Source organism: Canis aureus, chromosome 16 (genome assembly GCF_053574225.1).
Source record: "Canis aureus isolate CA01 chromosome 16, VMU_Caureus_v.1.0, whole genome shotgun sequence".
NCBI lineage: Eukaryota > Metazoa > Chordata > Mammalia > Carnivora > Canidae > Canis > Canis aureus.
Window position 1 is genome coordinate 37,864,646 of NC_135626.1, and position 563,674 is coordinate 38,428,319.

The 563,674-nt window shown below is 47.2% G+C and overlaps 18 protein-coding genes, 8 long non-coding RNA genes, 3 other non-coding genes and 2 pseudogenes across 91 annotated transcripts in view; 15 read left to right on the top strand and 16 right to left on the bottom strand.

The window, feature by feature from the left end:
- Positions 1–19,427: 19,427 nt before the first annotated feature.
- Positions 19,428–21,746, bottom strand: LOC144285332 (uncharacterized). The gene is made up of 2 exons (XR_013353635.1): positions 21,486–21,746; positions 19,428–19,633 (listed from the first exon to the last, which is right to left on the bottom strand). It is a non-coding gene; the product is annotated as an uncharacterized LOC144285332 (long non-coding RNA).
- A 15,572-nt stretch (positions 21,747–37,318) lies between these two features.
- Positions 37,319–99,050, bottom strand: PLXDC1 (plexin domain containing 1). The gene is made up of 14 exons (XM_077853033.1): positions 98,896–99,050; positions 90,883–91,061; positions 70,290–70,433; positions 69,936–70,005; positions 69,199–69,321; positions 68,706–68,824; positions 67,652–67,751; positions 56,731–56,826; positions 51,986–52,067; positions 48,561–48,621; positions 47,194–47,329; positions 42,740–42,778; positions 40,452–40,612; positions 37,319–38,685 (listed from the first exon to the last, which is right to left on the bottom strand). The coding sequence occupies exons 1-14, from the start codon at positions 98,969–98,971 to the stop codon at positions 38,566–38,568; spliced, it is 1,506 nt and encodes a 501-aa protein (XP_077709159.1). The 5' UTR covers positions 98,972–99,050; the 3' UTR covers positions 37,319–38,565.
- Positions 48,130–61,945, top strand: LOC144286509 (uncharacterized). 2 transcript variants are annotated; one of them, XR_013354542.1, is made up of 5 exons: positions 48,130–48,639; positions 54,906–55,003; positions 55,627–56,904; positions 58,485–58,921; positions 60,859–61,945. It is a non-coding gene; the product is annotated as an uncharacterized LOC144286509 (long non-coding RNA). The 2 variants fall into 2 exon arrangements; XR_013354541.1 differs by having other exon boundaries at positions 55,719–56,904; positions 60,859–61,943.
- Positions 99,051–101,005: 1,955 nt separating the features above from the next.
- TRNAC-GCA (transfer RNA cysteine (anticodon GCA)) lies at positions 101,006–101,077 on the bottom strand. The gene has a single exon. It is a non-coding gene; the product is annotated as a tRNA-Cys (tRNA).
- Positions 101,078–101,691: 614 nt separating this feature from the next.
- TRNAC-GCA (transfer RNA cysteine (anticodon GCA)) lies at positions 101,692–101,763 on the bottom strand. Its single transcript has one exon. It is a non-coding gene; the product is annotated as a tRNA-Cys (tRNA).
- A 671-nt stretch (positions 101,764–102,434) lies between these two features.
- On the bottom strand, positions 102,435–108,606 carry ARL5C (ARF like GTPase 5C). The gene is made up of 6 exons (XM_077853040.1): positions 108,158–108,606; positions 107,462–107,522; positions 106,148–106,295; positions 105,183–105,266; positions 104,530–104,681; positions 102,435–103,268 (listed from the first exon to the last, which is right to left on the bottom strand). The coding sequence occupies exons 1-6, from the start codon at positions 108,201–108,203 to the stop codon at positions 103,220–103,222; spliced, it is 540 nt and encodes a 179-aa protein (XP_077709166.1). The 5' UTR covers positions 108,204–108,606; the 3' UTR covers positions 102,435–103,219.
- A 4,429-nt stretch (positions 108,607–113,035) lies between these two features.
- CACNB1 (calcium voltage-gated channel auxiliary subunit beta 1) lies at positions 113,036–131,960 on the bottom strand. 5 transcript variants are annotated; one of them, XM_077853034.1, is made up of 14 exons: positions 131,694–131,959; positions 129,141–129,227; positions 125,983–126,102; positions 124,595–124,717; positions 123,921–124,057; positions 123,626–123,702; positions 123,061–123,215; positions 121,881–121,961; positions 121,385–121,443; positions 121,088–121,197; positions 120,744–120,895; positions 117,304–117,399; positions 116,731–116,916; positions 113,036–114,878 (listed from the first exon to the last, which is right to left on the bottom strand). In XM_077853034.1, the coding sequence occupies exons 1-14, from the start codon at positions 131,775–131,777 to the stop codon at positions 114,414–114,416; spliced, it is 1,932 nt and encodes a 643-aa protein (XP_077709160.1). In that variant the 5' UTR covers positions 131,778–131,959; the 3' UTR covers positions 113,036–114,413. The 5 variants fall into 5 exon arrangements, with proteins under 5 accessions (XP_077709160.1, XP_077709161.1, XP_077709163.1 ...); XM_077853035.1 differs by lacking the exon at positions 123,061–123,215 and adding an exon at positions 122,235–122,254 and having other exon boundaries at positions 131,694–131,958; XM_077853037.1 differs by lacking the exons at positions 121,881–121,961; positions 123,061–123,215 and adding an exon at positions 122,235–122,254.
- A 168-nt stretch (positions 131,961–132,128) lies between these two features.
- On the top strand, positions 132,129–132,956 carry LOC144286513 (uncharacterized). The gene is made up of 2 exons (XR_013354543.1): positions 132,129–132,268; positions 132,474–132,956. It is a non-coding gene; the product is annotated as an uncharacterized LOC144286513 (long non-coding RNA).
- Positions 132,957–134,784: 1,828 nt separating this feature from the next.
- RPL19 (ribosomal protein L19) lies at positions 134,785–138,850 on the top strand. The gene is made up of 6 exons (XM_077853041.1): positions 134,785–134,809; positions 135,715–135,821; positions 136,973–137,095; positions 137,709–137,829; positions 138,196–138,306; positions 138,633–138,850. Exons 1-6 carry the CDS (start codon positions 134,805–134,807, stop codon positions 138,754–138,756), a joined length of 591 nt encoding a protein of 196 aa, XP_077709167.1. The 5' UTR covers positions 134,785–134,804; the 3' UTR covers positions 138,757–138,850.
- Positions 138,851–143,705: 4,855 nt separating this feature from the next.
- Positions 143,706–149,036, top strand: LOC144286516 (uncharacterized). The gene is made up of 3 exons (XR_013354547.1): positions 143,706–143,809; positions 146,750–146,850; positions 147,996–149,036. It is a non-coding gene; the product is annotated as an uncharacterized LOC144286516 (long non-coding RNA).
- Positions 144,372–156,982, bottom strand: STAC2 (SH3 and cysteine rich domain 2). 11 transcript variants are annotated; one of them, XM_077853045.1, is made up of 12 exons: positions 156,487–156,981; positions 149,770–150,076; positions 149,328–149,425; positions 149,052–149,142; positions 148,391–148,503; positions 148,221–148,293; positions 148,069–148,130; positions 147,917–147,991; positions 147,496–147,593; positions 147,050–147,101; positions 146,630–146,690; positions 144,372–145,988 (listed from the first exon to the last, which is right to left on the bottom strand). In XM_077853045.1, the coding sequence occupies exons 1-12, from the start codon at positions 156,574–156,576 to the stop codon at positions 145,954–145,956; spliced, it is 1,155 nt and encodes a 384-aa protein (XP_077709171.1). In that variant the 5' UTR covers positions 156,577–156,981; the 3' UTR covers positions 144,372–145,953. The 11 variants fall into 11 exon arrangements, 8 of the variants coding, with proteins under 8 accessions (XP_077709171.1, XP_077709168.1, XP_077709169.1 ...); XM_077853042.1 differs by having other exon boundaries at positions 146,553–146,690; positions 156,487–156,976; XM_077853043.1 differs by having other exon boundaries at positions 146,553–146,690; positions 147,977–147,991; positions 156,487–156,975.
- Positions 156,983–165,071: 8,089 nt separating this feature from the next.
- Positions 165,072–165,639, top strand: LOC144286517 (proteasome maturation protein pseudogene; annotated as a pseudogene).
- A 3,258-nt stretch (positions 165,640–168,897) lies between these two features.
- On the top strand, positions 168,898–179,057 carry LOC144286519 (transcription factor CP2-like protein 1). 4 transcript variants are annotated; one of them, XM_077853054.1, is made up of 15 exons: positions 168,898–169,058; positions 169,524–169,675; positions 169,809–169,882; positions 170,635–170,740; positions 170,849–170,955; positions 174,415–174,567; positions 174,766–174,876; positions 175,365–175,462; positions 175,693–175,747; positions 176,006–176,099; positions 176,493–176,583; positions 177,014–177,096; positions 177,592–177,737; positions 177,882–177,933; positions 178,229–179,057. In XM_077853054.1, exons 1-15 carry the CDS (start codon positions 168,976–168,978, stop codon positions 178,330–178,332), a joined length of 1,509 nt encoding a protein of 502 aa, XP_077709180.1. In that variant the 5' UTR covers positions 168,898–168,975; the 3' UTR covers positions 178,333–179,057. The 4 variants fall into 4 exon arrangements, with proteins under 4 accessions (XP_077709180.1, XP_077709181.1, XP_077709179.1 ...); XM_077853055.1 differs by having other exon boundaries at positions 178,677–179,057; XM_077853053.1 differs by having other exon boundaries at positions 177,882–179,057.
- FBXL20 (F-box and leucine rich repeat protein 20) lies at positions 174,187–289,515 on the bottom strand. Of its 6 annotated transcripts, none has more exons than XM_077853058.1 (16): positions 289,099–289,515; positions 231,414–231,475; positions 218,228–218,282; positions 215,609–215,683; positions 212,562–212,656; positions 212,074–212,142; positions 203,675–203,770; positions 201,646–201,772; positions 200,127–200,201; positions 196,903–197,033; positions 194,855–194,915; positions 193,528–193,572; positions 191,778–191,834; positions 190,040–190,252; positions 186,845–187,013; positions 174,187–174,822 (listed from the first exon to the last, which is right to left on the bottom strand). In XM_077853058.1, the coding sequence occupies exons 1-15, from the start codon at positions 289,144–289,146 to the stop codon at positions 186,849–186,851; spliced, it is 1,374 nt and encodes a 457-aa protein (XP_077709184.1). In that variant the 5' UTR covers positions 289,147–289,515; the 3' UTR covers positions 174,187–174,822; positions 186,845–186,848. The 6 variants fall into 6 exon arrangements, with proteins under 6 accessions (XP_077709184.1, XP_077709186.1, XP_077709183.1 ...); XM_077853060.1 differs by lacking the exons at positions 174,187–174,822; positions 289,099–289,515 and adding exons at positions 252,245–252,368; positions 288,251–288,545 and having other exon boundaries at positions 184,524–187,013; XM_077853057.1 differs by lacking the exon at positions 174,187–174,822 and having other exon boundaries at positions 184,524–187,013; positions 289,099–289,514.
- Positions 289,516–294,143: 4,628 nt separating this feature from the next.
- MED1 (mediator complex subunit 1) lies at positions 294,144–321,976 on the bottom strand. The gene is made up of 17 exons (XM_077853051.1): positions 321,739–321,976; positions 319,569–319,675; positions 316,392–316,470; positions 314,147–314,201; positions 313,911–314,043; positions 313,190–313,218; positions 310,412–310,483; positions 309,917–309,991; positions 309,320–309,393; positions 308,271–308,360; positions 306,577–306,688; positions 305,590–305,714; positions 305,210–305,328; positions 303,187–303,388; positions 301,103–301,198; positions 300,883–300,988; positions 294,144–297,682 (listed from the first exon to the last, which is right to left on the bottom strand). Exons 1-17 carry the CDS (start codon positions 321,761–321,763, stop codon positions 294,430–294,432), a joined length of 4,752 nt encoding a protein of 1,583 aa, XP_077709177.1. The 5' UTR covers positions 321,764–321,976; the 3' UTR covers positions 294,144–294,429.
- Positions 321,977–326,297: 4,321 nt separating this feature from the next.
- Positions 326,298–328,265, top strand: LOC144285333 (proteasome maturation protein pseudogene; annotated as a pseudogene).
- A 3,641-nt stretch (positions 328,266–331,906) lies between these two features.
- On the top strand, positions 331,907–411,497 carry CDK12 (cyclin dependent kinase 12). Of its 27 annotated transcripts, none has more exons than XR_013354551.1 (22): positions 331,907–333,556; positions 338,460–339,341; positions 350,739–350,915; positions 352,427–352,566; positions 353,252–353,422; positions 356,047–356,236; positions 364,041–364,097; positions 364,695–364,796; positions 371,690–371,767; positions 372,774–372,890; positions 373,453–373,584; positions 375,767–375,978; positions 377,346–377,798; positions 381,617–382,034; positions 393,617–393,725; positions 394,242–394,388; positions 395,018–395,200; positions 397,998–398,101; positions 399,927–401,492; positions 401,619–401,666; positions 405,459–405,646; positions 411,348–411,497. XR_013354551.1 is itself a non-coding variant. In XM_077853064.1 (14 exons), the coding sequence occupies exons 1-14, from the start codon at positions 332,508–332,510 to the stop codon at positions 382,327–382,329; spliced, it is 4,473 nt and encodes a 1,490-aa protein (XP_077709190.1). In that variant the 5' UTR covers positions 331,907–332,507; the 3' UTR covers positions 382,330–385,537. The 27 variants fall into 27 exon arrangements, 2 of the variants coding, with proteins under 2 accessions (XP_077709190.1, XP_077709191.1); XR_013354552.1 differs by having other exon boundaries at positions 399,927–400,369; positions 401,330–401,666; XR_013354555.1 differs by having other exon boundaries at positions 399,927–400,369.
- LOC144287268 (U6 spliceosomal RNA) lies at positions 343,705–343,810 on the bottom strand. The gene has a single exon (XR_013355112.1). It is a non-coding gene; the product is annotated as a U6 spliceosomal RNA (small nuclear RNA).
- On the bottom strand, positions 410,317–417,645 carry LOC144286522 (uncharacterized). The gene is made up of 3 exons (XR_013354573.1): positions 417,275–417,645; positions 415,573–415,781; positions 410,317–414,592 (listed from the first exon to the last, which is right to left on the bottom strand). It is a non-coding gene; the product is annotated as an uncharacterized LOC144286522 (long non-coding RNA).
- LOC144286523 (uncharacterized) lies at positions 417,627–421,047 on the top strand. Of its 2 annotated transcripts, none has more exons than XR_013354575.1 (3): positions 417,627–417,779; positions 419,294–419,370; positions 420,712–421,047. It is a non-coding gene; the product is annotated as an uncharacterized LOC144286523 (long non-coding RNA). The 2 variants fall into 2 exon arrangements; XR_013354574.1 differs by lacking the exon at positions 417,627–417,779 and adding an exon at positions 417,799–418,733.
- Positions 421,048–442,532: 21,485 nt separating this feature from the next.
- NEUROD2 (neuronal differentiation 2) lies at positions 442,533–446,878 on the bottom strand. Its single transcript, XM_077853067.1, has 2 exons — positions 446,527–446,878; positions 442,533–445,363 (listed from the first exon to the last, which is right to left on the bottom strand). The coding sequence occupies exon 2, from the start codon at positions 445,356–445,358 to the stop codon at positions 444,210–444,212; it is 1,149 nt and encodes a 382-aa protein (XP_077709193.1). The 5' UTR covers positions 445,359–445,363; positions 446,527–446,878; the 3' UTR covers positions 442,533–444,209.
- Positions 446,879–463,653: 16,775 nt separating this feature from the next.
- On the top strand, positions 463,654–472,873 carry PPP1R1B (protein phosphatase 1 regulatory inhibitor subunit 1B). Its single transcript, XM_077853069.1, has 7 exons — positions 463,654–464,177; positions 465,897–465,957; positions 466,274–466,296; positions 466,706–466,781; positions 470,297–470,503; positions 471,847–471,966; positions 472,053–472,873. Exons 1-7 carry the CDS (start codon positions 464,097–464,099, stop codon positions 472,100–472,102), a joined length of 618 nt encoding a protein of 205 aa, XP_077709195.1. The 5' UTR covers positions 463,654–464,096; the 3' UTR covers positions 472,103–472,873.
- A 212-nt stretch (positions 472,874–473,085) lies between these two features.
- On the bottom strand, positions 473,086–474,722 carry LOC144286531 (uncharacterized). The gene is made up of 2 exons (XR_013354577.1): positions 474,239–474,722; positions 473,086–474,122 (listed from the first exon to the last, which is right to left on the bottom strand). It is a non-coding gene; the product is annotated as an uncharacterized LOC144286531 (long non-coding RNA).
- Positions 473,511–495,929, top strand: STARD3 (StAR related lipid transfer domain containing 3). 6 transcript variants are annotated; one of them, XM_077853071.1, is made up of 18 exons: positions 473,536–473,667; positions 474,088–474,289; positions 478,009–478,168; positions 481,563–481,717; positions 486,025–486,297; positions 489,783–489,860; positions 490,261–490,338; positions 490,467–490,520; positions 490,898–491,015; positions 491,226–491,324; positions 491,539–491,591; positions 491,950–492,042; positions 492,686–492,748; positions 492,908–493,003; positions 493,369–493,448; positions 493,543–493,647; positions 494,648–494,741; positions 495,175–495,929. In XM_077853071.1, the coding sequence occupies exons 5-18, from the start codon at positions 486,076–486,078 to the stop codon at positions 495,277–495,279; spliced, it is 1,338 nt and encodes a 445-aa protein (XP_077709197.1). In that variant the 5' UTR covers positions 473,536–473,667; positions 474,088–474,289; positions 478,009–478,168; positions 481,563–481,717; positions 486,025–486,075; the 3' UTR covers positions 495,280–495,929. The 6 variants fall into 6 exon arrangements, with proteins under 6 accessions (XP_077709196.1, XP_077709199.1, XP_077709198.1 ...); XM_077853070.1 differs by lacking the exon at positions 474,088–474,289 and having other exon boundaries at positions 473,511–473,667; XM_077853073.1 differs by lacking the exons at positions 474,088–474,289; positions 481,563–481,717 and having other exon boundaries at positions 473,511–473,667.
- LOC144286530 (uncharacterized) lies at positions 478,409–497,438 on the bottom strand. The gene is made up of 5 exons (XR_013354576.1): positions 496,634–497,438; positions 494,924–495,034; positions 480,858–480,942; positions 479,497–479,591; positions 478,409–479,252 (listed from the first exon to the last, which is right to left on the bottom strand). It is a non-coding gene; the product is annotated as an uncharacterized LOC144286530 (long non-coding RNA).
- Positions 497,439–497,711: 273 nt separating this feature from the next.
- On the top strand, positions 497,712–498,960 carry TCAP (titin-cap). Its single transcript, XM_077853077.1, has 2 exons — positions 497,712–497,872; positions 498,096–498,960. The coding sequence occupies exons 1-2, from the start codon at positions 497,763–497,765 to the stop codon at positions 498,487–498,489; spliced, it is 504 nt and encodes a 167-aa protein (XP_077709203.1). The 5' UTR covers positions 497,712–497,762; the 3' UTR covers positions 498,490–498,960.
- A 1,689-nt stretch (positions 498,961–500,649) lies between these two features.
- Positions 500,650–502,234, top strand: PNMT (phenylethanolamine N-methyltransferase). The gene is made up of 3 exons (XM_077853076.1): positions 500,650–500,898; positions 501,392–501,599; positions 501,697–502,234. Exons 1-3 carry the CDS (start codon positions 500,673–500,675, stop codon positions 502,136–502,138), a joined length of 876 nt encoding a protein of 291 aa, XP_077709202.1. The 5' UTR covers positions 500,650–500,672; the 3' UTR covers positions 502,139–502,234.
- Positions 502,235–502,769: 535 nt separating this feature from the next.
- PGAP3 (post-GPI attachment to proteins phospholipase 3) lies at positions 502,770–517,140 on the bottom strand. 3 transcript variants are annotated; one of them, XR_013354578.1, is made up of 8 exons: positions 516,876–517,138; positions 515,585–515,682; positions 514,453–514,605; positions 506,420–506,482; positions 505,661–505,738; positions 505,159–505,295; positions 504,669–504,873; positions 502,770–504,480 (listed from the first exon to the last, which is right to left on the bottom strand). XR_013354578.1 is itself a non-coding variant. In XM_077853079.1 (8 exons), exons 1-8 carry the CDS (start codon positions 517,054–517,056, stop codon positions 504,417–504,419), a joined length of 963 nt encoding a protein of 320 aa, XP_077709205.1. In that variant the 5' UTR covers positions 517,057–517,135; the 3' UTR covers positions 502,770–504,416. The 3 variants fall into 3 exon arrangements, 2 of the variants coding, with proteins under 2 accessions (XP_077709205.1, XP_077709206.1); XM_077853079.1 differs by having other exon boundaries at positions 505,661–505,722; positions 516,876–517,135; XM_077853080.1 differs by lacking the exon at positions 514,453–514,605 and having other exon boundaries at positions 505,661–505,722; positions 516,876–517,140.
- An 8,430-nt stretch (positions 517,141–525,570) lies between these two features.
- On the top strand, positions 525,571–550,569 carry ERBB2 (erb-b2 receptor tyrosine kinase 2). Of its 2 annotated transcripts, none has more exons than XM_077853082.1 (27): positions 525,571–525,874; positions 532,391–532,542; positions 533,390–533,603; positions 534,378–534,512; positions 534,792–534,860; positions 535,054–535,169; positions 535,298–535,439; positions 537,011–537,130; positions 537,400–537,526; positions 539,345–539,418; positions 539,506–539,596; positions 539,789–539,988; positions 540,301–540,433; positions 540,517–540,607; positions 541,434–541,594; positions 543,980–544,027; positions 545,677–545,815; positions 545,913–546,035; positions 546,369–546,467; positions 546,738–546,923; positions 547,057–547,212; positions 547,337–547,412; positions 547,726–547,872; positions 548,280–548,377; positions 548,575–548,787; positions 549,055–549,307; positions 549,431–550,569. In XM_077853082.1, the coding sequence occupies exons 1-27, from the start codon at positions 525,802–525,804 to the stop codon at positions 549,799–549,801; spliced, it is 3,807 nt and encodes a 1,268-aa protein (XP_077709208.1). In that variant the 5' UTR covers positions 525,571–525,801; the 3' UTR covers positions 549,802–550,569. The 2 variants fall into 2 exon arrangements, with proteins under 2 accessions (XP_077709208.1, XP_077709209.1); XM_077853083.1 differs by having other exon boundaries at positions 525,575–525,874; positions 548,575–548,763.
- Positions 550,570–550,915: 346 nt separating this feature from the next.
- Positions 550,916–552,336, bottom strand: MIEN1 (migration and invasion enhancer 1). The gene is made up of 4 exons (XM_077853089.1): positions 552,177–552,336; positions 551,977–552,074; positions 551,453–551,529; positions 550,916–551,365 (listed from the first exon to the last, which is right to left on the bottom strand). Exons 1-4 carry the CDS (start codon positions 552,263–552,265, stop codon positions 551,282–551,284), a joined length of 348 nt encoding a protein of 115 aa, XP_077709215.1. The 5' UTR covers positions 552,266–552,336; the 3' UTR covers positions 550,916–551,281.
- A 6,333-nt stretch (positions 552,337–558,669) lies between these two features.
- GRB7 (growth factor receptor bound protein 7) overlaps positions 558,670–563,674 on the top strand; it is an 8,559-nt gene continuing 3,554 nt past the window's right edge. Inside the window, exons 1-4 of one of the 5 annotated variants that reach the window (XM_077853085.1) lie at positions 558,670–558,889; positions 562,840–562,996; positions 563,100–563,253; positions 563,440–563,596. In XM_077853085.1, coding sequence (XP_077709211.1) covers positions 562,845–562,996; positions 563,100–563,253; positions 563,440–563,596 — 463 coding nt within the window. In that variant the 5' untranslated portion in view covers positions 558,670–558,889; positions 562,840–562,844. Of the gene's footprint in view, positions 558,890–559,036; positions 559,157–560,182; positions 560,461–562,839; positions 562,997–563,099; positions 563,254–563,439; positions 563,597–563,674 lie in introns of those variants that run through there. The other 4 variants (XM_077853087.1, XM_077853084.1, XM_077853086.1 and 1 more) reach the window with 4 other exon arrangements.

Consider the following 563,674-nt stretch of genomic DNA (forward strand, 5'->3'; position numbering starts at 1 on the left):
TGAGCCACCCAGGCGTCCCGAAGATGAAGTCCTCATTCATTTATTCATTCAATAGCTATTTATTAAAGCCCTCTCTGGGCCAGCTACTGGAGTAGGCCCTAAGGATACAACAGAGAATAAGACACATCATTTTCCTGCCTTAGTAGAGTTTATTGGTCTAATGGGAAAGATAGCATAAAGAGTGTTATGGAGAAAATAAGACAACAGAAAATAAGATGGTACTGGGCGAGAGGGGTGCCTACTTTAAATGGACTGGTCGGGGCAGTCCCTTTGAGGAGGTTACACTTAATTTAAGAACTAGTGGAGGAGAAGCAGCCAGTCAGGAAAAGGACTTGGGGCACAGTAGGAAAGATTTTGGTACACTGTAGGAATTTGTAAGCTACCTGGCTGAGTTTAGTGAGCAAGTAGTAAAGTAGCACCGTGGAGACCGTGGAGAGGTAGGCACAGATGGGGTATACAGGACCTTATATAAAGACCTTTAAAAAAAAAAGGGTCATTTTAGAACCCCTGTAGGCACTATAATACTCTTGCTTTAGGGGACCCACTCCACATTATAGCCCACATCCTTCATTAAAATAAAATACACAAATGACTACATAACGATTGACTTTCTATTTAGGATTAGCTGACATATTGTTATATTATGTAGTCAGAAACATTTATTAATTTCGACTTTGCAGTTTTTTGGAGCTAGTTCTCCCCCCCCACCCCCCACCCCCAATTTCAAACATTTTGTACAGGTCCATAAAGATCTCAGCCCCTAGGCAGTGGGCCAGGAGTACCTACTGGATACAAAGATTCTGAGTGGTCAGCCATTTACATTTTATCCAAAGTGTCCTGGAAAGTCATGGAGGAGTTTGAAGCAGAGTGATAGAATCTAATTTATGTCATTGAAAGATTTCTCCGGCTTTTATGTGGAGAATAAATGAAGTTGGTAGAAGTAGAAGAGGTGAGATCTGTTAGGATGTTGATGGCTGACTAGAGTAGTGGCCCTGGAGAGATAGGTTTGAGATGTATTTTGGGATAGAAGTAACTGAATCAGCTGATAAATTAGACACTGGTGGGAGAGAAAGGAAGAAGATATAAGTGATTCCTAGGCTTTTCATTTTAATGAGTGGGTGAATGTTAATCTCATTTACTGAGATATGCAAGTGGGAAGGAGTGTTTCTAGCAGAAAATTAAGAGTTTAATTTTGCAGATAGTAAATTTAATGTATCTACAGGACATCCAAGTAGAGTTATCAAGAAAGTAGTTGAATTTACAAACCTGGAGGTTGAAAGAAAAACTCTGGGCTGGAGCTATCCATTTATGGACATTCAAAGATTGGGAAAAGTAGGGCAAGTTCTTAGAGGAATTTGAAAAAGAGCACGTGGTAGAGTAAACTGTAGAAACCTGGAGAGAATGGAGTCATGGAGACTTGAAACGGAGTGCTTCAAGAATGAGGAGGGGTCAGTAGTGCTGAGTGCTGCTGAGTTCCGCAAGGTGTCTGTTAGATGAGTACTACCAGTGTCCACTGGATTGACAGTCCAGCTGAGGTAGAAGTACTTTGGGTCCACATTGTCATTTCCTTTTTCAAGAATGTACAGTGGCTTTGCCTTGCCAGCCACATCAAATGCAAATCTCTGCCATTTCTTTAGTGTTCTCTATTATCTCTTTCCTTCTACTTGTTCATTCATATGTTACATTCGATCCATGCCTACTTTCTGCCAAGCTCAGTAGTAACTGCAGAGTAAGTACAGTTTCTGCCTTCCAGTGTCTCAAGGTCACAAGCACCTGACCTGGACGGATACATATTCTCTTCCCTCCCTAGGAGACAAACCTGCTACTTCTGTGGGGGTAGGGGAGAAAGGATGGGGGAGGTGTCTCCTTAGCAGATTTACCCCTACCTCTTTGTGTTGAAATTTCCATCAACAATGATTTCCCAGGGTACCTGACTGGCTCAGTCCATAGAGCATGAGACTCTTGATGATCTAAGGGTTGTGAGTTCCAGCCCTATGTTAGAGATTACTTAAAAAAAAAAAAAAAAAAAAAATCTTAAAAACAAAAACGAAAACAACAAAAGGATATCTCAGGGCACCTGGCTGGCTCAGTTTGAAGAGCATGAGACTCTTGATCTCAGGGGTTGTGAGTTCCAGCCCCATATGGGATATAGAGATTACTAAAACAATAATAACTAAACTTAAAAAAAAAAAAAGTGATTTCCCTCCTTTCTAAATCTTCTCTGGGTCCTACTTGAAGATTCACACCTTGCATGAAGCTTGTTTCTTCAATAAGTATGCTTTCCCTCATAAATACTATGACCTTGAGATGCTTTATATCTCTTTTGTAGCCTTCATATATGGAAGAACAACAAATACAGGGATGAATCAACCATAAGCCAACTGAAATTTAAGCTTTGGGGCCTCCTACATGCACAGACACCTTCCAACGCCCTGCACTTAATTTTGTATTTATAAAGAGCACAGGGACGTTGAACACATGTTTATTGATGGACTCCAAATTAACTACCTTCAAATATTTATTGACTTATTAAGCTTGTTTTATTCACTGGAATTTATATGAAGATTTTAGTTACTGATTATATCATTCCCTTTCCCAAAAGCCTTCAATGGCTCCTTATTGCCTCTAATCAAGTAGAAGTTTCTCAACCTGGCCTTCAAGACCTGCCTCGATGTGGCTGACTTTTATGTCTCCAGATGACTCCCCAGACTCTCCTTACTTCCCCAACACTGACCCCCTTGCTATCACCTGGGGGAGTTGTTCATGCTGCTTTCTCTGCTCTGAAATCCTCTCTTCCAACTCTACCTTTTGACATCCTAAGATAGATAGACCATTGCTTCTGGAAGAGGAGTCCCAGGACCAACAGCATGACCTGAGAGCTTATTAGAAATGCAGAATCTCAGACCCTGCTCCAGGCTAGTGAAATCAGTACCTGTATTTTAACAATATCCACAGTCAAGTTTGAGATATACAGACTTAGGCCATTTCCCAGGCTACTTCTTCTAAGTGTCTTAAACCTTTAAAAAAATCCCTATAATAAATGTTTTTCCTCTTTGAACCTTCTTTTTTTTTTTTTTTTTAAGATTTTATTTATTTGAGAGAGAGCAAGCATGAGAGAAAGAGAGAAAAAATGAGATGCGGGGAGGGGTAGAGGGAGAAGCAGATTTCCTGCTGAACAGGGAGACAGGTGCTGAGAGCACCTAAGGTCCTAAGAGCATGACTTTAGCTAAAGGCAGATGCTTAACCAACTGAGCCACCCAGGTGCCTTCTTTTGAACCTTCTTCATTCTGGTACTGCTCTATAGGCACTTGATTCTGCCTTGAATCATGGTTAATTATGTACAGGTCTTCATTATCCTTTTATTCCTTAAGCTCTTTGAAAGCACTAACAATGGAGTCTCAACTTAGAGATGAGTTAGTTCACTTGGTATTTCTCTCCATGCTCCTTCTACACCTCATACACACACATACACCACCCAAATCTAGATGGTGCCGGTGTTGTTTTACTTAGAAGTTTGCAAGGATCCAAATATTTGACTCCCAGATGTGCCACGTGTGGCCAGGGAGATCTGTTGCAATTTTTTTTTTTAAGATTTATTTATTTATTTGAGAGAGGGAAGAGAGAGGGAGTGTGCAAGCAAAAGTAAAGGCAGAAAGGAAAAGCAGAGTCACCATTGAGCAGGGAGTCCGATGTGGGACTCGATCCCAGGATCCTGAGATCATGAGCTGAGCTGAAGGCAAACACTTGACTGACTGAGCCAACCAGGTGCCCCCTCTTTGACCTTTTAAATACTCCTTGACATAGATTTGGCCAGAATATAGTAACATAGTCACTCTTCCCACTCTTAATTGGGAACTATTTCATAGGGCCCTGTGTCCAACTGAAAAATAGGGGACTCTATTACTATATAAGAAAGAAAGAGCAGGGAGCACCTCGGTGGCTCGGTTGGATGAGTGTTGAACTATCGGCTTCAGCTGAGGTCATGATCTCAGGGTCCTGAGATTGATCCCTGAGCTGGGCTCTGCACTGGGCATGACATCTGCTGGAAATTTTCTCTCTCCTCTCCCTCTGCCTCCTCCCACCCCACCAACATGTCTTTAAAAAAAAAAAGAAGGGAAGAAGAGGAAAGAGCAGATATCGGAGTATAACAGCAGTTCTTGTACTATAGGTTAGCACATTTTCCATTTTTGGTACACTTTGCCTTCTTTCCCATCCCTTTTTCAATAGTTTTTAATGTATAAATTAATCTAACAACAGCCTAAACCAATTTCCTGTTGGTTCTTGATAGAGAAAACACACAATTGGCTTATGTCTTTTATATAATTGAATGTAATTAAAGTCACCTCTCACTTCCCTTCTTTAGACAAAGTAATTTCCTTTCTAGTTACATTTCCTTAGAGTTTCCAAATCCTATTCTGTCATTCTGGGATATTTGTTGTATTCTATTGATGTTGCTTTATTTTGGTCCCCACATTTTGTACCTTTTTTTCTTACTAAGTCATAATTGTCTGAATTGAATTGAAATATAGTGATTTTCATCATCTACTTTGGTGCATTTATTTCTTTACACAGTAAGAATAAAGCCCAATAATGGATTTTTCAACTTTTCTTTTGTCATCCTTTTTTACTAAAAAGATGGATATTTTATTTTTACTCTTTGTTTTTAAAGGCTAGTCAGCTGAATCACAAAAATTGCCAGCAAAAATAATAAGGCAGATTCAAATGATTTGCATAGGGCAGGTGAAAATATATACTAACACAAAATAAAACTCTGTATAAACTTAGGATATGTGGAACTTGGGGGCTGTTACATGGAGTCCTCAGAATATGACATAGTGACAAAATTTCATCCCAAAATAGGCTTTGTCAGGAGAATGGCAAGAGATTCTTCACTTTTCAGACAAGGACACCGAGGTCCAAGGAATTAAATGTCTTTCCCAAGGTTTTCAACTCCAGCATCCTGGCACGAAGCCAGTTTGAGTCAGTCACATTTGAGTCACGTCAAATTTTGCCTGGAAAATTGTATAGTTAACAAATCAACTGTAAATTCATAAGTACAGTGTAATACTATTATTTTTGAGGGAAGAACGTGTCTGTTGGCATATAAAATATTGGAAGGAATGACACCATTAATATGTGGGCAGTAGTTATTTTTGCAGGGCAATAGGAAGGGAACTTCAACTAAGTTCTTTTTTCTTTTGTACATTTCCGGTTTTCCAAGCTCTGTGTATGGAGCCTGTGTCATTTTATTAGAAAAAAATATTAATAATATGCACTGTTGTATATTACTGTACCATAAATGGAAGGGTTGGAAAGTAGTTTTGGATGTTTTCATGTATCATCATCAACTGAAAGATGGTAATAAATAAATGTATTCTAATACCTAAACCTGTTGATAGTTCTGCCAGGAAGTCAAGCAGCAGAAGGAACAAATAGAATAGCCGTCAGTGGGCATTTCCTCTTTTTCCTCAAATCTTTTTCTGATCTCCTTTCACAAGAAGCCCTACCCCCAAGGTTAATTTTTAGAAAGGAGTAGGATTCTGAATTTAATGCCCTTCAGATTACATCAAGCTCCTGGCAGCTATACAACAAAACCCTGAGATAATGTGGATTCAGATATGAAGGGACTGGCTATTGGCTCCCACCCTCTGAAGCTGACTCAACCCCTACTGGCAATATACTTAGTCCTATATTTTATATTTTATGATTGAATTATTTGGACTGCACTTTTAGCATTATGATGGGAATTCTGGAAAGTGGTTTTAATTGTTTGAAAAATTAAGGCCAATGAGCCACAGACGGGGAGCAAATACTTGCACAAGACATAGCTTATAAAGAACCATTATCCAAAATACACAAAGAACTTTTAAAAGTCAGCTATAAGAAAATTAACAACCCCATTAAACAATGAGCACAAGACCTGAACAGAAACCTCACCAAAGAGGATATACAAATGCCAAATAAGCATGTGAAAAGACACTCCACACCATCATGTTGTGATCAAGGAATTGCAAATTTAAGCAGCCATCCCAGGACACACCTATCAGAATGGCCGAAATCCAAAACTCTGACAACACCAGATGCTGGTGAGTATGTGTAGCAATAGGAACTGTGATTTATTGCTGGTGGGAATGCAAAGTGGTGTAGCCATTCTGGAAAGCAGTTTGGTGATTTCTTACAAAACTGAACATATTCTTACCAGATGATCCAGGAATCATGCTCCTTGGTATTTACCCAAAGGAGTTGAAAGCTTATGTCATGCAAAAACCTGCACACAGATGTTTATAGCAGCTTTATTCATAACTGCCAAAACTTGCAAGCAACCAAGATGTCTTTCAGTAGGTGAACAGATAAACTGTGGTACATCCAGTCAATGGAATATTATTCAGTGCTAAAAAGAAAGGAGCTATCAAACCATGAAAAGACAAGGAGGAAACTTAACTGCATATTACTAAATGAAAGATGCTGGTCTGAAAAGGCAGCATATTGTATGATTCCAATTACATAACATGTGGAAAAGGCAAAACTATGGAGAAAGTAAAAGGACTAGGGATTGCCAGCGGCTGGGGGGGGGGGGCGGTTTGAGACACAGAACGCAGAGGATTTTTACAGTACTGAAAATATTTTGTATGACACTATAATGGTGGATACATGTCATGATACATTTGTCAAAACCCATAGAATGTACACCACCAAGAATTAATCCTTTTATAAACGGTGGACTTTGGGTGACAATAAAAGTTCATCAGTTTTAACAAGTGTACCACTCAGGTGCGGGGTGTTGATGCAGGGGTAGTGGGGAGGCTGTGCATTGGTGGGAGGGGGGGCACAGACATGTGGAAAACTTCTATAGCTTCCACTAAATTTTTTTATTTTTTATTTATTTTATTTTTTATTTTTTTTTAAGATTTTATTTATTTATTCATAGAGACAGAGAGAGAGAGAGAGAGGCAGAGACACAGGCAGAGGGACAAGCAGGCTCCATGCAGAGAGCCTGACGTGGACCTCGATCCAGGGTCTCCAGGCTCACACCCTGGGCTGCAGGCGGTGCTAAACCACTGCGCCACTGGGGGCTGCCCCACTAAATTTTTAAAAAAGATTTATTTATTTGAGAGAGAGAGAGCATAAGCAGGGGGAGTGGCCGAGGCAGACTCCCTGCTGAGCAGGGAGCCCAATATGGGACTTGATCCCAGTACCCTGGGGATCATGATCTGACCCAAGGGCAGACACCCAACCAACTGAGCCACCCAAGCACCCACTTCTACCCAATTTTGCTGGGAACCTAAAACTGCTCTAAAAAATAGTCTATGTGTAAAAAAATTTTCAGGCCAGCACTAAGGCTTTATTCTTTTAAGTTTATATTTTAATTCCAGTATAGCAAACATACCACTTAGCCTTTAATTTAGGAATTTTGTTTTCCCCAATGGATTTTTTTTTTCTGATTAAAGAAAAGAGACTCTAGGTATAAAGCACTCAAATTAAAACAAACAAACAGAAAAACCCACGTATTCCAAGGTTGTGTGTCCTTGTGGGAAAGTAGATGAGAACTGTATCTTTGTCTTCTTGAAGCAGAAAAATTAGATGTTTCAGAAATTAAAAGACATTTTAAGAAAAAAAATATTTTTTGTTCTATTAAATTCTTTTTATCAGACCTCATGAATGCAACACTAATGGCAGGTTTTTTGTTTTGTTTTTACTAATGGCAAGTATTAAAGCAAATTCCATGTGAGTAGATTTGGCAGGACAGTCATTGCAAAACACTGGACAAGTATAAAAAAGTACATCCCTGTGGGAAAACCTGCTAAAAAATTAATTTCCACATGGTCAAAGTTCAGGCTTGACTCATTTGGAATGTTTTACAAATTGAAAACACTGAAACTGGGAAAACTCAGAAAACTATAATTCTCATTAATTGACTGAAATTACTAAGTAAATAAACTTCAGGATGGATCAAGGATACTGGCTGGTTACTGAACAGAGCGCATTTCAAGCAGAAATGGGCTCTGCAATTTTTCCAGCAGGTGGCAGCAGAGAGCTGTATAAGATTTTAATATGTTCCCCTCCCCCGCCACCCCCCCACCCGCCCAGGTGTGGAAATCCTAAAGGCAGAGGACTGGAAAGCACTTTAGTTGTCACAGAACACTTTCCTTTCACAGATAAGAAAACTGACTCCAGAGAAATTATCTGACCTTCCTAAGGCAAAACTCTTCATTAAAATTCCTTGAAACATGTCAGGCTATGCAGATTTAATTTATAATTACATTCCATGCCATGCAAACACATTTAATTAGATACAAGAAAATATTTTACATGAAATATTAAGTTATAATAATAAAAAAGATCTTTGGAGTACTTCCGGAACTCTCTTTTTTAAAAAGTTTTTATTTTAATTCCAGGTAGTTAACATATAGTGTTATATTAGTTTCAGGTGTATAATATAAGGATTCAGCACTTCCACACAACACCCTGTACTCATCCCAAGAACATTCCTTAATTTCTATCACCCATTTAACCCATCCCTCTCACCCTCACCCCTCTCTGGTAACCATCAGATTGTTCTCTATGATTAGAAGTCTGTTTCTTGCTTTAACTCTCATTTTTTTCCTTTGCATGTTTGTTTTGTTTCTTAAATTCCACATATGAGCAGAGTCATATGGTATTTGTCTTTCTCTGACTTATTTTGCTTAGCATTGTACTCTCTAGTTCCATTCATGTATTTGCAAAATGGCAAGAGAACGCTGTCTCTTTTTGATTAAAATCTTTTAAAAAGCCATCTGAAAGCTGTCTGGTAGAAAGTGTATCGAGAGGGAGAAAATATAGATTAGGGAAGCAAACTCAAATTTGATTCTCCATCCATCCCATGTCTGCTGTCGCACCTTGAATAAACCAAAATTCAAATTATTCAAATTATTTTGAATAAGTAATAAAGCTTTGTGTTTACTTGTAAAATGGAGCAATAAGATAGGACCATGGAGTGAGAATGTAGGGTTGTGCCATAGGACTGTAGCAAGGTTTCAATGAGCTTGCCCTTGTAATGTACTTGGCTTATCCATTGCAGACACTCAATGAATGTTACTTGCTTTTTCCTCCCACTCCAGGGTACACAGAAATGGAAAGACTGAGTACTTCATGACTAGGGCTGCCAGGTAAAATACAGGACACCCAGTTAAATTTTAATTTCAGATAAACAACACTTTTTTTTTTAGTGTAAATATGTCCCTAATTTTGCATGCTACATACTCATGCTAAAAAAATTCCTTGTTATTTAGCTGCAATTAAAATTTTAGCTGGGTGTTCTGTGTTTTTTCTTGCTAAATCTGGCAACTCTAAGTCTTAAAGACTCCTGATCTATTTCAAAATTAAGAAATGCCAAAGCAGTGTTATAAAATTTGTGCTAAATTTTTAAATACTTAACATTTAATAAACTAGAATTCCTAACAAAAACTACTTTGCCATATTTATGCTGGTCACAAGATAATGATAGGGCTTAGAGCAACTATTAACTCTCAGGACACTATAGGGAGACATACACTTAAAACTGCATCACAAATGTTTTCATCTTTTGTGTGTTTGTCTTTGTGACTGTATTGTAATCTCATTTGGAGAGGAAGTCAAAGATCTAAGTGTGAGGTCTTTTGTGACTGTGAGGGCTCAAGCCAAATGGCCCTCTGCCCATCCCCACCCGCCCCCCACCCGTGATAGGCTACTCACTTTCTGAGAGAATAGAGATAATTGGTACTTTATCCTAGAAAAATGTTTTCTTTGTCAAATATGACTGGATCTTTTATGCGATTGTATTTTCTGTATTGTTTCTTTGTTGATGTTGGGAAAAAGGCAGAGGAAGCTAATGGGATGAATGCAGCCAAGGGACATAGTGGCCCAATTTCAACCCTGTAAAGAACTGGAGGAGCTGCAGAAAAACTTTAATATCCCCCAAAGGAGGGCATGTTCTCCTTTCAACCACCTGCATAAGGAGAATAATAGTTTATTAGGCACTGAAGTTGTCCATTCATCACTTCACAAGTGCTATTTCAGACCACTGTGGTCATCCAATGGCATCACAAAGGTACCAGGAAAGAAGTAGCCTAGACAAGTAGCCCAATTACATAGCTGGCCTCAGTGTTTGACATGTGCCAGATTTACAAATAAAGTTGGACTTTATTTATTTTTATTCTGACCGTTTTATTCTTTTAAAAATTTTTATTTAGGGGCTCCTGGGTGGCTCAGCTGGTTGAGCATCTGCCTTTGGTTCAGGTCATGATCTCAGGGATCCTGGGATTGAGCCCCCATTGGGCTCCCTGCTCAGCAGGGAACCTGCTTCTCCCTCTGCCTGCTTGTGCATGCTCTGTCTCTCTCTGTGTCAAGTAAATAAACAAAATCTTTTTTAAAAATAAATAAAAATTAAAATATAAAACTGAGTGGTGGGATAGACTTGGGAGTCCCTTACAGCATGATTCTTTTTTTTTTTTTTTAAGATTTTATTTATTTATTCATGAGAGACACACAGAAAGAGCCAGAGACATAGGCAGAGGGAGAAGCAGGTTCCCAGCAGGGAGTGTGATGCTGAACTCGATTCTTGGACCCTGGAATCATGACCTGAGCCAAAGGCAGATGTTCAATCACTGAGCCACCCAGGCACTCCTATATTATGATTCTTTACTCCTTACACATATTTTTGAAAATATTCGTTTTTATTTATTCAATAGTTAATAAATGTAATTTTTAAGGAAAACCTTAATATATGTGTATATTTTTAAAGTTCAGCTTTAGTCAATCAGAGAAAGACAATTATCATATGATCTAACTCACATGTGGAATTTAAGAAACAAAACAGAGGATCATAGGGGAAGAGAGGAAAAAATAAAACAAGATGAAATCAGAGAGGGAGACAAACCATAAGAGAATTTTAATCCTAGGAAACAAACTGAGGGTTGCTGGAGAGGAGGGGGGTGGGGCAACTGGGTGATGGACATTAAGGAGGTCACATGATGTAATGAGTACTGGGTGTTCTATAAGACTGATGAATCACTAAACTCTACCTCTGAAACCAATAATACATTATATGTTAATTAATTGAATTTAAATAAAAAATTTTATTTTTTTAAAGATTTTTTATTTATTCATTTGACAGAGAGAGACAGCACAAGCGAGGAGTCTGGGAGAGGAAGGACCAGGCTCCCCGCAGAGCAGGGCTCAATCCTAGGACCCCGGGACCATGACCTGAGCCAAGGCAGATGCTCAACCGCCTGAGCCACCCAGGAGCCCCTAAATAAAAATTTTTAAAAGAACAAAACGGTTAGAATAAAAATAAAGTCCAGCTTTATTTGTAAATCTGGCACATGTCAAACACTGAGGCCAGCTATGTAATTGGGCTACTTGTCTGGGCTACTTCTTTCCTGGTACCTTTGTGATGCCATTGGATGACCACAGTGGTCTGAAATAGCGCTTGTGAAGTGATGAATGGACAACTTCAGTGCCTAATAAACTATTATTCTCCTATGCAAGTGGTGGAAAGGAGAACATGCCCTCCTTTGGGGGATATTAAAGTTTTTCTGCAGCTCCTCCAGTTTGTTACAGGGTTGAAATTGATTTTATTTATTTATCTGAGGGGCAGGGAGTGAGTGAGCATGCACACAAGCAGTGGGGAGGGGCAGAGGGAGAGAGAGAAGCAGACTCCTCGCTGAGCAGTGAGCCCAATGTGGGGCTCCCCATCCTGGGACTCCAGGATCATGAACTAAGCCCAAGGCAGTGCTTAACCAATCAAGCCACCCAGGCACCTCCACTACTCAGTATTAGAAAATAATTCAGCATGACCTCTGATGTTCCCTCTCCCCTCAGAAGTACCCATTATCCTGAATTTGTGGTTATAAATATCCTTGCTTTTCTTTTCTTAAAAAAAAAACATTTTATTTATTCATGAGACACACACAGAGATAGGCAGAGACACAGGCAGAGGGAGAAGCAGACTCCATGCAGGGAGCCCGATGCGGGACATGATCCCTGGAACCCGGCATCATGCCTTGAGGCAAAGGCAGACGCTTAACCACTGAGCCACCCAGGTATCCCATGTCCTTGCTTTTCATTATTGTTTTAGCATATGTGTTTATATGTGTTTAAAATTTGAAAAGAAATATGGCATGCAAACAAAATCATGCATGGAAGTATATGTTTACTCTGAAAAACAACAATAAAAGGAACACTTGTAAATCTATTTCCAGGCCAAGAAAGAACATTATCATATCCCAGAAGACTCATGTATGTATCTCTCCAACTGGATCTTCTATTTTCATCCCAGAGATGAATATTGTCTGGAATTTTGTATTAGCCATTTTCATTGTGGTAAAATATACACAACATTTACCATTTTAACCATTTGTAAGTGTACAGTTAGTTGCATTAAGTACATTCAAAATGTTGTGCAACTGCAACACCTTCACCCATCTTCAGAACTTTTTCCTCTTTCCAACTGAAACTCTGCACCTATTAAACACTAATTCTCCATTCCCTTCTCCCCTCAGCAGCTGGCAACCACCTTCCTACTTTCTTTCTTTATGAATTTACCACTGTAGGTTCCTCATGTAAGTGGAATCATATATGTCCTTTCATGACTGACTTGCTTAATTTAGTATAAATTCTTCAAGGTTCATCCCTGTTATAATATATGTCAGAATTTCTTTCCTTTTAAAGACTTAATAATTAATCTGTTAAATGCAGATTGCATTGAATTTATAGGTTTATTTGAGGAGATGATATTTTTATTAATGAGTTTTGCAGTCTATGAACATAGTATAGCCCTTTATTTTAGTATTCTTTAATATCTCTCTTTTTTTAAAGATTTTATTTATTCATGAGAGAGAGGCACACACACAGAGAGAGAGAGAGAGAGAGAGAGGCAGAGATACAGGCAGAGGGAGAAGCAGACTCCATGCAGGGAGCCTGATGTGGAACTCGATCTTGGGTCTCCAGGAGCAGGCCCTGGGCTGTAGGCGGCGCTAAACTGCTGAGCCACCTGGCTGCCCTCTTTAACATCTCTTGATAAAGTTTTATAATTTTCCTTCATGGAGGTCTGGTACATCCTTTGTTAGATTTATTCCTAGGTATTTCATATTATTTATTTGATTATAAATATCTCTTTTAAAAGTACAATTTTGGGCCACCCGTCTGGCACAGTTGGTTAAGTGTCCAACTCTTGGCTTTGGCTCAGGTCATGTTCTTAGTGACATGAGATGGAGCCCTGACTTAGGCTCCATGCTCAGTGGGAGTCTGCTTGAGATTCTGTCTCTCCCTCTACCTCTGTCCCCTGCCTGCCCCCCCCTCCATCCACGGGCACTTTCTCTCTCTCAAATAAATAAATAAGTCTTTTTCTAAAAGTATAATTTCTATCAGTACATGGTATGTAGAAATGCACTTGATTTTCATTTATTGATTTTTGCATCTAATGCTTGCTAAATTCTTATTAATTCTTGTGATAATTTCTGTAGAAACTTGGAGATTTTCAGTGACTAATACTATTATCTACTAATAATGAGTTTTCTTTCTTTCATTCCAAATTTTATACTTATTCTTACTCTGCTGGTCTCCAGGACAATACAGAAAATCAACCATTTTTGTCTTGTTTCCAGTCTTAAAGGAAATAATTTTTGTATACCACCATTATGTTTGCTAATAGTTTTTCTTTTTTTCTTTATTTTATTATTTTTTAAAGTTTATTTATTTAAGTAATCTCTACACTCACCATGGGGTTCAAACTCATGACCCTGAGATCAAGTCATGTGCTCCATTGACTAAGCCAGCCAGGTCCTCTATTTTTCTTTTTTGAATAGACCTTTGAACAACATGGGTTTGAGCTATGCAATTTCACTTATATGTGGGTTTTTTTTTTTTTTTACAGTACAGTCCTGTAAATATATTTTCTCTTCCTTGTTATTTTCTTAATAATATTGTCTTTTCTCTAGTTTAGAGTAAGAATGCAGTGTATGATACATATAAAAATAAGTGTTAATTGACTATATTATTGGTCAAGCTTCTGGTCAATAGTAGACTATTAGTTGAGGTTTTGGGGAGTCAAAAATTATTTTTTTTATTTTTTTAAATTTTTATTTATTATTTATGATAGTCACAGAGAGAGAAAGAGAGAGAGAGAGGCAGAGACACGGCAGAGGGAGAAGCAGGCTCCATGCACCGGGAGCCTGACGTGAGACTCGATCCCGGGTCTCCAGGATCGCGCCCTGGGCCAAAGGCAGGCACTAAACCGCTGCGCCATCCAGGGATCCCTGGGGAGTCAAAAATTATACGTGGATTTTTGACTATGTAGGAGGTTAGCACCCCTAAGCCTCATGTCATTCAAGGATCAACTATATGCTATTCCCTTTTTATGCTATTTTCCCTCTTCTCTTTTAACTTTTTAAAAAATTACTTTTTATCACTTCTCATTTCCCCCTCTATTAGTGTAGAAGCTAAATATTCTATTTCTAGACTTTTAGTAGTTGATCTAAAATTTTATCTTGCATAGTTAACTCATCAAACCCAAAGTAAATCATTATTCTTTTGCCTTCTTCCAAACACTGTAAGGACAATAATTTCCATTACCCATATTCTGACTTCTGACTTCTTGCTAGGTATTTATTTATTTATTTATTTATTTATTTATTTATCTGTAAAGCTTTCTTATGCACAGCCAGGAGGGGGCTTGGTCCTCTTGGCAGCTGCTTTCCTCTTGGTGGCCAGGACACTGCTCAGTTCTCTTGTTTCCTCTTGGTGTAGTTATGTGTCTCTACTGTTTTCTTGATGAACTTGAAGGCCTGCCTGTCCTTGGAGACTTTGAGCAGCTCCATGGTGTGTTGTTCATATTCCATTTGGATAAAAATTGCACATCTCTTGGATTATGCCCCACTGGAGCATGGTGTGCTTGATGAGGCACCTGGGTTACATCTATGTCTTGGCTTTGTTGTGCCCAAGATTGCGAATCCGAGAAACCACCAAGGAGCCAACACCGATGCAAGCACACAAGGGTTTATTAGCAAGCTTGAGCTTGGGTCCAAGTATATACCGACACAGCGGAACAGGGACTTGGACCCCGAAGTGGGTTACAGCTGGGTTTTTTATAGGCTGGTCTAGGGGATTTTCAGAAGGGGTGGACGAATTTCTCAAGTTCTGTTTACATTCTGATATGGGGCTTTCAAGGGCATTGAGCTCTGTTCTCATTCTAATATGGGACTTTCTACCACAGGTGGGGACTCTGTTGTCTTTCTGATATGGGATTCTATGGCCAGGGCAATTCTGAGCTCTGTTGTCTTTCTGATATGGGATTCTCTGGCCAGGGCAATTCTGAGCTCTGTTGTCTTTCTGATATGGGATTCCCTGCCAAGGACATTGAGGACATTCTGCAATTTTTCCGGTAAAGTTCAGCTATTATTCACAGGGGCCTAAAATGGCTGTACTTGTGCTAATGCTAAACTTTAGGTGGGATGGCCTTAATTTTTCTTGGCCTCCACAGCTTGTTCACATTCTTGGTCACCTCGCACCCCTTGTTGAGATCCATGGCCATGGGATAGTACAGAACCATGGCTGGACCTGTACTGCAGCCCCAGGGGCCAGATGACAGCGATAGATAGCCTTTTGTTAGTTTTTCAATGCCATAGGACATTATTATAGTTTTATACAGTCAATAGAAGTTCAGTAAAGTAGATAGTCCATATTTGATTAATTATTTTACCACTTTTGTCTCTCTTCATTCCTTCCATTGGAGATTACTTTTCTTCTGCTTGAAATACATACCTTAAGGGGTGGCTGGGTAGCTTAATTGATAGGGTGTCTGACTCTTGATTTTGGCTCAGGTCATAATCTCAGGGTTGTGAGATTGAGCCTTGAGCCTTGCCTTGGGCTCCATGCTCAGCTGCTTAAAATTCTTTCTCTCTCTCTCTCTCTCCCCCTCTGCCCTTTCCCCCTCTCCCACCAGATTGCACACACCTGCCTGCATGCACTCTCTCTCACTCTAAAACCCCCTACCCCAAAATACTTTGAAATTTCCTTTGGTGATACTCTTTGGTAGCAAATGCTTTTAGTTTTTATTTGTTTGAAATTCCTTCTTTTCACCTTTTTTTTTTTTTTAAGTAGGGTCCATGCCCAATGTGGCATTTAAACTCATGACCCCAGAGATTAAGAGTCCCATACTTTATCAACTGAGCCAGCCCAGAGCCCTTTACCTTTGTTCTTTACAGATTTTCAGTGGGTATAGAATTCTAGGTTGATTGTAATTTCCTCTCAACACAATGAATTCCATTATCTTTTGACTCTTATTGCTCTCGAGATACCAGCCATTAGTTTAATTGTTGCAGCTTTGAAGTTATCTGACTTTTTTTCTCTCCTTTTACAATCTAGATTCTGTCTTTGGTAACCTGCAATTTTATTACAATGTGTTGGAATGCAAATTTCCTTTTATTTCTAGTAGGGATTCATTGGGATTCTTAAATCTGAGTATCCTTCTGTTTCCCGTTTCTTTGTCTCACTGTGCTCAGAATCATTTCTTTAGACATCTAGCTCATGAATTCCTTCTTCACTGTGTCTGTCTGCTATTAAATTTGTCCACTGAGCTTTACATTTTTTAATTATTCCATTTTTCATTTCCAGATTTTTAAAAAAGATTTTATTTACTTGAAAGAGAGAGAGAGCATAAGCACAGGGAGCAGCAGAGGGAGAAGTAGACTCCCTACTGAGCAGGGAGCCAAACATGGGGCTTGATCCCAGGACCCTTGGGATCATGACCTGAGCCAAAGGCAGATGCTTAACTGAGTGAGACACTCAGGCACCCTCACTTCCAAACTTTCATTTCCTTTTTACATCTGTGTGATCATTTTTTACAGTCTCATTATTTACTCATTTATTTCTTAAATAAATTTTTTTTCTTAAAAATATTTATTTTTTTATTTCTTAAAAGCCCTAAAGTAGTTATTTTATATCAGGTTTCTGATCAGTCCTATATCTAAAGTTTATAAATCTGATTCTGCTGTGTTTCAGCTTCTCTTGCTAATGGTCCCTAGTTTCCTTGGATTTTATGATTTTCACTGAGAGTAGACATTTCTTAAAGCTTTCTTTACCTATGTGAGTTTGGAGGGATCCTGAGATAAAGATGGGTTCATCTAGAGAGGATTTGCATTTGCTTCTCCCAATACTTCAGGCACTCAGGGCCACTTTACATTAAATTTTCTGCTGAAGGCTTTCAGCCCAAACAGCTAATATGGATGTGGGCTGCAAACTTGTGTGGGGACTAGCTTTGGGTACACATTCTTGGGAGTTAGTTTCACTTGCACATGGTACCAAGAACCAAGATGGCCCATTTTGGTTGCAAACCCTCCAGGTAGAAGCATTAGACTTACAGATCTTCCTTGATTTACAATGGGGTTACCTTCGATAAACCTGTGGTAAATTGAAAATACCATTAAGTCGAAATAGCATTTAAGACACCTAACCGGGATCCCTGGGTGGCGCAGCGGTTTGGCGCCTGCCTTTGGCCCAGGGCGCGATCCTGGAGTCCCGGGATCGAATCCCACATCGGGCTCCCGGTGCATGGAGCCTGCTTCTCCCTCTGCCTGTGTCTCTGCCTCTCTCTCTTTCTGTGTGACTATCATAAAAAAAAAAAAAAAAAAAAAAGACACCTAACCTACGGAACATCGTAGCTTAGCCTAGCCTCCCTTGAATGTACTCAGGACACATATATTAGCCTGCAACTGGACAAAATACAAAGCCTATATTTTGTAATAAAGTGTTGACTATCTCATGTAATTTACTGATTACCTTACTGGAAATGTAAAACAAATGGTTGTATGGGTACAGAGTGGTTGTAAGTGTATCGATTGTTTACATTCCTGATTGCCCTGTCCAGCATCATGAGAAAGATTCATACTGAATATTGTTAGCCCAGGAAAAGACCAAAATGCAAAATTTGAAATATAGTTTCTATGGAATGGGCATCACTTTCGTACCATGTAAAGTCGAAAAATTACAAGCTGAACCATCACAAGTCGGGGACTATCTGTATATCTAGATTAGCCTAATGGTGAAGGTATAGTCTTTATGGCCACAGGGAAGGATATCCAATCAGAATCTCCCCTCCAGGCAGACTCAGGCTCTGTCTTCTGACCCTGGAGCTCCTTGTGAGGAGCTGAGTTGAAAACTGAGTGCTAACTGGTTTGACAATTGCTCCATTTATCTCTCGAACTCCTTTTTTTTTTTTTAATTTTTTTTTCATTTATTTATGATAGTCACACAGAGAGAGAGAGAGAGAGGCAGAGACATAGGCAGAGGGAGAAGCAGGCTCCATGCACCGGGAGCCTGACGTGGGATTCGATCCCGGGTCTCCAGGATCACGCCCTGGGCCAAAGGCAGGCGCTAAACCGCTGCGCCACCCAGGGATCCCTATCTCTCGAACTCCTACTGTCACATGGTTTGGGCTATTTCTTACTTTTATTCATGTATTTAGGGGAAGATATTTTTAGTATTTTATCCAGAGCATTTAGTTGTTTCCAGCAGTTAATGTGCCCGGGTTCGTTATATCGTGTGAAATGGAAGTCTGCATCACTTACTTTTCTTTTTCTTTTCTTTTCTTTTTCTTTTTCTTTCTTTCTTTCTTTTTTTTTTTTTGCATCACTTATTTTTTAATAATATTATTTTTTGAAAAAAATTTAGGTCTTGGGGCGCCTAGGTGGCTCAGCGGTTGAGGTCTGCCTTTGGCTCAGGGTGTGATCCTGGAGTCCTGGAATGGAGTCCCGCATCTGGCTCCCTGCGTGGAGCCTGCTTCTCCCTCTGCCTATGTCTCTGCCTCTCTCTGTGTCTCTCATGAATAAATAAATAAATAATTTATGTCTGTAAATAATCTCTACACACAACATGGGGCTCAAACTCACAACCTTGAGATCAAGAGTGCACATTCTACAAACTGAGCCAGCCAGGCACCCCCTATTTTTCAAGAATCCTCTTAAAGTTCCTCTAGAAAATCCTCAGGCCTTTATGTGTCAAACTTTTACCCATCTCTTTACATCATTTCCCCGCTCTCAATACCCTGTCCTTTGAGTATGACATACTCACCGAATTTTAGCATGTGAACCTGATGGCTTGGGCTGATGAAGAATGTAATGTTAGGTGGAGAAAAAGATTTCAAGGGCAGCTGAAATTTGCAATGTGCATGCAGTTTTGGATTTTTTTTTTTTGCCTTTTTTTTTAATGGTTTAAACTTCAGTTTTGAAGTACTCCTAAATAGCCCTGTTGTTTATTTTCCTTGTTAACATTTCTGGTATACAGAACAGTTTAGTGTTTATCAAAGGAATATTTTTAAGGACAGCATGATCACATTGCATTGGATGGTCTCCATTTTTAGCATGTCTGGTTTCGAAGCACGTCACTGAAACATTTTGAACATCTGATTCTCCACATTTCATCAAATAACATGCTTTATTTTCTATGAATGCAATGATTATTGCAGCCAGAGTCAAGAAAACAGAGCAAAGAGGAGATGAGACGGTAAACATAACCTTCTCTCCTTCCACTTCTCAGCCCAAAAGGGCTTTGCTTTTTTTCGCTTTCCTTCTGTTTCCTCAAAGCTTCTCTGACCAGCCAGAGGAAGTCATCTCCTCTCCCCCTGGAAGGGAATGAAGATTATACTTTTTTTTTTTTTATTTCATTTATTTATTCATGAGAGACACACAGAGAGAGGCAGAGACATAGGCAGAGGGAGAAGCAGGCTCTCTGTGGAGAGCCCGATGTGGAACTTTATCGCAGGACCCCGGGATCACGACCTGAGCCAAAGGCAGACACTCAACCACTGAGCCACCCAGGTGCCCCTAAAGATGGTACTCTTATTCTCAGCAGCATCTTCCCAAGTGACCTGCTGCATCTCAGTATCTTCTGGAACATTCTTTTCTCCTTTGTCTCCCCCTCTCCTGCCTTTCTGGCCTCTCCTTCTGACCTCCTTCTCAGGTGCCCCTTCTCATCACCTACTCCTTAAGTGTCAGTGCTTCATAAGGCTGAGTAAAAGACCATTTTCTCTTTCCCAGACAATTACTCTCCCCCATCTGTGGTTCCCACCACTGCCTTAATCTGTAACTCACAAGATATATCTTCAGGTCAGCCTCCCCAGGAGCCCCAGATTCCATATCCAGCTACCTACCGAGCACCTCTTCCTGGATGTCCATGGATTTTTCAACCCAGTACATTCTGAACTCAACGTCCCACCTCCAACCAGTAGCTGTTTCTCTTCCTGCTTTTCTGTTCAAGCCAGAAACTGGGAATGATCTTAGACCCTTCCATTTCCTTATTTCCTCCTCTCTGCTCTCCTCTAAGGCTGGCCCATTTTTTCATCACTTACATAGGAATATTTGTCCTCTAGTCCATTATAAATCCCACTGCCCCATCCAGGTTGGCTTCATCCTTTCTTGCCTAGATCACTACATTTGCATCTCAATTGGTGTCCCTGCTTCCCATAATATCTTGCTCTAATCCATCCTCCATGTTGCCTCCGAAGTCTTCCAGAGTGATTGATAGAACACAAATCGGATACCTTTCCCTTGCTTAAAATCCTCTGCTGGTGCTCTCACCTTAAGGATATGATCAGAGGTCCTCGGGGTAGCATGCCATGCTCCCCCACCCTGGACTTGGCACAGGTCTCTCTTGTACCTTGCCACACCTACCCTGTGTTCCAGCAGAGCGAATTGCTCTTAGCTTCCAAAGGCTCCAGACTCTTGCACACCAATCTTTGCTGGGAATGCCTTTCGCCAGCTCATTCTAGTTTATCCTTCCACACTCAGCAAAACATCACCAGTTCTGGAAAGCTTCCCTTGATTCCTATCCCAATTCCTTCCTCAGTCTGAGCACAATTATGTCTTGGAGCACATTGGTCAGTCATGTGGCAGTCTGCCTCCTGGGTTGTGAGCTCCTTGGGGGCAGGAGCCATTTCTGTTCTCTTTGAGATCTTTGGCACCAAACACTGTGCTGGCACAGCAGGCTCACGATGGACTCTTTAATCAAGACAGGTCTCATGATGGACTTTTTGATCTTGAGTTCTGCTTATTAAATGTGTGATCTTGGGTGAGTCATTTAACCTTCTATTTCAGTAGGGATCATAATATGCCCCTCACAAGGATTAAATCAGATAAAGCACATTAAAATGTTCTGTAGATTGCATTTCACTTATGTGCTGCTTTGATTGGTAGGCTTTTTCAGAATATATACTCTCTTGATTTCCCCCCTCCTTCTCTCTTGTTTTGCTCTGCTCGCCCAAATGCCCTGTGTCTCCTTCCTTTACACCTCACCGCTTCTTTCTCTCCCGCCTACAAATCTGTTCTCATCTCACCCACTCCAAAAGCCCATCTTCCTCCAGCCCTCCCTCCCTTCCCGCCGTGGTCCTCCCTCACGTCTCCCCATGGCTGCCAGGGCCCTTCATGGAGTGCCTTAGTTGGCTGCCTCCGGGCTCTCACCGCCCACTCCCTGCTTACCAGGCACCATCTGGATCCCGCCGGAGCGTCACAGTCACTGTGCCCTCCTAAGGGCTGCTGTGACCTCCTGTTGCCAAATCCCGTGGGCTCATTTTCAGACCTCATCCCACCGGACTTCTGAAGCATCTGGTCTTGCTGTTCACCTCCCCCTTGAAGCCTCCCCCTTGGCTGGGCCAGGCTGCACTTTCCCGGTTTCCCTTTTGTGTCTCCCAGAAACTGCTTGTTCTTTTTCCCATGGTGCTGGCATCCTTCAAGGCTCGGCCCCTCTCTCTTCTCTGCCCCATGATCTCACCCATTCGCATGTTGGCCACTGGACCGGCTCTGCGGAGGGATACCACGGCAGTCTGCACTTTCTGGAACCAGGTCCTTTCTGCAGCTTTCCCTCTCTGCGTCCTGGCTACTTTCGGGGGGACCTGAAACTCAAAGGTGTCCAAATGAAAATCATCCTTTTACTGCCTTTTCCCTGCCAACCTGCTTCTCCTCCTTGTTGTCTTATTTTTATTCATGGCCCCATCATTCTCCTGGTCATCTTTGGTTTCTGGTTTTTGCTGTCAGCCCACTTGCCAGCCTCTCCCCCTGACCCCCCCCCCCCCCATGAAGTATCTGTGGCTTCACACCTTATCACTTCTAACTCCTCTGCTTCTTTAGAAAGGACGTCATTGCCTCTCCCCAAGCCATCTTCATAACATATCACAGGGTTGGCTTTTTTTTCCTTCCTTCCTTCCTTCCTTCTTTCCTCCCCCCTCTCCCTCCCTTCCTCTCTCTCTGTCTTTCTTTATTGAGCACCTACTATGTGCCAGGCACTACTATTTAACAAGCACCAACTATGTGCCAGGCCCTGGGAAAACAAAGAATGCGTGCTGGCCCACTCCCCAAGATCCTGAGAGCCAGCTGAAGGCTTATTTCATACGGCCCACTTGTTTTCAGCAGGGGCCATGATAAGTAAGCAGAAGAGCATACACTCTGGGCCCTCTATCTGGTCTCAGGCCTCTGTTTTTTTCCCCTCCGTTCCAGTGCATGATACTTGCTGTGCCAGGTGAACATTCCTAAGGTACGGTGACAATTCTGCAAAGTCCCTTCATTAGCTCTCCATTGTCTGTGTTTGTCCTCAACGTGTATTTATGGATTTTCATCAAGCACCCAGCCTGCTTCTCCAGATACTCCTCCACAGTTCTCCCTGTCTTTCCCTGCAGCCCGCCCTCTAGGTGGGGTTCTCTGAAAGTGCTCTGTTCCTGCCTCTGTGCCTTTCTACTTATGGTTCCATCTCTTCATCATTTCTGCCAGTAAAAATCCTAACCACGGTTCTGTGTTCAGCCCTGACTCCTCTGATGGTGCTTCAGACCCTTTGTCATCCTCACAGTGTGCAGAAAACCAGTGATTTAGTGAGCAAACCCTGTGCTGGAGACACAGAGAGCTACAGCATCACCCAGCTTTCTGGGGTCAGCAAGCAACCCCTTGAGAGCCATCACTAGCAGCAACCAGTCTTCCGTGGTAAGGGGCAGATAACCCAGAGCAGTTAGGGGGCAGCTCTGACTCATGAAGGAAGAATGCAGATGGGACCAGAGCCGGTGACCCTTGGTAAGGATTAGCACCACGTCATGATGAGGAGAAACTGAGACCCAGCATATGGCTTCTCTAGTCTGTTGTACATGGCGGGTAAAGCACACCTCACAGAGTCCTGGGGAACATTCTTCGTCTCACATGCCACCAACACTTTCCTGAATTCTCCAGGTCACACAGTACTGCTATCACTTTTCAACTCCCATGATGTGTTATTTTTACATCTGCTGTGGCAGTTGGTGTGTCCCGCCTTGGAGATCTGCTTATTTGTGCACTTTGTCTTATTCACCCTACTAGACTTCTAAGGACGGGGACCACAAGCCCTGCCGCATGAGAAAAGATTAATAAAGTATTTGCAGACTTCAATACAGAGAAGTTTCTTCCACTGTAGTAGAAAGCAGAAATTATATTCTATTCTCAGTACTCCCAAGGTGACTCACAGGGTGACTTACACACGTGTGCATGCACATGTTCTCAAGAAATACTGCTGATTGTTGAAGCCAACCCTTGAAGGAATTATATAGTCCTTCCATAATATTTCAGTTTAAGAGGAAATTCCAAACCAAATGGAAATTCAAACCACAAAAATAAAATCAAGATTGAAAAAAAAAAATCAAGCATTAGGTACCTGACACATAAAAACTCCTAGGTCAGTGTCTGACGTGTAGTAGATGTGTTGAATAAATGTTAATATTATTCCATGTTTCCACGTCTACAGGACAGCCAACAGAGTAATGTGTTCTGAGATAGTGCATCTGAAAGAGACTGGTTAGATACCTTTCTTTAATTAGATGTTACTTGGGGTAACAGGCTCCTGCCTGTTGGTTTGTCTTTGTGGCCAGGTGGGCAGGTCCTTGTGGTATTGGGTTGCCAGATGGGCATTCTTGAACTTAGCAGATACTGAGTGTAGTCCCCACACATTGTGCTGAAATGCCACAGGCAGCCAGGGAATGCTTCATTCCCCCGTGGCGTGGGCATTTCTGTGATAATCTCTCACCCAGGGTCATTATTTTGAGGGAGTCAAGAGCACAGATTTGGAGGATCTTTCTTTTTAAGAGATACAAACTGATCTATTAACTGATAAGATGACATGAGTTCTAATGTTTGCTTCAAAATAATCCAATAAAGAAGGATGGGTGAGCATACAGCGGCAGCAGGGCCCCGTGTTGATGACTGTTATAACCGGTGTCTGGTATGTGGCCAATCATGGCACTTGTTTGTGGTGCTCTTTTTTTGTATGTTAGAAATGTTCCATAATTAAAATTTGCTTTTGTTTTTTACAGCACAGATTTTATAGCATGGCAGACCGGGGTTCAAACCCCCTCTCTGCTATTTTTTTTGGCTGGGTAATCTTGTCATTTAACTCTTCTCAGCCCACTTGTCACATTTCTAAAGTGTTAATAAGAATAATTCCTGGGGGATCCCTGGGTGGCGCAGCGGTTTGGCGCCTGCCTTTGGCCCAGGGTGCGATCCTGGAGACCCAGGATTGAATCCCACATCGGGCTCCTGGTGCATGGAGCCTGCTTCTCCCTTTGCCTGTGTCTCTGCCTTCTCTCTCTCTCTGTGTGTGTGTGACTATCATAAATAAATAAAAATTTAAAAAAAAGAATAATTCCTGGTTCATAAATTTGTTGCAAGTATACAAAGCATTTAGGGCAAAGCCTGGGACCACCTCACCAGGCTGGCAATCAGCAATGCTACTAGGGGTTTACTTGAGCCTAACTGTGCTAGTTACACCAACTCTTAGAGACAGTCGTGGCTAGGACTTGCAACCCTAGCTGCTGGCAGATGGCAGGCCTGCCCTCTTGACCTCACTGGGCCTGCCACGGCTTTGATACTTGATCTGGGGGTCTGGGGAATCAAATGATAGGCTCCAAGCTCTTTACTAAAACCCCTAAAGTGCATTTATTTATTTATTTATTTATTTTATTTTGAAAGTGACAAGGAGAGGAGGGAAGAGGCAGCGGTAAGGTCTGGTGATGCCAGTTCTCTTGGCTGTAAATGTACTGGGTTCACAGCTCTGTTGTCAGTGTGAGCAGGTGGGTGGGTGGGTGGGGGGTGCAGACTAGGAAAGCAGATCCCTAAAGTACAATATCAAGGGAGTGGGGGATCCCTTTTGCAGATCTGTCCTCTTGTTTTCTATACTCCACTTTCAGCCATTAGCAGGCAGCCGGCATTTCACAGGCTGTCCTAGGATCCGGGGTTCTGTCTACCTGGGCACATTTCAGGCTTGGGCTGGCAAAGCAGCCCCATCAATTTTTTTGCAGAGGAGCATGTGCTGGAATAAAGAGAGTGAGATCACAAGGAATTCATTAGCATCCCAGATTCTTCTTCTTCTCTTTATGCCTCTTCCCTACCCTGATCCTCAGGCCCTACCCCCCAGCAATGTCTTTTTACCCTGTTGAGTAGCTGAGGGAGTCTGTCAAAGCCAGGTCAGAAGCTTGCCTTTTCTAAAACCCAGCGTTCAGCCCTCACCAGATGGGAACCTGTCAGCACCACAGGCAGATAATTATCCTTTCAGCAGTGGGAGGCCTTACCATGAATGGAAATTCACACACTTGCTACAGCTGTGGCCTCACAGCCAATCGGGGAGGCTGTCCGTGCACATCAAGCAAGTGAGCACTACCTGGGTCAGTCTGCAGGATGGGTTGCGCAGTGGAGGTGGCAGGAGTGGGGTGTAGGGCAGATGAGGGCTCCCTTCCCCACGAAGCAATGATGAACCTGCCGGACCCGCATCTGAGATCCCTCCTTGGAGGTCAGTGCAAGCCAGCCCATCCTTTTGGCCAAAACTCAACTTGGCTACCTCCTCTCTGAGTATCCAGAACTCAAGGACAGAACTTAGGATGGACTGATTTTTCCTCATTTAGTGGAGGAAAATCCTAATAAGCAGGTGGCCAACGATGGGGCACGCTGCCAAGAAAAGTAATGAACTTCCCATTACCAAATAGGTATTCAAGCAGATGCTAGCTGTCTGCCTTCCAGGAATACTGCAGAGAGATGGCCTGACATGAGTGGGAGTTCAGCTCCTATGCCCTCTGTCAAAGGTTCAAAATAGCCAAAGTAAAACCAATGAAGCACTGAAGCAGTAAATAGGAAAAATTTATTGGGCACACACCAAAAAGGCACTTTGCAAACTGGGAGCACTCGAACCAGAACATGGAATGAGGCTCAGGAGTATATTACTGTAAAGCAGCTTATTATAGTGACCAAGCAGTGACTGTTCATTCTTCACGCCAATTGGTTACAATACTACAATTGTCAGTGGTTCCCTCATATCAATCTGGGAAACAGTTCAAGTTTTGCTTATCATTTCCAGAGGCACAAGCAAGAAATAATCCAGGTCAAGTTAGCCTTGCAAAATAAGCTAAATTAAGCTTTGCCTGCATGACTAAACTGGTTTTGTCTGCTCAGGGAGCCTTCTAGGCTGGTCTATCCTTGATTTTAACACCTCCCAAAGCCTTCTTATCTCTGTAGGTTCTCATGGGGACAAGAATATGAATTTGGAGTTGTCACAGGTCCAGGGTTCAAAAACTGGCTCCATGGTTAGTTGAATGAATATGGGTGAGTCACTTAATGCCTTTATTTAAGATTAATTATATAGGCATATTTTATTTTTCTGATGATGATCATTGTAAAAAAAAACCTAATTTATTATGGATACTTTCCATCACAATACACAGTCTTTTCTTTTTTAAGATTTTATTTATTTGAGAGAGAGCACAAGCAGGGGGAGCTGCAGGCAGACGGAGAAGGAGAAGCAGACTCCCCATAGAGCAGGGATGCAGGGCTCGATCCCAGGACCCTGAGATCATAACCTGAACTGAAGGCAGACACTTAACCAACTGAGCCACGCAGGCACCCCCGGTATTAAATTTTTTAAATCCAGAGTGTATGTTACACTTACAGCACTTCCCCGTTGGGACCAGCTATGTTTTAAGTGCTCAGGTGTCATGTGTCACTAGTGGCTACCAGATAGAAGAGGGCAACTCAAAATCTACCTTGGTTCTCCTTTGACTTGCTGTAACTCTGAGAGTTTAGTCTGCTTACCAATTTCGGCCGTCAGTGCAGATTGGACTCTCTTGTCCTGTTTTATGCAATCTCCTCTTTCTCATAGATGTCACCCTAAGTACCATAAATGCAACTAGCTCTGATTTTCTGCATTTACCGCAGCTCTGGTTTTGCGGGGCCTGGGGTAAGGTACCCAAGAAGTGTGTTTTGTTTTTTGTTGTTGTTGTTAAAGATTTTATTTATTTCGTCATGAGAGACACACAGAGAGGCAGAGACACAGGCAGAGGGAGAAGCAGGCTCCATGCAGGGAGCTCAATGCTCCTGGGACTCGATGCTGGGACTTCAGGATCACGTCCTGGGCCAAAGGCAGCCGCTCAACCACTGAGCCACCCAGGCGTCCCAAAAGAAGTGTGTTTTGATTGACATCCTTGGGAATCCAACCATGAGTAAAGATGATGGGTTTTCTTCTTCTGGTTGAAATGCCCGTGAGAGGCTTAGTACCTCAGGACCACAAAGGACACTCCATAACCTCAGCTGTCCTTGCCATATTATTGGCAGTGGGCGAAGTGGAAGTGCTAATGCAGAGTTCTGGTCCAAGGCAGTGGGGCCTGGGAAAACCATTTCCAGTGCTAGGAGTTCATCCTTTATCCTTACAATGAGATGCTAGCTTCTGATGAGGGAGCAGAAGGCAAGCTGAGGATAAAGCACCAGCTGACACCCTGCAACCTTCCCAAACTCCCCTGCTCATGGGTGGGATCTGTATGGCATTCCTCTGGGAAACTTCCAATTCTCTTAATGTTAATGCTTTGCTAGAGGGAAAAACAAACCTAGCCTGATAATAGCAAGGCTTCCAGTGTCTTAAGGTCTTCTGTGGCTGATGAAAGTCCTTTTGGACACCTCCCGTTTTCTTGCCTCATATTCTATAATCAGCCATTCCTCACAGTCCCAGTGCAGCTTCTCTTCCTGCCTCTGTGCTTTAATAAAATCACCTTTTTGCACCAAAGATGTCTCAAGAATTCTTTCTTGGCTGTTGGCTCCAGACCTCACCTACATTCCGTAACTACATCAGTTTCTACCCTGGCAACCTGGAAGCACTATAAAACTCAGATGAAAAAAAAAATCAGATGATAACTGAGATATTGAGAAAGTGTTTTTGAAAACTAAGATCAATTAATAAAAGTATGGTGTTACTTGTAGTGAACTCCACATCACGTTCAGGCTGGAGCTGGGGCAGGGGCAGGGGCAGCCAGCAGCGTGTCCCTAAGGCCCCCACGGGTATGAGCCCAGCTGGCCCTGCCTTTGAGACCTGAACGTGTGAGAGTGTTTTGAAACCTGTAAAACCCTCTACAAGGGATCCTTTTGTTCTGAGCAAGTGTGGAGGTGGGAGAGGAGCCACGTACATGCCACACGGATGAGACGCTTTGTCTTACGGGGGTGTAGGAAGTCCACCTGGCACGGGAGACCTGCTCTCCGTTCAGCTCCCTGTAATTGCTACCTGTCAGATCTGTACGGTTGCCTGAAAGGAAGGAACAGTCATATGGAAGGAACAGAAAGGGCCACTGTGGTGGATATTTCTTTAACCATCAGATCCCAGTAGCAGAACAAGCAGAAAACCTGGAGAAGGCCCGTAGGAGCTGCTTTGCTCTTCTGAGGTCTCAGAGGCAGTTCCTTCCTCCAAGGGCCTTGTGGGTAAATCATCACTAACGAAGAAAAGGAGAAATTCTGTAGCTTTCAGGCACTTGATTCTAATCTGCCCTGGGCTATGATCCCACCCCACCCACTCCCCTGGAGTGTTTATATTACAGAAAGTGATTTTCCCCAGGAACTGAGAATCTGAATTAGGAAGGCCAGGCCAGGAAGGAATTCATTCAAGAAATGCTCCCAGAGCCTCTGGCACTCTGCTCTGCATTTCTTCATCTTGTGTCCTTTCTTTGTGTAGTGGGCTGACTATGAGTCATGTATTTGGGTGCTGAGCACTGAGAATTAATTTATGCCTGTTTTTGTTTTTGTTTTTTGCCAAATAACCAAAAACCAGCAGACCCAGCCATGGGGCCTGCATGAGTGAGAAATGCTTCCGTGTCTAAACATCCAGTGTCCTACTTCTGGAAGCTGCCGAACATCACCCTTCTCCCCTGAAGGAGAGGAAGCTGGCAATGGGAGAAATGAGGATTCTAAATTTGGGGTTTTCTGGTTATTCTGAGATCCCCTCTTGAGCCAAGCATGGAGGCTATCCCACCTTCCCTGGGGCCTGTTAGCTTGCAGCCCACTTGAGCTCATGGCCTACAAGGGAGCCACAGCTGGACTCGGCTTTATGTGCCTTTGAAAGACAAGGAAGGCTTTTCACCTTTTTGTTAAGAGTCTGTTTTTTGGTTTGTCTCTTTTTTGCTTTATTCCTTTGTTTTGTTTCTTAAATTCCACAGGTAAGTGAAATCATGTGTTGTCTTTCTCTGACATTTTACTTAGCATTATACCCTCCAGATGCATCCATATTGTTGCAGATGGCAAGATTTCATTCTTGTTATGGCTGAGTAATCTTCCATTGTATGCCTATACCACATCTTCTTGATTCACTCATCTATCAATGAATACTTGAGTTGCTTTCATATTTTGACTATTGTAAATAATGCTGCAATAAACATAGGAGAGTGCATGTGTCTTTTGGAATTAGTATTGTCATATTCTTTGGGCAAATTATTACTGAATCCTATGGTAGTCCTATTTTTAATTTTTTTAAAAAGATTTTATTTATTTATTCATGAGACAGAGAGAGAGAGAGAGGCAGAGACACAGGCAGAGGGAGAAGCAGGCCGCATGCAAGGAGCCCAACATGGAACTCGATCCTGGGACTCCAGGATCACGCCCTGGGCTAAAGGAGGTGCTAAACTGCTGAGCCACCCAGGCTGCCCTCTATTTTTAATTTTTAAAAAACATTTTGTTCATTTATTAATGAGAGACACAGAGAGAGAGGCAGAAGCTCAGGCAGAGGGAGAAGCAGGCCCCCCGTAAGAAGCCCGATGTGGGACTCAATCCTGGACCCCAGGATCATGCCCCGAGCCAAAAGCAGATGCTCAACTGCTGAGCCACCCAGGCATCCCCTTTTTAATTTTTTGAGGAACCTCTGTACTGTTTTCCATACTGACTGCACCAGTTTGCATTCCCATCAACAGTGTATGAGGTTTCCTTTTTCTCCACATCCTTGCCAACACTTGTTTCTGGTATTTTTTATTTTAGCCATTTTGACAGGTGTGAGGTGATACTTCATTGTGGTTTTGATTTACGTTTCCCTAATGATGAGTGATATGTCTGTTGACCATTGTATGTCTTCTTTAAAGAAATGTCTCTTCATGTCTTCTGCCCATCTTTTAATTGGATTATTTGTGTTTTTTTGGTGTTGAGTTGTACAAGTTCTTTATATATTTTGGATACGAAGCCTTTATCAGATATGTCATTTGCAAATATCTTCTCCCATTCAGTAGGTTGTCTTCTGGTTTTGTTGATTATTTCCTTTGCTGTGCAGAAGCTTTTTGTTGTAGTCCCAATAGTTTATTTTTGCTTTTGTTTTCCTTGCAAAAGCAAGGAAATATCTAGAAAAATGTTGCTATGGCCAATGTCAGGGACATTACTACCTATGCCCTCTTCAAGGATTTTTATGGTTTTAGGCCTCACATTTAGGTCTTTAATCCATTTTGAGTTTATTTTTTTTATATTGTGTAAGAAAGTACGTCTAGTTTCATAATTTTGCATGTAACTGTCCAGTTTTCTCAACACCGTTTGTTGAAGAGACTATCTTTTTCCAATTACATATTCTTACCTCCTTTGTTGAAGATTAATTGGCCATATAATCATGGATTTATTTCTGGGTTCTCTATTCTGTTCTATTGATATATGTGTCTATTTTTGTGCTAGTACCGTGCTGTTTTGATTACTACAACTTTATAGTAGATCTTGATATCTGGGATTTGATACCTCCACGTTTGTTTAGTGTAATCTGTTTTCAATTTAGGTTTAAAGGGAGCTAGAGCAATAAACTCAGTGTGTCAGCTAATCTCTTACAAAACAGTCAGCCTTGGGTATTGAAACTTTCAAAACTAACCACTCAAGGAAGTTTTTAGGGGTTGGTTTCTGCAGGCTGAATATCCCTTTCTCATATTCCTTCCCCAACCCCATAAAGAACATGAAAATAAGTTAGTGTTGAAAATAAATATAGAAAACTAAGAATGAAGAGTGACGAGAAGTTTCAGTGCCTGTTTTGGTCATAGTCACGAGAGCCTCTGTTGCAAGGATGCCTGTCAACGCCTGTCCCCATCCTGGGGTAAGTGGGAGTCTTCCTTAGAGGAAGACGCTGCCTTCTGAAGAGGCCACCCAGCAGAGCACGTCCTTCTGGTGGAAACCATACCCAAACATAAAGGTAGCAGAAAGCACCAGAAAATCCCCAATCCCCCACCTTCTCCCAGCCCCTCCCATAGTATGTCCCACTAAAGTTAGTAATTAACAAGGAAAAAAGAAGCAAAGGTCTTCAGAGCACTCACTATTTGTCTCCAAGTGCTGGAATGTTTAACCCTCACAAAGCCTGATGAGGCAGGTGCTACTATTTTTTCTTTCTTTCTTTTCTAAAGATTTATTTATTTGAGTGAGAGAGCACTTGCACATGTACAAGTAGGGGGAGGGGCAGAGGGAGAGACAGAGGGAGAGAATCTCAAGCAGACTCTCACTGATGGGGGAGGCTGATATAGGGGTTGATCCCACAACCCTGAGATCACGACCTGAGCCGAAACCAAGAGTCAGATGCTCAACCAACTGAGCTGCCCAAGTGCTGTCAGGTGCTACTATTTTCCCCACTTTATTTAACTGATGCTGTAAGAGAGCAGAGACATGGAGTAAGGTCACAGAAGAGGCATGTAGCATCACCAGCATTCAACTCGGGCTCAGTGGCATCAGAGCTCTGTGCTTACCCACCACAGGTGCTAGCTCTGAGAACCAGCAGCCTGGGCTCTCCCGCTTTCTGTGTGGTTGTGGGTGGGTGAGTCATTCTTGGCCTTCGTGGCCTTCACAGGCCTCGGTTTTTCCCTCTGTGAAACTAAGCGATTGGGGAAGTGGACAAAGCCATTCTTGTAGCCTGGGCTCCTATACACAAGAAGACATCAGGTACTGTCTCTAAGTTGTGTGGCCCAACTTGGGGAGAAGCATCCCAAGAGGGTTCATTTCTAAAGGGCTATTAGCTAGTGAACTGGGGTCAGTCACTCCATCTGTGGGGCCTCAGAGATTTAAAACTTCCACTTGAAACCAAGGCAGTATTGCCTCTTCTGACCCAATTCCACTTCTTGCCTGGGCAGTGAAGTTTCCATGGAGGACAGGCTCCATAGGGTCTTTGATAGAGGGCAGGTCAAGATGTGGAAGGTAGGAGAGTGGGCCAGCCCTTGCTGCAGGAGGAACCCACGCTGAGGAACCCAACAAAAAGCCAACTTACTTCTACTGACCTCTGCCAAGTTTTAATGACCTTGCCTGAGTGACCTAGCTAATGACCCTGAGTGAATTCCCTCATGTACTGTGCACCACTGTGGTTTCCTTAAAGGTTAGAGCTAACAACAGACCTGCCTTGTAGGTGGATGATCCAGATAAAACTCGTAACACGTTGCCTGGAACATACCACTTAGTCAATGTGAACTGCTACTTAGTAAACGTGAACCCTTTGTCATCTCAGAGGACTAAGGTCAATAGATTGGGGCTTTTGTAAGAAAGCTTTGCTAATGCCCCATTTCATTGGTTTGGGTTCCTTCTTCACAACGAAGAGGGTTGAGTCCTTGTCTCTGGAAGCAGAAAGAAAAGCAAAATGACCTGGGGAGATTTTGCTCAGTCCATAGGGGATTTGGGAGAAGAGCCCCAAGGAACAGATAGGGGTGTGGGCAGCTCTAGAGAAGGGACAAGGTGCCTGGAGGCAAGGTGCCCTTTCGGCCTTGAGGAGAGACTCATGGAATAACTTTCTGTTCCTTGGGAGAGGGAGTCAAGGTAAAGGGCTCTCTCCATGAGGCACTTGACTGACCATATTGGAGTTTGTTGAGAGCTGCCCCTCTGTGAATTCAAAATAGGATCTAAATGAGGGGACTGGGACACCTGGGTGGCTCAGTAGTTGAACGTCTGCCTTCAGCTCAGGTGGTGATCCTGTGATCCCGGGGTCTTAGGATCGAGTCCCACATCAGGCTTCTCACAAGGAGTCTGCTTTTCCCTCTACCTATGTCTCTCATGAATAAATAAATAAAATATTTTTAAAAATAAATAAATAAACTGAGAAGACCGTAGGGCAGGGTCAGTGGAAGAGAGACAGGATTTGTTACTTCTGAGGATTTTCAGACTTTCCTCAGCTGGACACAGTGAGCCTGATATTATTCCATGGTGGTGAGTCAATCTCTGAATAAAAATCTTTGAAGAGAACAGACTAAAGCTGGAAGGGAAGATTGTATTGTATGACTGGGAGTGTATGATGAAACACGATTGGCCTGCATTTAGGTATTTCTTTTTCAGTGCTTTTAACTTGTTGGAAAACTGTGGGTATGATTTTAGCTATCTTTAGGGACCAAATGTTAAAGTGTCCTCCAAACATCCGAAACACCATCCCCCAAAGACTTTCTCTTTGGTGTCAGCCGTTCAAGCGAGGATTCGGCCTTCCACCTTTCCTTCTGTCAAGCCTCATTGTGGCAAATGAAGTCATTGGTTGTCCTCCATTCAAGAAGAAAAATAGCACAGAGGTAGGGCCTTGGGTTCTGTAAAGCCTTATGGAGATCACTTCCAAATCCCGCTGAGGGGGTCCCCCAGTGGCGGGGCGGGGAGCCAATGAGGGGGAGGCAGGAGCAGTGAGGACATTTGCAAGCTCTTGGGACTATGTAAATAAACACCTGAGATGCTCACAGTTTCAGGATCCAAGGATGAGGATCTGAAATCCTTGTTCTCCCTCTTTTTGAGGCTCTCTACAGGCCTAGGGAGGACTCTGTTTACCCCATGGTCAGCTTCCATAGTTAGCTATGGTCATGTGGTTCTGGTGCTGCTCTGTGCTCCACAGAGAACAGCCTCAGATGGAAATCCAAAGCCCTGGTTTTGGGGATCATCTAGGCAACTTCTTAGCTATGTGACCTTAGGCAAGGCACTTAATGGTCCCTGGCACATGGTAGGTGCTCAATGAGTATGGATTCAATTAATTAATAAACAATAGGGACACCTGGGTGGCTCAGTGGTTAAGTGTCTGCCTTTGGCTCAGGTCGTGATCCTGGGATGGAATCCTGCATCAGGCTTCCCGTAGGGAGTCTGCTTCTCCCTCTGCCTATGTTCCTGCCTCTCTCTGTGTCTCTCATGAATAAATAAAATCTTAAAAAACAAACAAACAAACCAGTAAACCACCTATTTGAACCTCAGTTTCCTTATCTGGGAAATGGGGTAATAATGCTTCCCCATAGGCTATGATCATGGAGGTAAAATTGCTTCCTAGAAGTGTTTTTCCAGACTTCCTTGGGCTTCACACGAATCACCTGAGGAACTACTCCGAGTGCAGATTCTGACTCAGTAAGTCTCGGTTGGGTGGGCCTGACGTCTGCATTTCTAGCTAATCCTTAGGGGATGCCTATATAGACCACACTTAGAGTAGCTAGGCCCAAGATTTTAAAGTCCTTGAAGTTATTAACCTTACCTTCTCAGCCCATAGAGCCTGGACAGACTCTAAGGCTAGACTAACCAATTGATCCAGTGTGCCCATCCTGGAGGCGTGTCCTGAGACATGGGATGCTCTGTGTTAGAACCAAGAAAGTCCCAGACAGACTAGAGCAAGATGGTAACCCTAGCAGGATAATGGAAAGGAAGGGTTGCTTTGGTCTGAGCTGCTTATGTGAACTGGGGGGGAGAGGGGGTAGGTAAGGCTGTTTGCTAAGGAGAGGAGCATATTCCCTATTCATCCAGGGAAGTTGGATGACTTGGCCCACATCACAAAGCTTCTTGGGGACACAAGGCTGGGATTACAGCTCCCACCTTCCAACCAGCTCCATAGTGCTTTGTCCAGCAGTCCTTGCTGCTTTCTCCAACACATTCCTTCTTATTTGGTGAACACAGCATGTTTATTTATAAATAAGTTTGTTTGGAGCCTAAAATCTGGCAGAGCTGATTTAGCTGTGAAGAGTTCAAATCTTTCCTCTCTTTGTTTTGGTGTGCTTAACTGTGTTTTGTGAACGAAAAATGCCAAGTAATAAAAGCACAATGAGGCCGCTAACGTGGTTTGCAACGCATCAATGCGGCAGCCTCATCATATGCAGATTTATTTTGTATCTCTAGATACTAGATTGGAAACCCACGAAGTTTACTTCCAGGGATTTACAAATCCCAAATAAACAAATAGCTGGGATCTCTTTCCAGACTTTCTCCTGGAAGTAGGACGGGAGGTTGGGAGATGGACCCCTGATGGACAGGCTGCTCCTGTACTCTTTAATGCAGGTCCTTAAAGGAAATACTAGTCATCGGACCAAGGCAGGAGTGGCGATTTGCAGAATGTACTAAAAATTCTTGGCACTTTATTTTGCACACTGCGGAAATCGTAGAAGAAAGTTGCTTTTTATTATTAACACTGAGTGTGGGAGTTCAGGTGGGTTTTTGTTGAGAGGTGGAATGGGGGATAAAGGAGGTGGAGGCAGAGGTAGAGAGAGACAGAGAGAAGTTGGCTACATTTTCTCTGTGACTCTACCTGGTGTGGGTTCCCAATGCCAAGGAGTCTGCCCACAACCAGAGAAGTGATCAACTCAAGTGTTGAACACTCTGCTTTTCAGTGTGGTTGGCTGGCAGCTTTTGCCACTGCCTTAAGCCTGAGCACAGCAACAGCTTTATCTGATGTTCTTAGCAATAAAATGCACACATGTGTGCACATATATGGATGCATGCCTAAATGTTTATATACACACACAGGGATACTGTACACAGGGGAGCCCTGTACACAAATTTAAAAGCTTGCCTCCAGTGGGCCATATAGAACTTTGAATAGTGACCAAAGGACATTTTCAACCTAGTGCTCCCGGCTGAGACCTGAAGAAGTGGCCTCTAGCATCACAGGCCTGTAGGGGTTGATGGCTGGGCTCATATGCACTCATGTTCTAGAATCAGAAACCCTGGGACTTCACTGGACAGGTCCATGCATCTGAGGGCAGTGGATTAAAGGTGGTGCTCTCAGCCTGACCTCAGGCCCTCCTCATCCCTGGCCTCTGTGTTCCTCTTCTTTCTCTCACGCTGACTCTCTTAAGAGTTGGCCTTGCTGGACTGTCAGCCAAACAGTGGAAGGTTGATCACAAGACCTCTGTGTCTCCTTCTGGTCACTCATTCTCTAAGTAAGCCCCTTTCTCTGGCTATCCAGCTAACCTGCTCTAAACCTTGGAGTAAAAGTCCTGCATCCATGAGACGCTTATTTTATCACAGATCCTAAGGGTAGCTGGGAACCAGCATTAACTCTGTGAGATGCCTGGCTCTGTATCTTGGGAGCACTGGACTATGTGTTTTGGCTTGAGAAGTCCAAAGACTCTTAATATCCAGTGACACATCCTTAGCTCTTTTTGCTGTAAACAAACCAGGCCACCTGCTGCCTTTACCACTGTCATCGCTGGGGTCAGTCAGGCTTGCTCTGACCTGGCCAGAGGCATCTCAAACTTTCTCCAGCTAGAGTGGTTACGGCAGAGGCCTCACAAAATCCCTATACCTTTCTTCACTCTCAGTGCTTTTTCCTTTTAGGAATCCAGAACAGTGGGCAGAGCTCCCACTGGGAAGAAGCTTGCTGGAGTTTGGGAGCAGAGCAAATAAATGGTGCTGTGCCCTACATTTGGCCATGATAGGAACTGCCCCGCTGGCCCTTTTAGACACATAAAGGTCATAGATGCTTTGCTCATCAGGCAAGGGCAAAAATCACCCTCCTGCCGGCTGGGAGTGCTGGGAGCCCAGATCATTTTAGCGCCTGGCTGCTCTTCTCTCATTAAGACAGTTCAGTTACAGACCTTTCTGTCCTTTAGAAGCTTGGAAAGAACCCTATTCTCTTGGCTGCACTGTCTTTTTTCTTTCTCACATTCTGACCCTCCCCATAGCTCTTCCTTGTCTGGTTTATGTAATATATATATATATATATATCAAGTGTTTGGAAGTGTCTGGTTATTCGCAGACTCCCTACCCCCCACCTCAGGAGGCCTTGTACTGAAACCAACTTCTTTTTTTGCAATGTCACCCGGCGACGTGCATAAAAGGACGTGACTACGACGTAGAGACGGATTTAACATTTATTTGCTGCTGATATTCTTTACTTTGAATGAGGTTGAGCTATAGATTTTAATTTTAAATGCTCTTCAGAAGCAGCCCCAACTCATCCTTGGGACAGAATTCCCTTAAAACCAAGGTTAAGTTTGGGAGCCTAAAACACTTTTTTCCAAAAGCTTCCGGCAGAGCTGGGGAGATGGAAGCCACCTTCTAGGTCAAGGTTTTCCATAGAAAGCCCCTCCTTCCCACGCCAGCTTCCGCTGTCCCATCCATTCCAGCAGCTTTGCTCCTCAACAGAATCCAGCTGAAGTCCCCTGCTGAGTTTGTCTCCAGAAGCCCTCCTGGTACCCGGCTTCTTCTCTTTAATGGCTATAAAAATCTAGCTCAGAGGAGGAAAAGTACAAGTCTGGCAGGCCCTGCCTTTGAAGGTACTTCCTGGCGCTGACAGCAGGACGAGCCAGGGAACATGATGGACACCAAATGTGCCTCAGAATCTAGAGCCCCCACGGCCGTGGATGCAGCCGTGGCCAGCACAGCTTGCCAGGCCAAGGCTGGGCCGCAGTTGGGGTGAAGCCCATGATGCAGGCTGCACACACGTTCAATGCAGACGGACTGGTTCTCAGCAGAAAGGGTAATTCTAGGGAGTAAAGCCTAAAAATGCAACTCCTCCCCACACCAGTTCTTTCCTCTCCTCCCATTTGGCTTTCCTCGATGACGACACACCAGCCAAAGCCATGGCTGTGTTTCACAGATGGCCAGAACTTCTTCAGACTTCCAGAGCCACCAAGGCTGGGGCAAAATATACTGCATCCATAGCCATGAGGACCAGCTCTGGAGTCTATGGACCCTGCAAGGCTGTGGCCCCAATCTAGAGTCTTGTTCTCTGTGTCATAGGGAAAGGCCTTAGGTGACTGGAATAGGGCATCTGGCCATCTCCAGGTGGGAGGGGCCTCTGGGATCCACGGAGGAGACCATTGAGAGACCCAGAAGGGGAGACTACTCCCATCAAAATGGGATGAAATTAGTTGTTGTCCCTTAAAAACCTCTTGTGGTTGCTTTTTTGCCCCTTGCTCCAGGACGTGGTATGTGATGGCCACACTATGGCTCTGGTACCATAAGCCACGGTCTCATCTCCATCTTCACAGGGGATGTTCAGAGGAAGCCAAGAAAAGTCACTTCTTTGCTTTGACTGGTCTTTTTTGGGGGTCCTGGGGTCTTCTTTCCTATCCTTCCATGGAGAGACCTGGTGCTCTCAGCACTGCTCAGCCTCCACAAAGCCCTCCTTCTCATGGCCGGAGGGCTCGACCTCCGTGTAGGTGGAGTGGTTGGGGTGGTTGCGGAATTTCACTGCTGGCCAGCGGTGAGGTCTCCGCTGTGGGGGGCATGACACAGAGTCAGCAGGCATGGCCTCACCCACCTGGGACCCCCCACCCCCACCCCAGGGACAGTGCTGAGCACCAAGACTCTCTTTACAAGGTCTGGGATGAGGGGGTACTATGAGCCAGTGGAGTTCAACCCCACTCTGCAAAAGCCTCCCTCCTACTGTGATCCCTCAACTGCTGGGAGCCTTGCTGGGTGCCCAAGGAGTTTGGGAGGAGATCATTTTACCCCTCACGGCATGGACTGTAGGACACAGGTAATAAGAGCCTTAGCAACATCCCAAGTAGAACCCTGAGACTGTGAAAAGTGAGGCAGTGGGTAAGAGAAGGAATGATCTGGGAGGTTCTGGAAATGCCAAGATAACCCTCCAGACAGTGCAGGCCCTGCAGCAGAGTCAGCTGAGGAGCTGAGTTGGCTGGGGAGCTGATGAACATGCACATTCCTGGGCCCATTTCAGACCTGCTCCATCAGCATCTCTGTGGCTGGGGATCTGCAGTCCCCTGGGTGATACCCAGTGGGGCTAAAACTCAAGGCTGACGGGTGAGGCCTTACAAGAAACAGGGGTTTCTTTTCTTCTTTTTAAATTTTTATTTATTTATGATAGTCACAGAGAGAGAGGGAGAGAGAGAGAGAGGCAGAGACACAGGCAGAGGGAGAAGCAGGCTCCATGTACCGGGAGCCCAATGTGGGACTCGATCCCGGGTCTCCAGGATCGCGCCCTGGGCCAGAGGCAGGTGCCAAACCGCTGCACCACCCAGGGATCCCAAAACAGGGGTTTCTAACCAAAGAGGAGGAGGCTACCTGTGCCTGAGTGAGGCACTCAGTGGGCCTGTGATCCTCGTGCGGGAGGCTGCAGGCACAGAGGCAGCAGCACTGGACCACAAGCCAAGCTGGATCATGGGCTCAGAGCAGGGGACGGGAGCAGGTGCTTGAGAGAAATGTGGCCAGGAGCGTGGCCCAGAGAGAAAGGGGCTGATGGGATGCCTTTGTAGCTCAGTGGCTGAGAGTTTGCCTTTGGCTCAGGTTGTGACCCTACGGTCCTGGAATCGAGTCCCACATTGGGCTCCCCACAGGGAGCCTGCTTCTCCCTCTGCCTGTGTCTCTGCCTCTCTCTGTGTCTCTCATGAATAAATAAATAAAATCTTAAAAAAATAAAATAAATAAAATAACAAAATAAAATTTAAAGAGAAAGGGGCTGGCTTTTACTCCCCAGGCTATACTTGAACGGGTTCTTCCAAATTCTGAGACATTCCAAACCATAGCATCCTCAATGAAAGCTCCCAGAGAGCAACTCTTATGATTACCAAGTCTCATCAGTTCTAACCTAAAAACCCACACAGCAGTCAAAGAAGCAGAGATCTGAGTTCCACTATGGCTTTGAATGAGCACCAGGCCTGGAATTTGGGGGGTTGAGAGATCACCAAGCATTAAAGATTGGCTGCACGATTCCTAGTGATTTCTTTCTTTCCTCTGGAGAATCTTCTGATTTTCACAAATGGGGGTGGGGGGCAAAAGGCAGATGGACGGGCTGTTCAACAGGATGGAAGGGGTGCACCCTCCTGGGGGAGTCCTGGGGGCTACAAGGACACCAGCCAGTGCACAGTGTGCCAGGATAGAGTCAATGAAGGTCCCTCAGGAAGGAACAGGAGTCAGGCATGTGGGCATGAGGGATGAGGTGGGCCCAGACAGGCACCCCGTGGCCGGGGGAATGCTGATGGGGAGGCAGATGGCAGAGCTATGGCCAAATGCTACACTGACCTCGATGAAGAAGAGCGCAGCATTGGAGGTGGGGTGGCCGTTGATGTAAATCCCAGCTAGGATGATGGCTGCCACCAGGAGGACCGCCAGCACGATGCCTACGATGGTGCCCAGATGCACAGGAGGGCCCTTTGTCTTGGGGGACAGGTTGTTCTGAAGGCCTGTGGAGAGACCGGCAGGGTTGGGGGTGGCTACAGGGGAGCAGGGGAGGTGGGAACACAAAGTCCCAGGTTGTGACAAAATCTCTGAGGAGAAGACCAGCAGAACCTTTGGGTCTGCTTATGAAACATGTACATAGGTAGAGTGGGAGTGAGTAGAATCATGAGTATGGCATTAATGTTGGACTTGGCAAGGTTCCGGTGGTTTTCCAAGATCACTTAAAAGTTGCCCAAATGTTTAATAAGGATCATAAGAGAAGTTCTATCCAATACCCATGCCACTTAAGTGCTTTTGGGGAGTTCTCAAAGGTTATGTGATGGTGAAGAGTTTTGGATCTGGAGTATGGCTACCTGGTTCAAATCTAGGCTCTGGTACTTACTAGCTGTGTGACCTTGGACAAATTACATAACCTCCCTGTGCCTCTGCTTTCACTTCTGTAAAACAAGGATAATAATGACCACCTAATAGGATTAGTGTTAAAACCCTAAGGGTTAAAACCAGATCATTCAACTGCTGAAGACCAGGGCTGGTATCTCGGATGACCTCAATAAGTATTAGCTATTTTGATAACAAAGTGACAATATTTTCACCTGTCACTGTCTCCTATCAGACTGTGGCCTCCTGGAAGGCAAGGGCAGTGTCTTACTCACCTCTCTGTCCTTAGCTCATAGAAAAAATGGCAGGCCCCATGGTAGGAGCTCAATAAAAGAGTGAACCAGGTCCTCTGAGGGCTAATAAACCAGCAGGCAATCTCTGAGAACATCCTGAGCATTTGAAATATATCCCACAGAGGACACTGAGTATTGCCATAGACTATCAAGCTGGAAGGTCATCCAGTACTACCCCTTTCTTGTATGACCAGAAATACAGAGAGTTGAATTGATTTGCTCCAAGGACAGAGTCGGCCAGTCACTAAGAAACTATATTGCCATATTACCTTGAGTGGCTACTTGCTTTTTCTCCCTACCCTAAAGGGATGTGGAGACAATAAAGCAGAAAAGATAGAGGAGCATATAAGTAAACGAAATATCAAATACTTTTTTACATGGCTAACAGGTAGAATGGTAATCAACAGGAAGTGGGGACTTTTAATAGGACATTGCATGCATCCCAGTCAATGTTCTCCCCTTCCCTTCTTCTCTGCAAGCAGAAGAAACCCAAGAGAGAAACTGCTGGGGCACTCCAGCACATGGTTAGTGCCACCATCTACCAACAGGTGGGACAGGTGAGGTGACACGCCCCAAGCTAGCCTCCTCTGACCTGGTAGTCAGCCCACAGTGACCCTGGAGATCTGATGATCAGGATTTGGGCTGAGTGCATGGTACAGAGCGAGAGGAATGTGGCCCAGCCCCTACTCCTCACTGCCGCCCTAAACACAATGCACACTCACACCTGCTGCCCACAGAGCGGTAATGGCTTCATCTCTGGTGGAAGACTGCATCAAACCCTGCTGTCTCAATGGCCTCTTCTCCGCTGCGGGAACCCAAGATAACAAACCCCAGTCCCTAGAGTTGGAAGGTATTTTCATCTCCACTGTGCAGCGGTTGTAGCAAAGGCCCGAGCTGGCTCTGGATGAGGGGCAGGAGCACGGGGCCATGTCACATCATCAGAGAGGAGATTGTTCCTCACAGTTAATCTTGGGAGCAAAGGACCCCAACTTCTGGTACCCTATAAAAAGTGGGGTGGATGGACAACTTTTGCGTACGTTTTGCCAACCCAGGCAGGGAATCAAAGGAAACTGGATGTGGGAGAAACTGGTCTCTAGTCCTCATTGACTGGGAGGCCCATGGGGACAAGAGTTGAGGCCAATGGTGACAAGCCCCACGCTGCCGTGCCTACTAAGCCCTTCCTTCCTCCTCTCACTCCTTTCAGGGCAGTGACCAGTCCAGACAGATCTCTGGAGGTTCCTGGCTGATAAAAACTGTCTAGAGGCAGACTGTTCCCTCAACCTCATGGGCCCAGGAGCCCAGCCCAGGGTCTGGAAGCTCAGGTTGCTGTCAATGCAGTCCTCCCCACCTCAGAACAGTAACAAAGAGGCCAGGTGACTGCTGCACCCTCTTCTGGGGGCGGCAGGGGGCTTCCAAGAGGCAGTGGGTCTGATGCGGAGTGGCAGGTAGCTCTGTACTCACCGTCGTCTCCTCCTGCATAGGGATTCAACTTGGTGTCATCTTCAAAGAGAAAGAGAAGGTGTAAGATTAGTGGAATCATTATGGCGTTGGTCGCTGTAGGTACAGACAGGACTTGAGGGAGATTTAGTCCAACCTTGAATTTTATGTTTGTTCTTTTTTACTTTTTAAAGATTTTATGTTTAAGTCATCTGTACACCCAATGTGGGGCTCAAGCCCATAACCTTGAGATCAAGAGTCTCACGCTCTATCAGCTGAACCACCCAGGCACCCTTAATCCTTCATTTTAGAGGCAAAGAAAGGAAAGCACAGAGAGGGGAAGGTGACTTGCTTGAAGTCACACAGCAGTGTAATTGTAGAAGTCTCCAAACAAGCCAACTTTTCCTAGTCTCCTGTTCTTTCATTCAAGCAATATTTATTGGATGTTTACTACTGAGTTGAGCACCGGGAGTAGGCACTGGGGGGAGACATGGTTTCTGCCCTCAGCGAATTAACAAAGGAGGGAGATGGAGTGAAAATTAAAACTCAGCATAATGAAGCTCTGATTGGGGGCCTCACCCAGACAATGGGTGTCAGGATAGAGGGGTGAAATATGGGGCTGGGGTAAAGTGTTCCAAACAGAGGAAAAAGCATGAGCAAAGGCCCCAAGTCAGTAGTTGGGAATAAAAAGCACTACAGTGTAGTTGGAAGGCAGAGAGGGTGTGAGTGGAGCACGGTGACAGATGAGGCTGGGGGTGGGGTGGGTGCCTCCAAAGCCAAGGTGAGGACCTTGCCCGTTTTCCTAAGGGGAACCAGGAAGCTGAGGAAGGACTGGGTGGGGTAGGGTGGTACCACAAATGCAAATCCGCTTGAAGACCTCCTCTGGTGCACAACTTGGAGAAAAGATTTCATGCCTGTAACTCTTTCTACACCACCAGGTGTGTGTCCTGTGGCTTCCTCAAGAAGTTCCACTGGCTGACCCTTCCTGTGAGTTTTCCCCCACAGATTCTTGTGGGGTACAGCAAGCAAGAGTTCTATGTCAGGAAAATGCTCTAAAGGACTGAGGCTTACTGCTTCAAAGCCCCAAAACATGAAACAAATGGAACAATCCACAATTTATAGCTTGTACATTTTGTGCCTCTTCCCCTCCTGCACCTCCACCACCCATTTTAAAGGCCTTTACTGGGGGCACCTGGGTGGCTTTGGCTTTGGCCTTTGGCTCAGATCATGATTCCAGGGTTCTGGAAGCATGATTCTTTATGCTTCTCCCTTTGCCCCCTCACCCTTCTCATGCTCTCTCTCACTTTCAAATAAATTAAAATAATTTTTTTAAAAAAAGGCTTTTTTCTGGCTTCCCTTTTGCTCACAGATGTTCAAAGCTCTTCACAATTTGTTCCCAGTCTTCTTTCCTCTTGTTCTTCTCCATGACTCAACACCATGGCAGTGGCCATAACGAAGCTGCCCAAGGCTCCCCAGAACTTGGAGACCTCTCAGACCTCTGAGCCATTGAATAAACTGTTCCTCCTGGAGGGGATGCCCTTCCTCTCCTTCACTATTCCTTCTTCAAAAGTCCCACCCCTGAGGGGAGCCTGGGTGGCTCAGTCTGTTAAATGTCTAACTCTTGGTTTCCGCTCAGGTCTGAGATCTTGAGATGGAGCCCTGTGTGTTCCTTGCTCAGTGGGGAGTCTGCTTCTCCTTCTGCCTCTGCCCCTCCCTCCACTGTGCTCTCTCTGTCTCTCAAGTAAATAGATAAAATCTTAAAAAAAAAAAAAAAAAGACCTCGAAGAAATATATTTTTTGTTCAGTAAAAACAGGATAGAATTCCAGTGTTCCTAGCCACAAAGGACCAATTCCCCCTGAGAAGTGAACAGTGGGGATTCAAAAATTTGAAAACATTTGGGGAAAGGGGAAAATTGGCTTTCTGCTAATTGGCAAATGTTCCAGGGGGACTCTGTTTTCATTGTAATGAGCTGTATTGTATGTACATGTGTGTGGACCAGAGTCTCTGCTGAGTTTATAAGGCTCAGAAAAGATGGCTGATAAATCTTGGTTTTTGTTAATTTACCTCAGTAAAAGCCCATTGGAACTAAAAAAAAAAAAAAAAAAAAAATCTCCCTCTAGGGGAAAGAGAACCAGGTGGAGGGAAGAAAATTAGAAAGTAGACTTCTTTGAATATATCTGCTTCTATAGATTTGACTTTGGAACCATGTAAAGCAAAATTTAATTACTAAATAATTATTTAAAAATCCAATGTAAAAAGCACCTCTAAAAAGTCAAAGTAAAATGAAACGAAGTTGTAGACTTCTAACAGAAAGACGTTTTCTTTTGGAATTTCAACAAACAGGGACTAAAAACAACTCTGAGTCTATTTTGTTACTGCAAGATGAAAATAATGAACTGGCTAATCAAACTGGCCAACATCACCCTCAGCATCATTGGGAAAATTAACTTGATTCAAATCCATCTGTTCCAAATCTAGACCACTGAAAATCCACCATAGCCCCAGTCCACATCTACCACTGGCAGACAAAAAGACTTAGTGCCACCTACAGCCAGTCCCTCCCACAGTGACTGAAGGTGACGCTGTGCCCACAGCAGCTTTTCTCCCACTCACCCAGGGCTGGTTCCCAGCTGCCATCTTGTTGGGGGTCCATGGAATGCAAACTGGCTCCCTAATCAATGGATTGCAGTCATAGCCCAGAAAGACTCACACAGTGAAGAAATGAGTGTGACAGGTACTGAAAGAGTGGCTATTTTTTCTGAGTTAGTTGTCACTTCTTGCTGTTGTCATTGTGTTCTACTCTGTTCAGCTGCTCATCACATGAGCCCTTGTGCTGCACACAGTTCCTCCGGGTGAGGGCCTGGCTCTCCTTGTAATAAAACACAGGCTCTGTGGCAGCTGCTGCCACCCAGAGATCACGCTGGTTCTCTTCAGTGGGTGGCGCTCAATTGCAAGTGAACAAGATTTAAAATCCAGCCCCCCTACCTCCTGCCCCCTTGGCCCTCTCTGCTCCTGTGCTTGGCTGGTGCCAGAAGAGTCCGTGCACCCTCTAGCAGCCCGCTCCCACTAACTCCTCTGCTCTCTGGCTCTGCCCTGGCAAGGCGGGTCACTTTTGGCTATATCCCTTTTGTTCACATCTCCCTGTACCCCAAGATAGACCATGTGAGATAACCTTTAACTCCTGGGCTGGATTACCAACTTCCTGTCTCTTCTTTTTCCTTTTTCATTTAATTCATTTGAGAATATATGCTCTCAATACCTGCACCGTATCCTGCTCCTTGCTAATCCTGGACAATATCAGAATAATGGAAGCTACCCCATCTGCCTTGCATTTCACCCCTTCACTATTTTTTCCAATCCCCCGGATCCACAAAGACCTTTAAAATTTTTTTTCAGCACCAAGAAAAGCAGTCAAGGGGCAAGATCGCTGCTTTTAAGCCAGGTGAGACCTGATTCCACCTTTTCCTGGCAGTGTGACCCTGGGCAAGTCACTGACCTCCCTGAACCATAATGGCTCCTCTATAAAATGAGGTATGACAGCATCAGCATGAGGATTGTTAGAAGGACCAAGTGAGTGCTGATGCCTGCATAATGTTAGCACCCTACCTGGCACATGGTCAGGACCCTCAAAATGTCAGCTCGCCTATCATTTGCTCCCTCCTCTAGGACTTCCCCCTGGCCAGACCCATGGGTCTGGTTCTCCGGTTCTCTAGGCTGCAGTGAGAAAGGTAGGAGGCACCGTGGAAAGAATATTCCACCACTTATTTTTCAGGTAACCCCGAATAACTGACTTTGCCCCTATGGGCCCATTTCCATATTTCTCTGATGGGCTGAATATTTTAAAACATTTGCCTTGGGATACCTGAGTGGCTCAGTGGTTGAGCATCTGCCTTTGGCTCAGGTTGTGATCCCGGGGTCCTGGGATCGAGTCCCACATCAGGTTCCCATGGAGAGCCTGCTTCTGCCTCTGCCTCTCTCTCGCTATCTCTCATGAATAAATAAATAAAATCTTTTTTAAAAAGAAAGAGAAAGAAAGAAAGACGGACAGACAGACCAGGCAAGCTTTGGCTCACATCTGAGTGTGGACTCAGTTCATACCTGCTACAGGGCTGATAAGACCTCACAGGCTCTGTGAGGACTGCTATTACGATTACCTGAGGTGGCCTACAAAGAACAGCTGGCCCTGGGCTGGGATGTTAGCTTTCTCCTTGCCACGGTGAATCCCATCCCACAGTCCTGCCGTAGGCCAGCACTCTGGCTGGAGTCTGGGTATGAAGTCCACTTGCTTCAAACCCGGCCCTGCCTCTCCCTAGCAAGTGACTCCAGCTCTCCAGGCCCCTGGTCCCTCATCTGTGAAAGTCGAGGCAATTCCTGTTCCCTGATAGAATCCCTGTCCGGCAGCTGTGATGCTCCAGGGTGGTAGCCCTGCCCCATGGCTACTCTCCCTTGCTGCTCCCCACCCAGGCTCTGGCCTCACCTTCAGTGGTGAGGCTATCGATGAAGAGGGAGGAGGAGGTGGTGGTGAGGTCGCCGTCAAATGGACTGAAGGAGCTGTTGGGGGAGGCTGAGTCGTGGCCCTCGTCCTGGAAGTCCTCACATGTCTTTCCCTCCGCCTGCAAGAGAGACCCAGCCCTGCAGTCCCTCACCGGCAGGCAGGCTACACACAAAATAGCCCTCAAACGGGAGGATGGAAGGAGCACCTCCATCCCTCAGGTGCCAGAAAACTTAAGATTCCAGTGCATGGTTCAAGTGTGGCAAATGAACCGGGGCGAGGCCCTGAGTGCATTTGAGCTTTCCACTTTATCCTGAAAACGTCTTATCTTCCAAGGCAATTTATCTGTCAGCTGCTTCGAATCCTTCCTCGAGGAAGGAGCCGAGATGCCAATCTTAAACAAATAAAGCAAATCCGTACATCCGCCACAGCCAATGTCAGAAGTGGGCTGCTAGACAGGATTTCTATTCGGGCCAGAGAAAGCTCATCCAGCCTTACTAATAACGGCAGTGCTGAGCGCACAGTGTGGGGTCTGGGGGCTTATGTTTTGAAACTTTCATATCCCACCAGTTGTGAGAGGCAGGTCAAGTCATTAAATCTTTCTCTGCTCCAGTTTTCCTGTTCTGAGCAGGGGTGCAGGGGGTGGGGTGGGAGGTGGGGAGGGCACTGGCCCCTAACTCCTGGGGCTGTTCGGATTAAATCAGAGCAGGTGTAGGGCAGCATGCAGTGAAGTGCTGGGCATACCAATGTGCTCCTATGGCAAGAAGGGAGGGAGGGGGAAAGGACGCATGGGTGAATGGACCTCCTGCCCCCTTTGCCCCCTTTGCCTCCTGTACCCTTTGCTGGTACAAGGTGTAAGAATAGGATGCTCCCCACCCAGAATCAAAATATTGAGCATTCTAGAAGACTCCATCAATGAGAAGGAACCTGTATGGGATTCTAAATGGGAGGAGGTGCCTGGAACAATCCTCCTCACTCCCAGGAAAATCTGCCTCCCTGAAAATCCTGAGGGCTGGAGCCAGGGCAGCTGCTCCGAGGATGTCACCAGCCTCCCAGAGGATCCAGCTGTGGCCAACACCATGCCCAACGTACCTCTGCAAGCACCAAAAGCGCTCCCAGAGAGCTGTCTGCCCAAGACCAAGTCACCAGAAGTGCTTTTCTTAGGAACCCAGAGAACCCTCTAAAATCTCCCAAGTCTGATCTAACTGGCTCAGAGCAGTCTGAGAAACAAGTCCCAGATGGAGAGGAGAATTTCGCCAAGAGCCAAAGATGCCTTGGGAAGAGCTACTGGGGGAGGGGCCTGCTGGCAGCCCTATCTGTTCCCCACAGCTGGACTCACTGAAGCTTCTTACCTCCTGGGCACAGCCGTAGGCCAGCCACTCCTGGCGGTAGCGGTCAAAACCACTGGAGCATCTGCAAGGGGACCAAAAGGTAAGAAGTGTGATGGATTGACAGAGAAGCCCTCCCCTTCATTCCACTCTGCGCCCCCCCCAGTTCATTAACAGCTCTCCGATGATGATGGCAAGGAGGGGGCCGATCTCCCAGGGCTGCAGTGATCAAGACCACTGGGCAGGTGCCCTCCTCAGCACCAGACAGCTCTCAGCAAGCCCAGCCCCCTTCCCCAAATACTCCTTCCTCAGAAGGAAGGGAGGCTGTCTGTGGCATCTCCACTCTCCCCCACACCCACCTCCCCAGGACCAGGGCCACATCTGTCCAGATGAGTGTATAGGGAGCTAGAAGGACTGCACAACCTCAAATGAACTTTAAGATCCTCTTGGCTCTAGGCTGCTATGAAACTGCTGAGAATCCAGGGAATTCACACAAATGTCTTCTGGGGAAAGTCTCGCTTATTCACAGATAATCCTCGTCTTTCTTGGGGGAGAGACCTAAACTTGACAAGCAGAGGCTGGGCTGAAGGTGGACATCTGCAGATTTAGCCCATATCTCCTTGTGTGATCATTAAAGGGCAGAAATGAGGGTCTTGCCAGAGGCTAGGAGAGATGAAAACCTGGCTGGCCAGCATCCCAGGAAAGGACACTGTGCAGCTCCACTGGCTGGAAGATGCCAAGAACTTCCCTAGGGAAGGGGTGGGGGTATGAGAATGAACCAGAGAATGTTCTCCATGCTCGAATTTCCATTCTTCACTCTGGTGCCAAGGGAATCCACTAAGCCCTACTTAAGCTCTGGGACATCTGCATGGGAAGGATAATATCATGAGCCACCAGTGCTGAGAAAGGATTCATGGCTAGTTAATTTTCTTCACCAGCAACCGCCCACCCATCTGCCGGAGACCTGGTGAGGTGGAGGATTTCTGAGCACTGTCAGTGTTTTCTTCTGAAGATGCCTCCTCAGGGTCTGGGATGCTTCTCCTACAGCTGGGACAGCCGAACTAAGCCATCCTCCTCCCCTGACACCCCCCGGTCCTTTGTGCCCACTACTTTGGAGCACAGAGGATTAGGGGGTCTATTGGGGGCTGGAAACTAAAGTTTTTTTGCAAGCCAAACTAACTGCTTCTTTCAAGGACTGAGTCTTTGATATAGGTCTAAGAGCATCACATTCTAAGCCCTGAGCCAACCAACCCAGATGCAGAGAAAGGCATGAGACATGGCCTCTATTGAGTGCCTCCTGAATGCCAGGTGCTGCCCCAGCCATATGCTACTCCTGTACTATATCATGGGACCCTCACGGTGATGCTGTAAAGCAAAGACTAGGGCCTTCATTCCCTTGGCCAAATCCTGGAGTTAAGGCCATGCTGAGACTCCGGAGTGGGCCCTTGGGGTTGGGGCTGGGGGTGCAATGTGGGATGAAAGGAAGATACCATTACCGAAGTGAAATTGTCTAAACCAGATCCAGCCCCTGGGTAAGGAGGGGAAGCTCTGGGAGGCTGCGGAAGGCAGAGTGGGTGGCGAGGAAGGGGAAGCTGAGAACCCACAGGGTGATTGCAAGCAGCTGTTGGTGGGAGACACCCCAATGGCCAGTCCCTCAGCATCAGCCCTGCCCACTGGCTCTTTAGGGACCTGGGGTCAGCTCTCAGTTGGTGCTGAGGCTCCAGAGAGCTGGCAAAGAGAGGGCCGTGCTAGGGTGAGCCCAGGCCCATGGGCATTGGGGAACAGGATTTCAGCCCCACATCAACCTCACTTGCTCCCTGCTGGAGCTTCTCTGTCCCAGAGCTGACATGACCACAGCAAAGGCAATGTCCACACTCAAGGCCTTGCCCTACCCCACCCCTTGCCCTCTCCCTCCCTCATTAAACTGTCATGGTCTCTGGCTTTGGGCGTATGTTTTAAATGGGGATGTGTCAGTGTGAGGGTTCTGCTTTCATCTGACCCATTTTAAAGTTCTCATGGCTCAGCTCTGGTTGGACGCTGAGTCATGTGGTGGCAGCCAGCCCCAGGATCCCAGGGCTCATCTGAGGTCATCTGGGCTATCTCTCCATGCTGAGACAGTGGCTCGGAAACTTGAGAGTGTATTAGAAGGACCACGCTGCAAAGCTGCGCTCCAGGAAGAAACAACGTGGGTTCTACCCTAGGTATTCTCTCTGAGGCTCCATGCCTTTTGTGCACAGGGCCTTGGACACTTTGCAAAAATACTCTTTGGTAGGTTGAGAAATTAAAATGATGGCATATTCCTCACCCATCTTTCCCCAGGTCACATACCCACAGCCCATTTTACAGGGAAAATAAACTAAGGCCCCAGGAGAGTGAATAAGAGCACAGCTGGTGGGAAGAACACTCAGGAGCCCCTCTCCTCCTGGCCTGGGCTGTGTCCTGTGCTGGGCAGGCCGCCTGTGAAGGCAGAAGCTTCTATTTCTGCACCGGGATATTTGAAAGCAGCGAAGGAAGCGCTGACAGATGCACCACAGCTGCAAGGAATGCGGAGACTCTATAATTTGCAATTTGCAAGATTGCCCTGGTAGGCTCTCGGAGTTCATAGGGCTTCCCACTCTCATGAGAGCTCGAGTCCCCACAGAAATGCTTTTTTTCCCCCTCCTGCTATTTATCTTGGATGGATGAACAGGGCTCAAATTGTGAGTCTAATCTGTAAGGAAATGATTTCAGAACAAGGAGTGAAAGATGAGTTGGATTTAAGAACTTTATCCTTGAACCCAAATCTCATCCAGAATTTTCCCTGTTTCCAGAACCAAGCTAACACAGCTTTGTGGCCTGCCCTAACCTTCCACAGATGCCCACAATTTCCATACCCCCAGTTTTCAGGAAATCTCATTACAGCCTGACAAAGATCTTAAGGTGATGTATGAGGGTCACGGGGCTCTCCTCCAATGGCAATGGGACTCTGGAGCTGGCAGGCCTCACATTTGTTTGCAGATGAGGCGCCATGTTGAAATGCAGGCTCCTGGGCTCGCCTCCCAGAGATCCTGATACGGGGGTCTGGGGTGGGCCCCAGGAATCTGCATATTTAACACGAGACCCAGCTGATCCTGGGATCCTCCCAGCTATGGACCATTCTTCTAGAAGTGGTGCCGAGGGATGAACCAACCCTTCCAGCATGTGAGGACAAGCTGCAGTAGATGGGATCTCTGAATGGTCTTCCAGAAACTTAGAAACTGGGACCCTGTAGCATAGTCCCCTTGATTGGTCACAGGCCTCAGGGAAAAATTCACTCCTGTGACATTCTAGTCCTCGGGGGCACAGCAGACTAGCTAGAGAGACTCTCATGTTGGCAGCCAGGCCTGAGGCACAGGGAGGGGGCGGGGCCTCCCTCTGTCCCTCCCCCACAGCCCACTCGTGGGAACCAAAGGCTCAGCCTGGGCACACACCTCTGCAGGACATGGCACCAGCTGCAGTTGAAGGTCAGGTCCGAGGACACACAGGCGTCACAGCTCCGATGCTGCAGGCAGGCTGCAAGAGAGAAGGCGGTTGTCCCTCAACAGCACACCCTCCCCCATGGACCTCCATGGACCTCTGAAAGGCACAACTCTCCCAAATGCTGGGCCCTTACAGAGCTACGAAGTCTTTGTGTAGCAGGGACCCTCGTGGTCATTAATGCCACCCTCACTTGAGTCCAGCCCTGATTCTTCCATCTTTTTCTCCCTCCTCCCCTGTCCTCCTTCCTCCTTCCATAACCGGGGGGTCGGGCCCCGAGCTGGTGCTGAGGATTGCACAGTGAGTCCCGGTACCTGCCTTCTTGGGCCTTACAGTCCTAGGGGCAGACAGACACCAAACAGATCATCAAACAGACAGAACTACATAATTATCATTGTGATGAGGCTTGTGAAGAAAACTTACAGGGGCCTCGAAGCATGGACCAAGGGATCTCACCTACTTTGGGAAGTTATTCTGCTGGGCTGTTGCCCGCAATTACAGGAGTGAAAGGATTCTTTCTCTTGAGATACGTGTGACATAAACATCGTGTGCATTAAGGATGTATGACACACTGATTTGATACCTTTATATTGCAACATGATTGCCATTGTAGGGTTAGCTACCAGGCTGCTACCTCACATGAGTATTATTTCCTCTTGTGGTAGGAACAAGTAAGAGCTAGTCTTCTAGCAAGTTTAATGTTTATAATATGCTTTTGTTGGCTATAATCACAGAAAAGGATGTTTAAGATGTTCTGGTTTGCCCCCGCCCCAACCAGTGCTAGCTGGGAGCACCCCCATTCCCTCACATTTGGCCCATGTTGGGGGGATTGGCACCAGAAATCCTCCCCGGGCCTGTCTCTTCCTCCTCACTCTCCTCCTCACTCACCTGCTCCCAGGGAAGCCTGAGCACTGCTGTTTGTGAGGGTAAACCAGGCATTCATAATTCCATTCCTTTCTTCTCCCTCTCCTCTTGGAATTGACCTACCCTGGGATGGGGGGTGGGGGACCATGTGGATCTCTCTGCTCACTTGGGTTCACATGTCCTACTTGGGGAGTTCCCGAACCTCACTGTGCCTCAGTTCCTCATTTATAAAACAGGGATCCTGATGCTCTCTGCTTGGTACACGTGCAGTGAGGATGAAATGAGGTAACACTGGAGAGGGTCTGTGACAGTGCGGGCCATATGCTGAGCCCAGTAAGTGCTGCTAGTGATTGTGTGATCTTACTCGTTCTCTGCAGTGTACCTACCAGGTATTCATCCACTCATTCATTCATGCATGCATTCATTCATTCTTCCTCTTTTTTAAAAAAGATTTATTTATATCAGAGAGAGAGAGAGAGAGAAAGAGAGTGCGAGCTTAGGGAGGGGCAGAGGGAGAAGGAGAGAAAGAATCCTCAAGCAGACTCCCTGCTGAGTGCAGAGCCCGACAGGGGCTCAATCCCTAGACCCCCGAGATCATGACCTGAGCTGAAATGAAGAGTGGGACCCTTATCCAGTTGAGCCACCGAGGCATCCGCCGATTCATTCTTTCAAGAAATATTTATTGAGTGCCTGCCACAGGCAGACACTGTCCCAGCTGCTGGAGATGCACGGATGAACAGGGAAAGACAGACAGACCAGCTGTCTGCATGGATTCTGCAGTCTAGCACAGGAGATGGCCAACAACACACAGACAACAGAATCTAGACTAGGGTTTCTGGCAGTGGGCTGTGAAAAAAGTGGCACAGGATGGGGAGGCAGGATGGCCATGGAGGTATGTTCTATTTGGGGAGGTTGGCAAAGGCGACTGAGGAGAAGTCATTTGGGCAGAGATTGAGAAAAGGGAAGAAGCAAGCCTGGAAGAGGAGAATTCCAAGCAGAAAAGACGTTGAATGTAGAGGTTCAGGAGGAGCATGTTCTAGCCATGTTCCCAACAGCAGCCATAATGCTAATGGCCTGGGCAGAGTGGACAAGCTGTGGAGCATAGGCATGAGGAGGAGCCACAGCTGGGGCCTGGCCTGGAGCAGGGCTGGAGAGCAGAGGAGTTAGTGGGAGCGGGCTGCTAGAGGGTGCACGGACTCCTCTGGCACCAGCCAAGCACAGGAGCAGAGAGGGCCAAGGGGGCAGGAGGTAGGGGGGCTGGATTTTAAACCTTGTTCACTTGCAATTGAGCGCCACCCACTGATGATCACCCAGCGTGATCTCTGGGTGGCAGCAGCTGCCACAGAGCCTGTGTGTTTTATTACAAGGAGAGCCAGGCCCTCACCCGGAGGAACTGTGTGCAGCACAAGGGCCCATGTGATGAGCAGCTGAACAGAATAGAACACAATGACAACAGCAAGAAGTGACAACTAAGAAAAAATAGCCACTTTCAATACTTGTCACACCCATTTCTTCACTGTGTGAGTCTTTCTGGGCTATGACTGCAATCCATTGATTAGGGAGCCAGTTTGCATTCCATGGACCCCCAACAAGATGGCAGCTGGGAACCAGCCCTGGGTGAGTGGGAGAAAAGCTGCTGTGGGCACAGAGTCACCTTCAGTCACTGTGGGAGGGACTGGCTGTAGGTGGCACTGTGTCCTTTCAGTAGAAGAGCTCTCCAGCTGTTCTGTGTGCTGCTGTATCCAGGGCACCTAGAACAGCACCTGGCGTGTGGTAGGCAGTTTACAAATGTTTATAGAATTGATGGATTGGCAGTTTTGATAGCCCTGTTTTACAGGAGACGGAACTGAGAAGACTTAGAGAGTCAGGGAGCTAGGGGCGGCAGGTCTGGGTTTGAACTGAGGTCTGCGGGAGCCAAAACCCTGAGCTCTTAGCCTTGAGGTCCCAGTGGGGGCTTCCCTGCCCCAGCGCCCACCCTGAGCCTGTGCCACCTTTTCATGTGTCTTCCAGAAGAGTGACCAGGAGGAATCAGCCACAGAGTGCAATGGCTTGGAGAAAGACCATCCATATCTCTGGAAGAATCTGGCTAAGTCCTGCCCTACCCAAAGGTAAGGGAGAAATCCTGCATGGGGGTGGGGGAGATGCAGAGTTTTCTCAGGCCCAAGTTAACCGGCCTTCCAGGGGTTCAAATCATAGCTGCATAGGTCCCATAGCGCTGACCCTGCCCCATCTACTGTACCCACATAGGCAACCACATGGGAGCCCACAGCCTGCTCATTCCCAGTGGCTCTGGAGGCTCCTTAAAAGGCTCTAGGCAAACTGGCCCTGAGAAAAAAGCCTGGGAGCCTCGGTGGGGTATGAGTACAACCCACTGACCTTTATTTCTCATCTGAATTTCAGATGTCCTGAGTGCTATTAAATGCTCACAAAATTCACTGGAGGGGTGGGAAGTGGCTGAAATGTACAGACAGTGTCCCAGAAATGATTCCCAAGACGCTTCACTTCCGCCCAGGCAGCTACCCTGCCCTTGGATGTCCTTGCTCCTAAGTGCAGTTTATTCAAGTTCTAGAACTTGAGGTTTGCCCTTAGCAGTCCTTGAGGAACCCCTGCTTCTCAGGCCCGGGTCTCCTCTGCATAGAAAGAGGACAGCTGGGGTAGGGATGGGGCTGTGACCAGCAGGGGGTCCTAGTTGTGTGACCCCCATGGTGTGTGTGTCCTTCCTCTTTCCCAGGGGAAGACACCTGCTGAGTTCTGCTGAGACAGACCTAGTGTTCAAGAACTTTCCTCCTCCCCTTCTTCTTTCTCCACCCACCCTGCTTCCAGAACCTCCAGGGAAGAAGAAGGGAAGGCAAGGCAAGAAATGCCCCAGAAGGCAAGGAGAAGGGGTCCCTGGAATGGAGTGCCGCATGGAGTGCCCTGGGAAAATACCTGAAGGGAGCCTGCCTCTCCCTCTGCCTATGTCTCTGCCTCTCTCTGTTTCTCATGAATAAATGCATAAAATCTTTTAAAAAAATAAAAATGCAAGAACAGGGGACACCTGGCTGGCTCAATCTGGACAGCATGTGGCTCTTGATCTCAGGGTCATGAGTCTGAGTCCCAAGTTGGGCGTAGAGATTACTTAAATAAATAAATAAACTTTAAAAAATAATAAGAAAATAAAAATGCAAGAACAGGAGTGTTGTTCTCCTTTCCCTCGCTCTCCCCAGCTGCCCTGACCACATCTTGAATAGCATCCAAATCAGATCCTGTGGGGTCCAGGGCAGCAGCTGGGGCCTCGGCCATGGTGTGCCCTAAACTATAGGTGAGTGGGAGGGGAGACGTGGGGCAGAGGGCCAGAGCAATGGTTCTTGGAGGACTGCTGGCTAAATTGCTTTATTCCCTCCCGCCTCTGGACTCTGGCATTACTCCTCATCTAAGGAAAATGTAACCAAAAAAATGTAAGGACCAGTTCATTCAGTTCCTGGATTATCTTTCCTGGGGGCTCAGTCTAAAAATTTTCAGAGGTACATTTATCTTGGGTTTTAATTGTGTGTTAATAACAATAGCTGTCACATGTCAAGTACAAACCACACCTCTGGACATGCCAGTTAGTGGCAGAGTTGCCATTAATGTCCTCAACTCTACCTACTGTGGTTCTGACTCTTACCACAGCTCTGGGAGGGAAGTGGTATAAGGCTCATGTGACAAATAAGAAATGGCAGCCCAGAGAAATTAGGTGGCCATACCCACACGGGGGTCAGTTGTGGGCCAGGGAATGGAATCCAGATTGTTTGACTATGAAGCTCGTTCCAGGACAGTGGAATGCCCTCCCTCGGTGGGAGCACACTCTACTCACTTGGCAGTGGGGTGAACTCCACGGCTGATGTGCTGGTGACCTTGCTGGGGTCCAGCTCCACACGGTGGTATTCGAAGATGGTCCTTCGCCGAGATTCTGAAACAGAGGCAGAGCCTGTCATCAGGAGCATCTCACAGCCAGAGGCCTCTGAGGCTTGTACCTGGAGCCTGACAGGTGGGCAAGAGATTGCAACGAATGGATGGGGGAGTCAATATGCAGTACTGAGGGTGGGAAGTAAACTCATCAACCTGGGACAATGATCTTGAAGCTGAAGGGAGTCAAGAGGACACGAGTTGACCCTGAGAGAGAGCTCTGTATTGTAAACAGGTTAAACTACTCAACACAGAGGCCTGGCTACTCCTGGGGTCAGGGTGTAGGAGCTCTCATGCTTCTGCGTGGCTTTCTGCCTTTGCAGATGCTGTTCCCTTGGCCCATAATGTTCTTCTACCCCTTCTCTCCTTGTCTAGCTTATGCTTCCTGATCCAGCTCAGGGCCACTTCCTCTGAGCAGCCTTCCTTAGTCAGCTCCTTCCTCTTCTTTACTTAGGCCGGGAACCCTGCTCCCACTGCACTCCCCATATGTGTGGTCGTGAGGGTCTATCTGGGTGGTGGGGCCATTAGGCTGTGAGCATCTGGTCTTGAACCTGACCCACAGCAAATGCTCCGCAAATGTCTGCAGATGCACAGGCTGAACTTGGAGAACCTTTTCCTTCCTAGGTGGAAGCCAGAACAAGGTTCAGAGCCTGGGGCTGGGCTTCTGTTCTTCCTCAGTCCCTGCAGGAACTCCCTACAGGACATCAGTTTCAAGAGATCTGAGTTCTGATTTGAGTTCTGCTCCCAATCTTAGGGCCCCAGTTTCTCTTCTGTGATGTGGAAAGACAGAAACCCCTGTTCCAACACACTTGGGAGGAAAAAAGTGTATTATGGATGAGAAGACTTCTAAAATGACAGTCTGAGATGCTTTGATATTTCCCACTGCACCCCCACACCCACCCAAGAACCAGGACTTAGGGTTGGTTTCTTTAGGCTCTGGAAGGCTGGCAGCCAGCCGTTGAGCTTTGTGAATGAATTTCCCTACAAGGAGAAGGGGTCATGTAGTGCTTGGCCTGCCCAGTACCCCATCTTCCTTTTGGAAACAGCATTCCCTTTGGGCGAACCGCCCCTAGCCCACTCCTACAAGTGATCTGCACTGGAGCTACCATCTTCCTCCATGACCTTGCCTCCCTGGCTACCCAGTGATTGGTCCAGGGCCGCGCATTGATGTAAGCTGGACCAATCAGAGACCTTCCCTGGGACTTTTCAGCTGTAACCAAAAGGTCCTTTGCTTCCTAGTAATGAAGCTGAGAAAAAATTATGGCCATAGGTCCAAGCTCACACGCGAGCCTCATGAAGTAGGACATACTGGTGGCTTTGCAGGCTCTGGTGTCCCAGGACCTGCCCTGGTCCCTGTCTCCCTAGCTATCAGTTCTTCCTTTGATTCTTTGGGCTACTTCGTATCACTTTTTCCACTTAAGCTAGTTTTAGTTGGGTTTTTGTTACAGGAAGCCCAGAGTAGTAAGGACATAACTCTCTCTCAGCTGAAGATGGTTTGGAAGAAGCTTTCCCAGGGTGCCAGCAGAACTCTTCAGGCCCAGTTGTGAAAGGGAAGGCATCGTGTGCAATAGCTGGGTGCCCCATCCCCCAGCCCTCCTCCTGAATGAAGAATCTGCTTAAAAGAACATCTCATCTACATTTCTATCATTTATTTATCCCCAGTCTTGGAATCAATGCCTCCTATTAACCCAAGATTGAACCCCATTTGGTCTGGTGTTAAAAAGTTCCTGTGCTGCATGATAGAAGTGTCAGCCCCTGAAACATTCTCAAACACAGAATGTCCTGGAAACATTCTATGCAGTGAATGAGTCCTGACTGTGGAATTTGCTGATTTCCATGCTGTAAATACTTCCTGCGCTGATCTCAAGCTACCAATTTGGAGTCACTGAACACAGCATTGGGAAGAGACGTGGTCACTCTACTCTTGTGACTGCACAAGGGTCCCTGGCACACCGTATTTCTTCCTGGTTTCCTTACAGTAGTACTCCATATCCGCGACTTCACTTTCCTGGTTTGTGACCCATGGTCAACCACGCCACTCACCTCCCTCCATCTCCTCATGTAGGCATTTTATCATCTCACATCAGCACAAAAGAAGGGTGAGTATGGTACAATAAGATATTTTGAGAGAGAGAGACTGCAGTCACTTAACTTTTATTATATTATGTTGTTATGATTTTATTATTGCTTTGTTTTATTGCTAGTTATTGTTAATCTCTTACTGTGCCTACTTTATAAATTAAATTTTATCATAGGTATGTCTGTATGGGAAGAAACATAGTATATATAAGCTTCAGTACTACCCATGGTTTCAGGCATCCATTGGGGGTCATGGAACGTGTCCCCACGGATCAGAGTGGGGGCGGGGGACTACTGTATTTGTGTTCTAAAAGGGTAGAAGAGAAATATTTACAATGTTTCTGTAAAAACAAATAATTAAGCCAAATGCCGAGTAATTGTGTGCTTATTTTTTTCCTAAGCAATCCTAAGTCTGAAAAGGAAGGGGCTGAGAGGCAAGCCTCATAAATATCAGACAGTCACTGCCCAATGTCTACAGGATTACCAAGGTCCTAGGGAGGAGAGACTCCTCTATCAAAAGCTGAAGGAATGAGGTTCACAGAGCCCTGTACACACACACACACACACACACCTTTTTTTTTTTTTTTTTTTTTTTTTTGGTGTAAGAAAGGCCTGTGGCCAAGCAGGAGTGGGGTCTGGAAGAGATTGGGGTGAGGAAGGTCACCCTTCTGCAATTCATCTGCTCCATTTCTAATCCAAACAAAGGCCCATATGCACTGCAGGCCCCTCCCTATGTGACACCAACTGCTATGGGAAGGTGGCCTGGGCTTTAAGTGAGCCTAGGGAATGTGGGACATGTAGATAGAGGATACCTGGGCAGCCTTCAACAGCTCTGTCCCACCCACCACCCTCAAGGGCCATCCCTCTTTCTGAAAAATTACACTACATTTTAGCACTACAATGTAAGAGTAATGTATGAGTAAGAATGTAAGAGTAAGAAAACAAAGTGAAATTCCAGGTCTTCCAAGGGGCCTAAGACCATGGGGTCTAGAGTCTATGTAAACCTTTCTTCCTTTCTCTGCTTCCTCCTTCAAGACCCTGCTCAAGGGACACACCCTCGTTAAAGGCTTCTCCACCCTCCTTGGGCTCAGTTAGTGGCCTTTCCTCTGAGCTTCACAGCCTCCTGCAGGATGTCTAGCGTCACCTGTTACACCACTCCATCAATATTGACTTTGCTGGCCACCTACCCTACCAGGCTGTGAGCTCCTCCAGGGTGGAGCCTGCAAGTTATCTGTGTCCATCTCCCAGCCCCTAGCACCTGGCCCTGCATATAACAGGACCTCAAGGAATGACTGAATGAAGGAGTGTTTTGTAGATAGTCACAAAACCTCAGCAACTTATTACAGCTTTAGCCTACAGCCTAAAGCTAGAACACCCTTCTGCCTCAGCCCACCAGACTATGGTCTTTCTCAAAAGGTCAGCCCCCAATGGGCTCTGCAGCCAGACATGCCCTTTTCTACCTTAGAGCTCAAAGTAGGGGAGAACCGGCTTTCCAGATTTCTCCACCTGCAAGGAGGTAGAGAAGAGCTTACTCCTGGGATCGGAAGGAAGGTGAAATGCGAGGGACAAGTGGAGTCAGGGTTGGGCATGAATGGAGACATGAATTTGTCAAGGAGGCTGATTTCAGGGATGGAGAAACATGAGGAGCAGCCAGAGAAGGCGAGACTCCCAGCAAACCTCACACCAGAATCTAGTGATGGGCCTCCCCACCACCTGGGCTGGGGAACTGGAGTTGGGGGTGTAATTCAAGTGAGAATGCAGCCTGACAGGGCCAGATGCACTCCAAAGACCATCATCTCCCTACCTCAGGGCAGAGGAGAAGACTATAGTTGGAAGGGGGATGAGGGTGGGTGTACGGAAATAGACCTCTGATTAAAAATATTTGCTCACTTCAACTGCCAACTTGTACTTGTTTAAGTGTACAGCTTTGGCAATATTTTTATTTCTCTATAAACAGAACTCTTCATATCCCTGCCGGAGTTATTTGCTTTTGGATTATCTCGCCAACATCTGGGGCTCACCCAAGGATGATGACGTCCATCTGCATGACCAACAGATCCCTCCGGAACCAAGACAGAGGCCGCCCCAAAGCCACATTTCTGGCATCTTGAGACATTCTGTTTTGCTCTCTGCCTCCATTTGTCAAAGATTCAGAAATACTAAGGTCCAGACACAGAAAGCCCTGATGCCCAAACAAGAAATGTTAACAGCTCAAAAGAGAGGTTTGCATGTCCCATTTTGTTTCAAAACCAGACATCAGTGGGGAAGAGTTGGATTGGTCAGAAGAAATCAGACTGACAAGCCCTACCACGAACTGCCCTCCAAAATGGGTGGTTATGGTATAAAAAAAATATAAGATAGTAGTTTCAGGATAAGTTTTCAATTTTCTCGTTCATGTCTTTCTTTGCTCATTTGACTATTCATTCAATAATCATAAGTTGAGCCCCAGTAGGGGACCTCAGAGGTGGACACAATGAGGGTCCTGTACCCCAAGGGGCAGGCCACAGTCTGAAGCCCTGAGAAATTAAATACTCATTAACTGGTTTCACTGATTCAGAACCTCTGTCAGTTTTGACATTGGCCACACTAAAATTGCTTGTATACTGTCCATGAAAGAAGGAGGTTTTTAAAAGATAAGATTTGATTTATTTATTAGAGAGAGAGAGAGAGATAGCAAGAGAGAGCACAAGCAGAAGAGAAGGAGAAGCAGGCTCCCTACTAAGTAGGGAGCAACATGGGGCTCCTTTCCAGGAGCCCAGGATCATGACTTGAGCCAAAGGCAAATGCTTAATCAACTGAGCCATCCAGGTATCCCAAGAAAGACTTCGTTTTTTTTTTGTTTATGTTTTTGTTTTAAGATTTTATTTATTCATGAGAGATACAGAAAGAGAGGCAGAGATATAGAGGGAGAAGCAGGTTCCCTGTGAGGAGCCTGATGTGGGACTCAATTCTGGGATCCCAGGATCACACCCTGAGCTGAAGGCAGATGCTCAACTGCTGAGCCACCCAGGTATCCCCAAGAAAGAGTTTCTTAAACAAATGAATAAAGGAAATTATATTGACTTTTGGGGGCCCTATGGACAAATAAAGAGTGTATAAGCTACCCTTGTGTGTTTTGCCTGCCTCTGCAAAAAGCTGCTGCTAATTGCACATAGATCTTTTCTCTGCATCAGGCATGCTCTGCAGACGCTCTGCTGCAAAGCTGGTGTAACAGTTTATGTAAGGAAATAATAGCAAGGAAAACTCTGGCTGTTTGCAGCATCTCCTTCTCTCAATCCCAAGAGAGAGACTGCGATGAATTCCCCCTACCTTTCGATAAGGGTGGGAAGAAAATGTTTGGAGCCTGGAGAAGGACACAGTCCTGCAGACCAGACTGGGTTCAGTAGCTCAGGGATTCTGGAATAGTGGGAAACCAACCTGCACTTCTCCTAGCATTCCAGGCAGAGAGGAGCTTGGGTACAGAGACAATGATACCATCCATTCTGGTGGCAGTGTCCCAGAGAGGCTTGGACAATGGGAATATCTTGGTAATAATAGGAGCTGCAGACCAAAGAGCTGCCTCTGAATTTGTGTCTCATTTAAGCCATAGTTATTTGGGATTTCCTGTTATTTGCAGCTCAATCTAATCCAAACCAATACCCTACTTGTGGGTTGAATAGCAGACCCAGAGGAATCTGACCTCCCAGCCACATAAAATCCATCACTACCCAAAGCAGAGGTGGTGGCCCATTTAAAAACCCAATGAAGGCCATGGATGCTGTCCCAGAAAAATGCATGCATATGAATATGCTCCACCCACACTCCAATACTCTTCTTAAAGTCTATGCCAGGAGCCAGGCTTAAAAACCTCTGACAAAGAGAGATGCAATTAATTACCAAAGTATTCCCTCCACCTCAAGCAGCATCAGGCCCCTATTCTCACTTGGTGATCACCAGAGAGCAGAAGTCAAGGTCCAGTGGCACCCACTCTTGCACTATTCCTCATTTTTTGACCACCTGCTCTTTTTCAGGCACTGAGCTCAGCGCTGGGGCCATGGTGAGCCCCCAAGGAGCTCTCACGACCAGCTGGGGAGGAAGTGCCCAAGGAAACCATGAGTTCTGCTGCATAGAGGAGACAACATCTGAGCTAGACTAATGGATTAAAATTTTGCCAAGTGTCAAAAGGGCTGAAGTGGATGCCATTTTATACAAGAACCATGTCATAGAGATGTGGACAGCCCTTGGCATGGTCTGGGGAACTGGGCATGCAGGCCAGCGATGCCCGGATAGAGAGTGGTGGACAGAGAGTGGATATGCTGTGCCAGCTGCACAGGACCTTGAAAGCCACACAAAGGATTTTGACTTCATGCTGCAGGCAACAAGGAGCCAGAGAATGACATGATCAGATCTTACAGTGACAAGAAGACATGGGGGTAGAAGGAAGGAGATGAGAGACTGGGAGCTGCGGGGCTGTGTCTGGGGGTCAGATGCTGGCATCAGTTCCCTGGCAGGCAGAGCCAACACCTCAGCAAACAGCACCTGGAGTCCTGAATCCAGCAGCTCCCACAACAGAGCCCTGCTTTACGGAGCAGGAGGGACTGCCCTCCTGTTATTGCAGGTGGGCTTTGCTTCCTCCCCTGCCCTTCTTCCTGCCTCCCCACATCTCCCTGGCTGGCTCTAAAACAGCCTTTTATTCCAGAATCATAGAGAAACCTCATATGCAGACAGCCCCTGGGGGATCTGGCTTCCTCTAATTCACCCTTGTACCGCAGCTGGATCCAACACACATTTCCTGAGACTCCGCCAGGCTGCAAAACCCTGTGAGAGAGGCACCAATGAGACCGCCACAGGGCTCAATAATCCACCTGGGTGGGGTGACTTGGCCACTCAGAACAGCCTGGGATGTGTCACACAGGGCTGTGGGTGTTTGGGGAGCTGAAGAGGAAAGGATTCACCCCTCCAACTGGAATGGGGCAGGTTAGATTTAGAAAATCTCAATGGTTAACCCCAGGTTTAAAAAAACCAGAAGATCTGGGTTTCAGTTCTGTCTTGGAGCTGTGTGACCACAAGTAAGTCACACTTCACAAGCCTCTGAGCCTCTGTGTCCTCATTTAGAAAGTAAAGACTTCACTTGCAGTGTTGGGAGGATGACCAAGGAAGATACTGTAAAGCTCAGAGCCTGGGGATGGGATCATAATCAGTGTGGTAATCAAGCCTCTAAAATGGTCCCCAGTGAACCCACCTCCAAGGTATTGACACCCTGTGGAATCCAGTCTTGAGTGTGGGCTGGACCTAGTGATTCGCTCTAACCAGTAGAATATGACAAACACGATGGGATGGCACTTCTAAAATTAGGTTACAAAACGACTGACCTCTGTCTTGCCCACCCTCTACTGCTGTCCTGCTTGCCTGCTCTGGTGGGAGCCAGGGGCAGTGTTATGAGCTGTCCTTATGAGGAGGTCCACAGGGAAGGAACCGAGGTGGGGCCTCCGCAAGGAAGTGACTCCTGCCAACACCCACGTGAGAGCTCTTGGAAGCACATCCCCACCCCAATCAGTGGTTGAGATGACCATAACCTGGCAAGCACCTTGAGAGCAGCCTGGGCAAGATCCTGAACCAGGGGACCTATGCTTTGCTTCCTGATCCACAGAAACTCTGGGCGAAACTCTGGGCTGATAATATGTTTGCTGTTTTGTTTTTTTAAAGGTTTTATTTATTTATTTCAGAAAAAGAGAGCGCTTGTGCACGTGCAAGCATGAGTGAGGGGAGGGGCAGAGGGAGAAGCAGACTCCCCACTGAGCAGGGAGCCCGATGCCGGTGCGATCCCAGGACCCTGAAATCATGACCTGAGCTGCAGGCAGTTGTTTAACTGACTGAGCCACCCAGGTGCCCCTATGTTTGCTGTTTTAAGCTGCTAAATTTCAGGATACTTTGTTATGTAGCAATAGCTAACTAATACAATCAGAGAGATTGAGACTATGTAGCAGCCGGCTCAGTACAGGCCTTAACCAGCCAGTTAAGAGCAGATGCTGTCTGTAGAGCAATGGATCAGGGTCTTGCCAGAGCACAAAGTGTTCATGAAGGTCAGGGAGGGGCAGGTGGAGTGGTGGGAATTTATCTTGCTGAAATACAACCGTGCATAAAAATAGCTCCTTGCAAGAAGAGTCACTGCAGCATTATTTGTTGCAGTAAAATGGAAAACAGCTGTAAAGCCTATGTTCAGGGGTTTGGTTAAATTAAGGTACATCTGGGGCAGCCCTGGTGGCTTAGAGGTTTGGTGCCGCCTTCAGTTCAGGGCATGATCCTGGAGACCCGGGATCGAGTCCCGCACTGGGCTCCCTGTATGGAGCCTGCTTCTGTCTCTGCCTGTGTCTCTGCCTCGCTCGGTCTGTCTCTATGAACAAATAAACAAAATCTAAAAAAAAAAAAAAAAAATTAAGGTACATCTGTGCAACAGACTATCTAGTAGCCATTAAAAAGAATCAAGTATGGGCTGATATGGAAAGATGGGCAGGATATACTTCGTTCAAGTGCAGAATAGTGGCATCCTATGCTAGCATTTGTGTTAAATATCCAAACATATGCTTATAGCTCTAGAAATAACCTGGTAGCCAGGTTGCCTCCAAGAAGGGAAACTGAGGACAGGGGTCAGGTATGGGAGAGAAACCTAATTTTTCTTTTCTTTTCTTTTTTTTACCCATTGCCCCCCCAAACCTAACTATTTCAATACAAACTTTTGTATCTTTTGAGTTTTAGGCCAGGCACATTTATTTGTGTAAAAATATCATTTTATAGATTAGGATAAAGAAGAGCATTCATATGTAGCAGGAGAGTAATTCATGTTAATGGCAAAAATCTCAAAGATGATGTGCACATGGGTGAAGTTTGGGAAACTGCTACTACAGCATGTGATTTCTTCCTCACTAGCTACAAAAATCACATGAAAGTTTGTGGTCCTGGCATCTGACCTATGACACTCCAGTATCAGGATATCATGTGCCCCTATTTCTACACTGTTTGCTACTGTACCAGATGTCTTGCTGGATTATAAAACACTGCATCGTCGTGTGCTGAAGACTAACATAGTAAGATTCTAGTACAGGACTCAGACTCGATGTGCCAGACATTGGACCAAACACTTCATGCACATCATTGAGTTCATCTTCACAGTAACTGTAGAAGGCAAGGACCACTTATATCTCCAACTACAAATGAAGAAATGAACTTAAAGAGGATAAGTGACTTGCCAGAAGATGCTTATGGAGAGTTTGGACTCCACTCCACGCTTCCGATTCCAGAGCCAAGCCCCTAACACTGTACTGATCGAAGTGTGCTGGATAAAGGCTTATAACGTGAGCCCTGGTCCTTTCTCTCAGAGTTGTTAAGGACAGAGGCTCCGCTCAGATGATAAATCCCTCCATGACTTCTTCATTGTATCTCAGTAGCACCCAGAGTATAGTGTATAGGGGCTCCTGAGTGGCTCAGTCCATTACGCATCGCCTTCAGCTTAGGTCATGATCCCGCAGTCCCACGATCAAGCCCCGGCATCTGGCTCCCTGCTCAGCAGGGAGTCTGCTTCTCCCTCTGTCGCTCACCCCACTCACGCACGTGCACTTGCTCTCTCTCTCAAATAAATAAAATCTTAAAAAAGAAAAGAAAGCATAGTACAAAGTAGGAACTCAGAACACATGTGCTGATTGAATTCAACCAACAGATGTAAGAAAGTTCCTTTGCCTGGAAGCCCTAGAGTTCCCAGAATGGTGGGGCCTTGCCTCTCTATAGGAAAGTACTTGGTGACTCCGCACACATCCTCTCATCCAGCCTGGCATGGCCAGAGTGGAGTTCAGAATATCCCCCAGTCCCATCCCCCAGTAGACAGAGGACTACTGCATACACAGCACAGCAGAAGAGGTCAGGTTCAAAAGTATCTGAGCCAGGGCTCTAAAAACAGTGGATGGCATGCCTGCAGGGTCTTCCCCAGAAATGTGAAGCCAAGACTCTGGTGGGGGTGAGCAGCAGGTTGGAAGCAGGAGAGAAAGAGCTGTGACCCTCCAAAATATCAGAACTGGAGAAGGATCAGGAAGGAAAAAGCACCATTCCAGCTATACCTCCACTTTACAGAAGAAGCAACTGAGGCTAGAGAGATCTGATCTGCTGAAGGACAGTTAACTATGTGGCTCAGACTGGCTTCCTCTCCCTGAAGCCCCCTGTGATGCTCCTATCACCTGGGATGGGGATGCAATTATGGTTGTGTTCTGGGAGCCCTCAAAAATCCTAATTTGGGGGATCCCTGGGTGGCGCAGCAGTTTAGCGCCTGCCTTTGGCCCAGGGCACGATCCTGGAGACCCGGGATCGAATCCCACGTCGGGCTCCCGGTGCATGGAGCCTGCTTCCCCCTCTGCCTATGTCTCTGCCTCTCTCTCTCTCTCTCTCTGTGTGTGTGACTATCATAAATAAATAAAAATTTAATTTAAAAAAATCCTAATTTGGTGTCTTTGGAGACTTTCTAAATGGACTGGGTGCTGAGTGGCTCCCCTCCCCATCCAACAGAGCAGCACTTTCCACTGGTGATTTCATTGGGGGGAAAATGGTTCCTCGGCTTTAATGAAAAACTATTAGAACTCATTATGCTCCATCTTCCCTTGGTTCCTGCTCAGCTCTCTGCCCTCCATCCACCCCCTCCATTGCCAATCCCCACCCACCCACAGCCTGGGTCAGTTGGAGCTCAGTCCAAGCCCTTTGAGAGCTCTGCTGGATCCCTGGGGACTCACCTGGTACATCCGGGGATGGGTTGAGAATCATGAAGGCGTCTGATAGTCCTGCTTTGACGGGGTGCTGGGAGGAGCTGATTTCCAAGACGGACATAGGAATCTGTAGGGGGGGAGGCGGGGTGGAAGAGGCTCTATCTATCCCTGCCAAACATCCCTGAGCCAGCCTATACCTCCCCTCTGAGCTCCAGATGCATCCGCCTGCTCACGGCACCTCTCAGAGGACTCAGAGACATCCCAAATCCAATGGGCCCCCATCCAAATTGCAAGTCTCCCCCATACCGTCTCCAGTAGATTTCCTTTTCTTCTTTGCTTTTAGTGGATGGCATCTCCATGCAGGCCAGAAACCTGGGAGTCACTCCCTTTCTTCCATCCATGCCCCCCTCCTCCTAACACATCTCCAAAGCCTATTAATTCACTTGCTCCCTGGCTCTTAAATCTGTCTAGTTGTCTCCGTCTCACCCCATCCTACTCCAAGCTGGCAACATCTCTCTCTCCAAAATATCTCCCAGCCTTCCCTCCGGGCCCCCAACAATCTGTTCTCCACTCTGAAGCCAGAGTGACCTTTCCCATAGGCAAAGGGCCCTATCTTGCCCCCTACTCTCTCCCCTCCAGCCTTGCTATCTTTTTTCAATGCTTTGTACCAGCCATCCTCTGTCCTGCTACAGGACCTTTGAACATGATTTTCCCCTCTCTCCTCTTTGCTTCCTTAACTCCCATGAATCCTGCAGGTCTCAACTCTTTTCCTTAGGGAAGCCTCCTTGATCTCTGCTGAGATAAAAGGCCTCATGAAAAAAAAAAAAAAAGCTTCATGAAAGGCTCTCCTGGCTCTACTTAGGAACACTTGTCTTAGAGGTGATTCTACATTTGTCCATGCAATTACTGTCTATCTCCCCAACCAGGCCTACATCTCCACAAGGGTCAGGCCTATGGCCCTCTCATTAACTGCAGTATTCCCCACACTGAGGCCAGTGGCTGGCACATTGCAGGTTCTCCACAGATAGTTGCTGAATGAAGACCCCAAGACCCAGCCATCTCTGCGGCTAAGCTCACTCACCTCTTTGTAGCCAAATACAATGCGGCCGTCATGGTGCAGAGCTGCTTGGAAAGTGAAGCCACCCTTGTCTTCCCGGCCTTGGAGGTACACGTGGTCCCACTGAACAATAAAGACTGTCCCTGGGGAGAAGGCAGAGACCTGGCTGGACAGGGAGGCAGTGCAGGGAGGAGGGCCTGCAGAATCCGGATGGTATGGGTGAGGGTTGGGTGCTCAAGGGACAATCTGGTGAGAGTGAGACAATACAAGCCTATCATGTTTGTCACCTCTGCTAAGAGCCAAGCACTTTTCTTTTGTTATCTCATCAGACCCTGCTAGGTCGCAGGCCTCTTGTTCCCAACATACAGAAGAACCGAATGCAGGGAGGTGGGGTGCCTGCCCGGCTGTGTGACTGTGGGCAAATACCTTGTCCTCTCTAGACTTTGGGCTCCTCTAAAGGCAGGGGGACAAGCGAGCCCTGGAGCCAGGTGACTTAAACTCTGAGATCTGGTCTCACCATTGTCAAAGTAAGCGACTGTCGAATTATCGGAGTAGCCAGGGTTGAAATTGGCCATCAGAGGCGCCACATACTGAGTAGCTGTGAGCATCCGATGGATCGTGTCGCCCATGAAGATGAAGCCTGGGGTGGGGATAAATGCGGAGAGGTCACTAGAGAAGGCCTAGAGAGCAACTTGCATTCTTGTGCAAGGAGGGAGAGCACAGAGGGAACTGGAAGCGAGTCTCCTCTGTTCCCCATTTCCACCTGCTAGACTCTGGGTCTGGTGTGTATGCAGCAAAGGGGCTCCCAAGCAGAGAAGGCTCTCCCTGCCCCTCTAGGGAGCCACAGACTCCCACCTCTCCCAGTCCCTGGGAAAGTACACGGGAATCAAAGATGGGCTCCTCATAGCAGCAAAGAGCCTGGTCCCAAGAATCAGGCTCTCAGGGAAGTCTCCTCCTCTCTCTCATTCATAGGCTCAGAAGCATAGGGACCACAGGGATTGCCCACGCTGGCCTGAGTTAGCCCTGGGACACACACGCACACACACAAGCAAGTCAGCCAACATCAGGGAGGTGGCCCAACACACACACTGATCTCCCTCCTGAGATAGGGGCCCCAACATAGCTCAGTGTGGGATGTGGGACCCTCTACTGTCTGTGTACCCCTGCCTCCAATGAATCTTCCCAGGTAGGCCCCTGGGGTTCTGGCTGAGATCTCCAAACCTCCCCCAGTCCCACCGACAGACACAGCCTTACCTCCAGTTGCTATGGTGATCTGTCGCAGAGGATGCCCATAGAAAGGAAAATCAAAAGACAAGACCACTCTCTGCAGGCATAAGAGAGAATCAGCATGGGCAAGCTGTAGGCCAGGAAGTTGGACACCCACACTGCTGCACGCTTGTCTGCACAGGACCAGGGACAGGCAGGTCCCAGACAGGCCCCCAGGACCACAGGTTGGCACCTTAACTCTGGCCAGGCCCCCCAGGGGCCCCTGAAAGGCACTTCCCAGATCATGGACCTTAGGCCACAGTCATGCCCACTATTGGGCACAGGGCCCTGGCCCCCAGCCTCCCGGCCCAAGGCAGCGCTGCCAGGGACTGGCATACTCACCGAAGCCTGCCGGTGGGTGTTGGAGAGGATTCTGTGGACCTTCACTTGGCTCTGGTTGGCCTTGGCCACGTCCACCCACAGCTCCCGGCTTCGGGGCTCGCTGGGGCCATACAGACGGGACACATAGTAGTTATGGTTGTCCTCCTGCCACCACCCAAGACAGAGACCACAGCAGCTATGAAGACTCAGGCTAGCCAGGAGCCATCCTCTGCCACTCCCCTGCATGGACTTCTGATTCGAAGTCCCAGCCCTCCCTGGATCTGGGGCCTCCAGGACTCCTTTAGGCCTGGATGTCCTGGGCTCCCCTTGGCCCCAGACCATAGCTCAGTACCAGGCCCATAGTCAGGCCCCAACAGCTCTGGCTCCAGCCAAATTCACACCTGCTATACCCATGCTCAGCCCTGCCATTCCCAGGTACGCCAGGGGGCTTTTCCTGCAGCCCCTGAGTATGCACAGAGCATGCCCAAGGCAGAGCTGAGCTTGGAGCACCAGCAAGAAACAGACAGGGCAACCCCAAACAGAGCTCTCATCTTCAGGGAGCTCCCAGACTGAAGGGGAGACACAGTCACTGCCCTGAGGTTACCCTGCTTAAGGGAAAAAAACAAAAAACAAAACCTGGATCTTAGAAGCCACCAGTATAAAGATGGAGGCAGAGGGGTGTCTGGGACAGTCAGTCGGTTAAGCATCCAATACTTGGTTTCAGCTCAGGTCAGGATCTCAGGGTTGCAAGATTGAGCCCCAAGTCGGGCTCTGTGCTGAGCACGGAGCCTGCTTAAGATTCTCTCTCTCGAGATCCCTGGGTGGCGCAGCGGTTTGGCGCCTGCCTTTGGCCCAGGGCACGATCCTGGAGACCCGGGATCCAATCCCACGTCGGGCTCCGGGTGCATGGAGCCTGCTTCTCCCTCTGCCTATGTCTCTGCCTCTCTCTCTCTTCTCTCTCTCTCTCTGTGACTATCATAAATAAAAATAAAAAAATTAAAAAAAAGATTCTCTCTCTCTCTCTCTCTCTTTCTCTCCCAACCTCCCTCCCTTTGTCCCTACCTACCCTCCCTAAAAATAACCAAATAGATAAATGAAAAATAAAGATGGAGGCAGATCCTTGATCTTGGGGTCATCTTGTTAGTCTGATGGAGGAAGCAGGCCTTATGCAAGTAGAACACACAGACACAGGCCCTTAAGCAGAGGGAGAATTCGGGGCCCACGCGACAGTCACCAGAGGGCTGAGAAAAAGAAGAGAAGCAGCCATGGTTCCTTCAAGACATTTTTAACCTCTACCATGAGCTCGACATGGATAAAATAAAGAACAAGCTGAACACAGCAGGCTGGGAGTTAATTCTGTAAAGTCTCTCCTGCACAGGAGGCATTTAGGGCCAGGACTTAAAAGAGGACAGGAACTAGTTAGCAGAAAGGGTGGCAGAGCCAGGGAGGAGGCGATGTCATAGCATTTTGCCCATCTGGGAGCACCAGCCATAAGGGGGCAGGAGGCAGAGAAGGCCGGTTCACTTGGCCGCGGCTGCAGAGATGGGGCTGCTGACCCGTGAGGAGGCCCGGGCGCAGTGGGTCATTAATCAGGCTGTCCAGTGACAGTGGCTGCAGACACAGCAGAGCGGACCATGTTCTTCCTGCCAACCTGCCAGCTGCCCAGCCGGCCCTTGCCCTGGGCCCAGCATGAGCAGGGACGAGGGATGCCTGTTCCCTGCACCCGCCAAGAGGCAGACTCTGCTCTTCTGACAAGTGACACGCTCTGGGGACCTGGGGTCGGGGCAGGGTCGGGAGAAGATGAGCAGAAGAAGGATGGTGTGGCGGGGGAGGGGGATCTCCCCACCACCACTGCCTGGTTCCTCCCCTCCAGCCTCCAGACGGCCCACCCCTCCACCTACCCTCGGTGCAGCTGTCAAACAAATCTAAAGCACGTGCAAGGCCACATCACTGTGCTCACAAGCCATCTGGGGCTCCCACTGTCCTCCAGACAAAACCCAAACCATAGTCTCATCAGGAGTCAGCTCCAATTTCTCCAGCTTCACTGCTCTTGCCTTCTCTCATTACCCTGTACATCCTTGTGCACCCACTCATCAGCCCAGACTCCCCTCAGGCCACCAGTGGTCACACATGCTGATCCTCCTGCCTGGAATGACCTCCTTGCCTTCCTCCCCAGGCATATCCCCACTTTGTCAATGCTCCACTTAAACATCACCTTTTTTTTTTTTTTTTAAGATTTTATTTATTTATTCATGAGACACACACACACAGAGAGAGGCAAAGACACAGGCAGAGGGAGAAGCAGACTCCATGCAGGGAGCCCGACACGGGACTCGATCCCAGGTCTCCAGGATCATGCCCTGGACTGAAGGCAGCGCCAAACCGCTGAGCCACTGGGGCTGCCCTAAACATCACCTTCTTATTGATCTTCTCCCACTACTTGCCCTGGGAGGACGTCTATCCTTTGCAAATAGCCCCCACCATCTGTGGGAGATGGGAGTTCTCAACCTCTCTCTCTCTCTCTTTTTAAATGTAGGCTCCAAGTCCAGGTGGGGCCTGATGCAGGACTTGAATTCACAATCCTGAGATTGTGAGTATGGCCGTCCCAAATTCCTGGGCTGTCTCTATGGGTGAGGGGTAAATGAATGGCCCCACAGAGCAGAGCAGGGTCTCTAGCCGGTTCTTTAGTCCTTATGCATGCCCTGCAGGTTTGTGTCCACAAAAAAGTATGTTCAAAGGCCACCTGGGTGGTTCAGTCAGCTAAGGGTCTGCCTTCTGCTCAGGTCATGATCCCAGGGTCCTGGGATCCAGCCCCACATCTGCTCAACAAGGAGCCTGCTTCTCCCCCTCTCTCTGCCCCTTCTCCCCGCTTGTACGCATTCTCTCTCTCTCTCTCTCTCTCTCTCAAATAAATAAAATCTACAAAAAAAAAAAGATATGCTCAAGTCCTAATGTCTATGAATAAGACATTATTTGGAAGTAGAATCTTTGCAAGTATAGTCAAGGTGAGGTCAAATTGGATTAGGGTGGGCCCTAAATCCAATGGTGGGTGCTCACATTGTTTTTGTTTGTTTGTTTGTTTGTTTGTTTAAGATTTTATTTATTTGAGAGAGAGAGGCGGAGAGGGGCAGAGGGAAAGGGAGAAACAGTCCTAAGCAGACTCCCTGCTGACTGCAGAGCCCCACGTGTGGCTCAATCTCATGACCCTAAGATCAGGACCTGAGCTGAAACCAAGAGTTGGATGCTTAACCAACTATGCCACCTTATAAGAGAAAGAGAGATTTGGATACAGACACAAAGGGGTCACGGGGAAGAAGGCCATGTGATGACAGAGGCAGAGATTGGAGTGATGTAGCTTACAAGCCAAGGAACACCAAGGAAAGCCAGGAGCCACCAGAATAGGCAAGGCAGGATTCTCCCCTTGAGCCTTCCGAGGGAGTATGGCTTTGCTGACACTTTGATTTCAGACTCCCAGCACCCAAAACTGTGAGAATAAATTTCTATTGTTTTAAAACACCAAGTTTGTGGTGATGTATTATAGGATCTCTAGGAAACTAACATATAGGCCCAAATCTACGTGTTGCTGTGGCTTAAGGAGGGCACCCCTGAATTGTCTCCCCCTTCCATATCATCACCCTGCATAGAACATTCTATGGTTCCCCAGCTGCCTCAGAACGAAGACCACACTCCTTACCATGACCTACAAAGCTCTGTGCGGCAGACTCTTGACATACCTATCCTATATTCACCACCACCACCCCGACTTCTTTGTTAACAGAACATTGGACCTATAGCAAGCAGCAAAGTAACCAGCTAAAAATCCTCATTCCCTGGATGTCTTAAGGGTTACCATGTGATATAGGCTGGCTAACAAGATAAAATGAAGACTCTCCTGCAGGTCACGTTTGACTCTTTGTCCCTCTTACCTTTGCTCTTCTCCTTATTCCTGCCTGGAATGCAGATACGATGGCTGGAACTTCAACAGCCATCTTGTGAGGATAAGAACAAGAGCCACAAGAACAAGACAGAACCTGGGTTCCTGATGATATGTTGGAGAGATGCTCAGTAAGTCCTTGGATTCAGCTGTCTATTACACAAAAACACAAATCCTCCTGACACGTGGTAGTCTGGCTTCCACCTACCACCTCTTGTGCCCCTGCTCTCTGTGCTCCAGCCCTGCTGGGCTTCTTCAGCTTCTGAAATTACCCAGACTGGTCTGCCTCAGGGCCTTGTACCTTCTGCACCTCAAAACCTCTTTCCCACTCCATTCAGGAGCTGACTCCTTCTCATCCTTTCAGTTCAGCACTCACTAGCTCAGGAGAACCTCCCCTCATCACACCCTGGGTTTCTCCCTCTCAATATGTTGCATACTTGTGATGGTTTAGTTGTTTAGACTTATTACCTCCACCCCTGCCTTTCTTGTGAGACCATACATTCTCCACAGGTGAGATTTGCCTTTACCTATGATGGTTAAGCACAGAATATATGCTCATTTGGAGGATCTGCTATGAATGAATGGTCACAAAGCCTAGTCCATCAAATGCCTGCTTATCCTCTCTGTTTTACTGCTACCACCACACATCCTGGTGACCAGAATGGGATCGTGTTACCAAACAAAGCAGGACAGCAGCCAAGAACAGACCCTGGCAGGTATGTTGGGAGTCAACCAAATGCAGCTCCCTCCTAGGAACCTGAGCAGACCTGTGTTTAAAACAGCTGCTTGGAAGCTTGGAGAAGGGTCTGGTTTCTATCACCTGGTTCCTGGGACTCACCTGGTGAGAGCTTTCGCCAAACCTCTAGGCATGAGAAATGAGGGCCCTGGGCAGAAGCCACGCTCTGCAGTTGGGAAGCCCAAACAGATGCTAACATGTGTCTGCTGCCTCAGCTAAGATGGCAAAGGGTGGGGGTGACTGGGGACGCATCTCACTGGCCCCAGCTGAAACCAGGCCAGTCTCACTCAAAGGCAATGGCCTCTCCTCCCTCTGTTGTTTCTTGGGTTTTTAAGTAGCTGCCCCCACTGGAAGGTGACGTGGGCCACTCTTTAGTCATTGGTTAAAATCTCTTGCATCAGAAGAACCAGCGTGGGTCTTTTTTGGGGCACAGGGCTAAGGGGACTGTGTCATGTTCATCTTCTCACCTGCAGAACCTACCTAGTGTAAGGCTTGGCACCTGGCATATGGTAAGTGTTAGGATCTGCCTGCTGAATTAGTTCAGTCACAAGGATCCTGCGGCTGAGGGGGCCCGAGGCTGTGCTGAGAACATGTGGGGTGGTGACCAGGACATCTTCCCTCAGTACTGACAGAAGGTGATACATAAGCCACTTAGGAAGGGACCAGCTGCCTCCTCTGGGAATCCAAGCCTACGGAAAGCATTCCAAAGCTGTCACGTCCTGCACACAGGAGGAAGTCCCCTGACTCCTCAAGCTCTTCCCTGAGGAATTGAAGCTAGCTAGGGAGACTCTTTCCAAGCAAGGAAGAGAAACCCTGGCTCCCCCTGGCAGCAAGTGTAGGACATGGGTGACTCTGGGTCACCAGAGTCCTAAATGTGACTGCTTGTCCACAGAGAGGAGAAGGAAGGCCTTACATGCATCTGGCTTCAATAAATATACACTGGATGGGTGAAAAGGAGACAAGAATGGAAGTGGGCGTGGAGAGAAGGAAAGCAGCCCTGGTTTCTGACTGCCAGGTCCCTGAGGGCAGGCCACCTGTCATCTCCATCCCATGGTAGGTCTCTAACTCCTCATTATAAACCTTTCTCGTGACACAATTCAAACAGCTCCTCAGAACCAAAAGGACACTAACTAGAGGAGTCTTGTTCATGGGGTGATCTGAGCGCCTTCCAGGGAGACCCTAGGCAGTTCTTTACCAGCATAGACGGTGAGAATCTGAATGGGAAGAGAGAAGTGGGAAAACCAATTTCTGGGAGAATTTTCCCTGACAACACCCAGGCTGCCGTGGTTTTCTTCTATAAAGTCAATCACTGCCAGCTTCTTCTTTTTCTTTTTTTTTTTTTTAAGATTTTATTTGTTTAGTAGACAGAGAGTGAGTGAGCACAAACAGGAGGGGGAGAAGGAGAAGCAGGCTCCCTACTACATGGGGAGTTGGATGTTGGGCTCGATCCCAGGACCTCAGGATCATGACCTGAGCCAAAGGCAGAAACTTAACCCACTGAGCCACCCAGATGCCCCCACCGCCAGCTTCTTGACTGACTGTGGGGGCACTTCCCATTTGTTACTACAGGTCCTGCTCCCGCTGCTGCCAACATCATCAATTTTGATATACGAAGTCCACCCGTGACAGAGATGGATAAATGCTTCCCCCTACCCACTCTTTCTTTCTTCCTTTAGATTCCATTAGGCACATGGCCACCCAGCTAAGACTACGTGTCCCAGCCCTCCTACAGCTAAGTGGGGCTACGAGACTATGGCCAGCCAATGGAAGACCAGCAAAACAGTTGTCCTCAGTAGGAATGGGCTGCCATCGTGGACCACAACTGAGAAGGCACATGTTGCAGAGCAGCAGGTAGCAAGATAGAGGGAAGCTGAGTTCCCAACACCATGGAGACACTACATCGATCCCTGCTTACTTATACTCACACTATTACATGTAGGAGAATAAACTCTCACACCCCTGTCCCTCATCAATTTAACATTTGTTACAAGAACTGAATCTGTATCCTAACTAATACAAGCAAAGTCCCAAGAGGAGACCTCCTTAGGCCTGTCAATCTGAGGGCTTCTTCACTGTAATCCATATACATGCGACTCCTAAAGGGATTTAGGGGCCGTGCCTGGGCTGTGAACTCATCCCAGGAATTCACCATCACTGCATCACACCTGCTGTCTTTGGGGCAGTCCTGTTACCCCTGAGGGTGGCCCTCCAGACCCTGCGGACCTGGAGGCCAGAAGCTATGACAGGGGTAGCCTAACATTACAGAGGGTCAGGGGGCATATCCTGAGCCAGACTATTTGGCAAGTCCACCAAAGGGAACTGTGTTTCCTTGAAATGCGTGCAAGAAGCCCTGGTCAATAATCCATATTCGTTCTGGGAGGCAGCACGATGTGGATTTCAAACATTTTTGCTCATGGAATCCTTTCTTCCAATTAATCTTCTGTGGAAGCTCAGGACATAAATCATATCCAAGTATGGCCATTCCGGGGGAAGGAAAGAAGGGCCTGGAGCCCAGCCTGCTGTTACTTCCTTCTCCACCACCCTCCAACCCACAGCAGCTTGTGTAAGAAGCGCCTCTGTGAACCCTTAGGGTTCCATGGGGTGCACTTTGAAAACCACTGCTCTAGGATCAAGGGCAAGGGCTGTGGAGTCAGACCCAAGTTCAAACACTGGCTCCGCTACATAGTAGTTAGTGCCAAACATTACTCTCCTCTCAGCTTCAGTCCCTCGTCAGTAACCTCCTGCACAGAGTTCTTGAAAGGATTAGACAAAACAGAGCAATGTAAAGCTCTTAGCCCAGTGCCTGGTCCACAGTAGGTGTTCGCTAAGTAGGAGCTATTACAATGATTTTGTTGGACCTTTCCAAAAAAGGTTTTGATTGTGGAGGCTGTCTCCTCCAAACCAACCCCAGCTCCGTCCTAAACGTCTGCTGTTACAATGTCTCTTCTGCCTCAATTATTCATGCCTGGAGCCCGCCAGGCACTTCATTTCTGACAGCGGGGCAGCATTTACCTTGGCTGAGCTCAAGACGTTTCTGGACAGGAACTCAGGCTAAGCTGTCACCATCGACCCATCAACTGCCAGCCAACTGGCAGGTGAAAATGCTGGGGCAGGCAACCAAGGGCACTCTGCAGGGCCTGCTGGAGAGATCTGGCCAGCCAGGCTTTTCGGGACAGTGTTCCAGGCAGCTGGGCCCGACCCAGGAGGTGCTGATGGGATTGCTGGGGGAGGGGGCATCCCATTCCCTGACTCCACCAAGCCATGAAGCCTTACAAGACCCATAGGAATGTTCTCAGATCCCTGTTCCCCAAAATGTGTCCCAGGGACCAGCAGCATCTGCATTTCCTGGGAGCTCACTGGACATGCAGAATCCCGAGCCCAATCCCAAACCTGCTGGATCAAAATCCAAATTTGAACAGGCTCCCCAAGGGATTCTTTTGCACAATAAGCTTTGGAAAGCACTGGTCTAGAAACACCCCCTGTCTGGACCAATGTGCCAGGCATTCTCATCCACGATGAGACAGTGCTCCAACCCTTGGACTCCAAAGGCAGAAAAGACCTGGGCTCTTGTCCTGCCTCTGCCATTCACTAGCTGTGCAACTTGAGGCAAGTACTTCACCTCTCTGTTCCAAGACAGTGTTAGAAATATTTACCGCCTCAGGTAGGTGGGTGAATTAAATGTAAGGCCATAGGATGAGGTCTGTACTCAGGAAGGGCTCCTGTAACACTGCCTTTTATTATTATTTTCCCTTACCTCATATATCCACATAATAACCTCCATCTGCCCTCTGGGAGTATTCAAGCCTCAGGTTAAAATAAACCCACACAGAATACCTGTCATCACGAAGTACAGAAAGCAGGTCTATCGTGGAAAGGGAGGGACCCAGGCCAGAGAAAGGGGTATTGGCATCAGTGCTGAGGGCCTAGCATAGAGAGGTGTCAGGATGGATGGGACTGACCTACGAAAGCCCTGGAAGTGGGGGGTTGGACCAGGCTCAGGAAGAGAGTGAAGAGCAGCTTTCTAGACAAAGCATTTCTCAATGTCCTCAACAGGAAACGGAAGAATCATCTTATCCTGACACTGATTCAACATGAGGAGGAATATCAGCCAACAGGGATTTTTAACAGCATAAATATATATATCATATCACCACACAGAATCAGGACCAGGCAAACCAAAAACAAAAACAGACCTCCCCCATCCCTCATCCAGTCCCATGATGGCATATTTCCTTCTAGCCTTTTCCATATGTGTAGAACTTCACATGGTTATAATACTGCTGATCATCCAGTTGTGTGGACTACTTCTGTCAGGTTTCATGATATCTAAACATGGTCTTTTAACCATCACTTCTAGGATGCCTGGGTGGCTCAGTGGTTGAGCATCTGCCTTCGGCTCAGGGCATGATCCTGGAGTCCTGGGGTCGAGTCCCACATTGGGCTCCCTGCGTGGAGCCTGCTTCTCCCTCTGCCTCTGCCTATCTGTGTCTCTCATGAATACATAAATAAATACAATTTTTAAAAAACCCATCATTTCTAATGGCTTCCTGGCCATCCACTCAGAAGGAATCCCACAATTTTCTTAACTAATTCCCTATTTTTGGGCATTCAGATAGCTTCTAATTTTTATGCTCTCATAAATATTCCTGTAATGAATTTATTGATGTACTTTCCACCTCCAGGATGGTTTCCACTGCTTTAAAACTTTAGTTATAATGCTTCTCAAACCTTACTGAGCATCCAAATCACCTGAGAATCAGATTCTGATTCAGCAAAGCCTGGGTTTCTGCATTTCTTTATTTTTTATTTTTTTTATTTTTTTAAGTTATCTCTATATCCATTGTAGGGCTGGAACTCACAACCTTGAGATCAAGAGCCGCACGTTCTGTGGACTGAGCCAGTGAGGTGCCCCTGAGCATCTGCATTTCTATTTATTTATTTATTTATTTATTTATTTATTTTAAGATTGCATTTATTTATTAAAGAGAGAGAGCACAAGAGGAGAGGGAGAAGCAGGCTCCCTGCTCAGCAGGGAGACCAACACGGGGCTCAATCCCAGGATTCTGGGATCATGACCTGAACTGAAGGCAGATGCTTAGCCACCCAGGCACCCCGAGGTTCTGCATTTGTAATAGATTCCCAGCTGTTGCCAAGCCTGCTGTTCCCCCACCAAACTTCAAGTAGTGAGGCTATGAAGCACAGCACCTGAAGTGCCAAGGCCAGGAAGACATCTGTGGCTGCTAGCATACTCTTTTTACACTTCCAGGTAAGATCTAGGGGAAAAGTACTACCTTCCCCTGCCTGCCTTTCTGGTTAACTTTCAACCAATTAATTCATCTGATTTCTTTTTAAGATTTTACTTATTTATTCATGAGAGACACAGAGAAGCAGAGACATAGGCAGAGGGAGAAGCAGGCTCCCCGCAGGGAGCCCCATGCAGGAATTGATCCCCAGACCCGAGATCATGCCCTGAGTTGAAGGCAGACACACAACCCCTGAGCCACCCAGGCGTCCCTCACCTAATTTTTAGAACAACTCCACGAGCCATTCTCAGTTCCATCTTACCTCAGATGAGGAATGTGAGGTTTGGAGCAAAGATGTGGCAAGGACACCTAGTATCTACTGTACCTGGGACCACAGTAGGGTGACCAGCTGTCCTAGTTTGCCTGCTACTGCAATTTCCCAGGATGCTGGATGTTCACTGTGAAACCCAAGACCATTCTGGGAAAACCAAGATGACTGGCCACCTAATTAGACCAGAGCCTAATTCAGAGTCAGCTAATGTTTATCATTCCTGACCCTGTGCCAGGCCTTTGTTATAGACTCCTATAGGACATCTTTCCAATTACATTTAGACAATAGCATCCCCATTTGACAATGAAGAGAGGTTAAAAAATTTGCCCAACACAAAAAAGACAAATGACCCAATTAAAAAATGGGCAAAGCAGCAAAGGACTTAAGTAGACATTTCTCTGAAGATATACAAATGGCCAACAAGCCCATGAAAAGATGCTTAACATCATTAGTCTTTCAGGAAATGCAAAGCAAAACCACAATGAATACCATATTAGATCTACTGGGATGTTATGATTTATAAAAAGAAAGACAATAACAAGTGTTGGCAAGGATGTGGAGAATTCTAAATCTTCAATATGTTGCTGATAAGAGTGTAAGGTGGTTTGGCTATCATGGAAAACAGTTTGGTAAATAAATAAAAATTAAAAAAAAAATTTTAAAAAGGGATCCCTGGGTGGCGCAGCGGTTTAGCGCCTGCCTTTGGCCTGGGGCGCGATCCTGGAGACCCGGGATCGAATCCCACGTCAGGCTCCCGGTGCATGGAGCCTGCTTCTCCCTCTGCCTGTGTCTCTGCCTCTCTCTCTCTCTCACTGTGTGCCTATCATAAATAAATAAAAATTTAAAAAAAAAAATTAAAAAAAAAAAAAGAAAGAAAACAGTTTGGAAATTCCTCAAAATGTTAAACATAGAGTAGCCATATGACACAGCAATTCCACTCCTAGGTATATGGCCCAAATAGTTGAAAACAGGTCCTCAAACAAATACATGGACATACATTCACCGCAGCACTATTCACAATAGCCAAAAGGCAGAAATACCCCATCAACAAATGAATGAATCAGCAAATTGTGGTATATCTGTACGATGGAATAGTATTCAGCCATAAATAGCTGATGAGACTTGAAAACATCATGTTAGGTGGAAGAAACCAGCCACAAAAGATCATATATCATGTGATTTCATTTATATGTGAGACATCCAGAATAGGTAACGAAATAGAACACAGATTGGTGGGTGCTAGGAGATGAAGAGGGGTAGGTAGGGAACAACTGTTTAAAGGTACACCATTTCCTTCTGGGGTGATGAAAATGTTCTGGAACTAGGGGCACCTCCATGGCTCAGCCAGTTAAGCATCTGCCTTCAGCTCAGGTCATGATCCCAGGGTCCTGGGATGGAGCCCCACATCGGGCTCCTGCTCAGTGAGGAGTCTGCTTCTCCCTCTGCCCCTCCCTTCACTTGTGCTCTCTCTTGATCACTCAAATAAATAAAAATAAAATCTTTTAAAAAACGTTCTAGAACTAGATAGAGGTGATGGTTGCACAACATTGTGAATGTATTAAATATACTTCACTTTAAAATGGTTAACTTTATGTGGGCACTACGGTGGCACCGTCAGTTAAGTATCCAACTTATGATTTTGGCTCAGGTCATGACTCCATGGGTTGTGGGATTGAGCCTGCTTCAGGCCCCATACTCAGCAGGGAGTCTGCTTGGGGTTCTCTCTTTCCGTCTCCCTCTGGCCCTACCCCCATTGTGCGTTCTCTCTCTCTCTCTCTCTGTCTCTCTCTCTCTCAAATAAATAAATCTTTAAAAAATAAAATGGTTAACTTTATGTTATGTAAATCTCACTTCAACACAAAAAAAAAAGAAAGAAAGAAAGAAAAAGAAAGAAAGAAAGAAAGAAAGAAAGAAAGAAAGAAAGAAAGAAGCCAACCAACCAACCAACCAATGAACCTGCCCAAGGGAAAGGAAAAGGATCAACAAGAACTGTCGTAGGAGGTGGATGTCCTAGGGCTGAGCAGCCAGGGTGGGGGGGTCTTTGGCACCCTTACTGAGCCCGGAGGGGGCAAATGGGGAAAAGATAAGATCAGAGAACTCATCACATGCCTCCCATTTTGCTTTTGAATATCAACCCCGTGAGATCAGTATTTCCCACTCCATTTGGGAAATTCGAAGCTACCAGGGGCTTGCAGGGATTCCCAATGCTGGGTTCATTAATTGAGGGGCTAAGCATCCAGCTCAGGGTCATACCAGGGCCAAGACCAGGGCTGCTGGGCTGTTTCCACAGTGCTGGAGACTGGATACCTGCACTCCACCTCCCACCTCCCTAAACACCCCTTCTTCTTCTTTTTTTAAAAGATTTTATTTATTTATTCATGAGATATACCGAGAGAGAGGCAGAGGCAAAGACACAGGCAGAGGGAGAAGCAAGCTCCTCACAGGGAGCCCAATGTGGGACTCGATCCTGAACCCCAGGATCACGACCTAAGCCAAAGACAGATGCTCAACCGCTGAGCCACCCAGGTGTCCCCCAAACACCTCTTCTTCTTACAAAATCTCTTATCTTCTCTCTTCTCTCTTCTCTCTTCCTGGCCTTCCCCTCCCTCCATCCACCTCACACACCACACACAGGATTCTCCAGGTGCGGCCTCCCCACCTCATCCCTTCCCCTGAGCCCACTGGCATGGTCCTTCCATGAGCACTGCTTGCTCTTTGGCTATCTGTGCTATTAGTCTGTCTGTGCCATCTTGCCCAGGCCCCTCCATCTGGGGAGGAGACCTTCTAGAAGTCTCCTTTTTAGGAACTGCATCCTTTGGGAGGTTGTAGAAACCAGGCAGGTATTGCACTCATTTGTCCCTCTTGCTGTCCATCATCTTAGACCCCATGGGGCCATGGTCCCTCAGGATTCCTCGGCCCACCATGGGGGGAAAGAGTGGGTAAGTTTTGCTTGGCCAGAGAGGAGAGGAACTTAGGGAAGCGGGACCCTAGGGAAGACTGGAGGTGGGAGGAGGGAGTCTTTCTTACCATGGAGAAAATATTCTACTAAAGGGGAACCTCCAAATGTGAACATTCTCAAGCTTGGTTCCTCCCAAACTCTGGCCTAGATCTGAAACACAGAACCAAGAAAACCTTGGACTATGATTGGCAATCCAGGATGGAAGGATGAAAGAACTTTCTCCAAGGCTTCCTTCCCCTTTCCATCTTCTCGGAATAAACTGAGCCACAACCCAGGGTCTCTGACCTAGCACTGTAGTTCCCCCCAAGCCCTAACCCACCCCCTCAAAAAAGTTCCCAGTGTTCCAGGGCCTCAGAACTGGTCTTGGTGGAAAAATCTCTAGAAAGCCTGGTCCAGACAAGAGTCTTATTTCCACTGGGGCATGGTGGTAGAGCGGGCATGAGATTAAAATCTAAAGAGAAAGCTCTGGCCAGGGCCTCGGAGCTGTCAGCTCACCCTGGGAGTGTGGGCTGGATGTCTCAAGGTCTCAAAACAAGATCTGAGTTGGACAGAGCATCGTGGCAAGGTGGCCAGCCTAGGGTGCTGGGCAGAAGGGGCTGAGCAGAGGATGCTGGTCAGGGCGGCTGGGCAGAGGGGCCAGGTGGGAGGGCTGGGTAGGGAGTCTGGGCAGGGATCTGGGAAGAAGAGACCGTGAAGAAAGGGTTGGGCCAGAGGGGGCAAGACAGGAAGATGGTCAGAGGGACTGGGCAGGGAAGGTCTAGGATCGGGGCTGGGCAGAGGGCCCAAGACAGAAGGGAAGCCCACAGCCAGGAGGGTGTACTGAAGGACAAAAAGGAAGATGAGAGGACTCTGGGTAGGTGTGTGGGGCAGCAAAAGGAATGGAACCCCAGCTGCCAGGCCCTCAGCCCCTCAGTACGGCCCTAGAGCAGAGGCGTGAATCAGGCTGTGATAGGTAAGTAGCGGAAACGTTTTCCTGGTGAGGCTCAAAAAAACCTTCTGAAACAGACCAAACCAAATACGCTGAAATATCCTCTTCCCATCACTCCCCTCCTGCCTAGTCCAATGCCACCAAGTCTTGGTCTAGATCATCTTTCCTCTGCTCAAATAGACCCCAGCTCTCAGAGACACTGAGCAGACCCAGGAGAAGCAGGTGTCTCCAGGGCCCTTTACTGGGCTCCTGAGTGGCTGAGGCTACCTACTGTCCTGGGCAGAGTGGGCACACTGCCTGGATGTCAATTGGGCAGGGGGTGGGGCTTGAGGCCCAGCTGTGAGGTGATCATCAGTGTCCCCCACTGAACACTGCTCAGTGCAAGGTCTAGGGGGTTCCAGGAAGGAATGGAGCACAGGCCTCCCTGAGGCCCTGGACATGAGACCACTTGGGTCACAGACAAGCACACACATGTGGCATGTGTAAGCACTGCTGTTCTCTCTCTCTCTCTCTTTTTTTTTTTTTTTACGATCTTATTTATGTATTCATGAGAGACACAGAGAGAGGCAGAGACACAGGCAGAGGGAGAAGGAGGCTCCTTGCAGGGAGCCCGATATGGAATTCGATCCTGGGACTCCAGGATCACGCCCTGGGCTGAAGGCAGCACTAAACTGCTGAGCCACCCAGGGATCCCTGCCGTTCTCTTATGTGTGTGGGAACCCAAGAGTCAGTTGAGTTGGAGTCCTTGGAGGCACTGAGTCGAAGGATAAACCCCAGCACTACGTCTTCTCTTCAACAACCCCGTCTTCTGAGGCTTCTGGGGATGAGGAAATCCCTGCTTCCTATGCTCCTTCAAAGGAGGTGCTCCTACTGTGTACCAGGCCCTGGGGGCAGTCATAAAAATCTTGGGTCTCACGGGGCTTCCATTCCAGGGAGGAGGACAGGCAATATAAACACAGAAATAGATAATTTGGTGTAGGAAGTGGTAAGTTCTATGGAGAAAAAGTCTATTCCCTCTGCAGCAGTCACAGCCCTGCAGCTACGAGAAAACAGCTGTATCTAGAGCCTTCTCTATATCAGGCTAAATGCCCGCAAGCTCCTTCAACCATTCTGGACTCCTCTGATTTTCAGATAACCATCTAGATAACCATCTAAAACCATCTAAAAGAGCTTCAGCTTATGGTCAGGCCAAGAAATACCCCATATGGTCTCTAGCGCCCTAGCACTGGTTCCCAGGTTTCTGTGGGTTTCCATCAGTTTCCATTAACGCAGTCAGCTTTCCCACCTCCGTCCTTGGCAGCCACTTCACACTCCTGACTCATCTCCAGCCTACGAGCGGTGAGGAGCCCCACATCTTTTCCTCATGAACTGTCGCTAAGCCACATCTCTCCCACCTTATTTTAAACTTAAGTGCCAGGATTTATATTTATCCTGGTAGTTTCATCTGGCACGAAGCCGACTATCACTCAGCCTGCCAAGGCAGTCTTCTGGATCCCAATCTGACATCTGAACTCTCTTTCAGCTAAGGTAGACATCTGATCCTCCTGTCTCACAGGCAGAGCTGGGCACAGAGGTGTGTCCTGCCAGGTGGGGGCTTGCTCCCTCACGTGGACTCTAGATGTGTGGCTGTGGAGGGGGCCACGATGCTCCAGGGATGGCAGAAGTCATGTAGTCAAGTACAGCCACGTGGCACCTGAGAAAACTTCATGTTCTGCTGATCATTCTAGTAACTGATTTTAAAATTGGTTTGAAATAATACAGATCAGAAGTTCCCACACTTAGATGACCATCAGAATCACACAGGAACTTTTATTTTTTTATTTATTTTTAAAGATTTTGTTTATTCATGAGAGAGACAGAGACTCAGGCAGAGGGAGAGGCAGGCTCCCTGCAGGGAGCTCAATGTGGGACTTGATCCCAGGACCCCAGGATCACGACCTGAGCCAAAGGCAGACGCTCAACCACTAAGCCAGCTAGGAGCTCACATGGGAATTTTTAAAGAAATTAACTCCCATGCTCCATCTCCAACATTTCTGAACTAGTCATCCCAGGGTGGAGCCCAAGAATTTATGTGTTCCTTTATTTTATTTTATTTCATTTATTAGAGAGGGAGCACAAGGATGGGGACGGGCAGAGGGAGAGGGAGAAAAAGCAAGGAGCCCAGTGCGGGGCTCCATCCTAGGACCCCAGGATCATGACCTGAGCAAAGGCAGACACTTAACCAACCAAACCACTCAGGCGCCCCTGTATTGTTTTTTAAGTTCTGGGAGAATTATTAAGTCTATACTGGCTCTTAATGATCCCCATTGCCCTTTCTGGATGTCCACAGACAATTGCTTCCAGAAGTCCACATTTCTGTGGCTCTCTTCTGCAAGATCCTCTTTGCATGGACTGACTGGGACATGGCCCTTTGACCATGGCATCTGGCCCAGAGCAAGTATCAATTCTTTAACTGATGGCCCAATAAAGCTGAGGGGAGGGAAGCGTGTCTGGCGGCTCCCTTACCCAGGATTCCTCTCCTGCCCAGGCCTTCTATGGCTCCCTGGTTCTCCAGGATGGAGAAAACAGGGCAGAATGGGAAGAGAGTTGGGGTTTCATTCTCTGAGGTGCTACCAGGTTCCATCTCAGAGAGAGATTAGGTGAGGCAGGGGGGCTCTGACCTCAGGTACAACATTTAAACTGGCACCAACAAACTCAGCCATCAAGCCAGAGAATATTTAAATGCATTCTTTTTTTTTTTAAGACTTTATTTATTCATTCATTAGAGACAGAGAGAGAGAGAGAGGCAGAGACACAGGCAGAGGGAGAAGCAGGCTCCATGCAAGGAGCCCAACGTGGGACTCGATCCCAGGTCTCCAGGATCATGCCCTGGGCTGAAGGCGGCACTAAACCGCTGAGCCACCAGGCTGCCCACATTCTTTTTTTAAAGGTTTTATTTATTTATTTATTCATGAGAGACACACAGAAACAGAGACACAGGCAGAGTGTCAACCACTGAGCCACCCTGGTGTCCTAAATGCAATATTTTAAAATATAATAGAAATGAATGCAAGAAAATCCATAATGAACCAAATATCAAAATTCTAAATAAAGACAGGATCAGTAATAGTGCCAAGCCATGTCAGAGCCTGAGGTAAAAGGAAAAAGAAGTCATGGAAATGAAGCAGACAGAGGGAGAGTTCAAAGCATTTATGACCCTGCTCCCTCCCTATGCCTATGTCTCTGCCTCTGTGTGTGTGTGTGTGTCTCATGAATAAATAAAAATAAATAAAATCTTTTTAAAATAACTAACTAAATAAATAAAATATCCTAAGACAGGGGCACCTGGGCGACTCAGTCATTTCAGCATCTGCCTTGGCTCAGGGCATGATCCCAGGGTCCTGGGATCCAGCCGGGTGTCTGACTCCTTGCTCAGTGGAAAGGCTGCTTCTCCCTCTCCCTCTGCTATTCCTCCTCCTCCCCCACTCCTGCTTGTGGTTCTCTAACTCTAGATTTCTGTCAGCTAAATAAATAAACTCTTTGAAAAAAATATCTTAGGACAGAAAAGATATCACATCCGTGATACAAGAACACAATGCTTTTTTTCCCTTAAAATGAGAAGAAATCAGAAAATAATAAAGAGCTCTTGGAGATTAAAAATATGAAAGTAGGAAAAAAGATCAGTAACATTAAGAAAATAAGGTTGAGGGGGACACCTGAGTGGCTCAGTGGTTGAGCGTCTGCCTTTGGCTCAGGTCATGATCCTGGGGTCCTGGGATGGAGTCCCACATTGGACTCCCCATAGGGAGCCTGCTTCTCCCTCTGCCTATGTCTCTGCCTCTCTCTGTGTCTCAAATAAATAAATAAATAAATAAATAAATAAATAAATAAAATCTTAAAAAAAAAAAAAGGTTGAGAAAATCTCCCAGAAAATGGACCACCACCACAAAGGCAAAGGGAAAGACAATAGAAGACAGAAGGAAGTTGAAGGGTCAATCCCTCAGATGGACATTTAATCAAAGGGAATTATAGAAAAAGAAGGATAGTCAGAGAGAAGAATTTCAAAGAAATAAAACAAGAGGGATCCCTGGGTGGCGCAGCGGTTTGGCGCCTGCCTTTGGCTCAGGGCGTGATCCTGGAGACCCGGGATCGAATCCCACATCGGGCTCCTGGTGCATGGAGCCTGCTTCTCCCTCTGCCTGTGTCTCTGCCTCTCTCTCTCTCTCTCTGTGACTATCATAAATAAATAAAAAAATTAAAAAAAAAAAAAAAAAAAGAAATAAAACAAGAGGACTTTCCAGAACTGGTAAATGCAAGTCCTAGGTTGCAATACTGCATCATACGTCCAGCACAGCAGGAGAAAAAAAGAGCTAGAGGCAGGACAAATCACTGCATCTTCAGAATGCTGGGGTTCTACCCTCAAAAGCTTCCAGAATGGGGGGAAAGCAGTTATAAACAAAGAACAAGAGTAGGAATGACATCAAATCTCTCAACAGTGACACTGGAAGCCAGAAGATAATGCCTGCAAACTTCTGAAGGAAAATTATTTTTAATCTAGAATTCTCTATTCAGCCAGACCATCAATCAGTGTGAACAGAATAAAGGCATCTTCAGACATGCGAGCTCTCTAAAGAATTTTCCATGTAACCTTTTTCAAGAAGCTAAACAAACAAGGGGGAGAAGCAGGAAAGAGAAGGCACAGAGTTCCAACAGGAGAGAAAATAGGGCACCCAACAGGAGACAGATAAGGGGGTTCCAACCTCAGAAGAGAGAGGGGTCCCATGGTGGACAGGTGGGCGAGTGAGCCAGCAGCCAGCCCAGGTCTGGGCAGGGCCACAGGAGAGAGGTTTCCAGGGGTGGGGGAGGGAAGCAGACAGGTTGGACCACGCTAAAAATTCTATTTGAGGCCAGTGGATATATGAAAATATATAGCCAAGGTAAGTACAGAAAATTAAGCAAACGGGGGTTGGGGCAAAGATCCAACTTTTGGAAAACCAAAAATTATACAAGAAAGTAAACAATGATATTTTCCTGCTTGGATGAGTGGCGAACAATATTTACATGATTATCATGATATAAAGCAGAGCATATGGATTTAACAAAAATATTGAGAGTAGGATGACACTCGAGGGAGTATATAAAAGACAAATCTTCATCTACACAACAGGTAGTCAACAGATAATGTCTAAATGAGTTAATCAAAAGGCAACAGCATAAGTAAATTACTTAGAAATATGGTGGTAACCACCAGGAGAGGCAGCCCCCAGGGGCACCTCCAGAGCAAGGGGCGGGCAGGTGCAGAGCGGCGGGCGGGGCGAGGGGCCGGGCTTTCTGCTGCGCTTTGTTCTCCGTCCTCAGCACGATTTGACCTTTTTGACTATCTGCATGCACTTCCTTGATGTAAAAAGATCGTTCTTGAACATAAAATAAAGAAATGTATGCCAAGAAGCACACCCTGTTGTTGCTTCTTATGTCATAATTTTTCTGCATCCTAGGAATTCAATCTCAGCTATAGATGCCTACACGTGTGGCCAGGGGCACGCTCACACTTGTACGGTCACGTGCATTCATCACACATACTCAGAGACAGCCCACGGTGACACACAGGCAAGCGTACATAATGCACAAAAATTCTCAGACACACGTGCAAACACACGCACACATGGTGACAGATGCACCTACAGACACAGAGGCCCCCATCAGCCTCCTCTAAAGAAAGCCTCCTGGAGAGAGTGGGGGTAGACGACGCTCCTCTGAGCATTGACCCTGCTGGCCTCCCTTCACCACCACCTCACTACTGCCCCAGGCAGAGGAGACTCTCCCTAATTGCCTTCTCTATTCTGTGCCCTGCCTGGAGGCTAAGCAGCCTGAGCCTCTGCAGCTGTTAACCCTTTGGGGCTATGCAGTTTGTAAATGATGCAGAAATGGGAAGGGGGGGAAGCCCTGGTGGCCCAGCGGTTTAGCGCTGCCTTCGGCGCAGGGTGTGATCCTGGAGACCCAGGATCGGGTCCCATGTTGCATGGAGCCTGCTTCTCCCTCTGCCCGTGTCTCTGCCTCTGTGTGTGTGTGTGTGTGTGTGTGTCATGAATAAATAAATAAAATCTTTTTTTTTTTAATAAAATCTTTAAAAACGAAAAAGAAATGGGAAGGGGAGAAGGGTCTGAGCTGGCAGCTGGATGTGACTCATAGGCCACCTTCATTTTAGCAGAGGCCTCAGGCAGTGTCAGGAACCCTGTGCACATGCTGTGCATCCTCAGGCAAGTCACTTTACCTCTCTGGGTTCACAAAAGGGTAGGCGATCTATGAAGCTCAGAGATGCAAAGATTTTATGCTCCAAGGCTGGGCCCTGCTCTCATCCCCTCCCCTGGGATCCACCTCTCCATGCTGACATCCAAGGACTGTCCCAAAGGATATGTGACTTGTGCCTCTGGCAAGTACACATAGGGCACCTTGGGGGTCCCCCACCACCACTTCCCTCCCCTTCCATGTTCCCCCAGCACTCACCACCACTCTGGTCCTGTTATCTGGCAGTGTGTCAATGGCCAGGGTGCCCCCACCCGGGTCTTGGCTCAGCTGGGTCCTGTCCAACTCCGACACCTGCCCAGGGCTCTCCCGGGCTCTCCGACTCCAGCCCTGTGTGGACCCCTTGGCAGCCCATCCAGAGCCTCGGCCTGCATCCTGACCTGGGAAAAGGAGACAGAAAACTGAGTGCCAGCAGTCAGACCAGAGGTCCAAGGAGAGGACCGGCCCACTTACTCAGCAGAGGCCCCAACACTGTGCCATCACTGAATACCTGCACGGGCAGGAGATACCCCGCCTGCATTGAGAGCCACGGCTAGCTCCATGCCACACACTCTGCACACAGCACACCTCTCGTCCCTCACCCCACCCTTCGCAGCAGATATGATACTTCCATTTTGCAGACGGGAATCAGGGGCTCACAGAGGTTACAGAACCTCACACACGTTAAGGATGGAGATAACTTCTGAACCTCCAAAGGGGTGATTCTTCTCAACCTCTGCTGCACACTAGAATCACTGGTGGAACTGTAAAAATTCCTTGTCTGGGTCCCACCCCAAAGGTTCTGATATAATTGTTCTGTGGTGTGGCCTGGGCATTAGGAGGCTTAAATGATCCCCAGGGGAGCTTTTGAGAAGCCCTGAACCAAACTCTGTAGACAAGGGTGAGAACCACTTGCTCTGGAACATTCCTAACCAGTTCCTTATTTCTTTTTTTTTTTTTTTTAATTTTTATTTATTTATGATAGTCACACACAGAGAGAGAGAGAGAGAGGCAGAGACATAGGCAGAGGGAGAAGCAGGCTCCATGCACCCGGAGCCCGACGTGGGATTCGATCCCGGGTCTCCAGGATCGCGCCCTGGGCCAAAGGCAGGCGCCAAACCGCTGCGCCACCCAGAGATCCCCAGTTCCTTATTTCTTAACCAGAAATGGCACATAATCTCACCTTCCAGGGGACTCCGGGGACTAGAAGCCAGAAAGTACAGTTCTTTTTAGTTCAGGGCTTCCCAACATTAGCACTATCAACATTCTGGACTGGAGAGTTCTTTGTTGTGGGGGCTATTCTGAGCATCACAGCCATGTCCAGCAGCACCCTGGCCTCTGCCCACTAGATGTTAGTAGCATCTCTTCCCAGATTGTGACAGTCGAAGATGTCTCCATTGATGGGGACCACTGTTTAGCCCTGTGACTACCTGCAAGCCCCTTGGGTGAGTCCCTTTCTCCATAAAACATGGAACTTAGCCACCATCAAGGATGGCAAATAGGTTTCATCTCAAAAGTCATCTCCAATCGATTAGTGACAGCTAGGAGCACTCTAATAGAGACAAACTCGGAAGCTCCATCTGTGTGCAGCAGGAAGGATTGTCATGATCAATTAACAATGTCTGCCAGGGCAGGGGATTGGAAAACGGCCGCACACAGGCCATTTAGCAGCCATTCCTAGATTCACTGTTCTCTTCTGTCTCCTCTAGGTCATTAAATATATTCTAAATGTCAGAGAACCAGGCTTTTCCTTTTGAGAAAGATTTGTGTCTCAAAAGATGTGTCTTATATCGTCACTGCAATTGTCACCACTATGATGGACATGTATATGGGACATAGATCACCAGAGATATGGATCTGAGATTTCCTGTGATATTCATCAGCTTCAGGCCCACCCTGGGTCACATGTCCTTCTCCACTTCTGCCTGCCCCAACCCCTCCCCAGAGCTCCTGGATGTAACCCTCTCTCCTAGATCCCCCAATGGTGTAACTACATGCCTGTCTCCCTGGTAGACCAGTTCCCCCAGGACCCTCCCCACCTTCTGCAAAGGTGTATCCTCAGTGTCTAGCAAACAGTAGATGCTCAATCACTGTACAGTTGAGGACATAATACTGGAGGTAACTCTTGGGAGCCAGCAAGGACAGAGGTTGAGACAAGGCTTGGCCAGCACCAGGCCTGGGGCTGGGGCCAGGACTCTGCTGTGGGGCCCTGGTTTGTCATTAGACATTTTATCCAATTAAGTCATTCTTGGCTGCTGGTGCCTACTGGACCCTTGCCGGCCCCCTCTCCCTTCTCTGCCCCTAATCGCAACCAGATGCTCTGGAGAAGGTGGGGAGAGGGGCAGTCCTGGGGCCCCTATCCCTAGTTGCCCACTGGCTGAGATGGGCCTGATCCCAGAACTGGGAAGGCAGTCTGCCCACGGCTCAGACCCCAAGCCAGGGCTGTCCTGCCCCTCTCGGGTGGGGCCCACAGCTACCTCTGGAGATTGAACTGTTTGTGCTGGGCCGCAAGCAGCCCTCGGGCCTGGGCCAGAGCCAGAACAGGAAAGGAACGTGTGCAGAGCAAGTGGAGGAGCTTAACTGGTCTGCAAAGGGATGCTGGGGATTGGCAGGCATCATGATCCTGCAGCTGAGACAGCAGGCTACTTGCAAAGTGGGAGTCCTAGGTCTGAGAAGAGGGCTGGGAAGGGGGTGGGGGGGCAACCAGATGTGGGGTCAGGGAAGGTCCACCTACACCCACAGGCTGTGTGACCTTGGACCCATCCATTTACCTCTCTGAGCCTCCATTTCCTCATCACTAAAATGGGGATGCCAGTCATGCCTATCGCACAGGCTGCCATGACCATGCAGTACAAAACTCAAAATGAGAAGGCTTTATAATCAGAGAGCTCAGGGCCTAGGTCCATGAAGGCAGGCAGGGAAGGGGATGGAGAGGATGGGAGGCTGCCCGGGAATCTGCCCTGCCCTGCCCTAGCCCTGAGTCTGACCCTCTCAAGCCCCACCACATCTGTCTCCCTGCCACCCTTCCCCCTCCCATTTGGCTACAGGACATCACCCCCTCAGCCTGTGGCAGGAGCCAACACAGCTGCTTGCTCACATGTGTGTGTAGCAGCCCACGTGCCTGTGCACACAGACTTGCCTAAAAGGTCCCGGCCCTCCTCTCCATGTGCGCAAGCACTCACACGTGTGTCGCAAAGCCATCCAACCCGCGGCCACTCTCTGCTCTACCTTCTGTCCTGGGTTAGAGAGCTTCACTTGCTCAGCACCCATTTCCCGTCCCCGCAGGTGAGTACACCTGCCTGTGAGTGATGGCCAGAAGTGCCCAAAGCGCTCTCTTGCTCATGTGTCTGCTTGTTCATTCACTCATGGCCCCACGTCGCCTGCCGTCTAGTGGGCCATCACAATAGCAATAGGGAGAATAAAAAATTACAGCTAACTTTTCAAGAATGCTTGCTTGGTGCTAGCACTCTTCCAAATGCTTGAAATCCATTAACTCATTTACTCCCCACAGGAACCCCATGGGATCGGGGTTGGGTTTAGATCTATTGTACAAATTGGGAACTGAGGCGTGAAGGTGTTAAGGAATCTCCCAAGGTCATGGAACTAGGCCATGGCAAGATGTGCACAGGGCACGCTGACTTCAGAGTCTGCTCAGGCCACGGCAAATGCAACACGAGGTGACCGGCGGTCCTAGGTTGTTTCCTAAGGAGCAGGGAAAGCCCAGGGAGGGACTGGAATATAAGATGGGACCACTGGGCCAATCTTGGGAGCTGTACTAGGAGACTAGGCACGTGGAGGGGCATCCCAGCAGTACAGCCCAGACCCCTCCTTGTGCCACTGCCCTGCTCTAGTGCAAGAAGCCACAGGTTGCCTTCAGGAGGTCATGTCGTGCCTGGCCAAACCAGCCTCATCCTACCCACCACCCAAGCTTGTCATTCCTGCCCCACAGCCACCACTCAGTCCAGTAGCTACTGTGGCCTCCACTCTTAACGACCTTGAGACTAGCCCTTGAGCTAGTCTCCCACATACCTGCCAGGGCATCCTTTTAGAGGACGAACTTGATTCCATCTCTCCAGTGCTTCCAGCTCACCACAGCCCTCGAGACTGGATTCCTGCCCTCTCCTCCAGCCTCCTGTCTCCCTAAAGTCCTCCCCGGGACCTAGTCCTGCTCCCTCTGGCCACAGGGCCTCACACATAGGGCTTTTCCAGCCAGGACCACTCTGCTCCAAAATGAACCCTTCTGATGAGTTTTTGCTCATCCTTCAAGTCCCATGAGATGGTACCTCTTCCCAAAGCATCCCCTGACATCTCTCCCCTGTCACCCCAAATGCTACGTGCACCATCCCAGCCCTGATCCCAACATGTAGTTGCTGCCTGCAAATCTGTAGGCTCCAGGTACCTGACACAGCACAAATGCTCAGTCAGCACATATGGAGGACAGAGAGAAAGAAGGAAGGGAGGGAGGAAGGGAGGGAGGGAGGGAGGGAGGGAGGGAGGGAGGGAGGGAGAGAGGGAGGGAGGAAAGGAGGAAAGAAAGACAGAGAGGGATGTAGGGAGGGAGGGGGGAATCTTCAAAAGCTCAGAGTACTTGAGATCCACAGGCTGAGAAAACCCTTCCCCTGGAGCACAGGCCCGCTAGAAACTGCACTGCAATACCACAGCAATTAAAGAACAGAGGTTTGGAATCATACAAGCTCGAGGATGAACCCTGAATCTACTACTTACTGACTGTGACATTGGACAAATTATGTAATCTCTCTAAGCCTCAGTTTCCTTACCTGTAAAATGGGGGGTCTTTAATAAAATAACATATGCAAAGCACCCAGCAAAGCCCCCCTTCCTTCCCCAGGATTTACGTGAGGACTGACTTCCCTAGGGGCTTGAGAGTCTCCAGAGCCTCAGCTGAAACCCTGCATCCCAGTTACAAAGCCCCCAGTGGCATCCTCTTGCTGGGGAAACCCACAGAGGTTCCCACCAAGGACACTTCCCTGGGGAGAGCGAGGGAGTCACAGGGAAATGGCAGGAAGGGACACCAAGCAGTCAGAGGAGAAGAGGAGAGGAGAGAAGAGCTTGGCTCTCTCTGAGTTTCCCTTCAAGGGAGAGGTCCGTGACCACCTTGGATTCACTCATTTATTCAACACATTCACTGAGACCCTACTGTGTGCCAGGCATTGTGCTGGGTGCTGAGGTAACAACAGTGAACAGGCAGACACAACCCCTGTGCCCATGAAGATTCTAATTGGAAAAGACATGTGAATGAATGAGTGAATGAATGCACTTGATCTTAGCCAAAAGTCCGAGAAGCGATTGAATGAATGAAGAATGTGGCAAATAAGACAAGGTGACACAGTGATGAGTGCTCTAAGGCAAACCAAAGGGTTGGGCTTTGTGGCTACGCTGGGCAGAGCCATCAGGGTGGGCCTCTCAGAGGAGGTGGCCCTTGAGCTAACCGAGACCTGGAGGAAGAGAAGCCAGGACTTGAAGCCTGGGAGTGTTGAGGGCTGGGCCTGAGGAGAGTGAGAGCAGGTGCAGGGATGGCGGGAGACATCTGATGGCCACTGTAAAGAGTTCAGATTTTTGTCTCCATTTGCTTGGAAGTGCCTGGTGGGCAAGAAGGAGGCTGAAAGCAGAATCGTGACTAGAGGGGCCCTGGACACGAGCTGGTCCAAACTCCATTTTATAGAGGAGGAAACCAAGATACCGAGAAAGGAAGAAGCTGCCAGGGTCACCAGGGATTAGTGGTGGGCCTGATCTCCTGCCTCCCAGACCAAAGACATGGCCTCCAGCTGCCTCTTTCTGTCTGTTCCAGGCAGCCCTGGTTCCTCTCGGGCCAGACCCTGCTGCCCCTGCCATACCCTGTGCATCCTAAGGCCAACTTCCTGCGTGTCTACTTGTCAGCCTCTCAGTGGCCTGTCCTCACCTCTCGATGGTATCTTTGGGTCATTCATCTTTCTCCTGCTTCCATTCTAAAGATGGATGAAGTTACAAGGCTCCACCAAACCAACCAACCCATCAAGGGGGAGGGGAGGCCTCAGTTCGGATCCTGAGGCCCTGCAGCCCAGAGAGCTTGGAGCCTTGGGGTTGGATGGCACCCCGTCACATCCTGCTCCCCGCTGCGCTTTCACCACCAGGCTCAAGGGCTCCACCACTGATCTGAGCCAGGCTGTCCCTCCTTAATGGCCTCCCCCAGAATGTCCTACTCCCCCATCTCTTCCCAGAAGACACCCCCTTGCCCCCCCCACCCCACCCCTGCCTCCGTCCCCCCCCACCTCCCCCCTCCACACACACTCTTCCTCCAAACCAGCCAGGCCTGGTGAAAAACACCACTGGACTGAGAGTTAGCAGCTGCCCCCTCCACCCCCCACCCCCGGCTTCCTAGAGCTTCCCTAAGTCCAACCCATCTCTCCTGCTGCAGAGAAAGTCCTTTTTTTCCTGGCTGAGTCTCTGGCAAAGCTGAGAAGACACGGTGTCCTCTACTTAGAGATTTGATTCAAGTCTCTGCCTGCCCCTTCACTTTCTGGCCTCACCAGGTGTCTACTACCCCAACCTAATTCTGAAGAGGCAGTCCTAAGCCAGGCCCCAGGCTGGCCACCCACCCACCCCCATGGACACAGGCTCCTGACCTCCCAATTCCCCTTCCCCAAACCTCTCCGTGGTTCTTCCAATTCAGTCTGGGGCCCAGAGCCCTCCCTCATCATCCCAGTCACATTGTGAGTTCAAAAGATCTCACCAGGTTTGGGGCTGCAAAGGACCTCAAAAACTGACCTGTCCCACCTCTTCCTTTATATATATATATATTTTTTGAATGACCAGTTACCCACATATATTAACACAAATCTGAAAAGGAAAGACAACAAAAAAATCTCTCATAATCTCACCACCAAGAGTCAAAGATTTTGCTCACAGCCTCACTTTCTAAGTAGAGAAATAGGCCCAGAGAAGGAAAGTAACTTGCTCAAGGTCACACAGCAAGTGAGATGCCGGGACAGGAAGCTAAGTCTCCGGCCCTTCTCTGTGTGGTCTTCCTGAAAACTGGCGCTTCTGTACCAGCAGCCTCTTGCCACACCAACTTCCATTGCTCTCTGTCCACATTTCCACCCTCAGCACTCTTCCCTACCCTCTCCTCGACAGGGACTCAGGCCTGTCTCAGCTGCATCCATGGACCATTAAAGTCAAGAACGCTGTCACTGATGCTGTGTCTGATGCTGTGTCTGATGCTGTGTGTGGTGCGGCACACCCCAGAGACACAGCAGCCCAACTACAGCATCTCCCTGAACAACCCCGTGCCCCTGCTCTATCCCATTTAAAGGACACTTATGTCAGTGAGGCATAATGCTCTATCTTCCCAATTCTGTCAAGAGGCTAGACTGCAAATTACCCACCTCTCCAACCCGAGAAGGTCTGGGTGTTTGAGGAGAAAGGAAGGGAATGCAAAATTGCATGCTGAAAAATGGTTCTTTTATGAGAGACTCAAGGTAGACCTAAGAAAGGACTTCCAGCCTGGAGAGATGACTGTGAACAGGTATAGGGGAGAGGAGTGTGCAAATAGGAGCCCTCCGCTTTCCAGAACCAGAGCAGCTAACGGCCAAAGTCCACCAGGAGAGCAGAGCAGGAGTGACAGGAGGATCCTGGAGACTGGGGAATGGGGGAGCGGCAAGTTGCTTCTTCCTGAGCCCAGGACTATTCTCCAGGCTCCAAACAGGGAGAGGAAGGCAGTAGGACGGCTGCTCTGGGAGAGATGCTGGATGCTGGATCTCCACCAACCCTCAGATCAGAAAGGGACTCAGATCCAACCTGGGTCAGCTTGGGGCAGGGGTGGAGAGCCGGATGGAAGGGAAGAGGAGGCAAAGCTGGGGCAGGGGGCACCCCAGATTCCCCATCTCATCAGAATTCAGCCTCCCTCAGTGCGGCCAAGGGTCCCTATGACTCCCCCACCGTCCTGTTGGGAGCCAGAGCCCACTGCCATATGTAGCCCCCTCTACTGGGGTCCCTCCAGTGTCCTTCCAGGAGGAAAGGAGGAGTGGGGGGCGTCAGGGACCCATGCCTCCAGCCTCACTCGCACACCCCATGTGTTTAAGAAAGTGGGTCCCTGTCCACCTGCCACAGCCCACGGAGCTCCTGGCCCTCGGCGGAGTCCCCGCGGCCACCCACCCGGCCGGACATCGCCAGCCCGCGGGGACTCGCCCGGTGCCCACGCCCGCCCCCGCCCGCCCCGACCCACCCGGCCGGTCCTACCTGCTCCGGGCGGGGGGCTCAGCGCCCGGGCCGCCTCCCTGAGCACCAGCACCGCGAGCCACAGCTCTGCCCGCATGGTGGGCGCCAGGACGCCCCGGCCGCTGCGGCCCCGGCCCGGCCCCGGCCCCGGCCCCGGCCCCCGCCAGGCAGGCGCCCGGCTCGGGCGGCGCGGTCCCCGGGGCTGGCGCGCCGAGGGCTGGGCGGCGAGGAGGCGGCGAGCGAGCGGAGCGGCGGCCTCCCGGAGCGCGGACGGGGACGGGGACGGGGACGGGGACGGGGACCGGGAGGGGGCGGGGCGGGGGGCGCGGCGCCTCCCGAGCGCTCCCCGAGTCTTCCCCGGCCCTCCCAGCCCTCCCGGAGCGCTCCCCCCGGCGGGAGTGGTGCGGGGGGGCTGGGGGCGGAGTAGGGCAGCGGGCGGGTGGCCCCCACCCCCCACCCCCACCCCGCACCTCAGCTCCTGCCTCCCTTCCCCTCCCCCACCCCCTGGGAAACCGCGGACTCGAGACGCGGGTGGGAGGGGAGAGCCTCCCCCGGTCCAGGCAGGCGCCCTTGCCCGGGCGCTGGACTCCCGCCCCCTGCCCCCTGCCCCGCTGCCCCCCGGGTCTCCCGGGCTTCCCGCCTTCCTGGGCTGTTCCTCAGAGTTCCGGGGGCTTGTGATGCCCATCCTCACCCCAGGAACGTCCCCTAGCAGCAGAGACACCCCACCACCGCCCAGCTTCTCTCGCCGACAGAGGCCCGAATTCCACTCTCCTCCCCAGGACTCTTCTCCCTTTTTCCCCGTCACGCCCCCCCAGCCCCCCACCCCCCGTTTCCAGCACCATCTTGCCCACCAGCCTAACGGGGGGGGCGGGGGGGGCTTACCCCTACTTTAAAACAGCCCGGACCTCCCCTCACCCCCAGAAGGTAACGGAGACCACCCTTCTCTCTGGGGACCCCAGGCCTGCTCAGGGTCCCAATCAATCCTCAAAACCAGCTGCAGAACAAGAAGCCGTCTCACCCCCACCTGCCACCACCTTATGACAGACTCTGGGGAGAGATCACCTTTTTTTTTTTTTCCCTTTTCTTCCAGGACAGAATAAAAATACCCGCAATTTAGATTTAATAGACGGCAGGGAATCAGGTCAGGACACAGAGGTGCCTGTTCCCCGCCGCTCCCCACCACCCCCCCCTCCCGCCCCCGACCTACTTCGTGCGATGACAAGGAGCTGGGAGCCCTGGAGGGTGGGAGTGTGAGGGGTGAGGGGCACTTGGTTTCTCAGGGGCTGGGGCCTAAGGACTGGACAGTTGCAGGCAGGTAGCGGATGAACGCTGAGAGCCCTTGAGGGAATTCCCCAGGAAGAAGGACCCGGGCGGGTACAGAAGAAGGAACAGTGTGGGCTGGGTGGGGTGGGGTGGGGGTGGGGGGAGTTCCCTGACACTGGGGACAAAGACAGGACCTGAGAAGACTCCTCAATCTCTCAGAATCCCAGTTCCTCCTTCCTCTAGATCCAGGGTCCCAGAAACGACATCCTCCAGCCCTAAACGCTAAGTCCTTTACAACGGGACAAGGCAAGGCCGGTCTGTAAGTTCTTCCTGGTGTCTAATTCAAATCCCGATTTTGCCGACTCTCTACTGGGAAGAGGCCTCCGCCTCCAGCTGCGGCTTCTTGCTGCCCTCTAGCGGCCACGTGGCGAGCCGCGGGCTGGTGTGCAAGGTCTCTTTAAGGGCTCAGATCGAAAACAGCAGCTTGGAAATAATTCGAAGAGTGACGTGTAAATTTTTTTTTTTTTAATGTGAGCCTCTAGAACTTGAGTGTACATCAGAATCACCTGGATGGCTTATACACATTTCTAGGCGTCGCCCCCCGAGTCTCTGATTCAGTACTTCTAGGAAGAAGCCGAGAATCTGCATTTCTAACACGTTCCCAGGTGGTGGTGCTCGTCCTGGGATCACTTTTCAAGAGCCATTGCTTGAGAATTCCTGCTTCTTGCACTCTCGTCTTTCGTGCACCAGTTGTCGTCTGCCCAAAAGAGAGGTGGCGATGGCAGCGTCTACATAAAGTATTGGAGGGAGGGAAATAACACGGAGACAAAGAACGTGTAGCCCAGGGAAAACTGAAAAATTCTTGCCAAGGGGGCACCCGGATTTGAACCGGGGACCTCTTGATCTGCAGTCAAATGCTCTACCACTGAGCTATACCCCCTCCGCTGACGTTGGGCTGTAGTAGCTTCTTAGTGCTATAGCGCGCAGGCGCCGTGCCGAGCTTCTCAAAAGTAGGGTCCGATGTTTACAAAAGCTGGAAATTACATGAATCTCAAAACATTACTCGCCGGGACACAGAACTTGTTTCCCGAAGCTCTGGACTACAGATCTCTACTGACGGTGTGAGCAAAATGCAGTTTGGAAATGTGGGAGGGGAAATCCCTCGAGATCCTTCGCGATCCCTGGTCTCGGGGACATTCCCTGTGCCGAGGTCCCCCTCCCCTGCCCCGTCGGAGCCCCTGTATTGCTTCTTGGCGCCCCTCTCTCCGTCCTGCACTCTCAGGCAGGCTTCTCTGCGCCTTCCTTCCCCGGCCCTCGGCCCCAGCGCTGCCGGAGTCCACCTGGGCTTAACCCGGAGCTCCTCGCTCTCGCGCTGCTTCCCACCTGTAAACCCGCACGCGGGCTGAGCGCGTGGTTCTGCGGGGCCAAGACTCCATCCTCGCCTGTCTGCAAAAGGGGGTAGCAGGGCCCTAGGTGACACCCCCTCGTCCCTGCCAGGGCACTTTGAGAGATGGACCGAAGGACAAAGAAAAACAGGAAAAGGCTGACGACGAGAGGGGGCACCCGGATTTGAACCGGGGACCTCTTGATCTGCAGTCAAATGCTCTACCACTGAGCTATACCCCCAGCACGCCAGCTGCTCCTTATTACAATGAATTTCTGTAGTGTAAGGGAATATTAAATTGCATTTTTATCTGAGGTCAGTATCAAAGCGACCTAATGAAAAGAACCAAGAATCTGAATAGAAATGGCTAGAATCGCAGAGTTTTTTCTCCACCCTGATGCTTCAGGAAAACCACAGGATTGAGAAATCCTGGGCCTTCTACAACCGTGTCCAGACTGTCCCCAAGATATCTACTGCCTGACTTGGGAAAGAGAGAAACCCACGGACTCCAGGACCATCTCAGGTCTAATGGGGTAACAGCACTGCTCCGTGTGTACAGATGGACAGCCTGGGTTTCCATCCTGTCTCCAGCTCTACCTAGATTGGACTCCTGGGTCTCTAATCCCTAAGGGCTCCTCCTCCCCTCCTCCAGGAGTCCTCATCAAACCACTCGCACCCTTGGACCCAGGTGGAGCCAAAAGATCCCAGCCCTGGCAAACCAGGAGTCAATTATCTGGCAGAGGGTGGTAAAGCCCAGGACCGAAGAGCCAGCCAATCCCCTGGCCAGATGGACTCTTGAGGCACTACCCCCTCCATTTCCAAGGAGGATTTCCCCTTACCTGAGAGCCCTGTACAAAAACCAAAAGCCAGTTTGAAGCACAGATAGAAGAAGCAGGCAGAAATAAGAAGTGAACAGTTTTCAATGGCATTTATTACACTTGTATTAAAAAAACTCTAAAACAATGAAAAAATCATTACAAAAGACCATCGAGACAGGCACACTGTGGAAATTGAAGACATTTGGGAGGTGTGGGATTCACACTGGAAGGACTGGAGGGCCTAGGATGGGACGGCTCACCACTCAAAAGCTGTGGTCAGAGCCAGCACCTCAGAGGGAACAGAAAGGCAAGGAAGAGTGGAACTCCCCACAGTGCAAGGGACTATTCCGCCTGGGATGTCCCATTCTTCTCCTTCTCCCTTCCCACCAGTGTTTGGCTCTCCCCTCCTTCCCCTGAGCCTGTCCTTTCACCTTACTGGAATCTCCTTTGCTCAAAGATGGCTAAGGGGCCAGAAAGCTGGGGCAGGAATCAAGGGATGGCAGGGGGTGGTCCTAGGAAATAAAGACCAATTCCAGGGGTCTCTTAACTCTGTCACCCATTTTTTTCCTTGGGGTTGTGGGCTGAGGGGATGGGGCTCCACTTCCCGATCCCTTGATGTGCCCAACAGCTTGCCTGTGCCTCCAAGGACACCTGCTTCCACTGAGTGAAGGGCAGCTCTTCTGCTGTCCCATCTGCAGCAATTCAGGGTGGGCAGCCTAGCCACTCAGTGGCAGGGTTGGTTGGACTGTGGCAATCTCACTATCCATTGCTGTCCCAGTGGCCATCAGAGAATCGTAGAAAAATAATAGTCACTTGGGTTTTCCACCCATGAAGGCCAAGCAAAACCCCCAAAGTTTTTGGTTAGCCTCAGGTCAGGACATCAGTTGGCGGTGGCCTGAGAGTGCATCCACTGGAGCCCCGCAGGCAGCCTGCAGAGAGGAGGGAACACGGCAAGGATCAATATATCCTGTGAGGATGACAGCCTCCAAGGCCCCAGCCCCAACTCAGAGCTGATTGAGGGGACCACCAAAGTTTCACCCAATCTCCCAATCAACAAATATAAACCGACTGAGTACCCACTATGCATCAGGTCCTATGCTAGGAGCTGGGGTTACTGGTGAAAACACAGACATACCCTGCTTAGTGGAGAAGGCTTACAGTCTAGCAGAGGAGATGGATATGGGTTGGGGCAGGGAATGGCAAGGACACTACAAGAAATGTGTGGGTCCTTGGGCAGACCTGCCTAAAGTCTCCAGACACCTAGGTCCCCAGCCTGCTGTGATCCCACTTGAGAGAGAAGAGGAAAGAGATTTTTTTTTTTTTCCAGGCCTGATTCGAAGCTCTTTCTACGTGATCGTGACCTCGTGACCTCATTCCATCACGTCCTTCAGCAGCTACTTTCTTGGTGGCCCCTTCCTGGTACCTTATCTAAAATTGCAACATTTGTCCACATACTTTCAATCTCCCTTTCCTACTGGATCTTTTCCAAGCCTCACCACTTTTTAACTTGCTATCAATTCTTCTTAATTGTTTATTGTCTGCTCCCTCCCACTGGCGAGTAAGCTCCATGAGGGCAGGGAGGTTTGTGTTTTGTTTGCTGCTGTTTCTCCAGTGCCTAGAAAAGTTCTTAGCACAAATTTGGTGCTTGATACATGTTGAATAAATGATACCATTTGCTCTCTACAGAAACTCGAAGAGGGAGTAGGATAATCATCTTCCTCCTTACAGATGAGAAAACTCAAGGTTGGAAAGAATCAGTGACTTCTGTCTGGAAGACTTGTCCTTCAGGTCTTCCCATGACCGCTCCTCTCCATTCTGGTCTTGGCCCAAAGGTCACCTCCTAATAGAGGTTGTCCCTGACCACCAGGGCTAAATCAGACCCAATCCTGCCCCATCTATCACTTTTAATCCAATCTCACTTCCTTCATGGCACCTCTCAGTACCTAAAATGTTTGTGCTTAGAGAGAGGTGACTCTCCCCCTACTAGAATAAGCCTCCTGAGAGCAGCCACGCTATCTCGCTCACCGCTTACCCACAGCACCTCAGCTGTTAAGTGAGTGCTCAACTGACTTGGCCCAGGAGCTAACAGTGAGCCAGATTCTGACAGGAGAGAAACAGGAGAAGGTTCTGATGGTCAGCTGTTCATTGGTTGGGCCAGACCCTGGAGGTCCAGGTGGGGCAGCCACTAACCCTTCCCCGGTGAGGGCACAGCAGCCCTGTATGTGCCATGGGTGGTCTTTGATGGCGCTAAGAGTGAGGAATTGAGAGATCTCCACGGTGGTCATGGAGTTCTTCATATCCTGCTTGTTGGCAAAGATCAGGACGGAAGCGTCTCGCAGAGCCTGTGGACAGAGGAGCCCAGCCCTGGTCAGCCTACCAGGCCTAGCCTCCCTCCGCCTCCCCCCATGAGTCCTCCCTAGCTCCTCTGCTGTCTCTGCAAGAGAGGCCCATGTCCAGGTGGGAGCGGGATGGGGCAACCACATCCACCAATATCAACACCTCATGGAATGCCTCCCCACCAGCTCATGTGATCCTTACAACAGTCCTATGAGGCAGGAATTTGGTGACCCTCCCCATGTTATACTTGGGGAAACTGAGAGAAGTGAAGGGACTTGTCTGGGGGCCCCAGGGTGGGTGAGAAGTGGGATCACACCTGAATCAGCAGTTCTGGCTTCTGCAATCAACTGTGCTGAGGGCATTATGGTCCTTCATCTAGGATAAACTAGCTGGGGTAGCAGCTCACAGACACTGGGGGATCAGGAAGGAACCTCAGAGAGGCCAAGTGAGTAGGCTGAGGTCACACGGCTAGTCACCAGGCTCTCTCCCAACCTCAGGGGCCTTACCTCATGGGCCAGCATCTTATGCAGCTCCTCTCGAGTGGTCAGCAGCCGGTCCCGGTCCGTGCTGTCAATCACAAGGATGATGAACTAGCCAGCAGAAGGGAACTGTGAGTGAGTTGTGGGCTTTCTCTCAGATGAAAGGGTCTCCAGCTCACTGTGATCCCTGACCTCTCATGTTAATTACTTCTTCCATCCAGACAGTGGGGGAACATAGAACAACTCAGATCATGTACGCTAAGCCCTGGGTGTTCATGACTGCATTCAGGTCCCACCACAACCTTGTGCAACTGGGACCAGTGTTAACCCCATTTATAAATAAGGAGACAGGGGTGCGGGGCTGTGTGGCTCCCTCAGTTAAGTGTCTGCCTTCAGCTCAGGTTATGAGACCAGGGTCCTGGCATCACCATAAGACCAGGGTCCTGGGATCAAGTCCCGTGTGTCAGGCTCCCTGCTTAGTGGAAAGTCTGTTCTCCTTCCAACCTTCCTCCTGCTAGTGATCTCTCTCTCAAATAAATAAAATCTTAAAAAAAAAATAAATAAAACACCTGTAAGGAGATGGATTCAGCAAGATGATAGATCTCGCTCTAGGACACACAGGTGGTGAGTGGCAGTGCTGGAATTCACACTCAATCTCCATCTCACTCTAGGAAGAAAACCACTGCAATCTACTGCTGCCCTGGAGACCCAGGACCTACTCCATGCAGCACATCACACAGAAAGCTGCCAGCAAGCAGACAACGCTGCCAAGAGGTATTCAAAAATTTTAACAAAACATTGTGCTGCGTTAAGTACTTGAAACATATGCATTAGCTATTGTTTTATTATTTAATATTCACAACAGTTCAGGGAAGTCACTCTTAGAGTCTCTACCTCACATAGTGGGAGAACCAAGGCTCAGAGAGGTTAAGTGATTGGCTCATGCCACACAGCTACCCTTGAGGCCCCTCTGGCCCCAGTGCTGCACTCACCTCCGTGTTGGAGTAGTATGAGTTCCAGGTAGAGCGCAGAGCCTCCTGTCCCCCTATGTCCCACATGAGGAAGTGTGTCTTTTGCAGAACAATCTCCTCCACGTTGCTACCGATGGTGGGAGATGTATGGATCACTTCATTCATCAGGCTGGGATGGGGGAGAAGACACCAAACGCTCAGCCCACCCAGCTCCCAGCTCTGGCCCCTCACCCCTATGCTCTTGAGATTCAGGCTGCCTCTAACTCAGAACAACTCGGCCAAGGTTGGCCAAGGCTCTGGGCACAGGGAAATGCAGGCAGGAGTGAGACCAAGTCCTAGCCTGGTGTGGAAACCCACCCCCCAGAGGGGAGTCACATTAGAGCAAGTGTCCTCAAACTTTCAAATGCAGTTGAATCCCCTGGGAGTCTTGTTAAAATGCAGATTTGGATCTAGTGAGTCTAGGCTGGGGCCCAGTGTCCTGCCTTTCCTACAAGCTTCTGGATGATGCCAGTGCTGTTGGTCTGTGGACCATGCTTGAGTAGCAAAGGATTGGGAAAAGAAGGCGGATACAAGCGAAGGTTATTGGAGAGGTGCTTTCTTTAAAAGGGAAAGCACTCACATATTTATATGTAGGGAGTGCCTCTGGGAGACCTGGGCGTCAGGGGGTGGGCGGGAAACTTTTCACTGTATGTGCCTGTAGTGTCCAATGTTCTCTGCTTTTCTGGTTTAAAATAAACATTTACATATATTTCTTTTTCAGGAGAAGATTTTCCTAAGTCATCACTTTCTGGAAGCTCCAAGGGGGGAGAGATGCCATCCAGAGAGTGGATATTGAGAAAAACTCCGATGGATAATTACTCAGCCAGATTCTGCTATTGGGAGCTACAGAGCTCAGCCAGACTCAAAACTGGCCCTCCCCTTTGGGTTTGAAGAAAGGGAGAAAGTTAAGAGGCAAAGGTGGGGTGCAGGAGTCAGAAGGGAGGGACCTGCCGCTAGAGGGAGCCAAGAGCAGGGAGGCAGGAAGAGAAGTCCGTTTCTGAAAGCTTGGCCTGCAACCGGGTCGGAAAGGGTCCGGGGTGGTGTAGGGTGGATGACAGGGAGTATTGGGGTTGCCCATACCGAACAGGATTCGAATGCCAGGCGAGGGGCCACAGAACTGAAGGACCTCTATGCCAGGAAGATCACACCAGCTTTCCACCCCCATCACTACTCCTGGCTACTGGAAAACCAGGGAACCCAGGGAAGGGCCCCAGTGATTGGTCCAAATGTCTGTCAGTCTGGTGGGAACATCCAACCGACGCCCCCCACCCCACCCCTTCCATCAGAGTCACTTACAACTGGTAGAGAATGGTGGTCTTTCCTGCATTGTCCAGTCCCACGATGATAACCTTGTGTTCTGGAGGCATCCAGGGCGGAAGGGCAGGGTCAGGGCCAAACTCAGTGACCAAGGGACTGAGTGCCCCACCGGGCTTCCCAGGAAGGAGATGGGTGTTTCCAGAGAGCTAGGAGACCTCTGCCCACTGGACCACATCTGCTGCCCTGCACCCCTCCCCGACAAAACTCCACCAGGACAGGTTTCCTTCCCCGGGGGCCCCGGACGCCCGCGCTACTCCCGGACAGTGGAAATGAGAGCTGCGCCCCGCCTCCCTCGCTCCACATTTCCAGAAAAGCGGCTGTCCGAAAGATCCGGGGCGCCCTGGGCTTGCCAAGAGAAGGGGCCCTGGAGGAAGAGCCGAGCACGAGGTCGCAATCGCAGGAAACCGGCGGCAGCTTGCAGCCAGGAGGACGGAGGCTCGCCCAGCCCTGCGCCCCGGGGTGCCCCGAAGCGCGCCACCGCGAGGAGCCGGCGAGGAGTGGACGGGGAGGGGGGCAGGCGAGGGGCAGAGGAGACCGCGGAGTCTGCAAGGAATGTCCACGCAGGACCCTCGGAGCCCGAGGTCCCCCAGCGCATCCGCCCCAACCCCAGATCCGGGGAGCCCCAGGTGGCAGCCGGATGAAAGCGGTCGCTTGAACGCACTGTGCGCCCTTTACCCTGGTTCCCGAAGATGCCCATCAACTTGGCGATCAGTTGTCCCATGGTGCGTCTCAGGCCAGAGAAGGGAAAGACTCAGCGACCCTGGGGGGACCCCGCTCGAGCCAGGGTGCTTGGAACCCCGCCCCCGGGGAGGGCCGAGCAAGTTCACAGGAGCTCAGCGAGTCACCTGCGGAACCTGGGAATCCCCTGGGACCCTGGCCCCTCGCGAGTGCTATGAATGTCACAATGACAACGAACTGGCTATTTGTCTAGAGGCCTGGAGGTGCATGGAAAATGGGGTCCAGACTCCACATCTCTTTGCTTGGAGAAAACTCCAGAGGTTCTCTGGGTGAACTGCTCCCACCCCATTACCCCCCATCAAGGAGGCCTAGCACAACGACCCACTCCCAGGGCCCAGCTCTCCCTTCTCCTAGTGTCATGTCTGAGGCACTAGACTGAAGCAAAACTCTACCTTCTGCACTTGCCAGCTGTGCGGAGTAGACGGCTCACTGATCCTCTCTGAACTGAGAGAATGCTCCTACCCTCAACAGGTCTCTAGTGGTTTCACTAGTATGGATCTTGTAGGCCACTTCACTCAAGGTGAGTTCCCTTAGGGAAGGGCAGGGTCTCCCTTCGTCTGGTAGGTCCCTTGGTGACAGGCAACTCCTAGGAATAAATCAGTACTGCTTCTATGACTCATTGGCAAACCGACTGCTCAGGCACAGCTCCCAGACCCCGGGGACGGGCAACTGAAGGTAGGGATCCAGCCAAAAGAGAGATCTCAACTAGAGACCCTACAGAGGGGGTACCGGATGCCATGAGCCAGCAGAAGAGAACATGAGCCAAGAGAGAGCCAGGCTGGAGGAGGGGACTCTTGTGAATTTCCTTCTTTGCTTAAACTAGGAAAAAAACAGAAAACGAAAAGAGAAGTGAAAAGGCAAACCAACCTCAGGCTGAAGGGGCAGTTTAGGAGAAGCCAGTTATCACATGGAACAATCAACTCCTTCTGCCCCACTGCCATGGCCCACCTACTGCGCTCCTCTCCACCAAGGGAACAACACCTACTCATCTCCGTGCTTCTGCCTCCCTGACTCAGCACAGCCCTATTCACCTTTGTAAAACACAGTCTGTCACTCCACAGCTCACAAACCTTCAATGGTTCCCTATTGCCCACTGGATTCAGATCAGCCACACACACACCCTTGACATTCAAGAGTTGGTGAACAGCCCCACCTGCCTTTACACGTGATCTTCCACATTCTGCAGCTACTGGTCCTTACCCACAGACGTCCAGCTCCTTCCAATGGTGCTTTTGCTTCCGTGTTTCCTCCACCTGAATGTCTTTCACCTTTTCAGAAAGGATTCCTAAAAGCCTTTAACTGCCTGCCATAAAAGCCACCCACTTCCCCAAGCCCTGGCCTGGTTCTCCAGACAGGTGGGGCTTCGCTCTACCCTGAGATTGTAGACTGGCCTGCTTTGGCCAATCAGCTGTGAGGCCTGGAGGGTGGGGTTCATGTCTTGTTCACTTGTGTTCTCCCCTGCACACTCCTGGCCTGGTCCAGTGCCTGGCACACAGTAGGAACATGTTGCTATTGGGGAGAAGTACAAGGAGTTATGCCATAGCCTGAGAAGTGGTGTTTGGAACATTAAAAAAGAAGTGTGAGCGCAAGTTGAAGAGGAATGAGGAAGGCTGGGAAGTGAATGGAGAGAAGAGGGAAAACAGTTGGCTAAATAAGGAATTCTCATCCCAACCGCCTTGGTGCTTGGAGTTAGAGGGAAGAAGAATTGTCTACCAGAGCTCATTTCAGCCCAGGGAAGGAGTGCCGGGTGCGATAGTGTGGGGGCACAGAAGGGTGCTGGGGAAGCAGCAATATTTTAAGCACTTTTACCATCTGTTTCCGGGGTGGGGGGAGGAACCCCCTAGTGCATCCTGCCCCCCCCTCCCCCGAACTATCACCACCAATTGCAGAATTGAAAGTGACATTCTGCTTTCTGGAACATATTCAGTAAATAGACAAGAGCTGCCTCTGCTGCCAGGCCTGGTGCCTGGGTCTTAGGGGGCACTCATTCATTTATTTAACAAATATGAGTCAGGAGTTAGGAAATAGGCCAAGGAGACAAAACAGACCCAGTCTGGGTCTTTTGGAGCCTACGGTCTAGTGGGAGAGAGAAATATACACGTCAAAAAATAAAACCAAAACAAACCCCTGAGAGACAGTAGGTAGGAAGGCCTGATTTAGAAGGGAGTCAAGGCACATTTTTCTGAGGATGTGATTATTGGAGCTAAGACAAGATTTTTCTGTAGGGTACCAGCTGGAACACCCATTCCTCCTGGGCTATAGAGGTCACACCCAGGACTGAGGCCTCTCAGACCTCAGCTCAGAAGCTGGGCGGAAGCTACTAGGCAAGGAAGGAGATGAGGGGTCCCAGATAAGAGGGGTCCCCGGTGCCTCAGTTCCCAACTCCCTGAGGTGGCTTTGATGGTAGTACCAGCCTCTCCAGACCTAATCCCAGTCAACTTCAAGGTTGTTGAAATCCTCACATGCTGGGACACTTGGGTGGCTCAGTGGTTGAGCATCTGCCCTCAGCTCAGGGCATGATCCCAGGGTCCCAGGAGCAAGTCCCACATTGGGCACCCCGTGGGGAGCCTGCTTCTTCCTCTGCCTCTCTCAGTGTCTCTCATGAATAAATAAAATCTAAAAAAAAAAAAAAAATCCTCACATGCTGACAACCACCAACGTGCTAAATGCACATCAGTTGAGGGCTTGTGGTTACCAAAAGACAAGAATCTTCTTGCTTCATCTCTCAAGATCTCCAAACCACCTAGAAATGCCCCCGCCTGCGAGTTCCGGGCAAATGCAATTTCAGGCAGAAGGCACACGAAGAGGAGACAAACATATATTCAGACACCTGCTTCTTCCTCCCCAAGCCTCCTCCCCTTGCAGATGCTGCAGCAGGGCCATTAGCACGAGACCCGAGGCTCACAGGCACCACAGAACCTGAACCCCAAAGACTGGAGTTCAGGTCCTTGCTCCATAGCCATGTAACTATGGACAAGTTGCTTAGCCTCACTGAGCTTTATCTGAAGTTAATAATCCCTGCCTTTGATTCCAAATATCAGACTCCACCCCCAGTGGAGCTCTCTGCAGTTCCCTGATTCTCCAGACCAAGCACCCAGCTGTCTTCTGCTCTTCTCTTGGGTGTCCTCCCACAGGCACCATAAACACGCCGTGTCCAAAAGCTAGACATTGTTTCTGCCTCTAACCTGGTTTTTCCACCTGCTTCCTCTGTGTCCAGGAAGACCATCACCCACAGCCACCCCTAGACACCTCCCTGTCTCTCACTGACTGACCGCCTCCAATTGCTCTCCAAAAGCTCTGGATTCTAACTGCTCAATGTTTCTGGCAGCCACTGCCTCCTTTCCCATCCCACAGCTGTGGCCTAGTGAAGCCCCCCTTATTTTTTACCCAAAGTATTTCAGCTGGGTCCAGGCTAAGCCCTCCCAATCTGTGCTTCCAACCGCAACTGAAGCAACATTGCCATTGCTGCTTACAATCCTTCAGTCTCTGCACACCAGCTTCAGGACAAAGCCCAAACTCAACACGACAGTGATCTGCTCTTGCCGACCCTTCTCGGACCACCACCTGGAGAGCACACTTTGCTGGTGAAGTGCCAGGAACATGCCATGCATGTCACCTGCTTCCTTTGTCTTCAACACTTCCCCCCAGGTTAACTACTAACCAGCCTTCTAGACTCCACTCAAGCCTCACCTCCTCCAAGAAGCCTCTCCTGGCCTCCTCAGGTTAAGGGAATTCCCCTTCTTCCAGGTTCCTGCAGGACCCAGGGCTGCTCACAGCAAGAGAGGTCTCTGTGCTGTCCTAAGTTGTCTGTGGCTGCCTTTTGGACTTATGCCTAGTACGTGGTAGGTGCTCAATAAATGCTCAACTAGTAAACACGGGATTAAAGGGTTCATTCTACTGAAAGGCAGTGGGCTAAGAATGCTAGACTGGGAGGCAGAGACTGGACTCCAATTCCAGTAGTCTTTGCCATCAAATGCCTGAGGCCTTGGGCCTACCTAGTTCCTTTTCTTGGGTCCGCTAACCCCTCACCTGGAAGGTCTAGATGTCTGTTGCCCTTTACACACCACACCACACCCACACCCTTTTTGGCAGAAGCATTCAGGTGAGGGACCCAGGAGCTCTAGTCATCCAGGTCCACCACCCCAGAAATAACCAGGAGAGTAATGGTTTGAGTGCCCTGTGAGGCACAATAGAGGTGACAACAGTGACAACTGCCAGGGGTCCACATCCTGCCAGCTAGTGATGACAGGAATTGACAGTCACCGGCTGACTTTCTCACTCTTGATGTTCTTAGGCTGGGGCTGAGGGATCCCACATTCTCTGACCATCCCCCTAGTAGACCTCTTGGGTTCCATAAAGCTGGCTATCAGGGGCATCAATGGAAGGAGCCAGAAGGAGCTCAGCCACTCTCTTAGGAGGTATCAGGCACGAGCGGGGCCACAGGAGCCAAAAAACAAGCACACGTCTTTAAGACATTGTGCCAGTGAGTCTGGATCTCACCCACTGAATAATGCCTCTGACACCCCATTTCTCCACGTTGGCTATCTTTTCTGGCTTAACCTCTGGGGAAACGGGGAGGACTTGGGGCTGAATGGGAAGCTGCAGCTGAAACTGGCCACACAGCTCCCATCAAGCTTGACCGTAATGCATCAGAGAGCTGCAAAACAAAGCACTATTTCTCCTGTTGAATAAACAACTTGGAACCCAGCTTCTCTGTGCACCCACCCCTTCACACTCCCCCACACGTAGGCAGCTCCCACATGCCCAGGCTGGCAACCAGGTGGCAGGAACAAGGAAGCAGGCTCAGGAGGCGGCTGCAAAGGACAGGACGGCGGTTTTATATGTGGCAAAATACTTCTAGGGGGGTACAGACGGACAGACAGACAGGTAGGGGCACAGGACACCAGACAGGGAGGGGGAAAGGTTGGGCAGTGGTGTCTTCTAACCGGTAAGTGGAAGCTGCACCCCACCCCCGGCGGGGGGTGGGACAACATTGGCACAGGAGGTGGCGAGACGGGCATGAGGTGCCCGTCCCTGAGGCGGGCAGCTGGGCAGGGCCCAGTCCTCGTTGGCACAGTCGGCTCTCTCTGGCCCAGCTGGGTGCTGGGGAGGGGCAGGGCTGCTGGGCTGTAAGGATGCTAGGCAGAGGAACACTCAGGAGGGAGGTGGGCAGAGGAGGGACCAAGGCCTCTCCTGGGGGAAGTGGACAGGGGTAAAGGATGGGATCACAAGAGGCAAATACAGAGCAGCAGCAGCAGCCAAGCCCCCCAGGGGAGATCCGAGGTCCCAAGGCAACCCCCCGGGGTGTTGATCGCCTCTTGGGCACCAACCCGCAGGGCCTCTCCCCCGGGGCCTCCCGGTGACAGTGAAGGGGCAGTTTTTTGGTTTCAAAATGAGGCGGAGAGTGTTCCATGGGTGCCACACCCAAGTGAAAAGGGGTGGGGGGCTCAGACACTGGGGGGCTCAGACACAGAGGGGCCCCCTCTTCTGATGGCAGTAGGCAAGGGACATCATAGGCAAAGCTCATTCCTGGGGTAGGCGAAGGCCGAGGCATGAAAGTGGTGAGGTGGGTAGCAGTACCTCCAGAGAGCAGGCACTCCATTTGATGCCTGCCGCTGTCCATTCAGACTGCTCCCCAAGACAATCCCCATGGGGCTTCCAGTCTACACCTTTCACCCACCAGACAATGCTGCCAGAAAGCTGGGAGAGGGATAGGCATGGTGAAGGAGCCTGGATCTGGGGTTTGGGGAAGAGAGCCCTCATGGGAAAGTCTGTGGTCTCCCTCTCCAGGAAAAGCCCCCTCACCCTTCCCAAATACTCCAGGTGGGGAAAAGAAAGGGCTACCCCATTTAGGACCCTTATTTAGAGCCCCAAGTAGAAAGAGTTAAGGAAGTGCACCTTTTCTCTGGGAGCGAGGGGAGAGCGCCCCCTGACGTGTGAGAAAGGGACACTGCAGAAAGGTGGGCATCCCCCGATCCATCCACAGCAGGTTAAGTGAAAACCTACAGCTGAGGCTTAAGGGAATCCCAAGAGCTGGGATGCTACCACCAAAGAAACCCCCCAACATCGAGCAAAGGCATCTGAGAGGGAGACAGTGCCCCCTGGAGGAAAGATACATCCCTGGTGGTGAGCCCCTTGGTCCCTCCCCTCCCAGGGCTCAGAGCCCTTCCCCCCACTGCGTGGACCCTGCTTCTCAGCGGATATAGACACCTCGCCCCCAGCCTTCCAGCTCATTCTTGTTGCGCCCCAAAACTGGACCCCCGCCCTCTGCGCAGTAGCGGGCCTTATTCCGGCCACGGTTCCGGTTGTCGGTCAGCTCTTCTTCGTAGTCTTCTTCCTCATCCTCCCAGGATCCCTGTCGGGCGGGCGGGGTGCTGCCCCCTGCAGGGTCTCCAAGCCCTGGCCCCTCGGAGGGGTCAGTTTCCATGTCCACACATGAGTCTCCCAGCTCCGTGTAGGCAGAGTTTCGGTTGCCAGGGGTGTCGGCATCAAACGTGTCTTGGCGAGACAGTGCCCGCAGGGTGCCCACCCGGCCTGGTGGGTGGCTGCTGGGGTAAAGGCCTGGGGGCTGGCCCAGCTCCCCGGGGTACTCGTGCACGCTGGCGTGCTCCCCGGTGGCCCGCTCCAGCGACTGGTCCCCGGAAGCAAGGTAGGGTCCCTGGTTAGCAGATGGACAGCACACACCATGCAGGTCAGGCAGGGGTGAGAAAGACACAACAAAGCAAGGCAGGTTAGTGATGGCACCAAGACACCCAGTCTGGCTAAAGGAGGTGGGTGCTGGCTCTAGGGGATGGGCAGCCTGCCAAATGGCTCTATGGCCCAGCCAGAGGACAGACCTCAGGGCATTTGCTCCTCTATTGGGACAGGAGGCACCCATCCTTCATAAGGCATGAGGAGGCATGAACTCTTCCAGTAATCATGGCAGAGAGCCCATGAATAATTAGTCATTGCTTCCTCAATGCACGTCATTAATGCTGTCTTGGGCACTATCATCATTAACACCTCATTAGCGGTTGATTGGGTTAGTCACTGCCCCAGTTTTCCAAATATACTAGGGGGATTTCAGCTAGAGCTCACTAACCCCCACTCCTTCAACCCAAACCAGACCCTATCATAGGTTTCCAGAGCCCCATACTTCCCCCATCCATTCCCCAGGTTGATAAGATTCCTCTCCTGCCCCCAGCAAAAAATCAAAGCCGCAGGCTGGGGAAAGCTGATGGGTCTCCACCCCCATCACCACCACCCTCTCCCCAGAGACAATGAGGTGGCCCAACATTCTCAGCACCGAATGCCACATAAAGCTGATCTGATGGTCACTGCCATCATGGGGAGGCTGGGTGGGGTGCCAGAAGGCCTGAGTTCAAGTCCCATCCCCTGCCACTTCAAGCTGTCTGACCCTGAGCAAATGACTCTCCTCTCTATGGCCCAGTTTCTCTGTGGTGGTATGATGAGGATTAAACCAGCAGTTTCCAAGCTGTTCCCTGGAGACCTGAGGTCGCGGAAAGGGCACAAAAGTGCTTCAGGGGTCCCTATGGAGGTGAAATGGAAGCCAAGCCACCAGCTCCCTCTGAGCAGAGCAAGGACACTTTATATACTGGGCTTCCTTAGAGGTTTCAATGAACAAATGAGCTCTGTTACTGAAAACAAACCTGAAAAGCAACGGTCTTAGAATGACTTCATGGCTTTCTCCCGGCTCTTATCTAGAACCAAATACTTAATGGTGTGAACTCAGAGATGGGAAGCAGCTGCCAGGGCAGGGCACCCATAGAAGGGCCTTTCCTGGAATCTGTTTCACTGGGAGAGGGATGGAAGGTAGGGCATCAATTCATAGAAGATGCTTCATCCTGGGTACCCTCTGAGGGAAACTCCCAGGATTAGGGCTCTAAGAGAAGGGACAGTCTCTCTGGGTTTAATGGCCCTGCTCTGTGGGATTGCCTGGGTCAGACGGCCCTTGCTCTGTTGAGTCTAAAATATTGGGTAAGGGGGCACGTGGCTGGCTCAGTTGGTAGAGCATGCAACTCTTGATCCTGGGGTCACGAGTTCCAGCCCCACATCAGGTATAGAGATTACTTTAAAAAAAAATGAACATAAAAAAGTAAATAAACTAATGGGTGTGGAGTCCAGTGCATGAAAATATCAGTCTTCCTTATGTTTTCTTCCTAATTATTTGTCTTATAAGGCCCGAATCAGGCCTCATAGCCAGAAGCCCCTAAGGCAGCAGGTGTAGTCCTATGAGACCAGGCCCAGGAAGGCACCACCAGCCAGCCCCAATCCCATCAAAAACCACAGACACCAGAAGCTGCCACTCACCACATTTTTTACAAAATAAAGCTCTTCCCTTCCTTCCCCGTGTTCCCTGAGCTCCAGTTCCGAGCCTTGGGCAGGAGGGGAAACAGGTAGGACACCTACATGGCGTGCTCCTGCTGCTGGGGCACGGACCTGGCCCGCTGCGAGGCCTCCAGCCCGCCCCAGAAGCTGAGATTTCTCCTGAGGGAGGTGAGCACCTGTACCTGGAGGTTGGAGACAGGGGCAGGGCTGGAGGCCAAAGCTGCAGTAGCCATGGTACGATTCAGCAGCGGATTGGGCGGAGTGCTGCTGGGCGGGTGTGTGGCCTTCCAATAGGCTTCCAAGTATTCGGCCAAGTGCTCGCAGGCATCCTCCAATTGGTTCTCGTCCAGAATGATGTCAAACATTTCCTGCGGAGGCGGGGTTAGGGGCAGGGCTGGGATGAGCTGGGCGTGATCAAGGGGGTAAGGGTGTGGCCTGGGTGCAGTGGGTGGAGTCAAAGGGTTGAAGGACAAAGTTAAAAAGAAACCTCTAGACTTCCAGAAAGAGGAGGACTCTCAGATATGTACATTGGCAGAACTACAAAAGGTCTTGGCACCCAGACAGTCTGAGTCTCCAGGGCTGGAGGCCGCCTTGACTCCCCACCGGGAAGCAGGCCTTCCGGGACTCTTTTCCCAGAAGAACAGTTGGCACCCATTGACCCCACCCCGGTGCTCCTGGCCACTCTGTCTCTCATGCAAGTCAGAGGAAACAGGAGAACCCAAAATTCCTCCCTTTCCCAGGGTCTGAGCACTCACGGGGGGACACTGCGCCAGCTTCTCTGAGGCCGCTATTTGGACGTTGAGGTGTTTGGACTGAGACTTCCCTCGGGATTTGATGAGCCTCTGAAGTACCTAGTTTGGGGGGAGAGGGGAGGAGCTGGAGGGACTGTGCCATGTTCCAAGTCAGACAAGTAGGGCCTGGTTGGAGCCAGATGACTCTCAGGCCCGGCCACATCTTCTGAAATGACCTACCAGTCCTGCGTCCATCCTTCCACAATGCTCAGGCTCTCTCCCAGACTCATGCCAGCCTTTCCTGTGAAGTGGCTATTTGAAAAGCAGTGATTTGCCTTCCTGATCCCTCTCACCTTCTTTAAAGGCTTCACTCTCCAGACTGGCAGCCCCATATGAACAGCAACAGCCATCTTTGATAGGACACTTGCTGCCAACAGCCACTATTCTGTGGTTTCCACATGATCAGATCATTTAGTCCTGACAATAACCTCATGAGGTCGCCACTATTATTATTTTCAACTCCATAGCAATAATGACAATGGTAATAATAGCTAAACAGAAAGCCATGACCTTAACTAAGTGATCAAAGGTAACATCACCAACAACACAAGAGACACCGCATGTCTCCTGATACAACACCCTCAGAAAGATACCGTCGCTTTGGTGATATTTCTACCACCAACAAAAAGCCTCAGCCTCACACAAGGAAATATCAAGCAAACCCAGCTTGAGGAACAGTCTACAAAATCAGTGGTCTGTACTCTTAAAAAACATCAGTGTCAGAAAAATCCAAGAAAGAAATAAAAATCCTAAAAAGAAGGGTACCTGGGAGGCTCACTCGGTTAAGCGTCTGCCTTGGGCTCAGGTCATGATCTCAGGGTCCTGGGACGAGCCCCCCCCCCCCGCCCCTCAGCGGGGAGTCTGTTTCTCCCTCTTTCTCAGCCCCTCCCCCTACTCATGTGCTCACACATACTCTCTCAAATAAATATTAAAAAAAAAAAAAAGGAATGCTAAAGAGATAAAGCAATTAAATGTAACACTGATCCTGGATTGAGGGAGAAATTGCCATAAAGGCCATCATTGGGACAACTGATGAAAAATGAAGGACTACTGAGTTTGGCAACTCTACGGTCATTATATAGCTAAACGTCCTTGTTCTTAAGACGTTGAAGTATTTAGCAATCAAGACATGATATCTACAACCTATTCTCAAATGATTCAGAAAAAAAAAGTACATATACACATATACATAATACATGAAGATAAAATAAATGTGGCAAAATATTCAAAATTAGTGAATGAAGAAAACTGAACAATAAACTTTAAGTGGCTGTATTGAATGGTGTGTGAATTATCTCAATAAAGCTGCTAAAAATTAGTGAATCTGGGCAGCCCGGGTGGCTCAGCGGTTTAACGCCACCTTCGCCCAGGATGTAATCCTGGAGACCCAAGATTGAGTCCTGCGTCAGGCTCCCTACATGGAGCCTGCTTCTCCTTCTGCCTGTGTCTCTGCCTCTCTCTCTCTCCTGTTTCTCATGAATAAATAAATAAAATCTTCTAAAATAAATAAATAAATAAATTTTAGTGAATCTGAGTGAAGGGCATTCAAAGAATGGCAGTTCTTGGTACCATTCTGGGAACTCTTCTCTAGATTTGGAACTATTTCAAAACAAAAATCTTAAAAAAAAAAAAAAAAGTCTATATTGCTTAGTAGGTCCTAGGCACTTTGCACGATTAATTCATCTATTTAACCCTCACAACCACCATGTGAGGACCTCTATTTTGCAGGTTTGGAAATGGGCACAGAAGAGTTAGGTGACTTGCCAAAGGAGCACAGAGCTGGGGAGTAGCAGGACTGCTGCATTAACTCTGCAGACACTCTAGCTTCAGAGTCCCCACCCCATACCTCAGCCAGTGCCCCTGGGAGAAACAGAAGTATCTGTTACTTTCCAGCTCACAAAGTGTTTTCATATCCATTATCTCCTTTGATCCTTTCAACCACCCCAGGAAGTACTTCCATCCTATCATCCTCTTTCCACTCATTAGAAACTCAGGACTCAGAAACGTTAGGGTAACTGGGTGCTCCGCTCATAGGGTATGTCCACGAAATGGTAACAGTTACCACCCTCAGTTGTCCATCATGAATTAGAGAGAACTCTGGGCTCTTTACATCATTACCTCAAATCCTTTCAACAATAACAAGGGAGGGATCTGGATGCCCATTTTATTTATTTGTTTGTTTATTCATGAGAGACACAGAGAAAGAGGCAGAGACATAGGCAGAGGGAGAAGCAGGCTCCCTGCAGGGATCATGACCTGAGCTAAAGGCAGACGCTCAACCTCTGAGCCACCCACAGGTGCCCCTGGATGCCCATTTTATAGGTGAAGACATTGAGGCTCAGAGGCTAAATAAATCCTGCAAATATCCCAAGCTCAGTAACAAAACCACCATCAAACAAAATTTAATGAATGACTAAATCAACCAAAGCAAACGCTGGAACCCAGGGCTGTCTTCTCACTTTATTTTTTTATTTTTATTTTTTTTAAGATTTATTTATTTATGATAGACATAGAGAGAGAGGCAGAGACACAGGAGGAGGGAGAAGCAGGCTCCATGCTGGGAGCCCGACTTGGGACTCGATCCCGGGACTCCAAGATTGCGCCCTGGGCCAAAGGCAGGCGCAAAACTGCCGAGCCACCCAGGGATCCCTGTCTTCTCACTTTAAATCCTTCCCCTAAACTCTCCCTCCATATTCCTCAAACCTCCACTAACGTCAAGGAGGGAAAACTCATAGAGCTGTGTGTAAAAAAGAAGTAGGGATCCCTGGGTGGCGCAGCGGTTTGGCGCCTGCCTTTGGCCCAGGGCGCGGTCCTGGAGACCCGGGATCGAATCCCACGTCGGGCTCCCGGTGCATGGAGCCTGCTTCTCCCTCTGCCTGTGTCTCTGCCTCTCTCTCTCTCTCTCACTGTGTGCCTATCATAAATAAATAAAAGTTTAAAAAAAAAAAAAAAAAGAAGTAAATCAGTCTTCCTACCGATTAGTCTCTGTCAAGGTCCAAGCGAGGACAGTGCAGCAAAAAGGGACAAAATCAAATGACAGAAAAGACCTCCCAACTGCCAAGTAGTTGGGTGACACTGCGACAAAAAAAGCACAGAATTATTTCACTTTTCTGGACCAAGGGTCAAGCAGAGCGGAGCCAGGGGGCTGGCCTGCATGACCCTAATAATGATATTTATACTAGCTAAGACATGATGAGGCACATGATACCAGACCTTTGGCTAAGTGCTAAGCATTCACATTAGGTTCAATCTTCACAATGTCCATTTGATAGAGTTTTACAGAGAAGGAAAATAAGACTCAGGGAGATTCGGTCACACAGTTAATAAGCAGTTGCTAAGATTTAAATACAGGCCACCCAACTCCAGCACTCCTGTCCCCACTAGGGTCAGGCTCCTGCACCCACCTTTGGAGAGGTGATCTTGATGTAAACAATGATGGGAGCCAGGGAGGTCTTGGAGAGCTGGGCTGGGTGGTTGATGGTGTCAGCATCCAGGGCAACCAACTGAAGGGTTCGGGCCAGCTCGAAGATTCGCTCGATCTCGCTCTGCACCTCAGCTGGGGGACACGAGTCATGGGGAAGGGGGAACGTGGGGAGTCTCCCCAAGAGGCAGTGGACAATCACACACTTCTGGAGTTCGTCCCCCCACCCCCCCAGACACACACACACACACACACACACACACACACACACACACTTCTGGGCCCAGAAGTGGGGGTGGGGGTGGGGGGGATGAAGGGTGGGCTCACCTAGGCTGGAGCGTGTGTTGGAGCGCTCAATGATGATGTGTTTGCTGGGGTTATTGAGGACTGAGCGCTTAGCCAGAGAAATGTCTGCCGTCACACGAGTGATAGAAATCCTGAGGGATGGGGCAAGGGGATTGAGGGGTCAGGGTGGGCTTGAATGCTCTGTCCACTCCCCAGGCTCCAGGGCTGCCTCCTAGCCCTCGGTCCATGGAGGCCCAGGATCATCATTCAGGCCACCCAGCCCATCCCTAGCAGCAGAGGATCACAGTTGGATTGGGGAGCCAGCTCCCAAGGTCTCACCTGCCATCAAATCGATGCTTCAGGAAGTCAAATAAAGCTTTCTGCATCATGTCTGTAACCTGAGGTTGAGGGGTGGGGGAGGGGGTGGGGGGGGAACGGTCAGATATTTAAAGCCACTCAAGAAGAGTAGGTTGCCAAGTATTTACATCCTTATATTCCATTTTCTTTAATTCCCGAGATAAATGGACCCCTAGAAGAGGTACAGTGTTCCTTCTGGGTCTGAGGAGCCTCCAATGGGGTCTCTGATTCCAAAAATAGATTCTCTGGGAGGACCCTTCTGGGGGTATCTTGGGGGAGGGGGACTGGACCCTTCTGAGTAAGTCTCCCTGTGGGTCAGGCTCCTCTGGGGGGCTTCTCTGAAGGTCTGCAGCCCTCTAGGGAGATACTCTGTGAATCTGGGCCCTTCCAGGAGATCTCCCTGGGGTCTGAAACTTTCCGTAGCATCTGTCTAGAGGCCTGGGCCCCTCTGGGTCCACTCCCCTCTAGGGGCTCCTACCTCATAGCCCTTGAGCGACGGTCCCACCAGGATGATGGGCCTCATGGAAGGTACCACGTCATAGGGGGGCACATGCTCTGTCTGAGGGGGAAGCAGGGAGGGGAAACCCCAGAGTGGAGATGGCATTAGCTCCTCTTCTGCAGCCTCCAGGCTCCCCCATGCACCCTTTCCTCCCTTGTTCCCAGAGCCCAGATGTGGGGGTCGAGGTCAGGGTGGGGAGGGATGGCCAAGGAGAACCAGGAAGGGTGAGGGAAGTGGGGGATGGGTGGGGAGGGCACAAGAATGGGTGTTAGAAGGTCCCACTAGCTCATCCCAGGTGGTGCAGAGGGGGACACAGAAAGCTGTGATACTCACCGACTTCTGCTTCTGTTTGGCTGGGTCCAGAGATTGCCAAGAGTGGGGAGGCAGGGGAGAGAGGGAAGGGCACCCAGGCAGGGGCAGAGGGCAAGGAAGGAGCCAGGACAAGAGAGGGAGGGAGAGCGGACGGACGAGGAGAGATAACAGGGCATGCGTGTTAGTGACAGACAGAGCCAGAAAGAAGGGACGGGACCCCATGCCAAGGGGGAGCCAGAGATGGCCCTAGACCAGGCCTGGGAGAAGGACTGTCAGTCCAGTGAACTTGGGACTATTTGGACATACCCTTCCCCTTTCTGGGTCTTGAGAAAGATCTGAGTAGGGTGACAGCCCCTAATTTGGTGCCCATCTCCTGCCCCTAGTGCAGTCCAACCTGTTGGTTTGAAGGGCTCCTTACATTGTCCTACAGTGCAGCCAGTAGACCCCGTGCCCACCCTAGCCCCATGGAGTCCAAGAAGGACAAAGAAGGGTCTCCATTCCACTCTTCCCATCATAGGCAGGAGTGGAGGGCAAACATGGATTATCTCAGCTTCATCATCACCAGACCCTGCTTCCAGGGGTGGTGGGGTAAGGGGGTATGACCTTCCAAGGGAAGGGGTGCTTCGATTGCAAGAAACATCCCTTCCTGGGGGTGGGCCAGAGCACGGCTGTGTGCGGAGCTGGATGTGCCCATTCTTGCCATTCCACCCTCCCCGCTCCTTGGCAGGAGGCCCTACTCCCCATGGAATCTGGCCGGTACCGCATCCGAATCCTTTCCAGCCCCTCCCCCTGCCAAAAAGCTGGGCCCTGACCCTCTGCCCTTTTGCCAGAGCCCAGCAAGAATTACCTTCTTGAAGAAGGGGATGCGTTTGCCATGGGGTGGCGGGGTGGTGACACTGCTAACACTAGTCTTGGCAGAGCCGCTCTGCTCCCCGAGCTCTGCCTCCTCGTCGTCTAGCTCTAGGGGGTCTAGTTCAAAGGCTAAGTTAGTCATCTCATTACCTGGACCGCAGTCAGGAGAGAGGAGGGAGGCGAGGTGGGGAGGAGTGGGATGGACATGGAGACACAAGTACAGAAGGCAGGGATGGGATGGGGGAAAAAGAAAGAAGAAGAGGTGAATGGAACAGAGCCAGGAGAAATGAATGGGGGTGGGGCAGGGGAGTCAGGCAGAGAGATGGAGCTACCAAAGAAACGGGAAGGAGAGACATGAGAGAATGGGCGCTGACAGGCCCAGCTTGTGGGGTATCCTACTCTTCACGGAGGGGGTACCGCTGGATGTGTTTGAAGGACTCAGGACTGGGGTGCCCCCTACTGCAGGGAAAGGAGGGGACAGGCAGTGGGGAGACGACCCCACCCAGGAGCCACCCCCCCACCCCCACCCCACGGTTCCCTAAGGTGGCAGCAGCTCTTACCACTGGCAGGGGGTGTGGGGCGGCGGGTGCCAGTCACCACGTCTCCTAGGCTGGAGCTGGAGTTGTCACCTGATTTGCTGTGTGGGCAGAGAGGCAAATGGAGCTGTGAGCAGAGGGGTGGGCGTGAGGTGGGGGAAGCCTGTTCTCTCACTTGCTGCCTGCCCCCCACTCTCCTGGAAATTCTCCAGCCCCACTGGTGACATCACAGGAGGCTGGGCCCTCAGGGCAACGAACGGGTCAATCCTTGAGGCCCAGTCCCAACTAGATGGTCTCTCGGCGTTCCCCAGCTAGACACCTGGAGCTGAGGCGATTCTGACGCAGCTTCTGTTCCTGCAGGAGGCGCAGGCTGTCCAGCTTGACAGGGCTGGGGATGAAGCCAACCTCACAGCCCTCCTTCACCAGTCGCCCAATCCACCAGTCATTATTATATTTCTGCAAACAGCAATAGCAGGTGAGGTGGAAGAGAGCAAGAGAGAGGTTGGAGGGGCAAGCCAGCAGCCGCCCTTGGGAGAAACCACCAGGGACCTGCCAAGCTGCCCAGGGGGTGGCACCTTCAAAGAGCCAGCCCCTGGCACAGCCCCCAGTTCTCAGAACAACTTCATGACCTGAGTTCTCTTGGGCCATGGACCACCCCAGCCCCAGCACATCCCTGTCCCACCATGCACCCACCCTCCTCTGGAAAGATAGCAAGAGGAAAGGAAGCTGACACCCACATATGCCCACACACTGCCGCTCCACTGACACATCTCATCACAAACCCTCTCAACAACCGTGTGACCTAGGCATTGCCACCGCATTTACCAACGCAAATCAGAGAGGCTCAGGGAGGTAGAGATTTGTCTAAGGTCATACAGCAGATTCAGCCAAGCTCTGTTGGGTTCAGAAGTCTTTTTCCACTAGAGCTCTGGCTGTCCCTCTCCTGATGCCCACTACCCTGCCCTCCTTCCAGATATGAAGCGCTCACTCCACCTCTTTGATGTGCAGAAAGTCCTTGGGCTCAAAGGTGATGGCCACTCCCTGCACTGGCACTTCATCCCCTGGAGATGGGTTGTAGCCGACATTTGTCCGCACAGCAAATGCCACCGGCTTGGTCTAGAGGTGAACAGGGAGAATGACAACCAGAGGGTTAAGTCAAGATGTACCATCCTGGGGTAAGGATGATGTGAAGGTTTGTTTTGTTGATCATTAACAAGTATACTGAATGATTTAAGTAGTTTTCCTGTATGTGCATTAAATTTTACAATAAAAAACAATAGAGGGGATCCCTGGGTGGCACAGCGGTTTGGCGCCTGCCTTTGGCCCAGGGCGCGATCCTGGAGACCCGGGATCGAGTCCCACGTCAGGCTCCCGGTGCATGGAGCCTGCTTCTCCCTCTGCCTGTGTCTCTGCCTCTCTCTCTCTCTCTTTGTGACTATCATAAATAAATAAAATTAAAAAAAATAAAAATAAAATAAAATAAAATAAAAAACAATAGAATTCAGCCTTCTCAAGATGGAGGGGGCCACTGAGGATGGTAAGTATTAGCCTGGAGTAACACCCAGAAAGAATATTAGTAATAATAATAATAATAATAATGACAGCAGAGCGTCTGGGTGGCTCAGTCAGTTAAGTGCTGCCTTTGACTCAGGTCATGATCCCAGGGTCCTGGGTTCGAGCCTCATTTTGGGGTTCCCTGCTCAGTGGGGAGTCTGCTTCTCCCTCTCCCCCTGCTCATGCTCTCTCTCTCTCTTGCTATGTCTCAAATAAATATAATCTTAAAAAAAAATAACAGCAGCTATGGTTTACTGTGCTAAGTACCATGTGACATATTTTACAAACATTACCTCATTTATTCATCACAAAAATCTTAGGAAGTTAACTACTAGGGGCATCTGGCACGATCAGTTGGTGGAGCATGCGACTCTTGATCCCAGGGCTGGGAGTTCAAGCCCCATGTTGAGTGTAGCAATTACTTAAAAAAAATTTTAAATAAAATCTTAAAAAATAAAAAAATTTAACTACTATTACTATCTTCATTTTAATGAATGACGAGACTAAAGTTCAAAAAGGTTAAGTGGCTCGCCTGAAATCAGACGGCTAATGAGGGTCAGCCCAGGACATTTGATTCCAGAAAGAAGTAGTCTCAAGTTCCTATTATGTGTGGCAACACTATTAAGTACTTATTACACTATATAAGAAGGCAAATAGTATAGCCCGCATTTTACAGCTATAAGACAGAGGCGCATCGAGGCCCTGGGGTACACCAGCTGAGGAGTGCCTGGGTCAAGACTAGTCCCTGGGTCTGTCCAGGCCATCTCTAAGGCTTGGGAATGGGGGGAAATAGTGCCAGCACAGCCCCTCGACTCTCTATTTCTCACCTTAGCTTTCTCGAGCTGGGCTAATGCTTGGCGCTCTGCCTCTTTCCTTAGGGCTTCCCGGTCCTCCTCCAGAGACACGTCAGAGTCCGATGGTCGGCTGGTGTAGGACTCCGCCGAGCCCTGAAAATGAACCAGGCTGGCTCAGGGCCTGCACTGCCTCTCAGTTCCTGGGCCTCGGAAGGCACAGAGGTACCACCCATCATGGATGTCTCGAGCTCCAGCCAGCCTAGTGTGATGCCACACAGGCTAGGAAAAGGTGGTATGAGATGAGAGGAGCCAGGGACTGAGATTGGCAGGCCCCTGGGAAAACTGTGGCCCTAGGAAGGGTGACAGCAGCAAGCAGGGGGTTAAAGCAGGTCCAAGGACAGCTGCCTGGGGCCCGAGGGAGGGGTGTGTGTGTGGGGGAACCTGATAGGGGCACAACGCAGGGGAGGAGTGCCAGGGGACGAGGCTCCACTCCCTGTTCCTCCTTCCCTCCCTGCCCCCAGCACCAGCTGAGATAGATTCGGAAGAAGCCCAGAGTCCTTCCGGGGATGGCAGTCACCAGCAGAGGCCTGAGTTCTCTGTGCTGTTGGCAGTGGGCAGCCTGCTCTGCATGATGCGGCCACCAAAAGTTTTGCTATCTTTTGCTCAAAGGTGAGGGAAGATAGAATACTACTTCCTTGGCCAGAATCAGAGGAGCCCCAACCCTCAGGCTCTCACAAGATCCTAAAGAGAACATAAGATTCCTAGGGTAGTGCAGGCAAAAGAGGCAAGTTAAGAGCAGGACATGGGGCAGGGCTCTCTCCATACCAGGGCTGCTGGCTGCGAGGGTCTAAGCAGGCCCAGGAGTCTGGCTATGCCAGGAAGCTGGCTTTGACCACACTGACCATCCCGGAGCACAAGAACTCCTTCAGGGATGCAGGCATATGTGTAAGATCCAAAGTGTCAATGAACATGCTTATTCACGGACATGCTTGGATGTGAAACTTCAAGTGAGTATAGGAGGGTGTGTTCTCTGGTATGTGTTGCGTTTGCATGACTACATGCATAAAGGTGCACACAGGCACAGACGGGGGGCACCCTCGGTGTCAGTGTTCCTGACAATGTGCGGCACATGAGGGCAGAAGCCAGGAGGTGTGAAATTATGTGACTACACAAATGTGGTGGTGTTGCTATAAGGGCAGGAGATGATAGGGAGAAGGAGCACGACTACAGACATGTGGGGGTTCTTTCCTGAGGCCCTGCAAGGGTCACTTAGCCAGGAATGCCCATTAGCTTGGTATGGAGAAGACCTAGGAAAAGAGGGAAAACAAAGTCCCACCTCCCCCAGAGGGCCCCGTCATTAGCTAGCTCATTAGCTAGCGAGGTTGCTCACTCCTTTCCCAGCCAAATCACAAAAATGGGAGGCTTGTGAAGGTGCAAGCCTGGGGTAGGGGTGGGATCACTAATGGAAGATGGAAAAGAGACGAGAGTGAAAACCAGCTAATTCACTACTCTCCACTCCTCCTGACGAGAACACTAAAAATCAGGAAGACAGATGCCCAGAGAGCCAGAGAAACAGACCCAGAGACAGAATGGCGGAGAGGCATTTACTGATCCTTACGGACCCGTGGGCGCACGCACTCACAGGCGTGTGCGCACATACACACAGACATGCACAGACATGGACATATCAGAAATGGCAGGAGCAGGGAAAGAGTGAGGAGGCAAAGAAACAGGCTGGAGTAAGGGCCCCCCCATCAGCTTTCCCTTTGGGGCTACTCCCACCCACCCCAACTCCCACCCCATCCCTAGCTCACCACTACGAGGGTCCGGCTGGGCGCCTCCATCACAGCGCCCTCAGTGCCTGGCCCTGCTGGCCTAGGGGGTGGCCCAAACTGCCTGTTCCCCCAGGGGGCTCAGGTTACAAGCAGAGTTGCTACATGTGCAAACTGCTAGGGTATATTTAGCTCAGAGATGTGGCAAGGCCTGCTCCCCCACTCCCTGCCACCTACGGGGGTCAGAACTCAGAACTGAGAGGAGGAAGGACTGGAGGCTGGGGTCTGACCCCCTGGGGTGGCAAACAATGGAGGAACCAAGGCTCTTTCCTGTCAAGAGGAGTTACACGGAGCACAGCGTCATTCCTCCCAGCACTGGCCCTGGCCCAGCCCTGCAACAGGAGGGATGAGGAAAAGACTGAAGAAAGATCTTCCTGTCTATGTACTTAGAAGATGCTGGGATGAAGGGCCCTTGTCTGACCCTCTCAAGTCAGGCCTGGGCTCACATATGCCAAGTGTTGTGGAGATAGAAGAATCAAAAAGGGCCTCACTCCACAATCTGCCGTGGATCTGCCGGGCACCATCCTCATTCTCCAGCCCAAGGGGGGCTGACCTCCCTACTGCCCTATGCTCTCATATGCCCTACCCATTTCCTCTTCAGCATCCGCCCTTTCCTTGTCTGATCCCAAGCCTCTCTCGCCTTTTTTGGGTACCAGGTTTTGTTGAGATGCTCTGTAGTCATAGCAACCACATGCCTCTCTGGCTGCCTCTCCCTGAGCCTGAGATGGCCTGGGGTTGACATTAAGAACAGAGAGGAGAATGGCATCTTCCTGACTGGGAAAAGAAGACCCCAGAAAGCTATTCAGCCTCCTTCAGCCGGGGGTGCTACTCTCTAAAACCTCCTCCTGCCCTGGCCTCCTCCAACCAGCGTACCTTCTCTCAGCATATTTAAGAACAGTTAGCTGGACATGAGGAGGGCGTTTCCCTGACCCATACCTCACCAAAGCTCCAGGGACCCAAAGGACCTGGTTCCTCATTTCTTAGGCTCTGCCTCTACCCCACGCTGTCACAGGTTCTGGGGGAGGACATGGAAGCAGACAGCCGGCAGGGGGAGTGGGTGACAGCCTGAAGCAAGCTAGGAGGAGGCAGGCCAGGCTGTCCCTGAATGAGATGACGCAGGCAGGCAGGCAGCAGGGGCTGGTGCCTGAAGCTGGGGGAGGGGCAGGGCGGGGGCTGAGGGAGTGGGTACAGGCTGACAGTACGTGCCGGAGAGGTCACGGGCTAAGGGTGATGGGATGGTTCCAGGCAGGGGGCAAATGACACAGGGGAGGGTACCTGGAGAAAGCCTCAGACTCAGCTACCAATGCTGGTCTCCACCAACCAGCCACCTCCTTCATCTCAGCCCAGCCTCTCCATTACCTGGCGGACAAAACTGTTGGATGTCGTATCCGAGGACGTGCTCCCATCTGACCTTTTGAACCGCCCTTTCCTCTTGCTGTATTTGCCCTGGAGAGGCCAGAAAGGGACAAGAGTGGAATCAGAAAGGGCCGTTCCCAACCCTCATCCCATCAGGCCCCAAGCTACAGCCAGGCTTTGGGAATATCATTCCCTGATCCGAAGAGCCCCACCCCCCATCTTCTTCTAGAGATGGTACAGCCTGAGGGGGAGGAAGGGCCCAGACCACAGCCCTTGGGTGGGGGACAGTGGGAGAGAGTCTTAGGAAACACACATGAAACCCCCAAACCAAGCCAGAGAGTCTGGGAACAGGGAGGCGCTGAGAAGCTGGAAGCTCATTAGGCAGCAAAGCTAATTAAGATGCCGGGCAGGCTGCAGAGGCCTCGGGGGAAGGGAGAGGCTGCCTGCAGTGTGAGGACGGCAGAGGGAGCTGGGGAAAGACCCCTCCTTCTCCCCATCAGCTGGAGCAGAGGGGGGTTGAGTGTGCCTGTGGCCCCCAGAGTGAAGGGGAATCACCAACCCGAGCCCAGCTTGGCTTTCCCTGAGCCTGAATCTTGCCTTCATTTTTCCGCAGAGTGGGGAGGGGAGTGGCAGCTCTCAGTTCTTGGGAGACCCAAAACTACATTTCAGGGGAGGGGATTGTGGGGGGGGGGGGCATGGAACTGTATTTGGAAAGGAAACATCTAACCTCAACCCAGCCTAGTGTCATGGGGGAGGGGTGGAATTAACAGCACCCCGCCCCCCAACCCTGGCAAGACTGTTTCTCAGCCCCCTCTTCATCCTCACAGTGGTCACACCTCTCCCCAAAGGGGGAGAAGGATCAAGCTTCCACTCTCTAACCCTTAGCTGCCACTGCGCATGCCTGGTGCCCATGGTACCTACCGAGCTGCAACAGTCATAACACCCCTTGGCCCTGCCCCAAGAGAAGCTTAGGACACAGCCCTCAAAGTCCCTGGGGTAGGCCCACTCAGTCACACTGGGCTCCTGGCTTGGGTGGAGTGAACACTACCTGACCTCTGGAGCAGCCACACATTCAGGTGTTCCCAGGCCACCTATCAAGGGGACTGCTTCCTCGCCCTCCCTAACTCACATACACACTTGGCCCAGGCCAGTCCAGAGTTTCTCTGCCAGAGAAGCTAGATGGGGTGGGAGATGAGGGTTCAGGCCCTCCACGCTCTTGTCCCCAGACTCAATCCTAGAGTTTCTTTGCCAGAGAAGCTAGATAAGACATGATCAGACTGGGGACTCTGGTTCCTCAGACCTGAATACAAGGAGCATGGATAGATGGGAGAGAAAGGTACCCAGGAACCCTTCAAAAATCCACCCTCTCACCCCCTTCTCTCAAACCAGACATATCTCCAACCTCTAGGATTGAGGATCCCTACAAACTTAAAAGGATCCTCCACCACCACCACCACCACCCCCAGGATGGGAAAAGGGAGTGGCACCCAGAGAGACAAGGGACAGCTGAAAGGAAGGCCCCAGTCAGCTGCCTCCCAGGCTCCAAGGGGCCTGGGGTGGAGAAAGGAGGTATTTTTAGGTCTAACCTGACCCCCCCACACACCAAGCTCATCAACCACATTATCATGGTGGTTACAGTTGCTCCAGGCTGGTCACAGCAAGAAAAGAGTTAATGGTATCCCAGCCTTGGGGTGCTGCCAGATTGGAGAATGGCCTTGTCCCAGAGAAATCCCTTGACATGACCACCCCAGACCCTGACCAGTCACCCCAGACTCTGCTTGTCACTCCGTGGGTATGCACCATACCCAAGAATGCCCCTTCCTGGGGATAACTCCAGGAAAAGTGTGACTGGGGGTGGGGCGGCAGACACCCTCTCCCCCCAAACCCCAGGTAACATAGCCTCCTCCCTTCCAAGACAGTGAGTTGGCATCCATCCAACTTTCCAAACTTTGGAGGCGTTTTCTAAGGCTGGGAAGGGGAGGGGTGGGAGAGAGGGAAAGATAACGTGGGTGTTGGGAGAGGGAAGGTGGTCCAACAGGATGTAGCTGAGGTGCCGGGATGGGGGCCTAGCCCGGGGCCGACCCCTTCCCCACCCTCGAAGGCCAGCGTCTGCGGCTCCGAAGGCCTGCTGGCACCGCCCTGACCCCCGCCTCGGCCAGCTCCCAGGGCCACCCCCGCCCCACCCACCCCCGCCTGGCGCCCCCGAGCGTGCTCTGCGTCGCCCCCTTTGCCCGAGCTCGCTCTCCAGCCTCCGTCAGCCCCCGGATTCCCCACTCTCAATCCCTGCAGCAGGTACCCCGAGCAGCGAGGACCCTGCCGCGGGGGAGCCGAGGCGTGGTGACAGGCGGCCCGACCGCCCCCTCCCGCTCCGAGAAACCGCAGCCCAACTCCCGGCCAGGCGCCCATCAATCATTAACCGGCAGGGGCCGGGGGTGCGCAGGCGCCCCTCGCCCCTCGCCGCCGGGCGCATAACTCCTTCTCGCCCGCGTCCCCGAGCCGACCCCCGGGGTCCGCGGGAGCGGCCCCCTGCCCTCGGGCCCGGCCGCCACATCTCACCTGCGGGCTGGGGTCGAAGACCTCCATGGGGATCTCCTGGGAGGGCGGGTAAGGGCTCCGGGACATGCTGGTCTTCTGGACCATGGAGAGGAGCCTCTCCTCCCGCCGCCGGCCCGGCCCGGCCGGGCGCCCTCAGCGCATGAGAGAGGCCGTCGGGACCGAGAGCCGCGCAGCGCAGCCGGCGCCCGCTCCAGACACCTGGCCCGGCGGCCGGCTGCCCTCTCGCTGCCTCCCGTCCCTCCTCCGGCTCCCTCCGCTGCCGCCGCCGCCTCCTCCGCCCCTGAGGGCTCAGCATCTCCCCCGCCCCCTCCGCTCCCACCTGCCCCGCCCTCCGCCCGCCCTCCCGCCGCCGCCGCGGCCCCGCCCCCCGCAGCCCCTCCGCCCGCTCGGCGCAGACAATGGGAGGGCGGCCGGAGGGAGGCACGCCCCTCCCGGCCCTGGAAGGGGGTGAGCCGGGCCTCGGACTGGCCCCGGGCGAGAGCGCCTGCGGCGGGGCGTGGGGGGGGAGTGAAGCCCGGCCTTGGGGCTGGGGGCGGGGGCTGCGGTTTACTAGTGGATGCTGAGCGCTGATGGAGGTGAAGCGCGGATTGCCCCCCCCCCTCCCCCCCCCCGTTCCGTCCCAAACCGCTCTCCCTTCACAGGTCGGCCCATTCCACTCCAGTTTGGGCCGCCGGAACTTCCCAATCCCGTTGATCCTGGGACCCGGCTTTAACTCCTTTCTCCCCGGTGTGGGCCCAGGCTGCCTTGAACCAAACAGAAAGGCCCCTGTCCCTCCCGCAGGACGCTGCCTTCGGAGGCTGAAGCTCACGCTGATGCTGGGGTGATGAGAATGTCCAAAGGCAGTTCCAACACAGACAGCAACCAGAAATCCCAGGGACCCAGGAGTCCTTCTGCCTTTGTCCCTCATATCCCCCCCAGGCACTTCCAGAAGGCAAGGTCCCTGTTTCTTGGAAGAGAGAAGAAGAAGAAATGTGGGAGATGAAAGAGTGGCTAAAATCGGATCTAGTGACTTTTGATCTAGAACTGCCCCCCCTTCATCCTTAATTTGGGGACAAATATCCAAAGCCTGGACTCCACTCACCACAACCTATGGAGAGAAAAGTAGGGCATTCTGTCAAAAACTGGTATTGGGGCACCTGCCTGGCTCAGTCCATAGAGCATGTGGCTCTTGATCTCAGGGTGGTGAGTTTGAGCCCCACCCTGGATACAGAGATAACTTTAAAAAAAAAAAAAAAAAAGAAAAGAAAAAAAGAAAGAAAGGAACTCTGGTGTCAATTTGGTTCAGGCTCTTTCTGGTCACGTGGTCCTGGACAAGTCACTACACTCCTATAAAATGGGGTTGCCGATACTGTAGTCTTTGTCACCTGGGATTCTTAGGGGGATGAGGGAGAATGAAATCAAATGATGGACTGCTCAGGTGTTTGGAGATGCTGCAAGGTGCTGAGCAGAGGTCTCTCATGGCAGGAGGAATTGTTATCTCTCTACCCTACCCCTTACCCTGCTCCTCAAACGGGAGGTGAGAAGTAAAATGAAGATTTGCCCAGGTTCAGTGACCCTAATATAAAGGCCAGCCTCCTGTCTCCTCCTGCTAGAGGAGAGACTGTGGGATGGATACACTGACTCCTTTTCCTCACCCTGGGTTCTACAAATGGATGGGCAGCTTAAGCTGTTTCTCTGATCACATTGAGGGAGAGTAAGAATAAAGCACATCAGCATTGTTCTATGAACAGATCCAATACTGAGCAGGGTTTTGATCTGTCCCTTGGGCACAAGAAAGCTTGGTACGACAGAGAAGTCATAGATATTGAAGTCAGAAAGACCTGGAATTTCAACTTTTGCCACCTCTCTCAGCTATAAAATGAGGATCACACTAACTGTAGTTTTGAAAAAGTGGCAAGTTTTGCTTCCCTTCCTCTCTTTCCTCAGCTGCATTTAGCCCCCAAGAAAGTTCAGATGATAGAGATGGGTGCTCAGCTAGAGCCAAGCAGAGTTAGACCCAGAACTCAGATCTAAGTCTCTTGAACCCTAGAATATTCTCTTTGGGTTTTTGCATTGGGTGTTTCAGAGTAGGAGAAAAGAACTATGGATGACCCTGTCATTCCATCTTTTTGTTTTGTTTAACTTTGACAGCTATTCATTTACTCGGCCAATGCACTATTTCTCAAGTGTTTATTATATATGCAAAGCTCCATGTGAGCCCAACGAGACTGGTTCCTGTCACCTAGAAGCTTGTCTTAATGCTCTCTTTTGCAAGTTAATACATGTGGTTTTCATGACGGATTACAGAAATATGAGGATTAGGTACACTTTACAAAGGAACAAACTGAATCGCCATAAGATTAAGGACCAGAGTGGCGCAAAAACACAAATATCTTTGGTGGGCGCCTGTGTGGCTCAGGTCGTGATCCCATGGTCCTGGGATCGAGTTCCACATTGGGCTCTCCACACTGAGCCTGCTTCTCCCTCTGCCTGTGTCTCTGCCTCTCTCTCTCTGTGTGTCTCTCATGAACAAGTAAAATCTTTAAAATATATATATATACATATATATACACATATATACATATATACACATATGTACATATATATATCTTTGGTGATCTATCCTGTGCTGCAGGGGTTTCCCAATGTACTGGAAGAATGAATAAAAGGTTGCTCTTGACTGATATCTCCCCTCGTTATCTTCTCTCACTCCACTATTTTTTTTTTTTTTCGCTAAGAAAACATCATTCCAAAGAACCCAGAACGCCTGCAAATAGGCCGCTCTAGCAGAACTACGTCCCGCCTGCGGCATCCAGCCGTGACTTCCGGCTTCCAGTACCCACGTGACCGGCCCCCTTGCTGCGCATGCCTATTAGGAAGTCGGACTATACCACTTTGCCTCACCGAAAGGATACATTTTCTGTGTTTTTAAGTTTAAAACCGACTCCCGAAACTAGATTCTGCTGTCTCGGTCTTCACAGAGGATAGGATTGAGTTTAGAGTGTCAGAGGATGAGAGGACCGGCGGGGAGTAGGGGCTCAAGCGGAACAGGGGATGGGCTCTCCCCCTCGCAGATAGTGGGAGGAGCCCGGCCAGGGGGAGTTCTTTCCTTTCGGCGCTGCGGCCGCAGCCATGAGGTGAGGGCGCGCGGGGCCCTGATTTTGGTTGATCCTAAGTGTCGGCGGGCGGCGTGGTTTGCTCCCCTGGCCCCGGGTGGGAGAGATGAAGTGGAGACAGCCCTGAAGCAGCCGGTCCCGGAGCTTGGGGCTGGCCCGAGCGCACTAGGCCCCGGCCTCGGCCGGCGGGGGGTGGGGGTGGGGGGTGCTTCCCGAGAACGCTAGGCCGCGGGAAGGGTGGGCCTCGCACCCCGTGTGGGTTGCGAGCGGCTTGCCGGGACAGTGGAAGGGCCGCCGCAGGGACTAGGCTGTGGCCCCCTTACTCGTTGGGCGCCCGGGATCGGGCCGAGCTCTGCTTCCATGTGACGTAGGACAGGTCTCGTCCAGGCCTCGGGCCTCAGACTACTTAAGAGTGAGGCGATGCCTTCCACCCCGTGGGCGATTCATAAGAAAACTCTTAGGCTAGCGGGACGTAAGTTTATTAGTGTGATAAGACGAGGGAAACAGGCCCAAGGGAAACTAACCCAAGGGCTAGACGAGCAAATCAGACCCTCCAGCCTCGGGTTCTTAAACGCCTGTTCCAGAGCTCATTACCAGAAAGAGCATAAGCCCCCTCTTCATCCCACTTTTATCCATAAACTTCCTTTCCCAGAGGAGAAAACCGAGGCAGAGGAGTTAAGGCATAGCTTGGTCTATGTGTTCGTTCCAGGGCGGCCAGTTGCCCCTGCAGGAATGCACTGCCCAAAAATCTTGCTATGGGAAAGATTTCTTAATATGGGGGTGGAGGGAGGGATGTTGTCTTAAATACTGAATGCCTGTACACATCCACCTCCCGTGTCCTATCCTCAGGACGTTAAAAGATTGGAAGGCAGGTTTTGCCAGGGAATGGCTTCCAGGGGCTTGATCAGGTTTTCTGTTTGTCACAGTATGCTCAGGCTTCAGAAGAGGCTTGCCTCCAGTGTCCTCCGCTGTGGCAAAAAGAAGGTCTGGTTGGACCCCAATGAGACCAATGAAATCGCCAATGCAAACTCCCGTGAGTTCTTGGGATCTTCACTCTGCTCCTCTCATCCTTCATGAAATGAAAGCTGTCACAATTTTTTAAAAAATATTTTATTTATTCATGAGAGACAGGCAAAGGGAGAAGCAGGCTCCCTGCAGGGAGCCCAGTGAGGGACCTAGGACCCTGAGATCACAACCAGAACCAAAAGCAGAGGCTCAACCACTGAGCTACCCAGGTGTCCCAAGATGTCATGGTTTTGTTGACAAACTGTGGAAAGCTCATAGTCTGGAGTCTTCAAAAATGAGGGTGCCAGAGATAAAGAGGTGTCAGTCATGCAGATAGCAACATAGCCCTGTTACTTCCATGTAATACTGTTAAAGAAAAATATGTTCAGTGATCTTCGTTAAAGATAGGCTTTATTTAGGACCATTGCTGCAAGTGTAGGGACCGCTGCAGTGGGATTTTACAGTGGGGGATGAAAGTTGCAATCAAGTCTGAACATAGCACAGCCAAGTAGAAATTTTTGGCCAAGGAGAGTGGTACGAGTGTCAGCGGGTGGAAGATTAGTAAGAGGAAACTCTAATGGTAAGGGAGTGGTTGTTGCTAAAGACAGGCCAGGGGGATCTGACCTCACCTGGGCAATGCTGGTGGATGAAGAACCTGATCTTGTTTCAAGGTTATCTGCTTAAATGGACTTAAACAATGACCTTACAAAATGCAGAATTTATAAGGAAGTGCACAGGCGGGCCTGGGAAGTGGTTCCAGGACCCTGATGAAAGTTTGGTCAAGCAAAGAATGTTGGTCAGTACCAGGGAATTTCTTAACCAGTTTGAATTTATGGCATTGTGACATGTGTTCAGAATATCCTAATCTTGTCTTAGCCCAGTAGCTAATAGGGGAGTCTGGATCTGAAGGACCAGGCCGTATCTGTACACTGTTGATCACATATCCCCAAATACATATAATTTGAGTGTGCTGTAAAACATTTAGAAAAAAATAGAACAAAAGTGCAGTTTTTTTGTTTTTTTTACAAAAGAGAAATAAACAGAAAGTTCCAGTATTTGTATCATTTTGAGACCACTGGGCCAGGAATGTAAGCGATGTCTGCACTGTCCTGTTTGGACTCTGGGTTGTGACTGGTATTTGGGGGGCCAGTTCACTGACTAGCTACATTGTTTTCCCAGGTCAGCAGATACGAAAACTGATCAAAGATGGGCTGATAATCCGGAAGCCTGTGACTGTCCATTCCCGAGCTCGGTGCCGGAAAAACACTCTGGCCCGCCGGAAGGGCAGGCATATGGGCATTGGTAAGTGTGTTCTTTCCTTTTCTCTGAGACTTAAATTAGAGTTGCCTGAGTCTAGACTGGGTTATATCCAGGATCTTTTTCACTTCCATTTTGTCTCCCCTCGAGTCCTTTTCTTAACTCCATGATACCTGCTGTGTTTTCTCTGTACAAATCAGAAAGTTGACACTAGTGTTGGATTTGAAGGTGTTGGTAGAAAGAGGTCACATTTATTGATCAACTACACTATGCCACGGATTCTTCTGGGTACTTGAAAATGTTATTCAGTAAATCCTAAAAGCATTTTCTAGGGTTAGGATGATTTAGGGAGACGAAGGTCACACCCCCTTTAAAGCCCCCTCCAGCTAACCATACTGCCTTTGCATATGCCCTGTAGAGCACACATTACTCAAGGGAGTAATTGCCTTGTTGGTGCTTCCTTAAACATGGATAAATGAAAAATGCATAGGGTCGTCTTCTGTAAAGTGAAAATGAGATGAAGTGCTTGGCAGATGACTTGAGTGAATTGTGAAGTGTTTTGGAAATCGGCAGCTATCGCTGTGACCAAGCAGCTGGCTCTAGTAAGGGCCTTGAGACCCAGGAGCACTGCAGTGGGTTTAACTCCCCTTCCCTGCAGGTAAGAGAAAAGGTACTGCCAATGCTCGAATGCCTGAGAAGGTAACGTGGATGAGGAGGATGAGAATTCTACGCAGGCTGCTCAGAAGATACCGTGAATCTAAGAAGATTGACCGCCACATGTAAGCACGCCCTCTCAGGCCCACTAAGAACCATGTAGTGCTTTGACAGCTTGTTCTCTGCTCTCTGCTCAGGCCCACAATCTGTCTCGTTGGCCTTGGAGAGGGAGCCACATGTCTTAGGCCTTTCTAAGAAAGGTTTTCCGTTCTGTTGTGTTGGTGTCCGTACCCATCTCCCTACAACATCAAGATAGCCCTAGAATTGAACCTAACTTTCCAGGCAAGCTCTTCTGTCTGGAAATTGCACAAAAAGTTTTGATTTGGGGGAGACAGTCCCTGTGGAATAGAGAGGAAAGGAACCCTGTGTACTTAGGGACTTTGTGTAGATGATTCCGTGGCTGACCAGAGCCTCTGCTTTCTACCCTGCAGGTATCATAGCCTGTACCTGAAAGTGAAGGGTAACGTGTTCAAGAACAAGCGGATTCTCATGGAACACATCCACAAGCTGAAGGCAGACAAGGCTCGCAAGAAGCTTCTGGCGTAAGTTTTTTTAGGAATTGGCCTCTGTCGTGGGGGTGGGTTCTTCTAAGACCTTTAAAATACGCTAATGCCTAATTTTGACTTGCACACAGTGTGTCCAGAGTACAGCCATTGAGTAAGAAATGTGTGCTCCTGTTCTGTCCAGACCTGCCATCATTGTGGGGCAGGGACTGTGGCTTAGTTGTGAAGCAAGAGCTTTTGGTGGCCCCTGGTACTCATTCTTCAAGCTGACTAGGCTCAAAGGGAGAGATCTGGGCATGTGCTCCTGTCTCCCCAGCAACTCATTTATTCTCAGACTGACCTGTCTTTCCTCTTCCATCACCCAGTGACCAGGCTGAGGCCCGCAGATCTAAGACCAAGGAGGCCCGCAAGCGCCGTGAAGAGCGGCTCCAGGCCAAGAAGGAGGAAATCATCAAGACTCTGTCCAAGGAGGAAGAGACCAAGAAATAAAACTCCCTCTCTCTTGTCTGTACATAGTGGCCTCAGCATGAATCAGATCAGTTATTCAATAAAACAAACCTTTATCTGCCTGTCTCTTTTCAAAGTTTCTGGCTGCTTGATGGATCTTCACCATTGAGAGGGTCAGAACTGATCACATGAGGATTGGGGTGCAGGCCCTTCCCAGGGTGCCTATTCATTTCTTCCTTGGCTACTGGCCTCAGGTTTCCTTGTGCCCGTCCATGGGAGAGATGGGATTTCTTGCTTTCTTTTAAGTTGGGTTTAGGGCCTAATCTAAAGGGAGGGAAAAATGGCTATTACTCCGACCTCAAATACTGTGCTTCAAAACTGGGTGGGTGACATGTCAGAAGTGGTCCCAAATGTTGACTGGGAACCAACATAAGTTGTCACATTGTTTAAGAAGTGTCAAGATGGTGGGATGCGTGGGTGGCTCAGCAGTTGAGCGTCTACCTTTGGCTCAGGACATGATCCCAGATTCCTGGAATCCAGTCCCTCATTGGGCTCCTTGTATGGAGCCTGCTTCTCCCTCTGCCTGTGTCTTCTGCCTTTCTGTATCTCTGAATAAAATCTTAAAAAAATCAAGATCGTAAGCATGGGGACACCTGGGTGGTTCAGTGGTTGACCATCTGCTTTCAATTCAGGGTGTGATCCCGGGATCCAGAATCAACTCCCACATTGGGCTCCTTACAGGAAGCCTGCTTTTCCCTCTGCCTATGTCTGCTTTTCTCTGTCATAAATAGACAAATAGTAAGAAGGTATTTCTCAACTGTCCCCTGGTGTCCGCAGTCGAAGTCTTCCTACCAAGAGGGGTTTTTAAAAAGATTTTATTCACAGGAGACGGGCAGACCCCAGGATCACACCCTGACCCAGGTGTCCCCCCCCCCCCCAAGAAGGATTTTTGGGAAGTGTGGCTGGCTGGCTCAGAACATGCAACTTGATCTTGGGATTGTGAGTTTGAGCTCCAGGTTGGGTATAGAGATTACTGAAAATATTTTAACCGTTTTTTGGTTGATACCCATCACATGGGGCACAAAGGAAAAGGTTTTTCTCAGCAGAAATTGGAATAAACACTTGTCAGAGTGATTGTGAGTTGCTTAATGAATTTGTATCCCTGTTTACTGACCAGGAGTAAGTTCTATTTTGCCACTTAGCTGGTAGTAATAATCACCAATAAATGCTTCAGTGAAGGGACGCCTGGGTGGCTCAGTGGCTGAGTGTCTGCCTTCTGCTTGTGATCCCAGAGTTCTAGGATCAAGTCCCACATTGAGCTCTCTGCAGGGAGCCTGCTTCTCCCTCTCCCTATGTCTCTGCCTCTCTACATCTCTCTTGAATAAATTAAATAATAAATGCTTCAGTGAAGTATCTGCTCTGAGCCACGTGCTGTGAGGCCCTTGACACTAACATTGATTCTCTAATCCTAACTTTTTTATTTTTATTTTTTTTATTTTTTAAGATTTTATTTATTCATGAGAGAGACACAGGGAGAGAGAGACAGAGACACAGGCGGAGGGAGAAGCAGGCTCCACGCAGAGAGCCTGATGTGGGACTCAATCCAGGGTCTCCAGGATCATGCCCTGGGCTGCAGGCGGCGCTAAACCGCTGCGCCACCAGGGCCACCCTAATCCTAATTTTTTTTAAAAGAACTTTTTATTATTTATTTATTCATGAGAGACATGGAGAGAGACAGAGACACAGGCAGAGAGAGAAGCAGGCTCCATGCAGGGAGTCCAATGTGGAACTCCAGAATCACACCCTGAGCCGAAGGGGGACGCTCAACCACTGAGCCACCCAGGTGTCCCTAATCCTCCTAACATTGTAAAGTAAGAGTACTCTCCATTTTGCAGATGAAGAAGGCTGTGATGTGCTGGGTTCACACAGCCTGCTGTGTTGGGGATGGGGAAATGGATTCAAGATGTTTAGGATGTAAAGAGGACTTGGTAGACATTGTGGGGACTGAGGGAGAAGTGGCTTTGTCCCAGGCCTCAAGCTTTGGGAAACTGGGCTGGTGATGCCTTCGGAGGAAGGCATGGAAGGAGGTTGGAGGAACCAACTGGGTTAGGGAGAATGGCTAGAAGAGCTTTAGATATATTGAGTGGGTGGCAGTTTGAAGGACAGATGTCCAGGTGGGAGGTGTCAGCCAGTCAAATAGAAGTGCCAGAGGTCTAGGTTGGGGGAAAAAGTTGCAGAGAAGGGGCCACCTCCTTTAGTCGTCAGCACAGCTAGGACTGGCATCCTGTCCTGGCTTCCTCCCTGCCCTCCACCCCTCTCCTAGGAGCAATGTGAAGGCCAGCTGGGGACTTGAAGGAATGTGCTAGACAGATGTTCTCATCTGCACTTGCAGAGGAAAGATGGAACTAGCATGTTCTTGGGGACACCAGACCCCTCCTACTCCTCCTTTAGTGTCCTGTCCAGTGAGGACACGGTGGGTCAGGTGGGTAACCCAAGGCAGGGCAGCCCAGACTCAGTAAGAAATATTCAGAGAAATTTCACCACCACCCATGTGCATTAGAACCTGATTTTTGGGCTTCCTGTCACCACTGTAGCAGCCTGTGTGAACTTTATCCTTTAACTCTTGCTATCATCCTTTGCCATTCCACATGGGGGGAGGCTGTGGCCTAGAAGGGGGAGGACCTTGGCCAAGTTCCCAGCTTGGAAAATGGGACAACCTTCCCAAGCTGGCTGGACCACGAGAGAAAGAGCATTGAAGGCCACCCCCCTTCCACCCCTCCACCATGCCCCCAACACCCACACCCACCCCCTGCATCCGGACAGTGGAGGGATGACAGGAAGAAGAAAGAGGTTACCCTCCCCACCAGGCTTCCTGAGCTCGCAACATGAAGCCGGTTCCCCCCAGGGACCAGGAGATGGCGCTGTTCTCTTGCAGGTTGCTGCAGGGGTAGGAAACTGCCTCACTTTTGGGGTTGTTTTGGAAGGAGTTAGGGTGGGAGAGAAGGGTGCTGGGTTGTAGGAGCCTATCTTTTGGGAAACCTTGGGTTTAGTCACTTCCTTCTGAAGCTCACCTCAGACCTGGAGGTTACCTCTTTTTACCGTGGGCCTCCAACCCCTTCCAGGGGAGGGCCAGGGAGGGCCCCCTTAGCAGGCAGATCCCCTAAAGTAAGCACTGGAGGATCTCTTCCAGGTTCTGGAGCCTAAGGAAATTCTGATGGGAAGATAGATCTATTCTCTCAAGATCATACAACTGATCCCACCACGTAGTAGTTTTGCATATCATTTTTTAGAGGGGCTCGTGGCCCTCAGGTAAAGACTCCCTAAGCAAGTCCAGTTCTATTTCTAGGAGAAGAAACAGGCCTGGAGAAGCCAATGACTCCCCAGAATCTCAGCATGGAGTGAACACTAGCACCTGCCTTTGATCCTCCCAACGTGGGAGGGCGTGATTCAGAGTAGGCAGCCGTGGAGGTAGTGCGTGCAGATGCTCTAGGGCCACGAGCAGCAGAAGGGGGACAGAGTCCTTAGCCCCCTGCCCTGTGCTCTCTCTAAGGCTAAGAGAGAGACCCAGGCTAGCTTCCTGCAGGCCTAGGGAGAGCAGAGGCTGGAAGTCCACTGCTGCCCTACTGTGCTCCTCAGCAGATGGCCCCAGCCCATCCCAAGCACTGGGTGGACCGTGTCAAGGATGACAGGTGAAAAAGGCTGACAAGGCCAAATAGGGTGGTGCTAGCAAGATGGGTGAGGTTGCACAGGGGTCTCACTCTGTGCATCCACCCCCTCTCTTATATCTGTCTCTCTGCCTCTTGTCTCTGGCTGCCAGACTCCCTGTCTTTTTGCATCTCCCCAAAGCCTATCCACAGACCATCCATGCCAGGTTAGTCTCAGGCTGAGGTGGAGGGAGGGAGGGCACGCGTGGGTCAGACAATAGAGCCAAATGGTGAGCTGGCACCGGCAGGTTCCTGGGCATCCTCTGCCTCAGGCTGGTGGTGTTGCTGGCCCAGCCACCCCGAGAGTGGGCACAGAGGAGGGCAGAGGCTATCGTGGGGGCACCAGCTGTTCCCAGCCCCCAGGCTGTGAGCATGTTGTTAGTGGTTCAGCCACCCGAAAAAGCTGCTGTACTCAGCAGTGCGGCAAATGGGCCAGGGAGGAGGGGGGGTCCAGGCCAGCTGCTGGCTGGTGGCAGGCACAAGTGGAGTGTGCAGACTTGGCTGAAAGGCTCTCACTCTCTCCAATGGGGTGGGCTTTCGATCCCTAGAGACCTGGGCCCAACATCTTGGGGTGTCTCCGTTTCCATCTTGTGGGGTTAAGGCACTGAGGGACCCAGATGGGCTCTCTGGGGGGGGTGGGAGTAGATCCCATGAGGGTACTGGGCACGGTGGCAAGCTTAGGGCATCAGCGGACGTGGAGTGGCTCTTTGCTGACCTGGGAGGCAAGAGACATGATTTCTGAGACCGGCTTGGTCACCAATTTGCTGGGTGATCTTGGGCAAGTTACTGGTCCACTCTCGGCCTCAGTGTCCCTACGTAAAGAGGCAGGTTTGGGAGGGATACGCTGGATAACCTTGAATATGCTGCCTAATAGCTCTGTGCCTCAGTTTCTTCATCTGTGCAAAGGGGAGAGTACCACTTTCCTCACTAGGTCATGGAGAGGATTACATAAAGTTCCTGGCCTGGCTCTTCAGGCAGGGCGGGTGCCTATTTAGGTGAGTTCCCCTCTCTTTAAGCCACTGGACTGGGTTTGTGACCCCTTTTCTCCTTCCCCCATCAGAGGTCCTAGGAAGAAGTCCTCCTCCTCCTCCCGCTGCTCACCCGCCAAGCTCTAGAGCCTTCCCTGGGTGAAGGCACCCAATGAAAGCTAGGGTGTCTGGCTCTACCTGGCCAATCTTGCTTTGGGGGTGGGGGGCTGGACGGCCGAACACGGGGGCCCATCAGGAGGGGCGGTACCCCCACCCCGCATTCTGGCGTTGCCCTGGCACCCCCGCAGCCCGCCTCTCTCTCCCTCTGCGTTCGCTCTGCCTATAAATAGCGCAGGACGTGCTCGCCTTGGCGATGACGCGGCCAGGCGGGTGGAGGGGAACGAGGGAGCTCTGCCGGAGCAGGTGGGCGGCGGGCACTGCTGCGGGAGGGGGGCGCCGCAGGCCCCTTCGTGCCAGGCTCTCGATGACGGCCGTGATTGAGTCATCTCAGGGCCCCACTGGCGGCGACTGTCCCCGCCGCCAGCCTTTCTGCCTGCGGCTTGGCGGGTGGCGGGGGCGAGGCTGATCTCGGGTGGTCTTGGAGGGCACCCTGGGTGGGCAGAGCTGTGTGGATGCGCATAGTTGGGTGCCTGGCCCCTGCCGACGCAGATGTGCCTCGAGCCACAATGTGACCGCGGTGGTACCCTCTCCCCTTCCAGCGTCTGGCGACATCCCACTCCACCACACCCCTGCCAAGCTTTTCTTTTAAACTCCTCCCCAGATCCCCATCTCAGGCTGCTGAGGTGGGAGGGAGTGGGAAGGCAAGGGGACCCCTGCGAGTGTGGGCCAACCCCAGCACCTCTCCCCTCAGAGATCCACAAATTCTTCCCCCTCCAAGCTACTCTCCTTTTGGCACCTCCAGCCCCCGCCCCACTCCTTGCACCTTTCCATCCTCTCTCCCAAGCAGACACACAGAGCACACAGATTGGGACAAGAAACATTTATTTAAGGGTCTGGGGGCTCAGCAATGCCCCAGCAGACCCATCATGCAGCCTCATGTACAGTGGGCATCGGGCCCGCCCCTGGGATATTGCTGGGGGGGGGCCTCATGGCAGCAAACAGGGCAGTGTGGCTTGAGCCCCCCTCCGAGGGGGGAGAAGTGGAGCAGGGGCTAGTGGGTATGGGAGGGTGTGACTGTGCCCAGGGTGGGGGCTGGCATTGGCTGGCACGATCAAGGGCACAAGAGGAGGCTCTGAGCTTGGGAGGGGAGAGGGAGGTTGGCACCAGAGAAAAACAACCTGTAAGGGAGGGGTCCTCTTTGTGTGCGCCCCCCCCTCCAGGGTGCCTACCCCCTCCTTTCCTGGTGGTCAAACAGAACTGTTGGCCTGCCTTAACCATCTCGCACTCCCTCTTCCTCCCAGGACTCTCTGTCCAGGATAAGGGTGCAGATTCGGTCAGAAGGGTCCCCTGCACTGAAGGAGGGGTCCCAGTGCTTCCTGCAAAGCCCAGAGGGAGAGGGCGAGGAAGAGCAGTGGCCTGGTCAGCCTTGAGGCAGGACTCCTGGGGTGGGCCTTGTGATACCCAGGACAGGAGGCAGCACAGGCTCCCCTGGGTGGCCAGCCCTGCCTCCTGCCACCAGGGACTTCTAGAGTCCTGACAGTGAAATGAGGGTTCTAAGCATGGGCTAGTTTTTTGTTCTCAGTCAGGTTTCTGGGTGCAAGTCATTCTGGAGTGTCCCTCTCCAGTGGATAAGGGTACCATGAGGCTGCTCTGTGGTGACTGTTCTCCTTGAAGAGACGGTCTCTGATCTACCACACTTTCCCCAGAACTCGGCCCTCCCCTCCTTTGTCCGCCCGTGGTTTCAAGTAATGGGAGAGATTCCCACAGAACTTTCCTGAGAATTGATGGAGTGACAGAGGTGGTGAAACCAGCAGGTGGACTCAGGATCCTCCTGCAGTCCTAAATCCCCTCCCACCGCCCCTGAACCCCCGGGGCGGAGGACTGAGGCACTCGGCCCCACTTCCTTCCAAAGGGACAGCCGCAGGGTCACACGCACATAGACCCAAGCAGGGGCTCCGCGGGGAGAGGGCAGTGGTGTCAGGCATGCAAAGGTGGTGTGGACATGGGAAGTGGGAAGGCCCTCTGGACAAAGCAGCAGGAGAGTTCCCCAGGAACACCCCCCTGCCCAGGGCTGCACTCAGCAAGGCAACTGGGGAGTGGGGTCTGGGCAGTGGCTGGACCTACCTGGAGCTTCCCTGTTCCCTCCCACTGTCCCCTGCTCCCTCACCCCTAAGTCCAGGGGAGCAAGCCCCTCGGGGTACCTTGGGACCCCAAAAATAAAACCTTCCTCCGTGCAGAAGGCTCCCAAGTCATGGGGAGTGGCCCCTAGGAGAGGTGGAGGGAGGAAGAGTGTGGGCAGATGCCTGTTCCTGTTCCCGGGGCCAGAAGCAAGGGCCAGGCATGGGCAGGGGTGGCAGCTGGGTTCTCTGGGCAACGCTCAGATCTCGGTCAGGGCGTCGGCTGGCACCAGGCCCCGCTTCTTGCCGCTGCTGACGCGAATGAAGCCGTCAGCATCCTTGCTCCTGCCCACGCCCACACAGATCTGAGTGGGAGAGATGCGAGCTGAGTCCTGGCTCTGCCTACAGCCCTGGCCCTGAGTCCTGCTGAGGGCTCCCAGGGGGCCACCCCAGGGGATGACGGGACCAGGAGCAGATGAAATTGGAGACATCAGCTGGGGGGAAGGGAGTAGATCCTATCAGGGTACTGGGCACGGTGGCAAGATCAGTAGACCCGGAGCAGCACTCTGGGGCTGACCTTTGAGACCAGCTGGCCTAACGCCCCGGCCAAACACCCATGTCACAGGGGAGGTTAAGGGGAGGAAAAGGGCTTATCGGGGGTTTACACAAGCCAGAGGCACAGCCAACATTCAAACCCAAGCCTCCGGACTCCTAATCTAGTGCTCTTCCCCTCCCCCAGGCTGTGTCTAACCAAATTCAGCCCCAATTCCCAGGGGGGGATGAGAGGGGGGCCCTGCAGTCCACCTCTCTGACCTGCCTTCCCTCCTGCTGTCAGGCTACAAGTGTCCTCCTCCAGGGCATTCACCTGTGCCCCTGCTGCCTCTCTCCCTCACCCACCTCTCCGGCTGCTGCAGGGCCCAGGCACTCACCTGGTTCTCCTTGAGGCTCATGTACCCCTGTTCCTTGTTCCCAGAGAAGGGCTGGCAGCAGCGCCAAACGTTCTCACCTGGCCTTACTCGCTGCACAAAATTGGCTGGGAAGAAGCCAACCCGGTCGCCAATCTTGCCCTGGGGATGAGGCTGGCAATGAGCACCAGTGCCACCCCCTCCCACGTTGCTTCTTCTAGACTTGATGCCCATTCTGAGCCAATGCCATCAAACACCAGATCCTGGACTTCCTGTATCCAAACCCCCAGTAAGGTGGCTTCTGCACTCGGAAGGGCATGAGGTGAGCAGAGGGACAGGCTGAGGCAGGGAGGGTCCAAGGGAGAGCAAGTCCCAAGTGCTGGTCCTAGGCTTGGCTAGGGCCCAAGGCTGAAGGAGGGGAGGTCTTTGGGCCTGGAGAGAAGGTGAGGCAGTGCCCATTGAAGGTGGGGAATGGGGGAGTGCCTACCAGGGTCCCTCTGCTCCCCACCCAGCCAAGTCACCTTCCACCAGTCCTCGTTAGAGTCATCCACCAGCATGATCCGGTCCCCAGGCCTGGGAGGACAGAGCTGGGGTCGCAAATGGGCAGGAGGGATCTGCCCTTTCCACATTTTAACCCTCTGGGGCCCCCAGATCCCCAGCACACTCCCACCCACCCCCTGCAGCTGGGGGAGCTGTTCTTGACGCCCTCGGAGGACACTGTGACCACAGGTATAGCAGACAATCTCTAGGGCAGATCCTGGGCAGGGGGGCAGGAGATATGACATCGGCACCAATCCCTTTTGGACTCTGAGCATTCCAGTTCCTCTCTGGCCTCAGCTGCCTCAAGCATGCCAGGAGAAGGTTCCCGAAGGTCCCCCTCACATTCATGTTCCAAAGTCTGGGAGCAGCGCCCTGAGGTTGGAGGCAGGTGGCTGCCCAGTGGGGCCAGACCACAAAGAGGACTTACTGTAGAGCCAGGTCATTGTTCTCTTGGGGCAGAAACTTGTAGAGCGCGACGTAGGAGTACATGGGCCCCACGTCCTTTCGCAGAGGGGGTTTGGGGGGCTGCGGAAAAGCTCTGGGTCAGTGGTGGGAGGGTGACACTCTCCTCACTCCACCCCCCCTTCACTTGCCCTGACCTTGCCTACCCTGGGCGGGGGAGCTAAGAGGTGGGACACAGGGCACCTGGGTCCATGGCAGGGAGTGGTCAGGTTCTATCTTCTGTGTTCATCCTTGGGGGACTGGGTCAAGGAGGGAGAAAGGGAATACTCCTCGCCTGCTACTCCTTGGAACTGCCCACTCTTGGGGAGTTGGCACAGGACTGGGCACACCAGGCACTGGCTCAATGCGGGGAGGGGTTATACCCCCTGCCTTCCTTGCGTACTCACCCTGGCATTGCCCATCCCCGTAGACGTAGGATAAATGAAGGAGCAGATACTCCCACTCACCATGCTCTCACCCACCTAGGGGTCAACGACAAGGAGACGTGACATCCCCTTCCCGTCTGGCCTACCAGGGCTCAGTGCCAGCATAACCTCACCTGCTGTCCGGGGCTCTTCTCCTCTGGTCCTGACCCTTCACTCTCGGCCGGGGCTGTGAATACTAGAGATGCCAGGGCAGGGCCAGCGCGTGAGGCAGCAGGGAGTGGCCGGCCTGTGCTCCATTCCTGCCCCCGGGCCCGCCTCCACTCACCACTGTCTCCAGGGCCCTCCTCTGAGCTGCGGATGCTGCCTTCCCCATCCTCAGTCAGCTCATCCCGCTCACTCTGGGGACAAGTCGGGGGTCGGGGGAGGGCTCAGCCCCTGGAGCCTTGCCCTCAGAGACCCCTGCCCCCCCAGGCTCGCCTTTGGTGCCTGACATACCAGGCTCCGCGTGGGGGACTCAGAGGTACTGCTGAAGCTGGAGCGATTCATCAGTGCCAAGGAGGTGCCATAGCGCAGGGTCTCGTAGACGGGGTCTACCTTCCCGCTGGCCCCTGCCAAGGAGCCACCCTCAAGGCCGGGCACCCAGCTGCCACCCTTGCTCTGCCCAGAAGCCCTGTATCACTTTCATTCCCTGCCCTGTCCCACCCCCAGACCCTCTCTGCCTGCACTAGTCTTCTCCAGATCCCCTTGGAATAACTCGCCATGCTGCGCATCTCTGGACACTTTCACTATCCCTGCAGATGGGGACGGTGCCTACTTTTTTCTTAGTCCCTATCCTTGCGGGTTCGGGCATTCATGAGAACAGTAATGAATGGATGACTTGTGTGATTATCCATTTCATGTCCAGCTCCCTTACTAGACCATGAACTCCACCTTCTTCCGTGCCTTGTCCCCATGTCTTGCACAATGCCTGACACTTAGTAAGTGTTCAATAAACTGTTGAAGGATGAATGAATGAATGAATGAATGCACCCTCCATTCAGGACAAGGGGATTCAGAAAAGGGAAGTGCCAAGAACTAGAGGTGCCCATCTGAGGAATGTGTGGGTTTCTCATCACACCACAGCGGGATGAGGGGCAGTGAGGGGTAGGGGACTCACCGGTGGGTGGGGACTCTTTGCTTGTGACACAGGCGGGGGGTGGCTCATGCACAAGGAGCGGAGAGCTGAAGTTGCGACGGAAGGAGGAGGACTATGGCAAGATGGGCAGAAAAAGGGCATGAGGCTGTCATAGCCCACCAAGGGCTTGTCCTTCCCCCAGCCCAAGGACCACCCCACGAGTGGAACCAGCCTGGATCGGGGGAGGCACTCATTCCCCCCACATGCCGGTGCTGGGGGGCACCCACAGCCAGCCACCCCTGCATGAACCCCACTCACCGCCTTGCCTGGGCATTGCTGGCGGGAGATCTCCTCGGAGCACCAGAGGTGGACGCTGACTTTGCACGTCTTACACCGCAGACCCTGCTTGGAGTTTCCTGAGAAGAATTTGGGTTCAGCAAGAAGGATTAGGCAAAGGAGGATACATTCAGGGGCACGGGGCCAAAGGGGCAGGTTAGGGCATCGGACAGAGGAAGTGGGGGCATCCACACACGTCAGCCTCGAGGCCCAGGGCTTACCCTTCAGACACTCCCCATGTCAACTAGCACTGAAGCCTGCATTGCTAGTAAACAGTGACCCTGGGCACCCACCCACCCCAAGGTTGCGGGGCTCAGTTAGGATCAAGGGCTCTGCATAGCAAGAGCCCGACATGGGGCTGTTCCCTGGCCTCCTCCTCCCCGCCCCCACCTGGGCCCCTCTCCTTGGCACCTCAGGCACCTACCCACAATGAGCTGGTGGCAGAGCTCACAGGGGCTGGCTCTCTTGAAGACGTGTTCCTGGAAGCTGTGCAGTCTGACCGGTTTGAGCGGTGCCAGGGGCCGTGGGATGGGGCAGGGGGAGGGGGCCGGGGGAGGGAGGCCCCCATCTGTAGATGCCGGTGGTGGGGAGGGAGGGGGCAGCGGGGTTGGGGGGGTCAGCAGCACCTCAGTGGGGCACTTGAGCTCAGAGCCTGAGCGAAGGAAGAAGTTCTCCACGCTCTTACTTCGGAGGATGGTCTTGAGGGAAAGTGAGCGCTTGAACCGCTGGAGCTGAGAGAGGAAGCGAGGCTGTAAGTGGAAGCCAGAGGGGACTGGCTGGCAGCCAGGATATGTCCTTGGTCAGAGGCAGCCTGGAAGTACTAAGGGAGAGGCTGCCATGTTCCAGAAGGTGGTCATGATTCCGGATACCTACAGGAGCCAGGTGGGAACCTCCATGAGCAAAGGAGTCCTGGCTGGGCAGGCCCGCCAGCCACACAGCAGCTGCTGGGGTTCTCTGGACAACTGGGCTACTCTACATGCCAGCCTAGTGGGGCCAGGTTTGCCAGCTTTTCAAAAGAAATCTAGACTTTTCTGCTTATTTGGGTAGAAACAAATTCAGGAGGTTGTAGTTCCCTTTTTTTTTTTCATTGCAGAAATGGTAGTGTACTATTTTTCCTACGCCTTGCTTTTTTTACTTAACAGTAAATCTTGGAAATCATTCCATACCAACATATAAAGAGTTTCATCATTCTTGTTTGTGGCTACACTGGATATCACTATATGGGTGCACCATTTACTCAAGTTTAAAAAAATAATACTTTGGGGGCCAAACAGATGCTGCGGGTCCCCAGTTTTTCCACCTGTGTTCTTGAACAGGCTGGGAGTGGGGGAGGGGTCATCTTGGGCCCTCATCCTCAGAGCTGATTCCCTGTCCAAAGTCTCTCTCCAGGGCAGCCCAGGTAGCTCAGCGGTTTAGTGCTAGCCTTCGGCCCAGGGCCTGATCCTGGGGTCCCGGGATCGAGTCCCACATCGGGCTCCCTGCATGGAGCCTGCTTCTCCCTCTGCCTGTGTCTCTGCCTCTGTGTGTGTGTGTCTCTCATGAATAAATAAAATCATAAAAAAAATTAAAAAAAAAATCTCTCTCCAGCCCCTCCCCCATGCCCACCACATCATCTCCACAGCCCTGTCCCAGTTCAGTGCCACAACCCCTTGCCTCCCCTTGCCCATCTTCCCCTGCTCTCCATACAGCTGCTGGCGAGGTGATCCCTGGCCTTGCTCAAAACTTTTCCTGGCTCCTCAGGACACAGTCAAGGCCCTTGCCCCGGTCATGAGATTCAGCAGCTTGGCCAGGCCTTCCCTTCCGACCCATACCATCCACCTGCAGCCCAGACACGGGGATTCTTGAACTCCTCCGTGTTTATTTCTCTGAGCTTTTTTGATGTGTTTGTCCTCTTCTTTGCCTGATCCACTTAATACCCTCTTTATCCTTCAGGGTTTCCAGTGATTTCCTCCTCTGGGAAGCTGTCTCTTCTTCAGCAGGAACTTCATTTAGCATAACCACTCCCTCCTCTGGGGCCCACTGCACCCAGTACTCACTTCCGTTATAGATCCAATCTGGTTTACATTGTCATTGTCATTGACTTCTTACTTCCCCAGGAGACTGGAACCCCTTAACGTCAGGGACAGTTGAATCAAATCCCTACTTTTTTTTTTTTTTAATTCATTTATTCATGAGAGACACAGGAAGAGAGGCAGAGACATAGACAGAGGGAGGAGAAGTAAGGCTTCATGCAGGAAGCCCGATGCGGGACTCGATCCCGGAAATCCAGGATCATGCCCTGAGCCAAAGGCAGACGCTAAACCACCAAGCCACCCAGGTATCCTGTGGCTGCAGTCTTAAGCGGAGCCCATGTTCTATAACACAGGGTCAATTCTGCAGGGAGGCCAGAGTTATTTCCATTGCTCACTCCAACCCAGAGTGAGGTCTGGAAACATCTCTACCCAGATCCTTGAACCTCTTCCCTCGCCCCTGGTGAGAGCCCCCTTACCCCTGCCCACTCCTTCCCACAAGTAATGGGTAAAGGGGGCCAGAGGCCTGGCTTCGGGCAGGGAGACTCGGTCATGGTTCTCAGCTGGCACATGGAGCAGCCTGTGTGGCCCCAGAGAGTCCAGCAGGCAGCAAAACAGAAGAAGCAGAGAGGGAGAGGGAGACATTTGGGCAAGAGACAGGCCCCTGTGTGCCAGCTGGGAGGCCAGAGCCTTGGGGTGTCTGGCACACTGAGTTGCCCAGCTCCTTCCAAACTCGGCTTCCTGCACAGCACTGTGGGCTTCTTTGTGTGTCTGCAAGAAGTGGGGCCCTGGGCCCCAGACATCTGGGTGTTAGGGCAGAGGTGGAGGGCCAGAGGGAGGATTCATTAGAACACAAATGTATTCTATGGGCCAGTGTGGCTCTGGGGGCTCTCACAGGCCCAGAGAGGTGGGAGAAGCACCCACTGTTCTGCCCCGGGGCCAGAGCTTGGAGCACAGAGGGATCTGGGAGGATGTATGTGCTGGGGGTGGATGCAAGGCTACACCTGCCGCCTGAGGGCAAGTCACTGCACTTCCACTCTCTGAGCCTCAGTTCCTCCACATCCAAGAAGAAAGAGACGGGACTAGAGGCTCTCTAGGCAATACATGGTTCTGGGTCCGAAAAGAAAAAAGGTAAACTTCACACTATAATGAGGGGCTGTCATTGCCAGAATATTGGGATGGAGCTAATGCTTCAGATGCAGCACCTCATCAATCCTGGCACTACCCTCGGAGACAGTGATGACCGATGACCTTTGCCCCACTTTGCAGATGAGCTCACGGGCACATAGGAGTTAAATCACCCACACAGGATGAGTCCTCAGCTGGTAAGTGGCAGAGCCAGAACCTGAACCAGTGGCTCTGACTGTTGAGCCCAAATGACCAGGAAAGTCCTGCTGCTCTGGGCTCTGCCTTAGCCCTCACCCCCATCCCTCCGCTACGCCGTGGGCTTGTCCACCAGGTCAATCAGGACATTTAGGGTTGGCAGGAACCTGCAAGACTGGCCACCCAGAGTAGTCCCCAGCCCATACTATCATCCCACAATGCCTCTGCCACGTCCCCTCTAGACAGTTGTCTGACTCTGTTGGTCACCTCTTGTGGCAGGAAGCGCACCCTCTCCTGGGACAGTCACTCCATCTTTGGGCAGCTGCAATTGCTGAAAAGTGCTTCCCTATATAGACCTGAAACCTGCCTCCCTGAGATCTTTCTGCCTATCGGCTCTGTTCCTACCTTGGCTCTGTTCCTCCCTTGACTCCTTCTTATATACAGCAGTCCTTCAAACACTTGAAGACATCAGTCATGTTCCCCCTACCCCCCAAGGCTGTTATTTCTATAGTAATTCCCACAGGATGAGATTTTAAGCCTCCTTATTCTCCAGCCTCTGCCCTTTCCTGGTCTTCCCCTGGCCTCAGTGCCAAGAGCCACCTCTGCAGGGTACAGAGATCCCTGGAACAGAATGTTCCCCAGCACTGGGGCAGCCCCACTTCTACTCACCGACTCCTGGGCTCTGCTGTGCGCCCCAGATCCCAGGAGGGCAGAGAGGCAAGAAGGAACAACCTATCACCTGGGATGGCTGGCAGATGTCAAGGGTTATGGCTAGACAGCAAGATGGGGGCACCTCTGCCAAATGGCTTGATGCCTGTCCACTCAAGAGACATCTGGCTTGGCTATTCAAACCTCATTTCGGCTCAGCCTGGCCAGGTATTTGTATCCTTGGGACTCCTCCCAGGGAGGAGAGGGTCCTCCTCTCTTCCCACAGAGGGTTTTTCTTTACCTGCCATCAGCTATCTTTTCAGTGCCCCCAGTATCCGAGGACCCATTCCCTGACATGGAGAGAAGTTGCCATGGACCCTGGTAAGCTGCCACACCTGGATCCTGTTCTCTCCAGATGTACCAGGAGCTTGTCTGGCTTGGAACCTGGACCACCAGGCCTGTTCTTCTGAATCCCCTCCCAGAGGCTGGGCCTGGCCTGCCTGTCTCCTCCCCACCTCCCCACATACTGGATGGTCCCTTCATTTCCTCAACTCCCCACAGTATCTCCTCACTTCCCTCCAGCTCCTGAAAGGGCACTAGGCAGCTGGCAGTGGGTGGTGGCAGATGTGGCACAAGCTGACTCAGATGGCAGAGTTGGCATGGCAGGGTCTTCCCAAGGATGGCACCAAAGGGAATGATAGTACCACCCGGTGGTAGGATGGCATGGGGACGCAGAGATGGCAGTAATGACACCAAAGCGGTCACTGAGTAGCTTGGGTGCAGGGATATGATCCAATCTTGGTGTGGGCAGGAGGCTGGACTTAGGCTGGCAAGAAGGGCACCCCCCCAGGGGGCCCCAAACACTGATGAATAAGCCTGGAATGTTGGCTTCACTATCTAATAGACACCAGCCCCCTCTGTTGTACCTGCCTCAAACTGAGTTTGGTAGGCCATCATCACTCTCCCTTCCCCCTCCCCAAGCCCTATAGTCTGGAGACCAAAGCTTCCTTGGGACTGGTTAAGGTGTGGAGAGCTAATGGGGCTGGCAGGGCCCTGAATCTTCTCCCTGCCTACCTCTGCCTTCCTGGGTACTCCCACTACCTGCACCCAGAATCCCCAGCCCAGCCTCTGTTGTTAAAACAGTCCTTCACAAGGGTGAGATTTAGGGGAGGAGGGTGAAGGGGCAAGGCAAGGTATGCAATCCCCCTCCAGTGGCCTGCTCTTGTGATCTCCATGGCTCAGGGTCAGAGGTGATAGCACTGGACAGTCCTTGCGCTGGGAGGAGGGAGGTGCAGATCTGCTAGGCCTAACCTCCCCCTGCCCACACAGCTGAGCTTGCAGCCTGTGGGTTTGCTGAGGCAGCACTGCCCTGGCTCCTGACTGCTCTTGGAAAGCTCTTAAGAAGGGGGGGCGGGCAGCCAGACCTCCTGTGGGAAGCAAGGCAGGGGCCTGGGAGACCCCCATGCTCTTAGGAAGCAAGCAGGGAAATGTGTCTGTCTGTCCTGGGGGACTAGAAGGCAACTGGGAAGGCCAGGGATATTGGCGCTCAGGATGGGGCTCGGCTCCTGAGACCCTCTGCTTTAAAAAAAGCCAACACAAATATTCCAAGTAATATCCTCCCACCCCAAGACCTCACTCCTAGTTGAGACGTGGATCTCTGAGAAGGGGAGTTAACTCTGTGCTCTGAGAGAGCCAGAGTCTCATTCTCAGAAGGGAGCAGAAGAAGGTCAAGTTCAGATCCGAAGACTGACATGGAAACCAGTGGGTCCTTCTAGTTTAAGGGGTGAGGAGCTCCCTGGGGTGCCTCCGCCAGGCCCCACCTTGCTCCTACTCGTCTACTCCTGGTCACTCTCTAGATGACCTTGACCTTGAATTAACCTCATATCCTGAGGTGTGGCCTGGACAGAATTAGGAGCAAGAGGGGTATTGGAAAGAGCTATAGATGAGCACTCCACACCAGGAAGGAGCCGAAGACCCCACCCATTTTTTTGGTCTTCAGTGCCCCCCTCCTTACAGGAGCAGGTGGGAACAAAAAACACCAGGGTGCAAGGGAGAGGGAAGGAGGCCTCGGCCTGGAGTCTGGGGAGGAGGCAGGGAGTGCCCTTGACACAGCCTCTTTTTTCTCTCCCCATCCCCAGCCAGCTCAGCTCAGGTTGCTCCCCGCAGAACTTCTTGCGGGTCAGCCTTGAGCGTTTAGAACTTGAGGAGGAAGTGGACAGATTAGAGGTTGGGTGGGCGTTAAATTTAATCGGTGGCCTCCCGGAACCCCTAAAGCGCTGGGAGTCTGGGCTCCGCCTGCCTTCACTGGGGAATAATTTATTCATTGTGACTCCCGCAGGAGTAACAATCATACATAATTAGGGTTAATTATGACATTCATTAATTACGATGACTTCTCTTTTCCCTTCCGCCCCGCCCCCTGTCCCGCTCCCGGGGTGGGGGTGGGGCTGCCTGTCCGGCTCGGGGGCCGCAGCACTGTGCCCGGGTGCCCGCCCGCGGTGGCCAGCCTGCCGCAGCCCCCAGCGCTCACCGGGAAGCTGCGCACCCCCGGCCGCGGCCTCCCGTCCCCGAGCCTAACCTGGCGGGGCGGGGGCAATGCAGGGCTGCGGCGGGGCCGAGAGTCATCCGGAGAGACTCGGGGTAAACACACATAGACGCCGAAAGGAAGCGGAGAGACCCCCACACAGACAAACAGGTCGTGGAGACATTTTCAGGGAGACCGGCGGGGAGCGAGCCTCGGGCTGAGCTGCACACAGGGGCTGGCGGGCGCGGAGGGGTGCGCCTCGCACGCACACACCAGCGCGTACACCGGCCCACACCCGCTCGCTACACACCGCTACACACTCCCTCCGCCTTCGCTGCGCCGATTCCCTCCAACAAAGCCGAGTTACAACCTCCCCGGAGGGTCGCGGCAGGCGTCCGCTCCTCGCGCGCAAGGGCGTGTCGTGCCTGCGTGCCGGGGGCTCCCCGTGGCCCCTCGTCGCGGACCACTCGCCCCGGGCGCCGCGCAGAGCCTTAGGGGTCGCGCGGGTCCCATCGGCGGGTCCCGTTGCCGTGACCCCAGGGCACCCGAGCCCGCGGTGGTGACCGCGTCGGGGAGGGGGCGACCCGGGCTGGGGGCGCACCGGGCAGGGGTCCGGGCCTCTCGCTTCCTGAGTTACCTTGGTTTCCTGGAGGGCTGAGACGGTCCCCGGGGGCGTGTGGGTGGCCGCGTCATCCGGTTCGTTCTCCTTCTCGCTCATTTCGGTCATGGTTGGGGGAGAGGGGAAGAGAGGGTGCCGAGACCCGACGGGGGCAGGTGGCAGATGGCAGATGTCTCCCTGGGACCCTGAGGCCCTTCTCCAGAGACTGCCCCCCAGTGAACCCCAGGAACAATCCGCCCAGGCAAAGCGACCCCCCACTCCCGGGAGCGGGCGGAGAAAGTTGCCGGGCTGCCCAGTGAAGAGGGGTAGTTACACGGAGCCGCGGGAGCCCGACGACCCCGGGAACGAGGACCGAGGGTCTGCAGAGGATGCTGCTCGGAGCGAGGGGAGGAGGGAAGTGGGGACGCGGGGATGAGCTGAGGGAGGGAGCGACGGAGCAGTCCGTGTCCGGCCGGCCCCGCCGTCCTCTGCGCCCGCCCCCCATCCCCTTCCCCTCCCCCCGCCGGCCCCGGCCCCGCACCCGGAGGCCCCTCCGCCCAGTCCTCGCCTTCCAACTTTGATTTAGGAGGTCGCCTGGTCCCTCCCCCTGCCCTCGGCGGCTCCCCCGCGCCGCTATGCAAATCAGCTTCTCCGCTATTGGCTGCCGTGGTGGCCAGGAGGGCGAGTTGGGCGGAGCCTGGGGGGGGCTCGACCAGATGGGGAGGAGCCTGAAAGGGAGAGATGTGGGGAGGGGGTAGTTTTACACCAAAAGACCCGGAACGGGTGGGGGTGGGGGCCGGGGGGGGGGGGAGTTGGGGCGTGACAAAGTCGTGGAGAGACTTGGGAGATCAGAGTCCGTATGCGATTGAGACGCACAGGAAAAGGTCGGATCTGCAGAAGCATAGTTGAGAGTCAGATCCAAGTTAGGACTTTCTGAGAGCGAAGTCGTGGAAGAATGTGGACCCTTCTGCCCCATTAACTGGATCGCCTCTGCCTTGAGGACTCCAAGTATACACATCCCTGGACTATGAGGGGATGTCCTCATAGTCCTCAAGGAGAGGACTCTGCTCCTCAAGCAGGGAGAGGACAATTGAACATCAAACGTCAAAGGCCAAGCCTGACAGTCCCTCCTTAGTGGATGGAAAGCAAGACAACTGTCTTCCTTTCCAGGCTTGGTGTTTGGAATTCAGCAGAGAAGAGGCCTCAGTCTCCATACCTAAGGTCCCCAAAACTCTTCAAGACACGTTCTCCTCCTAGAGATCCTACTACAAATAGAGTTAGATGGGGAGGGGGGAGGTTGGGAGAGGTGGAGGGAAGACGGTTCTTACTCTCCAGGTTGCCCTCTGTCCACTTGGCCCAAAGGTACCTCTTTATGCATGTTGCTTACTTGCCATTTCCCCGAGTCCTCCCTTACCGCCAGCCTTCTCCCTGCCCCTTTTGGCCCTGACCAAAAGTCTAGCTTTATCTCTTGGCCTGTCCAAAGAAAGGAAGGTAGGTTGGAGGTTGAAGGAATCCTTCCTTTGCTGTGGTTGGAGAAACTTCTGGATCGAAGTCTGGGTGATACGATGGCAGGGGGTGGGGGTGTGGTGGCACTCGAGAAGGTTCTGCCTTTATGGCAGCTCTAGGGAACAGAGGCTGAGCCCTGTGGCCTCTCTCCTGCTGGCCCTTGCATATAGCCATTCATGCCATCTCTGTCCTCCCAGAGTGAGCTCACCATTGGAGCACTGCTCAGGTTACTGTGTGCAGGAGTAGAGATTTATTTGCCAGTAGCAGAAGTAGGACACGGGCAGAAGTGAGGGTTTGTGGTTGTGGGGGCTTAGTCCCCTCCCCCTCCGGATCCACCGACATCAGCTGCAGACTGACTCTGAACCTGACTGACTAGCTTTCCTGAAAGGAGATTCGAAGGATCCTGGCCTCAGCCCTCAGACCAGTCTCCCCAAAGGCCCATTCATTAGCCAGCCTTCTGCCAATGCCCTCTGAGGTGAGGGCTGCCATCTTCCCTCTGGCCCAGCCCAGATTAGCCCAACATCCCTCCCTGGGCACTCAGACATAGGAGTGCTTGACGCACCCTGAGGTAGGGCCATTAGGCCCTCCATCTAGCCTGGGTGGGAGCGAACAGGGGCCTTTTCTGTGCTGGAGACCTCCTGAGGGGAGGTATGCCTGTTTCCCCCCAAAGAGCAGAGATTCTGAGTTTCTTAGACTCTAATACCCGTATAATCATGAATTAATTGTGTGATCTTGGGTAGGGACCAAAACCATTTAAAGCCTTGATTTTTTCATTAGCAACACAGAGGTAATATCTACCTTTCCATGAGAAGAATGACTGAGGTAGCTCCCCTTCGCCCAGGGAAGATGACAGGGCAAGTTGTTTTCTTTCTTCCCTCCTTTCTTCTGAGAGATTGGTCCCTTCCCAGGGCTTTCCCTGGGATAGAGAGAAGAAACGGCTTCCTCTTTCACTTTCCTGTTAATTCATGTGGGAACCACCTCCAAAGGAGATTCTGACTAGACTTAGGGAAAAATTCCCAGGGGAAGCAGCGCTCCTGGTGACCCAGGAAAGCCAGGGAAGTTGGTGGGCCCTGGGGCCCATCTGGCATAGGCATCAATAGCTCAAGATGGGGCAGAGGTGGAGGAGACAGGGGGCTGCATCTCATGACCTCTGGATGTCCTTTCTGGCCTGCAGCCTTCGTGTTTCAGAGCAGTCTTTCATGAACTAAGTCTGAGTCATTGCTTCAGTGCTGACAACGCCCACTGCAGTGACTGGGGACAGGGCAGGAGTTAGCCAGGCTAGCTTCTGGAGAAGGAACATGATCCCATCTCAGAGTTAGAGGGCAGAGATGAGGAGTGGGCAGAACCAAGGGCAAGATGCTATAAAAGGGTAGGTAACAGTCACCCCAGGAGGGCTCCCTAGACCTGAAGTCATAATAGAACTTGCAGGTGCCTCTTAATGGGACTGCGGAATGAGTGAAAGTGGGTGCTAGGCTCTTGGGAGCTTGGGGACAGAGGGAGGGACTGGATGACTCCAGATCTGCAGGCAACACAATATCCAGCACATGAAGAAAGACTGGTTCTCATCCTGGCCTGAACTTTTCTTCCTGTCCTGAGACCTTGGGCAGAGACCTATCAGTCTCTGAAGGGACTTTGTTTTCCTTCTTTTTCGATTAGCACAATTGGAGTAGTAGATTAGGTTGAAATAGGGAGTTGGAGTAGAATGGGGGCAATAATTGTATATCTCTTAGTGTTCTTTTGAGGACTAAGTGAGTTAACATATGTAAAGAGGTGGACAGAGTAAGGACATAATAGTCTTTATCATCTATCTATCCATCTATCTATCATCTATCCTATTTACTTATTTAGAGATACTTAATCTTGAGGTTGTAGGTGAGCTTCAGGGAGTTCATGAATCCCCTGAAGCTATGTAAAATGTTGGAGAATAAGCATTTTCTGGGGGGTAGTCTAGAGCTTTCACCTTCTCCTCAGAGAATCTAAGATCCCCAAAAGACTAAGAACCCCTGGCCTGAATGACTCCCAGGATTCCTCTACTCAGATTCTCTGATGGCAGGGATGGCTTCTCCTTCCATAAGGACCGACCTATTTTCTCTCATCTTCAGTTCAAGCCTCTGCCCCCACGGGTTGCCAAGGACAGCCCAAGCTGAAGACATGAGTGGCTGGTCTCTCTCTCCAGCTTTAGAATTGGAGCTCCTAGGGTGAAGGAGTCTGTCATGGTTGAGCTCAAGTCCGGTTCTCATCTCCCAGCTGGGGAGAGGAAGAGGGCCCAGGCTCGGTGGGGCTGGGGATGCAGGGAACACGGTGAGAGGCCTGGCCTTGCCCAATCTCCCCTACCTCACCCTGCTGGCCCACCGAGGCCCCAGAGACAGATACTGCTCTAATGAACAAAGGCCTATGGCAGGCATCGGTAATTATGATTTTATGGAAATATAGAAGGCTCTTACGCAAGTGCCTGACACACTTCCTGGCTGTGGCATCTGGGACAGCCAGGTCCCCAGGGGCTGGAGGAGAGCCCTTCTACTACTCCCTGCTGCCACCAACCCCTGGAGCTCGGGACACTGGCATAGAGCCGCCCTCCCACTGCCCGTGGCACTGTCCCTAACACACTCTGGGTGAGCTGTTCCCTCTCTCTGTGCCCCAGGCTCCCTGGAGGGGAACAACATGGGCTCCAGTGTGTGCAATCCCTACCCCCCCTCCCCAGCCAAGCTGAGGCTGTCCAGGAGACATGTTCTCATGTGAGTGGGATAGTGGCATTGGGGTTATTTCCGTCTCTTCCATGAAGAGATCTTCTTGAAAGAGATCTCCTTTTTTCTTTCTTTCTTTCTTTCTTTCTTTCTTTCTTTCTTTCTTTCTTTCTTTCTTTCTTTCTTTCTTTCTTTCTTTCTTCTTTCTTTGATTTTATTTATTTATTTGAGAGAGAGACAGCCCAAGTACAGGGAGAGGCAGAGGAAGAGGGAGAAGCAGACTCCTCACTGAGCAAGGAGCCCAAAGTGGGACTTGATCCCAGGACCCCAGGATCATGACCTGAGCCACCCAGGGGCCCCTTCTATTCTGTTGTTTTTTTTTTTTTTTTCTTGGGGCTGGGGCCATAGGGTGGACAAGAGTCATGGGGTCAGGAGTCACAGCCCCTGGCTGCACCCTCCCAGGGCCCTGTACCAGTTTGTCCCCACCCCCACCTCACTACCTCCCAGGGCTCTGATGGTGCCCTGAAGCCACAGCTTGCTTTCACTAGTCCATTCCCCCTACCCACTCACAAAGCATCTGTTACCAAGGTAACAGCAATGTCATCACTTTGGGGTGAGCCAAGGAGGTGGAACCCAGTAGACTGGTAGAGGAGGGTGCTGTTAGGGGTTAGAATTTTGGAGAGGTAAACAATGAAGGGCCCCCAGACCCTTACGGAGGATCTTTGGTGCAGAGTGGCCCAGGCACAGACTGGGGCGGAAGGTTGTAGAAAGGTTGTGAAAAAGAGGGAGGATGAAGTCTGGAAGCAGCTGGATCCAGATACTAGAGGTGAGGGTGACTCTGGCTTGCGATGCTGAAGAAGCGTGAGGGTGGTGATGCCAAGGCCGAGTTGAGGCAGAAACAATGGAGACTGCCTTTAACTTCTCCCTCAGGGTCCAGCTTGCTAACTTGTCCTCCGGAGAGGGAGAGGCGGGCTGAGAGAGTCTAGACCCAGCTGAAGCAACCCTGGAGAGCCTGGGGGCCAGCCTGAGTCCCCTACAGATTGCCCCCTACAGATTGCACAGAAAACAGCGCAGGGGTGGCCTTCAGGGAGGGGCGTCTAGGTGGGGTCTTTGAAGGCCTACGTTTGACACATCTATTTTTTTAAAAGATTTTATTTAATTGGGATGCCTGGATGACTCAGTGGTTGAGCATCTGCTTTTGGCTCAGGTCATGATCCCAGGGACCTGGGATTGGGTCCCTTGTCAGGTTCCCTGCATGGAGCCTGCTTCTCCCTCTGCCTGTGTCTCTCTTTATGTCTCTAATGGATAAATAAATAAAATCTTAAAAAAAGATTTTATATAATTATTTGAGAGAGAGAGCACAAGCAGAGGCAGTGGGAAAGGGAGAAGAAGCAGGCTCCCCCCTGAGCAGGGAGCCCAACTCCATCCAGAGACCCTGAGATCAGCACCTGAGCCAAAGATGCTTAACTGACTGAGCTACCCAGGTGCCCCTACATTTGACACATCTACACCATGAGGTCCTATGAGGAGCCTCAAGTGGCTCTGGGCACCAGGGACACCTGAGCCTTGCACTGAAAGCCTTCATGTAAATCCTGATCCATGGGACGCCTGGGTGGCTCAGCGGTTGAGCATCTGCCTTCAGCTCAGGGTGTGATCCTGGAGTCCCGAGATCAAGATCGAGTCCCACATCAGGTTCCCTGCATGGAGCCTGCTTCTCCCTCTATGTCTCTGCCTCTCTCTGTATCTCTCTTTAAAAATAAAAATAAAAATCTTAAAAAGAAATGGATGAGAGTGGACAGACAGCCCTGAGTGCTGAACCCGGAATGGATTTTCCTATGAAAAGTGGCTTCTCAAGCACGCTCACTGGAGCCCAGCTGAGCAATCCAGCAGTCCACTGGAGGCATGGGAGTGAGGTTGGGGGTTGGAGGAAGGGGCGGGAGAGGAGGCAAAGTGGTTCAGTCAGAACTCGAAAGGAATTTAGATACATGGCTCTATATTAAATGTTTCTGCAAGCCTTGCATTTGACTCCAAGAATATCCATGCTGGTTTTCCTGCCAGAAAAACTGATTTTAAGCACTAACTGTTCTGTGCTAATGATACCCTGGAAGATGGACCATGGTTCCCCAGGGGTTTCCATAGCCCAGCTTGAGAATGGTGCTGAGAACAATGGGGGCAGAGGTTCTCCCCTGGGGAGTGGCTCAGTCATTCCTGTGTCTTAGGGAGACTCCGCTGGATCCCAAAGGCAGCAAAATGGAAACAAAGAGCTGGAATAGTGAGCTTTTGGGGTCCTCTGGCCAAAGGCTTCACCATGCGGATGGACAGGAAGCAGTCCTGTGTCTTGGCCTGGGTGGACGGCAGGTGTGAGGTGACTCAGGTTCCAGCTCATTCTTTACTAGTTCATTAACTTGGACAACCTGCATCCCTCTGGTTTCCTAGTCCATAAATGGGGATCATCTTACTTCATGGGATGGATAGAGTGGGTAGCGGGACTGGGCCTCCTCCTCCCTGGATCAGACATCACTAAATCCTCAGGGAAAGCTGCTTCTCTGGTCAGTAATGCCTTTCTTTCCCTCCTTGCTGCAGCCTCCGCAGGCTACAGGCTAAGCAACCCAAGGGAATTCCCAAATCAGGCAGGACCCCTGAGGCTGGCACTCCTGCTGAGACCACAGGTCCTGCTTCCTGCCCCTGCTTCCTGCCCCCATTTCCATCATTAGCCTACCCTGCCCCTCCCCCTCATCTATGAAAACCACCGCAGCCCCGCTACTGTCATTCCTATTACTCATCCTCAGGGTTCATGGCCCAGGAGTGGAGTGGGAAGTATTTTGTCCCCATTTTGGACTGGAGAGCCAGGGCTCAGAAAAGCCCCAGGTCACTGCCATGCCTGGAATCCAGGTTGCTGGGTGGGATTCTTCTTTGGGACTTGTTGAATGAGTGAATGAATGAATTCATAAATGAGAAACGCTTCCCCCATCAGCCCTCTTTCTTAGGGGGAGGGGTAGGCTTCATTCTTTAGCTCTCCGGGTTGGAATGTTGCCTGGAGATTCATTTTTAAAATTCCATACATATTTATCAAGCAGAGTGGGGCATAGTACCATGATTAAGAGCAGGGACTGTGACCCAGAGGGCCAGGGTTCAAATCCTGACTCTATCCTCTATCCTCTCCTGTCAGCTGTGTGACCTTGAGATAGCTACTTAACCTCTCTGAGCCTCAGTATCTCCATCTGTATACTGAATGGAAGATGATAAGGGAATAACAGAAAAAAAAAAAAACCCTGCAAACTACCTTAGAAGGTAGATCTGTTGAAAAGCACTCTATAGTTGTACTGAGCAGTTTATTAAATAAGGACTCTCTTTACTTATAAATGTTAAATAAATAAACCCATATGATGTACTAGGCACTGGGGATGCATAGAGAAAGATACAGCTACATTTAGTAAGGGCTCAATTGTTATCTCAATCGGTTTTCACTCTAGCCATATGGCTTAGAGGTTCTCATCAGCCCCTTTTTAGAAGTTGCCAGCCACATGAAGCTCAGAAAGGTTGTTATTTGCCCAAAGCCACACAGTAGTGCTTGAACTCAGAGTCTATCTCAAGACACATACTTTTTTTTTTTTTTTTTAAGATTTTATTTATTTGACACGGAGAGAGAGAGCACAAACAGGGGAGCAGGAAAGGGAGAAGCAGAGTCTCAGCTGGGCAGGGAGCCCCACTGGGTTCCATCCCAGGACCCTGGGATCATGACCCAAGCTGATGGCAGATGGGCAACTGACTGAACCACCCAGGCGCCCAAGACACATACTCGTAACCCCAACTCTGGCACGCTTCTTAGTCCCTACCCTCAAGGGGCTTCCTGCTCTGATGGGAAAACAGACATTGGACCAAGTGCTCAAAGAATAAACAGCATGTCAGATGCCCACTCTGAGGGATTTGGAGAAGGGCAGAGAAAGGACATGGAGAACATAAGCACCGGTTGGCTGGGCTGCAAGAAAGCTAAGAAGCAAACAGTCCGTTTGAAGTGAACAGAACGTACTTTTTCCAAGGTGAGACTCCTGGTGACAGAGAGGGAGGCTCGGGAGCAAAAAGGATGGGGGCTCAGAGTCACGCCCGGGCACTGTCTTAACTCTAGGGGGCGCCCCTCCGCGCGGAGCTGGGCTCCAGGACCCCGCGGCCTCGCCAGGTGGGGGCGTTCGTGTACACAGGCTCGCAGACCACACGGGGACTGCCACGTTCCTATTTATTTATTAATTTAGCAAATTTTAAAAAAAGATTATTTATTCATGAAAGACAGAAAGAGAGAGGCAGAGACACAGGCAGAGGGAGAAGCAGGCTCCACACAGGGAGCCCGACGTGGGACTCGATCCGGGGTGTCTAGGATCAGGCTCCGGGCTGAAGGCGGCGCTAAACCGCTGAGCCAGCCAGGGTGCCCAGGTTCCTTTTTAAAATCATTTAGGTGACAGAGCAAGTGAAGATGAATGCCAGAGGACTTGGATCTCAGCTGAAGGACAGTATTCCCGTTACTGAACTTTCAGCAAGTGGACCTTTCGAACAGCATGATCTTCTTCGAAAAGGTCTGCCTTGTGTGAAAAATGAACTTTTGCCCAGTCATCCTCTTGAATTATCAGAAAAAAATTTCCAGCTCAACCAAGATAAAATGAATTTTTCTACACTAAGAAACATCCAGGGTCTGTTTGCTCCACTAAAATTACAAATGGAATTCAAGGCAGTGCAGCAGGTTCAGCGTCTTCCATTTCTTCCAAGCTCAAACCTTTCATTGGATATTTTAAGGGGTAATGATGAGACTATTGGATTTGAAGATACTCCTAATGACCCGTCACAAAGTGAACTAATGGGAGAACCACACTTGATGGTGGAATATAAACTTGGTTTACTGTAATCTGTTGTGCTGTTCATGAAAATAGAGGGGCTGCATGTTGTTTATAGTCATCTTTTTACTATAATTTGATGTATACAACATTAAAAGTACTGACACATGAAAAAAAAATCATTTAGCTGACAGCTTATGACCAAGACCCCCTTTTTTTTTTTTTTTTAAGATTTTATTTATTCATGAGAAACACAGAGGCATAGCAGAGGGAAACCAGACTCCCGGGCGTGGAGCCCAAATGCGGGACTCGATCCCAGGCCCTGGATCAGGTCCTGAGCCAAAGGCAGATGCTCAACCACTGAGCCACCCAGGTGCCTCTAGGACCCAGGACTCTTTCGGGGTAGTGGAGGCAGCAGGAGGTGCCTGAGCCCTGGATGGGGCAAGATTCCGTCCACCGAGGACTCTGCCCCGGGTCCCTGCACGGAGCCTGTGTCTCCCTAGTGAGAGAGAGAGAGAGGGAGAGGGAGGCAGGCTCCAGCCTTGTAGGCACTCCATAACATTTGTTGGATGACCGCATGGATGGATAGATGAGGAACATGTCTCCCAGCCCCTCTTCCTTGCTCCAACTCTCCAGGTTGGAATGTTGCCTGGGGATAGAAAACAAAACAGAACAAAACATTTTGGTCCCAGGAGAAGGACGCTCAATTGTTATTTCTCAGCAATTTTTACAGCTAAAAATTTGCTTCCTCACATTAGGGAACCCAAAGGGTATTATTATTAGGGTTGGGTTATCCATGGCATAGAAAATGACAGAGCGATTGGGGTGGGGAAAAATCCATTAAAAAAAAAAAAAATCTCCCTCACAAATTCTCTCTGAAATGATCTGTGTGTGTGTGTGTGGAGGGGGATAGTTTCTGGGACAGTTATGTCTGTATCTCCCAGGACTGGGCTCTTGTGGGGACACTGAGGGTCCTTGGTGGTGTCTGCCACCACCCCAATGGAGCCTCTGAGGCTTAAGCCTTGGGATCAGGGATTAGGGGCTCCCAGGTGGCTCAGTAGGTTGAACGTCTGTCTTCTGCTCAGGTCGTGATCCGGGAGTCCTGGGATTGAGTCTCTCATCAGACTCTCCCCAGGGAGCCTGCTTCTCCCTCTGCCTGTGTCTCTGCCTCTATCTGTGTCTCTCATGAATTTAAAAAAAAAAAACAACCCTGGGATCAGATGCAACTGCATAGAATTTCCTTTAATCCTCGCTACCACACTGAATAGGAGAGAGGCCTCCTCACTATTTTACAGAGGAAGAAAGTGAGTTCAGGAAGGTAACATGCCGAAAGTGCCCCTGCTTTGAGGAGCCTCACACCTTGCACCTCCTAGGGCCTGAGACTTCTCTGAGAGTGGGGGACCTGGGCCAGAAGTTTCTTAAGGCCCCTCTGGCCCGAGGATGGGTCATTCGACCCTGTGCTGTGCTGGCACAGAGGGCGCAGTGAGAGTGAGGTGGGGGCTGTGACTGGCCAGGCTCCATCTGCCTCGAGCCCGGCTTTTTTTGCCTTAGAGAGAGAGAGCCAAAGAAAACCAGGAACAGGCCCAACACCATCTGCATGGGGACAGAGCACAGAGACTCTGAGATGGGTGGCAGGAGGGAGTAGCCAAGAGAGCTGGGGAGAGGCAGCCTCAGGGGAGAAGGGGGAAATACAGAGAGCTTTGGGGGTAGAGGCCGAGTGGTGGGGGATTGGGTTCTGGAACTGGAGTCGCACCTACTCCCCTGACCAGCTCTTCACAGTGTCCTCATAGGAGGCCCATACCAGCCTCTACCTTTTCTACCTCTGCCCCTATAACAAGCCTCCACTCACCTGCTCATCTCTTCTGCCCACCCCCACTGCCCCTACTCCCTGCTCACCTTAGGCCAGGGCCAAGCCCTGTTGGATCCCCTCCTACTCCCCTTCCCCTGGCCTTCCTGGAATCCTGCTCTGTCCAACCTTGGAGGGTTTTGTGGGGGCCTTCTGGCCTTGAGTCCAACTCTGGGTGGGTTCTCAAAGTCTTGGGGATCTTATCATGGGGATCTTGGGGCTTCAGGCTTCTTTGGTCCCTATTGGCAGGCATGTTCCCAACCCCCTTTTCTCCCCCCTTCCATTTTGTCTGGCTTCATGGGAGGAGAAAGCATGTAGAGGACCAAGAGCTAGGTACCTGGAAATGGAGGTGCCCTGCCTGGTGTTGGGGAGGGGGGTACTCTTTGGCTTTCTTTCTCCCCCAGAATCACAAAGCCTAGTTAGCTAGGGTCACATGAGGTCAGGCCACATCATTTCTATCTTTCTATCTTTTTTCTTTTTTCTTTCTTTTTTTCTTTCTTTCCTTTCTTTCTTTTTTCTTTCTTTTTTTCTTTCTTTTCTTTCTTTCTTTCTTTCTTTCTTTCTCTTTCTTTCTTTTCTTTCTTTCTTTCTTTCTTTCTTTCTTTCTTTCCTTCCTTCCTTCCTTCCTTCCTTTCTCTCTTTCTCTCTTTCTCTCTTTCTCTCTTTCTTTCTTTCTTTCTTTCTTTCTTTCTTTCTTTCTTTCTTTCTTTCTTTCTGTCACATCTTTAGAGGCTGTGTCTGCTTTTTGCAAGACCTTGGTCTGTTTATACCAAACACAGTAGTGTGGGTGGGGTGGGCATAGGGGGCCTGGGCTGTCTGTGTACAGTGACAACAGAGGCTGAGTGTGGGGAAGAAGCCGTCCCCCAGGCAGACCTTATTTGTCCATAAACACAGTCTGCCTCAAGCCACCAGGCAGAGGAGGAGCAAAGCCATCACCAGACTGGGACTTCTGTCCTTCTACTGCCCTGGGAGGGGGCATTCCCAGGCACAGCCCTCCTCCCCACACACGAGCTCCCCCTCCTAGCACCACCCAGAGTTGTTTCCACAGCAAGCTGGACTGTTCTGTAAACCATAGTCCCCTAGCCATGCAGCCCTCAGAAAAAGGACAGGTGTCCTGCTTTCTTACACCTGTGGCGGGGGGATGGGGGGAAGGGGAGGCCAGTGAGAGTAAAGGCCCTTTGTAGGTCCATGTGATTCCGTGTGTCTACTTGTCCTGTCCCCTGGAGCAGTCAGGCTCCTCTCACAGGGTCGTGTGAAGGGCCCAGGCCTGTGGGGCTCCAGGACTCTACATGGCTTATGGATCTGGGGCCAGTCTCGAAGCCCAAGCCTGCCCCTCCTTGTCCCTAAGCTTCTTGGGGAGTGGTGGGGAATGGTTGTCCATCCCTGGCACTTTGTTTTGTGGCACCACCATTTCCCCTTTGAGTTAACGATTGGTGGAGAGCTCTGGGGATGCCATTTCTTGGTTCCCCTTGCCTGGGCTGCCTGATAGGTCCTGTGGTTTCTAAAGCCCTGGGTGCTTAGCCAATAGAAGGTTCCTGGCCTTGCCCCACCCTTTTGTGAGTTTGCTTCTGTGTATAAAGGCTGGGGCCCCAAGTGGACAGTCCAGTGGGTCCAGCCCAACCCAGGCTGAGCTCTCTGTCACACAGCTGGCCTTTCTCCCTCTCCCAAGATGTTGTTTTGGCACAACCAGCCAGATCACCTGTGGCCCAGTCCCGGGGAACTGTACCCAGGGCCACCAAGTGGCTTGCTCAGGTAAGGGCCAGAACCCCTTCCCCCAGCCTCTAGGGAAGGTCCTGGTCTGAGTTGCATGGACAGATAGAGGAGGGAGATGGGCTTCCTGTGCCTGGGTTCCTTTTGGAGAAGAGAAGTGGTCATATGGTTAGTGGATCCTGGAACATCTCAAAACACCCTGACCACCCACCCTCTTGAGGCACTTTTGTTGGGCATTTACTTGGTATCAGACAAGCCCTGAGATTGCAAACAAGTAATTGACAGCTGATTCTTGGAGATGTTTAGTAGGATCTGGAATTTGCCCCTTAAAGGAGGTCTCCCAGAAGCCAGAGAGTTGAACCGGGGACTCTGAGGCCCTGGCTGCTTCTGGAGTGCCTGCTACAGAAGCCTTTGGTTCCCCAGAAGGTCTGGCTGAGAGCAGCAGAGCCCCATAGGGAATGAGGTGGACGGGGCAGAAAGCCACCAATGCTCTCCTGTTCCCGGCAGGGAGTCCCTGCCCTTGCCATACCTGAAGCAGGAAGAGCTGCACAACATCCCCAGCTCTGAGCCTCCCTGCCCCACATTCCAGTACGTGCTCTGTGCAGCCACGTCCCCAGCTGTGAAGCAGCAGGAAGAGACCCTCACCTACTTGAACCAGGGTACGTGGGGCCTGGGGAAGGGAAGGGCTCAGCGGGGCAGCGAGCTCTGGAGCTGGGTCGCAGTGTGAGATGGGGGTGGACAGGCTCCATCTCTACCCCAGTGGGGCTCACACATCCCCTTGACCTCTCCCAGGCCAGTCCTATGAGGTGCGGATGCTCTGCAGTCCCAAGCTGAGTGATGCCACCCAGTGGGCCCGGCTCTTGAAGGTAAATGCATCCCCTTCCTGAACTGGCAAGGGCTGGGTATGACTGTCCCGCTGGGCAGGAAGCCAGTGTCATCGCTGTGATGTCACTGTCAAGTTAAAACCCTCTCCATGTAACCCTCACCTTGTAACTTGACCTTCACAGCAGCACGGTGGTAGGGAGGAATTGCTGAGGAGAGGCGCAGAGAGGTTAATCTCAAGGACATATAAGTAGCAGATCTGGGATTTAGAAATACATTTACATAGCATTATTCACATACAGTATTCCTTCTCTCAAAAAAATTATATATTTAGCTCCCATGCATTGCCAGAAATCGTTCTGTGAGCTAGGGATGCAACAGTAAAGAAACAGATGTGGTTCCCTTCCTCAGGGAGCTTGCATTCTACTGAGACAAACATGTGATTACACAAATTTTATGCAATGACAAATTGATTTACCAATTGCAATTTGAAAAGTGCAGCAAGAAAAAAAAATAAGTAGAGTGACGAGGAGTGGGAAGGGATTCACTCCCCCATCTTACAGATAAGGAAACTGAGGCTCAGGACCTCTAAGTTACTTCCCTAGTTTCACAGCTTGTGGGGGAGAGGTGGGCATCTGGACACAGACCTAGTGATCTAAGTTCTTCTGTCCCCGGACGGCAGGAAGCAAGGTGGGGTGAGGAGGGCGGGATGGTTGGCCTGCCCCAGCTGTGGGAACTGGTTCCCAAATGCCCAGGCACCCTCTGACCTGTGAGCCATGCTCTTCTGTGCCCACAGAGTGTGGTACGTGTGGTTTTCCATGACCGACGCCTGCAGTACACAGAGCAGCAACAGCTGGATGGGTGGAGGTGGAGCCGGCCAGGGGACCGCATCCTGGACATCGGTGAATGGGGAGGGACCAGAGACTCTTCAGGGCCACTTTCTGGCTCAGAAGGCCTTGTGGATGGGGAGGGCTGAGCCTTGCTCCCTACTTGCCACCTTGTGCCTGCAGATGTGCCGCTGTCTGTGGGAGTGATAGAACCCCGAGTGCTGCCCTCACAACTCAACATGGTGGAGTTTAATTGGGACCCAACCAAGAGGACCTCCCTCTTTTTGCAAGTGAGTCTGAAGCTGGGACTGGGAGGAGGCCGGAAGTCAGATGGGGGTGGTAGCTGGGAAAGGAAGATGAGTTCGGGTTGGGGTGAGGGAACAGTAAGAACAAACTGCTTACAGAAAGCACCTTGAAGATCAGATATGGCTAAATGTTTATTTTTACTTTTAAGATTTTATTTATTTATTTATGAGAGACACACACACACACAGAGAAAGGCAGAGGCACAGGCAGAGGGAGAAGCAGGATCCAAGCAGGGAGCCAGTCATGGGACTTGATCCCGGGACTCTAGGATCACGCCTTGGGCCAAAGGCAGTGCTAAACCACTGAGCCACCCGGGCTGCCCCAGATATGGCTAAATGTTTATTGAATCTCATTGCAGGGAAGGATTTGTTAAACCTTGAAGCAATGAAAGAAGCTAGGAAACTCAGAACAGAACTTAGCTTCATAAAAAGTAATGGTCTGCAATACATAGGCAAAATTAAAAGAAGACATCAAATGGGAAAAAATAATTGCCATATGTGACATATAATGCATAATATCCTCGATATATAAAAAGTTCTCATGTATCAATAAGAAAAAATAGATGAGGGGCATCCCTGGTGGCTCCGTGGTGTAGCACCTGCCTTTGGCCCGGGGCATGATCCTGGAGTCCCAAGATCGAGACCCACATCAGGCTCCCTGCATGGAGCCTGCTTCTCCCTCTGCTCGTGCCTCTGCCTCTCTCTCTCTCTGTGTCTCTCATGAATGAATAAATAAAATCTTAAAAAAAAAGAAAAAAATAGATGAAAGCTCAATAGAAAAATAGGCCAAGGATATAAGCAGACATTTTATACACGAAGGATATAAACTGCCAATCATTGTAGAGAGTTCAACCTCAGAAAATGCTAATTAAAATTACATATAAAAAAGGTTCTTATTGGTGAAGTTTGGGGAAACAGACACCCTCATATCCTTTTTTTTTTTTTAAAGATTATTTATTTATTCATGATAGTCACACAGAGAGAGACAGAGAGGCAGAGACACAGGCAGAGGGAGAAGCAGGCTCCATGCACCGGGAGCCCGACGTAGGATTCGATCCCGGGTCTCCAGGATCGCGCCCTGGGCCAAAGGCAGGCGCTAAACCGCTGCGCCACCCAGGGATCCCTAATATTTTATTTTCATGTATTTTTTAATTTTTATTTATTTATGATAGTCACATACTGAGAGAGAGAGGCAGAGACACAGGGAGAGGGAGAAGCAGGCTCCATGCACCGGGAGCCCGACGTGGGATTCGATCCCGGGTCTCCAGGATCGTGCCCCGGGCCAAAGGCAGGCGCCAAACCGCTGTGCCACCCAGGGATCCCGACACCCTCATATCCTGAGAATGCAGATTAGTGTACTCATTCTGTGGGTAGAGTGGCACTTGGGCAAAATTTATTAAATTTTGGGTTCCTAGTCTTTTAACTAGTCATTCCATTTCTTTTCTTTCTTTTTTATACATACAATTTTTTAAAAGATTTTATGCAGGGAGCCTGACATGGGACTTCATCCCTGGTCTCCAGGACCACACCCTGGGCTGAAGGTGGCACTAAAACGCTGAGCCACCCGGGCTGCCCATAAATAAATAAAATCTTAAAAAAAAAAAAAAAAAAAAGACCCTGAGATCATGACCTGAACTGAAACCAAGAGTCAGACGTCTAACCCACTGAGCCACCCAGGCACCCACCCCCTAGTGGTTCCATATCAAGAAATTTATCTGACAGCAGTGTTCAATAAGTACACAAAGATATATTGACTAGCTCTTCATAGCAGCGTTCTTTCTCATATTCAAAGATTTTAAACAATCAAAGCATCCGTTGGAAGAAGATTGACTTTTACCTAAGTTTGACTGCAGATGTATACTGGAAATTATGTAGCCAGAACATGATAAAAGAAACTGCTTTCCTATAAGTAAAGAGAAAGTAGAAGACAAACTTGCATTTAAAGTTTGATGTCCGTTGGATAAAAACAACATGTGTATGTATACAACTTACTGTACTTTTCCCCCTTTTTCTTGCCCAGAGAAAAGGAAGGAAGAAAGGATCCTTGAGTGTTAACAGGGATGTATTCCTTACTCTGAGGCAGAGTCCTCCATCTTTTCTAGGTTGAATAGGTTTCCCTTTATAATCCAACAGTATTGTCAAAAGTTACCTGTGTGTCCCTCTTTTGAGTGTTCATCATGGTCTAAGCACCTGGACTGGAGGGGAGGTCAGGTGGATGTGGTACAATTTCACTTCCCCCCTTCTTAGTGGGACCTTGCCCAGGTCACATGATCTTTGTTTCCCCACCTGTCAAGTAAGATCCTTTAACTGTTCTTCGCAAGATTGTGGGAGACCTGGGGCACCTGGGTGACTCAGTGGTTGAGCATCTGCCTTTGGCTCAGGGCGTGATCCCTGGGTCCTGGGATCGAGTCCTGCATTGGGCTCCCCACAGGAAGCCTGCTTCTCCCTCTGCCTATGTCTCTGCTTCTCTCTGTGTCTTCATGAATAAATAAATAAAATCTTAAAAAAAAAAAAAGATTGTGGGAGGACTATAGTGGGCAGTGAAGGTAAACAGAGGGGAAGATCTGCCAGGCAGTACACAGAGGCCACAAGCTGTGTGGAGTGGCAGGGTGGGAAGGCTTCCTGGAATAGACTGTTCTATTTAGCAAATAAAATACAGGACACTCAGTGAAATTTGAATTTTAGATAAAAAACTTTTTAGTATAAGAATGACCCATGGGGTGGGGAAAAGAATATCCCATGAAATATTTGGGACATATATATACGAAAAAATTATTTGTTTATCTGAAATTCAAATTTAACTGAGTAGCCTGTATTTTAACTGGCAACTCCACCCTGGAATGTGATGTTTTGGCTTAGATGAGAGAAGGCATTGCTTTCCAGGTAGAAGATTCTAGGGAGCACTGTGCAAGTGTATTGGGGGCCATAATTAGGCTGGCTAGGTGGGTCAGTGTGTTCACTGATGGGTGAGAGAGAGCAGCCTCACAGAAAGGCTTGACTTGACTTTTTAACGTGCTCAAATGCGAGTCAGGAACTTTGCTTCTCGGCCCAGAACCGTGGGGAGCTACTGAAGAATTTTGAGCAAGGGAAAGAACCTAATAAAGTCATGCATTCAGAAGAAATTTTAGTTGGGGATGGAAAGTTGCTGCAGTAAAAGGCTGACAGGTGACAAGCAGGTAACAGTTTTTTTTTTTTTTTTTAATTTATTTACTCATTCATGAGTGACAGAGAGAGAGACAGAGGCCAAGGGAGAAGCAGGCTCCATGCAGGGAACCCAACATGGGACTCAATCCCGGGTCTCCAGGATCACACCCTGGGCTGAAGGCGGCACTAAACCACTGAGCCACCCGGGCTGCCCCAGGTAACAGGTTTTAAGTGGACTTTCTTGAATGTGGGTGGGACCTGCAGTCACCCTGCTTTCTCTTTGCTTCTTCTTCACTTCAGGTTCACTGTATCAGCACTGAGTTCACTCCTCGGAAAAAAGGTGGGGAGAAAGGCGTCCCCTTCCGCCTCCAGATTGACACTTTCAAGCCCAGGGACAAGGAACTTCCCCCTGAGCACCTGCACTCAGCTGGCTGCCTCATCAAGGTGTTCAAGGTACAGGCAGGTCCCTTCCCATCCTTCTCAGGACTATCACCCTTGCTTGGTTGGCTGGGCGGATGCCAGCCTGCAGTCCCCTTCTTTCTCTCTCTACACGGAGGGATGGGGCTGGAGCTCGTTCTAGAGCCTCTTCTGTAACGAGCAGTGGGCAGGTGAAGGGGGTGCCGCTGAGTTTTCCTTGTCACTCTCCTGTAGCCCAAAGGAGCTGACCGCAAACTGAAAACGGACCGGGAGAAGATAGAGAAGCAGCCCCTGCAGGAGAGAGACAAGTATCAGGCCGCCTGTGAGAGGACGGTGTTTGTGCAGGTGCCACGAGGTGGTGGGGGCCAGAGAGGGGTTTGGAGGAGACATCCTTATTGTACACGTGGGGAAATTGAGGCCCGAGGGCTGTGGCTGCTCCAGGATCATCACAGTGCCCTGTGACTCCACCTGTTTCCTTGCAAGGACGAGCTGCACCGTCTGCTGGAGACTCGGCGCTAACGCCTTGCAGCCTCGGGGCTCTCTCCCGCACCTGCACCTGCCGTGGCCCCACCTACCTGCTGCCCCCTCTGCCGGGCCACCCCGCTCCCGGCTCGCTCCCTGCCGCGCTGCTGCTGGCCAGCTGCTCCTGCAAGCTTTGCCCGCTCCCGCAGCCAGGCCTCGGCTAGTGTTCTCTCCTGCTTCCAGGGGAGTCTGGTCTGCTTGTCAGGGCCTCCTGGGGCAGGGACCACGCCTGGCCCGGCGCAGGCCCCTGTCCGCTCTCACGGAAGGGCTGAGGAGCGCCGAGGCTGACCCCTGTGGCTTGTTCCCCACAGTGCTCGCCGTGGCCGGACCCCGGCACTGGGCCCTACTCGCCTCTCAGCCCTCTTGCTCTGACCTCTCCCCACTCCTGCAAGCTCCTGTCCCCGGAGAGGTGAGCTGGGAGGGCACCTCCCAGCCCCGGGGGGGCGAGCGTGAAGCGGAGAGCGCCTCAGCTCAGCGGTCCGGGGAGGGGCCGGGCTGGGGGTGCGGCGGAGGGGAGGAGGCTCAGCCCTGTGCCCTTCGGGTTATACGCGGGGTGACCCAACAAGCTCTGCAGGCCAGGGAAGGAGGGGGCGGGGGGAGCGGGGCTGGCCGCGTTGCCGACTCTCTGCTCCCCCACAGGCTCTGCTCCTCCCCACCGTTCGCCTTGGACGCCTTGGGGGGCAGCCCGGCTGAGGTGCGTCTTGCTTTTCCGATCCCCCCCACCTCTATCCCAGAGCCTTCTCGGGCTTCACCCTCCAGAGTGGGGTGGCCCTGCCCCCTGGCGGACAGAGCTTGTATGGCCACAGAGGACTGGGCACTTGCCACCGGCAGGCTGAGCCTCCTGAGTGCTTTCAGACTGGCGGCCCCCAAGGGCAGGGCTGCGTTGCTCCTACCCCTTGCTCTCAGTCCCTAGGCCCCCGGTGATACCAGGACTGCCCTCTTTATGCCTCAGGATCTGAACCCTGGAGCCTCCATCCTGGAGACGCAGCAGTGGTTGCACCAGCACCGGTTCTCCAGCTACTGCCGGGTGCTGGCCAATTTCACTGGTGAGGCTGGGGTCTGGCAGGGACCTTACCTGTAGGGGACTGAGGGCAGGACACTCACACAGGGATCTGCCTATGGCCTGGCTTGCTGTGTGTTCTTCAGCTGACTTCTATTTAGGACTGAAAGTTGCCAGGCACTATGCCTGCAAGGCTCTCTTCTGTATTATCCCATGTAATTTATATAGTACCCATGAGGATAGGGCTCAGAGAGGTTAAGTAAGTTGCCCCAAGACACAGAGCTAAGAAGCAAATGGCAAAACTGGGATTTGAATCCCAAGTTTGATCCCCATGTCTGCACATACTTAAGGCTATTTGTAGACTGATGTTGGATTGTGTCCTTTGCCACCCTTGATCCCAGGCCTCTTTCCCCCAATCTGGTCCTGTCTGATTCTGCAGGCACTGATCTGCTGAAGCTTACCCGCCAGGACCTTATCCAGATCTGCGGGGCTGCCGATGGGATCCGCCTTTTCAATGCTCTTAGAGCCAGGTGCTGGGTACTGCCAACCAGGAGCCCTTTTCCTCTGTAGTGGCGTTTACCAACTCAGCTAATGGTTGTGTCTCATGGCATGTTCAAGCTGGAAGGTACCTTAAGGACCACTTAGTCCCACACCCTCTTTTTAAAGAGGAAGGAACTCAGGCCCAAGGACAGTGACCTGAGGTCACAGAGCAAGGCTGGCAGGGATGCGCTGAAAAGTTAGGTCCTGCGATCTTTTTCTGTAGCCATCTCACTTGCATTACTCGGAGGATAGAGATGAATTTTTCTCATCTTCTCTTCTCCCAGGGCCCAGCATTCATTAAATTCGTGGTGATCTCCCTGGAGACCTGGGAGGAGTGGGATTCCCCTCCTCCCCAGCTAGGGATGGGGGCTGTTAATTTAGGTAGGAAGTGTTGATATGTAAACTGTTTTTCTGATCCAGACCCATTCGTCACCGGCTGACTTTGTATGTGGCGCAGGAGGCCTCGAGGCGAGAGAATGAGGTTCCTAAGAACCATGACTCAGGTGAGGGTCTGGCCTCTGTTTCCAGAAGGCAAGAGATCCAGGTGTAGCTGCATTAAACCTTTTCTGGCCTAAGGAGAGGATGATACTCCATCATTCCTGGGATCCAAGGATGCCCTCCTTGGCATTCCCGTGTCTTCCATGACCAGATTAGTCTTCTCCTTCCAAGATGTATCCTAGGTTTATTCTTTCATGTTCTACTCCCCAACCCTGTCTGACTTTGTCATTCTGTTAATATGTAGGTTTAGAACATTGTAATCTTATTGTATTTGGGTTTCAGCCATTCATATGTAGGTGTCTCACCTTTTTAAATTGGGGCTCCCTACAGTCTGAGGCCTCCCCAAAGCTGAGGAATAGGTGAGGATTAAGTGGATTTATAAGCCTCTTTCCTTCTTTATTCCTTCCTGAGTCTGTCCCCCAAGAGGCTATCACCTTGCACTCTCCTTCCCAGTAAAGGGCACCCCACTGATCCCTGCCCTGTGCTGCCCACACCCCCAGGCTTTTATCAAGAGATCCCTCTAGATGAACTCAGTGCTGTGGAGCTGATGGGGAAACTGGCTGAGCTCTTGGCCCTCCCAGCCAATCAGATCCACCACCTCTTCCACCAGGGCCCTCGGGGCATCCTCATTCTCCTCAGCGACCAGGTAAATAAGTCATGATTCTCAGTCAGGCCCCACAAGGGCCTTGATCACTCTTCCACCTCCGGCCCAGTTTCCCTCTTCCTGCCCTGGCTTATTCTGTTTGGCTCTGAGAACAGAATTGTCTTAGTGACCCCTCCTCCCTTGCAGGTGGTTCAGAATCTCAAGGATGAATCATACTTTGTGGCTGTGGTTAAAAAAGGTAGGGGTTTTAGAGAGAATTGTGTCTGGCAGAACCTAGAAAGATTAAGATTCCTCGAAGGTATGTATATGCTGGCAGTGGGGTGCAGTGTGTGCTGTGTCCCAATCAACTAGTAAACATCTGAGTGCCAGCTTTGTTGATGTCAAAGGGACAGATTCATATAGCTGCAAGGCAACTATTTACTGCTCAGGAAGAAAACCCTGAATAAATGCATCTTCACGAGGGAAGAAATGTTCCAGTTTCTATGTCCGGGGATTTATTATTTTTTTTAAAGATTTTTATTTATTCATGAGAGACACAGAGAGAGAGAGACAGAGACACAGGCAGAGGGAGAAGCAGGCTCCATGCAGGGAGCCTGATGCGGAACTCGATCCGGGGACCCGGGGAATCACACCCTGAGCCAAAGGCAGACGCTCAACTGCTGAGCCACTCAGGGATCCCTGTCAGGGCATTTATTAAGAGGGTCTCTTCTGCACCCCCCCCCCCCAATCCTATAAGGCAGGAGATGCTTCTGGGCATCACCAGGCACAGAGCACCAGACCAGTTGGCTTGTGGTTCTGGTTATTCAGATGCTTGCCCTCTATCCCTCCTACAGAATAGAGGGAGGTTTCCTCAAGACGGAGATTCAGTTGGGGGAGGAACACGTGGGTATGGCCAATGCCCTGCAGGCTGCTTGGTTTGGGAGCGGCAGAGGTGGTAGCTGGCCAGTCTTATCCCAGTGGTGCTCTTTTCACTGCTTGCAGTGCAGAATCCAGATGGCTACTACCTGGTTCTCACCTAGGCCCAGGGACATCCCACTGCAAGAGTTGGAGACTGATGCCAGCCTGGTTCTCTGGGGCCCCATGTTCACCAGAAGCCTGGTTTAAATCCTCAGCTGCTTCATCAGGCTCCAGGTGCAGCGTCACATCCTACCCCTAGAGAGACAGGGAGCAGCCCTCAGGCTCACATCTCTTTCTGCTCAGCTGGCCAAGCCTGTGAGGCATGAAACCTGCCAATATGGAAAAGGCACCTTTGCCCCAAGCAGTGCTGCCTAAACACTGGGTGCATCAACTCCTGTTAATTTAAAATTGTATTCACCTCTTCTTTTTCTTGAAATTAAAAGTTAATTTTTAAAGGAACATATATATTTAATGTATTGTTCAATGCTTATAAACTTTCTGGGTGTTTTGGTCCTCTTGGGGAAATGTTCTCTCCTTAAACTATAGACTAGAGCAAGGGATGGAGTCTCAGAGGAATAGATTAATCTGGCTGGATTTTTTCTTTTTTCCAACTAGTGTGGGCACCGAGCCTCTAAAAAGCCCATTCAACTATCAAATTACTATGCTTATTTAAAACTTCTAGAGACTTAGAGCTCCAGGGTGGCTTAGTCAGGTTAAGCATCTGCTTTCTGCTTGGGTTATAATCCTGGGGTCCTGGAATCGAGCCCTGCATGGGGATCCCTGATCAGTGGGGAGTCTACTTCTCTCTCCCCCTCTGCCCCTCCTGCTCATGCTCTCTAAAATAAATAAATCTTAAAATAATGTAGTGGTATTTTAGGTCTTAAGAAATCTTTCCGTATGTTAAAGTCATAATTTCCTATGCATATTTTGCAAAATTAAAATTTTAATTTTGCATTTCACTTTTAGGTCAATAATTGACCTGAAACTGATTTTTTTTTTTTTGCGTATCCTTTTCCATGTAGAAAACCAATTTTATATTAAATTAACTGTTTTAAAAAGTGAGAATGCAGGGGCATCTGGTTGGCTTAGTTGGTGGAGCATGCGACTCTTAATCTCGAGTCATAAGTTCCAGCCCCACGTTGAACGTTGAGATTACTTAAAAATAAAATCTTTTTTTTTTAAAGGGATGAAGTAAAGAGAGAACTATTTAGGGTAGGGAATTTTATTTTATTAAGATCTTATTTATGAGAGAGAGAGAGAGCGAGCATGAGTGGGCATGGGGGGACAGGGGGAGCAGAAGACTCCCTGCTGAGTAGGGAGCCTGATGTGGGCTCCATCCCAGGACCCTGGGATCATGACCTGAGCCAAAGGCAGACACTCAACCGACTGAGCCACCAGGTGCCCCCCCTCGGAATATTATTAAAAATCTCAAACACTGAGGAGCACCAGGGTGGCTCAGTTGGTTGGGTCTCCAACTCTTGATTTTGGCTCAGGTCATAATCACAGGGTTGTGAGACTGAGCCCCAGGTTGGTGCTCTGCATTCAGTGGGAGTCTGCTGGAGATTTTCTCTCTCTCTCTAAAAAAAAAAAAAAAAAAAAATATATATATATATATATATATATATATATATATATATATATATATATATAAAGTCTTAAAAAAAGAAATTTCAAACACGAAAACAGAAAACTCACATGTATGGAGTGGAAGACAAGCCAAGATGCCCTCTTAAAAAGATCTGTTTAATTCCTTATTGATCATTTATCTCAGCACTGATCACATGTGGCCTATACTTCCATAGGGCTCCCCACGGGTGTTTCACGACAGGGTGGTTAACTTCAGACTGAAATTCAGGTTGCTGTTTTGGCTCCACTGCTCATCTCCACCAAAAGGACAGGAACCCTACTGGATTAACCTTTGTGTATGTGTCTCAACCCGGGAGCCTCTTGCACAGGCTAGATACTGAACTTTGTTGACACGAAGGGCAAAAAAGCAGGTAACAAGTATCTACCATGTTGTCATTATCTTTTTAATCTTCATTCTCTAAAAAAGTAGGTACTGTTATCCTCATTTTACCAATGAAGAACGGAGACAGAAGGGTCAACTGGCCAAGGTTATTCGGATGGAAGTCAGGCAATCTGGCTTGGAGTTGTTTTAACCATTATACTAGTCTATCATCATTCCTTCCTAGTCAAGGTGAGGGCAATGCTCTCACAGGGGACTCAGTTGAACTGCTGCTGTCAAATGAATTAAAACAAAGGTTTTTAGAAACTCTGATTTATATTAATTTATATTATGTTTTCTGTTTTTCTTAGAGACAGGTGTTCAGGGTATTAAAGGCTATTAAGCCTATTAAAATAATTAATAAGGGTACTGGTTAAAGAATATTTTAAAAATATAAGGATGCTGGGCAGCCCCGATGGCTCAGTGGTTTAGCGTTGCCTTCAGTCCAGGGCATGATTCTGGAGACCGGGGATCGAGTCCCATGTAGGGCTCCCTGCGTGGAGCCTGCTTCTCCCTCTGCCTGTCTCTCTCTCTCTCTCTCTCTGTGTGTGTCTCTCATGAATAAATAAATAAATAAATAAATCTTTAAAAAAATATAAGGATGCCAAAAAGAAGTGCCTTCATTCAGCCTCAGGAGCCTTTGTAGTTCTAGGGTTCAAGGAAGTTAAGAATCACAGCTCCGAGTCAGGCTATTTCCACAGCAAAATGAAAAGTCTTCACAGCTTATTTCCTTTAATTACATCATAAACAAAATTAGAACATACAGGAAACAGTAATAGTTACATAACAATTTACTTTATATATTTATATATAAAAAACATTTTTCTTTTAGTCCAAAGATTTTAAAGCAAAAGGAATCCTCTACTGCCACCTTGGATTTTAAATAACCCTCCCTCCCCCCCATCCTCAAGCGCCAAAAGTATCGGGTGGAAGCAGTCACTTGGACAGCTAATGGAGCCTGGTGTTCAGTCACCAAGTCGGGGACTGTGTGTCAGCCGCAGGGACCAGCTGAGTGCTGGTGCAGGCCTAGTGGAGAAACAAGCAAGCAGCAGTTCTCACGCACTGAAGCACTCCAAAGCAGAGCTGAAGGAGGCTTAGGCCACAGCAAGTCTGGGATCAGACCCTGCCATTCAACCATCCTCTGCCTTCTGTCCCCTCAGGGGAAGAGGCGTCAGAGGGGGTCAGTGCAGGGATGAAACAGCCTGGTTTGAAGGTAAGAATTTCTCTCCCAGCACCATTTGCCCACCCATCTGCGTCCTCAGGCAGAGTCCAATGGGCAGAGGTTGTCCTCCCTGCTGTCTGAACTCTGCACAGGTCTGTGCTCTCAGTGTCACCAGAAGGTGGGCAAGGCTGGGGAGAGCGGCCAGGAACTGCACTAGGCAGGTGACCTGGAAACAGTTCCAGATAGGAAAAAGGAGGCAGCTAGGGTGGGAGGAGGCTAAAGGCTGAGTCATTAAACAGGAACGGAGAAAGGCAGATGCAGAAGGCCTTTTTCTCCCCTACCAACAGTAGCTTGGAACCCTTCGTCCTGGGAAGTCACAGGCCCTCAGGGGCCAGCTCCCACAGCAACGGTGGCAGCATATGAGAAAACACCCACACAGCTTCTGCTGAGTCCCGGCTCCTGGTCTTGTGTGTGTTAGAGGTTAGCATGTAGTTTGGGGGTAGGGTGAGGAGGGGAGTCAGAGAAACAATCTCAGGCTCACCTCCTTCCTGCACTTATTAGAAAGTAACAGTCATCAGAGAAGCACAGGTAAGAAATTATTAAGGGCAGGAAAAAAATATGTAAACCCAGAAAAGCAGCAGCAAAGGTTTCACTTTTTACAGGTCTATCATATAGCACTAGGAAAGAAAATCATTCAAGTCTTTGGGGGTGTAGGGGGAGAGGGGGTGGGCAGGTAAAGTATTAATCAAACCTTGCCAGTTAAAGACTCCTTTTCAGGTTAGGATTTCCTAAGACTTTCGGTTGTCATTTACTAGTGCCATTAAAAAAAGAAAAAAGAAAAAGAGAAAAAAAAAGAAAAGAAAGAAAAACAAAACAGAAGTAATGACTCCAGGGGCTGAGAAGGGTTAGGCTAAGGTAAGAAACACATGTATATGTGTGAGCAGCAGTGTGACACAGATTTGAATTAGTGAAAGTTAGTAGTAAGCAATAGTGACAAGCAAAACTTAGTGGGGCAAAGATTTCTTCTACTTTAATAAAAAAGTCATCGCTTCAAAGATTTCCCTGGGTTCTTTGGGTATGGCAGAAGAGAAAGGGTATGTGTCTGGACACCTCTCTTGTCCCATCTCTTCATGGGGTAGGGATTCTCATTTACTGCCTTCCAGCCCTTGCCCTGGTGAAAGCCATGCCCAGAAGCACTGGTGGTTCTGTGAGGGATGCCAATCCCCATCTGGGTGACTCTGGGTAGGTGCCTGGTAGGCAGAAGCCCTCCTTGCAGTGAGGAAGGTGTGGAGTTCACTGGATGGAGAGGAAAAGTGAACCTACTCACATATGTGAGGGAGGTGTTGCTACATATTTGGGACAGATGCCTGTACCTGAAGCAAAGTGCCCCAGTTCTAGAACTGATTCTTTCCTTTACTTTGAATCTCATCTACCATTTTCCCACCCCAATTCTTCAAAACAAGATGCTGAAAAACAGAAAATAGACTTGATTGACACAGTTCTGGCTGTTCATGGTGTTTTCCCTAAAAGGGCAGTGAGACACCTTGGCTGAGGAAGCAGACACTCAACACCTTTGAACCAAACTCCACCGAGGCCTTACTCAACCCATGAGGCAGAGTCAGAAGCAGCACAATATGGAATTTCTCTTAATACCTCACATGTGAGCTTATCCAACACATTTTTCTCTTGCGGAAAATTAAGTGTAACTCTGTTGGGCTCCAAAGATTCACTCAGACTCAGCTGAGAGGTTCTTACTGACCATCTTAAGGGTCAAAGCCTTCAGAGATGCAGATCTGATGTTCCTAATAAAAATGGACAAACAGGTAGACTTGCCTCGTGAAGGGGAGCTGCAGAAGCTCTTCATGCAGAAAACTCACTTGCCTCAAATGGTAGTTTCTGGCAGGCAGAGTTTGTCTCAAGTGAGACGGCCAGTTTAGAGAAGCATGTTCTTTGCTGGAGAACCAAGCTGTTAAGTTAGGGCACCTGGATATATCAAATACAGCCAAATGTTATTCCCAAATTACCTGGGTTCATTATATCCTACCAGCATGGTCTTATATAGTTTCCTGTATCTTCCAATATTACAATTAAAATTTATGATAGATAGGTGACGAGGGGTTTAGACTCCATATTTCCCCTCACCCTCCTGCTGCTTTAGGGGTCTTTGGTCTAAGGGAGGGTTTGCTTCAAGACTTCCAATCAAACATCTTCCTCCTATCAAACAAGACTCGGCTAATTCACACTGCCTGGGCATGAGGCGGTTAAAGATCCTAGAACTGGTGGGCAGATAGGAAGGCAATCTTCAAAAAAAAAAAAAAAAAAAGGTATTGGAAGCTCGAAGCATACCACTGAAGAGTCCTTCAGCCAGGATGCACAATGGAGATGGTTAATCTTAAACCATGCACTCAAAGAGGGGAAGGCAGGATGGGCCCATTTCCTTTAAACCCTTCCTCTCGCATTGGTACCACCTGTCACAAGCAGCCTGTGACTTTCAGCCCAATAAACATTAAATGGTCAAGGGTCAACCATGATCCACAAGTGTTCCTCTTCTTCAAAACCACAGTCACCTAAAGATATACTGCCCACACAAGTAGGCAGACAATACTCTCTTCCTTCTGGTGCCACACTCATACTTCCCTACAACTTCAGACCAGGATAAGTTCCACCGCACATTTTGTTTAACCCCCCATGGCATGAATGGGCTATCAAAAAGGTAACAAAGCATTTTAAAAGGCAATAAGGAGAAATAAAGGAACCCGACTGCTGTAGCATTAGAGCTGTATTGAACAGTTCAAAAGGCCTGTAAAGCCCAAAATAAAGCATCATGAAAATATATGCCAAGTGTCCCTCTAAAATATGTGCTATAAAGAATACGTAAAGTTTCTGACTTATAGGTCTGCTATGTCAACCTGATGTGGAAATTAAAAAAAAAAAATTTAAGAAATACTCTTACATCCACTAAAGAGGAGAATAGGAGGAATTTTTTTTTTTTTTTAACATAGAGCACAATGTGCTTTCATATTCCAAATATTGGGGGAAAAAAAAAAGGATGAAGCCAAATCCCCTTATTCTTCATACCCAACAGCTTGATTTCAAATTTGGTAAGCAAACATTCAAGACCACTCACTGAAAAATGGCCCAAGCCATACTATAGTTACTATATTCAAGGTTGCCCACAGACTTTGCTTAGATTAGGAAAGGACCCAAAGAATAAATCAGTAGCACCACTGGGAGTGAGATGGAGGCTTTAAATAGAAAGCAAGGATGAATATAGGAAGAAAATGGGAGAAGTTAGCGCAAAAAAAAAAAAAAAAAAAAAAAAAAGCTGGAATCACCTTGATGGAGCCAATGTAGAGGCCAGAAAAGATGCTACTCACGTAGCAAATGATGCTGTAAAATGTAGAGGGAAAGGCTGCTTAGAAAGAGGTAATCTGGATGTTTAATAATGTCCTCCACAGACACAGCAATAACCCCTCCTGGCTACCTGCGGGTCTATGCAATAGCTCTGAGGGTATCTTTTGACTTCCCTCAAATCTCTTCATTCACCCTGTATTCATCATAGAAGGCAGAGTCCTGGGACTCTGGAGTCAGATGAATGGACCAAGGAGTTTTTCCTAAACCTCTGAAGCCTTACTGAATTTTCAAAAGTGTCCTTGATATTAAGAGAGGAAGCATTATGTTCAGATGGCAGAGCCCTTTCCACCTAACCAACACTTACCATGTTCTGGGTTCTTAAGGTCCTGGTACATTTCATCAGCTGGCGTAGATTGCAGACTGGCATAAAAACGTATTTCCTTCCATGCTTGATGGGCCTGAAATTTTCTTGCAAAAAGAACAAGGCCTGACCACATACAAGCCAGTGCCACACGCTCCTTTTCTCTCTCACTGGACTCTGTTCTTGACCCAGACAGGAGTGGGTATGCTCTTTGAGTTGAGAAATGGCATTTCCAAGATGTTCATGTCCTCGTGAATAGGGTCTTTTACATTTATGTACTTTTTAAGTAAAGAAGTGCCTTACTAGCCTCAACTGTGGGCAATTTAAATCCATACTCGCTAATCAATCAGAGTTTTATGGTTAATTTGTTCAGGCAATACTAAAAAAAAAAACTTAGTATGTTAGAACAGATGGCTCCTAAATATTTCTCTTCTTAGTTTTGTTTGAATGAGTGACCTGGGGATCTGAATATTATTAACCACATCTGGAAGTGTGTGTATGCATGTATCTTTGTATAGGTAGAGTATAATCAGGAGAATGAATCTCACTTTAAAAAGTATATTCCTAGGGCAGCCTGGGGGGCTCAGCAGTTTAGCGGTGCCTTCGGCCCAGGGCCTGATCCTGGAGACCCGGAATCAAGTCCCACGTCGGGCTCCCTGCATGGAGCCTGGCCTCTGCCTATGTCTCTGCCTCCTCTCTCTCTGTGTGTCTCTCATGAACAAATAAATAAAATATTTAAAAAAAGTATATTCCTATGTCAACTATGCTCAAAAAATTCTTTTAAGTATATTCCTCATGTGATAATTTAGAAAGAGGGTAAGGAGAAGGGGGAAGGAAAAATAAAAGTAATTTGAGCTTTTACAAGGGAATAATAAAATTGGATTTGGATTTAAAATAAATTTAACATGCGAAATAATGCCGGATAGTACAGATTTCTAGCACTCTTTCATCAAATTGCTTGTGGAGAAAGAAGTCATACTTTATTCCTACATATGCTGGTAGAGCCAGCACCTTCAGTGTTATAACAAACCTTTTAACAGCCTGGATCATGTAGAAGATCATGAGGGACTGCACAATAATGTCCTGAAATACCCCCCTCCTCCAAAAGAAGAAAGTTGTCCTCTTAAATATCACACAAAGTTTCTAACTTTGGGGTTTAGATTTAAATCTACTTCTTGTACTTCAGAAACTCATTTTATTTCCCTCATCCTTTATGACTTTTTTTGGGCATAAGATAAGGAAGCCTCTTCTTTGACTCTGAGTCATGGTCACTGAATACCTGCCTTCAGCTCTGCTGACCATGCTCAGCAGAGACACTGAACACCCTTCTCCTTTTCAATGTTTTCTTTCTCTGGCCCCAAAGTGTTCACCTGGTTATCCCTGCATTTCATTCATGGGAAGTCTGGAGCACAAGAGAGAGAAGGTTGACAGGTTTTGAAATGGTTCTGGTCCTTCATGGTGCCAACATTCGAGATAGACCATCAACACCGACATACGGTTGACCAGCTGTTCTAGGGTCATTCTTCTATCCCTGGTAGGCTGGAACAGGGGGGAAAAAAGAGAAACTGACCAGCTAGACTGCATAGCAACTGTAGTAGCGTTCCTGCTATAGCAAAACCACCTTACAGACACAAATCAGGGATGCTACTGCTCACACTCAGATTCCAGTGAACATACGACCTGTCTGAACTTGGGTTGGGGGGCTTTCAGCTCAGTTTTGGGATTCACCATTCCACTGTTTACTAGTAACACATTTCTCTTCCCTTATTAAGTTAGTGGTGTCTGATGGAAGGAAAAATGTGCAGGGAGAATACTGGGCCTATCATGCGTATTATTATATATCACAAAGTAGAACAGAAACCAAAAAGCAACGTTTGTTTTCATCAAAATAGTTTTAGCTCAATTTCTTCTTATAACATTTCTTGTTTTTATTATGGTTTCCCTTCAGACTGGCAAAGATTCAGGCAGGGTCCCCTAATGATAAAATTTAGAATTAAAAAAATATTTATTGATAATGTCTCTTTTAAAAATGTTTGGTAACCCCAACTAATCATCCCAAATGCACACTGTAAACACAACAACGGCAAAAGAGTAACAACTGAGTGTGAGTAAGCAGACAATGAACAGGTGAACAGATGGAGCCAGAATGCAGGAGGGAGCAACAAAGAATGGAAGACAGGTGTGCAAAGTGTGCTACAGACAGTGACAATTTGAGTAAGTCATCACATTTGGACCACAGCGATTTCGGGGCAACCACTTGGGAAACCTCTGGGCCAAATACTGAGAACATAGGAGGAGGAATGGATGAGCCTTCTTGGTAAGCATGCTCAGCATGTTGGCTTAGGGACAAAGAAGCACAGAAGCTCTGTAGTCATCTCCTGATGGACAGCTACCATTTAGAGGATGCAAAGAAATTTTCTTTCTGGTCCCTGGATACAACAGATATTGTTTTCCTATGCTTTCCTTGACCCTGGAGGACTGCAGCTGCTGTTCCAAAACCACCAGAGAAACCCCCTTCACAAAATGAAGAAACTGCAGGAGCAGTAACGCTGGGTTTGCTGGAATGCCCCCTTCCCTCCACCTTGCCTACTATTTTCTTCTTGGCATGTCCACTGGGAATGGTTAAGTTTTACCAAACCACGTGATAAAGCCAGCATGGGCTTCAGTCCCCTGGTCACAGAACTTGAATGGGTGGAGGTGAGGGTGGGTATGCATGTTATGTGTGGCTCTGGGGATCTGGACGCTGCCCTCACTTGATAACCCTTGCCCAGAACACTGGGGTTGCTTCCACTGGAGACTCCATTGTAACTCTAGAAGTGTCATTAAATACTCAGTTCACCAAGGTTGACCACCTCCATTGTCATAGGATGATGCAGCATCTGCAGAATCGCTGTCTGCTGCCCCCTACTGATGGGGGTGGAGTGACAGGTGCGAAGTAGGCGTGGACTTTAATATTGGGCAAATGGGTCTGAAACAAGACAGAAACATTACTGAGAGAGAGGGCTTAAACAGAAAGAGCAATGTTGCTTTTCAGAAAAAAACAAAACAAAACAAAACAAAAACCCCAACAAACCACAGGGGCTGAGTGAACATGAGAGCGAGGCAGAGGCTGAGTACCAGTCAGGATGTTGAGAGGCCTGGGTTCTGCTTTGTAGCATTTCAGGTTATTCTAAATGACTAAGTAGCTCACATAACTTTGGTACCTGCTTTTTAATAATAAAACTGGGGAAAAACTTCAAACTAATCTCTTAACCTCTCCCAAAGGGATTGCTAATTGGATTCCCAAAGTTGAAGGAAATTATTCAAGCTTAAAATAATTTTTTCCAAGTCATTGTGGACAATGTTTCTTCTGATATTTCCTTAAAAACCTCATTATCTTCTTTTAACAACACACTGCTAGTTTTTACTACATAAATAGCTTCTGAATTCCTACAATACTCAAGGCACTGTGCTGGTTATCTAGGGGGTATAAAGATGGTCAACATGGAGATCCCACTCTTATGGAACTTAATAGTCCAGACATAAATGGCTAAATTAAAATGGAAAAGTACTAAGTGATTATTTGAAGAACAGATAAAAAGTCTTGAGGACTCAAAGATGGAAGAGATTCTGTACAACCAGGCAAGTCTAGGAACCCTACTGTAAGGAGTCCACGGAAGAGGCTTTGGTTGGCCTGTGGTTCTCCTCTTTCAGTGTAAAGGGAATATGGCTGCAAGGCCTCCCCACTGCAGTTATGCTCTCAGTCTTCTAGGTCAGAAGGAAGAGGAAGAACAAAGGTCAACTGGAACTCAAGATGAGATTTGGTGCTCCTTTATGAGTCAGATGCCATATGGCCAACATGAATGTTTGTAGACACTGGTTGTAAGGGCCTCACTAAGCACAGTGCCTTTCCCACAGCAGGTATGAAGCAGATGTTCCAATAAATCTGTTCTGTTGAAGTGAATAACCTAACATAGAGATTCATCCATCCTTTTATAACCTCCTTGCTGGCAACCTGCCTTCCGTTTGACTATCCATGGGTCTCTTTAGTATGGAGGATGGGGGCTAAAAGAAAAGGTAAAAAAACCCCAAAAAACCTACTTAATACTTTAATACTTGTTGTCTTAAAAAAATAAGAAGCCCAGCAAAAGGGTTTGATGTGAAAGGAAATACAAATTAAAATTTTTTTTCAAATTAAATTCTTAAATCCCATTTAACTCAATATATATTTTCTTTATGTTATTCCTTTCTTTCCTGAATCTGGCATGTGTTTTTGACTCTGGGTATGTTATTAAGCCCTGGACATTACAGGAGAGACTCTGCTGGGAGGAGACCTACTTTCTTCCCCTCAGTGAATATTTTCACACTAAATTTCCATCTGGAACAACAGGTAAAAACTATCTACCCTTAGGTTTGCTCTCTATTTTTTTTTCCTCTTTGCTAAATGTCCAAGTAAATATAAAAATCACAGAAATCTAAATCTAAAACAAAGGCAAACACAAACAAAAAGGAAATGGAGGACAGGAAAAAATAAAGAAGGAAAGGTGCCGAGAGCACAGAGCTGGAGAGTGTGCAGCCATCTTTACCCTGAGTCTCTTGATCCCAGCCCGTGTGATTTGCTGGCAGTCATAGAGTTCTATCCGCTCAAGGCTGTGACAACTCTTCAAGTGCTCCAGGGAAGCATCTGTGATTAGCGGGCAGTTGTCCAGTTCAATCACCTCCAGCTGGTCATGGGCGCAGGCCCCATTCCCCAGGTGACGAATTCCATCGTCTGTGATCAGCTCACAGTGAGACAGACTCTGCAGCCAAATAGAGCAAGGAAGGACACTGAAACATCTCGTGTCATTCTTCTAGCCACTGGCCTGTGTACAGCCAGAAAGGAAACCTTCTGGGTTGGACTGTGATGTATACGAAGCCATCACAAGATCTATATGGTGAAATGAAGAAAGCAAACTAGAGTTGCTGGGTTTCTGCTTTTGACAATCAATACTGACATTTTTGTGTGTGATTCTTTTTTTGTGGGGGAGAAGGGGCAGAGGGAGAGGGAGAAACAGAATCTTAAGTAGGCTCCATGCCTGGTGTGGAGCCTGATGCAGGGCTCGATCCTACAACTTTGAGATCATGGCTTGAGTCGAAATCGAGTTGGGACATTCAACCACTGAGCCACCCAGATGTCCCTCTGTGTATGATTCTTTTTTTTTTTTTTAAAGATTTTATTTATTTATTCATAGACACAGAGAGAGAGGCAGAGACATAGGCAGAGGGAGAAGCAGGCTCCATGCAGGGAGCCCGATGTGGGACTCGATCCCGGGTCTCCAGGATCACACCCCAGGCTGCAGCAGGCGCCAAACCGCTGCACCACCAGGGCTGCCCCATCTGTGTGTGATTCTAAACATACTGTGTGAATTCATGCAATGACTGAAAACAGTTCCTGAACAAGATACGATATCCACCCCCACATACAAATTAACACTTTTCTACAGGGACAAGAGGGGTTCAAGCTTTTCTTGAACACAATTTTCTGGAATTTGGACTAAACACTGAATACCTGATACAGAGAAATGCCAAAATAGTTAACTAACTGAAGATGATTCCTACACCTGTTAAGTGTGGTCATCTCTTCACATAAACCTCTTTATCAATTTTCCTTAATACCCTGGTTCCTCCACGTGAAACTCAGAACCCCTTGTCCCAATTCTGGGTAGTAATATGTCATCAAATACACACAAAAAATGAGCCTGGACACAAAATAGTTAAGCAGAATGTTTTCCCACAGTGTGTTACTGGAAACAGTAACAGAGAACACCCCCAGTAAAGCCATGACTAATTCTGTTTTACAGTACCATTTAATGTCAGGCTGAAGCAAACTGTATTTTGGGCCACCTTGTCTCCTGGATCTTTGAAATTTATTTAAATTTTTATTTATTTATTCGACAGGAGAGAGGGAATGCATAAGCAGGGGGAGCGGGAGAGGAAGCAGCAGACTCTCCACTGAGCAGGGAACCCAACTCCGGGCTCGATCCCAGGACCCTGGGATCATGACCCGAGCTGAAGGCAGATGCCTACCCGACTGAGCCACCCAGTTGCCCTTGGATCTCTGAAGTTTAACATCCTTCAGGGTTAAGTGTAATTCATGTGGGAGAGAACTCATATTCTCCATGTCACTTTTCAATCTCCAAGTACATAATCCTTGGTCCTCTATAAGTTGGCAACTTGTAGAAATATGTTTTCCCCAAAATGGTAGCCAGACACCAAGAAGAAAATAAGAGCTAGGTTTTGACTAAATCCAATGAACACATAAAACTTTTAAAAAGTCAAACTTACCAATACTTGAAGTCGAGGACAGTGTATAGAAAGTTGGATTAATGTGCTATCTGTTATCTGAAAGAAACACATAAGTTTATTATAGGTATAATTCCAAAAAAGCTTCAGGGCTGTACCTCATTCTTGAATACATTGTATTCTAAACTGGTATCCTGATATTAATCACAAAATAACTGAATCTTAAGATTGAAATCCTATTTGCTACTTGAACCTGTTCTTTGAGAACCTATCCAGCCAGGTTTGAACATATCTAGTCATCTGTAGTCTTCATCTTTGAACAAGTCTGTTGAAAAATCCTTTGTTTTTGAAATGAATGAAAATCTGTCTCCTTGTAACTTCTACCCACTGGACTTTGTTTTACCGCCTTAGAACCACCACAGAAAAGAATAAGAAGACACTGCTCCATAAAAAAAATTAATGTGGGAATATCCTCAAATTTTTAAGAATATATATTTATCCTATATTTTATAAGCCATGTCACAACTCTGATTTGATAACCTGGGAGTCAGGTATTTTCCTGAAGGTGGCAGAAAAGGGGCTGCTGGAATCTGAGTCAACTATGAACATAGTTCATAGAAGGAGGAACTCTTTTTTTCTTTTTTTTTTTTAGAAGGAGGAACTCTTGAAGGAAGAACAGTCTTTTATAGTTATCTTAGGCTGGAAAGTAAATCAGTGCTTCTTTACAAATGCTTCTCTTACTCTGAAATGATGATGATGATTATAATGTACATAGCTTCACAGGGGCTAAGAAATGGTGGAAGATGCAAGGCACATGCATATCACTCAGGAGTAACACCAGAGAGGACACAAAGGACACTCAGGCATGTGCAAGAGATAGATGGATGTCAGTAAGTTTTAACTTATTTTATTTTTATTTTTAAAAGATTTTATTTATTTATTCATGAGAGACACTGAAAGAGATAGGCAAAGACATAGGCAAAGGGAGAAGCAGGCTCCATGCAGGGAGCCTGATGTGGGACTCGATCCCGTAACCCCGGGATCATACCTCGAGCCAAAGGCAGACACTCAACTGCTGAGCCATTCAGGCGTCCCAGTAAGTTTTAATTTAGTAAGAACAGTTGCTAAGTGGTGTCTGGATAATAAGTAATTTAGAAAAAATTAACTTCTATAGTCACTAGAAATATCTTTATTTTTATCATTTTTTAAAAAAAGGGCAGTGCCATATTATCAATGTGATGGGGCTTTAATTATTTCTTAGTATTATAACCCTATAGGTCTAAGGAAACATTTTAATTTCTTTATGGTCTGAATGCTTGGGCTTGCTTTCTTTCCACTGGTAACCTTACCGATGGCATGTATTTTCCTACTTCCTTACCACATATACCATGAGTACTTCTGCCTAGGAAGCCTGGAGGACACCTCAATAAATGGAGTCAGCAGTGCTGCCAGACACTACATTAGGGTAGGGAACTGAATGTTTTCATGTACCTGTATTATATAAGTTTTTTCTTTTCTGTAAGTTTCTACCATACTGTATGTATCTCTCTCTCACCTTTTTTTTTTTTTAAGATTTATTTATTTGAGAGAGAGAAAGAGAGAGTGCAAGTGGGGTGGGGGTGGGGCAAAGGGGGAGAGAGAGAATCTCAAGTAGACTCCCTGCTGAGCACGGAGACCAAGCAGGACTTGATATCATGACTCTGAGCCAAATCCAAGAGTCCAATGCCTAACCAACTGAGCCACCCAGGTGCCCTATCATATAGTATTTCTGAGTAAAAATCCACACTCTTACCTGAACACACTCTTCCAGGTCCATCTTTTCAAGCTCATGGCAATTCTACAGAATATAAAACGAAACATTACAGCACCAACACTTAAAACACAGGAAAAGGGATGCCTGGGTGGCTCAGCAGTTGATTGTTTGCCTTTGGCTCGGGGCGTGATCCTGGGGTCTCCCATTCATGTCTCCCATGAATGAATGCAAAAATCTTACGTTTCAGAGTTGGTGTCACTTTCTGCCTTAGTCCATTAACACATTTTATTTATTTATTATTATATTATTTTTAAAAGATCTGATTTATTTTATTCATGAGAGACAAATAGAGAGGGGCAGAGACATAGGCCGCGGGAGAAGCAGGGTCCTTAGAAGGAGCCCGATGTAGGACTTGATCTCCGGACCCAGGATCACACCCTGACCTGAAGGCAGATGCTCAACTGCTAAGCTACCCAGGTGTCCCCCATTAACACATTTTAAAAGGCCTTGATCACAGTGGAAATTTCTCAGTTATTCTACATTTGAAATATCTATCTAATCTCTTACAAGTCCAAGGGAATAAATTTTCTGAACATTAATACCAAGCTAATACAGATCCTTCCAACCGTAAATAATTTAATGAAAACTATTTCTTTGGAAGAATGGAAGGTAAGCTTTGTGTCCTCATTTAGTTATGCCACATGCTGCCCCTCACCCATTAGTATTCCACCAATCTGCATGAAAGCAAATGTTCCTTCTTATATTCCATTATACTGCTTAAAGACAGCATAATTTTATTTTTTATTCACTTTCTAAAGTTTTCATTTATTTGATAGAGAGAGAGAGAGAGAACATAAGCAGGGGGAGCGGGAGAGGGAAAAGCAGGCTTCTCCCTGAGCAGGGAGCCCGATGCAGGGCTCGATCCCATGACCTGAGTGGAAGGCAGACACAACCAACTGAGCCACCCAGATGCCTCAAACAATCTCCATTTAAACTCAGGCTTCTATGTTTCTTTCAACGTTACTCTCACCCACCAGTCGCATACCAAATAACCAAGAAAGATTTTTTTCATGAAGCATTAGGAAGGCCCTGTGTAATTTACCATTTAATGAAAATGTGGCAAATCAAGTCTCATGAAGGAGCATCATGTTCTCCAAAGCATGGCTATGTTTCCAGAGTAGTTTGTGTTATACAGGCTTATAGCTGCAGCACAACAATGCTCAGGCACACCTACCAGAGAAGTTCCCTCATATCCCACACCCTCAATTCTACTGTCATTCCAATTTTCCCTCATTGCTCACTGTTCTGGGGGAAAAAAAAAAAAAAATCCCACACCAAACCTACAGGACCAGGAGAAAATACTTACCCTGGCCAGAGTGGTAAAGCCTACATCTGTTAACTGAGAACACCTTGCCACTTCTAATATTCTGTTAAAAAAACACAACACAAAAGTGAAAGTCAATCCTGTGTTCCCTGAAAACTGGGTTTATTAAAACAACAAGAAATTAAGAAAACAACCTCCTGTTCCCTAAGCACTGCATGATATAGTGACATTAACAGCCAAGTGTATACAGATCTTGCCATTCATTTTCATGGAGTCATCATAAAGTGGTCCTGTAAATAACACATTTCAGGGTGATGCAATCAGAAGAATATAATAGAAGCTTGTATTTAATGCCAAAATGCATGAAAAACGCACTTAAAAGCCTTCTTGATGGCATACTGCTAACCCCCAGAGGGCAGCCTGCTCCTAGAAACCAAAGGAAATGGAGATAAATACTCTGTTTCAATTAATCTGTTGCTCAAGTAAATTATTCTCTTTCCCTATTTTACATGTAAGTTCACTCAGATTTAAATAGCTTTTAAAAATGTATGACGGGACTGTTAATTACAGTCCTGTCCCAAGTATGAAATTCCATACTTATGAAAAAATGCCCTTAAGCTTCCTGCCTCTGCCCACAGGCTCTCAGGGAGGCCCAGGGCAGAGCAGGGCTGAGCTGGCAGCCTCTCTCCTCCTCAGGGACTGCTGAACATCAACCGAAAGCCCAACCACAGGACCAGGATCAAAAGTAGCTCTTTTCTGTGAAAAGTTTGGTGGCGTCTGCATGATAGTACCAAAGAACATTTTTATGTTTGCTTACAAATTGCTTACTACGTGAGATGAAACAAAGCTACAGAAAAGAAATCATTATTAACTAACAATCAATTAGAAACGGATATTTAATGGGAAAGTGTGATCTGACTGAAACCTAACTTTTGATTATGTTTGAGAATCATTGTGTTCGACCAATAAAATAAACCACGAAGGAGTAAGGAGCTGAACACTCCTCTCTTTAAAAGAGAAAAAGGTAATGTGTAATATTCTTAGTGAGGAGTCTGGCTACCTCCTCAGCTCCCAGCCTCTGATATTATTAATTTTGACCAAGTCTATGATCAATCAAGGAGTTTTGATAATCTAGGCAAATTAAATTTTCTTTTAATAATTATGGTTAGGCCCCTAGCCAGGTGATAATCAAAAGCTTTAATAAAGTTATATGGGTTTACAATGATTATTATATGTGGTTTCCTGGGTTCTGGAGCCGGACTGCCTGGATTTGAATCCTTGCTCCTGAACTCACTAGCTGTGAGACCTTGAACAGGTTACCTGACTGCTCTGTGCTTTAGTTTTCTCATCTGTAATGGAGATAGTAACAGTGCTTACATGCTATTTTGAGGACTGAATGAATTAATATTTGCAAATCACTTAAAACAATGGTTAACATATCTAACATGTTAAGTACAATAAAGGTTCTGTTATAAAAACAAAAAAGGTATATGGGGATCATGCCTATTTATTACAAAACAGCATGTTGTGTGCTTTTATAAAACCAATATGGGCTTGAAACCATATGCATGCTAACATGGCATTCTTGGTAAATATTCAGCCAATCCTATATTTAGACAAAGAGGAGGAAACATAGAGAAATAAGGCTTGCTCTAAAAGACTATAAGCACAAAGGAAGTTTTCTTGCAGGGCTGTTTTTTCTTTTTAAATACTTAACTATGTATCTGGCATCATTACCACAACAAATAACCACAGGGTAGGCCCTTAAGAACTTTCTCCAGAAAGGAATTATATGAAAGTATTAAGAAGAGAAAATAAAATGCCTTTATTTCATTTCTCAAGTAATGAAATAAAATGTTAATTTTATTCTACTATGGATAGCAAGAAATAGGAAATGGGGGCTATCACCCCTTGGTTTAAGCCAATTACATGTAATTAAATGAGGTACAAAGCAAGCAGGTGAGCATCTAAAAGGGCAGCAGCCTTGTAGTGTCTACCTTAAAAATATCAAAGTTCCAAGAGATAAATTTGGGTGAAGAATGCCTTTGTTCCTTTCCCCAGATTTTTTGAGCTAAACAAGAAATGTTTACCTAAGCCGTGGACAGTTCTGACCTAGAGCATTCAGGATGGCATCTGTGATGTTGGAGCAGCCGGAGGCACAGAGGGACTGTAACTTATGGCACCCTCTGCATATAGTAATGAGACCTTCATCTGTGATTTGCTAAAAAATAAGAGCAAAAAACCCCCCATAGATATTAGTAACTTAGCAGAAGAAAAATAAGGAAAAAAAATGTTATCTCTGAAAATAAGCACCAAAAAGAAAAAAAAAAAAAAAAAACACAACACAGATCTAATATTAATCAAGTAGCAGACCTAAAAGAAAATGAGCACACTTTGTTCCTCATTTTCAGTTCCTTTTGATTTACTTTGTGAGAGAATCTGCTCATTTTTTTCCCCTTCTTTTTTTAAGTAGACTCCATGCCCAACATGGGTCTTGAACTCACGACCCTGAGATCAGGAGTCACACGAGACTGAGACCACCACGCACCCACCCCTGTGCTCATTTTTGGTGTAAACGGAAGAAGCACTAATGAGATTCTTTTAACCTAATGAGACTGGGAACAGCATGAGGTACATCATAGGGTAGATTCAATTAAATTACTTTAAAACCTAGAAAATAGATAAAAACAGCAGTACAAACATATTTGTAAGTCCAAAATTGACACTGATATTAACTTACTGAAAAAATAAAACAACTGTGGATGACAGTTGCAACTTTATATCAACCACAGATCATTTCATTTTTTCCATTTATTTATCTTAGTTGTATAATAAAGAACACCCTAATTTATGGAGATAAACATCTGTATCCAACTCAAATATACTTTTATATTCTAAAAAAAAGGTCACACTAATATGTTATCCTAAAAAAAAAAAAGATGCCACTTATAAACACCTTAACATGTTGGATATGATTAGTACTTCAATTTGTCCTGCTAGATTCACAAATTTTGTGTAAGCCTCAGAATAAAGCTCACTTGTCATCTCTGCTTAATGAGTGTCCTTAGGTTGCCAGGACAACTGGGAAAAAAAAATCAAGCTTTAAATATTCACTGCTTAAATCAGTATATTCTCAATATTGTATAACTGAAGCAAGATACAGATTTAAAAAAAGGATGCTAAGGCAGATACAAGATTTATCCATGAGGATAAATTAACAAGGATCAACACATGTGGAAGTAACTAAAAAAGTGCCATGCAAGTATGATGTGCAGTTATTACTAAATGAGGATAATTGAAATGTAAAAGGGGAGGCAGCAATCAATAAACATGCATATTTATCAGGTCAATGAGAATTTGTGTCACATAATATTGGGAAAATATTGTAGGGCTGTGTTGCTCTTTGCCTCTTAATGTTTTCAAGTCTATAAGGGATTACTGAAGAAGAAAGTCCTATGTAACAATTCTTCAGATTTTTTTTTTTAATTTTTATTTATTTATGATAGTCACACAGAGAGAGAGAGAGAGAGAGGCAGAGACACAGGCAGAGGGAGAAGCAGGCTCCGTGCACCGGGAGCCCGACGTGGGATTCGATCCCGGGTCTCCAGGATCGCGCCCTGGGCCAAAGGCAGGCGCCAAACCGCTGCGCCACCCAGGGATCCCAATTCTTCAGATTTTAAAATAAAACTTACCAAACTTTTATGTTTTCAAATTAGACAAGAAAAAGAGAATGACCAAGAATGTACTTCGGTCATGTCAACAGTTTTGGGCAGAAACGTGAAGTCTTAGGAATAAGAATCATTGCATCACATTCTACAGAAGGAATGACTTATGTCCATCACATTCTACAGAAGGAATGACATATGTCCTTATGTCCTAAGATCTGGGTGAAGGGAAAGAGTAAAATACATGATAGAACTGGTTCTTTATGATTACTGGCTGTGATTTCTGTCTGCTGGAAGGATCAAGGAAATGAAACTAAAACAGAAAAGGTTAGGTATGGTATGTATGTATTTATATAGTTGTGCAAATGTGTATTTAACATATAGCCACACAAATATATACAGAGTCTATCTGTGTGTGTGTGTGTGTGTAAAATCCAAAGATGCCTGAGAACAATTTTTTTCCTATCACTGTAAGATGATGGTTTCATGTTTATAACAGTTGTGTAAGCTCTTCCTGTCAGGCCAAATATTTCAGTTTCATAAATGAAATTAGGCAAATTCTGAGAGCAATGATGGCAATCAGAATTAGAAGTAAGCAGTGATGAGAATTAAAAGGAATGTCATTCCTTTAAACTCAGTCTTCAGGAGGCCTCCCAAGCAGATCATTTATCAGCACCATCCCTTAAGGGCTAGATGGGGAGGTTGCTTCAATTGCACAAAACGTGGCCTTTTATGTGTCACCTTTAAACAAGCGCTATGCTCTTAAGTTTCAGGTGATCATACAAGAAGGGGAGGGTATAATGAGCAGAAGTTTTAGCAAAAACAAGGAAAACCCTCATCAATTTTTTTCATTGTTATGAGAGGCTCTCATTCCAAGGCAACAGATATTTGTAATTCTTAAGACAAGAGAGAAAAGCTAAAAGTGTATTTGTTGTCAATGTTCTAGGACCCTGAATAGTTTCAGCAAATTCTATGTGCAAAATGCAGGGCTTTGGAGATAGACCACCAAAAGTTGACAGTCTAAACAAGCCAAATGTGAACTACAAATACTACTTGGAAATAATTTAGAGAGTACATTTTGCTTGTCATCTGTTTAGATCAGTGGTTCCCAATAGTTATGACTGAGATCTTATTGGCATGACTGCAATTAATTTACCAAAAATATTCTAAGTACTAAAGTCTGTGAATAATTCACTTCTAAAAGTAGAAAAGAAAAGGAGTGGAGTTATAGTTTGCTTATTTGGAATTCTTTTTTTTTTTTAAGATTTTATTTATCTATTCATGAGAGACACAGAGAGAGAGAGAAAGAGGCAGAGACACAGGCAGAGGGAGAAGCAGGCTCCATGCAGGAAGCCCAATGTGGGACTCGATCCCAGGTCTCCAGGATCAGGCCCTGGGCTGAAGGCGGCGCTAAACCGCTGAGCCACTCGGGCTGCCCGCTTATTTGGAATTCTGCATGAGGTATCTTTATTACCTATGTCAAAACCCTCAGGAGTGAGTATCATTAAGCACGCAAAGAATCATCTGTGTGTTTACTGTGTCGCCAGGGCTGAGGGGGAAAAACCACTGATCTCGATAACTGAAGCTCTTACAAAATATTACTGAAATGAATTACTGAATACAAAAGAATTGTGGGAAGTGCTGCTTACTAAGCAAGTCTGCAAGTTCAAAGTCACCAGTTCAGGACAGTGTGCACCTATGTACTTGAGAGCTTCATCTTCTAGCTACAAAAATTAAAAAGAGAAAAATAATTACAAACACCATTTCAAGGGATAAAGATTCAGGACTATATATACACATTCTAAATACAGCCAACCAAGTTTCAAAGGAACAATGAACCAGAAGCTGTGATCACATAAAGGTGTAATTCATATCATTAGTATGGCTATCAGTATTTTTCATCAGTTCCAACCACATCAAATTCATACAATCACTACATCAAGAAAAAGATAAACACTACCTAATGTTTATGGATTTTTCTTCTGATAAATATGCCTCACAGCATTTTGCTCAGGGATTATGAAGCTAAAATAATTTTCACACTTCTATACTTCCTATATAAAGTTTTTTAAAAAGAAACTTTTGGGAGCAGGAGCTGAGAAAGGAATCCGGTTTATCTCCTGCTGGAAGATCAGTGCCATGCATACAGTGCTGAGAACAGATGGTAAGTAATTGATTATAATGGTGCATCCCAATCAATATTTTTCAGGATTCCATAAATAACCAGAAGCTCAAGCTGTTGTTTTAAGGCAATTTTACTTCCAAAGCTCTGTCTCAAACAATGGAACTCCTCCCACCATGGTGAAGGAATAAAGGCCCTTTTAACAAAATCCAAGGAATGGTTTCAGTAACCATTAATAAAATAATGTTACAAGAGCCTAGCCCTACCTTGTGTCACTTCTAAACTCACTTTTGATTTTTCCTTCAAATGCTGCAATGTCAACTCCTCTCTCTCTCTCTCTCTCTCTATTTTTATCACAGTAAAATAGGAAAACAGTAAACTTTTTAATGACAAAATATGTTGGAATTTGTAATGTGACTGGCAGGAAGTAAACATCAATACTATGAATTGTAGGATCTGTATACCTGGCACATTTAACCCGTTAGTTAAACCACTAGCGAAAACTGCTAAGACTGCCTTCCTTGCCTCTCCAGTTCACAGTCTCAGGCAGTGACAACATGGCAAGTTTTCTTTTCAGATTAAATTGTGTAATATGCTTCCTACCCATGGAGCATGCTCAGTGAGATTTTATCGCCCCATCTCGCCTACCCTTAGAAATTATCTTCCATCAGATGTTAATTCTTTTCATATATATTTTTTACTCTATGGAAGACACTTTAATTTTTGGTAACCATGTTTTTTTTTTTTTTTTTTAAGATTTTATTTATTTATTCATGAGGACAGAGAGAGAGACAGAGACACAGGCAGAGGGAGGAGCAGGCTCCATGCAGGGAGTCTGATGTGGGACTGGATCCTGGGACTCTGGGATCACGCCCTGGGCCGAAGGCAGGCGCTTAAACCGCTGAGCCACCCAGGCTGCCTGGTAACCATGTATTTTTTATCAATAATATAGAACTACATATTTCTTCAGCTACCACAGCTATCTTTGGGCTACCTACAAAGTTCCTGGTTCTTCTAAAATTTACAGGCATGACATGGAGTATTACCTGTGTGCAGCCTTTTAAGAATAAAGCCTTCAGACCCCCACAGCCTCTCACTAGTGCTTGGATGCCATCCTTGGTTACTTGGTCACACCAGGAAATGTTTAATTGCTCCAACAGTGGACATCCCTCACTGAGGACAAAACAAAATGAAACAAACTTATGACTAAATTCAGTTCCAAAGGCACCAAAGTCTCATTTTATTGGCTATTTAGGTCAGGGAAAGGCTACAGCTCCATGCTTTCCCACAAGAATAATTACATTTACTTAACATAGATTTATAATATAGGCAATCCCACAACAACAACAACAACAAAGCATATTTAGCAACGCTGGTGGAGTTCATGTGGGATTTTATCACTATGGCAATCAGAATTAAAAGGAAGTGGTGATTAGAATCGAAAGGAATGTCATCTCAAATCAGCTAAACAAGCATAAAGCACAATACTGTTTTTCAGATGTATTAGATTGTTATGGAGGTTTATCCTTTGCAAATATATTCTTTTTGCACATATCACACATGTTTAAAACATCTCTGGGAAAGAAATAGGAATTAAGTGACCTGTCACGTTAACAGAGTAATTAGTGAAGTTTAGATTCATATTCCTTATCAAATAATTCTATTACTTGTCAAAGTAATAATGAAGACGTTTAAATTATTTAAAAAATTATACAGGATCCATAAATTTTCCTTATCTCTGAAGTCTCTAGGGTACTGTCTCCGTAGACTAAATTTAGGATATATTGTGTTTGATCTCTGCCTTCTATCAAATACCAGTTTCATCTTTGATTTCACATTTGAGCTATGCAAGAATCCCAAGCGCAAGGTGGAAAATATTGCTTTAATTGTTTTATAGAATGAAGGTGGGGGATCTTGTTCAAGTCCATTCTTCAACATTAACAGTGTGACTTCAAGCAAGTCCCTTTAGGATCCTGCCTGAACTTCTCTTAATCTAAGATCAGCCATAGCCTATATTCTCCCCAAATGGATGCACTCACTTCTATAATAGCACTTATCACTATGATATAACAACATGTTTATTATTTTTTCTCCTACTAGACTCTGAGCAGCTCATAGGCAGTAACAATACCTTATTTAGTGACATCCCAAGGTTAATCACATTACCTGGCATTCAAAAATGTTTTAGATTTTCTTTTGTTGTTGTTGTTGTTGTTTTAGATTTTCTTATCTATTACATGTCTGTCCTATATGCCTCACATAGTTTTTAAATACATGAAATTATTTATGTGAAAATATTTTATAAGCTATAAATGTTGTATTATCCTACTTATTATCCTACATGGCAAATGGCCTTCGATACATATGTACTCAATATTCATAGGAAGGTCTAGAAAAAGCCACATTTCTAGGTTACTTATACTTAACTAAACCTACATTTCTTCTTTTAATAGCTTAATTTTTATTACTCATGAAACATAACCAATACATGGGACTATAGTAACTTGTAAAAGACTGATAAAAAAGTAAAGGTACAAAGAGAATGGACATTTCACCTTCCTTAAGGCACACCTTCCGTAATGTACTTTAAAAAGCTGTCATTTTTATAAGACAAAAGTTGTTATTAAACACTGGCAACTTTGTATGGTTTGGCCTAATATTATCAAACAATGATAATACTGTTTAATCCTAACAACAGCACAATGAGATGATAAGGAAAAGTTCACAAGGGTTACATTTGTCAATCACCTGACTCCACAGAGTGCTGCTTTAATCACTAGCTATAATGATATGTGGCGTTTTGGGGAGCGGGGGGGAATCAAACCTTCATAGAAATCTAATCATTTATGGATACACTGTACCAGTCTGTTCAGAATCCTAGTTACCTCTAGTCATTTTACCCTGAATGTGTCCTGTAATTTGGGCAAATGATAAAACAGAAGATCTATTCTGAACTATAGTACATATCCATAAAACAGTTTCCTTCAATTCCAACTTTATTTCGGTTATTTGAAATGAAAAAAAAAAATCAGTATTTGTTCTGATTACTGGACATTCTTGTTATAAGAAATTTACCTCAGAGCTTTAAGAGACATGTTTGTTATTGATGTACAGGAAGCCAAGTCAAGGTGCCTGAGTTTGGAACAGAACTTGCTAAGGCTAGTACATGTACTGAAAAATGGAAAAAGGAAAAAATAATGAATAAGCAAACAGGAACACATCTTCAGTAAATCATACACGATTCTCATTAAACATATGTGTGTACATAAGAACTGTAAAATTTCCATACCCCAAATAAAAGCAGTTATAAATTCTGAGACCTTTCTTGCTGAGATAGAGGCAGATGCCATTCACAAAGAAGAAAGGCTGTACTGCATAGGAGAATCTGCATGAGGGGATGATGGTACTTGATTCTCATTTGGAATTTCTTTTTAAATTTAAAAAATTTTTTTATTTATGATAGTCACACACACACAGAGAGAGAGGTAGAGACACAGGCAGAGGGAGAAGCAGGCTCCATGCACCGGGAGCCCGACGTGGGACTTGATCCGGGGTCTCCAGGATCGCGCCCTGGGCCAAAGGCAGGCGCTAAACCGCTGCGCCACCCAGGGATCCCCTCATTTGGAAATGTTTAACAGCAAACTACCTATGTCCTCACAGGAGACCTATGTGCATTTTGCAAATACAAAAATACCAGAAAGCTAGCTAGTACTTGTTAGCACGTGGTGCAACATGAAGATGAAAGCTCTATCTCGACTCTTTATTATTATTTTTAAAGATTTTATTCATCCATTCATGAGAGACAGAGAGAGAGAGAGAGAGACAGAGACATAGGCAGAAGGAGAAGCAGGTTCCCCACAGGGAGCCCGATGTGGAACTTGACCCAGGGACTCCAGGACCACACCCTGAGCCGAAGGCAGACACTCAACCAAGCCACCAAGGCGCCCCTCTACTCTTTTTTTAGATTATTTATTTATTCATGAGAGACACACAGAGAGAGGCAGAGGCCCCATAGGGAGCCTGATGCTGGAGTCTATCCCGAGACCCCGGGATCACGCCCTGAGCTACAGGCAGACACTCAACCCCTGTGCCACCCAGGTGCCCATCTCTGCTCTTTCACTTAAATCTCTGTTCAAGATAACTTTTTGCATGGCAGTAACGAAATGGCTGGATTTTTGCAAGGTATACTGAGGATGGACCAGCATCAAGGCTCAAACAAGCTAAGTTATGTAATATTACTACCTGTCTTTATGACTTTTTTTTAAAAAACAAGATTTTTGAGAGTGAGCAAGCAAGAACAAAGGGGAAGGGCAAAAAGAGGCAGAGAGAGAGAATCTTTAAGCAGACTCCCCGCTAAGCGCAGATTCCAACATGGGGCTTGATCCTAGAAACCTGAGATCCTGACCTAAGCTGAAATCAAGAGTTAGCCACTTAACCAACTGAGCCTCCCAGCCCCCCCCCCCCCCCCCCCCCCCGCCTTTTGCATTGGCTACAATCTCCAACAGAATGTTGATAGAAATGGTGACATATAACATCCTCACCTTGCTTCTGATGTTAGGGTAAAGGACTTAGTCTTTCATTGAGAAGTATGATGTTGGTAGTAAGTTTTTTCATAAATGCTTTTGATCAGATTGAGTGAACTCCCTTCTATTTCTAGTTTGTTGAGAATTTTTAAATTATGAATGAGTGTTGGATTTTGTCATGTATTTTTTCTGTATCTGCTGATGTAGTAATGATCTACTGTTACTTAAAACAAATTACCCCAAAACTGAGCAGCTTAAAACAAGAAAACATTTACTATCACAGTTTTTGAGGGTCAGGAATACAGGCACAGGCAGCTTTAGTAGAGTGCCTCTGACTCAGGCTCTCTCACAAGGCTGTAATTAAGCTATTGGTCACAGTTGCATTCATCTAAAGGTTAACTAGGTGCCAATTCCTTTCCAATCTTATTTAGGTGACTACTGGCAGACCTTAGAAGATCCAATTCTAAGCTCACTCATGTTTTTTGGTAGGTTTCAGGTCCTTGCTGGCTGTTGGCCAGACCTCAGTTCCTTGCCACGTGGCCCTCTCCACACGCTACTCAAAACAGGGCAGCTTGCTCCCCCGAGAGCCAGAGTCCTGAGAGAAAGCACAGCAAGATAGAATCACAGTCTTCTGGTAACCTAATCTCCAAAGTGACATCCAATCTCTTTTGCAGTCTTCTATTGTTAGAAATGAGTCACTAGGTCCAGCCCACGTTCAAGGGAAAAGATTACACAAGGTTGTGAGTAGTAGGAGGTAGGGGTTACTTGGGGGCCATTTTAGAAGCCACCAATTGCACTGAGATGATCATGTGGTTTTGTCCTTTATTCCAGGCAGCAGTAAATCTCACCAGCTGCCTATCTTTATATGGCTCACAAGTTAAGAATGGTTTTGGTGTTTTAAATGGTTGAAAAAACATTTTTTTTTTTTAAAGATATAGTTTGGGGCAGCCCCGGTGGCGCAGCGGTTTAGTGCCGCCTGCAGCCCAGGGCGTGATCCTGGGGACCCTGGATGGAGTCCCACGTCAGGCTCTCTGCATGATGCCTGCTTCTCCCTCTGCCTGTGTCTCTGCCTCTCTCTCTCTCTCTGTCTCTATGAATGAATAAATAAAAAGATATAGTTTGCAACATGTGAAAATCATATGAAATTCAAATCTCACTGTCCAGAAATAAAGTTTTATTGGAGTACAGTTATGCCTATTTGTTTGTGTATAATCTATGGCTGCCTTTGTAAAACACTGACAGGGTTGAGTAGCTGTGACAGATTAACTGTATGGCCTACAAAGTCCTAAAAATATTTACTTATCTGGCCCTGTACAGAGGTCTGCTGACCTCTACTCTATTCTACTAATTACTGAGATATTATATTAATTGATTTTCAGATATTAAGCCACACTTGTATTTCTGGGATAAATCTTACTTGGTTATGATTCAAAATCCTTTCATATATTACTGGATTCAGTTTTCTAACACTTTGTCAAGTATTTTTGCAGTTCTGTTTCTGAGGGATAACAATCAGTAGATCCCCTTTTATTGTAATGTCTTTGGTATGAGAAAAACATTGGCCTCATAGAATGAGTTATAAAGTACTTATTTCATTTTATGAATCAGTTTGAAGATTGGTATTATTTCATCTTTTAAATATTTGATGGAATTCACCAGTGAACCCATCTTGGCCTGGGCTTTTCTTTATGGGATGCTTTTGAATCATGCGCTGAACTTGTTATGAATATGTTTAGATTGCTTTTTTTTTTTTAATAAGTCAAATTTGGTAATTTGTGCCTTCCCAGGGATTTGTCTCTTTCATTTCGATTGTCTAATTTGTTAGTATAAAGTCTACCAACTGAGCCAGTCACACACCAGTCCCTGATTTTAAACCTTTCTTTTCTAACATACACATCTGAAACTGTATTTTCTCTAAAGTATTGCCTTTGGTACAGTCTACAAGTTTCAAATGTTGTATTTTCATTTTCACACAGCAATACATATTTTATAGTGTTCTTAGTAACCTATTCTTTGACCCATATTATTCTGAAGGGTGATATTTAACCTTCAAATTTTCCATATGTTATTGATTTCTACTTTAATTCACTCAGTATGATTTCAATCTTAAGTTCGTTGAAAGCATATTTTAGTGTGTCTCACTGAATACTCTAGGGGCACTTGAATGTTTATTCTGTTACTCTCTGGTATAGCATTTTGTTAAGTATCAATTAGGACAAGTTCATTGACAATACTGCTCAAGTACAGACCTTTACTGGTTTTTTGTCTACTTATCATTTACTATTTAATATCTTTCATGTACATTTTTCCTGAAGTTTATATCATCTCATATTCATAATAACCGCCCCAAGTTTCCTATGATTAGTGATTATAATAGTATCTCCTTTTTCATCCTTCAAGTCTGTATTATCTTTAGGTTTTCTTAAATTCTAGAGCATATTTGTACTTGCTATGTTTAAAATTTATTGGTCGGGCAGCCCGGGTGGCTCAGCAGTTTAGTGCTGCCTTCAGCCCAGGTCCTGATCCTGGAGACCCAGGATCGAGTCCCATGTCGGCCTCCCTGCATGGAGCCTACTCCTCCCTCTGCCTGTGTCTCTGCCTCTCTCTCTCATGAATAAATAAAATCTTTAAAAAAATAATAATAAAATAAATTTTATTGGTCAATTTTATAATCGCTATCATAATTTCTGGGTCTATTTCTTTCTTTTTTTAAGATATTATTTATTTACTCATGAGAGACACACAGAGAGAGGCAGAGACCTAGGGAGAAGCAGGCTCCATGCAGGAAGCCTAATGTGGGACTCGATCCCAGGACTCTGGCATCACGCCCTGAGCCGAAGGCAGACACTTAACCACTGAGCCACCCAGGCGTCCCATCTGGGTCTGTTTCTATTGACTAGTTTTTCTTCTGGTATAATTTAATGCCTTTTTGCATGCCTTGTAATTTTCACTGAATGCTAGAAATTCTGTCTGTATGCTGAGTGTCTAGGTTTTGTTGCCTTCTGTAAAAAAAGAATGTTGAATTTCACCTTAGCAGACAGCTGAATTAGTTGGATCAATTTGACCCTAATTTTTTTCTTTTAACCTTTATTGGGACAGGTCTAGTCTAGTTTTACTATCAAGGTGTGATGTTTCTGAAGTTGCTTATTAAATGTCCCAAGGTATTCTCCATTGAGGGTAGTCAGAACTTCTCCCAGCGTTATTTTAGCTCTTGCCAGAAAGCTAATTTTTCAGTTTACAGTTTTCCAGTAATTGTTCTTTCCTTATTAGATGTTCTTTGACTGACTTTGTGGGGTCTCAATATGTGCATTTACAGTTTACTATTCAGCTAAATTGATGCAGATTTCTTTTCTTTTCTTTTCTTTTTTTTTTTTAAGATTTTGTTGATTTGAGAGAAAGCATAAGCAGAGAGGGAAGGGCAGAGGCAGAGTAACAAGTAGACTCCCTGCTCAGCAGTGAGCCTGGACATGGGACTCAAACCCAGGACCCAGGGATCATGATCTGAGCCAAAGGCATATGTTTAACTGACTGAGTCACCCAGGCACCCTCAATGTATATTTCTATGCCCTTTTTGAGTAGCTCCCCTGTCTCAAGACAAAAATTCCAGTTACTTCCGTCTCCCGGAGCTCTGATCTCTGACTCTTCAAATCAGCCAGAATTTAGTTCTCTGCTTGGGCTCCTTCTCCTTATACCATCATCTGGAAAATACCACCAGGCAGAAAGAGTGGTCATAGGGTTCACCTGATTTGTTTCTCAGTCCTGTGCTTGCTGCATATTGTCCAACATCTCCAACTGGTTCTTTGCTATGATTTGTATAGTTTTATAGTTGTTGATGGCACGAGGGCAGTTACTGTCATGGCAGAAGCAGACGTCTCCACCTTTTATTGAAGTTTGTGTCATGTTTCTTTTAGATTGTGCTTAAAATGTTGTGTTTTTTTTTTTTTTTAAAGATTTATTTATTCATTCATAAGAGACACTGAGAGAGAGGGAGACACAGGCAGAGGGAGGAGCAGGCTCCCTGTGGGAGAGCCCAACATGGGACTTAATCCCCAAACCCTGGGATCACGCACTGAGCCAAAGGCAGACACTCAAACACTGAGCCACCCAGGCATCCCTAAAATATTGTGTTTCTAAAGTCACTAGAACAAGTAAAAATCTGAACTGACCAGTGGTTATTTGATGATTTTAAGAGATTAAGTTTTTTTTTATAGGAGTGATGAAGTTAACATGCATATATTAAAAGCTTTTATCTTTTAGAAATATATATTTACAGATTAAATAATATAATGTTCAGGCTTTTTTCAAAATACGAAAAGTTTGGGGATACAGATGAAACAAGATTGGCCATAAAGTGGTAATTTCTCAGTTTTATCAACCTGAAGCTGGGTGATGGGTTCATTATACTATTTTGTCTACCTTGGTATACGTTTAAAACATTTTGTAAGAAACCAAAAGTCAAGGACGCCTGCGTGGCTTAGCAGTTAAGCGTCTGCCTTTGGCTCGGGGCATGATCTGGAGTCCCGGGATTGAGTCCCACATTAGGCTCCCTGCATGGAGCCTTCGTCTTCTGCCTATGTCTCTGCCTCTCTCTCTGTGTCTCTCATGAATAAATAAATAAAATCTTAAAAAAAAAAAAAGGAAATCAAAAGTCAGCACAAGTAACTTCTCTGTGTAGTTATAGCTCCACTTGGTATGATTGGGTTCATGTGTTTTATTTTGTTTTCAATGTTTAGGGACTGCTTTGATTTCTTTTTGAGTTAATTCATATTTTAATTACGTAAAACATTTACACAGCTAATAAAGTAAAACCATAACACATGATATTTCAGAGTCTCCCTTTCATCCCTGTTTTCTCTCTCCCATAAATCACCTTTTGATTCATTCTTTATCTTTCCATTCTTTTTAAAAATATAATATTTGTAAAAAAAAAAAAATAAAAAAAATAAAAATATAATATTTGTTTACATTGTCTCCTGGTCCTATAAAAAGCATATATTTTTTTTAATTTTTATTTATTTATGATAGTCACAGAGAGAGAGAGAGGGAGGCAGAGACACAGGCAGAGGGAGAAGCAGGCTCCATGCACCGGGAGCCTGATGTGGGATTCGATCCTGGGTCTCCAGGATCGCGCCCTGGGCCAAAGGCAGGCGCCAAACCGCTGCGCCACCCAGGGATCCCAAAAAGCATATTTTTAAAAAAGATTTTATTTATTTATTTGAGAGAGAGAGAGAACATGTGCAAGTGGGAGCATGGGTTGGGTGTGGGTGCAGAGGGAAGAGAAGCAGACACCCAGCTGAGCAGGGCTTGATCCCAGGACTCCAAGATCATGACCTAAGCTAAAGGCAGACACTTAACCTACTGAGCCACACAGGTGCCCCTACAAAAAGTATCTTATAAAACTTCTTTGCAGTTTGCTTTCTTAACAGTATGTTAAGATCACAGAATACTACAGATCACTCCAGAATACTATATATTCTCTTCATTCCTTTTATTTAACAGTCTCCTATGGAATGACATTTGGATTGTTTCCTGTCTTTTGCTACTTCTTATTAGAAACAGCAAAAATGAATAGCCTTGTAATAAATTATATTACATTTTTGTCAATTTATCTTTGGTATATAGGATAGATAGCTAGAAAAAAGTGTAAATTTTATGTCACTTGTCTAGATATCAAAGTGGTCAAATTCTTAATCTCTGTAACATTAAATATTCAAAAGCAAAAAATAAACAGGTAATTTATCTAAAATAAACGCAGGCTACTGGTATAAAGTCATAGTTAGGGGAGGTGTTAGATTCATTTCTCATGTTAAAGGTCAAATCAATTCACAGAAATAATACTTGTTAGAATTAATAACCACAGTAGAATTAACAACCACAGTCGTCTTTCAGACACTTTCTTGTATTAAAAGTTAACAATGCTGTGAGCTCAAAGAAAGGAATGAAATAAACTGTACCCTGTGTCTGGAGTGTCTTCCACTTGCCTTCATTAAGCAATTCTAAAGATCCCATCTCCTTCCCGAGGCCTTTTTGAACAGGAACATTCACTGAATAATCCTAGCCCCACCCTGTATAAACAAGCTTCCTCAATGGCTTCACTTCATAATAGGCAACAATTTCCCTATGTAATTTTAAATGTTATTTGATACATATTATTACCAATAGATACCCTGGATTGAATGGGTTTTATGTTTACCTTCCTTGTCTATTATGTCTGTGATAGTAAGCTTTCAAGGATAAAAGATTGCTTTCATTTATATTGTAACTGACACAGACACAATATATTTAAAAGGTCATTTAATAAATGCTCTCAATATTGATTATTACAAGCTGTTTAGTATGTGTTTAAGATTTTATAACTTTTTGTAGAATTATCTGTTTACCCTGTGTGTTTCTTTTTTAAGATTTTATTTGAGAGAGAGAGTTTCAGAGAGTGAGCCAGCATGGTTGGGGGGAGGGGCAGAGGGACAAGCAGACTCCCTGATGAGCTGGAAGCCCAACAAAGTGTGGTTAGATCCTAGGATCTTAAGATCTTGACCAAAGCCAAAGTCAGACACCCAACTAAATGAGCCACCCAGGCACTCCTGTTTACCATGTCTTTTGACACGGTAAAGCTACTAGTGTCTTCTTGAAATATAAGTAGTCCTAGTAATTTATATCATTAATATCCCTACTATAAAAAAAAAATCCCTACTTCATATCCATGGTCTTTAAATTTCACTTTAAGTGTCAAGAAAGAATTTGGAAAAAAAAAAAAAAAGAATGAATTTGGGTCAGATTCCAAAACACATTTCTTATGCCATTTCTATTTTAATGTTTTTTCCTTTTAAAATATCTTTCTTCTGTAAGACTAAAATGAAATTTACTAACTATATTTAATAGCCCACATTTAAAGCTAATACAGACAGGACACAAGAGGCTATGACTTACCCTTCTAAAACACAAAATACTTACGCATCTGTAGTCTTTGTACAACCATTTAGATTCAGTACTTCAATGTTCCTACAATTTTGTGCAAAAGTCCTTTACAGGAAAGAAAGACAGTTAAAGGTTTGAAATGAAATGGGCATAATTCTAGGCATTACAAAAAATAATAAAAGACATTACTGTCTGTAATATTGGATACTGGTACAAAACTAGCTCACATTTACAAATAAATTCATTTTTAACCATAAACTTTTAAACACTGATCTTTATGCCAACCAAGGTTAAAATTACCCTAACTTTGAGCCAACAAATTAAAAAAAATTTTTTTATTCAAAGCTCCAAAAGAGCCATTTATGATATGGGGCTTTGTTTTATTCTCAAAACCATACATCCCAGTACTGGATCTTTTTGTGTTATAAGCTATGTATGTGTGTTTGGGTTCTGAATAGCTTCAGAACATAAAAATCATTTATATTCAGTTAAGAAGACCAGTTAACCAATAGTGATGTTCTTACCTTAATGCATTGTCTCCTACTCCAAGACACCCACGAAGACTTAACTTTCGTAAAAAGCCCCCACATCTTTTTGAAATATTCTCCACTACCCGGCCCTGTAAAAAAAGACAGGTAAACAAAACAAAACAAAAAAGTAAGGCACAACATTGTTTTTGAAGAGAACACATCCTCATTTTTTTTTCTTTTTTAAAAATTTTATTTATTTATTCATGAGAGATACACACAGAGTGAGGCAGAGACATAGGCAAAGGGAGAAGCAGGTCCATGCAGGGAGACTGACATGGGACTCCAGGATCATGTGCTGAGCCAAAGGCAGACGCTTAACTGCTGAGCCACCCAGTGTCCCACATCCTTGTTTTTCAATAATTTATAAACAAAGAAGAGGCTTCTTGTTTTCAAAACCTAGTTAATTCAATAAAGAAATTTTTTTTTTTAAAGATTTTATTTATTTATTCATGAGAGACACAGAGAAAGAGCCAGAGAGAAGCAGGCTTCATGAAGGGAGCCTGATGCGGGACCCGATCCCACGACTCCAGGATCACACCCGGAGCCGAAAGCAGATGCTCAACTGCTGAGCCATCCAGGCATCCCACAATAAAGAAATTTCAACTTACTTTGAGAAAGCTTTACTGATCAACTCATCTACCTGAAAAACGCTTAAACCCTACATTGTTTATTTTGTTCAATTTGGAAGATACTCTGTAATTGAGGAAATGGTGTTCTGTACTTCTCATGCTATTACATACATATTTTAAAAAGATTTTTTTTAAATTTTTTATTTATTATTTATGATAGTCACGCAGAGAGAGAGAGAGAGAGAGAGAGAGAGAGAGAGGCAGAGACATAGACAGAGGGAGAAGCAGACTCCATGCACCAGGAGCCCGATGTGGGATTCGATCCCGGGTCTCCAGGATCGTGCCCTGGGCCAAAGGCAGGCGCTAAACCGCTGCGCCACCCAGGGATCCCTAAAAAGATTTTTTTTAAAGATTTTACTTATTTATTCATGAGAGACACAGAGGGAGAGAGACAGAGAGAGAAGCAGGCTCCATGCAGGGAGCCTGATGCAGGACTCAATCCAAGGACTCTGGGATCACGCCCTGAGCCAAAGGCAGGCATTCAACCGCTGAGCCACCCAGGTGTCCCTAAAAAGATTTTATTTATTTACTTGACAGAGAGACAGAGCATGAGCAGGGGGAGTGGCAGAGGGAGAAGCAGGTTCCCCGCTGAGCAGGGAGCCAGACATGATCCCAGGACCCTGAGATGATGATTTGAGCCAAAGGCAGACACCTAACTGACTGAACCACTCAGGCACCCCACTCACACCACTATATTAATGCAGACCGTCCTCCTGGTTAAACTGCAGCTACTGAAGGATATTAGCTATCTTTATTACTGCTGAATCCTTGCCAAAGTGTTTACTATATCATTCTAAACACAGCAGAGACAAAATGGACATTTAACAGAAGCTTGCAGAATGATTTTGTGGGTCATGATTCTTTAAACATTTACATCCATGAAGATTAGACAACTGTGAAAAACTAAGAATCCAGCATAATGTCAGTGGGTATTATTTTAAAAGCACTTTGTGTAGGGATTCCTGGGTGGATCAGTGGTTGAGCACCTGCCTTTGGCTCAGGTCATGATCCCAGGGTCCTGGGATCAAGTCCCACATCAGGCTCCCCACAGGAAGCCACCTTCTCCCTCTGCCTATGTCTCTGCCTCTCTGTGTCTCTCATGAATAAATAAATAAAGCTTAAAAAAAAAACAAAAGCACTTTCTGTAGAAAGGAAAGTTTTCTTTCCCTCCCTTCCTCCTTCCCTCCCTCCATCTCTCTCTCTTTTTCTTTCTTTCTTTCTTTCTTTCTTTCTTTCTTTCTTTCTTTCTTTCTTTCTTTCTTTCTCTCTCTCTCTCTCTCTCTCTCTCTCTTTCTTTCTTTTAATATTTTATTTATTTGACAGAGAGAGCACACAAGCAGGGAGAGTGGCAGGGAGAGGGAAAAGCAGGCTCCCTGCTGAGCAAGGAAACTGATGTGGGATTGAACCCCAGGATCATGACCTGAGCCAAAGGCAGAAGCTCAACTGACTGAACCACGCAGATGCCTCAAAAGTTCTGTTTCTAATGAAAGGTTCATGTGAGGCTTTTGAAAAACTTCTTACATGAATACAAAACAAGTTCTACTGGACCTTTAAAAAAATATTTTTTAAAGATTTATTTATTTATTTATTCATGATAGACATATATATAGAGAGAGAGGCAGAGACACAGGCAGAGGAAGAAGCAGGCTTCATGCTGGGAGCCTGACACGGGACTCAATCCCGAGACTCCAGGACCGTGCCCTGGGCCAAAGGCAGGTGCTAAACCGTTGAGCCACCCAGGGATCTCCCTAAAAAAATTTTTAAACTGAATCTAAATCTCATCTTATCCTTATAATATGATGAGGAAGCTATTATTTCTACTTTCTTGAAAAGAAAACCAAGGACCAGAGAACTCAGGTTCATGTTCAAATAATTTAAGCTTAAGCCATTATCCTTCTCCATTTGAGATAATACACTATAATAAGAGATGAAAAATAGGGAAGAAGTGAGAAGAGAAAAAAAATCTCACTCCAGCAAAAATTATTCATTAGATGACTTTGGCTTTATTCATTCTCCACAAAAACTGTCTGTAGGCTCCCCCAAACCCAAAATGCTCATCTCGGTTACAATTTATGCAAATACCACTCCCTCCACCCAAATTGTTAACCCTATTCATTCTTTAATAATCAAATATAAAGACTTCCTTAAAATGAGCAAACCCATGTTCACATTTCTACCACAAAAATAAAAACAAAAAATTTTAGCCTAAAAATACTAAATAATTTAGTATTCCATCAGTAAAGTAGTTCTGCTTATCCTCAAAACATTGCAGGTTCCCATGAAGTTCAGATACACTGAAATTAATACTTTCTCTCTCCAGGGAAAGGAGATTTATATGGTTGGAGCTAATCTGTTCCATGCTGTAATTACATCCTAACATGAGAAATGGGGCCACACACCACATAATTATACCTCAATATCCCTCTGGAAATCAAACAGGTCGATTCGCTGCCAGTTACTGCCATCCAGAGCCAGAACATTCCAGGCCTGTTTTGAAGAAAAAGAGACAAAATGAGCAGTCACTCAAGGGAGAAACCCAGCACTATTCAAGTTTACAATTCAAACTAAAGATTAAAATAGACTAAAAAATTTCTCAGCTCCCCGCCATTAACTCCCAAAAGGTCTGCTTTGTTTCTGATTCATACTTTATCCAATTAGATTATCTTATAAATTAGTGGATACAGAAACAAGCAGCTGGGGGCGGGGTTGGGAAAGGACAGGTTGTGTGAAGCATCCTAGCCAGAAACTCCTTTCTAACTGGAAGATTTAGTTTCTAATCTCCAAATAAGATACTTCTGCTGATGAAAAACAAGTCTCTTACTCCATCGTTCAACTAGGAGCAAGATGAGGTGAAACCACAGAAAGAGTAAAGTACTCTAAATATTGCTATGTTCAGTACACATATTTGCTATCCATAGCATCACCTGGTCAGACTTGACACTGATATGCTGACCTGGGACTTATAAAAGAAACTCTCATTTCTCCACATACACAACAGAATCTTAATGCTCTCTTCAGTTACCAATTTGCTCACTGAGGCATGTTTTTCAATTGGTCATCTCTCCCTCTAACTCAATTCAGCAGAAATTTTATAATAGTGAACGTTTAAGACTTCTCACACATTTCTTCCTTCAGTTAAGCTAAAGAGAGCCAAGAATTTCAACTTTTCAGGATTAGAAAAAATGACTCCAATAAGTCTTAATTTGTTATATGTCATATTTTAATGATAAAGCCTGTAAAAGTTTTCCCTATTAAAGTGTAAACAAAAGTCTTATTGTAGAGGTACAAACTTAGAATATTATTTCTTACTACAACATATCAAAAATGGAGCCAAGACTGAGATACTAAAAAGGAAACTGTGGATACATTCATAAGCCCCAGGGTAAGTATCACACAGCTAGAAATAGACCAGGGGTATGAGGGTAAATATAGTTATCATTCTGGAAATCTTTAAGGTTTTCTCAAGAGCTCAATGTTGCTTTTCTTTCTGTGGTCCTAATGGTTCCTTAAATGGCTAGCTGTGGGAGATAAAACTTTCAAAGATTATATGTTTACTAGATTCTTAGGCTAAGTATACTTCTGGTTTGATTTGATATTTTTCATTTCCTTACTTTCCCCCATAAGGAGGAAACACACACCAAACTAAGACTAAAGTTAGGAATGACAGGTTCCTTTCTGGAGTTTTTTTTTTTTTTTTTAAAGCTAATTCATTACATACTTCAAATACAGAGAACAATAGCATAACTATTGATGTACTAATTCTCCAGATTTAATGAAAATTGGTGTTGTGCTCTCCTTTAAGTTAAAATATTAATGGGGAAAAACATTAATGGGGAAGAGGAACTTGAAGTGAAAACAAGTAAAATTCACTAAAATCAACATCCATGAGATGAGACTGCACCTAAACAAACAGATTTAGACACTAGTCTGGGCATTTTGTTTCTCAATGAAGACCTCAGCTTCATGTGGCGATATAAAGGAAACCCTATTCATTTGTACCAGCCATGTCTACAGCAACCATTCATGTACAAGGGTCAGAAAGTCATGAAGAGAAATCATCAAAATACTACTGATGGTTTCCAAAGTAGCTGATATACTGATTTGGTATGGCTGTGGGATGCAGAAATTATGTTAAAGTTAGTAAGACACAGTAAATTTTCTACGGCAAGTTTTGTGGGGTTTTTTTTTTTTTTTTTTTAGAGGAGTAGTCTTGGTTATTTGAAACCTGGACACACCTACAAAGATAAATACAATATGGTATAACCATGTTACAGATCCAGCACTTAGGACTGTATCTCATATACAGCAGCTTTTCAATAAATGTTTCTTAAATGAACAAGCCAAAAACCATTTTTTAAGTTTATTAAAAAATGATTACATGTGCTCATTCACTGTAAATCATTATATATCTGTATTACAAAAGAGAGTAGGAATGGTTCATAAGGCACTTTTCTCACAACACAGAACCCATTCTTCATATTAGTGGCAGCCAATAAGTTTATGATGCTCCAGTTTTGTCACAACAATGTCAACTGACAAAAATAGATAATAAAAGTGAAATTAAAATCTGACTTTGAGAATGGAATCTGGTTTGTCCTATAATTTTTAAGTAAATTATACTCTAGCTATTACATTTTGAAGAAAGCAATATGGGGAAATAACAGAATTAGAGCCTTCAGCCTTTTGTGTGTAGGTGCATATAAAATGAACTAGGAAAACATAATGAACACTATTTTATTACAATTCTGAGTAGAGTCTAACCCTTTGATTTTAATACTTATTCCTTGAAAATGTTTCTTCTGTTAGCATTATACAAATAGTTAAGATTTCCAAAAAAAATTAGAGACAGTATATATTATAGAATCCCACTGTAGAATTGCATGGGTTTGGGAATGTCATGCACAAAATACCATCTTCTGAAATGTAACATACAACTAACATCTGAAGTAAATGGTTTGCCTCCCACAGAGGCATAGCAGCATCATCAGCATCAGGAAGGGGTCCCCCTATAATCATCTCAACCATTCTTACCCTGGAGACCTGAGCACAGCGACACAAAGTAACAACATCCAGAAAAGAAAATATCCTAAAAGAGAGGAAGACAAACTTGATTATATGATAAGGTACTTTCTCTTGATTTTTACCTATAAATAACTGTGTTAATACATGCATAAAAAGGGAGACATTCTTTAAACAAACACAAAAAGCTGGAGCAACTTACAACATAACACGGCTCATATAAAGCATCGAGGGAAAAAGTAATCTTATTTGAAAATGTATGTGCCTGCTTCGGCAGAGCATATACTAAAATTACTTGAAAATGTACATATAAGTACCAAACAAGTTCAATTACTTACATCAAGGGATAATAAAATACTTCTCATTGATACAATTTGTTAAAAGTAAAAAAACAACTTTCAGATTTCTGGTAATCAAAAGAAGACTAGGAGAAGGATAACTTTATAAAGAATTTTACAGGGGCTCCTGGGTGGCTCAGTTGGTTAAGCATCTGCCTTGGGCTCAGATCATGATGGGATCAAGCCCGGAGTCTCCCTGCTCAGCGGGGAAGCCTGCTTCACTCTCTCCCTCTGCCTGCAGCTCTGCCTACTTGTGCACACGCTCTCTCTGTAAATAAATAAATAATCTTACAGGATTTTACAGTTATGAAGAAAAAAATTAAATAAATAATATAATAATACCTAAAAATTAGTAACTGTTAAATCTTTACGTATTTAATTCTAATTTAGGAAATTATAAAAACTCATCTAATCACTGCTGGGAAACACTGCCTAGAATTTTTCTCAGTCTTACATAAGTGTTTATTTTGAAGCACTGTTATTTGAAATAATTGATTTGCTTAAAGCATGATAACTCTCTACACTTAAGCCACCTGTAAAAAAAAAGGTCACTTCTGTTTAAAGCCCTTTTTACTTATGAGCACCCTTTAAAGGTCATTTTGATCTGAATAATAAGCTAAACTCTTTTGCAAGTGTCAACAAGTGTGATATAGCATGTGATTCAAAGATTTAAGTAAATTAAAATTAATTTTGCCTTAAGAATTTTATAAACTTTGGGACGCCTGGGTGGCTCAGCGGTTGAGCATTTGCCTTTGGCTCAGGGTGTGATCCCGGATTCCAGGGACCGAGTCCCACATCAGGCTCCTTGCATGAGCCTGCTTCTCCTCCCTCTGCCTGTGTCTCTGCCTCTCTTTTTGTGTCTCTCATAACTAACTAAATAAATCAATAGAATTTTATAAATTCTTTGAGATTGGGCAGCCTGGGGCTCCGCGGTTTAGCGCCATCTTCAGCCTGGGGCCTGATCCTGGAGACCTGGGATCGAGTCCCATGTCGGGCTCCCTGCATGGAGCCTGCTTCTCCCTCTGCCTGTGTCTCTGCCTCTCTCTCTCTCATGAATAAATAAAATCTTAACAAAAAAAATTCCTTGAGATAACTGGAGATACCTAGAATGTTACAAAATGGAGGTCAGGAATCTCTCCCTCCCCCTCTGCTTCTCAACCCCCTCATGCTCGCTCTCTTTTGCGCTCTCTCTCTCTCTCTCTCTCTAAAACAAATAAATAGTATCTTGGGGCGCCTGGGTGGTGCAGTCAGTTAAGTGGCCAACTCTGGTTTTGGCTCAGGTCATGGGATCTGGCCCACCTCGGACTCCATGTTCAGTAAGAAGTCCACTTGAGAGTCTCTCTCCTCTACCCCTTCATGCTTTCCCTCTAAAATAAATAAATCTTTAAAATAAGTAAATAAAATCTTATAAATAAAAAATATTCCACTGTATCTGTATATATTTTGTACATGTGTCCATAGAGGGAAACGCCGGATGCCTTTCATGTTCCCATGAGGTGGCTCTGCTAACCACCCTGATAACTGTTTTTTATAGAATAAATCTCCCATCTTCTTCAATATAGATTACTAACCACTCCCAAATAAATATAGATATCCCCATCTTAGGTACCTCAATTCCTAAAACAAAACATTTTGAAAAACAATTAAAAAAAACATTTTTCTAATGCAACAAACATTTCTGAGTTGCTGAAATGCCCTTGCTTATTCCTCTCATCAGCTATGTAAGTACCTTTATGTGGAGTTTCATAATCTAAAGATCCTGTTTCTGCAAATTCATCACTAATCCCTGAGTAATTTGTATAAATATAGTATTACACCTCTGGGGACATAGGTGAACAGCTTTATAGGTGAAACAGCAGGCTGGAAGCCAAATGCAGACCTAGGAGACTCTCTGAAGCGCACATCTCAGTAATCCTAATTCCATTCTTAGAATGTACTGACTGGGGTTCTGAATATCAAGATCCCAAATGAGTTAGGTTTTCACCCGGATTTTGACATTACAGTACATTAAAATGAGAGAAAGACAGAAGTCACAAATAGTCACTATGCTTCTGTGTATTCAAGTAAAAAGAGCTTGGTCTCTCCAGTCCTGATTTGGCTCCCCAGTAAGAAAAATGATAAGCCTCAGTGCTGAAGTCCCTTCTACCACTCCATAATAGTAGTCCATCTAAATGTCTGCTATTATTTTGTAAACTTTGACTTCTACTTAAGAGAAAAGAAAAGCCTAATATAAGAATTGGTGGGATAAGCTGCCAGGGCTTTAGCCAGAGTGATGTTTTTTTTATGTTGGACTGGGAGGCTCACAATGAGCATTTATTCTTCCAAATATCATAATCTTAAATCAAAAAAATCAATACATGTATAAATGTATATCTATAGCATTTATATAATAAGTCAACATAATAAACTACGTTATGGGATGCCTGAGTGGCTCAGCGGTTGGGCATCTGCTTGATCTTGGGATCAAGTCCCACACTGGGCTCCTTTTGGGGAGCCTGCTTCTCCCTCTGTCTGTGTCTCTGCCTCTCTGTGTGTCTCTCATGAATAAATAAAATCTTTAAAAAGAACAAAACTACATTATACTGAGCACCTTCCTGCTTTTCAACTTCAGTCTAAGTACCTGAGATCATGCTGGTGGTGGTCCTTTTCTCTACATTTTAACCCTTTACATAATTCCTCCTAACATACCCATGTCTATAACCAGAATGGTTAAGTGATGCATGATAACAACACTTCTTGTGGTGGGCATTTCGTAATATGTGCAATTGTCAAATCACTGTTATATTTTTTAAAAAAGATTTTATTTATTCATGAGAGACACAGAGAGAGAGGCAGAGACACAGGCAGAGGGAGGAGAAGTAAGTTCTATGCAAAGAGCCCAATGTGGGACTCAATCCGAGGAATCCAGGATCATGCACTGAGCCAAAGGCAGACGTTCAACTGCTGAACCACCCTTTTTCTTTTTTTAAAAGTAGGCTCCGGGATCCCTGGGTGGCGCAGCGGTTTGGCGCCTGCCTTTGGCCCAGGGCGCGATCCTGGAGACCCGGGATCGAATCCCACGTCGGGCTCCCGGTGCATGGAGCCTGCTTCTCCCTCTGCCTGTGTCTCTGCCTCTCTCTCTCTCTGTGACTATCATAAATAAATAAAAAATTAAAAAAAAATAAAAATAAAAGTAGGCTCCATGTCCACTGTAGGGCTCCAACTCTTAACCCTGAGATACAGAGTTGCATGTTCTACCAACTGAGCCAGTCAGGCCCCCGGCCCTGATAACCAGAATGGTTAAGATCAAAGAGACAGAAAACTAAGATGAAATGAAGGGTCTGCTATTGTCTAAGATCCTCTTGATTGCTTCAATAAGTCTTTCCCTATCTCTCATCAAAAGACTATTAAGAAACTGGACTGGATTTAGACTGCCCAAGTTTCAGCAAAATAGACCTTGCCTTCCCCACCCTTGATAAACAAAACCTGGAAGAGGGGATCCCTGGGTGGCTCAGCAGTTTGGCACCTGCCTTTGGCCCGGGGCACAATCCTGGAGTCCCAGGATAGAGTCCCGCATCGGCTCCCTGCATGGAGCCTGCTTCTCCCTCTGCCTCTCTCTCTCTCTCTCTCTCTGTGTGTGTCTATCATAAATAAATAAATAAATGTTAAAAAAAAAAAATAAAAGAAAACCTGGAAGAAAAAGACACTGAGACATTATGTGGAAGAAAATAGGGTCTAATCATATGTAAAACTCATTGCTGTACAAAAAAAGAAAACAAACAAACAAACAAACCCAAAACCTTAATACTAAATCCCTGGAGGAGAAAACGGGGGGCTGGCTGTTCAAATCAATACCGAAAGTAAATTTTAGGATATGGTTACCTATAGTATGTTTCTCTAAAAAGCCAACTTTCTTTGGCTACACAGTCTTATGACAAATATCCCAAACCTTCTTGAACAACACCTAATAAAATTCTTATTTAAAAAGTTAGGGCAGCCCGGGTGGCTCAGTGGTTTAGTGCCACCTTCAGCTCAGGGTGTGATCCTGGGGACCCGGGATCAAGTCCCACGTCAGTCTCCCTGCATGGAGCCTGCTTCTCCCTCTGCCTGTGTCTCTGCCTCTCTCTCTGTGTCTCTCATGAATAAATAAAATCTTTAAATAAAAATAAAAATAAAATAAAATAAAATAAAATAAAATAAAATAAAATAAAATTAAATTAAAAAGTTAAAAAGCATAGGGGCACCTGGGTGGCTCAGTCAGTTCAGCGTCTGGCTCTTGATTTCAGCTCAGGTCATGATCTCAGGGTTGTGAGATCGAGCCCTGTGTTGGGCTCCACATTGGGCATGGAGCCTGCTTTAGATTCTCTCTCCCTCTGCACCCTCTTCCCTCTCTTAAAAAAAGAAGAAGAAGAAGTTAGAAAGCATACAATGGTCCTGGAGAGGTTTTAACTGGATAATTCTATTCATATAATGGGGATATCTATAGGTATAACTTTTTTGGAGTACTTTGACAGTGTCCATTAAAATAAAAGACATATATTACAACCTATAGAAGCAAAAGGAATAAAACTGGTTTATAGAATGTTCACGGCAGCATTATTTGAAATAATGAAAAGTTAGAAAAAAACCTTAATATAAATAAAAATGCTTAAATTATGGTACAGTCAATGAACTACTGTACATAGCTGCCTTTTGAAAGAATGGGGTACATGAACTGACCTAAAAAGAAGTCAATGATTATTAAATGACAGAAACAAAAACAAGTTGTAGAAAAGTATTTATACCATGTTTTCATTTTTGAAAAATATAAAATATGGATAAATGAAGATGCACATTTAAGTATTATACATATAATGTATCTAGATATAAGTGGATACATCTACCTTTGGAGGGGGAGAGGAGGCTTTTTTTGGTGTGTGTGTGTGTGTGAGGATATTGAAAGAACAGGGATTAAAGAAGCCAGCTGTTTACCACTCTGTATTTTTCAAAGTGTTGGGTTAGTGAGTAATTTTTTAAAAAAGATTTTGTTTATTCATTCATGAGACACACAGAAAAAGAAGGGCAGAGACATAGGCAGAGGGAGAGGGAGAGGGAGAAGCAGGCTCCATGCAGGAAGCCCGATGTAGGACTCGATCCCGTTACTCCAGGATCACGCCCTGAACCGAAGACAGATGCTCAATCTCTGAGCCACCCAGGCATCCCAGTAGTTAGCGAGTAATTTGTATTTTATTTGTTAAATAATGTTTAAAGGCCCTGGACAAAGATCTCTGGCCACATGATGTTTTAATAAGGCCTGCTCTGAATTTAAAGGTGTTTTGTTGTTGTTGTTTTTGTTGTTTTTTTAAGATTTATTCATTCATGAGAGACACAGAGAGAAGCAGAGACATAGGCAGAGGGAGAAGCAGGCTCCCTGCAGGGAGCCCAATGTGGGACTCAATCCTGGGACCCCAGGATCACGCCCTGAGCAGAAGGCAGACGCTTAACCACTGAGCCACCCAGGCATCCCTTAAAGTTCTTTTTTAAAAAAATGTTTTATTTATTTGAGAAAGAGAACACGAGGGCAGCCCCAGTGGTGCAGCGGTTTAGAGCCACCTGCAGCCCGGGGTGTGATCCTGGGGACCCGGGATTGAGTCCCATGTCAGGCTCCCTGCATGGGGCCTGCTTCTCCCTCTGCCTCTCTCTCTGTGTCTCTATGAATAAATAAATAAAATCTTAAAAAAAAAAAAAAAAAAAAAAAGAGAGAGAATACAAGCAGGGGAAGCAGCAGAGGGAAAGGGAGAGGGAGAAGCAGGGGGCTGGATCCCAGGACCCTGGGCTCATAACTCGAGCCAAAGGCAGATGCTTAACCAACAGAGCCACTCAGGGGCCCCTGAACTTGGGGGTTCTGATACTTGTCTACTGTCTGGCAGAAACTACACCACATTTTCATTTTTAAAAAATATTTTATTTATTCATGAGAGACACAGAGAGAGAGGCAGAGTCACAGGCAGAGGAAGAAGAAGGCTCCATGCAGGGAGCCCGATGTGGGACTCAATCCCGGATTCTGGGATCACGCCCTGAGCCGAAGGCAGACGCTCACCGCTGAGCCACCCAGGCGTCCCATACACATTTTCAAAAGTAAAAACTTCTTATTTCTCACAAGAGACTATTAGTTACAGGAATTGTTCATTAAAACTGCATGCTAGTGTCTTTACTATCAAACTATACATGCAGGTTTACCAGGCCCCTGTTTTAAGTGATAGGACTTCAGGGATAATTATAACATTATGGTTATTATCCATCGTCTTGTGGAGAATTCTGCTAAAAGCAATGTACGTTACTTGTAGCTATCATGGATAAGATTTTTGACTCTTTAGACAAGAATCTGTTGTAGATTAAATTTTAGGAGCTCACTATACATACTTGGTTATTAATGTGAACATAAGAACCATAGCTTCACATTAGAAATGAATCAGAGCTGGCAGATATCACCACGAGATCAGATCATCTTCAGAATCTTAAATTAGGGCTGTGCTTTTTTGGCCTCCTTTTTAACCTGAATCTCAATGCAAAACTGTTCTTAAATAAACCAGATGCACAGTCCTGGCCATGAAGAATAGAAAAATAAGTATCCTGTGTGTTTTTTAAATAATTGATTGTTACAAATCTGGACACATGAGACAATTGGTCTTTTATCCAGCTACTCACAGTTAACTATTTAAACAAGAGTATATTGATCAGAAATTTATGCAAATCTAATCTACTCATATGTGGTAACCCCATGTAGCTGACTAAATCATTTAGTTCCTCAGGTGTACAAGTAACAACTACTTCATTATTAACTAGACCAAGTTGACAAGGAAGTTCTGTCTCTCTAAATGAGAAGCTCTATAGGAATGTTAATGAGGGGTTACTATGTTGAGCAACTGGCAATACCACCTTCTATGAACACTTTCTAGACAAAAATCACCTTAGCTATGCTCTGTGGTACAGAATTTTAAGCAATTCATTAACCATTTGTTGACATGCTGGAAAAAGTATATAATATCCTCCTGAGGAAATAAAACTCAATGCGAAAGTAAGGTAATGCCTTATTGGGGTGAAGTCATGGTTAGGACTTTTATTTTCCATCAGAGGATGATAAATCTACTTGTTTACCTGGTTTGAAGTACAGGAACAACCATCAATCCACAACTAAGGATATTTTGACTCCAGGATCTCATAAGAAATATAATCCTTGTACTATCCTAATCTTATAAAAATTCCATATAATAGAAGTGATATTTATAGGAGACTATTTGAATGGCATCCATGATTCCTTTAAGTATGCTATATTCTATCTGTGGTTGGCACTGTAACTAACTCTCCAATATCCCTTCAGCCCATTTTATTAGTCTAAACCTATCTCAGTGATTAGTTCAGGCCTAAAGACAACTTGGGCTAATGAGATCTGAGAAAGGGCTTTATTGGAATATAAATGCCTATCTCTCCCCTCAGAGTGAACGGAGACACATGTTGATCCAACACTGCTGGCATCCATCCTGTGCCCATAAAGAAAAGCGCTTTTAGGACCAAGCTGATGCTATTCCTAGCAGAACAGACAGAAAATTGTTGATGACACTGTGGATCCTCTAAATCAATTAACCTTAGGATGCAGGCAGCCTAATTTTGTACTTCCTTTTGTATGAAATAACTTCCCTTACTGTTTAAGCCCATCTCAGAATTTCTATTACCTGCAGCCAAAAGCAGCCTTGGATCAACTGGACTGTCAGAAGCATGCATTCATTTTTCCACGTTATTATTTTGTTTTTAACCATTACAAAGGTAATACAAGACGTGACCATATGAAATCTGAGATTGAATTTGCTATAGAACTTATCCACCAAATCTAAGTAGACTCTCATTGGAGAAATTTCTCTTAGAATGTAGTGCTAGGGGAATCCCTGAGTGGCGCAGCAGTTTAGCGCCTGCCTTTGGCCCAGGGCGCGATCCTGGAGACCCGGGATCGAATCCCACATCGGGCTCCCAGTGCATGGAGCCTGCTTCTCCCTCTGCCTATGTCTCTGCCTCTCTCTCTCTGTCTCTGTGTGTGACTATCATAAAAATAAATAAATAAATAAATAAATAGAAAGTAGTGCTAGAAAGAGCTCTGATTTTATGGAATATATATATTTCTCCTTTTCTGTTAAGAATATTATTTTGTTTATGCCACCAAGAAATTTTTTTTTTTTTTTTTTTTTTTTTTTGCCACCAAGAAATTTAAAGCTAAATGTGAAACCCTTCTAAAGCAATTATGTAAGGTCTTACAAGGGTACATGTGTTTCCTTTCTGGCTTTGGTTTTCTACTTTAAAAAATATTTGGCATGGTCCTCATAGTTTATTTGTATTGATTATACTTGCTCCTGAGCCAAGCCGTCTCAAGTACTCTGGAGACAAATTAAATAAATAAAAATAAAATGGGTTCCAGAGTTTATAGTTGACATACTGATATATATATATATATAAAAGGATATGCATATATATATTAGGATATGCATAAATATCGCTAACTCATAAGACTTCAACTATCTTAATATAGAACATTTAAGCCAAAAGAGAATGCTTGAGTAAAATTATCTGAACATATGGCCAAACCTCAACATCTGCCATACACAGCTCTTTTCTAGAGTTCTTACCACATCAATCACCAGGTAACGACACCAAGTTGGTATCTGACTGAGTCTACTTGGAAACCTGACCCAAAGGTTGCCAATCTATAGGATGCCCACTAGGCTGTATGTTTTGGTCCCAAAGCTCTTCATTTCAGTGTTTGAGAGGGCTTGTATTTCTTCCTGTTTTATTTCCCACAGGTACCAGTAAATCCAAAAAGAGCTAAATATGTATAATTTCTTACTTTTTCATGTGTTTATATATATGACTTTTAAATCATGCTGCTAAGCTTGAGAACTGTATAAACATCTGCCTGGATATCCATAGGTACCAAAACTGAACTCATTTTCATTATTTTCTTTCAATTAACCCTGTTCTTCCTATTTTCTTTATCTGAGTGTTCTAACCATCCACTGGCAGAAAGTAAAAAATTGGGGCACCATTCTTGCCTCCTTCCCAATACCCTCATTAGTGATCACATCAAATTAATCAGCAAATACACTGTCAATCCCAACTCGTAAAAATCTCTTGATAGAGTCCATTTTCTCTCTTGCCCATCACTATGATGGAGTTTAGGCCATCATTTCCCCCCAGTAAAGATTACTGTAACAACTTTCTATTTGCTGCTCTTGCCTTCAGCATCCATGCATGCATGAATAAATAAATATTTTTTTATTTGATACACTGGGAGAGAACATAAGCAGGGGGAGCGGCAGGCAGAGGGAGAGGGAGAAGCAGGCTTCCTATAGAGCAGGGAGCCCAACACGCGGCTTGATTCCAGGACCCTAAGATCATGACCTGAGCTTAACCTAACTTGATGCTTAACTGACTGAGCTACCCAGATGCTCCGCAAAAAAAAATGTTTTTGTTAAATAAACAAGTATGGAGTTAAATACCTGCTTCTTCAATACCATTTCATCAGAGGTAACCACTAGCAACCTAACGGCTATGAAGAAATCTCTAAAGTGGGGTCATTCTTAACAGAAGACTACAAATCACCCACTTAAGAAGTCACCTATTATTAGTCTACCCTTCATGCTGTCTTTGGGACTGACTGCATCTATGGAAGAGATGCCAGCATCAAAGAAAATACCCAGGGGTGCCTGAGTGGCTCAGTCAGTTAAGCGGCTGCCTTCGACTCAGGATGTGGTCTCGGGGTCCTGGGATCGAGCTTGGCTTCTCCCTCACCCTCTGCTGTTCCCCCCACTTGTGCTCCCTGCCTCGCTCTGTCAAATAATTAAAATGAAAAATTTTAAATGTCTAAAAAATAAAAGAAAAAAAGAAAATATCCACAAAACCTTTGTTACAATGAGTCACCAAAAGTGGGATATGGCTGAAGAATCAGTGAACATAAACAGCATAAAATAAAGCAATACACTGTATTTGTCATATAAGCTGATTTTTTTTTTAAAGCTTTTATTTATTTATTCATGAGAGACACAGAGAGAAAGAGGCAGAGACATAGGCAGAGGGAGAAGCAAGCTCCATGCAGGAAGCCTGATGTGGGACTCGATCCTGGAACTTCGGGATCACGCCCTGAGCCAAAGATAGACGACACTCAACCACTGAGCCACCCAGGTGTCCCAAGCTGATTTTTAAAAAAGATTTTATTTATTTATTTATTTATTTATTTGGGAGGGTAGCACAAGTGGGAGGAGGGGCAGAGGGACAAGCAGACTCCCCGCTGAGCGCAGAACTCAATGTGGGGCTCTATCCCAGGACCCTGGAACATGACCTGAACCAAAGTCAGATGCGTAACCAACTGAGCAACCCAGGCGCCCCTGAATTTTTATTTTAAATTATATAATAGGGCAGCCCAGGTGGCTCAGCGGTTTAGCGCCGCCTTCATTCCGGGGCGTGATCCTGGAGACCTGGGATCGAGTCCCACGTCGGGCTCCCTGCATTGGGCCTGCTTCTCCCTCTGTCTCTCTCTCTCTCTCTCTCTCTGTGTCTCTATGAATAAATAAAATCTTAAAAAAAAATAAATTATATAATAAATGCTTATTATATAATTGCATATTTTATTACAACTGTATTATTGAGGGGCGCCTGGGTGGCTCAGTGGTTGAGTATCTATCTGCCTTCAGCTCAGGATGTGATCCTGGAGTTCTGGGATGAAGTCCCGCATCAGGCTCCCTCCATGGGGCCTGCTTCTTCCTCTGCCTATGTCTCTGCCTCTCTCTTTCTGTGTCTCTCATGAATAAATAAATGAAATCTTAAAAAAAAAAAAAATCAACTGTATTATTGAAATTTTTATTATAAATTGTATTATAAAATTGAAAATATAAAAATTATATACATATTACAGAGGATCCATATTCCATAAAATTTACCTCCCCGCCTTTAAAAATTTTTTAAAATTTATTTTTATTTATTCTCTAGAGACAGAGAGAGAGATAGGCAGTGGGAGAAGCAGGTTCCCTACAGGGAGCCCAATGTGGGACTCAATCCTAGGACCCCGGGTTCATACCCTAAGCTGAAGGCAGATGCTCAACCACTGAGCCACCTAGGCATCCCAAAATTTACTGTTTTAAAGTACACAATTCAGTGGTTTTTAGTATATCCACAATCATTAATTTCAGATCATTTCATCACTCCCAAAAGAAACCCTATTAGCAGTCACCCATTAGCAATCACTCCCTATCATCTCTCACCACAGCCCCTGGCAACCCCTATTTCCATGGATCTGTCTATCCTGGATATGTCATGTAAGTGGAATTATACAGTATGTGGCCTTTATGTCTGTCTTCCATGAAGAAAAACTCTAATAAAACATAAAAATGTAAACCGTAACAGGGGGCAGCCAATTACCAAAGAATCAAATAATTTCCCTGAATCTTAGTCTTTAGGTAAACTACTATAGTACGAATTAATTGTCATTATTTAAAAAAAAAAAATTGAAGTATGTCTTAGTGTACTCAGTTTATAGTAACAGTAAAGAACATAACCCATTTAAAAATATTTATCTTTTCAATGGCTAAAATTTTGCTGAAATTTGAGGGATATTCAAGATATCCAGGATACATTCTCCATAGCCCTGTAGCTTAGGGTGTATTGCTATGATTTCGATTATAGTCAACCAGCATGTACAAAAGCATTACTTCCATGAAAAAAATTCATTCCAAATTCAATGTCGTTATTTTTTTTCTTAGTATCTCCAATGTATAAGGTATTATATAAAGATTTATAAGAAAACAGTCCCTGCAAAAAAAAAGAAAAAAAAAAAAGAAAACAGTCTCTGCTTACAAGGTACTTGCAATATAGTGAAGGACTCAGACATGCAAATACTTAGAAATGCCAGAAATACTCTTCTTCACCAGCACTAGCATGAAATTATTTTCCACCTTGAGTAGGAATTGGGCTGGTTATGGCTGGGCTGCAGTAGCAGCTAAGAACAAGAGTTAGATACCCCCAAGTACAACTTGTTAAATTTTAACATTTGCAAATGACAATATACCTAAGTTATAGGTGCCCAAATAATGGGCGCTGAAAATAACCCCCTTAGTTTTTCCCTAGGTAATTTCTAGGTCAGATATATATAAATTGGAGGCTTTGTGTTTTATGTTGTGGGTGATCCCAAATGTAATTTCTACTTGTTAAAAATAAGGAGGATAAAATTACAACCGTAATACAAGAAAGAGTTTCAAATAACTTTTACCTTTTTATTTTTTTCAAGATTTTATTTTCAAGTAATCTCTACACCCAATTTACAATCCTGACATCAAGAGTCTCATGCTCCACCAACTGAGCCAGTCAGGCACTCCTACCTTTTTTACCTTTAAAATAAAGGGCTGTAACTCTTCTATATAGTGCCTCACTATATGTAATATTTTGTCTCAAACACAAGTCATTTTATGGACATATTTGATATTGGGAATGGGAAGTGGGGGGGGTGAGTTAGAATCACTTAAAAAATCAGCATTATAATAAAATAAAATATATCTTTCATATTATATACAAGAATAGAGCAAGGGAAAACTAGCAAACAAAATCATATAGGTACAAATCAGGTAGGAGAAAACTGTTTTGAAATGAAACATTTGAAATTTTGATCCATATCTAAAAAATACAGTCAAGACTATTTAACAAAAGAATTAATAAATTTACAAATTCAGATAATCCAGTTCCTGTAAATACACAAAAATTAGCAGTAAGTCTAAAAATTTTTAAATAGCCAAATAGGATACATACACACATACACACACACACACACACACACACACAACCAAACTAAAATTAGCATTCAGACTTACCGTAATAGGAGTTCTTTGGGAAGTTTTTTATTGATTACAGCTTCATCACTATTTGAGAACATCTGCAAAAACAAAATAATTTAGTATTACTCAACATTTTATTATGTTCAACTCAAAGCTTAGAGGCAGTCATCTAAAGAGAGACATAAATAAGTACAGTGATTATTATAAACCAAAGTCATATTTTTAGGGACTCTTTAGGCTAAAAAACATCTTTTTCAAAATATTTATTTGACACAGGAAGAGAATGAGAGAGCATAAGTGAGATGGGGAGCAAAGGGAGAGGGAGAAGCAGGCTCCCCTCTGAACTGGAAGCTCGATGCGAGGCTCGATCCCAGGACCCTGAGATCATGACCTGAGCCGAAGGCAGAAAGTTTAACTGACTGAAGCACCCACATACCTCTAAAAAACATCTTTGAGACATTTAATTTGTTTTGTAGCTTTAGAAACAATCAATTACAATCAGAAGGATGACATTATGTGGCAGGTATTATGTTAAGTGCTTTTCAAGTACTAATGTACTGAATCTTCATATTATCGTTAATCTTCATTTTCTATGTAAGGAAACTGAATTGGAAAAGATTTATTTGCTTAAAAATCGTATCACTGCACAGTGACCATTTAAAAATGCCATTAAGTTAAGGTGATTCTCCAAATCTAAGTCACATTTACTTGTTCAAGGAGGTGCTCAGAAACCTAGGATAGGGAACATTCTGAGTTTTATATAATATGGAGAAAATTGGTAATGCTTCATAGCCATTACCATATGCAATCTTGATGTACACAAGTGATCATTTAACAAATTTTTTAAAAAGATTTTATTTATTTATTCATGACAGACACAGAGAGAGAGGGAGGCAGAGACACAGGCAGAGGGAGAAGCAGGCTCCATGCAGGGAGCCTGACATGGGACTCGATCCCAGGTCTCCAGGATCATACCCCAGGCTGACGGCGGCGCCAAACTGCTGGGCCATCGTGGCTGCCCTTCATCATTTAACAAATTAATCAAATAACCCATAATGGATATTTTTATTTATTATTTATTATTATTTTTTTTTAATTTCATTTTTTATTTACTCATGAGAGATACAGAGTGAGAGAGAGGCAGAGACACAGGCAGAGGAAGAAGCAGGCTTCATGCAGGGAGCCCCACGTGGGACTCGATCCCCAGTCTCCAGGATCACGCCCCGGGCTGCAGGTGGCGCTAAACCGCTGCACCACTGGGGCTGCCCCATAATGGATATTTTTAAATAGTCATCCTTTGTCCCACAGAGGAGATCACGACTATAAAGCTTGTGTAGTTAAGCTACATAAAAAAACAAATACCTATACTTAATAAAAAGCAGAGTAAAAACAGCAAACATACATGTCACTGAAGCTGAGGAAAATATGCTCGGTCCCTGATATTAAGTATTACAAGAGATACCTCTTGACTTCATGCAATGAAATTTACTGAACACCCTCTCAAATCAGGCACTCTTATAGGCAGTGAGATACAAACAGGAGATGTTTCTTTATATTTCAGGAACTCTTGTTCTACAATGAACACACATAAGTAAATATTAAGTATTAGAAATAAATCACAAGAGGTATACAAGAGCAAGGCAAGAAATAACTAATTCTGCCCACAGGTGACATCTAAACTGGGTCTTAAAGGAAGGCCAGAAACTAATAAACTAGGAAAAATGGGGAAGGTAGTATGTATAAAATCATGGAGTCATATATGAAGGCCTTAGCATTTCACGATTCAAAGTAGAAAAAGTAATGCAAGGGAAGTAAAGAGGTAGGAAAGTAGTGGAGAGAATGTACCTCCCCCCTCAATCTCAGACATTCAAAGAGTAATTACGATAAATATTTTCTGATAACTATAACAACATACCTTCCAGCTAAATGGAAAGCTCTGTGAAGGCAGGGACTGTGGCTTTTATGTTTGCCATCATATTTCCAGGATTGAGCACAGGGCCACACACATGCTAGGAACTCAACCAATTTAACTGTTAAGTGGATGGAGGGGGGGGGGTGCTCATGAAGGAAACTTGTATATCAGGCTAGAGATTTGAAATAATCCTGTAGAGAAGAGACACCTTAAGAAATTAAACTCCAGATTGGTGGCAAAGACATAAACTAAGAATATACTGAAATTATAGTTCAAGTAAAAAATGACGCAGGTCTCTGTGAGATTATAGGGGTGGTGAAAATTTAACAAAAAGAAATTGGAGAAAAGGAAGATTTTTGAAGAAGCAAATGGACTTGATGAATGAAAGTGCAACTATCAGGTTTCAGTGCAACAGAAAATCTTATAATAATAAAAGTAATGCTGTTGACTGACAATGACATATTTTAGTAAAGTATATGACATCAAAGAATAATCTGCTTTCCTATAATTTCTACTCATTAGTGGAAGCTATTAAAAATCATACCCTTCTTCTATAAGGCAGTCTTTCAAAATGAAGCCATCATATTTCCTCCTAAACAAGCTTAAGTTTTTCTCAAATTATATGGTTTCTAAGATGCTACATTATAATGATCATTACTCTCTGGGTACACTTAAAGAAAATAATGCATTGTAACCCATTTAAAAAGCCAAATAATCAAGGGTTGATGACATAAATAACAATGTCTTGTAAATAAAGTATCAAAAATGGAAACCTGGAAGATTTTCAGAGTTAGATAGCACATAACATTTATCTTAAGCTTAAGATCTTTGGGGGGAAAAGTTTTTAAGTACCAAACAGACTCCTCAATCTACTAGACTCTGCCCCACTAAAATTCACAAAAGGACAATCATTTATATACTAAAAATGCTAACCTCCTTATCTCATGTACTCAAACTATTTTTTAAAAAGATTTTATTTATTTATCCATAAGAGACACAGAGAGAAAGAGGCAGAGACATAGGCAGAGGGGAAGCAGGCTCCATGCAGGAAGCCTAATGTGGAACTCAATCCTGGAACTCCAGGATCATGCCCTGAGCCAAAGGCAGATGAGCCACGCAGGCATCCCTCAAACTATTTTTTTAAGTGCTACACATCTCACCTAGTAAGGCACTTTCCTCACTTGAATATACACAGTAACTAAACTGATTAAAGATATAAACCTGCCGTAGGTCATTCATATGCCTTCTAAACTCTATATATAAAAAGGAACAAAAATCACACCCAATAATTAATTTCTTTCCTCACATCAGTCCACATAGACTGAATGGTCTTGTCCCCTTCATGTGGGAGCATGAAGGTAAGTGAAGGGAAAAAGGAACAACGTCCCAGGGGGATTTGGGAAACACCAAGCTAACAGGACATCTGTTCAGATTTACATATCCCTCCTCTTCCTTCTGCACATTTATAGTCTACTCCAAAGTCCCAAGAAAGGATAAGATCAATGGTTCACAACCTGTGGTTATCTGACCAGTAGCATCAGTATCAAGTGTGACTTCATTAGAAATGCAAATTCTTGGGCTGTACCCAGACCTATAGTATCAGAAATGAGGTGGGGAGGAGGTGGAAAGAAAGAATGGCAATCCATATTTTAACAAGTCGTTCAGGGACGCCTGGGTGGCTCAGCGGTTAAGTGACTGTCTTCGGCTCGGGGCATGATCCCAGGACTGAGTCCCACATCAGGCTCCCTGCATGGAGACTGCTTCTCCCTCTGCCTGTGTCTCTGATTTTCTCTGTCTCTCATGAATAAATAAATAAAATCTTAAAAAAAAAAAAAAAAAGTAGCCCTTCAGGTGACACCACTGCTTCCTAAAGTTTCAGAACCAATGGACCAGATGAGGCAGATTGTGAATCTCATAATTTAAGAAATTACAGTTCTAGGAAGTCCGACTCTTGGGACGCCTGGATGGCTCAGTGGTTGGGCGCCTCCCTTCGGCCCAGAGCATGATCCTGGAGTCCCAGGATTGAGTCCCGCATCAGGCTCCCCACATGGAGCCTGCTTCTCCCTCTGCCTATGTCTCTGCCTCTCTGTGTCTCTCATGAATAAATAAAGTCTTGAAAAAAAATAACAAAAAACAAACAAAAAATCTGACTCTTGATTTCAGCTCAGGTGTTGATCTCAGGGTCATGACTAGAGCCCCATTTTGGGTTCCATGTTGGATATACAGCCTACTTAAAAAAAAAAAAAGAAAAAGAAAAAGAAATGTGTGGGCAGCCCGGGTGGCTCAGCGGTTTGGCGCCTACCTTTGGCCCAGGGTGTGATCCTGGAAACCCAGGATCGAGTCCCACATCAGGCTCCCTGTGTGCAGCCTGCTTCTCCCTCTGCCTGTGTCTCTGCCTCTCTCTCTCTCTCTGTGTCTCTCTCATGAATAAATAAAGAAAATCCTTAAAAAAAAAAAAAGAAAGAAAGAAAAAGAAATTACAGTTCTAAGAAATAATCCGAATATTTCATTATTTGGAGTGACATAACAATGGAGCTTAGAAAATAACCCTAGAGGTAGACACAATAATTTTAAATATTTTCTAGGAAGCCCATATGGCTTCTGCCTCAGTTCATGGCATTGCTGGTAAAATAAACGTTTCACAGAAGCAATAGAATATGTTTTAGGTATTCTACTATTTCAGCTGAATCAAACTTTGGTTTCTCATGCAAAATATAAAGGTTGCCAAAACCGGTTAGGTCCAGGATATGATGAATTGCAACAAATTTGTCAAAGATTTTGGATATAATTGTTGTAGAGGAAGTTGACTATCCAAACATCTGACATTCTTAGGTAATCTGGTTTTATATTAACAGGAATATATAATTTCATTATGTATATTTATAATCTATCTACATTACAAGGACAGGGTAATGGGTAAAACATGAGAGCAACTAGGTTGTTCTCTATTAATTGTTTCAAGGTAGGACATCATCCTCTGAACAAGCAAATAGATATTGCAACAGTATTTATCTAGGATAAGACATTCTTAAATATTCAGGCTTTAAAAAATCTAATTGACGTGTCTTGTTATACACTAGCATTTACTGCTGCTTTGTATAAAACTATAATTGTTTTTATTTTTTGCATTCATTAAAAATTTTTTAAATTCAAGCACAACAGCGTTTTATTATTTTCAGGTGTACAGTACAATGATTAAATATTTCTGTACATTACTCAGTGTTCATAACGATAAATGTACTTTTTTCTCCCTTATCTCTTACCAAGTTTTTCTTTTTTTAAGATTTTATTTATTTTTTATTTTTTTATTTTTTTATTTTTTTTGATTTTATTTATTTTTTAATGAGAGACAGATAAAGAGAGAGAGAGGCAGAGACACAGAGGAGAAGCAGGCTCCATGCAGGAGGCCCGAAGAGGACTCGATCCCCGGATGCCAGGATCACGCCCTGGCCAAAGCGAGGCGCCAAACTGCTGAACCACCCAGGGATTTCCCCCCCCCACCACCAAATTTTATTGGTGAGCAAAGTACATAAATGTGGGATACACATTTCAGTTCTCTGAAGGTATATTCTTAATTTTTCTTTTTTAAAATTTAATTAACTAGCATATAGTGTGTTATTGGCTTCTACAATTATAATTGTTTTCTATAAATTATATAACTAAGAAATGTAATGGAGTAATGGCACGTAGGTTTAACAAAGGAAATAGCAAAGAATGTACTTGCTCAACAGCGACCCCTGCTGGTTGAATTAGAGTATAGTTCCTGACTTAAAAAATTAAAAGATCTCTTTCAGCTTTATAGAACACAAAATTTAGTGAGTACTTTAGTAGAGAATATTAGTTATCCATTCTCCTAGTGTAACAGAATTCCCAACATTTAGTTAGCACATGGCTGTATGTAAAGACAACTTTATTTCTCCTGCAGCTATATAAAGCCAAGTCACTGAGTTCTGGCCAATGGGTTAGAAGAGAAAATTATGTGTGCGATTTCATAAGTGTCATTTAAAAAATTTTTTTTAATTTATTCATGAGAGACACACACAGAGAGAGAAGAGACACAGTCAGAGGGAGAAGCAGGCTCCATGCAGGAAGCCTGATGTGGGACTCAATCCCAGGACCCCAGGATCACGCCCTGAGCCAAAGGCAAACACTCAACCACTGAGCCAGCCAGGGGCCATATTAAATTTCTTGTTAAAGAAAAGCTGTAATTACTAGGTTTTCACCATCATGCAATTTTATCTGTATATATATCATATTTTTTTAAACAGCTTTAAATGGTATAATTCACTAACCATAAAATTCACTGGTTTTAAATGTACATTCAATAATTTTTAGTAAACCTGTAAGGCTGTACAACCATCACTTCATTTTTAAATTTTCATCACCCCAAAAATATCCTTCATGCCTGTTTGCTATCCATCCATTTGCTTATACCCAACCTTAAGCAACCACTAATTGCCTTTCTTTTTGTACAGATTTTCCTTTTCTGGACATTAAAAAAAATGGAAACATAAAACATGTCATCTTTTATATCTGGCTTCCTTTATTCTGCATATTTTAAAAACTCATCATGTTGTAGCATGCACCAGTCATTCCTTTTATACTGTTGAATAGTATTCCAGTTTATGAAATGCCATATTTTGTTTATTCATTCCCAGCTGGCAAGCATCTAGATTGCTATATTTTTTTTACTATCATGAATAATGCTTCTATAATTATTCTAAATAAGTCTTGGTTGAAATAAGTTTTCAGTTCTTTTTTTTTTTTTTTAAAGATTTATTTATTCATGAGAGACACAGAGAGAGGAAGAGACATAGGCAGAAGGAGAAGCAGGCTCCTCGCAGAGAGCATGATGTGTGACTTGATCCTGGATCCTGGGATCAGGCCCTGAGCCAAAGGCAGACACTTAACCACTGAGCCACCCAGGCCTCCCAGGTTTTCATTTCTTTCTTTTTTTTTTTTTAAGATTTTATTTATTTATTCATAGAGACACAGAGAGAGAGGCAGAGACACAGGCAGAGGGAGAAGCAGGCTCCATGCAGGGAGCCCCATGTGGAACTCAATTCAGGGTCTCCAGGATCATGCCCTGGGCTGCAGGCGGCGCTAAACCGCTGCGCCACCGGGGCTGCCCCCAGGTTTTCATTTCTTATGTACAGAATCTAAGATAGAGAATTGCTGGGTTGTGTTATAGGTTGTTTATTTTACACTTTTTTTTTTTGTTATTTAAAAAAGATTTTATTTATTTATTTGAGCGAGAGCGCATGTGCACATGTGTGGCAGAAAGAGGCAAGAGGGAGTGGGAGAGAGAATCTCCAGCAGACTCCCTGCTGACAGTGGAGATGCTGACCTCAGTCTCAAGATCCTGAGATCATGACCCCAGGCGAAACCATGAGTCAGACACTTAACCAACCTAGCCACGCAGAAGCCCCAAGATTTTTTTTAAGTAAATTCTACATCCAACATAGGGCTCGAACTCACAACCCTGAGATCAAGAGTTGTGTGATCTACCAACTGGGCCAGTCAAGCACCTCAGTTTATTTTAAACTTTCAAAGAAACCAATAAATTGTTTTCCATTTTACATTCCCACCAGCAATGTATGAGAGTTCCAGTGTGTCCATATTTTACCATCACTTGTTGTCTAGCTGTTTAACTTTGGCCAATTGGTATACCATGGTTTCAATTTGCTTTTCTGTAATTACTAATGTTAGTGAGCACCTTTTAATGTTAGTCAAATGACTTCTTTGGTGAAATACGTATTCAAATCACTTGTCCATTTATGTGGGTTGTCTTCTTACCATTGAGATTTATCAGTTCTTTATATATTCAAGGACTTTGAATATATATACAGACCCATCATGGACTATATGATCTGCAAATATTTTCTCCCATTCTGTGGGTTGTGTCTTCTACTTCTTGATGGTATCTTTTGAAGGACAAATGTTTTTAATTTTGATAAAGTTCAATTCACCTTTAAAAAAATCAATCATGCTTTTGATGTTACATACATGTAATCCCTACTTTTTGAAAGTCTGTGTTATGCCACTTTCCTTTTTTTTTTTTTAAGATTTTATTTATTTATTCATGAGACACACAGAGAGAGAGAGGCAGAGAGACACAGGCAGAGGGAGATGTACGCTCCGTGCAGGGAGCCCGACGCGGCACTCGATCCCAGGACTCCAGGATCACGCCCTGGGCCAAAGGCAGGTGCTAAACCGCTGAGCCACCCAGGAATCCCCTAATACACTGGTACTGTTTTTTAACTGAAAACCAAATGATATCTGAAGAGGATTTTCACTTTTATGAAAAAAGGTAAGAAGCAAAAATAGTGTTCAGGGTTTTACAAGTGAGCCATTAGAGAGGCAGAGTAAACCGAGAGCAGTGAGAGTAGCACTACCAAGCTCCCTTCCCATGAACCATGCTCAGCATCTCAGTATCAAGCTACCACAGCTTTTAATTGTGTCTGTGAGCATTTGTGCTTTATCTTGATTTATTTTGTGGATCTATCAGCAAGATGTATCCCAAGGTATAAGGAAAGCTGAAGAGACATTACTTTTTGGTTCTAGGAATGCTCAAGAAAAATTTTTTTAAAAGATTACTTCTTATAGAGAGATCAAGCAGAGTAAGAAAGAGCACAAGCAGGGGGAGAGAGAAGCTGACTCCCCACTGAGCAGGGAGCCTGACCAGGACCCTGGGATCATGACCTGAGCCAAAGGCAGACGCTTAACCAACTGAGCCACCCAGGTAGGTGCACCTCAAGTTTCCATATAGATTAACAGAACCGCTTCTTCGCTTTGCACCATTTCAGCTTACAAAGTTTCACAGGGATGCTCTACTTTCAGATAGCAGGGGAAAACCTGTATATGAATCTGTCTAACCAATGGTCATAAAGCTTATCTGCTATGTTTCATTCCAGAAGTTTTATAGCTTTAGTTCTTACATTTAAGTATATGATCCATTTTGAGTTATTTTTCATACATATGGTTGGAAGTAAAGACCAAAGTTCATCTTCTACCCTGCAGATATCCAATTGTTTCAATACCATTTGTTTAAAAGACTATTCTTTTCCCACTGAATTGCCGCTATTGAAACCTTTATCAAAAATCAACTGGCCACAAAAAAAAAAAAATCAACTGGCGCCACAAATGTAAACATTTATTCTTAGATTCTCAATACTGTTCCATTACTTCGTAGGTCTATCTTTATGCCAATAACTGTCTTGATTACCATAGCTTAATGTTATTTTGAAATCAGTAAGTGAACTCCTCTGTGTTCATTTTGCAGCATTTCCATATAGATTTTATTATTTTTAAAAAGATTTCATTTATTCACAAAGACAGAGAGAGAGAGAGAGAGAGAGAGAGAGGCAGAGACACAGGCAGAGGTAGAAGCAGGCACCACACAGGGAGCCCGACGTGGGACTCGATCCTGGGTCTCCAGGATCACACCCTGGGCTGCAGGCAGCGCTAAACCGCCGTGCCACCGGGGCTGCCCCCATATAAATTTTAGAACCACCTTGCCAATTTCTACAAAAAAGCCTGCTGGGGCAGCCCGGGTGGCTCGGCGGTTTAGCACCACCTTCAGCCCAGGGCGTGATCCTAGAGACCCAGGATCGAGTCCCACATCGAGCTCCCTACATGGAGCCTGCTTTGCCCTCTGCCCGTGTCTCTGCCTCTCTCTCTCTGTCTCTCATGAATAAATAAATAAAATCTTTAAAAGAAAAAAAAAGCCTGCTGAGATTTTGAGAGATTGCATTGATTCCATAGATCAATTTGGAGAAAACTGCCATCTTAATATTGGGTCTTCCAAACCATGAACTTGGAATTTCTAATTATCTTTTAGGTCTTCTTTAATTTCTCTTGGCAATGTTTCATAATTTTCAGTGTATAAGTCTTATTTTTCCCCAAGTATTTTATTATTTTTAATACTATGAATCAAAATGAATTTTTTAAGATTTGAGAAAGAGAGCGCGTGCTCAAACCAAGGAGAGCACAAGCAGGGGGAGAGGCAGAGGGAGAGGAAGAGAATCTCACGCAGATGAGTGCAATCCCATGCCCCTAAGACCATGACCTGAGCCGAAACCAATAGTTTGACACTTTAACTGAGCTATCTAGGTGCCCCAAACTGAATTCTTAATTTTATTCTAGATGGTTCAAGGCTAGTACATATGTAGTATATCTTCTATTCATTTATGTTCAACCTATCTGTGACTTTGAATTTAAAGTGTGCCTCTTCTACACAGCATAAAGTTGAATCTTGTTTTTTAAAAAAATCTAGTCTGACAATCTATGCCTTTTAAGTATACAAGTCATTCACATTCTATTGTAATTATTTAGTGGGATATGTCTCATTTTGCTGTTTGTTTTATGTATGTCTCATGTCTTTTTTTTTTTTAAGATTATTTATTTATTTATTCATGAGAGATACAGAGACATAGGCAGAGGGAGAAGCAGGCTCCAAGCAGGGAGCCCGAAGTGGGACCCGATCCTGGGACTCCAGGATCATGCCCTGAGCCAAAGGCAGATAGATGCTCAACCGCTGAGCCACCCAGGCGTCCCTTGTCTCATGTCTTTTGTTCTTCTTTTACTATCTTCTTTTAAGTTGGTATTCTCTAGTGTATCACTGTAATTTTTTTGTTTAAAAAAATATCACAATCTATTTTAGATTAGTACTAAACCTGGTAACATATAAAAACTTTGCTCCAAAAGAAATCTATTTCCCCCCTCCTCCTTTTTGCTATTATCATGCTGCATATGTATCTTTTTTTAAAGACTCATTTTAGAGACAGCGAGTGAGAGAGAGAGGAGAGAGAACGCATGTACACATGCACGGAGAGGCTGAGAGAAAAGGAAAGAGAAACCAGCAGACTCTGCTGAGCTCAGAGCCTGATGCAGAGCTTGATCTCATGACCTGAGCCAAAACCAAGAGTCGGACAAACGCTTAACTGACTGTGCCGGCCAGGGGCCCACTATATATTTATCTTAAAAGCCCAATGATTAAAAAAAAAAAAAAAGCCCAATGATAGAGTTTTATGATTGTGTCACACAAGTGTCTTTGAATTCAGTTGAACTAATATAAGAGAAAAATTTATTTATAGCCTTCAATATTTACTCTGGTAATTAACTTTTACAGTGCTTTTCCGTCAAGTTACCATTTGGAACTGTATCCTTTCAGGTTGAAGGACTGCCTTTAGGATTTCATGTAAACCTGTATTTCATGTCTACTAACAACAAATTCTCTGTGTTTGCTATTCTGGGAATGTCTCTATTTTGCCTGTATTTTTCAGTAATAGCTTTGCTGGATATAGAATTCACTTAAATTATTTTCGAAGGCAAATTCACATAAAATGTACCATTTTAAGGTACAATTCAATGGCATTTAGTATCTGCAATGTTATGCAAACTGCCACATCTACTTCAAAGTTCTTGTTCCCCTAGAAGACTCAGTCTTCATTAAGTAATCATTCCCAAGACCTACCACCCCATATCCTCCCATTCACAGATTTAGCCAACTGTTATTCTCCTTTCTGTCACTGCAGGTTCCCCTATTCTGGATATCTCACATAAACAGAATCATTCAATGTGACCGTTTATGTTTGGCTTATTTCATTTTTTATAACATTTTTGAGGTTTATCTATATAGTACCATACGTCAGTAATCCATTCCATTTTGACTGAATAATCTTCTGTTGTATGGATATACCAAATGTTGTTTATCCATTCATCTGTTAATGGACACTTGGATTGCTTCTACATTTGCCCATTGTGAATATTGCTTCTATAAACATTATTTGTGCACAAATACTTTTATGAATTTTTTAAAAAGATTTTATTTATTCATGAGAGACAGAAGAGAGGCAGAGACATAGGCAGAGGGAGAAGCAGACTCCCTGCAGGCAGCCTGATGTGGAACTCAATCCCAGAACCCCAGGATCACACCCCGAGCCAAAGGCAGACCAACCTCTGAGTCACCCAGGCGTCTCTGAATATTTGTTTTCAATTCTTTTGGTATCTAAACATCTATGAGTGGAATTTCTGGATTGTACGGTACTTCTAACTTTTTAAGGAACTACCAAAGTGCTTTCCACAGTAACTAACTGCACCAATTTACATTGCTACCAACAAGGTAAAAGTTTCCAATTTCTTTTTTTTTTTTTTTAATTTATTTATGATAGTCACACACACAGAGAGAGAGACAGAGACATAGGCAGAGGGAGAAGAGGGCTCCATGTACCGGGAGCCCGACGTGGGATTCGATCCTGGGTCTCCAGGATCGCGCCCTGGGCCAAAGGCAGGCGCCAAACCGCTGCGCCACGCAGGGATCCCCCAATTTCTCCACATCAGGGGCACTTGGGCGGCAAAATCAGTGAGAAGCCTGTGACTCTTGATCTCGGGCTCATGAGTTTGAGCCCCACGCTGGGTGGAGTTTACTTAAAAAGAAACACAAATTTCTCCACATCATAGCTAATACTTATTTTCCCATTTTTGCTATTTTTAATTATACTCATCCTAGTGGGTATAAAGTGCTATTTCATTAGTTTTGATTTGCCTTTCTCTAAGGGCTAATGATTTTTTTTTAGGGCTAATGATTTTGAGCATATTTTCATATGTGTTGGCCTTTCATATATCTTCTTCAAGGAAATGTCTGTTCAAGTCCTTTGACTTTTGTAAAAAAAACTGGGTTGTTTCATTGTAATGGCTTTGTAAGGGTTCTTTATATTCTGGATATAAATATATCTGTTCTCAGGTATGATTTACAAATAATTTCTCTCATTCTTCAGGATTTTTCAGTTTCTTGAGTGTCCTTTGATGTGAATATAAAATTATTTTTTTTAAAAAGATTTTATTTATTTATTTATTTATGGGGGGGTGTAGGCAGAGACACAGGCAAAGGGAGAAGCTGGCTCCATGCAGGGAGCCAATGTGGGACTCAATCCCGGGACTCCAGGATCATGCCCTGGGCATGAAGGCAGGTGTTAAACCACTGAGCCATCTGGGGATCCCCTGAATATAAAATTCTTTTTTTTCTTTAAAGATTTTTATTTATTTATTCATGACAGATGCACAGAGAGAGAGAGGCAGAGACACAGGCAGAGGGAGAAGCAGGGAGCCTGATGTGTGACTTGATCTCAGGACTCCAGGATCGCGCTCTGGGCCAAAGGCAGGCACTAAACCGCTGAGCCACCCAGGGATCCCCTGAATATAAAATTCTTAATAATTTTTACTCTCTATACTTTGACTTGTTACCCAACTGCTTTCTTGCTTCCATGGCTTCTGGTGAAAAGTCAGCTGCTATTCATATCGCTGTTCCCTCACATACACCATGAATTTTTACTTCCCAGATTTTTTCTTTGTATCTTGATTTAAACAGTTCAATTCAAGTGTGCCCAGGTGTAGATTTCTTTGTATTAGTCCTACTCACTCAGATTTTTGGATGTGTAGATACATGCTTTTCATCAAATTTGGGAAATTTTCAGCTATTATTTCTTCAAATATTTTTTTCCGACTCTCTCATCTCCCGTCTCCAACTATATGTATTGTTGGTACAGCTGATGTCCCATAATTCCTGAGGTTCCGTTCATTTTGTTTCATTCTTTTCTTCAAGTTGGATCATTTTTTTAAAAAAAATTTTTAAATTTATTTTTATGATAGAGAGAGAGAGGGAGAGGCAGAGACATAGGCAGAGGGAGAAGCAGGCTCCATGCACTGGGAGCCCGACGTGGGATTCGATCCGGGGTCTCCAGGATCGCACCCTGGGCCAAAGGCAGGCGCTAAACCGCTGCGCCACCCAGGGATCCCAGTTGGATCATTTCTACTGCTCTGTCTTTAAATTCATGGATTCTCATTCTGTGTGATCTCCAATTTGATTTTGAGTTCCTCCACTAGTAATTTTTTCAGTTATTCTACTTTTCAACTTCAGAATTTCCATTTGATTTTTTTATAATTTTATTTCTTTATTGACATTGTCTATTTGAGTCACTGTCATCATACTCTCCTTTAATTACTTAAATCTGATTTCCTCTAATCTTTTTTAAAAGTAGGCTCCAAGACCAGTATGGAGTTCAACACAGGGCTTCAACTCATGATCTTAAAATTAAGACCTGAGCTGAGACCAAGAGTCAGATGCTTAACCAAGCCATCCAGGCATTGCTCCTTTAGTCTTTAAACATGTTTATATTAGCTGCTTTGAAAGTGATAATTAGTCTCTTTTAGCTGCTTATGATAAAATATGGTAAGAAATACACTACAGAAAGAACTGTTTAGGGGCACCTGGGTGGCTCAGCGGTTGAGCATCTGCCTTTTGCTCAGGTCCTGATCCCAGGATCCTGGGATTGAGTCCTACATCAGGCTCCTTATGGGGAGCCTGCTTCTCCCTCTGCCTATGTCTCTTTCTGTGTGTGTGTGTCTCTCATAAATAAATAAAATCTTAAAAAAGAAAAAAAGAAAGAAAGAACTGTTTAGTTTTCAAGAAAAAATATTAGAAGACATATAGAGGGCCTAGATCTTACTATACTGGAAAATAAAACTATTTCTCATCTTCTGTCTCTCAAGCCATAAGATTCTCAAAATAAGAACTATCTACAGGGTAAATACCAGATAAAATAATGTGGCTGTTAAGTTGCTTTGAGAAACCTCAGAAAATCTTAAAGCCATGCCTAGTTGACTCTCTCAATTAGACAAGAATTCCTCTAAGAAACTTAAGGGAATTATGTCACAACAGCCTGACACAACCAAACTAGAGAGAGGCCTGTCTTAAAATGAGTTATAATACAGCTTTTGGGATGGAGAATAACAAATCAGATTCATAGAAAAATCCTAGAAATTTTATTATTTATTTTTTTAAGATTTTATTTATTTTAGAAAGTGTGTGCATGAGTGAGGGGAGGAGAAGGAGAGGGACAAGCAGACTCTGCGCTGAGCATGTAGCCCAAAACAGGGATCCATCTTACGACTGATCTGAGACCATGACCCAAGCCAAAACCAAGAGTCAGATGCCCAACCAACTGAGCCACCCAGGTGTCCCAAAAATTCTAGAAATTTTAAAGGAAGATGTTCCAGCTGGATTAAAAGGGACAGAGGTTTTTCAAAAAAGAAGAGCAGCCTCTGGGAATCCAAATTTCTCTAGGAAGGAAGTACACTAAGAAAGATATTTAGCTTCATAAGACATTACTAAGTAGAAGGAGAGACCTCTCAGAAAGCAGCATTAATAGCCCAGAATGTGGTACCAAGAATCACAGAGAAAAACAGATTCAGGAACCATTCCCAGGAAGCAGAATTGGGCCCAAGTCCAGCCACATTTCCTGCTTCTGGAGTAGATGACCCTGACATGTGCCCATCTAGATTTTAGAACTGATGGGAACCAACAACTGCTATGTGCCTCCTGTTAGCTCCCCATTATTATTATTATTTTTTTTTTTTTTTTTTTAGGGAGAATGTCTATTGCCATTATTCTATCCCTGTGACAACAATGTATATTGTGTGCATGGTGTAAATGACTTTTCTTTTTAGTTCATAGGTCTCTGGATCAAGGGGAACTGCACATGAGGACAACTGGGAGCAGATATTTTACATGTGATAAGAATGTGAATCACTGGAGTCAAAGTGGAAACCATGGTAGAAACTCATAATCACAGCTTTCTTTTTTTTTTCTTTTTTTTAGATTTTATTTATTTATTATTCATGAGACACACACACACACAGAGAGAGAGAGAGAGAGAGAGGCAGAGACACTGACAGAGGGAGAAGCAGGCTCCATGCAGGGAGCCCAACATGGGACTTGATCCCAGGTCTCTGGGATCACACCCCAGGCCGAAGGTGGCACTAAACCGCTGAGCTACCTGGGCTGCCCATAATGACACCTTTCAATAAATCTTAACTCCTTCTGGCAATGACCTTTTGCAATGGGATTTTGCTATACCTCTCTTCATAAGGTAGTCTGGTTTCCCACCCTCTGCATCTGAGTTGACATGGTGACTTAATTTTACCAAAACAATGTGATGGAAGTAACACTGTATGATTCCCAAGGTTGAGCCTTACAAAACACTGAAGCTTTATCCTCTTGAAACACTCATGCCACCATGTAAGAAAAAGTCCAGGCTAGGTTTCCGAATGATGATATACCATGTGGAAAAATAAGTACCAGCTGACAGTGATACCCAGGCGTCCGACTGTGAGGCTCTTAGACACTCATGCCCCAGTCAAGCCACCATATAGCTGCAGTCTCATAAATAACTTTTCCAGCAACCAGCAGAAGTCCTGCCAAGCTGAATAATTGTTTTAATTTTAGAGTGGTTGATAACAGCAAAAGCTACAAAAACAGGCTCTTTAATGTTTACAACTCATGATCATAGATGAGGGTAAAACTTGAGACATACAAAGGTAGTCCAACACAGACCAAATATTTTGGTGAGAGGAAAATTTTAGGGAGAGATTAGGAATGAAATTTCAGGGGGTGGCTGGGTGGCTCTGTCTGTTGAGCATCTGACTCTTGGTTTTGGCTCAGGTTATAATCTTATGGTCGTGGATTGAGACCCACATCAGGCTCTGTGCTGAGCACAGAGTCTGCTTCAGATCCTCTCTGTCCCTCCCACTCACTCTCTCTCTCAAATAAATAAATAAATGGTTTTAAAAAAATGAAATTTGAAGCTGGTTCAGTCAGTAGAGCATGCAACTCCTGATCTTGGACTCGAGTTCAAGCTCCATGTTGGGAGCAGAGATTACTTAAAAATAAACATATTTTAAAAAATAATAAAGAACTCTTCCTCTCCTTAAAAAAAAAAAAGAATTTTCATAAAGAAATCCAGAGTTAAAGCTACATAAAATTTTCTCTTCACTATTTTTTTCCTATAAGTAATTTTTACTGATTATGCCATTTCTTCATTCAACTACCACCAGATGTTTTTCCGACTGGCTTTCTTTCCAGAACCTAAGAGGAAAAACATTTTTGTATGGCTAAATAAACCTAAAATAAAATAAGTTTGCAATCCTTCCGCCTAACATCTCATCCCTATTAGGAATATAAGCATTTTAAATGAAAACTACTGTCAGTGCATTACCATGTCATGAGTAAATTTATCATAAGAAAGAAATTCCTAGATTAAAAATACTAAGGAAGGGATACACTTAGAAAACAGACACATTACTTAATAGGTCAAACTTTCTGCTTTGGATACCTTTTAATATCTGACTCAACATTCTGAGCTTTCTTTTATCCTGATTTCTATCCTAATTACTAACCAAAATCTATATCCACTAACAATTCATTGCTCTCAGTATAAAATAAGTAGGCACCTTTATTCTGTTTTCTGTTGATTATTACTTTCACTTACTCAGTTTTAACTATCCCAAGCAACATTTTTGAGCCCTGAGGACTCCATGAATTTTGATGACCCACTGGGTAGGACTGGAAATCATTTTGGATGCTGCTCAATCCAGGAAATCTTCCATGTCCTACTGAAAACTTTTTTTTTTTTTTTTGAGGTTATAAAGTAAAAGGAAAGAACTAAAAACTCAAAGTAGCAATATAATTACTTGTCCTTCACTCCCTTCCTCCTTCACTTTCCCTAGCACCGCCTCATCTCTGTAAACACTGAAAAACTAAGAGCAGGGCAGCCCCGGTGGCTCAGCGGTTTAGTGCTGCCTTCAGTCCAGGGCCTGATCCTGGAGACCCTGGATCAACTCCCACGTCAGACTCCCTGCATGGGATGGGGCCTGCTTCTCCCTCTGCCTGTGTCTCTGCCTCTCTTTCTATCTCTTATGAATAAATAAATAAATATCTTTAAAAAAATAAAAACAAATAAAAAAATAAAACACTAAGAGCAGATACAGCCGGCAATAATGGGATTTGACTCAGGATTAGCAAATATTTACCTCTAATCTTGTATTCCAATGCCCAGGGGTTGGTAAATCAAGGGAAAGTAGAGTTTGATTTCCTCATTTACAAATTCTAGTCAATGTGCCAGAAACTGAAAACTGGCAGAAGCTGTGGAATTTTCCAAGACATATGTCAGATAGTAATTTTACAATTCACTCACAAACACACATTCTAAATCATCTTACTGTTATGGAAATATTTCCAAAGCAGTATTTTAACATAGCCATGGTATTTATTTGTAGAAAAAGCATTCCCTTGTTTTAGGTAACATAAGAAACAAATAAAGTACACAGCATCCTAGATATCCTGACTGCATGTCAGAAACTATATTTAAATTTAAAAGGAACCAAGAGAAACAATGCTAAATTAGAACAAAGACTCTTTAAAGCAGAAGTGAAGAAATAACTTTGTAAGAAAATCATTAAGGGAAAGTGATACCAAGTTAATAGACCAAAGAAATCTATTAGACTTCCTACGCCGTGATATGAGTAAGACAATGGTGCTATTATGAACATGACAACTAAACAAAGAATGCATGATACAGCTAGATATTTGGCTAGAATTAATTAACTGATAAATATCTGGAAAGAGGTCTCTACAATATGCTATATAATTTCACTGAATTTTTATATTAAAAGAGTAAAAAAAATGAAAAAAAAAAAAAACAATGAAGACAAAGGGCTTTGGAAAAACAGCAGAGTCCTCCTTATCCCTACATCCTACAGAATCTTCTAGTAGGTTCTGGTATTTGCCTTTCTTTTTCTAAGTATGCTTGACTTGTCAAATTTAGATATTATTTACTGACACCCTTCTGTGAAATACAAGTATTTAGCTTCAGCATCTTAACCCCCCATCCTCCACATCCCATGTAATTTTATCAGTCTTTGTTTAAATCAAGAGGAATTATGAAAGGATTGGAGAGATACTAGTCAGTACTCAGTCAAGTAGAACAGTTAAGATCATGCACTTCTTCTCTACAAATCAATGACTACCTCATTTTTTTTCGTTTTCTATGTATTTTTAGCTTTCACTCAAAAGCTCCAACATCTGTTATATGTCTATCAGTATTTCCCATATGCTCAAATATATCAGATTCTGTCTTTTTCCTGCATCTGTATCTTCCCCAAACTGTTCTTTCTTCTGCTTCACTCTGTTGGGGGATGCTCTGAACTGGCTACACAGCTGTCATCTTGGGCTCATCCTTAGCTCTTCTCTTTGAATCCTACTTCTTGAACCTGATTTCTTCTCCCTTTCTATTTAAGGGCAACTTATGAACAAAAAAGAGTTCATGAGAACTACAATTTTGGAGTCACTTGCAGGTCTAAAAATATCTTTATTCTAAATTCACATTTGATTGATAATTTAGCTGGCAATAAAATTATAGGTAGGAAATCTTTCCCGATGAAGACATATGAAGACTTGATCCTGTTTCTTTTTTTTTTTTTTAATTTTTTATTTATTTATGATAGTCACAGAGAGAGAAGAGAGAGAGGCAGAGACATAGGCAGAGGGAGAAGCAGGCTCCATGCACCGGGAGCCCGACGTGGGATTCGATCCCGGGTCTTCAGGATTGCGCCCTGGGCCAAAGGCAGGCGCCAAACCGCTGCGCCACTCAGGGATCCCTTGATCCTGTTTCTATGTCCCTATGCTACTACTATGTAAATGCCATTCTTATGGGTCCTTTGAATGTAACCTCTAGCTACTCTTTCTGGATGCTTTTAGTAAAGTCTCTATATCTCCAGTTTACTAAATTTCATAATCAAGTTTCTTGGGTCTTTGTCTTTTTTTACTATTCTAAAGCTTTTTCAATTTACAAATCTATTGACTTGGAAAATGCTTTGGAGGGACGCCTGGGTGGCTCAGTGGTTGAGCACCTCCCTTAGGCCCAGGGCGTGATCCTGGAGTCCCGGGATCCAGTCCCCATCGGGCTCTCTGCAGGGAATCTGCTTCTCTCTGCCTGTGTCTCTGCCTTTCTCTAGGTGTCTCATGAATAAATAAATAAAATCTTTAAAAAAAATGCTTTGGAGATTTTTTGGGCATCATTTCTCACTATTTTCTCTGTCCTTTAATATTTGGGTTTCTATTAGTCAATTATTGGACCTCCTAGTCTATCTTTAATTTTAAAATGTATTTTTCGGGCATCCCCCGTGGTGCAGCGTTTTGCGCAGCCTGCAGCCTGGGGTGTGATCCTGGAGACCTGGGATGGAGTCCCACATCGGGCTCCCTGCATGGAGCCTGCTTCTCTCTCTTCCTGTGTCTCTGCCTCTCTCTCTCTCTCTCTCTGTGTCTCTATGAATAAATAAATAAAAATTTTTTAAAAAATGTATTTTTCTCTGGGGGCACCTGGGTGGCTCAGTCAGTTAAGCATCTGCCTTTGGCTCAGGTCATGATCCCAGGATCCTGGGCTCCCTGCTTTTCGGGGAGCCTGCTTCTCCCTCTGCCCTTCTCCCTCATGCATGCATGCACATATGTTCTCTCTCTCACATGCTCTTTCTCTCTCAAAATCTTTAAAAAAATTATTTTCTATTTCCCTCATTTAATCTTTTTGTTCTAATTCCTAGGAAATTGCTTCAACTTTACCTACAATCCTTCCACTATTGGTGGGGGTATAATTATATTTTATTTATAAAGGTTTTTTATTTGTTCAAAGATTTTTCAAAATAACATCCTGTTCTTTTGAAGACACAACATTTCATTTCTTAGAGATTCCCCGTCCACCCCAGTTTTCTACCCTTGCTCTCTCTGCCTTTTCTCTTATTTGTTTGGCTTCTCATTTTATTTTAAAATATTTACTTATTTATTTTGAGGGAGAGAGCACACATGCAGGGGGAGAGGCAGAGGAAGAGTCATAAGCAGACTCTGTGCTGAGCATAGAGGCCAATGTGGGGCTTGATCTCATGACCCTGAGTTTACAATCTGAACCAAAAACCAAGAGTTGGCTGCTCAACCGACTATGCCACCCAGGCACTCCTGGCTTCTTATTTTAGAGGCTTTCCTCAACTGTTTTGTTATTCCTTGGCTGTCCATTCCTATTCATGACCTTAAGAAGCTAAATGGAAGCTCATTTTTATTTCAAAGACCCACCAGTCTGTATGCAGATTTTCATTTAATTCCTTGGCTCCAAACCCCTATCCTCTTCATGCATCTGATGTTCCTGGATCCAGAACCCTCAGCTTCCATTTTCTTGGAGAAAAAAATCCCCAGTTTCCTAGAGGAGGAAGAGGTAGTTTGTATGATTCAATCACTTCATAAGATTTTCAAATGTTACCTATTTTTTTAACATTATCTACTTTTAATCTCAAGTCTCGTCCTTATCTTTTCAGAGATATTTTGCTACCACATGTTGAGTCTCTGGGGAGGTTGTGTTGGGTAAATTCATTTGCTTGTCCCTGTAGACAATGCAGGGTGTACCTTCCTCCATTTGGCTGAATCACTTAACACTCTTCTGTGTGTTTTGTTTTTTTCTAAAAAATAGTTGAAATTTTGTATCTATGGTGGTTTCTAATTCTTCCACTCATTTTTGTCACTGGGGTCTAATGCCTCTTTGTATTCCTTTATGGTAATTTTAGTGCTATTTGAAGAGTAAAGGAAATACACGTACTCTCAGTCAAACCCCATGTTTGATCAAAATTTTCATACTAATTTTAGACATTGTGGATAAAATAATTAAGAATATTTACTAAACTGGTGGAGACCACAAAACTCATTAGGATAAATAGTATCTTTGTTAACAGAATCAGGATTCAATGATTTCTAAAGGATAGTAGTATCAGGAAGAAACTCATAAGGGATAAGTTAAAACATCTTTCATTAAAAAAAAAAATCTTTCATTTAGATTAAGCAATTACCATTTACATAAATACAAAGCAGGAAACCTAGTTTCACAAAAACTTAGTTTCAGTTTATTATGAGTCATTTATGTGACTTGTTATATAACAAATTTTAAAAGAAAAACTATAATCTTAGGATACATTAATGGGAATCATAAAGACTAGATCAAGCGAGAAAACTACCCTACTGTATATATTAAATGGTTGTCAAGAACTCTAATGTCACAGTTGAGAAACAAAACTGACTAAATACCATTTAGAAGATGGATTCTAGGATATTGAGAGGTTCCAAACTAAGTCTTAGGGAAAATGGTAACAATAAGAGGAATATTCAAAGTCTTGAATGGAAGAACATTACTGTTGCTATAGAATATCTGAAGAATTGTCCTTCAGAATCAAGTAGTTCTATTATTACTCCAGATAGCCAGCCTAGAAGAATGAAGGCAGTTTGTATTAAGACAAACATGAGGACGCCTGGGTGGCTCAGTGGTTGAGCATCCGCCTTTGGCTCAGGTCGTGGTCCTGGGATTGAGTCCCCATGGGGAGCCTGCTTCTCCCTCTGTGTCTCTGCCTCTCTGTGTCTCTCATGAATAAATAAATAAAATCTTTTAAAAAGACAAATATGGTTTAAGTGGCACCAGGGTGGCTCAGTCACTTAAGCATCGGACTTGATTTCAGCTCAGATCATGATCTCAGGGTCCTGAGATTGAGCCCCCTACCCTCACCCCATTGGGCTCTGCCCTTAGCACCAGAGTCTGCTTAAAATTCTCCCCCTCTCTCGTCCCCTTCCCCATGCATGCATGTGTGCTCATGTACATGTGCTCTCTCAAAATAAATGAGGAAGGAAGGAAGAAGGAAAGAAGGAAAGAAAGAAAAAAAATTTCTCCAGGACAGAACATTAGGGGCACAAAACAAACCTCAATAAATTCAGTAAGATAGACATTACTAAGTATCTTCCTTGATCACAATGGTATTCCGGGCATGTGTTTTCCAACACCATCAAGCAATTCCCCAATCCTAAACTGACACTAACTGGGTATCCTACCAATTTAACTCAATTCTGACACTACCAGGAGACAATATCATATCCTACAGGTTGAGGGCTTAGTCCCACAAGAATCCCCACTTGAGATGCCAACTGCAAACCTAGGCTATTACCTGTGCTTTAGACCAACTAGCTATAAATTGGTAGTTTGCATGATCCCCTCCTCAGGTTCAATTTATTTGCTCAATAGGCTCACAGAACCCAGAGAAACATTAGCTTGCATTTGCCAATTTATTATAAGGATACAGATGAACAGTCAGATGAAAAGGTACATAGGATGGGGTCCAAAAGGGTTCTGAGCACAGGAGCTACCCTCCCCATAAGAAATGGGGTGTGCCACCCTCCTTGTATTTGATGCCATCAACATGGAAGATTTCTGAACCTCATCATTTTGAGTTTTATGGAAGCTTCATTACATAGGCATGACTGCTTAAATTACTGGCCATCCGTGAGTGATTCAACTCCCAGCCCCTCGACCCTCCTCCCCATAGGTAGGGTTTAGGGGAGTAGAGGAATGAGACTGAAAGTTCCAACCTTCTAGTCATGGTTGGTTTCCTTGGCAACTAGCCTACATCCTTAGAGGCTCACTAGAGGCTTTCCAAAAGTCACTTTATTAACACAAATTCAGGTGTGGTTGAAAGGGGTTTGTTAGGAGTAACAAGATGCCATTTTATGTTTATGGCTCTAAACTGAGGACAAAAGATCAAATACTATAGCAAAAGAAATCTCTCTCTTTTTTTAAGATTTTATTTATTTACTTGACAGAGAGTGAGAACACAGCAGGGGGAACGGCAGAGGGAGAGGGAAAAGCATGTTCCCCACTGAGCAAAAAGCCCAATGTGGGGCTTGATCCCAAGATCCTGGGATCATGACCTGAGCTGAAGGCAGAACCTTAACAGACTCAGCCACCCAGGCACCCAACAAAGGAAGTTTCCATTGTTCTTATCATTTAGGAAATTCCAAGTTTTGGGAGTTGTGAGCTGAGAACTGTGGACAAAGACCAAAATACTTATTAATAAATAAGTAATCACACAGAGAGAGGCAGAGACATAGAAGGAAAAGCAGGCTCCCCATGGGGAGCCTGATGCAGGACTCAATCCCAGGATCCCAGGATCATGACCTGAGCCAAATGCAGATGCTCAACCACTGAGCCACCCAGGCACCCCTCAAATAAATAAAATTATAAATGAAAAGGAAACATTACAAATGATGCCAAAGATATACAAAGTATCATGAGACTACTATGAATTATACCTTGACAACCTGGACTACCTAAAAGAAATGAGTAAATTCCTAGAAAGGTGACAACCTACTGCTAAAGTAATTAAACAAGGCTCTAATGCTTTGGTATGGAAATTACAATCTGGGGAGCCTCTCTAGGCAAACCAAACTTTAAGCCGGAGTCAAAGCACTGGAATCTGAAAAAAAAAAAATCAAAACACAAGATCGATCTCAAATAAGGCAACCATTTAAAAGACAGCCAATTAGGGATTCCCTGGGTGGCTCAGTGGTTTAGCACTTGCCTTAGGGCCAAGGCGTGATCCTGGAGTCCCGGAATCAAGTCCTGCATCAGGCTCCCAGCATGGAGCCTGCTTCTCTCTGTTTGTGTCTCTGCCTCTCTCTCTGTCTCTCATGAATAAATAAAAAAAATCTTAAAAAAAAAGATAGCCAATCAAGTAATTTCTTTACTTTTCTTCTATATCTTATCTATAAAAACCTTGCTGCTAGTCTTGTGGGTGGAGTACTCCTAAAATATCATCTGGGTTGGCACTCTGTGATTTGAGTCAGTTTGCTCAAATAAACTACTCAAAATTTTAATGTGCATCAGTTTATTTTTTTTACCATTTCCACGACTGAATCATAAAAAAGTAGAAAATCTGAACATACCAGTAACTAGTAAGGAGACTGAATTGGTAACTAAAAACCTCCTCCAAAATAAAAGCCCCAAACCAGATGGTTTCACTGGTAAATTCCAGGAAGCATTTTTTTTTAAAAGATTTTTATTTATTGGGCAGCCCCGGTGGCACAGCAGTTTAGTGCCGCCTACAGCCCAGGCATGATCCTGGAGACCCTGGATCGAGTCCTGCATCGGGACCGTTTTATTTATTTATTCATAGAGACAGAGAGAGAGAGGCAGAGACACAGGCAGAGGAAGAAGCAGGCTCCATGCAGGGAGCCCGACGCGGGACTCAATCCCGGTACTCCAGGATCGAGCCCTGGACCAAAGGTGGGCGCCAAACCACTGAGCCACCCAGGGATCCCTCCAGGAAACATTTAAAGAATTAATGCAAATCATTCTCAAACTCTTCCCAACAAACTGAAGAGGAGAAAACACTCCCAAAACTATTTCATGAAGCCTATATTATCCAGTTACCAAAGCCAGATATGCAAACTACAAGAAAACCATAGGCCAATAACCCTGATGAGTAGATACAAAAATTCAACAAAATAATTGCAAACCAAATTCAACAGCACACTAAAAGAATCATATACCATAATCAAGTAGGATTTATCCCTGGGATGCAATGATAATTCAACATACCATCAGTCACTGTGATATACAACATTAATATGCCACATTAATAGAACGAAAGATAATGGGATCCCTGGGTGGCGCAGCGGTTTGGCGCCTGCCTTTGGCCCAGGGCGTGATCCTGGAGACCCGGGATCGAATCCCACGTCGGGCTCCCGATGCATGGAGCCTGCTTCTCCCTCTGCCTGTGTCTCTGCCTCTCTCTCTCTCTCTCTCTCTCTCTCTGTGTGTGACTATCATAAAAAAAAACAAAACAAAACAAAACAAAACAAAAAAAAAAACTAAACAAAAAAAAAAACGAAAGATAAAATTACAGGTTGCCTGGGTGGCTCAGTCGGTTAGGTAGATAACTCTTGATTTTGGCTCAGCTCATGGTCTCCAGGTCCTGGGATCAAGCCATGTGCCAGGCTCCGTACTCAGCAGGGAGTTGGCCTGAGGATTCTCTCTGCCCCTTCCCCTAGTTGCTCTCTCTCTCTCTCTCTCTCTCTCTCTCGCTCTCTCTCCAATAAATAAATAAATATTTTTCAAAAAGATAAAAATATGATTAGCCTCAACAAATATAGAAAAAACACTGGACAAAATTCAACATCCTTTCATGATAAAAACTCAACAAATCAGATACAGACAGAATATGCTTCAACATAATGAAGAACACATATGACAAGCCCACAGCTAATACCATAATCAATAATGAACAGTTGAAAGGTTTTCCTCTAAAATAAAAAGACAAGGGCCTCCACTCTCACCACTCCTATTCTGCATAGTACCAGAGTAACTAAGCAAGAAAAATAACAAAACAAAAGGAAGTAAAAGTGTCTCTGTTTGCAGATGACATGATCTTACATATAGAAAATCTTAAAAACTCCAAAGTAACCCTAACCCTGTTAAAACTAAACAAACAAATTCACTGAAGTTGTAGTTACAAAATCAACATACAAAAATCAATTGCATTTCTATACACTAACAAACTAGCTGAAAAATAATCCCATTTACAACATCAAAAATAATACTTAGCAATAAATTTAACCACGGAGGTGAAAGATCTGTAGGCTAAAATCTATAAGACACTGATGAAAAAAAATGAAGAACACAAATAGAAAGAAAACCCATGTTCATGAATTGTAAGAATTTCAGAGTTAAAATGTCCATACTACCCAAAGTGATCTATAGATTGAATACGATCCCTATCAAAATTCCAATGGCATTCGTTCACAGAAATAGAAAAAATAATCCTAAAATATATATGGAACTACAAATGATTCCAAATAGCCAAAGCAATTGTGAGAAAGAACAAAGCTAGAGTCATCACTTTTCCTGATTTGAAACCATATTACTAAGTTATAGTAATCAAAACAGTATGGCACTGGCATAAAATCAGACACATATACCAATGGAACAGAATCAAGTGCCTAGAAATAAACATGCATATATGATGTTCAACTAATACTTGAAAAGGACTCAAGGATATGCGAAGTGGGATAAGATAGTCTCTTTAGGGTAGCCCAGGTGGCTCAGCGGTTTAGTGCCGCCTTCGGCCCAGGGCGTGATCCTGGAGACCCGGGATCCAGTCCCGCGTCGGGCTCCCCGCATGGAGCCTGCTTCTCCCTCTGCCTGTGTCTCTGCCTCTCTCTCTCTCTGTGTCTGTCATGAATAAATAAATAAAGTCTTCTTTAAAAAAAAAAAAAAAAAAAAAAAAAAAAAGATAGTCTCTTTAATAAATGGTGTCAGGGAAACTGGATATTCACATGCAAAAAATGAAGCTGGACCTCTAACTTACAATGCTGGGAAAAATTAACTCAAAATAGATTAAAGACTGAAATAAATAATAACCAAAAACTACAAAACTCCAACAAGAAAATATAGTCAAGATGCTCCTTAATATTGGTCTTGGCAATGATTTTTTTGGATAGGACACCAAAAGCATAAGCAAGGAAGGTAAAAATTAACATATGGGGCTCATCAGGGTACCTGGGTGGCTTAGTTAAGTTTGACTCTTGATTTCCACTCTGGTCATGATCTCAGGGTTGTGAGATTGAGCCTCGCACTGGGCCCCAGGCTGGGTGTGGAATCTGCTTAAGGTTCTCTCTTTCCAAAAAAAAAAAAAAAAAGATTCTCTCTTTTCCCTCTCCCTCTGCCACACATTTCCCTACCCGCCCCTGCTCAGGTACACATGCTCTCTCTCTCTCTCAAAATCAAAACAAAGGAAAAACAAAAATAGGTGGGACTACATCAAACTAAAAAGCTTCCAGGGGCACCTGGCTGGGCAGTCAGTAGAGCATACAACTCTTGATCTCAGGGTCATGAGTTCAAGCCCTACATTAGGCATAAAGCTTACTTATTTAAAAAAAACTTTTTAAAATAAAAAAAAGCTTCTATACTGCAAAGGAATGATCAGCAAAATGAAAAGGCAACCTACAGAACAAGAAAAATTTTTGCAAACTATTTATCTGATAAAGGGTAATAACCAAAATATAAGGAACTCACACAATAGCAAAAAACACATAATTTTAAAATGGGCACAGGGGGGATCCCTGGGTGGCTCAGCAGTTTGGCGCCTGCCTTTGGCCGAGGGTGCGATCCTGGAGTCCTGGGATTGAGACCCACGTCGGGCTCCCGGCATGGGGCCTGCTTCTCCCTCTGCCTGTGTCTCTGCCTCTCTCTCTCTCTCTCTCTCTCTCTCTCCTCTCTCTCTGTCTATAAATCAATCAATCTTTAAAAAAAATAAAATAAAAATGGGCACAGGACCCTAACAGACATTTTTCCAAAGAAGGTATATAAATGACCAACCGGTGTATGAAAAGGTGTTCAACATCACTAATTGTTCAGGAAATGCAAATTAAAACTACAATGAGGGACTCCTCGGTGGCTCAGCAGTTGAGCGGCTGCCTTTGGCTCAGGGCATGATCCCAGAGTTCCAGGACCGAGTCCCACATCGGGCTCCCCATATGGAGCCTGCTTCTCTCCTCTGCCTCTCTCTCTGTATCTCTCATGAATAATAAACAAAATCTTAAAAAAAAAACTACAATGATATAGCCCTCACATCTGTTAGAATGGCTATTATTAAAAAGACATGAGATAGTAAGGTCTGGAGAGGATGTGGAGAAAAGGAAATCCTTGTGTATTCTTGGTAAGAATGTAAATTGGTGCAGCCACTAACAGTATGAAAAAACAGTATGGAGTTTTCTCAAAAACTTAAAAATGGAACCACCATAGCAATCCTACTTCTGGGTACACACACAGAGAAATATTATTTAACCATAAAAAAGAAGGAAATCCTGTCTCTTATAACAAAATGGATCAGTGCATTTTGCTAAGTAAAATGAGTCAGAGAAAGATAAATACTGTATAATCTCATTTAAATGTAGTGGTTGTCAGAGTCTTGAGGGGTGGGGGAAATTGGTGAAGGTGATCAAAGGGTACAAACTTCCAGCTACAAGATGAGTACGTTCTGCAAATCTAATGTACAACATAGTGACCACAGTTAATATTACAGTACTGCATACTTGTAAAAGTTGAGAGTACATCTTTTTTTAAAAAAAGATTTTATTTATTCATGAGAGACATAGAGAGGCAGAGACAGGGCAGCCCCGGTGGCGCAGCGGTTTACTGCCGCCTGCAGCCCAGGGCCTGATCCTGGAGACCCTGGATGAGTCCCATGTCAGGCTCTCTTCATGGAGCCTGCTTCTCCCTCTGCCTGTGTCTCTGCCTCTCTCTCTCTCTCTCTCTCTGCATCTCTATAAATAAATAAATAAATAAATAAATAAATCTTTTTTTAAAAAAATTTATTTATTTATGATAGTCACACACAGAGAGAAAGAGAGGCAGAGACACAGGCAGAGGGAGAAGCAGGCTCCACGCACAGGGAGCCCGACGTGGTATTCGATCCCGGGTCTCCATGATCACGCCCTGGGCCAAAGGCAGGCGCCAAACTGCTGCGCCACCCAGGGATCCCAAATAAATAATCTTTAAAAAAAAAAAGGAGAGAGAGGCAGAGACATAGGCCGAGGGGGAAGCAGGCTCCTTGCAGAGAGCCTGATGCAGGACTTGATCCCCAGACCCGGGATCACACCCCCAGCTGAAGGCAGACCCTCAACCGCTGAGCCACCCAGGTGTCCCGAGAGCATAGATCTTAAATGTTTTCACCACACACAAAAATTAACTCTGTGACAGATGTGTAAACTAACCTTATTGTGGTAATCATTTTGCAAAATATACATATACCAATCATCACGTTGTAAGCCTGAAACTTACACGTTTATATGTTAATTGTATCTCAATAAAGCTGTTTTTTTAAAAAAATAAACCAAAAAGAGAACCAACAGAAATAAAGAAATGTAATTTACCCAAGGATTACAGAATGTACTAAGATAGGTTTACATTTATAGTTATTTTTCTTAAGCAAAAAAAATTTTAAATCAATACAGACTGAGGGAAAAAAACAGGCCAGGCATTACTGTATGTATGATCAAAGTAGGACTTAACCTACATCATAAGCATGATAACTGTTCTTTGGCAGTATGCTTGATCCTATCTCCCCAAACCAGTGGCAATTCTAACGCAAAATGAAAAAAGTTAGGACAATGAGATTTTTCACAAATCTACATGTATTGTTAAAGGCTGGGATTATATCCTTCATATTTGGTGTAAATTAATCTGTATTTTATTTTTAAAATTAAAAAAAATTTTTAAAGATTTTATTTATTCATGAGAAACACGGAGAGAGAGAGAGGCAGAGACACAGGCAGAGAGAGAGAAGCAGGCTCCATGCAGGGAGCCCAACGTGGACTAGATCCCGGGACTCCAGGACCATGCCCTGGGTCAAAGGCCAATGCTCAACTGCTGAGCCATCCAGGGATCCCCTGTACTTTATTTTAAAATATCAATGGTATATGATATGTTTAAAAAAATAATATTAGCAACCTTTTATTAGAGCCTTCTCTCTTTAATTTTTTTTTCCATTTTAGGGGCGCTTGGCTGGCTTAGCAGAATACGGGACTCTTGATCTCAGAGTTGTGAGTGTAAGCCCCGCACTGGGCATGGAGCCTACTTTTAAAAATTTTTTTTCCATTTTACTAATCCAAGGCTTTTGTAGATCTCCTATAACTTTTGTTCTATGGGGCCGTTCTTTTTTCTTTAAGATTTTATTTACTTAACAGAAAGAGCAGAAGCACGGGAAGTGGCAGGCAGAGGGAGAGAGGGAAACAGGCTCCTCTGCTGAGCAGGGAACCCGATTCAGGGCTGGATCCCAGGACCCTAGACAGAAGCTTAACCTTAACCAACTGAGCCACCCAGGTGTCTCTCTATGGGGCAGTTCTATAAATAATTTGGTCATGAAGGGCTTCATGCAGTGTCTGTCATCAACCATCAAGAATGAACAAAAACATGCTTATAGATTTTTTAAAAAATCAACACTGGTAGGTACGAGCCTGTTGATACATAAGCAAAATTATTAAATTCAGCTACCTTTGCTTTTCAGGCCATTCTCTTAATGGGAGGAAGATTCTCTAATCTTTTACCTAGGTGACAGAATTCAGGAACTAGGTGAAGGAAGGAGACTTGGAACTTCCAAGATTCAGTGTGGTAGATAAGCCCCAACGTCCTCTGGGCTTGGGGTCCTAGGTCCTGAAGTTCTCAAATTCAATTCATCCAAATAATCTCCTGACTTCTATAAGGTTGATCACAGTTGCCCAACTGCTAAGGATTAAGGAAAGAAATACTGGGAGGAGTATAGGGAGCAGGGAGGGATTCATCTTCCATTACAGACTTTCAGACAACCCCCCTGTTCTCAACCTCCATCTGTGGTATATAGTACTTCCATGCTCTGAGTTTCTCAGGGAGGCATCCTGCAGACAAATCATGATATGCCTCTTGTTAATATTCTCCTCTATAGGCATTTGAGTTTAACCTTCCTCTCCTCTGCTAAGTTACTATTTCATTCCGCTTTTCCTCTTCTTGGACAAGCAGGATTACAGACATCTTATAGTTTCAAATACAGAAGTTTATATATTCCTGTTTTTATGGGATTTTTCAAAAGAGCCTGGAAATAATTTTACTCTGCTGTCTTTTATTTTTTTTTTAAGATTTTATTTATTTATTCATGAGAGACACACAGACAGAAAGGTTAGGCAGAGGGAGAAGCAGGCTCCCTGAAGGGAGCCCGATGCGGGATCCGAGGACCCAGGGATCACACCCTGAGCGGAAGGCAGGTGCTCAACCACTGAGCCACCAAGGCACCCCTCTGCTGTCTTAAGACCAGAAAGAGGCGATATTTGTAATCTTTCAAGTCAAATAACCTTGAAAAAGAGCCAACAACTGTTCAAGGGCTAAATGTTTATGCTTGATAATCAACTCCCAAAGGGTAACACAATTGAAATCAAGAACTCAAATGCTTAAATTAGACTACTACTTGTTTTTAAAGAGAGCCTGTATTTTCTCATCTCTATGGCTTTTCATCTTCTACTTTGAAGTCTATCAATTTAATGCTCTGCTCCAGCAGTGCCTAGGTGGCAAAGCTGGTTGGCATCTGCCTTCAGCTCAGGTCACAGTCTCAGGTCCTGGGATCGAACCCCACATTGGGCTCCCTGATCCGTAGGGAGTCTGCTTCTCCCTGTCCCTTGCCCCTTCTCCTGCTCCTTCTTTCACTCATTCTTGCTCAAATGAATACATAAAATCTCAAAAAAAAAAAAAAAATTCTCTCTCCCTTTTCTTTGCCACTCCATTGCTGGTGAGCTCTCTCTAAAATAAATAAACAGGAGCACCTGTGTCAGTTAAGACTCTGTTTTTGGCTCAGGTCATGATCTCAGGGTCTTGGGATGGAGCCCCACATTGGAATCTCTGCTAAATGGGAAGTCTGTTTCTCTGTCTCTCTTTGACCCTCCTCCCAGCTTGTGCTCTGTCTCAAATAAATAAAATCTTTTTTAAAACAAAAAAATAATAAATAAACCTGTCTTTAAAAAAAATGCTCTGTTCCAATTTCATATCCTTCATGAAAGCTTCTCTGATCCTCTGTTATGGAGGAAGGTCTCTCACTTCAGGTTTCCATAAGGAAGAACTTATTCCTTTTTTTTTTAAGGTTTTTTTATTCATTTATTCATGAGAGACAGGCAGAGACACAGGCAGAAGGAGAAGCAGGCCCGCTGCAGGGAGGGGGGGTGGGCAAGGAGGGGGCTTGACCCAGTGACTCTGGGATCATGCCCTGAGCCAAAGGCAGACGCCCAACCACTGAGCCACTCAGGTGCCTCAGGAAGAATTTTTTTCTAAACCCACACCTGGCTTCTCTGTACTTCTTGACTGATGCAGATGGAATAACTTATCTGAACCTACCTGATTAGCTAATCTTAGAAGCATGAAGAAAAAGGTTGGCTTATCTCTGTGTTTCTACCTTTTCAAGGTCTGGACCAAACATTCTCAACTTCTTTAGGGACAGACTCTCTCCTGTGTAGGAAGGCTTAAACAGCACTGCTTGGAACCAGGAAGTCTACCTAAAGAACTTAAATTAAAAGGCAAAATTTGATTAACATACTGAAAGCTGTATCCTTCAACTTGGTCTCTGTTAGTGATACAAGTGATATTTTGGCCCCTATCTGCTGCTCCTGTTTTCTCCACTTGTCTGGAACTTTGGCAAGGATAAGGGGGATGTTTTATTTCAGACTACTTCAGAAATCTCAATATTTCCTAAGTAGATAAGTTCTCTTGCTTTCCTATAATCCATAGCACATTGCTTATTGTAATTATTTTCTTGACCTGTCTGCTTGCTCCTTGGAAGACTGACTCAAAAGGTCTGTCCTTATTTTGCTAGACTCAAAAGGAATCTAGTGCTAAAGAAACTATCCTACTTTGTATGCAACATTTATAGGCAAATGTTTTAGTCACTGCTGTCTGAGGGACAGATAACAGAGCAAAGAGCAGACTAACCAAAGAGCTAGGGAGGAACGGGCCAGAGGAGGAGATGTCCATAAGGGGGCTGAAAAGCCCCAACAAATTCTTGTGAATCCAAAGGCCCCATGCATGCCCAAGGTTGTCCACATGCTCAAGAAAGATCTGAGAAGTCCCTAAGTTGTCACTTCTAGATGATCTTAAGGGTGTGTAGAAGCAGGAAGTGAAGGCTAAGGCCTAACTGTGAACTATCTGGCTGAGTGCTGAAGGCATGTCCCAACATGTACAAAGAGCCTCTCAGCAAAGGCTGAAAATTTCTGGTTGCAGGTGTTTAAGGAAATCTCTGTAAAATCATTAGCTGTCTACTACACTAATGGAACAGACATTTTGGTGGCTACACACGACAAAGAATGCAGAGTTGACAGAAATTAGTTCAGAAAAGACACTTAACAAATAATACTACAATAAGTAGTACCAACAAACCCTGGAGGGGAGAGAAAGTGATATCTAGAGCTACCACATTTTAAAATTCGAGATGTTCTGTTTTTGGCCGAAAACTAAAAAGCATGCAAAGAAACTATTTATGATAAAGGTTTAGTATCCAAAACTCTTGAGGTGCCTGGGTGGCTTAGTCAGTTAAGCATCCAACTCTTGATCTCAGCTCAGGTCTTTATCTCAGGGTCATGAGTTCAAGCCCTGCACTGGGCTCCACACCAGGTATGGGGAGGAGAGGGGAGGGGAGAGTAGGGGAGGGGTGGGGAGGGGAATCACAAAATCACTAAGAGATACTACTTCATCCCCACTAGAATGTTATAAATTTAAAAAAAGGGGGGGAAATGGAAAAAGGAAAGAATAATTATTAGCAAAGATATGGAGAAATGTGAACCCCTGTACATGGTTGGTGGGAATGTAAAACAGTGCAGCTGCTGTGGAAAATTTGGCAGTTCCTCAATATATTAAACATAGAATTACCCGAAGATATAGCAATTCCACTCCTAAGTGCAAACCCATAAGAACTGCAAACAGATTTCTCTTTTTTTATTTTATTTTATTTATTTATTCATGAGAGACAGAGAGAGAGAGGCAGAGACACAGGCAGAGACACAGGCAGAGGGAGAAGCAGGCTCCATGCAGGAAGCCTGATGGGGGACTTGATCCCAGGTCTCCAGGATCACGTGCTGGGCTGAAGGCAGCGCTAAACCGCTGAGCTACCCAGGCTGCCCTGCAAACAGATTTCAAACGCATATTTGTTCATAGGAATACTTGTACCAACTGGGGTACGTGGGTGGCTTGGCTGGTTAAGCCACTGGGCTCTTGATTTTGGCTCAGATAATGATCTCAAACTCATGAGATCAAGCACGGAGATAGGCCCCAAGTCTCAGCGGCAAGTCTACTTGAGATTCTCTCTCCCTCTGCTCCTTCCCCTGCTCACTCAAGCATTCACGCATGTGCTCGTTCTCTCTCTCAAAAAAAGAATATTCAGAGCAGCACTATTTCAATAGCCAAAAGGTAGAAATAAGCCAAATATCTGTTAAGACATGAATGGATAAACAAAAGTGTATATCAATACAACTAATTATTCTGTCATAAAAACGAATGAAGTATGGGATACATGCTACAACATGGATTAACCTTGAAAGCATCATGCTAAGAAGCCAGTCACAAAATCTATGTACAATATGAAATCGATTCATATGTAAGTTCAGAAAAGAGAAATCTACAGAGACAGAAAATAGATTAGTTGCTTAGAACAAAGGGGTTGTACAGGGGGTAGGGGGAGACAAGTTTCTTTCTAAAGTATAGAAAATGGGGTGCCTGGGTGGTTCAGTCAGTTAAGTGGCTGACTCTTTTTTTTTTTTTTTTATGATAGTCACACACACAGAGAGAGAGAGAGAGAGAGGCAGAGACATAGGCCGAGGGAGAAGCAGGCTCCATGCACCGGGAGCCCGACGTGGGACTCGATCCCGGGTCTCCAGGATCGCGCCCTGGGCCAAAGGCAGGCGCTAAACCGCTGCGCCACCCAGGGATCCCAAGTGGCTGACTCTTGATCTCAGCTCAGGCCTTGACCTCAGGGTTGTGAATTCAAGTCCTTCACTGGGTTCCACGTCCAATTTACTTAAAAAAATATAGAAAATGTTCCAGAATTAACTGTAGTGATGAGTTTGCACTATCTGTGAATACACCAAAAACCATTACATTGCATACTAAAAAAAAAAAAAGGTGAACTTTTTTGTAATATGAATATCAATAAAAAAACTAAAATGTGTACTCAAAGAGCTCTTTGAAGAAGAAAGAAAAATAAATTTGCAGTAGACTTCTGAGCTTCAGTAGGGTTAAAAAGAAAAAAAAAACAGTTCAAAAGATAACAAAGGAGGGGCACTTGGGTGGGTCAGTCGATGAAGCCTCTGCCTTCAGTTCAGGTCATGATCTCAGGGTCCTGGGATCGAGCCCCATGTCAGGCTTCTGGCTCAGCAGTGAGTCTGTTTCTCCCTTTTCCTCTACCCCTCTGCCTTGCTTTCTCTCTCTCTAATAAATAAACAAAATCTTAAAAAAAAAAAAAATAGAGGAGTATCTTTAGGGTGCTGAGGGAAAATAAGTGCAACTGAGGGCTCTTTGCCCAGCTAACCTAAGGGGACTCCAGCAATGAGGAGAAAAGAAAGATGTCTCCACATATATAATATATATGTCTCCACCTGTAAGTCCACAGTACAAAGAACTTTTAAAAAGGATCTATCTCCAGGGATCCCTGGGTGGCTCAGCAGTTTAGCATCTGCCTTCGGCCTAGGGTGTGACCCTGGAGTCCTGGGATCAAGTCCCACATCTGGCTCCCTGCATAGAGCCTGCTTCTCCGTCTGCCTGTGTCTCTGCCTCTCTCTGTGTGTCTCTCATGAATGAATAAATAAAATATTCTTTAAAAAAAGGATCTATCTTCAAAGAAGAAAAATGTACCAGGTACTTCTGCCTCTGCTTATAGTATTGATGGACCAGATTATTCTCATGAACCTCCTACCAAGGACCACTAAAAGGCTGGGTGAAATGTTAAAAATGACAATAATAGTAGACTTTTTTATTTATTTATTTATTTTTTAAAAGATTTTATTTATTTATGATAGTCACAGAGAGAGAGAGAGAGAGAGAGAGGCAGAGACACAGGCAGAGGGAGAAGCGGGCTCCATGCACCGGGAGCCTGACGTGGGATTCGATCCCGCGTCTCCAGGATCGCGCCCTGGGCCAAAGGCAGGCGCCAAACCGCTGCGCCACCCAGAGATCCCAGTAGACTTTTTTAAAGCAGGGATTAAAAAATAAATAAATAAATAAATAAAAAATAAATAAAGCAGGGATTAGCAGAAAATAGTATAAATAACTATCGATCCAAAATCTAGAATTTGAAAGCCCAAAGTTCAGTACTCAAGAATAAAACTGTCAATATAATTAGATTAATTTTTTTAAAGATTTTATTTATTCATGAGAGACACACAGAGAGAGGCAGAGACATAGGCAGAGGGAGAAGCAGTCTCCCTTCGGGGAGCCTGATGTGGGTGGGACTTTATCCCAGGACCTCGGGATCACGCCCTGAGCTGAAGGCAGACGCTCAACTGCTGAGCCAACCAGGCATCCCAGATAAAATTTAATTGAAGGACAAAATCATATAAAGTCAAAAGAGGTTTTCCTTATAGAAACAATTCACAAAGAAAAATTTAAAATTCTTTGAAGTTTATATATCTGAACAACAGATCTGCAAAATACATGAAGCAAGGACTGCACTATAAGAAGAAATAGATAGAGGTGTCTGGGTGGTATAGTTCATTAAGAGGCCAACAGCTGGTTTCGACTCAGTTCATGATCTCAGGGCTCAGCACAGAGTCTGCTTCTCTCTGTCTCTCCCTCTGCCCTTCTCCCTACTTGCTCATCACTCTCAAATAAATAAATACATCTTTAAAAAAAGAAGAAAAAAAAACAAATTTCGACATGGCTGAAGAATTTTAATATTCTTAAAGAAACTAACAGACAAAATAGGCAAAAAGTTAATAAAGACTTATGGGATCTGAATAACACATAGAACAAGCTTGATGGAAGAGATGTTAATGAACTCAAATAACAATAACTTAAACTCACTGATGCACATTATGTGCCCAGCACCCTTGTAAGCACTTTTTATGTATTATATCATTTAACTCTCACAACTCTGGAAAGAAGGATTCTATGGCTAGTTCCATTTCCTAAGTAAGAAAACTGAGGTGCAGAGATTAAATGTATTCCAAGGTCACAGAATTTTAAATAGTGATCTCAGCCAAAATACGAACTGATGAAAAAAATCAGCTTTGCCATAATTAGTGTGCTGCATGTTAGCAATTAGAAAACAGGGTGCCTGGGTGGTTCAGTTGGTTAAGCGTCTGTCCCAGTATTCTGGGATCGAGCCTCCATCGGGGCTCCCTGCTCAGTGGGGAGTCTGCTTCTCCCTCTCCCTGCCTCTCCCCCTGTTTGTGTGCTCTCTCTCTGTCACATATAAATAAAACCTTAAGATAAAAAGAAAAGATCTTAAGAAAAAACAGATACTAAAATAAAATGTTTTATTGGACAACCACTATGATCCGTCTCAAAACTATCATCAGCCCTCTTGAAGTTTTCTAAGTTTATTATTATTTTTTTTTTTTTAGTTTTCTAAGTTTAAATAGACTTCTAAAATTTTTCTAAGTTAGAAATACAACAAGGTCTACTTTCCCTTTCCCTAGGAGGGGACAATCAGTATGCTTTTCCTCCTCCATCTAAAAGTCTTCTGTTTCCTCTACTTAAGGGTCCTGAAACTTTCCTCTTCTGCTGATCCATCATGACTTCATATTCAGATATAAATAGAATGTCGCAATTTTGAGAAATGTTAAGAAAATGGGGTATTCTGGTCTCCAGCCTCTGACTAGTAAGCACTTCTACCTTCTTGAAATTCAGTTCTTTAAAAAGACAGTCTCATTTTAAAATTTTGTGTCTGTGATCTTTTTTTTCCCCAAATCAAACCCAAGCATTCAGTAAATAGAAAATCCTTTCTTCCAACAGAGTATTTACAAAAATTGATGATGCCATAAAGAAATTTCAAACACCTATTATCATAAGTAACTATTATACATATGTTATACATAATAAATTAAAATTAGAAACTATCAAGAAAACAGCCTCTTAAGATCAATATACCTGAAATTTTAAAATACAGACCGGAAACAGTAGAGCTAAGATATGAACCCAGGTAGTCTGGTTCCACAGTTTTGCTCAAATACTGAACCCTAACTTACTGTACTAATTATTATGCTCCAAGTCAGTATTATCCAAAGTGTGGTACTCACTTAGGCATCACCTTTATATTTCCTAGAAATGCAATTTTATGGGTCCAGGTGATATGCCAGTTTTCCAGGTGACTGTTAAGGAAATTGAATCGGAAAAGCTCCTCTCTAAACCGTGATTCATAATCCTGGAAAAAAGCTCTGCTTTGGATTCCTTATAATGTGAGATAATAATCACATTGTTTAAGCTAACTAAACAAGTTTTCTATTACTTGTAGCTGAGAGCATCCTAACTGCATACAAAAATGAGTATACAAAAATCAACAAACTTCATAGCTTTCTAATGACAGTAAATCTGCTTTCAGAATATATCCAGAATCCAATTACTTCTTAAACCTCCACCACAATCAACTTCACACAAGATACAACAGTTACTTTTCTTTCTTTTTTTTTTTTTTTTTTAAAGATTTTATTTATTTATTCATGATAGTCACACAGAGAGAGACAGAGAGGCAGAGACACAGGCAGAGGGAGAAGCAGGCTCCATGCACCGGGAGCCCGACGTGGGATTCGATCCCGGGTCTCCAGGATCGTGCCCCGGGCCAAAGGCAGGCGCCAAACCGCTGCGCCACCCAGGGATCCCCAACAGTTACTTTTCTTAATCCACAAAGCAAGAATAGTTCTTTCAAAACTTAAATTATATCACATTTCTCTTCTGCCCAAAAATCTTTCTAGCTTCCCGTGTCAGAATAAAATTCAGGGGGCAGCCCCGGTGACGCAGCGGTTTGGTGCCGCAGCGGTTTGGTGCTGCCTGCAGCCCGGGGTGTGATCCTGGAGATCCAGAATCGAGTCCCGCATCGGGTTCTCTGCGTGGAGCCTGCTTCTCCCTCTGCCTGTGTTTCTGCCTCTCTCTCTCTCTCTCTCTCTCTCTCTCTCAATAAATAAATAAAATCTTTAAAAAATAAAAAAAAAAAAAGAATAAAATTCAGGGCCTTAAAATGGCCAATGAGGCCATTCATGATAGGCTCTGGTTTCCATCAATCCCCTCCCATTCTCACTCCTGACTCTCTGACCTCCCTCTCTCCATCTCTCACACAGTAACCCAACTTCATCATGATCTGGCCACAGTGACCAACCTGGTGGCCATTCTTAGAATACATCAAGCACACTCTCCCACCTTCATTTTTGCATTCCGTGGCCTTAATGGTCTTTCCTTGCTCCATCATTTCTTTTTTCTTCTTTTTTTTTTTCTAAGATTTTTTTTTTCTTTAGGGACACCTGGTGGCTCAGTGGTAAAGCGTCTGCCTTTGGCTCAGGACATGATCCCCAGGTCCTGCTTTTGACTCCTGTATCAGGCTCCCCACAGGGAGCCTACTTCTCCTTCTGCCTATGTCTCTGTGTCTCTCATGAATAAATAAATAATGTCTTTAAAAACCAAAAATAAAATACAACTTTTCATCTGTCACCAAAAAATTTTAAAGTTGGGAAACATTATGTGTTAGTGAAGATATGAAGAAACAAGTTCACTCATATACTATGGGCCAAAACATAAATTTGGAAGCCAGTCTGACAATATCTAATAAACCTAAAAAACATATATTCCCTGTGACCCCAAAATCCCTCTTTGGTATTTGCCATAAAGGAACATGTACACGTATATACCAGAAGGCATGTATGGGTACCAGAACATTTGTTGCATTTCTGTTTGCAATGCCAAGGAGAAAACCTAAAGGCCCATTAACAGCTAGCTTTATATACTAGAATATTCATAGAATATTATGTAGACACAATACAAAACTGATTTGTTAAAGATACACACATAAAAATAAGGCTATATAAAAGCAAAATAAAAGACTGACAAGGATACTCTCAATATTTGCAACTGGCTCTTAGCTCTTTAGGTAGACAGGATTTGGATTATGGGCAGTATAAGGGGGAACTTTTATCATACTTATAATTTTTTTAAAGATTTTATTTATTCATAAGAGACACAGAGAGAAAGGCAGAGACATAGCAGAGGGAGAAGCAGGCTCCCTCTGAGGAGCCTGATACAGGACTTGATCCCAGGCCCCCAGGATCACACCCTAATCCAAAGGCAGACGCTCAACCACTAAGCCACCCAGGTGTCCCCATACTTAGAATGCTTTAATTTTACTCATGTATGGTCTATGTAAATTATGTAAAATTTATTTACTTTAAAAAGGGAAAGATCAAGATGCTAAAAACCTTATGTCCAGTATAATCTTGTTTGTTCCTAAAATACAAACATAACCATACATAATAGATACATAATTCACAAAATATATAATAAACAGTTAACAATTTTTAATTACCTCTGGAGATGGGACGAGAGTAGAGGAATTACTTTTCACTGGAAACTCCCGCCCTGAACCAAAGGAAGACACTCAACTGCTGAGCCACCCTGGTGCCCCTAAATAAACAATTCAATTTAACCTCCATTTTCATTCCCAAATTAGACCACAAGCCTCTAAGACAGAAAGAACTGGGCAGAAGACATGACCCTGAAACACACTGAACTGAGGGACCTGAAGACAGTTTAGGACAGCCAACAAAGGTGATGCTAGCTTCACTTGGCTTAAATAATGGTAACATTTCACAGAGCACACCACTTAATCAGCCATAGTCCAACTCAGCATTTTTTTTAAAGAGCACTACTAGCAGCATTAAGCATAACAACTACCTACAAATACTATTTGGTGCATCTTTAACATGAATGTGTATCCAGGCTGAATTCCACAGAGGAAAAACCCGGAGTCCAATTACGATAATGTGGAGCATATATATATTCTCCCCTAGATCTCAGACAAATGCTGCATTGAATCCTGTGGTTTATCATTTTCATGTTAATTCAGCTCTGAAACAATATGTGCTACTGGTAATACCAACAAAACCCCAGCCACTTGACAACAGCTAGAACATGTAAAACACAGAAGAACAAAACTGGATCCTAAGTGTAGAGTTTACTTTAAAAAAAAAAAAAAGACTAAAAAGGTAATGTAATGAGTTAATTACATATTTCATTTTTAAATTATTTATTTATTCATGAGAGAGACACAGAGAGAGAGAAGCAGAGACACAGGCAGAGGGAGAAGCAGGCTCTTATGTAGGGAGCCTGATGTGGGACTCGATCCCGGGTCTCCAGGATCACACCCTGGGCTGAAGGTGGCGCTAAACCGCTGAGCCACCAGGGCTGCCCACACATTTCTTTTTTTTTTTTTTTCTCCACACATTTCACTTTAACATGTATTCGACAGTGGTTAGAAGGGACAGATCTTGGCCATAGTTCTAGAATACCTTGTATTTTTATGAATGGGATCATTTTTAATGTAAATTTTACATCATTAAATAATGTAAATACTTTAGAAAACGATGTTTGTTTCTTAGTACTTTCTGATATTAAAAATATATGGGGCAGCCCTGGTGGCTCAGAGGTTTGGTGCCACCTATGTATATGTATATGTATAAATATATATATATACATATTTTTAAAGATTTTATTTATTTGAGAGAGAGGGAGAGCAAGAGGGAGAAGCAGACTCCCTGCTGAGCAGAGGGCCCAACATGGGACTGGATCCCAGGCCCTGGGATCATGACCTGAGCCAAAGGCAGCCACTTAACTGCCTGAGCCACCGTGCCCTGTTATTAAAAATAGTTTGATTATACTAGACCTACTTGACTTTTTTCCTACTTGATTTTTTATCTAGAAATGTTTGTTTATAAATTCATATATTCCTAAAATACCCAAAATCATTATTATTTTAACTCAATGGTAGCATATTGCTACTTTTAATTTTTAATAATACATTATGTGAAACTGAGTAAAATGCTGCCCAGGCTAAGTCAAACCTAAGAAAACCCATGAAGCTTCACAATCTTATATTCAAGGTTCTACAAATACTTACTAAATTGTTTTAATATCTTATTCCTGGTCTTTACGAATAGTAAAGAAGGTAATGAGATTAGTTTTACTAGACCACATGGATTACATACTAACAGCTTTTGGTCCAACTGTAATTTACACATACCTTGGTATTCTTTACACAAAATATTTGTTCACAGCTGTTTAAGAGAATTATTTAACTTGGCTAGTAAGTATGGCTAATAAGCCAAAGTACAGATTCTATTCCCATACTTTGCAATCTCCCCACACAATTAACTTTGCTCAATTCTACAGCCACAAACTCATGTTAAATCAGTTCTAACCAACAACTTAAAAATATATAAATGCCTGTTATGGATCAAAAGAGGAATAATGAATAAACTGTTCAAAGCAACTCATTCTTAGCATACCCTAGAGACACTATAAGAGACTTCAAGTCAGCTGGATTAAAGTTTTGCCTTTTATACTTAGCTATTTAATGTTGGGAAAATAACAGCCTTTCATAGCATCTGCTTTCTTATCTATAAAATAGCAGAGAAATATCCTCCATCTAACACGCAAGTTTTAAGTTCAAATGAAATCATAAATGGGAACATGTTCTTTAATACGTAAAACACTATGTTAATTTGTTACTTGAGAAGTTCAAATATCTCTCCTATTGAAGGGGGGTGGTGAGCAGGAGGTCCTATATATATGAGTCAGTACTAAACAGAATTATTCATAAATTATTTAACAAGACTTATTTATTGACGGAAAAAACAATGGAGCACCAGTGTATAGCTATATATAATCAATTCCTGGAACTATTGGTCAAAGAGTGACTTTCCTATTACTCTTTTTTTAACCTTGTTCAATTTGTTTAAATCTCAGAGGAAATGTCCAGCTTTAGGGAGGTCATTAGAGGTGCTACTGTTTTGTTTTCCTAAAGATGGATCCAGAAACCCAAAGAAATGGCTAATAAAAACCCACTATCTTTTCCCTAGGTCCTCTCTAATAAATATGCAGAGAACATCACAGAGAAGGATTATAATATGCAAGGATAATAGTTGCATTTTTTAAGAGTTTACACCTGACAGTAAAGTGCTAATGTTTTTTAAAAGCAGGGTCAGTGGGTTTTTTCTTTTAAAAGCACTGAATGAAAAATAAAATAAAATAAAAAATAATAAAAGCACTGAATGCTTTTCATGAAATTAAAGATCTCCCATGACTGTAACACTGCATTTACCAGAACCCACTAATTATATTTCTTCCTAACTAGACCACAAACCCCCTGAGGCAGAGACAATGTTTTGGAGCAGATTTGTACCTTTAACGTCTATCAATATCTGACACACAGTTGGAAATAAAAAATTTTTTAAATATTTTATTTATTTATTTGGGGGGGGAGAGCACACAAGCAGGAGTAGTGGCCAAGGGAGAACCAGGTTCCTCGCTGAGCAGGGAGCCTGATGGGGGCTTGATCCCAGGGTCCTGGGATCATGACCTGAGCTGAAGGCAGATGCCTGACTGACTGAGCCACCCAGGCACCCTTGTAGTTAAGTAAATTTTGACTAGTACTGAACTCCTACCAACAGTATACCTTGGTTTTCTATACTGAAATTTTCTGAGCCCTAGACAAGGTCAAGATAAGCTTTCCTGAACTCCCAGATGTTTTTCAGAACTGGAGAGGCTGTATAGTGTGTTCTGGCGAAACTGAATGTATCTGATCATGTAAAACATACAAGCTATAAAATAACCATTTCAGATACTGTATATTAGATACTGCACCTTGTTTCTAGGGCTAAAACATGTAAGATAGGCTAGAAACCTGATAGAAGGGATCCCTGGGTGGTGCAGAGGTTTAGCGCCTGCCTTTGGCCCAGGGCACGATCCTGGAGACCCGGGATCGAATCCCACGTCGGGCTTCCGGTGCATGGAGCCTGCTTCTCCCTCTGCCTATGTCTCTGCCTCTCTGTGTGTGTGTGTGTGTGACTATCATAAAAAAAAAAAAAAAAAAAAGAAACCTGATAGAAGGTGTACTGATCGTAAGATGTCAAATTCATGGTATGTAAATCTGTTTCTTTATGGAGTTCATGTTGCAAATACAAGTTACCTTTGTATCCCTTACCCCTGGATTTCTTTAAAAGAAATTTACATCATTATCTATAAGAGAACATCTAGAAAACTTGCATGCCAGATCCTATGGTTTCAAGGGATCAGTATTAGGCAAAAACTTCACTGGTGATTGTAATAGACATTCAAGTCCTTCCTTATTTATTTCCACTATGACATCCAGTTTTGATAAATTAATTTAATTTCATTTATTACTCCTTAATAATGTCCACTTAATTCAAGGAGTACTATTAGTAAGAGTTTTAGGTTTATTTTTTTTAACTGAGCTATAACTGACAACATTATATTAGGTTTAATCTTTAAGATTACTCTAGTTTGTATTAAGTTAGGGAAATTCCATTGGGGGGCTCAGTGTATAAGTTCACAATAGTGCCAACATTAGGTCTCTTGAGATCTTGATTCCTCTATTTAGCCAAATTTCTTCTGTCTGGACCAGACACTGATGAGCTCAGATGAAATTTATGTCACTTAGGGCCTATAATCCATCTTTTGACTCATATAATCTAATCCTTTCCTTAAAGAATAATTATAAATGATGAGACAGCTTTTTTTTTGTTGTTGCAGAGATCTAGATTTAGGAAACTTCTTTTGTGTACCCATCAGCTGTGACTAAGAATACTGAATATGAGGTCCATTATCTTCCTGAAGTTACCATTCATGAGACTATGTTAGGAAAGTTACAGTAGTAAATAAATGTTTTAACTTCTCCACGGAGAATTCCAAAATAAGTCAGCTTTCTTTCTCTCTTTTTTTTAAAGATTTTATTGATTTATTCATGAGAGACACAGAGAGACAGAGACACAGGCAGAGGGAGAAGCAGGTTTCTTGCAGGGAGCCCAATGTGGGACTCGATCTTCAGACCCAGATCACACCCTGAGCCAAAGACAGACGACAGATGCTCAACCGATGAGCCACCCAGGCATCCCAGGTCAGGTTTCTTTCCCACAAATAAGTTGCAGAAGTTATGATGTGATTTTTTTCAATATGGGCTGGCTTGCTTAGTTAGTTAGTTAGTTAGTTAGTTAGTTAGTTAGTTATGATAGTCACACACAGAGAGAGAGAGAGAGAGAGGCAGAGACACAGGCAGAGGGAGAAGCAGGCTCCATGCACCGGGAGCCCGACATGGGATTCGATCCCAGGTCTCCAGGATCGCGCCCTGGGCCAAAGGCAGGTGCCAAACCGCTGCGCCACCCAGGGATCCCTCAATATGGGCTTCTTTACATGAAGGACATGTAATCAATTTTCAAAAAGCTGATAAGGATGAGTGTGGGGAAAGGATATTAGCAATGCAGAGTTCTTTTTCAAAAATAAATGCATCTCTATTTGTGTGCAGTCACACCACACAGCTTTATTTTCCACATATCAGGGAAGGAAGAATGACCAGTTTCTGGGTAAAAGCTGACTGATTTAGTGTTTTAAATGCCAACTTACGGGGTCCCTGGGTGGCTGAGCGGTTTAGCGACTGCCTTCACCCGGGGCGTGATCTGGGAGTCCCGGGATTGAGTCCAACGTCAGGCTCCCTGCAGGGAGCCTGCTTCTCCCTCTGCCTATGTCTCTGCCTCTCTCTCACTCTCTCTCATGAATAAATAAATAAAATCTTTTAAAATAAATAAATAAATAAATAAATAAATAAATAAATAAATAAATAAATGCCAACTTACAATTTGGTGCCAGATTTTCATCTTAGGAGACATTTACCCACATCTGCCTAACAACGGATACGTATAAACTCCAAATTGAAACACTGCTAAATTAGTACTCTTCAACTAGACTGATTAAAATTCATAGGTGTTCCTGTTTAATAAACCCAATATGTAAAACTGAATCAGACGAATAAAGAGATAGTTACATTATTTCCTTTGTAATAGAATTTTTCTGTTAAATAGTAAATTCTTTTAAATCATTTAAAATAATGATTTACAAAAAGTCTAATTAAAAACACTTCTCCACAAAGTAATATAATAAGAGTCATAATTTACTGAGTGCTTATTGTGTGGTAGATTCCACAGAGTAATCTAATAATAGGCATTATTTACCCAGCCCTTATTGTTCAGTAGACAACTTGCTAAATGCTAAGTAAACATTATAGAATTAAATCCTCACAATCCAGTGAAGTAGGCATTACACCCATTTTAGATATTGAAAATTTGAGACTCAGAGAGATTAAATAACTTGCCCAAGCTAACAGACAGTAGGTGGCAAAGTCAGAGATCAAAATCAGTCTTCAGAGTTTGACTCAGAGCTCAGACAAAGCTAATGTTCTTAAATAGATTCTCTTTATATAAATATATAAATTTCATACATTCTAAGAAATTGAATCACAGCATGCTTAACTCCAGGATATCATACAATCATTATATTCATTCCTCAAATCATTTGGCAAAGGTGTTCATTTGGACAGATATATGACGACAGTTTTTGTTTTCTTTAAGGGTCTACCTCCATTCTTAATCAGAATTTAGGGCAGGGCAGCCAGGGTGGCTCAGCAGTTTAGCGCCACCTTCAGCCCAGGGCCTGATCCTGGAGATCTGGGATCAAGTCCCACGTCAGGCTCCCTGCATGGAGCCTGCTTCTCCCTCTGCCTGTGTCTCTGTCTCTGTCTCTCTCTCTCTCTCTGTGTCTCTCATTAATAAATAAATAATATTAGGAAAAAAATATAATTCAGGGTAAAAAAAACAAGCAGGAATCCAAAATAGAATATGGGTTAAGATCACACAGGCTATTTTGTCTTTGCTAGCAGTTGTAAGCAAAGAAATATAAGAATACTGGCAATAAACTGAATATCTAATCTCTAACCAGCAGCAAGTTGGGGGATTTTATACTCATAGACAATCACAGAATGTTTTTTAAAAGATTTTATTTATTTATTCAGGAGAGACAGAGACATAAGCAGAGGGAGAAGCAGGCTCCCTGCAAGAAGCCTGATACAGAACTCAATCCCAGGACCCCAGGATCTGGACCTGAGCCAAAGGCAGACCCTCAACCACTGAGCCACCCAGGCACCCCAAGAATCACAGAACTTCTATGCTAGAAAGGAACTCAGAGTTGCAGCAATGGAAGTCCAGAAAGGACATACAGATACCAGAACACACATATACATTATTATATACAAATACTCATATATACATATAATGCATATTTATAAAAGATGAGTACTTATTTCATAGTTCCTAACTGTATTATTTCCATTTGTAAAATCTTAAGACATCACCTTAACACTTTCATCTCCTTTTAACTCAAATTGATTTCAAAATTAGATCATTAAAATATATAAATGATCTAGTTCAAAAAATAAAATGACAAAGAATGATTTAAAAAAACAAACATCAGGCGACAAGGATGACATTCTAACAGAGAACTCTGGAAAACTTTGCAGCTATCCTTTACAGTTAACATTAAATTGTTAATTTGTAGGCAACTGCAAATCCTTTCTTTTTCTTTTCCCCACCCACCTTGAAGGAGGAAAAAAGAAAACAAAAAAACATAACAAAATTTGCTTCTTGTTCGTAAACTGCAATTCAGTATGCACAGAGTTGGCAATGATCTTCCCTGGGCCTAAACTGTCAACCAAGGGTGATATGCGTAAGAATAGGTACTCTATATTTAAAAACATGACTAATCTAGAAATTTTACTGTTTTCTTTTTGCCAGTCTTTCCTGTCACATAAATCACCTCATTCTGCAGATAGTAAAGCAAACTCAAGGACACAGAATAGCTATACTAGAGCTTCTTCTTATTATTGCAAATTATAAGTAAAACTGAAAATGCTTTTCCATTTTTTACTTTTAAATGATTATGAAATATATCTGCCTGCACCCTCTAGTTGATCAGGAAGTCACAGTAACCAACAAATACCCTAATAGTCGGTATATCTGATTATGTAAAATAGGGCAGGCATTTGATTTATTGCTAGCCTTCACCCCTATGTTGTCAGATTAGCACCAGAGTAACACATAAGATCAATTTGCTACTTGCTTTCATGGTATTCTATTTCCTTTTTCGTTTTTACTAGAAATTCCTGGGACAAAATTCAAGGACAAAAATGAGAGAAGACATTGCCAATATGTTTCATAATTGACTAAAATTCTTGTCTACTATGATTTAATTGGTGATTTTAACCTCTTAGCAACTCAAGAGACTGAGCAAAAATGACTGAAATTACACTTCCACCCAACTGTCAGCTATGAGGCTTATTAAATCCAAAAGAGGGCACCTGGGTGGCTCAGTCAGTTCAGCATCTGCCTTCAGCTCAGGTCATGATCTTATGGTCCTGGGATCAAGCCCCACACCGGGCTCCCTGCTCAGAGGGGAGTCTGCTTTTCCCTCTCCCCCTCTACCCCCCACCCCCACTCATACACACTCTCTCTCTCAAAAATAAATAAATAAAATCTTTTTTAAAAATCCAAGAGAGGGGGATCCCTGGGTGGCGCAGCGGTTCAGCGCTTGCCTTTGGCCCAGGGCGCGATCCTGGAGACCCGGGATCAAATCCCACGTCGGGCTCCGGTGCATGGAGCCTGCTTCTCCCTCTGCCTATGTCTCTGCCTCTCTCTCTCTCTCTGTGTGTGACTATCATAAATAAATAAAAATAAAAAAAATCCAAGAGAGGGGCACCTGGGTGGCTCAGTGGTTGAGAGTCTGCCTCCGGCTCAAGGCATGATCCCAAGTGTGGGGATGAGTCCCACATCGGGCTCCCTGCAGGGAGCCTACTTCTCCCTCTGCCTATGTCTCTGTCTTTCTCTGTGTGTCTCTCATGAATTAATAAATAAAATATTTTTTTAAAATCCAAGAGAATATCATAAAATCAAAGTGGAGGGAAAATGATTAGGGAATAGAAGTTACTTAACCTATAGCTGTAACTCATATGCCTGCTAAATAATTATTAGATATGTGCTAAAAATAACTACTTAGCAAAGCTATTCTTTTAACAGAAAGTCTCCAAAAGCTAATGCAAACTCTTTGGATTTATTTACATTTGAATACATATCTTCAATTTTAAAAGTTACATAATTAAGCAAGATGAATCAACCACAAATACTATTGCACAGTTCAATACCACCACCTATTGTTATTTGCTATTAGGTTAAAATCTTTTATCAAATGGTCCCAAGTGCACTAAGACATAAAACTGTAAAACCAAGTTGTATGCCTTCATCTTTCTGAGTCAGTTTTCTGGTAGGGGGTCTGATCTAAGAATCCAAGTCTGGAAGGCCAAGTAGGAAAACAGTATAAAGACAACTATGCACAAGCAGCTAAATTTGGTCAGTTTAAGGGCATTCTTTCTTCTTCCTCCCTCCCTTGGATTTTCCTGGTGTAACGGAATATTTTATTTTGAGCATCTAAAAATACCCTTCCAAAACCGCAGTACTAGTTAGATTACTGAAAATTTTAATTCAGTTCCCAACCTGTCACCAATTGGGAAACAGTAATCTAAGGGCTGGGAATGGAATCTGTGGCCTGTAATAAAAATACTTAATAATTTGCAAGAAAAACAAGACCAAGATTTGAAAAAGACACACTCTGGAGATAAAAATAGAAGGATTTTATAAATTAAGATTAGGGTGGTTGGATGGCTCAGGTCATGAACCCGGGATCCTGGGATCAAGTCCCACATCAGGCTCCCCTCAGGTAGCCTGCTTCTCCCTCTGCCTGTCTCTGCCCCTCTCTCTGTCTCTCATGAATAAAAAAATAAAATCTTAAAAAAAAAAAAAAAAAAAAAGAAAGAAAGAAAGAAATTGGGATGCCTGGGTGGCTCAGCGGTTGAGCGCCTGCCTTTAGCCCAAGGCGTGATCCTGGAGTCACGGGATCGAGTAGCACATTGGACTCCCTGCATGGAGCCTGCTTCTGTCTCTGCCTGTGTCTGCCTCTCTATGTCAGTCATGAATAAATAAATAAAATCTTAAAAAAAAAAAGAAAAATTAAAAAGTGACATCAACACTAACAGCAAAAACTGACAAATGGCCTAAAACATAAGAATATAAGAATGTAAAAGTGTAAATACTTCTAAACACTTCTAATACCAATTAATAAATGAAAATCTTCAATGTAGAAATAGCTTACATCTGGGACACCTGGGTGGCTCAGTGGTTGAGCATCTGCCTTTGGCTCAGGTGGTGATCCTGGGGCCTCAGGATTGAGTCCCACATCAGGCTCCCCACAGGGAGCCTGCTTTTCCCTCTGCCTCTTTGTGTATCTCATGAATAAATAAATAAAATCTTTAAAAAATAAAAAAAGAAATAGACTACATCTAAAAATGTATGACTTAAATATCAAGAACACTTTGTAAAGGTTATGCCAAGTTAAAAAAATTTTTTTAAAGATTTTATTTATTTATTCATGAGAGACACAGAGAGAGACAGAGATACAAGCAGGCTCCATGCAGGGAGCCAGACATGGGACTTGATCCCAGGTCTCTAGGATCACACCTTGGGCCAAAGGCGGCACTAAACCGGTGAGCCACAGGGCTGCCCAAGTTAAAAATTTTTAACAACAACAGAACACTAATTTTTGAAAATATTTTATTTATTTATTCATGAGAGACACACAGAGAGACTGAGACATAGGCAGAGGGAGAAGCAGGCTCCCTTTAGGGACCCCAATGCAGGACTCGAACCCAAGACCCCAGGATCACCACCTGAGCCAAAGGCAGATGCTCAACCATGAGCCACCCAGGTGCCCCAGAAAACATAATTTTCAATGTGTAATGATTTATCTTATGTAGACTGTAGAAAGAAAGAAACATGTTGATTTTTAGATAATGAATTACTACAGTAAGTACATAATACAACATACCATGCTTCAAAAGGTTAAAAGGACCTATAATTCTAGAATAAACACCAATAACACTATTTAAAAACCAAAATCAAAAACACACAGATTGTCTGAATGGGCCCAAAAAGCCTAGACCTGTAATCTGGACCTTGGATTATGTTAAATAATTGCTTTCAAATCAGTGTCTAAAGTGTTAAAAACAAAATCCCTCACTTGTACTAGTATTCTTTCCCCTTGCAAGGCTTTTCAAACAGAATGAAACAAATGGCTGCTAACGCACTGGAAAAATGTATAACATTTTCAGTGTGCACCAACTAGGAAAATATGGTCATTTACTATGCAGAATGTTCTTTAGATCAGAAGATAAAACCTTACAGGAGAAAAAAGGTAATTACTGCAGCCTTAGTAGTACTGTGCAACTCTGCCTACAAACTCTAACAATGCACTAGAGAGGCTGTTTTAGAAAAAAATAGCCAAGAAAATGTGGTCCTCTGCTTTTATTTTAAAATTTACAGATTCAGGGATCACCTGGGTGGCTCAGCAGTTGGGTGCCTGCCTTCGTTGCAGGTCGTGATCCCAGGATCCGGGATCGAGTCCCACATCAGGCTCCCTGCGAGGAGCCTGCTTCTCCCTCTGCCTAGGTCTCCCTCTGCCTATGCCTCTCTCTCTCAGTCTGTGTCTCTCATGAATAAATAAATAAATCTTGGGATCCTTGGGTGGCTCAGCAGTTTAGCGCCTGCCTTGGGCCCAGGGCATGATCCTGGGGTCCCGGGATCAAGTCCCACATCGGGCTCCCTGCATGGAGCCTGCTTCTCCCTCTGCCTGTGTCTCTGCCTCTCTGTGTGTGTGTGTCTCTCATGAATAAATAAATAAAATCTTTTAAAAAAATAAGTAGGGATCCCTGGGTGGCGCAGCGGTTTGGCGCCTGCCTTTGGCCCAGGGCGCGATCCTGGAGACCCGGGATCGAATCCCACATCGGGCTCCCGGTGCATGGAGCCTGCTTCTCCCTCTGCCTGTGTCTCTGCCTCTCTCTCTCTCTCTCTGTGACTATCATAAATAAATAAAAATTAAAATTAAAATAAAAAAATAAAAAATTAAAATAAAAAGATAAGTAAATCTTAAAAAAATAAATAAAATAAAAATTACAGATTCATAGGATTCTGTAACAAAAGGAATCTTAACAATTGGTTCTAACGTCTTTGTTTTGCAAAGGAGAAAAATGACCAAACTGGAGAAATTAAGAAAAATGACCAAACTTATAGTTAGTTAGTGGGGAAAAAACAAGATTAATTAACATCCAATTCTCTTGACTCCCAATGCAGTTATGTTCTTTCGGCCATACCACATTTTATGATTTTTTTGTTTTTCTTTTTTTAAAGACTTTATCTATTTACTTGAGTGAGAGAGCAAGCGGAACACACAAGCAGTGGGGAAAGGCAGAGGAAGAAGCAGGCTCCCAGCTAGCTGAGCAGGGAGCCTGATGCGGAGGCTTGATCCCAGGACCCTGGGACCATGACCAGAGTGCCTGGTGCCCCATGATTTTTCTTATTTTGGACAAACTGACTTGATAAAATGAAGCAGGCAAATAAGTATTACAATTTAATCTTACAGGCTGCAATATTATACATTTATCAAAGAGGCAGTGAGGTAGAATGAAAAAACAATAATGAACAGAGATTTAAAGTACCCAAATTGGAGCTTATCATATCCTAACTATGTGACTCTTTAACATTTCCAGGCACTGATTAAACTGTAAATAGTATCTGTGATGTCAGTTAATGTTGTCACTATAGATAATGCTAGACTTTTTAATGAACCCAAATAAGATATTTTCCTCCAACAGCACCTATCATCTTATAATGGAGCTACTAAGAAAATGATGAAACAGAGAGGCTTTACTGAAAAAATCTAACCTTAGATTCAAGGCCTAGCTTAGATATTTATACATGTCTGTCACTAATCGCACTGAGTATTAAGATAACACATTATAGGCGTGCCTGAGTAACTCAGCTGGTTAAGCATCCAACTCTGGATTTCAGCTCAGATCATGATCTCAGGGTTGTGAGATTGGGCCCCATGTAAGGCTCTGCACCGGGCATGGAGCCTGCTCCTGCTTAAGATTGATTCATTCTTTCTCTCTCTCTCTCTCTCAATCTTTCTCCCTTTGCCACTCCCCCTAACAAATTTTTTTAAAAGATAACACACATTATAGTACTTCAAATGAACAGCTTCATTCTTGAAAGCAAAGACAAAATAAAATATACTGGATGAAGAAATTTAGAAAAGTTCTTTTCCACACATTTTTATGGGGTTTTATTATGCCATGTTATTCTAAAAACAGCAGAATGGCAGAGTGAAGTTAAAAAATGCAGGTTGGAATCTTGGCTCCCCACTTACTAGCTGTGCAACTTGAGCACTTCTTACGCCCTAGCTTATTCCTCAACTGTAAAACAGAACTGTGACTAGAAGAAACTGAGGTAAAGCATCCAGCTCAGTGCCTGGCATGTAGGATTCAATAACAATTATTAAATGTGAAAGGAAATTATGAAGATTTGTCACAAAACAATGTATACTATAAGCAATGTAATAAAAAGTATTTAGATGAAGAATTTCAATTGAGAGATACATTAGTCAGCACCCATTAGGTTAGCTTATAAATGTTATTTTTGTAGAAATTTAATGCCAAAGTGATACAACAAAGAACAATAATTTTCACATCTCTGTATCTTTTAAAATCTTTTACCCAACTGTCATCTACTTTGGCTATTCTACAGAATAGCACCATATTCTGATGCTATTCTACAGAGTACTAAGAAGTACTCCCTTCATTTGTTTGTTTTTACTCCCTTCGTTTTAACTTAAAATTTTTTTCTACAGCTCTAACCCTGAGCATGAGATTTAATGGGGCCTGTGGTTACAACATCCAAAAGCATAATTCATCTAATATTCCTTATAATAAGATTTTAATGAACCAACTATAAAAAGATAAACTTCAGTTATCTTCCACCCAGAAAAAAATAAGTGACCAAGAAGAAAAAAACAATCTCACTTTCTGTATTAAGCACAATTAATTTGAAATCAGTTATTATTGGCTACAAAAATTTCCTACCCTCACAAAAATTCTTAGGGACAGGCTATCTGCTTACAATCATAAAATTATGAGTCCTTTAAAAACCATTCTATAATTTTGAGAATCAAAAAAATAACTTGATGTAAGTATTTTAGATATGAAAAGCATGCTTTATTTTGTCTACATGTTTTTTCCATTCAGACTAAATATTTTAAATGTTTTCAATGAATTAGTAAGTTTACTACTTCATAAGAGGCCTAACAGTTTATTGTTTTACCACTTGTAAATTAGATCAGTAAAGAAGTAAATGGAAAAAAAAAGGGGGGGAGGTAAAATGACTTTAAGAAATATTCTGATAGGGATCCCTGGGTGGCGCAGCGGTTTGGCGCCTGCCTTTGGCCCAGGGCGCGATTCTGGAGACCCAGGATCGAATCCCACATCGGGCTCCCAGTGCATGGAGCCTGTTTCTCCCTCTGCCTATGTCTCTGCCCCTCTCTCTCTCTCTCTGTGACTATCATAAATAAATAAAAAATAAAAATAAAAAATAAAAAAAAAAAAAAGAAATATTCTGATAGGGCAGCCCAGGTGGCTCAGTGGTTTGGCACCACCTTCGGGGGGGGGGGGGGGTGATCCTGGAGACCCAGGATAGAGTCCCACGTGGGGCTCTCTGCATGGAGCCTGCTTCTCCCTCTGCCTGTGTCTCTGCCTCTCTCTGTGTTTCTCGTGAATAAATAAATAAAATATATTAAAAAAAAAAGAAATATTCTGATAATGAAACTCATTAACACATATCATTTCCAGCCTTTCCCATTTGTGTTCTGTCATGGACCACTTTACATCACAATAAAAGACCAGAATTTTTATTTATAAACCAAAAGCCAATCATGACTATGGGAGGGTTTTTTTAATCCCCTCGTATTCCTTATCTTATCAGACACCTTTAGAAAGCTTCAGTTGATTTAGTTTAAGGTAAATAGATATACTTAATATACCTGATAAGGTGATAAATCTTATTATCATAGTACTACCGCTACAGGTAAACTACAAAGTGAAATATAAGCTAATTATAAAAATAGGATGCAGCGGGGCAATTTTAAAAACACATACTACAAAAGAACTCCTCCCAGCAATAGCTCACTCAACCTAAAGAAAATAGCAAAATGATAAAGAGCGGACTTCAACGGCAAAAGGCTAGCTCCCACTCAGATCTCAGTATTTGGTTTCTCTTTCAAGGTTTCTGTTAACTGCTAAAAGTCCACTCCAGTAATTTTAAAGATGGTCTCGCCTTTTAAAGTACAGTAATAGTGAATATGAAACCACCATAAGTTAAGCTTATTGAATCTACTCTAAGGCAATCTAAAGTTCTGTTAAACACCAAGTCACATCTACTATAATATTTTCTTCCTACGATTAAATATGAAAAGTCTGAAGAGGCCAATTTCTTGATTTTCTCCACTCCTCATCTCCAACAGTAATACTGTAGAGCTCTGAATTTAAACTCCTCCCAAAGACTTCCTACCTCACTCTCTGCGGATATATGAAAACATATTCCCCATAAGCATAAAAAGAAACCAACGAACAGACTAAACCTGAAGACCCTTAGGTGATTTCACCCTCCGCACCTAGCTGGCAAGTTTCCTGCAACTTTTGTCTCATCGTCTTACAGTTTCACCCTGCAAAAGGAAATGAAGAGAAAAACACCCAAGCTAAGCTGTGAGTGATCCCGGGTCAGTCTGATCTCTGCCAGAAAGGGCCAGGTAACATTTACTCTTCCCGTTGTCTAAGTCTCTTTCTCTTCTCCCCTCGGTAAACCTGGTGGTATACTACCCACACCACCGCAATTCATCTGTAGTTAGGATACTTCACTTCGCAAAGGAATCACTTCCTTAACACGATGACTATTCACTGAAGACGCTTGCAGCCGTTTTCCCACTTTCCTCATCCATTCCTCAATTCCACAGCTACAAACCTCTCTCGCCAAAGGAGCAAAAGTTCTTAAAGAACTTCTTAAAGAACGGATTTTCTCAGGGATCTTCGACCTTCGTCCCAATCTCAAAGCCCGCATACATCTAAGAGTTCCCAGAAACAATGAGCTGCAAAAGTACAGACTAAACGGGAGAGAAGAGGAAGTATCAGAACAATACCCAGCAATACGCAAACCAAACACGGCACCGAAAACCCGTGGTCGTCTCTATCATCCACTCTACCACCCCCACCACTTCCCTAGTTTAACCGAGGTCTCGCCAACTCCGAGAAATGGCCTCCTGGCCCGTAATTCCCCCCACCCCACCCCCTTTCACGAAGGGTAGAAAGAAAAGCCAGCTCCGGTTGATCGGAGCTGTGATGCTTTTTCTGCCGGGTGGAGGGAGGCAAGCCAAGGGTTGTGTAAAGAATGGAAAGCTGAGTGATACTGGGGGGAGGGGGAGAATTAGGGCGCCAGAGCTAATCCCTTGCCGGGGCCCGCTCGTGGAACAGGCAGGAGGCGACCAGCCCGGAGGACTAGGGAAGCTGGGCTGCAACCGGGCTTTCGGGGCGCGATTAAGGGGGAAAGAAGTCCGGCAGCCCCGGCGGTCGGAGGGTGACGGCGCCAGGCAAGGGAGGAGGCTCCGTGCGGAGAGGCATTTTCGGGGCAAACAAGGGCGGGAATCGCCTTGCTCACGCCGCCCCGGCACCCCCAGGCTCACACCTCAAACCTGCTCTTGGTCACTCCGTTCACGTCCCTCCTCATGGGGCCGGCGGGTGCGGCCGGGGCCCGGCGCTGCGGCGTGCGGAGTGCAAAGACTGGGGGCCCGGGGCAGGCCCCGGAGTTCCGGGAGCGGGAGGAGGCGGAGGAGCTGCGGCCGGGGGCCGTCGGCGGGGAGGAGAAATCTCTCGGCTCCGGCGGGGCCTCCTCCGCCTCCCGCAGAGCCCGCGGCGGCGGCGACTGCTCGTCGCTAGCTCTTCTCTCCCCTCAGCCTCAACTTCAACCCAAAACAAAAACACTCCCCACCTGCCAGCAACGCCGCTCCTCATTGGGCAGAGCAGCCCGGGCCTCGGAACGGCGTGGGGAGGGGAGGAGGAGGAGCGCGCGGCGGCGGCGGCGGCGGCGGCGGCGGCGGCGGCGCGGGGCCGCCCCTCCCCCACTCCCGGGCTCAGCCCGCGACGGTCCGCCCGGGAGCAGCCGGAGCGTGGCGGCGGCGGCGGCGCGAGCCCCGCTCTTGCCTCCGAGGCGCGCAAGCCCACCGCGAGAAGGAGAGGCAGGGAAGTGCCTATCTGTCTGTGTGTATTTGTGTATGGGAGGGGCAGTGGGGAGGGAGCGAGTGCGCGCGTGCTCGCGGACTCGCGAGTGAGCAAAGCAGGACAACTGCACACAGCACCGGAGCCTATCTAATCCCCTTCGCGGGGAGACGGCACGCACCCACCCAGCAAGCACCTGAGCTTTCGGTCTAGTCCGTCCAGCCTCCTAAGTCTGGTCGCTTCTTCCCCGGTAGCCTGTGCAGTCACATAGATCCTGCCCGGCCACCCAACTCCCTTCCCCTTTCCCCTATCACTCACTGTCGCCTTGAACCCAAAGTGCAGCAGGCGGTCCCTGCTCGGAGCCATTTTCCTCCTGTTTCTGGTAGTCTCTAGATTGAGGCAGTGCTGCTGCCGCCGCCGCTGCCGCCGCCGTTGCTGTCGCTGCCGCCGCCTCCCCCGCCCCCGTGGATTTCATTACCGGGTGTTGCAAGGAGGCCTGGGGGGCCGCCGCAGGGCGTGGGTCTCCCTGTGCATGGATCAGGAGACTGGGGGGGGCGGGCTGGTTGCGCTACCCTCTGCTCCAGGAATATGCAGCGAGGCCGTGCCTCGTGCCTTGGGGTCAGGGGGTGCAGCGCAGGAGCTGGGCGTCCATTCCTTTTAGCTGGGGGAGGGGCGCGCTTGGGAGGTTGGGGGGGCCAGTGAGGCTGAAGGGCCTTTGGCTTCCCCCGCCCCTCCGCCACCAGACCGCTGCTGGCGCCCAATGAGCTCTAGTGCCTGCTCGTCCTCCAATCAGGGCTTTGGTTGGTGAGAACCTGATCCTGACGCCATTTTGGCGGGAGAAACAAGCGTGTCTTAACGAGTAGGCGGGGGCGCTGGCCTAGTGGAAATTACGATATTCATCTGACTCCTTGGCTCCTTCCATAGAAGCTAGTTTGTGTCCTCATATTATTATACTTAGCAACACCAGCCCTCAAGGTCTCGGAATTTATGAACAAATTTCCAGGATTAAAGAATGACTTTACCCTCTTTTAGAATGACAAACTGCAGAATCATGTGCCAAAGATGAAATATTAGAAACTGTATCATAAATTCCAGCAGTCCTGGCAGGATCACTGCCCCTAGTTGTATTCCAAAGTATATTTGTCTTCATAACTGTTTTAATTCGCAGTTTTAGGGACAGGATTGTTATGAATCTGATTTAAGTTTGCAGCGCCTGGCTGGCTGAGTTGGTGGAGCCTGCTACTCTTCTCGGGTTGTGGGTTCAAGTCCTGTTGGGTATAGAGATTACTTATAATATTTTAGAAAGAGAGAGATAGGAACTTATTTAAGAGCAACTTGTGCTGGAGATCTTTTTAAAATAGGCATATTCTGGAGCACCTGCATGACTGCTCAGTTAAGGATCCAACTCATGATGTTCCCTCAGGTCATAATCTTAAAGTGGTTAGATCTAGCCCCTTCTTAGGCTCCCTGCTTGCTGGTCATGGAGCCTGCTTAAGATTCTCTCTCTCTCTCTCTGCCCCTCCTGGTCCTCCACCCCTGCTCCTGCTCTTTAAAAAATAACATTATTTAAGGGGAAAAAAAACCAGACATTCAAGTTGGAAGCTTTTTACTCAACTCTTCAAGCATATTTATTTAATTTTGTCTCGTGTTTGTCCTAGAAAGGGCTACTTAATCAAGGAACCTAGCTTCAAAAACTCATTCTCAGGCCCACAAACCCAGGTCTAGATGTTATACTCTCTCCTTCCTCTTTTAATGTTATTGTTTCACTTCAGCGATATAAACACAGCTTTTTAGTCCTGTCGGATTTAATAGCAATTTTCTCCCAACTATTGATGAATTTGGTGAATAAGACCTACAAAAGATAGTAAAACTGGCTCAAGCAGATAAATCAAATGAAGAAAACTTTCACAGATCTGCTTCTGGGTTTCAGTTATCCTTTTCTGTTAACTTATTTTGAATAAACTTAGGGAAGACTTTTATTTCCTGATTAAATTTTTTGATTGAACTTTTTAAAAGCTGAAGAGGCACCTGGGTGCCTCAGTCAGTTGCGGTTGCACTGCTGACTCTTGATTTCGGCTTAGTTCCCGATCTTAGGGTCCAGCCACCCCTCAGGTTCCCTGTTCAGCTTAAGTCTGCTTATCCTTCTCCCTTTGCCCCTCCCCCCACTTCTCTCCTTCCCACCCCCCTCTGGGCCAGTAGGTGCTCTCTAAAAATAAATAAAATCTTTTGTTTTTTGAAGATTTTATTTATTTACTCATGAAAGTCACAGAGAGAGAGAGAGAAGCAGAGACACAGGCAGAGGGAGAAGCAGGCCCCATGCAAGGAGCTCGACGCCGCACTCTATCCCAGGGTTCCAGGATCACGCCCTGGGCCGAAGGCAGGCACCAAACGGCTGAGCCACCTAGGGATCCCTCAATAAAATCTTTTAAAAAGCTGAATGAAAATTACTCAAAGGTTAAAAATTTACTACACAAAGGCATATTGCTTTTTATCAAAGAAATTTATTTGCATGTAAATAAACAGATTCTTTTGTAATGTTTCGGGGGAAAAAATCCCAGATTTTGTCTACTTTCAAAAAATGAAAAATCCCAAAGTATTTACAGAACGGCCATACGCACAGAAAATCAAATTTGAAAGTTTTTTAGAAAAGACCCTCCCCAACTGCTCCTGATGTACACTTCTAAAACAAAATTTATAAAGCCCAGCTTTTACAGCTGAGGTTTCCCAACCTAGGTTGAGATGGTAGGTAGTTCCTACCCCTCAAAAATCTAATTCAAGGGTAGAAATAAGGGGGCAGAGGGATTGAAAAGAAAAAGAAAAAAAAAAAGGAAAAAGAATAGGAGATTGCCCAGGGATTGTGAAAGTTTCCTATACTGGTATCTGCTTTAAGTGACTTGACTGGATACTGTATGACAGGCTCCCTTGAAAGGGTTGCTTCTGAGAATTCATGGTATTGCTGCACTAAACTTTCAGACCTCGGCCTTAAGGAAAATCTTTACAAGAGTCACTAACCTCAAGGCCGGTTTTGGCAATTATATCCTGCTTCATTTTTCCCCCATCTATAAAATACCTGTTTTAAACCACATGGATTTTGAACCTGAAATCTTCATGTACATCAGAGCAGGTTTTGACCAAGAACCCCTAACATGAAGCCAAAGACAGAAGAGGAATCAGGTCAAACTAAGAATACATTAAGACACCAGCAGCAGAAGACAGGTAGAAGTTGACTTCATGTCCTTGCAGTCTTTTGAAACAGAAGAATGAGTACACCTAGACAGGAGGGAGGTGTCCCAGGCTTGGTTTATTCTGCCTCTTCTCCTCCACCCTGTGGAGAAATGCAGTGCTCCCTGGTTCTCAGGCAGGGTGAAGCAGGTTAGCCCCGGCTCCCTGTTAAGCAAGTTCAGATGCTGGGTCAGTGTGTGGGGTGTGCCCATCGACAATTCAGGGGCTTATCCTTCATCCAGATCCTAACTCGGGTTTCTTTGATCTGGGATGAAGACAGAAAGAGAGAAAAAGCTTCCCAGTTTACTCATTTTGGTATCTGTTGGCTCTGCTTGGGGAAGCTGAGCCCCTGATATGTAGTACATTCCCCATAAGATTTTCCCCACCCAGAACAAACTTTAAAACCACATAACATTTTTTTTTCTCTGCAGAAACCAATGGGATAGGATTCAAAGCTAGGTGAGAAACTTGTGAGAAATCCAACCTGGTTATATGTCTGAGAGGCTGCTACTGTATCAGCATCACAAGATAAAGCACTCTGGTATCACCTTGCCCATGTCCTCCTTAGTGTCACCCAAGACATTTGACTCTGATACGGTAACCGATAACTTTTCTTGCTCCACTTTGCAATGTTTCGTTTCCTACTTCTTATTACCTTGGGACACAAAAGTGGCAGAGTTGTTGAGAGCTGATGACCAGAAAAGGGAGAACACTAGAGGAAATCAGAGACAGTCAGGAAAGAACGCCAAAGCTGATTTTCCAACTCTATGCTAACTCCAACCTGCAGAAAAAGCTGAATATAGAAATCTTCTTCAATATCTGATGAAGCCACTCCATTTATTAACACACACACACAAATGAATCACCTGGCTTTTTTTTTTTAATCCAGAAGAGTTGTGCTGGGGACTGTGCCCCATCCTGCTGATACAGATCCTGAATGGAATCATCAGGAATGGCACAGTGCAGGTGTCAAAATCAAAGTAAGGCCGCAGAATTTCAAGAGGACCTTCCAAATACTGAGAACTTGTGTTGCACTCAAATGGTCTCCTGGATTTCTTATTTATGAGAAGGGCTTCTTATTGATGTCCCCCAGAATCCAGACTCAGACCTATTCCTCCAAAAAGGTCCAATTTGGTTGCTACATAGTAGCAAGGGTTTATCTTCATGCCCACCTAGCATTCCAGGCCCCCATTACTTCAAGTGAGCTTGAAATTGTTTTAAGTGAACTATGGCTGCAAATTTTTACTGTTTTATCTAAGGGAGCATACAGTGGAGTGATTGGAAGTCTGGACTCCTTCTCCATGTGATGCAGAGAAACAAGGAGCCCAGCTCTCAGGAATGGCATCAATTCTCCTACAAACAAAATGCTGGGATGTGGACTTTTGGCACATTGTGGAAATAGGAGAACTATTAATTCTGTAATGGTTTTCATGCCACTGGGTTAGGGAGGCTGTACATTAAACCTTACTGCATCTGAAAAGATGTTTATACCCCTAAAAAGCCAGCCCAGCCTTTTTTAAAGGACAAAGAGACTATAAATCTGTACCTCCCCAGGGAGGGGACTCCTAATATTCCTATGATGTCTGAACCCTATGATAAACCTCCTAAAACGAAAAATACCATTTTGGTTTTTTTACTTAACTCCAAAGGTGGGCTCTGACTAATCTGCTTGGGCTTAATGCTACAGTACCTGCACAAGCTACAGGCTCCCTACCGCCAAATAAGCCTTGCTCTTTCACCTCCCATCACTTTGAACCCTGAACCTTATAGAATTAGAAACACTGTATAAAGACAAACAGATAAAGGGTTAAAATATTACAAATAAATAGCTAAGATTATCTTCCCTCCCCCAATCACTCCTAAGAAACAGACACCAAACATTACTTAAGTGTCCAAAATGACCAAAGTCCTTCATTTGCCCATGCCTCAAATGGACAACTATCCAAACAAAGTGAACAACCTTCATGCAAATGCATCAAGGAATGTATTGCTTTTTCATTTGCTGCCCAGCCCTTCAAATACATGCACTAAAATGAGTTAAAACATGGCCTAAAAATGGAAAAAGGGAGAAAAAAATATATATGAATATTTCCCACAAAACTGTTTCCCACCCTTCCCTCTCCCTATGCCCCCACCCACCCCCTCCCTTTCATAAGCAAGTATTTTAACTTTTTTTTTTTTTCTTTTTTTCTCTGGCAAAGGAAAAAGTGATTCTTGGTAACCAGAATCAAACCCTATGGTCTCTTTAGTAGGGTCTGGCTATGCCTTTCTAAATTCACCCAGCTCGGTGTCAAAGCTATGCCATTTAAGATTCCTAGCATATTCTTAAACACAAAATCAGACCTGTCTGACTCACCCCTTAATGGTGGTTTGCCTATAAACTTATTAGTTTTTCTCTGGCCATTTGTGTCTTAAAAAGTTAGGTTCCTAATTGCCAATCAGGGCCACATCCATAAGATCATCATCTTCCTCCCCAATCATAAAGTCAGGGCTGAGCCTTGAGGGCCTGTCTGTAGATAAAATTGTGTTGCTTGTCATAGACAAGGACTGGTCTGAAGAGATGGGTGACTTAGACCAACTCTCTGGCTTGATGCTATGAGATTTTTTCTTGTCCCGGTCTTTGTCACGGTCCCGGTCTCTATCTTTGTCTTTTACTTTCTTCTTTTCTTTTTTGTGCTTCTTATGCTTTTCTGTGCTATATTCTGGAAGAGGTCGGATACCATCATCTGAGCTCGGACTGTTCTGATAAGATTTCTCTGCTATGGAGGAGCCTGACTCACTTTCACTGTCCAGATTCTGGGGGGTATATGCTGGTGACTTACTATGGCTAGGAGAGCCACGCTCATGCTTTGGAGTGGAACCACTGATGAGTGGAGAGCCATAGTTTTTGGAAGAGGCCATCTGAGGTCTGAGCCCTTCTCCACTACTTTCCCCAGGTTTCTGCAAAGTCACTTTGGCTTTAATGCTGGGGGAACCCCCATCATGCTTGCTGATGATAATTTTTGCCACACCTGTGCTCCCCACATTTTTTGACTCTGAGGTCTTCTTAGACGAATCCACTGAACCCCCCGAGGTGGAAACCTTGGATTTTTCTTTATCACTTTTCTCACGCTTACCCTGGAACTCTCCTCCTGACATGTTATGTTTGGAGGACATAGGATGGCTAGAAGAATTTGTGCTCACTCCCATCTGGCCATCCATCGGGTCTTCACCTCCAGGGCCACTGGTGACAACCCCATGCTTCAGTTTATCTATGACGGCTGTTAAGGACGGCTTCTTATTTCTGCTGGGGGATTTCCCTTTGGAACTCCCGTGCTGGTTCTGAGAGGATGACATGGAAGAGCCACTTGAGGAAAAGGAAGAGGAAGATGCTGTACAAGAATTAGATGATGGGGGAGTTTTCTGAGACAATGAGCCTGAAGATCCTAACCCTGAAGATGACTTCATGCCAGTGCTTGAACTACTTCCAGACATATGAGAACCACCAGAACCTGAACTGATGGGGGACTTGGCTTTAGAAGATGGGGGAGTCCCAGGAACAGGCTTCATTGGAGAGGCAAGCTTATCAGAGCCTCCAGGTGGCCTTGAATGAGAAGGGGATATGTTTGGTTTACTTAAAGAAGGATTCATAAGTGATGATGGCTTCCCTTGAGGTTTCATCTTGGTGCTGCCGGAGCCACTGCTCAGTCCATGCTTGGTAATGGGAGAGGAGCCTGGCTTCCCCCCAGACTGGGATGAATTTTTGGACTGACTAGATCCAGAAGACCCTTGGCTAGAATATACACTGCTACTTAACTTGGAACTTGATGAACCTTCTGATTTACTGCTTTTCATCTTGCCTGAGTTGGAAGCAGAAGAGGAGGAAGAAGAGGAGGAAGAATGGCTATGGTGGCTTTTACTGCCTGAGGAAGACACAGAACCACTGCTGGTATACTGACTGTGGGATGAGGGCTTGCCCACCATCACGGTACCTTTAGGAATCTGAATAGTGATTTTGGGAATAGGTGGTGTGGCAACACCTGGGGGAGTCTGTGATCTTCCTGAACTGCCTGGTGATTTGGATCCACCCGTACTGGTAGGTGGAGTGAAAGGTCGGTTAGAAGAACTGTGAGATGGAGACTTTCCTTCAGTGTCTGCCTTCTTCCGCTTTGGAGGCTTATCTTTGCTTTTGCCATCATTAGAAGGGGTCCGACTACGCTTCCCTGGTTTGCTATCTAATCCTGGCCCTGACAGACTACTGTTACTGGTGCCATTGCCTTCCTTTACTCGTTTTTGAGTCTTTTCTTTCCCTAAGTCCCCAGTAGTCAATAAAGGACTCTGGCTACCACTGTGATGCTCCATAAGATCTGCAGGACCTAAAGCCTTACCAGCCACTGCTATAATACTGAAATCAACTGTGTCAGCTTGGCTATTGCCTTTAAACTTAGTCTCCCCATTATCACCTCCAAGCATTGGCACCCCCAAAGTATTCAGTGCCTGAGATGCAAATCCTTTGAAATCATCATTATCTCCGCTTTGGCTGCTTTCATCAAAATATTCTTCTCCAAAACCACTTTGGCTCTGGCTGTTCAACAAATCAGGATTAAAATCTACTCCATCAGGAAAAAAATGATTTGTAGGAGAGTCACTACTAGGGCTACCAGCAGCATCTGCAATTAGGTCAGCTGGATCTGTGTATGGATTTTCATTATTATTGGTTTGAAAGACATCAGGGTCAAAGAGAGCACTCTGAGAATGCCCAGAGCTTGAAGAATCTCGAACAGGGGTGCCAATGGGTGGACAATCGTCATTAGTGCTGGGAAGCTTAGAGGCTTCTTCTGCAATGTCTGAAAGGATATCAGTTACATCTGGGCCAATGCTGTCTGAACTGGATAGTCGGACCATCCTTTGAATACTGGGTTGGGGGTGAGGTACTGGTTGCGGGTAAGTTGTTGGGGGAGTACTACACTGGCTTGGAGCTGGAGTGATGTGTGGCGTATCCAGCGTGTCTGCTGTCATGTTGACATCAAAGATAGGGTTCTGTGAGTCAACATCCATTGAAAATAGCTCCCTCTGAAAGTCATCTTCAGTCTGGTGCTTGGGTTTGTCAGGTGGTAATCTTGATGACTTCTTCTTCTTTGTCTTGTTGCTTCCCGGGCATATTTCCATCCGGGGTGAGCCGGAAGAAGAGTTCTGCCTTTCTAAAGGGCTGCTTCCATAAAGGGTTGAGAAATCCTGGGCAGGGTTATCTTTAAGAAGGTTCATGAGCATCGGGTGGTTCTTGGTGTTGCCGGCCATCGAAGAGACAGGTGGCGGCGTGTGATGAGGAGGGGTCGGACTCGAGCCAATGGTAGACCCCCCGTTCCCTGTGATTTGCAACAAACTGGTAAGAATTGGGTTCTGAGACACCTTGCTGAAGTCCTCCCCATGGCCCACCGACTCATGCCGATCTTTGATGCTCATGCTCATATTAAACAAGGTGGTAATGGGACCCCCCGGAAAGGTGTTGGTTGGTGTAGTGGTACCACTCATTGGGTTGTTGCCTGTGGTCATGCCATACCCTGGGCTGCTAGCCGGGGGCAGGTTCTTTTTCACCATGTCTTCAACTGTCTCTGCAATGAGGGACAGTGCTGGGGTGTCGGCCTGAATGGTTTCAGCTTTCCTCCGAATAGCCCTCATCGTCACAGGGATGGACATACATCTGTAAGATAAGATAGAAAAAACAAAATCAGCAATGTATTAGCTGCTGAAAGAAAACAATTTTTATTTGGGAAAACAGGCTTTAATTCTGCCTGAAATTCAGATATGTACTCAGAGGTTTACAGTAAGGAATTTTCAGGTAAGGCAAGTAACCGGTAAGACAGAAATAGTTCTATAAAATGCTGGAGCATTGGGCAAATTCATTCTAAAAGGAATCTGTACCAGTAGGCAATCTTAACCTCTTTTAAAGCACTACCCAAAACAAACCAACCACAAAGTCCAAATTACATGTCATACTAAACCAAAAGAAAACTGGTAATAATGAACTCAGTAAGAAAATGCCCTCCTGGGGCGCCTGGGTAGCTCAGGTGGTTAAGCATCTGCCTTCAGCGCAGGTCATGATCCCAGGGTCCTGGGATCGAGCCCCACATCAGCTCCCTGCTCAAAGGGGAGTCTGCTTCTCCCTCTCCCTCTGCCCATCCCCCACCACCTTGTTCATGCTTGCTCTATCACTCTCTCAAATAAATAAAATCTTTAAAAAAAAAAAAAGCCCTCCTTTTAGGACTTCACATGTGATTAATGGGATATAATATTTACCTTAATTAATGAAACACTAGAAAAAGCTCTTGAACCATCAAGTTCTAAACCTTAATGGCAAAAAATAATAATAATAATAATAAAAAACTAAACCTTAATGGTGGGACACCTGGGTGGCTCAGCGGTTTAGCGCCTGCCTTTGGCCCAGGGCATGATCCTGGAGTCCCGGGATCGAGTCCCACATTGGGCTCCCTGCATGGAGCCTGCATCTCCTCTGTGTCTCTGCCTCTCTTTCTGTGTATCTCATGAATAAATAAACTCTTTAAAAAATAAATCATAAAATAAAATAAAATAAAATAAAATAAAATAAAATAAAATAAAACAAAACAAAAATAAACCTTAATGGCTTAAAGCATCCCAAAGCTATATTGTGAAAGATGCTATTATTGCTCTAAAATCTTTATTATTAAAAAAAAAAAAAAAAAATCTTTATTATTTTTTTAAATGATTTATTTACTTATTTACATATGATATATATATAGAGAGAGAGGCAGAGACACAGGAAGAGGGAGAAGCAGGCTCCATGCCAGGAGCCCGACGCAGAACTCGATCCCGGGACTCCAGGATCGCACCTGGGCCAAAGGCAAGCGCTAAACCACTGAGCCACCCAAGAATCCCCTACAATCTTTATTATTTTAAAGCAAAGCACTTTTTATCTTATAGATAAGTTTAAAAACGTATTTTCGGGATCCCTGGGTGGCGCAGCGGTTTGGCGCCTGCCTTTGGCCCAGGGTGCGATCCTGGAGACCCGGGATCGAATCCCACGTCAGGCTCCCGGTGCATGGAGCCTGCTTCTCCCTCTGCCTATGTCTCTGCCTCTCTCTCCCTCTCTCTCTGTATGACTATCATAAATAAATTAAAAAAAAAAAAAAAAGTATTTTCGAAAACACTTTGCTCTAGAACATTTTAGCAACTTTTCTTAAAGAGACCAAAATAGTAGTATTTTAGGATTTTGAAAATCACATGGTTTTTGTCCAACTATTCTGCCATCTTAGCTCGAAAGGCACCACAGACAATATATAGGGGTGCCTGAGTGGCTCAGTCGGTTAAGTGTCCCAATTCTTGATTTTACCTCAGGTCATGATCTCAGTGTACTGAGATCAAACCCCACATAAGACTTCCCACTCAGTAGAGAGTCTGCTTAGGATTCTCTCTCCTTCTAACCCCCACCCACCCCTCAAATTCTCTCTAAAAAATAAATCTTAAAAAAAGAAAAAAAAAAGGAGACAACATATAAATGAACAAACATAGCTATGTTCCAATAAAATTTATTTACAAAACAGGCCACAAGCATCAGCTCTAGAAAAATCTCAAAATTACATATTAATGTTTCTGGGAAGCTGACTAGCTTAAAGTATCTTCCTACATGCCACCATTTGATATATTACATATGTTAAAAAGTGATGCAGTAGATAAGTAAAAAAAAAATCTAGGGGCTCAGTTGGCTAACCATCAGTCTTTAGCTCAGGTCATGATCCCAGACTCCCGGGATCAATACCCATGTCAGGCTCCCTGCTCAGCGGGTAGTCTGCTTCTCCCCCCTCTTTCTGGCTGTCCCCCTGGCTCCTTCTCTTTCTGCCTGTCTATCTCACTCTCTATCTCAAATAAATAAATAAAATCTTTTTTTTTTTTTTAGATTTTTATTTATTTATTTATTTTAATTTATTTTTTATTGGTGTTCAATTTACTAACATACAGAATAACACCCAGTGCCCGTCACCCATTCACTCCCACCCCCCGCCCTCCTCCCCTTCTACCACCCCTAGTTCGTTTCCCAGAGTTAGCAGTCTTTACGTTCTGTCTCCCTTTCTGATATTTCCCACACATTTCTTCTCCCTTCCCTTATATTCCCTTTCACTATTATTTATATTCCCCAAATGAATGAGAACATATAATGTTTGTCCTTCTCCGACTGACTTACTTCACTCAGCAATAAATAAAATCTTAAAAAAAAAAATCTACATCTTATTTCAGGTATTTCCTTCCTAAAAGAATCCTATACCAACCTAAAGTTACTCTACCTTACTTCCTATTACTCCCATGATGGTATTTAAAAAACTAAAGCTTGGGGCAGGCCAGGTGGCTCAGTGGTTTAGCGCCGCTTTCAGCCCAGAGCCTGATCCTAGAGACCCAGGATCGAGTCCCACAACAGGCTCCCTGCATGGAGCCTGCTTCTCCCTCCGCCTGTGTCTCTGCCTCTGTCTCTCATTAATAAATAAATAAAAACCTTAAAAAAAATAAAAAACTAAAGCTCACATTGCTTTTGAATCCCAAAGCAGAGAAAGGTGAATTCAAAACAGTGACTACATGCTTCCCTCCTGGGCAGCCCCAGTGGCGCAGCGGTTTGGCGCCACCTGCAGCCTGGGGTGTGATCCTGGAGACCCGGGATCGAGTCCCACATCAGGTTCCCAGCGTGAAGCCTGCTTCTCCCTCTGCCTATGTCTCTGCCTCTCTCTCTGTGTCTATGAATAAATAAATAAAATCTTTAAAAAAATAAAAAATAAATAAATGCTTCCCTCCTAAATTTCCATTCACTTTAATACTGAAAACAGTGTTTCTTATACCCCTCTAAATGGGAGTCTGATGGAAAAGAGCCAGTGCTACCTTTGAACAACTTTGGCAATGAAGTCATCTGTGCAGATGAGTGCATCTGACAGCCCCTTGTACAGTTTACAGCTCACATGTGTTGAGTCCTGCACATCCATTACCACTGAAAGACAAAACATATAGGAGTTGAGAGAAATTCAGCTTCTGACTTTCCAAAAAGAAGATAAAGAGCCCAAACTACTGCCCTAAGAAAAGAGCTAGCCCCCTCAAAACTCACCACACACCAGGGAGTCATTCACAGGGTGCTGAAAAGATACGCTAAAACGGGACTCTGAGAGAGGACACACTTCAAATTGGAGGAGCCCAGGAGAATCTAAAAGGCAAAGAAAAAGATCATAAAATAATCAAATATAAGACTAAATCCTAATAAATAATAATCCCTAAGTATACAGAACATCATTCTCAGTCTCCTTAGAAACTAAATCCTATACATTTTTTACATGCAAAACTACTATATCATTCACAGGTGATAGAATGAATCCGATTCCAAAAAATATGTCAGCTTGTTATAAATATTCCAAACAAATAAGTAACTAAACTTCCACTTTCTAAAATGAAGGCCATTTAATCCCTAAATTGTTAAAGACCTTGACAGATACAAATGTCTTGCCTTGAAAGTGAATTCTGAAAATAAACGTGGCCAAGAATTTTTTATTCTATTTGATAAGAAGACCTCCAGAATCTCTGCCATAAACCCTGCTTTCTATCAGTGTTTGCAGAGGTTAGTTATGTGGCCCATAGTTTGGTAAATATGGATGTAGGGGCTATAATCTAAAATGATATCCTTGAAGCAACTAGGTGACTCAGTTGGTGAAGCAGCTGACTCTTGATTTCAGCTCAGGTCATGATCTCAGAGTCCTAGGATCAAGCCCCGAGTCAGGCTCCATCCTCAGCAGGAAGTCCTGCTTGAGGAGTCTCTCTCCCTCTCACCCTGCTTGCATTCTCTCTAAAATAAATATATAAATCTTTAAATAAATACAATTCTATCCTTATGTCAATACACATATATCCAACTATCATCATAGGTTCCTAAGCCAAATACACTGGCAGCCCCAAGACAAGGATCACATACTTTCTTGCGGGAAAGCACACATCTCTGCAGGACTAACTCTGACTATCTTACAAAAACTAATTTTCAGGGATGCCTGGGTGGCTCAAAGGTTGAGCTTCTGACTTGGGCTCAGGGCGTGATCCTGGAATCCTGGGATCGAGTCCCACACTGGGCTCCCTGCATGGAGCCTGCTTCTCCCTCTGCCTGTGTCTCTGCTTCTCTGTGTCTCGAATGAATGAATGAATGAATGAATGAATGAATAAATAAATAAATTAATTAATTAATTAAAAAAAAAAAAAAAACTAATTTTCAGATGCTCTGAAACTACTTGGAAAATTCTCCCAGGATTCAAGTACACGAAATAGAAGGGCCATAAGCACACTTGCACATGCTCTGTGTCATTACTGTAACTCTAAAATTTCTCATTTCTAAAGCAGTTCTTATTCCAAAAAAGGTATCTCCTGATTTACCTTCCTTGTTTCATTTTGCCTGCCATTCATACATCTCTATTACTGAAGTGTTTTACGATTAAGGTAAAAAAATTAACTGCAGTTAATTAGAGTTGCCAAAATTCTCATCAGTATTTTAACAGCAAACTGTGTTTGAAAAATATCAGCATTCCAGAATCCAGGGAGAAAAAAAAGGTCATGGGTCTTACTCCCTTTTAAGCTACATGCTTAAGTTCCCCAAAGAATGAGGACAGGAAACATACTCAGGCAAGACTAAAAGCTAGGAAGCATTGTCCTAACAACCTAAAATGTAGATCTCAAGGAATAGTCTCTGGGACACATGGCAGAGCATATGACTCTTGGTCTCAGGGTTGTGAATTACAGCTGCACTGCGTGTAGAGATTATTTAAAAAGAAAAAAAAAAGAAATCTCTTCCCACAGCATCCCTTCTACCTTCTATAAGGCTCAGGCACTTAGATACCTAATTATATCACCGTATGCAGAAAAAGAGTAAGTCCATTGCAAAAAACACTGGTTTCCAAATCCCAATTTATAGATTGGTTCCATCATAATTATATGTGGAGCTTAAACTAGATTCCCAACTCCTCCCCACTGAGATTCTAATTCAGTTCACTTGTGAATGGAAACCAGTTATAAAAGTTCTACAGATTAAAAGAAAAAAAAAAACAGACACACAAAAAACAAAACTCTACAGGTGATATGCTAAGCCAGCAAATTAGAGAACCAGGAGAGCAAACAGTTTCCATTTGCCAGTAAGTATATCAAGAGGAAAGGCAGTACCTTCTTTCAGAATAGTTCTTTTGACACAACTTCCTATTAGGGTGTTATAAGCCACTTGATGTCTGATCAGATTTAGGATAAGAGGAACTCGGCCAGGGTGCTGAAAGGTGATTTTGCTAACTAGGGTTCCCTGTAGACTTCGGCCATCTGGAAGAGGAGCATCCTTGTTGAGGAAATAGCAGTGCTGCTGACCTGGAAGAGCCTGGCAAAAAGAACAAAGCAAATGAACACTATCAACTCACCCAACATACTCCAACCACAAAATAACCTGGGAAAAACCCCTACTCCTCAAAAATCAGCAACAGTTTCTCATTGGACAATAAAATTCCACAGTGAATTCTTTGGTCAGCTAATGTTATAAATGCCAATTACTCACTTGGCTGAAAAAACCCCTCTTCTATAAATGTTCTATTAGTGGTTTCTTAACATAGCTAACAAAAATTACCTCAGAAATCTGTATAAAAGAGGTTCCTGAACCCTAAGTGCAAAATCCGTATTTTTTAAAAACTTTTTACTTATTTTTATTTATTTATTCATCATGAGAGACAGAGACAGACAGAGACACAGGCAGAGGGAAAAGCAAGCTCAATGCAGGGAGCCTGATGTGGGACCCGATCCCGGGACTCCAGGATCACGCCCTGAACTGAAGGCAGACGCTCAACCACTGAGCCACCCAGGGATACCCCAAAATCCGTATTTTTAATAAAACACTCCGTATAATATAATTGCAATACAGAATTTTGGAACTACTACTTTAGTCTAGACCATCCTCAAACATTCAAATAAATTCAAGTCCAGATGAGGTTTTAGACCTTCCTTAATTTATTCATTCTAGCACTTTCTTCTCTGTATGTACTTAAAGGATCTTGTCAGATTATAAGCTCATTACACTTGAAAGAATGAAACATTAATGGGCAGCCCCGGTGGCTCAGTGGTTTAGCACTGCCTTCAGCCCAGGGCGAGATCCTGGAGACCCGGATCGAGTCTCACGTCAGGCTCCCTGCATGGAGCCTACTTCTCCCTCTGCCTGGGTCTCTGTCTCTCTCTCATGAATAAATAAGTAAAATCTTAAAAAAAAAAAAAAAAAATTAAGAATTCTTAACATCGGGCAACCCAGGGGGCTCAGCGGTTTAACACCACCTTTGGCCCAGGGCGTGATCCTAGAGACCCGGGATTGGGTCCCGCATCGGGCTCCCTGCGTAGAGCTTGCTTCTCCCCAACTGTGTCTCTGCCTCTTTCTCTGTCTCTCATGAATAAATAAATAAAATCTTAAAAAACAAAAACAAAAACAAAAAAACCCTTAACATCTGGGACGCCTGGGTGGTTCAGTGGTTGAGTGTCTGCCTTGGCTCAGGATGTGATCTGGGATCCGGGATCAAGTTCCACATTGGGCTCCCTGCAGGGAACCTGCTTCTCCCTCTGCCTATGTCTCTGCCTCTCTGCTTCTCTCTCTCTCTCTCTCTCTCATGAATAAATACAATCTTTAAAAAAAAAAAAAAAGGAAAAAAATGGGAAAAAAAAAAGAATTCTTAACATCTACTTAGAAGCTTATCAAAGTTCAGGATACCATTAAGAGACTTCATCTGAGGGATCCCTGGGTGGCACAGCGGTTTGGCGCCTGCCTTTGGCCCAGGGCGCGATCCTGGAGACCCAGGATCGAATCCCACATCGGGCTCCCGGTGCATGGAGCCTGCTTCTCCCTCTGCCTGTGTCTCTGCCTCTCTCTCTCTCTCTCTCTGTGACTATCATAAATAAATAAAAATTTAAAAAAAAAAAAAAAAAAAAAAAGAGACTTCATCTGAAATTTTGGCCATGAAATATACATTGTTATTTCCTGACTTGGAAGCTCATGCTCTTTTTCTTCAGTATGTTTCAGAAATTTCTGTAATTTCCTGCCTGAATGAGAAACTAGGATATGATCCAGTAGTCCAAAAGAATGTTCCTGACCTCAGTAATCCTATAAAGGAAGATTCTGATCTCGGGTTCAAATATAATCTACGACAATCTATGGGGCCTTACTTACAGCATAAAATCTCATGTTGTGATTCAAAGGTATGGGGTCAGGGTCCTTTGACAGCTCAAACTGAGTGATCAGTTCATAGAGGGGTACATAAGTTGGTTGAGTTTCAAACAATGGAATTCCTGGAAAAATAAGAATCAACATAATGATCACAATAACATCAAAATGTTGACAGCTCAGTTTTCCCTTCATGACTTCTATTTCTTTCACCCATTTATTGAAAAAGTACTTATTAAGCACTTACTAATACAAAACATCATGACATTTATACCCATCAGTATTTTTTCGAGGCCTGCAAGACTGAAGAGGTCTAAGATCATCTGAATTTGAAGTTTGTTTTTCACATTTTTAACAAGAATTAATGCTTGATGCTTAAAACTCACCTGTGCAGTTCTGAAGTTTCTGAACAAATGCTCTAGATACTGGGATTGGTTGGGGAAATTTCAAGAAGAAACAGGCAGGAAGATCAACACTGTTGGCACTGGTGATTGAGGAGAAGGAGGGGGTCCTTCAAAAAAAAAAAAAAAAAAAAGAAGAAGGGGGTGGGTTGGATTTTGACTTGATATAAAAATGAAAAATCTAAACATCCATTCTAAGACATGTCCATATCATTTAACAAAAGCCTATCAAAAGTTTACTCTTTTGAGGCACCTGGTTGACTCAGTCAGTAGAGCATTCAACTCTTGATCTTGGGGTTGAGTTTGAGCCCCATATTAGGTGTAGAGATTAAATGTTTTTTAAAAAGTTCACTTTTGGGGAGCTTAGGTGGCTTAATCGGTTGAGCATCTGACTCCGGATGGCTCACTTAAGCAACTGACTCTTGATTTCAGCTCAGGTCATGATCTCAGGGTTGTGGATCAATCTCCATATTCAGTGCAGTCTACTTGTCCCTCTTCCTCTGTTCCTCTCTCCTGCTCTCATGCACATGTGCACTCTCTCAAATAAATAAATGATAAATCTTTAAAAAAAAGTTCATTCTTTCAACTTTCTTCCCCCAGTTTCAAAACATCCTATTTATTAACCCTTAAGTATTTAATCAAGCATCTATCTTGAGCTTGAGCTATTATCTGGAACACCAAATCAATACAAGTCCCATGATCAACAGAAGAAAAAAAAAAAGAACCAGTCAATAAACCAGTGGATTTAGTATAGTTCTTCTCTTTCTCTCTCAGGATAGATAATCTGTTCTATATGTTCAGAGAAGAACATTCAAATTGATATTGAAGAGAGAAATTAAATGAATTTTTTAAAAAAGCCAATCTCCAAAAAGTCAAGTGAGAAAAGAGGCAAGTGAAAGTAATAACTTGTTTCATACTGGCTTGAAGCTGAAAAAAATGAACTTTGCTATGCTAGAATTGTATTTAACTTACCATTTGTTGTCAACTGGATGTGACCCCATAATTAATGGTGCAATTGGGAGTTTATACATAGCAGATGTTCCTTCAATTGTCACTGATGCGTTCATGCCCAATGATCGAGGAACTGAGAAAAGGAAAGAAAAAAGGTACTCTCTCCAAAGTAACACAAATAAATAAGGATCTTCACATTTAAAAACAAAAAACAGGCTTAACTTCCGCATAATTTGTCTGTCATAATTTGTCAGATACTGTAATACCTATATGACTTAGAAATGTGAGAAGCTATCTTCTACAACCTATATTTCTGTCAGTAAGTAAAGCAAAATATAAGAAACAATGCAGTCCAAAGAAAAAAAAATTTTAAAGACTCATTACCAACATTTATTTTCTCCAATTCCAGAATTCATTTAAATAGAATTAGGATTATAGAACAGTCAACAACTAAAGTTATAAGGGGACCAAATGAGGTATTAGGCCATTTCCCACTGTTTTAGTGTATTAAAATGGAAATAGAGGGGCGTGTGGGTGGCTCAGATTCTTGATCTCATCTAAGGTCTTGATCTCAGGGTTGTGAGTTCAAACTTCATGTTGGGCTTTCTCATTCTTCTAATGAGAAAAAAAAATTTTTTTAAATGCAAACAGAAGGGACGGCTGGGTGGCTCAGCAGTTTAGCACCTGCCTTTAGCCCAGGGCGTGATCCTGGAGTCCCAGGATCGAGTCCCACATCAGGCTCCCTGCATGGAGCCTGCGTCTCCCTCTGCCTGTGTCTCTGCCTCTCGTTCTCCATGTCTCTCAAGAATAAACAGATAAAGGGATCCCTGGGTGGCGCAGCTGTTTAGCGCCTGCCTTTGGCCCAGGGCGTGATCCTGGAGACCTGGGATCGAATCCCACGTAGGGCTCCCGGTGCATGGAGCCTGCTTCTCCCTCTGCCTGTGTCTCTGTGTCTCTGCCTCTCTCTCTCTCTCTGTGTGACTATCATTAAAAAATATATATTTTTTTTAAAAGAATAAACATAAAATCTTTAAAAAAATGCAAATAGAAAATAACATCCATTATTGTATTTTTTAGTAAGTTGGCTAATCTCTTCACCTTTAAAGTAATAATTAAAGGGGATTGTTTTAGGTCAAATGGTTTATACCTTTTCATTAATTCATTTACTCCAGTGTAACACCAAATCAATACAAGTCCCATGATCAACAGAGGAAAAAAAAAAGAACCAGTCAATAAACCAGTGGATTTAGTATAGTTCTTCTCTTTCTCTCTCAGGATAGACAATGTGTTCAAAAGCACCTATTAAGCTTTATATTATTATGTATGTGTATGTACACATGTATCTGTACTTAAGAGTATTTGTGTGTGTGTGTCTCAGATTCAAACTCTTGATAGAAACAGCAAACCTTCGGGGCAGCCTGGGTGGCTCAGTGGTTTAGCGCTGCCTTCAGCCCAGGGCCTGATTGTGAAGACCCAGGATTGAGTCCCATGTCAGGCTCCCTGCATGGAGCCTGCTTCTCCCTCTCCCTCTCTGCCTCTCTCTCATGAATAAATAAATAAAATCTTAAAAAAAAAAAAAAAAAATGAAAAAAACAGCAAACTTTGGTAGAAAGTAGCAAATCAGGAAATACACAACCAGGCTTGGACATTCAAATTATTTTAAATATTCTTAAAACATTGAAGAAAACCTTCAATTGCTTTTCAGTCAGTCTTACCATTATTCTCATGCAAAATGATGGGAGATGTAGTCTTATCATCCAGCAGGTCAGAAGGAGAGGCATAGTACTTCAAGTTCATTAAATGACCTACGAAAAATAAAACATCACTATTTTTATCAAATAAAGAAAAACATTCCAATTTCTACAAAACTATATACGAGAAAATCGTTTCACAGATTAGAGGACTTATGCTCCAAAACAATTTATGAAATATGATGGAAGAAGAAGTACTGATTCTAGTAGCAACAATTTACTTTGCAATTTAAAAATGTAAGTGGGGGAAGGCAGGTATTAACACTTTAGAAACCATTTAAAAATACACAAGTGACTGCTAATTTTCTCCCTCTGCCTATAAATCCAAGGTAAAAAAATTAATGATTTGACCCCTTAACTAAAACAAAACATTTTTCCAGATGCCTAGATGGCTCAGTCAGTTAAGCAACTGACTCTTGATTTCAGCTCAGCTCATGATCTTGGCTCCGTGCTCCACAGGGAGTCTGCTGAAGATTCTCTCTCTCCCTCTGCCCCTTCCCCTGCATACATGCACTGCCAGACTCGCTGGCTCACTCTCTCTCTCTCTCTCAAATACATAAATCTTTTTAAAAACAAAATAAGGGATCCCTGGGTGGCGCAGCGGTTTGGCGCCTGCCTTTGGCCCAGGGCGTGATCCTGGAGACCCGGGATCGAATCCCACATCGGGCTCCCTGTGCATGGAGCCTGCTTCTCCCTCTGCTTCTGTCTCTGCCTCTCTCTCTCTCTCTCTCTCTGTATGACTATCATAAATAAGTAAATAAATAAATAAATAAATAAATAAAAACAAAAACAAAATAAATAGGGTGCCTGGGTGGCTTAGATGGTTAAGCGTCTGCCTTCAGCTCAGGTCCTGAGATCAAGCCCCACATCGGACTCCCTGCTCAGCAGGGAGTCTGCTTCTCCGTCTCCCTCTACCTGCCCCTTGCTTGCACATGTACTCTCTCTAATGAATAAAATCTTTAAAAATAAATAAAATAAAATTTTTTCTAAGTAAGCAAAGTAGGATCACATACCCCCACTTCTTGGAGTAAGATAGCCAACACTTCCATGAAGAATCTTATCCAAGGGACCAGCATTGGTTGCTTTCCTGTGAGACAAATAATCTATGTTTGCTTGTATTAAAGTCCTGAAGGTATCAGTGCACAATGTGCTAAAGAGAAGCTGTTAAAAGTCTTAGAAGTATTGTAATGACTTGTCTTGTAACTGGGCATATACCAATTGTATTTCACTTCGAAGGTAGAGATTTTTTACAAGTATAAACCAGTAATATGGTGAACAAAAATTACAACTAGACTATTATTTATCAGATATAAGGCCAGGTTTGACAAGTTTTCCAATAAAACTGATGGAATACCAACCAACGACTCAGACATTGAGAAAATGGAATGCAATAAAAGTAAAAGGAGATGGAGAAGATATATGATATAGATAAAATACATAAAAATATGCACCTTAAATATAATACAGAACCCTAGTAACCCTCTAGATGAAAAGCTTTAAGAACAAAGTATCCAAAAATAATAATAATAAAAAAAATAAAAATTAAAAAAAAAAAAAAGAACAAAGTATCCAGAAGGCTCATATAGAATTGATACCTTAGCCAGTCTTACCAATACATAACTGCCATTTTAGATAGATCCTGTTCTAAGGATTGGAGAGCCAAGTACATTTTAGTCTTCAGTTTGCTAGAAAGTAGATGAAGAGAACAAGAGTTAAAAAGTTGAAAAATACACACATACAAAAATTAACACAGCCTAGTGGGCAATTCTGTTTGAAAGAGCCAAGCTAATTAACAGAATCCCAGGTAGGTTAAAAATAAAAATAATGAGCCAGTTCCACAACAGCTAATTTTTTTTTCAGCTTAAAAATCAATGTGTTGAAGACATCTCAAGGATTATAGTCTCATTTAGCATTATATCCATTAACATAGACATTATTTATTTAAAATACCTTCAAAAGATATAAATTGGAAGCTATAAGTTGTCAGTATAAGAAGAAATCACAAACAAGATAGGGCAAAAGACTTGGCAACTTTCTAAGCACAAGATGGTTTACAACTATACTGATTTTTCCAACAAAAGCAAAAAAAATTAAAAAATACTTACTTGTCCCCTGGAAGGTTATAAAGATTAACAAGACCCTTAAGGTGCTTAGAAAATTCATCAAAATTTTTTTCCCTATAAGGAGTTCAGGGGAGAGGGAAGAGAATAAAATATATAATTATTACTCAGCTTAATGCAAAGTACCAAAAATCATGGCAATATAAAACTAATTTTAATAATTTGCTTTACTCTTTTTTTCCCCCAAAGTTTTCTAGAATCAGTCAAAAGTAGCAAAAGAAAATGTTTTCCTAGGACAGCCCCGGTGGCTCAGCAGTTTAGCGCCGCCTTCAGCCCCGGGCCTGATCCTGGAGACCTGGGATCGAGTCCCACGTCGGGCTCCCTGCATGGTGCCTACTTCTCCCACTGCCTGTGTCTCTGCCTCTCTCTCTCTCTTTCTCTCTCTTTCTGTCTCTCATGAATAAATAAGTAAAATAAAATAAAATAAAATAAAATAAAGAAAATGTTTTCCTTTCTCTACCCCATTTATCTGGAGAAGGTGCTCATAAGCATGATAAAAGATAGTAAAAAAGACCTAATAATTCATATACTCCAATAATTTGATCCTAAGTGATAAGACTTGGCTTAAATAAAAACACTTTGTTTTCCTCTTAATATGTAACTGAGATGACTGGATGTCATGAGGAAAATAAACTTTTGATTGGAGAGGAAATGCAAGTAAATAAATTGGGAATATAGAACACTTCCATGTATGTATATGACAATCTAAGAGCAGAGAGGAAAATGAACACTGGGAGACAGAGAGGAGACCTAGAGAAAGTAAGAGGAGTACTGTGGAGGCAAACGACAATTCTACAATGTTCCTATGACTGGACTTGCCCCAGGAAAAAGAAACTACTACCTAGACCCCTCGCTTCCTAAAACCCATTATTCAGGCTTGGATTCTTAGTCAACTGAGTTATGTGGGCTGGCTCAAGAATACAACACAACTCAACAATTCTAATTATCTTTATCTTTTTTCAAACTTAAAAAAAATGTCTCTTGAAAGCTAAATTGCCCTAACAATGTCAGATATTTGGTCAGGCATATACTAAGCAGATATTGAACACTTACTGCCCAAAATGCCATGAAAACAGTAAAAAGGGCAGCCCCAGTGGCCCAGTGGTTTAGCGCCGCCTTCAGCCCAGGGCGTGATCCTGGAGACCCGGGATCGAGTCCCGCGTCGGGCTCCCTGATGGAGCCTGCTTCTCCCTCTGCCTGTGTCTCTGCCTGCCTCTCTCTCTCTCTCTCTCGAATAAGTAAAAAAAAAAAAAAAAAAAAAAAAAAAAAACCACAAGAGCAATAGCCAAAATACCCCTTACCTTAGGATCACGATCTATACAAAGCAACTACAAATAGCATGTAAAGGCTAATATTCTTTCTGAGCTTCTCACTTCAAAGTAAGCTTACAAGTTAATTTTAAAACACCACCGGTTCGTAAATTGGTGGTCTCCTACTCTAGATTAGAACCAGAAATACTGGCTTTCTGGACTATTCTAGCAACACACTTTTGCTAGACTTAATTGATTCAATTAAGTCATAAAAAATGCTATTTTCATATTGCATTGCAGTTTTTAAAAGGTGGTTCAAATTTGGTGCTTTTGGTTATGAATACATTAAAATGATCACTGCAAAGTCTGAGTATAAAACTTTCCTCAATATTAACATCTTAAGACACTTCCATGAAGTATCTGAGAACTTTGCTATATTTAAGACATAAAATTAATGTAATGACTTTCTCAAAATCCCAGAAAGTAAATTTTCACTCAATTTAAAAGGAAAGGATAATCCAGAGGGAAATGCCATCAACTGCTAAGAAACTTTTTAAGTCTAGCATTTTTACTATGATGGGAGTTTATTACATAAATACTTTAAATGTAAAACAATTTTTCTCAAAGCGAATAAAAGTTCTTTCCATGTATAGACTCAAGTTTCTCAACCCTTAGCTGATTTAATAATTAAGTTCTATTTATTTTTGTTGCACACAGAATTCTTGAAGCTAGGTCAGTAGTTTTCAACCAGGAATGATTTTGCCCTCCAGGGAAAATGTGATGATATCTAGAGATATTTTTGATTGTCATGGGTCAGGAAATACTGACTAGTGGCGAGAGATCAAGGATGCAGTTAAACATCCTACAGTGCACAGGGCAGCCCCCTAGAGCAAAGGATTTTCCAATCCAAACTGTCAATACTACTAAGATTGAGAAATCCTGGGATAGATGGAGTAGGTTAAAAAGCCAAGCTAAGTCAATTCTGAAAGTGAACAAATACAGATGCTGAAAATCCTGATCCAAAAAAAATATGTTCCTCAGAAGAGTAACTTTTTTTTTTAATGATTTTATTTATTTATTCATGAGATACAGAAGCAGAGATACAGGCAGAGGGACAAGCAGGCTCCCCACAGAGAGCCTGATGCGGAACTCAATCCTAGGACCCCAGGACATGACTTGAGCCAAAAACAGCCACTCAGCCACTAAGCCACTCAGGCGTCCTCAGGAGAGTAACTTCTGACCAACCTCAAGACTGACTTATAGGGGTGTCTGGGTGGCCCAGTCAGCTAATCGTCTGCCTTCGGCTCAGGTCGTGATCTCAGGGTCCTGGAATCAAGCCCCACATCAGGCTCCCCATTTAGTGGGGAGCCCACTTCTCCCTCTGCCAATCCCCCTACTTGTGCTGTCAAGTAAATAAATAAAATCTTAAAAAAAAAAAAAAAAAAAAAAAAAACAAGCCTAGCTACAAAGAATTATGTGCCAGTATCAGGGTATATAAATGTCATTTGCTTACCTTAGCTGCTGTACAAGTTCTGGACAGCTCTGAAATTAAAGAAATCACATTAAAACTTTAAACTACTTTAAGGCCTCTGAAAACATCAAAAATTTTTCTGTTTTGTTAAGAGCATATGCTTTATAACAAAAACATTAAAACTACAAAAAATCCTTACATTAAAATATCAAAAAGCATCTTCTTCCTACTTAATAAACCATAGGGTTGAGGTGGGAAATTAAATCTCAAAATATATGAAATAATTTATAAAGGAATCAACTTTCAGGAGCTTGTTTGAAACATTAGGACCTCTCTTTAAGTCCATATTCAATTGTCTGTTTACAAATATTAAATGTTCATCTCTATTACAGGATTTTTCAGAGACGTTAGCTATGTATAAGATTATCTGTCCTTGATTATTAGCTCTTTGAGGATAGGAACTTTAAGTTATTTATTTCTGTATCCCCAGCACCTATTGTTCAATTGCGGCTCATGTTTGTTGATATGAAATGGAAAGTGTTCCTCTAGTGTCTCCACTTGTCGAAGCCTTTGGATGATGTCAGAGATGGACCCATGTTATTCTAAATTCTAGAGCTATTGATAGTATAGCCCATCACATCATCTCTACAGTGGCTCATGAAAAAACCTAAACCCAAGCTATTTCAAACCCCAACAATTCATTTTAAAATTAATGTCCCTAAGTAAACCCCACAGATTCCAGTGAAATATCAACAACACATACCACAGGATTCTCCCCATGGTGAGCCACTTTTACATCACAAAGCTGTCCTGCAGGATCTAACTGCACTTCCACATAGAACATATCTGACGTGATGTAACATTCAGTGCCACTGGCACTGAGATGAGAGCCCAGTCTAGCAGGAACAAATCAAAACAAAAATTAATAGAAGACACATAAATAAAGCCACCCAAAGTCAACACTAAGTTAAATACTTCTGCCTGTGATAGACTACTTACCCATTCTGTCTTGCTATAGACTCCAAGCGGTCAGTCATTGCTGGTAAAGATGTTACTAGGAAAGGGTAAAAAAAAAAAAAAAAGAGAAAGAAAAAAAGAAAAGAAAAGAAAAGAAAAGAAAAGAAAAGAAAAGAAAAGAAAAGAAAAGAAAAGAAAAGAAAAGAAAAAAAAAGAAAGAAATCACAAAACGCTCCAAACACTTAAATTTTATTCTTCAAAGACTGAAATATCCTAAAGAGTATATCCATCCTTCCAAGTCATTACATTCAATAGTTCAAATGCTTGTTAATTTGAACAAGTTCATTAGTAAGACTTAGTTGTGACCTAGGCAGTAGTAAGGGTCCAAAAAAAGATATATTTAGGGGTGGGGCACCTGGCTGGCTCAGTTAGTAGAGCATGCAACTCTTGATTTTGGGGTCATGAGTTGGAACCTCATGTTGAGGGGAAGGGGCCTTACTTTAAAAATCTATTTTTAAAAATTGTTGGACCTTTCTCCTCTTCCTTTTGCGTTGCTCAATTAGGACAAGTTATCTTTAACTTCAAAAAGACACCTGTATCTGCTAATGCTAGAATAAAGAAGATTAATATCAAAACCAAACCAACATAAAAACAAATATTCAATATTCACAGCAGCATTATTATTTCTAAAGGTGAAAACAAACCAAATGTCCATTCATGGGTGAATGTAGAAATAAAATGTGGTATGTACATACAATTATTTAGCTTTTTTAAAAAAGGAAATCCAGATACATGCTACAACATAGATAAACCCTGAAGACAGTAGGCTATGTGAAAAGCTAGTCACAAAAGGACAGATACTATTTGATTCCACTTATATGAAGTATCTGGAGTAGACAAATTCTTACAGACAGAAAGCAGAATGATGGTTACCAGCAGTTGAGGAGAGGGAGAAAGAAGTTATTGTTTAGTAAGTACAGAGCTTCAGCTTAGAAAGATGAAAAGGTTCTGAAGATGGATAGTGGTGGTGATGGTTACACAACAATGCGATGGACTTAACGCCACAATTTTTTTAAAAAGTACCATCCTCTGTCTCTACATATTTCCAGATTGGGAAGGGCTACCAGAGTTTTTCAATATGCAGACTCTATGTTGAGTTGGAAGAAGCAAAAGTAGGATCTTCTACATTTTGATGAACTAAACAAGGATTCTTAACCATAGAGAAGAAAATGTTAGGAGGGGCGATGAAGGTTGTAGGAGCCCACTCTCAAACTTGAGATCTCAAAGGACACCCAAGGGAGAAAAAAAAAACAGTATTCAACTGAATGAGGCTCCTTTGTGATGGATCAGAGTCAAATCTGTTTTTACTTTCATTCTCCCACAAAACACACAAAACTAGTCATTATAAGCATGGATATTCAAATTCATGATTTAAATGTTATTTGCTTTCCTGACCTGAAAACACTGTCCATAAACAATGTAAAAATCTTTTATTAAAGTTAAAATGTCGATCTTCTCATTACAAGTTCATTAGAAGAGAACATATGAAGGAAAAAAAAGAACTTTCCCTTGCTAACTTATGGTTGGTTACCTTCCATCAATTATCTTTTGAATTTCTCACAGCCTCCAAAATAGATAAAAAATATATGTTTCGGGGATCCCTGGGTAGCTCAGCGGTTTAGCACCTGCCTTTGGCCCAGGGCGTGATCCTGGAGTCCTGGGATCGGGTCCCGCATCGGGCTCCTGGCATGGAGCCTGCTTCTCCTTCTGCCTGTGTGTGTGTGTGTGTGTGCGTCTCTATCATAAATAAATAAATCATATATATATATATATACACACACACACACACACACACATACATATACATATATATATGTATGTATGTTTCGGGGATCCCCGAGTGGCTCAGCAGTTTAGCACGTGCCTTCAGCCCAGGACATGATCCTGGAGTCCTGGGATCAAGTCCCGCATCGGGCTCCCTGCATGAAGCCTGCTTCTCCCTCTGCCTATGTCTCTGCCTCTCTCTCTCTCTCTCTGTCTCTCATGAATGAATAAATAAAATCTTAAAAAATAAATAAATAAATATATAAATAAATATATATATTACATATATATATATGTTTCAAGAGTTCAGGTAGGAACTCATCTCAACTCCATAGTAAAAGCAAGAGCATGCCTTGAATAGAAAGTTGATCTATCCCAATTTACATTACTTATGTAAGTATAAAACAGTCTTTTTAAAAAATTGGGCATTCTAAAAAAGCATATTTTAAACATGTTTACAAACCTTTGAGAGCTTTCTGCAAAGTCTCCAAACAGCTGACCAAATGTTGGTGCCCTCCAGAACTCATCACAACTCTCTTCTCCTGTATTAAGTAGGAAAACATAAGGTAAAACTGACCAAGCCAACAGTGTTTCAAGTAAAGGTACTTATTCTAGTAGCACTATTTCAGGATAATCTACACACTACATGCTATAGTCTGTATACTCTATATTCTCTATATACTCTAGATAATCTATAGACGCCTGTTACTCTGTCCATTCAGCCACAGGAGGAAAAGTTCATAAACATGGATACATCTATATCCATATACATGAAGATAGAAAAAGGTATGCCCTAATCTTATTTTAATTAGGAAGATCAAGTACAATAAATAAGATCAGCCTCCTGCATCCTAAGTTTAGTCAGTTAAATGAGGAGGCTCAGGTGATTTGGCAGTTCCCAAATCTAACAAGGTGATTCGCATGTAATCTAAGAAATAAAATCAAGCTTAGTAAAATAAGATTGACTCTAAGAGGGCAGCCGCGGTGGCACAGCAGTTTAGCGCCGCCTGCAGCCCAGGGCATGATCCTGGAGACCCAGGATTGAGTCCCGCATAGGGCTCCCTGCATGGAGCCTGCTTCTCCCTCTGCCTGTGTCTCTGCCCCTCTCTCTCTGTCTCTGTCTCTATGAATAAATAAATAAAATCTTTAAAAAAAAAAAAAAAAAGATTGACTCTAAGAAACAAAGTGTAGTCCAGAAAAAGGGACTCCCAAAGAACAAAAGATTTAACATAGTTTTTTTTTTCTTTTTTTTTTTCTAATTTTTATTTATTAATGACAGTCACACAGAGAGAGAGAGAGAATGGGGCAGAGACATAGGCAGAGGGAGAAGCAGGCTCCATGCACCGGGAGCCCGACGTGGGATTCGATCCCGGGTCTCCAGGATTGCGCCCTGGGCCAAAGGCAGCCGCTAAACCGCTGCGCCACCCAGGGATCCCTGACATAGTTTTTCTAACCCTATCCAAAGAAGTTTCTCTCTCCAAAGGATTCCATTTCCTAGAAGTGTGAATAGTTTTAAGATACAAGGATAGCTTTTCAGGCTTTTCCATGGCCTAAATCCATCTCTCTTTGTTTTAATTCCACCTCACAAAACAAACATCTGATTAATTAATAATCTGGGTTCCCTTGTACCTTGAATAGATAAGGGGTTGCTCTGAACAGTGGATACCAATATTTTGGTAAGTGGAAAGATAAACTCTCTGTGGTAAATTAATAAATTGGCAGTCTGATTTACATTTTAATCTACTGAGATTTTGTTACTATTGCAGTTGTTGAAAATTCTTATAAGTCTTAATATATTAATAAAATTAGGTTTCTGATTCTGCAAAGTGAGAAGTAGACAGTGGAAGCTATGGTAACCAAACCAAGACTCCGGTTCCCCATGAGAGGGTCTTAGTAGCCACCTGGAATTTTTCTATCTCACAATGTCTCTTTAATGACAATATCATTTACAGAACAAATTTCAAATTAGAATATGGCTACTCTGTAACGTAAAATGAAAACCTCTGAATCCCCAAACTGCAAAAATTGCCTTTTATTAAGACATTAAACAAAACAATACAAAACAAAACCCCACATTCTATGTATGTAATCCTCAGCCAGAAGACATTCACACATTTGTCAAATTTGCAGTTACAGAAATCTTTTAGCAACACACAATTTAATATGCATTATCTCACTTGATTCTTCCAACAAAACTAGTGGAAAAGTAAACTGATACTCTGTGCCTCTGCATTCCAGATGAGGAAACTCAGAGTCAATAATTTGTCCAAAGTAAGTCTTTTGATAGCAAATTTAGTTCTTTTACTAGGGCTATACAGATATGATCATTTTATTATTTTTATTTTTTTTTAGATATGATCAGTTTTAACACTAATAAATCTACTAAACCGAACTTACTCTGTACTCAAAGTAAGATTTGGTGGGGAGGAGTGGAACTTTCATTGAAATATAAATAACATATACAAAAAAGGTATATGGCTCTTAAGTGAAAAGATCTATGAATTATCACAAAGTGAACACACCCATATAACACTGCCCAGGTCAAATCATTGAAGTTAAATTTTCCTGCATCATTTGACTACCACTGGAATCATGGATGAACTTTAAATAGCCAGTTCCTATGCCCTGTCTTCACTTAAGGGCTCCTGATACTGGCAAATGATTCAAAAAACAGTACTATAGAGGAAAAGGTAGACAGAGTGAACAGGTGAAGCTAATTAAGAATCAATCACAGGGATCCCTGGGTGGCGCAGCGGTTTGGCGCCTGCCTTTGACCCAGGGCGCGATCCTGGAGACCCGGGATCGAATCCCACGTCGGGCTCCCGGTGCATGGAGCCTGCTTCTCCCTCTGCCTGTGTCTCTGCCTCTCTCTCTCTCTCTCTCTCTCTCTCTCTCTGTGTGTGACTATCGTAAATAAATAAAAATTAAAAAAAAAAAAAAAAAAAAAGAATCAATCACAAACTCCAGGGAGGCCTGTGTGAGGCAGTCAGTTTAGCATCCAACTCTTCGTTTTGGCTCAGGCCGTGATCTCAGCCCAAGCACAGAGCCTGCTTGAGTCCTTCTCCCTCTCCCTCTGCCCCTCCCCCCTGCACTCATGCTCTCTTGAGCTCTCTAAAATAAATAAATATTTTTAAAAAATCAATTGTGGGATCCCAGGGTGGCTCAGCAGTTTGGCGCCTACCTTCGGCCCAGGGCGTGATCCTGGAGGCCCGGGCTCCCTGCATGGAGCCTGCTTCTCCTTCTGTCTATGTCTCTGCCCCTCTCTCTCTCTCTCTCTCTCTCTCTCATGAAAAATAAATAAAATCTTAAAAAAAAAAAAAATAAATTGCAAACTCTAGTAGAAGTATATATACAATGAAAATACTATTTCGTTAGAATCAAGTGGCTTGAGGTGCCTGGGTGGCTCAGTTGGTCTGACTCTTGATTTCGGCTCAGGTCATGATCTCAGGGTCCTTTAAGAGTCTCTCTTTCCTTCTCCTTCTGACCGACCCCCCAACCTACTCCCTGCCCACCTCTCTCTCTTTCAAAAAAACTGAGGAGATACCCTATAATAACTAGTTTGAAAAAAATTTACACAGGGAGCTTAGCTTATTAAATAATTATCTAAGCATAACACTTTATCCACTACATTAATCCTCACCATGACTTGACGCACAAGCTTAATGGTTTCACTCCAAGGTCTATTTTGGTTAAATTTTGCATGGAGCCGTTCCAAGAGAGAACTCATCTTACTCAGCTTCTCCGATTCTACGATATAAATCAGAAAACATTATTAGAAACTTTCCTTTCCAGACCTTCCACAATCTTTCTTGCAAAAAGAAACTCCCACACTTCAACCTGGTAAGAACTCAGCTGAAATATTTTTCAATACCATTTACTTCAAAACATACAAATTATTTACTTTTAATAACAAAATGACACAGAAATTGGGTTCTAAACTAATGAGCACCACAGAACATAACTGATTTCTATCCAGTCTTTTAATGAAAACCAAAAAAAGAACCACCTCTAACCATGTTTTGGGGTCAAGACTACAAGACTGTTTTGGGGTTAGTGACAAAATCATTTCATGATATGCATGAATCCCTTGCATGATATATGAAAAGCATACATTTGAACATGGCCTTACTTTGGTTAGTTGGTTTTCAATGTGAAATGCAGACTTTGATGTAATTCTAAGAGAACAATACAGAAGTATTATCAAGAAAATAGGCTGTATTTGCCATTTTCATTTTTCCTGTTTGAATTCAAACTAAAACTATATGGATAGGAAATATGTCAATGACTAAAGGATGAGCTTCTAGCAGAGCTAAGAGAAAGGTGGAAAAGTCCTCAGTTTCCTGGGCTATGAGTGAACAAAGATCTTATGCTCTCCAGCCTTCCTAATTTTTATTACTGAATTATAATTTTTATTTTTGAATTTTTGTTATTTTACTACTGAACTATAGCTTTATTTCTATTAAATTTTTTACTTTTGAAATATAGGTGATCCTTCCTCTAATTCTTACACTTCTTAGGACCTGTTCTAGAGACCACTGGCAATGCAAAAACTCAATACACCTGAGATGGTATCTGTGAAGGGGTGTGCGTAAGTTAACGTGGAAATAACCATCACAGAAAGCAAAATGAGATATGCTGTTAAAAACAGACACATTACAATTGAAACACAAAAAAGGAAAATCTCATTATTAGTTGTGGGGAGATTACAGAAAAGGTGACAGTTGATATTGGCATTGAAAGATAAATAATCTCAGCAATCAGAGTTAACGCAGTGACATTTTCTAAATCAAGATTCAAATTCCTTCCTCCAATGTCCTCATCTTCTGGAAAACCGGTTTGGGGACTGTTTCAGCCAGCTTACAGTTCTGGACACATTGTTGGCAATTCCCACTTTCAAGACTCATTCACACATGATTTTATGTGCTGGGGATATAGAAATGAGCAAACTAGACAAAATTCCTGCCTCATCAAGTTTCCATTTTACATTCACCAATCCTCTGCACCCAAGGAGTATACCTTTTTTCTTCCTCTCCTTTAAAATACTCCCCTCCCTTTTCCTTGAGAAGCCTGATGATAAATACTTTACACGAATGATCAAACACTTTTTGTGCCAGGTACTACACAACGATGCGTAAGACAAGGTGCTCAAAGTGGAGAAGATGGGTAAACATAATACAGTGATCCTTATTAACAAAACTATATCCAAAATGCTAAGGAAGCATTTAAGAGTGTAGGACTTTAGAGAATCTAAGTAAGGTTCCACAGAAAAGTTGTTTTTCAGCAGTTGTGAGTTAGTCCAGCCATTGAAAGGATGAAATTCAACGCATTTCATAAACATACAATAGTGTAAGTCTGGACATTGTAACGTTCCATGGAACTACTAGCTTTTAAAATCATAAGGTCCTAATCATTTCATTCACGCCAAAACATTCTCCGATATTTGACACACAGCTCTGTATTTTTTTAATGTCATTATTCAGATATCTCTTCTGAAACGAGGTGTAAGCAGGTTTTAGATTCACTCGCCTGGTCTTCCATCAACTTTAGGCTAAAAACGTTCCGAGGCCCAAGTGATTGTCCCTAGCTATGCAGGAAACCTTCATAGAAGTTGAGAGCCCCCATCACCCGAGACTCAGATCCTTGCATCACCAACGAAGGCACAGTCAGAAGCTATCCCGCCTCCTGGACTCCACGACCTCAGGAGCGTTGCCCCTGCAGAGGCATCGGGCCACCCCCCCCGCCAGCTCCTCTCACAGATTGGCTCCCCCAAGCTGCGTCCCGCCCCCTGCATTCCCCCTCAAGTCACTCACCCTCGGTTTCCCCCTGAGCCTTCATCCTGACGGTGGGGAGGTCCTGAGTCCTACACAAGAGGATAAACCCTTCCCCACCACTAACGAGGGAACCAAGTTGGTTCGGGCTCCCGGGACGCAGGGGACCAACCGTCCCCACTCTTCCCGGGAAGGCTCAGTCTGAAGTCCCCGGCGGCAAGAAGAGAAGGGCGCTCCCGGCCGCCGCCATCTTCCCAACGGAACTTCCCAAATATCGCGAGATTAACCGTGATCCTGCGAGAGATAGGAAAAAGGCTGGGCACCAAAATATCGCGAAAAATAGTGAATGCAGTGCTTCTCGCGAGATTCTTCTAATCACGCCTTCCCTTAGCTTTCGGTCACCTGAAGGTTTACTTACTGCTCTCGAGTACCGTGTTTGCCGTCTGCTGGCGCTCAACCTCGCTTCCAAGTGGCAAAGGAGTTCGTAAATTAAAATCCTGGGATCTCTTTACTGACTAGCATTTCAAAGAATATAGGTACCAGAAATATTTTGTTGAAGATAATACGCTGGGCAGCCCGGGTGGCTCAGCGGTTTAGCGCCGTCTTCAGCCCGGGGTGTGATCCTGGAGACCCGGGATCGAGTCCCATGTCGGGCTCCCTGCATGGAGCCGGCTTCTCCCTCTGCCTGTGTCTCTGTCTCTGTCTCTCTCTCTCTCTCTCTCTGTCTCTCGTGAATAAATAAAATAAAATAATATAAAATAAAAGATAATACGCTTTATTGAGATACTAGGTGGAAACATGAAAATGGTATTGGGTCTTTGTAACACAGCGTTCCAAAGCAAGCCCAATTCACTTAATTCCCATTTCCCAATTTTTTCCTCAAATTTCAGAAATATTTCTCACGCAATAACGGTTTTTTGGTTTTGGGGTTTTTTGTTTTTTGTTTTTTAAGATCTGGGAGGTTTTAAATTAAGGTAAACTTGTAGCAGTCAGAGCATCGGATGCTTTTAATTATATACTAAGGTGTATGACTACTAGCGTTGCTATCTGGTAATCATAGTAAAACAAGCAGTTTAGCTTGTACTCCACAATACAAAGAATGCGCAGTCCTGTCTCCTCACGTGGAGAAATTTGGAGTAATGATGAAAAGTTTATGGCCACCGGAACTGAAGGACCAGGCTAAAATACAAAACTAGCATTTGGTGGAAGTTCTCGACGTAGTTAAGGCTTGGTTTTGTTTTGTTTTGTTTTTAATGTTCTTTTTCCAAACAAATCTTTGAAAATAGCCGCTGTAAAGTTGGACTTTACCTAGTTCACTGTAAGGATACTAAGTAGTGGATTTCTACTGGCTTTTCAGTCTCAGAATTTCTCCATATTTCAAAAATGCTATTCAAACATCCTCCAAAGCCATTCCAGCAGACAACTGCAGTTCAGGTGAGCAGGCACAGCAGTGTAAATTTAATAAGAACAAATCTTTGTGTTTTTGTTTTTGTTTTGTTTTGTTTTTTTTTTTATGATAGTCACACAGAGAGAGAGAGAGAGGCAGAGACACAGGCAGAGGGAGAAGCAGGCTCCATCCACCGGGAGCCCGACGTGGGATTCGATCCTGGGTCTCCAGGGTCGTGCCCTGGGCCAAAGGCAGGCGCCAAACCGCTGCGCCACCCAGGGATCCCAAGAACAAATCTTTGGAAGCGTCTGGGAACACATTTACTACCACAAAGATATCTATAACTATGCTCTCTGAAGTAGAATTCAAATTTTATTTTTTATCTTTTCCTCTTTACCCTCATTCCTTTAGTCACTACATAGGGAGTTTCTTGGGGGCAGGATTTTGCCTTCATTTCTGAATTTCCACCGCTTACCTACTACTGTACTGGAGCCCAGTAGACAAATGTTTTACTGGGTCTACAAAACCTTCCTAGGGAAAAAAAAAAAAAAAACCCTTCCTAGACCCACCTCTCCCGTTGCCAATCCCCAGCCATACTAGCCTTCTTTCTCATGCAGAAAATTGCTGCATTCTCCTCCCAAGTTCCTTGAACAGGCCTTTTTTAACTGCTGGGAGAGGCCTTCCTCTACCTGACTCCTTCACCTCACTAAGGCCTTCTTATTCAGATGTCAATTTTTTTTTAATTTTTTTTATTATTTATTTATGATAGTCACACACACAGAGAGAGAGAGAGAGGCAGAGACATAGGCAGAGGGAGAAGCAGGCTCCATGTACCAGGAGCCCGACGTGGGATTCAATCCCGGGTCTCCAGGATCGCGCCCTGGGCCAAAGGCAGGCGCTGAACCGCTGCGCCACTCAGGGATCCCTCAGATGTCAATTTAATTGTCTTCTTCTAGACTATAAAGAAGTCTTCTCTAACCCCTGACTTGATCAAGTCCTCTGTTACATTATTTCAAATTTCTCTCTCTTTTTTTTAAGATTTTATTTTATTTTTGAGAGAGTGTGTGTGCATGCATGCTCAATGTTGGGAGGAGAGGCAGAGAGAGAGGAAGAAAGAATCTGCAACAGACCCCAAGCTGAGCACAGAGCCCAACACTGGGCTGGATGTCCCGACCCTGAGCTCATGACCTGAGCCAAAATCAAGAGTCCAATGCTTAATCAACTAAACCACTCAGGTGTTCCTCCAACTTCTCTTTAATAGCATTTTCAGGGCAGCCTGGGTGGCTGAGCGATTTAGGGTTGCCTTCAGCCCAGGGTGTGATCCTGGAGACCCGGGATCGAGTCCCATGTCAGGCTCCCTGCATGGAATGGAGCCTGCTTCTCCCTCTGCCTTTGTCTCTGCCTCTCTGTCTCTCTGTTTCTCATGAATACATAAATAAAATCTTAAAAAAAAAAAGCACTTTCATTGCTATTACTTAATAGTAATTAAAAGTATTAATGCGTAATACATTGAAATGTATTAAGTACATGATGGTTCAATGCCTGTCTTCGTTGTTAGTTTGCTATCTCCAGGAAGGTTGTACTGGGTCTACTTCTTTCACTACTGTCTAGTGACATTGCCTAGACCAGCCCCTAACACACGTTAGAGACTCATTACATATTGCTGGTATAAACTGATAGGGTTGCCAGATAAAATACAGAACACTCAGTTAAATTTGAATTTCAGATAATCAATTAATATTTTTAATATAAAAAAGTGTTTCGGGGCATCTAGGTGGCTCAGTCAGTTGAGCATCTACCTTTGGCTCAGTCCCAGATCCAGCCCTATAGCTGGCTTCCTGCTCAGCAGGGAGTCTGCTTTTCCTTCTCCCTCTGCCCCTCCCCCTGTTTGTACTCTCTCTCAAATAGATAAATAAAAAAAAATCTTTAAAAAAAAGAAAATAAGGCAGTCAGGGTTTGGCGCCACCTTCGGCCCCGGGCGTGATCCTGGAGACCCGGGATCAAGTCCCACATCAGGCTCCCTGCATGGAGCCTGCTTCTCCCTCTGCCTGTGTCTCTGCCTCTCTCGCTTTCTCCCTTTCTGTGTCTCTCATAAATAAATGGATAAATAAATAAATAATAAAATAAAAAGTAAAAATATATAATGTAAATCTAGCAACCTTAAAATTGATGAGGTACAGAGAGCATTTTATCCAAGTGAAAATTATTCAAAGATAATATTTACTTTTTTTTAAGATATATGTATTTGAGAGAACAAGTGCATGTGCATGAATGAGGGAGGCACAGAGGGAAAGGGAGAGAGAATCTTCAAGCAGCCCTTCTGCTGAGTGCAGAACCTGCCACAAGGCTCGACCCAGGAATCTGGGTTCATGACCTGAGCTGAAATCAAGAGCCAGATATTCAACAGATTGAGCCACCCAGGCACCCCCTCAAAGATAATTAATATTTAAAATGCTGACAAGCGTCTAAGGAATCCTAATACTGGGGCAGCCCCGGTGGCGCAGCAGTTTGGTGCCGCCTGCAGCCCGGGGCGTGATCCTGGAGACCCTGGATCGAGTCCCACGTCAGGCTCTCTGCATGGAGCCTGCTTCTCCCTCTGCCTGTGTCTCTGCCTCTCATTCTCTCTCTGTGTCTCTATGAATAAAAAATAAAAAAATAATAAAATTTAAAAAAAAGGAATCCTAATACTTGTGTAATAACTAGGAGCTGGTAATATAAACACGAAAACAGAGCCCCAAACTTTGATGCACTCACTTGATAATAAGCTTCTGAAAACATGATTGGTCACAAAAATCAGTTACTCAAAATTTTTTTGTTAACTTATAATTGTGCCCCAAATATCAATATTAGATATACAGCTACATTTTCTCATGGAAACTATACACAATAATGTCTATATCAACTATAGCTAGGTAATTTTAAACCTTATAAGCTTGAAAATAAAATAAATTTTATCAAATTCTGGTCACAGAATAGAATAAGAAGTTATTTCTCATTTGAAAATACAGATAAGGGGCGCCTGGGTGGTTCAGTGGTTGGCGTCTGCCTTTGGCTCAGAGCATGATACAGGGTCCTGGGATCGAGTCCCACATCGGGCTCCCCCTGAGGAGCCGCTTCTCCCTCTGCCTATGTCTCTGCCTCTCTCTGTGTCTCCCATGAATAAATAAATAATCTTTTTAAAAATGCAGGTAAAATGACATTATTGAAAAATTTGTACTTCAAAAGTAAAGATAGGGAGAGACATGTCATTAAACAAGAAAATCATCTAAGATGCACATAGGAGCGATCTTTGTATATGGCAAAAAGGAACACTGGTCAAATTTTAAATGACTAAGCTTTGAGGGGGATTTCAGAGGACTCTTCAAAACCTAAAATCTAAACTAATAAATTGATCTAGGGCATGGTTGGGGGAGTTATTGACTTTAGTTAAATATTTCCTCTTGAGTACGGCCTAAAGAGAAGCTTTCTGACTTGTGGAGGGATTTACAGGGAAAGTATAGTGTTCATCTGACTGATTACCTTGAGGTTCATAAAGTTGCCCTGACTCCCTGCCCTGGGAGGTCATGCAAATAAAGCAAATTGTGTAGTCCTGGGATTTCTGAGTTCAAAGTTTTTCTGTAGAGTGAAGCAACCCTTATTTTATAAAAGTGCTATTTTCACAAATTCTTGGACAAATTTCTGCAGTTTACACTTAATTTTGTATTTAAACACTTGAACAAAACTGTATTTCCTAGAGTAGACATTTTTTCCAGCTTTGTTGAGATATTATTGACCTTAGAGTAGAATTGCATCCACCAAAAAGAGAAAGTGTGCTAGAATAGAAAGAGTACTGGTCTAAGATTAAAGAAAGAGCTATCCCTGATCCTGGCACTTCTTAACACTTAATGGGAATGTATTCCAACTCCTGAGTCTCAGTTTCAACCTTTAGATGCATGTGGTAATACCCATCTTGGCCACCTCCCGGGGTTATTTGTTAAACTAATATCTATTGACAGACTTGAAAGAGTTTGTGGAAAATTGAACAGTGCTACAGAAATAAGTCATAAAAATTCAGGAAAATCTTCATTCACTCATTCATGTATCCATTACAAGTCTACAGTCTTCAGTAGGCAGCCCGCAGATAATTTAAAAAGTTTCAAATAGGGCCCAGCGGCTGTTCACAGAGCAAGTGAAGATGAATGCCAGAGGACTTGGATCTCAGCTGAAGGACAGTATTCCAGTTACTGAACTTTCAGTAAGTGGACCTTTTGAACAGCATGATCTGCGAAAAGGTCTCCCTTGTGTGAAAAATGAACTTTTGCCCAGTCATCCTCTTGAATTATCAGAAAAAAATTTCCAGCTCAACCATGATAAAATGGATTTTTCTACACTAAGAAACATTCGGGTTCTGTTTGTTCCACTAAAATTACAAATGGAATTCAAGGCCATGCAGCAGGTTCAGCGTCTTCCATTTCTTCCAAGTTCAAACCATTCACTGGATATTGGAGGGGTAATAATGAGACTACTGGATTTGAAGATATTCTTAATGACCCGTCACAAAGTGAACTAATGGGAGAACCACACTTGATGGTGGAATATAAACTCGGTTTACTGTAATCTGTTGTGCTGTTTATGAATATAGAGGGGCTGCATGTAGTTTATAGTCATCTTTTTACTATAATTTGATGTATACAGCATTAAAAGAATGGACACATGAGAATTTTTGCTTAAATAGTATTTGTGATCATTTGAAATTATTTGGTCTTTGGTTTATGGCCATGTGACAATTGAAGCACTAAAGGGAGATGATTTTAAAACACACAATTTATATGAAAACAATAGCCTTTAAAAATTTTTTTTAATTTATTCATGAGAGACGGAGAGGGAGAGAGAGGCAGAGACACAGGCAGAGGGAGAAGAAGGCTCCGTGCAGGAAGTCCGATGTGGGATTCGATCCCGAGACTCCAGGACCACGCCCTGGGCCGAAGGCAGACGCCAAACCGCCGAGCTACCCAGGTATCCCTGAAAACAATAGCCTTCTATATGTCTTTCAAAATTTGTTGTTAATGAGTATTTTAAAATTGTACAGATTTCAATTCAGCCTGTTTTCTGGGTATCCCATAAATTTAATTTTGATTACCATTATCAGCATTTGAGTCTATAGTCTTCATAGTAGCATCTCAGAATAAACATCTGTAATTGATTTCAGTGGTAAACACTACCAATTAAGCACAGTGTAGGGTATTATATACTATATTTTACCTTGTTTCAGTATAGCCTGTTGATATTTACAAGGAAAATACTGGATTTATTGATGCTATTTTAGAATTGTAGCTATTTGAATCTTTCAGTTTGAAAAGTATAATAAGTTCAAAGGTATTGATTTTGGTCTTGTCTTTTTTTTTAAAGATTTTATTTATTTATTCATGAGAGACAGACAGAGAGAGAGAGAGAGAGAGAGAGAGAGGCAGAGACACAGGCAGAGGGAGAAGCAGGCTCCATGCAGGGAGCTCATCCTGGCACTCCATCCCGGATCTCCAGGATCACGCCCTGGACTGAAGATGGCGCTAAACCGCTGAGCCACCCCGGGGTGCCCTTGCTCTTGTCTTTAAAATGAAAAATCAACCAGCATATGTTGATTACACTGTTGTAATGCATAAATTTATATATCACAAAATGATTAAATTGAAAAAATTAGAATACTCATGTACATACACCGTATCCCTGAACAAATTCCATAATTATTTAAAAATAAATCTTCAAAAAAATAAAAAATAAATCTTCATTATAAAAAAAAAGAAAGTTTCAACTGCTCTTTAAATTACATGATGAATGTTATTCAAGATTTTAACACATTGCCATAATTCCTTTTTCTGTCCCCACTTTTCCATTTTACCATGAGTATGGGTACATCCTGGGTCAAAAATTTAATATCATTTAGGGATGCCTGGGTGGCTCAGTGGTTGAGCATCTGCCTTTGGCTCAGGTCATGATCTCAAGATCCTGAGATTGAATCCTGCATCAGGCTCCCTGCTGGGGCATCTGCTTCTCCCTCTGCCTGTGTCTCTGCCTCTCTCTCTGTGTCTCTCATTTTTTTTAAAGATTTATTTATTTTATTTATTCATGATAGACACAGAGAGAGAGAGAGGCAGAGACACAGGCAGAGGGAGAAGCAGGCTCCATGCAGGGACCCCATGCGGACTCGATCCGGGACTTCAGGATCGCGCCCGGGGCCAAAGGCAGGCACCAACCGCTGAGCCACCCGAGGATCCCCTGTTTCTCTCATTAATAAATAAATAAAATCAGGGCGTGTGGGTGGCTCAGCGGTTGAACGCCTGCCTTCAGCCCAGGGTGTGATCCTGGAGACCCAGAATGGAGTCCCACATCGGGCTCCCTGCATGGAGCTTTCTTCTCCCTCTGCCTGTGTCTCTGCCTCTCTCTCTCTGTCTGTCTCTTGTGAATAAATAAATAAAATCTTAAAAAAAAAAAAAAAACTTGATCTCATTTAATAGATATAAAAAAACAGAGTACTTTTGCCAAACTCATGCCAGTATTTGATTGGTGGCTCAGTCATTTCATCTAATGGGCCATTAAGTCTCACGCCATATCATCATATCAAACACTGGTGGGAACTTTTTATATCCAGGCTCTCTTGCAGCAATGAATAAGGCGTTACCATACCTGAGTCCCAGTACTTAATTCTATCCTTTTATTTTTTTTCTTGATGGCATTAAATCTTTTTCCACGGTTGGGATGCGTGGGTGGCTCAGCGGTTGGGCAGCTGCCTTTGGTTCAGGTCGTGATCCCAGGATCCAGGGTTCCTGTAAGGAACCTGCTTCTCCCTCTGCCTGTGTCTCTGCCTCCGTCTCTCTGTGTCTCTCCTGAATAGATAAATCTTTTTTAAAAAAATAAAAATAAATTTTCTTCCATGGTTAATTAAAAAGTTTATCTTTTTTCATTTTAGCCAGCATTTATGGACTCAAACATTTATGCTAAAAAAAATTTTTTTGGTACCCATGTGACCGAAAGTAACAAGAACATTTTTAGGAAGTGATTTTTTAAAAATATTTTGTTTATTTATTTATTTATTTATTTATTTATGTATTTATTTATTTGACAGAGAGTGTTTTATAGCAAACACTAATGGGGGGCAGAGGGAGAGGGAGAAGCAGGTTCCCCACTGAGCAGGGAGCCTAGATCTGGGCTCAATTGCAGGACCCTGGGATCATGAGCCAAAGGCAGATGCTTAACAAACTGAGCCACCTGGGGACCCCCAGGGAGTGATTTTGAGAGTAGATTCTTCTGCATTTGTTCAAGGTGTTTTCTCGTCCCTAATTTATTGGCTGACCTTCCCATCTTTGCATATATGTATCCTACTTAATCTTCATGGCCCAACTCAATTGCCCTACATTTATAGAATTTTTTAACACTCCCAGCCTTCTTTAGAACCTTTGCAGTGCTCTGTGTTATTCTTATGACATTTATCATCTTATATCTTTTGGTATGAATATTTCCTCTATATTGGCTTGATGGCCTTAGGAGAAAGGACATTATTTCACAGAGAAGGGCCTTAAAGTATCATAGGTAATTTTTAAAAAGTTTTTATTTATTTTTTTCATGAGGAACACAGAGACATAGGCAGAAGGGGAAGCAGACTCCAGGGACCATGTGAGACTATTCCAGGCCCCCAGGATCACAACCTGAACAGAAGGCAGACGCTCAACCATGGAGCCACCCAGGCGCCCTTCATAGATAAATTTGATGAAGAAAACAATCATTTTTAAAAAGATTTATTTACTTATTTATGACAGAGATAGAGAGAGAGAGAGAGGCAGAGACACAGGCAGAGGGAGAAGCAGGCTCCATGCAGGGAGCCTGACGTGGGACTCGGTTCCGGGACCCCAGGATCACACCCTGGGCCAAAGGCAGGCGCTAAACCGCTGAGCCACCCAGGGATCCCCGAAAACAAGAATTTTGGATGTCATTTAACCTCTCAGTACCTTAGTTTCCTCACATATACAATCCTATTTCAGATGATTGTTGTGAAGATGGAATGGGCTAATGTGGGCAGAGTTTTGAAAAGTAAAAAAAAAAAAGAAGAGCAGGGATATTTTATTTTTTCTTGCTCATGAATACTTTTACTTGTTCAATAATTTAATTTTCTGTGTGAAGAAAAAGGCTAAATGATTCCAGAAAAGCCACAGATGATCCCAAGAGGTGATGGGTTTTCGGGTTAAGATTTTAAACAGAGTAGTGAGAGGAATGCCACACTATACAAGAGCTACGCTTTGGTGATAGACGTTAATTTGAATCTCGTTTTTGGCAGTTGCTGGACTAGCTTTGTTACCTTGAGTAAGTTATTTAACTTCTGTGACTCTGAGTTTCCTATCTGTAAAACAGGGAAGAGGATACCGCGTTTTGCAGGATAGTGAGAATTAGACATAACGCGCGTGGTACATGCTATTTAAGTGGGAAGAATTATTAATACCTAGGGACTGGGGTTGAAATGTCCCCACATTCGCCCTTTGTCCTGTTGACAACATTTCCATCCTGGTAGTTAAAAGAGTTGTTATAAAGTATGCAAAGCTAGTTTTGTGCCGGAGCCTGCCGCTATTTGTTCAATGAGTTACCAATAAAGTTTTGAATAAAAAAAAAAATCCTGCCACCGTTTCAATAAAGCTTTGCTCAAATGGAGAGTGGGAGCTTATCGCGAGAATCTGGCGGAACGCGTTTCTTGTTCAGGACCTACTCTCGCGTTGTTTAAGCAAGCCGTGGTGAGAGGTGAAAGGGAAGCACGAAATACCGCGAGAGCCCAGGGATTCTCGCGATATTTCCCGGGATTCCCCCTCCCCCCCTCCTCTAAGTGCCGTTTCGGTTTAACCTAGTGTGTGACTGAGTCTGTGTGAGGGAGCGAGTGAGTGTGTGAGGTGTTGAGGTGAGGCGGAGGCAAGAAGAGGGGCTCCCTCAGGAGCGAGGGACAAAGGGGGCGTGAGGCACTTAGGCCGCGGGACCCCAGCGACAGGAAGCCGCTCCGAGCCGGGCTACCGGGTAGCGGAAGGGCCCGCGCAGTCTTCACAGGGCCCCAGAGCCGGAGTCGGCCCCACTGCCCAGGGCCGTCGGCTTCCTACTTCCTCGACCTCCCCGGCGCCGGGGCCTGAGGATTGGCTCGGCGGGGGGAGGAGGGGAAACAGACTTGAGCAGCTACCCGTTGTCTCGCAACTCTACTGCTGAGGAACTCTCATTTCTTTCCTGGCTCCTTCACCCCCTACCTCATGTAGGAGGGTGCTGAGGAGTCGGGAGGGAGGAGGAGCCTGGGCTACTGTCCCTTCCCTCCCCACCCCCTTCTAGGGGCTCTTTGGTAGGCGTGGGGTTGGGGGGGAGGGTGGGGGTTACTTTTGGGAGTGCTGGGGAACTTTTTCCCCTTTTTGAGGGTAGGGGAAAGGGAATGCCCAATCCAGAGAGACATGGGGGCAAGAAGGACGGGAGTGGAGGAGCTTCTGGAACTTTGCAGCCGTCATCGGGAGGTGGCAGCTCCAACAGCAGAGAGCGTCACCGCTTGGTGTCGAAGCACAAGCGGCATAAATCCAAGCACTCCAAAGACATGGGGTTGGTGACCCCCGAAGCAGCACCTTTGGGTACAATTATCAAACCTCTGGTGGAGTATGATGACATCAGCTCTGATTCAGATACCTTCTCTGACGACATGGCCTTCAAACTAGACAGGAGGGAGAATGATGAACGTCGTGGGACTGATCGGAGTGACCGTCTGCACAAACATCGTCACCACCAGCACAGACGTTCCCGGGACTTACTAAAAACGAAACAAACAGAAAAAGAGAAAAACCAGGAAGTCTCCAGCAAATCGGGATCGATGAAGGACCGGATATCAGGAAGTTCAAAGCGTTCAAATGAGGAGAATGAGGACTATGGGAAGGCACAGATATCCAAAAGCAGCAGCAACAAGGAATCCAGGTCATCCAAACTTCATAAGGAGAAGACACGGAAAGAACGTGAGTTGAAGTCTGGGCACAAAGACCGGAGTAAAAGTCATCGGAAGAGGGAAACACCCAAAAGCTACAAAACCGTAGACAGCCCCAAACGGAGATCCAGGAGTCCCCATAGAAAATGGTCTGACAGCCCCAAGCAAGATGATAGCCCCTCGGGAGCTTCCTATGGCCAAGATTATGACCTTAGTCCCCCAAGATCTCACACCTCTAGCAATTATGACTCCTACAAGAAGAGTCCTGGAAGTACCTCAAGAAGACAGTCAATTAGCCCTCCTTACAAGGAGCCTTCCGCCTACCAGTCAAGCACCCGGTCACCCAGTCCCTACAGTAGACGACAAAGGTCTGTGAGTCCCTATAGTCGGAGACGTTCTTCCAGCTATGAAAGGAGTGGCTCTTACAGTGGGAGATCACCTAGTCCCTATGGTCGAAGACGGTCTAGCAGCCCTTTCATGAGCAAACGATCTCTGAGTCGGAGTCCACTCCCCAGGTGAGTTATTTGTCTAACAGCCCTTTCTTACTTAGGCTGGGTCGTGAGGAACTGGCGATTAGTCATGTTAACGTTTTGTTGAAGCCCCCAGTCTTCCTCGTTAACTAGAACAATTTGCTATTGACTAGTTATTCAAGTAGTTGAATCTGGTCTTCTCTTAACCCAGAATTTGAGAAGTGGGGAGTTCACATGTCTAAAACTACTAAAGGTAGGTACTTCAGTGGTGAGATCGTCACTTGTAAGCTCCTGTGAGAAAAACCATAGGCTCCTGCTTCTTGAGTACAGAGTTGATAACTGAGTTTATCTCATAGCTTGTCTAGCAATTTCTGTTGCATTGTTTTGAATGTTTTAAAATCACCTTGGTATTCGTGCTTTAGACCTTACTGGACCTCACTGAAGATGTAAGAAACTATAAATTTTCATTTGTATAATTTTGAGGCCATTTGCTTAAGTCATTTATCATTTGTGTGTGTGCTGTCCACTGAATCTCCAGGGCTGTAAGTTTATTTCTTAATTGACAGTGTTTTGATAACTCTGGTTTTAACTGATGTTTTTACTGGAGTTCAGTTGTTTAGTCCTTTTTCTTTTTGTTGGTGTATAGCCTAGCAGAAATTGGTTCTAAGGATAATTTTATTTTCTTTACATCATCACCATTGACCTACCCTGTGACCACTGGCAATTTTCAAAATCTTTCTCTAAAAAACTAGTGGTAGTGCCTTTACCATGATGTTTTAACAAGAAAGGCATGTTAGTTTGAAATTTAATTGTTGAAATGAATTACTACTGAAAACTATGTTCTTATTCCTAGATGATGAGATGTACCTTCCTCTTTGTGGACTCACCTTTGTCCACAAAGAACATGGGCTTTGAAGTTATACCTGAACGGAATCCTAATCTTGCTTTGTGAACTTTGACAAATAATTTAATTTCTCCTTGCCCATGTTTCTTCGTAGTAAAATGGGAATAATAACTACCTACTTCTAGCATAGTTGTGAGAATTAAATTAGCTAATAAATGTGAAGTGTATAGCACAGTTCCTGGTTACCTGGAGGAAGACAGTAAATTCCATCTATGAGCAAGGAAATGTGTACAATGCTAGTGGAGAAATTATGCTATTTGTAAAAATCCATGCACGTCTTTTGTATGTTAATGTGAGTAATTTTTGCTGACTAAAAATTATAATTATTCATAAGCCAGTTTGAATTAAACTGCAGAGTTCCTAGTTGTCAGAGGCTAAAAGTTCCTTAGTCGTCCTCCTCCCTCCCAACCCCCTCACCCCCATTTTATCACAATTTATCAAACAGAAAAGTTGTAAGAATTATAGTGAGGATCCATATATGTACTACCTAGGTTCAACAATTAATATATGCTGTATATTTTATCATATCCATCCATCCCTCCAGCAGTCCATCTTTTGTGGGTTTTTTATTTTTATTTTTTTTGGTTTTTTTAATCTTTTTTTTTTTTTTAAGATTTTATTTATTTATTCACAAGATACACAGGCAGAGGGAGAAGCAGGCACCATGCAGGCAGCCCTACGTGGGACTCGATCCCGGGTCTCCAGGGTCAGGCCCTGGACTGAAGGTGGCGCTAAACTGCTGAGCCACCTGGGCCGCCCCTCCTCTTTTGTTTTGATTCCTCTCAAAGTTACAGACATTAGTATACTTCACTGTAAGCATTTTAGTGTTATGTATAGCATTAGCTAGAGTTGATTTTTTTTTTTTTTGAAGACGTGAGTAAAATTTATATACAGTGAAATGGATGTCTTAAGTGTACCATTTATAAAGTAGCTTACTTGTTTAAGGAAACATTCTCAGATTACTTGTTTTCTTGAGGGGGTAATTTCATTAAGGCTGTTTTGAGAATTTTTACTGTAGTGAGTTTTGGGAATATGGAATCGCACTTGAGGCTGAAAAACTAAAACGACTTTCGGAAAGGACTTGCTTTGCAGTGATTCCTTTTGAATTCATATCTCAAGTTCTGTCTTCTCAGTTAATTGGAACTGTGCAGTAATGGTAAAAAATAAGCCAGGAAAGAATTAGAGACACAATATGATAGCATAGGACACAAATATAAACATTATATAATTTTAAAGTCACATGCATATTTTTAGTTGGGTTTTAGAGAGCATTATGTGTTTTTATGTGTGCACTACAGATTTTTCCTCATTCTTTGGAATTCCAGACAGTAAGTACAAAATTTTCTTAGAGTAGAACACGCAGATCCTTCTGTGATATCTCTGTGGTTTTTCCTTGGGAGACACAGTCAAAATTAAACAAGCAACATCGTTTTAAAAGACTAAAAATGCTTTGCCAGAAATGCAAGGTCTTTGCATCCTTCAAATTAGTAGTGATTGATAGTAGCAATTTCATTTCACATTAATAGAACCTAACTCAATTCAGGGGGAAAATATATTTGTTTTTTGAGAACAGTTTGTATTGTTGCTTGCATTTACTTATTGGTTGTCTCCTGTTACCACCTCTCTCCTCCATCACTTTTACTCTTGAAATCTGGACCTCAAATATAGCATCTGTATCACTAAAAATGCCGTAAGTATATGGCCATCAGGATGTTACTATTAATAAGCTTCTGTTTAGAAGTTGAAGGGTTTGTAACAGAGTTCCTTAGAAAGATTTAGTAATGCTGAATGATTAAAAAAACTAGTTTTTAGGGATGCCTGGGTGGCTCAGCGGTTTAGCGCCTGCCTTCGTGATCCTGGGGTCCTGGGATCGAGTCCCACATCAGGCTTCCTGCATGGAGCCTGCTTCTCCCTCTGCCTGTGTCTCTGCCACTCTCTCTCTGTGTCTCTTGTGAATAAATAAATAACATCTTTTATTTTTTTTTAATTTTTTTTAAATTTATTTATGATAGTCACAGAGAGAGAGAGGCAGAGACACAGGCAGAGGGAGAAGCAGGCTCCATGCACCGGGAGCCCGACATGGGATTCGATCCCAGGTCTCCAGGATCGCGCCCTGGGCTAAAGGCAGGCGCCAAACCACTGCGCCACCCAGGGATCCTAAATAACATCTTTTAATAAAAAAAAACAACAACTAGTTTTTAGAGCATGTGGTTCTTAGAAGTTTGTCCTGGGATAATAGAGATGGTAGTTTTATCCCAGCTCTAATTCAGTCAGAGAAAACTGTCAGCCAGTTATTTAGAAGTGTTAATTTTCTGAAGAATGTTTAGTAAATCCATTTAACCACTTTCAGTATTCTATATCATGTACATATACATGTTGTTATTACTGTTCTGAGTACTTTGATTTCAATAAAGACTTGTATTTTAACTAACTTTTGGGAGCAAATTTCCAAAAAGCAGTGTAGGTATAAGAAAACCATGGCTAATATCATATGAATTACTTACTATATATATATACACACACACACTATTTGTTTTGAAAAATTTTGAATTATGTCAGTATTACCAATGACGAAAGATAAAGGGAGATATTGAAGCTCTGGAATGGGAACAATTTATTTAGACTACTGGGCAAATTGTTTTTTCAGTCACGTTTTTAGTGCTATTTTTTTTACCCCTCATGTAGAGGGGGAAAGCACATTAGGCTTTATGAAAAAGGCAAAAAGAATTAATGAGGGTTGGGTTTCAATTTAGAATAATCTACCTCATAGATTTCTAGATTCTTAATAATGAAGAAAATAAATTGAACATGCAACAGTACCTTGCTTTATGAGTTCCTAAAAAGTTGATTTGAAATCATTTTATGTATGAAATACCAGAAGTCTTTATAGTTTTGAGAACTTATAAATCATTTGGTAAGACAATTTTTTCAGCTTATCTATTTTGCAAATCCTAATAATTCTTGTATCTTAGGGGTTGTTTAGTATGGGCACAACTTAATTATTGACTGAGGATACAAGGAACAATCTTCTTGGGATCTGTCAATTAAATAGCTCTCTAGTTGAAACAGGGTTTGGTGAAGCATGCTAGTTACTTTTAATTTCCTGACTGTATAACTCACCTTTAGTATTTTTTTTATCATGTTTTTATTTTATCAGAGGTTTCTTTTTATTTTTGTTTTTGTTTTTTTTAAGATTTTGTTTCTTAAAATTGAGATGGAGAGTGAGAGAGAGCATGAGAGCACAAGGGCTGGGAGAGGCAGGTTCCTTGCTGAGTGAGGAGCCTGACAGGGCTGAATTCCAGAACCCTGGGATGGTGACCTAAACCCAAGGCAGATGCTTAACCAACTGAGCCACCCAAGGGCCCCAACTTTTTCACAGACTTAAACCAAAATTCTAAAAAAGTAATCATTGTGAATATGGGTGTTTTCCAACATGGGTAAAAAACACTCACCCACCTTCCATGAGTTGTATAAGTAATGGATAATTTTAGTATTGTATGATTGAAACATGATGTGTCCTGCAGGATTTAGTTTCTTGTAATCTATTTTTTAAGTAAACTTTTTTTTTTTTTTAAAGATTTTATTTATTTATTCATGAGAGAGAGAGAGAGAGAGAGAGAGGCAGAGACACAGGCAGAGGGAGAAACGCTCCATGCAGGGAGCCTGATGTGGGACTTGATCCTGGGTCTCCAGTATCAGGCCCTGGGCTGAAGGCGGCGCTAAACTGCTGAGCCACCTGGGCTGCCCAACTTTGTTTTTTAGACCAGTTTGAGATGCGCCAAAAAGTTGTGAAGATAGTACAAAGAATTCTTATATGTCCTCACACCCTATTTCCCCTATTATTATACATTAGTATGGTACATTTGTTACAGTTAATGAACCAATTCTGATATATTACTATTATCCGATAGTACCTAATTCATTTTTAAGATTGTTAAATTACTCAAAATGAGTTAAGTTACAGTGCTCTGTAGTTTAACTGATGTATTTTCCTCCCTATTGCTGTAGGCTACCCATTTTAAACTGCTTTTCTTTTTCCACTAGGAAATCCATGAAGTCTAGAAGTAGAAGTCCCGCATATTCAAGACACTCATCTTCTCATAGTAAAAAGAAGAGATCCGGGTCACGCAGTCGACATTCCAGCATCTCACCTGTCAGGCTTCCATTGAACTCCAGCTTGGGAGCTGAACTCAGTAGGAAAAAGAAGGAAAGAGCAGCTGCTGCTGCAGCAGCAAAAATGGATGGAAAGGAATCCAAGGGTTCACCTATATTTTTGCCTAGAAAAGAGAACAGTTTAGTAGAGGCTAAAGATTCAGGCTTGGAGTCTAAAAAGTTAACCAGAGGTGTAAAATTGGAAAAATCTGCCCCAGATACTGAACTGGTGAATGTACCACATCTAAATACAGAAGTCAAAAATTCTTTAGATACAGGGAAAGTAAAGTTGGATGAGAACTCTGAGAAGCATCCTATTAAAGATTTGAAAGCACAGGGATCAAGAGACTCTAAACCCATAGTATTGAAAGAGGAGATTGTTACTCCAAAAGAGACAGAGACATCAGAAAAGGAGACCCCTCCACCTGTCCCCACAGTTACTTCTCCTGCACCTCCTTTACCAACAACTACCCCTCCACCTCAGACACCCCCTTTGCCACCTTTGCCTCCACTACCAGCTATTCCACAGCAACCACCTCTGCCTCCTCCCCAACCAGCATTTAGTCAGGTTCTTACTTCTAGTACTTCAACTTTGCCCCCTTCTACTCACCCAAGGACATCTACTTTGTCCTCTCAGGCAAATTCTCAGCCCCTTGCACAGGTTTCTGTGAAGACTCAAGTATCTGTAACAGCTGCTATTCCACACCTAAAAACTTCAACGTTGCCTCCTCTGCCCCTCCCACCCTTATTACCAGGAGATGATGACATGGATAGGTAAGTCCTATAGTTAACTAGGAAAACTTTATCCTCTTGATCTAAATGTAATTCATTTTCTCAAACTGTCAAAACTAATATATGGATGTTTAAAATATTTTTATGAATAGGAAATGCTTTTGGTATTTGGTTGTCAGTGTAAAAGATTTTATTTATAACATTATTACTTAGAAGGAGAAAATTAGGGGCACCTGGGTAGCTCAGTGGTTGAGCATCTGCCTTTGGCTCGGGTCGTGATCCATTGGTCCTGGGATCAAGTCCCACATCGGGCTCCCCATAGGGAGCCTGCTTCTTCTGCTTATGTCTCTGCCTCTCTCTCTCTGTGTCTCTAATGAATAAATAAATATTTTTTAAAAAGGAGAAAATTACAGCTTGAGGCCTAGTAACCCTTTTCTTCATAAGTTTTTTTTTTCATAAGTTTATTGATAAACTTTTGATTAAAGTTTTTAAAAATCAATGGTGTTTTTCTCCCTAAATTTTTATGTTGCAGAAAATTTGTTTTCTTTTTGGATTGTTTTTCTTTTTTTAAAGATTTTATTTATTTGAGAGAGCAAGAGAGAGAAAGCACAAGCAAGGGCGGGGCAGAGGGAGAAGGAAAAGCAAATTCTCTGCTGAGCAGGGAGTCTGCTGCAGGCCTCAATCACAGGATCCTGGATCATGGCCTGAACCAAAGACAGCCTTTAACTGAGTGAGCCACTCAGGTGCCCCAAGATTTTTTTTTTTAATTTTTAAGTAATACCTACACCCAATGTGGGGCTCGGATTTATAATTCCAAGATCAAGAGTTGCATACTCTTCTCTAACTGAGCCAGCCAGGCATCCCTCCCCTCCCTGCCATTTAAAAAAAAATAATCTCTACACCCAGTATGGGGCTCTCAAACTCACGACCCTGAGATCAAGAGTTAGATGCTCCACTAACTGAACCAGCCAGGCACCCCTATATTGAAAACTTCAATAGCTGTAGAAAAATTTAAAGAATAATACAATTAATTCCTTTATACTCTTGACCAAGATTTATCACTTGTTAACTTTTTACATTTGCTTTAACTTTAGATATGATGCTTTACTTCAGAATACTTTAGCATACTTTAGCGTGTCTCTTCTAAGAACATTTTCCTTAAGAAAAATCTAAAAAACTTAACTGATTTAATGGTAAAATATCAATAATAATATTAAATATCCTTTGTGGTCCCCAAAAATGTCTTTTATAGCTGGATTCTTTTTTTTCTAATCTAGGAAAAGAATAAACCAGGTTTATTTTGAAAGGCACTGCTTAAAAAAAAAAAAAAACGTTATCCTATAAGAAGTGGAAGAACAGTATGTAGAATATTTACTAATTAGAATATAAATTCACAATGGGATGATGAGAAGAGCTTTAATTTTGATGGGTCCTCTGAATAATGAGAAGTGAAATTCTTCTGAAGCATGAATCTGATTTTATGGAAGGCATTAGGAAATACATTCTATATCTTGACAGGACTAGCTAGGCAAGTACCATCAAACAAATATGATTTATCAGTGACATATGCCATGGTAGTATGTGTTACTGGTGTTTTCTAAGGTGATCCTACCCTCTTGTTCTCTAGGATATGTTTCACTTTATTGCAACAAACTTTCATTGTAAGCATGAAAGTAAGTACCATGGATCTTGCATTCCAGACTAATTCCTAAACCTCCATAATTTTCCAAGTGATGTCAGTAATTTATTTTATTTATTTGAGAGGGAGAGTGAGAAAGCATGAGTGGGGACAAGAGGACAAGCAGGCTTCCCACGTAAACAACTTGAAATATGACCAGTTATCCCTTTCTCCTTAAAGCAGGTTGTTTAAAAAGTGATTTACTTTTACAAACTTCTATTAAAAATTTGAGTTAATACATTAAAAATGAGAACTAAACATTCCATTAGCAAAATACTAAATTCTGAATGCTCCAAAGATCTTTTTATAAGGGCTTAGTACTTTAAAGATAAAGCCTTTAAAAGTGGCATAGACTCTGCTAAAGTCTGGTAAACTCTAGCTGAACCAGGTTTCCAAAAAAATTGATTGGAAATGAAGACTTTAATTTTTTTAGTAAGCTCTGTGCCCAATGTGTGGCTTGAACTCACGACCCTAAGATCCAGAGTTTCATGCTCTACCAATTGAGCCAGCTAGGTGCCCTGGAAAGGAAGATTTTAAAAACCTTATGTGGTTAAAGATTTTATTTATTCATTTGACAGAGAGTGCGCCAGGAGCGCTTGTGCACAAGCAGGGGGAGTGGCAGGCAGAGGGAGAGGGAGAAGCAGGCTCCCTGTGGAGCAGGGAGTCCTATGTGGGGCTTGATCCAGGGACCCAGGATCATGACCTGAGCCAAAGACAGATGCTTAACTGACTGAGCCACCCGGGTTTCCCCCACATCAGTAATTTAAATGATGATGCGTTTCAGCTCTTTATATTTTTCAAGATTATATACTCTGCCTTTTAAGAAGGTGCAAATTCAATTAAAAAATTATTTTTAAAGAATGACTCCATTACTATTCATAGTGGTAAGTCTGATTTTATTTTAATTTTTTAAGAAGATTTTATTTATTCATGAGAGAGAGAGAGAGAGAGAGGGGGGCAGAGACACAGGCAGAGGAAGAAACAGGCTCCATGCAGGGAGCCTGATAGGGGACTCAATCCCAGGACTCCAGGATCACGCCTTGGGCCGAAGGCAGGCACCAAACTGCTGAGCCACCCAGGGATCCCAGTAAATCGGATTTTTTAAATTTTTTTAGTAAATCTGATTTTAAAGAAAAATTCTACATGCTTTAATATTATCAATTCTGCTATATCCTGAGAATTGCAAAGGAGAAATATAAAACCTGAAATTTATGTAAAAAAATCTATTTAGGTACACAATATATTTCTTTTTTTTTTTTTAATTTTTATTTATTTATGATAGTCACAGAGAGAGAGAGAGGCAGAGACACAGGCAGAGGGAGAAGCAGGCTCCATGCACCCGGAGCCCAACGTGGGATTCGATCCCGGGTCTCCAGGATCGCGCCCTGGGCCAAAGGCAGGCGCCAAACCGCTGCGCCACCCAGGGATCCCCACAATATATTTCTTTTTTAAAAATTTTTGTATTATTTATTCATGATAGTCATAGAGAGAAGAGAGAGAGGCAGAGGCACAGGCAGAGGGAGAAGCAGGCTCCACGCCGGGAGCCCGACTCAGGACTCGATCCCGGAACTCCGGGATCGCACCCTGGGCCAAAGGCAGGTGCTAAACCGCTGAGCCACCCAGGGATCCCCTGTATACAATATATTTCTCATAGATAATGACCTATGCATTTCTATAGTTTTTATTAGAAAAGAAAATAGCAGTTGAGCATTATCCAGTGGGACTCTGGGCCATGATCTATCTATAGGAGCCTTGTTTAAATATTAGTTTACATAGTGGCTAGAACAATATCGGTGTGGCTCAGGATCTTCATTTTGAAATGTTTACTTGGCTAACCAAATAATTATTGAACTTACCTACTATGTATCACTGTAGAATGCTGATTTCCAGAGGTGGAATAATTTTGATAGGCACATAGGGATTTCTATCTTTTAGGTTGAAGATGAAAGGTAAAGTAAGACCATTCAGTACTTATTTGAGTATATGTGGCTATCTTTAAGAATGTGTATGAGAAAATGAAGTGAACAGAAACATTTTTTGTTATATATCAATTCTGATTCTGAAAATATGACTTTCACCTCATAGTCCAATGTAATTTATTGGACTATGTAATTTTATTGTAATTTTATTTTTATTTTATTTTTTTATTTTTTAAAGATTTTATTTATTCATGAGAAACACACACAGAGAGACACAGAGAGAGAGAGAGAGAGAGGCAGAGGGAGAAGCAGGCTCCATGCAGGAAGCCTGACGTGGGACTTGATCCCGGGTCTCTAGGATCACACCTGGGCTGAAGGCAGCGCTAAACCGCTGAGCCACCCAGACTGCCCTGTAATTTTAATAGTATGATAATTATGTAAAAACCGTTACACAGGGGATTCCTGGGTGGCTCAGCGGTTTGGTGCCTGCCTTCGGCCCAGGGCTTGATCCTGAAGTCCTGGGATTGAGTCCCACATTGGGCTCCCTGCATGGAGCCTGCTTCTCTCTCTGCCTCTCTCTCTCTCATGAATGAATAAATAAAATCTTAAAAAACAAAACAAAACCCATACACAAGAACAAAACATCTATTTTCTGTGGATACATATGTCTGTGTATATATCCATATAAATTCACATCAGAAAATCCAGAAAGATAAATATTAAGCTGATAAAATTATTATCTCTGTGGATGGGACTTATAATGAGGATCAAAGGTAAAGGGACCTTATCTCCAAAATTTTAATATTTTAAAAGTATGGAATGCTTCATAGATTTGCTTGTCATCTTTGCGCAGGAGCCATGCTAATCTTCTCTGTATTGTTCCAGTTTTAGTATATGTGTGCTGAAGTGAGCACCAATGTAATTACTTTTAAATGTATGATTATTATTAGCTTTCCACACAAACACAAATGAATTATTAAAGGTAGAAAAATGGAAATGAAGATATCTTCCTCAATCTATTTTTTCATTTTGTATTTTAAATTCAAGATGGCTTTTGTTTTCATCTTTATTTTTTGGTGCCATGTTACACGTATATCATACTAGTGGCACCTGTCTTTTGCATGAAAAATAATTTTTTGGCAGCCCCTGTGGCGCTGCGGTTTAGCACTGCCTGCAGCTTGGGGTGTGATCCTGGAGGCCCAGGATCGAGTCCCCTCTCTCTGTGTGTGTCTCTATGAACAAATAAATAAAAATCTTTAAAAAAAATTTTCTTTTTAAATTTATGATAGAGAGAGAGGCAGAGACATAGGCAGAGGGAGAAACAGGCTCCATGCGCCGGGAGCCCAACGTGGGACTCGATCCCAGGTCTCCAGGATCACGCCCTGGGCCAAAGGCAGGCGCTAAACCGCTGTGCCACCCAGGGATCCCTAAAAAAAATAATTTTTATGTAAGAAAACTTTTCAGGAAGAAATCTGAAAGTTGCATACAGAATTCATTTATCTTCTTGATCTCACATAAGATTGCAGCAGCTTCATTGTTGAGAATGTGATTTATATATTTTTGTTTCCTTCAATGCTTTAAACATAAAAACACAGAATACAATTAGTAAATATTGCTTATTTGAATACGATTACCGAAGGAGCCAGGATCAAGACTTGTGTGAAATGACACTGGGCACGTAGTTAAGAATTCACTTGGCACATGGATGACATAAGGTTTATATCAGAAGATGTGTCGTCGTCTTTTTTTTTTTTTTTTTTTTTAAGATTTTATTTATTCATGAGAAGCAGAGATGTAGGCAGAGGAAGGAGAAGCAGGCTCCTTGCAGGAGCTCAATGTGGGACTTGATCCCTAAACTCCGGGATCACATCCTGAGACAAAGGCAGATGCTCAACTGCTGAGCCACCCAGATATTCCATAGATGTGTCTTCTTTTATTTTATTTTTTAAAGATTTTTTTTTTTTTATTCATGAGAGACACAGAGAAAGAGAGGCAGAGACACAGGCAGAGGGAGAAGCAGCTCCACGCAGGGAGCCCGATGTGGGACTCCATCTTGGGTCTCCAGGACCACACCCTGGGCTGAAGGCAGCACTAAACTGCTGAGCGCCCCCCCCCCCCCCCCCCCCCCGGGCTGCCCGATGTGTCTTCTTTTAAAGCACCTTTGGGAATAGAATGAAACTTTTCTTTCAAACTTATGTATTGGACCGAGTGTATTTTGTTTTTTGTTTTTAAGATTTTATTCACTTATTCATGAGAAATGTAGAGATAGAGGCAGAGACATAGGTAGAGGGAGAAGTGGGCTCTCTCTGGGGAGCCTGATGTGGGACTCCAACCCAGGACCCTGGGATCTTGACCTGAGCCAAAGGCAGATAGATGCTCAACCACTGAGCTACCCAAGTACCTCTGGGCCAGGAGTATATTAATCCAGGTATCAAATGCGGGAATGAATTTAACATGGTATTGCAAAAGCCTTTCTAATTCATGGTCTGCAGTTCTTCATTTCAAGAAATGAGGACTGCTAAACACCCATTCTTCAGGAAACAGTACATTCTTCATGAACATAATTATTCATGGGGATCACCTGCTGGTTTGCTTTTAAGATTTTAGAGCACAAATGAGAGGAGGGGCAGAGAGAGACAAGTAGACTCCCTGCTGAGCGGGGCTCCTGAGATCATGACCTGAGGCAAAGTCAGACACTTAACTGACTGAGCCTCCCAGGTGCTCCAGGGATCACCTGCTCTTAAGGCGATCATCTGTATACTGTTTTTAAAATTTTAGTTAACTGAGGTGCCTGGCTAGCTCAGTCAGTAAAGCATACAACTCAATCTCAGGAGTCGAGAGTTCAAGCCCCATGTTGGTCATGGAGCCTACTTCAGATAATAGAATTTCGGTTAACCACATAGGGTTTTTATTTAAAGAAATTTTTTTTTTTTAAAGATTCTATTCAAGGGACACCTTATGGCTCAGTGGTTGAGTGCCTGCCTTTGGCCCAGGGTTTGATCCTGGAGTCCTGGGATCGAGCTCCACAGGGGGCTCCCTGAGTGGAGCCTGCTTCTCTCTCTCTCTGCCTAACATCTCTGCCTGTGTGTGTGTGTGTGTGTGTGTGTGTGTGTGTGTGCATCTCAAATAAATAAAATCTTTATTAAAAATAAAGATTAAAAAATTCTAATCATTCATTCATGAGAGACACAGAGAAAGAGGCAGAGACATAGGTAGAGAAGCAAGCTCCCTGCAGGGAGCCTGATGAGGCACTTGATCCTGGAACCATGGGACCATGGACCCGAGACAAAGGCAGAAGCTCAACTGCTGAGCCACCCAGGCATCCCCACATAGGGTTTTAAAATCTTCCTTTCCAGGGTACCTGGCTGGCTCAGTTGGTAAAGCATGAAAATCTTGATCTTAGGGTTGTGAGTGCAAGCCACACGTTGGGCAAAAAGCTTACTAAAAATAATAACAAAAAAAAAATAAAATCTTCATTTCCCAATCATTTTTTTGGTAGCCTGGTTCAGTTGGAGTTTATCAGACTTTAGCAGAGTCTACATTATTCTTAAAGACTTTATCTTTAAAGTACTGAGCTCTTATAGAAAAGTTTTGTGTGAGCTTCAGAATTTAGAATTTGTTAATGGAATGCTCAGTTCCCATTTTTAATGTACTCACCTCAAAATTTTTTTTAAAGATTTTTATTAAGGATGCCTGGGTGGCTCAGCGGTTTAGCTCCTGCCTTCGGCCCAGCGCATGATCCTGGGGTCTCGGGATCGAGTCCTACATCAGGCTCCCTGCATGGAGCCTGCTTCTCCCTCTGCCTGTGTCTCTGCCTCCCTCTCTCTCTCTCTCTCTGTCCCTTGTGAATAAATAAATAAAATCTTTAAAAAAATATTTTGTAAAAAAAAAAATATTTTGTTAGAGAGAGAGGAGGAGTTTGGGGGGCGGACAGAAGGAGAGGTTGAGGCAGATTTCCCCCAGAGCAGGGAGCCCAACGCGGGATTGATCCCAGGACCCTGGGACCATGACCTGAGCTGAAGGCAGATGCTTCACTGACTGGGCCACCCAGGTGCCCTCGACTCAAATTTTTTTTTTTTTTTTTTTTTTAAGGAATGAAACCTTACCATTTTTTTTTAATTTTTATTTATTTATGATAGTCACAGAGAGCGAGAGACAGGCAGAGACATAGGCAGAGGGAGAAGCAGGCTCCATGCACCGGGAGCCTGATGTGGGATTCGATCCTGGGTCTCCAGGATCATGCCCTGGGCCAAAGGCAGGCGCCAAACCGCTGCGCCACCCAGGGATCCCATCGACTCAAATTTTTAATAGAAGAATCTAAAAGTAAATCAGTTTTTAAACAACCTGCTTTAAGGAGAAAGGGATAGATGATCATATTTAAAGTCATTTATGTGGGGGTACCTGGGTGGCTCAGTCAGTTACGTGTCTGCCTTTTGCTCGAGTTGTGATTCCAGGGCCTAGGATTGAGACTGCTCCTCGGGGATCCTGCTTCTCCCTCTCCCTGCCATTCCCCCGTTTGTTTTCACACTTTCTTTCTCTCTCTCTCTCTCTGTCTCTCTCCATCAATGGATAAATAAAATCTTTATAAAGTCGTTTATACTATAAAATTATGAAAAATATTAAGTTAATCTTTTAAAATAATTGATATGTAAATTTTCTTTATTAACAATAAGGAGTTCTTATAAATGATATTGACATTGTACTACAGATTAAATCCCATCATTATAAATTCCAAGAGATTATACAGATTTAAATATTTGAGCAGTCATGGAGCTTTACAACTTTTTTTCTTGTTTTTTTTCCACAACTTCTTTTTTTTTTTTTTAATTTTTATTTATTTATGATAGTCACAGAGAGAGAAAGAGAGAGAGGCAGAGACACAGGCAGAGGGAGAAGCAGGCTCCATGCACCGGGAGCCTGATGTGGGATTCGATCCCGGGTCTCCAGGATCGCGCCCTGGGCCAAAGGCAGGTGCCAAACCGCTGCGCCACCCAGGGATCCCTCCACAACTTTTTTTGAAAGAAAATTATATGTGAGCATTTATGCAGCTACTCACCATTTGTGGACCCAACTACAGTTATAAACAGGGAACCAGGAAATACTGATATTAGTAGGATCAGCACTTCCTAGTACTGAATCTTCATAGTAATGACTTAGATGTTCAATATCTGCTCTCCAGTGTTAGACCCTCTCTGTACCTGCCATATATCCTCTGCACTGTATAGAGCTGTGTTTTACTGAGTGCTGAATACTGAAGGCTATAGGCTGTGATGTTAAGCATTGCAATTTTATGAGTCATCATTATTCCACAATTTTTGGTACATTGGAATTTGTTGAAATAGGATTTGACCTGCATTCAACTTATGTGCTCTGAACGGATAGTACATATCAGACACATGCTTGATGAATTAAACACGCTAATCATACAATTTTTTAGAAGCAATGTACATTTTCATAGTAGCAAATTGAATATGAACCTATAAAGCCAACCTTGGAGAAAGCAGGACTTAAGTTTAAAAATAGACTGAATTTATATGAAGTGATGGTGAGAAAATTCAGATACTTCAATTCTAGTGAAGCATAACCAAGAAGTAATTTATTTCTGAGTCATGAGGAATTAAAATTTATAAAGAATATTCTGACAATAGTTGAAAAATTAGGAATTTTTATTACTTGAATGTCTTAAACATTGGAGAAATTTAAAAATCTATATTACATCCTGCCTGAAGAGTTTTCTGGTAATAGGCTTTGTTCCCAGGGTAGAAAAATCTTAGTGCAAATTATAATAATCATGTGCATTCATTTCTATCAGTAATTTAACAGAAAGTTTCAAATGATCATTTTGCAATCTATTGACTACCCTAGTTCTGTCTGATATGCACAAACTAATCTAGATTCTATTCTGCCTGATTTACAGGAGATTAAAATGATGAAAATTGGTATGAAGTTACACTTTTTGAGATTGTGTTTCACATGCAGTCTTTAAAAAGACACATTGCAAGGGATAGATCTTCATTGGTTCTATGGACGACGTATTCATGAAAGAATACATGTTTTATAACTACTTGTAAAAAAAAAAAGGAGAAGAGGCTCCTGTGGTTAGGAGGATTCTCAGCTTGTTTTCAAGCTTCTGATACTGTGATAGAACAGAAAAGACTTATTATCTAGCATGGTTTTATTTGTAGGCATGAGTTAGTATATTATCTTTTCTGAGGATGTACATAGCACAAAATCCTTTTTTTTTTATATTTTATTTATTTATTCATAGAGAGAGAGAGGCAGACACAGGCAGAGGGAGAAGCAGGCTCCACGCAGGGAGCCCAACGTGGGACTCGATCCCGGGTCTCCAGGATCACACCCCAGGCCGCAGGCGGCGCCAAACCGCTGCGCCACCGGGGTTGCCCACAAAATCCTTTCTTATAAATAAATTGAGATCGTTAAAAAATTGGATCTGAACAGTGACTTTTCTAATCTATTCCAGAAAAGACATCCTTTCTTCCCATTCTTCCCCCCTATTACCACCATTTTGTTGATTATCATGAGAGGCCTGCTACCAACTGCTTTAATGATTCTGAAATAGTTTCCTGGACTCTCTGCTTAGATTACTTTGAGAATTATTTATATATTTTGGCTAGTCATATATGGTTGCCTTTTGCTTCCAAACCAATAGAATAGGTCAGTATATTCACTAATTTTGAGTCCAATTTAACTATATTTTTTACAAAACACCCAAATACTATTTCCTTTTCTTTTTTTTTTTTTTTAATTTTTATTTATTTATGATAGGCACACAGTGAGAGAGAGAGAGAGGCAGAGACACAGGCAGAGGGAGAAGCAGGCTCCATGCACCAGGAGCCTGACGTGGGATTTGATCCTGGGTCTCCAGGATCACGCCCTGGGCCAAAGGCAGGCGCTAAACTGCTGCGCCACCCAGGGATCCCACTATTTCCTTTTCCAAATTCTGTCAACATCTACACAGTAGTGTGACATTGTTGAACTTTCATTTCTTTGGAATTTATTTACTTACTTACTTACTTACTTACTTACTTATTTATTTATTTATTTATTTATTTATTTATTTATTTATGATAGTCACACAGAGAGAGAGAGAGAGAGGCAGAGACATAGGCAGAGGGAGAAGCAGGCTCCATGCACCGGGAGCCCGACGTGGGATTCGATCCCGGGTCTCCAGGATCGCGCCCTGGGCCAAATGCAGGCGCCAAACTGCTGCGCCACCCAGGGATCCCCCCCCTTCTTTGGAATTTCATTCCAAAATATGTAGAATATGTTTGGTGACTCCCATGAGTTGCTGTGATACTTTTTGAATTTAAGGTGATTACTTCTTATATTTTATTTCATCTCAATAAAATTCCATATAGAATCTTAGGAAGAACATTAAAGAGTTTGTTAAAGGACCTACAAGTAGGGGGATCCCTGGGTGGCTCAGTGGTTTAGCACCTGCCTTTGGCTCAGGGCATGGTCCTGGAGTCCCGGGATCGAGTCCCACGTCAGGCTGCCTGCATGTAGCCTGCTTCTTCCTCTGCCTGTGTCTTTACCTGTCTCTCTGTGTCTCTCATGAATAAATAAATAAAATATTTAAAAAAAAAAAAAAAAAAGGACCTACAAGTAATACCCCAAATTTTTATCTTTTGTTTTCTTTTATGTACTATGGATTTCTTTTTGTGAAATCCAAGAATCTTTGTGATAAACTCTAGTTCCATATATTACATTACTTTTAAGTAAAATCTTTATAATCTTTTAATAGCCAGACATAAGCTTTGAAAAGTTTTATTTGCATATTTCTTAATTATGATCTTTTTCTTTTCTTCATCTATTGTTTAGTCCAAAAGAAACTCTACCTTCAAAACCTGTAAAGAAAGAGAAGGAACAAAGGCCACGTCACTTACTCACAGACCTCCCCCTCCCTCCAGAACTTCCTGGTGGGGATCCATCTCCTCCAGACTCTCCAGAACCAAAGGCAGTTACACCACCTCAGCAACCATATAAAAAGAGACCAAAGTGAGTTTTTGGAGGGACCTGTTCTTTTATTATTTATTTAAGAGAGAATGAGCTGAGGGGAGGGCGGGGAGGAGCAGAGGGGAAAGGAGAGGGTGATGGGACACCTGGGTGGCTTACCAGTTGAACGCCTGCCTTTGGCCCAGGGCGTGATCCTGGAGTCCCGGGATCAAGGCCCACATCAGGCTCCCTGCATGGAGCCTACTTCTCCCTCTGCCTGTGTCTCTGCCTCTCTCTCTCTCTCTCTCTCGTGAATAAATAAATAAAATCTTAAAAAAAGAGAGAAAGAGGGAGAGAACTTCCAACAAGACTCTGCACTGAATATGGACCCTGACTTGGGATGGTATCCTATGACCCCTGAGTTCATGACCTGAGCCACAACCGAGTCTGATTTTTAACCTACTGAGCCACCCAGGCTCCCCTGGAGGGACTTTTTTTTTTTTTTTAAGATTTTATTTATTCATGAAAGACATAGAAGCAGAGACCCAGGCAGAGGGAGAAGCAGGCTCCATGCAGGGAGTCTTAATTGGGACTTGATCCTGAGACTCCAGGATCACGCCCTGGGCCGAAGGCAGGGGCTAAACCGGGGATCCCCAGAGGGACCTATTCTTAATTACAACTTCCTTCCTTACTGGTGGGCCTGGATCTCACACTTTCATCCACAACCTACACTGTAGGATTATAAAAGATTGGGCCTAATGTGTATCTTTTATTTTATATTAGTGGATAAAAGCCTTTCTGGGAGATCTGTTCATCTGTACCCTCAGATACCTAGAGTTTTTAGAAAAGCAGTGATTTCCCAAATCCAGATACACCATGAACATTGGTATGAACATTGTATCTTTTGAGTTTGATACTTAGAATATTAAAAAAGAAAAAAGCTCTTTTATTCAGGGTGTATCAACGTGTATAAATTAATGAAAAATTAACAGATGTGGTATGTTTTTTCTTAAACCACATAAATTGCCATGCTATAAATGTAATAGAATCTGGATTTGATCTTCTCATTGTTAGCATTCCTCAAGTAGGCTCCATGCCCACCTTAGGGCTTAAACTCATGACCTTGAGATCAAGAACAGCATACTTTACCAACTGGGGCAGCCAGGCACTCCAGCATTCCTCTCTTAAATAGTAAAAATAGTTACCATTTATTGAGTACGTATTATTGCCCAATTTTTATATTTTACTTTAATGGTAGCTCTATGATGTAGGGATTCTTTTCCCATTCAATAGATGAGGAAGCAAATACTAAAGAGAGGCTAGAAAGTAGGCAGCAAATCTATTATTTGATCTTATGTCGTCCTGAAGCAAGAAATCTGTCTTACCCACTGTAAGAGACCATTTATTTCATGTCATTTGATTTCCACCTTTTTAATAAAGAAATTCATAAAAGATTCATGGGCCAGAGAATCATTATAAAAGAGCTCTGTTTTCTTCTTTGAACAGACAAGTTTTTAAAATAACTTTTTGGTTTGTTTCGGGGTTTTTTTGTTTTGCCTTTTTTTTTTTTTTAGAATTTGTTGTCCTCGTTATGGAGAAAGAAGACAAACAGAAAGTGACTGGGGGAAACGCTGTGTAGACAAGTTTGACATTATCGGGATTATTGGAGAGGGAACCTATGGCCAAGTATATAAAGCCAAGGACAAAGACACAGGTAAATATTGCCACAAAATTCTAAATGTCAGAAGTTTAAAAACGTAGCAATACTAATGCTAAAGTAGACTTAACAAAAGTAAATTTCGAGTTCTGATTTGATTTCCAAATATTACTAAAAGACTAAAATTTTCCAAAGGACTAGTATAATTATTACTGTTTAAAAACCTTCCTCTTTATTAGTTGTATAAATATTATATTTTAATAAATATTTTATAATATTTATTATTTTATAAATATTATATAAATATTTTATAATATTTTAAATAAAATTTATTTTATAATAAATATATTATAATATATTTTATAAATATATTATAATAAGTATAAATATTTTATAATAAGCTTGCTAGGAATTTAAGAGTAAAATAAAATTTATAGGTTGTTCTTTGGTAAGGATTTAGTCCTTAAAGATAAAATGAAGTAGTTGGATTATTGGCATATTTTAATAATTCAAAATTTTTAGGCCTAACTGAATACTGAATTAAGAAATACAAGTCTTAAAAATATCAAAGGCAAGAAAGGGAACATGGAGTTTAGTTTTGTTTTTTAAGGTATAAAAGTATCTGGGATATAGCATTAAAGTAAGCTAAATCTGTCTTTCAGAGCAACTCTGGACATTTATTGGCTGGTTCATGATGGTGGCCAAAAAATTCTAATGTAATGGTTTGAATTTGTTTTCACAGGAGAGCTAGTGGCTCTGAAGAAGGTGAGACTGGACAATGAGAAGGAGGGCTTTCCAATCACAGCCATTCGTGAGATCAAAATCCTTCGTCAGCTAATCCACCGAAGTGTTGTTAACATGAAGGAAATTGTTACAGATAAACAAGATGCACTGGATTTCAAGAAGGACAAAGGTACACAAGGAATCATGTTTCTATAGAGTAGATTGGTGCATCTTATTTTCTTTTTTTAGCTTGTTTGCCTGTTTGAATTTTTTCTGAAGCACAGAAGTCCAACTTCTTGAATCCATGCCAGAGTTAAGATACTAGTTTTGAAGTCTCTTTTTTTTTTGTTTTTCTTTTTTTTTTTTTTTACACATTATAACAGTAATGGAAATTAAACCCAGATTTATCAGTTACTCTTTTTTTTTTTTTTTTTCTAAAGTAGGCTCCACACCCAGGATGGAGCCCAAACAGGCCATGAAATCATGACCCTGACATCAAGACCTGAGCTGAGGTCAGGAGTTGAACACTTAACTTAGCCACCCTGGTGCCCCTATTATTATTATTATTATTATTATTATTATTATTATTATTATTATTATATTTTTTAATATATTTTCTTAAGATTTTATTTATTTATTCAGATATATATATAGAGAGAGAGAGGCAGAGACACAGGCAGAGGGAGAAGCAGGCTCCATGCTGGGAGCCCGACGCGGGACTCGATCCCAGGACTCCAGGATCATGCCCTGGGCCAAAGGCAGGCGCCAAACCGCTGAGCCACCCAGGGATCCCCCTATTATTTTTTAAAGTAAGCTCTATGACCAATGTGGGGCTTGAACTCAAGACACCAAGATCAAGAGTCACATGTTCTACTGACTGAGCCAGCCTGGCATCAATTAGTTACCAGCTTAAAAAATATAATAGCTCTGCATTGAGCATCTTTGTTCATAAATCTTTGCATTTTGATTTCATTCTTTTTTTTTTTTTAAGATTTTATTTATTTATTCATGAGAGAGACATAGGCAGAGGGAGAAGCAGTCTCCATGCAGGAAGCCTGATGTGGGACTTGATCTCGGGACTCTGGGATCACACCCTGAGCCAAAGGCAGATGCTCAACCACTGAGCCACCCAGGCATTTTGGTTTCTTTCTTTCTTTCTTTCTTTCTTTCTTTCTTTCTTTCTTTCTTTCTTTCTTTTCTTTCTTTTCTTTCTTTCTTTCTTTCTTTCTTTCTTTCTTTCTTTCTTTCTTTCTTTCTTTCTTCTTTCTTCTTTCTTTCTTTCTTTCCCTCCCTCTCTCTCTCTTTCTTTCCTTCCTTCCTTCCTTCCTTCCTTGTTTATTTCTTAATGTAGTTTCTTAGAAGTAGAATTATTTGGTTAAAAGGATTTTTATATTTAATGTTAGATTGCTTTTAAGATAGTAATTATGTCCATCTGTGAGTACCATTCCACTTTATCCTAAAATTGAGTACATCTTTAAAAAAAATATATTTTATTTATCTATTTATTTGAGAGGGACAGTGAGAACACAACTAGTGAGATAGAGTGGAGGGACAGAGGGAGAGGGAGAAGCTGACTCTCTACTGAGCAAGGCGCATAATGCAGGGCTCAGTCCCAGGACCCTGGGATCATGACCTGAGCCAAAGGCAGATGCTTAACCGACTGACCCACCCACGCACCTTTAAGGTTCAGTACATCTTTTTTAAGATTGTCATTTTGATAGATAAAGTATGACATTATTTTGGATTGCATTCTTTGTTACTTTTGAGTTCTTTTCCATGTTTGCCAGTTTTACTTATTTTCTTTGTGTTTTTGTGTCCTTTGCTTCTATCTTTTGCAGTTTTGAGGTTTTTCTTGTTAATTTATATGAGCTCTTAGCTAAATCTAAGGTACTCCATTATGCAATGGCCCTTAACTTTGGGGTGTTAGGGACTTCTTTAAACATCTTATGGATCTATGCTTTAAAAAAATAAGTTCAAAATGTTGCGTATTGTGTGTTTAAAATGTTACATTGCGGGCAGCCCCGGTGGCGCAGCGGTTTGGCGCCGCCTGCAGCCCAGGGCGTGATCCTGGAGACCCTGGATCGAGTCCCATGTTGGGCTCTCTGCATGAAGCCTGCTTCTCCCTCTGCCTGTGACTCTGTCTCTATGAATAAATAAATAAAATATTAAAAAAAAAAAATGTTACATTGCCATTTCAGGGAGTTCAAGGAATCCTTGAAGCATACTCTCTAAATTAAGAATCCTTGCCTTTATGTTGATAGGAGACAGAATTCTAGACTGGAGAGAGAATTGTCTAACATAGGTCTAGTATTGCTTATGTTACAATATTTGCTTTTGTCATACACCTTGTCGAGGTGGAAAGATAGCATGGATTTCAAGCCTTTCACAATTCTCTTAGCATAGTTACGTTTTATCTACTTCTAAATCTGGGGAGTTTCTTTAGATGGTTCACCTTTCTTTCAATTCTTAAATACTATGAATTTCACCAATAATTTATACTAATTTGCCAACTGACTTAGATTGTAAAAGAATAGTAATACAACTTGATCAGAGCAGTTGTTCTCCTTAAGAAGTAAATAGTCCAAAGAGCATTGGGTTAAGAGTGAGAAGATTAATTAAAATAGTTCTGTTATTTATTATTAGAAAGGGCAAGTTCTTCAAGTACTCTGAGTTTTAGCTTCCTCGTCTATAAAATTAAGCAGTTGTTTAAGAAAGCCTTATGGCCCACTTCAAAATTACATTAAAATCTGAGGCATGATCATTTCAGCATCCTTTTCCTCTTGTTTTTAATTTTTTTCTTTCATTTTTATATAGGTGCCTTTTACCTTGTATTTGAATATATGGACCATGACTTAATGGGACTGCTAGAATCTGGTTTGGTGCACTTTTCTGAGGACCATATCAAGTCGTTCATGAAACAGCTAATGGAAGGATTGGATTACTGTCACAAAAAGAATTTCCTGCATCGGGATATTAAGTGTTCTAACATTTTGCTGAACAACAGGTAACATAGTAACCAAATGAGGTTAAGCATTTTCTTTCTCTCTTCTGACCCAGTTAGTTTCAGCTATTTAATTGAAGTTACAGGTAGACCCAATGATGCAGTTTTTTGTATTTACATATATCTGATATTTGTCCTGTGGGAACAGCTTATGATGGGGTACTCTGATGCACAGATTCTTCAGTCTCTGTGTTGGTAAGGAATTAACAGAGGTAGAAAATGTAAAGGTATTTTATTTTATTTTATTTTTTATTTTTTAATTTATTTTTCTAAGATTTTATTTATTCACGAGAGACACAGAGGCAGAGGGAGAAGCAGGCTCCAGGTAGGGAGCCCAATGTAGGACTTGATCCTGGGACTCTAGGATCACACCCTGAGACAAAAGCAGAAGCTCAATCACTGAGCCACCCAGGTGTCCCTGTAAAGATTTTTTAACTGCAAACATTTTAGGGAATCACATCCCACAGGAATATTCATAGAGTTTTTTGCCATAGTTGGTAAATATTATTGTGGTCCTTGATAAATTAAAACACACATTGAATTCTAAGTGAAATTCTCACTTGTTTCGTGGGGAGAAACATGCCTGCTCTTACAGCTGCTCTTGAGAATTTGATAAAGTTATCAAATTTCAGAGTAAACACAGGTGTAGCTGGTGGTTGACCTTTCTGCCAAGCATTTACTCCCTGTTTTTGTTTTTGTTTTTTTTTTTCTCCCTGGTTTTGATAGTGTAAACAGACGAGTTTGGTGATGAGCAGTGTTAAATCTTCAGAAGTTTTTAACTACTTTCTTCTTCTCTGGCTGTTTACCTAAACTACATTGGTGATATCAAGTGTATTATGTACACTAGTCTTTGGTAAATAGCCCTACCTGTTGAGGAATAAAAAGAAAGTCTTATGCGATTAAAGTCCTACCAGTATTTGGTTCTTTAGGTAACTAGGCTGTTTATAGCCGTCTTTGTCTGATTCACCCATTGTTTTGTACATTTCTGTTCAGTTAATTTAACAAATACTATCTAGATAGAGCTATAGAATGATTATGACATTTTTCCGTCTTTGTAGAGTGAGGTAGCCAGCCATCCAGAGTTGCCCAGGGACTATCCTGGTTTTATTTATTTTAAGTGGCTTTTGTGTGTGTGTGTGTGTGCTTTGTTTTGTTTTGTGTTTTGAGGAAGAGCAAGCAGGGAGGGGAAGGGGCAGAGAGAGACTCCATGCCCAGCGCTGAGCCCAATACAGGGCTCAATCTCACACACTGAGATCATGACCCAAGCTGAAATCAAGAGTTAGACACTTAGTTAATTGAGTAGCCACCCAGGTGCCCCCAAAGATTTTTTATTTTATTTTGTTTTGTTTTGTTTTAATTTTAATTTATTTTATTTTATTTTTTTTTTTTAAAGATTTTATTTATTTATTCATGAGAGACACAGAGAGCGAGAGGCAGAGACACAGGCAGAGGGAGAAGCAGGCTCCATGCAGGGAGCCCGACGTGAGCCTCAATCCCGGGTCTCCAGGATCATGCCCTGGGCCAAAGTCAGGCGCTAAACCGCTGAGCCACCCAGGGATCCCCAGATTTTTTATTTTAACTAATCTCTACAACCATTGTGAGGCTCAAACCCAAGAGTTGGCATGGTCTACCAACTGAGCCAACCAGGAAGGTGTCCTTGTCCTGGTTTTAGCACTGAAAGTCCCACATGGGATAGTTGGTCACTAGAAAGCTGAGTTTAATAGGGCAAACAAACAAATCACTCAACCCAGTAAATATTTATTAAACACTAGCCCCGACACCACTTTTTAAGTATTCTGTACCCCCATCGTGGGGCCCAAACTCACAACCCTAAGATTGACAGTTGCATGCTCTATCCACTGAGCCAGTAAGTGCCCCTAAGCTCCCCCTGGCCTCCTGCCTTTCTTCCCTTCCCCCCCCTTGAATCTGGGAGCATCTGAGAAGATGCAGTTTTGATGAATGGATAAGAATTTATCAGAAAGACTGACAACAGAGGGTTAAATTTCTAAGCAAAAGAAATTACTGGGCAAAAGCACATAAATATACAAATTAACATGTTATATTGGGGAAAACGTAAACAGGTCAGTATTAGCTGGGCAAGAAGAATGAAGCATAAAATGATGAGACTGGGCAGCCAATTTAAGGATCTTGTATATCTTGCTAAGGAGCTTACACTATCTATTGATGATAGCCATTGAATGGCGCTAATTTGATTAATTTTTTGTTTTTAAATTATATAGTTGGGGCACCTGGATGACTCAGTTGGTTCAATGTCCAACTTTTGATTTCAACTCATTTCATGATCTCAGGGTCATGAGATTGAGCCCTGCATCTGGCTCTGTGCTCCGTGTGGAGTCAGCTTGAGATTCTCTCTCCCTCTGCACCCCACCCCCCACCCCACTCTCAACAAAAATAAAAAAATAAAAAATAATTTATACAGTTAATTTGGTAATATTTTAAGTTACACAGTTAATGCATTTTAAATTATAGGATGTATCTAATTATATGTATTTTATACTTAAATAGTTTTGTTGAGACAGGACATTATGTTAAAAGTTATTCTTGTCACTGTTTAAAGATTATTCTTGTCGCTGTCTCTGTTATCCACAATTTTTGTTAAAGCTGGGCTTGGTTAATCTACATCCATAGTAATAATGCTTCAAGAACTTAATAATGGCTATCTGCTTAAAGGTTTCTGGACTAGAGCATATACTTTATTTGGATCATTTTGCTTCCCCAAGGAGGATGTCTCAGACCAGGGAATAACTGCAATCCTACTTGGTGTCCTTTTTGGCGGGTCAGGCCACTCCCTGTCTCTGACTTCCCATATTCAGGAAGCTGATGAGGTTCTAGACTAAACTGAACTTCCTCCTCAGGTTGCTAAGCAGGATTCAGGAGTCTTATGATCTAATCTGATCCATCCAGCCACTGCTCTTGCCTATTTAGCTCTGTCTACACAGAGAATACTGGGTGAGATGGCCTGGAGAAATGGTAAGGATACCTCAGCTGGACAAGGAAGCAAAAGCAGTTGAGTAGAGAGGGAGGAGAGCAGGGCTGGGCTCCCTGATATTCATTATATCTTCATTACATAAATATAAATGAGACCAAGTCATTTTAAATGGTGGAGAGACACAATTAGTCTTCTCTTTTAGAAAAATCACTAAATGTCACTCTAATAGGTTGTAGACTAGAGGCAGGGAAACCTATTACTACCATAAGAAATTGCCAGTGCTTAAACTAACCAAGGCATTACTAGTAGAGATGGACAGGATCAACTTGTGAATCAGTAGACTTTGGTGAGTGAATGAATGGTAGAGAATGAATGAAAGTACTTTCAGATAACTCACAGATTTCCTTGTTTGTTTGTTTTTTTGTTTTGTTTTTAAGATTTCATTTATTCATGAGAGACACAGAGAGAGGCAGAGACATAGGCAGAAGGAGGAAAAGCAGGCTCCATGCAGGAGCCTGATGTGGGACTTGATCCCGGAACTCCAGGATCATTTCCTGAGCTGAAGGCAGACGCTCAACCGCTGAGCCACCCAGGCGTCCCTCACAGATTTCCTACTTAAAAACTAACTAGCAGGCAGCCCCGGTGGCGCAGCAGTTTGGCGCCGCCTGCAGCCTGGGGTGTGATCCTGGAGACCAGGGATCAAGTCCCACATTGGGCTCCCTGCATGGAGCCTGCTTCTCCCTCTGCCTGTGTCTCTGCCTCTCTCTCTCTCTATGAATAAATAAATGAAATCTTAAAAAAAAATTATAAAAAAAAACTAGCTGGGTAACATAATGGTCAATATAGGTAATATAAAAGGAAAAGCAGGATAGGCAAGTGAAGAATAAATCCCTTTTGGGTATGGCTATTGCATATCCAAGGTAGTGATTTTTTTTTTTTTTTTTTTTTTTTTTGTTCAAGGTAGTGATATTTAATAGGCATGTGGTCACATTGAAGTTCCAAACTAGCAGTATAGTTTAGGAGTTACCAAGCAGAGAAAAGGTGTCAGAAGATGGAACTCAAGGGAATGGTCAGAAAGATACAGAGAAAATAGGAAAATATCATGACTAAAATAGGCGGATTTAGGGGTACCTGCATGGCTCAGTCAGTTGAGTGTCTTAACTCTTGGTTTTGGCTCAGGTCATGATCTCAGGCTCCCGAGATGGAAGCCTAGTTCTCCACTTCATTGCAGAGTCAGCTTGAGATTCTCACCCTCTCTGCCCCTCCCTCTGCTCACACTCCCTCTCTCTAAATGAAGAAATTATTTTTTTTTAAAGATTTTATTTATTTATTCATAACAGACACACAGAGAGAGGCAAAGACATAGGCAGGGAGAAGCAGGCTCTTCAAAGGGAGCCTGATCCAGGACTCGATCCTTGGACTGGGATCATGCCCTGAGCCAAAGGCAGACACTCAAATTGCTGAGCTACCCAGGCGTCCCTGAAGAAATAATATCTTAAAAAATAAAAAATAAAAAAGGTTTAAAAATGGTCATAGATGTCAGGTGATGCAGACAGATTATGAGATGTGAGAAGGAATCTGAAAATTAAAAGGTCAGCATTGACAGGGCATGACAAGTTGTTGGGTAGCACAGTTAATGGGAAGGTGGTGGTAGGTGTGTCTTTAATTTTTTTTTTTTATTTAAGGACACAGAAGTTTGAGTATATTTAAAAACTAAGGGACAAGAAAATCAATAGGGAGAAGTTGAAGATTCAAAAAAGTATAAAATAATTTAAAGGACAGGCAGCCTGGGTGGCTCAGCGGTTTAGTGCTGCCTTCAGCCCAGGGCATGATCCTGGAGACCCAGGATCGAGTCCCATGTCCAGCTCCCTGCATGAAGCCTGCTTCTCCCTCTGCTGTGCCTGCCTTGTTCTTTCTCCGTCTCTCATGAATAAATAAATAAAATCTTAAAAAAAATATTTAAAAAACCAAAATAATTTAAAGGAGCAAGGTTCTAGAGGAGATGGAATCAAGGCCACAGGTGGTTGTGGCCACAATTATAAATATTGATTATCCTTGAACAAGAGAGATTGACACTCTTTTTCTGTAATTGAAAGAAGAAAGGAAGATTATAGGTGCAATTAAGGTTATATAGGTAAAAGGGTGTTAATAAGTAGCTTCCACCTGATGATTTTTTTTAAACTTTTTTTTTTTTTTTTTTAATTTGAGAGAGAGAGGGAGACAGAGCACAAGTGGGGAAGAGAGGGAAAAAACAGCAGGGAGCCTGACATGGGGCTCGATTCCAGGACCCTGGGATCATAACCTGAGCCGAAGGCAGACACTTTACTGACTGAGCCACTCAGGCACCCCATGATTTCTTTTTTCAATGAAGAAGGTCATTTACTGAGAGGTGAGAGAGTGGATTAGAAAATTTGCTCAGTGCTTGGTGATGTTGAGGTCTGGCCTAATTTTCCATAACTGCGTATTTGTTGCCATTTTAACTTTCAGTCCTATGTGCCTTCATTCTTGGATCTTCACAAATTCTCAGAGTAAGGATGCTGAAAATTTGAGGATTGATTTATGTCTCATTATAGGGCTCAAGTCAGCTAGTCCTTTCCTTTTTCCTTTTCTTAGAATTAGTTTGTAAATTGAAGTTAAAAATGTAATGGGGCAAGTAGATAAGGTGCCCATAATCTTTACTAGGAATGATAAGGGTAGATTTAAAGTAAAATTTTGTTGCCAGTACTTACTTTGTTTTAATATTCTGTCCCATTGCTCATAGTTTGAGGAGCACCTCCTAGCATAGCCGCTTTTCTCTACTATCTCACTTTTCTGTCTGATCTCAGCTATCAGGTACGAGAGCTATCCCCAGTATCTTCAAAAAGAGTGAGTAGGCTTTTCATTCCCCAAGAAGTAATGAAAACGGTAAATGTAAATGAAATAGGCTACTTAAGAATTTAGATAAAAATGATTAATCTAAAATAGTTAATAGTTTAAAAAGTTTTCTGACATGTTATAGTTTATTAAAATATTACTTGACATCACCGTCAAGGATAGAATACTTAAAGAGCGAAACTTGGGTGTAATCCCTTTAAGGTAGTGGTTCTCACAAGTATGGTTCTCAGACCAACAGCATTGGCATAATCTATAGGCTTGTTAGAAATGCAACTTCAGAGGGATTCCTGGGTGGCTCAGTGGTTGAGTTTCTGCCTTTGGCTCATGGTGTGGTCCTGAGTTCAGGTATCGAGTCCCACATGGGGCTCCCTGAGAGGAGCCTACTTTTCCCTCAGTCTAATGTCTCTGCCTCTCTCTGTGTCTCTTATGAATAAATAAAATCTTAAAAGAGAAAATAAAATAAATACAAGTTCAGGGATGCCTGGGTGGCTCAGTCAATTAAGGATCCCACTCTTAATATTAGCTCAGGTTTTGATCTCACAGTCATGAGTTCAGTCCCTGTCTTGGGCTCCATGTGGGACATGGAGCCTACTTAAAGAAAAGAAATGCAAGTTCATGATCCATGACCTACTAAATTTCATCTCTAGGAATGAGGCCCAAGAAACTTTTAGTAAACTTTCCAAGTGATTCTTTTTCATATAAAGTTTGAGAACCCATCTAAGATCATGGTTGTATATCTTTATGGTATAGGAAGTGAGGGCCATATGTTGGTAAAAGGGACCTCATTCATCTTAAAAATCGTGTGCTCAGTTCAAAGCCCTGTTCCCTGTTTGAAAAGTCTGCTATGCCATGGTATTGTTGTGGTTTACTTTTTTTTTGTGTGTGTGTGTGTGGTTTACTTTTTATTATGAAAAATTAAGTTAAATTGTAAGAAAAATTTAGACACTAATGTAATTAATACATATGCAGTTAACATTTTACTATATATTTTTAATTTTTCTGCTTGAGTTATTTATTTATTTTTTAGATTATTTATTTATTTATTCATTAGAGACACACAGAGAGAGGCAGAGGGAGAAGCAGGCTTCTCTCAGGAGCCCGATGTGGGACTTGATCCCAGAACTCTGGGATCATACCCTGAGCTGAAGGCAGACATTCAACTGCTGAGCCACCCAGGCATCCCTGCTTGAGTTATTTTAAAGTAAATTACACAGGACGCCTGGGTGGCTCAGTAGGTTAAGCATCTGCCTTTGCCTCAGGTTATGATCCCAGGCTGGGATCGAGCTCCACATCAGGCTCCTTGCTCAAAGGGAGCCTTTTTCTGCAACTCTGCTTGTTGCTTTCCGTGCTTGTGTCCGTCCACTCTCTCCCTTTCCCTCTCTCTCTTTGCCAAATAAATAAGTAAATAAACTCTTTATTAAAAATGAATAAATTACTGACATCATTACGTTTAGCCGTAAATGCTCAAGATTATTACCTATTACCTTCTAACAATTCATACTTTTATATATATATATTTTTTACTTTTATATTTTTTCACTTGTGTTATAAGTCTTTTGTATAGCTAGTCTGTTCAAACCACTATTAAACAAAGTTTATGAACTGGATTTGATTTTTAGGCTTCTTAAATCTCTCTTAATCTAGAACAGTTTATTCCTTTTTTCCCCCAATAACAAGTATTTAATCTAGCAGGTTTTAGTGACTGTTGTTTGCCAAGAAATAATAAATATTTAGTTAAGGAGTCAAATCAAAAAACACCAAGAAAAAGAAAACCATAAGACTTTGTAATCCAAAGTAGTCAAAAGAGGCTTAATCTGGGAGAGTAACCATTAAGAACAGAACTAAGCATAGGTTAAAATTCGCATTTGTAATTCAGAGTTTTGTGATTTTGTTTAACTCGTAAATTCATGGATTGCTGTGTAGGTATAATTATGAAGCCACTGCTGTTATTTTTATAAAAATATTTTTTTGTTTGTTTTACAGTGGGCAAATCAAACTAGCAGATTTTGGACTTGCTCGGCTCTATAACTCTGAAGAGAGGTGAGGCATTCATCAAAATTACATGTGGGGGAAAAAGGAAAGAATTCTTTCTATTCTTGGATAATCTAGTATTCTATAAATTGTAATAATTTTCAGACTTTCCTAATTTTTTTTTGAGATTTTATTTATTTATTCATAAGAGACACAGAGAGAGAGAGAGAGGCAGAAACATAGGCAGAGGGAGAAGCAGGCTCCATGCAGGAAGCCCAATGTGGGACTCGATCCCAGAACCCTGGGGATCATGCCCCGACCAAAGGCAGATGCTTAACCCCTGAGCCACCCAGGTGTCCCAGAGTTTCCTAATTTTCTAAATGTGTTAATTCTATCTAAATTCTTGAATCAGCCTTAGACGGAGTTAAATCAACCCAGATTGGTATGCAAGTTATTTTTTCATCTCCTACTTCTGTCCAGTTTACTTTTGAACTGTTAGATTGCTATGTAGCTATTTTGACAATCCCATTTTCTTTCTTTCTTTTTTTTTTTTTTTTTTTTGACAACCCCATTTTCAGTTGGCTACGATTTTTAATTTTACAAGGTTTTTTTTTTTTTTTTTGGATCAGAAGCCATTTATGTCATGGTTAATGTTTTACATTTCAGTCGCCCTTACACAAACAAAGTCATCACTCTGTGGTACCGACCTCCAGAACTTCTGCTTGGAGAGGAGCGTTACACACCAGCCATTGACGTTTGGAGCTGTGGGTAAGCCTCTCTGAGCTTTTTCTTTTGATTGTAATTCACATGTTGAACATGTATCTGTTTTCTCTCTGCATGGCTTTTTGTAGCTTTTCTTTAGGTTCAAAAGAATGGGGATAAACTTTTAGCCAGAATTCAAAGAAATCTGTTGAATATCTCCTAATATCAGAGACATACTTTTTTAAAAAACATTTCCTTGAATGCCTTTTTTCTTTTAACTTTTTTTTTAAAATTTAACTTAGTTTGAATTGGGATCCAAATACATTCAAATAGGGTACATAGATTACAATTGATTATCTCAAGTCCTTTTTTTTTTAAGATATTTATTCATTTATTTATTTATTTGAGAGTGGAGGGTGAAAGAGCATGAGGACAGGGGAGGAGCAGAGAGAGAAGGAGAAGCAGACTCCCCACTAAGCAGGGAGCCCAATGTGGAGCTTGATCCCAGGACCCCAAAATCACAACCCGAGCCAAAGGCAAGCACTTAGCAACTGAGCCACCCAGGTACCCCTTAAGTCTTCTAATTATAGCTTCTCCCTCCGTCTTTCTTGGGTTCCTCTCCCCACCTTATAATTTCCTTAGAAGAAACTGGATCATTTGTCATATAGTTTCCTCAGTCTGAATTTTGCTGATTGCATCCTCACTGTGTTTTTTGTTGTTTTTCAATGTTTTAGCATGGTTCTCTATCCCTTTTATTTCCTATAAGTTGTAGGTGAATTCAAGTGTGATTTCCAATCGCCTACTGAGCCCGAAACTACTTTACAGGTGGTTTTGAGTACTTCTGGAAGATTATTGCCAATGATACATCAAGTTTGGGGGTTTGAGGCAGTGGGACTGCCCAGAGTATAGCCAATAACCGGATACATCATCTGTAGGGAATTTAAAAGGAGTAAAATAGTATCTTATAATCTGCCTTTTTTTTTTTTTTTTTTAAAGATTTTATTTATTTATTCATGATAGACACAGAGAGAGAGAGGCAGAGACACAGGCAGAGAGAGAAGCAGGCTCCATGCACCGGGAGCCTGACGCGGGATTCGATCCCAGGTCTCCAGGATCGCGCCCTGGGTCAAAGGCAGGCGCTAAACCGCTGCGCCACCCAGGGATCCCTAATCTGCCTTTTAATAAAGGCATTATACAGGCGATTCTAAACAATGTTTGATAAAATATTCATCCCTAACAGATTTACACACATACACACACCCCACTTTACATAATATATAATTATCAATATTTGAAATGTTATTAGCCGTATTAATGATCTACCTTCATCAATCCATTTGTGGTGGCTTTGTGATGATGATGATATATTATTCCTTCCTGGATAAAGATAACATCTATTTTACTAACCTTACATACAAGTCATAGGAAAAAAGCAGAGAGCTTTAATTCTTTCATTTTATTTACCAGTTTTGAAGATAATGAGGTTTCCTAGTATCCTTCAAAGGTGACTAAAGAGAGGGTTTGGGGTTTTTGTTTTGTTTTATTTTGCTTTGTTTTTTAGTTTCATTATGAACTTGTAGATTTAAACTTTTTTTTTTTTTAACATCCATCTATTTGGAGAGAGAGAGAGAGTGTGTGTGTGTGTGTGTGTGTGTGCAGTGGGGGGTGGGGCAGAGGGAGAGGGAGAGAGAATCCCAAACAGACTCCCCACTGAGTGTGGAGCTTTATGTAGGGCTCAGTCTCACAATTCTGGGACCATAATCTGCCAGAATCAAGAGTCAGGTACTCAGCTGACTGAGCCACCCAAGTGCCCCAACATTTTTGATGTGTTTTAATCTGTTATGGTTATCATCTTATTCCTATTCACATTTTCCTGGTCTTAGGTCATTAGGAGTCTAGTGGGTCCTTCTGACACAACCGTAGTATTTGATAGCCTTCCTTGTTTTCTGGTTCCAAGCTCATCCTATTTTACTTCCTGTGCCAGACCTGGAATCAGTCACTCTCTAGAGTGTTAGTTTTTTTTTAGTGGAAAATTATATTTAGAGATCACAATTTGTGTTAGGAATATAGACATTTTGGGGGCGCCTGGGTAGCTCAGTGAGTTAAGCATCTGGCTCTTGATATCTGCCCAGGTCATGATCTCAAGGTTGTGAGATTGAGCCCTACAGCGGACTCCACATTCAGCGTGGGAGTCTGCTGGAGATTCTCTCTCTCTGTCTCTCCCTCTGCCCCTCCCTGCACTTGCACTAGAGCACGTGCTTTCTATCTCTCTCTCTCTCTCTCTTTCCCTCAAATAAATAAAATGTTTATTTTTAAATTTTTTTTAAATTTAAAAAAATTTTTAAGATTTAAAAAAGATTTTAGACATATTTTATTTTTTAAGATTTTATTTATTTATTTATTTATTTATTTGAGAAGGAGATGCAGACTCCCACTGAGTAGAAAGCCTGATGCAGGGCTTGATCCCAGGACCCTGAGATCATGACCTGAGCCAAAGGCAGACACTTAACCAACTGAGCCACCCAGCTGCCCCAGAAATAGATGTTTCAAATGGACCATGTTGTTTCTGATAGTGTATGATTTATGCATATGCACTCTGTCCTTGACCTGCATGCTTAAGAGTTCTGACATTTATTTATAAGTGGAGCATATCCTCCCCCCCCACCCCCCATTTTCTCCTATATTAATGTCAGTCTTTAAAAGGAGCACTGCAGGGGTTTTATTTCAAAATTCAAAAGGGTGATAGAGAAAGAGCATAATTTCTCTCCCAACTCAAATAAAGCTTTAGTTAAATTTTACTGACTCAAGCTGGGTGTGTTTGTGTTCTGGACTATTTGTTTTATCAGTATTAGCATTTAAATTGTCACAACTAGGCTCTAAAGTTAACGCCCCATTAAGATACACAGGGAAAGTTCATAGCTCTGTTGGTACTATTATTTCAATGTGTGCACCTGCCACCTCAGTGTAGTAGCAAGAGTGTTACATAATAATGTCTTCCCCACCAAAGAACTAGAAACTGAAATAAAAGAAAACACCAAAACATATCTTGGAAATTAAAATTATAGAAGATTAGACTTTAATTAAAGCCTAGTAACTTCATTGAAGTGAGATTTTGCTAGATGTTTGATGTGAGCTTACTATTTTGGTGATCCACAGAAGTCTCTCTGAAGGAGAAACTTGTAAGACGAGTACAACGAATTACACCCATATTCTGAAGCCTCACCTGGGTTAGATGTGACAACACTATTTGGAATTTGATTTAGTGGTTAATGTTGGAAACAGTTAAATTTTACTTCTAATTTTTTTAATTTTAAAGACTTACTTATTTTAGAGAGAGAGAGTAGAAGAAGGGGCATAAGGAGAGAAACTCAAGCAGACTCCATGGTGAGTATGGAGTCTTAATCCCACTATCCTGAGATCATGACCTCAGCCAAAATCCAGAGTCAGGCACATAACCAACTGAGCCACCAGGTACCCCTACTCAAAAAAGTTTGAGTGCATAGAAAGTAAGAATTTGTCATTTGAGGTTAACAAATGCTAATAACCTTGAAAACGAGATTTATTTTGCTTTCAAATTTAGTCAAGCTAAAGAATTTCAAAGCAAAACTGTACATACTGCTTTTGTGTGTATTTGAAAACCTAATTTCAAAGCACAGACTGGAAAAGAGATTCTTTGTCCATTTTCTTTTTCCACATTTCAAAAAATGAGATATTTTAGGAATACAAAAACGTATATTCATGTAGTCTTTTTCATTTGTTTTAAATTTATATTGATATGAGGGGATAGGTTAAATAGGTGAAGGAAATTAAGGAGTGCATTTATTTTGATAAGCACTGGGTGATATTTGGAACTGTTGAATTACTATTTGTTCACCTGAAACTACTGTAACACTGTATGTTTACTAACTGGAATTAAAATGAAAACTAAGTAGGTTGATTTTGATGTAATTTCAAATTGCAGAAAAGTTCCTAGAAAACTACAAAGAATTTTAGTATATAGCCTTTATCCAGATTTACTAAAATTTTTTTAACCTTTTGAGGTATATAATAACTGCATTTGTTCAAAATATACAATTTAAGTTTTGGCATACCGTATACACCAGTGAAACCATCACCACAACCAAGATAATGATAACTTCCAAAAGTTTCCATGTGTTCCTTTGTTATCTCTCCTGCCCACACTATCCCATCCCTAGCAACAACTGTTGTGCTTTCTTTCTTTTTTATTTTTTAAGATTTTATTTATTGGGCAACCCAGGTGGCTCAGCGGTTTGGTGCCGCCTTCAGCCCAGGGCCTATCCTGGAGACCCAGGATCGAGTCCCACATCAGGCTCCCTGCATGGAACCTGCTTCTCCCTCTGCCTGTGTCTCTGCCTCTCTCTCTCTCTCTCTCTCTCTCTCTTTCTCTCTCTCTCTCTGTCTCTCATTAATAAATAAATAAAATCTTAAAAAAAAAAGATTTTATTTATTCATGAAAGACACAGAGAGAGAGGCAGAGACATAAGCAGAGGGAGAACATGGTGCCCGATGTGGGACTCCATCCCAGACCCTGAGATCACAGCCTGAGCCGAAGGCAGACCCTCAACTGTTGAGTCAAGCAGGCATCCCTACTCTTGTGCTTTCTATCACTCTAGATTGATTTCCATTTCTAAAATTTTATGTAGATGGAATCATGCAGTATATGTTCTTTTTCCCTCTTGCATTTTTTACTCAGATATTTTGAGATTTATTCATGCTAGATTCACTAATTGTTAGCATCTTGCCACATTTGCTTTTATATTCATGTGTGTATGTGTGTGTATATGTATCCTACAACATAAAATCTATACATAGAATAAAATGCATGTGTGTGTATGCACACATTTTTTTTCTAGAACTATTTTAAAATAGTTGTATATCATGCTCTTTCCCCTCTTAATATTTAATGTATATTTTTATTTTAAGATTCTATTTATTTTTTTTTAGAGAGAGCACAAGTATGGGGAGAGGGGCCAGAGAGAGAGGGAGAAGCAGACTCCCTGCAGAGTAGAGAGCCTGTTGTGGGGCTTGACCCCAGGACCCTGGGATCATGACCTGACCCAAAGGTACCCGCTTAACCAACTGAGCCACCCAGGCACCCCTTAATGTACATTTCTTAAGAACAAAGATACTCTCGGGATGCCTGGGTGGCTCAGCGGTTGAGAGTCTGCCTTCAGCTCAGGTGTGATCCCAGGATCCAGGATCGAGTCCCACATTGGGCTTCTTGCAGGGAGCCTGCTTCTCCCTCTGCTTGTGTCTCTGCCTCTCTCTCTCATGAATAAATAAATAAAAACTTAAAGAAAAAAAGAACAAAGATACTTTCATATATAATTATAGTACCATCATCAAATTCAGGAAATTTAACATTGATACACTATCTTTTAAATAGGTTAGCTTACATTCCATTTTCTTAGTTTTTCAATACCCTGATGATGTCCTGGAAACAATACTTCACCTAACAGGAGATTCAATCTAGTATCATGTACTACATTTAGTTCTCATTTTTTTTTGTTTTGTTTTTTTTGAGGTTTATTTATTTATCTTAGAGAGAGTGTGCATGAGTGGGAGAGGGAGAGAGAGTCTCAAGTAGACCCTATGCTAAGCAAGCAGAGCCCAATGGAGGCCCAATCCCAGGACCCCAAGATCATGACCTGAGCTGAAACCCAAGAGTCTGATGTTTAACTGTGCTGCCCAGGTGCCCCTAGTTCTCATTCTTTACTCTGGAACAGTCCTTAACCTTTGTCTTTCATGACATTTACATTTTTGAAGGACAGACCAGCTATTGTATAGATTCAGGTTATGAAGTTTTAGGTGGAATATTCCATAAGTGTTTATGGTACAGCATTTATATTTACATGAACCCGGTTTCCCTCTTATTGATGATGTTAATTTTGGACACTTAGGTATAGGTGTTGTCTTTTTCCTCACTAAATAGTTACTAGTTTTCCTTTTGTAATTAAGTAATTTGTGGAGACATGTTTGGGGACTTTGTAAGTATATCAGTATTATTTTGGAAGGTATTTTCAAAATGAAAAAGGAGGGATCCCTGGGTGGCTCAGTGGTTTAGCTCCTGCCTTTGGCCTGGGGTGTGATCCTGGGGTCCCGGGATGGAGTCCCGCGTTGGGCTCCCTGCACGGAGCCTGCTTCTCCCTCTGCCTGTGTCTCTGCCTCTGTCTCTCTCCATGTTTCTCATGAATAAATAAATTAATAAAATCTTTTTTTAAAAAATGGGAAAGGTGTTTAAACATAAGGTATTTGAGGGGATCCCTGGGTGGCTCGGCGGTTTAGCGCCTGCCTTTGGCCCAGGGTCTGCTCCTGGAGTCCCAGGATCAAGTCCCACATCGGGCTCCTTGCGTGGAGCCTGCTTCTCCCTCTGCCTGTGTCTCTGCCTCTCTCTCTGTGTCTCTCATGAATAAATAAATAAAATCTTAAAAATAAATAAATTAAATAAATAAATAAACATAAGGTATTTGAAAGTCCTGTTGAAACTGATGTCTGATGACAGTAAACATTTCTTAACAAATACAGTGCTAAGAGGGCTGTAGTTTATTGTGTATTCTACAGAGCAAATAAATAGAAAAGCTAATCGCTTTACAGGAGCTGCTGAGCATCCTTATAAAATTGAAGTATAGGTTTTTAGTCTTCCTTAATTTATAATGGAATTGATGGAAAAGGACTCTGACTCATTTTTTCTGCTTATAGACTTTATAGGTGGCAAAAGTTTGATCTCCTGTCAAATCTAAACTCTATGCTGTCCATCTCACTGCAAGAAATATTTTCTTTTACAAAACTCAGACACTTAAAAAGTAAAACAAAAAACAACCAAAAAAATCCCACAAACCTCAGACACTGCAGTTTGGGGCTTATATACAAAAGTTTATTGAGACACAGGTTAGGCTCCAGGGATTTCTCTCCTGACCTCTTAATTTTACTCTTTGTAGATGCATCCTCGGGGAACTGTTCACAAAGAAGCCTATATTCCAAGCCAATCTGGAACTAGCTCAACTAGAACTGATCAGGTACAGTTATGCATGCACTCTGAGTGCCCAGGTGTAATAGGTGATCTCATCTTCTGATTTCTAATACTTTTCAGTAATTCTACTAAATGAGTTTATACTCTTCAGGTCCAAGTAAGTGTCTCAGTCAGATTTACCACATACTTTGCCACGGGCTCTATATGTAAAGAAGTTGTAGTCCCCTTTTTTAGGTCTTACTAAAGGTCTTAATTTTTAGGTCCCCCCCCCCCCCTTTTAGACTTTTGAAATCTTTGCATTTTTTAAATTGGTTCTTCATATAAAAAGCATGCCATTTTCAGTATGGCTGTTTCATTCCTCGGTTAGATTAAGATCAAATTTATTCAGCAAACATTTATTGAGCCTGTTCTAAAATTCCTTTCTTTGTTACTTTAGGATTCAGAGATATGTAAGATAGGTCCTTGTCTTCAGAGAGCTCAGTTTAGTAAGTGATACAGCATGTAAACAGATAATTATAAAATAGAACCTATATTAGAGGATCTGGGGAAAGCATGGGGTTGGGATAGAATTTGGGTTTTTTATCAATAAGAATAAAGGAAAGAATCCAACAGGCTAATGTAGGCTTTTTTAAAGGTGGCGTATAATTCATCATTTGTTATGCATTAACTTCAGTTTTCCAACAAAATTTCTTAGGCTCCCCTCTGCCCATTCTCCCTATAAGAACATTATAGGACCAGCTTATCATTGAATAGAAGAAAATTGATAATGAAAACTTTTATGGAAGTTTTAAAACATGTTTTACAAAACCAAATGTATAGATCATTTTGGACTCTTTTGCCAGTATTTTCTCTTTACTGTCTTGTGACCAGTTAGTTCTGTCCTATTCCTTCTGCCCTTAAAGCAGTGAGGTCAGGTTTTACCTTTTTGCATGCCATGTAATTTAATAGCTAAGACTCCCCAGAAGTCAGGGAGTAATAATTTCTGCTTCTATAATCTTCACAATTCACAATGCTGACTCACTTCTTGTTCTGGCTTTTTGCTTTGTTTTCAGTCGACTCTGTGGTAGCCCTTGTCCAGCTGTGTGGCCTGATGTTATCAAGCTGCCCTACTTCAATACCATGAAACCGAAGAAGCAATATAGAAGGCGTCTACGAGAAGAATTCTCTTTGTGAGTTTGGCAGAAATGTGCATCTGGTTTCTGTTTTTAGGGGGTGTTTAGACTTGACTTTTGGCCTAGAGAGTTTGTGTTATCCCAACTTATTATAGCAGCACAGCACAGGAAAACATTTTTTCTTTGAACATATGTGAATTTTATCATAGTGCTGTTGTAATTTTCTCTTAAGGCTTTTTTTTTTTTTTTAATTTAATTAATAACCACACCCAATATGGGGCTGGTACTCACGACACTGAGATCAAGAGTTGCACGCTCTTCTGACTGAGCCAGCCAGGCTGGCTTTAGATGATAGAAAATCATTTTATTATGCACAATATGTAAATATTCTCCTAGTCCTTTTGATCTTCCCATGATAGAATGGAACTGCTGGCTTCCTGTTTTCTACCTGTATTCTAGCATTGCATAAATCCCGTTTGGTAGCAAATCTGTTTGCTTGTTTAGCCAGCTTCTAGCTCCCTTTCCACAGTTTTACATGGAGCTGGAAATTCAGAGACCTTTGACACAAGGTTACAGGTTTAAGAACTCTGGGGTCATTGTGAACTTGTTCTTTCCACAGCATTCCCTCAGCAGCACTTGATTTACTGGACCACATGCTGACACTAGATCCTAGCAAACGTTGCACAGCTGAACAGACTTTACAGAGTGACTTCCTTAAAGATGTTGAGCTCAGCAAAATGGATCCTCCAGAGTAAGTGCTGCTGGTCAAGTAGTGGCCCTAAACCTTCCAATAAGCCTCAGGAGTTGAGAAACTCAATATAATAATAGGTTTGTAAAAGGAACTACAAATGGCTAAGTCCAGAATGGAGTGGTGCCCTTGAGTATTACGGTTGCTAAGAGGTTTGTTTAATTGCTTTATGTTTTCCTTTTAAACAAGGAATAGATTTAGAAGTGATGTTTTTCTAATTTGACTCAAGCTGTCTTTTGTCCCTGCATATTGCCCTATACAAGCTCTTTGAAAGTATTCCTTCTAGTGTTTGCTCTTACCCATTTCATTTTCTCAAATCTCCTTCTGTGTTGACCATATACACCCACACTTGTAAAGACAGTCCTAATTTTAAATAGTATGCATCACTGTCAGGTCACATATCCCTAATTTTAATGTTGATAATAGGGTCTTTGACTGTGTCTCTCTCCCGTCAGCATCTTATTTATTTTCTGTATTCTGTAGGATCTTCTGAGGTTCTACACTCAGTGTTTCACAATTGGCAGATAAAAAATCTTCTGTCGTTGAATTTATCATTGACAATGTTATAGCTTTCATGTCAGAGTTTTTGTGTGTTTTTTCTTATATGAAGAAACTCTTTTTTAAAAAAAATTATTTATTAATGAGAGACAGAGAGAGAGAGAGAGAAGCAAAGACATAGGCAGAGGGAATGGCAGGCTCCCCAGGGGAAGCCTGATGTGGAACTCGATCCTGGAACTTCAGGATCATGCCTGAAGCAGAAGGCAGACCATACTCTCAACCACTGAGCCACCCAGGCGTCCCAAGATACTGTATGTGTCTTAGAGAAATATACAGTATTTATTTATTTTTAAAAATATTTTATTTATTTATTCATGAAACACAGAGAGAGAGAGGCAGAGACATAGGCAGAGGGAGAAGCAGGCTCCATGCAGGGAGCCCAACGCGGAACTCGATCCCAGGTCTCCGGGATCACGCCCCGGGCCGAAGGCAGGTGCCAAACCACTGAGCCACCCAGGGATCCCCAAATATACAGTAAAGACTGAGTGGGTAGTAACCACAAATCTAATTGTTCCAAAGAGATATCCAAATTCATTTACTGCACCAGAATTTTGATACATTGAAATATGGCTTGAAATGCACAAGTTTTTAACTGAAATTTGGGAGCTCTTATTATTAAAGAGAGATTTTGGCTTGGGTAATCTTTATTATAATAAGATTTGAGTTGCCAGGACTCTTTACATTATTGAATATGAGGAAATATGGAAATAGATTAAATATATTAAAATATACTAATAAACCCCACAAATGAAAATACCGAGTCATGGAAATTCAGTGTGTTGAAAGAAGGAAAGAATCCATTTTTTGGTCCTCACAGACCAAATAACATAAATTTATTTTACACAAATGTGATTTAATCATACTGTATTTCAGTGAATTTTTTTTTTTTAAGAGAGAGATTTTATTTACTCATGAGAGACACAGAGAGGGAGACAGCAGAGACACAGGCAGAGGGAGAAGCAGGCTCCACGCAGGGAGCCCCATGTGGGACTCAATCCCGGATGCCAGAATCACACCCTGAGCTGAAGGCAGATGCTCCACTGCTGAGCCACCTAGGTGTCCCTCAGTGGACTTTTTGTAGTTGCTAATAAACCAATCATCTCTATCCTGTGTATTCCCAATTGAAACTTAACCAGGTGGCTCAGCGGTTTAGCGCCACCTTCAGCCCAGGGCCTGATCCTGGAACCCTGGGATTAAGTCCCACATCGGGCTCCCTGCATGAAGCCTGCTTCTCTGTCTGCCTGTGTCTCTGCCCCTCTCTATCTCTGTCTCTCATGAATAAATAAATAAAATCTTTTAAAAAAAAGAAACAAGAACTTAACCAATAAAGTTCTTCTTTATATTTGTTATGCAAAGCAAGAACATAGTAGGTATAGTAGGTATGTCTCTGATATTAGCAAGATCCTTATTTCTCACTACAGAAATCTCTTGGGCTTTTGGACTTTTATTTCCTTGGGCTACCATATGCCATGATCCCTTTTACACTGCTACTATTTATTAATATTTCTGGCTATTTTTATGTTATTCTTTCCGTTTCCCTCTGTTCCTTGCCTTTAATCTCTTGTTCCTCTATTCACTCACTATTGCAGTCCCACACACATTTCCCCTTTGCTTTGTCTTTTTGTAGCCTCCCCCACTGGCAGGATTGCCATGAATTATGGAGTAAGAAACGGCGACGACAGCGACAGAGTGGTGTTGTGATAGAAGAGCCACCTCCATCCAAATCCTCTCGGAAAGAAACTACCTCAGGGACAAGTGTTGAGCCTGTGAAGAACAGCAGCCCAGCACCACCTCAGCCTGCTCCTGTCAAGGCGGAGCCTGGGACTGGGGATGCAATAGGTCAGTTCTAGGATGGAGTTTTTGTGCTTTTATTAAGGTCATTTGGACAGGTTTTAATGGTCAAGTACAAGGATATGTGTGTGTGAGCTTTTAGCCACTGAAGCATTAATATTAATAAAAAGGTGCCCTGGGGATCCCTGGGTGGCTCAGTGGTTTGGCACCTGCCTTCAGCCCAGGGCGTGATCCTGGGTCCCGGGATCGAGTCCTACATCGGGCTCCCTGCATGGGGCCTGCTTCTGCCTCTGCCTGAGTCTCCGCCTCTTTCTCTCTCTCTCTCTTTCTCTCTCTCACTCGCTCCCTCTCCCCCCCCATGAATAAATGAATAAAATCTTTTTAAAAAAAATAAAGAGGTGTCCTCATTGTGAGGAAAAGGAGCTAAACCAAATTTTGTATATGTGGTCTAAAAAGTCTACAATATAGATCATTGTCTTTTCAAGAAAGAATACTGTATCAATTAGATGTATAGCATAAATCAGTAAGTTAAGTAAGCCAAATTTAAGGTTTGGTTACCCATGGTACATGTAATTTGGAGCCCTGTTTATGTTAGATTTGATAAGACGTTCTTAGAATCTAATCATTTAAATCACAATTGCTATTAAATGTAATTAGTTCTATAGAGGGCTATTTGATCTACATATATCCAGAACTGTGTAATAGTGAACTATTATAGTAAAATAGTTCTCCTGTGGTACCATCAGTTTTTCTGAACTACAGGTATTCTTTCCATGGTTCATTTACCCTTCCCCATCCACATACAACAGTGGTTTTTAACAGTGGCTGCACATTAGAATCATCTAAGAAGCTTGAAAAGTAAACACTCCTGAACAATTGCCAGATCTCTGAGGATGGAAACTGAGGCATCTGAATTTTACAATCTCTCCTAGTAATTCTGATGTATAATAGGGGTTGTAAGTCACTGGCCTTGAAGAATACAGATAAAATGAAATCACATTTACTCACAGTACAGAGATATTTTAGTTAGTTTCTGTATTTCTAAGTGAATGTACAATTTGTCATGACAATTTGAGGTATGAAAAATGAGATATTCAAATAAAATTTCCTTTTTTGAATATTGTTAAGTTGCTATTGCCAGTTGAAGGCCAAGGTCCGGGATCCCTGGGTGGCGCAGCGGTTTGGCGCCTGCCTTTGGCCCAGGGCGCGATCCTGGAGACCCGGGATCGAATCCCACATCGGGCTCCCGGTGCATGGAGCCTGCTTCTCCCTCTGCCTGTGTCTCTGTCTCATTCTCTCTCTCTCTCTATGACTATCATAAATAAAAAAAAAAATTAAAAAAAAAATTTTTTTTTGAAGGCCAAGGTCCTTACCCTGCCTCATTCTATCCTATTGGCTCCACTGTCTGTCCACAGGCCTCGGTGACATCACACAGCAGTTGAATCAAAGTGAATTGGCAGTGTTACTGAATCTGCTGCAGAGCCAGACCGACCTGAGCATCCCTCAAATGGCACAGCTGCTTAACATCCACTCCAACCCAGAGATGCAGCAGCAGCTGGAGGCCCTGAACCAGTCCATCAGTGCCCTAACTGAAGCCACTTCCCAGCAGCAGGACTCAGAGCCCATGGCCCCAGAGGAGTCTTTGAAGGAGGCACCTCCTGCCCTAGTGGTCCAGCCTTCAGCAGAACAGACAACCTCTGAAGCTTCAAGCACACCAGCTGACATGCAGAATATGCTGGCAGTTCTTTTGAGTCAGCTGATGAAAACCCAGGAGCCAGCAGGCAGCCTGGAGGAAAACAACAGTGACAAGAACAGTGGGCCACAGGGGCCCCGAAGAACTCCCACAATGCCACAGGAGGAGGCAGCAGGTAAACAGACCGGTCATGAATCTCATTGAGCTCAGGTGCTGTTGATCCTCTTAAAAATCTCTTTAACATTTTCTTTTTCACATCAATGGCCTCAGTTTCAGTTTTCTGTAACCTAGCCTACAGGAGAACATAGCATCCAGTGATGTATTTCTTGCCCTGCCCAGCTTCTGTTTAAGTCTCACAGCTTCTCAAAGCACCTTTCATGTACTGATTGTTTTTCCATTTCCTGGGAGGTAGGTAAGTAAAGCCTCTGTGTTCTAATCCAAGAAAACCACAACCATTGCTAGTGATACACCTTGAACCACTGTGTGAATAGTGGCCACCTAGTATTGGTACTTGAAAGTCTGCCTTCCAAATAAACCATCATCAGATTGTACAAATAATCAGCTTTACTCTAGTGTAGTGAATTCAATACCAGTCTTACCTGAAAGATATAGCCAAGAAAACTCTAATAAAATGCCATTGTTAATCTCCTGAAGAGTAATTTGGAAATATTTCTAAGTAGATAACTGACACCAACATTTCTTTTCACCAAAAATGATAGTATATAAATATAAACATGCTTTTTAAAAATCTGTGTTCCTAAAAGAGACAATTGAATTAGTAAGTGAGCATTACATAAAGAAAAATCTGAGAAATGGAAATATGTTATACCTTGATCTGGTATGACAACAGCACACAATTTTATTAGAGGAAAGAAAAGTGTAAATTTTCTAATTCTGATTCACAGTCTATTTGCAAAATGCTTACTTACCTCAAAGTGTTTTCAACTTGGAAATTTTCGCTGTCCGTGAAGACCCCATGAATTGGGGAATGAGAAGAAGCACAAGGGCTGATGAGGTACACTAACCTTCAACTTTAGATTGTCCTACATTCACACTTCATATGGGATGGTGCAGAAAGTATATGCCTTTTTTCTTCTGGTATACAAATATATAAGCTATTTTTCACATGCAAAGCTTTTTAAAACTGGAAGATAACGTAAATAAAATTAACCCCTTTACTTTACAGATGGGGAAACTGAAATCCAGGGAGTTTAAATAAGCCTACCTATGGTCCCAGTGCTGGAACCATATTATTCACAAAGGCAGAGATAGGACTGGTGTACTTTTCTTAATGTTTCTTTTTAACGTGTTTTTTAATTCACTTTGTTACTCTGTCATATTGATTCCAATTGCTTTTAAGGGATTCTAGGACATGGAATAACAGAGAAAGCTAATCTAGAATTAAAGCAGGCCTCTTTGCATCATCTCTCATACCTTCCTTCTCCTCCCTACACCAGCAGAAAAATTTAACTATAACCAAAATACCTGGAATAAGTCGTTCGAATTAAATAGTGTAGTGATTGAAAGAAATTCACCCAATAATTGAACCAACAAGCTATGAGCCAAATGGTGAGATTGAACTAAAATTAAGGCCTGGCCTGTGGCCAGAAATTGCTAGATTTACTTTTCAAAGGAGAGTAAAAATACCACTCCTAATTATTAGTCACCCTTTGATTATCCAGTTATCTCTGTCTCCTATGTTTGTTCCTCCCCTGCTGCCTCTTTTTTGGTCATTTTACTGTTCATTAGCACTTCCACCAGAGGGCAGACTGAGTAAGCCAGAGAAGGTGAAAATCTATCACTGGCTATGTTTTGCTACTCTTTACTTGTCTGAGGAAAGGATTATGATTGAAATCTAATGAGTCATTTGAAGTTTTTAAGTTATTTGTACATTTCATTAATACCTCCCTCCATTAGTACAGACTATTAAGAATTGCCAATATTGTTAACATTAAATCTTAAAATAGTATGACTTCTGAAATGTGATCTTTTAACTCTTATAAGAAGGTTTATTTAATAGTTGTTTACAATCTGTGTGCTTTTCTACTTTGAGGTAGTTTTCATCCTCTCCTACATGTGAACTTGAACTCAACAATTAGTTCTACTGAAACACAGCTGGACTATTTATATAAAAGACAAAGTTTAACTATGAAAAGTAGTAGAGCTGGAAGAATAAATTTAGCTTTGCTCACTTTTGCAGTTAGGCATTTTTAAAGTTGTTTGCCATTGGTATTAAAAAAAAAAAAAACTAGTGTTTCATGTGTAGTCCAAAAATACTTTTAAATATAATTGGTACTGAGATATTAGTAGCCCAACACTCTGAAATCTATAGATGTTTGTGGTCCAGTTAGCTCTCCTTTTTCAGTATGTCTTCTTTTCGACTGTAAGTTTTCTATAGCTAATTTTTTGTCCTTAAATTCATTTTTACCTATCACCTAGTCAACCAACCAACTAGTCAGCAAGCAACTTGGGTGGGTACTGTATACAGGGTGACTAACTCATCTCTGTACTATCCTGGTTTTAAAACTGAAAGTCAGCAACCCGAGAACCTGCTCAGTCCCAGGCAAATTGGGACTGTTGGCCACCCTACTTGTATGTTACATACAGCACCTGACCTCATCCTTCCAGGGCACAACGTTACAATACTGTGTTTTCAGAGTACTTTCATCTGCATGTTAAGTGAATGCATACTTTACTAATTGTCTTTGCAAAATATAATTGTGGTAAATATGCTACCAAAATACTTTATAACTAAAAAACTATTTTTGGCTTGTCTGAGAAATGACTTTTATATCACTAGCTCAGATAATAAAGAATTGATTATATGGACATTTAAAAATATTCCATAGGGAACAGGAAAATCAGTCATTTGGAAGATATCCCAAAACATTAAACCTTTTCTTCAGCAGGGTGACTGCCAACTCTTTAAAAATCACTGTTCTGATTGTACTTGGTTTTGTATGTCCTCAAACTCACACCATTTTACATCTCTACTCTCTGGTCTTGGCAGGAGTTATCGGACAATGATTGCCATGCTTGGGCAAATTTAGCCAGCAGTTGGGTGGGGGTGGGGGGTGGGAATATGGGGAGTAGTTCAAGAAAGACAAAGATCTTTGGAAGACAGTGTAGTGTATAAGTTCAATACATTTCTAAATACTCAGTTCTTGTCACGGTCTCCAAGATAAACAGATGTTTATCAACAGCCCATTCATTCTGCATGACATTAGTAATTTTTTTCATAGCATGGAAAAAATGAAGGAGGTTGGGAAACAAAATGGAAAATTATGATAATTAGTCTTTATAATTACTGTAACATAGGAAGCTGAATGACAGAATGGTGGTTAACATCCCTTTCTTCAGAATGTGGTTATGGGAAGAGGGAACTAAAGTTTGGAGAAGCAAGTGTGTATTTATACATGATGGTAATGAAAGGTTTTTACTTAATTTCATTTCTCCTGTATATTAAGTTCTATTTTAGGTGTTAACCGTATATCATTAAAATGTTCTGTAAAATGTATTAGCTAAGTCTATGCAAGGTCTCCTATTGTACAGCAAGATTATGTGCTAGAAATGTGACCACAACATGTGTATTATTTCCTCTCATCTTCCTTCTTTCTATTTTATTTTCATTAATATTTTGATCCAACAGCAAAAAGGGGCGGGGAGGCTGCCAGCAGCCTACATATTAGAACAGTTCCTTAAGGAAGGAAATGGAGGAAATCTCAGACAAATCAGGACAATCATTTGAAACATGATCTTTTTTACACCAGCTGTTAGATTCAGAATGCAACTGTTTTATTTTAATCACTTGATTTTATTTATAAATTGCAATTTCCTGATCCCAAGATTTTATTCTTTATATATATATTTGGTTACTTGTATTGACATTTGTTTATGTTGGGCAGTGTGTGTGTGTGAGTGTGTGTGTGTGTGTGTGTTTATAATCACATGTGATTTTTAAGATGGTGTTTAAAAGAAGTAACCCTTCCACAGCATGTCCTCCTCACATTCTTCCACCAGAGAAGAGGCCCCCTGAGCCCCCCGGACCTCCACCGCCGCCACCTCCACCCCCTCTGGTTGAAGGCGATCTTTCCAGCGCCCCCCAGGAGTTGAACCCAGCCGTGACAGCCGCCTTGCTGCAACTTTTATCCCAGCCTGAAGCAGAGCCTCCTGGCCACCTGCCACATGAGCACCAGGCCTTGAGACCAATGGAATACTCCACCCGACCCCATCCCAACAGGACTTACGGAAACACTGATGGGCCTGAAACAGGGTTCAGTGCCACTGACACTGATGAACGCAACTCTGGTCCAGCTTTGACAGAATCCTTGACCCAGACCCTGGTGAAGAACAGGACCTTCTCAGGCTCTGTGAGCCACCTTGGGGAGTCCAGCAGTTACCAGGGCACAGGGTCAGTGCAGTTCCCAGGGGACCAGGACCTCCGTTTTGCCAGGGTCCCCTTGCCATTACACTCAGTGGTCGGGCAACCATTCCTGAAAGCTGAGGGAAGCAGCAACTCTGTGGTACATGCAGAGACCAAATTGCAGAACTATGGGGAGCTGGGGCCAGGAACCACTGGGGCCAGTAGTTCAGGAGCAGGCCTTAACTGGGGGGGCCCAGCTCAATCTTCTGCTTATGGAAAGCTCTATCGGGGGCCTACAAGAGTCCCGCCAAGAGGGGGAAGAGGGAGAGGAGTTCCTTACTAACCCAGAGACTTCAGTGTCCTGAAAAATTCCTTCCCTATTCATCCTTCCATCCAGTCCTCTGAAATATTAATGAAATCATTTGCCAGAGCAAGGTAATCATCTGCATTTGGCCTCTGCAAAGCTGTCTGTTGTATTCCTTGCTCACTTGCTACTAGCAGGCGACTTATAAAATAATGGTGTTGGCACCAGTTCCCCCTGGATGGGCTACAGCTAGAACAATTACTTCAACTCTACCTAGTAGTTATAAGTAGAGAATGTGGAGAGGGTCATTAAATTGAAAAGTAAATGTTGTATTAGTTCATTTGCCTGCACTTCTTGAGCAGAAGAAAAGGAGAACAGTTTCAATTTTGAGATGGCTCAGGAGAGGCTCTCTTTAGGTTTTTAAATTTTGGGGATTTTTTTATGATTTCTTTTGAATTTTTTGTTTTTTGTTTTTTTGTTTTGTTTTGTTTTCCTTTAAAGATAATAGTGTTCACAAAATTTGAGCTACTCTTAGGCTTTTGCTATAAGGGAAACAGAGTGACTGGCTGATTTAAATAAATGTTTCCTTCCTCTCCACCATCTCACAATTTTGCTTTCAAGTGAACTCTTTTTTTCCCCCATTGAGCATCTTGAACATCCCTTTTTTCCAAATAAATTACTCTTAAAATTTGCTCTGCTTTGACAAAGACATGCCCCTCTCCCTGCACATGAAGCAGGTTGTAGAAAGAGGCGCTCTTGGGCATGTAGGTAGATTTACCCCATCTCATCCCTTTTCTATCCCTTCTTTATAGAGTTTCTCATTCTCTCTCTCTCTCTCTCTCTTGCTCTCCCTCTCCCTCCATCTCTCTCTCTCTCTCTCTCGAGGCATTTGTTTGGAAAAAATTAATCGTTGAGATGCCCAAGAACCTGGGATAATTCTTTACTTTTTTTTGAAATAAAGGAAAGGAAATTCAAACTCCTATATTGTTCTCTGTAACTTTTCAATTCTAAAATGTTTTTGTTTTTTTAAAACCATATTCTGATGGTGAAGTTGTTTCATAAATGCAGACAGCCTAGGACATTGCTGTTGAGCTGGGGTTAGAGATGATGCCTCCATAATTAGAGGGCTAGTAAGAGCAGTTAGCATACTGTTTACACATATATTTTTATGTCAAAAAAAAAAAAACTTTGAAACAGAGGATTGTATTATTGTCAAAGAGAAAAGAAATACATCCTGAAAATACATGGAAATGTAAGTTAGTTTAGGGTGCATATTTTTCTGAAGATCTATTCAATATGAGACCTTTTTTAAAAAATAATTTTAAAAGAACAGACCATGAGAAAGAACAGTATTGACATATACACATCTCAGCATGTATATCCTGCTAGTTCTTTTAGGGAGTTTCCTCTAGAGAGATTTGATTTTGGTTTTGTTTTTGGTAAAAGGGGTTAAATTATGACTTCATGGCAAGAATTTTGCCTTATTATAAGCAGGAAATGGAAAAGGGAAGGGCTTTCAGGGTGGGATAACTTGGGAGGCTTTTCATTCTGGCTTCCATTTCTATGTGAATACCAGCATATAATGTGTTTTAAAAGCATACACATTCATATAAATTATCTGCACAGACTTAGACCTTTGTGAAACGTAGATTAGGGCCCTTTTACAGAGAAAAGGCAAACATGCTTCAGCATCTTGGAGGATAGTTTTCAGAACTCAAGTGAAGTTTCATGTTTCAATGCCAAGTTCTTATATTAAAAAATAAAAACTACTTGTGAGAGAAAGGTGCACTAATAAAAAAAAAACTTTAAAGAAATGAAGAATCCTCTTCAGATACTTAACATGAAGACTATTTTTCCCTGTTTACTGAAATAGGCAGATATCCGGTGTGTGTATTTCTTTATTATTCTCTGGGTTTTGGTCTGGCCTTGCCCTCATGGGCAAACATTAGAGGAAGAACCTTCTAGCCATTTTGGCATTGATGGCTTTTTATACCAGTATGTCCAATTAGATTTGCTAGGCTCACTGACATGCTATTGGAAAATTCCATTAAAGTTCATCTGAACCTTTTGTCTGTTGACTTCTTAGTCCTCAGACATGGGCCTTTGTATTTTAGAATATTTGAATTTGAGGCATTGGGCCCTGATGATTAAAGACCTTAAGCCTGGGATACTTTCAAATTACCTATCCAGTAAAAATAATTGGTCTCCCATCAAATATGAATAAAATTCGCTCTATATTTTAATTACATTTTGGTTATCAGCAGTCATCAATAATGTTTTTCCTTCCCCCTTCCCACCCCTTATTTTTAATTATGCCAAATATTCTAAGTAATATACTAAGTCTCCATTCCCCCATCCCTACTACTAGGGAAGGGGGTGAGTGTATGTATGGGTGTGTGTATGTATGTGTGTGTGTGTGTGTATGATCCCATCTCACTCCCTACCCCCTTTTGGGGAGTCTAGCCTTTACAAGGAAAAGTTTGGTAACTTTGATTATTTTAAAACCAGAGGAAAAAAGAAACTCAAATAACCTGGAATCTGTGTGGAGGAAGAAAAGGTATTTGTTAATTTTTCAACTATGTTATCTATAAATGTGATAGAAGTAAAGTTTGGACAGAACTTCAACTTGACTGTTAGAAAATTTCAAACTGAATTATATTCAAAAGCAGTTTTTGTTTTGTTTTAGTTACTGTACCACGGGAGGTAATAAGTCCATTAAATACATTATTTTGAACAGATGAAAAAATCTGATTCTGTTCATGAATGAGAGGCAAAACTAGTTTGGCCATGATCATTTTTGTGGTTTTGAAAACAATTTTGTTTGACCCAATTTCCTTAGTTTTTTCTTCAACTGTCCATAGGAGTGATAAAATGACATCAATCTATACTTTTAAAAGCAGGGCAGTAGCACAAATTTGTAAGTAGGACTTTTTTTGTTAACTTATGCCATAGACATCACCCAGCCACTTGTGTGTGTGTGTGTATGTGTAATATGCATATATAGTTACAGTACTAAAATGGTTACCAGCAGGTTTTGAGAGAGAATGCTGCAACAGAAAAGTGTCAGTTGCCACCTCATTCTCCCTGATTTAGGTTCCTGACACTGTATTCCTTCTCTCTCTTGTTTTTGCCCCACATCGGGTGTACTTTGTCTATGTACAGATATTTTGTAATATATTAAATTTTTCTTTCAGTTTATAAAAATGGAAAGTGGAGATTGGAAAATTAAATATTTCCTGTTACTATACCACTTTTGCTCCATTGCATTTACTTCTTTACCTGTAGCCTCTGAGCAAATCTAATAGTGTGTAAAAGGTTTTTTCCTCCACTTTATCTTAAGAATTATTTGTCTCAGAATCTCTGTAGTCTCATAAAATATATTTAAAAAAAAAAGTTCTCAGGGTTTGAAGAGGTGCTTCAGAACACTAGACTAGGAACTAGAGAAAAACGTTGGGGAAACCGTAAGGTAACTCTTTTTTTTTAAGTAGAAATAGTTACACAAATGATGGTGCCAAGCCATCAAAAGAGTTGAGCCTCATATACCCCAACTCCTGAAAGGAGAGGTAAGTGGGTTTGGGCTCAACTTGGCAATGAAAATTGGTAAGAGGCTGTTTAAACCAAAGAATAGTCTCAAAAATAACCACCCCCGCCCCCACCAGTTCTTATGTTACCATGAGTAGGGTAGGCATGGAGATTAAGATTAGTCTTCTAGCTGTTGAGATTTCCTCATCTGTTACTAAGCCAGGAAATGAGTCAAAGTTGTTTTTAAGGGTAAAAATCCTATTATCTTCAAAATCTTAACTATTTTCACCTGAGGAGAGAATTTTATTCCCTTTTCTTTCATGGTTTAGAACACTGAGAACTAAATTTTCCCTTGGGTGTGCTGCAGTCCTGCTAGTTATAAGTAGGCAGAGAGCAGATCAAACCCATTAGAAGACAGAAAGGAAGTAGGAAAGGAAGGAAGATAGGTTATCAGGAAGTTGGTGGTGGGGTGAGCAGTCCTACAGGTTAAAGGGTACACCAGAACAAGGAAATCAGGAAGATAAATTCAAATACTGGTGGTGAGGGTTGCTGACCTGTTTTTGACTTCCCAAAGTTTATGATGGTCCCTTACCTGTGGGCTGTCTTTACCCAGAAGGAAAATGGAGAGCTCAAGATTGTTCCAATTCCTGGAATCTTGTGTTCCTGGTTAGCCTCCAGAGAAAAAGAATTTGGTTTTTGGCCTTATATACTGCAGGTTCATGCCTAGGAGTGTGAACTTCAACCTACTATAGAATATTGTTTCCACTTCATAGGAGTGGCTTCTTTTTCATTCTGGGCCTAAAGGCTGAGGACCTAACTTAACTAACATGGACTTTTTTCTCACAGCCTAGACTATTTCTAATTAGAAACCATGCTGCTTCAGTATCAACATTTCTTAAGCACTCTTTAAGATACCAGACAGGTATCCTTAACTGTATGGTAAAGTTAATGCCTCAAGGTTTAACAGTTAATTCTCTTTGTGCTGGGATTTCTTTTGTTATTAAAGATTGCCCCATAGTTTGACTGTGTTTCAGGTATGGAGTTACTTTTCTGTTCACAACTTAGTCATCCTGAAGGGCTAGGTGGAAAGGAAGTGGGGAGTTCCTCAAGTGAGTAAATATTCAACCATTCCAAGGGAGCGGTGGAACTGCTTAGTCTTTTGGTTGTCCTGAGAGGCAAGGTGAGCATTTCTGGACACGTTTAATTTTACTGTCCAGGTGTGGCATTTATCCTCTAGAAATACTTTTAATGTTCCTGTAACTTTAAGAATACTCTCAAGTGAAAATTTACGCCAAGCTAGGGTTGAAAGACTTTCAGGACACCTGGAGGAATTGCTGGTGGTACTCTACCACTCCTCCCCATATGCAGCCATCTCTCCATCTCTTGTCCACCCACTTTTCATTTCCTATTTTTCACTCACTGCCCACCTTGCATGCATTAGGCCTACCAGAGATATTGATTGCTTAATCCTACAGGATATTTAGAGTTACTGCTGCTTCATAGTTTTGAAAGGTAATGCGAAACAACTCAGAAGACAAATGTCTATTCCAGATCCTCAACTTACTGGATAAGAGGTGAGGGAGGAAGCAAAATAACCATGCTTTCTTACTGCTAAGGAGATTTTAATTTATGTTGTGTGGGGGTACAAGAGATTCCTTTACTGGTCTAGGAAGGGCAGAGAGTCTCAACACTTCACTTCATCCTCTTCCCTCATGTCCTGAGATATGCTTTTGGTGATGACATTTCTGAGCTCAGTTGCAGATGGTGTCTGTGGGAAGCAAACCTTGGTGCGTGAGAAGAGGGCCCTGCTATCCATAAGAAAGCAGATGAGGATTGCTTCGATGCCCTGGTGATTAATCACCAGAGTGCCAAAAAGCTTTGACCACTGAATTGCTCTCATATCTACCTCAAAAATTAGTGGTCCAAGGCTGAGAGAAAGGGGCTGATATGAAGTTAGTCTTTAACACTCTAGATGGGTGATTGTTAGTGAAGCCATAGTATGTAGCCCATAGCCACACCATACTTCTCTGGAATAAGAGAATGTAGCTATAAAGTAAATTCACTTAGACATAGGTTTCCTAGGACCTGGAAATAAATGGATTTTTAGATGTTTTGCTTTGGCATGGTTGTAAACTACAGTTAATGTTGATAGTTCCAAAGGAATGAAGGGCATTTTATCCAAGCCAAATCATCTCTTGAGGGAGGCAGCATGGAGAAAGGCAGATTTGGCAGTCAGAGCTAAATGAAAAAATAAAGTCTGAGTCTTGGAGGATGTTTTTTCTTTTACCTCCTGTGTCTCAGAACTACAATACCTACCTTGTAGGTAAGGTAAGGATCAGCTTGTAGACAGACAACCCTCCCCACCAAAGCTCATGCAATTTTGAATGCTTTTGGCCCTGGAGAAAAGAGGCTGAATTCAAAGACTTAGAGCTTAGAAGTCTGATCCTTTCTGTAAATCCAGGAACTTCTGAGTTTGGCCTTGTTACCAGCATTTGCATTTTATGTTAGGGGACCAAAGGTCCATATAAAATGAAGCAGTACGAGGAGATGTAAATAAGGGAAGCAGAACTAGAGTGGTCTTGATAGCTGGGCTGCAGAAAGGGACTAAGGGTATAATTGCTTTTAAAGAAGAGATAGAAATACAAGAAGGAAAGATAATGGTTGGACTAGTGAAAAGGGATAATTGCCTTAAAGGTTCACAGTTCATTTAAAGGAGACCCATGGAAGCACCACTGTGAGTAAAGAGTTGCCCTTGAGTATAGTAGTATTACCTTTATAGTTGGAGGATGGGCCTAGAACCCTTAGGTTGGGAGAGGCTTTGAAGACGTTTTCACTAGGAAAGCTTGATTGATTATATTAAGCAAGTAGCATACACAGAAATTTTGCTTCCTACTGCTATCTACATATTTCAAGAGAATAATTCAGAAATAAGGAAGGAAGGGATGATATGGATGCATCACGTTAAAAAAGTGACTTGTATTTTTGGAGTTTTAAAACTCCTGAAAGTGGTTTTGTGTATTTTAGGCCAACTAGCATTGGAACTAGTGTTATTCCTCTCTCCTTTGTTTCTAGATCCAAGTGAAGGCAGTGTGTAGGAAAGTAAACAAACCAAAAAGTGAATTAGAGTCACAGACTTAGAACCAGAAAAGGACATTAGTTTGTCTAGTTCAATGCTGTCTTCAGCCAGTAAACAAATAGGCCCAGAAAGGTTGAGAACCTATGGTTTTTTGAGGAAGGAGAGAGAGAATAGGAACTAATGTTGTCGGGAATCTACTATGTGTCAGGCACTGTGCTAAATGCTTTGATTTTATTATCTTGATCCAAGCACCTGGAGGCTGAAGAATGGAAAGAGTAAAAGGCAAATTCCTCTTGTTATCCTGAGCAATACATAGGTGGCAATAAAGTGGCAGATCACTTTTTTCTGTCTAACCACATAGGGCTAAACTATAGGAAGTGAAGAGTCAGGGTTTGAGAGTGAGGTTAATCTAAGGAAGTACTTGCTAAATAGTGGAGACTCAAAAAAAAAAAAAAAACTAAAAAAAAAAAAATAGTTGAGACTCATGAATAACTTCTCTATTGCTGGAGACCTTCCAAAAATGTGATGGTCAAAGGTAGGCTAGAGGCAGAGCTGGTAGAGAACAAGATTACTGTTGGCTCTGGGATTGATTTGCATTCTAGAAAATCAGCTCATGACTGAGAATATAGGTTAATCTTGGAAATAGGGAACAAAATGGGGCTTCTCATCCTAAGGGAACTTCAAAGAATATAGTGTTTGTATACTAAGAATCAAGGAGATAAACAAATGCCTTCGGTGACCATGCTTGTTTTTTGGGTTTTTGTTTTGTAACACGTTGGGGTCATGAAAGAATTTATAATTTTGGAAAGACTCAGTGCCAATTTCAATGTTGATAGGAGCAGGTGGCAGCTTGAACATTGCTATTGAGAATAAGAGTTTATTCCTCATGGTTGTTTGATATGATATCCCAAGTGTTATCTCATGAGGGCTGCTTCAATGGGGAGCAGTAATATTATTAGCCGAGTCACGTCCTGGGTACAGGACAACTTCTGAGGAAGATTAAGGGAAGATCTCACTTTTAAAAGAAGCTTCTGGATCCGGGCACCTGGGTGGCTCAGTTGGGTAAGCATCTGCCTTCAGCTTGGGTCATGATCTCAGGGTTCCGGGATGGAGATTTACATCAGGCTCCCCGCTCAGCAGGGGTCTGTATCTCCCTCCATCTGCTATCTCAAGTAAATAAAATCTTAAAAAAAAAAAAAAAAAAAAAAGGAAAAGAAAAGAAAAGCTTCTGGATCTAGGAGATGAGTCTTATACTTGAGTGGAAAGTAAGGAATCAGCATTTGTAAGTCAGCACATTAATGCAGGCTATTGAAATAAAATAGTAACCTGGTACAGAAATAGCCATAGCCAAGAAATAATTCGTCAAGTTAGAGTTAACCAGAAAAGATTCTTTGAGGTAATGAAGAAGATAGAGGTAATGAAGATAGAGGAATAGAAGGTATTCAGACAAAACTTAAGAAGTTTTATGTGTGTTTTGTGCAGAAGGCTGTGAATGGGCTAGTCAGGGTGGTAAAGGAGAGAAATATTAAAGTTAGAGGAGCAGCCTTGCGGGCCTGAATGAGTTCAGATTTTATTTAGTAAGCATTAACAGGAAGCAGAGCATGGTGGGCTGAATATGATGTTGAGGATCTCATACTGGGTCAAAGAAGCAGGAAAGCTTGCTAGGATATTTTTTGTTCTGGTCCAAATGTGAGGCCCTGAGGGCCTGCACTAGAATGGGACAAAGAGAATGAGAAGAAAGGAAGGGGGTCCATAGGAATTAGCAAGGCTAGATGATAGTTTGGATGTAAGAGGAGAGATGATCCCAGGACACATTTATGCTGTTGATGGTAATGAGAGCTTGGAAAGAGGTATCTGCTTTGTTTTTAAGAAGTAGGAAGTGTTTACTTGATTATCGAATTGATGGGATATGTCTTTGTTCAGTGTTGTGGGGTCTAGGTGGAGGCAGCACACCTAGGAAATAGTGAAGTATGTGGTGTGTGCCCAGTCATTTGCACTCTGCCCTTTGCAGGTGGGAAATCCGGTGAAAGATTATTGCTGGGGTGTTCTCACAGACTTCAAGAATGCTATTCCTCTCTGGATCTAGGAAAGAAAATACAGTTTTTGCCAGTTTCTTCTCCTTTAATGCTTTGAAAATGGAATATGACTAGCCTGTGGCAGCATGTGCCTGTGGATGCACAATTCTCTGGCTTGTTTCTTGGAAGGCCTTTTTCTGTCCCTCCCTGGGGGTCATTTGTATCTCTGGTTCCTGCTCCCAGAGCCATAAAGTGGGAGCCCCCATTTATTAATTGGGTTGGGATTGGGGAGGGGGTCCGCGGGGGACTCTTTAGTGCAGCAGGCGGGGGTCTTCCCGAATGAGCCCATTAGCCAGCCCCAATGGCAGCTGAAACGGGGCCGCAGCCAAGTCCTCTCCGTTTCAAAAACCCTCCATCGCCTGCAGCAGATCAGAACAAGGCCTGCGGGAGCCCTTAGCTTCTGATTGCAGCTGTGAGGAAGGACAAAACAATTTATAGGAAGCCAAGTAGCTCCTGTCTCACTATCTCTTCCTTTCGGACTTTGGGGAGGGGCAAGACTAGCATTTGGTAGCCCCCACACACCCTTGCGTCTTACAAGGCATGCATAGGCCTAAAGTAGGAGTGAACAGTAGTGAGTGTGTTTGCACTGGTTGGACATTTATATCAATGCTCTGGGTGTTTACACATGTCCTTGCTTTCTTATTCCATCCACATACAGTTGTATTTGACACATAGTCCTCCCTAGGGCAAAGCCAAGTGTGTGCTCAGACAGTCTGAGTTGTATGTTGGGGGGGCTTGCTTTTCACCTCTTTCCTGCCCCATACCTGCCTTGTGTTTTCTCTACTTTGTAAAGATTCAGGGTTAGAGTTAGATCACCTTCTTAACATCTCTTCAGGAGAGAAGGAGTTTGGCACTGAAAGGAAGACCTCCTACTGGGACTCCCTCATTTGTCCCTTTGGTTAAGCCAGTATGAGAAAGACAGGCTTTTCTAGGGGACCTTCTTTCTGCAGTGGCCCAGAGAGAAGGTGTGAAGGGCAGGAATGTTCACTTCCTGATAAAAGGAACTGTCTCCTTGTAAAATCATGGCCAGCGAGAGCTTAGAGATCACCTAATTGACTCTTCCAGTGTACAGAGCAGGGGAAACAGATTTGAGGAATGGAAGTGCCTTGCCCACTATCTCATAGTGAGTGAGTTGGTGGCAGCCAGCCAAGACTGGAATCCAAGAGGCCAGAATCTTAACCTACTTGAGTATAGAGCTCCCCCAACCTTAAGATTGCCAACTCCTATGAGTGTTGAACTTCCTCAGTAGGGCTGTGAGGTTTTGAGGGGGAAAGGTGGATTTGAAAAACAGTAGAAAAACTGAGGAGCTTTATGTGTTTTTACCTCAAAGACTAATCTCTCTATGACATACAAATTGTACGAAGTGTAATCTTTTTATGTAGTCAGAGAGTTCAGTTCATTGGGAAAGCAAGCTGCAGGCACCACCAAAGACCCTGATGTGCGCGGAGTTACCCCCAAAGTTCCAGGAGCACTTTGCCACCAGCTCTCGGGTTTGGAACGCAGTGGGGAAAAACCCTCTGAGGCCCAGTGAAGAATTTACCCTAAATCTCAACTCAGGCTCTTTTGCATTACCATACAGCTGTAGAAAAAGCAAAATCCAAAAAAGGGAGAAAGAAGACACACCTCAGCTGGGAAGCTAAGGGGCTCCCTGAATGAGAAAAGGGATTATAGAACTCGAGTGAAATGAGATATTCTCTGAGATTGCTGGGAAACGGGCCTGGAGGGGGGAACCCCTTACTCTCCCTTATTAAGTTTTAAGTTGTTGGTTTTCTCCTTTGATAAGGCAGAAGGAAGGTGGTGTGGTGCTCCACAGTGAGCTAAGCCCTAAATAGTGTGCTCATTGAACTGACCTGCACAGCAGGTTCTGAAGTCCTCTCACTCTAGTGCTGAGACTACCCTACCCCTCTTTGGACCTCTCTGAGATGTGTCTATAGTCCCTTCCAATGCTTAGTTTCTGAGCATATGAGTCTGGGAGCCAATGATGTGCATAGAGAGAAATGCTAAAGAGTCCCTAAACTGGAATCAAATCTTGGAGGAAGAAAGGTACCCCTGAACAGCTTAGAGATAAGAGTTGTGAGTCTAGGTCAGAGGAACGGCAGGTCTGCAAAATGAACATTTTGTGCTGATGACAAAGAAACATCCTAGTACATAACCTTTACATTTTCTCCATCACACCCCAATTGATAATATAGGGAGAACATGATTCCTCCCTACATAAGACAGCCTCCAATACAAGGCAATGATCTGATCTAAAACTAGCTGGTCTCCTCTTGAGTCACCTTCTTGCATTAACTTTTCATTAACCTTGAACCTTCATCACCCTTTATATTCTGGGCTTTACAGTTTCTGGTTCTGTTGAATTCCTAATTTACGTCTTAAGTATAGAAATCACTGTTTTTACTTTATTGAATTGGGAGCTGGTTCCCAGGAGGTAGGAATCTTAGAGCAGTTATAACTCTCTCTGGAAGCATATAAGGTTCATCTTCATCCTTCTGGGCTTTGTGAGTTCATGTTTGAGGGTATTGGAAGAGTGGTGACCATCACCATCGCTGTTACCTACTAAAGCCATACTCACTGGGCGAAAGACCAAATTTTTCTTTGATGTCTAGTCCCTTGTCTCATGTCTAATGAAACCTGTCATTTTCCTTTACAGGTGGCAGCAGCAGAAGAAAGGATAGCCTTTGAGGAATTTGGTGAAGTCCATCAGTCACCTGGCATCTGGAGCCCTGAAAAGTTCAGTCTTTCATTGACTTTAAAGCCAGGTAGGAACCTAAGGCCAGTCAGGGGTTTGAGGCCTGCTTTTGTAAAGGATTTCTCACCCCCACCCCTACTCAGGGAAGTTTCTTATTCCCAAAGATCTCCAGAAGAGTTTTCCTGGCTTTTCATTTGACCCTATTATGGTATCCTACCTTCTCATGAAGAATTTTTCCCCAGTTAGAGTAGATGACTCTCTTTATTAACATTGACAAGTCATTTCATCCCTCTTCTTTCCTCTTGGCCCATTTCACTAATGGATATTCCTCTTTGGTGGGATACTCTCAGCCTCTCTACAGCACTTGTCCTACTCACACACCACCACCAACACAACCACGACCACGACCACCACCACCACCACTACCACCACCATCACCACCACCACACACACACACACACACACACACACACACACACAGCCCTGTCTTCTCTAAGAAGCTGTTTTCTCTATTTTTCTTTTGAGTGGGATTGAGCATTCTTTCCCTTCTTACTACTTCTCATCAGCTTTTCTACCTCCTTTCCAGAGTTGATGGAACCCTTTCTCACCTGTCCAGACGTTGGGCAAGACACCAGAAGTAGAGGCCCACAAGCCTGCTTCCCTCTATCCTCATTGCCCAGAACCAGGCAGGTCATGGGCTTTCAGTGCCCACCCCCACCCTTCTTGCTGCCAGGTAGGTGGCTCTTCTCTCTACCCACCAACCCCAAACAGGGTCATATTTCTCTCTGGAAGTATTTCTCTCGTTGTTAAATATCTCCAACAAGGGGAAGCCTTAATGACTCAGCTCTCTGCCTGCAACTTCCAGTTTTAATCTTTAGCAGGACCTTGCTGATATTAAATATCCGCCCCTTTTCTATAGTTCAGAACCATTTTCCTCTTTTGGTAGATGAGGAAATAGGGATCAGTAAACAGACACTTCACCCTGGAGTATAGGGGTCCAACAATAGGCAACAAGCACTTCTCTTGGGGCTGGAAGTCTAAAGCCATAGATGTGCATTTTGCCCAGTGGCCTGGCATCCTTGGAAAATACCTGGGTCTTTTGAGGGAAAGGTGTGTTTATCTGGTGTCTACTCCCAAGGACAAGGATCTCAAGGCTCTGAGAATCTGTCCTTAGTCATTCCTAGACCTCCCCAGGGAGTAAGAATGGATTGCTGTATAGCAGAAACCCACCACCAGGTGACAGTGTCTGTAGTTCAGATGGCATAGTTCAGGTGGCAGCTCTTGACTGGCACCTGTAAAGTTGGCAGAGGTGCCAGAGCCTCTCCTGCCATTGTGTGACATCAACTTACCTTTTGCTCTTAGGCCTTCTCTCTCAGCAGCTCCCCTCTCACCCCTGTAAGCCAGACAGCACAAGCATCAGCCATAGTAAGTGCCAACTCTGGGTCAGGTGCTCCCTTCCTGATTGACACATATCTTGAGTTGGAATTAGGATGCAGTGGATGAAAGGATAAAGAAGCAGGAAATATCCCTGGAAGTGGTCAAACAGTAAGTATGCATGGGTACCTTGATGACTCAAAGATCATCAACATTTATAATTCTGTCCATCTGGATATCAACCTGGATGTCTGATCTCTCAAAGCTGCTGGGCCACTTGGGCAGCTGCAGTCTTGGTTTCTGCCACACGAGGGTGCTGCTGACCAATTAAAACTCCTGCCCCTTAGGCAGAGTTTGGGTGGCAGAGGCAGGCACCCTTTCCTCCAGACAGGGATCAGAAACAATCTGAGAGAATCTGGGAGCCAGGCCCCAAGAAGCCAAAAGAATAATTAGTACCACTTGCTCTTCTTAAAAATGGCCTGATACCCTGAACACTCCACCCTAGTGGCCTGACACCTCCATATGTTTCCATCTGCATTCAGGAAGCCCCCAGCGCTAGACACCACACATCTTGCATAGGTGCTTTTCTCCCTCAGGGTGTAGCAGGTTTCAGCTGCCCTTCCCTTCTACCCCCATTGTCTCCCTGCCTCTTAAACAATCACTTTCTAGTCTAGAGAGTAGGGGTTCCTGTGGGTTTCAAAGAAAAAAAATCTCACAGTCCTAAGAAAAGTATCTTTGTTAGCGATAGAGTGTTGGGAAGAGGAAAGTAAAGAAGCTCAGCTTTCTGTGCCCCTATCACCTCCACCAGCACAGACCTGCCAAACTCAAGATGGTCCAATGGATGTTTGCAGCTTGCATGGCAGGGGGACACCCAAAAAAAGGTGTCACGAAGCTGGATGGGGAGGGGGGATGCTTTGGCCCTTGAGCTTCAAACTGACCCCATATGGTGTACTGGTTCTGCCAAGGATCCAAGTGGCCATGGGGCCCTTATGAGGGTGAGATATCCCACAATTGATCCTCAGTTTCCATGAAGCCCTTCCAGGCTGAACAGACTAAGGGAGATGACAGAGGTTCTCCTCCTCCCTCCTACCCCCATGCCCGAGGGCCCCTCCCCAGGAGGACAGCTTGATTAAACAGTCGGTGCTGCTGGAATTACTGCACAGCTGGCGCTCCCCCCAGCACCCCGAGCAGAGCAGCAGCGCAGATTAAAATCTCCAATTAGCGTTAAAGTGAAGTGAGGAGGTACCGAGGCTGCCAAGGAGGCCAGGCGGGGGCCCTGGGTCTACAGACACCCCCACTGGTGCCTAGATTCTGAGTACCACCTTCAGACACCCCTTCTTTCCTAGCTTCTCTCCCAACAGCTCTCAGTGGCCATTAACTTTGCATTGCTTGGGGCCAGAGGGCTTTCTGAGGGGCAGAGGGTGGAGCATATGCCTTACCTGACAAAATGCTGGGGACACCATAAGTGTGGAGAAGAATGAATGATCAGTGCTTGTCAGGGGAGACACCCTGCTCACAGCCTGCCAGGCGACCTGGTTGAGGGGACTTCACAGTACTGCTGCTTCTTTTTGCCTAGAGAAAGGGCAAATAGGACAAGTCCCTCTGGACCCTCTTACCTATAAGGTGCTGGGTGTTGTGGTGCCCATACAAACATCCATCCTTGTATATTTTATCCCATCTGACCCATCTGCTCCCACCCAAATTATGACTCTGTTCTTCCCTCCCTCTGTTATTTTTCTCAGCTTTCCTATGGGTAGGGGTAGGCACAGCCTAGCTTGGGAGCATCGCCATGCCCTGCCACCTGGGTCCCAGCCGGCTTCTCATTACCTTCTTTGCAGTCTGGGAAGGAGCAGAGATATGCCAAGAATGGAGGCCTTAGACTCTTGCAACCTCTGAACATCACACCCTCTACCATTTATACTTTTACCTTTCACCCACCAAGCCCAGAAGGAGGGCAGCACAGCTAGCCACACCCTTTGACTTCCCTCTGCCCCTTTAAGGGAAATGGAGGTTCGTACCCAGCTGACTGAACCTACTCACACCTCCAGAAATTAGACACCAGGGCACAGTGCCACCCTCCCAGGCTGGCACATGCTACTCTGGCAGAGGTTCAAATAACACCCCCCCTTCATCCTCCCACCCCTATGTCTTCCTCTTCTCTCTCCCTCTTTCTTCCCCTCTCTCTCTCTCTTCCCCCCTCTCTCTCTCTCTCTCTCTCTCTCTCTCTCTTTTTTTCTCAGCTCAAAGCACAGCTGAGGCTTAAAAGGAGGGGGGGAGACCAAGCTGGGGCAGGGGGTGGAGAGCTCCAATAGCACGTTTTCACCTGCCATTTAATTGGATGTATTTTTAATTAATGGGACCTTAGGGACCAACATGAGACAATCTGATCTCTGAATAGGGACAGGGGAGGGATTGGGTTAGGGAGGAGGATTGGGCCACTGGGTGCGGTTACTGGGAACCCAGGCCCATCAATCACTGGCCACTTTGCTCTCTGGCATGGGGAATAGTGAGGTGGAGGAGGAGGGGAGGTGCTAGGGAGAGTTGCCAGGATTTCCCCCCAACTGCCAGGACCTCTAAAAAAGGAAGAACTGTACCAACTGACTTGGGTTTGAGGCCCAAAATTGCAGCCAGGATATTAGGTAAGGCAATTTTCTTGCTCCTAGGATTTTGTCCAGCTGGGCTTGTCCAGTGAGATGTAAAACTGAAATGAAAGTGGGACAGAGTTTTGAGGTCCTTGAAGAGAGGGAGCAAGAGCTAGGGACCATAGAACCTGAGACGGTGTATGAGGAAAGAGGAAGGCAGAGTTTAAAGATATTTCTGAATGTTTAGACGTAAGAGAAGTGTCCTGGAGGTTACATGCAAAGCAGCATACATGTGAGGACTGATGATTTTGGGATGTGAATCATAGAACCTTACTGCTGCAAAGGAGAAAACTTGGAGTTCATCTTACTGAATCTTCACTTTACAGATGTGGAAATGGAAACCCAGAGAGGAAAAATCAGTTGAGTCCTGTCCTGGAATTGCTTTGTGTTCCTGGCTTTGGAGACTTCCTGGGAACCCAAGGAAAGGATGGTAGGTAGGTAGGTTGGTTGGTTGGTTGGTTGATTGGTAGGTATATAGGGTGTGGGGAGGAAAGTCGAGGGAAGAGGATTGGCAGGATTATTATTGGACTCTCATTTCTCTGGCCTCCAAGTCTTAGAAACAACTGAGGGGAGTCAGGCAGGTGCATTATTTGAGGACTGTTTCCCTCATATAGCTAGTTCCAGAGGTCATTGCATACATTTCCCTGCTTCCAAGCCAACAGATCCCCAGAGGTCCCCAACTCTCATGGAGACTTTGCTATACTCTGTAAAGTCCACAGATAATTCAATGTACCAACTACACCAGTTCCTGAACCAAGAAATAAATCTCCCAAAGGTGACTAAATATTGAGCTTTTTTAAAGATCTTATCACAAGTTTCCCTGTCATAGTATAAATTGCTAGAGAAAATTATGCCCAAAAATGTAGGGAGGAGTGGTCTTATACCTCTTATCCCATGTCTAGGCCTAAAACAGAGACAGGGTTAAAACTCAAGGCTCTGAAGGCCAAGTCAGAAATGCCCGTGTATTCATGCGGTGTGATGACCCTAGAACACTTACTCAAGCCCTGTCTGGCTTCATGTGATGTTGGTGCACAGTGGAGAGGAGGGCATGTTTCCAGCCATCCACATCCCCACTCCCTCCTTCCTTTGCTATTCAGACACTAGAGTTAAGGAGGGAAAGAATGAAGGAGAAAGGGACTTTCCCACCAGGTTGCCAAAGGTGGCATTTCCTGGCATCTTCTTCCTCCCTTAAAAAATTCAAGATTCTTTGTTCTGTGCTTCATGAGACTAAGTTGAAGTCAGGGCAAAGATGGACACAGGGCTTGGAAAGCAGTGTGGATAGAAACTTCATCACATTCTCCAAGCCCCCAACACCTTCCCCCGACTCCCAAAATTGTCTTCTCTCTCAGTATCCCATTTTATATCCCAAAGTCCTTGAGGAAGAGCAGGATATGCCTCTTTAAGTGGCCTAGATTCACCTTGCTTTACCTTTAGACCTTCAGGGTCATTTCCTTGCTTTCTCTACAAATAATAGGTGAGAAGGACCCCTCACATCCCCCCCCACCCCCAGACAGTCTGAAAAGAACCCATCTAGCTCTTCCCTCACTTCAAAGGGCCGATAGTAGTGGAAACTGGTAGGAGAACTATGCCAGGGAATTGAAAAGGAAGATTCTCTTGCTTCTCTTGTCCGGGAAAGTCAGGGAGGAGCCTAAAAAGTGGGAGAAAACAGAGGGGATATTTGGGAGCTGAGGTCTGTAGTCCCATCTGTGGGGCTGGCTGCCTAACCTATAGTAGGCCGTTCATAGTATTATTCACAGGATTTATCAGAGGCTCCTGTTTACAGAGCTGCTGTTTCTCCTTTGAAACACAGAGCAGTGGAGATGAACAGCAAAGAAGGAGGGGAGAAAGTGTCAGGCTTTTAGTAGGCCCTTTCTCACCCCTTGTCTGCTCCTGCTCCAACATTGGTGGCATACTGGAGTGTCCAAAAGGCCCTTAAAGCATTCAGTCTAGATTCTGGATGTTTCTCTAAGGAATGGGGCTTCCCTCCAAGCAGTCCCCACCAGCCCTGCCTCACACTCCCAAGATTTAGGCAAGCTCTACAGCCCTGGAGTCAGAGCCTGGAGCCTGGAGGCCAGAAGGAATGCTGAGCCTTTGCTGGGAAAGAGGAACAGACTTGAAGTAAGTGGGAGGCAGAGGTAGCAGCACCCAGGATGCCCTGCCCTTTGGAGAAAAAGGAGCTCAGCATTGGCCTAGGGTTTAGCTTTCACTCTGATGGGATTCTTCCTTTCCTCCTTCTCCCTCTGTGTGTCCTATAGGTTGGGAAGAGATTTGGATGTCTGAACCTCCCACCTGACACCTCGAAGGTTGTTATACATATACCCTCTCTAGCTTCCAAAGCCACCACGGAGGAAGGGAAGAAAGGCATCTCAGAGGTGGCAGTGCTATGATACCTAACACCACCTAGGAAATGAGGCCAAGGAGGAGAAGAAACAGTGACCAGAGAGGGAGCCAGGAGATGCCTGCTCTTGAAACAGCCTCTTTATCCCATCCTCTCCAGAGCCCCCTCTCACATGCTGACAAGGCTGTGTGCCCAAGTGTGCCAGCTCTCCTGGCTAGCAATCCTGCTCTGCCATTCAGGCAGCCGGCTCTCTGCTCTGGCACAGAGCACATGCTGGGGTCTCTCACACTCTCTTTGCTCACTCATCTCAGTGTGTCTGTGTTGCAGATTCCTAGGGATGAAAGAGGAAGCTATGGCCCTGTGAGTAGGAAGATGGTGGGTTTGGGTGCTTTGGGTGTATATTTGCCTCACTAGAGATCAAAGAGGGAGAAGGCTGCTGGCAGCTCAGCTGAACTCAAGGTTCTGGTGACTCATAGCAATGGGGGCAACTCATGAAAACAACAGAGAGGAAGGGGGTCCAGGATTGTTAGAGCTCTCTTTTGCCCCAATTTTCCCCCACTCTGAACTGTGTGGATGAGTCTCTCATCTGGATTGTGGGGCAAAGAGAGGCTCCAGCTATGAAAGAATAGAGGGAAATGGGAGAGAAGAGATTAGGAGAAGTTGAACATTCCCAGGAAGAGGCTTCCCACTGAGGAAAGGATAGCAGAGGCCAGTAGTATCCTATTGTATCCATTGGCTGCCAGAGGGAACTGAGTATTCACATGTGCAGGTAGACACAGCTACTCCTCCCTGGAAGGATTTTCACTTGGTCTCAGTACTCTCTACCCTGCAAACAGACACCATAGATCTTCAAAGGTACTGATTCTCTCTTCCCGTACAAGCCAGATGGGCAGTGTGCATCTTCTCCATCCTTTCTGAATCTGGGATGATAGGATATTGTGTTTGAGATCACATCAGCAGAAAAGGGCCAGAAGGTGGACCAAGAGAACCATTCATGCCTCTGACCGCAGTCCCAGTGTCTGACACCCACAGTCCTCCTTGTTTCAGCAAAAGGAAACAGGGAAACAGGGATCTTTGATACTAGTGTATCCAGATAATAGTACTCTCCCTCTAACCTCAGTGAAGGATGGGCTAAGAGGAGGAGAGTTCTCTGACAGAGCCCTTCATTTGCCTATTTTGTTGCTGGCAGCTCTGGTGTCCAGGTTGGGGGGCGCGGGAACTGGGCAGGGGGTGCACTCTGCTGGGCTGCTTCTGGAGATCCAGCTGGGGTCTGGAGAAAGTGATAGACCAGCCACTTTTCACTCTTCACTTTTCCTGTAGGAGGATAAGACCATTTCTACTCCTGCAGCTCTCCCTGGCAGCATTGGGAGCTTAGGGCCCCCTGCTGGAATACCCATAATAAAGCTCAGTCCTGAACTGAACCAACACATCACCTGGCTCTGGTATAAAAATGGTGCTGTGAGGGGGAGCCTGGGTGCACCAGGTGGGTGTAGGCAGGTGTGGGGAGTTTAGACCCAGGAGAGAGATTAGAATCACTCCTCAATAACACATGCTCCTCCTCTTTCTCAAACTTTCTTCTTGGGCTCCCTTTTCTTCTACTTCACTCCAGCTAGCCCCATTCCTGGCCACCTCATCCCCTCCAGCTTGAGAAGGTATGGTAAGTAGTTTTCTGTTCCTTATACTTTTCTCTCTCCCACTCTCTTCCTCTACTCCCAACTCCCAACCAAAAGGTCCCCCATTTGAACTCTTTGCACCAGTAAATGCCATCAGAAACTGAACCCAAAATCCCCAGCCTCTGCCACCACCACCCCCCCCCCCCCGACTCTGAGAATGCCTCTGATTCTGAGACTGACTCTTTAGTGTTCATCCTCCCCACAAGGCCAAGACTAGTATGTCCACTGACACCAAGGGCCCTGACCTGAAGCAGAGGGCAGCTCTAAGGGTACAGTGGGGCCTGGCCCTAAATGTGTGTATGCCTGTGCATTGGGCACACTGGTTTATTAGTGTTATTTCAGCATTGTGATGCAGAGAGAGTAAGTGTAACAGCTGCTCCTTGCTTGCAGTGTTTATTGTTACCTAGAGACAACCTCCTGGCTTTTTCCCAGCTCCCCCTCCCCCCCAGCCCAACCCCCTCCCTGCCAACAGTCCTACTCTCCCCACACTGATGGGAAATTTATAGCTTGCCCATACTATGCCTTTAACCCTCTCCTGTCCATAGGGTAGGTGGGGTGAGGGAAGCCAAAGAGAGCAGTGGGCATGCTTGGGCCCCAGCAAGGTAGAATGGCGTGCAGAGGGAGGTAGGAGGGAGGACCCTCCCTTCCCCAGTCAGTGTGTCCAGACTCAGGCGCCAGTTGCCCTCCTGACTCTCATGTTGAGAGAAAACAGCTTTGGATCCAGCCTTGAAATCCCAGCATCCTCCTCACAAGATGATTCTCTTCCCTGGGCATCTCTAAGCCCCCCAGTTGGGCTGCCTGGTCCTGAGGAAGCATAGTGAGGTAGTATTGAAACCGGAATAAGTGTGGAGTGACAGAGCTCCCAGCCCCCTCCTTTCTGCAGAGATGTCATGTCAAGACTAACAAGAGACTCTGGCATTAGGGATGCTGGCCAGATCTCCCCAACTAGGTGAATGTTAAACATGAAACTGGCTGCTGAGTCTAATGGGAAAAACTGCCCACCTTAACTTTAGCCCAAGCCCAGCACTAGGGTCCCCAGAGACTCCCGGACCTTTCTCCAAGCTGGTCTCCTTGGTCTGGTTAGGCTACTCCTTTCTGCTCTTCTTCCTGGCCCAATTTTCTCCTGCTTATCTTTTGGTTTGATACCTTGGACAAATCCAAGAGACCAAGGAGACTGAAACATCTTAGTCATGGCCTCAACAGAACTGGGAAAAGAGAAGCTCCTCCAACCCCTCCCAGCCTAGGGCCTTGGAAGAGTACCTTGTCATATATTCACTGTCCCCACTGAAAACAAGAGAAATTGAAGAGGTCAGATTTTAGCAAAAAAGATAGAAGATACACATATGGAAAAACTTATTCATGGGATATAAAACTTGAGAATGGGCCAATTTCAGAAACTTTCTTTCTGCCTGGGATGGGTTTGTCTGTGCCTACCCAGGCAGAATTGAAAAAATAGCATTACTTTTCTGTGGCTTCTCCAGGTGTGGGCCTCAGTGCAATTTCTACGCTAGCTCTGAGAGTGCACCCCTTCATGACCCTTCTAAATGTAGTATGTGATGGTTAGATCACAAGTTTGGGAGGCAGGAAGCCTTGGGTTCCAGCATCAGCACTACCATTAGCCAACTATGCTACCTTAGTAAGTCACTTAACCTTTCTGACCCCTAGTTTCCTTATCTGTAAAATTCAGATAAACAACCTCTTAAGGTTGTGGAGAGCATTTAGTGAAGTAATGTGTGTAAAGCACCTAGAACACTGCCTGATACTCAGTAGGTGCTCAGTGCTTGATATAATAGTCTGTTACTTTTATGGAGTCACCAGGGCTGACATTGCTTCATAGACTCCATGAATCCTCTGAAGTTATAGGCCAAATATGTGAATGTATGTATGCTGGGAAGAATGTCTATGATTGTCTTCATGATAAGAGCAGGGGGTGGCAGTCTCCTGGAAAGGAAGTACCAATCCCTTGACTCAGACTCTGCCATTCCCATGCCTCAAGCCAGTAGCACATTAGACAGTGTTCTGCCTGGAAGTATAGCTTCATCATCTAAGATGGAGCTGTGAGAGATAACCATTAGGATATCAATGTCTAACATTTGCCAGGCACTTTACATTAGCTCTTTTAATACCCAGCATATTCCAGTAAAGTGAAAAGAACTACCATTTTTTGAGTGCCTACTATGTGCGAGATGGTTTTTTTTTTAAGGATGTTTGAAGTCTATAAAGTATTTCATCACCCAAATATGTTATGACTTACAAAGCTCATACCCTATTTTTAATCATTTAAATATTTTACTGTTGTAAATAATACCACAATGAACATTCTAACACATTATAAACTTTACTCAATTTTTCTAGTAAATTCTAAAAAGTAGATTTATTAGGTCAACAGATACAATGTCCGTTCTTCCCTGGGTTATGGTCATTTTATTGATATACCCTAATGAGAATAATGTTTTTTAAGTCATCCTCTTTAGAATTCTTCAATGGAAACACAAGGGCAGCTCCTTTCTCTCCTAGACCCAACAGAGACATTACTAATCAAGCATAGCTTTTTTTAATTGAGATAATTGTAGATTCACATGCAGTTTTAAGAAATGATACAGAGGGATGCCTGGGTGGCTCAGCAGTTGAGCGTCTCCCTTTGGCTAAATAGAACAGTCTAGGGCAGCCTGGGTGGCTCAGGGTTTAGCGCCGCCTTTGGCTCGTGGCGTGATCCCGGAGTCCCACGTTGGGCTTCCTGCCTGGAGCCTGCTTCTCCCTCTGCCTGTATCTCTGCCTCTGTCTCTCTCTGTGTGTCTCTCATGAATAAATAAAATTAAAAAAAAAAATGATACAGAGATCCCTTGTACATTTTTCTACTTTTATCCAATGCTAATATTTTGCAGAACTATAATACCACAACCAGAATGTTGACATTGATATAGTCCACCAATATAGTCTTATTCCCATTTCCCCATTTTATTTGTTCATGTGTGTGTGTGTTCTGTGCAATTTTATTGCCTTTGTAAATTTGTATATCTACCACTAGAGTCAAGGCACTGAGCAGTTCCAACACCATAAGGATTCCTCATGTGTCCTTTTATAATCACACCTACCTCACACCCTCCTTACTCCTTAAGAACCACCTATGTCCTCCACTTCTGAAATGTTGTCATTTCAAAAATGGAGCCATATATTATGTAAGTTTTTAGGATTGGCTTCTTTTGCCCAGCATAATTCCCTAGAGATCCATCCAAGGATTTTGTATGTATCCTAGTTTGTTCCTTTTGTTTATTCCATGGTATACCATGGACCACAGTTTGTTTAACCATTCACCTGTTAAAGGACACTTTGTACTCTCACTTTGTACTCACTACAATTAATGAAGTAGCTCATTTTACTTGGTGTGCTGACTCTTTTATACTCACAATTATTAAGCTTCTTTAACCCCTCAGGCATGGCACTATTATTATTTTCATTTCATAGATGAGGCAAATTGAGGCTCCCAGTAAATGATTTTCCAATGATCACATGTTAAATGGCAAAGAAGAGCCTGGAACCCAAGATAATAGGGCTCTTTCTACTGCACCAGGCTTTCTCAGACCTTGACTAATGTTGCTGGGAATAGGGTGTGGGCAGAACCAAAAGAGCTATGTTGGAAGCAAGAGAACATTGGAGCAGCATGGGTCAGTTCAGGTCTTCACAGCTAACTTTGGTTCATAGGTTAGAAGAGCAGCATTGTCATAGAGCAAGGAGCAATATGGCATGTGCCTTTGAAATTGTTTCCCCTTTGCCAGGGAAGAACAAGGATGAAGTGGATAGAGCTGACCAGCAATCTGCCCACAGACCTGGAACATGCAATCAGAAAGGAAGCTTTTGGGTGTCTATGAGAGGATGTGTGGCTAAGGTCCTCCATGGAAGCTGAATGTGTCTCTGATAAGGTCTGAGGAAACAGGCCATGATAAGTGAACTCTATTCTGGAGGGGTAAGGGTAATTATAGCATTTGTTTGGTGTTGGGGGTGAGACCTACAGGTTATTTGTGCATATGCACATGTACATACACAGACACACACCTTGGGCAGGTTCAGTGTCTGGGATGTGGTAAAGGGGGCAAGCAGCATGGAAGAAAACTGCCAGTCTGGCACTTAGTCCTCGCTTTACAACTGTTCTTTACCTACAACTGAAGTCATGGACAACAAAATCTGAAGGAGCTGGAGAAATCATTTGGTCTGTCCTTCAGCCTATGGGCACTGGTCGAAGCTGACAGGTGGAAACCTAGAGTTGGCCCAGACATGATGGGTGGTAGAGATGCCAACTTGTGGGAGAGAAGGTTTGGCTCCTCTCCTGGGAGCTATGTCTGGCCAAAGGCTGCCTCTTCTCACCTCCTGCTGGAACTAGCTCTTTTATAGCTAATGTTATCATTGCTCTATTGGCCTATCCCAGTGGCTGTGAACTCAGCAATTTTCCCTATGTACTTATGGCTCTTGAACCAGGCCGTAAGCACATATCACTCTTCTCCATCCCCTGGCCCATCAGAAATGGCACATCTCCCAGTCACATGCACCACCCTTGCCCAGTAATTCCAGGCATGAGGATAAACACCGAGGCCTTCAGAATCTGTAGGGACATCATTCTATCATTGAAACAACAAGAGATCTCCATTCTGAACTTGTGTCTTTTGGCTGGAAGTTCTTAGACAAAGGGATAGCACTCTTTACTGAATCTTACTCCCAGTGAGATTTCCTGATTGTCAGAGGTCCTGAATGTGGCTATGAGACAGCTCCTTTTTCTCAAAGCCAAGATGGCTCCTAACCAGGAAATCTTAGGACTCCTGCTTATTTCCTTCCCTTGGCTGCCCCTCTACTCCAGGCCCCCTTCTCTCCTACCACCACTGCCTTCCCATTCCTTCTCTTCTCCTCTCTCTTTCTCAGCAAGTTTTTTATGTGATTACAGGCACTGCATGGTAATTAGTGCTAAACTCATTTGCACAACTACAGTTAATTGGCTACAACAATTAATTAATGTGTTGGAAATTTGGCACTGGAAAAAAAAAGTTTGTCATCAAAAAAGGGCAAAAAATTGTAGAGTGAGATACCCATAAAAATCGAGGGCAGGCTTCAAAAGCCCAGCTGGGCCTCAAACTTCAGGCCAGCCTCCGATGCCTTTCCACTCTCAACTCCAATACATTTTCCTCTTTCCTCTTTCATTTTTTTCCTCTTCCTTTCTTTCTCTATTTCTCTTCTCGCTCCATTTTTTTTTTTTTTTTACAACTTAAGCAAACTCATTTCCCTGATAAAATATAGCATGACTAATGGCTAGAGCATGTAAAAATCATTGGGAAAATGTCCTTGGAAGACGAATGCATTTTCAGCAGAATAATTAACTTAATTAACAAATTCACATGCATATTCATCAGGCTATTAATGTCTTCTCGGCTCAGCTTGATGAACATTGCGGTAATAACCATCTCATTTACATACTGCATTCTACTGCGATCCAAAACAGAGACAACATACAGGCATATACACACACACACGCACACACACTCTTGCACGAATACACACATGTCTGGGCTGCTTTGACTTCCAGGTTGGCTGAAACTGTGTGTATGTCTGTGTGTGTGCGTGTGCACGCACACATGTGTTTGGTGGGTGGCTGGGAACTCTGGCTGGGTGGTGTGATCTTTAGAGGGTCATGAGTTGAGATGGGCTAGAGATGCCACATGTGAATGTCTGAGAACTTTAATCATCTCTCCCTGTCTCTCTCTCTCTCTCTCTGCCTTTTTCCTTGTTTCTTTTTCTCTGTGTCATTTTCTCTCTTCTCTCACCACCCCCCCACCATGTCTCTCTAGGGAAAAACTTGGTATCTGTGCCAACTTTTTCCCCCCTCCCCTCCTCCCTCTCTCTCCTCCTTCCCCTCTCCCAACTGCTGCCAGCCGGCATCAGCGCCGAATTGCCATCTCCTTGAGCTCTCTGTGGAGCAATCTCAGAGAGCAGTAAGGTGTGACGCGGGGCTCTGCCGGCTTCGCAGCACCGCCTGCGGAAAGAGCGCAGGATGGCGGAGGAAGATTAAGAGAAATCTCGAGCAGGGCTTGGCTGCCATTGGTGTGTGCAAACGCCGAGGAGGAAGGGAGAGGGAGAGCGAGGAGGGGGGGTAGAAGGGGGGGGGCACCAGCAGCTGTCGGCCTAATTCTCCTAACACTCTGCTTGTGGTCATATTAGAAAAACAGATTATGCCCCTCGGTGCCACTCACTTATACTTGACATACGTTAATGTTCTATATCTCCATTCTCTGGTCTTGACGACAGTGGACTTCAGGTCAAAGAAGATAGGGGTCTGGGTGGCCAAGGGGCACAAAAGACCTTGCCCCCTCATTCTCCCCTAACCTTCAAACCCAGCCTGTAGTCGCTCTTTAGAAAGCAAGCCTGGACACAGAATTTGCATCTGATGCCACTATTTGCCCATGCTTTTTGCAACCCCTTAGGAGATGCAGAGGTCAGAGGACATTTGAAAGCCCTTTCCCCTAAAAGTCACTCCCTCTTTAGAGTCTTATTAGGTCACTTCAGGGCCCAGTGAGGCCAGCTCAATGGCATTCCCTCCCACCCTTAACCTTCTATGGGCCCTCCCCCTCAAATCGGAAGTTGGGGGTCAGAGAAAGGAGACCATGATAGTTGGTGCTCCATGAGGGGGTTACAAAAAAGCCATAAGCAAAATAAGGCCAGGATTGTTTCTGGGTTTCTGTGGAAACCAGGTTCCCTCCTCCTGGTAGGAAGGGAGGAGTGCCTGAGGCCTTCCTCCTTCCACCAATTGGGAAGGCTGTATAGGCGGAGTTTCCTAAGGCCTGGGGGAATGGTGCTGTTCTTGGAAGACAAACCAATCATTCCTGAGGTCCTGCCTGCCAGTCCATAGCCTTTTGACCCCCACCTTCCCTACCCTCTCACCTCACTATTCAAAAGAGGCTTTTTCCTCTGTGCCTTGTCCTCTATGGAGACCTGTTGCTTAGCAACCACTAGTGCCTTCTTCCCAATAACTTGCAGGGACTGAGAGATAAAATATCTGTCTATATTCAGTTCCCCTCCCCTGTCTATTTATATTTAATAACCCAAGTCCTGTCTTAGGTTCCCTTGGCACCTGTTTTAGAGGGCTTTTAGAAGGATTAAGCTGCAGCCTGAAGAAATAAAGTTACATCCGAGGAAGAACTTCTAAACAGGGAAGAGTGGGAGAAAAGACTGGAGTAGATAGGGAAGCTGTAGAATCACATTCTCTTAAATATAGGCAGAGGGGGGAAAAGTACTTAGAACTTGGAATGTGGGAAAGGGATATCCACAGGGATCCCCAAGGGTCTACTTAGGACCTGGAGTGGACTCTTAACAGAACCACTAACTGGGCTGGCAGTTTTCAACCCCACTCCCTGCCTTGCCTGCTTTTCCTGACCATTTCTGTATGTGAGAGGCCCATCCTTCTGGGGATGTCCAGTTTCCTAGTGTCTGGATGTGGGTTTCCAGGAGTGGGGGCTGCATAGGTGTGTGTCCACCAGACCTGGGTTATCTCCCAGAGTTTGTCAATCACAGGGAAAGAATTCTGAGTTATCTACTAGGAAACCCCAACCTGACCCAGCAGTGGGGGCTGTATAGTATCACCAAAAATGAGGGGGAAGGAAGGCCTAAGGATAGCCTAGTGGCTGCATATCAGAACACATGGGTTAGGGATGTCTGGGTGGCTCAGAGGTTGAGTGTCTGCCTTGGGCTCAGGGTGTGATCCTGGAGTTCTGGGATTGAGTCCCACATTAGGCTCCCTGCGTGGTGCCTGCTTCTCCCTCTGCCTGTGTCTCTGCCTCTCTCTCTGTGTGTCTCTCTTAAAAAACAAAACAAAACAAACAAACAAAAAAAAAAAACATGGGTTAAGGCCCCCTCTTCTTACTCTCCTGTGATCCAAGTTATTCATTTAATCTCTTAAACCCCTTGTTGGGTTGCCTGGGTGGCCTCAGTTAAGCATCCATTTCTTGATTTCAGCTCAGGTCATGATCTCAGGGTCCTGAGATCGCCCCACCTCCAAGCCAGGCATGGAGCCTGCTTAAGATTCTCTGTCTCCCTCTGCTGCTCCCCCCACTCCCCCTATCCAGCTTGCACATATGTACTCTTTCTAAAAAAGAATAAAAACAAAATAAACTCCTTGTTGCTTCCCCTATAGATCAAGAATAATGTTTACCGCCCTAGACTTCAGTAGGACCAATTAAAACAATATGGAGGGGTGCCTGGGTGGCTCAGTCAGTTGAACATCTACCTTTGGCTTAGGGTCTCCCCTCTGTCTGGGGTCCTGGGATTGAGCCCCACATTGGGTTCTCTGCTCAGGGAGAGCCTGCTTCTCCCTCTCCCTCTGTCACTCCCCCTGCTTGTGCTCTCTCACTCTCAGTCTCTCTCAAATAAATAAGTAAATACAATTTTTTAAAAAAGATAAAGTGATATATGAGAGGAAACACTCTGGAAACTGCCAGATTTAAATAAATATTATTGTAAGGTCTGGAAAAGGTCTGACTGCTGGGAGGGGGAGGCATCATGAATCCAGCCCTGGCCTTGGCTTAGGAACACCAGTAGTTTGTTGGCCAGAGGGGTGTGAGTCTTTGCCCTGTGGCCAGTCAAGTGAGAAGCTATAAATCAAAATCAAACACAGGGCTTTATAGAGAAAGTAGCACAGAGTATTCCTGTCATCTTCCCTACCTCCAGTCCCAGCTTCTGACCTCTAGTTCTCCCAGCCGACACCCCACCCTGACCCTCCCAGTCAGCAGCACCTTCACTGTCGTCATGCTAGATCACAGACTGTACAGTTTCACCCTCCATACCCCCCTTTTCGGCACCTCCTCCAACCCGAGCCTTCTGTGGGAGACAGATGGGGTGTCTGCGATGGAAAAGGCTCTGGGCTCTACGCCGCCTTGGGTGGGCAGCCCCCCTTCCCATCTCCCCACTACTCCCGCTCCCTACCTAAGACACTCAGATTCACCCCGGGCAGCTTTAGGAGCTGCTGAGGATTCCAACACCCTTCCCTTCTCAGACTCAGCCCAGAAGCAGAGCCAGAATGACATCTTTCTCTGACACCTAGACCCCAGCCCCTCTTCATGGAAGAACAATGCAAAGGAGGACATAGGGAATGGTAGGGCTCCATGTGAAGGCACCAATGTGGAGAGGCAGGGAGCAGCCCAGAATCCCTCACTGAGGACTGGATGGCTGGAACTTGGGGCCTGAATTGACAGAGGATGCTGAGACTAGGCAGCTCCTTTGTTCCAGAAATCTGGGGTCCCTAGAGGGAGGCTCAGCTTGAGGGGGGATGGAGGGAGCTAACATTACAGAGCACCAACTGTGAGCCAGGCACAATGCCAGAGCCTTTTCATACCTGTACTCACAACTAGCAGGTGAAGAGTTAGGGTGAATAGGTGTCTCATGAGCTCTCAGCATCTCTCGGCACAGTTGACCAACTTCTTTGATTCTGTGATTTCACTGCCAGTTCTCCTACCACTCTGGCTGCTCTTTCTCTGTCTCCTCTGCAAGCTTATCCTCAACTCCTTGGACTCAGCCAAGTCCCCTGATTATATACTTTCATGGTACTATATATTCTTCTTTCAGAGCATTTAGCACAGTGATGTCACTTATTTGTGCAGTCATTTGAATAATAATCCTGTTTCCCCCACCAGATGGAAGGTTCCATGAGGACATTGACCACTTCTGTTGATACTCACCAATGTGCTCCAGTGCCCAGCACAGTGCCTCACATAAAGCAGCTATTTGGTAAATATTTCTTGAATGAATAAATAAATGATGAAAGGACATCACTCTGGCCTAAACTCAGCTTCTTAGCCACTTCCTCACCCTAGAGCTGACCTACCCTTGATGTGTGGACCAGAGAAAAAACAGGGTGCCTGGGAAGTCAGGCCATCTCATTCTCCTTGGGGAAGAAATAAAAACATCAGGACAGGAGTAAACTAAGTTCCAGGATATGGGGCCTTGCCTTTCCAGCACCTGGAACTGCATATATGCTCTCCAGCTCCTCCAGGGGTGGAGAGAATTCAAAGTCCCAATAACTTCTCTCCATTTGGGGCCTGCAATCACCAGTGAGCTGGAGGAGAGGAGTTCTATTAGGAAAGGGTGCTCTGCAGGAAACTCCTCTTTTCTGCCTTAGCTGAGACTACAGAGACCATCTGTTGCCACTCCTCTGTTTGCTTCTGTCCTCTTCCCCTGGACTTCAGGGAAAGAGATCGTTTGACCAAGTGGGAGGAATACATGGTGAGAGCAAGACAAACAAGACATCTGCTTGTTCCTTGAAATGTCTGGGGTGATGTTGATGAGCCTCAGCCAGGTGATTGGAGCAGAGGAACCCAGGAGCCTGCAGCCTCACATCCTTTGGAGCTATACTCTCTAGACCCTGGGAAGCAGAGAGTGTACAAAATGACCTCTGGGAGGTGCCCAGCATTCAGCCCAGGGGCTTTATCTGACTTCTTTGCTGCCCTTGTCATCTGACCTGAAACAATATCTAAACCTGCAGAAAGTTAATGTTAGATCAGGCTTGGCAGCCCCTTGCTCTCCCTGACCATTTCCCATTCTAGCCAACTGCCCATCCCAGAGCATCTTTCCAGCCCAGCACAGCATCAATACCCAGTCCTCACAATGTCTTCTAACCCAGCCTCCTTGTCCTGAGAGTGCACCTTAACACCCAAGTACTCAGCACTCATGGATCTGGAAGCCACTCTAGGCAGTGTTGCTCTCTCTGACCCCACCTGTTCTTTGGGCCCGTAATGAAGTAGGACAACTCAGGCTCTGGGCCAAGTTCCTATGTCCTCATCAAAGGCAACATCTGTCTCCTTGAAGAAGATAAGCCTGGAGGGAGGGAGGTGAGACAGGCACAAGGGAAAACCCCCAATCCTGCCTGGGACCTCACCCCAGATTCCACTGCAGGCACAGATTGAGGGTGAGGGGGGCAAGACAGCTACAGAGGCCTACCCTCACCATGCCCCTGCACAAGCCTTCATGCCTCTGAGCCCCCAAATATGAGGGCCCCTACTGGGCTCACCCAGCTACCTGGGCTGCTGCTGCTGCCAAGCTGGCCTTCTTTTATTCATGCGTTGTTTTATTGCTGGCAAATGCTGCTGCTTGCTGCTGTTGGAGGCGTTCCTGCCAAATCCATCCCAACATCTTGGCCTGGCATCAGGGCGGCATGCTAATGTGGAAATTTAAAGAGCCGCTCGGCTTTAAATCGGAATTTTAAATGAGCAGCAGTGCTCCAGAGGGACCCAGGCAAAATCGAGCAGTATCTGATCCACCCTTCCTACTCCCACTCCTGTAACATCACCCTACCTCCTCCCACTTCTCCCCTTGATTTGGACACTAGATACAGACGAGGCATGGGACACACTAGGGGATGAGGGAGTTACCAGGGCAGAGGAATTGATGCAAGATGGTCATCTAAGCCAATAAGGAGCTGGGATCCCTCAGCTCAGAACCAAGAAGGAATCCACCAGTTGCTGTCATGGGCCAATGGAGGTAGGGACCTTCAACACAAAGGAGCAGGTTTGGGGATGGTAAAATTGACATTCGTACCTCACTTCCCATTTTACCAGGAAATGAGAAGACCCAGAGCAGAGAAGAGGGAAGATGGGATTCAATAAAGACACTCATGCATTGTACATTTGCGCATGCCGGCATATGTGCATGCAGGTCAGGATGCTTGCTGAGGCCCCCTGGAGCACGTGTACAGACAGCTCACTTATCACCCATGCATGGAGAAGAATGATTCACACATACAGGGCAGTCTTCCCACATCCAGACCATTGTCCTAACCACGTTGGTTTCTGCAAGTTGTTAGCTTAAGCTGTGCCCCAGCTTTTCCCATGAATCCTAATGCACCAATGTTTCCCAGGTCCTGGTAGCTAGCTTGAGTCAGCCATGGTGGTGACAGCCCCACAGCAACTCTGCCAGGATAGGGGTTTGGGTACCTGTGCTCATGCTATGCACCTTCCCGGCTATAGTGTGTTTCCTTCTCTGGTGGCCATCAGATGACAGGCTCAGACATCTCATTTGGGAGAGGTGCTGGGCATAGACTTGATTTCAGAGGGAAGAGGAAGCTAATGGGAGGTGAGAGAGGCAGAATCTGTGCTTCTCTGTGACCCACTTTCCTCCTTACCTGCGTCCAGGAGTTAGGTGGCCCCTCATTATCAGAAAACATTTACTGAGTGGCTACCCACAAGGAAACACTGCTTAGGTTAGTAGAGTGCTTCACAACTTCCTGAGCTGGGTTGATGACAGCCTCAGGAATCTGGATGTGCTGTCCCCATTGGAGGATCCACAGTAACTCTCGTAACCTCAGCCTTACCCATGTTAGACTGCCAGGCCAAGGATGCTTCCTGAGCTTCCTCCAGGAATCCGCCTCCCTCAAAGAAGCCAGCTCCTTCACAGACTGGTATGGCTGCCAGCCAAGAGGCTTGGGGCAGGCCTGGGGCATGCAGCTGGCACCTGCCCACTAGATCCCCAAGGAGGACCCTCCTCCCCCACTCCATAGCCCCATTCAGATGGCCCCTGGACTACAGGGAGACAAAGCTCACCATTCCCCACTCCCAGAGAAAATCTTAAGCTGGAACACCCACCACCTCCCTTTCTACCATAACCTGCTCCAAGATCCTCCACCTAGACTAGATATACCAAAGACCCAGCAGGTACTTTTTCCATGCAGGATCAAGCGCTAAATACAGTTGGGATTGTGCTGGGACTGCGTAAAAGTCCTTGAGGGGTGAGGCTTGGGCTGGAATTATGGGAGAAATTTCTGAGGTCAAGAGATGGATGAAGAAGGCCAGGGGTGTCTGGGTGGCTCAATCAGTTAAGCATCTGGCTCTTGATCTCAGGGTTGTGAGTTCAAGCTCCCCAGTGGACTCCATGCTGGGCATGATACCTATTAAAAAAAAAAAAAAAAGCAATGGGATGAAGAAGGACTCAATGAGAGTGACATAGGACAGAGGGGCATGAAGGGAGAAGGCTAAGTGAATCTGCCTCTCTCATTTAATTAGCAACATGCAAATAATATGCAAATCACTCCCTCTTTGTTTAGAGACCACCAGGCTTGTGATTTTGGGATGTGGGCTACAGAGGACCACAGGCAACATCCCTGAGATCCTAAGACATGGGACATTCAGGCTCAAGAGAGAGTCAGAATGCAACCGTCTTGTTATAGCTTATTCCCTGGATGGACTCTCTGTGGACCTCAATTTCCCTGTGTATGAAATGGGAGGACTGGATTGGATGGTCTCTAAGCCTCTGACCAGTACTGATAGTTTAGGGTCTTCTGATTTGGGGCCCAGTGCAGCAGGAGATGGAGGGGTTGGTTCCAGTCTGGGGTGGAGGCTACTTGGCCCTCTTGTCTATGCCACCCACCTCAGCAGTTCTATCATGCCATGCCCCATATGCCAACACACCTGCCATCCCAAATGTGGAGTCTCCTGAAGACAATGTTCTCTCTACTCCTTTACCTGTTTCTTCTGCTTGGAATGCCCTTCCTGCTTTAGCCCCTATCTTACTCTTCTACCTTCTGGGCATCCCTATGCACTGTTTACTTCTCTCATCCCTTAAGACTGTGAATTCCTAGAGGGAAGGTACTGGGTTTTGTTCAAGATGGAATCTCCACTGTAAATGTATTAGTTTTCCAAGGCTGTTGTAACAAATGACCACAACCTTGGTTGCTTAAAAAAACAGAAATGTATTCTCTTACATTTCTGGAAGCCAGTAGTTCAACATCAGTTTCACTGAGACAAAATCAAGGACTGTGCTCTCTCTGAAGAACCTAAGGGAAAATCTGTTCTTTCAGTTTCTAGTGGCTGTTGGTAGTTTTTGCTTGTGACCACAGCACTCCAATTTCTGCCTCTGTCTTCACATTACCTTTACTCTTCTCTGTGTGTATAATCTTCCTTGGCCTCTCTTACAGGGACACTTGTGGTGGCATTTAGAGCCCACTGAGATGATCCAGGATAATCTCTGCATCTCAAGATTCTTAATCACATCTGCAAAGATCTTTTTTTCCAGATAAGGTAACATTCATAGGTTCCAGGAATTAAGAGGTGGACATCTCTTTGGGAGCCATTGTCAAACTATCAAAATAAACAAAGACATCTTTAAAATTACCATTTGGGGGCGGGCGAAAAAAATAAAATAAAATAAAATAAAATTACCATTTGTTGGGATGCCTGGGTAACTCAGTAGTTGGGCGTCTGCCTTTAGCTCAGGGCATAATCCTGGAGTCCTGGGATCGAGTCCTGCATTGGGCTTCCTGCATGGAGCCTGCTTCTCCCTCTGCCTGTGTCTCTGCCTCTCTCTGTGTGTGTGTGTCTCTCATGAATAAATAAATAAAATCTTAAAAAAATAAATTAAATTAAAAAAATTACCATTTGTTAAGCATCTACCATGTGTTAGACACCATACGTACATTTTTCTCAACGCATTTAAATCTTGCAATAGCCCTGAAAAGTAGTTTTTTTAAAAGATTTATTTATTTATTTTAGAGAGAGCAAGTGGGGAAGGGGCAGAGGGAGAGACTATCCAAGCAGACTCCTGCTGAGTGCAGAGCCCGATGTAGGGCTGGATCTCATGACCCATGAGATCAGGACCTAAGCCAAAACCAAGAGTTGGATGCTTAGCCTGAGCAACCCAGGTGTCCTGAAAAGTAGGTATTAATGCCTCTACTTTACAGATGAGGAAACTGAATGAGGCTCAGGGAGATTGAATCACTTGCCCAAACTCATATAGCTGATAAGTGACAGAGCCAGGATTTGAAACCAGATAAATCTGGCTATAAAACCAGCATGATTTTTGCCTTCCAATGGTCTCTGAGCCTATCCCACGCCCTGGCACAAATTTCTTACTTGAATGGATGTGCAGAAAAAGAAAGATAGGTGGACAAGAGAAGGGAAGGTGAAGCCCAGTCTTCCTAATGATACTGACTCAGGCTTTCTTTTGCCAAAGCCCCTTCCCACCCCTTTAATCCTCCCCCATCACCCCTGACCTCTTGTTTCAGAAGCCTGGAATCTCCCCCAGTTTGCAGCCCCCTGCCAACTACTGGTGCCCAGAAGGGTGGCACAGTGCCTGGACCTCAGGCAGGAGACATCAAATTGCAGAACCAGAGGGGCCTCTGGAGGTCACCTCTTCTAACTGTCTTTGCTCACATATAGGTCTGCCTGTGAGGACAGGGCAGACAGAGTCCAACTAGTGGGCAGCAGAAGGGAGAAGTACCCATCTCTTCCTTCAGCTACCTTTTTCCTCACTTCCTATGTGATTTGTATTGGGAAGTCCTCACTCAGGTCTAACCTTCCAGTTATCATGCTGTAATGAAAACTGGCCAGAGTCAGAAGCATAAAATCAGATTTTTGGGTAAGTCCCTTTACCTCTCTGGGCCTTGATTCTTCATCTTTAAAATGGGATTGAGAATGACAGTGATGGCAATAATACCCATCTCACAGGGCCTTTGGGAAGATAATAGCACAGTCTAGGCCTAGAGTAAAGCAGGTGCTGCAGGATTATTTTGTTACAGCCCCTCGGCCCTCCAGCCGAAACCTTTTCATCCTGGGTAATATAGGGGTTTGCTCACCTCAGCCAGTCTGGTCTGCCTTGCGCGCTAGACTGTGAACTCCTCTTGGCAGGACTTTGTTCATTTTTTATCACAGCCCCCTTCCCCTCCCCAGTGCCTAATCCGTGCCTGGGCACGTAGGCTCAATCTACATTTAATAAATAAAGAAGTGAGGGCATGAGTTGGACCCCAAGTCCCGAGAGGCACAGGGCCTGACTCCCACCACTGACCCTCTGGGCACGACCCTTCGGCCTGAGATCCAGGAGGCGGAGGCGGAGGCGGCGGCGGCGGCGGCGGCGGCGAGGAAAGGAGATGCTGCAGCTTTAAGATTCCTCTCGGGCGTCCCGGTTGCCAAGGCGCGGTTGCCAAGGACCTGCGCGGAGCTGCGTCCGGACTCCGCGCGCCGTCCCGGGTTTCCTCTGCCGCAGCCGCCGCCGCCGCCGCCGCCGCCGGGCCACGCCGGGCTCGGCTCCTCCGAACCGTCTGGCGGACTTGGCACCGGCCCCGGCTCTTCAGTGCCCCCGCGGTGCGTGGCAGGCTGCGGCTTCATTATCCTGATTGATTCCTCCTGCTCCCCGACACCGTGGGGGCCCCGGACAGGGAAGGGGGGCCGAGGCGGCATCTGCGGGCCCTTGCACCGGCCCTCGCCCCCAGCCGCTCCTCGGGCTGCCGGCCCCTCGGTGCCCCGCTGCGGCCAGACCGAGGAAAGAGGGCCGGGCCAGCCTTTGCCCCCGCTGGTGGGCGGGGAGAGACCCAGGGAGGAGCCGAGCGGTGTCCGGCTGGGTCCCCTGCAAGGGCCCACGGCGCCCGCCCTGGGCCTTGAACGCTGCGGGCCTTGGGGTCTGCCCTCAGCAAAGGTTTTGCACCTTCCCCAAAAGGGTATGGAGGATTCGGGATGGGGAGAGAATACAGTGATGGACTGAGAACTTGAGGAGAACAAGCCTTGGCAAAATGAGAAAGGTGGCATCTTCGAGGAGCGTTGATCGCGTGGGCCAAACCCGGGTGGCTCGTGTCTTATCCCGTGCCTCCCTGGGGAAGCAGGGACGGGGCCTGCCCACACAGCACAGGACACGACAAGGATCTGAGCTCGAAGAAAGGCCCGGGGCCTCTGTGAGTTAGAGAACCTGTGCCCAAATCTAGCAGCGGGTGGTCTGGCCACAGACTCATGGCTCCCTAAGAAACCAAGTGTTGAGGTGAGGCCTCAGTGGCGAGTGCCTGGGGCCTGTAGATTGGAGGGTCTTCCTGGATCTGCCATTTAGTTTGTGACTTGGGCAAGTAACTTTACCTTTTTTAGCCTTGGTTTATTGATCTGTAAAATGGGGTTAAGACCTCCTTGACAATTATCAATAGCTAAATGGGATAATATGTTGATGGCAGGACTCTAAGTTCTCTGGCAAGGAGAAGAAAGGGAGATGGGGGGGGTGCTGCCTTCCATCCCTGCTGCTGTGTTGGATGAATCCCTCCTCTCTCCTTGAAGGAGGTAAGTCTCCTCCATAAATCCCTTCTTAACTGGAAGATGACCTGGAACCTTCCAGTCAGATCTGCTTCCATGTCAAAGTAGAAGGGCAAAACTGCTCTTCACCTCATTGGCATGGCATGGATTTAATTTCTAAATTCACATCAGGCTCTCCTCCACCCCATCCCTCTCTGGTGGAGCCTCTCTTTCTACCAGACCTGACAGTCTCCCTCTACTGCCTCAGTGCTGTTCTGTCCAAGGACCAGACCTAGGAAATTTCTTCTGTAGGCTTATCCTTTGTGGCTAACTCCAACCTTAGCTCCCCTTTAGCCCTGGGAAAGAGGGAGCTGGTGGAGAATTTGAAGCCAATTTTAAAAAAATATTTATTTATTTATTCATGAGAGACACACAGAGAGAGGGACAGAGGCATAGGCAGAGGGAGAAGCAGGCTCCTCGCAGGGAGCCCGATGTGGGGACTCGATCCCAGATCCTGGGATCATACCCTGAGCAGAAGGCAGATGCTCGACTACTGAGCCACCCAGGCGTCCCTGAAGCCAGGTTTTTTTTTTTTTTTTTTTTTCCAGAGCTGTGGCAATCGTTGTGAACATGATCTGTGTCACTGTGGCTACTCAGTGTCTATCTCTGGGTCTGTTCCTTATCTGTAAGTTCATCAATTTATTTTTCCAACCCATATTTCTTGGGTGACCACACTGGGGCAGCATGGTGCACCCAGAAGGTGGAAGAGTGGGAATAACAACAGAGTAAGAACTCCACTCTGAAACTGCTGATCTTCTGAGGGGAAAACAGACAGATACATATGTCAGTCTCTCCAATACAAGGATATTTGCTTCAGGAGGACCTCTGAAAGTCTAGAACTTTCCACAATGTCATGATACCTTTCCCCTCCTTCCTGAACAGAGCAGACTCTTGCCGTTTCAGCCAGGACTAATCTATCTATCTATCTTTCTTTCTTTCTTTCTTTCTTTCTTTCTTTCTTTCTTTCTTTCTTTTTTTTAATTTATGATAGTCACACAGAGAGAGAGAGAGAGAGAGGCAGAGACACAGGCAGAGGGAGAAGCAGGCTCCATGCCGGGAGCCTGACGTGGGATTCGATCCTGGGTCTCCAGGATCGCGCCCTGGTCCAAAGGCAGGCGCTAAACCGCTGCGCCACACAGGGATCCCTCTTTCTTTCTTTCTTTCTTTCTTTCTTTCTTTCTTTCTTTCTTTCTATTTATTTATTTATTCATGAGAGACACACACACACAGAGGCAGAGACATAGGCAGAGGGAGAAGCAGGCTCCCCACAGGGAGCCCAATGCAGGACTCTGTCCTGAATCCGGGGATCGCACCCTGAGCCAAAGGCAGACACTCAACCACTGAGCCATCTAGGCATCCCAGCTAATTTCTTTCTTATGAGAAAAGACAGATCCTAAAATATAAGTCTGGAGCTTTTGTTCATTCTGTTTTGTTGGAATTATCTATTTTTGTAACAATCATGTATTACTTTTATATTCAAGATAAAAACACAAAACATTCCCAGTTTGGGAAAAAAGATGTCAGGGAGGATTGTTTTTTCCTCTGATGACCAGAGGCCGGTCAGCACATGTATCTAGGCATGCCAGACTGCCCAGGGCCCTTGATCAATGTGACCCTGAGAGAGGCTGCCTCAGTCTACACACTGGCCTGGCTGCTCATCCACCCCTGGCTGGCCTGCTCCATCCTCAGCGCTTATAGGCCTGGTCTTCACTTCCTATTAATACAAACCACGTGGGACCCTTGCTGTGGCGTCTCTAGGCAGAAAAGGGAGCCACAGCCGCCTAGTGGCTGCCAGGGAGGCTGGCAGGAAGGGGCATCTCCACCAGGCGTCTCCTGGGAAACAGCAAGCTCCCCAGAGAAGGGCATTTGGAAATAAAATTCCTGCCACTGTGTGTTTGTATGTGTGCTGGGGCGGGAGAGGGAGTTAAGAAACCTCACCAGCCCCCTCTGCTTTTCTCTCTTCAAGGAAAGCCTCTTTCAGCAGCCCTCCGGACTCCCTCACCAAATGCCACCCCATTCCCCAGAAGCCATGTCGGCTCTGCTGGGAGCGGACAAGAGGCCTGAAAATGTCCCTTCAGATTTAAGATGTGGATGGGGAAGAGCACTGGACTGAGAGCTGGAGGCCATGTCCTCAGCTGCCCTGCCTCACCCTGTGGCCTTGGTCCATCAGATCCCTTTACCGAGTCCTGCTTTCCTCTGTAAAATGAGGGTACTGGATGAGATTGCCCCATTATTCTCAGTCTTCACTTGGGGCTCCTCCACAAGGGCTAAGAATACAGTGGTGGCATTATGTGCCATTCTTCCTGGCATTTGGAGTGGATACCTGATTGTAGTTAATGATTGCTTGTGTGATCTTGTTTGGTTACTTAAACCAGCATGGTCCCTTCACCTGACATTCACTCATTCAGGTATTTTCAGGCACTTATCCAGAATGCTGAGAAGGGTAGAGACCACCCTGATTGACATGAAAAAGGCCCTCAGCCCCCTCCATGCTGTCCTGTGCCACAAGCCAGCTACATGCCACATCCCTTCCATGATGACCCCTTCATGTGGAGTTGGAGGGCCATGGAAGCTTCTCTTCCCATAGCACCCAAAGCCAACCTTAGGGAGAAGCTGTGGTGCTTCCTAGGGAGTAGAGGTGGGATGATGTCCCTGCATACCCCCCCACCACACACCTACCTGGTTCTCTTTGCCCTCCCTTGCTCTTGAGGGACAAGCCCCCACTCCCAGCCCAATTCACCCCTCCCTGGTCAAATACAGCATGATCAAAATGGAAACAGGCACCCTTTGGAAACCACATGCAGAGGTCAGAGATTCCTGAGGAAAAGCCAATGACTCTCTTCCAGCTGGAGTGCCCTTCCTCCTGGCATCAGCTGCTAGAGCTCCCCTTCCTCCAGAGACCCAGGCAGGGTAGGAGGTAGGAAGAGAGCTCTCCATGCAGGAGACAACCCCCCACAACTTTAGGAGGAGACAGAGGAGCTCCAGGAAGGAACAGGGCTGCGGGCTCTCCAGAGACCCGGGGGGCCTCAGCCTCCCTTGGTGTCCACTTGGGAAAGGACATTGGCTCTCACAGACTGGCCTTGTGGCTTCTCAGCCCAGGTCTGCCTGTGGGCCAGGCAGTTGGAGGTAGGAGAGAAGAAGGGGTGGGAAGGGAGGCCAGGAGGTAGAAGTGGTAGGGAGGAGGAGTGTTGATCTCGATTCTGTCACCTTTATTGGGCACCTACTGTGTACCAGGCGAAGGGCTCTGTCCCAGCTTTACCTGGATTATCTCCTGCAGTCCTCGCTTGAGCCCTATGCCAGTGTTATTACCCTGCTCTGACAGAGAAGGAAACTGAGACTCAGAGGCATTATGTAACTTGCTCAAGGTCACACAGCTTGTCAGGAGTGAAGCCAGGATCCCAGCCCAGGTCTGTCAGCCTCCAGTGGGTTCTCTCTGCTGCCAGAAAGTCCTCCTCCTGGAAAGCAGGTCTGGGGTTGGGGTTTTCAGTCAGAGCTCATCAGGATCCCCAGAGGTAAATCTATTGTCATCTGCCCTCCTCCTCCCCACCCATCTGCCAAGCAAGTCGCAGGTGAGCCCCCCGCCAAGGCCCCTGCCCCAGCCCCAGGTGCTAGCTCAGCTTTGCCTGGCTCCCAGCCTCTCTCTGGTGCCCCCAAGGTGGCTCTGAGGTCACCCCACACCCAATGCCTTTCATTCTGCATTTCCAGATCTCAGAATACGTAGGAAAATGCAGGAAGAGAGAGGAGGTCACTTGAAGGTTGGAAGCAGGGGCTCTGGTCTTGGGCAAAAGATTGGGGGGCCTAGTTATCTCCTTTGATTCAAATGAACCCTTTCCCTAACTCCCACCCCTCACCCCCAGAGACAGCCAGAGCTTTGCTTAGTTAATGAAATACAAAAGAAGGAATCAGGGGGTGGGGGTGGCTGGAGAGCGCTGGAAAGCAAGGGAGAGAGGAAAAGTTGGGTCTCTTCCAAAGAGTTAATGTTCCACAGTATGATCGATTAGGTGTCAGATGTAATTTCAAACCAATACAAGATGAATGGCATAATTTTCCCTCTCTCATTTTAGACAGAATTAAGAATCCATTAGCTAACACAAATTTTTGGCAAGTTTAATAGGAGCTCAAATCTACATTCGGAGGAAACGCTCCCCAAAGCCTGTTTCAAGCTTTTACTCTTCAGGCCCCTGGCCTCCAGTGTCCTCCCGACCTGCACAAGCCCTCTGCCATCCCCACAAGCAGCCCCCTTTCCCTTACCCTAGCCTTCCTACACGCCCCTCCCTGGCCCAGCCTGAGATTAACTGGCCTGACCCCTCTCACAAAGGCCGGGCCTGCCCACCATTGTCTTCCAGGGGCGATGGGTGGGGGGAAGGGGCGGAGGGGCTGGCAATGGGCCCAGGAAAGGAGGGAGGTTGCTGAATTGGCCCCAGGCTGCAGACAAACCCTAGGGAGAGGGGTGAGCTGGGGCTTTGGGACCGTTTGCATCTCAGCTACTCCCCAATTTCACTCCCAGAAAAGTCCTTGTTTTTGTCCTAAACAAAGCACTACCCAGTTCATAAGGGGAGATACTTATGAAAAACCCCATTCTTCCCTTTACATTCATATGTATTAGTGCACACAGTAAATCTGAGAGATTAGAAGTTACCACCCCCATTCTAGAGATGGGAAAACTGAGGTGGTGAAGTGATTGGAATCAGCTGGGTCCAAGGGTAAAACTTGGCTCTGCTACTTGCTTACTAGGGCCCTTAGGTATTTCCTCTGGGCCTCAATTTCCTCATCTATAAAATAGGAAGACCCTTGGTCCCCAGTATTATCCTGAAAGACAAATGAGATAACAAACTATCCACTCCACATGAGCTTTATGAATCAGCTACAGCCTCTCTTCTCCAATCCCACAGCCTAGTCTGGAAGACCAACATGTAGACTGAGCTCTGTCCTGGAAAGCAAGAGGCTGAAATAATAATTATGACAGCTTCCCCTTACTGGGCACTTATTCTGTGTCAAGTGTGGGAACCAAGTCTTTTTATATAGTAGCTCATTTACTACTCAGACCCTTATCAGATAGATACTATTATCATTGTTTCACTTTCCAGGTCAGGAAACTGAGGCACAGATAAGTGAAGTATCGAGTGAAGTGCTAGGAAGTGGCAGAGCTAAAATTCCAACCCAGGCAGCCTGGTCCTAAGGCCTGTGGCTCTCTACCCAATGCTAAACAGAGGGAAAGGTCTACAGTGGTTGGTGGAGCACCAGGACGTGATCCCAGACCCCAGGTCTGGAAAGGCTTCACAGAGGACTGTAGGCTTGACTTAGGTCTTAACTGATGAGTAGGAGTCTACCAGGTGGGCAAGGAGAGAAAAAATGTTCTAGGCAGTGAGAACAGCAGTGCCAAGGCACCGAAAGAAGTCTCAGCATGGAGATGGTGAGTGACACACTGTACCAACCCAAACATGGGATTCATGTGGAAGATGGCAGGAAACAGGTTGGTTGGGCAGGCCAGGTGCTTCGTTCTGACAATCCTGGGAATTCTAACTCCTATAGCTAACCTTGCATGTCATACTCAGGAGTTATGAGATTTTCATGTTGTTATAGTAATAGAGCTAGCATCTTCCATATGCCAAATGCTTTATAACAATTGCCTTGTTTCTTCATTATAATAACCACACCAAGCAAGCACTGTTATCCTGTTTTTCAGATGAGTAAACTGAGGATCAAAGACACTAAGTAACTTGCCCAAGAGACACAGCTAGAAAGTGACAGAAGTGACCATCAAAACCAGATTTGACCCCAAAATCCAAACTCTTAATGATTGTGGTTGTTGTGTCCTGATAGGCAGTGGGAACTGGAGAGGAATTTCGTCAGGGAGTGATGGGTTGGATTGAGTTTTAGGAAAAGAAGAAGTTCAATTGGAGCAGAGTGTGACTGAGGCTCCTTCTGGAACCTTCATCTAGCCCGGAATGAAGGCAAATGAGGGAGGGAAAGGCCCTCCCTCATTCGTGGGGATGGAAGAGAGGGCCTCCTGGAGCCTAAGTAATAGTAATCATAAAAATAGGGCAAAAAAAAATAGAAAATAAAATAAAATAAAATAAAATAAAAATAAAAATAGGGCAGCCCCGGTGGCGCAGCGGTTTAGCGCCACCTGCAGCCCAGGGTGTTATCCTGGAGACCTGGGATTGAGTCCCACATAGGGCTTCCTGCATGGAGCCTGCTTCTCCCTCTGCCTATGTCTCTGTCTCTCTCTCTCTCTGGGCCTCTCATGAAAAAAATAAATAAAATCTTTTTAAAAAATCATAAAAATACCAACTCTTAAATATCAACCTGTGCCAGGAACTTTCTTATTTTTTTTCTTTTTTTAAAGATTTTATTTACTTATTCATGAGAGACACAGAGAGAGAGAGAGGCAGAGACACAGGCAGAGGGAGAAGCAACTCCTTGCAGGGAGCCTGATGTGGGACTTGATCCCTGGACCCTAGGATCACGCCCTGAGCTGAAGGCAGACGCTCAACTGCTGAGCCACCTAGGTGTCCCCTGCCAGGAACTTTCCATGAGCCATCTCCTACTCCACAATTCTGTAGGGCAGATATGGTTAGCCCCATTTTACAGATGAGAAAGCAAAGGCTCAGAGAGGTTGACCAATTTCTCTGGACCACACAACTGTGATTTGGCAGAGCTGGTACTGGCCCCAAGCCTTGGCTTTCCTCACACCTCACTAACAGAAGGTGGTTAGGCTATACATCAGACACCAGCTCTTCCTTCCTGACATGGTTTAATATTTCCTGATGTACATATGGAGCTGTCCCTCTGTTTGGGCCCCAGCAAGTGGCTTTGAGCTAAGAGAGATGGAAAAGGAATGAGGAAGAGTGGAGAAGAAAAGAAATTGGAGAGGGATGAGCTCTGGAGCTCTGAGAGGAGAGCCGTCAGACATTTTTACCTGTTACTGACCACTCAGGAAGATGTACAGAACATGGTTAGAGGAAGATGAATGCTTTTAATTATCTTAGCCCTGAAGTGGAGAAGAGGTTTCATACCTTTGCCTCATTTTCTAACTTTTGGGAGGTACTTCCTATTATCTAACTCACATCCCTCCTAATGGCCCCACAAACAATTCCGTTGCCAGTTCCAAGGAAGAGCCCCTGCCCATGCACCCCGCCATAAGGAAAAATTCTTGTTTTCGGGGATCCCTGGGTGGCGCAGCAGTTTGGCGCCTGCCTTTGGCCCAGGGCGCGATCCTGGAGTCCCGGGATCAAGTCCCGCGTCGGGCTCCCTGCATGGAGCCTGCTTCTCCCTCCTCCTGTGTCTCTGCCTCTCTCTCTCTCTCTCTCTCCCATAAATAAATAAATCTTAAAAAAAAAAACAAAGTCTCATTGAGTAAAAAAAATTAATAACTTTGTTTCCATGGCCTCCTCACATACATAACTCCTACCCAAGCCCTGAAACAGCTCCTTGGGAAACCAACAAACATGGATTCCCATCCTGATTAGCTACTCTTCATCATCTGTAAAATGGGGATAATATTATCTACTCCCCAAGATAATTGTAAATACAGATTAAATAAATCTGCATTGCCCAATTGGAAGCCACCAGCCACAGGTAGCTATTTAAATTAATTAAAATTAAATAGAATTTAAAATTCATTTCCTCAGTTACAGTTAGCCATATTTCAAATGCTGAATAACCTTATATTGGCTAGTGACTACCATACTAAACAGATAAGCAATAGGACATTTCTATCACTGCAGAAAGTTCTATCTGACAGTGCTGGTCTGAAGCATTCAACTTATGGCCTGGCCCACATCATGAGCACAGTAAGTAAATGCCACCATTCTTGGGGGACTCAGGCAGTGAAACTGATTATTCTTCCAATAGCCTGCCAGAGGCCATCCTTTTAATGTTCTCCAAGATTAAGTCTGAAAATGAAGGATGGGAATAGTCAGGGGCTGGTCAGAGTAGAAGGAGAGAAGGAGGAGGAACAAGTCCCTTGAACAACAACAGGAGAGTTGGTATTAAGGATTGCCCAGAGGGGTGCCCAGGTGAGTGGAACATAGTGTCTGGGGCAGGAAAGAAAAGACCAAAAGAGAAAAAAGAAAGAAGAGAGAAATAAATTCAGGCACTTGAGAGCTGGACCCCAGGAATGAAATTTTTGAGATCCTTTTTTTTTTTAAATAAATTTTATTAAAAAAAAAAATTAAAAAAAAATAAATAAATAAATTTTATTTATTTATTCATGAGAGACACAGAGAGAGAGGGGCAGAGACACAGGCAGAGGGAAAAGCAGGTTCCATGCAGGGAGCCTGACATGGGACTGGATCCTGGAGCTCCAGGATCACACCCTGGGCTGCAGGCGGCCCTACACTGCTGCACCACCAGGGCCGCTCCTAATTTTTGAGATCCTTGATCTGAGTACCTATTATGTATCTAGTCCTATCCTAGGTGCTAGGAGTGCTACTATAAAAAAAAAAAAAAAAAAAAAAAAAAAGCCCCCATCCACAGGGAGTTTGTGTGTGAATATAAGGTGGAAAAACTAGAGGAGGAATATTATAAATGTGTAACATACACAGCATATTAGATGGTGATATGTCTAAGGAGAAAAATAAAACAAGGAGAGGGAAAGGAGGTACAGTTTTTGATGGGGTGGTTAAGAAATGCTTCTCAGAGAAGGTGGTGTTTTATTTTGGTTGCCTAGGGCTGTGGGGGTTGAGAGGAGAGGGGTGTTGAAGGGGTGATGAAATGTTCAAAATTGTGGTGATGGTGGTCACACAACCCCATGAATATACTAAGAAACCATCGAATTGTATGCTTTTTTAAAAAACGGATTTATTTATTTGAGAGAGAGTATGTGTATATGAGGGGCACAGAAGGGCAGAGGGAGAGAGAGCTTTAAGCAGTCTCCCCACCAAGCACTGAGCCCAACATGGGGACCATGATCTGAATCGAAATCAAGAGTCCACGCTTAACAGACTGAACCCCGCAGGTGCCCCGAATTATACACTTTAAATGAGTGAATTATAACTTAGCAAAGCTGTCATTAAAAAAAAAAAGAAAGAAAGAAAAAGAAAGAAAGAAAGAACGCTCTGCCTGCTGCACCAAAAATAGACTGAAGGGACCAAGGGTCATCCAGCAAACACCAGAATGATAAGAGTGGGGTGATGAGAAGTGCTCAGATTCTGGGTTTGTTTTGAAGGCAGAACAGACAGATTTGCTTCTGAATCAGGAATGAGGTGTAGAAGAGTGTTGTCAAAGACGATTCAAGAATTTTGTGCTTAGGAAACCAGAAGAGCTAAGGAACTAAAGGCCATGGAAAGGAAGAGGGGCTGGCCTGAGAGTACCAGACACAAGGGCAGGGCTGGGACTCTGAAATAATGCAATATGATTGGTTAGATTTGCAGACCCTGGCCTTTGACTTTGAATTCTAACCCAATCACATTGCAGAACTTCCCCCAGCCCCGGTGCTGCAGCCTGTCTTCTGGGATCTAAGAGACTGATTGGGACAGATCTGACTCATTTAAGGTGGTGGAAAAGCATTGGTTGTTTTCCCCTTCCTTCCTGACCTTCCATGGGCCTGAGACAACTCTGAGCCAGGAGCTCAGGAGAGAATGAGGAGGAGTGTTGCAGACCTTAGGCCCCAGAGGGAGAGTGATGGTTGGAGCCTGGGCATTGCTGCCAGCTGTCTGAATCCCATAATGGAGAGAGAAGAGAGGGAACGTGCTCACTGCCCCCCATCTGAGCCTAAAGGGTGGGCAGTCTGGGTCCTGTGCCTCCACCTTCCCTAGAGTCAGGAAGATGGTGCCTACACATTTGGGATTGGCAGAAGATGATCTCTGAGACAATTCTCCCCAAGCTGGTGAGAGACTCTACAAAGCTTTTAATTACCACCTCAGAGTGGATGCTAGGTTAATGCGATGATTCAAAAGGTGTATTTTTCAATTATATTTAACGAAAAGATTTATAGTGTAGTAAAATATAATTAGGAGGCTGCCAGCAGACAGGCTTCCTGGGAGGAAGAGAGATGAGACAGGCCCCTAATGGGGTAGGTTGGAGCCCAGGCTACAGGACCTGCTCAGCCCAGCCCCACCCTTCAAGATGTCCAAGCATTCATCAATTCTGCTATTCAAACACACTAAGTACCTACTTCATGCTGAGCTCAGAGTTTACCATGAGGACAGAACAAATATTATGATCCCTGCCCTCAGAGAGCTTACAGAACATGATGACACAAACAGAACAGACACAAACAAACAAAAAGCAAGGCAACAATTAAATGCTGCAAAGGAAACAGTAGAAAAGGCATTAGAAAAGTTTTCTCGAGTAGACATGGGGATGGACAAACTGAGTCTCGAAGTATGAAAAGGAGCCAGCCAAGAAGAGTGGGAGAGAGGTGAGAGGATTGGTTAGGCCAAGAAAGCCATCCAGTTCCTCGGGTGGGAAAGTAATCTTAGTATGTGCAGAGTGGAAAGAAAGGCCAGTGAGGCTGGGGCACGGAGAGGCAGAGGCAGAGGTCAATGAACTTTGGATGGGAAGGGAAGTAGGGACCAGATCCAGCTGATAAGGAGTTTGTAGTTTATTCTATGTGCTAAGGAAGCCGCTGGAAAATTTTAAGCCAGAGAGTGAAGGGCATATTTTTAAAAGATTACCCTAGCTGCTATGGGAGAATGGATCAGTGTCTCGAGATGGGAAGCCAGAACAGACACCCAGAAGGGAGGTGATGTGACCTGGCTTAGAGGGAAGCAGGGAGGAAGGAGAGAAGAGCCTGGATTCGGGTGCCTATTGGAGCAAGGATCAGTGGCTCTTGGTGAGAGTCTGTATGGGGAATGAGAGGAAAGGAGAACTCAAGGATGAGTCCAGGTTTTGGCTTGAGCAACTAATTGGATGCTGCCATTTACTGAAATGAGGAAGCCCAGAGAAGAAATAGGTGGGAAGACATGTGGATAAAGAGTTCAGATTTGGGGGGGAAAGGGGTGGCTCAGTCAGTTAAGCCTCTGCCTTTGGCTCAGTTCATGATCCCAGGGTCCTGGGATCAAGCCCCACATGGGGATCCCTGCTCAGTGGAGAGTCTGCTTTTCCCTCTCCCTCTGTTTGGTGCTTCCCATGCCATACTCTCTCTCTCTCTGTCAAATGAATGAATAAAGTCTTAGAGAGAGAGAGAGAGAGAGAATTCATATTTGGAATGTAGACTCTCTAGGGGCTTCCCTGGCCCTGAAGGATGGAGGTCTGAATGCTTCACCCCGAGGGCTTCCCCTCTCACCACCCCATTTTATTGCTTCCCTCCTTGTCCTTCAGCTTTTTTTTTTGTATGTCTAACTTCTATTCCTCCTATTTCACTTGAGACTGCATGCTTCTCTCTTTAGAAAGGAAATTCTGTCATTTTCAGCTCCCTTTAATTGCCTAAATTCCTGAAATTCTACCGCTAAGTTAGTGCTGTACTCATACTCAATGAGAGCCCACTATGGGTCAGACACTGTGCTGTAAGTATTGGCTACATTATTTCCATCCAATCTTGCTAACTACTCCTTCCATAGTATTAATATAACAATAATAACAGTGACCATTTAATGGCAAATCTCTCCATCTAAGCCCTTTACATGAATTAAATTTAAAATTTTAAAGTTTAAAAAAAACAAAAAAATAAAATTTTTGAAGTTTTACTTATTTATTTATTTATTTATTTATTTACTTTTAAGACCCCATTTATTTATTCATGAGAGGCACAGAGAGAGAGAGAGAGAGAGAGGCACAGACACAGGTAGAGGAAGAAGCAGGCTCCATGCAGGGAGCCCGGTCTCCAGGATCACACCCCGGAATGCAGGCGGCACTAAACCGCTGAGCCACCAGGGCTGCCCTTTTTTTTTTTTTAAGTAATTGCTACACCTCATGTGGGGCTCAAACTCACAACCTTGAGACCAAGAGTTGCACATTCCTCTGACTAAACCAGCCAGATGTCCCTACATGAATTATATTTAAATCTCACTGAGAAATAACCTGTCCAGGGTCACATAGACAGTTAGCATTGAGAATGGGATGAGAAATCTAGGATTGTCTCCAGTACACCAGACTCTCTGGGGGCTTGAAACCGCATGGATGATGAAAGGGAGGAGCCATTTGAACGCCTTTCTTCTCCCCCTCGCTCATTCTTTCTCAGAAGAAGCACAGAAGCAACAGTTTTCTCTCAGACTTTCTTCCCTGGGTGCAGAGGGCAGGCACGCCTGATGACAACCCCTAGGCGTGCACTGTGCTGGGCAAATCTGCCCAGTTGTTGTAGGAGCTACTAGATCCTTAGAGGCATTGCCTAAAATCATAGGAGGTGAGTGCCCAACCATGTAATGAGGGGTCCTACTCTGTGATCCAGAGAGCTGATTCTTATATCCACCATCCTCAGAGAATAGCTTAGTTGTTTGTATATGTGTGTGCGCATTTGTGCAGGAATTGGTGTGCACACATGTGTGCAAGCCAGAACAGGCCTGCCTCCTGTGCGTTTCCCTTGGGATATATATGTGTGACATGATGGTTATATGGTTGTCTGCGCCCTCTCAAAGGCAACTAACTTGGACATTTTTTCATGCATGTGCCTGAGGTTGGAGTTCATGCAGGATTGAAAGGGCCTGGCCCCAGAGTTGAGTTCTGAGCTCAGCTCCCCACCTCTTCTTGCCTGTCCCTAGCTCCCTGCCTCTTCCGCACCTCCCCTCATGCTGGGCAGAATGCCCTCAGCCTGTGCCGGCTGGCACACATGCCACATGGTGCCTGGCGCACGTCTGGGTAAGGATGACGCCCCCAGGCCCGGCTGGGATACTAAGCCACCCGCTGCCTCCCCCACCTCCAGAACGGAGCGTCCCCATCCCGTCCCCTTTCTCAGCCAGGGACATGGGGAGCAGGCGGGGACACCGCACAGACAGATACAAACACACAGATGCACCCAGAGACGCCCACAGGCGTGTGGCCTAGAGAGGCACAGGCATTCACACAGCCTTGAGGACACTCACGCACACACATTGCACATTCACACACACCCAGAGAAACTCGTGGGCACTCACCACTTGCACGGATCTCGGATCTCAGTCTGAAGTAAACAAACCCCTCAGGTTCCTGCCCAGCAAGTCCTTGAGACAAACTCACCCGGGGTCTCTGTCCGTGGTGCTGAAACCGGACCTTTCTCCTTAAAGAAGGAGAAGACAGGGAAAAGATGAGAGGGGACCTGGGATGGGTGGTAGAAGACAGGAGAGGAGAGAGAAGAGACAAGAGGGATAAACTCACGGATAAAGGAGATAGAGAGTTGAAAGGATGCTAGAGGAACCAAGGACTGTCCAAACACTGGGACTGGGAGAGGCAGGGGAGGATGGAAGGTTACTTCAGACTCCACCCATGCTTAAGTGCAGACTCAGGCTGAAGGATGTAGCCATCTTTGCCCTTTGCTAATTATGGGAAGAGTTTGGTAAGGGTACCATGACAGGTGAGTGACCCTGAATGTGTGGTTTCTTTGGCTTCTAGGTGTCCCTTTCCAGGTGCCACTTTGCCTCCGAAGACCTTAAAGTGGTAGAGGAAGGAGGCAGATACCAAGAAAGTTCTATAATAACCCCACAAAAAGCTTCCCACCTGATTTCTTATCCCAATTTGTGTTGGGCAAGTGGACAGCAATGTGGATCTGGATTTGTTCTGAGGATTGTAGGGATTTAGTGACTGCTTAATGCTTATCCACAAGATTGGATTATGGGTTCCTATCTCTCTCTCTTGAGATAAAAACTTCTCTCTGATGGGATTGCCTAGTAGGGATTCTCTCCCACCAACAGCCCCTTAGTTGTGAAATTCTTGGAATATGAGGAATGCCCACTTTCCTGGTGGGGGAGGAGGATTTTCAAGGACCAAGAGGCTTATTATGTAATAACTAGGCAAGTGGTAATGAAGGAAAAGATGAAGAAGGAAAAAAAAAGGAAAGGGAGGAGAAAGGATGTGTGAAGATGGATGAAAGAAGAAAGGGAAGAGGAAAGAGATTGGAGAAAGAGGAAAGGGGAGGATGGAGGTGCAGATGGCAGAAACGAAAGAGGGCATGAGTCACCCAAACAGACTCCAGTGTCCAGGGAAAGGGCAGGGGAAGTATGCCAGGTGAGGCAAATTGCTTCCCAGGGGCCCAGATTAAACTGGTAGTCCAGGCTGGTCCTGCAGCTGTTCACAATGGCATTCTCCACCCAGAGCTTCAGACAGAGAGACCCCATGGGCCAGGACTTCAGATGTGAGGAGCAACATGCCCTAACATGGAAGGTAGGATGAAATTCAGTCCAGTCTGTGTGTGGGTTTCCTCATGTGTGGGATGGGGACAGTAAGTGCCTTCTTGGGAGTGTCTCCACCTATTTGCATGTGAGCAGTGGCAGGAAGAGAGAGAGCCACAGGTATGGGCATTCATAGGATAGAGGGTGCTGGGTTGATGGAGGGTGAGAAGCAGGCAGAAGGAGAAGAGAGGCAGAAGGAGAGGGGTGAAAAAGAAAGGATAATGTTCCTAAAAATTTTTGGACCTCCTAATTATTTTCTTTTTCCTGCTAAGAGAGGAGCCAGGCCTAGGATGCAAGTTGGGCATATGTGCCCCAGTGTCCTTGTCTGTAGTATAGGTATGATGACAGTCCCAACCTTATAGGGTGGTTGGTATAATTATTAGCTTGTGTATAATGCTTAAGATAAGTCAGTTGTGGATATATAATAAGCTCCACATATATGTTAGTTTCCACTGTTATTGTTGTTAGATTCTGGTCTTGCATTGGAATCAGCAGGGAAATTTTTCTTCATGTTTAAATAGACCTTCCTGCTACAAACTGCGGTCCAACCTGTGAGTCTTCTTTTGGGTGCCACAGAGAGCTGTGATTTCCCAGCTCTTGAATTTTACTCCTAAAAACAGAGAGAGCCAGCAGATTTTCTGGGGCACTGGGGGGGACCCCTATTGTAGGGAAAGTGACAGGGTCTAGGGAACAGGGTACCCACCAAGGACCCTCAAGGATGTTTTCCTGGATTCCTGAAAAAGCTGGATCCTGGACCTACATCAGTGCCTCCCTGCCCAGACTGGGCAGACTCAGCACTCCGCCCTATTTCGTGCTAATGCCTTCCCCACTCAAGCCTGTACAGAACATATGGGTCATTTCTTCCAGATTGCTCTTCCAATCCCAATCCCTTCCCCCCTTTTCACCTACCCTTCTACCCCTTTCTTCTAAGGAATCTAGGTTGGAGGAAAGAAATTCCCTTACTACTTGAAGGGTGGGATTTCCCCACCCTGCACAGGCAAAATAGATGCTCTCATTCTGGAGGTCAAGGAAGCATGTGGGGACTGGCACAAGGAAGGGTGAGGGGTGGCAGGGCAGCCCCCATGTCCTCCCATTCCCCCCAGCTCCTGTCTCATCACTGTCACCATTCAATCATAGCAGATGGGCTGCAGCTGTGAGCGCCAGCCCGGCACACAGGCTGGTCCGTGCCACTTGGGAGAGAAGGAAGAGAAAGGGAGGGAGGGAAGGAGGAGGAATGAAGGGAGGAGGGAGAGAGGAAAGGGAAGAAGAGAAGGAGGAGGAAAAGGAAGAGAGTGGAGGAGAAGAGAGATAGCTTGAAGAGAGAGGGACTTGATACCTTTTATGCCTCTCTCTTCCCAGCAGGAGAGCAGAGGCCAGGGCTGGGCTCACAAGCTGGGCAGTGCCAGGCGAGATGGGCATATGCCCTTGATTACTACCAGGACCGCAGGCCAAGCCTCCGCAGCCGCCACGGCCTCATAAATCAGTTTTTAAGTAGCAACCACATGGACATTTCCCAGCTGAGAGGCCTGGCCTCTGTCGGCCCAGCTAGGGCAGCCTCGGTGGAGGGGCAGGTGCCAGGTCAGGGCATGGAAAAGAGAGAGATGGTCATCAAGGCTTGGTGGGAAGTGGGGTTGGAGCTTGTTCAGGCAAAGTCTGGGGGGAGGGTCTCCTGCCAACAGGGAGTAGGTAAGAAGGTGACCAGTGGCTGGCAGCCAGTTGAGAGCTCCCTGTTGAGGTTCTTAGACCCTGCCCTGGTTTCCCCTGGGGAAACTGCCTACAGACAGGGAGGATGGTGTTGTTACTGGAACTTCCTCCCTCCACATCCCCCTCCCATTTAGAATAGAGTGTGTGAGTGTGAGGACAGTGTGTGGGCTTGTACACTTGGGTATCTGAATGTGCTCACTGCTCCGGATGGGTAGGAAGGCATCTCCCCAATATCTAGCCCAAGCCCAGCAGACCCCTGATTGCTTGAATGAATAAGTGATGAAGTGCAAAGGGGGCCAGTTATGTGTGTTCAAAGGAATGGGGGGATTCATATCTGAGTGTGTATGATGGCCAGGTCTATGTGCATGTGTATATCTGGGGAGGGGGGGGGGTGTTCTGTGGGTGCTCTGAGGAGATTTACTCTGACAGACATCCCTCCACACCCTCCCTTTCGGCCTTCCCCTGAGCCCTGATTCTCCCCTTCTGAGGACCCGCCAGTAAGACAGCAGCTCCCGAATTCCACTTCCCCCAGCCGGATCCCTGGCTTAGCACCCCCTGCAGCCGGCCAGCATTGGTGGTTGGGGGCAGGGGCCTGGGGAGTGCGGGAGTCCCGCCCCTGGAACCGCGGGCAGAGCGGGCGGGGTGGGGGCGCCCAGCCTTCTTGCGCCCAGTGTCTCCTCCCTGGGTGAACAGATGTCTCGGAATTTTAGATGTGCTCTCCGCCCCTCCTCGCAATAACTACCCCCACCCCCAGCTGGCACTGGCTGTGGCGTAGCGCCCGCCCCTCCCCCACCTCCGATAGCAGACCCGGCTGATGGATCGGGGAGCGCGGCCGGAGCCCCGGGCCGAGAGGCGGGGCAGGCCAGCGGGGTCGCGGCCACCGGCTGGCCCGAATCCCGGAGGCTCCCGGCGCGGAGAGAACCCGGTGGGCGCTGCCCCCGCCTCTTGCCTCTTCCTCTCGTTCCTTCCTGTCTTCCGCATCTCCTCTGCGCTCTCTCTCCGCCCGCGATCCCGCGTCTCTCTGCCCCTCTTGCTCTCTGCCCCACCTCACAACCCATCATCCCGCGCCAGCCGCGTCTATGCAAACCCTGCACACAGAGCCTCACACTTCGCAACAGAAACTCCTCCTGGCAACTTCGGCCGCGGCATTCTTCCCTCCAGAGACCCCTTTCTCTGCATTCCGTGAGCCACCCCACCCCCAACTGGCCGCCTGCCTGCCCTCTGTGGAAACCCAGAGTTAATCCGGGGAACATGGAGGGAGGGCAGGAGGGGCGCGAGGATCGAGATCAGGGAGGCCAAGGATACCCGGGCTGGCCGGGTTTGAGAGACACCCAAATTTTCTAATCACTGCTAATTAAGGAACAATCCAATTCCGCGGACCCCCAACTCGGGGAAGGGGGCGGGGCCCGCGGAGGGCAGGAGGGGGCCTTGGCAGGGCTTGGCAGCCGGGGGTGGTGCCAGGCACCCTCCCCCACCCTCCCCCCACCCGCCAGCATTCCGAGGTAACAGGCATTTGTTACCCAGCTCGTGCCAGGAGCGATTGGCAGGTTCGAGTAGGCACAGTCATTCCGCACACAGATGTCCCTGCGCTCGCTCTTCTGATATGAATTCTGTCAGCTTCAAATCTGAGGGAGACGAGCAGACAGCCCCACAGACAGAGCTACAGACACACAGAGCAATTGTCTGGAGGACGCAGAACCCCACAGATATTTTTTTTCTTCTCTGAGAAAGATTTATGAAAGAAAATTAAGAAAGACCCTCACTGGTTTGGGGGGCCCCATCCGAGCTCCTGAGAGGGGCCCTCACGTTATCAATCCTCCCCCCGGTTGCATGCCCACACTTTTCCAGTCTCCATCTGGCCCCCCTCAACCCCCAGACCCCAGAAACCATCCCTGAACTTCAAATTTGAGTCGTTGCAACCAGAACCCCAGAAGTCTGGGAGGTCTCGTACAGGACCCAGAATTTCCGGATCCCTGAAAATTCTAGAATGCCACCAACCTGGGGGAGGTTCCAGTATTCTAGAATCTCCTGAAAGTAGACATTCCAGAACTCCTGCTCCTGGGCAAATTGTGCCCAGTGCCCCATAATTGTAGTACTCTCTCTATTAGAGAGGGGGAAGTGGGTGCTGTCCCAAGCACGGGGATGGAGGGCCCCACATGCCTGGTCCTCACAAGCCACCCCCAGCCTTGGCAACCAGCCAAAAATGCAGTCTGCCCTTTGAATGAGGAATGCAGAAAGGTCAAGCCCCCTGACTCCCACCCCTTCCTGGTACTGCCTGCCAGCTCCAGTTCCCATCCTGACCCTCCACACCTGACCTGGCCATTCTGCCTCTGCCCGCCCCAGCAGCTGTGGGAGAATGCTGGTTGGTCACTGGGCATCTGTGAGCAGGCAGGGCAAGAAGAGCCTCTGGGGTTTGGTTCTCCCTGGGCAGCTCATGCTGGTGGAAGAAGGGGAAGGCAAAGGGGCCAAAGTAACTCACTGACATCAGAGGAGAGGGGCACAGAGGGATTTGGGTTGTGGTTTGTCGGGTTATGTTTTTTAAATCTTTCTTTCTTTCTTTTTTTTTTTTTTTTTTAAAGAAAAAGCCCCCATCCTGTGTCATCATTTTTATGGGATCTGCAATTCTGGCAAAAATCTGTCTTTAATTTAGCTGTCCATATAAAAATCCTCACTGTATAATAATGAACAGATGCCATGGAATTTAAGCTGGAGCCTCGGCTCCTCCCCGCCTTCCCCCCGCGCCTGGCACCGGGCACCGGGCACCGGCTGAGTGGCACAGACTGGCACCAACACGGGAGCGAAGGGTGGGCAGGGGGCGACCTGGGCTCAGCGCCAGGGCACTGGGGTGGTGAAGGGGTGTCCAGGCGCTGGACTTGGCCAGGCGGGAGCTTTTCCGTGGTGGTACCAAAGGAGAAGTGTCTGAGGGATTTTTTTTTTTTTCTACAAAATGATCAGTAGTTAAAGGTTTTAGTTTGGTTTTCCTGGGGGGTTTTGTAGTCCTTCTCAGGTTTTTAAAAAGGCACCGCCCTCCCCCCAATATAAATCCAAATGTTTTCGAAGTTTTAATTGAGTTGTGTTTAACCCTTCCCCTGCGCAGCGCCCCCGCCTCGGCCTCGGAGCTGAGCCGAGCGCGAGTTCGCTGCAAGCGGGATCCGTGCGGCTTCCCGCCGGCCGAAGCCTCCGAAGTATCCTAGGCGCCATAGCCTCCGGAGGCTCCCGGGCAGCTCCCGCGGGACTGGAGTACCCTGTTGCCCTCCAGGAGTGAGGCCCGATGTGGCATCCGACTGTCCAGAGGCAGAGACGGAGGCAAGAGAGAAAGCCCCACTTACCCCACACCAATTCTCGGGCTTTCCCAAGGGGAAAGAGAAAACTGTGCGAGTCCGGTGTCCCCCACTGCCTCCGCCTGCGGTCCAGAAAGCAGGCTTCGTATTGGGGTTGAGAGGTTGGTTCGGAGCCCCCACCCCCACCCCTTGCCTTTAATGCAACTCTGGCGAGAACAGATGTCCCAAGCCGGGCGGACTGCCCAGACCCCGCCCAGCTGTGCCCTTGGCGAAGACTTGGCTGAGGGTAGGAACTGGCACGCAGGTCCCCAAAGGGGCTTGGGGTTCCTTGGGCCCGGCGGGACCTGACCTGCCAGCCCTGGCCTCCTGGCCAGCGCAGCCTCGGGGCGAGAGGCGGAAGAGCCCGGGAAAGACCGGTCCTAATTCAATTAATTCCAAAAAGAGGAATGAGATGAATACCGAGGTGGAGACAAGCAGATAGAAAGGTTTGAATAACCGAATACCAGGCACACACTCCGTGTATGGAAACCTGCAGCCCCAGCCGGCTTGGGGAGTCGATGCTGCGCTCCTGCGCTGGAACAGGCGGCCGAGTTTGCAGTGCCAGAGCCACACCCTGGTGCACATCTGGGCAGTATCTCCACCCAACGCATACCCCAGCTTTCTTGGCACAGCCAGTGTCTAGGGGTTCCCTGGTCCTTTCCTCCTCCGTGAGCGCCCCAGCTTCTCCTCACACAGAAGTGGGGGGCTAAGGTTCCCCCAGTCCCTGGCATCTCCCTCTAAGAAATTGATTGCCTTCCTGCCTGTGAGCCCAGCCTTCCTCTCAGCCTTCTCCCGCTGGCACTCCCTGGGCAGGCTGCTCCTACCTCAGTGCTCTACGATGGAGAAAGTTTCAAAAGGCAGACCAGCCCTTTGCAGGTGTCTGGTGCCCTTTCTTACCACTTTTCACCCAGGACAACTTTGTCCAGAATTTTTAAAGATGAAGGACAGAGAGGCAAGAGGCTGATTCAGTATTTAAGAGGGGAGCAGACTTTCCAGGTTTCTCAAAGTCCAGGTCCTCCCCTCCCCTCTGGTTCTGTGGCCAGTGCTTTTCATGCCTCAGCCCTAAAGAAAAAAAAGGTGACAACGTCTTGGACTGTGAGGTGGGAAGTCTGTTGTGACAGCTGAGGCCGGTCTGCCCCCTTCCACATCTCATAAAAAGCAACTTTCTCCTTTGAGCACGTAGGAGCAGGTCAAGTGCAGAGTCCTGGTCTGACCCCTGCTGTAATATGAAGATCCTGGGAATGGAGCTGGAGGCCAGTGCTGGTCAAGCCTGGCCCATGTTGTCCCTTTCTTCCCACCTTCCTTGAGAACTGAACTGTGGAATCTAGAATTATCCCTCAGTCTCAACGTCTGCTTAAATCAACAGATTTCTCTAAGGAGCAGGCAACTTCAAGTTTAAGTACTCTGGGGAAGAGGAGAAAGCAAAGGTCATCCAAGAGGGAATGAAATCTCTGCCCTCTGTGGGAGATCCTTGCATTCATGGACTGACTTTCCCATAAAAGAGAGAAAGAGAAGCATACACTACCCGATGGGGTCTGGGGAGTGTCAGGGGTTCCCTGTTACTGACTCCCATGGGGTTAGTTTTCCTGTACTGTACTCAGTGGTTTATTGGATTGTCCTACTAGGTGATAAAATCAGAGCTGGGGGTTCACTGGCCATCAGGGGCTCATGGTCCAGAATGTGTCTGGTTAAATAGTGAGGAGAAAAGCAGCAAGGCTTATCCTCTCTTTCCCCCCGATGGACAAATGGCCTGGACTCAGAAATATCTCAATTTCCCTGTCATTTCCACATGCTTGACTTTGGATGGGGGTGAGAAAATCAAGAGGAGATGCCCTCCTGATTGATCCGGGCTGCACCCTTCAGGTTCTATAGTCCAGGGGTTGAGCTGAGCCTGCTAGTGCCTGCTTGGAGATCCCGCTGTTCCAGCTAGGGCAAGGAGGGCATCCTCTCCATGACTTCTCCCCTTGCCCCCTCCCTCCTACTGCTCTGGCCCCTTTTAGCTTTCTCTACCTCCCCCCCACACACACACATACACACACACCTCCTTCTGTTCCTGGAGCTTCTCTGTGTGTACATGCAAGCGGGAGAGCCAGCGAGAGGAAACAACCTGCGAGGGGGAGTTTGGGGCCGCGTGTCCTCGCGCATCTTCTTCTCCTGCTCATCTTGCCATCTCACCAGGGAAGTTGAGTGCTGGGGGGGGGGGGTGATGGGAGGATAGAGCACAGACAGAGTGCAGGAAATGTGGGGGAAGGGTCAGGAATTGGGAAAGGGGTAGCTCTTGTCAGCAGTGGAATTCACAGGAAGCGAAGGCGCACGCAGGATTCCCACCCCAAAAGGGGGCCAGGCACCCCCCCACACCAAGGTGACCACTGATGCAATGGCCTGAGAGTCCTCAACATCTTTCAGAAGGAGCTAGAATCCATCTTCAAAAGCCGAATGATGCTGCGTGGAGTAGCCAGAAGAGTGAAGCGGAGTAGGAGTCTGTGGTCTGGCCAGGGAAGCCACGTGGAGGGGTCTTTTGCTTCCGGCCCCAAGCCACCTGGATGCTACCCAGCCCGGGATTTCAGAGCGGGTTCTGGGAAACAGGCTGAATGGGAGAGAAGCCCAATTAACCTTGTTTCCAGGGCAGGATAAGATTCAGGCCTCGGGATAGGTGCCGAGTTCCCTTTCTCTCTAGTTGTCCTTGCCAGGCCTGTCCCATGCCATGAGCATCCCAGACTCCAGATTTGAGTCTGGAATTTATGCCTAGCTTCATACACCAGGCAAGACGTGGGGGAGAAAGGTGGGTCAAGTCCTTTCTCCCAGAAGAGGGATGGCTCCAAGGCTTATTAAATTCCCTTAGACCACTGAGAGAGGTGAATCCTTGGTGGAAGGGCTCAATTCTTAATCTCAGTTTAGAGAAAATGATCCTGTAAGAATTCTAGATGAAATTTTGAGAAGATTCCAGTGAAATTCTCCGAAAACTACGGCAGAATTCTGCCCAGAATTCCTGCCGCGCGTCGAAAAGGGCCTCTGGCTGTGCCGCGCTCCCCCCACCCCCACCTCCACCCCTCCGTGGGGCCGGGCACAGTCGGCCTCCCTCTGTGTCTGGAAGGCTCGAGACTGGACGAGAGTCAGCACCCGGGGGCGGACAGCTCCCAGCCCCGGGCCTTGGTGCCCCCGCAGCGGTCCTCCGTTGGAGGAGAGAGGGCATCGTCTCCACCGATGAGACAGTGTTTGGAAGTGGTCACTTAAGGGAGACGCCAAACTGAAGGCCAGACAGTATAATCCGATCGACCCTTTCACATTTAAGGCTTCCTTCTTCAACTACCTTCTCTTTTCCTGATTGTGTCAGGGCGCTCTCTTTTGGGGCTCTTGGATCCAATCTTTAAAAACCCTTTAGCATGCCTGACCACTAGCTCCAGCCCTAACAGCACGCCCCCTCCCCATTTCAGCCCTAAAACAAGCAACAGTGTTTGTGTGTGTGTTTTAAATAATTTTAGTAAGCAGCGTCAGAAGCAACCCAGTCTCGGTCTTCCTAACCATGTTCAGACTTCGGGGTGGTGTTTTTTGGGATTTAGACACACACCCCCTCCTCCAAATATTCCAGGAGTCCAGTGCCCACTGGAGAGGGTCCTTTCAGGGAAGTCAGTTCAGAGATGCTTGTGCCCGTGAGGCTCAGAGAAAGAGAATTGTGAGGCTGTCTTGTGAGATGGGGAAGCAGCCTGGGCAGAACAAGCTCTTCTGCGATGCTCTTCTTTCACCTCCCTAGACTGAGGGTTCCCTCTGTCTGGAGCTGCACCAGGCCGGAAGGAGACTGTCCAGGTGTAGACCAGGGGTTTCCTGCTGTCCTGTCAGGGGAAACTCATGGTGACCTCAAGCTCCATTCTTCCAGATGAGGATCTAGATTCAGACCCCTCATACAGCTCAGGGAACACCTGCAACCTCATCAATAGTACTACAAATTTCAACATTCCTGAAACTAAAAATGGCTGATTCCCCTGAGTCCACGGAAACATAAATTTTATACTAAAAAGACTTCCTACATTAATATTTCATCCTCATGACCTTAGAATTTTTTTTAATTTAAAAATATCCCTCTCTGGCTCAAATGGTTGTCTCTTTATCTCTATGCACTTGTTTTGTTTGTTTGTTTGTTTGTTTTTTGCAAGAGTGAGCAGAGGGTTGTAAAATGACCGGCTGTTCCCAACTGGGTCATTTCTTAGTGATGCAAAAATATTTTGTTCTCAAAGGAGGTACAGGTGCATGTTTGGGAACTGAAGGAGTGTAGGGAGATTAGTGCAATGCTTTGTGCTAGGAGTGTGTATGAGTTTGTGTAAGGTCTGGGAGGGGCAGTGCGTGTAGCTGTTTTGGTGCCCAGTGGATGGGTGGGAGCAAGGTTGCAGGGTGGAAATCCCACGTAGGAAGGTCCAGGGTCACTGTACCTGGCCTCTGTACAGTCACTTGACTCTGTGTCTCCATCCCCCAGAGCCCCAGCTCAATCCCCCAAATGAAATGAGGCCACCGTGAGAAACCGGTCCGGCTTTGCATCTCATTTACATAAATATTTATTAATCGTCATTAAACTGAACAGAAACACGCAATGCACTTCGGGTGTCCGACGGGAGTTTCATCTTCGCTACAAGAGGAAGGTAAAATTGCGTGTGAGTGTGTAGGTAAGTGTGTGGGTGTGTTGCCTGTGGGTTTGCATTTTTGCATCGTGTGTTTGGATGCCTGATCTGCCTCCGGTGGAGAGAGGTTCTCCTTTTGCCCCATTTTCTGGGAAACTTCCAGAAGGAGCCCTCAGCCCTCTCCCTGCCCACCTGCTAGCCTGAGCCAAGAGGATGCCTCAGACAAAAAAACCTCTCCAGCCACCGGAAATTGCCGGGCGCCTGGCGCCCACCGAGGCACATTCGGGCAGGGGCGGGGCTGTCCCTAGGTCTTGGTCTCCACCCTCAACCCGGGATGAGGATTGCCTGCGGGGAGCGAGGGTTCCACGAACTCTCCTCCCTCTGCCCCTCGACTCCCGCGCCGGGCCTGCGTGTGCGTGCGGTGTGGTGTGCGTGTGTGTCTCTCATGCAAACCCTCCCTCCCCAAACCGACCCCCCCAACAGTTTGCCATTCCATACAAATTTGGAAACAGGTTTTTAAAAAACAGCATGACGCACAATGGGGACGGGGCGGGGGGAGGGCAGTGGCACTGGGGCCCCAAATCTCCGAGTCACTGATTGTAAGAACCTGGGGAGGGGAGGGGGCGGCACCGGCCCCCACTTCACCAAAGTGCACAGATCCGCGCTTGGGCGGCGCGACCCGCGGGCCGGGAGGGGCATCCCGGGGCCGGGCCGGGCCGCTAGGCTCTGTCAGAACCTCCTTGCATAGATATTTGTGTCTTTTTATTATTGGTAGTAGTATTTTTTGCCTTTTATTGCTTCTAAAAGTTCTTACTGCGTTTTCTCTCCGATCCGGACTCTGCGTTCGGCCTCCGTCGCCTCTTAGCTTTTTTTTTTTTTTTTTTTTTTGTACGTTTGTTTGTTTGTTTAAAAAAAGGAAAAGGGAAAAACGGATTCTAGTTACAAATTGTCTTGGCCTCTCTCTTTCCTCTCAATCCACACTTCCTCCCGCCAAAATTAAAATCACAAAACGCTGAGACTAGGGGTTGGGAGAGGGCGTTCCAGGTCCAGGCTCCGGCGCCCTGACTTTTGCCCTCTTCAAGAAAGAGGGGGCGCCCGGCTCCTTTCTGCCTCGGCAGCTTGGTGTCTGTTATAATAATAATAATAATAATAATAATAATAATAATGATAATAATAACAACAACAACAACAATAGAGGGAAAATGGTATCCCACAGCTCAGCTGCCCCCTTGCCAAAGCCTTTGGGCTTGCAGGGGGGAGGGGCAGAGGAAACCTAAGTGTAGGGATTGGGAAATGGGGGGTGATCTCCAGGGAATGCCCTAAGAGGAGTCCCTGGAGAACTGCCCATGGGAAAGAGGAGGAAACCCCTTGGGGAGAGAGAAGGCGAGTCCCCTGGGGGAAGCGAGGCCCCTGGGACGGGCCACCCACAGGTAAGAGGACTGCACTGCCCAAGAGAGGGTCAGTACCGGCGGCCCGCTCCCCGCGCCCGGCGCCAGGATAGGTGGGGGTCCCCTTGCGCTCGGGGGGCTGGGAGCAGGGGTGCGGGCAAAGGCAAAAGAAAAAGAAAGGGGCCGGCTCGAGGTCTCAGTTATGGAAAAACGCATTGAGCTCCTCGTACATGGGGCCCCGGTCGTGGTGAAGGTGCATATCGTAAGACAAGAGATTCTCCGAGTGGACGCCCCCGCGCACAGCCGACGAGCCGAAGACCAGCCCGTGGCCCGTGGGCCGCGAGCCGGGCAGCGCCGAGTAGTGCATAGAATAATGGTAGCTCTTCTCGTGGTCGGGCGACGAGTCCTGCTTGAGTGAGAAGTTGCCATTGAGACAGAGCGGGGGGCTGAGCGGGCCCTCGTACTCGGAGCTGTTGTAGTCCGGGCTCGCGCCGCCGCCGCCCGCCGCAGCATACAGCGTCTCGTAGGCGGCGCAGTAGCCGTGGGTCCGCAGGGCGTGCGCCGCGCCGCCGCCCAGGCCGCCCGCCGCCTGGCACTGTGCGCCCGCCAGGCGCGAGCACGGGTACGGGTAGGGATGCATGGCAAACGGGCCCCCCGAGCCGTGGAAGCGGCCCGTGCCGTCGGCGCCCTGCTCCGTGAGGAAGTTGCGCGAGTTGAGCTGCAGGCAGCCGGCCACCAGGTTGGTGGTGGGCTGCGACAGACCCTTGCACAGCGTCTGCACGTAGGACACCAGGTCGGGCCGCTTGCCGGAGCGCAGGATCTCCGAGAGCGCCCAGATGTAGTTCTTGGCTAGGCGCAGCGTCTCGATCTTGGACAGCTTCTGTGTCTTGGAGTAGCAGGGCACCACCTTCCGCAGGTTGTCCAGCGCCGCGTTCAGGTCGTGCATGCGGTTGCGCTCCCGCGCGTTAGCCTTCTGCCGCCGCAGCTTGGAGCGCTCCAGGCGCGCCTTGGTCATCTTGCGCTTCTTGGGCCCGCGCTTCTTGGGCCGCTCGCCCTCTGCCTCGTCCAGCCCTTCCTCCTCCTCCTCTTCCTCTTCCTCCTCGCCCCCCAGCTCGCCTTCCTCCTTCACCTCGGCCAGCGCGGCCTCCGGCACCTCGTCTGCACGGAGAGGGACTGGCTTGGCGGCCCGGGCGGGCCCCGGAGCCCCGGGCCCCGGCGGAGGCGGCGGCGGCGGCGGCGCGTCGCCCTTGTCGCTCCTCGGCTCGTCGTCGTCGCCGTCGCCCCAGCTGGCGAACTTGGGCACGTCCGAGAGGAGACCGGGCTCGCTGAACAGGCGGGTCAGCATGGTGCCTGAGGGCGCCCCGTGGGCGGGAAGGGGAGACAGACAGCACTGAGTGAGGGGCGCGCCGGGGTCACGCCGCCCCCCCCACCGCCACCCCCAAGTCCGGGGTGGGTTCCTGCCCCAGGGACTCGGGACGCCCACCTCCTCCGCCTGCCCCGCCCAGAGCCGGCCCAGCCCAGCCCCGGCCGCCCGCCCGGGATCCCGGCCCGGGCCCTCTCCCCAGCGCTGGGCCCCGGCTCCGCCCCTCGCCGGAATGAGGGGCCGCTGCCCGCGCCCCGGGCTTCTCCCGGTCAGGCCGGGGGCCGAGTCGGGGCGTTCGGAGCCGACATCCTCGCCGGGGGGAGGCGGCGCGCTCGCCCTGAACGCCGGCTCTATCCTGGCGGTGGAGGAAGGCAGGGCGGCCTCGGGTGGGGACCGCAGCCCCGCTCGGCGGCTCCGGCGGCCCGGGCCCCTCGGCCCGGCCCCCCCACCCCTCCCGCGGCTCTCACCCCCACGCTCCCTAATCCAATTTGCAACTTGGCCGCGCGCCGCCCTCGGCTCGGCCCCCACCCCCGCAGCCCCAATTCCAGAGGCGGGAGGATAGTCTCTTCTAGCCGTGGCGTCCCCAGCTCCCGGAGCCAGCGCGGGGCGGCGAGGACCGAGGAACCCGGGCGTGGGGAGGAGGTCGAGAGGAGCGAGCCCCGACCGTCTCCCCTGCGGTCAGGGACCCCTTTGCCCCCTTCGAACTGCCTCCCTCCTTCGCCACTCTTCGGATCTCGTTGTATTTCGGGGTTGATGCGGGGGGGAATCAAATTTGTTTGCTTTTCTTTTTTTCTTTTTCTTTTCTTTTTCTTTTTTTTTTTTCTTTTTTTTTTTGGTGTAGAGGAAAGGTCGCAGGTTCCTCCGGGACAACCATGGCGGGGGTCCCTCATCTCAGCCCCTTCACTCCCCCCCTCCATGATCCTGCTTTTCTCCCCAAACCCATCGGAGGCAGAGACGCCTCCCTCCGCAGCCCCCTGAGCTGCAGCCCCTAGGGGAGAGGGAACCCAGGGCACCTCTGATGCCCACCCGATGAGGGGGCATCGTCCCAGGAAGGGGGGATTTGGGGACCCTGTGGTCGGCCAAAGCAGCCGCCCTCCCCCCACCCCCCCCACCCGGCGGGTCAGATCTAGCTCCCTTTCGGACAACTTACCTCGGAGAGGAGTCAAGGGGAGAGGGGAGGGGAGGGGGGGGAGGGGGGCAAGAGAGAGAGGGGGGAGAAGAGGAATCTTCTCGCTTATTTCATTGTTCCCCCATCTTCAGGGAGCGGGGGCAGCGGCTCCTCAAGGCGGCGGGCGCCGGCGTCTTCAGAGCGCCATGCGAACCGCGGAGCGAGTGTGGCATCTCTACCAGGCGGGGTACCAGCCTCTATGCCAGGCCATATGGGCTTGGCACGTCACGGGCAGCAGCTATCACATGAGAGACGGTGATTGGCATGCGTCTGCATTGGGGGAGAGCCGGCTCCCCCGGGACCCGCCGCCATCTGTCACTCTCTACTCCAAAAAAAAAAAAAAAAAAAAAAAAAAAAATTAAATAAATAAAGGAAATAAATAAATATCTCTGCCGCCCTCCCCTCCCCGCCCAACGCAGGGGAAGCAGGGATTGAGAGGGAGGTGGGAGGAGTTGCCCCCCTCGGGTGGAGAGCCCCCCACATGAGAACAATGGGGTGGCAAGGCTGGAAATTGGGGGGTAGTGGCCCCCAATTCTGTGCTCCCTCCAGGGTCCTGCTCTGTCCATTTCCTCCCTTCCAGGCCCCCAAAGGTGGGTCAGGGACCAAATCCTCAGGTCTGGAGAAGAGACCTCTAGGCTTGCCCCCACTCCCCCAGGAGGATCCCCTCAGCCACAAAGGGACAGCTGAGGCCCCCTCCCAGGGTGGGCGTGGGGGGCTCCCTGGCCCAGCCCCATAGGTAGATGTTGGCACCATGCCATCCCTCATCCCTGTCTACCCCTCCCCCACCCACCCTCACGCACACACAACATATGTGGCTGAACGAAATTCAAACCAAGGGAAAGACAGAGAAAAGGAAAGACTTGCCTGGATGTCTGTGCGTCTGCATGGGCGTGTGTGTGTGTGTCTGTGGGGACATGTGTGTATATCTGTGGAGTCAGCCTATGAGAGAGATTTCCTTGGGTGTTTGGGGGCATATGTGTGTTGGGGTGGGGGTGGAGAAGAACCTCTGGGATCGGCCTATGCACCCACCGCTGGGAGTGAGGGAGAGGGTCTCAGTCCGGATTTCTAACCCAGAAATCTCTCACTCATCCCACCACCCCCACCTCCTCCCCCTCCTAGACAAGCAACCATCCCACCAGTGGCTCTCTCTTCTGGCCCTCTGACTTATTTAAGGGAGGGGGGGGGGGCTAGAAATTGCCTGAAGTTCCTGGAGAAGACTCAGCATTCTCCTCCCCCTACAAAAAAAAATACTGAAAATACTGAAGCCAACTCCAGCAGTCTTGAGAGTGACAAAGGAGAGGAGGGTCAGACAGGTGTCTTGATAAAGAAGGTAGGAAATTGCTGTTTTCTCTTACAGCTCACCTTTCAACTCTCTCTCTGGGCCAGACACAGATGCCAATGGCACGAGTTGAGGGCGAGTTGAGGGCGGTAGCTTTAGACACACACACACACACACACACACACACACACACACACACCCCTGTTCCTTACCCTGCGATGCAGAAAGTGGAGAGACATCCTGACTCAGATACATGTGTGTGAGCACGCACTCACAACCAGGTGAGAAGAACCCTTGCCCACACCCTGATTCAGCATTTGTATGTTTCAGATCCACACTCCAGTCCCTCCCCGTCCTCCAGCTTACACAGACAGCTTCAGTTATATCTTAAGCACACACATTTTGATGTCAACCATGTGCCAAGCACTGCGATGGCACAATGATGAGCAGGGCAGGGGCTTTGCTCTCAATCTAGACAGATACTGTTTTCTCCTTCAGGAAGCCTCCGAAAGGGACTTTGGGCTGGTAAGACACTGATCTGATGCTTGGTAGAATGAATTAGGTTTCAGCTAGAGGCACATACAATGGGCTAAGGAGGCCTTGGAGAAGGCAGGCTGGTGCCCTCTGAGGCTCTCAGGGATAGTTGGCCAGGAAATGAAAGAGCCTCAAAATGAATAGCCCCAATGTGTTCTTTTCCTGAGGCCCATGGAGGGGGGCTGTCTTGTCCAGGAACACACCATTGGAGGGCAGAACCAGGCCTAGAACCGAGGGGCTTGACTCCCAGCCAAGTGCTCCTTCCATAACCCCACAGTCTGCCTCAGTGGTCTCCAAGGATGAGAAGCCAGTGCTTGGTTCTCCACCTTTTGTGCATGGATCTTAGGTCTGAGAAGGTAGAGTCCCACCTTGGACAGATGGTCTACGGTGCTCCGGGCATGGCCAGAAGGAGAGACTAAGGGATAGGCCTCTGGCGGAGCAGAGACTCAGGAATACCAGCCAGCCCGCCATCCTGTCACCAAGTTTGCACACAGGCTCAAAGGCTTTACGGTCCCTTTACTGAGGTTGGGGCCTTCAATCCTGACATGGAACCCTTCTTCTCAAAGCCCCCAGCCATGTGATATTTTGGTTACATTCACATGTTTTGGGCTCTGATTACTGCCCAACCCTACCTACTAGCACCAAAGAATGCTAACTACCTTGAGCAAGTTACATACTATCTCTCAGTCTTGACTTCCCCATCTGGCAAATGGGGATAATTATGCTATACCTCATAGAGCTGCCATTGGGACTAAATTGGATAATACCCATAATGAGGTAGCACAGGGCCAGCGATAATACCGAGCACTCAGTAAATGCCATCTCTCATTTTTATTAAAGCACTTTGTAAACTAACCTACTCCACCATATTAATTTCTTGCACATACCCACACACACACACATTCAGAATGCTTTGTCTATATAGGAATTGAGTTTTTGTTGAATTAATGGGTGAATGAATGGATGAGTAAGTGAATGAACACTTCCCTGTGGGAGAGAGACACCCTCTGCCTTCTCCTCTGGACACTGAGGGATGGGTTAAGCCACCAGGGGTCTCATAAGCCCCTACCAGCTTTGCTTTCTGCTCAGGGCAGGAAGCAATACCTTGCTCAGGATAAGGGAGCCCTTGGGAAGTCTCTCCATCCCTCCTGATCTCCTGTCAAGAACGACCTTCGCCCTCTGGGTCTGAGAAGCCCCTCACAACCCCCCCTCCCCCCCCTGCCCTGCCCCTGCCATAGGAGGAGGCCTGGGGGTGGGGGTGGGCACACCGGAGGGTCTGGGCAACTTCATCCCTCTCAGTCTGTTTCCTGCCCCTGTCTTTTCTTCCTTCAGAAAAATGGAACAAGTTTTTCTCACTCGACACGTTTCAACTTTTTTTTTAGAAGATACAATAAAAAACAGGGGAAAATTGGAACAGAGGGAGGTGTGGGATGGGCCAGCCTCAGACATAGGCTTGGAAGAGGTACAACACACACGTGTCCACATCCACACGAACAAGCACGAACATACAGGGACATACATGCTCCTCTCTGTTCACCCAGAGATGCGGAGATGCAGGGACAGAGAGACAGAAAGAGCCAGAAATGGAAGGAAGGAGACGGAAGGAGAAGGACACCCAGAGATGCCATCTGTTCCTCCCCCTGGCATTGGGGGAAGGGAGTTGGTGAGGGGCCTAGTCCCCTCTGGGTCTCTGAAAGGGAAAGGGGGAATGGTAGGCACCTCAGCCAGGCCTGGAAGACTCCCATTCTGCTGTCCACCCCGGTGGAGGGAGCTGGGAGCCAAGGGTCTGAGGTTCCCATGGAGACATAGCCCCATCCCAAGGGAGGCCACAGTCTGGGCACCTAAAATGGCTGCCTCAGAGGGGTGGCGGCCATTTTGTGCAGGCTTAGGTCCTGATGGGGTGCAGGGGGAGGCAGGCAGAGAGAGAGAGAGGGAGGGAGGGGACAGGTCATTCCTGAGCAGTCTAGGGGAATCTTGCTCAGGGGACAGGACGGATGTTCTTTAAAACTGCTCTCGTTACACCCCCTGCTCCACCAAGGTAAAGACAGACACATAAATCTGTAAAGGCTCCACTCCATTCTGACACCCAGAAGGACACCTAGCCAGCCGCCGCCACCACCACTGCTGTGCCCCAAATAAGACTGGTGGGGGCAAGCGTGCTGGAGAGGAGACTTGATTTCCCACCAAAGCGCCAAGCCACGGGGAGCAGGTGCATTAGAACCCAGGTGTCCCTTCTCTGGCCGAAGCCATCTAAGGCCATGTCCTAGGGCCTCCCCCTGCTGAGGTGGGCAGGCAGGTGAAGAATGAGGGTGGGAGCGTGGTAAGGAGGGGCAGCCTGTTCTTCTCCCCCCCACCTCCGATTGGAGGGGAAGGACAGGAATTTGGAGATCCTCTGAGGGCCCGTGCTGCTGGCATTAGCTGTGCTGTGGGGGGAGGAGGGAGGGGAGGGGGCAGGCTGGCACTGCCCAGACGGCGCCTGTTCCATCAGTTCAGGATGCTTGAAGCTTCCTCCTGAAGCATAAGAGCACCTGCCACCCCCTTCCCCAGCTCCCTGCCCCACCTCAAGTCCAAAAGGGCTTTGGGGGGAGGGGGACCTGCCGCTTCTTCCTGGCTCTGGGGTGGGCACCTGCCCCGCTGCCCCCTCCCCCGCCCGCCGCAGTGTTCTGGGGAGCGGCGGGCACGCCAGATGGCGTGGCTGAGAATGCGGCGACGTTGCCGGGAGGTGAGGGCTGGCACGGGTGATATGCGGCTGCGTGCCTTGTGGTGCCACGGGGGAGGGGGAGGGGGAGGACCAGTGAGGTGTAGCCCCCCTCCTCCGTGCTGACCTCCTGTCCTGACCTCTAGCTCTTGACCAGGATTCTCCTTTGCCCGAGCCCTGGGCTCCCATTCAGGACCTAGGCCCCACCCAGAGCTGGGCGGGCACACACCCACGGGGCCAGGCGGATGCTGAGAGTCCTGGGGCAGAACCCTGCCACACCCTGCCCCCTCCCCGCCCTGCCCCCAACCCAGGACAAAGGGTGATGGAGGGAGACCTTCTCATCCTTCTGAAAAGCCAGCCCCCTCAGGACCCTTCTCTTGCTCCAACACCAGAGTGGCCTTTTGCCCCATCACCTTTGACTTCTGGCTTCTGAGCCCTATTTTTCTAAGTGCTGCTTCCTTGATAGGTGCTGGTCTCTGAGTCTCCCTTTCATCAAACTTGTCCTCATTCCTCACAAGGATGGTTCCTGGATGGACACCTCCTCCTGGGAGCCTTCCTGGAAACTCCCCAGGCAGGGCAGCTTCAGTACTTACCACCACCCTCTGTTGGGAGGACCCATTTGCCCATCTGTCTCCTTGACTTGACTGTAGTGTCTACTTGTTTTATATCTCAATATTCTAGTGCTTCACACAGGCTGTACTGATTTGGCGCTCAATCAGTCTGGGGGCACTGAAGCCTTTCTCTGGAAAATCTCCTAAAGCAGTAAGGCCCAGGGTCCCTGGTGAAGCTCAGAACTCCCAGGCCCCTCCTCTTGCCTTTTGCACAAATTTCAGTCTGGGGAGCTGGACTTGAGATGGGGGCGGGGGTCACAGATTTCCACCAAAGTGGCCCTAAGAGAGGGCCTGGAGGGTGAGGCTGAGCCTGGGAATGGCTGACTCCCATTCATTGAGCACCAGTGCTCCTCTAATGCTTTCTGCACACTTCTACCTTGACATAGGTATTGACCTTGGCCTTATGGGTCTGTCCCATCAGAGAGCATGTTCCTTGAAGGCAGGAAGTTGGCCCAGAGCCTGGCACCCAGAATGCCCTTAATAAGTGGTTATAGCACCAAAGGCCTCTCTGCCACTGTTGGAGCAGGTGCCAGTTGTAGCCTAGAAATTGAAGGCTTGCAGCAGGGGCAAAATACCCACCCACACCACCCTTTCACACACCCTCCCTCCTTTGCCCTCAGCCTCCCCACCAATCCTGGAATTGACTTAGCATGTCCACCTTCCTCTCTGTAAAATGGGCATGATACTTACTATAAAGCCAGCCTGCTGGGACCGTCATGTCAAATAGGCTAACCAGTGTGACGATGCTGCCTCAGCCCACGGCCCTGCCCAGATATGGCTGATTCTGCCTCAAGCCCCTGATATGCTTTAGTTTTTAAAATCTTTGTTTCTGGAGCTCTGTTCCTCACCACATCTTTGTTCTACCTATCAGTGCTCCGAGTGAGGAGTCAGGAGGTCCTGACTACTCCAAGGGTCCGTCCAGGAAGGCAGAGGGAGCTAAAGGTGGCTAAAAGAACACTGGGCTTAGCAGGGTCTTGATCTTGGTCAAATCCCACAACTCTCTGCTTCCCCATCTGTAAAATGGGACTCGTGCCACCTGACCACGTGCTTACCTCCCTCAGGACTAATGGGAGGACAGAAAAGACAGCCAGTTATGAAGTGCACTTGGGAGTGGTTAGGTCCTGATTGATGGTGGATGGCAGTCCCCCATAGGGTAGTGAAGGGTATTGGTAAAGGCAGAGGACAGAGTGTGTGCCTTTCCCCCAGGCTGGCTCTGCTGTGAACTTCCTTGTGACCTGGGCATCTCCTGGTTTCCTCCCCCTGGAAATCAGAGCCAGACATCTGGGTTGGGGACTTTGGGGACCTGATACTGGATAGTTCTCTGATGCCTCTCTTGAGCCTAGCATGTGTGGAAGGGGCACCAGAGGCGGGCAGCGGGCACAAGTGACTCACACCTGCAAAGGTGCTGGTGCTCACAGGAGGACAGCCCCAAGGGGCCATGGTGGGGGGGGGGGGTATACATTAAGGAAAGTTCCAGGAGGTTTCTATTTAACCAGATACCTTGTGGCTCAGCCCCTGGGAGACTGGAGCCCAGGAGAGTGTGAATGAGACTTACCCTTTGCATTCCTACTTCACTACCCTGCAGGGTGAGCACAAGGAAGGAACGGAAGACTCTGGGGGTAGAGGCCTCAGGGACCAATTGACATTTGACAGATAAGGAAACCATAGCACAGACAGGAAGAGTAACTTGCCTGATGTCACAAAATAAATGAGTGGCAGAACAGGAGCTAGAAACTAGGACCCTAGTTCCTGTTTTGGGGTCCTACTATCCCTGGGGGCTCAGAGCTCTCTGTAATAATGTAATACATAAACCAGAATAGTGTAATAATGACAACGCTGAGCGTTATCTGTACCAGACACTGGGCTTCGCGTGCATCATCCTGCTTCATTCTCACCAGGACCTCGGAGACAGAATTACTATTAACCCCACTTAAAGACAGGGACGCTGAAGCACAGAAAGGTTGGGGTCGAGGCTGCTGTGCCAACATCACACAGCTAGCATGTTGCAGATGTGGGATTTGAATCCAGCTCTGATTCTCAATCTGTGCTCTTTCACTATTACAAACTGCCCTGCTTTCTCTGAAAGCCCCACTATTGCCACACTGTGGGACCAGCAGTCTCTGTGACAGAAAGGGGAAAAGAGGGTACCCTGGGAAGGACTGGTGTCTGGGGTTCACCCGTCGTCCAGGCCCCCACGTCACAGGAAGCCAGTGCCATGGGCGGTGTCTCCACAGTCTGCTCATGAGTAGGTGGGGGCTCCTTCCACACACAGGGAGGGGCTGTCACATCAAATAGGCTTCCCTCTACCCTCGGCTGCTGCAGAAGCCGCCCTCCTTGCCCTTGCAGGTTCAGTGAGATGCTTCTTCCTCCAGGAAGCCCTCCCTGATGTCGTGTCGCTCCCTCTTCTGGCCCTTGGCACCACGTTGCGCGCGTGGGGATGGACCGACCAGCTGGATGGGCTTTGCTCTTGGTCCCCGGCCACCTGCCACACCATTCTGTCCTGGCCTGTAAAATGGGAATAAGGCCCCTACCTCCCAGAATCTGCGAGAGGAGAAGCGAAGCGGCATTCTATGAGGAAGCCCCTGGCCCCCAGAGGGACCCTGCCACTCGCTCCTTCTCCTCCTTGCCCTGCTCCTCCCGGCTTTCTCCCGGTTCTCTGCGCACCGCCCCCGCCCGGCGCCTGGCACGGGGCCCGGCGCGCCCCAGCCGCCCAATCCCGCTCGCAGCCTGACTTCCTGCCCGCCGGGCTCCCTCGGCACGTGCCCCGCGCCCCCCACCCCCCGGGAAGCGCCACCTCCTGAGAGGCCCCGCGCGTGCGCGCCCTGGCGTCTCCGCCGGGCTCCGGCCGCGGGTCACCTCCCGGAAGGGGGTCCGCGGGGCAGCTCGCCGGTGGGGTCGGGAGGGCGGAGGCGGGCCGGCGGGGGCCGCGGCGGCGGCGGGAAGGCGACGCTGCCCCTTTAAGGTGCCACCGCCGCGTGGCAGGGAAACAGCTTGTGCCAGCCCCATTCCGCCCGGCTCCGCTCGCTACAAGAAACACAATGCATAACAATCAGGCGCGCGCTTGGAGCCGGGCCACGCGGCGAGGGCGGGCGGGGGCGGGCGGGGCCGCGGGCGGGGCGGGGGCGCTCGGGTCGCGACCCCCGACCGGCGCCCTGCGACCGCGGGCGGGCCCAGGCCTGGCGCTCTCCCGCGCCGCCGCCCTGCGCCCCCCCGCCCCCCCGCCTCGCCCCCGCCCGCCCCCGCCCGCCTCCCCCTCCCTCCCCGCCTTCGCGCTCCCTACAAAGTTCATTCCCACTAACTCTTTTCCAGGCCACTTCCCCCTCACATCTGACAATCCGGGGCCCCTCATTCTCCCAGTAATCACTCCACTGCACTAATTGCACATGCAAATATGCAAATGCGTATTAATTAATTACTATACTAATTAGTTCTGTGGTATTTGCGAGTAATAAATCATTGGATGGGAGCGAGGAAGCTGGAGACCTGGCCCATTTTCATTCTGCATAAAATTTTAATGGTCTCTCTGGCTGATCCGGGACGGCAGCGCGCGGAGAGGCTCTTAAAGGGCCAGTGGCGGCGGGAAGGGGCAGGGGCGGGGAGCGCGGGGCGACCCGGGCGGGGCCCGTGCCCAGGGCGGTCCTGGAGAGGCGGCCCGCGCCCTGCAGAGGCGTCCAGCCGCGGCTCGGCTTTTCCCCTCCCCTCCCGGGCTGAGGGTCCTCCCGGGGGGCCTCTAAGGAGAAAATCCAGACGGGGAAGGAGGAGGCTGAGCTCGTTTTCTTTAAGGAAGGAAAGAGGGCAAGGAGCTGTGAGAGACCAATGCCAAGGCCTCCGGGGGGGGGGGCCCCAGGGAGACAGAAATGCAGACTCCATCCCCAGGATGGCTGAGGAAACTGAGGCACTGGAAAGGCCAAGGTTAGCTCTCACCTCTGCCTGTCCCCAGGGGAAGGGAGCTACTAGGAAGGCCTGGGTGCCCCAGTCTTTCCATGTCTCTGGTGGGGGCCACACAGGAGAGGGGGCCACCCAGGAAAGCCTCCAGCTTTCCCTTTCCACATGATCTAACTGCTGCCCCGCCCCCGTGGGCACCAGCTGGCACCCTGGCAGAGCAGTCCTGAGCTTGAGTGGGCCCCCGGGATCCTGCTTTATTTCCAGGAGGTAGTCAGGACCTGGGCACAGGGAGGGTTCTGGATGCTCTGCAGGACCATTGACTCCGGGAGGCAGCGGGTTGTGCCTCGGGATTGTGCCCAAGCCAGGGAATGCCAGAAGAGGGAACACTGAAGTGGAGGCTGCAGGCCTGCCCTGAGTTGGGGTCCCGGGTACCAGGGCCTTTCGTCTGGTTCTGCTCACCTTCCAACCTTCTGCTGTCAACAGCCCCCCGGTGAGGCCAAGACCCAAGGGGGTCAGTGCTCTGGTGGGGGCGCTAATAATAACGGCATCTGACAAAGCTATGAATTCAGGCGAACATTTACTGAGATGGAGAACTTTCTGAGAGCTCTAGATGTCTCACAAACCACCCAGTGACACAGCTTCTGTTACAGTCCCCATTTTATGGATGGACAAACAGAGGCACCAAAAGGTCAAGCGACCTGCCCAAGGTCACTTGGTCACGAGTAGCAAAGTGGAATTTTTTTTTAAAGATTTTATTTATTTATTTATTCATGAGAGACACACAGAGAGAGAGGCAGAGACATAAGCAGAGGGAGAAGCAGGCTCCATGCAGAGAGCCCGATGCGGGACTCGATCCCGGGAGCCTGGGATCACAGCCTGAGCTGAAGGCAGACACACAACCACTGACCCACCCAGGCGTCCCCCGGAGTGGAATTTGAATCCAGACAGCCCAGCAATGGCATCTAGGTTCTTTCCACTATACTCTGGCACCTCTCTCTACTGCCATGTCCTCAGCACCTGCTGGGGTGGGGTGGAGGTTCCTTCTTTCCCAAAAAGCAAGCTGGGGAAGGGCTCTGGCTACTGGAGGTGTCAGGAGGAGGTGAAGGGTAGAGGGATGGGCCGTCACACCTGGGCCCTGTGCTGAGAACTTCATAAACAGTGTCATATCCAACCTTCACAACCACCCAGGAGGTAGGTTCTGGGATTTTCCCCATTTTAGAGCCGGGGAACCCATGGCTCAGAGAGGTTGACTAAGTTGCTCTGGACACACAGGGAGGATGTAGCAAGGCCTGGTTTACACCCAGCCTGTGTGACAGCAGTTGAGCAGCTCTCTGATGCACCCCTCCATTCCGCTGGGGGTGAGGCAGGAAAGGGTCATGGCAGTCCCTGCTGAGTAGAGACAAGAGAAGAAATGGAAGGGATCTCTGACTGTGGGGAGGACTTTCTTCCAGAGAGGTGGGGGCTCTGGAGTTGGAGTAGGGTGGGGTGGAGGTTCCTTCTTTCCCAAAAAGCAAGCTGGGGAAGGGCTCTGGCTACTGGAGGTGTCAGGAGGAGGTGAAGGGTAGAGGGATGGGAGAACAGAATGAGAAAGCCCAGTCACAACCATATTACTCCAGAATCCTAGTGGTTGTTTTTTTCTTAACGTTAGCCCTAGCACTCCTACCTGTCCCCACCTCCCCACTCTGGAAATCTGAACACCTCCACTCCAAGATTTGCTGTTTGAGGGGACCCAAGAAATCTGGTCTCTCTGCTCTTTCCAGCAGGGGGAGGGGAATATAGTACTGTCACTTCAGAAGCACTAAGTGCCAGGCACTTGATGTGCATCAACTTGTTTAATTTTCACAATTCTATGATTGGTATTCCTAATTTTATTAGTGGAGACAGGGAGGAAGAAAAGAGAGGTTAAAAACTACTTGCTCAAGGTCACACAGCTAGTAAATGGGAGAGTGGGACTTGAACTCCAGACCTTGTGTGCTTTACCACTCTGCTCCCTCTTCCCTGCTCAGCTTCTGTGGCTTCAGGGGCATGGCCAGATTGACCCCTTTGCCCAGTGGAGTCAGGGATCACTGTAGCAGTAGGCCTTTGGGTGGGTGCCTTTAGAACTGGCAGATACAAAGATAAAGAACAAGCCTTGCGCTAATCACTTATATGGTCCTCACCCTGCCTGGATTTTCATGCCCTTTACATGCTAGTAGAAGTTGGGTAAAGTGAATGTTCAGGAGGCTGAAACCCTCCTCTCATTATCCTGAGGATGGGCATCCCCCCAGAGTGGGATGCTTTCCCAGCATTCCCCTTTGAACCCACCCTTGACAGAACAGCAGGGTCAGGGAGTCAGTTAGCTGCTGTCAGGGGGACCACCCTGATCCAGGGAATTGAGATTCCAGTGCTCTCAGGGATAAGCCCAGGGTCCTTTCGCCTCCCAGTGTCTCAGGGGAATTCCCTTAGGGAATCTTGACACCCTCACTCCCCAGCCCTAAGAAGACCTTTGACACCTACCTTCTGAGCCCAGGAGTCCTAGGGGAGGAGGGAGGAGGGCATTGCTGCCACCCACCAGGAAAAAAGATGCATCCTCACCTCTTTACTCCACCAAAGCCCAGAGAAGCTGGGTTCATCAGGGTTTCCCCCACACACGCTCAGTTCCTAGGAGAATGGGGGGCAAGTCGGGGAATTGAGGGAAGGAGGCAGGAGGGGCAGGCTGGCGGCTCTGAGCTTCTCCACGCAGCCCTCAGGGCCGGGTGCCTGGGCAGGAGGAGGGGGCAGAGCAGCTGCTGGCGATTTATTAAGCAGTCACGGAAAAATTGGTTTATAAATTAACAGCTGTTTTAACTTTAGGGCCTCTTCTTCAGGGAATGGAAGCAGCCGACTGGACCGGGATCGGAGTGTGTGTGAGGGCTGGTGGAGGGGGCGGCGGGCTCCGGCAGCTGGCATTCTTCGGGGGCAGCCTCAGCTGGCACCTCGGGGGGCACCAGGCAGTGGCCAGAGCAGGGGGTCTCCAGGTGCCCAGGGCGGAGGCTGCCCCCACTGTGGGCTGTCCGCTCGCTCACTCCTCAGCGGCAGCCTACCTGCGGGCGCCGGAGGGCAGGGACACCGCTGTACTCAGGTCTGCCACCAGAGGGCAGCAGCCTCCACACGTTGATTTCTGCTCCCCAATCCTATCCCGCCCCCCTCCCGCCCCCCACACTCCCCCCCCCCCCCCGCAGTGTGGGTCCAAACCGGTCCAACGCTGAGCAAGAGAGAAGCTGGTCCAATGCATGCAAGCACTCTTCTACTCGCCTATCCGGCTTGCTATAAAGGCGGCAGTACAGAGCGAGAACTCTGGAGTCAGACTGTCTCCTGTGAATCCTGTGAACCCTCTGGGCAAAAGTTCTGAGTCTCAGTTGCCTAATCTGTAAAATGGAATGATACTAATGAGGATTAAATGAGATAATACATATAAAAGGCCTATATCAGTGCCCAACACAGAGTAAATGCTCCATATATGTCACCCATTGACAATCTCTATGACTTTGTATTCACCCATCCATTCCTCAGTCCATCCCCCTACAGCACGTAATGCCTCCTGTATTCTGGGCGCTATGGCAGGCAGGTGATGATGCAAAGACAGATGGTGGGAGGGACACTTCTCAAAATAGTGTGTTAAGAGTTATGCAAAAGAGAATGTTTTGGGGTGATGAAAATGTTATCTGTGTTGTGACAGTGGTTATGTTGTTTAGAAATTTCAAAAACTCATAGAAATGTATATTTTAGGGGCTCCTGGGTGGCTCAGTTGGTTAAGTAGCCGACTCTTGATATGGCCTCAGGTCTTGTCTCAAGGTCCTAGTTCAAACCCTGTGTTGGGCTCTGTGCTGGGAGTGGAGCCTACTTAAGAAAGAAAAAGAAAGAAGAGAGGGGGGAAAGAGAAACCCCAGAAGACTCCGCAGTGAGCATGGGGTGGGAACTAGAGCTTGATCCCACAATCCTGAGATCACGGCCTGAGCTGAAACCAGAAGCCTGAGGCTTAACCAACTGCACCCCCAGGCGCCCCTAAATGTATATTTTGAAATGCTACATTTTATTGTATAAAAACTCTAATCCAATACAATTGAATTTTTTAAAAAGCACCCTATGTGAGTTTATTCAGTGGGCAAAGGGATGGGTGATGGATGAATGAATGAACGCATGTGTGAATATGTGTGAATGACTGTCTCAGATGATTGCCCACCTGTCCTGATACCACTGCTGTTCTGGCTGAGACGGTGCCCTTGCCCTCTCCTCTTCGTGTCCAAGGGTTTCTCCAGAGGCGGGCCTTGGAATTCGTCCCTCCTCCCTCTCCTGTTTCCCCACTACCAGCTTGGGCAGGAAAAGATGCCCCAGTGTGCCCAGCTAGGGCTCCCCGGCTGCTCGAAGGTTGGTTCCCAGGGCTTCCGGGACCTCCCTTCCAGCTGCCACATGCCAACCCGGCCAGCTCTGCTCAGCTCCGTGGTGCCAAGGTCACGGGTGTGATGCCCAGCTACAGACCCACAGTGCCAGCCGCTCAGCTGCCCAAACCCTGGCCGACTCCGCCACCTGCTGGCCCTTTATGGAACCGCACCCCTGAACTTCAGGGAAGCTGGAACGGCCTGCAGACCTACCAGGAGTACAGCGCCGGACTGGGGGCTTTACTCGGTTTATCTTATCCAATCGTCACAGCTACCACGTGAGGTGGGCTTTGAAACACGAGGAAGCTAAGGCACAGAGAGGGTAAGAATTTTATCTAAGGTCACACAGCAAATTATAGATGCAAGTTTCCTACCCAGGTCTGTCCAACTCCCAGTGTATGTTCTGTCCACCTGACAGTGTCTTGCTTGGGGGAAGGGAGGGAATATTCTTGATCATCCGCTCTCCCCAACTCCCAGAAGGGAGGCAAAGGCCTCACACTTCCCTTCCAGATTCACCTTCCAGAAAAGGGGAATGTAGTGCCTCTTGTATGCCTTGTATGCGGGGCACCGTGGCAGCAACCAGGCAATGATGTGAAGAGACTCCATGAGAAGGACATGTCTCAAAATAGTGTGTTTAGACCTATGACACATTAATAGACACACTACAATTTTTTCTTAAAGATTTATTTATCTCTTTATTCAGAGAGAGCGAAAGAGAGGCAGAGACACAGGCAGAGAGAGAAGCAGGCTCCATGCAGGGAGCCCGACTTGGGACTCGATCCCCAGTCTCCAGGATCACACCCCGGGCTGCAGGCAGCACTAAACCGCTGCACCACCGGGGCTGCCCTACACTACAATTTTTATTTCTGTCTGTCCAAGCAGAAAGACCCGTAGTTCAATCAGAGTTAAGTCAAACAAGGTCTTGATTTTGTTTCTTGGACCCAACTGCCTGTGCTTCTAACTCAAGAATAATAACCGAGGAGTGGCACATTATTTTTACATCTCATTTGCATATGATTAATTCTAAGTCAAAGAGAATGGAGGTCACCCTGGCCCCTTGCTTCTCAGCGCCCCCTCCACCATGCGCCAGACCCTGGCCACAGCTTCCAGATCCCACGGGGCTCCCCCACTCTCACTAGTCCTACCCCCCTCCCCTTGCCCCTGACCACATCCCCCCAGCTCCCAGAAGTCCCATTCCCTTCCTCCTCTGTCACCCACGCAGCCCCCGCCACCTGGCCGCCCACCTGAAAAACTTTTCCCCAAGTTCTTGAGAAGTCGCGTAGGATCCAGGAGAGAAAAATCAAAGTAATAAAACCTCATTTAATTCCTCACGGAGGGCAGAGCTGTGAGCTGCAATTATCTTAATGCTGAGCTATTTTTACTCTCTTTCCATCTCTGTCTCCTGCCTCTCTCCATGGTGAGGCTTTCTTTCTCCCTTTGTCTCTCCATCTCTCTCCCATGTGTTTTCTCTGTCTCTTTTCACTTTTTCCTGCCTCCCCACCTTCTCTCTCTCACCTCTCTTCTCTGCCATCCTTCTTCCCTTCCTCCTCCTTCCTGTCTGTCCCCTATGCTTGTTCCTCTGTCAGCCAGGCTTCCCCACCCCTCCTGGCCCAGGTTTTGCAGCCAGAGCTGTGCAGACCTGGACAAAGGCTGGGGAAAGAGGGTACAGACCCTCCCCTTCACTCCAAGATCATCCCCATCGTCCAGGCCTACTCTGAGGGAGAGCCTGGATCAGGGGAACTTTTCCCTCATGGCCTCCCTGAGTGAGTGCCAATCCTTTTGGCAGCACCTTCATAGAGGAGTCCTCCCTGGTCACATGAGCCTAGTCGAGGGCCTTTTCACCCTGAGGGGCTCGGAGTTGTGGCTGGTGGTGATGCCTCTCTGTCCCTGGCCTCTTGTCACCCACTCAGCTGTCCTCTGTCCCCTTCACCCCGCTCCAGGACTTTCCTGCTTCCCCGGGCACTGGAAACCACAGGCCATTCCCCCTCACCTTGGCTGAGCAGCTTGGCTCGGGGCTGTACCTTTCCGGTGCCACTTCTGACTTCCAGGACCTCCTTATTTACCCCCTCAAGGCACTATCAAAGTTGCTCTTTGCCACTCCCCAGCACGCTCCACCTGGAAAAGGGGTCTAGGCCACACCAGGGGCTGCCACAGATGCCCACACCCTGGGGTCACAACCTGGCATCTGGCTGTTTGCCTGACAAGCATCTAAGTCAACAAACACGGTGGGTTTTGAACCAGGCCTGGGATCGGGGGAATGGATCTGAGTGGCCAGGACTCCCAGCTGCTAGAAGCAAAGCTTGGTTCTCCTGCCCCCCTCTGGGTGACACATCACGCCCTTGACCCCATTTTCACAAGACTCCTCTGGTCTCTTGCTCCCTTCTGCCAAGGACCCAGCATGCCAGGGCTAGGAGTGGAAAAGTTGCTGGAGGGGGCGGGGCGGGGGAGTGGTCCTGCCTGTTCCAGGTCTGAGTGTGACCAGGAGAAAAGGCAGCCAACACAAACAGAGCCCCAGGAAGACACACGCTTATGTACACGTCTACTACACATGCACCCTCTCGGCGCTACAGAGAAGTATTCAGATGCTCACCCAGAGGCCTGCAACGATACTCAGGGCCTGGACAGATAAACAGGGACACTCTAACCCATAGGGCCAGCTCCTCCCTTTTCCCTTCCAGAGACACACAAACGCCTCTGCAGAAAGAGAGGCTCACACCTCAGAAATGAGCACACACACCTCTCCCCTTAGCTCTGCTCCTGAATGCACCAAACTCACACACACGTGATGGCACGTGTACTGGTACAGGCAGCCCCCCAACTCTGTCCCCCCGGGCTGGCTCTGTCTCCCCCGCTTTAGATCCTGGGAGAAAAGACAGGAGACACGTGAGCCCAGGGTACATCAGGGCAGGGACACATCACCCCCCCCCCGCCCCCCAGGATCACAACCTCATCCTCCTCTTCTGCACAGGCTAGAGCTGTGGATACAGCCCCTCCACCCCCTGCAAGCTGCCACACACCAGCCCATCACCTTGACAGCCTCTGACATCCTCCCCCACACCCACACCCTCCCCCAGCACACAGTCTTCCCACACCCTGCCACTCACACCCGCATCTTTGACACTCTGACACACTTACTCACATAGACTCACACACACTCATGCCACACGGAACCCCCCCACACACACACACTCCCTAGCTACAGGCACCACAGGACCCTGGCACTCACACACACTCCCTGCCATGATGACTGACACGTGTCCTCCCACACACACCCGCTCTTTCACACTCGCTGACTCTCCAGGACACCCCCATTCACAGCGTGACATGCTGATGGTAGTTTCTCTCGAGGACCTTCCAGGCCTCCTCGTGAAACTCCAAGGACCCAGGCCACGAAGGGTTAAAGCCAGAGTCCCGTCTCGCCGCGGCCCCTCTCCCCCCCACCCCCTCGGCCTCCCCCCATTATCCTCCCTGCTGGACTCCATCAATAATGCAGCTTCAAGTTCTCGGGAGACGGCAGGGGGCCCCCAGCCGGCTCCCCGGGTCCGGGCTCACACTCCGCACCCTCCTCCCGGCCCCGGGAGAACACGGTTCTCGGTGCTCATTGGCCACTTCCCTCTGGGCCCTCCCACCGAGCCCCCGGGCGCCAGTCCCAGGCGGAGGGGACGGGCCGGGGGACCCCGAGGCTGGGGCCAGAGGGTGAGACCTGGGGGGACGGCGAGCGGCTGACACAGACCGAATCGCGGCGAGAGGGAGGGAGGGGCAGGGAGGCGGAGACACCCCAGAGACCCTCCGGGAGAGCGAGCGAGGGAAGGAGCGAGAGGCGAGACTCCGGGCGAGGGAGCGAGCCCGCGAGCGGGAGCCCAGGCTGCAGGCGCCCGGGGACCCGCGCAGGGGGCGCGGCGGGAGCCCGAGGGCCGGGAGCCGGGAGCCGCGAGCCGGGGGCGCTGCGAGCCGGCGCGACCCCCTCCCGCTCGCCGCCCTCCCCTCGCCGCGCGCGGTATTTTTATCTGAGCGTGAGCCGCTCGCCTCCCCCTCGCCGCGCACAGCCCGCGCTCGCCGCCGCGCCCGAGCAGCGCCGGGGAGCCGAGCCGCGACCGCCGCCCGGGACCCCTGCGCGCGCCCCAGCCCCGCCGGCCACCCCGCCCGCCATGGACCCTAAGGACCGCAAGAAGATCCAGTTCTCGGTGCCCGCGCCCCCCAGCCAGCTCGACCCCCGCCAGGTGGAGATGGTAAGGGGCCGCGCCTCCCCCCGCGCCCCCCGCAGCGCCCCTCCCAACACCGGCCCCCCGGGCTCCTCCCGCGGCGGGGCGCTGCCGGGGCCGGCCCGGCCCGGGGGTGGGGGGAGACGCGGCGTCTCGGGCCACCTCGGACACGCGGGGGCGCGGGGCCGCGCGTGAAGTTAGCTGCGCGCTCGGGCAACTTTTTCCCGGGGCCGCAGGAAGCCGGGCGGAGAGCGTCGCGGCAGGGCAGGGCCGTCCCGGGCCAACCCCAGGGCGGGGGGACGGTGCCCCGGCCCCTGCACGGCGGCTGGCCTCCTGCCCCGGGCGCCCACCGCGACCGCGGCGCCCCGGCCCGGCCGGAGCCGGAGGAGGTGAGACCCGGTGCACTGACCCGCTGCACGGAACCGACCCCCGCCCCGCCGCCCCGCGCTCTGCCCCCCTCGGGTCCCGCGTGTGCGCCGGGACCGGGCCGCCAGGGGCTCGTTCCCACCTCCTCCTGCTGCCAGGCCCTCCGTGGAGCCGCAACATCGGGGTGGGGGCGACCGGTCCTCGCCGAAGCCAGACCTCTTCACAGAGTCCCGAGTTCTCTGCAGAGCCTTCCTGGGGGTCGAGAGGCCTCCAAAGGTGGTGGGAGTGGACGGAGGGAAAGAAGAGGGCCCGCCCCCCCCCCCCCCCCAAGTAGCACGTTCACTTGTTGCTGGGCTGCAGCTGACACCCAGCAGAGCAGTGAGAGTGGGGCCAAGTCACCTGGGGGAGAGATGGGGGGGTTATGGGGAGGGGGAGGTTGGGTCCTGGGCCTAAGCAGCTTTGGGTCTGGAGGGCAGTTTGGAGAGCTTGGCAGGGGGGGGGCGGGTGGCAGTTTCAGCTTCATTCACCTGATTCTCTTTGTGCATTTCCCTGGAGCTCAGAGGGGACCTAATTAACTGACAGTTGGTCTGATTGCCAAGCCCCAAGCGGGGGTGGGTTGGGGGGGTGGGGGGGGCAGCTACTGGGAGTGCTCAGTGCCTCCCCTGCCCCACCCTCTCACTATTCAGTTTGGCTCATGGACCAAGGAGGGCAACTTTTTTGTTTTTTTTTTATGAGCACTGGGCCAAGAGTTTTACAGCCTGAGAGAAACTGCTAGTGAAACATAGCCTTCCAGGGACACCTCCAGGACCTGGTGGGTCTGGGGCTCGGGCGCACACCTGAGCCTCCATGTGAGGTTGCAGGTGTCTGCAGAGCCCTGGCTCAGCCTCCCTCTGCAGTGGGATCCAGTTTCTTTGGAGCCCTTGAGCTGACCTTAGGTGGGCAGGGCCACGTGGGTCCCATGGCCTGTGGGGCATCTTCCACAGCCAGCTTCTGCTCCTGAGGTCTGATATCTACAAAAGCAGGAGAGGATGGGCCTCCTTGATAGGGAAAGATAGAAATGGAGATGCCCATTCTGGAGGAGCCATGGAATGGGATAGGCATGGGCTAGAAGTCAGTGATGGGCTTTTCTCCTCCTTTCTCTGCTGTGATGAGCTGTGTGGCATTGAGCTCTTGGCTGAACCTCTTTGAACCCTGGGTTTTCACCTCTGTAAAATGAGGGGGTTGGGTGATCTATGGAGTTCCTTTCAGCTCTGACAGTCTTTGATTTAAAGGTTCCCTGAGGATTTCAAAGCACTGTTTGTTCCCTGCTGCCTGGGGGATGGGGGTGCAGGTGTCTCTCCTGCTCTCCCCCTCCCTTCACTTCTTTCTCCATCTCCTTAGATCCGTCGCAGGAGACCAACCCCTGCCATGCTCTTCCGGCTTTCAGAGCACTCCTCTCCAGGTGGGCCCTTCCCTGCCATCCCAGCCCTGGCCCCACCCTAACTCCCATGTCTTCTTGGGGCCCTTGCCAAAGTCCCATGAGTAGGAGACTGAGTGGAAGATGAGGAGGGTGGGTAAGGTCTGGGAGGCCAACTCTGCTGGGTTCATGTATTAACCAGGCACCTTCCAACACCCAGAAGGAAAGGGCACACTTTCCCTTTCCCCAGAGCTTGAGCCTTTGGGGAAAGTAATTCAGATTCTCTTTCTCTCTTCCCTCTCCTCCCCGTCCTCTCTCTTCTTCTCTCGGTTTCCCTTGGTTCATTGGTGGCCTCTCTCAGAGGAGGAGGCCTCCCCTCACCAGGTGAGTTTCCAGGGGCAGCTGGAAGGAGGGATGCTGAGGGCCCTTTGTGGTAGGCTGGACAGGATTATTCCCCACTGGCACAGGGGGCCACCCCTGAGGACACATTAGCATATCAACTGGCACCTTGGTAAGAGTGTCTGGTGCCAGGGTTCCACCAATACCTACGCCTCTGCCCTTGTCTTTCCTCCGCTTGGACTCTGGCTGGGCCTCTGGATTCTGGCCTGAGCCAGGCCACAGCTTCTGGGGGACCCTCCTAGAGCAGGACCTGAGGGGTGGCAGTGCCTGGACCCATCAGTGTCAGCGGAGGCTAGAGTGGTTGGCTTGGGTTGCCAGGGCTGGGGTGGAATGAAGGAAGGGTGAAGGGAGGGGCCTCTGGTGAGCCTATTTAACCTAGCACTTACCCTGGCAGAGAGCTTCAGGAGAGGGGCACCACCTCAAGTCGAAGAGACCCAACCCATGTGCCTACACACCCCCCTCGCTGAAAGGTACTATTCCCCCTACCCCTACCCCGCCATTAGTCTGGCTGGCCCCTTGACCCCTGGAACTGGGCTGACAGTGGGGGAGGGAGGTGAAGTGTGGAGCATTTGTCAGTGGGGAAAGATTGGCTTCTGTACTCCAACCACTAGTTAGGGACCAGCTCTTTTTAAATTCATCCTTGTAGAGAAGGGGCCTAGAGGCTGAAAGGGGTGGCCCTGGGCCTTATAATCAGGTTGCAGGGTTGAAAGAAAAGAAATGGCTGCCCTAAGTGGCAAGTATCATCAATGCAAAGACATTCAGCTCTGTTCCTCCTCTTTGTAAGTGTGTGCCAGACCACTTTCCCCACCCACCGTCCCTCCCCAGCGGGAGCACTTTCCCCAGGTGCAGCACTGGCTCCCCTCTCCCACTGGCATATATTTGCACAGGTCAGCAAACTGGACACTTCTCGAGTCCTGCTTCTTTCTACATTAAAATACAAGTCTTTCCTATAGTACTCATTTGCTTTGTGTGCCAGGCCTCACTGGTGGCATTGGGCAAAATCGGAGGAGTGAGTTTATGTGCTGCCAAAGTGAGCACAAATTGGAGTAAGATTTAGCCCAGACCCTCTTGGGGCCTTTTGCTTCAGAGGGTCCTCGGTGAGTTACAGAGGAGAGGCTGGTTAAGCCTGGATTTGAAGGATGAGGAGGGATTCAACAGGCAGGCAAGGCATGGAAGGACATTCCAGGAAGAGGAAAGGCCCTGGGCACAGGGAGAGGAGGTATGAAATCACAGAGTCTCTTGAGTCAGCCCGGAGACTTGGCTTCCGGCGGGGAGGCAGGCAGTGGAGATGGGGTATGGGAAGGATCTCTAACTAACTAAGCCAAAGGAAGCCTTCCACACACACCCCCAACCTCAGCTCTGGCCTGAGGCTCTTCCTGCCCAGGGTGGGAGGAGATGGGAAGGGCTGCTGTGAGCTCCCAATGGGCTGGGTTTAATGAGTTCTCGGCATGAGCCAAGGTCAACAGGCACACCTGTCAGCCTACCTGTCAGCCTGCCTGCCAGGGTTAGGAGCAGAGAGGAGAGGCTGGGAGGAGAAGAGAGAAGGCCAAGGGCATCCTGTCTCGCCCCAGGAGAGAAAGAGGAAGGGACAGTCTGTGGGCAGCGGGTATGGCATGTAGAAGGACTCCCCACCTGTGGGGATGTGGGGTAAGGCCAGCCCCCAAAGGAGGCACAGGGGGGTGGTGGCATCTTCTCTGAGAGAACAGAAGATCTCCCTCCCCCCTACTCTGGGCTGGGGAGGGCAGGAGTGGTGGTGAGGAGCGAGAACAGTCCCTCGAACTCTTGGTCACGAGCCTGGGGCCGAAGGCTGGGGTGAAGAGGTTAGGGCCAAGGTGCTTCCTGGGCATCCTGCAAGGGCTAGAAGTTTGCTCCCACTGCCATTGCCCCTTTGGGCCGCACCGTAGCCCAGTCTATGTTGGGAGAGGTGGGGCAGTCTGGGCCTTCTGGCTTCAAAAGAGAGACTTGTACTGGGGAAGTCCAGGGCCCCAGAAATGGGGACAGATAGAGAAGAAGACAGCTGGGAGGGCCAGGGAGAGACCCCAGAGAGCCCAGAGAGGCATGAGGGGAGGCGCCGGGCACAGGCACTCAAGGGCACCAGCATATCTATTGTCATAATCCTCAGAAATTAAACTCTCCTCCCCCAACCAGGGGGAGGGCGGGTGCTCTAGCTGCCACCTCCTCTCTTCCCTTCCCCCCAACCCTCAGAGGACCCTTCTGTCCCTGGAGGGCACTGTTTTGCAGGCTTCGGCCCCTTTCTGGGCAAGGGACAGCTCCTGTTAGGGTTGGGGCTTTGTAAGAGGAACAGCTAATGGCCTCCAGGGGAAAGGTGGACAACACTGAGCTTGAGCTGGGGGGACTCTCTGAGGCCGAGCTCTCTCACACTTGGCTCAAGGTGAAGCTCTGCCGCGTCCCCAAGGCCAGGGCAGGGCGGTTTATTGCATTTTTATTGCCTGGCTAGCTTACCCAAAGCCAGCGGGAGGCACTGGGCTGGGAGCCTGGGGCAGGGCGGGGCGGTGGGCACACACAATGCACCCTCTGTCCCTGTCCCAAGTTGGCAGGAGCGTGGTGCCCTGTTCATTGCACCAGAGGTTTCCAGCCTGGATCTACCCCTCTGGGCTTTCTGAGGCGGGGGTGGGGGGGGAGTGGGGGTGCCTGCCTACTGAGAAGGAGCAGGAGCAGAAGTAGGAGCAGGAGCAGGAGCAGGAGCAGGAGCAACCCCAGCCCCTTGCTTGTCAGCTTCCTGTCTGTGAGCTGTGAGTTCTGCTGCCCAAATGCTCTTAAATCCCACCAGCTCCTGGTGCCCCTGCTGCCTCTGCCCCAGCCACTCCTCAGAGCATCCCCTCTACCCCTGCCATTCCCCCAGAATCCCCCAGCCCTGGCCCCTTTCTCCTAACTCCCTGGGCCTTTCCATCTCTTGGAGACTTCTCCCCAGCTGCCCACACTGTTCCTTTCCTGGGCCCTATCCCAGCAGGCCTTGGTGGTGTTGGGGGGGTGGGTGGTGTTTGCTGCTTTCTAGGTCACCACAGAGGGAGCTGGAAGCTTGGGGATGTGGGTCAAGATTGTGGGGGCTGCGTCTGAGCACGGCACATCCTCAGGCACAACTTCACTGGCTGGAGACCGTTATATTCTCTGTCTCTGAATTGTTCCTGCCTCAGAACCTGGGGCAAAAATGTGTGGAGTGGCATCTCTGACAGGGGCAGAGCCAGGGAGTGGGTACCGAGCCCGGCACAGAGAGGGGGACAGGATCAGGGTAAGCAATGAGCCCTGGGCGGTCTGAGCACCCTGCTAGAAACTAAACCCATAGGCCCTGGCCCCATGGGTACTGTGCCTTCTACTGGGGCTGTAGCTGGTGGACACTGTCTCCAGTGCCGGGTCCTTGGCGAAGCAAGCTCCCCAGTCATGGAATGTTAAGCTGCTGCTGCTGTACCTGCCTGGTCTTGTCTTGTTTGGCACCCTATGGTTCGAGGGAGCTGCCTGGTGCCAGCCTCTGAGGAGGTCTGCATCACCGGACAACCTAGGAGCCAAACGTGATTAAGGATCTAACCCCTGCTGCTTCTGCCCTGGTATGGCCCCCAGCAGACTGGCCTGTGACATTTTATTTTATTTTATTTATTTTATTTTATTTTATTTTATTTATTTTATTTTAGATTTTATTTATTTACTAGAGAGCAAGCACAAGCAGAGGGGCGGCAGAGGGAGAGGGAGAAAGAGAGGGGGAAGCAGACTCTCTGCTGAGCAGGGAGCCAGATGTGGGGCTGTGTCCCAGGACCCTGGGACCATGACCTGAGCCGAAGGCAGATGGTTAGCCAACTGAGCCACCCAGGTGTCCCTGTTCTGTGACCTTTAGCTTTTGAATTAGACCTCTGAGGGGGTGAGCCATGGCCCAGGCTACAAGGAGGTTGGGGCTGGGCCACATGCCTCTCCAACTCCATGGGCTGCTTCTTGGCCTTGCTCACCCTTGCCTTCCGGGGTCCCCCTGTGCCAGCCGTGCAGCGTATTGCTGAGTCTCATCTGCAGTCCATCAGCAACCTGAGTGAGAACCAGGCCTCAGAGGAGGAGGATGAGCTGGGGGAGCTGCGGGAACTGGGCTACCCAAGAGAGGAAGATGAAGAGGAGGAGGAGGAGGATGACGACGATGAAGAGGAGGAGGAGGACAGCCAGGCTGAGGTCCTGAAGGGCAGCAGGGGGTCTGGTAAGCTGAAGGGGCGGAGGAGCCTGGGTGATACCAGCATGGGCTTGGCGGGGTCCTCCTTGAGAGTCCTGGGGCACCCCTCCCAGGTCGTTCTTCACACATGTAAACTACCATCACACGGTAAGGGCCTCCCCATCCTCCCACCCACAGGTGCCTTACCTGATGATACCAGGGCTGCCCCTATCCCAGTCAGGGTGTCCCTAGTAATTCCTCTCCTCCCTAAGAATTCTGGCAAGGCCACATGAGGTTTGAGGCTAGACCGAAGAGAAGACTTCCCATCTATGGCTGTGAAGGGGGTATGAGGAGGTGCAGAGATAGAGAACTAAGAGGCCCCAATGCCCTGTTACCTGTGTTTTTAAACGTAGGATGTGGATACTGCTGGGAGGCAAAGAGCTGGTTGCTAAGTCCTCCCCAGGACCCTGTGGCTGGTTCTCCCCAGTTTATTTCCTTGGCTGGAGGTGAGAGGGTGCCCTCTAGTGTCTAGATGGAGAATCCAGGATTCAAGAACCAACCTGGTCCTCTGCACTTCCAACCCCAACTGCCTGGGAAGAGAGGGGCCAAAGAGGGCCTACCGCTACAGAAGACCCCAGATCCAGAAATCTCCACACAGGGTCCCAAGGCCCAGAGAATTCCTAGGCAAAAGATCTCTGCTCTTCCCACGGCTATTTTTTAGCTATGGAAGGCTGTCACCATATCTATCCCTTCTGATGCACATAAAACTTTTTGGTCTCACTATTTATGGGGACGAAAAACAGTCGACCACCCCTGCCTGTAGACTTCAGCCCCTGCATCCAAACAAAATGCCTTGGACCTCCTCTCTGCATCTCTGGCAGTAGGGTGTCAACCCTGGAGCAAAAGCTCCTGTTGGAAGTTGAGTCAGCTCCCACTGAGACTCTTAAGACAGGTAAAGAGGAAGCAAGAGGAGACTCTTCCCTCTGAAAAAGCATCAGGGCAGAGAATCAAATGACAAGACTACCAAGGAGCAATGCCGGTTGCCACCACTCCTGGAGTGCCGCCTCTGGGCTGGTCAGCATATTAACTATTACCTTATTTAAGGCAATCTACAAAAAAAAAAAAAAAAAAAAAAAAGGCAATCTACACGTTTCCTCCTTACCGTCCCCTTCAGAGAGGCAATAACTTATAATAATCTAATAATAATCTATAATAATCTAACTCATATAGCTAGTCACTGGGAGCGCTATCTTGGTCCAGTGTTCTCTCCATTATACCATGATGCCCTCAGAAAACTTAGCCTCGGCCAGCAGGGAGCCTCAGCTCTTACTCCAGGACGCCTGAATGGTTACTCAGAGGCTATGTTTTAATCCCTTCATCCCCATCCCCAGCTGGGCAGAAGACAACTTGTGGCCAGGGTTTGGAAGGCCCCTGGGAGCGCCCACCCCCTCTGGATGAGCCCCAGAGAGATGGAAGTTCCAAAGAACAAGTGGAAGACCTGGCACTAAATGGTGAGGCGAGGTAGCGAAGGATGGGGAGGCGGGGCTGGGATTCTGTGGGCGTGGCCAAGCCCTGAGTCCCTCTCCTTGCCTTGCAGAGCCTGGGGAGGGGCCACAGCGCCCCACCCACCCCGAGCCTGGCACATAGGCACCCGGCCTTGCATCTCAGAAGGAAGTGGAGGGGGCATTGCTGTTCCCCAGAAACCCACTCTGCCCCCACCCTCTTTTGTACCCTTCCCCCTCATTCGCTAGGGCTGTGGCTTCTGACTTCTAGAAGACTTAAGGCTGGTCTGTGTTCGCTTGTTGCCCACCTTTGGCTGATGCCCAGACTCCCTGGGCACTTGCTGCCTGATGCCTACCCCTGCCAGTCATTCCCCCATTTACCCAGAGGGAGGCGAGATGTGAGAGAGTTTGCATTGGATAATCCAATAAGGGGGGGGGGCAAAGGTTTATCCGTCACAATTCTACTCCCCAGCCCCTTCTCCTGGGCACAAGAAACCCACAGGGCAGGACCCTAAGATCTGGGGAAGGAGGGTACTGAGAACCTGTATGTGCCCTTAGATCCTTCTCCATCCCCTCTCCAACGGGGGATTCCAAGTTACCACCCCTCTCTCTGGCTTCTACCAGGGCCCAGGATTCAGGCATCCTTCTCCTCAACCTCAACATTTTGGAAATCTTCCCCTTATCGCCCCTATGCCCCAGCCTGGGTGCCTGGAAGAGGGGACTAGCAGAGGCTGCTTTGTTGCGTTTTGTTTGTGCTTTGATGCCAGGAATGCTGCCTAGTATACGTCCTTAGGGGGGCACACGGTGGGGAAGCCAGGTTCTCCCTGTCCTCCAGCTGCTCTGCCCCCTTCCTCTCTTCCCTGATTCCAGGCCTTGAACCACTCCTGTGCCGTAATAAATAAATCTTTGTAAATAACTGTGCTGACACTTCTCTTTCAGGGGGGAGGAGAGGAAAGGGAAAATGGGTCCCCCTGTGTGGAAGACCTGGTTGGTGGCTACCTCAACCCTAGTGTCTGGTCCTCTAGCCTGGGTCTTTCCTGCAGACGAGTTCAGAGCACAACTTGGAAAGACCACAGGAGTAGTAGATCCTGCTAGGGATGGCTGAAAGAGGCAGGGAAGGAAAAGAACTTTCTTTTTAAAGATTTTATTTATTTATTCATTCATTCATGAGAGACGCAGAGAGACAGAGGTAGAGGGAGGAGAAGCAGGCTCCCTGCAGGGAGCCCGATGTGGGACTCGATCTCAGAACCCCCAAATCACGACCTGAGCCGAAGGCAGATGCTCAACCACTGAGCCTCCCAGGTGCCCCAGAAAAGAACTCTCAGGAGTAATTGGATTTCTCCAAAGGGACCCCTCCTCCAGCCCCAAAGGCCTCCCCTCGGCACGTTCTTTTTCTCCCCTACAGTGACAGGCCTCGGTGACCCAACAATGAGGATGCCCCTGGGCTTCCTTCCCATTTCCCCCTCCTTAAGACCCTCTCAAGCGGTCCCCACGCCCCGCCCCCGGTGGGGCCCAAGGACTTGGGGGCGGGGACTGAGGCGAAGGGGCGGGGCTGCGCGCTAAGCACACCCCGTTCGCTCTCGGGGGCGGGCCCAGCGGCGGAAGTGGCGCCGCGGGGAGATCCTGTTCCGCTCGGAGGCTCGGCCGGGGCTGCTGAGCCGGCCTGCGGCTGGGGCAGGAAGACCCCGGGCGGTGGCTGACATGGGACAGGTGGGTCCGGGGGGTCCCTGGGCCGGGTGGTACGAGGGCTGTGTCTTGGCAGCAGATTCCGGCTCCCTGCCCGGTGTCCGTTGTTGGTTCCGTCCGACCCTTCCCGCACCCGCCGCGTCCCAGGTTCCGCCCCCTTCCTCGTCTCGGCCTCGCTCCGCCCCGCGCGGAGTTGGAGGGGGGGGGCGCTCCCGCGCTGACCCTCCGCGCCCTCCCCCCGGGAGCGCCGGGGCCGGGAGGCCGGGATCGCGCCCCCCCGCCCCGAGCCTCGCTCTTCGCTCTTAGGGGAGAGGCGAGGCACGAGATCTGAGTGTTAGGGGGCAGGAGTTGGCGTTGGGCCGGGGTCAGGGTCTGTGAACGACGAGGAAGCCCATCGACGCGGTCCGGGAGCTCTGCGTCTCACGGTCACCCTGTCTCCCCCAGCTTCCTTTGAAAACGGCAGTGGATGACTTTCCTAACTGACATCAAAAGGACCCTTTAAGGAGTCTTTCCCGAGTTTTTAGAGGGGCGCAACACCAGTGACACTGGTTCCTGGTTGACATAGTTGGCCCGCGCCCCCACCGCCACCGCGCACCTGGGCGTCTGCGTCTCCTTGTGTTTTCTTCCACCTGTTCTGACCGTAGAGGTACCGCTTCACGCTCTCGGCTCCTGCCCGGCTCCCACTCCATACACTGAATTGTGATGGTCTCGTCCCCTCTCATGGCTTCAGCTTTACATCACCCAAATACCCGAAAGGCGCCCAGATCCACCTCTTCCTTCAGCGCAGTCCCTCCCTGGAGCCCCAGACTTGGCCAGCCAGCTCCCAGTGGACAGCACCTCAGCTGCAGCTCACTTGAAACTGGCCAACACCCCCCCACACACCTCACCCCCGCGCAAACGCCTTCTCCCTCTGCCATCCCATCCCAGCGTGAGACCGGGAAATTACATTTCCTCTTCTCCCTCAATTCCCCCATCTGTGAGGTGACCGATCCAGCTGACTTCCTGAACGTGCTGCAAACCTGGTCCTATGCCTCCACCTCTTCTGGTACCATCTTGATGTGTTTCTCACCAGGATCAACTGCAGTGGCTTCCCAGCAACTTCCAGTCATGACTGCCTGCAACCCAGTCTCCAAACTACCTCTTGTGATCCTTTTTTTTTTTTTTTTAAGGTTTATTTATTTATTCATGATAGACAGAGAGAGAGAGGCAGAGACACAGGCAGAGGAAGAAGCAGGCTCCATGCTGGGAACCCGACAGGGGACTCCATCCTGGGTCTCCAGGATCAAGCCCTGGGACAAAGGCAGGCACTAAACCGCTGAGCCACCCAGGGATCCCTGATCCTTTTTTTTTTTTTTTTTAAGTAAACTCCTGACTGAGCCAGCCAGGTGCCCTTCTTACCCTTTTAAAACTCAGATCTCATAGTGTTACTTCCTCACTTAAAACCCTTTGTTGGAGTCCCATTGCTTGTGGAAAAAGGCTGAATCTTTAGCACAATTTACAGAGCTCTGTGTTCTGATCTCTCTCCTGCCAGTTGCCTAAGTGCACCCTAAAGTCCAGTAACATGGCACGGAAGGCTATGCTTGCCCACAGCTTGCAATTTTGTGTCTCCATACCATTGCCCACCAGCACCTCTGTCTGGGAAGACCCTTCTGCTCTTTATCTGCCAGGCTACCTTCTACTTTTCAGTGCTCAGCTCAGGCAGTACCACCTCTGGGTTGAATTCCTTGTTCACCCCATCCCCCGACTCTCACTCCTTCACCCCCTCCAAGACTTACTACTGCCCCCTGTGCCCCTGCAACACTATCCATAATAGAGCAATGGTTGAGAGTACAGACTCCTGATTCAAACTTTGTGGGTTCTGATACTGTTTTATGACCCTGATGAATAAAGGGCCTCGGTTTCCTCATTTGTAAAAGGAGGTAGCAACATCCCTACCTCAGAGAGTTACTGTGAGAATCAAATGAAATAATGTATGCATAGGGCTTAAATCACTGAGCGTGTGAATGCTCAAAAATAAATGTTAGTGGTTATTGCTTGTGTAAGAACGTTATAGAGCAGCAATTGTAATTTTTAATTTTGTAAATTGCTTGAGGACAGTTGATGTGTCTGTCTTCTCATTCTGTGCCAGAGCTCCAAAACCTGGCTTTTTGTCAGTAAATAAAATGATGCGTTGGAGAGCATGGGGGGCAGGATCTGGATTTCTTGAGTGAGGATTCAAGAACGAAAAAGACTCAGACCTGATGTTAGTCTGCTCAGGAAATGACTCTGGAAATGAATGAATGTTACATGGCAAGCATCAATTCTATGGAAATGTACACAGAGCTCTGGGAATCCAGGGGAGAGAAGGGCCAAGAATGGCTTCCCAGAGGAGCTGACAGTCAGTGAGGGATCTCAGGGCAAGAGAATGAAGTTACCAGAGGGAGATAGAGACCAGGGTGGACTCGGAGAATGGGCAGCTGGGTCCTCTGGACAGAGTTCTTGCAGGAGGAGGGCTAAAGTGGGTGGGAGGGCAGAGGCAGCCTCTTCTGCCCAGGTTAGGGGTTCCTTTCCTCACTTGGCCATGAGGAGGTGTCCCCTTGTTTTCAGAGCCTGTGGAGACCATGCCCAGGGGAGGTCTGAAGGCGTGGTGCCTGGTGTTTGGGGTCAAGGCCCTGGGATAGATAGCCAGCTAGCAGGCCTGTGCTTTAGACCAGAATCTGGGCCTTTGCTCAGGCTATTTTGCCTGCCTGGAATGCTTGACTTCCTTGCCTGTGGTTGATATGGATTCTTCAAGGCCTGGGTCAGATGGCTCCTCCTCTCTGTGGCTTTCCCACCCTCACCCACTGCAGCCTGGGTCAGAGGCTCCCTTCTCTGAGAGCCCACGGTCCATTGTTTGTTCCTCCTTGAAAGCGCTGATTACAGTGAGGCACTTTGTTTTATTTATATGTGAGCTTCCCTCACCAGACCGAGAGCCTCTGAATGGCCCCCAGGGACTAGCAAGTGTCTGGCATGCTGTAGGCTCTCAGTTCATATGCTGCATGAAACTGAGCTCTTGTGTACCTAGAACAGGGAGGAAGTGTAGGGGAGACCTCATTTGTCAGCTCATACTTGCTTCCTTGAGTGGTAGAGATTGTTGGCTCCATTTACAGATGAGGAAGCTGAGACTCAAGTAAGGTCAGTGTCACTCAGCATGAAGTTCAGGAACTGTCTCTTGACTCCAGGTCCACAGCTGTCTCTGAGAAACTGCCTCGGTCTCCCAGCCCCCCAAGGGGCGGCTCTGACCTCTGTAAGACAAGGGACAAATGGGGCATCCCATCTGACCAGTGTATCCTCATGAACTTTTTCTGGCCGGGGAGAGGCTGATCCTGGCATTTGTGTGGTCAGATCTGGTGCTGGGAGGGGTCTGTGCTGAACTCCCTTCTGCCCATGGAGCCTTCCCTTGAGTGGGCTGACAGGACTGAGATCTCTCCTGGAAGATTACTGACCCTTTCCAGACTGACCTTGAACACTTGACCTCCTTAACTCCCAATTTTTTTGCAGTAGCACTATGGGCGGGTGGGGCCTGACTCACCAGTCCCTGAGTAGGCAGGAAGTGGGGGGAGGGGTCTTGTCATCCCAGCGATGAGGCACCCCCGACATTTAGCAGGGCCTGGCATGTGGAGGGGGCTGGAGGGCTGAGGAGATCTTAGTCTGTTAGGAGTTTTCAGTAAACTGTGCTGCCAGAAAGTCTGGGCTGGTGGGGGCACTGTACAGTGATGAATGTAGTTTCCATTTTGGCTTGACTCTTCCCCTTTCCACTCCTCCAGAAGGAAGGGAGAAATGAAGCCTGTCTTGTGTCATCCTCTCCTTAAACTCCTCCTTCTTCAGGGAACTTCCCAAACTGTCAGTGGGTTAGGGTAGGGGCCAATAAGTCAGCTGTGCCAGGGCTGATGGCATGGGCCACTGAGCCCGGAAGTACACTAGAGCCTGCTCTGTGCTGCCCTGGGTCAGCTCTCTGAGGCCAGGGCCCATTCTTCCATCCAGCAGTGTACGTGGGACCCTTGGTTTGGGCAGAGTGCCGTGTTACACACGCCTGGCCCAGCTCTTTCTTTCTTTCTTTCTTTCTTTCTTTCTTTCTTTCTTTCTTTCTTTCTTTCTTTCTTTTCTTTCTTTTCTTTTCTTTCTTTTCTTTCTTTTCTTTCATTTTATTTATTTATTCATTCATTCATGAGAGACCCAGAGAGAGAGGGGCAGAGACACAGGCAGAGGGAGAAGCAGGTCCCATGCAGGGAGCCCGACATGGGACTCGATCCTGGGTATCCAGGATCCGGCCCTGGGCTGAAGGCGGCGCTAAACCGCTGAGCCACCCGGGCTGCCCCCCTCACCCTGCTTTACTCTCTTTTACAGAGCTTATCACCCCAGACATAGTATACGTTTACTAGTCTGCATTTACTGCCTGTCTTCTCCTTCTATAATGCAAACTTCACGAGGGCAGGAACACTCTTGCTTTGCTCCATGCTGTGTGTCCAGCACCCAGAGCGGTACCAGGCTCACAGAAGATACTCAGGTAATGTGTCGAACTAATCACACCCTTCCCTAAAGCAGCATGAGCACAGGCACAGTGCTTCTCTCTCTGCCTGTGTCTCTGCCTCTCTCTGTGCCTTTTCCCTCATTCCTCATTCTCTCTCTCTCTCCCTCTCTGTGTGTCTGTCATGAATAAATAAATAAAATCTTTAAAAAAAAAAAGCAGGGTGAGGGGATGAAGAGTGGGAGCCAAATAAGTTCAGGAAAGGCTTATCTATTTTTAAAGATTTTATTTATTTATTTATTCATAGAGATGCAGGGAGAGAGAGAGAGGCAGAGACACAGGCAGAGGGAGAAGCAGGCTCCATGCAGGGAGCCCGACGAGGGACTCCATCCCAGGTCCCCAGGATCACGCCCTGGGCTGCAGGCGGCGCTAAACCACTGCGCCACCGGGGCTGCCCAGGGAAGGCTTATCTAAAGGGACATTTACAGAGACCAGAATAGAGGGAGCACTGCAGAGACCTGAGGGAGGAGCTTCAGACAGGACAGTGGGTGCAAGGGTCATGGGGTGGGAGGCTGCTTGATGTGTCCAATGCGCAGAAAAGGACCAGTGTGGGTGGAGCAGAAGGTTCCAGGGGAAGAGGCCTGGGAAGAGGGGGCTTGTAGGCTATGATGGAGACTCGGCCTTTACTCAGGGTGAATTGGAAGCCATTGGGGGTTTGCGGTACTGGGGAGCTGTGGTCTGACCTACCAGGATCCCTCTGGCTGCTGTGTTGAGAGCAGACTTGACGAGGGCAAGGAGGTGGTCAGGAAGCTGTAGCAGGTAAGAGGTGATGATTTGGACACAGTGACGGCAGTAATGGTGGTGAGCATTGGGCAGATATACTGGCTGGATTTTGAAGGAAGAGCCAGTAGAATTTGGTGATGGTTTGGCTTTGGAGGGCTGGGTACTGGACTCTCTGCAGTTTCTCACTGGGTGGCCAGAAAGCTCTTTGGGATCTTTTGACATCTGGCTCCTTGGCCAGCAGAGGCCCTGGGGTCAACTCTGCCCCATCCTGCTTGGGGAACTGTGGACAGGCCTCTTCCAACTTTCTGTCTCCTCCGCCCCATCCTCATCTCCACAGCTCCTGGTGGGGGTTGTGAGGAGTAAAAGAGAGGTGTCTGCAGGGTGCCAACGCAGGCTACTGCTAGACCAGATTTGCATCTTGTGTGCTGGCTCCTCAGGATGACCCACAGTCCTTTTTGATCTGCTATCCTACCCTCCCTGATCAGCTCCCTCCCATGCTGATCAGTGGCAGGACACAGACCAAAGCCACCATCTTCCACACCCAGAGCCTCGTCCTCCTGCCCATCTGTGGATTCTCCACTCACCTGGACATTGAAGGGATGGCTTGACCCAGAACTGTCCCAGTCCTGGCCTGAAGCCATGTCCTGGAGGCAGTCAGAGCTCAAGACTATGTCTTCCTCTAAAGAAGAGAAAGGAATGTCACACTAGCCGATCCTTATGCAGTGATCACTCTGTGTCAGGAACTGTTCAAGGCTATTGTATTTACTAAGTTATTTAATCTTTATAATGTCTGGAAGAAGCGGGTGCCATTGTCACCCCCACTTTACAGAGGAGAAAACTAGACACAGAGGGGTTCAGTGAAAGTACAGCGGGAATCCAGGGTTTGAAGTTTCTCTGGGCTTGGAGTCCAGTTCTTTCTCAGCTTTACTGATTTCTCCTGATTTGTACGGAGATAAAGACCCCACTGGGAAGCCTCCCTGGCCAGTAGGGGGCTAGTTGCTCACATTTTTGAGGAATACAGAGTGAGGGAGATGTTGAGAGCCTGTGTCCACTGTCCCATTGGCCTCGAGAGAAGGTTTGGAGAAGCCACACTGCCCAGAAATGTGGGTCATTTGTGGATACAGATGAGACTTGGTCTCCCTACCCTGGGGTCACAGCCTAACTTTGCAGAATAAGCCCTTGCTGGACCTGGTATGGTTTGGCCTGCCTTCTGGAGGTCAGGGGATGGGAAAGGGCAAGGAGCCTCAGAGGCGACAGTGGTAGCAGTGGCTAACATCTGCTAAGCCTTTACTCTGTGGTGCCAGGCCCCATTCTAGACATTTCAGATGCATCGCTATGGGGCATCCCGGGTAGCTCAGCGGTTTGGTGCTGCCTTCAGCCCAGGCCATGATCCTGGGGACCCGGGATCGAGTCCCATGTCAGGCTCCCTGCATGGGGCCTGCTTCTCCCTCTGCCTGTGTCTCTGCCTTTCTCTCTCTTTCTGTGTCTCTCATGAATAAATAAATAAATTAAAAAAAAAACAAACAGATGCATCGCTATGTCCTTCAATGCCCCAGATAGCGGGCTCAAGACTGGTATTCCCAGTTTCCAGATGTAGCCTCTGCAGCTTGTATGGTGAGTACATGGCATAGTTCATATTGTAGGCTTGCCATGGCCAGGTATGAACTGCAGGCAGGCAAGGTGTTGAGCCATAGAGGTGGCTTGAGCTTCTGGTCTGGGCTGTGACAGAGCTGGCACGGACCCCATCTGTGTACCTGTCCCTTATGAGCTGGGGAAGTGGGGAATGGAGGGTGACTGCAGTGGGGCCCGGCACTAGTAGGAAGCAGTAGTGTTGGAGGTCGGCCCTGGTGTTTCCCCTGAAAGCCTGTGCAGGGAGCCAGGATGGGCCCCTACAATCCTGTTCCCCGCCCCACCCCCCAACTCCTCCTGCAGCCTGGGAACTCACCTGTGCCCGGACCTAGAATGACTTGGTCCATTCTATCCACAGACAGGGAGCCCGGATGCTAGACTTGAGAGAGCTTGCTGGTCACCTGGAGAGGGAATTGTAGAACTCACATTTGAACTCAGGCCTTTGATGATTTCATTATATGTCACTGTAGTGTGTAAGCCCCCCAACATACACACACACACACACACACACACACACACACAGGCACAATGTCTCCCTTACCTGAATGGCTTTACCAGCTACTTGTTCCATCTCAACTACCACTCACCAAGTACCTACCGTAATTCTTGACACTTACATAAATGCCAGCCCTGGGAGGTAGCGGTTGTTGCTTTTTTTTTTTTTTTTTTTTTTTTTTTATTGTGGTAAAATATACAGAACATACAATTTATCATTTTAACCTTTTTTTTTTTTAAGGATTTTATTTATTTGAGAGAGCCTGAGAAAGCATGAGCGGGGAGTAGTGGGGCAGGGGTAGGGGAGAGGGAGAAGGAGAAGCAGACTCCCCACTGAACAGGGACCCTGAGATCATGACCTGAGCCAAAGGCAGGCGCTTAACTGACTGAGCCATCCGGGCTTCCCCCTCCACTCCCATTTTAATTATTTTTAAGAGCATAGTTCCAAGGCATTAAGTATATTAACGTTGCCTTTATTTAATGCATCTGAGGAAACTAAGTCTCAGAATGGTTATGTTTGCTCCAGATTGCTCAACTCATAAGGGCAGACTGAGATTTGAACCCTGACCTCAGAGTCCAGCACTCTTGCCATGATGCCAACTGCCTACTGTTGTCTGCCTTGAGTCTGGGACCTACCCGAGAGCTCCTCCTGCAGTCTGGCCAATACTGGCATTTCCTGGGGTAAGAGAAGGCCTGGCAGGCCTGGGGGCCCATGCCCACCACTCCCCTTTGCTTCAGGAGCTGAGAGAACAGGTGTAATCCACTGTGCCCAGAGTGGACTGCTGCCTCCTCCTCACCTCTCTTTCCCTTGCAACCTGGAATGATAAAACCTCCAATTGTCTCACTCCCTTCCCCAAACCTTAGCAGCTCTGCTTCTCCTATACCACACGTCAAGTGAGTATCAAGTCCGCGGCCAATCCCACGTGGACTCCTTCACCCTACTCTTGCTGTTCCACTCCCGACACCTGTGAAGGTGCTTAGGTGGGGCAGGTGACAGCAGGGCTAGGCTCTGTATGAGGTGCTGCTCCCAGGGCACCGGGGGTGGCCCTGCTGTCTCCAGCCCATGACACTCATTCCTGCCTCCTTCTCAGGATGGTTGGCATGGTGGGGTGGAGGCCAGGCCTCACTGTTCTGCTAGCAGCTACCACCTTCCTCTGTCACGGCCAGGGAACCAGAGAACGGGTGCTTTGGGGACTGCTAAGGGCAGTTCCAAACAGATGATTTCCACCTCTTAGACCGGCAGGCGGTCTGATGGAGCTCAGAGACCTTTTGAAGTCATTTAAGCAGAGTTTTCAAATGAGGCCCAAGGAGGTGCTTCCGGGGTGACCCTGGGGTTTGAGGAATGGCTGCCCAGTGGGGCTGTCTGTGGCTTCCTTCTGTGGCAGGACCTATAGCAGTCCTGTGGTTTTTTGTTTTTGTTTTTGTTTTTTTTTTTAAGATTTATTTATTTATTTATTTATTTATTTAACAGAGAGAGAGCACAAGCAGGGGGAGCAGCAGAGGGAGAGAGAGAAGCAGGCTCTCCGGTGGGCAGGGAACCTGATGCAGGGCTCAATCCTAGAACCCTGGGATCATGACCTGAACTGAAGGCAGATGCTTAACTGACTGAGCCATTCAGGGGCCCTGACGGGCCTTTTATCTTTTTTCTATATTAAGGTTCTAAGTAAGGTGTTCTTCTCTTTCTCTATTTTTTTTTTTTTTAAGTTTCTCTTGTTTGATAAGGGGGTTGGAAAAAAACACTGACATTTTCCCCCAGATAAAGAAACAGGGACTTGGTAAGGATTTGCCCAGTTACTCAGGGTTATGGCTGCCCCAAGACTGGGGCTCAGGTCTTCATTTCCACTGGTGCTCCTTCTACTCTACAAGCTCTTGCTTCTTTGGATTCTGAGCAGTTTTTGTGGTGGAGGGTGATAGAGAACTGCCACCCCGCTGCCGCTTGGCCAGCTGCTCCCAACCCTGCTTCAGAGGCCCAGTTCCTGGCTCCCACACACTCCTCTGTCTGCAGCTCTCCCCGGCTCCCCCAGCACCTTTGCTCTCAGCCCCCATCTGTGTCTGTCACTTCAGCAAGGATGTCGGCATGTGTGAGTGTCAGTGCTATTGCTGCTCCAGGGGCATCTCACACCAGGCTCCTGCCAGCAGAGTCCTGTCCCCAGGGAGGGAGGGAGAAAGCTAAGGGAAATGCCAGGCAGACTTGGGAGCAGCCTGGGAAGTAGGGAAGCCACGGCATCTTGCAGGCATCCTGCAGTGAGATAGAGAAGAGGGAGAGAAGAAGAGGGAGAGAAGCAGAGGGGGAGAGAGAGAAGAAGGAGAGAAGCAGAGGGGGAGAAAGAGAGAAGAGGGAGAGAAGCGAGAAGAGGGAGAGAAGCGGAGGGGGAGAGAGAGAAAAAGAGAGAGAGAGACAGACACACACTGGAGGAAGGGAAGGTGAGACTTGAGACTGAGCTGGTGGCACTGGAGACAGACTCACAGATGGGAGAGGCTTGGAGAAGACCCATAGAGATGGACACGGGAGGGGGGCAAAGAGACACGAAGGTGGAAAGGTGGTTTGTGAGAGAGACAGGAAGGAGGGAGAGAAATGGAGACAGGTCTGGCTGCAGACAAGAGGGCTATTAGAGACAGGGAAATGTCACCCGCCCTGGAGCTGTGGCCCTGTCACAGTGAGAGATGCGCTGAGTGTACTATCTGGCACTAGGTCCAGCTGATGGATGTTGGGGAGGTCCTGTTGTCGGCAGCCTGTCACATCTGCTTTCTGACTGCCTCCTTCCAGAACTGGGCTCAGCTTTCCTTCAGTACCCGCCAGATGAGCTAGGCATGGCGACCCCAAGAGCGTGCTTTGTGGGGGTGGCCTTGTGCTGATGCCTCTACTGAGAACAATCAGCACCTGTCTGTTGGGGCTTGCACAGAGGCAGAGGGATCGACAAACTGGCTTGCTCAGAATCCCCTGCCAGTCACAAATGGGGAGCTTGTTTGGGACCTGATAGATGGAGGGGCCCCAGAAGGTGGTAGACCTAAAAAAGGTATGAGGGGATAGGAGATGGGTGGGGGGGGTAGAGATGGATTAGGTCTTACCTTCCTGGGATCAGAAACCAACATCCAGGATTTCCCTCCCACTGGCCCCCAAACCTGCCTCCTGGTGATGGCATGAAAGAAGTTTCAGGAAGACTCCAAGGAAGCCCCAGAAGCACAGGCACCACCACACTGAGCCAGCTCCCCTCTGGTTGTAGGCTAAAGCTTTTCTTCCCCCACCCAGGGGACAGGGCCTCTTCAGGCTCCTTGCCAGCACATTGGTGGAGCAGAGACCTTGGGCCTGGGGGCCACATGGCAGGGAGGGAGTCCTCTGGGCCACTTGCCTCTAGAGTTCCTAAGAGTTTTGACCCCATGGTTGCACAGGCAAGGAATGGTTCAGTCTGCTCCCCCTTCAGTCTTTGCTACCTTATCTGTGAAATAGAAGGAGCCATCCTGGGACACCTGGGTGGCTCAGCGGTTGAGTGTCTGCCTTCGGCTCAGGGTGTGATCCCGGTTTTCTGGGATCGAGTCCTGCATCGGGCTCCCTGCATGGAGCCTGCTTCTCCCTTTGCCTGTGTCTCTACCTCTGTGTGTGTGTGTGTGTGTCTCTCTCATGAATAAATAAATAAAATCTTAAAGGAAGGAAGGAAGGGAGGGAGGGAGGGAGGGAGGAAGGAAGGAAGGAAAGAAAGGAAGAAAAGGAAAGGAAAAAGGAAAAGGGAAAGGAAAAGCCATCCTGCCCTTTGTGGGCATGGGTACAGGATTCTGTGGGCAGTGGAGCTCTGGCCTAGCCTCAGGCAGTGGCTAGTTCTCTTCAAGGTTTGCCCCATCTCTCAGCTGCATAGCCTGGAGCTGAGGACCAGGAGAGCCTCTGGAGCACCTATTTACTCAGCAGGCAATTATTCAGCACCTACTAGGTGTTAGGTATTGTGCTGGGCGCTAGGAGACAGCAGTGACTGTCTAGTGAAAGCCCCACATCTGCAGTTTGCAGAACAAGGAGTAAGACCACTGCAGAGAGTGACAGGCTCAGGAAAGCCCCTAATAGAGCAGGACTACTGCAGGAGGGTGGGGGCTCTGAGAAAGGGAGGACTTTGGAGCTGATTTTTGGAAGGACTGAGGAGGGGAGAGCTAGGGGCGAGGCCTGGAGGCAGGACCAGGCTGCCATATCGAGAGACCAGGGTGGCTGTGCTGGTGACCCCGCCTGTCTTGTGAAAGGAGCCGTCAGAAGAGCTGGCAGGGCCTGGACTGGAGGGCTCAGGCATGGTTAGGCCAGTGTTTGGAAAACCTTTCTCTGGCTGTTGGGAGAGGTGTTGTTGCATTGCAGGGTGAGAGAGGCAGCCTGGAGACTAACCCGTTAGGCTGGTTGTAACGCCAGGGAGAGGAAGGTGGCTGGGCCCATCATGGGGGTGGTGGGGGTGGAGGTAGAAGGGATTGAGATGTCCTTCCCCTGTAGCTGTCCCAGGCAGAGCACTCAGAGACGCTGCTCTAGGAAGTCCCTCCCAGTTGCCATGGATTAGGGGGTGGGAGGGTAGGGCTGGCTGCTGGGAGGGAATGTGGCTTTGTGCTTGGCAAACAAAGAACAGAGCTTGGGGCCCTCTTCTCCTGGGGGTGGGGGCAGGCCGGAGAGGCTGTTGACAGGGCCAGAGGCTGAACCACGGGGCTGGGCTTGGCAGGAACAGGCGGTGCCCTCGAGCAGCGGGGAGGACCCCAGACCCCTCCAAGGGTGAATTGTGGGGTCGCTGAGCTTTGCAGGTGGTGGTGGTGAGGGGGGATGAGGAAGAGGGATTCTCAAACCCCTCCAGCTTAGAAATGGGGCTGCTGGAGAGAATTTGGGCTTATAGGACCCCAGGCTACCCTGGGGTTGGGATGGGAGAGAAGGCAGATGTGTTTAGGAGCAAACAGGGTCCTGGGGGATAGAGGTTAACGGGACTTCCAAGCCTTCAACCCCAGAGACCTGACCCCACTGCCCCGCCTCCCCCCAGCCTTGCAGCTGAGGCCCCGCCTTCCCCGCCTGGAGGTGGGGGCCCAGCAGGATGAACAAACTGTCTGGGGAGCTGGCCCGCGACTTGGAGCGCAGCCTGCCAGCCGTGGCCTCCCTGGGCTCATCGCTGTCCCACAGCCAGGGCCTCTCGTCACACTTCCTCCCACCACCTCCAGAGAAGCGCCGAGCCATCTCTGATGTCCGCCGCACCTTCTGTCTCTTTGTCACCTTCGACCTGCTTTTCATCTCCCTGCTCTGGATCATTGAACTGAACGTGAGTGGGCCCAAGACTGGGGTGGGAAGGGGTGGGATGGGTGGGGTGGGGGAGTCACCGGGGCCTCACCTACTCTAACTGCCCCCTGGGGGGGGGTGCCACATGGGCAGGGTGGCTTTCCCAGTAAAAGGGAGAATGGGAAGATACAATTAGCTGTTCTCATCTTCCAAAGAAAGTGGAGCTCAGAGGGCTGGAGTCATTTGTCTAGCAAGTATGTGAAGAAGGGTAGAATTTGAACCTAGACCCTCAGGCTGCAGAGTTCACACTCCTGACCTCTGCGCCAAACTGCCCTCTAGTGGACACTCCTGAGGAAGGAGGAGAGAGCCCAGTGGACTATGGCTGGACTGTTGAAACCTTTGCCTTCTTTCTGGCCGATGTTGCTCTCTGGTTTCATTCATTCATTCATTCATTCACCCATTCACTCAGCAGTTTTCGAATCCCTGCTGTATCCCAAGCACCATGCTAAAAGCAGAAGATATGGTGGGAGGGAACCAGTAAAAAAAAACCTCCCAGGTCCTGGTGGTGCCTAGCTCTCTCCCTCCCCATTTTGGACAATCATCCAGTGCCCCCCGCAGTTTGGCCTCAACAGTCTTGGTGAGATGCTGCTTAGCAGCCTGGAGATCGAACACCCTCTCAGTGCTGGGTCAGCACCCTGCTCCCCCTGTGCAGTGCTTGGCCAGCTGGTGATGGGACCTGATCTCCAGGCATTGACAGGCTAGAGCAGGACCTGACCACAGAGGCAGGAGCCATGAGAACAGAGCATTCCAGGCTCGTCAAGCCCAGCTTCTAGTCTGTATTCACTGTGAGATCACAGCAGGGAACTTGGCTTCTCTGAGCCTCCCCCTGTTTTCCTTCTGCAGAATGGGTCAGAGTTCAGGATAGCAGGTGCCCTTCCTGCGAGTCTCAGTCTCAAGCTTGGGTGACAGGAAAACGATGACTTTGTGGATAGAACTGAGGAGTTTGGGGGAAGGGCTGGTTTAGGGATGAAGAGGACAAGTTTGATTCTAGACAGGCTGAGCTGGAGGGCTCTGGGGGTGACTGTCCTTTGTGCAGAGATGAACTGGCACCTCGCACTAGATTGAGCCATGGGGGACCTTCGCGGCCATTTTTACCAATGAAAAAGCTACGGCTCCACAAGGTCCAGGGCTGTTTGAAGAGCTTCTGATGTCTTAGGCATTCTTTTTTAACAACAAATTTTTTTTTAAGATTTGTGTATTTATTTTAGAGAGAGATACACACACAGAGACGGGGGGAGGGGCAGAGAAAATCTCAAATAGACTCCACGCTGAGCGTGGAGCCCAATGCATGGCTCGATCTCATGACCCTGAGATCACGACCAGAGCCCAAACCAAACAGACACTCAACTGACTGTACCACCCAGTCCCTATCCCCCCACCCCTGAGTTAATCATTCTTCCTTTTGAAGAGTCCCATCCAGCATCAAAGCAAGCACTAAAATTCACCCACAGCTCTCATTCAATATATATTTTCTTGCCAGCAAACAGCTGGAAAAACTGGTAATTTTATTTCTGAAATTATCTGGATGCACTGGCTGTAATAGCTCAGTAGTCATCATACTTGGGAATTCTTGCAAATCGGAAAAAGTCTAATCTCCAGATTGTTTTCTTTTCTTTTTTTAAATTTTATTATTTATTTGAGAGCAAGTAGGAGAGAGAGAGCAGAGCAAGGGAAGGTACTGCAGAGGGAGAGGGAGAAGCAGACTCCCCTGTGAGCAGGGAGCCTAACTCCGAGGCTGGATCCTGGGATCATGACCTGAGCTGAAAGCAGATGCTTAACCGACCGAGCCACCTAGTTGTCCCTCCATATTGTTTTCAAGTGTAATGAAAAGTTTAGAATGCTGGACTTAACCACTAGTGGAGGTAGCCATAATGTTTCACTTGGTAGACAATTAATATGTGATCAATTTTCAGTTTTGTGATTTTCTTTTCTTTCTTTCTTTTTTTTTTTTTTTTTTTTTTTTTTTTTTTTTAAGATTTTACTTATTCATGAGAGACACAGAGAGGCAGAGACATAGGCAGAGGGAGAAGCAGGCTCCCTGTGCAGAACCCAATGCAGGACTTGATCCCAGGACCCTGGGATCATGCCCTGAGCCAAAGGCAGATGCTCAACCACTGAGCCACCCAGGCGTCTCGTGATGTTATTTTCATATTTTGGAGCATATATGTTTTTAGTTCTTGAATAGGCTGGGTGTTGCTCAGTGGATATAAGGGCCCCAGCAGGGTTACAAGAGCGACACAGGGTCTTGCAGCCAGAGGCTGGCAGGGGCTAGAACTTGGCTCCCCTGGATCAGGACACTGTCAGCAGCTGTACATGCCCAGGCAGAGGGAGACCTCTGTGGGACAGCAACTGTTAAGGGTCAGAGAGGTTGTGGAGCCCAAAAGGGAGCAGTCTGAAGAGTCAGAGGAGGACCAAACTGGGGTGGGGGGTGGCTCATGAGACTCCACGGGACTCAGGGTTGTCCTGAGGTTGAGGCACAGGGGCAGGGGCATTCAAGCATCGATGAGGGGGCTGCCCAGACTGCTGACTCCTGGGAACTTGATAAAAATTCCAGATGCTCCTGAGATTTGGACTCAGTGGTCTGAACATCTGTATCTTAATAAGCCACACCACCTCAATTTGGATCACCTACCAGAGATTAGAAGCTCTAGTCTAGGTGGTCGTGAAGGGTCTTAACTTTCTAGGCTCCTGGGCTCCATTCCTTGGAGTCCCCTTGTGTCCTCCCTTCTCCAGGGGCCTGGCGCCCCCATCTGCAGAAGCTGAGGCCTGCCATCCCATTCCTCCTGAGAAGTCAGGCTGCATTCTGGCTCTCGGTATCCATCCAGATCCTCTCTTTCCCCAGCCAAGGTGTCAGGAGTCCCATGGAAAATGTATGGGTGGCTGGGGCAGGGACAGGGGTGAGGACAAGTCTGCTCAGTCTGTCTCTGTTGCTAGCCATTCTCTCTAGCAGCATGATGGATTTTGCCCATTAAGCACAAACCTAATCAATTGATTTGCCACCTGGGGCTCCGTCTGATACCACTGCCCATCCCCGGTCCCCATCACCCCAGATGGATGGTTGGCTGGGAAGATGGAGCGCCATAATGGAGAAAGGGAGATGAGATTATGTGAGACACAGGCTCCCGGTACCCAGTCTGCCAGGCCTACCTGCCTGCACAGGGCCTTTCACCTCCCCTGCACGGCCCCGAGGCCCTCCAAGCCTCCCCCTTCCCTGGGCAGTGTGCCCATGAGTGTCAGTGCTAGAGGCAGGCCCTGCCCATCTGGGTTGCCTGGGTGCTTGGAGGAATGATAGATGCTGGGGCCTCAGGCCTTTGGCTGAGCTCTCTTGGTGTTTGGGGGAGCCTCCTTGGGCAGTGGCTCATCCTCTCCAGGTTCCACATGCCCCCACCTCGTCCCCATTCCCAAAGGTGAAGGCACCCCTGGGGACTTGGTTCTACCTGCAGAACTGTTTGTATCTCCCTCTTCCAGACCAACACAGGCATCCAGAAGAACCTGGAGCAGGAGATCATCCACTACAACTTTAAAACTTCCTTCTTTGACATCTTTGTGAGTGGCCTTCGGGACTGGGTCCTCTGGGGCAGAGATGGTGCAGGGACGTGACTCTCTGGCTGGATTCTCTTCTTTCTGCATCATACATCCTAGTCTGATCATGGAGACTTGTTTCCATCCTTGGGGAGCCCTCAGTATTCAGAAAGTTCCGAAACAAGGACCTCCCTTCAGAAAGCCCCAAGTACGAGGGGGAAAGAATAGACCCTGGTCCATGACGGTCACATCTGAATCATCCCCAAGGAAACACTGACTCAGCCCTTCTCTCCTGAGGCATGCACTCCCATATGGAGGGAACCTAGGGGAACAGGACAGGGGTGTGGGGGGTCAGCCTTCAGCAGGAGTAGGGGGCATTGGCTTGCCTGTGATGGCTTGTGTGTGCTCCCCCCACCCCCACCAGGTCTTGGCCTTTTTCCGCTTCTCGGGACTGCTCCTGGGCTATGCTGTGCTGCGGCTCCGGCACTGGTGGGTGATTGCGGTAAGACACCCCTCTGCCGGCAGCAGAGGCCTGGGGGCAGGGGTGAGCCCTGGTGGGGCTGGTGCCACGGAGGGTGTGGAAGAGGACTCACTCCCCAGCCCATTTTCCCTCTCCTCTCCCCTGGGCAGGTCACCACACTGGTGTCCAGTGCATTCCTCATTGTCAAGGTCATCCTCTCTGAGGTCAGTGGCTCAGGGTCTGGCTGGTCTGGCCAGCCTCTAGCACAAGGGACCAAGGGATGGGCTTCTCCTAACAAGGGGCCCTTTCTCTGATTGGGGTGAGGGGGGAATCCTGTCCTTTGATATCTCCAAGGAATCCTCTTCACCGGCTTCGTCTTCGTGCCCTTCTGCAACCCCAAGAACAAAAAGTTGTTCTGCTAGCCTCACCTCAATTTTTCCTGCTTGAAAATTAACCCCATCTCAGACCACTGCCACAGGAGGTCCCTCCAGCTGGTCCCAGGAGCAGGAGGGGGGTGTGTGGCAGGGTCAGTAGTCCTGAAGAGGGGACTCTGTGTTTGGGATGTCCCTCTACTGTGGAGCTTAGCCCCCTCCCTCCACAGCTGCTCAGCAAAGGGGCCTTCGGCTACCTGCTCCCCATCGTTTCCTTTGTCCTTGCCTGGTTGGAGACCTGGTTCCTTGACTTCAAAGTCCTACCACAGGAAGCGGAAGAGGAGAGATGTGAGTGCCGGGGAAGGGGGTGGTGAGGGTCATCACAGCCCCAGAAGAGGAGAGTTTCAGGCATGAGAGCAACTTCTGAGCTCTCTTGCCAACTTTGAACAGTCTCCAAGAGCCCCCTCCAAGGGTGAGCTTGGAGTGGGGAGACCCTAGGCTGCTAAGGCTTGACTGCCCTTGCTCTGGGACAGTGGCTGTCCATGTCGACTCCCCCAGGGTATCTTGCTGCCCAGGCTGCTGTCGCCCGTGGACCTCTGCTCTTCTCTGGTGCTCTGTCTGAAGGCCAGTTCTATTCACCCCCAGAATCCTTTGCAGGTGAGGGCTGGCAGGTGGGGAACTCCTTCAGGAAGGGTCATTATGAGGAGTAGGTTGGCTGTGTCTGTTTGTTCTATTCCTTCTTTCAGCTCCCTGGGGAAAGTGGACAACCCTCTCCCTGTCTATCCCCCCGCAATCTTGTACGTGAACCCCACTACCTCCCCACAGTCTGTTCCCATGCCTTCCTATTGTCATCTGTGCTTGTTTTCTGCAGGGTCTGACAATGAATCAGATGAAGACGTTGGGAAGAAAAGCTTCTCTGCCCAGGTATTTGGCAGCCCACCCCCACCCGACCTTTGGAGTGGGCACCCCAGAGAAGGTGTCGGTGCTGGGCTCAGCAGAGTGGGCAGGGGCTTCCCCGCAGAGGGTGGATCTCAGGCGGCCTGAAGGCCAGGCAGTGTGCACCTGAGTGTCTGCCCCACCGTCGGTCCGGCCCACCAGGCTGCCTCATACCTGGGCCCCAGAGGGGAGCAATCACGGCCATGGCCCCTGGGGACCCGACGGGCCGAAGAGACCAACCCAGACTCCATGTATGTGGAGTATGTAGAGAAAGAACTGGCCATGAACACGGTGGTGGGTGGGCGGGCCCTAGGCTGATCCCTTCCTGCCTCTCCTCCCTGGCCAGGAACGGGAGTACATCCATCAGGGAAAGGAGGCCATGGCAGTGGTGGACCAGATCTTGGCCCAGGAGGAGAACTGGAAGTTTGAGAAGAACAATGTAAGAAATCCCTCTCCCACCTGCCCTGCCCACATGTGATGGGAGTTTTTGCTGGCTTTTCTGAGGCCTGAGAAGCCCAAGGATTTCAAGGGTTGGAACCATATTCCTGTGCCAGGAGAGGGGGCTGGGCCCTGGGGTCATCACTTGGCAAGAGGTGGGGCTGGATGCTGGATTGGATGTTTCCCTGCCTCCCTGCCCCATGCCCAACCCATCCTCCGCCCCCTGCTGTTCTCCTCACTCAGCTTGGCTTTGAAGGGGAAGCCAGGCTTCTGCCCTGTGTCTGGTATTTTGTTTCATAATCAAAACAACATTATCTAAAGAGATGGCAGTGAGCTTGGGGAATGCGGACGTGTCCTGTCCCTCTGTGGCGGTCCCTCTGGGAGCTCTAGCTTGCCTTGTGGTACGGCAGTGCTTCTGTCCTCTAACTTGATATCGAAAGCCTTTCTCTCGTTGCTGGACGTTTGTCAGAACCACTCTTTTTTAACGGCTGCCTGAGTATCGCCAAACTCCTGAAGTTTTCTACCCTGAGCTGTGAAAAAGCTGCCCTGTTGGGGCACCCATTCCTCCTCTACCGGCCCACCCCGCCCCCAGCCTCCCCTTGCCCTCTGCCCACCTCCCCGTCACCCTTCTTTCCCTGCCACAGGAATATGGGGACACTGTGTACACCATCGAGGTCCCCTTCCATGGCAAGACATTCATCCTAAAGGTGAGTGAGGGAAGCAGGTGTCCTGAAGCCTCCTGCTCTGTCTGAGATTCCAAGAAGGGGCTAAGGGTCCTCCTGGCAAGTTTCTCCCCACCAAGAGGGAAGGGCTTGTATGCCCAAGCACTTGTGAGACCACCCAGGCCTCTGCCCACCCTGCCCCAGACCTTCCTGCCCTGCCCTGCGGAGCTGGTGTACCAGGAGGTGATCCTGCAGCCCGAGAGGATGGTGCTGTGGAACAAGACGGTGACTGCCTGCCAGGTGAGCCGAACCGGGGGCCTGTCCTGGCCACATCTCAGGGCAGAGGCAGAGCAACACAGCAGATCAGGATGCAGTTGCACCCCAGCAGGACCAGTTACCCCTGGGAAGCTGGGTCATATCATTGAACTGCTCTGTGCCTCAGCTTCCCTGTCTGTAAAATGGAGATGGTGATAATGGCGCCTGCTGGAGAGGGTCAGGAGATGGAGAGGGAGCATGCACAGCCCAGCCCCGGGCCTGGGAGTGGCTCTCAGTAAAGGGACCTGGGCAGAGAAAGGCTGGTCTGGGGGCTCCCTGAGATGCTGGGACCCTGTCCCTGGGGTGTTCCTGGGCTGGGCTGTCCCCTCACATCTCCCCCGATGCCTTAGATCCTGCAGCGAGTAGAGGACAACACCCTCATCTCCTACGATGTCTCTTCGGGGGCCGCGGGCGGGGTGGTCTCCCCCAGGTGAGTGCCACCAAGCCCCTCCTCACAGGCAGGCCTCCTGCCCTTGGATCACGGGCTTGGCTCCCTGCTCCCCTCTAACCCTTCCACCCCCTAGGGACTTCGTGAACGTGCGGCGCATTGAGCGGCGCAGAGACCGGTATGTGTCATCGGGCATCGCCACCACCCACTGCGCCAAGCCCCCAACACACAAATATGTCAGGTGAGCCTCACCTTGCCTGGGGGCATCCCAGCTGGCCCCTTCTCTGGTGGCTGTGAGGGCAGGGTAGGGTACGGCGTGGATGGCTGGGCACTTTCTCCTGCTGAGACTGCCTGCCTGTCCCCTGTCCTGCTGGCCTCTGCCCCTCTCAGCCCCTTGCCCTGCTAATCTGCTCTCCCTCCTGGAGACCGTGGGATTAAGGGCTGGAACCACACTGCCCAGGCTGGAGGGCAGCCCTACGAATAGCCTGAAGATAGGGAAGGAGGCTGGGAGCCATGCGGCAGTGCTGCTCCAGGCGACCTGAGCAGAAGGCTCCGTGTTCTGGAGCTTTACTTCCCTGCCTGAGGAGCATTGGTCCCCGCCACCTTGCTTGTCCCAGGGCATCTTCAGGTTCTCCTGATGTCTAACCTTAGATCTCAGTGCTGTAGATGGCTTCCTCCCTGATTGCCCATGCTCCCCATCCTTCCTGAGGTTCCACAAGGAGCAGTGTGCATTGAGTTTGAGATTTGATATACCAGATCCCTGGGTGACGAGCAAGCAGGCCTCTTTCTGGGTGCCAACTTCCTTATCTGTGGAGTGGGCTTGAGGGTGTCTGATGGAACTGTGGGGGAGCTGACTGGTGATGGGATGTGCCCTCCCTGCCTCCTGGGAAGGCACCCCCAGCACTGCACTATTCCCCGAGTTAGGCAGGGGTGAGAAATGCATGCACAACCCACCCCTCCCTGGACAGAGGATGCTGGCTGCCACTGGGGGTGCACAGACATCGGCAGGCTGTAGAAGGGGCAGTTGGGCATCCCATGGTACAGGTGGGGGGCTATATCCCCCCCACTGCTGTATCTGGGACACCTGTTCTGGCCCCTGCTCAGGCCGACTGGCAGCTGCTAGACCAGTAGCTCCTTTCCCAATTTCACCCCAGGCCAGGATGAGCCAAAAATGGGGTGTGGGGTCAGGTTGGAGGCCTTGCCTGGCTCCAAGGTACCCGTTAATGATGCTTTTCTCTTAGGGGAGAGAATGGCCCTGGGGGCTTCGTCGTGCTCAAGTCAGCCAGTAATCCCCGAGTCTGCACCTTCGTCTGGATCCTTAATACAGATCTCAAGGTGCGGGTGCTGGGGCAGCAAGGCTGGCTCAGTACAGTAGAGGGGACTTGCTGGGGGACCTTGGGGTAGGGTCTCCTGTCAGGCTTAGGACCTCACCTACTCTGCCTCCTACCTTAGGCTAAAATTTAGGGTTGGGTCAAGATGGTCTCCTGAGTGGCTGGAGGGCCTGTACCTCCGCTTACCTCCGACTCTCGAGGCCCCAGGAGCCGTGGCCGACTGCCAAGCCAGCCCCTCCTAGGTCTGTTTGTGTGACGGTGCCAAGAGCCGGCACAGCGTGTTCTTTTCTGCCAGGGCTGAGGGGGAGAGGGGTGACTCAGGCTACGTTCCAGAGCCGCACCTGCACCTGCTGCTCTGGCCCAGGGTACATACCCCCACCCCCCACCCCTGCTTCTGAGGGCAGGCCATCCGGAAACCGCTTCTCCCCTTCCCGTAGGGCCGCCTGCCCCGGTACCTCATCCACCAGAGCCTCGCGGCCACCATGTTCGAGTTTGCCTTTCACCTGCGGCAGCGCATCACAGAGCTGGGAGCCCGGGTGTAACCATGCCCCCTCGCCACCCTGCAGGCCGGGGTCCTGTCACCACAGCCTTCAGAGCCTGAGCGGGGGCCAGTGGGGCTTCCCGAGGCCCACAGAGGACCTGGCCTCATGCAGTGGGGAGGAAGAAGTGCCCTCCTGTGGCAGCACCTTGGCCCCAAGCTGCCACCCCCACTGTGCTTCGCTGTGCCTGGGAGCCGCGGCTGTGAGCAGGTCGTGAGGTCAGGCATCTGGACTTCAGGGCTCGGCCGCTGTTTACACAAGGACTGGCCCTGCCTCGTGGGGGAAGAGATCCACTGGCCCCTCCGTAGCCAGGGGCAGGATCTGGAATGGGAGCGTCAGACTTGGTTGGGGAGGGCCAGATCCCTGAGCTGGACAGGGATCAGGGTGGCCTTGGCATCAGCCTTAAGGTGTAGGAGCCCCTTCGCCTGCCTGCTCTCATTGTGGATTTTTAGGATTATTTAAAGGGTCTGGGACCTTTTTCCACATGCACTTGTAGGGGAGCGGGTGGTAGGTGGGGGTGGTGGGTGCTGGCAGTGAACCTCTGCCACTCCCAGATTTTCTCCCCTCCTCAGGGTTCCTTGGGGACCTTTGTAATTTGAGCCAATTATTAAAAACAAACTAAAAAAAAACCCATAAAAAAACAAAGCCCCTCCTGTCTAGCCTCTTGAGGGAAGAGGAGGGGCAGCATTGTGGAGGTGGGGACCGGGCAGGCGAGACATATCCCACACCCTGTCATACCCTCCCAGAGCCAGCGGGAGGGCGGAGCCAGCGGGACCCTGTTTCTGGAACCCCCTACTTTCCTGGCTGGTCCAGCTGGACAGATGATTGGTCAGAGAACAACACCCCACCCCCCAGCCCAGCCTCTTGTGAGGGAAGGTCGGTGGAAGGTCTCTTGCCCAGGAATTGGGGGGGAGGCAGGAGAGACCTGGCAGGCTCTGACCGTTCTTGGGGTCCCACAGTCGGCCTGGGGGTAGGGCTGGACTTCTGGGTCACTGAGGCCACGCTGGGATCTCCGTCTCTCTGGCTCCTCACCTGCCCCACCACACTCGCTAGGGGCAGCACAGAGTCAGATCGCGGGCAGGGGCCACCACCCTCCCTACCCCGCCCCCCTCCCTGCCAGCCGGCTTCTGGGGGGAAGACTTGCATAGAGCCAAGGTGGGGCAGGGGTCCTGTCTTGGTCCCGCCCAGATATGTGACCCTGGGCGGATCGACCTCTCTGGGCCTCCGTTTCCTGCTTTGTAAAAATGAGACTCGTTATGTTGTAGGGCTGTCGGAAGATTAAAACCAGAATCAGGCCTAGTGCTTCAGGAATCAAGAGGACGTAGTTCTGCTCCAGGCGAGCACCCACGGGGCTTACCAGCTGCTGGGTGCTCTGCTGTTTCTGCAGGATCCTCTTCTCAGCTCTTGCACAGCCTCTTCCGGTGCCCTTTGCTGTGTCCACTCAGTGATGCCCTTACTTGTCCTCCCCCCATGCCCAGTGCCCTGTGCGCCAGTTCCCTGCACCATGAGCTGCTTCCCTTGAATGCTGGGCTTTCCCAGAAGCTCCCCTGCTCCCCCGAGTAAGAGCCAGGCCCCTCCCAGGTGGCACAGTGGAGCCGCTCAGGCTGTTGTGAGCAGAAAATGAGGCCCAGAGAGAGGCAGAGGTGGCTTCTTGGTCACCAGACTATTTACAGCTGGTTTGGGGCGAGAGCCAGATCTGACCCTGCCACTTCTTGGAGCCCCTGGATTCCCATCTCACCTGCCTTGGGGTGGAGTTGGGGATAGAGCTGGGGGCCCCCTCCCACACTTGCTGTTTGCACCCTGACTGGCCTGACCTGGGAAGCCACTTTTCTGACCACTGGCCGTGGGAAGGCTGACAAAGGCTCATGTGCAGGGTCCCGGTGCAGAGTTAACCACATTATTTCATGCCAGTGCGGTGGTGGCAGTCGAGGACCAGGTCTCGCTGCAGATACCTGAGAGTGGTTATACTGTCCCTTCCTGTCGCAGGGCATGGCTAGGGGCTCTGCCCTTGTTCCCAGGCAGAGGAGAGCAGTGGGGGCAGGACCCGATGGCCTGGTACAGAGCCCAGAGTGGGCCTCGATTCCTGCCACTGTCTGCTCTGTTTTCAGACAGGCCCCTGCCCTCCCTGGGCAAGAGGAAAGGGGCGGGGCAGAGAGCTAGTGCCAAGGTGGCACGAGGCTGGGCATGTGCCTGGCCTCAGACAGTGTCTAAGGAGTGTCAAACACCTGGAGGTGTCACTCTGAGGACCTCTGCCCCCACTGGAGCATCTTGATCTCTTTAGAAGCTGACCGCTGACCCCAGGCGGCAGCTGGAGTCCAGGTACCCCAACCCCCCACCCTGGACCCAGAGTCCCCCATCAGTGAGCCTTGGCTCTGCTTATAGCATCTGACGCCAGAGGGGCTGAAAATAGCCCCTGGAGGAGGTGGAGGAGGGGGCTATTTAAAGGGCCTGGGAGGAGCAGAGCCGGGAGGGAGTGAGCACCGATCATGGCCACTACAGAGCTGAGCTGCCAGGTGTCCGAGGAGGACCGCGAGCGCCGAGAAGCCTTCTGGGCTGAATGGAAGGATCTGACGCTGTCCACACGGCCTGAGGAGGGGTGAGTGCCAGCCGGCTGGGAGTCCCTCTCCCCCAGAACACCCCTCCTGAGCCTCAGGAGGCCAGAACACAAAGCCCTGCAGAAGTTTCTGGGGGTAGGGACAAGGAGAGGGTACCCCTTCTGTACCCCAGGTCCTGGAAGTCCCAGGGAGCCCCCTGCCCAGCTCATTAGTAGAGGGTAGCAGATTTCAGGAGCTCAGTGTCCCCTCCCGTCTCCTCCCCAGTTGCTCTCTGCACGAGGAGGATTCTCAGCGGCATGAGACCTACCACCGGCAGGGCCAGTGCCAGGCGCTGGTGCAGCGTTCCCCCTGGTTGGTGATGCGTATGGGCATCCTCGGCCGCGGGCTGCAGGAGTACCTGCTGCCCTACCAGCGGGTGCTGCCACTGCCCATCTTCACCCCCACCAAGATGGGAGCCGCCAAGGAGGAGCGCGAGGACACCCCCATCCAGCTGCGGGAGCTGCTGGCCCTGGAGACGGCCCTGGGTGGCCAGTGTATGGAGCGCCAGGATGTGGCCGAGATCACCAAGCAGCTGCCCCCTGTGGTGCCTGTCAGCAAGCCCGGTGCCCCTCGTCGCTCCCTGTCCCGCTCCATGTCCCAGGAAGCACAGAGAGGCTGAGAGGGACGGTGACCTGGGCTCCACTGCGCCCGCCGCGGGCTGGGCCCTTCCTGGCTAGGACCATGGAGGGGAGCTGCTGGCCATGGATGCTTTGTAGTTTGCCCAGAGTTGGGGGCTAGGGGAGGAGGGAGCCAGAGGCCAGGATGCCTGGGTCCCCTGAGTTCCCAAAGGGAGGGGAGCAAAGACAGTGGCCACGAAGGGTAGGGAGCTGGGGGCCAGCACAGCCAAGTGCCCGCCAGCCCTAGGAGAAGGGACAGAAGATGCCGGGGAGGACAAGTGGTCCCTGAGGGGAGTGACCCTGGTCCGGGCCCCGGCTTCAGAGAAGATGAGGATGAGTGTAAGGGGATCTGGAATGCTCTAGGAAGAATTGGAGGAGACGGGAGTGAGGGGGACGTGAAGAGGGCAGAGGGGAGAGTGGAGCCCCCAGCATCCTCTGTTAGCGCTGCAATAAACGCTCAATTGTGTTCCAGACTTTCTGTCTCTTTCCTTATGGGGGCCAACCCCACCGTGTCCGGCCCTCGGTGCTCACTTCTGGGAATAGGCCTTGCATCTGAGCTAAATATGGCAGAGCCGGTGGGTACACTCCATGCTAGGTGGTGGGGGCAGGGGAGACAGGGACGGAGCTGTAAACAGGGTGGCTGGCTCTCCAGTCCCCTTTCCGTGCCCTGGCACTGGGCAGTCCCCGGCGGGCCAGCTGGCACCCAGGGTTTGTTTAAATGATCTCATGGAGTATTGGGAGGGGGCTGGCAGCAGGACTGTCCTTGGCTGTACCTAAGGGTGTGAGCGGGGTCACTGGCCCCAAGGCTGACCTGAGTTCTGAATCCAGACAGAATCAATCCTTGGCTGGGGTCAGGCACTTGACCCACACCACCCAGGGAGCCCAGGGTGGGTTGTGGGAAGCAGAGGGTCAGGTGCTTGTCTGTGACGCCTGTCTCAACCTGGTTGCCTGGTCCAACAAGGAGACATGTTCTCCTTAGGACAAGGTGGGGGCCAGGAAGCCAGGAAGGGCACAGAGGAGGCTAGGGCCCCCTCTGGTCAGGGTCTGAGGGACAGGGACTGGCCCAGAGGGATCCAACTCCAGGGAGACCAGAGATGGGCCCATGGAATCCACTTCCCATTTAGGGGAACAGGAGGGGAGACGCTGGCATCTTGACCTGGAGTGCCAAGCAGGACCTGCAGGCTGGGCCTGGCACGCTCACCCAAGAGAGGGGAATGTAGTGTGGGCTGGGGGAGGAGAGGGGTCAGAAACCCCAGATTGGTGAAACCCCAATTCCCTTGGCGCTGAAGAAGGCCCAGCCCGCGCCTCGGGGGGCCGGGGCAGCCGGGAGAAGGCTTCAGCCCTCCAGCCCTCACCACAGCCCGCGGCCCCCACCCGGCCATGGCCAGAACGTCCGGAGCCTTCTGCTCAGAACCCCCAGATAGGCGGCTCTCGGAGCCCGCGGGGCCCGCGGGGAGGCCCTGCTGCTGGGCTGGCTAAGTGCATTAGCCCCGCTCGCGTCCCCTATCGCTGCTGCCATCGGCCGGGCGGGGCCGAGCTCTGCCGCGGGGGCCCCGGGCGACCGCCGCGGAGGCCGGAACGGACTGTCCTTTCCGGGGTGGGGGTGGGGGGTGCTGGGGGCCGGGGGTTGATAGGAAAGGACGGAAAAGGGCTGGAGGAGGGGCGGGGGGGCAGCTGGGGTGACCTGACCAAGGGAAGGGGGGATGTTGGACGGGGTGTCTGGGAGGAGGAGAGCCGGATGGGCTGGGCCCGGGGTCGGGGATGGGGCGCTGGCCGAGCGCTGACTGGACCCCTGGCCAGAGAACAGGGATGGCTGGGGCGCCGGGAGGCTGGAGGAGAGCGACGGGAAGGGCCGGGGACTGGGGGGCAAGCATCGGAGGGCCGCGGGGGCAGGAAGCTGGCTTGGACCAGGCAGGGTGAGGCAAAGGATGGAGGGCTGCTGGAGCAGCTGCGGGGGGGCTGCGGAGGGCTGGGGGGAGGGTGGCAGGCGTGCCCGGGCCGCCCGCACGCGCCCCGAGTGCCTGCCGCTCGGACACTAAGGGAGATGGATGGCGTGGGGCGCACAGAGCGCGGAGCCCCGGGCGGCCCCAGGCGCGGCCGCCGCCCCCGCAGCGGAGGGGCGGGCGGGGGACCCGCGGCACATAAAGGGGCGGCGAGGCGCGGGGACAGCGCGGGCGGCGGCGGCATGAGCGCGGCAGCCCCGAGTCCCGCTTCGGGCGCGGCCCCCGACGCGGCCCCCGACGCGGCCCCCGACGCGGCCCGGGGCCGGGAGGCTGTCGCCTCCGCCTACCAGCGCTTCGAGCCGCGCGCCTACCTCCGCAACAACTACGCGCCCCCCCGGGGGGACCTGAGCAGCCCCGACGGCGTCGGGCCCTGGAAGCTGCGCTGCTTGGCGCAGACCTTCGCTACCGGTGAGCGCGGGGAAACGGGCGGGAGGACGAGAAGCCATCGGGGAGCTAAGCGGGCACGCGAGACCCCGATGGGGACCTGGGGACCGAGCAGCAGAGAGGGGTAGCGAGGAGGTGAAAACAGGAGAGGAGAAGCGCTGTCCCTTAGGTGCAGGGCGGAGGGGAGGCACCCGCGGGGAGGGCGTGGGGAAGTGAAGTGGGGAGTGCGGGAAGGAGACCCGGGTGAAGGGAGACCCGGGCAGCCCCACCTACGCCGCACCTACCGGCAGGAATGGCCCCGCAGGTGTGGCCCGTGAATCTCAGAGGGGTTAAGTCCCTCTCCCAAGGCCGGTCAGTGCACGGTCGAGCCAGGACTCTGACCCAGGTTGGCTGAGGCTTTCTCCAGTGGAGTCACACATACCCAGGAAGAAGGGAGAGAGGCTGCCAGAAGCAGGTAAGGGAGGGAGTGATGGACAGGGCTGGCACCAGGGCCTTCCTCTTCTCCCCGCCCCCCCAGGTGAGGTGTCTGGACGCACCCTCATCGACATTGGTTCAGGCCCCACCATATACCAGCTGCTCAGCGCCTGCACTCACTTTGAGGACATCACCATGACAGATTTTCTGGAGGTGAACCGCCAGGAGCTGGGGCTCTGGCTGCGGGAGGAACCCGGGGCCTTTGACTGGAGCATGTACAGCCAGCACGTCTGCCTCATCGAGGGCAAGGGGTAAGGGGGCTTCCCATGGAGTGGCGGGGGGTGGGGGGGCGGGCAACAGAGAACTAAGCGTGGAGTGACCCTGAGCCCCGGTCCTGCCCCTGCACAGTGAGTCCTGGCGGGAGAAGGAGCGCCAGCTGCGAGCCAGGGTGAAGCGGGTCTTGCACATCGATGTGCACCAGCCCCAGCCCCTGGGTGCTGGGAACCTGGCACCCCTGCCTGCCGATGCCCTGGTCTCTGCCTTCTGCCTGGAGGCTGTAAGCCCAGACCTTCCCAGCTTCCAGAGGGCCCTGGACCACATCACCACCCTGCTGAGACCTGGGGGCCACCTCCTCCTCATCGGGGCCCTGGAGGAGTCATGGTACCTGGCTGGGGAGGCCAGGCTGGTAGTGGTACCCGTGTGTAAGGAGGAGGTGATGGAGGCCTTGGTTCGTAGTGGCTACGAGGTGCGGGACCTGCGCACTTACATCATGCCTGCCTGCCTTCAGACAGGTGTAGACGACGTCAAGGGCATCTTCTTCGCCTGGGCCCAGAAGAAGGAGGGGGTGTGATGGCCCAGGGCACCCATTGCCGACAGCTAACATACACACAGATTCCCTGTTATGAGAGGTGGCACCTAATAAATAAGTTCCTCTTGCTGGGCGTCAGCTTTGTCTGTGGCTTTCCTGGGAAACAAGGGCCCAGAGCTCTGTTTGGGTTGTGGGGGTGTGGAAGCCACCAACCCTAGCCTTTTTTTTTTTTTTTCCCAGAAGCTTCCATGAAGGCAGGTTTCTTTACCACTCGTTTCCCAAACTAAATAAAGTCAAGGCTAGAGGGAGCTCATTCAGCATCTGCTATGTGCCAGGCCTGCTGGGTCCTCACACTCAGCAGGTCCTGTTGTCCTATTTGCAGGTGAAGCTAAGAAAGGTTAAGTAATAGTAGGAGAGCCTACTTTAGACCAGAAGCGGAGGAGAGGATAATCGGGAGACTGGAGTAGACAGTGCAGGGAGAAGGGGTTACAATCCAGGCACCAGTTCCCTCCCCCAGAGACCCCTCATTGGCCCCCCACAGCTGGACTGGAGCTCCACCCAGCTCTGCACCTGCTCCCTGCCATCCTCACCCCCACCTGCCTACTGCCCCCAGCCAGCTGTCTCCTTCCCTCCAGCCCACACCATTCACACAAACAAGCTGAACAAGGGTAGGTGAGGCTCAGAATTGGTTTATTAAGAATGTCCCTTGCTACCCTCCTACCTTAAAATAGTTCTCAATATCAAAAGAAACACAGGCCACCCAAGTCTGAGGTTGAAGTCCTAGCATAGCACTCCTACTCCCCAGGGAGGGACAAGGGCGCAGGGAAAGAACAAGAACCCAGGCTCCGATCACAGAGAGTGCCTTTGAATGGAAAGTTTCTGGAGCTCCACATCCTATCCTTGTGGAACAGGAATGTGCTGGGGCTGCTGGCGACTTGCAGGGGTCACCTTTACCAGGGTGCAGATACAGCGCGGCCCCCACGTGCTCTGGGAAGGCAGGAAACCAGAACCAGCCACAGGCTTTCTCCTCTACTCACTCACATTGTCCCCCACCCCTAGGGTCCAGACCAGGACAAAGGGGCTTAGCAGGTAGAGCCTAGAGAAGAGGGAGGCCAACCAAGTCTAGGTGAGGAGACAGACAGGAAGGCAGGAGAGGCCCAGGCGATCCCCGTGTCCCTTCCTTCCTCTGCTCTAGAGAGGCTGGTTCCTGAGGGTGGTTTGAGCTGTGTATGGACGCTCTGACATTTAGAGAAGTATTGTAAAGTGGGGGCAATGGACAGGAACACACCCATGCGGCCTGGATCCTCGTACCCCGCTGGCTCAGATATCCTGGCTCTCTGCCCACCTGGGGCCTTGTGCAGAGCTGGTGCTTAACGGATACTTTTTGGTAGTAACCTGATCCTCCATTTCTCTCCAACCTCCCCTCATGATGTGACACTCACACTCACCTTACCCAGTCTATGCATATTGCCCTAACCCACACTTACCCACCTGTCCTGCAACACACACTTTAAAACCACTCACACCCACCCCACTCTCCCCACATGCTCACATACATTGTCCCCCCCAGCATCTCATACATGCAGGCCCACACCCACCACCCTGTCACCTATGCACTGTCTAGCTCACACTTCCTTCCACACTCATGGGCAAGGTCTTAACCAGAACCGCAGCAGAGGAGCCAGAGGGATTCCCGTCCTGGGCTCTCTGGGGTTCTGGCCCCAGAGAGGGAATGCCATGAGGCCTCCAGGGATTCTGGCTGAGGCAACCCCCAACCCTAGCAGCTGGGTCCCTCAAGATCCCACTGGGAGGAGACCTGCCTTGGGACCTGGGCTGCCAAAGAGCAAGAGTCTAGTGCCACCTAGTGGTGCCATGGAGGAGGGCAAGGGGTAACAGAAGGGGACCCCACTGTGTCCCCAAAAGCCTGTATACCTGGTCTCCCAGCTATACAGACAGCTGTAGGAACCACCTTGGCATTGAGGGGACGTGGGGAAGGGGCTAATGGAGAGGCAGAGGCAGCTCTCCTCTTGGTGGAGCTAAGAACACAGTTCTACTCCAGTTCTGCTCCAGGAACCAGAGGGGCTGTCCATCCTCCAACTCCAGATGCTGAGAAAGCCAAGTCTGAACAGACTCCAAGGCTTGTGAGGGCCAGGTGGGGGCAAGCAAGAGGATGGGCGGTGACATGATTCTGGGCCCATACCCTTTATGTCCAAGTTCAAGATGCTAAAAGGAAGAAAATCATCTCAAGGATCATGGGGAGGAGGGGAACCAGCTGGGAGAGGGCAGGATCCCCAGTGGGGCAGACCCACCCCCAGGCCCTTCAATCCAGCTTGAACTTGGCCTCTGATTCCTTCAGCAGATACAGGCTGTCATCTTCCAGGAAGCTGTGGGCAGAGGGAGGAGCCCACTGAGGTATGGCTCTGAAAGCACCCCGTGGGGGCAAGTGTAGGCAAGCTAGCAGGGGGTGAACCAAGCTAGCAGGGGGTGAGCCGCACAGAGGCCTTGGTTTCCTCAAGGAGCAGGTGAGGATGGACACAAAGAAGGTGCACAAGGGACAGGGAGTAGCACCCACCTGAAGAAGAGGACGTGGACCGGGATGGTGCTGATGTGCCAGATGGCATGGGCATCCAGGACCCAGAAGAAAGGTGGGAAGTCGAGCAGCTCAAGCAGGGACAGCCCCTGTAGCAGCAGGACCACTACCATGCACTTGCGCACATGAGGCAGCCGCCGCAGGTTTCGCAGGCACCAGGCCAGCCACCACACCACGTTCACCAGGCCTGGGTGGGGGTAGGGGTGGGGGTGGGGAGAGGCTCACTCCTGGGACCTCGTCCCCCGCCACTCCCCCCAAGCCTCCCCTATCCTCATGCTCTTTGACCCCACGACCATCTTCAGACTCTCCTCCCAGCCTCCCCTCTCCCACCCCAAGGGCCTCTCTAGAACCTTCTCCAGGAATACCATCAAATCCCTACCTCCACCCCAGGCCAGCAGTTCTACACATGGTCCAGGTCCCTCCCCTTCCCCGCATCCCCGCCCTGGTCCTCAGTTCCCCCCTCATGCCTCACCAATAGCCACATTGGCTGCCAGGTTGTAGCCATAGTCGAAATGGACGAGGCTCAGGTAGGAGACATGCGCAGTCAGCATTAGCAGCAGGAGGGCCCGGAAGGCACTGGCCACAGCCGGGTGCTGCAGCCCCACGGTCCTGCCTCGCCAACCAGAGCCGCTCAGATGGAGGGTGGCCCATGCCCAGAACAGCATTCCCTAAGTATCCCTTCATCCTGACGTCAGTATGTGGGGGCCACTGCCCTCCTCCCCTACCCAAACTGGCCAGCCAAGCAGGCCTCCAATCCCCCCAGGGGCCTGGGACCAAGTGCTGCTGCTCCTTGGAACGAGCCAGGGCCCCCTAGCTCTACCCCAAAGTCCCCATCCAGAACAGCCCAGAGGGTGTGTGTGTGTGTGCCTGTGTGCGGTGCAAGGCCCCAGGGACAACACCCCCAGGGGTGGGCGAGGTGATCATTTCTGCCCCCAGTGCCTGATTTTGCCCCTGCAGGACCAAAATGGGCTCACCTGACACAGCACAGATAGATTGAGTGTAGGATGACGGTGGAGGCACAGAAGTAATCCATTTTCTGAGGACAGGGAGAGCTGGATGAGGGGCCAGTGTGAAGGGAGGGGGAAGGGGACAGAATTTTGTGTGGGCAGGGTGCTGAGACGACCCTGGGATGGGGCCAGGAGGGGCGTTGGAGGCACAGCTATACTGTGACATGGGAGTCCCCGGGCTACGGGCGGCAGAGTGGAGGTGGGAGTAGGGGTGTCTAGGTCTCTTGCTCCTTGTGCCTATTGCTGTTTCACTCCTGAATTTAACAATCTGACTCTTGTATTTACATCATACAACTTTTTTTTTTTTTTTTTTTTTCACATCATACAACTTTTTAAAATGTATTCAGCAGCGAGGTGTTGGAGGCATGGTGGAGGTGCCTGCTAGGACACTAGGGCTCCAGGATGCACGAGTGCCGCAGGACTCAGAGCACAGCCTCGAGTCCACAGCTGTGGGCCCAAGTCCAGGCATCGCCCTTACTGGCCGGGTGACCCGGGCAAGCGATTTTGCCATTCCAAGGTTCAGCTGTCTCATCGGTTAAGAGCCAATAATCACATCTACCTCATAAGGGTCAGGTGGGGCTCAAGTGCACGAATAGGTTAAAGATGCTTAGCACAGAGCAAGTGCTGGGTAAATGGAGTCCCTAGGAAACCCTAGAGGGGCCCCCACCCTTTCTGGGCTCCTCTGGGACTGTCCCAAACAGGAGATGGAGTCAGAGGGCCGCTCACCTCTGTGAGGTCGGTGTCCTTGGTGTGGAAGACTGTGGACCAGAACCAAGCATTGAGGGAAACCTGTAGGGAGGGGCTGGTAAGCATAGGGTCCCGAGGTGGGGAGGTGGGGAAGAGCCCTAGAGCTCTCAGAGGAGTCTCACTTTGGGGAAGGGGCTCTTTGGAGCAGTGAAACACTTTTACCTTTGGCCCTGGAGCCCGCAGAACAAACCCATGCCCCCAGCTTCCCCGAAACCCTGAGCCCCCCAGGCCACGGGGGCTGCAGCCTCCACAGGTTCCGGCCTGGCCTGGGAACCAGTTCCGGCAGAGCCAAGTTCCCTGCTTACTCAATCTCTAAGACAACAGCCCCCAGGGGGCCTCGCCTCCTCCCCCAACTGGCAGGTGATGACAGCCCCACCCGGGCCAGGGGAGCTGGTGACCTCAGCCTCTGGGGGCGGGAATGAAGTGGGTGGAGTGGAGGGGCTCGAGCCAGCTTGGGGTGTGTCCCAAGCAAAGCAAGCGAGGGAGATCTCGAGCAGATCCCATTGGGGCCAAGTCTCTAAGGAGAAGCCTGGCCAACTGAGCCCAGCTTCCTCCTGGGTGGGCCGGCCCAACCCGCCAGACCAGTGTCTGCTGCTCCAGAGCTCTGGGAGGAGCAGAAGGCAGAAGGGGCTGTGGCGGGTCAGGGCCCAGGAGCATGTTTGAGGCCTTTTCTCTGGAAATTAACTGCAAAGGGACAGTACAAAACATCTTGTAAATGAATTCTAGATCTTGTGGGAGTTGGTGCTGTGTTCATGGCAGAGGCCCAGATCACTGAAAGATGGTGGGCAAAAAAAAATAAATAAATAAAAATAAAAAAAAGAAAGATGGTGGGCAAGGGTGGAGGTTCCTTCACTGGGCTGGAAAACCAGTGACAACCAGTCAAAGGAAAAAACAGGCAGCCAGAGGTCTGGCCTGGAATGCACTGGAGATAGGGAGGGCTGCTCTAGGGAGGGTGGGGGGAACAAGTCAGCCTGGGATGGGTCAAGGCCAGGAGCTGCTCGTTTGGGTCCAGGACAGCAGGAAACCTGGCCAGGCACGGGCCAGAGGAAGCAGGGAAGAAGCCTCTCCATCCAGTACTGCAGCAGGAAGGCCAGACAGCAGGATGGGTTCCTCATTGCAGGCCCCAAAGGGCTTATGAGAGAATGGGAAAAGCAAAGGTGTGTAGACAGGCAAGGCTCTGTGCAAAGGCAGTCAGCATTAGAAGTCTCTGGAGGCTCAGGTGGCCCCATGCAAGCCTGTCTGGCCTGGGTCCTAGGCTGCATCTCTTGGCTTTGCTCCTCTGGACAAAGACCCTGCCCTGTGGGTCTTTGCCTCCTCCTGTTACCTTTTTTTTTCCCCTTGTGACTAATCGACTAATCAATCAGGGGCTAGCCTAAGTGATCCTTCCTCCCTTTCCAACCCTGACATCAGACGATTATTCTAGGTCAGGCTACTTGCTCTCTTGAAGACGGCCATCCAGTCCTGTCCCAGGCGCTGCCCCTTTCTCAAAGATGGCCTAGGGGGCTTGGTCTGGAGGCTGGAAGATGGGTGGCTTCTCAGACATTGCTCCCATATAAAGCCTGTGATGCTCTGGGTCAGCATGGGGAGCAGAGCAGACTCAGGGTTGGAGGCAGGGCCCAGGAGGCCAGGAATAGGGACACCCTCGGGGAAGAGAGTGGCCCTGGAGCCAGCATGAGAGGGAGTTGGAGGGGAAGGCAGCAGGGACTGGCAGCCAACCAGGCCTCCTTGTCACCCACAGCAGGAAGGGAGAGGTGACAAGAGACCTGAGCTAAGTGGTGGCTCTGGCCCTGAAAGCAGGGGTGGGAAGAAGCATGGGACCAGGGCTCAGCTCTAGGGGGCAGAGTGGGAGCTGCGGGGTCCTCTGTTCAATGGCCTCCCTGAGGTACCTTCCACTTACAGTGACCCACCTGCAGCCTGGACTCTGCACCCCTAAAAAGCCCCCTCTACCCCAGGCAGTGTCCCATTATGAGGGACTCCTCTTCTGACCCTCTCTGCAGACTTGGAAGACAGTGTCATTAAGTATGCACGCCCTAGGGTTAGATTGCCAGGGTTCAAACTCAGCTCTGCATTTCCTGTGTGTCCTTGGGCAAGTTATTTAGCCTTGCTGCGCCTCAGTTTTCTCATCTGTGAAATAGAAATAATCATAGTACTCACAAAGATTTAACAAGCAATACAAGTGCAGTGTGTAGCACAGCGCCCAGGACAGGGCAAAACATTAGGTGCTGTTTCTTCCCAATTTGTTGACCAGAATGGGACCCTCACATCTCTCCACAGACCCAAGGCCAAAGAGGCCAAGTGTGCCTCCCACTGTCTCCAAAGGCCAAGGAAGTCCAGGCAGAGAAGAGGTAGTCTCCCCACCGCTGCCCAGGCCCACCCCACTGTTCATGCTGGGGGCAGAACTTCCACAGCCTTCATAAGAAGATGGACCCTGGGTTCAAGTTCTTAGTCCCTAAATAGCTGTGTGATCTTAAACCAAAAGAAATCTCTGAGTCTCAGCTGTCTCGTCTACCAAATTGAGTTAAGAATAATACCCACTGCATCAGAGGGTCCTAAGATGAGGTCTGCAGAATGCCTAGCAAAAAGAAGCCACTCAGTAAATGGTTGCTGCTACGGCCGCCTGGCACACAGTAGGTATCCCACAAATGCCAGTTTTTCCCCAGGATTCACTGGAGAGATACTATTTCTCTTCCCCGGGAGTTTGTAATCAAGACTCAAGCAAAGGGGACACACAGAAGTGGAAGGAAGGGAAAGGTTCCCAGACACAAGAGTATGGCTGCTCCGGGACTCTTCAGCCAAGCTTGAGTAGAATGGGGGGGCCAATGGTAACTGGCCAATCAGGCAGGCCAGGAGGGCGCTGGGCTTTGTGTAAACACAGAGGAAGGGGGAAGGCCAGGGGCAGGATGCCAACAAGGGTGGAAACGGAGGGGGACGGGGGAAGGCTGGGTGAGGGAGAGCAGGAGGCTGTTTCAGTCTGTTGGAAAATAAGAAAATTGAGACAAAAATATCACAGCCGTGAAACTGGTTGGATGCCAAATGAGCCAGATCTGTCAGGAATTCGACCCCAGTGCTAAGCCCCAGTGCTCGGGGCTGTCATTGACACCGTGGTGGTGGGGACATGTGGGGCTTTAAATAGCTCAGTGTCTCAGAAGTGGGGGAGGCAGAATGTTAAATATGACGCCTGCTGCCATCCTGCCCGCCCCCCCCCCCCCCCCCGGGCCACAGTGTCTTACCCCCTGCCTTGGGCAGGGCAACCCTGCCCCACTTCACTCCTGAGACAGAAGAGGGGAAGAGGCAGATGGACATGGGAGGAAGATGGCTTTTTCTACCATCCAAAAGGATCCCTTGATTTCCTGCCATTGTCTGTTCCACTGGCTCTCGTCTGACCAGCGGGAAGTCCTTTCTGAAGTCTCACCATCATTCTGCTGCAGGCTTGGCCTGTCTCTTCTCGTGGTTTCCACAGCAGTGGTAGAGCACAATCAGTCCCCACCTCCATCAATCATCCTGTGGGGACAGTCTGGGCTTTCCTGGCACCCTCACTCTCTCACCTCTACTTCTGAGGACCTTTCCTTACTGGATGAAGGGGCAGGGAACTGGTTTGGCCTCCTGGCTTTGCAGAGGGCAGGGGCCCCCATGTGCCAGAAGTCAAAGGTCTATGGTGTGCAGAGCTTTGGCAGGCTCCCCCAAAGCCTGGCAGATGCCCAGCCCAGGTCCAAATGTCAAGGCGGAGGCTGCCTTCTTGTGCCAAAGCTTCATTAGCCTTGCTGGGGCAGGGTCTCTTTGTTTCCCAGGGGAAAAGACTGAGCCAACCCTCTCAAGACTTAGCCTGGAAAATGCCTTCCTAACCTATCCCAACAGAAATCAGGAGCCCCACTGGCTCCAGAAGACCCAGCCCAATACAAAGTCCACTGCCACACCCTTCATTCAGCTCAGGAGCCCTCCCTCCTGCAAACACAGGCACACAGGACTAAAGATCAAGTATAAAATCCAAACTGGTCATGAAACAAAGTGTGGGCACCAAGACTCTCTCCCTCCAGGACTTTGTGCCAGCATGAGAGGATTCCGTGTTCCCAAACCCCATATCCCATAGGATGTCCTAAGACACAGCCTCCAGGTATCCACCTTCTCTCAATCAAACATCTCCTGCTCTGTCCCAAAGGGTCCTCAGTAGACTAGATTGCAGGGTACTGGGAGGCCCGACCCTCACAAAGAAGGAAGCTGAGTGGCCGACCAGTGAGACGAAAGACCCAAGAATCAGGGAGATCAAGACGAGAGCTGTGGCATGATAACTGGCAAAGGCTGGGACCCCCTGGGGTCCCCTCAGACCCATGGGTCTGTCCAAGGAGGCGCTAAGCTTTGTTCAGGCAGTTTAGACAGGGGCTGCCCAGTGCTCGCTAGCAGGGGTGGGGGCAGGGGGTGAAGGCCATGGGCCCAGAAAGCAGTGATCCTGGAAGAACCCCCAAGGGAAAGGGGACAGGTGTACCCTCCTCAATTTCTCTGCTTTCTTGGCCAAGACTAAATATCGCATCCATGCTTAGGACAGGGTATGCAGATGCCAGGCCCCCGCCTACACAAGAGCACCTGCCCCTCAGCACTCAGGGCCCTCTCTGTGCTATCTTACCTCCTTCTACTCCTCTTCACTCAGCCACATTGTGGCCAGGCTGACCTATCCAAGGCTGTCCATGTAGGTCCCATATCCTCCACCTTCCACCCCTTTGCTCCTGCTGTGCTACCAGCCGGAAATGCAGAAATCCGATCTCTTCTCCCCTCATCTGTATTGCATCTAAACCTTATGAGGCCTGCAAGTCCCTGATGGAGTCTCTCCCCGTCTCTGGGCTTCCCCAGCAGACTTCTCCACTAGAGGACATGGTCTCCCCTCCCAAACCTGCTACTCCCAGGGCTCTGCCTACTCTGCCTCCCAGACCAGCTGGACCCACCCCTCCCCCTAGACTTAGCTCCTTGGGGCCAGGACCTCAGTTTCCACAAGGACTAACCTCTGTCTCTCCCCACAGCATATGCTCAACAGACGTTTATCAGTATACGGAGACAGCCCAGAGGAGGAGCCAAGTGCTCTTACAGCCCTGGAGTCAGTCCTGGATGCCAACCTGTCTCCACCAGTCACTGACTTGTGAGCTGTTGACTTTGGACAAGGCTTTCCGTCTCTGAGCCTTGCTTAGAGTTCACAGTGGTATAATGAGGATTGAATGAGAAAATACATGTAAGGTGGGATCCCTGGGTGGCACAGCGGTTTGGCGCCTGCCTTTGGCCCAGGGCGCGATCCTGGAGACCCGGGATCGAATCCCACGTCAGGCTCCCGGTGCATGGAGCCTGCTTCTCCCTCTGCCTGTGTCTCTGCCTCTCTCTCTGTGACTATCATAAATAAATAAAAATTAAAAAAAAAATACATGTAAGGTACTTAGGACATGCCTATTATGTAATTCCTAACACTTATTATTAATATTTGTTAAATAGAAAAAAATTAGAATCAACATTTTCCAGAGGCTGAATGGCCTCCCCCACTGCCCTCCTGATGATGCCCATCTCTTAAGTCTGAGGCTCGGCCTGGACTTCTCAGCAGCCCCCCTATTACCAGTTTTCCTAAGGTCCTCAGAAACTGGTGTAGCCAGACCCTGGGGTGTCCTTCAGTTCTCTTGACTGTCCAGCAGAGTTCCAGAGAACAGCTTCCACACTCCTCCCTGTTCCTGTCCCAGGGCTCCCCAAGTACACAATATCCTAGTTTTCCACTGAGCCCTCCAGCCACTCCTGTGTCTGCTGCTGGCTCATTCTCCTCTATCTAACCTTCATGTTTTACGGGCCCTTCAGGGCTCCATCCTAGACCCCCTCAGCAACTCCTGGTGATCTCATGCACGTGCACAGCTTCTATCTCTCATGAGTGGGAACACTGGGTTGTCCTGGATTGCTCCTTCCTCACCAAACCTACTGCTGCGGCGTGCCAGCACAGTCAAGGTGGCAAGAATGCAGACTCTGGAGCCAGGCGCTTGGGTTCAAACCCTGGCTCCTAGGACAGGTTTTACTTAACCTTTTCAGTCCTTGGTTTCCATCTATAACCTCGGGATGATAATACTGCTAATCTCATAGCTTGTGATGGGATTAATGAGGTTATAAAATACTTAGAATTGTACCTGACATACAGAAAGAGCTATGCATGTGTTAAAGAAATAAATTTTTAAAAATGTTAATCACCTCAAAACATAGCTCAAACATAGTTTTTAACAACCCCCTTCCCAAGACCCATACTCCCGCCCTGTCTAGCTACTGTGCCCTGTACTAAAACCCACTAGCCCCCTGCATCCACTCCTACTCCTCCAATTTGTCTGCTACACAGTAGCCAGAATGAGTTTTCCAAGCATATCTATTCAGGAAACCTCTTCCCTTTGACCCTCGTTTCTTCCTGACACTTTGAAAATCCAGGTGGAAAGTGTTAATGTGCCCCCAAGCTCTCCAGGGCCTGGCCCCATTCACTGCCCACCTGCGCATCTGTCTCTCACCCACTCCCTGGCTTCCTGTATGGCAGGCTTCCTGGCCTTTCAGGTTCTCACTCTCTCTTTTATTTATCTTTTAAAGATTTATTTATTTATTTATTTATTTATTTATTTATTTATTTATTTGAGAGAGAGAGAGAGAGTGCAAATGAAAGAGCAGGCACAAGCAGGGGGAGCGGCAGGCAGAGGGAAGGGGACAAGCAGGGAGTCGGATGCGGTTCCATCGTGACCTGAGCTAAAGGCAGATGCTCACCTGACTAAGCCACCCAGGAGCCCCTAGTTCTCACTCTCTTCTGTCTGTGCATATTCTGAGTCTCCTGTGTGGATGGCTCCCCCTACTCTCCCTGAACTCATGGAGCTAAGGTTCATTCATCATTCCAATCTTACTTCAGGAGCCCCTAGTTCTCACTCTCTTCTGTCTGTGCGTATTCTGAGTCTCCTGTGTGGATGGCTCCCCCTACTCTCCCTGAACTCATGGAGCTAAGGTTCATTCATCATTCCAATCTTACTTCAAAGGCTCCCTCCTCAGGGAAGCATCCCCGATTGCCTGGCACTGGTCTGGTCTAGTGCCCCATCACACACCCTGCAGCACATCTCTTCCACTGCACTTTTCAAGAGTTGTGCTTTTACATTCAATCGTGTGCTTGTGTGGTTACTACCAGAGGGCAGGAACCTGGTTTTTGGCTTTGGTCCTTGTTAAGTAAGCGCTACACCCAACGTGGGTATTGAATTCATGACCCTGAGATCAAGAGTTGCACGCTCTATGAACTGAGCCAGCCAGGTGCCTCTTGTCTGTTTTTACATCCTTTTGGATCTCCAGCACTCAGCAAAGTGCCTGGCACACTGTAGGTGCTCAATACATGAATTACTGCTTTGGTGGCAGGCAGGTGAGTGAGCACAGACCATTTCCCTAAGGCTTACAGAGGGAGCTCTGGTTGCAACTTCTTACTCTCACACCCTCCCCAAGGTTGTCACAGCTCAGAGCTGTCCCCTGGCCCATGCTTCTCACACAATCTCAGGCCCTCGATACTGGCTCCACTGACCGGTCACACTGTGAAGCTCAGAGCCCTCTCTGGATACCCACATGGAACATTCTTTCAGCTTCTTAGGGATGGTCGAAGACCAGGCTGAGCTCTGCCTGGAGTGCTACAGCTGCCATACCTCCTGGGCTGAGATGGAGGGGGCTTTAAGTCATCCAGAGGGGTCCCTACCAGCATGCTCCCTACCACTCATCTTCCTTCTGTGCTTGTAAATTGCCCTCCTGGGTCTCTTAGTGGCCTCTTCCTCCCTTCCTTCCAAACACCCAGCTTAGGACTCTGCTAGAAAGGTAAGATCTGATTCAGTCCCTTCTCTGTTTTCTCCCTAGGCCTAACCACCCACAGCTGCAGTTTCCAATCTGCAGAACAGAGGGGAAGGTACGTGAAGGGAAGTCCTGTTGGGTGAGAACGGGGATCCAAGAGTCCCTCCTTCCTGGACGAGGGTGTAGAGCAGGAGTGCTGCCGAGTTACCTACCCAGGCAAAGGCCACGCAGGTGGGATACATGGGGGAGGAGGCTGGCACAGAAGTGTGGTAGCGGCAGAGCATCACCAGGCTGGCCAAACCGTTGAGGAACGAGGCCATGGCAGAAGCTGGCTCTTGGAAGAACAGGAACCGGGAGAAAGGCCACTGGAAAGGGAGCACATGGAGAGGGCCTCAGGGGCAGGCAACCCCAGCTACCCCAACCTGCTGCTCCTTGACATGCCACATCAACAGGCCTTCAGCTGGTTGCTTCGCTCTGGACCTTGGCCAAAGCCTCAGGGACAGTCCCTCTTAGGGTCCATGAGCCCTCCTCCAGTCCCTAGCTAAAGGCCCTCCCTCTGTCCTGGCCAGCATTCACAGCACGGTAAGCCTGGTCTCTAGGAAGGCCAGGTAGGCCAGTGTAGATGGCTCATATGGCCTGGTGGAAACAGCATAAACTTGCCACCCAGAAAATAGGTTCTGATATACTCCTCCTCTACTACCCACCCTCTAAGCCTCAGCTTACTCTGACAAACTGGGGAGAATAATTCTTGTCAACCTCAATAGTCTAGAACAAGATCATTCTGGATGAGAAAGCACTAGCAGGGAAGGGGGGGTAACCGGGTGATGGGCATTAAGGAGGGCACGTGATGTGATGAGCACTGGGTCTTACATGCAACTGATGCATAACTGAACTCCACATGTGAAACTCATGATGTGTTATATATTAGCTAATTGAATTTAAATTAAAAAAGAAAAAAAGAAAAAGTACTAGTAAACCATGACTTGGGCAACCTGAGGGTGTATTACTATTTTAATCCAGACCACTACTGAAGAAGCAAAAGAAAGCATGCTGTGGAGGGTCAGGAAATCTATCCTTGTAGCAAGGTGAACATGCCACCACCCTAAGAAGCCCACCACCACTCTCTGAGATCACACAGCTTCCCAGATTTTGTTACTCCAAATCCAGAGCCAGGACACACTGGTTCTGTCTGATTATATGAAAACCGGCAGATTTTGAAAATAGGAACCTGCCCCAAATACGCATCCATTACCCCACAACTCAGACTGCCTGGACAGTGTGGTCTAACCTAAGGGGTATCTTACCACGCTGTCACCATATCCCTACCCTGACCCTCCAACTCACCTTGCCATGGAACTGAGGCACTTTGTGACCTTCCTTGAGGTAGAGGCCAACAGTGACCCACATACACTCATACTTACAGTCGTCCTGACAGGTCCAGCCTGAAACAGAGAAACATGACCTGGTGAACTCCCCATCATGGGAGGCACAGAGAGAGAGCTCAAGTGGGACCCAAACTAAGAGGGTCTGCAGGTTGGAGAGAACCAGAGGAAAGTCTACATTCCCACTTGGATATATGAGAGATGGAAGGACACACACACAAGGGAAAGGTGTTTGTGTATGTGTTTAGGGGATGGGGGTGTACAGTGAGTGAGCAAACAGAGACGTGTCTTCTCTTCTCCTTCCACCCAGATGGGAACTTTGGCATCTGCTGAACTCATCAACGGCTAGGTGGGTTTATGTTTGCTCTTGATGAACTTAGGCTTTGCTCTCACTGGCCAAGGAGGAACTCTTGCCCTCTGACCTCCCCCTCCTGTGAAAATGAAGCCCAAATTCTTCCACTCTAACTTCTGAGGCCCCAAATTGCTTTCCCAACTTTATTTCCCATACTCTTTTTTGTGTGTACCCTGCACCCTGCTCCCTGAGTAAACCAGGCTTACTGTATATGCGCACATCTGCCCAGGGCCTCCATTCTCTTTGTTCCCTCTGGAATGCAAAGGGATAGTCAAGAGAACAAACTTCTAGTCTGACGGGCTAGAACTGGAAACACCACTTTACCACTTTCTGACTGTGTGACTTTGGGCAGGGCACTTAACCTCTCCGAGTTTCCCCACTGTAAAACTGGGTTAAAGGAAACTGCCTGAGAGGGTTGTGAAAATTATCGGACCTGCCGTGACACCTGTTACCCACCAGGTGACCATTAATGGCCACAGGCCCAAATTTAATGTATCCATCCTTAAGTCCTTCTAAGATGATCACTGCCCCCACCTTTTTAAAGCCAGAAACGACTCCTTCCTCCCCCATATGCTCCGGTTGCCTGACCTAAGGGTTCTTTAGGGCTCAAAGCATCCTCTACCTTGCACTGGAGGCTAATGTCCCCGCGAGGAGTGTGACCTCAAATGGCTGGGCACTGATCTGATTTCAGTGTCATTCTAGGGCCAGTACCCAGGGGCATTAAATAAATACCTATTTGACTGAATAAATAAAAAGACTGGCCGATGCCGCTCTAACCACCCTGGGCCTCGGTTCACAGTCATAAGGGACTCCAGGGGAAGCGAAGGTTCAGAGGTTGTTTGGGGGCGCAAGGGGCGGGGCCAAGGCCGAAGGGCGGGGCTTGCCGCGGGGTGGGGCTTACCTGCTAGGCTCATGTAGATTGGCTGGCGGGAGCGGAAGTGCCTCAGAGCGCCCCCCGAGCAGTTCCGCTCCTCGCACCGGTGCACGCAGTCGCGATACACCGGCTCCCGGTCGCCCTGAGAGGCGCTTGCTAGCGCGGCTGCGCCAGCCAGCAACACCAGCCGTGCTGTCCGCCCGGCCATCCCTTCAACCTGGCCCTCCGCCGGCGGAGGAGCTTAGGAGTCTTCACTTCCGGAGTAACCGGAAGTTCCGTGTGTTCTTTAGTCTGATCTCCGGTGACGTCCACCCACTTTAAATTAAAGTGCCCGGATTTCTGTGGGCGCCTGCCCCGCCCCTCGTCTTACCATCATCTCCATATATAGAGGCGACCGGGTTAAGGGAAGGGAGACGCCAGGTGGGTTAAGGAGGAAAATAAACTGGTCTGGTATGAACACGCGCCCTCTTTCTTCTCCATGCTCTCTTTATTTGAAGTACAGGTTCTTTTTCTGTCACCAGACCCCTGGAGATTCGCTTCCTAAGATACCTGGAACTGCCCACTTGTCTCCATCTCCATTGGCACAATCCTGGTTAAAGACATCATCATCTGTCGCCGAGACACTCGCAGTTTATGAGTGTGTGTCTCTGCCCCTACTTTTGTCCCCATCCAGTCCGTTAACATTTAAATTGGACTGTGTCACTTTTCTTCTTAAAAAAAAAAATTTTTTTTAAAGATTTTATTCATGAGAGATACAGAGACAGGCAGAGGGAGAAGCAGGTTCCTCGCAGGGAGCCTGATGTAGGACTCGATCCCAGGACCGAGGATCACACCCTGAGCCACCCAGGTGTCTGTCCCTCTTCTTAAATTCTTTATGGGCTCCCCATTACCTCAGGATAAAATCATAATTCCACAAACTCTGCATGATCTGGCCCCTGCACCAGACCCATGGGGCCATGTTTCTCACCCCTACTGGCTCAGTCTTGTCTGTACAATTCGTACTCTCACACCTGCTTATTCTAGTTTGAATTTAAACTCCATTTCTTTTTTTTTTTTTTAAGATTTTATTTATTTATTCATGAGATACACACACAGAAAGAGAGAGAGAGAGAGGCAGAGACATAGGCAGAGGGAGAAGCAGGCTCCATGCAGGAAGCCCGACGTGGGACTCGATCCCGGGACTCCAGGATCGCGCCCTGAGCTGAAGGCAGGCGCTAAAGCGCTGAGCCACCCAGGGATCCCTTTTTTTTTTCTTTTAGATTTTATTTTTATTTATTCATGAGAGACATACAAAGAGAGGCAGAGACAAAGGCAGAGGTTGAAGCAGGCTCCCTGTGGGGAGCCCAATGAGGACTCGATCCCAGAACCTAGGATCAACCACTGAGCCACCCAGGTGCCCCTAAGAACTCATTTTTCTTTTCTTTTCTTTTCTTTTCTTTTCTTTTCTTTTCTTTTCTTTTCTTTTCTTTTCTTTTCTTTTCTTTTCAATGAATGAACGTTAATCCAACGGAAGGATTTGGGTACTAAATCCAGGGCTGTGGAATCACCAGTGTGATTCAGACCACGCTGAGATGGGAGAGGTGTAATATTTCAAAGAAAATCAAGAGGAGGACCTTTGGTAGTAGGATACTTGCTCTAATATCCACCAGCTCCTCCCTACATCACCACCAGGATACATTCACATACCCATCTCATTGAAGCATTGAAGCCTTGTAGCTGGATGCATAATTAGTGTGTGTAAGATTAATGACAGCTTTTCTCCTCTCCCACTCTCCACCCCGGGTCAACTTTTCCTTTTTATTTCAAGAAGTGGAATGAACAAGAAGTAAAATTGGATTTCATTTACTTACTCATTTAGCAAACATTTCCGGAGTTCTTAGTTCTAGCACCAAGTGAGGCAAGGCAGAACTCCAGGAGTCACCATTCATATTGTATTTTCTGTGAACGGTGCCTCTTCAAGTTAAATATAATATGAATAGTATCCCCTGGAGTTGAGCACCCAGTTGATAATGATTGGGAAGCTGAAAGGAACAAAACAACCACTCAGCTCTCTAGAAGCTGACCAGAAGCAATCTAGTGCTAATACTACTTTGCATCTGATAGATCAGTCCTTTTCTACTACATTATTTCATTTCGTCCTTACTATAATTCTGGGATCATTTTTTTAAATGAGCATCCTCATTTGAAGATGAGGAAATTCAGGGGTGCCTGGCTGGCTCAGTCAGTAGAGCATGCGACTCTTTTTTCCCCCCCAAAGATTCTATTTTTACATAATCTCTACACCCAACATCAGGCTTAAACTCAGCAACTCTGAGATCAAGAGTCTCAGAGTCTCACTTGATCTCGGGGTTGTAAATTTGAGCTCCACATTGGGTGTAGAGATTACGTAAAAATAGAATCTTTGAAAAAAGAAAGATGAAGAAATTTAGAATAAAAGAAAATAAAATAGGATAAAATCCTAACAAAGCAGGATTCTCCCTTTGAGAGAACTCTGAGGTAGAGATAAGGCTCTTCTAAAACCTTTAAGTTTCTGATTTTGGAAGCCTATATTACATCAAACATTAAAAACAAAGGGAAAACATAAAAAACAATTTCATGTAGCCACACATGTGGAGTTATATAATTGGATAATGTAAATAGGAAGAGGGGGTAAGGGAATGAGGAAGGAGAAGAAGGATACTTTGGATTGGGTGGTCAGAGAAGGCCTTTTTGATTTATTTTTTTTTAAGATTTTATTTATTTATTCATGAGACACACACACACACACAGAGAGACAGAGACAGAGACACAGGCAGAGGGAGAAGCAGGCTCCATGCAGGAAGCCTGATGTGGGATTCCTGGTCTCCAGGACCATGCCCTGGGCCGAAGGCAGGCGCTCAACCTCTGAGCCACCCAGGGATCCCAAGAAGGCCTTTTTGAGAATGTGACATTTGAGATGAAACCCTATGTGACCAGAAGGAACCAGTCCTGCTAACACCTGGGGGCAGACTGTTCTAGGCTGAGGGAATAGCCAGTGCAAAGGCCCTAAGGCAAGAACAAGTTTGGCATCTTTGGAAAACAGAAAAGAAGCTCATGTGGCTAGAAGGTTATGAGATTGAAGTGACAGCCAAAGACCAGATTCTGTTGGGTCAGTCAAGAGTCTAGGCAAGGCAGCCATCGCAAGGTGTGTTAGCACTCCAACAAATGAGACTTACGTTTAAAACACTTTGGCTGCCATGGGGAAAAAAGTGGGGGTAAGATTGAGAGAGGGCAAAAGCAACATGCAAGAGATCACAGGCTAGTGCTTTTATTTTATTTTCTTTTTTTTTTTTATTTATTTTTATTTATTATTATTTTTTTTAATGATAGTCACAGAGAGAGAGAGAGGCAGAGACACAGGCAGAGGAAGAAGCAGGCTCCATGCACCGGGAGCCCGACGTGGGATTCGATCCTGGGTCTCCAGGATCGCGCCCTGGGCCAAAGGCAGGCGCCAAACCGCTGCGCCACCCAGGGATCCCTATTTTATTTTCTAAAGATTTATTTATTTATTCATGAGGGACACACAGAGACAGAGAGGCAAAGATACAGGCAGAGGGAGAAGCAGGCTCCATGCAGGGAGCCTGAAGCAGGACTTGAACCCAGCTGAAGGCAGCCGCCCAAGCACGGAGCCACCCAGGCATCCCATAGGCTAGTGCTTTTACCCAGAGAAGACCTGACAGAGGCTTAGACTAGTTGGTGGTGGAGGCAGGAAAAACACAGACGTTTCGAAAGAAGAATCGACAGATCTCAGAGAATGACTTGATGTAAAAGCAAAAAGAAGGGGACGCCTGGGTGGCTCAGCAGTTGAGCGTCTGCCTTTGGCCCAGGGCATAATCCTGGAGTCCCAGGATCGAGTCCCACATCAGGCTCCCTGCATGAAGCCTGCTTCTCTCTCTGCCTATATCTCTGCCTCTCTCTCTGTGTGTCTCTCATGAATAAATAAATAAAATCTAAAAAAAAAAAAAAGAAAAAAAAATAGAAAAAAAAGTTTAAAAAATAAATTAAAAAAAAAAGCAAAAAGAAGAATCATTAACATGGGTTCAGTGAATGAAATCATCTGAAAATGGAACTGTCTTCCCAAATCAGGACCTGGTGACTATCCCAATTTTATGCTTCTGGAAGCTTCCTAACCTCCTCTTCCCCCATTTTTTTTTTTTTAAGATTTTATTTACCCATTCATGAGAGAGAGAGAGAGAGAGAGAGAGAAGCAGAGACACAGGCAGAGGGAGAAGCAGGCTCCATGCAAGGAGCCCAATGTAGGACTCAATCCCGGGACCCCAGGATCACACCCTGGGCCAAAGGCAGGTGCTCAACCGCTGAGCCACCCAGGGATACCCCCCCCCAATTTTTTTTTTAAAGATTTTATTTATTTGTTTGAAAGAGTGAATGCCAGAGAGATCACAGAGGGAGGGGCAGAGTGAGAGGCAGATTTGCCACAAAGCAAAGTACCCTATGTGGGGCTCCAACCCAGACCTTGAGATCCCAGGACCTTGAGATCAAGGCCTGAGTGGAAGGCAGGCGCTTAACCAACTGAACCACTCAAGTGCCCCACTTCTTCCCCAAATTAAAAGTCAGAGGCAAGAGTGTCCTCATTCACACCCCAGTAGTCTGGAGCTCCAATAGCAAGCCAGGGGAGCTTGGAGTCCTGAAGGGCTGAGTAGAGCAGGAAAACTCAGTGTTTGTGAAACAAAAAATCTGGAATCTGGAATCTGGCAGAGGGATGGCTCAATGGGGCTTTCAAGGAATAAGCATGGGGTTGCAGGAGTCACTGCTCCCACACTGAAGTCTAAAACACTGTGACCAGAAATTATTCAGTCCAACTCTCTCATATTTCAGACGTGGAAATGAAGCGTTATTCAAGGCCACACAGCCCAGCTACTCTCTGAGGAAAGATGCCGAGGGTGCATATTAAATAATAGCCAGCACAAACACACAGCACAGGACAGGAACACAAACCATGACAGTCTTGTCTGTGTGGGCCAGGATGGAAGCCACGTGTACCTCCTTCATTAAAGCCAAGGAAGGCTGAAGGCACGAGAATGCTTTTGTCTTGGCAAAGCAGCCTGGAGAGAAAGAAAGGCAAACTCCCCAGGCCTTGTGCCTGCATTCCTGAGATGGGGTGAGAAGGACTGAGGGATGTGATCAGCAGGCCCAGGGTCAGCATGTCTGGTATGTCAGTTTGCTACCTAGGGACTTGGGCTAACCCTAGGCCCAGGGAGCAGCCCCCTGGTGGCTAGGGAGCAAGTGTTCTTGAAAGGCCACCTATAGAAGGGCAGATTTTCTTATCAGAAGCTTCCAAATTCCACTCTCCTGTGGCCCCAGGGAGGCCTTGTGCCTCCTCTTGGGGGACTCCTGCCATGTAACTAATTCACACAGGTGCTTTCCCAGCAACCCATGCCCCAGACTCAAGGCTCTGTGGGGTAGGCCCCAGTTTGTGGCCTGGACCTCGGACTGTGGACCGTCTCCTCCCTTTTTCTGTTTGTTTTCAGTCCTCTGACCCCAGGCTGGCTGGTGAGGTAGGCAGGAGGGAGGAGACTCTGGTGGCAACACACACATACACACACATATACACACATGCATGTGTGTGCTCCTGGGTCCCGCAGTCTCAATGGCTGGTCAATGATTGACCAGCATTTCACAGGCTGCTAGTTTTAGACCCCTGCCTGTTGACCCTTAGAGGTCATCTCCCTAAACCAGAGCCCTGTCCTTCCTGCCTCTTAGGTGCCAGAAGACAGGCCCTGTACCTCTTCTGGGGAAGTCTCGCATCTGCCCTCCGCTACTCTGTTGGCTCTCCTCGGCCCTGCAGTTCTCTCTCTCCTCTGAAGCTGGCTCCCTCTCCCCAGGCCCATTACTGGACCCTTCTGGCACACTCTCAGGCTCCTCAAGCAGCCCCCTCACTACCCCCGCTCCGCAGGCCCCCCCTCAACCTCTGTCCCTTAGACATCCTCTTCCCTTGGCTCCCCACCCCCCCCACCCCCGCTCCAGGCTCTGCGGGAGGGGCAGTGGAGGGGAGAAGCGAATCAGCAGCGCCCACCCCTGCCCCCCTTCCTCTCCTCTTGTCAAACACCAGACAAGGTTTTTTCCCTTTCCTTCCCGGCTCTGAATGGGCTCATTCTCTTTGGAAGACTGGCCCCTCTCGAGCCTCCTCCCCAGGCGTGAGTCCTGACCCTGCTCCTCCCCCATCCCCGCTCCCGTGGGCCCCGCCTTCTCTGGGTAGCCCACTGGTACTGAGCATTGTATCCAGTCTGGGGGCTTTTGTCCTGGGATCTGGGATTCCGAGAGGGTGCGCTTGTTGGCTGGGTGGGAATGAGGGATGGGAGGACATGGGATCTTTGGTGGGGAAGGACTGGTACTTACCGGGATATCTTGGAGAGCCCTTCTCTGGCTCCCCTACGGGGATCCTGGGGGAGGGTGGGTTCCTGGTACCCTTGATTTCCAGCTGTGAAGCAGAACGCATGAAGCTAAAACCCTTCTGGCTCAGTTTCTCTTCATTCCCTTGGAATTCCAGGGTTCCTTTTATGCAAAAAGTGGAAAGATAACATCCACCTTCTCTGACAACCCCAGGACTCAGCGATAATAAGCTTGGCTCTAGGACAGACAGGGGCTCAGAGGACCCTTCTGAGAGGGGTCCAGTAAAGGACATTCCACAGCAGCTTTCCTGGCTGAACAAACCCTCTTAACATCAGGGTAGAGGAGGGGAGGACCTAGGGAAGAAGGAACACATCTCTAACGCTGATCCTAACACCCTGATGGTCTCTCCAAGAGCAAAGCCTCTAGGTCATGATCAGCAAGTGACTCTTGGAGCTAGGTTCAGTGTCTCCTCTCCCTGAGGGCCTAGAGGCACCTCCACTAGGTCCCTAGGTTTGGGTTTGTGATGGGTGAAGGTGATGGATTGGCTTTGGCTAGCTGTTCTTTTCCCTCATTAGCCCTGAGACAGATGCTCCTGGGTTAATTGGTTAACTCATTTGAGCATCTTTTCCTTGACCCTGCCCTCACCCTAATCAACTCCAACCCAAAGGCTAGAGAAAATAGGGGTACTGATGCCCATCCCAAGGAACTGCTCTGGCGTTCCCCCCACCCCACCCCAGCAGTATTTCTTGAACGTTTGTGACTATTATCCAAGGAATAAATCCATTGTATATCATCACCCAGGACACACATACCCTTAACCACACTAACAGGTGATGAGCACTGATCATTTCTATGCCATTCTATTACTTTAAAAAAAAAAAAAAAGATTTGTCTTGATGGTTTAAATTGGTTTGACGACCACCTTCCAGGACAACCTAGTTTCTCTTTGGAATGTTTGCACATTGCTAGTCAGAGCCAAATGTGGACTTTTACCATGATGTTAAAGAAGGTAAGCCTCAGACCCCTCATTTGCATTCATGTGTCTAATTTTGCACTCATAACTTTGTATTCCTTATCTTGAAGAGAGTCCCCCAAATTTCATAAGCTTCAGGTACCACCAAATCTGGATCTGTGGCAGTATAAGTAAACTTGAGACTTTATTGAGTAATTACCTTGTGCTACATACCATTCTGAGGGCTTCAGGAACAATATCTTCCTTAATCCCTAGGGCAGTACACCAGGTGCTATTTTACAAGTGAGCAAAACTGAGACCCAGAGAGTTTTGGTCACTTGCCTAAGGTCATACAGCTAATCTGTGGCAGATTTGAGATTTGAACCCAGGTCACTCTGATTCCAACCCCCCTACTGTGAAAATGCCTGCCTATAACCATGCTAGGAATATGAAAGCAGTTTAAGAAATGCTAGTGTCCTTCATTCTCCCATCCTCTGGAGATGCCTCTGATCCCCTCTTGACCAGCACAGGCATGCTCGGCTCTTGGCTGAGGGATTCCAACTAGTTGCCAGGTGGAGGAAATAAGGATGCCCAGTTAAATTTAAATTTCCGATAAACAATGAATAATTTGTTAATTAAGTCGGTCTCAAGCCTTTTTGTTTCAAATTTCCTAGGGAAACCCAACTTCCTTCCAACACCCCCACTCCATCCCCCACTGGGCCTTAAGAAAGCGTCTGGGGCTCTAGATGGAATGCAGGGTGGGACGGCGGAATCCAACCAACTAGTAAAAAGCAAGGGACAGAAAAGGCACTTCAGATGAGCTGAATGCTGCCTGTCCCCCTAACCAAACAGAGGAATGTTCTTCCAAAGATTGAGTTGGATGTACCTCTGATTCGACTCTCCTCCAAACTTGTAGACACCCCCATCCTCGTATTAAAACCATGCTTTTCAGACTGGAAAAGATACCTAAAAGATTCGAGAAGGTATGCCAGGGAGTCTCGGAAGTCACAAGTTCAACACAACACACCCACCTCCTTTACTATCAGTTTGATTTGAGGATGTGGTGGGAGAGCCATTGGTTGATATTTTTAAAAATAGCTATGGGATGGATGGAGTAGGATGCAAACTTGTCGGGAATCTCTACGGCAGAACCTGTGACTTAAAGGAAAGTTAAGGACGGTAGCCTGAAGCATTCTCCCCAGACTCCCCCCGGTGTGTGCGTGTGTCTGGGGGAGGGGGTCTGGCGATCGCCGTCGCGGCTTCAGGGGTTCTCCGTGGGAAGGCGTGAGAAGTGCGCAGGCAAGCCCGGCGTCCGGGCGCCGGGAGGGGCGCACCCCAGGCCTGCGCGCCGAGGGAGAAAGTGAAGCTGGGAGTTGCCACTCCCAGGGACTCGCTGGAATGCGGTGGAGGGGGTGGGGGGGCGAGCCGGGAGCGCGCTGCTCCCAATCACGGGAGGAGGAGGAGGTGGAGGAGGAGGGCTGCCTTGAGGAAGTCCAAGAATGAAGTTGTGGAGCTGAGAGTCCCCCTGCGTCGCGCCCGAGAGCCGAGCGGAGCCCCCACCCCCACCCCCGCCACCACCAGGCAGCCGCCGGGTCCAGCCCGAGCCATGGGGCCGGAGCCGCAGTGAGCACCATGGAGCTGGCGGCCTGGTGCCGCTGGGGGCTCCTTCTCGCCCTCCTCCCCTCCGGAGCCGCGGGCACCCAAGGTGGGTCCGGGGCGGGGAGGGCGCCGGGCGGGACGCGCCCCTGCAGCCTGGGGCCGCCGCGGAGGTCCCGGGGGCAGGCGGGGGCGGGGGGGCCGCACGAGCCGCGGGATCGGGGGTTTCGGACGGTCCCGGCGCCGCGAGCAGCCGGCCTGGGCGGGGAGGGGGCCGGAGGGAGCGGGGGCCGCGGGCCGGGGGCGGGGGCCGGGGCCGAGGGGCGATGACGCCCGAGCGCCTCTCCGGGTCCCCGGCCAGAGGCTGGCGCTTCCCAGACTCCGCGACGGCGCTGGGAACTTGTCAGAAAAAGTTCTCTGAGATTGCTCAGAAAGTTTACCCTCAAAGGGTGCACTGCATGGGGTGTGTGTGTGTGTGTTTCCCCCCCTTTCTTGAGCCCCTTCAAACTTCTCAAAGCCTTTCCAGTTGGCAGCCTCCGCCTCCAGACTGGACTGGGCTGGATTCCTCGGGGGTCCCTTCGGCTGCCCCTCCCCCTGCGCCCCCCCTCGCTCCCCCTCCCCGCAGCCGATAGGGTTTAGTTCCTCCAGCTTCAGGCAGGATCGGGGTGTGGGGGGGGTGGGGGGGGGAAGCAACCTGTCCGGCCAGAGCCAGGCAGGAGAGGGTGGCCGGTCGGACTGCAGAGTTGCCTCATGCTGGAGCCTGGGGTGGGGGGAGGGGGAGACGTTTGTTTTGAGCAAGTCTCTTTAGGGCCAGCTCAGGGACTGTGTGCTTTGTGACTTTTGTTGGAGAGCATGGGCCACGGAGGGGTGGTGCTGGGTGTTCTGGTCTGGGACATAGAGTGGGAAACCAGCGTGGGGGTGTCCTGAGCAGTTGTGGGGAAATGGGGGTGGGGAAGGAAAGCTAAAGAAATAAGACCAGATGCGGATAAGCAGAGGGCTGGGTTGTCCTACCTTTTCTGTCAGGTGGTGTGTGGGGAAGGGGGTTGGTGGGGGCAGTGGGGGTTTGCCCCGTTTGCCCATCTAGCTGCACTAACAACGAAAGCAAACGTCTGCTGGAAATCCACTCTGCACCAGGCATGGTGCGTGGTGGTTTGCATGCATTCCCTCTTTTGAACCCTCAGACCAGCCCTACAAGAGAAGTCCTACTGGCATTCCCATTTCCAGGTGAAAACCTAGGCTTAAAGAGGTTAAATAGCATCAAGGAAGTAGGGGATGCAAGACTGGACCCCTGCCGGTGTGCAACCCCCCCCGCCCCAAACCATACATTTGCATCACTGTATCGATCTACCTTGAACAGTGGTCAACACTGTTCTCCCTGCATCACTGGGTTGTGGGGAAGACAATATGAGCGCGTTCTGGGAGTAGTGGGTGGTCTCCATTGGTCAGGGAGTCTGGAGAAAGGGTGGGTGTCCTCTTGTCTGTGGGTTGCCAGAGGGCGCCTCTGTCTGAGCTTCCCTGTGCTGTCTGAGGGGCGTCTACGCCAGGGTGTTCCTGAGTTGTGTGGTCTGTGTGTTTGTGTGTCTGGGCTTTGTGTTGCCAAACAGCAGTCTCCCTGTTGGCCTCGAGACTTAGCTGAACTCTGCCCTCTCAAGGAACTCCCTCAAGGTGCTGGGCCAGATCTGCTGTAAACAGCAGGAGGTGGCCTCACCCCTTCTCTCTGTGGAAGGAGGCTCCACTTTCCTGGGAGTCCGTCCTTCTGCTTGTTTCCCAGGCGGGTGTCTTCAGCCTTGACCTTCTGCTGAGGTGGGTGAGGCCAGGCTGCGACATCAGAATGAGCTGCTGCCTCCCTCACCTGGGCCTGCGCGAGCAGGTGGGGGTGGCTTGGGTTGCTGCAGGGCTGGGACCTCAGGGGTCATTTCTCCCACTGACAACTGGGGCCTCCTCAGGTCTACCTCACCCCTCCATCTGCACTGCTGGGTGCAAAGACAGATGTTGGGCGTGTCTGGCAGAAAATGGTTGCAATGGCAGCATCCCGCCCAGCTGTCTCTAGCACCCCCATTGTATCCCAGGGCTGAAGGCTAGGGCAGGAATTTGGGGGAAGGGGGAGATGGAGAAGACACAGAGGATCAGGGTTTTGCTAGGATGCATTCTGAAAGATTTTTTTATTTGAGGGAAGAAGGGGAGGGAGAAAGGATGTGGGAGGTTGGGGAGAGGGAGAGAGAGAATCTTAAGCAGACTCTCCGCTGAGCGCCAAACCCCATGTGGGGGCTCAATCTCAGGATCATGACCTGAGCCGAATTCAGGACTCAGATGCTTCACCGACAGAGCCACCTGAGCTGCCCAGGCACCCCTAGGATCTGTTCTTAGAGGTCAAAGTTTTGTCAAGTGTTAACAAACACATACTTCTTATCTTGCAGAGCTCATATTTTAATTCCCAAACGATTCTTCCAACAACTTCCTTTTTACTATACTTGGGGAAAGGAACTTCATTTTAATATTCAAGTTAAAAAAAGAAAACCCAACTGAAAAGCTAGGATGAAATGCAAAAAGAGAAAATAAGTACATCACGTTCCAAATACGAAGGCACCTTGTATTTTCTCTTGGTTTGGAATTACCCATACTCCTGCTATATGAACTTCTCTTGTCTTAACTTAAAAAAAAAAAGTGCAACATGCTTTCTATGTGCCAGGATCTTTTCCATGGATGGTTTCATTTCATCTCTGCAATAATCCAGTGAAGTAGGTACACACAGTTCAAAGAAGCGAAGTGACTTCTCCAAGGCTTCGTAGTGACCCAAATATGTATGTCTAGACCCAGTAATAATGTCTAATGAAGAGGCATTAAGAGTTAGTCAAAGTCTTATCCTATTCGACAGGAATGGGGTGAGCAAAGCCTCCGGGGCAGCCGAGTAAGTAGACTGGGGTAGAGGTGCTACTCTGTTATTCAGGTGAGTGACCTTCTTTATCTAGGCTATGGAATGGGGAGTGATCTGGGGCCCACTGAAGGCCTCTCCTTCCCTGTCCAGCCCATGCCTGAGTTCCTCTTGCACCCTCCAGGCAAGGCAAGGGATTGAAGACAGGGATAGGGCGGATGCAGGAGGACAATGCAGGGGGGCAATGCAGGGGGGCGTGCAGGGCTGTGGGTGAGAGAGACAGCTGGAGTGGAAACATGAGGAAGCAATAGGGGGCTGGGGTGGGGCGCTGGAGTAGGGCCCAGGTACTTGTGCCTGCCCCTGGGTACTGAAATGCTCTGGAGAGATCCCCCACCCTGCCTCTGCCTGTGGTGGTAACACCTCCATCTCTTGCTGGGCCACCTTCCCCACCCCTGGGAAGGGAGCCCATGTAGGACGAGGGGTGTGTGCTCTCCAGGAGTAGAATTATTATAGCCAATGTTTGTTTGCCTCAGCTCTGTTTACAAAGCCTTGTCGTGTTTACACACTGCTTTTTGATTCATTCTCTCATTTAACTCTCATTTAACTTCTCTGCAGAGAGTAAGAGTTCTTATTGTTTTATTATTCCCATCCTCACAGTCAAGTTCAGGTCACTAAATATTCATTAAGTGCCTACAAAGTCCTAGGTGCTGCTGGGCATAAAGATGAATGTGATATGGCTTCTGTCCCAGAGGTCCAAGGTCGTGCTCAAGGTCACACTTGAGCAGCCCAGCTAGGGTTCTGGTTTAAGACCTGGAGCCCAGTCCCTGGTCTGATACTGGCCTTGATATACCAGGTGTGTGGGGTGGGGAGTTCTGGGCATCACTAGAATGGGCATGGGCTCTTACCCTATGGATCTGGGGGAGGTGACTTTGGGGGTACAGGTCATGTTCATCAAAACCAAAAGAACTATCTCCTGCTAGTGAGCAAGAGAAGCATGTGGGGGTGAAGTCTAGTGGGGAGGAAAGAACCCTCTTGAGAACACCCCCAGAACTGGGACTGAACACTGACTCTGAAGAACGCTGAACAGTCTTTGAGCAGAGGAATGGACACCATGACTTCAATTATCCTTTTTGGTTGGGAAGTTCTTCTTATTGATTCCATCTATCCATCCATCCATCCATCCATCCATCCATCCATCCAACTCTTACTTAGTATTGGGCTGGTCTCATAGTACTGTGCCAGAGAGCTGGAGGTTGGGCCTCCCAAAGGCCAGGTGTCCCGGATACACGAGCCCCCCCATGTAGAACCGGACTTCCTGCCCTCTTCCCCCCACTGAAATCCATGGGGGCTGGGTGGATATGGGGATTGTGATGAGGACTGGGGAGGAGGAGGTTAGTGAGGAGATGGGGTAGTAGGTGGGAGGGGCCCAGCTTCGTGGTGAAGGGGACATGGTGAAGGGGACGGAGGTGGAGGTAGGGGAGGTGTCAAGAGGCCTTTATTGGCTTCATGTCAGCTTGCTGGGGGAATTTGCCCGCCAGCCTCCAGCTCCCTGGGAGAGTAGATACCAATTTTACCACCTGTTGCAAACACTTAAAGAATCTTAGACTCAAATCAGCCACAAACAAACTCGCTGGTGGGGTGGGGCTGCCACTCTATCTGGTCCTCAGCTCAGCCCGGCCACCCTGACCTGCCCAGAGCTTGCAGTGTTTATCAGTGGCATCACTAGAGTTGGTGTGTATTTATTTCCCTTTGCACCAGGCGTGGGGGGAATCTGTATGTGTCCAGTTGAGAATGTAGGATCTAAAGTTGAACTCAAGTTCAAATCCTGCCTCCTCCATGGCTCACAAGCTTTATGGGCTCGGGAGAATAAGCCCTGTGGGCCTCAGCTTCCTATCTTTGCAAGATAGAGGGTTGTAGTCCCAACCTCTGGAGGGTGTTATGAGGCTCCACCCAGAGTGCCTGGCTGTGAGCACACAGTAGGTGCTCAGTTAATGTGGCTGCTCTTGGTGTTTCCATTGTTGATGTTTTTGCCATTGCCTGGTTGCCACAGCTGGTGTCCCTTAGAGGTGGCAGTAGGCCACAGGGGGTGGAGACAGCCTCTGCCCCAGCTCTGCTTGTCCCTGTCCCAGGCTTGGGCCAGAGCTTTGGGGTCTGGGCCTAAAGACAGCTGTGCCTACAAAGCAGCTGAGGCTGCCGAGGCCGCAGGAGGTCCTAGCAGCGGGCGTTATTTTGGGCCTGGCCTGCCACCCCCAGCTCCTGTTTCTCTTGGGAGTCTGGGGGGGAGGGACCCTTGAGTGCTATTTCTGGGCCCTCCCCTTCCTCCTTCTTCGCTTCCTTCCCTGTCTCTCCAAAGGGGTGGGAAAAGAGACCACTCTGGCTTTCACTGGGAGGCTGCCAGCACATGGCTCATTGGTCCTGGCAGGAACCCCAGGGGCTGGCCCTCCCAGCCTTTCCCCAGCTTTCTGGAGGCAGAGCGTACCTCTTATCCCCCCTACCCAGGATTTGACTTCAGACCTTGGAGTCAGCCACTCCTGTCCCCCTGAATCTTAGCACGTAGGCTCTGGGAGGTGGGGTGGCGGCCCAAAGGAAATAGGGGCGACTCAGGCACCTGTGAGCCTGTGTCTCTGGGGGTGCCCTCTGCCCCCCCCACTGCACCCCCCCCCGGCACACCCTCCTGGGCAAGACGCGCCAGGTGATTCATCTTCTCACCAGAGCAGAAAAACGAGTTCAACTGGGCACTTTAATCTCCCCCCTACTGGCAGGCATGGTGCCAGCCGTTGTCCACAGCAGCCCCTCACCAGGGGTAGCTTACCCCGTCAATATCCCTGGGCTTAGTAGGCCCCTCTGGTCTCAGGGACACCCCGCTGAGGTCCAGGTGGGCTGGGGAAGCAGTTCATCTTGATGCCCCTTGGCCAATGGTTGGCACCCGGCACGTACACAGGGCTGAGGTAGTGCCCTTGTGGCAGGAGTTTCGTGGCAGAGATTCCACCAGCTGGTTCTGGAGTCTTGCCCTGAGGAGGTGGCAAGGGTGAAGCACCAGCACAGGAGCCATCAGAGTAGTCATCACTCTGGCCTAGGGTCTGTAGCCTGGGTCCGGATGCCCATTGTTGGGGTCTGATGCTCCTTTTTTCTGCCTGGGGGAATTCCAGAGGTCCCTGCAGTGACCAGGCCCCTAGTGGTCCTCATGCCCCAGCTATGACTCTAGCTGACCCTCCTTCCCTACTTTCTGGGTGGCATTGTGGGGGTGGATATCCCTTGCCAAGAGGTTGGCACGTGGGTGGTATTGGAATGGGGTGGAGAGAATGCCCTGAGTTTGTTTGCTCGGGAGAGGGGCAGGGGGTATCCAGAAGATTCATGATTCATCATGGCCTCTCTCGGGGGATTTTTATCCCTTGGCCATGAGTCGTTCCTTTGGGACAAAGAGAGGCTTTCTTTGCCAGCCAATAGCCTGGGATCGGGTGGGCAAGCTCCCCAGGGGTGGCACAACAGGGTCCCCTCTGGATGCTCAGGATGAGCCAAGTTCGAAGGAGCCTCTCCTTGGATTTCCCTCCTCTTCCCAAACTTGCACACTTTCTTTTGCTGTTGTGCCTTCTGTAAGTGCAGGGGACATGGGGAGAGGGGTCCTTCACTTGTGCTTTCTCACCGTCCGAGACGTCCGAGATGGCATGACTCTAGGGAGTGAGTGGAGAGCAGGAGTCAGGTTGGAGAAGCTCACCGGCCAGTGCCCTCTGACCCACGTCTCCCTCCTACCAGTGTGCACCGGCACAGACATGAAGCTCCGGCTCCCGGCCAGTCCCGAGACCCACCTGGATATGCTCCGCCACCTGTACCAGGGCTGTCAAGTGGTACAGGGGAACCTGGAGCTCACTTACCTGCCTGCCAATGCCAGCCTGTCCTTCCTGCAGGTGAGGCTCATGGGTGACCCAGCCAGGCCCTGCCTCCAGCTGCGCTGAGCCCTATGCTTATACATGGGTGGTAAAAGAGGGTGCTGTTTCCTCACTTGCTGTGGTTCCTCAACTCCGAAGTCCTTTCTGATGTCTGCTCCCTGTCTGTTCTACTGCAAGACCAGTTGACTCCCTCCCTATAATGTGGCGGCCCACAGACATCCCTGGGTGGAATGCACCTATTCCTTTGCTAACTCTTTTCGCTCTCTTGCCAGCATGATCCCCTCTCGCTGTCCCTTCCTGCTGGCAGTGGTGAATGGGCAGCTGGGAGTTGTGAGTTCTAGGTCCAGTTCTGCTACTGACAACCACGTGAATGTGGTCTCAGCCCTTGGTTCCCCTGTCTGTGTTTGGAAGCAACAAGCACACTTTGACTCCCCTCTGGGAAAATATCAAATAGGGAATATCTGTGAAAGGGTCAGGAGCAGGGGAGAGAGTGGGTACCAGCCTGCTGGATGGTGTCCACCCTGCTCTGGGGTGGAGCCACGTGCATGATGCCTGATGCCTGGTCAAGTCACGGCCGTGCTCTCATGTGGGTCTCTCCTTTTATGGACGAGGGAGCTGAGATGCAGCCAGGGTGGGGCACTTGCTCATGGTTCACAAAGTGCTCCCCCCACCAGTTATCTGTCTTGATCATAGAGGAATCTGGTTTGGGAAGGTGGAGATCTCTTCTTGATGTGTGAGAAAGCTGGACTTCTCAGGGCATGGGGGTTTTGCCCAAGATCCCCAAGCACTTGGTGACTCTGAGGGGGATGGGAGTGGTCCAGGGCCCAGGCCTGCCTCAACCCCACCTGACCCTGTTCCCTCCCAGGATATCCAGGAGGTGCAGGGCTATGTGCTCATTGCTCACAGCCAAGTGAGGCAGATCCCACTGCAGAGGCTACGAATTGTGCGAGGCACCCAGCTCTTTGAGGACAACTACGCCCTGGCCGTGCTGGACAATGGAGACCCGCTGGAGGGTGGCATCCCTGCACCAGGGGCGGCCCCAGGAGGGCTGCGGGAGCTGCAGCTTCGAAGCCTCACAGGTGGTCATCACTCACCGAAACCTTCTCCTTGTTCTTGGGAGCTGATCAGGGCTACCGCTAGCCATGGGAGGCTTTGTGTGAATTAGAACTGGCATCCATTCAGGATGGATGCAGGTGGAGCTAGGAAAGATTAGAACAAGATTTCCCTTCTTCCCAGGAAGTCACGGCTTGCACGAGTCTGCAGAGTTTGATAATGAGGATACAGGCTGGGGTTTATCCACTTCTTGGCTGGCAACACATGTTCAGTGAACAACCTGTACAACTGTATGTGGCAGGCCTGCAGCTGACAGTAGCCCAGACTCCGTGGCCAGTTACTTCGCATGCATGAGCCTATCTTGGTCATGCCATTATCTTGCAAGGAAGCACCAACGTTAGCCGCTTCTTACAGATGAGAAAACCGTAAACGGTTTACAGAGGCTGAGTGACTTGCTCACAGTTACATAGCTAGTTAGTGGTGAGGCTGGTTTTCAGACTCCAGAGTCTCTTTTAACCGCTAAGCAGTATGTACAGAATGAAGAGGTGGGAGGACAGGAGAGAGTGGCACGGACCTCTGGACCTGGTCATGGACAACTCACCCCTCCCTGGATCTCAGATTGTTCATGTGTGTGCAGGAGTGGTGGGGGGGTGGGGGTGGGGGGTGGGGTGCTGATAGAGCGAGGAGATGCTGGTGTCTTCTCTAATCCCCGGGGAAAACTGAGAAGTCAGGAGGGCCCTATGGGAGGGCAGAAGGTGACAGGCGGGAAAGGAAGGCCCTGATTATTGCCCACCCCACAGAGATCCTGAAGGGAGGGGTCTTGATTCAGCGGAGCCCGCAGCTCTGCCACCAGGACACGATTTTATGGAAGGACGTCTTCCATAAGAACAACCAGCTGGCCCTCACGCTGATAGACACCAACCGCTCTCGGGCCTGTAAGCCATGCTCCTCCCTGCCTGCTGCCTCCTCTCTTTCTTGAGACCCTGCACTCCTGGCTCACTCCCCACCCCCCACCCCCACCCCTGCTCTATCACTACCCATTTCCTCTTCCTGTCCCATTCCTCCTGCCCTCTCTCTGGGTCTCTTCATCTCTGGTCCTGTGTCCTGCCTCCCTCTGCCTCTAGATTGTGCCTAGGGCCCCTGTTTCCCACCGAGCCTCCCCCTCATTGTGCATTCTGTCTCTTGGTCTCTGGTCTCTCTGTTTCTCTCCCCAGGCCCACCCTGTTCTCCAGCTTGTAAAGACGCCCACTGCTGGGGGGCCAGCTCCGGGGACTGTCAGAGCTGTGAGTCCTAGGGAGGCCCAGAATGTGGGGGGCAGAGGGCTGAGTGGAGTAAAGGAGACATGGAGCGGGGGCGGGTGTGACCAGGCCTCAGTGTCTTCCTTGGGGCCGGAAGTCACAGAAAGTGATGCCGCTGGTGAGGGCCTGGTGCCTGGGCTACTACTGCCCAGCCCGCATCCTGCCCTTTGTCTCACAGTGACGCGGACTGTCTGTGCGGGGGGCTGTGCCCGCTGCAAGGGCCCACAACCCACCGACTGCTGCCACGAGCAGTGTGCTGCTGGCTGCACGGGCCCCAAGCACTCTGACTGCCTGGTATGTCCCCACGGGGTGGGCGCAAGAGGAGGGCCATCCCACCTGCTACTGCCCTGTTGCCCCTGGCACACCAGGGAAGAACGGCCCAGGGACCACCAGCTTCCTGTCCTGCCCCCTTCTCCCCCCAGGCCTGCCTTCACTTCAACCACAGTGGCATCTGTGAGCTGCACTGCCCAGCCCTGGTCACCTACAACACGGACACCTTCGAATCCATGCCCAACCCTGAGGGCCGATATACCTTCGGGGCCAGCTGTGTGACCTCCTGTCCCTGTGAGTGCCAGGGGGAAATGTAGTTCTAATCATTTTGCTGGAGTGGTGGTGGCGGGTTGGTTTATGTCGGTGGGAGCTTAAGTGAGCGTTGTCTGCCTCTTGCCCCGGAGAGCTGGTCGTGGCACTTCCTGGGGGGCTGCCTCATCCTTTCAACAGCTGTGGAGCAGGTGGCCGCGAGGAGCAGCGGCTAAGAGCCCAGGCTCAGGAGCCAGGCTGCCTGGGTTTGAAACCCAGCTCGCCCATTTTCTAGTCCTGTGACCTGCTTACTGTACCTTAAGTTTTTCATCTGTAAAATGGGAGCAAAGACAGCCCTGACATCATAAGGTGGCTATAAAACGTTTGAATGACTTATTTTGAAGATTTATTTTTGTGTTTTGAGAGAGAGAGAGAGACAGCAAGGGGAGGGGCAGAGGGAGAGAATCCTTTTTTTTTTGAGTAAAGGGACACAAGTTTATTAAGTAAAGATACAGAGAAAGCTCTCAGAAGTGAGAAGGGTCTTAACAGGGTTACCCAGAGGAAGAGAGGAGAATCTTAAGCAGACTACCTGCTGTGTGTGGAGCTCGATGTAGGCTGATCTCACGACCTGAGCAGAAATCAAGAGTCGGATGCTTCACCAACTGAGCCACCCAGGCGCCCCTGAATGAATTAATATTTGTAAAGCTCTTATGACGGTGCTTGGCACATACTAAGCACTAGATTGATCAGAGTTTTATTTAACAACTCCCCTACTTATTGATGTACATTTAGGGACTGACTTTGGACCTGGGGCCCCTTTCTTCCTGTCATGTGCGACAGGACTGGGTTCTCGGGTCCTGATGGAACCCTCCCCATGGCACATCAGAGTTCAAACTGTAGAGCCAAAAACAAACAAACAAACAAACAAACAAACAAACAAACAAACTGTAGAGCCAGACTGTGCTCAAATCCTGGCTTCTCCACCCAACAGCACAATGACCCTGAGTAATTTACATAAAACTGCTTTGATTCCGGGATGCCTGGATGGCTCAGTGGTTGAGCGTCTGTCTTTGGCTCAGGACGTGATCCTGGAGACCCGGGATCGAGTCCCACATCGGGCTCCCTGAGTGGAGCCTGCCTCCCCCTCTGCCTGTGTCTCTGCCTCTCTCTCTCTCTCTCTCTCTCTCTCTATGTGTCTCTCATGAATAAATAAATACAATCTTAAAAAAAAAAAAAAGTGCTTTGATTCCCTCTTGGCAAAATGAGAATCTTAACTGCCCATTACATAGGGTTGTTGTGAGGCGTAAATGAATGTCAAATGCACAGACTTGTCATAAGGGCATTTCAGGATTGAAATGGGCAATTTCAATCAGGGCAAAACCATTCTGTGGTAATAAAGTTCAGAATTGCGGTTGTCCCCAGGGGTGGGGGGGGGACTGGAAGGGGACACAAAAGAAATTTCTGGGGCAATGGCAGTGTTCTGTGTCTCAGTTGGGGTAGCATATAATGTTGGGGTAGGTTGATAATGTTGTACCCTGTGGGCCTGGTCACATTGGTGATGGTGGGGCGCACGTGCAGGGCCAGGGCACATGGACACATGGTCTTCATCTCCTCAGACAACTACCTGTCTACGGATGTGGGATCCTGCACTCTGGTCTGTCCCCTGAACAACCAAGAGGTGACGGCTGAGGATGGGACACAGCGGTGCGAGAAATGCAGCAAGCCCTGTGCCCGAGGTAACTGTTGGCCATGCCCTGAGCTGGGCTGCACACCCAGCTTGGCCTAGCTCCCTGTCCTGTCCTTCTTCAGACCCGCCTGGGACCCAGTCTTTTTCCACTGTCTCTAGCTTGGCCCTCCCTGGATCAGTCCCACATGTTCCCCCATGTCTCCTGTAATTGTGTGAGGGGACATGTGGCCCCAGGAGGGGATGGAGCCCTGAAGTTGGAGGTCCTGGTGCTCCATGTGGGGGCTGAGACAGCCCCTTCACACCTGCCCCTCCCCGCAGTGTGCTACGGTCTGGGCATGGAGCACCTGCGGGAGGTGAGAGCGGTCACCAGTGCGAACATCCAGGAGTTTGCCGGCTGCAAGAAGATCTTTGGAAGCCTGGCATTTTTGCCAGAGAGCTTTGAGGGGTAAGGAAATGCGGAGTTACGGATGGGCATAGTGGTCTGAGCAGCCTCAGGGCAGTCACTGAATCCTGAGCGCCTAGAAGTGCCAGCGTCTCTGGAGGATGATGGGAAACAGAGGTGGGAGGCCAGAAATGCAAAAGAAGCAGGTGGGAGACCAGAGGGTTCAGGGACTGGGCGGTTGTTTTCATAAATCACATGTTGGCCACGAATGTATGTTTTTTTTTTAATTTTTATTTATTTATGATAGAGAGAGAGAGAGAGAGAGGCAGAGACATAAGCAGAGGGAGAAGCAGGCTCCATGCACCGGGAGCCCAACATGGGATTCGATCCTGGGTCTCCAGGATCGCGCCCTGGGCCAAAGGCAGGCGCCAAACCGCTGCGCCACCCAGGGATCCCCTGAATGTATGTTTTTATGGGAGTCAAAACATCCAGATAAAGCAAAATTCTCCTTGAGTTTATAGTGGCTTTATTCACAATATTCCCCAGCTAGGAATAATGCCAATATATATCAGCAGGTGAACGAGTAAATAGATGATGGTATATCTCCCCGATGGAATTCCCAGGGATAAAAAGAAACAAACAGCTCACTAATAGATACAGCATGAATGAGCCTCAAGAATATCCCCACGTTCAGTGAAATAAGCCAGGCAAGAGAGTCCACACGGTACGAGTCCCTCTACATGAGGCTCTGGAATAGGCAAAAACCAATCTGTGGTAATAGAGTTCAGAACCGTGGTTGTCCCCAGGGGTGGGGGGACTGGAAGGGGACACGAAAGAAATTTCTGGGGTGATGGCAGTGTTCTGTGTCTCAGCTGGGGTAGCAGATACATGAGTGAATGCATTTGTCACAACTCCTCAGACTGTACATTAAAAGTGCATTTTGTTGTATGTGAATTATACTTCAATAAAAGTATGTGTTAAAAAAAGAGAAAATTTCCTTTAACGTTTCCTGTAGTTCTCTTCCCCTTTCCAGAGGGAACCCGCGCTAAGAGCTTGTGTGGGTTCTCCTAGACCATTTGTACATACGTGGACACAACGCTGAGAAACCTGGCCGTAGTAATTTTGTTGAGGAGATTGACCTGAAGTGGGAGCTTAAGTGAGCGTTGTCTGCCTCTTGCCCCGGAGAGCTGGTCGTGGCGCTTCCTGGGGGGCTGCCTCGTCCTTTCAACAGCTGTGGAGCAGGTGGCCGCGAGGAGCAGCGGCCAAGAGCCCAGGCTCAGGAGCCAGGCTGCCTGGGTTTGAAACCCAGCTCGCCCATTTTCTAGTCCTGTGACCTGCTTACTGTACCTTAAGTTTTTCATCTGTAAAATGGGGTCAAAGACGGCCCCGACCTCATAAGGTGGCTAGAACATTTGAATGAGTTAATAATATTCATACGCTCTTGGAACAGTGCCTGGCAGATACTAATTGCTCTTTTTTTTTTTTTTTAAGTGCTCTTAAATGTTTTTGTCTACAGTCAAGATACATGGGGATTATATTTAACAGGTCTCCTATTTACTGATGACTATTTAGGTAGTTTTCAATTTTTGCTCTTACAAACATTTCTGTGCTGTACATCTCTGGGAACAGGAGCCAAAGTTTCTCTAGGCCACATTCCTAGAAGTAGGATTTCTAGATCAAAGGATATAAATATTGTTTTGACAGATCCTGCCAAACTAGGGCCTGGGCTTTGAAACTCAGGATGAAAACAGGCTTGATGGGCAAAGGGTTTAAGTGAAGTCATTAATAGAGGGGGGTAGGGGAAGGTGGCTGGGCCAGCTCTGGGGGTCGTGCCCACCTGCTTCTCGGCCCTGCTGATTCCTCTCCTAATCCTCCTCCTAGGGACCCAGCCTCCAACACTGCCCCCCTACAGCCTGAGCAGCTCAGAGTGTTTGAGGCTCTGGAGGAGATCACAGGTGGGCTTTGCCTCTCTGCATCCTGCTCTGATGAGGTTGGGGTCCTTATCCTGTCCCCACACCCCTAGCTTCACCCTGTGCCTGCAGGTTACCTGTACATCTCAGCGTGGCCAGACAGCCTGCCTAACCTCAGTGTCTTCCAGAACCTGCGAGTAATCCGGGGACGAGTTCTGCATGAGTGAGCACGGGGAAGGGGGGGGCCCGAGGAACTTCCCAGGCTTTGGGTGTGGTGGGCACTCCTGCTCCCTGGGGACTCCAGCAGTAATGTATCCGTGGGAGTTTGCAGAGTGTACGGGGGATGGGAGGGAGGTGAGGGCGGCCCTTGCCCATGGGAGCGGCTCGATGGTGCAGCCAAACACTCCTCCCACAGTGGTGCCTACTCGCTGACCCTGCAAGGGCTGGGCATCAGCTGGCTGGGGCTGCGCTCGCTGCGGGAACTGGGCAGTGGGCTGGCCCTCATCCACCGCAACGCCCGCCTTTGCTTCGTGCACACGGTGCCCTGGGACCAGCTCTTCCGGAACCCCCACCAGGCCCTGCTCCATAGTGCCAACCGGCCAGAGGAGGAGTGCGGTAAGACAGGGAGCCCAGCACCACACGCTCCCCGTCTGCCGGCACCCAGGAGTGCCCAGGGTCCCTAGCAGCAGCGATCTTGACACCGCTCTGGCTGGCTTGGCCTCTTGGCATGGCTTCCAGCTGGGTCCTGCCACAGTGCCTTGGCGTCCCTGCCTTTCCCCTCTCCTCTCTGCTGTTTTATCCCTGCGTTGCCCAGCAGGTATCCCCACCACTCTGGGCCACAGCCACCCCCACAGCCTCCTCCCCTGGGTCACTTGGACCCAGAACCTCCCTTGAGTGTCCCCTCTGACCCCTTCCTCCTCACTGCAGTGGGCGAGGGCCTGGCCTGCTACCCGCTGTGCGCCCATGGGCACTGCTGGGGTCCAGGGCCCACCCAGTGCGTCAACTGCAGCCAATTCCTTCGGGGCCAGGAGTGCGTGGAGGAATGCCGAGTACTGCAGGGGTATGCGGGGCGGAGCAGGGGGGCGGCCAGGGAGAGGGCACAGGGGCTCCTTCCAGACCCTCATCAGCCATTCCCTCTGGCAGGCTGCCCCGAGAGTATGTGAAGGACAGGTACTGTCTGCCGTGCCACTCAGAGTGTCAGCCCCAGAATGGCTCAGTGACCTGCTTCGGATCGGTGAGTTGCTGGTTGGGTCAAGCTGGGTGGACAGAAGCAAGGCCGAGAATATTCCAGGGGAGGGCTCTGAGTTCAGACCTGGACGGCAGGAGAGTGTGAAAGCGGGAGGATAGATGAAGGCTGGAGTCTGCAAGAGTTGTGTGATAGACCCTGTGACCCTTTGGACTACGCAAAGGTCCTGGGGAGGCCTGTGTTCTTGGCTGTGACTGTGCCAAGATGGTTAGACCAATGGGTTTAGGCATCAGGGTATCTGGATTCGAATCCAAGTCCTGCTTCCAACCTTGGTTTGCTCATTTGTAAAATGAATATTATATTACTTACCTCATTGGAATGTATTAAGAATGAACTTCAAATGGGGTTTGGAACAATGCCCAAGCACAAGAGACTTGCTACTGGGTACCTGGGTGCCTCAATCGTTTGGGCGTCTGCCTTTGGCTCAGGTCATGATCTCAGGGTCCTGGGATCGAGCCCCACATTGTGCTCTGCAGGGAGTCTGCTTCTTCCTCTCCCTCTGCCCCTCCTGCCACTGCTGGTATTCTTTCTCTCTCTCAAATAAATAAAAAAAATTTTTTTTAAAGAAAAATCTACATTTTGGTTACTATTACTACTTGCTGTTATATCTTAAGTAATACACTCCCCTGCTAGGCTTCCAGTTCACCTGAAGCCCCTCACCTGGGGCGGCAGACCCAGTAGGTCTGGGCTGTCCCAGCAGCAGGATGAACATGCTGTTGAGTGGCCATGGGAACACGAAGGGGACACATGAGCCAGATCCTGCTACCCTGGGGGTGTTGGTCTAGCGCCCTACAAACCCTTCCTCCCCTCTCAGGAGGCTGACCAGTGTGTGGCCTGCGCCCACTACAAGGACCCTCCCTTCTGTGTGGCTCGCTGCCCCAGTGGTGTGAAACCTGACCTGTCCTTCATGCCCATCTGGAAGTTCGCAGATGAGGAGGGCACTTGCCAGCCGTGCCCCATCAACTGCACCCACTCGTGAGTCCGAGGGCCTTTTCTGTGGGAGGGAGAGCTTTGTCCCAGGACCCTTTCTGGGGCTTTTATTATAAAAAGGGGATAACTCTGCCTTTGCTTATCCTAAGATAAGGATTTAGGGTTTTTTTTTTTTATTTTATTTTCTGATCCTAAAAGTAACACATGTGGTTAAAATTTTTTTAATGAAAACATGAAATATAAATGCCGTTAGTAGTTCTAGCCCCACTTAATAATTTGTAATATTTTCTTCCAGATATTACCTGTGCACATGCTAACATGTAATTATTATTGTAACATGTAAAATGGTTTAAATATATATAATTACTCTTAGTTGTTTTTATCTGTGCACATTCTAACATATATATATATTTTTTAACTAAAATGGGATCATAGACTATTTATTGTTTGCAAAGTGCTTTTTTATTCATTTAACAGAATCTTGCAACATTTTTCCATGTCCTAACATGGTGATCTACTATATTCTTTTTATTATTATTATTTTTAATTTAGTTGTCTTTAATTACACGTGAGACACATGAATACAACCTTAGGATGAACATTTTCAGCAGTATAAAAGTATAAATATTGCAAAACAAATGTGCCCTTTTGTTTCACCTCTCCAGGGAGAACTATCAGATTCACTCTGGTATTTGCATCCTTCCAGGCTTTTTCCACACATTTACATAAACACATATTACATTTATATTAGGTCGAGTACTGTAAGATTGCTGTTTTTGTAGGTCAAAAATGGTTGAGAAACAGCAATTTTGTTTAGTTCACCTCATGGTTTTTTTTCATGTATTTTTTTATTGGAGTTCAATTTGCCAACATATAGTATAACACCCAGTGCTCATCTCACCAAGTGCCCCCCTCAGTGCCCATCACCCAGTCACCCCATCCCCGTCCCCACCTCCCCTTCCACTACCTCTTGTTCGTTTCCCAGAGTTTGGAGTTTCTCATGTTCTGTCTCCCTCTCTGATATTTCCCACTCATTTTCTCTCCTTTCCCCTATAATCCCTTTCACTATTTTTTATATTCCCTGAATGAATGAGACCATATAATGTTTGTCCTTCTCCGACTCACTTATTTCACTCAGCATAATACCCTCCAGGTCCATCCACGTTGAAGCAAATGGTGGGTATTCGTTGTTTCTAATGGCTGAGGAATATTGCATTGCATACATAGACCACATCTCCTTTATCCATTCATCTTTTGATGGACACCTTCCAAACTGTGGCTTCCACAGTTTGGCTATTGTGGACATTGCTGCTTTAAACATTGGGGTGCAGGTGTCTCAGCCTTTAACTGCATCTGTATCTTTGTGGTAAATCCCCAAGTTCACCTCATATGTAGTCAGACTTGTGTCTATGCATTCTTTAATGTAAATGGAATCATACTCTACATATTGTTCTGCACTTTGCTTCCCACCCCCCACTTTATGTATCTTGGGGTCCTTTCTTGGGAATGCACATGAATCTACCTCCTAATTTTTTTTAACTACTCAATCTGCAGCACAGATGTGGTATTATTAAACCATGTCCCTGTTTGAGGGATATCTTCTTCCTTCATTTCTTCCTTTTGTTTCTTTCTTTCCTTTTTTCCTTTCTTTTTTCCTTCCTTCCTTCCTTCCTTCCTTCCTTCCTTCCTTCCTTCCTTCCTTCCTTCCTTCTTCTTCTTCTTCTTCTTCTTCTTCTTCTTCTTCTTCTTCTTCTTCTTTTCTTTCTTTCTTTCTTTCTTTCTTTCTTTCTTTCTTTCTTTCTTTCTTTCTTTCTTTCTTTCTTTCTTTCTTTCTTTCTTTCTTTCTTTCTTTCTTTCTTTCTTTCTTTCTTTCTTTCTTTCTTTCTTCTTTCCCCTTCCTCCCTCCCTCCCTCCCTCCCTCCCTCCCTCCCTTCCTTCCTTCCTCTCTCTTTCTTTCTATTGTGGCTTTTTGCACTTGAGCTCACCCTGTACAAGTGAGTATCTGTACATGCTCCCTGGTGTACAGATGTTGGCACTTTTAGGGTATATCCTGAGAGGTGGAACTGCTGGGTCACAGACATGATTTACTAGGTATTGCCAAACTGTCCTCTGCAGAAGCTGAGCCAGTTTACTACCCTGGCAATCTTTTACAGAGGAAGTGGCCATGCTTTTGGATATGATGTTCCTTTTGGAGGCCCCCAAGTCCTACCTACCACAGGGAGGTGGAGGGGAGTGGGGAATGCGAGTTCAAGGCTGGAGAAGGAATCCCCATGTGGGGTGGTAGAAATAGCACTGGTGGCCTGGAATCCAGTTTCTGCCTTTGTCAAATGGGGTGATAACCCAGCCACACCCACCCCGAGATGCTTGTGAGGCTAGAGTGAGCCCAGGAGGTGGTTCCCAGTCTCACTGACTGGACTCTCTTTCCTGCAGCTGTGCGGACCTGGACGAGAAGGGCTGTCCCGCCGAGCAGAGAGCCAGGTCAGCCCAATTCCTGGGACATACGCTATGCTGCCCCACTGTCTCCTACTAGTCCCTGCGTGGTCACTGCTGTGGGATGGGCTGGACGATGGTCTCCTGACATGACATATCTCCCTGCCCAGCCTAGTCTTCCACTATTGATTCACCTTTCAGTTTCCTTCAACTAGTGGATGGAGGACCTCCTTAGGATGCTTAGGGGGTGGGGAACAGGAAAAGATGGTGAAGAAGACTCCCCAGTGCCTCCCCACCCTTGAGTAGCTAGATGTCTCATAAGGGACACAGATAACATTCAATCCCCTGGGACAAAAGGTAGATTGAGAAGAGAGGGCAGCACTGAAGTGGAGTGAATGATGAAGTTTTAAGTGGGTGGTGGGAAGCTTCAAGGAAGAGGTGGCATTTGAGCCAGGCCTTGAAACGGGCAGGTAGGTCACTTGCATTAGGGAGAAAGCAACCAGGTGGCAATATGGGGGATGGATCAGGAAAATCTAGGATGTTTTTGTTCGATGGTTCTGGTGTGGTGGGCCACTGAGGGAGCACAGAGAAGGGAGCAAGGGGGTGAAGTCTTGAGTCAGGTTAGGGCATAGGCCCTCCCTCGCCACTGGGCCGCAGGGTTAGACTTGCTTTCTGGGCAGTAGGGAACTTTGGGAAAGACTCTGGGGGAAAAAAGAGATTGGAGTATGTCCTAGGCAATTGTCTGTCCATGAAACAAGCATTCATGAGAGATCTGTGATGGGCAGGCTTTGACCAAGCAAGGACGGAGATGTTGGGTCAACACACAGGAGCTTCATCTATCCCAGGATGAGCTGAGTCTTGAATGATGACCCCATGGAGAAATGGCAATCCAGGCAGAAGTAGCAGAATGCACCAAGGCTAGGAGGTGTGGAAAATCATGACCCATGGGTGAAAAATTTGGCTCAAACATCAGGGGGCACATTCTTGGGCCCCAAACTACTCAACAGTCAGAGTTGCCAGGAGTGGGGCTCCAGACCCGTGTACATTAACCAGCTCCCTGGTGATTTTTGTCAGGAAGTTTCAGAGTCCTGGGCTAGAGCCATGGGCAGGCACGTAGGTGGTTGGAGTCAAGGGAGGTTTTTGAGTAAGGAAGAGAGGATGGAGCTTAGGGGTTAACCCTTCCAACTTCTCCTCTTTAAAAAAAAAAAAAAAAAAAAAGATTTTTATTTGAGAGAGAGAGAAGGAGCAAGGGAGGGGCAGAGGGGCAAGCAGATTCCCTGCTGAGCTTGGAGCAGGACAGGGGGCTCCATCCCAGGACCCTGAGATCATGACCCAGGCGCCTCCCCAGGCGCCTCCCCCAACCCAGCCCCGCCAACTTCTTTCTAAACACCAGTGACCTGTGGGGCATCTGGGTGGCTCAGTCAGTTAAGCATCTGCCTTCGCCTTGGATAGTGATCCCTGGGTCTTGAGATCAAGCCCCTCGTGGGGCTCCCTGCTCAGCGGGGAATCTGCTTCTCCCTTTCCCTCTGCCTCTCCCCGCTGCTCATTGTCTCTGTGTCTCATATGAGTAAATAAAAATTAAAAATAAAATAAAATTACAAAACATCAGGGACCTGCCTATCCATCCATGGGGCCCCTCCATCCCTTCATGGCCCAGCCTGGTCCCCCCACTCCCTAATCCTGGCTCCCACCCCCAGCCCTGTGACATCCATCATTGCCGCTGTGGTGGGCATTCTGCTGGCTGTGGTCATGGGGCTGGTCCTCGGCATCCTGATCAAGCGAAGGCGGCAGAAGATCCGGAAGTACACTATGCGGAGGCTGCTGCAGGAAACCGAGGTGAGGCCGTCCGAGGGCCTCCCTGTTGGCCTGGGGTGGGGTGTGGGGGGGTGCCTGTGGCCCAGCCTGTTACTGAGGCACCACCCCATCACCACAGCTGGTGGAGCCGCTGACGCCTAGTGGAGCGATGCCCAACCAGGCTCAGATGCGGATCCTGAAAGAGACAGAGCTGAGGAAGGTGAAGGTGCTTGGATCCGGAGCTTTTGGCACAGTCTACAAGGTTAGGTGTGGGGCCAAAGATCCGGGGTGGGCGGTCCCAGAGGATGCATGGGGTGTGGCCAAGCCTTCTGCGGGGAGGGCAGCCTGGAACGGGGGTGGGGGTAGTACTGTTGGGGTGGGGGGGGTAGTGCTGTTGGGTTCTGGTCAGTTTGGTAGGAGAGTGGAACCAGAGGAAAGGGAGTGGAGAGCACCGCTCCCTAGTGAGGCCAGTGCTAAATAGTGGGGTTGCCCCCAAGGTGGGGAGGGCATTCAGAGCACAAGTAAGGACCTCCTAGATGACTACAGGTTGGATCTGGTGTCCCCTCTTCCTGCTCACGGCCTCTTCTCTGCCCAGGGCATCTGGATCCCTGATGGGGAAAATGTGAAAATCCCAGTGGCCATCAAAGTGTTGAGGGAAAACACATCTCCCAAAGCCAACAAAGAAATCTTGGACGTAAGCCCCTCCACTGTCTCCAGCTTGGAGTATGGGAGGGACCTCTGGGCTACAGGTCTGGGCTCTGGTCTCTCTCTTCACTGGGGTTTGGGAGACACTTGGTGATTCCCCAAGCCTCAACTCTTAAGCTTCTACCTGTGGGCCATGGTTCTGGTTTGTGACTGATGGGGCTGGATTGAGTGAGGGTCCCTAGTGGCGCCTCAGCCCTCAGGATGGGTGTGTGGTGGTTCTGGTTCCCCACACCCTCTCAGTGCCTACCCTTGCCTCCAGGAAGCATATGTGATGGCTGGAGTGGGCTCCCCGTATGTGTCCCGCCTCCTGGGCATCTGCCTGACATCCACGGTGCAGCTGGTGACACAGCTTATGCCCTACGGCTGCCTCTTAGACCATGTCCGAGAACACCGTGGGCGCCTGGGCTCCCAGGACTTGCTGAACTGGTGTGTGCAGATTGCCAAGGTATGCGCTTCGGGGGCCTGGGGTCTTGCCCAGGCCCTTGGGCAAGCTGCTGTCTCCACATGGGGCTAGGCTGGGGAGGTTTCCTGGGGGAATGTGGCCAGACTGAGGTCCACATCGATGTCTCTGATCCCAGGGGATGAGCTACTTGGAGGATGTCCGGCTGGTGCACAGGGACCTGGCTGCCCGGAATGTGCTGGTCAAGAGTCCCAACCATGTCAAGATTACAGATTTCGGGCTGGCTCGGTTGCTGGACATCGACGAGACAGAGTACCATGCGGATGGGGGCAAGGTTAGAGGAGGGAGCAGAGTGAGGCAAGGGGGGATGGGGTCGGGTCTGGCCCCTGGGAGAGCTCTAACTAGGGGCAACCATCTCCCCACCACACTGAGTTTGAGGAATTCTTTGCTCTCCCCAGGTGCCCATCAAGTGGATGGCGCTGGAGTCCATTCTCCGCCGGCGGTTCACCCACCAGAGTGATGTGTGGAGCTATGGTGTGTGGCAGGGGGATTGGGAGGAGGGGTGGACACAGAGCCATGGCCTTGGGAGGCATGTTGGTGGAAGGAAGAGAGCAGGAGTGGGAGAATGAATGGAGAGATCTTAGCATGAATGTGGGAGGGAAGGAAGGGGCTCCCAGGGTCCATGCACTTCCCTGGGACTACGGAAAGGCTGGGTAGTAGCTCCTGCCCTGTGACATCACACCCCTCCCTTCCCTCGTGGTGCCAGGCCCTTGGGCAGAGACTCTAGGGCTCAGTGCACTAAAGCGCCCTCTTGTCCCCCAACCTCTTAACCTCATCTCTGCCCCAGGTGTGACTGTGTGGGAACTGATGACTTTTGGGGCCAAACCTTACGATGGGATCCCAGCCCGGGAGATCCCTGACCTGCTGGAGAAGGGGGAACGGCTGCCCCAGCCCCCCATCTGCACCATTGATGTCTACATGATCATGGTCAAGTGTGCGTGGCTGAGCTGTGTCGGTTGCCTGGAGGAGGGATGGGAGGTTCTGGGTGGTGGGGCCTCTAAGGGGTGTGGGAGGGGACCAAGAGCAGGATGTATGTGGGCCCAGGGTCCCTGCTATGGTTAAAGGAGCCTTGGAAGGGTCTTGCTTCCCTTTTACTGTACCAGGCCAGAGGAGCTCCAGAAGACCAGCTAGGAAAAGACTTCTATGCAAAATAAAAAGGGGAAACTAGTAATGATTCTCAAAGGATCTAGCTCAGGACCTGAATCTGATACCTCTTCTCTACCAGCAAGGGCTTGGACTCTAATAACGGGGGTTGTCTAGACCAGACTGGAAAGGGAAGGAGTGGGGCTGCCTGTGGGCTGCAGCCAGAACTGACATACTGGGATTCCCTCCTGCCCCCAGGCTGGATGATAGACTCTGAATGCCGACCCCGGTTCCGGGAGTTGGTGGCCGAATTCTCACGTATGGCCAGGGACCCCCAGCGCTTTGTGGTCATTCAGGTACGGGGCCTTCCCTGCCCCATCCCTGCCCGTGACTAGAGAGCATCCTCCCATAGAGGGTGTGGAGGGAGAGGACTCAGGTCCCAGGCCTCCCAGCCCAGACCTTGGGCTCCCATCCCTTGTCCTCCCTGAACGTTCCTTGGGAGGCTGTGCACTGGGTAGGGGCGAGGCTGTCACACTGTCTCCCTCGTCCCCAGAATGAAGACTTGGGCCCCGCCAGCCCCTTGGACAGCACCTTCTACCGTTCACTACTGGAAGATGATGACATGGGGGACCTGGTGGATGCTGAGGAGTACCTGGTACCCCAGCAGGGTTTCTTCTGCCCAGAACCTACCCCAGGGGCTGGGGGCACTGCCCACCGACGGCACCGCAGCTCATCCACCAGGGTCAGTGTCCTCTGTCACACTGAGGTGGGTGGATGTGGTTACCTGCCCCAGGGACTAGGGTCCTTCTCCTGTGTCATCCCTCCCTCAGCAATCACCTCTCATGGCTCATGGAGACCCCTTTATCCCTGAGGACTCCTACTGCATTCTCACCCTTGACCTCTTTCCACAGTGACTGTGTCAAATCCCAATGATGACCTGTTTATCTCCTCTGAGTCTTTATCCCATGGGAGAGCCCATGGAGTCTATCCCAGATCCAGGAGAGACCCCATCACAACCTTTTCTCATCTCCAGAGTGGCGGTGGTGAGCTGACTCTAGGACTGGAGCCCTCCGAGGAGGAGCCCCCCAAGTCTCCACTGGCACCCTCAGAGGGCGCTGGCTCTGACGTGTTTGATGGTGACTTGGGAATGGGGGCAGCCAAGGGGCTGCAGAGCCTTCCCTCACAGGACCCCAGCCCTCTCCAGCGGTACAGTGAGGACCCTACGGTACCCTTGCCCCCTGAGACTGATGGCTACGTCGCCCCCCTGACCTGCAGCCCCCAGCCTGGTATGGAATTCAGGCCCGTGCTGAAAGATTGGGAGGGTGGGGAGTTGGGCGTGTGGGGGCAGTGACAGTAGTTGGGACACATGGATTCATTCCCCTAACAAGCCCCTCTTCTTGCCCTTTCAGAATATGTGAACCAGCCAGAAGTTTGGCCACAGCCCCCCTCGCCCCTAGAAGGCCCTCTGCCTCCTTCCCGACCGGCTGGTGCCACTCTGGAAAGGCCCAAGACTCTGTCCCCCAAGACTCTCTCCCCTGGCAAGAATGGGGTTGTCAAAGACGTTTTTGCCTTTGGGAGTGCTGTGGAGAATCCGGAGTACCTGGCACCCCGGGGCAGAGCTGCCCCTCAGCCCCACCCTCCTCCAGCCTTCAGCCCAGCCTTTGACAACCTGTATTACTGGGACCAGGATCCATCAGAGCGGGGCTCTCCACCCAGCACCTTTGAAGGGACCCCTACAGCAGAGAACCCGGAGTACCTGGGGCTGGACGTGCCAGTGTGAGCCCAGAGGCCAAGTCGGCCGAGGCCCTGCTGAACCTCCAGGGAGTGGGGAAGGCCTGACTACTGGCCTGTATCCGGATGAGGCAGGAAATGGGTCCTTGGCCCACATCCAGGGGATCCTGCCACACCGGAACCTACCTTCCCCCTCCCAAATCCAGGTGGCCGAGAGGGGCCCAGCCTGGTTGGTAGAAGGGACAGTACTGGGGAGTCTTGACTGACTTTGGAGCCCTGCCCCAGCCAACTCTAGGGTTCCACGGATGCCACCGCCAGTCTCCTCACCTGCGGGAGCAGCTGTACCTGGTTTTCTTATTCCAGATCTATGACACGGAAGGACTTAGAGGAGCTGGGCCCTGGGGGGAGGAAGCTCCAAGGGAGTGAGTGCCTTAGAACAAGATCACCCATTCAGAGACTGTCCCTGAGGCCCCGAGACCTAGCTCTGCACCCAGGAAGACGGGAGCAGCAAAGCTACCCAGATCCAGCCCTTGTACAGAGTGCTTTTCTGGTTTTGTTTTTACTTTTTTTTTTAAGATGAAATAAGGATTCGGGGAGAGTGGGTACTGTGGAGGGGGGTGGGCTCCCGGTGTTGGGGGAAGAGTGTCCTTTCTACACACCCACTTTCTCCATTTGCAAATATATTTTGGAAAACAGCTGGGTACCAGCCTAAGTCTGGGGTGGCTCTGTGCCAACCTTACCGCTCACCTCCTAACTTACAGTCAAGTCAAATTTTCCTGGAAGGGATGGTTAAGAATAGAGAAAGCTTGAATGAGGAGCCTATTCTCCCAGTTTCCTGGCTTTGGGGTTGGGGGGGAAATCTTTGAGTTGGGATTCTGATCTGAGAGCCCTCTGACAACCAGATCATTCTAGTTAAGAAAAAATGAATTCCTAAGGCCACTCTTAGGGGGAGGGGAAAGAAGAGGCAGTGTCTACTGTGTGACTCATTTTCTTTGCCTTGGCTTTGAAAGAGATGACTGAACCAGAATAACTATCCAGAAAAAGCCCACCCACCCAGCATAGCCACCCTGGTGGTATAAAGGCTGGGCTGGCCTCTGTGCAACCAACCCTTCCCCCACACACACACACACTGAACATAAAAATACATACTAGTTTGGCACAGGTGTTTGTAGTGCCACTTTATTGCCAATTGCTGACATTGTCCAGGGCTAGTGGAAGGGAGGTTAGAACCCTGGTGGCGTCTGATCAGTACAGCTGGAGCGGGGAGCAGACTTTCTTGGGCACTGATCCAGGGAAGGGGGTATAAGGCGGCTGTGGAAATGTCCATGGAGGTCTCTCTCTCCCACCCCCAAGACCACAGCAGCTTCTATTCCATCCTGGTACCCAAAGGGACAAAGTGGAGGCCAGAGTCTCTTAGCTTACTGGGACCCAAGTGAGGGGAAAAAGGCAGTGGGGGGCCCTCAGCAGGACCAAAGGGGAGACCAAGGCTTGGGCCCCAGAACAGAGCAGGAACCCAGAATCCCATGTCGTTACAGGATGACGCAGGGAGGACGGCTGTTTGTGATCTTCTCTAGGGGTTCTCCGTTACTGGCTCTTCGGATGGCCTCAATGAGCTAGAGGGCAGATAATGTGGAACGGCATGATCCAACCCTGGCAGGGGCCGGGTGAACCGGGGGCCTCCCGACATTGTACATACTTACATCTTTCTCATAAGGAAAGCCCCCGTTCTCCAGCTTGGAGAACACCAGCTGTCCATTGATTTCGATCTCAAAGGCCCCTGGTATTAAATAAATAAATCCGTGAGTGAACTGTATGCTGAGAAGAGGCGAATCAGGAGAGGCTCTCCTATTCTTCAGACTTCACGCAGGCTCCTTCGTGTCCCCACCGGCCCCACCAGAGACTAGTTCTCTGAGCCATTTCTCAACCCTGACTCGAGGCTAAAGAAACCCCAGGGAGGCGTTACCTGTGTGTACTTTGAACTCAGGCTTCCTAACTCCGGCAAGGGATCCGTCTCCTCCAACCCTACATTTCTGCAGTCTGACCCGTCTTTGCCTACAGGCTTCATCTGTGCCCCCCGTCCCCCCCACCTTTGGAAAGGGGGCCTCGAGTTGGCTGGACATTTTACTATGTGCCGGACACTATAAGACCGCCAATTCCAGGGCTAGAAAAGTGGTAGAGTTGAGATTTTTGAACACTGACTCAGCAGGTGTTCTGCGGGCCTCACCTGTGCCCCCCAGGCGCGACTCGATCTCAATGCCAGGATACTGCTCCTTCACGGCACTCGCCAGCTCCAGGTAGGTCGCCTCAAATCCGCAGGGTTCACTAGGAACAAGATGCTTGGGGGTCTGCTTGGGTTTCGGGGGAGGGGCCTCCCGTGGACCCACCCGGTTCAGTCCAGACACCCCACAGGCTGGAGACGCTCACCAGTACTCCACCACGATGCGCACCCCACTACCCGGCTCAATCTCCCCGGGAGGGGGCGCTTCAGACGTCGGCCCCGGCTCCCCGCTCATTGCTCCGGACTCCGCTTCAGCCGCTGCTTCCGGGTGTGACGCGACGCCGCGAGCACGTGACGGGGCGGGGCCGCGGGAGGGGGCGGGCCGAGCGTTACGTCCGGGCGCCCCCTGCAGGCCACGACTACCGCTGCACTTCTTACTCTGTAGCCAGTTGGAGGGCTCTAGGCTGAGCCGGGCGGTCCGGGCCACCTTACCTGGACTGCGTTCTCAGAGCGCCGGGCTTGCCTCGCACCTCGGGTCCGCTGGATGTCACGGCCTTATATACGCTCGTGAAATATTTTAGGTTGCAAAGCGCCCTCCAGTTTACAAAAGGAAGCGAAAATGATGGGGTAAGCGGATCCAGGGCCTGGGCTTGGCTGATGGTGTGGAATAGTCGCCGTTTCTCGCTAACATGCTGATGGCGTTTTAAACCACCCCGTCGGTCAACACTCAAGTACTTCTGACTCTTCGGTTCCGAAGCTGTAGGCATAACGGGCCAGTGACTGTCTCTCCCCTGCATTCAGGAACCTTAGGCTTTGGGGCTCCCACTCCTCAGGCTCTACACCCCCATCACACTGTTCCTGCACCTCCCCTATCTCATCCTGACCTGCGCTGGCATTATTATCTTTTCCAACTCTGAAGGAGGCTCGCTACCTCTTTCCTCCCTGGAGTTACACCGTCATATCCTAACAGGTCATCTGCGTTACCATTTCTTCGAATCCTGCATTTTTTGGGGGCGCAGTCAGTTCAGCGACTGACTTTCGCTTGCATCTCAGGTGGTGATCTTAGGGTCGTGAAATTGAGCCCTGATGCAGGGCTTTTTTTTTTTTTTTGCCTGATCCAGGGGCCTCTAGAACCTGACTGCACTGCTGGGCTGTCCCCTTTAGGTGAGAAGACCAGACTTCTGTAACCCGTAGCAGCCAGTCATTGGCTATGAGGCCGGAGGGTGTGTAACGTCCCCGGGGAGCTAGCTGTCGTCAGCCAGGGGCAATTTGCAGCAGGGGTGGCCATCTGCTTAAGCATCTGCTTAAGACTCTCTTTCTCCCTCTGCCCCTCCCCACCTTAAGTAAATAATTTTTTATTTTTATTTTTTAAAGGTTTTATTTATTTATTTATTTATTTATTTATTTATTTATTTATTCATGAGAGACACAGAGAGAGAGACAGAGACACAGGCAGACGGAGAAGCAGACTCCATGCAGGGAGCATGATGCAGGACTCAGGATTCCATGGATCCCAGGACTCCAGGATCATGCACTGAGCCATCCAGGCATCCCAATAAATAAATCTTAAAAAAAAAAAAAACAAACAAACCCAAAAGGTACATTTTTAAACAGATTCAGTGATTGATGTGCCACCATCACTACAATCCAGTTACAGAACCTTTCCATGAATTTCTAAAGGTCTCTCCTGCTTGTTTGCAGCCCAGCTCCCAGCTCTAGCCCTAGACAACCATCCATCTGCTTTCTGTCTATAAATTTGCCTTTTCTGGGCATTTCTTATAAATGATATATGGTCTTTTGCTTCTGGCTTTTTTCATTCAGAATAAAGCTTTTGAGGTTCGTCCATGCTGTAGCATGTTCTGGTAGTTTGCTCCTTTTTGTTGCTGAGCAGTATCCCATTGTATAGATATACCACATTTTGTTAATCTAGTCAATACTAGTTGATGGTCATTTGTTTACAGTTTTTAGCTATTTTGAATAAGGCTGCTATGAATGTTCATGTGTCTTTGTATGTACCTGTGTTGTAATTTCTCTAGGAGTAGAATTGCTAGGTTGCATGGTAAGTTTATGTTTAACTTTTTGAGAACTGACCAAACTGTTACTCCAAAATGCCCGTACCATTTTACATTCCCATCAGCAGTATATGAGGATTTGTTTACCCATATCCTTATCAACATTTACTGTCTGTCTCTGATTATAGCTATCTGGTGGGTGTGAGGTGGTATATCATCACCATAGTTTTAATTTGCATTTCTCTAATGACTACTGATGTTGAGCACCTTTTCATATGCTTATTAGCCATCCATCTCTCTTGTTTAGAAAAACATCTATTCAAATCTTTTGCCTTTTTTAAAAGGAGATTTTATTTATTCATTTGACAGAAAGCTAGAGAACACAAGCAGGGGGAGCAACAGAGGGAGAGGGAAAAGCAGGTTCCCCGCTGAGCACGGAAGCTGGAACACCTACGGGCTTGATCCCAGGTCTCTGGGAACATGACCTGAGTCGAGGGCAGAGGCTTAACCAAATGAACCACCCAGGCACCCCTCTTTGCCCATTTTTATTTTATTTTATTATTTTATTTTTTTCTTCGCCCATTTTTAAAAAAAGATTTATATATTTATTTGGGAGAGTGTGGGCACGTGTGAGAGTGTGAACAGGGGGAGGGGCTAAGGATGAGGGAAAGAATCTCAAGCAGACTCCCCACGGAGCACAGAGCCCACCTGGGACTCCATCTCACGACCTTTGTACGTCCCCGGATCATGACCTGAACTGAAGCTAAGAGTCAGCCTCAGCCGCTCAACTGACTGAGCCTCCCAGGCTCCCCATTTTTGCCCATTCTTAATTGGTTTGTTTCTTTATTACTGATTTGTAAGAGTTCTTTATATATTCTGGATACAAAGTCCCTAAGCAGATATATGATTTCCAAATGTTTCCTCCCCATCTTTACCAAGTTTTTTTTTTTTTTCTTTTTTTAAGATTTTATTTATCTATTCATGAGAGACACAGAGAGAGAGAGGCAGAGACACAGACAGAGGGAGAAGCGGGCTCCCTGCAGGGAGCCCGATGTGGGACTGGATCCCAGGACTCCAGGATCAAGCCCTGGGCCAAAGGCAGATGCTCAACCGCTGAGCTACCCAGGGATCCCCTTTAATAAGTTAGTGATGTCTTTTGAAAGTGCAAAAAATTTTAATTTTGATGACATCTAATTTGCTGAATTTTTTTCTTTTGTCACTTGTGCTTTTGCTGTTGTATCCAAGATCTCTGCCTAACTTAGGTCACAAAGATTTTTTTCCCCTTGGTTTCTTCAGAAGTTTTACTTTAGCCTTTACATTTAAGTCTATGATTTATCTTGAGTTAATCTTTGTAGATTGTGTGAGATAAGGATCTAAATTCATCTTCTGGAATGTGGATAGTTGATTGTCTCAGAACCATTTATTGAAAAGACTAATCTTTCTGCCACTGAATTGTCTTGGTATCTCTGTCAAAAATCAATTGACCAGAAATGTCAGGGTTTATATTTGGACTTTTGAATCTATTCCATTGATCTATAAACCTATTTGTTGTTGTTGTTGTTGTTTTCTTTAAAAATTTCAGATATAACATACAGACAATAGAATTGGCCCTCTTGGGATCCCTGGGTGGCGCAGCGGTTTAGCGCCTGCCTTTGGCCCAGGGCGTGATCCTGGAGACCCGGGATCGAATCCCATGTCCGGCTCCCGGTGCATGGAGCCTGCTTCTCCCTCTGCCTGTGTCTCTGCCTCTCTCTCTCACTGTGTGCCTATCATAAATAAATTAAAAAAAAAAAAAAAAAAAAAAAGAATTGGCCCTCTTCAGTGTACCCTTCTGTGAGTCCTACTTAACACACTGTTGTATATCTACCACCATGACAAAGATACAGAACAGCTCTACTACCGTCTCACAAGTCCCTGTGCCCTTTGCTGTTAATTCCTATACTCCTCCCTGCCCCTAGATCTGTTTTTTTTTTTTAATATTTTATTTATTTGAAAGAGAGAGAGAGAGAGAATGAGCAGGGGTGAGGGCCAGAGGGAGAGGGAGAAGCAGGCTCCCCACTGAACAGGGAGCCCCATGCAGGGCTAGATCCCAGGACCCTGGGATCATGACCTGAGCCCAAGGCAGATACTTAATGAACTGAGCCACACAGGTGCTCCTGCTTTCTGTCTTTATAGTTCCACTCCCTTCATTAAAAAAAAAAAAAAAAAAAAAAAGAAAGAAGAAAGAAAGAAAGAAAGAAAGAAAGAAAGAAAGAAAGAAAGAAAGAGAAAAAATATTTTATTTATTTGAGAGAGAGCAGAGAATACAAGCAGGGAGTGGAGGTGGGAGAGGGGCAAAGGGAGAGGAAGAAACAGACTCCTCACTCAGGGGGGTAGTTCCACCCCTTTTAGAAAGCCATATAAATAGAATCCTATAGCACTCAGCCTTCTGAATCTGGCTTCCCTCTCTAACCCTATCCTTTAACATCTAGAGCGATCTTTTCAAAATAGAAATCTGCCTGCTTCTCTGCGCCTCTACTTAAGCCCAGAGAGACACCACAGGGTCTGGCCTCAGCCCATAGTTCCTGCCTGTCTGGACAGACAGGATGGATGGCTCTCAAACCTGGTTTAACCACCTGAGGGCTTGTCAATACCACACATTCCTGTGTCTGGGCCCCAGAGACTTGAGATTCAGTAGGTGGGGAGGGGCCCAGGGATCTGTTTTTTCTACAAGCCTAAGGAGATATGGCAGCAGGTGGTCATAGGCCACACTCAGAAACATGGCTGAGTTCGAAGCACTTGCCTTTCTCCACACCTGCTTGAGTTTGCCAGTGTGGCCTCCTCTCCTTCCTCAACCCCACTCTGCCTCCCTCATGCCATGTCCCCTCCCGCTAAGGGCTTTGGCACTTGTTTCCTCATCATGAAAGGTACCCTCCTCCCCACATTCCCACCCACCCATCTTTACTTTCTCCCTATTCCAGTTTCTCCTCTGCTTGCTCCTCACTTCTACCAAGAAAGCTTTCCCACCTCTCTGGGTGAGTCATTCTCCCAGATACTTGTCACCTGTCATTTCTTATTTTTGTGTGATTTTTTTTTTTTTTCTTTTGAGAGAGAGGAAGGGCAGAAGGGGAGAGAGAATGGGAGAATCTGAAGCAGGCTCCACCACCCAGCAGGGAGCCCAACACAGGGCTTGATCTCACAACCCTGAGATCATGACCTGAGCCAAAATCAAGAGTCCATCACTTAGCTGAGTGAGTCTCCCAGGTGCTCCTCATGGGATTCTTTGATTAACATCAGTCTCCCCAACAGGGCTGCATGAGGATAATGGCAGGGTCGGTTTTTCCTGCTCTTCACTATTTCTCTAGTACCAAGCATGGGGCTGGCATATAGTAGGTACTTAACAAATATTATTGAATGAAAGAAGGAATAATTGAGTGTATTGTCTCCTGTGCTTTGTAGAAGCTGCTCCTTGGCCCAAGTGACCTCACCCCCTTCCCACTTTTTTTTTTAAGATTTTATTTATTTATTTATTTATTTATTTATTTATTTATTTATTTATTTATTTTTTATGATAGTCACACAGAGAGAGAGAGAGAGAGAGAGGCAGAGACATAGGCAGAGGGAGAAGCAGGCTCCATGCACCGGGAGCCCGACGTGGGATTCGATCCCTGGTCTCCAGGATCGCGCCCTGGGCCAAAGGCAGGCGCCAAACCGCTGCGCCACCCAGGGATCCCCTTTATTTATTTATTATGAGACACATACACACACAGAGGCAGAGACACAGGCAGAGGGAGAAGCAGACTCCATGCAGGGAGCCCAATGTGGGACTCGATCCAGGGACTCCAGGATCACTCCCTGAGCCGAAGGCAGGCACTGAACCGCTGAGCCACCTAGCTGTCCCCCCTCTCCCACTTCTTTGCTTGGTCCACTCATACTGTTTTTTCGAGGAAAACCCCCATTTGGAGAAAGTGGAGGCTAAAGCCACTCCCAGACCTCTTATCACCCTGAAGACTGTTTGTTTACCCACCTGTCACCCACTTCAGGTTGGGAGGTGGCCACTGCCTTGGATCTCTGGCCTTCCAGGCTTGACCCTTGGGTTTGCCTAATGTTGAAGCAGAGAGCTAAAGTGATCGCTCAAAGGGGAGTCTTCTGGCACCTGGCCAGATCTTTCCCCAGATCACTCCTCTCACCATAAGACTCTGCCGAACCCCTTCGATTTCAGATGAAGCTGAGACCCCTGGACTTTGCAAAGATCAGCAATCATACTCTGGGTGCCTCTGAGGGCCAGGGTGCAAGCTGGGTGGTAGCACTGTGGCTGGCAGTCAAGGGGCAGACCCTGTTGCTGGACACCCTTCTGGCTGGCTTCCCTCTTTTGCTGAGTGTTCCTTGCCCCATCAGGTGGGATCTAGAGTCGCAAGCAGCCCCCCTCATGTGGCCTACGAGCAGACCCCATTTGGTGAGGAGCATGAGGAAGGGTGAGCGCCGTATCCCCTCACCTTCCAGCTCCCAGTCCCTCCCTCCCACGTCACGAGGGCTCTAGATCTTTGCTCTTGAGGCTTCTCAGCTCCGCTGTCTTCCCTGCCTCTCCCCTGGCACCTGCTACCGGGCTGAGAAGGGCAAAAACAATCCCAGCCAGCGTCGAGTGTCAGGGAGTCCCCGCCCCTCCTCATAGGGTTCCTCCTCCCTAGCTTCTCCCCCAGGCCCCGCCCCCACCTGCCCAAGATAATTTTAGTCTCCTTGGGCCAGGAGCCTGGACACACAGGGCTCTCCCTCCCCCAACCCTCACTTCTACTCCAAAGTCGGGACACCCTCCTAGCACCTGTAGAGAAGAGGGAGTGGATTTGAAATCAAGCCCAGGTATCTGGGGTCCCTAGACAGAACCAGACTTCGGACCCCGTGTCCTGCTACTCCTCCTGGGGCTCCTCCAGGTAAGGTGACCAAGATCGGTCCCAGCCGACAGCCTGCCCCCACCCCCAGCCGCAACAGGGCCCCAGGCTGTGCCCGTGTCAGGGCCAGGGGCTGGCAGGTCGCCCAGGTGGGCGGACGGGCGGCCGCCTGGCTCCCCCTCCTGTCCCCCCCCCCCCAGTGATGTCAGGCCAAGGGCGGGCGCAGGAGGGGGACAGGTAGTTAAGGGCCTGGCGTCTCCCTCCCTAAACCAGTGGCCCCAGCCAAGTGTTCCTACGTCCAGGGTCCAGGTAAGGACCCAAGAGGGGCACTTCATCTTGAGGGTGGGGGGCAGCGGCAGGTCCCGGAGTCACTATGGAAAGATCCCGCCTCCTGCTGTGTTACTCTGGCCGCCTCGCTTCCTTTCTCCAGTCTCCCACATCCCGCCCCTACCTCACCATCTGCCTGTCTCTCCCTGTTTTCATTCCCTGTTCTCATTTCCTCCCCTTTGCCGGCCTCCCTCTGGCCCCCGGACAAAAAGCAGCTGATGGGGATGGGGAGGGAAGATCCGATCCTCTCCTCCGGGAGACGCCGCTTTCCCGCTGAAATTAGCCCCTCCCCACCTGCCCGGGAGGAGAGCGAGGAGCGGGGGCCGGAGCCCGAGGGCTGCCCCGAGTCATTCCTTGCTCAGCCTCCTGTTACCCGTTTCCCAAGGCTCCCAAGACTGCCGTCTCCGCGGGGGTGGGAGGGTGGGGGTGGGGGCGCCCCCAGTGAGGAGGGCAGCAGAGGAGAGGCATCCATCCTCTAAACTGCTAGAGCTCGGCCTCGGGATTGTTTGCCGGCTCAAAGCACCGGGTCCCGCCCTAGGAAGGGAAGGTGGGGGCGGGGCAGGCCCGGGGGTCCCTCCTGGCGTCGGGATGAGGCTCGGAGGCTCGGAGGCTGGGGGGCCGCAGCGCCGGGGGGCCTAGGAAGGTGTGTGTGCGCGTGTGGGGGCGGGGGGCAGTGTTTGGAGAAAGCCCCGAGTCTCGGTCTCCCCGACACCCGAAGGGGATGGAGAATGCACCTGTCCGCCCTTGGCGGGCCTCCACCCCCCCCCCGCCAAGAATGGCCCCTCTGGGTGGGCGCGTCCTGGACTCTGCTCCCCCTCTCCCGCCCCCGGTCCTGCTGGGGAGCCCTCCGTGAAGGCAAGCGCCTGTAATGATTAACTCCGCAGACACAATCTAGCATTCTTCCCAAATTAAACTTTAAGAAAGCTCACCCCCCCTCCTTTTCCCATTGGGTGTTTTTTCCCCCCAGAGTGAGGGAGTGGGCGGGGCCTCGGGCCTGGGCCCTCCCCTCGGCTCCGGGTCACCTGGGGGTTTCCCGCCTCCTCGCTTGGGCCCTCCGGCACCCTCAGAACCCCGAAGGCTGAGCCCTCCCTCCCCATATACATCCCGCCGGGGGCGGGGCGTGGAGTGCTGGGCCACGCGGGGGCTTCCCGCCACCTGCTGGTCCCCAGCCCAGGCCTCGGCCGCGCTGGCCCCTCCCCCTCCTGGTGGCCTTGTTTTCTCTGGGCCCTAATACTGGGCCCTGCCACCCGCCCTTGGGGCCCGCCAGGTGGGGCAGGATTCAGGAAGTAAACAAGGAGACTGCAGGCTGGGAGGGCGGGCCGGAGGGTGGGGCCGCAGCCGCGGGGCAGGAGAGGCCGTTGGGGAAGCCTCTGTTTGGAGTTGTAGTTGGGGGGGCTGATAGATTTGGGGGGTCGGTTTCTTCAGCAGAAGCCGCTGGGCCTAGGGCCGCAGTTTGAATGGTTCAGGTCTCTTGGGAGGGGGTTCCCGACCACAGCTAGGATCTGGTTCTCTTCCCATCCCATCTATTTGGTGCTGACCGCCCCATTCTCTTGCCTTAGAAGGGTCTGGAGGGCAAGGTGGAGGGATCAGGAGGCCAAACCCAAGTCTTCAGTGGCCCTCCAGCTCTCTAAGGCCAGACTCCCATCCAATGCTGATTTAAATCTACTCCGGTCACCCTGCCCAAACACTGCCCCGATTCCTCTTCCTTCTGGGATGGAGTGGGACCCTACTTTGGTCTCTGGCTTCCCTGCAGCCTCCCCCCGCCAACCCCCAGTCTTCCTGGAGTGAAGTCATCAGGACTAGTTGCCAGAGGAGAGATGGGATGGGAGTGGGGACATTGTGGCTTGTCGATATTCTGGTGTCTGTTGACGCTCACTGGTGGATGTGTCTTGCCCTTCCCCAAAGGACCCTGAGCGCCCTCCCTGCCACTCCCTCCTGGCCTTTCCTTGTCTGCCTGTCTGTGTCTGTCCTCTCAGGTGTCTTGCTCCTCCTGTACCTGTAGTACCCCTCTGGCCAGGACACCGCAGAGTGTGTTAGGACCCTCATCCCCCAGGGTTGATATAGATGAGTCTTCTGGGCCCCCTGAGTCCTGGGTGCCAGGGGTGGGGCAACGCAGCAGCAGAATGAAAACCTGGTAGGCCCCAGACGGGATAGGGAGCACTGCGCGGTTTCTTTGGGTGAGTGAGGGCATCACTGGGAGGTCGGCTCTAATCCAGATGGGCCTTTGAATCCTAGCCAGGCCTTTTTCTCTCCTTGGGAGAGGGGGCTCCTGGGCTGGGTGGAGACTGAGGGACCCCAGGGCAGGTTGCAGGTCCCACCCAGACTGGAGGCGGGCCAAGGGTGGGGAGGAGAAGATGATGTCAGAGGAGCTGCGGGCCCCACATCTCCACCCCCCCCCCACCTGTCCCTGCCCTGAGCCTCCCCCATTCCTCCCAGGCTGTCAAGGTTGGGGGCGGGAGGGGCCGGAGGTGGGTTGAGGCAGGGCTGTTTGTGTTTCTCCTAAGCCAGGAAGTCGTGCAGATGAGTCAAGGTTGAATAGAGAGCCCCAGGCAGTGCTGTCCCGCCCCACCCTGACTCACCTGTCCCCCAGATCCCCTCACTTAAGGGTCAGGGGCCTGCTCCATTGCCAGGTGCTGCAGGCTGCCTCAAGGCACTGGCCTAGGTCTCAGGTTCTCCCAGGTCCTCCCAGGTTCTAGCCCTGCCAGAGGGGTCTGTGCTGCCTCTGTCCCCAGTGGGCATCTTTGCCTCTGCTCTCCTGTCCTCACTTGCCCTCCTCTGCAGCACCTGTGGGTGCTAGGACGTGGGTGAGACTCTGGCCCTGCCCGGGAGTGCTGGGTGGCTCCAGACCAGTGGGTGGACAAAACAGGTGCGCTTCATTGGCACAGAGGCCAGTGCAGAGAGGGAGCCCTTCAGTCTGAAGGTGGAAAATCCAGGAAGGCTGCTCAGAGGAGGTGACTTTGGCATTGGGGCTTCAGGAAAGTTGGGCAGGAGGAGGAGTCTGGAGAGGGCACGCAAGGTTTAGGGGCTGCTGGGGCAAGGGTCCCCAGGCTAGTCCTGTCTGAGTCTGCCTCCTGCCCTCCTGGTTCCTGTCCTTTTCCACCTCCTTCTCCCCTTCTGGCCATCACTCAGCACTTGGGCAGGCGTTGCCACAACAGGCTCTGGCAACTAGATCTGGCAACAAAGCACTGGAAAAACCCGGGGCAAAGCCCAGAGGAGTGAGTGTCCCATGCTCGGGGCAAGCTCAGAGACAGAGTCAGCCTCGACCGTATGTGGGTCATGGAGTCTGTTGCTGCTGCCCAGCTGGTGTGTGCGGGGGTACCCTCTTAGCTTTTCCCCTGAGCAATGTGGGGCCAACAGAAGAGCATTAGATTTGGAGTCAAAACAACAAAGTTCCATCAAAGTTCCACTCATTGACTCACCTGTGATGGGGGCAAGGATGCTTCCTTCTTAGGGACTTGATGTCCCCTTCTTGTAAATGGGCTCATGCTACCCTTCCCCAAAGGTTCCAGGGAAACTCCAGTTAGAGGGGGAGCAGTAAGGTGCCGTGTCAACTCGGAGGGGTACCTTGACAGCAGTGTGAAGTCTGGAGGTCTGGGTCCACTTGGCCCTTCTCTGCAGGACAAGGGCACACGAGCAGCTGCTTTCAGTCACCTCTTCTCCCTTAGATGTTATGGAGCTGGGTCTGTCTCCACCTCATCTCAGCAGCTCCCCAGAAGACCTGTACTTGGCTCCTGGGACCCCTCCTGGGACTCCCCCACCTCCCGATGCTCCTCTGCCTGGGGAAGTGAAGAGGTCCCAGCCTCTGCCCATTCCGACCAGCAGGTACAATGGGGTGATGGAGCTGAGAAGGGGCTGGTAGGGGGGGGGGCAGTCAGTGTTGGGTAAGTCAACAAATTCTCTCCCCATCCCCCACCTCGGGCCACAGGAATCTTCTTCGAGAGGAAGAGCTGCGGTCAACCTCTCTGCCTTCCATCCCCAACCCCTTCCCTGAGCTCTGCAGTCCTCCTTCACAGACCCCCATTCTTGGGGGGTCCTCTGGTGCAAGGGGGCTGCTCCCTCGAGATGCCAGCTGCCCCCATGTGAGTTGTCTTGGGAGAGAGAAGGCAGGGATATGGGGGTGCTATGGGACTGAGGCGGGTAGGGTGCCCCCTCCCTGGAGGGGGGAGGGAAATTCAGTCAGGAGTCCCTGAGGATATAGCAGGCAGGGGAAGGGAAATAACCCCCCTTCACCCTTCCTCAAGTCACCTGCAATTCCTGGGGTGCAGGTAGTAAAGGTGTACAGTGAAGATGGGGCCTGCAGGTCTGTGGAGGTGGCGGCAGGTGCTACAGCCCGCTACGTGTGTGAAATGCTGGTGCAGAGAGCTCATGCCCTGAGTGATGAAAACTGGGGGCTGGTGGAGTGCCACCCCCATCTAGCACTAGGTGAGTTGGGGTGCCAGGGGCTGTCTCGGGCAGGGAGGCAATGCTTCACACTTTGGGCTAGGCAGGTAGCCCCCCTGG

Bases quoted from the DNA above. Each gene is read 5' to 3' on its own strand.
- PLXDC1 (XM_077853033.1), bottom strand. From the start codon at position 98,971: ATGCGGGCAGAGCTGTGGCTCGCGGTGCTGGTGCTCAGGGAGGCGGCC. The intron at 52,068-56,730 runs GTGAGTAGAGTG...TCTCTCTTGCAG, and splicing joins GGAGTTCACCCCACTGCCAA to CCTGCCTGCAGCATCGGAGC. The intron at 38,686-40,451 runs GTCAGTGTAGCA...TGCCCCCCACAG, and splicing joins CTGCGCTCTTCTTCATCGAG to CGGAGACCTCACCGCTGGCC.
- ARL5C (XM_077853040.1), bottom strand. From the start codon at position 108,203: ATGGGACAACTGATCGCCAAGTTGATGGGCATCTTCGGGAACCAGG. The intron at 104,682-105,182 runs GTAAGGCCCCTG...CTCTGTCCACAG, and splicing joins ATAAGATGCTGGCCCATGAG to GCTCTGCGAGACGCTTCCGT. The intron at 103,269-104,529 runs GTTAGTGGCTGC...TCCTCTCTGCAG, and splicing joins TGTGCCCTCACCGGGGAAGG to GCTGCCTGCGGGGCTCCAGT.
- CACNB1 (XM_077853034.1), bottom strand. From the start codon at position 131,777: ATGGTCCAGAAGACCAGCATGTCCCGGAGCCCTTACCCGCCCTCCCAG. The intron at 124,058-124,594 runs GTGGAGTGAGCG...TGCTGTTTGCAG, and splicing joins ACTTTCTGCACATCAAAGAG to AAATATAATAATGACTGGTG. The intron at 120,896-121,087 runs GTGAGCCCACCC...CGTGTCCCCCAG, and splicing joins CAACACACGCTCCAGCCTAG to CTGAGGTGCAGAGCGAGATC.
- RPL19 (XM_077853041.1), top strand. The intron at 137,830-138,195 runs GTAAGCACGCCC...TCTACCCTGCAG, and splicing joins AAGAAGATTGACCGCCACAT to GTATCATAGCCTGTACCTGA. The intron at 138,307-138,632 runs GTAAGTTTTTTT...TCCATCACCCAG, and splicing joins GCTCGCAAGAAGCTTCTGGC to TGACCAGGCTGAGGCCCGCA.
- STAC2 (XM_077853042.1), bottom strand. From the start codon at position 156,576: ATGACCGAAATGAGCGAGAAGGAGAACGAACCGGATGACGCGGCCACC. The intron at 148,504-149,051 runs GTGAGTCCCCTA...GCTCCTTGGCAG, and splicing joins CAAAGAGTCCCCACCCACCG to GGGCCAGCGGGAAGGTAGAC. The intron at 148,294-148,390 runs GTATGTCAGGCA...ACTTGTCCCCAG, and splicing joins AGTCCCCCACGCGGAGCCTG to AGTGAGCGGGATGAGCTGAC.
- LOC144286519 (XM_077853053.1), top strand. From the start codon at position 168,976: ATGTTGTTTTGGCACAACCAGCCAGATCACCTGTGGCCCAGTCCCGGG. The intron at 175,463-175,692 runs GTGAGCTGGGAG...GCTCCCCCACAG, and splicing joins AAGCTCCTGTCCCCGGAGAG to GCTCTGCTCCTCCCCACCGT. The intron at 176,584-177,013 runs GTGCTGGGTACT...TTTCTGATCCAG, and splicing joins TTCAATGCTCTTAGAGCCAG to ACCCATTCGTCACCGGCTGA.
- FBXL20 (XM_077853058.1), bottom strand. From the start codon at position 289,146: ATGGCTCCGAGCAGGGACCGCCTGCTGCACTTTGGGTTCAAGGCGACA. The intron at 231,476-289,098 runs GTGAGTGATAGG...TTGTTTTTGCAG, and splicing joins ACTTTGGGTTCAAGGCGACA to ATGTTCTCAAATAGTGATGA. The intron at 191,835-193,527 runs GTAAGAGTGTGG...TGTTTCTTTCAG, and splicing joins ACCTGGAAGAGTGTGTTCAG to ATAACAGATAGCACATTAAT.
- MED1 (XM_077853051.1), bottom strand. From the start codon at position 321,763: ATGAAGGCTCAGGGGGAAACCGAGG. The intron at 319,676-321,738 runs GTGAGTGACTTG...TTTATATCGTAG, and splicing joins GGCTCAGGGGGAAACCGAGG to AATCGGAGAAGCTGAGTAAG. The intron at 309,394-309,916 runs GTAAGACTGGCT...TTTGTCTCACAG, and splicing joins AAAATGGCAGTTATGTATTG to GAAAGCAACCAATGCTGGTC.
- CDK12 (XM_077853064.1), top strand. From the start codon at position 332,508: ATGCCCAATCCAGAGAGACATGGGGGCAAGAAGGACGGGAGTGGAGGA. The intron at 364,797-371,689 runs GTAAGCCTCTCT...TACTCTTTGTAG, and splicing joins ATTGACGTTTGGAGCTGTGG to ATGCATCCTCGGGGAACTGT. The intron at 375,979-377,345 runs GTCAGTTCTAGG...GTCTGTCCACAG, and splicing joins TGGGACTGGGGATGCAATAG to GCCTCGGTGACATCACACAG.
- NEUROD2 (XM_077853067.1), bottom strand. From the start codon at position 445,358: ATGCTGACCCGCCTGTTCAGCGAGCCCGGTCTCCTCTCGGACGTGCCC.
- PPP1R1B (XM_077853069.1), top strand. From the start codon at position 464,097: ATGGACCCTAAGGACCGCAAGAAGATCCAGTTCTCGGTGCCCGCGCCC. The intron at 465,958-466,273 runs GTGGGCCCTTCC...GGCCTCTCTCAG, and splicing joins TTCAGAGCACTCCTCTCCAG to AGGAGGAGGCCTCCCCTCAC. The intron at 471,967-472,052 runs GTGAGGCGAGGT...CTTGCCTTGCAG, and splicing joins GGAAGACCTGGCACTAAATG to AGCCTGGGGAGGGGCCACAG.
- STARD3 (XM_077853070.1), top strand. From the start codon at position 486,076: ATGAACAAACTGTCTGGGGAGCTGGCCCGCGACTTGGAGCGCAGCCTG. The intron at 490,521-490,897 runs GTCAGTGGCTCA...CTCCCTCCACAG, and splicing joins TCAAGGTCATCCTCTCTGAG to CTGCTCAGCAAAGGGGCCTT. The intron at 493,648-494,647 runs GTGAGCCTCACC...CTTTTCTCTTAG, and splicing joins CCAACACACAAATATGTCAG to GGGAGAGAATGGCCCTGGGG.
- TCAP (XM_077853077.1), top strand. From the start codon at position 497,763: ATGGCCACTACAGAGCTGAGCTGCCAGGTGTCCGAGGAGGACCGCGAG. The intron at 497,873-498,095 runs GTGAGTGCCAGC...TCTCCTCCCCAG, and splicing joins TCCACACGGCCTGAGGAGGG to TTGCTCTCTGCACGAGGAGG.
- PNMT (XM_077853076.1), top strand. From the start codon at position 500,673: ATGAGCGCGGCAGCCCCGAGTCCCGCTTCGGGCGCGGCCCCCGACGCG. The intron at 500,899-501,391 runs GTGAGCGCGGGG...CCGCCCCCCCAG, and splicing joins GGCGCAGACCTTCGCTACCG to GTGAGGTGTCTGGACGCACC. The intron at 501,600-501,696 runs GTAAGGGGGCTT...GCCCCTGCACAG, and splicing joins TGCCTCATCGAGGGCAAGGG to TGAGTCCTGGCGGGAGAAGG.
- PGAP3 (XM_077853079.1), bottom strand. From the start codon at position 517,056: ATGGCCGGGCGGACAGCACGGCTGGTGTTGCTGGCTGGCGCAGCCGCG. The intron at 506,483-514,452 runs GTAGGTAACTCG...CCCTCCCTACAG, and splicing joins CCTGCGTGGCCTTTGCCTGG to GTTTCCCTCAATGCTTGGTT. The intron at 504,481-504,668 runs GTGGGTGCTACT...CTCTGCCCACAG, and splicing joins GTCCACGTCCTCTTCTTCAG to CTTCCTGGAAGATGACAGCC.
- ERBB2 (XM_077853082.1), top strand. From the start codon at position 525,802: ATGGAGCTGGCGGCCTGGTGCCGCTGGGGGCTCCTTCTCGCCCTCCTC. The intron at 547,213-547,336 runs GTTAGAGGAGGG...TGCTCTCCCCAG, and splicing joins ACCATGCGGATGGGGGCAAG to GTGCCCATCAAGTGGATGGC. The intron at 547,873-548,279 runs GTGCGTGGCTGA...TCCTGCCCCCAG, and splicing joins CTACATGATCATGGTCAAGT to GCTGGATGATAGACTCTGAA.
- MIEN1 (XM_077853089.1), bottom strand. From the start codon at position 552,265: ATGAGCGGGGAGCCGGGGCCGACGTCTGAAGCGCCCCCTCCCGGGGAG. The intron at 552,075-552,176 runs GTGAGCGTCTCC...TCTTGTTCCTAG, and splicing joins CGCATCGTGGTGGAGTACTG to TGAACCCTGCGGATTTGAGG. The intron at 551,366-551,452 runs GTAAGTATGTAC...TCTGCCCTCTAG, and splicing joins GCTTTCCTTATGAGAAAGAT to CTCATTGAGGCCATCCGAAG.